This window comes from Megalops cyprinoides, chromosome 3 (assembly GCF_013368585.1).
Source record: "Megalops cyprinoides isolate fMegCyp1 chromosome 3, fMegCyp1.pri, whole genome shotgun sequence".
NCBI classification, from domain to species: Eukaryota; Metazoa; Chordata; class Actinopteri; order Elopiformes; family Megalopidae; genus Megalops; species Megalops cyprinoides.
This window is the reverse complement of record NC_050585.1, coordinates 24,862,144-25,438,859: the sequence shown is the minus strand read 5'-3', so window position 1 is coordinate 25,438,859 and position 576,716 is coordinate 24,862,144. Positions and strand designations below refer to the sequence as shown.

At 40.3% G+C, this 576,716-nt stretch overlaps 7 protein-coding genes across 9 annotated transcripts; 2 read left to right on the top strand and 5 right to left on the bottom strand.

Annotated features, from left to right (window-relative positions):
* The first annotated feature begins 131,551 nt into the window (after positions 1-131,551).
* Positions 131,552-345,589, top strand: tenm1 (teneurin transmembrane protein 1). Its single transcript, XM_036523629.1, has 32 exons — positions 131,552-131,808; positions 175,176-175,455; positions 189,502-189,762; positions 240,660-240,888; positions 251,360-251,598; positions 264,173-264,334; positions 273,114-273,322; positions 276,660-276,870; positions 278,452-278,553; positions 284,623-284,817; positions 285,816-286,016; positions 290,011-290,196; positions 290,801-290,827; positions 291,224-291,370; positions 299,410-299,626; positions 302,257-302,376; positions 303,446-303,707; positions 305,168-305,435; positions 307,216-307,359; positions 307,773-308,022; positions 309,958-309,978; positions 312,058-312,290; positions 323,638-323,792; positions 328,148-328,514; positions 330,007-330,517; positions 332,358-332,530; positions 335,215-335,450; positions 336,265-336,558; positions 337,630-338,017; positions 341,438-342,658; positions 344,563-344,705; positions 344,780-345,589. The coding sequence occupies exons 2-32, from the start codon at positions 175,239-175,241 to the stop codon at positions 345,533-345,535; spliced, it is 8,145 nt and encodes a 2,714-aa protein (XP_036379522.1). The 5' UTR covers positions 131,552-131,808; positions 175,176-175,238; the 3' UTR covers positions 345,536-345,589.
* Positions 345,590-350,717: 5,128 nt separating this feature from the next.
* Positions 350,718-354,963, bottom strand: LOC118775607 (SH2 domain-containing protein 1A-like). The gene is made up of 3 exons (XM_036525602.1): positions 354,827-354,963; positions 351,435-351,498; positions 350,718-350,956 (listed from the first exon to the last, which is right to left on the bottom strand). The coding sequence occupies exons 1-3, from the start codon at positions 354,961-354,963 to the stop codon at positions 350,825-350,827; spliced, it is 333 nt and encodes a 110-aa protein (XP_036381495.1). The 3' UTR covers positions 350,718-350,824.
* Positions 354,964-364,849: 9,886 nt separating this feature from the next.
* Positions 364,850-367,993, bottom strand: LOC118775251 (type-2 angiotensin II receptor-like). Its single transcript, XM_036525073.1, has 2 exons — positions 367,926-367,993; positions 364,850-366,304 (listed from the first exon to the last, which is right to left on the bottom strand). Exon 2 carries the CDS (start codon positions 366,275-366,277, stop codon positions 365,174-365,176), a length of 1,104 nt encoding a protein of 367 aa, XP_036380966.1. The 5' UTR covers positions 366,278-366,304; positions 367,926-367,993; the 3' UTR covers positions 364,850-365,173.
* Positions 367,994-382,247: 14,254 nt separating this feature from the next.
* LOC118774441 (basic proline-rich protein-like) lies at positions 382,248-393,902 on the bottom strand. Its single transcript, XM_036523787.1, has 10 exons — positions 393,882-393,902; positions 391,462-391,563; positions 390,640-390,759; positions 389,486-389,540; positions 389,300-389,398; positions 388,756-388,847; positions 388,370-388,477; positions 386,226-387,204; positions 385,093-385,746; positions 382,248-384,051 (listed from the first exon to the last, which is right to left on the bottom strand). The coding sequence occupies exons 1-10, from the start codon at positions 393,891-393,893 to the stop codon at positions 383,954-383,956; spliced, it is 2,319 nt and encodes a 772-aa protein (XP_036379680.1). The 5' UTR covers positions 393,894-393,902; the 3' UTR covers positions 382,248-383,953.
* Positions 393,903-399,320: 5,418 nt separating this feature from the next.
* On the bottom strand, positions 399,321-487,296 carry si:ch211-26b3.4 (connector enhancer of kinase suppressor of ras 2). 2 transcript variants are annotated; one of them, XM_036523726.1, is made up of 24 exons: positions 487,233-487,296; positions 462,802-462,965; positions 456,366-456,568; positions 455,970-456,057; positions 452,827-452,868; positions 449,725-449,844; positions 448,712-448,771; positions 445,675-445,743; positions 437,145-437,291; positions 429,999-430,129; positions 428,372-428,583; positions 427,499-427,585; positions 423,415-423,659; positions 421,055-421,089; positions 416,516-416,564; positions 414,402-414,450; positions 413,869-414,041; positions 412,758-412,831; positions 411,536-411,607; positions 405,589-405,659; positions 405,317-405,417; positions 401,433-401,970; positions 400,474-400,673; positions 399,321-400,026 (listed from the first exon to the last, which is right to left on the bottom strand). In XM_036523726.1, exons 1-24 carry the CDS (start codon positions 487,294-487,296, stop codon positions 399,805-399,807), a joined length of 3,216 nt encoding a protein of 1,071 aa, XP_036379619.1. In that variant the 3' UTR covers positions 399,321-399,804. The 2 variants fall into 2 exon arrangements, with proteins under 2 accessions (XP_036379619.1, XP_036379620.1); XM_036523727.1 differs by lacking the exon at positions 427,499-427,585.
* A 16,480-nt stretch (positions 487,297-503,776) lies between these two features.
* Positions 503,777-531,993, top strand: LOC118774257 (ribosomal protein S6 kinase alpha-6). Of its 2 annotated transcripts, XM_036523463.1 has the most exons (22): positions 503,777-504,051; positions 511,305-511,364; positions 513,161-513,277; positions 514,278-514,359; positions 515,786-515,866; positions 517,412-517,491; positions 518,266-518,372; positions 518,905-518,942; positions 519,675-519,817; positions 520,296-520,366; positions 522,067-522,155; positions 522,597-522,661; positions 523,225-523,327; positions 523,793-523,917; positions 524,211-524,336; positions 524,785-524,874; positions 525,770-525,928; positions 526,346-526,507; positions 527,840-527,916; positions 529,029-529,146; positions 529,749-529,889; positions 530,839-531,993. In XM_036523463.1, the coding sequence occupies exons 1-22, from the start codon at positions 503,989-503,991 to the stop codon at positions 530,962-530,964; spliced, it is 2,223 nt and encodes a 740-aa protein (XP_036379356.1). In that variant the 5' UTR covers positions 503,777-503,988; the 3' UTR covers positions 530,965-531,993. The 2 variants fall into 2 exon arrangements, with proteins under 2 accessions (XP_036379356.1, XP_036379357.1); XM_036523464.1 differs by lacking the exon at positions 530,839-531,993 and having other exon boundaries at positions 529,777-529,880.
* Positions 531,994-550,736: 18,743 nt separating this feature from the next.
* LOC118774804 (POU domain, class 3, transcription factor 4) lies at positions 550,737-552,651 on the bottom strand. Its single transcript, XM_036524319.1, has one exon. It carries the CDS (start codon positions 552,641-552,643, stop codon positions 551,555-551,557), a length of 1,089 nt encoding a protein of 362 aa, XP_036380212.1. The 5' UTR covers positions 552,644-552,651; the 3' UTR covers positions 550,737-551,554.
* Positions 552,652-576,716: the final 24,065 nt, after the last annotated feature.

Genomic DNA, 576,716 nt, shown 5'->3' with positions numbered 1-576,716 from the left:
TACTGCATGACAAAGTTCCAAAGGTTGGCCAGGCGAGGTACCATCTAGCCCAGTTGAAGGGGTCCAGACCTGATGATCTTCAATATAGCAAGGCTTCACAAGTGATGGTCAGCTCAGTAGAGTTTCAGATGTTACACTCACAAAGTCTTGCGTTTACAGTCTCACACCTCCTCAACCCTCTCGTGGTCCAGTTCCTACCCCGTCTCCGTCTCGAGGGCAACTCTACAGCACCCTAAATAGTTAGAACTGTTTATGTAAGTCTCGACCTTGCATGGCCTGGAGTCTGGTGCCTAATTGGAAAAACATTGCTTCAAAAGGTATCCTTGGATTGATAGTGAGCACACACTGACCCGACTCCTCTCTGTCACAAACAATGACAAGGGAGGTAGAGTGGGAGAGTAATCTGTGGGGTTCAACCGAGTGGTGTGCACCTGTATCGCCCAGGACAGGCCTTTGTATGAGAAGCTTCAAAGGTATGAGGTATTGCGGTTGTGAAATATGAAGTGATTAAACTGATCACCCCTAAGTGGTTAAATATGAAGTGATTAAACTGATAACTACATGAGTGTATGAAATCATGGGCCTCTCTGTTAGTCGGTCTGCACCACATACACACAATGACAGTGTGCATGTGTGCATGGTTAGTTCAACATAGCAGCATCACATTGGTAACCTGGATTGCGTCACATAACCTGATTATGTGATCACCCTAAAAGCTACGTAAACACAATCACCATAATATTACTAGCTATGCTAGATGTGCAGCCGCATTCTGTATCAGCTGCAGAGGTTTAATAGTGCATGCAGGTAGGTCAGCCAAAAGAGCATTGCAGTAGTCCAGTCCAGTCCAGTCCAGATAAATACCACCTCCATCACTTAGGGGCCAATTCAGACTTGAAATACATGTGTATAAACCCCATGCCTCCACATAGAGTTGCACGCCTCTGTTATTAATAAGTGCATTCAGACATGGGCCACTAAAGCAATCTTCCAGTGAGATAAATTAATCTAACTGACCTAATGTGCTCATTGATCTTACAAGCACCCGTGTACATTAAATACCTGCAAATAATGACCCTGTCATATGGTGGTGTAAAGACCAATTTGCCTGTAGGAACTATGCGTTCCTGAGTTTATATTTTCTTATATTTTTTCTAAAAACAAAAACTAGCTAGTGAGTGAACTTAAAATAAAATAATTTTGTTGCAACATATACTGCACTATAACACCGTCATTTGAGAGGGGAGATTGGCATGACAATGCAGCAGATGTCTGTTTGATAATGACATGCCCTATTATTTAAATGATAGCAACCTTCAGACACTCTGTAGTACTGTGAAATACTGTAGCTGACATAGCTGGAACAGCCAGTTACCTATCTAGCTAGCTAGAGGCAATCCCTTGTCTCTGGTAATGATGAAGGCGGCGAAGACAATCAAGTCACAGCTGTTACAGATCTTGAGAGTGAGATACGAAGGAATCCCCACATTTAGATCTTATGGCATTGACAGCAATGTTGACAGCAGTATTTCCAGTGCTTTTGGTTGGATAAAGCAATAATTTATGATGGCTCTTCTCTGAAGACCCTTAATCCACACCACATCCAGTCTCATTTATGGTGAAAAAACAGTGCTCTTGGTCCTGGCCACATAGTCCCAGACAGTGTTGTGGTCATGATGTACCACAACACTATCTTCAAACTCTACATTTCCCAGTGTTTAGCAACACTTTTCTACTTGTGTGACTTTATGATGGGCAAGGTGTGCTATGTCCTGCAAGCATTTTACTGTTGTTTCCCATTTTTTCTACATCTTCAAGATGTGGTTCATAGCTGGGAAGGGAGGATTTCCCTTTCCACGAATACAGACAGCTCATTTTGAGAATTATGTAACACACTAGCTAGCAGACAAATACATATTATACTGATTTTATAACACCGTTTTGCTTGAAAAGGGCAAGCAAAATATCAATTCAGTTACAGTAACATTCACTACAGTTGACATGGTAGTTAGCTAGCAAGGCTACATTGAATATAGGCCTATTCATACTGACCATCATAACAGGACAGCGGTATTAATACAGCTTCAAATGAAGAAAGTGCACAGCCATGAGATAGTTGACACAATTGCCCTAGCAAGTAGGCTAGCTGGTGGTCTGAACAACTGACTAAATGCCTCAGAATACAGACAATCTGTCCATCAGTGTCTGTGTGTTTCATCTAGTGCACAGATTCCCTCATAAAATCCCCTCGACACTTAATTTTAAATTGATTGTTTTATGGAACAATTTCAACATTATGTTCAAATATTGCAATCCTTATTGTATTGCTTTTGCTGGTTTGCTTTTGCTGTAGGCTTTCAATCTAACTTCACTCAATGAATAATGTAAGAAGAATAAATAAAACAAAAATACCATTTTTTTAAGATGAAGTGTTGAAAAGCCAGGTATATGCAATAGCAAATGCATTCTTTGCTCAAACCAGCAATGCTAAGCAGAACATTTAATTTACACTGAACTGCTTCATTTCCTTTTCTTCATTTTTTCCCAGAGTGACATAGGAGTATAGTTTTTAGTCTTTATCTCTGACATACTGTCATTATGTTAAATGTGAATCCATTGCTTGTCCTTGTATGTTTGCAGATTAAGTGGAAGGTCACATTCAGCATTTCCAATAACCCACATCAGCTCAGTTATGTGGTTCAATTTCAAAGCCGTGAGCACTGAACATGGATGTAATGTCTATGACATGGGAATACATATATTTGTCTTCAAGGGCAATGCAGTTTTGCATGGGTACACAGTTTGATGCAGTCTGTATTGTTGAATTTGTCCTTCATCTCGCAAATTTCCACAATAGGACTTCTGTTCAAATAACAGAGACACTTTTTCATGGAAATCCTGCAAACATACAATCCTACAGGCTTACAGCAGGTTTAAAATTGACTGGAGTGCCACCAAAGTAAGCCCATTCTGTGTGAAACAGCCTAGGGTATGTTTAAGTACAGTATTCAAAAAATTAACACAAACACTTTGTGAGTGAACTCAAATGTTGTGCTTTCATTGCCTTCATTATGTCCATGTTTAAGCAGACGGAGCGCAGCACTTTTAACTGCAGGGACAGATAACAAAACAATTATGCAAGTGCATCTAATTGAAATGTTTACTAATCATTAGGCTGAGTGGCCACACAGTGACAGGGAAACAAATAGATGGAAAGATGGTGGAGTACACCTGCCTGCAAGAAAAGTCTGATATCAAAGTAGAAAAATCATGTATCTGTAACAGAAGGAGGGAGGATAGGAACACTTGTCTGGTCTAATTTAATTACTGCGTTGGCTCTTTTTTAATACAGGACCATTTTCATTCTTGACATGTAATTGCAACTTATTAGAAATATTGTCACATTCATTTTGCAGCAATCAGGCTGTGTCCTGTTCTGTTTCAGCATCTTACCAGCTAAGATAAATGAATAAATCAGTACACTGCTCCACAAACAGGGTTTTGTGCTAATTAAGTGAGTACCTTCTTTTGCCATACTTACATAATTGGATGAGTGGCAGAGATAAAGCATCTATTACAACCCTTTCCAAACCACAAATATATTAGTGGCCTCCTCTGTGCCTTAGAAACATGCATAACATGTAGCTTGTTGAAAACAACATTGCTGTGTTCCCTGGGCACAGAATGTGTAAGAACAAATGTTGTTTGCTTTTAAAAACAGGCGTTTTGTAGAATGTATATATTGTTTTGTAAAGGTGATCTTGGTGTCTTAATTGACTGTGACTCCCATCAAACATATGAATTTGATTTAAAAAAATGATCCCATTCAGACAGCATATTCTAATTCTGTCTCATCTGTTCAAAGGAACACACCATCACTCCCATGCCAAAAATATATATTCTTCTAATTCTGTGAAATAAAAAGTTGTCTCTGTCAGTGTTTACAGTAGCTCTAGCTCCTTCAATAACACCTCCACCATCAGTGGTAAAATACCATTATTGTCCCCTTTTGTTCTGACAGACAAACAGACAGACATAACGCATAATAAGCCAAATGCAGTTATCTTCTGAAGAGGGTAAGAAGGGAATTGCTACCATTGTCTTTTGACTTCTGCTATGAGACTATGCACTGACTAAAGGAAACCAGTTCCTTTAGCTAGATAAGAATTTAGCTAGTCCTTTTTTGTGCCACACACAAATATTATATATAGTATATAAAAATATAGTAAATAGTATATATTTCCAATATATACAAAAATCAGGAGTAAGATATTCAGTTCGATCATTGTAAAGGACTTCCTGCATTCATGTTGAGTTTTGAGCAGACCAGCAAGAACGAGAAATGGAAAGGCAGTTTCACAGCTCTAACAAAGAAAAACTTGTCTGACATTTTGGCAACATGTGACTTTCTGCACTGTGTGCTTTGAAAGAATCATAATACAGTTTCACCCTGCAAACAGAAGCTCTCTCTGGTGGTGCTTTGTGGAAGATAAAACTATTGTCAAAAAGACTGATCTCTCTAGGCATTTTGCCATTGGAAACAGTGACAGGCATATCTGAGAACCCAATAAACTAAACACTGTTTGCAAGAGTGGGAGGAGGAGGGTACTATTGCTTAGTTCTTTCTTTCTAATTACATATGCTCACCAATTATCTTGCATAATTAAGACAATTAAATTTTCAATGTTATAATGCAGAGATCATTTAGAGATCACAGAGAAAAATGTGGAACATGGTCAAAGCAATGAAAATCTTTTTTGTTAATTTGTTTGTGTGTGAATATGCCTTGCAATAAATTTCCTGAAGTTTCCTGTACACTTGTCTATGGCATTCGGTTATTTTATAAGTATATGTGTTTCTGAAGGAAAGTAAAGTAAAGAAAAATGCTGCCACCAGTTTAAATTATTGCCAGTAAGGCAGTGATCAGCCTTGTAGTGAAATGGCTCTGCTCTGGAGACCAAACCTGGTCACATCACCTCAGAAGTCTCACTGGTGCTCTGTAGGTCTCCTTATTTATATAGTATAATGTAGGTATGCAGAATCAAATAATGGTCTATACAAAGGTTTGTGTGAATGTAGCAATCACCAGTCATGCACCTGGACTTGCATCTTCCTGATTAATCAGCATTCACATCCATGTGTCTGGGAGGTCTTTGTTTTCTTGGTGGCATTTATCTTCCACTATGATCCTTCTTGATTTCCTTTTAATGAGTCATCTTTTGGTGTGATTGATATTACCTTTGACATCATTCCACACCAGCAAGATGAAAACATTAGCTTATATTAGCTCGATGCCGGTAATTGAACAAATAGTGAGGTAACTGTGTCCTGTGATGTTCACTGATGATGAAGGAAACCAAAAAATGGGCTCCTTGTGCTGGGTTACTAAGCAGAGAGTGAATGGTAGAGAGTGAGTTTCCTAGCTAGCATTAGCTATAGAGGGTTGATTTTGAGGTGAATTTTGAAAGCCACTGTTGACAGTAGCTGGAGACCGATTGTCATCACTTGCCAGTGCATTAAATTAATGTATTTGTATTGTTAACATATTGACTGTGGTCCCCTGTGTCCTTGCATTGTAGTCATAATGCACCATGCAAAGCAATTTATTGAAAGCAGAATTCAGTTGATTCAGATATTTCAAACTGTGTGTTATAATAATAATAATAATTTGGCAACGCATGGACTGTGGAATACTGTCTTTTCAGAAATAAACAGTATGAAACATGCACATTTAATTCTGCATCATTCACATATTCTGCTATTGTTTTCCATGACAGTCCTATGTTGGAGTCCAAGTTCCCTCTCCATCTCATTAAAAAAGTGCATTCGTACTTCACAGTTATGAAAATGGATCAAATTTAATATGGTGCTTACCAAAACTTTATGTTCATTTAAATAATTTTAATCCAAAGTTTAACAAATAATATCATCACTGTAGCCATTGTACTTCATTTTGCATTGTTTTGTTTAACTCCTACTCCACCACGGATTTTGAGCAAAAATTAAAAAAAAAAACAAAAAAACAACACGTTTCTGTTAAAATTTAGAGTTAGGTGTTAGGTGTTAGTGTTAAGGTTAGATGTTTTAAGTTCAAGACATTAATATGTGAATTTCTAAAGCAACATGAGAGGTCTAACAGATAACAGAGAAAAATGCCAGATAGCTGGGGCCCAAACTGCAGGTGTACCAGTCACAGAAATGGCATAATTATTATTTAACGGAACAGTGTCAAAAATCACAATGGCATACCTAACCCCTGCAGCTTTCAGTTTTTGGTATTCAGACATAACTTACACTTCCCTGTGTATCACGTAAAATGGGCGGTACACCAAGACCTCCCTTCCCAGATTTTCTCATGGTGTCCCTGTTGAATGCAGCTGCAAGAGAAGCACAACTTTTTTATGAACACTTTGAAACAAAATGCAAAGGTAGGAGGTGCCCTTAATATGTACAAGTACAAATACATGTGTACATATATACATGAGTAAGGTCACGTACAAACACAAAAACATTAATATTGAGAAATTTCATGTGTACACATTTCAGAAAAAGTGGTCTCCTGTTTTCCGACCTGGACCATAAAAAATAGTTTGAGACCTACCTCTGTGCAATTTTGCAGTAGACCTTTCCAAAATAATTATGAACTGCAGATGGAGTGACCTGGTATGAATTAATGGGAGACTGGGTGGAAACCAAAATTTCTTTGCAGCAGAAAGACATGTCAGAAAAAAATGTATTATATATTATGACAGGTCCAAACGCAGCCTGGGTATGATGTATCTCTATACCGATAACCTTAGAAATTACAGTGGCAATACATTTCCAGAAACCAGAAATCACTGAACACTCCCAACACATAGTGACAATAATACCTTTATTACAAAACATGCAAAAGGGATTGGATGCAATCCTCATATAGAAACATTGATTTGTATAAGCTCTGTGCACCCATTTAAAATGAATAAATTGATGTGCTGGGATAATGGACAACAGAGAAACGCTCCCCCACACTCAACTCCAGGTGGGCGTTGTATCTTTTTGCTTACTTTCTTACCCCAGAAACTGGTAAAGTTGAGCTCCTATTTCTACTAAACCTATGGTATGAACAATATACTGTCCTTTTGCAATCAGAAACCCATTGCACCATATGATGTGTGGGCAAATCTAGATCTATCCACTGGTACCTAGCAGGCACTGATCAAGGAGCAGAGCTTACAGTGCAAACAGAAAGAGGCCAGCAGAGTAGAGAGCAGGTCCTGGAAGTTGTGCAAATCTTGATTAGCTAATATATCCCTTGCCTTTATAGGGTTGACCTCCACACAGTTAGAAAGACTTATTCTATAAAGGAGAGTATCCGATAATATAGGATGGTATTCACCTTATTTTATTCAACAATTCTTCAACAATTCAATACATTTTATGTTATAATAGGGCAGAACATATGAGAGGAGCCAATTTTGGGTGGAGGAGTGGCCATAAAGCTGCCACATTCTTTCTCATCGGGACCAGTGAATCTGTTTTGAACCGAACATGAAATGCTCATAAATGAAATGCCAAATACATCTTAATATAAGCCAGAGCCATACCTCTGCAATCTCTAGGATGTTGGAGGACAGACACTTGCTTAGATGCTTACCACTCTAAAAAAAAACTTGCTATTGCTGAATCTTTTTAAAACAATTATCAGGTGGAGGCAGTGGTATCACAGGAAAAAATAAAATTTACATGAGGAAGGACATTCATTTTAACGCTTGCAGTTCTATCTTGTAATGTTGCCTGGATTAACTATTAAATCAGATTCAAGTGTTTTGAATGCATGCATGATAATATCTGAATTTGTGGCAAAAGCCAGATTTGACCCGTACAACTTTTATTATGAAATCTGAGCAGATACCTCTGTTCGGTCTGGAACTGGAACAGACATTGCAACAGGCTTACTCTGCCAGAGTCTGCCTGGGCCATTTCCAAAGCAGAGCAGAGAAGTGTTAAGATGACACTACACTTACATGGCTGAGTATGATTGTTTACCTAACTTGACAGCTGTTTTATGTTGCTTATGACACCATTGTGTTGCCTGCAGTAACATCTTAATAAACAACTATGTGTTTTGTGAATGTGCTATTTTTTACAATGAGGTATTCAGTCATGGCAATTCTTGTTGCTTTAGAGCAGTGTCAGGGAAGGTCTGTACACACCCACAGTTACATACAAGCCCAGAATTTGGTCAAGGGTCAATAAGCAGGTGATTTGCTTCAAGCAATGTTTACATTGCAGAGTAATTCGAATGGTTAAGTTGGTGGGCAGTTGGCAATTGTCTAATTTAGTAAGGAGCATGATGTGTTTAGATAAGTGGGGTGTGACAGTTTGGTAGTGACATTCACCCCTGGTTACAATGCATTCCAAAATAGGCTTTCAGTGAAAAGAGACACTGTCTACTGTAGGTCAGCAGAAAATGAAAGGGAGATGAGTGGATAACTAACTAGCACATGGATAGTAGTATGCTGTATACTGTATGTAACTAACTATAACACTTGGATTATTGTACTGTATGTTTTATTAAAGGTAAAAGACATTTCAAAAACAAAATGTCATGTCATGTCATGTTCTATTAAAAACCTGATGAAGATCTAGCAAGGAGTAGAAGACTGCAGAAAATTACAATTAATGGCGTCAGTATATGACTGAGGAATACGCATGAGGAACAAGCATACCCGCCAGCTACGATTGGTCATAACCAATGAATTACATTTTCTGTTTATATTGACCCCGTCCCTGTCTCTCACGTTGACTTATCTAAGCCTAAAAAGAAGCTTGCAACTAGAAAAGGAAATGACTATAGTTTTTCAACACTGAGAAGCAATAGTTTCCCCAAATACGCTTTTCAAAGCCCTGATAGAAAAATAAAGTACTCTATGAACCTGTATGCCAGATTGAAGTATTATGGCGCATAGAGTGCTACTATTAATGAGTGGTTGTTAGCCTAACATTAGGAGCTATGCATTGGAGGTGGAGGAAAGCATTTTACACTTGTCATGTTTCACAAATTGCAGTTACATTAAATTACAGGATTTGTGCAGCTAAGCATTACCAAACCCCCAATAAGAGGTCACAAGTACAAACATTTTTAACTCAACACTTCATCCAACTCATACACAGCTTGCTAACTACTTACTAACTAACTACTGTAAATTACACCTAAGGCTTAGATTTATAGAACTCTTAATATCAAGTGCATCATAGTTTGCCTAACAACTTCAGTAAATCATTGTTAACGGAGCAAACAGTGAAGGGAAAGACATACCTGTAATGAAATGCATGCTGCATGTCTTTGAATGTGCCATCGGTGTCCAATCTTTTCGAGTGCAGCAGCCCATTCATCCCTTTGATGGCTCTCTTTTGGACATCTAAAGACCTTTATCATGGACATTTTAGATGTTCCAGGCATGAAGGAACACCCAACTACATAACAGCACAACCTTAAAATGGCACATTAATATAAACTTCAATGTGCTGACTAATGAAAGCCTTACTGATGAGCAGACTCAACTGTTTTGTAAACAACATTTCTTGGAAATAGTCCTTGGCAAAATGGCAGCATTCCATTGCTTCACTACTCTGAAAGGGTCAGTGTGACCACTTTTTCATGCTAGCAATCCTACCATCCTTGTTGTGGCAAAGTCACTGCAATTATCTAGTTCTTGCACTCTTTGAAAGGACCCTTGAAATGAGCTGTGGGGTTAATCCAGACATCCTGACATCCTTGACATCTCACAGCCATCAGTGCCCAGGTGTTTGAGTCAGTTCCTGTGTGGAGTAATATGGTTCACAGATCTATATTATCCACAAAATTCCTTAATTCTCAATTTTATATTGACCATTTTATATGAAAAATTGTATATTCAGCGAAGATATTTCAGTTCATATGACTGGTATGCCTATGCAAGTTTGCCATTAGTTTTCATCATGTTAATTGTATACCCCACACCAGAGTTACCAAAAATTTAAAACCAAATTAACAGTTGTCTTTTTTATTAAATAAACTTTGTGAAATTGATCCACTCATACTCAGTGAATTGGAAGACTTATGCTCATCTTGCATATGGACATTACAGACAGACATTACATTACAGACGGTTTGTACTGTGAGGGTTGAAGTCTGTATTCATAATATTTCAATCTAATAACATTTTTGGTAGCTTCATGGAGTTCTGTGTCTGCAGGTACATAATCAGATATTCACTTAGGGAAGTATTCTCCCATGTGCGTAAGTCAAAAAAGTGCGCTGCTACACACTTTTCAGGCCACGCATATTCTCCCCTTGACTTAAGTCTATGATTTGCGCGCCATGAAGGCAGTTATGTGCAGAGGGCGGAGCAACCCCAAAATTTAGGTGTTTCTTATGTAAAAACCATTTATTCGTATTCTGCCCTTGACCTTTGTGCTTTTCAGCTACACGCTTCTGAGGGCTGTAGTAAGTCAAGCGCCACTACATGGCAAAATACCATATTGCCTTTTAAGTCAGTAGTAGGCCTACTTTTAACATTATTACATGTACATACTTGTACAAATAAAGTTCAAAATTTACGATATTTGTGTGCAATTATTTTTACACTACAGTAACATACAGTAACCCTATATTACATTGTTAAACAGACAAAAAAACATTTTACATCAGATGGTATTGTAAACAAGCCTGGTAAATAATTAGTTCAATTAGAATAAAACAGAAATATCAGTTAAGATGAATATAAATAGGACTTATCTTCTAGTATGCCTTAACAATCCTAAACCAAAATGCCTGCTCTGCATTTGCTTGTGCTCCTGATAGAGTGGGAAAGACTGAGAAGAGCTCGCCAAGCGCAAAGAAGACAGCCACGAGTATTCTGACCTCATTTGGATATACTGGGGCTTACTGACACACAGTGCATCCAGCGATTTCATCTCGACCCTGAAGCCATCATCCACCTGTACAGACTCCTGGACGAACAGCGTTCCAGCCACAGTAATCAGCCACATTCCCTACCAGTCCTCACCTAAATCACCAGTGATCTGTCTGTTCTTGCATCTGGGTCGTTTCAGAGGGTTGCTGATTCTGTGAATGAATTTTTAATAATAGGCTACTCAGAATGAGTTCAAGCGTGCACATTGGAACATGCATTTCATTGCACCTTTTCGTCAATAGTGCATTTTTATTAATGAATCTCCACACGTCAAACATGTCTTTATACATAGGTCGACACGTGTCGTTTGGTACTTTACTTTATTTTTGGGTTTATGTCATACATAGAAACAAATGCTTTCCTTTGAGGCGATTCGTAATATAGCTTTGAATTTATTTTCAAAATCAGAGTCTGGTTTATGGTTTGAATGGATTTCAATGACAATCACATGGTAAATGTGTAAGTCCACGTTCCACGTTTTCCCGACAGCCAAAATAAATGAGGTTGTGACTTAGCCTACTTCTATTTTAAATAAATCATGCCTCTTTCATGAGCCCGTCTTCATTCTGAAGTTAAGTGCTGTGGGCATGATTGGACCACGTAGGGGAGAATACATGTAATTGAAATGCGTATAATTGGAGGCTTGCAAAAAAGGACTTACACGTGAATGGGAGAATATGGCCCTTAAAGGACACTGTAACATTTTTGGACAAATATCAAATCACATTACTTCCCAGTAAAGTTTTTATCAAGTTGCTATTTTTTAAACAGGGCTTACTCAAGTCCCACCCTCATATTAAAAATTCAAATCTTGCATGAAATGTCAAATTTTGGTGTATGTAAAAATGATAAGTGTTGTGTGCTTTAGAACAGAACAGTCTTCAAATAAATATGCAATCAAACGGGTTTACCAACTGGCTGTCACAGGAGATATTGAATCCAAGAGTGCTGGAAAAAATTGATTCTGCTCATACAGTATATATGACTGAAAAGTCAAATCTTAGTGAATGCTGTTTAAACATACACACTTCACATATGTCCCAGCTAACAAAATAATTTTGCCACATTTCAAATTGCAATTTTATTCACATAACATGTAAATAGAATGTTATAATAGGGTATATTTATATTTTATTAAGTATCACTTCCTCTCAAAACATCGCTGTTCTTTTCCCTTTTATAAAGTTGGAGTACATAATATCATTGAAACCATGTAAGCCTTTGACGAAACTTACATATAAAGTGACCAAACACCATACATTATGTACTCTAACGTTTATCTATCATTTTTTTTATTTTTCCAAAATTAGTCCATCTGTACAATGTGATAATATGTACTGTGTACTGCCCTCTTCAGTGAATGTGTTGCCAATCTCTTTAGTGGTACATTTTATGCAAAAGTCCCTGAAGATGTACAAGCTATTGGAATAACCAATTAAAAGTGTCCATGTTATCATTACAACTTTTAAAGTGAGTTTTTCACTTGTGGCAGAAGATCAAAAAAAAAAAAAAAAAACTGAAGACCACTATGTTCAAAGTGTAAAATGCAGAAAAAGAGGTTTGTCAATCAAGAGAAAGATTGCATGCTTCTAAAAGTTTCTTTAAGGAGACTTAAAACCTAAAACATTTGAGCATACTTATCATTCCTGATTGACAGTTCCTCCCTAATTAACTTGCACACCTGATGTGACTTTTTAGAGTAAGATGACAAGATTGCAGTAGACGACATTTACTGAGGAAGGCAATATGCCAAATCTTACATTTTTAGCCTTATTAAAAAAGTCAAGCATATTTTTTTTTTATCACTTCCTCCAAGAACCTTCAAATTCAATACAAAATAGTGTTATCTTTGTGGTGTATCAGGTTTGTTTAAAAACAAAATGACAATGTACTGGGCATTAAAAGAAGCTATTCAATTGGAGACCATATAAATATCGGCTCTAACTGATGTTCTTACATCTTTATCGACTAAGGACACTAATTCATCTGGGGAGGAGTGTCAACCCTTTGATAACGTTGAAAGTGGCTGGTAAGTGGGTAAAGTGATTTTGATTTTGTCTTCTTTAGGTACAAAAATAACAAAGATAACCACCAAGCCACCGAGCACATAGCCTGCTCGCCACATAGTTATTTATGAAATGCCAAGATATATTATTAGCCACAAACAAATTATTTTTAATGAACTTATTGTCAGTGTGGCTATCTTAACAGCAGGCCAGCTACTCATAGAATCAAAGTAATATATGTGTTTAATGAAGAACAGGGGGACCATATTTGGTGGCTGTTCCCCTCTGAGTATTCAGTGTCCAGCATGTTCTATAAATACAACAACAATCAACATGAATCCACTTACCATTATAATTCAATATGAAGTATAAAAACTATCAATAGTTCTCACTATGTCTTGCAATGCTTAGTAGCTAGCATTTTCAAGGTCAGTAGGAGGTTTTTGTATGGATATAAATAAAAATACTGATGAGATACGGACTGCTCTTTTAATGGTCTATTCTAGATGGAAACTCATAGTAGCTTATTACTATAGCTATTACTAAGCTGTTAAACTTTCATAATGTCATTGGTCACTCAGTTTAGATTTTGGAGATGGTACAGATTCTCTGCCCTCATTTTTTGTAACAGTTGTGTACATGTTAACATCACTTATACTATGAGGTGACTTCAGTGATCATGATATTGCTAGCTATGCAGTTTAACACCAACGGATCTGTCTCTTTGAACCAATGGTTCCAGTCTGTCACAGAAAACTGTATAGTCATGTTTAAAACGTGAAACAATGTTAATATTTCCAGTTTATTTAATATAACTGTTCAAAAAAGCAGCACTTTCATTCCATTGGACTAAGAGGGGACAGAGTCATTCAACAGTGTTTTCAATGCAGTTTAACTGGCCATGCAAAAACAATCAATATAGAGGGTAACGCCTTGATTTTGGAAGGCTGTTGTGGTATGCTCTCTCATATCATGGCCATTCAGTGAAGCACTGTTCCACTGTTTTGCCATGCCAGATTTGAAATGGCTAGCATTGAATCAACAGATGACATGCAAGAGCTTTCTGACTTAATGCCACCTCCAGCAAACTGAAGGCAAGAATTTGTTGTTCTCCTTGTCATGGTGACATTAACAGAAAGGGTAGTTGGCATGAAGTAGAGGTACAAATTTTTACCCCTTTCCCCAAAGGCCCACTAGACCCTCTTGAATAATATAGGGCATAAAGATTAAAATAACAAAATAAAACAGAAATTTGACTTTTATTCACATTTGCTTGAGCTTACAAACATAAAATGAGATTTAGCAGCACTTGGGTTCCCGTTAACTAGTGACAACTCTGCATGTCATTGTTTGTATCAGGTGTAACTTAGGGAAAAGGGAGACCACTTGCTCTCATATGTAAGTGCTTCTGAACATGGAGAATAATTCCAGTGCCTCTTTTCTGAGATTAGGAAATTGGTTGTGGTGAAGTGACTGATAAAAGTGCCCAAGAGGCACTTCTCAGCATTGACTTCACAAAACAGCAGAGCACTGCAGCTCAGTTATCTTCACCTGGATGTAACTGGAAATAATCTTGGAAGTTACAAAGAACTGACTGCCAGGTATACTGAATTTGACTTGATTGTACTGACCCTGTTTAAAGGAGGCATTGTTTTTCTTAATAAGAAAAAAAATCGCTCTTCAGTTATTTCTGCCCATTACTGTATGTGTGTGCCCTTGTGTGTTCTTCAGGTAGGAGTTTTTCACAGCCCTGAAGTGGGACAGATTTCTGTATTTACGCTTGCATGCTGCAACAGCTCTGGTTTCAAGACACTTATTAGAATGACAGGTATGAGCAGGCATTTTGTGCTGTCCAAAATGTCCAGATAATGTCAGGACAAATATGTTATGCTATGTACGGTCCTTCTCTGTTTGTCTGAGCACTCACTGACCTGCAGGGTGGCTGTCAGTTACAAACAAATATTGCATAGTCATATTCAACTGTGCCCTTTATTGAGTGATTAGCCCACGGATTTCATTTCCCTGTGCTGCATGCCCCTAATGGTGACAATGTGTTCTGTCTGCTTGTTACGCAGCCAGAAGAGAGACACGGTCATTGAATAAGACATTGTGTTCTGCTATCAGCACTGCTTTTTTCAATAGATGGACCTAAGCAACAGAGGGAGTCTTGGCACCTGTTTTCACACATTGGATTTACTCTTCAGAGCCTTTCCTACAAATGACTCAAGTGCCTTGTTGACGGAATGATCATTACAATGGAAAGCAGTGAAGGAAGATAGTGCGAGTTGCACCATTACCTCTGTATGCACACTAGTTTACTGTAGGCAGAGAGTGAAAGGTGTGAGATATTTTAATTCATTTCTACATTTCAGTGTTGAACCTTGCCCCCCCTGGAGCTTTCAACAATGAAAAGTATTCTCCTATTATGTATGGATCATTGCTCTACTTAACATTTTAGCAAGCACAGAAAGCTGACCAGCAGACCCAGGAAACATTTGCTTGAAACAGTTTAACAATGTCACTCAATCTAAACCTTCACTTTCAGGAATGTTTTGGCCTGAGCCTTTTTGTATTTGAAGAGAAAAATGTCCTGATTAGACCACTTTTTACTGGCTGCAATATATTAGGTAATAAAGAGGGATCTTTCCCTTTACCCCACTGTGAGGTAAGTTCTCCATCGTATTTCTGCTTTAGGTAACATAAGTATTTTTGAAAAGAACTCAGCTTTTCATGAATAGTCACCATGGCTATCTACACAGTTTCAGTTTCCTTGCACAATATAACAATATGAAGAATTACAGTGATTTGAGATTTTATTACAGGTACTTGTGCATATGTCACTGCACAATTATTTTTAATGTTTATTTTGCACATTTCTCAATGTCGTTTTCTTGTTGTGTAATCATTTGAAGATGATGGATTGAGATCCACATTCATATATTTGCATTTGTACAGTGCCTACCCTTAGAGCACTTCTCACAAATGGCCATGCGCCTTGTCTAAAGCCACAGTTTTTCCATAAGTGTGTAGTGGATATTATTCTTACATAGGACACCAATTAATGTAGTGGCTATCAACCCTGTGGGACACTGTTAATTTGTAAGTATTCCTCTTATTAATATTAACTATTAAATATAAATTATCAGGGCCAATTCATGACTCATCACTAAAACATTTACAGCATTTACTCAAATGAGGAGTTATTCATATCTGAAGGCAAAGAACATTGCATTTTGTAGTGTCAACTTACTGAGAAATCACAATTGAGAACACAATTCATATACACAAATAACAAATAATATGAGACAACTGACCAAACATAATGTAATTGAAGTTAAACATAATAGTGTAAATTCCAAGTACATTTTCGTATTATTAGGCTATTTGCTATTTGGCATTTTCAGCATTATTAAACGAACGTAGGAATTAAAGATGCCATTTGTCAGTATTCCTTACCATTAGCATTAGCAGTATTGTCATTTAGCAGACACTGGGTTTGGCACAGTAGGAAGTACTGTGTGGCGTGGCTGTCTCTCTGTGCTAGGTAGGACTGGATCTCTGGTCTGGCTCTTCTGTGTAGGCATACAACAGGACCCCTTATCTGCTCCTCTTTTAACAACAAGCCAGGTTCTTTCTCCTGCTGATGCTTGTAGTTGTAGTTGGTTGGTCTCTGAGGCCATGCTCTGGGTCTGGCATAGCAGAGAGTTCTCTCACTTAAGCTGAAGGTCCTTAAAAGTCTCTCTAACTTACTGTAGTTCCTCGCTGAAGTTAGAATGCTGAACATAGGTTAGGAATCTCCTCTGAAGTCATCTATTAGAAGATACAAATACTTTTATTCTGGCTAGTTCGTTCACCAGATTCCAGTGTATTGTTCAGTAGACAAAAGAAGTACCCACCATGCAGTGAGGGCTCGGTCCCTCTGTAGGCCTACCAGACAGAGAAGTGATCTACATCAATTCTGTAAAAATCTCTTACTCCTATCTTTCAGTAATGGAGAGTGTTCGTGTCTTTTTCAGACCTTCTCAAATTAAGGCCAGCGTGGATTGTGTATCACCCAATCAACAGTGGAAACACACTCCAGCAAGTCAGATGTGTAAAGGGAGGGGAGTCTTAGTCTTATGCCTCTTTGTTGAACTCACACAGAATATCCTGTCCTCTATGATGCAGAGAGGGAAGTAGTTAAGCTCAGAGCAGACATTCCAAATGTCACCTTCATCGCAGGTGCTTTCAGTAAAAGTCAGATTTTGGACAGCTGAAAAGCAGCCTGAAAATATTAGTGAGCTTTGTGTTTTGTTAGCAGTATATGAGGACATCACATGTAGTACAACACACCCACTTCCTACTTTTCCAGAATGAAAGTATTTGGCTAGAATTTTTTTTCTCTCATCCAAAGTAGCATTAGTTTGCTTCTACTGTACCTGGCACCAACATCTCATATTCCTCATTCCAGACCCCAAAATTCACAGGAAAGCTCATTGGCAAAGCAGACACTTTTTTATTGCCCAGTTGAAATAAAACATGCATCTGGAGATATTACAGACTTCTAGTAGATCAGTGACTTAATCATCCTTTGAAATAAACATATTGGTGGTGATTCTTCATCATCTAGAATTTGTACCATGTGTGAAAGCATTCTCCACCTTGCATTCTGAAGTGCTTACCTCAATCTATCAATCGTAACAGGCCCATACACACACACACACACACACACACACACACACATATATATATATATATATATATATATATATATATATGTTCAGAAAATTGTAAATTTGTTGTCTAAATCTTTTCTGCTACACTGTCTGCTACAGTTTGTAATGGTCTATCTTGAAAATTGGTTTCTTGTGTGTCAAACTCCATTCCTCAAAGGCTTTCTGTATTACTCCAGAATATATTAAGTATTATTTATTCTTAGTCTCCTCATTTTTCTGTAATTTTACCAAACTTAACAAACTATCTATCTTTTATAAACACTTGTATTCCAAACATTGTGACATCACTATTTAGATTGTAAAGATTATAGTTCTAATTTTGGGTAGGCCCTCAACATGATATTGAAATGCTATTTCCCCTTTTATTTATTATTTGTTATGCACATACTGGTCCACCATAATGTCTTCAATTCATCTGAATGAAACTGGGTCAGCCAAACTCAGCTCATTTACGCATTAACTTTTGTTTTTCTTTTCTTTTTTTTTTTTTTGAAAGGCTTAAGCCAATAGCCTTTTGCTTCCTATTTGTCTTGAGCACTCATCCATGCACACAGAAGGGAGATAGTCAGTGAAGATCTATAACGTACACTATACTAATAATTCCTTTATGTCTGATATATTTTTTCCAAGATAATGATGTTGCAGTGTACGTCTGCAATATTAACCTCAGGTCTTGCAGCATTGCCCTGCATTGCAATAATAATAATTGCTACAATAATGACAATCAACATTTCTGATTGTTCTTAATAACTCAGCGAAACACTTGAATGAGGTTTATGGCACTTATTATGGATTAATCCTAGAATACAAGTTGTGAGATTTCTTGTGGTTCGTGACAAAACTAAATATTTGGAGTTCAAAAAAAGTGCAGCTTATGATTTATCATCAAGCTCAGTGAGACAAATGCAGCTGGTTTATGTTTCATTCATTTTTATTTTCATTGGTTTTCACAGTAGAATTTACATGAAAAAAAACTATATCCTTCATTTCTCATTTGGCATAAACAATTCAAATTCATAAACCACTTTTATCCATTCAAGGTAGTTTTAAATACTGCAACACAATGCAATACAAAAAATCATACATTTCTGAGATATAAACATGCTGATTGTCATTATATTTATGCAAAATGAATGAGGCATGTACAGCCAATTTTTCATGACATTAAACATTAATAATTGGAATTGGGTGTACTTGCATCTCTGTGATAATATGGTGCACTTGGCAAAGGAACTCTAATATGATATATAATGTATAATATATACAAATGAAATTCTTTTTTGTTGTATTTTTTTTATTATTACATCTGTTAATAAATATTGACACCCAAACTACAATGCGAAGGCCAAGTTAGAAAATCAAAATGGTTCATATCAATTATTAATCAAAAGTACTAAGATGGTTATGTTATTTCCTGCAGATTGACTTAATCTCCCTTGTTCCAGATGCACATTTGGAGCAGACTGTACGCGGAATTAGGGTGTGTTACTTAAATGAGGGTATGTCTCATTATTTTCCAAAATACGCATACTCTGATTTAAGACTTACATCTGTTTTCCCTCCCTTCCGAACAGGAAAAGGTTGACTGCAGTGGCTATCATGTCTTACAGCACTGTTGGTAACAAGTCCAGTGAAAATAAACATAGAAAACTGAGTTTCTCTTTGACATACGTTGAATTCTATATGTGAATTAATTCATCCCATTTGATAACCCTGGATAATTAGTCTATCAATGAAATGTTGAACATTTACTTTCTTTAAACATTACATTTTGCTCTGAGGTCAGGGACTCCATTGATTAGTGAACATTAGATAATTGACCCTAATGTGCTCATTGGTCATACATGCACGTATACATGTACATACCAACCTGTGAATAATGTCCCATCTTGAGTTTCTCTCAGAACAAATCACAGTTTGTCCTCTACTACTCTTACATTCTTGAGGTAAGTGAATTGGTGGTAAGATCTCAGGGTTTTAAGCAATATCTAGCTAGCAAACGGAATTGCAAATATTATTCAGTCTAACACACTTTACTTTTATGTTGTCATTTGAAAAGGGAGATCAGCATGACCATTCAGTCATCTGTTTGACAACAACATTACCTATGATTTAACAGTAGCCAGCTCCAGACAGGTTACAATACTGTTAAATAGCTGTCACAGTTAGAACAGTCAGAAAGTGTCTCTGACCATTTTGCCAGTTAGCTACCAAGACTAGAGATCCAGAGTGCAAAATAGTACAACCTCCTCTCTGTGAAAATAACATAGGCAGTGGAGATGAGACTCAGCTCAGAGAGGGTGAGGTTGAAGTATCGATTAATCCCTTGGCCTCATTTATATGGCACTGGGCTTACGGAGTGTATCCAGCATTATTAGCTTGAAAAAGCAGCAATTTATGATTTATGATTTTTCTACTTCAAAGACCTGGAAGAAGAATAACTCTGCACTGCAATCCTGGTATTAAATAACCGGTACTCTTAGTCTTGGCCACGTAGTTGTTTCAAAGTTGTGTGATCTCACAACCAAAAGTCTGGCTCTCCAAAAATGGTGTGCCAGTCGTAATATTTTGTGCAGCTACTAAATTGTCCAGTTGTTTATAATCACTTTCCTACTTGTGTATCAGCTGTCTTGTGATGCTGTATGAGCTATTCAATGTTCTGTAAGAGTTTGCAATGCAAATTCACTTCAATCAATCAAGGTGAAATGCAAATTCAATCAATGCATTTCACCTTTTTAAAAAAAATCCCCATAATGTGGTCCTAAATCACATATATGGGAAGGGAGGGTAGGATTTACCCTTCCGATCGTACAGCCAGCTCATTTTAACTCAAATTTGCCAGCTAGCAAATACAAAAGGTATTCCATTTATTATAATACATAACCACTGTTGTGTATGAAAGGGGCATACAACACATCAATTCCATAACATTTGTTATATTTGAATTAGTTTTATTTGAAATAGTTACATATAGAGGCTATGTTATTATACATGTGCATGGAATCGTAACAGCACCATTGTGAAAATACTGTTGTAGATGAAAAAAAAAATCCTACTGGCCAGCAACAGAGTCATAATATGTTGACACAATTGTCAACAAATGTATGCATAAAAATTAAATATTATAAATTTAAATTTAGACAGACAGAATGGAGTTGTACACTGTAACCCTGACGCTCATTGTGCCGTTTTGAAGTTGTTGAAGTTTGCCGTTCGAAAGTATATCGTACTAGTTGCCCTTTAGGCTGTAATTGTAAAAATCTGATAGTACTGCGTCCTCAAACAGACCTTGCTCTCAGCTGAGAACTGTCTCATTGTGGAACTGTACACATCCTGTCCCCGTACTGTCGCTGTACCTACTGTATGCACTTTTGTAAGTCGCTTTGGATAAAAGCGTCTGCTAAATAAATAAATGTAAATGTAAAATGTATGAAGATAATTCTTTATCTCCAATATTTAAGCTGAACACCTCACACATATAGCAGATTGCACTGTTGCTTTTTTCTTCTTAAAAAGCTGAACCATATGCACCCTGCTCTGTTTTGGACTCCCCTCAGTCTTGGACAGATTAGGATCAGGATCTGTTGTAGTTATCCTCTTAAGCATATATATCATTTTGTTCAGAACTAATTTGTCTAATGGGAAATATCACCAGGAACCCTGAGTCCTGACCATAACATAAGGAATTTTATATGCCATTCTTATGGGGTAAAATAATTATTGCTTGTTCAAAAATTTGAGTGCTTCTCCAGGGCATTATAGATTGCAACAATAAACTATTTACATAAATAATAATATAAAATGAATTGAAAAAAAAACAATAAATATACATATTTCATGTGATTGCAATGAAATAGATGTAATAATAAATCAATTCATATTTCAGTTGCATTATTGATAAAACGAAAAACTGCTCTCAATAATCCATCCAATTTGTTCTCATCATGTGCATCACATCACATTTGAAAACAGTGGGTTTATCAGTAGGCAGAAACTGCATCTACATTATCTACAATCCTGTTTATTGACATCTGATTAAAAATGTGTATATTGTTGCTACATAGCTAAAAGAAATGTTTCTACATCCCCAATGACTGAAATATTGAATAGAGATTAACTGGAGCTCTTTTTGATGTAAATGAAGTGTGAGTAGCTGGTAATGCAAAAATATAGGCATACTTTGCACTGCTATTGTGGATCCCATTTTATGCTTGCTTCTGATACATTTGACACATTGAAAATGATATTCCTCCTGTACACAGCAAAACAAATGGGTTTTTACATGGAGAAATTAACCAAATTATTTAACAGACAGTGCAGTAAGCTCCTATGGCCACTATTTTCAGCTTTTGGGTACAAGGGGCTAGTTCATAGGGGCTAATATCCATTTGCAACTTTATCAGTAATTGAGCTAATTTTATCACCTTCACTCAAAATTTGTCATTTGTCATCCTGTAATTGTGTATTTAGTAGCCAGCCATTGAATAATGACACCCACCAGCAGCAGTTTTTTTTTTTCTGGTTCAGGCTGGTTTCTGTGTTTTGTAGAACATTGCATTTTAAAAGAAACTATTAAGAGAGCCACTGGTGATGCAAAAATACAGGCAGATTTAGCACCGCTATTGTGGAGCTAATTTTACATTCATTGATGATGTTTTCAACATATTGAAAGTGACAAACCTCTTTTACACCACAAATAAACGGAACATTTCTACATGAAAAAATGAGTTCTTCAGCTGAGAATGAGGTAAGCTCTTAGGGCCGTGGTCTGTGGCATTGGGGTTGTTAAACTAATAGTTCTTTGGAGATACACCATTCATCAGGTGACCTTTGAGTTTATTTTGAGGTCTATATTTTTTTCAGACAAATGCATATACATCCCTGTTTTATAAAAGAAAGCTTCAGAGAGAACTCTGGTAACTAGTCTACAGAAGCATGTTGCAGATTGGCAAGGTCTCAATTGTCTCAACTCTTTTTTTTGTGGTATGAGAAAAAGGTTGCAGCCATATTTCACGTGGCAGCATAGAGGGAGCTGTCCATTCAGCACGACTTCAGCTCAGCCCCGCCTCCCAGCAGCAACCCTGTCTGTCTGAGCTGGCTGCACTCCATGCCCTCCCCTGCTGAGAGAGGCTGGACCGCAAGCCGGACAGCGGGGGGTGGGGGGCACCTGCTGCTCCCATCACGTTTTGATCAATGGCTAGTCTGGGAGGCTAACCGAGCACAATCAATGAATATATCCTTGCATAGAAACTGACGGAGGTCGGGCAGCCCACCTTGTCACACAAGATAAATACTCATCATTTTCATGGGTGAAATCCAGAGGCCGCCTCTGTCTCCAGGTTCTCACCTTGGCAGTCCAGAGTCGTGACTGTATTGCTCATGGACGGACTGACAAATTCAATACGCCAATGTTTATGGGTTTTGAAAATGCAAGACAGAAGCAAGAAGTCATTGGACACAACCAAATGAACTAACCTTTGTGTCCGAATGTATCCTTGAATGATATTAGCTTCCCACGCCTTGAAAAAAAATACTTTTTCAAAAAAGTTTTTTTTTCACACCTATTTTTTTTTTTTAATTTCCTCATGTAAAGGTCATGAAAGTTGATCAGCTATATATTTTCATATATAAGAGTCAAAACTAACCCCTGACATGAATGAAGCCTGTGGTTTTGACTTCTGATTTACAGCATGGCATTTGACCCTCCTTCAGAATCTGTACCACTCCCCCACAGAGTGCAGTGCCTCCTTTATGTTAACTTACAGTATGCGGTATACGCATGCAGCATGTATTTCATTTTGGGCTAATGAGGCTAGCTTTCTGTTTTTGTAATTTAATTGCCGGTGAGCGGTACTGTACATGGTTAAAGCACTTTAGCAAATGACTTTCTGCACACCATCCTTCTAATTAGGACCATCTTTCCACATGATTTACATATCATTATCATGAATTATGCATATTCAGTACTTAAAAATAAAGCCATCCACTTCTCAAGTGACATTGATAACACTGCTCTTTACCTTTAATGGAGACTTTGAGAAGACCAATGAAAAAGCAAAACTTTTTTATACAACCAGAGTTTTGTGAGGGAGGAAATCTCCTTGAAATCAAATTCCTGCGTGCATACTTCTGAAACCCTGGCTGCACAAAAATGGATGAATGAATAAATAATTCACTTTAAAAAGTGAGCATTTAAATGTAGCAGTATTTGTATGTTTCATGCTCCACCACATAACACTTTTGGTGCTCCTGAAATCTTTCTAATTAATGCACATAATAGTAAAACCTTTTATTAGTGACAGCGCTACAATTATATTTTGCAGCTCATCAGCCAGGAGCAAATTCAGACTTGGCCCTGAGCATTTTTTCTGCACGTCATACGCAGATTTAATTTTATTATATTCAGACTTGATTAATCAATCAATCAATCAATCACATTTTTTAGCTCATTTTTACTATTGAGATTGTCACAAAGGGCTGTACGTGTAGCTTTACTGTGTTTTCTAGAGGGACTAAAAAACATAAAACCTGGGCCAGCTGGGGAAAAAATGGGAAATTCTCCCTGACCCTGGGAAAAGGCAGTCGAGAGACTCCTGGAAACTAATGGAAAAGATAACATTGGCATACCACATAAAAGGCATCGGTTCATCATAACAATTCCATTCCACAGCCAATGAGACAGAGGAGGCAACTGAAGCAGTTGCATATTACTTAAAATGGGAAGTACAAAGCTGAACATTCTGATTAAATTTTCTTCACTCTGGAAAACCACACCTCCCTTACAAGAGCCTGGTGGATGATACATATTTTCATGGACACCCATCTTCATCACTGAACCCAAGGACAAGACACTTACATCTTTAAGTATGAAAGCTGAGCAGATGTTCATTCAAAATCAAAGCAGTTCTGGATAAACAATATGAACAATACTTTCAATGTGTCTACATAGAATAGTAAGTTAAAAATTACAATGTCAAATGTTTATATCAAGTATCAAATATAATAAAATATTTCACAATGTCAAATATATTATAAATAATATAGTGAATGCAATAGAAAATATGGTAGCATTTATACAATGGTCATGTTGTGATATTTAGCATGCATATGGCTATAAAATGTATTTCATATTGTTTAGCTAGGTCATTAACTACCAATTCAGTTTTAGTGTGTTACTTGGAAATCAACAATTGAAACTGTTAATTAATACTGTTGTTTTTTTCCCCCATCTAGCTAGTAACTGTGGCTAACTGTAGCCATAGAAACATAAATTCAACCCTCACTTGGCAGCCATGTGTCATATAAATTAAAATGTAGAATATGTGCTGCAAGATGTACTGCATAGTAAAGAGGGTTGACACACCAATAGGAAAGTGTGACAGACCACCTAGATTGTGTTCTGGGCCATTGGACAGCTGGTCCCACATCATATTCCTCTGTGGTCCAGATACATATGTTAATACTGATTTAGCAGTGATGATTGTGAGATGCTGATGATATCCCCCAACACTTGTCCATGTGGTCAAGACCAAGAATGCACAGGTTATCTTCTGTACTTTAGGAATGCCATATGGCAGTGTGCATTACTTGATAATATTTATTATTTACTTATGTGGCAGCACATATGACCTCTGACTGCATGTTATGGTTCATTTCTGTACATGAATTAATGAATTGGGTGTATTTCACTGATGCAATTTATCTGCTGTCTGTGCCTACCTGTTTCATACCTTAGACAGAATATGATATCATGAAGAAAGTAAATAAAGAAAAGTTTAAAGAAAGTAACCATTCAACATTTTGTTGAATATTATTGTTCTTGACAACATAAAATGCGACAAAATATATTAATTTAAATTATTACATAACCCAGTTCAATTCAAAATGTAATGTTACAAGCATTAAAAAGTATTGCACCTTAAAGACAGACCAATAAATAAATGTGTTAGTGTGTAGATTGATCGAGTTAGAGTGAAATCCACTTACATCAAAAAGGGTGACTAACTGGACAGGTGTTTGTGTGCATTAAAGCAGGAAGTGGTACATTCCTTGCCTAGTGATGTTACATGCAAATGTCAATATTGGCTAAATTATTTTTATTTAGTGTTGAAAGTATGCAGCTACAGCATAGGACAGAACATAAGGCTTTCTATTTCTATGTGTCATTTAATATGTAGTAATATATGTGGAGAATAGCAAGTAAATCAAAGTAAGTATATTCATATATTATGAATGTTTTGGGTATGTCATATCTGATAAAGTTTTGGGAGTACACAGATCCTAGATTTGTCTCTGTGACAGCCACAATTTCCACCATCCGTTTACATAAGCCTGTAAATTATTCTGATAAAGCCACGTGCAAACAAACTCTGTTGATACACTTCTCTGAACTCCAGTGCAAACTAGTAATCCTTGTCTAGGGGAGCTGGGAATTGAACCAACTGCATTTCCTCAGGCATTTGACAAATGTCACTTCACAACTTGAATCAATGACCAAGCTGTTGTTCAGATGAAGGTGTTCCATGTGTGACATTGAAAATGCTATGTTAGAGTCTGTGATCCAGATTTCAAGCTTGGAAGGATACGTTGCTCTATAGGTTAATGCTAAGTTATTCCATTCTGGGTTGTGATCATACCTGCCCATTGTTTATGTGTTTTAATGCTTACAATTGTACTGAAATACCAGGTATTATACAAGTAAACCTTTACCCATGACTCTTTTAAAAGGCATCATTTCAAATCATATACTATAAAGTGCTCTATAGCGATATAGAGTGATCTTAATTAAATGCAGGGTAATTTCCTCTGTGGAAAATCATCCCACTAAATGAGAAGTGCTGCAGCCCAGTAAGTAAGTGCACATTGTCATCATCCAAACATGACTCCAAATGCACATGCCAATCCATAGCTTCCCAGAGCTCCTGTTAATAGGTGAATAGAGTGGCCAGTCAATCACAGACATGCCATCACGAGTAAACTCGGGAATTTTAGTGATGTGACATTTTATCTCCCAGTTCCATAAAAAAGTATTATGGTTGCAAAAGTCTACACACCCTTCTGCTTCTATAACTGCTGTTTGTCTGTTTGGATTTGTCTCTACCAACTTCTGACATCTAGATTTTGCAATTTTCTCACATTCTTCCTAGCAGCACAGTTTGTGTTCACTTAAATTGCAAGGAGACCGCTCATGAACAACTTTCTTTAGGTCAGTCCAAACATTTTCAATGGGGTTGAGGTCAGGGCACTGACTAAACCATTCTAGGACATTGATCTTCCTTTTTTCAGCCCTTCCACTGCAGATCTGGCTGTGTGCTTTGGACCATTGGTGAAATTTTTCCCCAATCTTCAGCTTTTTTTGCAGAGGGTAGCAGGTTTTACTCTAAAAACCTTTTGCGCTTTTCACTATTCATTTTCCCCTCTTTCCTCCCCTGAGCTCCTGTCCCTGCTGAAGAGAAACAGCCCCATAACATGGTGCTGCCACCACCATGCTTGACAGTAGGGGCTGTGTTCTTAGGCTGATGGGCTGTGTTGGTTTTGCACATAAAAACATGTCATTTGGAATTAAGGCCAAAATATTCTACCCTAAGGTTGTCAGATCACAAGACCTTTTTCCATATGGTAATAGGAGATCCAGAGTGTCTTTTTGCACCATTCAGACTACAATGGATGTTCTTCTTTGTGAGAAGTGTCTTCTGTCTTGCTACCCTACCTCACAATGTGCCATGAAGTCCTGCAGCTCTTTTAATGTTGCTGTTGGCATGTTGGTGGCCTTTCTGATGAGTTTCCTCCTTGCATAGTAAGCCATCTTGGAGGAACAGCCTGGTCTAGGCAAAGTGCATATTTAATTAATGTCCTGATTATTGTTTTTACTGTGTTACATGATATGTTTAAGGCCTTTGATATCTTTTTATAACCCTCTCCTGATCCGTACCTTTTAACAATTTGATCTTGTTGCCAGTAGTGGTTTCCTTACACTGGCATACACAAAAAAACAAGGAATCCTGCTAAGAAAACCTACAGAAGTAGCTGATTTTATCCTGAACTAATCAGAATCACTTTAATTGGTCACAGGTGAAGTCAGTTAGAGTTGGGCATGAATTAGATGGTGAATGGTTAGACCTGAGCACAATTACAACTCCCATTATAAAGGGTGTGTGAACTTATGCAAGGAAGAGGTTTAAGTGTTTCTATTTTTAATTAATATTCAGAAATGTATTGCCTTTTTATTCTACTTTCATGCTGTGGGTGGTAATGAGTGTTTAATCAAGCTTGATATAACCTGTAATATACAAACTTAAGGTATTTTCTTTAAAAAATGTATTAACTTCAACTTACAATGAGCCACACCCACATTAGTATATCATCACTGACCCGTCGCCAGACAGATTTTTTAAAGCCATGTAGATCAGCAGTATTAATGTGAGCTTCAGGCAGGTTTGAGTGAAAATGGAGGTGCCCACAATTTGTCAACAAATCAGTCAGTCTGTAGCCTGGCCAGTCGAATGAACCCAATAGCCAGGAAAAAATATATAAACAAGTTTCCTCATATTAACCACTTACTGTAGAATTCTAAATGGAAATATTTATCATATTAATAAATATCAATGTTTTTTTTTTCCAAATTAATGAAAGACAACAGCCAAATACTCATACTTGCTATTACTGAATAAGTGTAAAGGTGTTGGATAGACTGTTTAAAACCTGTTTCTGTCTGTCATTGTCAGTGACAACTGTTCCCTCACTAGCCCACACATTTCACTTTTTTACTTTAATATTCTGACATCTGTTGGGAAGGCAGGCACAGATCACTTTTTTGTGCCACGATAAGGGTTTAGTCTGTGATAAATGTCAAGGGGAAGGTATTGTTTATTTATGTCTTCAAAGATTACCCCACACATGACACTGCCTTCTACAGTTTTGTAGAAGGAAGTTAATTACTTTCCCCTTGCAGTGCTGTCATCCACACTGTGGCAGAAACCCTGCACACTCTGCGTTTGTGTGTCAATGTCAAAGTCTTCATCTGGTGGCACCAACCATATCCATCTTCAAAGCCCTTCATGAAAGAGGCAGGAAAAAAAAAAAACACACAAAGACTACAAAAACACAAATACAAAGTATAGAAAGGGATTATCAGATTTAAAATCACTGAATGAATGCTGTACCTGTTTTTCTTGGATTTGATGAAATAATAATAAAAGGCTCCATCATGTCAAAACATTGTGGCCTTATTAAGATGAATTTTAGCTTATTCTTTATTGTCCCAATTACGACGGCTACGTCTGAGAAGTGTCTCAAAGTTTTCATTTAAGTCTGTTCAAAGCAGGAGCGAGAGGACATGCTCAGTTGCTGATATAATCAAGAATAAGCTTTTGTTTGTCTGTGCCCTCCTGGATAGCCTAATGAACAATGGTGCATTGAGCTCTCCCACCCAGCAGATGAGCTTAATTAGTTTTTATATCGGTGCTAAACAGACTCTTATTTTTTTTACCCTTGAGTTACAAAATAATGAAGTGTGCCCTGTGTTTCCCTCTGCCATCATAACAACCAAATACACAGGGAGTCCCACGCTAGAGAACATTATTTAACTATCTAATCAATGATGCTCCTACCTCGTGATGTTTCCTCTGGACATAGCATGTGTGCTACACTACAGCACTACAGAGGTGCTCCCACTTGCTTTGATTCAGTTCCCTAGCCTAGCGCCGAACACCACAAAAATAACATGATCCATTTGGAAGGTCACTATGATGACAGCATAAATAGAAGAAAGTGAACCTCTCCTGTCAAGAACCTGAAGAGTGGAGTTTTGGTTCAGAAAAAGCTCTGACTTCAAATCTCATGGGATTAATCTACTGGGCCTCACTAGGCAGTAGGTCACTGATGTACTTAAAAGTGTTTAAAACCATAGTAACGGTCTGATAACTTTTTTCTCTCTCCAAGTTGCTTTTACAACAGAGGATGGGACAATTACCCAGACATTTTTGCTGTTTCACTTCAGCCGACAGTACTTCAGTCTTAGAACCAATATTAACCCATGATGCATGTAATTATACTCAAGTAAATACGGCTACACCAAGGCTGCTCACCCCTTGCATTTACACTTCACAGTTCTATTTATCTTTGTTCAGTAGTTGCCTGAAACAATCCTAAATGTGTTCGTTTCAGCTAATTTACTTGCTGGTGAGCTGATTTTAGCTAGTGTGGCTGGTATTCAAGAATATGGATTAGCTGCTTACTGGTGATGATACTGCTGGATGGGACAAAACTGTCTGCTTTCCACAATGGCAAATTAAAGACGTTGAGCCAAAACGTTTACAGCTTCATCCACATATTCCTTCAGGACCATTCAATGACTGCCACTAAGAGGAGGACTTCAGAGAAGTACGAAATTATAGCAGCATGGCATTAACACGGACTTGCTTTACAGAGCACTTCAGTGCTGCTCTAACCAGCTCTAACATCCCTACTCTTAACCTACTTTTTTGAACTTACTGTATATATCACTCACTTTGTTCTTTCTTTATTGCTATGCCTTTTTAAACTCCTGTGTGTATTTACTGTATTTAATCTGTGATGTCTTATAATGTCTGCTGTTTTTTTGTCAGTATTCATTACTAAGCTGTTGGCAGCCAAATACAAATTTCCATTTTTAACCAAATGGACAGAAAAGTTGAATCTTAATCTACATTTTCTATTTATAATACTATTTCCCATGACATCAATACAGTTACAGTATTACCGTTGTGTGAAAACTTCACTATCACCTCTGTTGTAACATTTGTCATCTCGGCCTTGCTGAAATTGAAGAACTACACCAGTCACTATCACTGGCAACCCTCCACTGAAGTGAGGCCTTAGTTTAGGTAAAAAATTAAAGTTGAATGAGTGGCAATATATCATTAATGTATAGATAGGGAAGCAGTTTTTATGCAGCCCTTTAATCATTGTTCGGTTTTCTCTGCCTTCCAGGTTGGTCCTCACAGTGTCAACTTCAGTGGTTATCTGGAATATATTTCAAATTATGAGTGTATAATGTGGGGTATAATCCAAAGCAAATAACATCAGACCACCAGTTAGACAGAGGTGAGACAGTGAGGTGGTAAACAGTTTCATCCACCCTGATGTATTCTTGAAGGAGAGAAGAGCTGCCTTATGTTGCTAGCGAACCTATGGTCAGCAAAATGGAAGCAATCCTATCCAAAGAAATAGAGTGCCATGGCCTTGCTGCACAAGGAGGCTTGCAGGGGCGTTTCTAGCTATTGAAAAGATCAGGGGCTAAGTCAAGTTTGCCTGGGGCTTGTCTATTTTTTGGAAGGGAGATCGGCATCGGTAGGTTGGGGAGGTTATATGTACCTTTATAATAAATATTATCACACCTTCGGACTCTGCAAGTCAAATTCCATTCCACTTTTTCAGGGCAAAAATATTTGGGGCTAGGCTTAAAATATTTGGGGCTATAGCCCCAAATGATCGGACCTAACGGACCTCCACCAAACAGCAGTGAGATGTAACTGTAAATGAGAAAGACATTCCCCAGCCAGCTAGCTGGTAATTTATCCAACTGCCTAGCTATTTGCTAAATAGCTTGATTGCCTATATTGCTAAATAGCTTGATAATATCTAACTAGCTCACAAAAATAACTACTGCAGATGCACCAGTTTAATCTGACACATCGCCAGCCGCTGCCATGGCGGAGGCAAGTAGATGAACTACTGCATACTCATTGATGTTGCAGTTCTCTCTTTATCCATAAGAGGAGGTAAATACCCATTTTCTACAAAGTGGATGAGCACGTATTGAGAAGGAGGGAGCCTCCCAATTCAAGTGAGCAAGTGAAGGAGTCCGTACTTCACTCAACATGATGCAAATACAGTACTGTATACAGTTGGTACCACATGTTGGACACGCAATGCTGTTATCATTTCAGTGACATGGCAGAGGTGGTGGCCTCTGGAAATGACATCAGAATCATAATGCTTATATTGTTGGTTGATAGTTTAAAAAAAATCTCAAAGTGGGTTTGCATACTTTCCTGACATGATCCCTCCCATTAGTGTCAACCACTGCTTGAAATGAAAAGACAGCAGAGATAACTTAAGCAGCACATGCCTGAATTTGCTTAGTAGTAACAGAGGTGTGCAACTCTCTTCAGATGTTCTTAAGTTGGGTTTATATGTGCATATCTCAAGTCTGATTTGCCCCCCCTGTTTTTAACTCTGCATCACCAAAAAAAGGGAGGGAGCATTGTAGTAGTCTTAATTTTGTATGAGAAATGTAAGCCACCATATCCTTTTTTCAGTTAGTACGTAATAATTGTTAATATTAGTAAGGACCAAATAATAAGCAGAAAATGTCTCAGCTAAATTCAATTTAAGATTGTCATATACTAATAATATATTGTATTAGTTTACTAAGTAGCCAAACACTGAATTCCTTCTGCTCTGAGCACATAGATTAAATCTCCAAGTGTGCTTAGTCATGTATATGCAGTGCTCAGGAGACTGAAGGGACCCAAAGTATCATATTACTCGGATGAACACAATATGTGTGCCTTTTAAAGATTCATAACCTTGAGGCTTGTTTTCTGTTCCTCACTTTGATTAAGAGCTGAACTGAGTCACAGGAGAAATAAGTGAGTTCTGTAGGGTTGATGTGGTTAGCAACAATTAGCATATACACAGCACATTATATTTTTTTACATTCAAATCTTGAAATGGTTGTCCTCCATAGATGTTCTTTTTTGCACCTTGCAATGACAAAGTTCAGAATGTGGCCAGAAGTGGTAGTTTGAGGTGCTAAAGAATATAGAGAAATTATTTAAATACAAACACAGCCCAAATGATGTACATTCAGCAAGTCAAAGAGCAATGAGGCATGTAGAACATGTTATGTAGCTTTGACAGGCAAATATAGGTCATATATGAAAATATGATTAGTAAACCATGTAATCATTTTGGGAGATTTCAGACACAAGGAAGACCGTCAAGTATAAATGCTGTTCAAGGCTCAAGAAAACCCAATGCATCATGGAACTCAGATGACAAATTCTGTGGCATTTAAATATTTATAACTGGTCCTAATTTTAAGTGCCAAAGTGCAATCGCCAGAGAAAAAAGTGATTTTGAAACACTATTTAGCATATACCCAGATAATTATTTTAGCTGTACTTGAAAGGTAAAATGTAATTAAGGCAATCTCTTTTTCTCACCACAATATACTTTTGGATTTTAAATGCTGTGACAGTATCCAAGTATTACATCCTATTTACAAGTCCCTACCAACTGTATGGCCATGAAAATCAGGACAAAGAATGTATCTGTGTCCTCACTGTGAAGTACAGCCCCTCCGTTGAAATCCACAGAATATTGTTAATGGTGTAGTCTTGCTGATACATGTAAACTGGCAGGATTATCTCTTTCATAATCTATCTGTCCAAGTGTTTGAGTTACACTGCCTTAATATGGCAACAGCATGCACTGTCAGTATGTTTGATCTTGATCAAAATGTAAACCCATGTGTATCACACCAATCATGTAAAAGAACAGGGAAGCCAAAATGTGCAGACTGTGGTGGTTGACTGTTCTGCAGAAAAAAAGGACTTTTCCCATCCTTGGCAATAATACAATATAAATATATACAATATAAATCCTAATCTTCCTTGTCATAATGTGGTACAATTGATAAACCAGTAGACAAATGTATGTTAGGTCTTAGTCAACCACCAGATTAGGGCAGATCTGTGTTCAGTGATTGCAGCTGCAGTCTTAAAAGGGGTAACTTGACAGAAATATCTAGAATATTTGGGTACATTGAAAAGGCTTTCATCTCCTTATGCAATTATCAGAAATAGCCCTTTAAATGTATTCCATATACTGCCATTTACAGAGTTGGTTGTTGAAGGGACTTTGCCTGAGATTAAAATAATTAATTTCACATGGAAACATGTCAAATTGTGTTATAAATAAAATATGGTAGACTGAAAAGTGTGATAATATTACAATAGGTGACAAAAACAGGGTGATAATTTAAGGGATAGAGCAGCGAGTACACTAAATTTATGGGACATTATGGGATATACTTGCTCAAAAAAATAAGGCTGTTTTTGTTTCCCAGGTCAAGTGAAAAATGGGCCAAGATCATTTCCATGACAACATATATTGGCGAGTTAAAACAACTGCATTGTATGTATCCCAGGATTTCATCCACAAATAGCCATTTTGAGAATAATCAGTTGTGATTTCTCTATTGATGTGCAAGACACCATCGTTAAATACATCAAGATAAATACTGTTTTCTAGTCTAAAGATAATCTAATAATGTTATCTAGGTAACAATAGGTTGCACACAACATTAGAATGCTCCTTAGAAATACTGACAAAAGTTCCATAACGTATATGATATATTAATTAAATGGTAGCATGATTGACACCTGATAATTAATTTAATGGACATATGTCATATATCATATATCAAATATATCATGAAAATACAATCCAGACTGATTTTAATTAACATTATCCATGGAAATAGAAAGTATTACCAAGTTAAGGTTGAAGAGTGTGCTATAAATAAGATGCAATTACAGTGAATACATGGCACTTTGATTAAGAAGATCATATTGCATTTGCAGAACCGCATTAGGTTGCAACTGTATTTGTCAAAAATGACCTCGCTGAAATAGTGTCTGCATTCACTTATCAACAATATCTGAGTCTTTTCGCTTTCATCAGATGTTGAGGGAAATTATGAAATCTATCATGAGAACAAAATGCTTGCTTTTCAGTGACAAATTAATGAGTTAGTCTAATGTAAGAGTAAAAATGCTCATGATTTGAAAGCAATGGTCATAGATTAAAATGGACTTCACACAACTTTGTGTATACAGAACTGTCAGCTGCTTTGCTGAAATAAGAGACAAATGAGGCAAGGTCTTTAGAATCATTGTTTACCCACCAGCATGCCTTTTGTGCAAGAGATTACTTCACACTTTCTGACAAAGACTTTGTTTTTTCATGGTCTTCCCTCTCCTTAAATCATTCATGCCCATTTGTGACCACATTCTGCCTCAACTAGACAAAAAGATTCAGTATTAAATATTAATTTTATTAAAAAATTAATCATATTAAATTTTAAATGAAATGAAATACTACATATTTTTTATTGACATCTCTCACTTGTTCTCAGTTCACTATCAATATCATATTATTACAACACAGCTAATCAGAGTGAAATCACTTCTTTTTTGGGCAGTTGAGAGAAAACTCTCAGAACTATTGTTTGTGTGTTTTCCATGCACAAGAGAAATATATCAATTTCATGTTTAACCATTAATAAAGCAATAAAAAACGTGCAAAACAGTGCAGGAGAAACACATCTGTCGTAACGTAATCTAATTTACTGTTCATCAGATTATGATTAGTGATGCTTCTGAATTGTATCTGACACAATGAATTCCTCAGCTTGTTGTCTGCATGGCAGCTGGGGAGCTTGTCATTCTGACTGTCTCTTGCTGCAGATACACATTATTCTATACATCATTCGACACAAAAGGACAGGATCATATTAATGGAAGACTCTCTTTTTTAGTTTTTAGTACATAGATTCTGACCAAAATAAACAAATACGATAATAATAACAGAAAACATTCCAAACAGTTTACAGAGGTCCATGTCATTGGGGTAGCTGGGAAAGTTGATGAAAATGTTAATGCAAATGTTCTGTTTATTACTATTAATTATGTATGCCAAAAAGTATGAATAGAGTAATGCATATCAAAATGTATGGATTACCTGAGGCAGCATAAAAACCCTTGATGAAATGTACATTTGTATGGCCAGGGATTTTGATCAATGAATCATCTTCAATTCCAGGTAAACCTTCTGTTTCCCACTGCACATTGTTGCATTGCTGATATGCCAGCATCTCAGACTGAATGTAAGAAGTTGCCACTTGCGGAAAAGCACAGCTCATTACAGTTTGTGTCAGTGCCATGTAGCGACAAGTTGCATTGGTAAAATGGCAAATTGCAAAGTTATATTATACCCTCATGAGGGAAGCAATATCACTTGCATGAAATGTAATGGATCTTGTCAATCTATAATTTTTTCTCAAAGCCTCTCCTACAATATCAGTCGGTTCCTACAGAAATGATGACACCCTGAATGAAAGGTGTGTCATGGGAATTGATTTGCCAGACATGCATATTTTCATAGTTCAGTTATGGTGTACTCAGTAGCAGGTTTGGGCTAAGCGATGTGTTGCTATGGTAACTCAGTCATCTGCAGTTTTATGGAACAGGTTAAGCTCGATTTTTGGGAACATCTTGCTAAAGTTAGCCAGCTAACTCAGTAATCCTGCTTTGTGAAAAGCAGCGCTCTAAATATGGACTATTGTTTTTTGTCTGTAGTAGGTAATCTGAATGAAGAGATGACAACCATGAAGGTACCCTTCTACATTGGGCCATGTTGGAGATGTCTTTTTAAGGCCCTTGCAGGTGAAGTGAAAATGGCATTTTAACATCATTTGAGATAAGAAAATGTGAATACCTCTATCTGCACACCGCAAGGATGAAATCCACAGTTGATAGTGATACACCAGTATTCAGCAGGGGGCAGCAAAACGGGGTCATACAACACCACAGGACACTTCCCATATAACTGCAAATACAATATATTCATTCCTCACATATAGAAACCAAAGCAACACTTGGAATTCCTGAAAGCTTAAATCAATCTTAAATCAACTGCAACACTCCACTACTGTATGCCTAAGTGTAGACATCAATCCTGTTAGGATTGTAGGTATACCATCCAGGTTATGAGTTGCCGGGGCATACCCTATTGTTACACAGCACAGACACTTGGCCTACTTTCGGAGTTTCCTACTCAAATAACCACAATAACCCTGAAGTCTTACTCAACAATTAATGCTTTTAGCAAAGTGACTAAGCAATTAATGCTTGGTCACTTTTGTATCTTCACAAGAGGCCTAAATAAATTGCCTATTCAGATCACTAACCTGAACTATATACGGATTACCATTTACTCTAAACTAGGATCAGCTGGTAAGGGTAGAAAGTATCCACACAATTAGCAACTGTATATAAACAGTTATAGGCAAATTCAAAGTTTCTTTAAAGTTAGACAGTTTGCTATGTTGACCAGATTCTGGTGTTACCAGCCAATTTGCCAGATTTACCTGATTCACTTGACCTTCCTGGCAAGAAAATACGCAAACATGATACACAAGTCAAATACTTTTGTAACCTTGAGATTTTCTAAAAACATCCACAGGATAAATAAGGGATACAATATATTTTTTTCTTTATAAAAAATGAACTAGGCATGAAGATTTGAATGGACTCTCTCATTTGAGATTATGAGTTTATATTACTTGTCAATTTGATAAAGGAATATGTATGTACTCATGCATTGGGGTGGGGACTTGTGTGTTTTCTATGAAATCTGTGCACTTTTATTTAGGTAATTCAAGAATTAACAATCATACATGACATTATCCTTACCCATTCAACTGTACATACTGTACAAAAAGCAACAAAATCTCAACAAAACTGTTTGCAACATACAAAAACACAAAGTTACTCCAGAGTACAAAAACTAGGCCTGCCATTAAAAGTGTTGATATCAAAATGAGGCCAAGTTACAAAGGCCAGTTTTGGTACAGGTAGCGTTACATGAACTAAATAAGGTCTGTTTCAAAAATGCTACCCAGTATTAGCTTAAATTCTTTCATGTAACTTAAACCTGTATTTTATCCCTGTGTTAGAGCAATGTTTCTCAATCCTACTCTTGGAAGCCCCCTGCCGGTAGAAGATATGCAGGACAGGGGGCCTCCAGGAGAAGGATTGAGAAACGCTGTGTTAGAGGAACTGACTAGCTAGCTAATGTTGGCTACGTTGAATAAATACAAACATATTGAAATATTTGGAGCATTGCATTGCCTTTTGAAAGCTCCCAAAAAACTCACAATTCTATTTTTAAAAGGCAAAAAAGTTATTTTTCATTGCATGGATACTTGAAATATATACAACACCAATCACATAAAAATTAAAAAAGAAAAAAGACATGTAATCATGTGTGGTATTTGTGTTTATGCCCTGCGTGGTGAAAAAAAGAAAAAGGAAAAAAAAAATATATATATATATATATATATGTATATATATATAATTTTTTATTATTATTCATTTACCCAACACATAACACACCAAATTAGGATCCAACCCCTTTGTCACCTTTAAAGGTGTATTGCGATCTTGGGTTCTCTTACAGCAAATTCTGTAGACCATTTTAGACCATTTGTTACTATAAAAGCTCTTTCCCTTGTTTCACAACAGCTGGAAATAATGAGCACCTTTCAAAGAGTCTCTGGATGAAAAAAAAAATGCAAATGAGAGCAATAATAATCTTTGAAAATACAATGCCAGTATGAGGTGCTCTACCGCTTTGTTTTTAGAATGTAATGCCAAAGGTATATTATTCTCCCTACTTTTTCAGGTGTTAAAGACACATCATGTCAGCACATGCCACAAAACTGAGAAATGGATATTCATGCATTTTCAACTGTTTTTGAAAATCACAATTTGAGTTGCAATACAAAACTCCTCTAAGATTTAACACATTTGAAAAGCATACTATTTTTTTTTCTTCTTATGTTACAAAGACAGATGTTAATTTGCATTTTACACTGTAGAGAAGAAAATATGTATGTGGCTGATTAAAATATTATCATGTGGAGGAATACGTTATCAGTATGCAGAGGGAAGATGAGAAAGGACTTTTACACTGTGACACATTCACTACACAATGCAGGTTTTAATTAAGATTCTGACCCTGAGCCAGATTACATTGCTGTGTATCTCACAGTAAGTAATAGAGAGGATTTCTATTGTCTATATACATTCAATGTAAGAGTAAATCTACCAATAGAAAATATTGAAGTATGGACCTCTTCAATTTCTGATTATGGTGGCGTTGGAACAACGCATATCCTAAAACTGTAATTTATTTTTAAATAAAAACACCCTAATTTCCACTACCATTTGTTTGCACTGACAGTAGGACCTAACAAGAAAGTGAAGTGAGTAAAAGTTACATTTAGTATTTTTGAAGAACTTAGTCATAGTTCAATCTACTTGATACATAAGGTTATTTGTTGTATATTTAATTGTAACATTATATTCTCATATTCTCATTATAAACCTCACTAAAATCCTTCATAAATTGCAGAAATGCAAGCTTCTTTGATATTGCTTTGTTCCTGCACATGAAACTAAATTAGAAGTAGATGTGGCTTTAAAGGAGTGAAACGGACACCAGGAAATAAACAAGGCAGGCAGGATGTATAGTGAAATGGGGAGGAGAGTACTTGCTGTTCAAACATCTGACTTTGATAAGTTACAGTAAAAGAAATTAGTGGACACTACACTGCTCTTCTGTGAAATATTTCCAGGTATCTTTTTTAGGGCATCAGTTAATTAAGCACAGCCCAATCTGTCGCAATACACCTCGGGGTGAAAGGTACCATATTGCTGTGGAGGCCTGAATAACAAATTACAGAACAATAATTCTGTGCAAGGAAATGCTCAGTTTAACTGGGGAAATCTTCATAATTTCAATGGGAACAGGCAGCCCTGACCTTCTGGTTAACTGTCATTAAGAGCTACTGCTCTTCTGAAAAAGATGCAGAATGTAGTGTTAAAGTTTAACAGAGACTTAGATCCACAGAAAGTGACATAAAAACACAACCCCAGATGGCCTGACATTATATTAGCCTTACCATTTTACCTACAGTTAACCCATGATAAGTAGTAACATACTGAAGTAGAGATTGTGCCCTCCCTGTGGTTCTGTAAACTGGTACACTTTTTGTTCTGTAATATGCCAGCAGCCATTCTATCACAGGTCAGGGTTGCCTGCTTTATCTCGAATCCTTTAGGCTTAAAATAAGACTGGCAAAATCCAACTGAGCAGATAATGTACTAGTCTAGACATGATGCAAGTTTCCTCCCACAACCTGTCTATTGCAACATTTTTTGTAGCATATTTTCCATAAGAAATGTATTATGTAATGTTATACATTACAAAAGATTGTGAGTACTTTGAGTATATTTCATGCCTGTTGTTGTTTTCCAGTCTTACAACAGAAAAACAGTTAAGGCAAATTTTCCAGTATGTCAATTGTCAGTGTGTAAATTGTAATCAATAAACTCATAGCTCTGAGTAAACACCTTAAAAAAAGAAGTCTGTTGCTTAAGACAAAAAGCAATATGATACCATTCACTTTGGACCTAAACCTAACCCAAACCCTAGACATTAATTGATAGAGTTAAACTATTATTTTCATGATGGTTTTTCCTTATGCAAACTCACACAATTCTATATTTAAAAAGTAGACACAACTGCACAGTCAAGGCGATACCCAGAATTCCCTATTTTGGTCTTGTGAGTCTGTACAGCACCTACACAATTCATAAAGAATAGGCGTCATTGGAATTTTATAGGCATATCCCAGTGGACCTTGGCTTTGGGCTTGCCTGCAGGAATTCCTTCCCTTGTTTAATTCCTCCCTAACAGATGGGAGAGAAGACACTTTTTCTGCACCGGCTGTTTCTGCTCATTGGCTGCTGTTTATACCCCCCCCCCCCCAAACACACACACACACACACACACACACACTTTTTTTCCCCCTTGCCACATCATTGGCCCTGTGCCAGTGTGCCCCAAAATGAGGGGGCCTCACAAAGATGCCTGTATATACAGAGTTCAGATTTCTGTTGTACTTCTGCTTTTTGCATAACAATTATCTGTTCAGAAGTGCCATACTGGCACAATAATGAGAGCTCCTGCCGGTTCAGCTGGCTTGGTAGCCCCCCTGCCTGACCACCACCAATTAGACAATCAAGGTGGCAAGCTGCCTGATACCTTGTGCAAGTCTGTGTCCAAAGTCAGTATACCACCCATTAGCAAAACGTAACAACACACAGTGAGCAAGTGAGTGAGTGAGCACATTAGAAACATTCAACCAAACATTCATCTTTTCAACTTCTTCAAATCCAGATGCAGACACAAGAGAGCATGTGCAGCATGAAACTCAAGTTTACAATAATCCTTATGGTGAAACAAAAAAGATTACTTGTGTTTTACATGTTAAAATTTGTTTGAATGGAATGAAACGGCTGTTCTAGAGGCTGAAAACTACATCATATTCAATAATAATAATAATCATCATCATCATCATCATCATCATCATCATCATAATTTCCTGTGAAAAAAATTTAAACATTTTCCTGGAAATTTCCTGGTGCAGAGAAAATTAGGTTACCTTTGCATCCTTGGTGAATTCCAAATTCATCTGTTTATTCCATTGTCTTCTGATTTACTCTTTACTCAGTTACAGTTGTGTGATTATCACCATTCTAAAAAGCAGCCACATTATGTATGTACTATGTAATTCTATTGATTTACAAATGTGTAAATCAGTAGAATTTACCCCCCCCCCCCCCAAATTACTTAGTCTGTTGTTGACCAGAAAAATAAGAGATCATTCTGAACATCTCTGCTATACTCAATGAATTCAATTATGGTGGCCCAAACAAAATTTCATTTATTGTTAGAGAGGGCTTAGCTCCATTGCTGCTTGAGCAATGAACTAAGAACTACGCCCCTTTATAGTCACTGGACCTGATAACCATATAGCCACCTCATTCTAGCTGACATGCAGATGCATGACAATGCATCTGGGTATTTCTGAAAGAATGGAAATTAAATATAAATTAAATATTAATAGTAACTCCTGACAATATTTCAGATGGTACCAGTTTTATGAATTTGTCAACCAGCTCAAAGGGTATGTGCAGCGGTAATAATAAAAAAAAATTAGGAGTGTAAAGTGTAATGTTATTTAAACATCCATTTCAAATTCCATTTTGCAGTTGATGTGGTTGACTTCACAAAAAAATTCTAGACCAATACTCTAGATGATTTCAAATAATTTTAAAATTAATTTTAAATGATTGTTTTAAGATCATAATAATTTTAAACTGGTGTGTTCAATTTCACCTAGTTGCCTGAGATGCCACTGAGCTGTCAGAAATAAATTGCTAACTCATGTCCATGGGGCTGATTATATAATTCATAACAATTAATCTTTACACACCATCTTCATGGAGATCTTAATTTTTCTGAAGTGAATCCATTATAATTTACATGGCTAGTGGAAAATAGCTCAGCCACTGAGAATTGATGACATATTCATTTCCACTTTTCAAAAAAGATCTAGAATGATATAAACCTAGAATGGAAATATTCAACTTCCCAGTCATTTTTTGGGCATGAAATAACACCAGTTTTGAGTTCTAGCATACCAGCCCATGATGTTCTATTGCTATGCACCAGTAATGTGACTTTGCACATAATATGTAATGTGTCAGTGTCTATGTTTATATTAAGATGTCAGATCAGTTCTTACATTGTGTTACTGTTGAATTCTGTTGCATGGGGTTAAAGGAACTGTACGCTGTAGTCTTTTCAAATTCCAGAAATATGCATTGAATGAATGTAGTGTTCAATGTCTCACATTTGATATGACTTGGTCAGAAGGCAAAATAATAAGAACATTATTGCTTCAAGTGTGAATTCAAATATGCTCACATAAATCCCCCAGCAACATACTTTATGCTGGCATGGTAACACCAAGGACTACATTTAGTTTCATTTAAATTTCTTTCACCATATGGCCTTGAAATACATTAGGATGTCGAGCTTAGCATAGATTGTTGATTATTCTCAAATATATGGCCATCTCGGAATTATAAGGGAGGTCATGGCAGCACTTGTAATAATAAGGGCAGATATTGTGGCAGCTTCATGAAATAGCCTGGGGTTTTTTCAGCCTGGTTCTCTCAAAGATGCATATAAACCATGAAAAAATATTACATTAAAAAGTTGTGTCTTTTAGAATGCCAGAAATATGCTCTGGCTTAAGGGAAATTCATTTGTTATGACCTAGGAAATCTGAGCTTACTAGATCCTAGAGGGGAGTAGAAGCAGAAGTAGCACACTTCAAACTAAATGGGTTACCCATTCACATAACAGATTCTTTTAATACAGAGATTTAAAAATACCGCTTTGTCTTATGACCACTGATTTTTTTAGCTACTACTTCTTTTAGCGGCTGTATGATATTTACTGGAAGGGAGAGATTTTTTTTTAATGTGGAAGAAAGTATATATAAGATTTATTATTAATAAATATATTTGAAGAAAACAATGTCTTCTACCTACATATGCTTCACACCTTCCATAAACACAGCCTTTCTGGCTAACAATGATATATATTTATGTACTGACATCACTGGCTGATAGACAACATTGATACCTCAGAATAGATATAGATTATAACAATCACAGATATAGATTAGTATACATTCTGAGTGTACATATACAAGTAAACATCTTACCAGGGGACAGATGTGGTTGTTTTTCTTGAGAAGCCACTGAGTTTAAATAGCAGTTTTTTTGTTGTGGATTTTTGTATATTATGTTGTATATGTCGTGTTTTATGTTGTATATGTTATATTTTTAATGTTGTGAGTTTGTACGGCTGCTATCTTGGCCAGGTCTCTCTTGTAAATGATTTTTTTTTTTTTTATCTCAATGGGACTTCCTGGTAAAATAAAGGTAAAATAAAAATAAATAAAATGTACACATATGCATGGGATAAAGTCTCCTTTCGTAAGGAGATCATTATATGCTATGTACACCCCACAATACACTGTGCATCCTCAGTGATGAACAGATGTTGATCGCCATGGATTCCTGTCCCAGCCCTAAAGTAGGCATAGAATTACACAGTAATTTCAGTTCAGTTTCAGTTCATACTCTCTCTCAGTGCAACCATCTATTTATATTTTTATGAATGAATTCATTTGAAGGTTAATGTAACTGTAGCTCAACACCGCTTATTGTATTTATTTAAGATACTGCATTGGAACCTTTAGTGCAAACATTTTGATTGCAATTAATCATTCCATTTAAAGGGAAGTAAAACACAACCAGGTAATATCACATTAACACTTCTGAACCTTTACATGACACAAAGATCATTATATTACATTGTTGTCATTTAGCAGATGTGCTACATTGTGACACATAGGTTCCAATTTTTACATAGATTCTGGGTTAAAGCTCTGCTCCTCACCACTATGTTTCAATACTGCCATCAATGAAACTCCTGGAAATTCTCTCCTGGAAAAGGATACAGTCCCAAAGCCGTTAGCAAAGTGTCTGTTTCTGCTTTATTATGTTTATTTTTCAACATGAGTATATGTATACAGTCTTCATTTTGTTGATTGTTTGTTACAATATTGTGAGTGATCACGTAATTGGAGTAATGCAATTATGTCAACTTATGTTTTTATATGAATTGTCCTGCTGTATATCTATTGGTATTGGTATGGTTTAAAAGTTCTCTAGAGTGGAATACTCAAGGTCCTGTCTATACATAAGCCATATTCACACATCAGGTGGGCTAAGATCGAGGGCAGAGGATGGTATGCCTTCCTTTTAATTTATGGGACATTTAATTAATAACTCATACAGCCACATCCTGTTAAGTGCCTTCAAAGACTTTTGTGCTGAGCAAAAGCTGGAATTAAATGGAAACACCCTTTTAAAAATTCAGAGGGGGGACATCCTCAGTAATTGCCCTTTGCTCTCCTTAGCCTAGTCAGCAAGCAATAAAGAACACTGAAATGTTTCGGTGGGAACTGCTGTAAGGGCCACTCAAGATTGTGGAAATAATGACTGTACTCATTTCATATTCCTAGTGACATTGCGGTCATTGTATTCATGCATTTAATGGCGAGGTATTTGAAAGGAAGTTATTGGAGCAAAACTGCAATTATTAAGGTGAAATAATCTCCCTATAATCAGGATTGATTAATGAGCCGTTGCAGTGCAGAGTAGAATTCGAGACGTTTGATGTGCAACTCAAAGGCAAACAAAAAGACTGTCAGATATTCATGTCAGGGTGTCCTGTTCTAGGTTTACTTCTGAGAAAAAGAGCTGAAAACAAATTTAATGCATTTTTAATTGTGATTGAGGCTGCAGGAATCTGTTTTTACAGTTATGGATTGCTATGCATATACAATTATTGACAATCATTCTCTAGGAATATACAATGTAAATAAGAGTCACTCTACAAAGATGAAGTTACACATTACTTTTCATTTTCAGTAATATCATATCAATGATTGTATGAATGAGAAAATGGCATTTAAGTGACTGTAAGCAAATAAAAGCTAAAAAAATATGAGAAACCCAAACCCACTGACTTAACCAGTGGAGAAGACATGTTTTCTGAAGTGAGCCCACATGCAGAACCACACAAGCAAAACTGGTAAAGAAAGACATTTGAAAGAAGGTCTTTAGCCTTTTATTCACTTGTCCTGTCTGATTTTTGATTTACAAGGTCTTTTTTAATGTAAAATCATGTAATATTTATGTAATGGCGATTGTACAGCCATTATGCAACCAAAATTGTGGATGTGAAAAGCCTATATAGATGGTATGTGATACTTGGTCAATTTTAACACAATAAACAGGATATACAGCAGAATAATTGTAATTATTAGAATTATGGTGGTAATGGAAATTCAGCTTTACTCTGTTGTGCCAGATGTCATACTTAAGCTATGTTATAAGAATAATAACCAGGGTACAGAATTACAGCTCATCTTTTTCTCTGACAAAATATTACCTATTATGTATAAAATCATAATGAAGGGCTTGACAGATTGACAACAAGTAGCAATTACATATGACATATGGGCATGCTAATATACAAGATCTTGTGCTTCTTTACACTGGATTGATGAAAATTACCACTGTAGAGCTGTGTTATATGCTGTAGTCTGTATTGTGAGGCTTCAAATGATGGAGAACATGTTGCAGATTCAGTTTTAATGAAAAATATTCAGATGAGAATAAAGAAGATGAATGGTAAATAAGAAATGAATCCCTTATTTTAATTTCACTTTTATTTTGGTTTTATTTGTTTGATGCTAGGTTTTATATAATGTGTAGGATTCCATATACTGTGTGGGATTCTGCTGAATTTTTAGTGCTGGATTAAGTATGCAGTTATATTGTCAAATTAGTAATAATATCCCTCATATGTAATAACCGAACTGCCTATTCTAAACAGGTTTTTTTCCTCCTTATTTTTACTTATAATGTGCCAACGTCATGGTTAAAGTTGTATAAATTTTTGTGTTTACATATGTAAACAGCAAATACGGAGTCAATATATCATGTGACAAACCAATATTGGCAGTATTTCAACAATGACAATAAACTTGAAAGACAAAGAGATATTAAAAATGTATAACCATACAGGTGCATTGAAAGGGGAAGTTGAGGTTGAATTAAATATTCAACGAGTCTGATGAATGTAATGGGTAGTGTATAGGTGTGTGGGTGTGTATGCGTGGTGGGGGGGGGGGGGGGGGGGGGTAAACATAAAAGAAATTAGCCTACCAACATTTTGATATACATACCGTATATAAAATTTAGTTAATTTAATGGCAATTTACCAAAGAACATGTGAGTGGATCAGCAGAGCATGGTAACAAATAAATAAAACCAATTTTTCATATGGAAGAGGGATTGGATATCTCTCAAAACTGAAAACAGTAATAGACATCAAACATTTCACTGGATTTTGTCGCTGACTTGTATAATTTTGGATGGTGTGCTTTACTGTTGCACTGGATACAAGTGGTTGCTAAACAACAACAAAAACAACAGCAACAGTAATAATTCAAACATTTGTTTGTTTTTTTTTTTTGATGTAGGCCTGTCTTTCTTTGCATCAGTTGGGGGTGGTATGGGGTTGCGAGCCACAGTAGGCCAGCAGCAGGGCAGACCATGCACACAGAGGCTTGTGGTAGGGGCACACAATAGCCTGCAAGGAAATGATCTGGTCACTATGGAAACAGTGTTGAGAGTGCCTACAGTACATTGCAAGTCGCAATAGCAAGCTCTTTAAAATAATGAAAAGTCTCTTCTGTCTAAGGCCAAGCAGTGTCACTGAAAATATCAGGGTTGAGGAGATAACAATGATGAGCAGTAAGAGAAAAAAAATGGAAAGAATGAATTCTTTTCCCCTTTTCAAAACAAGCATAAATATGGTGAGTCCTCATCGATCATTTGATATGTTAGTTATTCAGGACAACCAAGTTGCTATCCACATAGCTTGTTAATGCTACAGTAGTGATCAATGCTTTTTTCAGAAATTGCACAATACTGTTTATATGGTTTACTAGTTATAGATGAATGACTATGATGAAAAAAACATGTCAAATGACAGTCATGGTAATAGCAATGGTGATGGTAACTATTATGGTGAAGGTAATAAGCTTTCATTATTACAGACCCTTGACCTTTGAATATTTTTTGAAAATTAAATTTGAATGAACAAGATGAACACTTTTCTCACTGAAAAGCTACAGGGTGGGAAAGTAACAGTCTATTTTTCTCATATTTGAATCCATAACAGTGATGCTCATTTAAGACAAATGACTATGGCAAAAAAAATGAGGATCCTTGGAAAAACATTTGGGAGGCTAAAATCTAAAATCAAGGACATCAAAAGGTCTCCTCAGATTGCTTTTAAAAATGGAGAAAATGGTACTCACCCCAGAGAATGATCTGCGAGAAGATGGGTTGATAGCATCAAGGAGATACTGCAAGGGGGCAATCTAACCCTGGCCCAAGACTATAGACAGGAAAGAGATGGTAACCTATATCCCCAGGGGTAGAACCAGAAATTGGTAAAATTTCCAAAAGAAAGGAGAGGTAGAATCTCTTGGCTTTTGTGAGGAGTCAGTGACCATGAACATATCATCATCTGTGAATCATGTGGTCCGTTTCCTCCTCCCAAAAGGACATAAATTCTTCTGTGTTTTTTTTTTTTTTTTTGTTCCCCCTTCAAATTAACTGTGCCCAATTTCAGAGTCAAACGTTCTTACTGATACCGCTTGCTGTACAAACCATACGTTCCCTAAATGAAAGAATTCTGTGATGTGATTGAACAGGCTCTGATTGATTTTAGAAAACACAGCACTCATTTTAAATGTGCTGTCAGAAGCAATTCAGTTCTAAGACATGGAAGCAGTTTTAAGAAATCCCATACAGTATAATCACCAGTCTAAACCATTACTGCAGCGCTTTCCTGTTTTCTATCAAAGTTTATAACAAGCCCCCCATGACCTTGTGTACTGTCAGCCATATGCGCTGTTGGCCTTTAACAACACCCACAGCACAGTTGCACCCACAGTGTTCAATAGCTTTTTCACTGAGGGGTTTGCTCAAGCAAAGCAAATACACAGCTGGTCCTGGCCAATTTTGAACACAAGTGACAGTCTCTCTGCCACTCAGAAGTGTTTGGGGCTGTAATACGCTTAGGGGCTATAATGAATCTCCTCACACATCCATGTCAATAGCACATGCGCTGGAGTCAAGGTGTCAAGTTTCATTAAAGTGCTAAGGATGCATAGCATTTGGGAAAGCCTTGTCATCTTACTTTATGCTTACCTCCAGAAACGCACACCAAAGTGTGTCGTTGAGAGTCTTTTGAGTGACATGAAGCCCTCTGCCCCCTGCTGTGACAGTCATAATTCTCTGGTAAAATGGGCTCCTTTAGCGGTAATTCAGTTGTCTGTCAACAGAAGTGCAGAGACAGCATATCAAGGACGGTCCTGGTGCATATGAACAGGATGTAAGTAATAATGGTAATAAAAAAAATTATAACTGTTTTCTTACCTTGATGTTTAAGTCAGAAATGTCATCTGTCAGGAATGCCAGAAGATGACCAGAGGATAGTTGCTGTGAGTGGGAATCAATTGGCATGCATAGCTCCAAACATGCCACACAACAAAAAGGATGAAAGGGATCAGTGTTGCATGCAACATGGCCATTAGTTAAACCTCTGGATAACATACTTTATTAATGTTATGATGTTGAATTAGTTGCTCACTATCAAGGTAAGGCTGTGGGGTGGAGTTGTTGTCAAAACAACATACTTCAGTTATTGAGATTCATATTGCATTTGTTATACTGGACATGTACATGTCACCATTATGACATACTGAACTCTGGTGCTGAAAGCCCTTTTGAACTGGATCCTCTGGTATTGGAATGGAATATTGTGATTACTGTATGACTGTATAAAAGTGAAATGCTCTTCTAGTCATGTGCACATGGATCCTGTGACAATGGCTGCTATAAGGTGGAACAGAAAAATGGATTAATGCAATAACACATTCAGTCTTGCTCTAGCAATTCTTTCAAGAAACTAGTTACTCGTAATAAGTAATTAGAAATGTGGGAATCGCACCCCTTCTATTTCACTGGGAAGAAAATCCCGGGTATATGTTAGTGAGGACTTTTATCATTTAGTGTAGCAAACGTGAATCTATCTACATGTGTCTATTTGTCATCAGGCATTATACTGCCATGCATGCTCTGAAAAGTGCATCAGAAGATCAAGCATGTAGATTGCCAATTCGTGATCTGCATAGAATTATAACACAAAGCAGAGGGAACATTTTCTCTGCAGCACCACTTTGTTATGCAAATTATCAACCTCCCCCAATGAGTTTTTAATGTATCCTGCCATGATGGCCTTGTAAGAGCTTCTGTCAGATAAATAATAATGATGATAATGAGTAACTATGACGTAGATAGGATGTCTTTGTTTAGATATTGACCTGACAGGACAGTTGCACTTATTTTCATGTCTTAGCAATTCATGGAGAAAAGTCAGGATATTGGACCGTTTCTATTTTCACAGCACAAGGGACGGTACACAGTCTTGATGTGAAAGTAATGTGCTGATATGCATAAGTTGTATATTGACTATTGTTGATAAAAACAAATCAAGTATAAGACACAAGAAATAAAAAGTCTTCTGTGGAGAGTTACATGCGTCTATTACAGCTAAGCAAATTCAGACATGGGCTGCTTAAGGTGATGTGTGTTGGATCTGAGTTGCTCAAAATAAAGTGTGTGTCTCATCATTCCCCACAATACATGACTTGACACGTACATCTCTTTTCTGTTCACAATGCTTCTGCACAGGAAAAGGTCGAATAAGTCATACACCTGGAGTGGTGACTGTGTATAACAACAATACTGTTGGTGACTAGACAGGAAGTTGGAGGAAGACAGACACTGTTTTCACTTAAACAGACACTTTAAACAGACACTGAAAATCAGAAAACTGATTTTCCATTTCACATACATTGAATTTCTAGTGATTTTATTTATCACTAGAATGAATGTGTTAAAGTGTTTTACTTTTCCTATATCATAGCCACTTACCACAAATAAATACTACAACTGTAATTTTAAAACCACTAGCAAGTAAAAATGATCACTTTTTATGAGCACATAATAAAAGTCAGAAATATATATTTTTTGTCTGTTGTGAAGGATGCCTCATGGCTATATACCAGCACAGGAGGTGGGAGTAGAGTGCTGACAACTGGACTTTATTAGTAATTTATTTTCATGTCAAACATATGAACAAAATGGGAAAAATATAGCAATGTTTACTTGAGTATGCCTATATTTATTGAAAATATCAATGCCTTGCTTCATTTCATTAGCTGCAGCATTTTGTTATAAGAACAAAACAACTAGCTGATCCTAATTAACTGGTCCTTGCGATATTGTCCGTTAGACAAGTTAGTTCTGAACAAAATGTGTGGATATATGGATAGCTATGGATAGCTATCATGCATCCTGAGTGATCTACCTCAGACTGAGGGGAGTCCAAAACCTCAGAAAAAAGAGGGCAGTGCTTAAAGGATTTACGCTAAGATTTACACTCTTAAGACACATTACATAAAAAAAAAAAAAAAATGAAACATTATCTTAAAGTAGTTTTAGGGACATGTGAATGCCTTCACAGAGAAAAAAAGTTCATTTTTGACAAATTTATAAGTGCACTTTAAAAATACAATAAATAATAAAATAAACATAGAATTTCATTTACCTTTAACCCATGTGTTGCACAGTTGAATGTGGGGTTTTACTGGTCTAATAGGAGAAGTAGGCCAAGGAACACAGATCATCAACATCAGCCTGAGTCTTGCAGCAGGTGCAGAAATTGCAGGTGCAAGGGAGGTTGAAGATACTGAGGAAGTACGAGGGGCACATAAAGGCTGCTCAACTTAACTTACACATTTTAAGTGATGACTGGATCATGGATTTATTATTTATACATCTCCATTTAACAGATAAGGATATCCTGAACTGACTGTGTCATACGGATGGGGTCGCTCCTATCAGACACGATCCCTGTCTGCACTGATCTCTCAGTGGGGGTCAGAACAGCAGAATCACTGGCCATCTCCTGATGCAGACTGAAGACCTATCTCCCCAGATTGCATCTTGGTTCCACCTCAGTCTCCACTCCCTAACACTTGCTACTTGTATTACTTGCTGTTTATTTTATGTGTATGTTGCCATGTGTTGTGGATCCTGTGATCTAATGACTGATGTATGGTAGTATACTTGGATTCCCTTGTCTAGTCAGGTTGCACAATTTAAGTTATGGTAGGCCTTGAATAGTGTTATGCTCGCACTTACTGGTCTGGGGGTGTTGTTAGCATGGTCTGACACATGCTCTTTCAACTTGAATGGACACACTTCTGTTCTTTTGTGCTGGAAGTGGCTCTGGATAAAACCATCTGCTAAATGAATGTAATGTAATGTAATGAACTAATCCGCTCACTTCCACGAATCTGGAAGCATTAGGGCCCATGCTTTCAAAGAAAAGTTATGGGGGTTGTCACTTGGGATTAGGCTAAGGTTGTTTGCATAATGCATCATGTTAATCTTTAGACCCTGTTGCACAGGTTAGGCACTAGGGTTTGTTTCCCACAGTAGTGTTCAGAAATACTGTAGTATGAAGGATGGAATGGAGTTGTGTCTTGAGAAAAAAAAGTTTGCTCATGCAGATATGCTGTGTGACTCTGTTCTCAGTTAAAATTAGAAAGACAAATTCCTCTGGAACATATAATTGTATTCTAATATCTTTCCAATTTATTCCATTTTCCTCACACTTGCCTCATCTTTTGATGAGACAGGGGAAGATGTAAATTATGCTTCTAAAGGAGTAATTGTAAAAAGCTAATTTGTATAGAATTTGGTGAAATTGCACAGAACAGCTTTGACTATGTGTATTTAGTTCAATTTGAAGGAAACAAGTTTAAGATGAAATACCAAGACACTTCACTATATTCACAGACTATAATTTCCTGCGAGGCTGAATTATCTATCAATAGTGAAATCCATCATTCACAGCATTGCATAACTTGATGGGCTTTAAAACTTGATCCTCTTCATAAAGTAACTTCAAAAAAAGCACCAGCTGTGGCTATAATATCTTACAGTTTAAATTTAATTATCTGATTTTGCCAGTCCATTAACTCAAGCATACATGTGGTCTTTGTTTATTATAATTGTAAAATCTTATTAAAATTTTTGCATATGTTTGATTGCATTTGGATTAAAAATGTCTTTGGAGACATAATCAATGTGTTTGCAAAAAAAAAAAAAATATATCAATAAGACACCACCATATCATATGACAATTGGAAACACCTTGGACATCACTGGCTAATTGACATGAAATCTTGTCCATTCACATTTTAAGCCTCTTGAAGAACTCTGTGGTTGTTAGCGACATTTACGGTTCAGGTCCCACCTCCCTTCATAGTCTGTGGCACCTCCCAAGGGAGGCATGTAGGCTCAATTCATTATGCCCTTTACCACACCACCTTTCCACTTCCCGCCAGCTACAACACTGACAGCTTAACTCTTTGAACCCTCAGTTTTTGTTTTGTTTTGTTTTTTAACACTATTATTGATATTGATGTTTGAGCAATAATACACATAATTGTGTAACATATTAAGCACACTATAATAATACCATTCCACCATTATATCTTATATCTTATGTCTTTCACTGTAAAATGAGAAATAGATTATAGGAACAATAGCTATAATATGGGATTTCCATTAACTCATTTGATTAAAATCAATTAAGTAAATAAGGTTCAATTACAATTTACTGAAAGACATGTTTCTCTCCCTTGCCATCACATTCCACAGTCAAAAAGACCAGCTGCTATGGTGACAAAGCTTTTCATAATGTAACTTTTTTTTTATCATTTTTTGTCAGATATTCAACTTCATTATCACACTGATGGTCAGAAAAGTCCTTAGATGTGTGGTCAGAGAGACTAACTGCCATTTAATAAAATACATATTTCCAAAGGCCTCCTGCAGAATGGAGGGAGCCAGGAAAGACACCAAATTCAAGTTCTGAAATTGGCAACAATTTTAGAGCCATATGGTCCTGTCTGACACAACTGACTAGATGTCAATTAATATCTGCAGTGGACACTTATATTAACCACTATACTAGCACAGAGGTGTCCTGTGACATCACTGTATTCAATAACATGCTTCATTTTGGAGATTCACCATTATATCCTACATTGATGCCACTAGAGATATTTATTCAGTCTAGTTAATGATTGCAAGGAAAGTGGTACTTCTTTATTCCTAGAACATAGTTATGCATACTTTGCATGAATGGGATGCACTGTTTGATCAGTGACTGTCAATACCTTCTATGCCAAAAATTGATAGACAAGGCTATTATGTACATTCAATCTCCTGAGTAATGCCATACTCTGATGTCTAATAACATTCAGCATTAGTCAGTACTGAATAACATTGATCAGCCTCAAATAATCTGTAATATAAAAAGACACCAAAGCATATCAACCTTTGGATCTTGGATTAACATGATTAATGATGGGATTATACCTGTGAGAAACATTAAAACTCTCACAAATATAATGACTTTTTCTATATCTATCTATTTTTATTTTAACAACAGATATTTTACATCTCATCTGGCGTACCATAAAAGGTATTGATTGTTTCTCACAACACTGGTTCAAACAGAATGAATGTCTGCCCTTTTTTGGCTCTGGGCCCGTGTCGCCGAACTGTTTTGTGTTCACTCCATATATCAAGTGTTATATCAATGTATATCCATCAAAATGACGGACGGAGTTTAAATTCATCAAAAATTTGTCTTAGGTTATAAGTACATGACTAAACAACCCAGAAAATACCATGGAAAGAGTTGGAGAAAAAAAATGATATCTCATTGTACATTGTCTGACAGAGGGAGAACAAAACAAGAACAATGTTCCTCTAAACTACTGAGCCGGGAAAATGTCATCCTTTCAACCCTAATTTAGACATCGTGACAATGTGGTGGAGTTTTATTTCTGGTGCCATTGCACGGCTTTTGTCTGGGTATTACATTTTCACAGTGACATGAACTGCAGGGCCTTACTTGTGATGGTTATAGTAGGTAATCTGCTTGGAAAGCGAATCATTCAGGAGATTTTTAAGAACAGAATATACTCATTATTCTAAAAAAACTGATTATGCCAACAGCTGTCTGAATGGAGTTGTTTGGGATATAAGACACAGCATGTACCCAGTAAAAGCTTCACATTTTCCAAAAGGATTTCTAAATGCTGTTATCTGCAATTGTTAAGTGTTTGGGTTTTTGGACATCACACCTGTGTTTATAGTAGGTGCTGTTGAAAAGATATAAAAAATGCATTAGAGGAAGTAAATTATTACTGCATTGCATTGTAATGTTCTGGACCAAAAATGATTCTAATACTGTTTTCAAACACAGCTGTAAGGCAGTTACCTCCAGTGTAAGGAGACTGTGTTATTTTCTATCTTGTGTCCATGACGATATGTACCTATGGTGCAGAAATGAAAGGGAAAAGGGTTATGAAGGAACCCCCCATAGTACTGTGATGTAAAAATAATATATATGCATGTTTTCCAGCAGATATAATGCGCTTTTTGATGATTTAGACACATTGATCTGTGAAGCATTAGAAATGTAATCAAATGAATTCTGTGAGTATTGTGTAGGAAATAGTTACACTACCATGCTCTGTAGGGAATATGGTAACTGAAGGGATAGATATGAAGATGGTGTTTCACTGGTGCCACCCGAGGAACTGGAGGGCCCCTCAAAAATTACAGCTGGCCTGAGAGCAATGACCCCAGGAAGCCCTGACTGACTTACCTACCCTTACTAGGGGTGGAAATAAGCCAGTTTCTCTACCACGGTGGGGTCCTAGTCATTGTTTGAAAATGACACAGCTGATTTCTAACCTGGGCTGTAGGGGTGATCAAAGTGAATGCCTTGCTGACTGAGTCACTTGGGACCCCATATATGGGGTTTTAAGATATACTTATTTTAAGACATTTACATTACATTACATTTATTCATTTGGCAGACGCCAAACTTACAAGTGAGGTACAATACAACAGAAACGAAAATATCTCTCACTATCAAAACACAAACTAAATAGACTCTGATGGTTGAAAATCTGCAGTGCTTCACAAGCCAAACATTTCTTGTAATTGATTGTTTCATGTTTGCAAGGATCCATCTGATTGAGTGCATGAGTACAAGTGCATGCACCTGTACATAAGGCTGCCTCTAATTTGACATTTTATTTGCATAGTAACATTTTGTTCTGCTTCACGTTCATTGATTGGTGCTCTAGTACTTAATACTGAAGACAGTTTTTATTCTGAGAGATTGGTTTACCATACAGTTTTTACACATTCTATATATATATGCATTTAATTACAGCTCAATATTTCATTTGGAGTCTACGTAACACCCCAGTCTTAATACAATAGGGAGCATCAGCTGCATTTGTGGCTTGTGAGTTTCCATGCAGGATTAATTCTAACATTTTTATACCATACAAGAACATCCATTCCATATACCATATCCATATATGTTTTGTAGCAATTCGTTTCTACAGCTGTACTTTTAAAAGTAATTTCTACAATGATAGGCTGTTTATTATTGCGGGGTGAATGTAGTAATCATCATTGTCTTGCTTTATTGATTTTTCTTTTTTTTTTTTGGAAATCGTTTGATATTGTTTATTTTAATTCACTTCTAAATTGCACTTTGTTTACAGAAAGCTGCCTTGTGTGAAATTAATACAGCTGTACATCGTTTGATTGCCATGTCACCCTCAGTGATTCCATTAATTCTTCTTTCATTCAAGTGAAGGCCTCATGCTGCAGACTGCCATGTGGTCAAAGCCATGGCTTACATTTCACTGATATTAGTCAGGCAAGAGTGGTTTTGGGCCAGTACTGGTGAAGAGCAGGGTCTGTTGGCTGGGGAGGAGCAGCTGATGCTAAGAGCGATATGAAAGAGCAACCAGATGCAGTCATGAAGTGGATGTTGTTTGTTTCATGTGGTGCAAGGTTAATCCCATGTTTGATAAGGGGCTCACAGCCAGTCAAGAGGGACGAAGCATAATTAATGTTGGAAAAGAAGAACCGGGAACTGGGAAAATGGTAAATAGACGATGGCAGCAAACGCATAAGCGTAGCATTGCTCTGCGACACTAATGATTGTGTTTAATTTACAATGAATCCAGCTGCTATACAAAAGTGGACTTTAACTCACTAAAAAATATTTCCTGCCATGCTTGGCCACTTTTTTTTTTGGAATCAATTACACAAAGAAGCCCCGGCTTTTATAGTGTTTCTAATTTGCACAGCTTGGCAAAGGTGATGTGATCCCTGGCCTTACAGAATCCCTCTCAACACTCTGCCTATTGCTTGCCGATAAAAAAAAAATAATCCACAACGGAACGGAAAGCTGTAATGAAGTTTTTGAAGTCTCACAAAGGGATGATACTTGTGTGGCTCACACCTTTTAATTAGTTTTATGGTATAAGGCACCAGGAAATTGTTACACCAGCAGAAAATCTAGTTTTTCCACTTGACTGCTTAGCCTTGTAATAGTCAAAAACAAACTTGCATAGTCAGCAGTGTTTTAAGTTAGACAAGAGGAAATGGGGGGGGTTGAAGAGTCCAAGCTTGAAGGATATTCTCCTCTGAATTTATATTCAGGTTTATAATGTATCTTCAGCTTTTGCATTATTTGTGTTCTGCTCTGCTGAAAAATGAACTTAAAATGACTGAAGGAAATTGCCACCGAAATGTGCAAATATCTCTTGGTGCCATGGAGAAAGGATGCCAGGATAATGAGACAAGTTTACTTCGGATCCATACATTGCATTTGATGTAGGTGAAGTTTATGGATAATAAATTCAGAAAGTCTCAGATATATATAAAAAATAAACATCTGGTATAATATCAATATCTCTCTGTGAGGCATTAATTTGTAATAGTGTTGTTATTGACGCCTAAACTCTGAGAATCCATATTATTTTAAATGTGAGTCCAGAGAATGTTGTCATAAATCATGCAGCTTAAGACATTGTTATGTATATTTATCTATGCAGAAGAATATATAATTTCTTGACTGTGAAAGACTAACAATAAATTACACAAATGTAAAACTTGATCTGAGGATGATCATCCAGGAAATTCTACAGCCATGCATTTGCTCAACAAACAAAGAGTGAAAAGGGTTTATGCTTATTTAGCTGCTAATTGGATCATATCACCATGGTCATTGTGACAGACCAGAAACACCCAATATATGTAACACAGCTATATTAAACTAATGTGAAATAATATGAATGTTTATACTGTTTTGGTTCATATTAATATTGGTAAAGAATAGAGGATGTGTGTGTCTATAACACCTCTTGAACCTACACCAATGTTAAGACAGGTGATATCACTATGTTTTTACAATTTTTGTAAAAATGACATTTTGAGGAATGCATTTTCAAAATATGGAAATTAGCAGTAATATTTGTAGTACTGACAAATAAAAGGAATTGTAACATGAAAGTATAAAACCATCACAAACTGCATTAAGTTTAAGAATTGTTTAGGTAATTGCTTATCTGGTATTTGAAGTCCAGTCTATTAAGCAGACATAATTGTAACTGGATGCTGGATATACTTATTATAGAGTATACTTATTAGCTGGAGTAGGTCTCCAGGATGGGGGTGGCTGGTGTTGCTACTTCATTAAGTCAAATATATCACACAGTAGTGATTCTAGTTTACAGAACTTGCTAGTTAACTTGCCAGCAAGTTAAGACAATCCAGTGAAACCTTCCCAATGCTTTCCCCTGTGTGTCTTTTTTAAAATACTGTAAAACAATCTTATTTAATGGTCACAATCACACAATCATGTTTTACATGTAGCAATAACAAAAGGATTAGCTTAGATTAGATAAATCATATACCCATATGTTCTGTTGATGCTTTTTACACATGCTGTTACTTGTTTAAACTGTCCAGCATATTGTTTCCAGTGGACATAATGGTAAACGTACCACCTACAAGGGAAGGTGAGATCAGAGTAATGACACCAGAGGGTGAAAGATTTATGTTTGAAAAAAGTTTGGAAATACCAGAGTAAGAAAAATAGAAAATAGAAAAGAACCTCTTTCTAGCGTTATATATTCATACATATAGAGCACGCAAAGTTAAACATTCTTTGATGTGTCCTACAGAATAATCACAATGACGCTCTGGTGTGACCCCCCCACAGATATTTACTTCTGTACTGTATGACTTCAGATACAGTTTCATACATTCATTCAATAAAAAGATGATCATGGACAACTTTGCACGTCCTTCCTCATGTTGTTTTTCTTTTTCCACATATTAATTTTTCTGCTGCATTAAATCGTTGCAAGTACTCCACTACACCTAAAACTTTTTACCATTGGTTGGTAATGTGTGGATTTCAATATTCATGAATATTGGTATGACCTGAGCATTTCAAAGATAATAAATAAATATGTATTTCATAAATGAAATTTTAGTGATGTGTTAGTACTGAATGTTTTCCAGAAAAGGTTTCTCCAAACATAAAATTCAGTATTCCGATGTAAATGACATCAAGAATAATTCTGTAAATCCATTTAAAAAACAGCATTATTTGGTCACTTTTATTATTACAACACAACATATGCATGTGCAGACAATCAATGCTTATTGTCAAGGTAGCACAGCATTATGTTTGAGTCCCAAAGCCCATATTAAATAGCTTTTTTTTAGCATATAGAAGGTTCAAATTTGAAACACTGGCAAATATCAGCCGTAAATACTTGAAATGGTATATTGAAAGCAATTATGTAAGGCATGATTAACTGTTATTGTGTTAAAGACATTACAATTACTTTCCCTTTGTATGCATATTATACTGTAAATCAGTAGGAAAACGAGAAATGTACTTGTAAATGTAGAAAATGTGTTTGTAACTTTAAAATGACACTAAAATATTTGTTTCTGGCACCCATACACTGTCACCCAGTCCAATTAAATAGGCGGTATGTCTAAAAACCCATCCCTGTTGTAATTTTTATGGTCATTGGTATGGAGGTGCATCCCAAACCAATTGTGTTTTTTAGCATAAAAACCAAATGAAATGAAAAGCAGCATTGTAGCTGTAGACATCATGTTGGTGAAATGCAGCCCAAATGATTTTAAACATTTTGGAAAAAATGTTTAAAATCCTGAAATGCACCTGCAGTGGATGGCCACTTGGGAGTATCCAATGCTTTGAACAAATGACTGAAAATGTACATATAAGTGAGCTAATGTCTTGCTAAAAATAGTGTGTTTGAGCACACTGACTTCAGCTTCATTGCTACATTTCAGTAATGGCAGTAGATGGACCCATGGGGCCGGTTTAATATTATTACAGTGATGGGAAGGGCTGGAGCTCTCACTAGGCCAGGAGGTGAAGGACACGCAAGAGAGTGTTTTGCTGCTTTTGGAGCGATGGGATAGGTGCACGGGATGTGGGCTTTGACCCAATCTTCTCCCTCACAGCTTTCAAGATTACTGCACGTTCATCAATAATGAAAATACATGTAGACCGCTTTCCATGTTTTTACCAGGTTTCAAACCGAGGTTGGGTGTTTTCCTATCACCTCACCACAGGGTGTTTTTGCTTGTGGATGTGATTGTCACAGGAGGATGTGTTTGCAATCCACATGAAGATTATTCTCACCAGTCATTCAGTTTGATATAAACAGAAATGTGCAGCAACTGTTTGTACTCAACTCCCCCATACCTGCCCATGTGCTTAAATAATACATGTATAGGACTGTTTTAGTGTATGCCAGCCAGTTCAAATGATTCTGCTGTTGCATTTGCATGTGTTTTCTTTATATTACAGGTTCATGGCTAAATATTTTTGTTTACTCAATATATATTTCAAGAAAAGACAAAAATAATTGACCTTGATCATTAAATGTAGAATACCATTTAAAGCTACATATAAATTACAAATCTGCAAAAGTCAAATACAAATACAATATTATGATATTATAAAATTTATTAGCAATGAAATCCTATTGTACCTAATAGATAGAAAAGCTTTTGCAATGTTTGCCATTACAGAACACCAGATTCTAATAACATTGCCCTATATTGACTGAAGCCAACAACACAGTATGTTAGAATAGTAAAACCATCATATCCTATATTATTATTTTATAAATTGATTCTGAATTAATGTTCTTTCTCGAATGGTTCAATTAGTGGGCCTACTTTTTTCAGAATCTGTAGATTTAGGGACTGTGGTGTAATGGGAGTGACAATGTGTTACAGGTCGGGCACTGCATGTCCTTTTAGAGTCAAACTTCTGCATCATAATAAAACATCTCTGTCCTTCTTAACACTGGGGAAAAAAGTTCCTCATCCTCAGGTTACCTCCTCTAGGCTGTGTCCCTGATTGATATTCTGTATCGCGCATGCAGAATTTTTGTGATTGGTTTTTATTTGTTGTATTGGCTAGTGCCATGCATTTAAATGGGAAAATTCACATCCATTCACATTGTGTTAACTCGTGCAACAGTTTTATTATACTGTCTCTGAAAGTGATAGGAATGTCTGTGCTAGTTAACATGTTTACATCCTGTTCAGGATAGTATTAAATCAATGAACTTGTTTAGGGAATTTTTTGTCAGTGTTTTTTTTATTATTATTATTTTCCCATAACCAGTAATGGGGAAACAGTATTGACAATTAAATGACACCACCTGTTTACAAGGAAAAGACCTGACCCTGTGAGGGTAACACAGTAGTATGCTTGGGTATGTGCCAGTATTTTCCATTTTCTTGTGTGGAGTGCAAAAATTGAATGTTGCTCTGTGAATAGTTTGTGTGCACTACTCAGTCCACATCAAAAGAAATGTTTGCTTTTAATTTAAAGCAATGTTACTGTTTCAGTGCACCATGTTAATGGAGATGGCAATGTGCCGTGTTTATAAATTATCTTACAACTTAACTCATTTAGGGTGTAGATTGGTATACCCCAGTTGGTGGACCTGCAAATTGGACTGTGTTTAAGTCAGTCTTGTTCAGTCACTTGAGATCGAAAGCGGGATAAATTGTTATTGCTATGGGTCTATCCAGTTACATTAAGATGAGCATGACCTTGTTGGTTGTGTGAGCAAAGCCTTTGGTATTGTATATATTGGCACATCTTCACCTGGGCACTGCCGTAAATTACAACCTTCATTTTTCACCAGGAAACTTGTCTTCTGTGCATCTCTACTTCCTCTCTTTCCTGTGAGAGAATACATACTTCAAAATACAGTTTTCTTATGCCCAGATACCATTTTAATTTGTAACCATAGATTGTTGCCGGATATGCTTTTGGATTTGCCCAAAATATAAAATCATTTCTGTGGAGAACAATTCGGAGAGGAGTTGTACAAATTTCTGATTTCAAAGTATGGTGGAAAGAATTAAGCCAGATATAGGTATAACAATATGTTGTTATTACTAAATTTGAGCTACTATTACAGAAGTTACATAATAAAGTCCTGTGGTAATTATATTTATTTTTTCTAATGTGCTTTAGGTAGCTAGTGGGCTGTGTGTCTAAACTGTATTTTCCTTTCGATCCCAAATTGATGTATTACCCAATATGGCTGTACTACAGATATACTGTAGTAGATAGCTAGCAAGCAATTTAGTGTTTCACATCAGTTCCCTGTCATTGCTTGTAAAGTTCAAATCCTGCCTATTTTGCAATGTCATTGTATTTACTTTAGCAAGCCAGGCACTTAACAAATCATTACTCTGTGCTTATTATTAATTATTAGTGAGTCAATACGGTTTGTACAGATATTGTTAGCTACACATTTTGTGACTACTAGCAGCTAATTCTTAATATTGTAAATGAAAATTGCTGAGTGCTCATAATTGTCAGAAATTAAACTCAGCAAGCTGAAGAGAAAATAGAAAGTATTATACAGTATTCTTCTTGCAGGATGTCTATGGTTGTAAGGGTTACTTACCATATATAGATACAGTACTTGTAGCCTGACTGACAGATTGCATACTATTGATCATAAACCACCAACACTGAAGTGAATGGAAGTTACACCATCAACAAAGTCCTAATCTAAAAACCAACATTTTTTCATGTAGTCAATTTATACAAGCTCATCACAGATTATTTATTTTTATTTCAAGTTAAAAGCTTCATGTTCCAATGTCTCACCTCTCTGTGGTGGTCTGATAGGGCATTTGTAAAAAAGCATTAAGTTAGCTAGGCCAGTAAGTCTGTTTAGATAAGCATGCAAGTTTGGTAGCATTTGTTGCGCAAAGTTCCTCGTTTCACAGCAGTGAAAGGTTTTGTTGCCAGAGCAGCAGTCAAAAATTTGGATTATTTGCCTGATCAAAGTAAATATGAAAAGCAGAAATTCAAAGGCAGTTTAATATTACATGGATTGAAGACACTGTACAAATGTCTTCAGGGATTAATTATCATCCATAAATTGATAATATACTGGATGTTCCACAGTTTATTCCCTAATTAATTTAAATATTTAATAATTAGAATGCTTTATTGTCTTATAATAAAGCAAAATTTAATTAGTCAGAAAAAACTTCAGTTGAATAGAATTGTATTATTGCATTGCATCGGTCAGGTTATTTTAAAATATGCACTTCAGAATTCACTGTACTTTGATAAACCAATCAGTTACTGTAGGAGAAAATAAGGCAACTATGGCTAAAAAAGAGGAGCAAACATAATTTGAAGGCAAGCAGAGCTACTGTCATCCTTGTAATCCTCCACTAAAAGGCTTTGCAAGTGTCATCTCTTGTCTTGTTTTGGTTGTCTAGCTGTTCACAAAAATTCTAAACAATGAATTTTGGCATAAAGCAGAAGTCACACGAACAGTGAAGTACAACTTTTAGTGTCTTAAGTCGTCAGAGTGTGGTGCCAAGGCTCAATTGAGCAAGCATGTGACACATATTGAATTTAACTTCACCCTCAAAAATCACTCTCTGCAAAACATTCTTGAAAGAGAATGGACATAAATTCATTAGTTGAATTCATCCACTCGCCATAACAGAATTTTTGTGAAATATTAATGAAAGATGAAAATAATTATTAGTTATTTTCCTATATTAAAGCATATACCATATATTAAATATTAATCACATTTTTGGCTGTCTAAGATTTTTTTTTATTTTACTTTTATTTTTGTATTATTTTTTTTAAGTACATTCCATTACAATGTGCTCCTGCCTTCAACTTGGGAGTGTCTATTTCCAAGCCACACGATTTCCTTTTTCTGGATTTTGCGCTTTTATGGGTTTCCAGTGAATTCAGCTGAGTCTTTTTTCCCTTACATAATTTTCACTAGGCTTCACCTTGTCATCTGTCTCTGGTCAACTCTCTGATGAATCAGGCGATGAACTGCTTACAGCCAAAGTCTTGAATAATTGATTAAATATTTTATTTGTCAATCTGTTTAATCAATATGCAGGGTCTTCATTTTTTAACTAGACTCACAAGAACAGTGATAGATCCAGTATATTTATTGGAAATGTGTCATTTGTTTCCAGTTGCCAAATCACAGCTTTTTCTGTAGGCTTCTTATTTTATTACACAAATTGCACTAGACTATCCCTTGTACAGTTGGACAAAGAAATGTGGCTTCAACGTCTAAAGCCTTTACAGGTGCTTCCACTGATCATGGTTCAGAACAGTAATTATTGCCTCATTAATATCTGCTTAAGTATTCAACGGCTAATACAGTACTTTGTGAGAGGGTTAATTCCAGTCCAGTTATTTTTTGGTCTGTCTGAGTCAATGATGATTCAGTTATTAGGACTGAAATTGGACATACCTCTTTCTCCAGTTACAAGTCAGTTGCTCATTGGTAGATAAATGTAAAACCTGTAGGCCTTTGGCTGTTCTAAGACTGGAATTGCCCGTCACTGCTCAAGTTAAATATCATGATTGTCATTACGAAAGGAACAGATTCTGTAAAATAAAGAATGGATCCCATTCCTCAGGAATGAGAATGTTAACTGTCCTGACATGGCCATTGATGTCCACCCTGAAAAACATCGCTGCAAGGACCGTGTGATAAATCCATGTAATTTATTTTGTATTCACATCTGCTCAGCCAGTGACACAAGCATAGGGTACAAGCAGCAGGGGAAATGATACAACTAATGAAACTTGCACGTTTCTGTCTGTCGTTTCATTTGATCAATTGCTAGAGAATGACGGTGACATGATGGAGGATTTAGAGAGTGGCAATAAGCATTAATGAAAGGAGGAGGATCAAACACGATTTATATGAGGCTGCGTCCATCATTTTGCTGGGAAGAAAGTTTTCAGAATGAGAGGAGCTTATGAGCCAAGGAAAATTCCCTTTCTGAAGATGTGGCCTCACTATTCACATGGAACACATTTGGTGGTATCAACTGCCTTTGAATTTAAGATCTGTGAACGAATGCATTGTGAGACTGATGAACCTTTTGGCCATTTGTAATTTTACCCAGTGTCACCCTAATCAACAGCCATTCTTTTTAACAATAGGTTTAATTACAAATAGCACATGACCAATTATGTGTATTTACTTTTCCAGGTGAAATTTGAGGTGTGGCTGAGCACTACAGGCCATTGGTATTTTAGTGGACTAATTAACCTGCACCTACCGCTAAAAAGGATATAATTGCTGGGAAGGGTCAGGGACCGCGCTCTATGAAGCAAATTATTGTGAAAGGAGTTAGTTTGTGTTTCTATTCATTCTAAGACTTTTTTTTTCCATTTTGCATGATGATGCCTGTGAGCTACTGCTTGTTTATTCATAAAAAAATCCCTTCCTGACTGCATATACATACCATAGCAATGTCAACTTTTTCAATGACAGTATTTCAACATCAGGCTGCCATTGTTGGCATAATCAAATTCATTCTATTTGCACTTACCCTTTAACCTCGGATTCTGCAATAGATATGAGTCATGTACTAACAATTGACTGAACATCTTGCCTTTTCATATGGCAAGTTATATCATCTTATTTTGTGGTCTGCCTCCTTGAGGACTTCAGACAGCTGCTCAGCTTACTAGCCATCCAGATGAGAAGCAAGCTAGCATTGTTTAAGTGTCAAGATAACGGGACCTTCAGTTTTTTGTTTTTCTTTTTTTTTCTAAAAACCTGGGTTCAAATAATTTAGGATCCTACCACCTACAGATACCTTTCAGGACAAAAAAATATCATTGTTCTAAGCATATTTATGTGTCATCTCTTAATCTCACACACTACAAATGTAAATTGATGAATAGACAAAGAAAATATATATCTGAAGATAAAATCTATTTAATCTAAGAAATGCACTGGTGGGTCGAGGAAGAGTTTGTGGGTTATGTACAAAACAAATAGCAAATATCAGCAGCTTCAATGTGATTGGATCATTGGACAGAGGGGGACATTCTTACAAATACCCTGTAATTGTCCCATAATTATCAAGAAATGTCCACATGTTCACAATTTTGTTTGTTTGCCTGTGTAATTGCTTTGTTGCTACTAATATTTTTGCTTACCAGGTACAATGAGTCATCAGCATTTCAGATTACAGGTTCAGTATGCTGAAAAAGAAGGTTGCCTTTTTCACCTTTATCAAATATTGAGCATATTATGAGGTGATGCAAATTCAAAGTGCAGGCGAGCTCTTGATATTATGGAAGCAACTGCTATCTTGTTGCACAATACATGACTAATGAATGTTGCTCTGAGTTTCACCTCTAATCCCTCACTCTATTTTCTCATGCTTAGAAACAGACTGTCTGTTGGTGCAGCAGATATGTCACCTGCACCTTGTGAAGTACCCTGGCCGTATGCATTGTCTCCACCAAACTGCAAAACATCTATGCCTAGCTATTAGGTTGACATCAATCATCTTACCTCATGTTGCTTCGCCTATATGGACTTATTCAGTGCAGATGCATCTCACATAATGCATATTTTATCTGGTCTTTTCAATCTGAGATATTGCAAAATGGTTGTGATTCTTAAGTTATGCAAATTCAATAATGGGGATAGCACTGCAGCTATATATATTTCATCAACCCTAATGCATTTTCCATGTCGAGTGAAATTTCAAGATATTTTCTCCTGTGATTATCGAGAAGATTTTTCAAAAAAGCACTGAGGCGTAGTCCTATAATGTGTTTAGATTATTTTCATATACAGAGAGAGTTCACTTCAATCAATTCTTAGAGGAATAACCCGAAGAGGAAATTGTACTGTATCAGAACGAGGAAACTGTGTTTGTCTAATTGGCGTATGGTTTTGCAAAACAAACATGCTGAAATGTCAGTCATCCGAAGCATGTGCTGTGACACATACCACTAAAAATTGTTCTATTGCCTATCTAAGCAGGCAATCTACTGGTGAGAAAACAGAACATATGTATGATGCGGGCAGAGTGCAAAATTTACATATTAACAATGGCAGCTGCCTAAATCAACTACAATAGGTGCAGGTGTTGTACGTACACCCACATACAGTGGGATGTACTCATGTACATTTCCTCTAGCTCCTTTACAATATCATGTGGGTAAAATACATCATAAAGCACTCTAGCAGTTTCTGAATGTTATTGATTTTATTTTGTCAAATACTAAGGGTATCCATCCTCCCTGTTTTGATATTAGCCAATACAAGATCTTTAAAGGAAAATCTTCCACAATTATATGTTTCAACCTTGAATACTGAAAGATTAATTCAATCAGCTAGCAGTATTTTAATTTGCTAATTGGATCTTTAAACAGCCTCTCTGTGTGAAAAATCTGATATTATTTTAAAATCTCTATGGAGTTACTCTTTTACTGCCTTTCATTTTTGATGTAGCTGGTATAGATGGCAGGGTGTGCAGGCACAATTATCAGCTTTGTTTCCACAGAGTTACTTGTTACGTACAGTGGCTGTGTTGGCACCATCTGCAGACAGAAGATTTTCTCAGGCTGCTTGCATCTCCAGGCAATCCAAGACCTTTAGCTCCCACCAGATAACCCTTGCTTGTATTTCCTGTCTGCTGCAGCAGAGATGAGAGTGACAGCTTGACAAGAGAGTAAGATCACAAACTCAAGTGCACCAAATATGTATGTAGAGCCCAGGCAAAGTCATGTATACACCCCAAGGGATGTAGCTGTACAATATTCACATGGAAACCAACTAAAGAAACTGAAGTCCTGAAATTCCACTATACCTCCTTTTCAGTTTGTGTCTTTGGGCAAAAGTTTTAAATTATGCCACCTAATTTAAATAGATGATTAGCCATTCCTTGCTGTTGCATGAGAGCTGAAGCTATGAAAGGCTGTGCTCGGTTAATGCTCAGATGAGAGACCTCCTGGGAAAGCCAGTTTATTGTGGGAAGTGGTGTTGGTGAGCTAGCCATCTTCAGAGCAGTGCTCCAGTGCAAGGACATGGACACTATAGTGCTCTAGATATTGCATTTTGGATGAGAAGTTAATCTGAGGCTTTAACTCAAACATTCTCCATAGGGGCTCTATCATTCTGGTGATAATCCTGCTTGTAATCTTCCAGTGTAATTGGATAAAATAAATCCCTACCTCTCTATCTCATCTTATGTATTGTGAGAGTTCCAGTGCAAAATCACTGGAGTGCATCACACAGGTAATCACTGCTCCTATGCATGTGATGTCAATAATTTACCAAGATTCTTCTGGTGTATTTGACTGTGTTTATCTTGACTTTCGATTTATTTTGCTTGATGTTACATTTCATAAGCACCACAAAGTGTTTTTTTTTTATCAGATAAAGTGAGAAACATGCAGTTGGTTTGAATCTGTAATGGACAAAGGTTAAGAATATTTTACTTTCTTAAATTGACTGCTGTAATCAAAAAGTCCAGCAGCGTACAGATCCATTGTGTTTACCTTGTACATTTCTTCTTTATGGTGTTTCAGCTGTGGTATGTGCTTTGTGGAAACAGTAACTGTTTAGAATAACTTTTGAATGAGCTGAATAGAATTTTTCTCTCGTATGTTTGAAGAGAGGAGATAGCTGGTGCAATATACAAGAAAACTGCTAAGTAAATAGCTGTAGATTGCTGTCAAGCCATCAATGTGACGCCAGTACTTTCAAGTCTAAATGAATTAATGTAGTTTCTGCAACCTAAAGGAATTTGATAATTGGTCACTTGCTGGATTAGACATTCGCAACACCACATGAATGGGGGATGAAAATGTAGGTGAGAAGAATGGATGCATGTAAAATATTTTTTATATGGGGCAGTGACATGTTTTAAAAATGCTTACACATGAGAGGTTAGGAATGAGTTCATTCATGAATATAAGGTTTCCATGACATCATATTGAACAAGTCAATACTGCATGAGTCTATTTGGGATGATGACATGTGAAGTAAGGTCTTACAGGTTAAGTTATTATGCTCTTTGAGGTGAAGGAGTTATAGATGAAGGTTGCTGGTTCAATTCCCCACTGGGGCACTGCTGCTGTACCCTTGGGAAAAGTATTTAACCCACAATTGCCACAGTAAATATTCAGCTGAAAAAAAAAAAAAAAACACCTGAAATTGATGTAAGTCACTCTGGATAAGGGCATCTGCTAAATACCAATAATGTAATTTGCTGAAGAAAAAAAAAACATTGGAAGAAATGACATCTTTTCATTGAGATGACATTTTTTTGGCTAAGGTTGAATGAATGATGACTGAGACTGTGAGACCGTCCAAACATTACATACATGCTTGTAGATGCATAGCTCCTGTATATTTTGCTGTTAATATCCTACTATTAAAGTAAATCAGTTCAGAGAGAAGGTTGATCTTACGTTAAGTCCTTCAGTTGTGAGGATTAGAATGTGCTACAGCTTAACTACTATGCAACCTGAAAACATGTGAGCATTTCTTTACCATAATAAGAAATGTTGTGGCATGAGGTTTTTTGCAAATTAAAGTTCTTCTTTGCTGGTTGCCCTAATATGTCACCTGATAGTCTGACACAGTGCCACTGGCTACTATTGGTGTTTGGCTGAAAGTTGTGATCTACTTGAGCATAATGTATGTGCAAATTTAAGCATTCTTAATAGCATAATTGAAAATATGCATAATGTACACGAGAAAACAATTTCTCAGTGTACATAATACGTTTCTCAGCATACATACATGAAATGATTATACGGAGAACTGCTCTTGTTAGAACATACCATTATTTATCATATCTGCTTCTTGCCCCTGAAGAATCATTCTGAGGTGTATTATATGACCTGGATAATATGAGGCCAATTTGAATATGTTTTCAAGGATCTTTATGCATTAAACACATTTTAAGATGAAACTTTCATTTATTTACATATAATTAGAAACAAGTCCTGGACTCTACAAAACTTGAACAATGAACCTTGCACAGTCACTTGCATTTTTGCAATGCACCATATGTGGTAGAATGAGTAGCAGGTGTAAAAATGTAGGTATGATCCTGTAAGTGATGAATCTCATGTTGTTGTTTTTTTCTGCATATGTGACCATGGCAATGAAGGAGGAGAAAATGAGGGGAACTTGTTATACTTATGAAATTATTGCAAATATGAAAACTAATAAGTTCTCAAAAATGCCATGACTGCTATGACGTAGAAGAAAAGACACCAACGGGATTCTGAGGCTGGAATGGCAATTTCACCAGTCACTAGATGTTTTTAGTGTATAATATCTGCAGTAGCAACTCAATCAGATGGGTTCAACTGTCCAAAATCAACCAAGCTTAGTCATGCATCGCTGACCCGGTGGTACTTTGGCATAGTTATAGATCAGAGGTCTTTTTATTGTCTGCAATCTAAGGTTCCACAGGTTCCTCCACAGGTTCCACTGAAATGACATCAGTCTCTAGTAAATGAATACATTTTTAATCAAAGCAATATGTCATTAAAATTCAATAAATCATTGCACTACTTCATACTATTGAACATGTTTTATGCAAGGGAATGTCTAAAAATCTTTTACTCATTGTGACAACCAAGCTTGAGAGCCAGTTTCTTGTGATGTATGCCAGTATCACTGACCCTGTGACCAGGTGATAAAATATTATGGGCTTCTGTCGACAGTACACTTTGCAGTCACTAAGCTAACATGCGCTCAAATCGCCCTCTGTGAAAATGTCATTCCACTCTTTAATTACCAGCACTGGCTTTTGGTCGGCTCATAAAATTCACCTCGCCAATATCAAGCGGCCTTTGTGTGTGTATATATATAAAGACAACCCTCGCCGGTGCAATCTGGCTATTCAAGTGAAAAATTGTCACTTAAAGAGGCCTCAGAAGCTACACTGACATTTTTTTATGACTGTCTCTTTGCTATTAAAATTGGATTCCTTGCAAAAAAGGTAGACTTTGTAATTAGCTCTCTCAGATGGCTTGACTTTATTTCGAGCATGACCAGGCAGCACCTATGGCTTAGTAGAACAGGCAAGTTTAGCAAATGAACAACTGAAGGTCACGTCCTTACAAGAGACAACAATAAGCAGATTTAAGGCTGATTATACTTATAACACTTATCATATTGCACTTATCATGTTTATCCGTGTATCAGACACATTCCATAATTTATTTGCTTAGCAATTTCCCTTCTTTCATTGTATCACGCATTATTCATTTATACAGCTATACTGTTGGGTATTAACTGAAGCAATTAAGGGTGGCTTGTAACTTGTACAATGATGTATGATCTCAGAGTGCTTTACAGTAGGTGTATGTGTGAGGGATGTGGTGTGTGTGTGTTTGTGTGTGTGTGTGTGTGGGGTGGGGGTGGAATTCACCTCAACCATCTCAAATTTGTAGTATCTCTCTGGATTATGCATACTGTAGCAACCATTTTTGTGCCAGAATGTGGACCACATATCAGTTTTGGAGGCCAGCCAAGCACTAATTTGGCAAATCAAACTGAAGGATCATTGACTGGCCTGATTGAGAGAGCCAGATTTGCAATTTGGCCCCTGTGCTGGGAACCTTAATGCTATGGGATATTTACTATTTGTGTGGAATGATTTTGGGTAAATGTATCAGCCAAAAGCATTGATACAACTAATCTCTTTTGTTGTTGCAGCTCATTTGTAGAATATGGGCATGTCTCTCTTTGCAGCATTAATTTCACATTTGTCCTTGTTATGTGTGCATTGAGAATCTGGAGGGGTTATGTAGTTATGTAAAAGGGTCATTCACACAAATTCTCAGAGCAAAAACAATAAAAGTTTTGACAGATTTAATTACAGCCAGTCACATGAGCAGTGCAAAGAAATTATTCAATTCTCGAATTAAAAATGGTGACTGCAATACAAAACTGCAGACATGTAGTTATCTCACCAGAAGTTCATATTTATGTTTTTCTTAAATAGAAATATTTAGAGGGATTTGCCTGGAGATGCAAGAGACAGTAAATAAGAATTTGCATGATTAACTTTAAAGGGCATTCAGATGACACATTTTGATTCACTTATGCTAACAGACTAACAGTCTATTTACATAATTTAATTTTGTGAGAACACGCATGTGTTATCTGATGTGTTTATCTGCCAATAAACAGTGTTGATAATGTTGGTAGAGGTTTAAACAATTCTTGCATTTCTTGTCATGCTGTAATGCCTCACTGTTGATTGGGCACAGCCTTTCACTGAAGAAGAAAAGCTGCGAAATGTTGAAACAAAATGCCTATATTGATATTTAGAATGCAACATCAGCATGTTTGTTGTAACCATCGCATGGATTTCCTAACAAGCATGTAATGCAAGTTTTATTTTAGGTTTCAGAGTTCAGACTTTCCGCTGTAAGTTACTCACAGTGCTTTTATGAACACACTCCAAGGTGAAACTTTAAGGTGAGAATGAATGTCAACACAGCCTATTTTCAATGAGTTAGAACAAGAATTTTATGCCTGTGAGTAATGATGTATGTCTGAACCCAAGTTCAAAGATTGTTTTTAACTTGTCAAAATCCTCTTATCTTCTTAGCGATGCTGTTTATCCAAATCATCCTCCACAATTTATTTTTCTATTAGTTTGAGGGTATATAATACAATAATACAGTATAATAAATTGAATAAAATCATAAATTGAGTATTTTGTTCATATGAATCAATAAGATGATCAACCATTCTGACATTTTTTATTTTTTAAATGTAAATTCTATTAATGTGCATTTTAATGTGTAATGTTGTTAAGAACTCATTACTTTATACATATAACTGTATAAAAAAGGTAAATAAATCCCCTGCTGGTTGAGATATTACTTACAGGCAGCCATGATCCTGGGATCATGAGGGTATGATTAGATTGTTGGCATGAGTAGAAAAATCATTCATAATGAAATACATTAAGTTATGAGTATAAGGGCAGAAGTTATAGGCAGCATTGTCTTAAGGAGCAAAGCTGGGTGAGCCTTATTGTATTCTTGGGCAAGGCACTTTCTCCAAAATTGATGCAGTAAATATGTATGCATGTATGAATGGATATAAACATTGTAAGCAGTGTTTTTTGCTCTGGTCAAAAGGATCTGTTAAGCAAATGGAATGTAGTGTGTGTAGTACTAATAATTATGATATGCCAATGAGTATTTGAGGATAAACTATAGTTGGTGACAAAAGGAAAAGAAAATGTAGTCCCATTTTTGCTTTGAATGTTTTTCATCTTATGCTTTTGGATGGTACCCAATGATATGTATGAATTAGAATAGCCTTTACTTATTCTCCATGGTCATAATATTTCAGTTCTTTTGACACACTCATTGATCATTAACAGTAAGATGCAATATACATACTGTATAAAAAGTAACAATTTAAGGTGATGTTTCAAAAATTAAAAACATAGTTTTTTGTCTGAATATTCAATCATCATATTATTATAAATGACCAGATGTGTCATAAATGTAAATGGTAAAGATGTGTCCAGGATCACAAACCCTTCTTATCAGCAACCTGGGCTAAAGTGTCCATTAAAACAGTATGCTCTCATTAGTCTTATTTGTCAAGAGGGATACATAAGGCCTAATCCCACAGTAATAAATGAGAATTTGCTGTACTGCATAATTTTTCTATATTGGACCACTGAGAATTTTTAAGCCATTTGGAATCTGTGAAAATACACCAGTAAATGGATTGCTTTGAGCAAAGAAGGTTTAACCATTCTTGTTAGTAGGTTTTAATTTATTCAGGGATGACACTGATGTAAAAGTTATGTTTTGTGCAAACTGATTTCTTGCTATTAGAATTATGGACATTTTCTTTCAATTATTGATTTGTATTTATTTTATTTGTTTTTTTTTTTGATGAAATGATTTAACACAGATCTTCAAGGTCTGCATTATGTGAATTCTCTATCTTTTGTTAGTTTACTGGGGCATATTAACCCTTTCCACAAGGTGCATATGGCACATGTCTGCCTCTCAGCCACAGAGATATCTCCTCCCCTGTTGAACCCACAGTGCTGTGTGATCGGTGTCCCAGTGGAACTTCCGTGTGTTGTACTTACAAGGTCCATCACATGCTTTTAAAGACAGCTTTGAAATGCATACAGTCAAATGAACGCAAGGGCTGTGCATCCAAGAACCTATATGAACAACCAGTTTCCAGAGGGGAGGGAGAGAGAGAAAGAGAGACATTGTACTGCTAAATACTTGATGAGACCTCCTGAATACTTACGCGGGGATACATGAGCGACCCAAACCATGTCTCACTGCCTGTGCTAAGCTGAAACCGTTTTGAATGGGCTTGGGGAAGATACTCAGAGAAACACTCTCTGAACAATAAGTCCTCAGGGGAGGAGGAAGAGGAGAAGAGGAGTATAGAGCAGTACTGTGCTTTGCCCACGGTGTTATACTTTCTCAAAGGATGTTCTGTAGCCCTATGGGGAACTCCTGCTGCCCCCAGTGCTGAAGGAGGCACTCAAGAAACATCAAAATGCAAATTGAGATGAGAATGTCCTTATTTTTGTTTGCTCATTTCAAGAAGCTTTTTATTACCCGTTCTCTGTTACTGATCTGATGGCAGAACAAAGAGTCATTTAACACAGAACCCCCCCCTTTTTTTTTCCTGTTTCACCAATGCTTTTAGCATCTGCCTTTGTTTTGAGGTGCACAGCAGCATCTGTGTGTGTGTGTGTGTGTGTGTGTGTGTGTGTGTGTGTGTGTGTGTGTGTGTGTGTGAGAGAGAGCCATACAGAGAAACTCACTGATCGATACACGGACTCTTGCACATCACCTCAACAGAGCACTGTTACACATCTACAGTTTCAGGGAGGACAGAGAGGTAAACGATAATGGAAGAATTACATACATGCCGACAATGACACTGCTGTAGCTAAGTGAGGAAGTTGGGGTTATGAAACACAGCCACTGCCTTTGTGGGGGCTCCAGGGCTGCAGCCCCCACCAGAACAAGCTTAAATGAACTGACCTTCATTCTTTATTTTATTATGTCATGCAGTTCTTACGTCCAGCCCTCTGGAAGTAAATTGTGTCAGTATTCGTGTTACAGTGAGAGATGAATACCAACACATCATAACAACAGAGTTTTCCATGATATTTCACTGCACTGTGGAAGGAGTACATTGCCTTCTTGTAGGTATAATAGCATATTTACACAACATGTTTATTATTAAGAAAAAACAGCAACAAAAACAAGAACATGTGGGTGTTCTTTTCAAAGGATGTACAGTAAAAATCCATTTAAGCATCTACCCATCATATAAAAGTATTTAAGAAAATCAACAGCAAAAACAGAAAGAGCTACATATGCAAGCAATACACAAAATGGCTCATAGTTATAGTTTGTGTGAACGCTGCTCTTGAGGGTTTGCAGTTGGTTAGTCTACCTGTCTAATCATGTGAATTAAAGGAGTGAGGGTCTGCAATCTATGACTGCACTTGTTTTAATGGTACATTTAATAATATTTTGACCCCACTGCCAGCCCTATAATTTTCAGCTTTTAGGGAGTGACAGAAAAGGTTTAGTGGCTCAGCAGCTATCTGGCTCTCATTGAGAATCCTCTCTGCAAACAAGGCTAAGCTTCTCGTCATCCCCCCAAGCCCCTGATTCTTGGAATTTTACTGACAGAGTATAAGTTAAATGTTAAAGGAAAATTCACCTTGAGTGCTTTCACCTTGCCCCCTGTGCTCCCATACATATGACTTTTTTTTTTTTGAGATACAGAGAACCTTCTCAAACATTTTGTTATATTTTACACAGTGTACACATTCTGCCCCAAAATGTTACATATTTTTTCCTGATGTGTTCTAGGAATCATGAGACAGTCTTCATCTTTTCTCCTGAAAAGCTTGTCTTATATCTTGGCCATAATCCATCTTTCATTTTTATACCCTTGTACTCATTGGTATGTTTTGATGAACAGTAACCCTTAGAGCCTGAATGTCACAGATGACAGCCATATAAGCTTACTTTATTCACTGCTGAATAGCTGCTGTTTTTGCACATAGAAGCTTACAAGTGTTTCTCTTGTTTGGTCTCCACTGATCATGTTGGCTGGGGATAAAGCTTGTTGAACAGTCAAACCAGTTTTCTGTGCCCAGTAGGGCTTCCTCAAAAGGTCACTGCTAGTTTGAATAGATGAAAATGAACCAACATGCAGTTATAGGGGCTCATGAGTGACTCAGCTTGTCCTCAGCATAGGCTGAGCCCTACAACCTGGGTTCAATTCCGGCCATGTCATCTGCTGCCCTCTGTGGCAGAACAAATTGGCTTTGTTCCACTAAGGATAAGGGTGGGTGTAAGTTGGCCAGGGTTCACTTGGCACACCACTGGAACACCTTGCAACTCGTTACAGCGTCTGCAAGGGGCTCGGATCGCTTTGAGGGCATGTGCCTACCCTCCATTTGGTGTCTGCCTCCTGGTGCACTATATGATTTGTAGTGTGAAAAGTAGTCACATTGGCTTGCAAGTGTATAGGCGGATTGCATGTGCCTTTCCTTGGTCTCCTGGTGGGTGCAGAGTTTTTGCAGTGGAGTGAGCATGATGTTCTATGGGCATTCACAAGTATTTGGGTAGAAAAGAGGGGGGGGGGGGGTGCATGTAGATGAGAATGCAGCCGTAACTTTATTTGTGAGAGAGATTCTTTATATTTTTGCACTTATTGAAGAAACACAGACACTTTTATCCCCAATATTGAGTTATTATCCCGGTTACAATGTGTTATTGAGTGCAGGGTGGCTTTTGGCTTTAAGCATCCTGCTGTAGTATTATACATTTGCATAGCCTTTAATTTATTACTTTTGTTGGTAGTGAATGAGAAATGATGACACAATTAAATTACTTTATATGGCTGATAAAACACCAGCTCTACATTTTTTTTTACATTACAGAGAATATATTACAAAATATGAAACTAGAGAATATTGAAGAGAAACCCTTTTGATGCAGGAGGATCACTGAAAGGTCCAGCAGCTAGCCTAAGGTCAGACCTGCCAAAAGACCTGATTGATCAAGGACCAACCTGAGTGCTGGGAGGGGAGAACCTTCAGGAGAAACTGTTTACATGTTTGATTTAAATGCTGCTACAGTCAAAATCTATAATTTGATATATTGGATGCTATGAATGTAGCATTACTTTGATGACTGAGAATGACAGTTTGCATACAGAGCTTCCTCCTGACTGCTGATAGCGTAACTGTTTAACTGGTTAGCTAAATATGAGCAAAGAGTGTGTCAAGTACTTAGTTATGTTGTTCTAACAAGGTAATATTACTTTGACATTATAATGTTTTAACTAGCTACAGATGCTAGATAGTTGCATATAATTTATAACTGTGGGCAGAATGCTCAGTTCAAAATCGAGACAGCTAGCTAGATAGCTTCCACATTTGGTGCTTTTACATCTTCTTCTAAAATTTATGTTTGTGTGTGTGTGTGTGTGTGTGTGTGAGAGAGAGAGAGAGAGCGAGAGAGAGAGAAAAAGAGAGAGAGAGAGAGAGAGCTCAGCATATCATCAAGAGCAGCCAAAAATGGTGTGCCCATATTTCCAGGCAGATCCTAGCTAATTAATAATAATTCTCCTCTAAGTCTCCATGAAGGTCAATTTTCTCTTTCCTGGGGTCTGCTGTTTGTCACTCTACAGGATCAACAAAAAATTTCACATATGTACCAAGTAAAATCAATTCCCAGAAAGCTACTGTGAAAAATTGTTTAATGCAAAATCCAAATAATAATGATATCATTCATGGCCTCTCTTTCAAAATGAAGGAAATGAATGTGTATTGACTTGAGAAGAATGCAAGTGTCTAGACATCGTATTATGTAAATGCCAGGAGCTAAAATTTGATTTAGCGAAACCGAGTACAAGTCAAGGTTATAGGTTTTAGTGGCAATTAGACCACTTTCTCCTTTACAGACAACATGGTCAATTGTATTGGCCTAGTCTTTACATGACTTGCATTCTATTTTTTTTTTTAATTCAGCACACTTCGTGGACAAGGTCAATCACAGAGCAAGCAAAGCCACAAGTAGCATTCCTCATTTTGGTTAGTCTGTCCACTGGAATCATTACCAAATACGGTCATATTTTCTTCCTGTATAAGACAGACAGACACTACTCTAATCGGGTTTGAGGGGTACTCCCCATCTCTCGTTTCATTTATTCTTTGGCACTGGCTGGTGGTGTGAATTCTGGAATTGATATCTTCAGCTCCTCATAGCGTGCAATTCACAGGTCAGTTGCGACTGCATCCTCTTCCTCATGTTATCACATTTATATGCTAATTTGTGTTTTGAGACCGTCAGGCCCAAGTGTGACTCTGCCAGAGGAATCCAAAATGATCTCTGCAGAATTTTGTGAATAACTATATTAAATTAATATGGGTGCATGCACTCTCTGACTGGTGCCTTGCCATTGATAACCACAGACCCTGTGAGAACTGTCATTCCAGGAGGCTCATTAATACAGGGAGGTGAAAGCTGGAATGATACAGGCTGCTGTGGTCATGTCTTTTTCCACACGGTACATGAGAGGCATAACGTGAAAACACAATTGCATAAACTCATGTGTGCATGTGCGTTCACACACACACACACACACACACACACACACACCCACACACACAAACAAACACACACACTCACAGTGAAGTAACATACAATATGTAGCCATCAAACATTTCTCACTTTTCTGGGCACTTCTGTGGCTGTTATATGTGGCTGAAAATGTTCTCTTTCTATTCTATGTCCACTGTTTTCTGCCATAGCTGTAGTACTGTGGTGAACTATCACATTAATGAGCGTTCTCCAATTCAATGTAATTTAGTTAGACCTAATATCAACTGGGTGGGAGCACACAGAAGAACTGTAAATGCAGCTCGGTACAAGCAGCATGTAGGTTACAATGCCAGGCTTGTAGCATAATGGTTAGCACATCAAGGCAACACAATTAATTTGTTCCCTTCAGAACACTAAAAAGAAACAAATCAATCACAAAAAAACCCTTATGTGCTCTCAGACCCGGCCCAAACCAATTTGGCGCCCTAGGCGAAAATTTAGGTGGCGTCCCCCCTTGCATCGGAGTAAATTCGACTGCTGGTGTACATACTCACAAGAAACTGAATAGCTTTGTCTTCGACATTCTTTTATTTGCGATTGCAAAATCAAAACACTTGGAACAAATTAGAAAGAAATACAATAAAAATATGAAATGAATTTTTGAAATACAATATGAATAGCTTAAATAAAGTCACATCACTGCTGGGTTGTGCTGTTGAGGTGGAGGAAACAGGAGGAGCGCTTGATGCTGTAGATGACCCAAGATTTGCAGGGGTGGGACTGAGAAACCTCAACAGCGCATCTGAAGAGAGAAGAGGAATATATTACACCAATCTAATAATAAATATGATATGATACATAATATGATTTTAAGAATAAACTGAAATATGACAAATTAAAAATCTAAGGGATACGTGCATGATGACTATGCTGTACATGTTTAATACTCTTCTGATATGCAAATGATATGAGATTCAATTTTTGTCATTACAAGGAAATGCTGATTAGCAGAATGCAAAGAAGTAGTAAACTGCACTATAATATAGAATGTAGGAATGCTAAGGTATGCTATAACAGGAATGATGTGCACTGTGCAGGCTTAAAACTATAGGAAAAGGAATAACACGTTAGCTTTTTGATTAAGGCTAATATTGCAAGCTAAGAAAACGTAAGCTAACCAGTTTTCAATAAAAATGTAAAAAAGTTTTATTTTAATTTTAACTCTTGCTGCCCCTATAATATTTACATATTTGGAAGCTGGGTGGGAGTGCCATTTTTCATAACAGCTTTGGTCCTTCGTAACATGCCATTAGCCTAACTGAAGTTAAAACAGTTCACGCTAGCTATTTATTGATTAGCAAACCATGTTTGGTTAACAACGTGTCGTTGTTCTCCTACGTACAAATAATGTCATGACATCACCTTTATTGTATCATTACCTCTGTCTTTCTCTCTTTTTTCCTCCTCTTCTTTTCTTTTTTTCCTCCCCTGGGCACCAGACAGTTTGGGACGTTTTGACATGTTGTTGTTGTCCTGTCGTCGTTGTCTTGTTGTCGAGCTTGCTTTTGGGGTCACGTCAATGCGTGCCCCCCTCCCCCCTCCCCCCTCCGCCAGCAGGTAGAGTCTAATTAGTCCGGGGGGAAGGGGGAGCATCTCAGGAAAGTAAAGTGTGATCATCATTATTATTATTATTTTTATTCATATTTAATAGGTTTTGCTATGCAGTTAGATATTTTTGGCTCATTATCTTCCTATTAAGATATATAATACCAACTAATTTTAAGAAGAGTAATTTTTTTTTTCTCCCCCGTTTTTGGCGCCCCCTGGATGGTCGGCGCCCTTAGCATTTGCCTATACTGCCTATGCCGCGGGCCGGCCCTGTGTGCTCTGCAGTAGACAAAGATGCTGTGCTGAATCTTCAACAGTGGTGAAAGTATTGATATTTATTTATATTGATGTGGTGTCTTGTTGCACCTCTTCTCCCCACACAGCTCGCCGTGATTCAAATGTTGTGACCCAAATTGTCCTCCTCAAAGCGAGCCTGGCACGACGGTGCAGAGGCTACTACGAATTTCCCTCTTGATATGTGAGGTGTCGCAGTGAATCAAATGGTGCCTGTCATTTCACGCACCGCAGCGTGCGCACCAAAGTGTGCCGCAGCAAGCAGGTGGCTGTTACAGCAATACCGCGGTGACGCTTACGCTTTCTGGATTTTTCACCACTCCTACATACAAATCAGCAAGTTTGATCCACTCAGATGTCAGAGCGCACGGCAGAGTAGATCGTCAAGAGAATTACATTCCAACAATGATGCCGCTGTAGACACACAGGTATTTATGAAGCCCCCCACCTGAACAACCGTAGATAAACTGACCTTTATTGTTCGGCTGTTACATGATGCAGTTATTACACTTCGCCCTCTGGAATGTCCAGTACCCCTCTTACAGTGAGAAATACACCGTCAGATTTTCCTTATATGTCTCACCGCAGTGTAAATGCAGTGTTTGATTCCTGCATTAAATATACCTTTTCATTTAATATGTGTGTCATGGAATGTTTGTTGAGGCTCCAGTATGAGTTATCACTTGTAATGTAAAGTTTGGAGAGCTAGCCACCATGGGAAAACAGATTACTCTCCATTCTTGGTGATTTTATTAAAGTGCTTTATCTCATGCTCTGTTATTTGTATGGGCTTGCAGTGTCGATTTAATATTTGTCGCAACAGCAAAATCATATGTGCGTGCAGTTTTCCAAGTCATTTACAAATATTGTGATTATTTCTGTTTGGTAGAGCTGGCCTACAGGGTAGTGGCATCAGTGTTTGTTTATGAATGACCTGAGGGTACTTCCATGCCAGAGGTATTTAGATTATTTCTAGACACATAGAGCAGCATAAGGCAAGTATGGTCATTAGCATTCTATTTACCTAACAGCAGGCTACCATAAATCGTAGATCAATTAACAGGAGACTGATTAAGGAATTACTGATACATCACAGATTTTTAATCACCTTTGAGGAAAAGCTGAACTAGAGCAACTCCCACATCCTACTATCCTGCCCACCCCCCAACACACACACACACACACACACATCCTAACATACAGCTGTGCTCACTTAGAAATCCTGCAAGTGCAATCTTTAATATCTTGATTATTAAACTTTTCTTGTTTGTTTTTCATTCTTCTCAGGATAAAATTATTTTGCCCCTAACATCGCATTATTAGTTGGCCATAGGGGTAAAAAGCTTATTCTCATGTTTACTCTTCCTCTTCATGGCAAAAATCATAACTTTACTGGATAAAAAAATAAATTCAGTACCACAGTCCTGTTATCACATTAGGCACAGTTTAGCTAATTTAGCTAACTGAAAAATATGAATAATGTATTTGAACATGAATTAAATTTTTTCAGACATCTCCTCCATGATGTTCACAAGTGTGGCAAGAACAATTTTGTGAGTATGTAAGAAAAGCAAAGGGAATCTGACAACCTTAATTTAGGTGTCAGCCATATATCCAAGAGAACTTGGAGTCTAAGAATGGAAACTAATTACATATTTCCATGCCTTGAAGTTTCCTCTTGCAAACAGTTCTTTACAAAATGTTTAATTTCCCCATAACTAAATTACACTAGGTTATATTTTTGGCCAATGTCAAAGAAATTATTTTTGTAAAATGTACTGATAATGTGTATAGCTGTGTAGCCACATACCCCAAGAGACATTGTATAATTAAATGTTCTCCGCCTTGACTAACAGACTGAAGGAAGCTGTGAGCCAAGGAATGGTGCATGTTTTTTTTTCCCCCGTGTGAAATTCTTTAAGCACATTTAATTACTTATATGTGGCGGTCAAAAAGTCTAGTCACTCCATTATCCATCAGTCTGCAATTACCAATGCATATTGACACCAGTTTATTTTTATTTTGTGAGAAGCTGATCAATCTCAGCTGTACTGTATCTAATCAACGCAGTGCAAACTGCATTTACCAATATTGGCAATCTTGCTCAATCATAATGTTTGCATAATTTTCCCAGATAATGTCATCAGCCATCACAGGGACTGTTTTTTTTTTTTTGTTTGTTTGTTTGTTTTCAATAAACATATAGAATATATCATCCATGTTATAGGCTTTCAGTAGTGGTGAGAAAAAACTATATGAACTGTTCAGTGTGGTGGACTTGTTAGCCTAATATCATATAAACTGTATAGGTCATTTTGATAGGAGGTTTGATGTTGTGTCATGGTCACACCTCCAGAAATTCATTCTGTAAGTGTAACTGTAACAAAAGACAGCACTACTGTAGGTGCGACTGGCAAATTCAATGTTTTTAGATATTGCTGAAGTTTCAGAAAACTAAAACAACATTGCACAACTAATTTAGACTTCCCTGTGTGTACTCTGTCTACAAGGTTTCTACACCACATCACCGCACCACCGTTGTACTCTGCTTACTTCATTTACATATTACTGAGCATCCATTCTCTCGGTGTGCTGATAAAAGCATGCTTATTCACCCGTATGCAGCTGGTGGAGGGACAAAATGTCCCACTGAATCCACCAGAAGACTATTTCTATCATGACAGCCTTTCTGCATTAGTTAGCTTATTTTCCAGTCCTGTTATTTACTGGCTCCTGAATTTGAATTTGCTAATACGATGAGGTGCAACACCTCAAGATGTGCAAATCAAAACATTCCCCTCTGAGACAGAGCATCATAATTATGTGATACAGAGGATCATTGGTTAAATTGGATTGGATTTTTTCCCCACCAGACTGGTTATTGAAGAGTTCATTTCATGGATAAAACAGCCTTCACATTGTGCTCACAGCACGATGTGCAACTTTATCAAAAACCTGTGCATGCATAAGGGACAGGCAGAGAGGTTCATTGTACTGTTTTCCAATGAAGGCTTCATAATTCGTGCAGTTATCCAAGGTACAATCCTCTGAATAATTGTAGGTATGAGAAAGGTTTCCTGTGAGCTGAGTGAGGGCATATGATCAAAGGAATGAAAATTATGCAATCCATAACTGACAACTGTTGGAATAAGATGAAGTGAATGTCCCTGTTAAGGGTGAATCCTGATTTGGAGTGAATGGAGAAAAATAAAAATTTTGTGTTATTATATTTGGTTGCACATGTCTGTGGTGGATCCCAGCACTTTAGTTTGTTTTTTCTTGTGTATGACCTTTTATGCCATTTCTGTTTACCCTTACCTTTTTTTTTGTAAATACATGCTAAACACATTGTAGTTTTGTGGGAGCATGTTGTGAAATGGTGTTTTCTTTTTTATTATCAGGTTCTGGCAATGTCCTTATGACAGTTGTTGGTTGTGAAGTGACATCCATCTGGATCCTTACATGTTAAATATGTAACTAGCTAACTTACACACTAAATAATGTTTAAGCATTTGAATCAATGAAATGACTTCTGCTTCTGTCAGCTAACTGGGCATGAACTGTGAATTAATATTCAACAAGTAAATCAGCTAGCTAGTTTGCTCCCTCACTCCCTCAGTGAACTGTATGCACAATACTTACATTAAAAAATATAAACTTGCACACGCATCAAAATTTGAAACATTTTCTGCACTTTCAGATCACCACTTGTAATAGTGCTGTAATAATACTTGCAACACTTCAATGCAAATATATTCTATTGTACAAATTGTGGAAAAAATATACATGCTACAATATGTATAGCTTATATAATGTAGTACAAATAAGAAAAAAGGCTTCAATAAATATGCATCTATGCAAACTTTATAGAAAAATGAGAATAAGACCACTGGGTCATAAGCAGCCTATGGATTGTTAATTTTTGTTAAGGTCTTAGATCACCCAAACAGCTATCCTAAGTGTAAATTACAAAAAGAACTTCTAGGTTTCATGATTTTGATGCTTACCAATGAATATATTAACATAAAATATCATTTTACCACAATAATGAACATAGCCAAACCATGTGACGTATTAACATGAAATTTACAGATACGTCCCTTGGACCTCTACAACACTTATTTTGTTTGATTTTCAATGTTGAACTTTTGACTGTATTTACAATACCATTGGCTCTTGTGGCTAAGTTGTTTTACCTATCGTGCTTAAATAAACCTGATATAGGGCTGTCTACAGATCAGGCATGGCAAACTGCAGATTGATAAAGAGGCTCATGCATTAGATTTTTTTTTCTATTATGATTATTATTTCAATTTCAAAATCTATTGCTTATGGCAAAAGTAATGTTCAGTAGTTTTCATTCAGACTTTAAATCTATACACTCTATTTATATTGAGTAGACAATGGCGGTTTAGAAAATGTCATTTTTGCTGATATGTTCATTTTTAACAATTGCAGAAAATCCAGTATGAACTAACCAAAGTCAGCTGTGAACATGCATTGTAGTTTTGGAACTATTGATTTCAGGGGTCTACATTTTAGGGTTCATTTAATTGATTTTTGGCCAACATTGGATTTTGTAACCAAATCATGTTACTAATGAGCACACATTGGGGCCCATTGAATACAGGCCAATAAACCCTCTAGACCTCTTTTATGTTTTCTAGAAAACACCTAGATGTTTTAAGTATATTTTCCAAAGTAGTTGAAGAAAGTAAAATTTGCAGAGGTGGTAGTTCAAGCCAATGGGTTTCAAATCACCAAATTTTGTGATGGCAAACTAATAACATGCACGTCAATCATATTGCACAATGGGCTGCAGTTGGCCTAAGAACTTGGGATGTGGTTACAATGATGCCATAACACTTCTTTATCAAGAGAATGCAGGGCTGGCAGAAGGAGGAAAAGTATGGTCAAAAAGGGATCCCACTGGTCAGTATTGCCAGATGTACCATAATTATCATATTTGTACAATAACTTTGGCCCCTGTAAGATGTACAAACAATAATTCCAATTAGCCTAAATGTACACTAATTATAGGTGTACTGTTTTTACTTATTCATGATTTTGTTTTGCTACACTGTTTAAAAGAGTGGCTCAAATGATGCTTGAACAATTAGGCTATCATTACCTTCATGATCTGATCCAATGAAAATAAAATTCCTCTTCCCAAAGATGGCTGAGCCCCTGGCATACACAAGCCTGTGGATCTGTGTGTTTATGTGTGAATGTCACAGGACTAAGGTGTTTTAGCAACTTCTTTATGGGATTCACTGTTGCTACAGTAACATACTAAAGGAAGAGGCACATAACCTTGTTGCAATTTTCAAGTATTTCACTGGGAAATCACTCAAAAATGTATATATTTTTTGTAAATCATACCAAGTAATTAGATATTCATACAAGACTGTCAGGAAACGTCCTGAAACATCCTTGTCCCGAAAGCAGCAGGCAAAATATGCAATTTCTCTGCTGGTAGGAGTGTGTTTTCTTCATTTGGGTTGCAAAGATCACCACAAAGAGACACATGTTGCATATTCACCTCCTCTCCTCTGTGCTCAAATGCACATTTACACGAGTATATCCTCCCACCCCCTTCTAAGATGCTCTGTGGTTATAGGGAAAACTATACAGTATATGACAAAAATCATTCTCTTACTTTTTTGTCTTTAATTGATATCCAACTGAGTGATTGGCAAATGTCTTACTAAAATAAGCACTTACATACAGTCTATCATAGTCCTTATGTTATTTAGCCTATTCAGATTATAATCTTGCATTTAAAAAATGGGAGGAATTGCACAGTTTCAAGGGATTGGCTCTCTGCATTCCCTTTTGAGTAATGTCCCACTATTTTTAAAAGTGTGTTATCCACCATTGAAGGGATGTACAAGCACCACCTCTACCTTCACTGTGTTTTCATTCTATATGATTCCTGATGTCCTTAAGTGTTCAAATTACTGAGTATACGACAATGTTCTGTACCTGGAAGTTAAGATGTGGTTGGTAAATGCTATAAGACCAGTACATGGCATTGCTTGAAATAACAGGGTCAGCATCTAGGCTTATGGCTCAGATTGGAATGATCCAATGTACATTTGAGTTCTTGATGTATAACCTACCTATTTCCCCTTCAATATGGCAACTACATATGGCACATATAACATATGTATAATGTTTTATGATTTTGACTTTTATTTAGCGTCACTGCATTAAATAAAATGTACACCACGAAATGCCCCACAAAACATGCAATAAAATGAAAGTAAAATAACACTTATTGAATGTTTGATATTTATCATAAAAAAAAAAAAAAAAATGCATACAGGAAATTGCTGCTAATAAGATTTCCACTGTAAATGTTGCATTAATTTGGAAAAGCACAGATCTGAACAAACAAGAAGTTTAGTACCCATTGCCTGCCTGCTGCTCAGTTGCTGTCTGCTACTTTTGAAGAACTCGTAGTTAATATGTGGCATTGTACTCACTAGCTGTTTAATGACAGTGAATAAATTTGGTGATAAATGATCAGGCCTTTAAAAAATCATCTTAAAATAAAGTGTGGTCAGAAAGTATGTTTTGCATTTTCTCCTTAAAAATGCATTGTTTTTGCTCATTCAGAGATTCTTTTTTATAACAAATTGACATTTACAATGACAATTCCCTATCTGAAAATAAGTGGTTTTGAGAAAATGCTGAAGTTTGGAGAGCTGTTTTGCTGTTCTGCCTTTCAACACTGGGCTATGTCAGTGCGATTTGAGGATCTTTTTTGCTCAGTCACTACCTATGACACAAGAATTTGTCACTTTCCATAAATTTGGATGTGATATAATTCCATTTATATCTGCTTTGTTTCTTATTTCCCTGGACTATTTTGGACTATTCTAAGTGCTATTTTGGGTAGATTGAGTTCCCCCCAGGATTGCATTCTTTACATTGCAATTAGTTTTTAACAGAGCTCTAATTTTTCTGTTGTTCTGGTAATAGTATTGCAGTATGTGATGTTCCAAACACTGCATTTGTATTACTGGAGCAGATGCGGTTGATACATGGTCCTTGTCCATATTAATGTCTGTGATGCTGGTGTCGGTTGGCATTAAAAAGAGTTCATTTGCTGGAGGGATAAGTTGTATCTTTAACAAGGTACATTTCCACTAAAGCAAGAGAACATGCACATTTCAGATTATATTACAAGGTACGTTTCCACTAAAGCAAGAGAACATGCACATTTCAGATTATATTACAGACACAAATGACAGGTCAGGGATACGGGCAATTAAACTGGGTCAGAAAACTGGTAAACTGTAATAAAAACACAACAGTATTCCGTGGAAATGTCTACTGTCCTCCATCCCACAAGCTCTAATCACAGTATCTGATTGAAATACTGAGAGATTTTGATGCAGGGGCTACCAGCTGAAAGGCAAGCATAGTGGATTGTGGAAATTAATGGGCCTTTGCTAATAGGATTACGGCTGCATACACTGAACAAAGCTTGAACTTTTTAAACAGCGGTCATCGATAGGGAGAAACAAATAGACCATATCTTGAATGACACATTTACTTTGAAGAGGTTAAGCCATTGGCCATACTAGTTCTTCCCCCATTGCCTTGGTAACTAGGAGTAAGATTCTTATTCCTATACCCATTAAGTCTGTAATAACTCTGTCTGATCATTTGATATCTAATCACCCAAAAACACTTCCACAGGCAAAGCACACAAGCACAAAAATGTAAAGCACTTCATTTTAGGCAGCTTAGTCTTATATTTGTGTATCTTTGGACTTCAGCCTGTAGTGCTTTATTATTTCAACCATGTTAAAAGAAAAACCACACAACACATTAAACAGTATATGAATATTTATTAACAAATAAGGAATTGGGCAATCATTTGCCTTCATAACAGCTTCAGTCCTTATTGCTATGCTTTTACATATTATATACTGTTTCCAGTGGGATATTGGAGCATTCTTCAAGAAGGATGCTCTTGAAGAATGCTCAACTTTTTCAAGACATGAAGGAGGTGGAAATCTACTCCACACTCTATGTTCCAGAACTTCCCAAAAAGGCTTAATTGTGTTTAGCTCTTGGTTATTGTGGAGGCCATGGAAGGCGTTTGGCTTTGACAGCCCAGTGCTCATAAATCTGTTTAGCAGTTTGTATGGGGGCGTTATAGTCTTGGAATATGGGGATATCATGAGGAAATGACATTTGAGCCACAGCATGCATCCGGACACCTTGATTCTACCATGCAGGGTATTAATGAGACCCAATTATTCCCAAAACATGCTGTTTCTGTGACTGACACACCTGCAATTCGAGCGCCAGCTGTCTGACTTCTATTAAAGTCTGTTAAAGTCTGTGTGTTAGAACTCACACGTGAAAAAGTTGATTTTAAAACTTCTGTTGTTGCAAAAACATATATGATTTCCAAGATTCATACGTTCCCTTTCCCCCTCTCTCTGGACAGTTAAGTCAGAGCAATCATGCAGCATTGTCAGGGCTTCTGAGTTCCTCTGTTCTTCATCACTGTATGGTGGGGGGTGGAGGGTAGCCCTTTCAGAGAAGCAAAAGAAGGGGGTTATATCTGATGGCGATAACATGTCAAGATGGGATCAATGAATGTGTCTTCAAGATAATAAGACAGAATGAATTGAAAACAGGCGCAGCATCAAATAAAGCCTGGGTGGTGCACAGATACTTTGTGTGATAGGAGACAGCCTGGAACAGCAGCTCAGGGCATCCACTTTGGGCTCCACCCCATTTACATATGTGTGAGTTGGGGGGCTTGGGAGAAGAGGACAAACTGTCTTACATCAGGAGATGGATATTCATACAGTGCAGTACAGTTCATACAGTGTTGCTGTGTGAAAACTGCCGGGCTGCAGAGCAGTTATAACAATCGACTGCCATTTTCTGGATGGACTGAGAGGGCATTGGTTCCTGATATCCTTTAAATAAGAAATATTTGCAGGAGGGTAATGTGGGAATGCTGTCCAAACTCATTTGTGTTTAGCTCAGTTCGATGGCCAGCAGTTTGGCACATCAGCTAATGAACTGACCAGAAAGCTGCAGTACTGCTGTTGTAGCCCTAAGCAAGATATGTAGCCTTTTATGACTTAAATATTCAGCTAGATGTTTACAACTGTAAGATATGTAACATTCGTATAGACAGATAATATGCAAGACTATGAGCTATGTAATTATTCTTCATTTGCATATATTCGTGTCAGGAGGTGGAAGTGGTGGATGAAATGTCTTACATCAGAAGGTAGATATCAGCATGTAGATGTTGCTGTATGAAAAATGCCTTACCGTAGAGGGGGCATGACAACTGGCTACCGTTTTGCAGGCTGAGAGGGGGTGGCTAATGTGGTCCCAGAAATTCAGCCGGCAGTCTCTGGGACAAGCCCTAGCTGTTGATCAAAGAGGTGACAGCCCCTCCTTGTGTGTGTCGAGGTGGCTCGCTGCACTGTTGACTGCCAGCCTTTGGCTGTCCGCAGGCTCCTCTGGTGTCAACGGGGGGAGACCTTGTTCACGGTCCTGCGGCTCTGCCTGTTTGAAGGGCACCGCCTCGTCGCCACACTCCAGCCAGCGATTCATTTCGCTGCAGCTGTGCCACGATTATTCCCATCAAGATTATACAGCATCGCAGAGGAGAAATAAACTTGCATGTTTGTGTGTGTGTGTGTGTGTGTATGTGTGTTGTGTAAGTCCAAGAAATGGGCCGTGCGTGATCGCTTTGCAGATTCAGTCCACGTGCCTCCCTTAAGAGCACACAGCACCGGGATTCACCTGCCGGTCACAGGGTGTACCCTGGAGCCGTTTTCAAATTTAGACTCCGCACTTCTGTGCCTGCGTCAACATTTTCCATGCAGTGATGCGAAGAGGACAAATTAGCTCCTAATGCGATTACCTGATTGCCTTGAAGCTGTGATTAGAAACACAAAGCTGGAATGAAGGGGTGCACTGATGTGATTTTGGGTGAATTTGAGGCTAAGTGGCTTCAATCGCCTCGCTTTCTGCTGTAACTAAGGACGTGCTGACCCGTGAAAGACTTGGAGGTAAAATGCTTCAAATGCTGAGCAGAGTCGGTTTTTCTGCAATGCCTCAAGGAAACGTCTACAATGGGGATGTGGGAATGGTTTTATCCATGCATCCCTGATGTAATTACCGTACCATTGCTGGTAAGGACAGGTTGTTCACCTTTAACTTCAGCCATAAGCCTGAATTCCTCACTGAGTGCATAACTGACTACTGTATGTAAGATGAGAAATTGGAGTGTAAGTCTCTCTCAAGCTAATACAAGGCTTCATTTCCATGGAAATTTTTGTTTTCCGATTAAAAAAAAAATCAGTCATTTTTTTTGCAAAACGTGCCGTCAGCTGTGTGTATTTAGTGTGGACTTATATTGTATGCTTTTGTTCTAGCTTATTGCCCAGAAAAGTCATTTTTATATATTGTGTAACATCCCTGTTTGTAAATGTCAAGAACAAGCACATGTTAAGGCACTGCTCAAAACATAATCATTGATAAAATACACATATTACAACACCTATGAAATGTATACAAGCTGGTAAGGCAAGCCAAATCATTCAATGTCAGTTGTTTTGTGGTCAGCGGTATTTTACTAGCTGAGGTCATGAGTTGTGACCAAAAAGGCACAGGTCTACTGTTGTAGCCCAGAGTGAGATACATGGCATAAAACACAAGTTGAAATATTTTATACCTGTAATTTTGGACTTATCGATATCGATATACAAATAAAATATTGAACTGTATGGGTGGAAAATGTATCCGAGTGTAATATATGCAAGGCACACACGATATTTGCTAAGCAAATAAATAATGTTAGTATTTTTACATATTTCTGTGACATGCAACAGGAGACACTTCAGTAGATGGTATATGAGGAAAATTTCTCTTGCGATGTTCAAGAGGAAGAATACAGAAGTAGTTCTGGTTCATTTCACTGCTCCTTGGGCCTCCCCATACAGTGATTGATTTCAATTGAGGATTCAGGTTGTGTCATCTGAATGTATGTGACAGTCTCTCTGCGTATGTCATACTGTACGGCGGCACTGAAATGACTGCCCTCCTTCTCAATTGCAAAGGCTCTTAGTGCTACTCACACCGCAAGAAAAGCTTTAACAACGCTGAAGGATCCAATTCTTCACAAATCAAATACTGAATTTATTTCACCCCAAGTACATCCTAAATTCATTTTTTATTCCACTGATTCAGACTAATCAAAACGACAGAAAACAGTAAAGCAAACTCAAGACACAAATTTCAATCTGTTCCAGTAATGCAGTGTTTAGAGGTTTTACTACCAATAGATTTCACGATGATGTGTATGCAAGAAACTGATATGACTCTTACAGGAGGGATTACAGAAAAAATGTCATCTGTTCTAACAGCCAGGAGTTAGGAGTGCTGTGGCCAGTACTTTTAGTGCAAAATGATGAGTCAGGCCTCAAGTGCAAAAATTGATTTCATTTGGTTTTGTTACCGTGGTAGAAAAATGTTGTTTACCATTGGGTGGCGCAATAGATAACAACAAAACAAGAAACTGGATCCGTTGGAGTGGTTCAGTTATTAAAATGAACATTGGGATGAAATTAGGAAGCCCTACAGCCACTTCTACAATTTACCATCAAGCCCTCAGTAAGGGTGTTTACTTTGTGACGTTGCATTATGTCACCAAGCCACCATTCAAGCCCCTGAGAGAATGAGAGGTAAAGGTGTCATAAAAACAGAACCTTGGAACATATCTTCAAGTCATTATCAGAAGAGTGCTGCTATATTTTGCAAGTCCCGTGGGGATTGCTGTTTCAGAGGTCATAATATAGTTACATTACTATACACAAAAAGTCAACCTTTTGTCACATTGTCACAATTTGATAATTGAAAATGCAGTACTTGTGCAGTCTGCTAAAGTATCAGTTCTTTACTACAAATGCATTAAAAATGAACCTGTGTAATTGGGAGTGTAGTTGTGTTGCCTGGTGTTATCCCCAAAAGGACCATTCAATAATACCATGCTCAATAACATTACATTAAAAACAATCAATGAAATGCTAAATATTTTTTTTTAATTGACACTGATGAGCTTTGTATTTTCAATAAATAGTAATAAAATGCACTTCTGTGTTTTACTGAGGGAGGGAATATGTAGTAGGCCAACATGTTGTGTAAGACTGGACCATCTTGCCTTGATAATTACAGGTTGGAACAACCCCTTGCACTGTGCAGTATGTTTTTTTTTCCAATTCTCATGCTTAAGGCTTTCTGGGCTTAAGGAGTTACCTTGGACAGAAGCCTTACTGTCTTTCCCCCATCTCAACTCTTGGGGTACTGACGTGGCTCAGTCCAGGAGAAATCTTTATTCCCCTCTCTGGATTGCCTGGGGTCCCCAAAGGCTGGACACTATTCATAGTGCTGAAATACACCCGCCTGCTGTTATGGAAGGGGTGCTACCCATAGGTGGAGCTGAGGGGTGTGTGATACTTCATACACGGGGGTAAATTAGGAGTTCAGGCCTGAGTTTTAATTTGAACATGCGGCGTAGTAAAATGATTAAGTAAGGGATTTCATCTCAAATGCCTTTTTCCTAAAGGCAAAAGATTCTGATTACCAGGAAAAAGTGATTCTGCCCAGCAGATTAGCACTCCACAGGTTTTCCGTTTCAGTGCTATTTTTACCTTTTCATCTTTTGGGATTGATGCTTGCTGAAACGGTGACATTCATTTTAGACTGTCTCACTTCTGTGAGGTCATGCTGATTTTCATAGATTTATCATTTTGTTTCCCTTGGAGGTCCTTTTCTGTGCAAATCTGCTAATTGGTTTGAAAAAAAAACAGTAGAAACAGAATGTAAGCAAAATGAATGAAGGAAAAGAGACAGCAAATGCATATTTGAATTGCATTGCTCTGATATGGTGATATATTTTATTGCTTTTCTGATGTGAAAATTTGTGCAAAGCAAAGTTTGATATACACAAAAGCAAACAAAACAAAATAGTGTGTTGTGTCTTGCGGGAGAAGGTCCCAGACAGACACATCACATTAAAGGTGACCAACAAGCATTGTCAAGAGGCATGATTTTGTCCAGTGCTACAAGTTAACTAGGGAAAGGCAGACGGTTAAGATCTAGTTTTGCTAAGCAACAGCACTGACCAGTGATGTTGATGTGCCACGATCAACACGCAGTCATGTGGCCCGCTGATGGACTCATCAGTCTATAGTGCAGTCAGAGACAGCACCACCGCTGACCTTGTCTGCCTTTCTTCTTGCATTGCTTTGTTGGGCTGCAGTTAATTAAATTCTTTAGAAGAAGGTGGCAGAGTATCAAACTGTTTTCTTTTTACAGCAGGGTGGCTGAAGGACGTTAGTCAGCACAGAACTCTATGGTCGTGGTCTCGAATGAACAATAATAATAAAAAAATGAAATTCTGAAGAAATCATGTGTCTTGCAAGAATGACAAAAAATTGTATAGCAGAAATGTATAAGTACATATACACAGAGGTGTTGTGGATGACTGGGCAAAACTGAAAATAGCGTTTTCTAACTTATGTACTGGGTGTACAGTCTTTGTATTTAGAAGGAACATGCAGGCAGAGATTGTTGCAAAAGTTTCACAAAGCCCCGTTTATCCTGTTCAAAGGCACTTTGCAAGCTATAACCTTAAGGTTGAAACAATTTTAATGGATATTAAATTTTCTGTCGTGGGTAGATGATAATACCTATACTGAATGTACTGTAATTGAATTTGACATATCATTTTTGTTTTCATATCCTGACAAAAAGTGGCCATTAGTTTAAATGGTCAGAGGGCAATCATAAACATTCAAACATGAACAAAGTCCATTACTACAGTCATATGGCCCATGAAAATGACCTGATGAACCTAATGAAATCGGTCCAGGGGTTAATTGGTAACCTATGTGAGAAATTACAGAATCAGTCTGTCTGAGTCCAGAATGTGTCAGAGGAGTGCAAAGGGTCAAAGCCAACCTGCACTCTAATGTGACATGTTATTTTCCCACTCTGTGCTGCTCATATCAAATTCTATTTGCACTGTGTTACAACAGCAACATAGTTTTTTTTCCAGTTAAAGTGGAAAGAGATAAAACACATTTGAAAAGACAACCTTCTCCCCTCTTTCCTCCTTTTTATGTGTGTTTTTGGATTTCCTGCTTCTTGGCCGAACAAGCTCACAAATTTTCACAAAACCATTCCTCTGATCTCCTAAAAGGATTGTGGATTGTTGTATGAAAATAACACACCACAATTTCTGAAGAGCTTCGCACTTTTAACCACTCAGAACATCACCCTCCACCACCATGGTCACGATTTCCAAACCACCCCCCAGTGTTTCTGTCAGATCCAATCCTGCTTTTGTTAAAGATGACACATTCAAAATCATTCACAGTAATGTGTATGGATTGTTATTGGCTCATCCTGGCTTTGTTCTCAACTCCTCCATTGTCCTTGTGTATTCACAGGGTGCTGATCAAGTCAATGTTTCCAACCACAACTGACTCACCATTAACAATTCATTATTAACTATTAAACAACTGAGCAAACTCTGGATAGCAAAGATCACTGGCTCAGCAACGTGCAGCCAGCCCTTGAATAAAACCAAAGACTGTAATTATAGAATAGGGTTTGCTCTGGGGACCTCACTTGCTAATTATTTGTGTGGCTATATTTGAATTTCTGCCATTTTCACATTATTATCATAGCTGATATTACAGTAGTCTTACTGAATCAGGGATAACATCATTTCAACAAACAATTGCTGTTCCTTTTTTCGTAACGCCCTTTTAAACAAAGAGTGGTTTTTAGTGACCAATCATACATTAACCATAGCTTGGAGATTAACAGCAAAAGCCAACAAAACAAGGCTATTATACCACATAATTGGGAAAGTAGCCTGGCATCTGCTTAATCAATAGACATCAGTGATAGCAAATCATCGCTAATTCAATTCAGTTGTTCTCTCTTGCTCTTGTTCTTGCAGTTCAAGGAGCAGTCACAGTTCATTGTAATGGCCTATTTTAGTTGAAAGAAACAAGAAAAAATGTGCTGTTTCTTGCTAGTGAAGCAACTGATTAATTCATTGTTTACCATGGGAAATGTCACATGTGGTTTTGTATATAAGTCATGTGGACTTTGTATTCATACTGTATGTATTATGTTGGCAGGTAGTTTTAGTATATGAGTACACACTGAGTTTGCATACTAACTTTAGTGGCAGGTAATCACTCAAGTGGAGTGTTTACTGTTTATTACATTTTATAAGATCAACAACTGTTTAACATTATGAGATATGCAGTGCATATTTTATAATATTAACAACATGACGCACCAAAATTAAAAAAAAAAAAAAAAACTTTATGCCAATATGTTATGCAAAGGCAATGATACAAAAGGTACAGCCATGAAGCCAATGATACACATGCTCTGGTAGAGTATATCAGTCAAAAGGTTTTTTCAGTTTGGAAACTATCAATATGCCTCTGAGTGCTCACATGTTCTAAAAAAATAAAGTATAAATGTTTTACAGACAATAATTTCAAAAGAAATCTTACGTAAACAATCAGCTTTGTCATGCAGTCCAACAGGAGGCAAATTGTAATCATGTGCATTGCCTTTCCTCTTACAAAATCAATTGAGTATCAATTAAAGCTATCTGAGTTGCTTTAGATTTCAGCCATGTATACTTATTTCATCCCTATGTGCACTCAGAAGTCACTTCTGAATATTGTTCTATTGTTTACCTGCTGAATACTGTTTTCACATCACAGCTAACATAGTGGTTTCAAATAGACTGAAAATTTGACCCAGACAACATGAAAAATCCCGTAGAGTTTGCATTTGTAATCCAGTAACAAGGGATTTCCTGGTAACTGGGATCCGCTTGCTTTGTTTCTAATTCACAGATTTGACAACCCTCTTAATGCATAGCATTATGAGATTGGTGGTCTCAGAAATCTGTATAAATATAGATCGGCAACAAATACCTGAAGAGTAATACGGTGAGTTATGATTACCGTGTCTGCTCTGGCACATACAGCATCCAGTGTGTGGGGTGTCCTATAGATTACCAAGTGACAATCACATTATGTTCAGCAATTACAAGAAGGGACTTCAGTGATCAACAGTCAACGCATTGTGCTGATCTGCAAATGGAGTGGAATTTAATTCAGTTCACCAGATGTCTTACTTATCTGTAATTGTGGAACTACAATCTTGAGAGAGTCGGCAGATGTGCTTGACTGTGGCACTGTGGGCAGATGAAGGACTTATCATATGGAGCTTCTCAGCTCTAATTAGATTTCAACACTTTCAAGTGCTGTAATCCCAGTTTATTCTATCTCTTTTTTCCATCTGGGAGCAACTCCTTCGCCGTATCTCCTGTATGGCCAATGAGAAGGGAATCAGATTTCCCAAAATGCAATAATGCCTTCACAATCCACATATTCCAACAAATAGTAACGCTAATGTTTCCATCATCTCCACAAAAAATGGCTTGTAAAAATGCAATGTTACTGACACATAGTCCTTTCTCTTTTTAAACTGCAAGAATTGGTCCAGCATTTCAATCATAGATATCAAATATAGATATCAAACTGAAGTTACACTGTTTTCTACATGTTGTTGCATAGCATAGGTCTGTTTCTCTTTACCTTGCAATGTGAAGGTAACAATGGGAACAATGTCTTTCAATTTTAATTCATATACAGTCACACAAAATAATTTTCAATGGGCTGTGCTCCTCAGAGCTACTTAATCCTTTTAGAGTGCATATACAGTTTACAATTTATCAAGGCCCCAGGCAAGCTATCTTATCAATCAAAATAAACAGCCAGTCTGTGGTTGAAGTTTGGTTGGTAAAGTCATGGTTGGTAAAGTGTGAATTCCCATAACTCCTAGCTTGTATTACTTGTCTGGCTCACCAGCACACCTGGGCTACAATAGATATGAATATTTGCTAAATATGGGTAGAGAGACTTAATACTGAGAAGGGTTATTCACCTCTCTGGAGCATGACTGATGATTTAACAGAGCATGAGAAAAAGAAACAAGGGAAAGACAACAAAGATAAGGAAGTAAAAAGGTCCACATTTGGCCATTTATTGTGTGGCTATATGAAACTGTATTCAAATTCTGTGTCCTAAAATTAGGACAGATGGCACAGACCCTACTGTTTGTCATGAATTAGCCACAATAAGCCTGAAAGCAGTGTTATACACACTCTGTGAAGTGGGGACATGTTTGATGTCTATAGGAAAGATGTTTCAGTGCTGTATAGTTATGGGTTGTGCCCTGCCAACCCATAACTAGGCAAATGGCATTTCCCAATAGACATCAAACATGTCCCCACTTCACAGAGTGTGTATAACACTGCTTTCCCTCCGGCACTATACCGAAGTCAAAGAATATTGAAGTAAAAAAGTAAAATAATAAAGCAAATTTCTACCCTATGGTTGAGTAGGGCTTTTTGAACTTTTCAACTGAACCTTAAAGTCACTTCACTATGATCACTCCAGATCATCAAGATCATCAAGCATCACGCCCCTTTCGAAGATTTGGAACACATGAGGAATCTAATAAGTGCATCAAGGGATTAGATGAGAAGAAGTGAGTACCAACGGTTAGCCCAGTGGTGGACTACCTGTAAAGATGAGCCTTGATGAGATAAGTGCTTCCACTTGTGCTGTAATGACAGGTAGTGGCTTTGGAAGGTGGTCCTGAATTCTGATCATCTTTACACGTCCCTGTGTAAAGGAAATCCAAGCAGCATTTGACCGGCATGTAATCTCTCTTCCACTGTTGTTTCTAGTGGACCACTTGTGGGGTGGAATTGTTGTGATGGATCTCGCAAGTAATTTCACTTTAAACAATTCTCAGTATTTGCAAAGTAGAAAGAAAGTTTGGTTTCGTGAGTGATGTTTTGTTAATTAGGTGGCTCTAAATTCGTGTTGAGTGGAGGGTTGTACTGAACTCAGATGAGAACTCTGAAGAACAAACTTTCTTCCCTGCAATTATTTTATCACTTTGTTAGAAAATGCTTCAGCTGAATCCAATCCATGCATATCAATGTCTCTAATAATAGGCACTACAGTTAGAAAAAAGTAATCTCATTAATATTCAAAATATATGCATGGAAGAAACAGTAGATGATAGGAGTGTATCTCTTGAAAGGAATAGACGGGATAAATTCTTAATAGAACAGAATGGATTAACTCCCCCCACAGCTAAAAAAAAAAAAAAAAACTCCATATATTGTACTTAACAATGCCTGGGGCAAGTAGCTACACTGGTGGAGTTTCAAAAGTGTTTTCAATCATAATAAATAATGCATTTGAATAATTGTATTATTTATTATTTAATTATTTTCAATCAGTGTTTCATCATCAACAAGCTTGGGATCCTAAAGAAACTAGGTTAGAAAGCAATTTACAAAAACATGGAGGACTTCTTACATTCCCATGAGGTGCTGTTGCGGTGAGGACGTAGTGGTTTTTTGAGGAGGCCCAGTGCTGCTTTTCCACTTCAGTTCAGCCCATGTTTCTCATCTAAGGCTGTCCCACTGAACATCCCCTGGGAAGACAGCACAGCAGCCCGCGTTGGCTGCGGAGAGAGCAGCCAAACATTGAACTGCAATAACACACCTCAACCAGACAGTCACACTGTCAATAATAGATGCTGCAGACAAAGCGTGTGTCACAGATACATGACAAAACAAGAGTGTGGGGTCATTGCAGCGCTGAGGAATTTGAATGTTTACTTTTGGCCCCATTGCCACTGAGTACTGTGCATCACATTGTTTTGAGGCATCACAAGGCTGTGTTTACTTCCTTAGCTCTGAGCATCAGGTTACTAGATTTCAAAATTTCATCTTTCCGAACACAGATGTCTAAACAAGGGAGAACATCTATAGTAAGATCAAACTTATTAGCACAGATATGAGTGACATTAATACAGAAGAGCATTCTATTCTCATTATCAATTTGTTTTCATGTGGCTTAATATTCATGTAATTTCCTCTTCCATTCTCATTGTTCAGAGCATTTATTAAACTTAGTATTCTAAAAAAATATATACATGACAGCCGCAAGCCTTCCTGGAGGTGGGCTTTAATTGTTTTCGAATGAGGTGAAGTTTCGGTTGTGTGTATTCATTGGCCAGGTGTTACCTAAGCATAGATGAGCAGGGAAGCCTCCACACATTTTAAGAGGCACTGTGAAGCACCTGCTGGGGATGCAGCCATCTGAGAGGTTTAGCAAACACAAAATGTCAACGGTGACTGATGCTTCACAAATCTGCTCTTTTGTTTCGTCGCTGCTTTCCCTTTTTGCTTTGAGAACTGGTTCGACAAATCTGCCTCACAAGATCTCTCATCTGTACACTCACTGTCCATCCAATGGTGCTCTGGAGACCAGGCTAAACCCTCAGCTGTGCATAGTCGTGCGGCGAGGAGCAAACGAGGTCAGATTTGCAAATGTTGTGTAGCAACCTCTCTGGAGTACTGTACTGATCATATACTGTGTTTGATCTCCGGTGATCCCCAGCTGACGCTTAAGGGATAGGGGTGAAAAAAAAGACAGTTGCTGATTCCAGCAAACGGCAAAAAATTTGCGGATGTTCCATTGCTGACAAAACGTGGAAAGCTGGGGGTTCATGGGCAGTAATAAAGCATAATTTACAATCATATTAGCTGCTCTGAAGTCTTTTGTACTATGTCCCTTTGGTCTCAGACATGGCCTGGCACTAAATGCTCAAAGACATGGATTTCCAAACTAGGATCTGGGGACACTAAGAAATGTCTATAATACTGATGCCCTTTTAAAACTATTTAAAAACTATTTATCTATTTTAAAAATAGTATTGGATAACTATGTTTTATCATGCAGGGGGGAGAGTCTGGGAATGCTCCAAGGCATTTTCACCCGCAACCGATCAATCCATGTTTTGACATGTGGTAATAAGGAAAAAAATAGTCCTAATTATGTGCAATAAAATGTACAGTACACCGTGGGCCTCAGCCAGATACTCTTCTACCTAATGCAAAACGGCCAAGAGCACTCTGCTATCGTAAGATATCAAGATAGACTTTTTGTTGCTGTTTGTTTGTTTGTTTTAATGGAGATCTCTCCGATGCAGTCTGAATAGATAAGAATTGCCATTGCCGCCAGTGCAGGACTCACACAGCGTCTCCATGGAGGCATTTTCCTTTTAAAGCCCTTGCCTACTTTGCCTCGTCTGTGGTATTGTTTTCACTCTGCATTCCAGCATGGCGGAGCTGATGTTATCGATCACCTTAAAAGCTTCAGAGATCTGCTTTTCCTCAGCTTTCTAAGGTTGTGTTAGCAGCCTGCCGTGTCGTGGGAGCGCGGCAGAGTCCTCCTGGTGCGGGAAGACTCCTCTAATGCAAGAGCAGCGTAGCCGCGCAGACCCCAGCACAGGGTGTGCTCACCCCCCCCCCCCCCCCCCCAAAAAAAAAAGAGAGAACGTGGTCCTCAGGACAGCAATTAGGCAGTCACGTCAGATTCTTGTGCTGCAGGAACGGGGTACCTGGTGTGATTCAATTTCAGCAGCATGGACAGCCACTCTCATTTCCCGCCCGCAACAGTCCTGGAAACCTCAGACATGAAATACATGTTTGCCCTTGGTCATCAATGTGGTTTTCTTACCTGGTTTATTTTCTTCTCTGTTCCCTGTCTCCATTCCCTATGTTTCTTTCAGTCCTTTCTCACAGTGCATTCATATAAAGCTTACCTTTCACGCGCTGTTGTTTCGAAGTTCATTAGAAATCATATTGATTTCAAAAACTGACTGAATGTCACACAAAGATGCTTTGAAAAATACGGAATGTGGAGTTAGCTTAAGGTCCCTGAACATCTGAGACCATGTTAGTTCCTTTAATGCCCAGCCACCCAAATAATGGCTTTAGTATTTAATACAATTAATAGTCATTTCTGTTTTTCAGTCGTGTTTTCACTTGAGCAACAGTGGACAAATAAAACTGCTCAAGGATAACGAACTGCCTGGAGTGGATTTTGTTTTGTGCAGCTAGCACTGGGCTATGGTACCTTAGCAAGCAATTACACACAAAGGGCTATTATCCAAATTAATGGACTGTTTTATATTCTTGGTGCACAGTATAGAAAAAGACTTTACAGACATGGAGGAGACATCAGCTCAAAGAATCAAGAAGTGACCAGACGATAAAGGGGATGACCTAATTTTCTGGCTGTGATATGCATTGTGTAATTGCACATTTGGCAAAACTAGTTCAGCTTCTAAATATCCACTTCACTTAAGCAATAATAGAATTATGAATTGCAAACTGCAATGGCTGTCCCAGCCTTTTGGCGTAAGACATTACATGGTCAATTTAATAATCCAAATCTTAATTGCCCCTTATATTTAATTTTAGGGGAGGCATTCTATCAATTGTAAAGGGAACTGTGGCAAAAGATCACTCCAGAGTAAGGAACAATACTTAGCCTTTTCTAAGGTTTTCATGATCATTTTCACTGTTGGACATATTCTTCTTTTCCCAGTATGAAGTGTGATGTTTGTAATCATGAATTACAAATGCTAAATTTCCACATTATCAATGCAAGACTTGACAAAAGCATTGGCTTTTGAAATTTATTCTACTCAGTGGGCAACACTCTCTCTGAGCAATGATCAAGATCATAAAAAATTTGTAATGCATTTGTTGACGGGGTGCTTGTATAATCAGTTTTCATACTAACAAGGACTGCATTTTGCATTTACAAATAGTAAGACAGTAAAAATATGAAGAGCCAACACAAAATATTTATTTTTGTCCTTCCCTGTATATTCATAAACCTTTCAAAAAAAATTAAATACAATGAAATATGCTGCTTCTTTAATTACATAAATAACCCTTAAAAACTGATTCAACATCAATAACCAGCATTACCATTTATAAACTGAGAAGTATTGGAGGAAGATACCCTTCAAAGAATTCCTTTTTACCATATGAAAATTTGAGATTGAAAAATACCTTAAACAAGACAATAACACCACCACAATACCATGTGGAACAATGCCACGTAAGTGTTGCCTTAAGACAGAGTGAATCCAATAAAAGTCTGAACTCAGACAAGGCACTGTTTCCAGTCGAGAAAAAAAAATGCACATAATGTGTTCCCTGCCGCTCTGGGAGAAAATGGAAATTTCAAAGTAATATGTGTGCCACAGCATGTACTGAATGTCATCGTGACTTATGTTTACCATTGTGACACAGACCCATCCTCCTAGTAGTACTCAGTTGTGTGCAATCTTGACACTATGCCAAAATCTATTATATTTCACTTTCAGGAACACTCCCCCTCCAAGCAAAGCTGAACCCCAGCGTTGCATGTCATTAATGCGAGTTACAGAGGTAGAAGATTGGCTGTCGTAAGGTAAATCTCTTATTTTCCTATCCAATGGCAGATTTTCGAGCCTGTGTCCCTAGGGAGATATAATTGTGCTTTTCCATCAGCTGGGTGAGTTTGGAAAATGCAGGGAGTCACAGGCTTTTTTTGTTGTTGTGAGGGAAGTTAAGTGGATGTGACAATGACCATGCACTGAGGGACAGGCTGATAGCAGGTGGCTCCCGCGTGCCCCAGCTGCGGCCACCGCGTCCCCTCGCTTCTCGCTCTTTTGTCACCACATGCTGTCCTAGTCCAGCTTTAGCGGTGGTGATGGCGCATGGTGCTGGACCTGTGTCCAACTGCAAGAAACAATAATCAAAAAGAGACCTGAAGTCCTCTCCCTCTCTCTGACTGTGTGTGCGATAGAAGGCATTTTGTTCTTACCTCCCAGCATTACACTGTGTGGATAAAACCAACCACAAACAAAAGAAAGGTACCAGCTGAATGTGTACTTCAGAAAGACTGCTGTTAGATGATTTACAGAGAGATAGTGGCAGCAGAGTCAAGACGGTGTTTAAGAGAATTTCAAGAAAGGTATAGTCCAAAAGTGAATGCAGCAATGACAAAGAAAAGACAAAAACAAAGATTGACAAATAATAAAAAGAACACTAGGCAGTGTTAGCTATACTTGGTGGTTGTGAAGTGTTACACTGAGGCTTCTCTAAGCAGCAGTCAGACAGCTCTGACCAGTAACACATACAAACAAAAAGGGGCCCTCCCAGGCAAGTGGTTTGTGTTCATTTCCATGGGCGGGGGGGGCAGGGGGGGTCACAACCACGACATACATATATCACATAATTAAGTGATCCCAACACTGAACCAGATTTATGGTGATATGCTATGTCTGAAGAGTCTTTGATTTAAATGTTATTTTACGTTTTTAGTATGTGCTTATTAGGATGAAATGAAAGGAATTATTGTGATTGATTTTCCATTAATGTATCATTCTGTTTGGCGAGGTTGAAAAGATGTGTGTTTGTGTGCATATACAGTAAGTATGTGTGTGTGTGTGTGTGTGTGTGTGTGTGTGTGTGTGTGTGTGTGTGTGTGTTTGTGTTCGGTGAGGCACTACGTTAGAAAGAGGAGAGTAATACCTTCATGATCTATTTCAAAAGGCAATTATGAATAGTGTTTTGGAACACTTGTTAAGAGTCAGGATCTTTGACACACTGGTGATACTGGAAGGGGAAAAAGAACAGTGTACCTTTCAGAGGAGTCTGTGCCTGATGGTGCGAGAAGCTTAAATGAAGTGAAGAAGCCGCTTACTGGAACTTGGATTTGGGCAACTCAGCAGTTTTTTTCACAAAGTCCAGGGTGATCTTCTGACCTTCATGAATGTCTATTATTATTTTTTTTTATTGTAACATTAGGAGAGAATGAACAAAATGGAGAATCCATGGAGGATATGGATAGACAAGACAGACAGACTGCATTCTTTTGGGCTGGCAGGGGTGGCTGTCTGAGCTCCTGAGCATGCCAGCACAATGTGTGCCTCAATAACCTTGAGGAATCATGGCAGACTCTCCGCCTCGATTCTTGCCTCAATACATCTGTTGATAAACAAATCATTCTGTTGTGAGAGAATGTAATCATTTTGTGTTTGTCTGCACTCTGTCAATCTTAGAGTTAATATTGTTATGGATTTTCCTTGGTTGAGGAGTATGATCTGATAAAAATTCACTCATGCGTGGGTTTGCCTGCAAGACGTGCAGACTGTACTAAGCATATGTGCTGCTTGGTACATGTTCCGTGCATTAAAACTGGGGCTAAATCCATATGGCTGCAGAATAAGCCACAGTGACCCCATCCTAATGTCTTTATCTTTATGACTCAATTTGCATTTGATCTTTCAGGCAATTATGAGTATTTTATTGGAGCCTGAGAGAGATGGAGATGTTTCCCTCTAGAAAATATGAACAGATAGGGCTGAAATATCTTAATGTTCCTTTCCTGCATTTTGAACCATTCTGTAAATGGTCATGGCTATTATTGGCAGACAACTGCTGGTTTTAGCATGGACCAGTCCTGCCCTGTATCGTAGAACTCTTTCTGGGTCCCCATCTGATCTGATGATATGTCATGAATTCCCATTGTTATGGCATTGATCATAGCTACTTAGGCTGTATATTTTACCACACAAGGCAGTGGGTTGGTTACTGAGATTTAGGGCCCATGTTGACTGTTAATTACGAGGAGTTATTGAACCCGCGGCAGATTTACGGTACACAGTGGCCCCCTCCATGGCAGATGCTGAAGACAAACATCGGCGCGGTCAATACTTATAAACTACACTGTGTGTTCTTGTCTCCGATGACATGCCTTTATAAAAAGGAGATCGCTGGTAATGCACGTTATGGCTCCATTCTGACCTGGCCAAGGCATTGAGCGATCTGCTGATTTAACAGCTGTGAACATCAAGGAGACATCCTGGCACGAGGAGAAAGTGTAGCGCATGTGATTAAATGTGTTACCAACCACATCGGCCTGAAATGCTGTAGAATGTTCTGGGCCATCCAGTAGTACTACTCGGCAAGGAGATATACCTGACACATGCATGAGGTAATATTGTGTGCATGTCTACAGTTCAGAGATAAACTGAGCTAGACAGCTCATAAGACATTGGTAGCAAAGTAAATTGATAGCAATAAATAGATGGCAAAGGTTAGCTATTTCAGCTTGGGCTCCTAGCTACTGTATTTCAATACAAGTACAGGGATAAAGGAAGGTTGATTTATATATATGTAGTTACAGTAGCACATCTGGGATCAGGAGAGCAGAGAGCAATGAGTTTTATAAATGGATAACTAGGACAAATAGTAGCATATGTAGGCTGGCTCTAGATCAGAATAAGATTGTATCCTCATAAACATATTATCCATCGAATCTTAGCAAGTGACTTTGTGAATACTGTCCCTTTTTGAATTGAGAGCAGACCATACTACAGTGCAGCGGGTTTAATGTGCCTACTTGTGCGCTATCAGGAGAGCAGTCTATGTAAAATGAATAAATAGTTTAAATATTTAGCACTGATAAACAGCACTAATAAATCTCATGTTTGGAATTGTTGCATTTAATGAGTGAAGACATAATGCTTTCATTAAGTCTCCATGCTGTGTTCACATCTCCACCGCTGACAGATAGATGCACAATGTTCATTCATTTTGGAGTGACATACTTGGTGATGTATCATATGGTCCATGCTACACTTAACTGTAAACTGGGATAGCTGCCAAAATGAGGGAAACACTTGAGGGATCCAAAGTATATTGAAAGCAGGGGCTCCCACACAGATGTGGTTCCTGAGTTAATTAAGCAATTAAGATCTCATCATGCTTAGGGTCAGGTGTAAAAATTCCAGGCAGGCCCAGTTATTTTGACTACCATGGCTAGAAGATGACATCTCAGTGATTTTGAGAGAGGAGTGATTGTTGGGACATGTTTGCCAGGAGCCTCAGTGAGAAAGACACAAAGAAAAGTGGCTGAGGTGATGTTGGCATGGAGGCCTGAGGGAAAGACATCATCAGCTAGGGACACTGCAGTCGAAAGCACATACTCCTTGACTGTGACGTCTATGCATTGGTTCAAGATGCAAGGCAAAACAGATGAGCAATTGCAGATACCAATCTAGTGTATATGCAGGCGGTTTCAAGAACAATCTATCCTGAACTATACAGACAGGGTTACTATGGCTGGGTTTCAGTGCATAAACACCTTATAATACCCTAAAAATGCACATTTTAAGCAGTGAAAGTGGTGCAAAGAACACAAGCAGTGGTCTACTATGAAGTCATGTTAAAATGCGTTGAAGTGCAAAAGTTACTATTTACAGTAGATGATCATTGAACATGTGGTTTTCTTTCATTTGTAGCAGTGATGTTAGAAGGATTTTGAAAAGATGTAACTGTCCTTCCAGTGAATTGGTGGACCCAGTCAGAACATTTGGTCATTAATCTTCTCAGACTGATTAGGTTCAAATAAGGAACAAGCAGCATATTTGTGAATTTGCTTTGTAGTGAAATGATCTGTAATACTGAGATGGCTGGTATTTCATCCAGACAAGTTGTGGGTTGGCAGGATATACTCCAACCCTTCAGTATATTGCAGATATTTTCTACAGAAAAATCTAAATTAACTAGAGGATGCTACCCTTAAACACATTTAAATCCCTGCATATTAATCCCACATACTAACTGAATGCAGTTCAGTAAGGCCAGAAAAAAAAGAAAACTAGTATAAAAGCATAAATCTACCTTGCTAGCTGTATAATAATAACCAATAAGTAATAATAATATGGCTGATACAACAATATAATTTCAAGAGCTAGCACAAATCCATTCCAAAAAAATATTTTCATCATTTTTTAATTTAAAAAAGCATACGTGTGAACTAACAAATGCTTGCTGGGTTAACATGTAGACCTTAAAATCTCTAGCATGCACTCTTTACAGTAGCTGCTTACAGCTGTTTGATGCAGGTCTGCCAAGCTTTTGTTAAAAAGTATCACAAGCTAGCCAGCTCTCTAGGTACTGCGCTAACAAGCTTAACTTGTATCTAATATTTGGAGTTCTTAAATGAACAAAAGCAACTTGCTTATTAAACTCATTCATGGTTATGAACAACTATTATAATAGTTAAGTGCTCCTCCTGAGTCCTTATCTGAAATTGCTGACATGTTACAGATATGAAGCATAAAATAAATTCAATCTTCCATTCACATACTGCCACTCTTCACTTCTCTATGCAACTCTTGAACACCAGCATGTCTTTCACCTAAGGTGCTGTTATCTATTTATCCATTTATTGCTGTGGATACAAATATCAAATTTATCAATTGTATAAAATAAACTCATGGTTATTTAAGCTCATAATTATTTTAACCTAAAGAAAACAAAATCAAAAGTAGATACACTATCTACTCAGATTCCCTTAGTCCCTACACTCATTGCCTCTTTCAAGGACAAAAGCTGTAATGTCTGAAATATGCATTTCAGATTGTTGTATACAATTGATTATTTAATAAAGTGGATGAACCTGTGATTACAAGTAAGGAAGCACAGAAATCAAAAAGGTAGCTGGATCATTACAATGACCTCTTTTACTAAGTAAACCAGCCAATATGCTGGTTAACTGGTTAACTTAGTAAAAGAATAAAACAATTATATATTAGCAAAAATGGACTGCATTTTTTCCTTAATACTAATTGATTTGTCGAGGCTATGAAGACATCATATGACTAAACACTCACTGACAAACAGTACTACCGTTATTCCTCTATGTACCTGTATATATGGAAAGTATCATTCCAAACCGAAACTGTAAAAGTCGTGTACTCTCTTCAAGCTCATGTGTAATTGTTGTTACTAAAATTAAGCCCACTTAAAACAAACAATTTGAGGCACATTACCTCATATAAATGGAAAAAGCACTAATCCAAGTGACGTGTTCTGAAAAGAAAGTGGACTTCCAGCTGCCAGACCCCTTTTTGCATTTTTTAATGACATAAAGTGAATACATGCTTTACAAATGATGTTTTTTGTATGCTGAAAACATTTCTTGTGGAGATAAATCTAATATATTGGCAAGATGTATGCTGGATTTGTATACTTTATTATAATATCTGTCTTATTGGATGCCAGAACATTTTTGAAGGAAGGAAAATGCTTTTAAATGCAGCAATGAATTAATAATGTGAAATCACCATTCCTGTCAAATTTAATGTGGCACATTCAGCCAGTGTTCTCAAGGAAAATAAAAAGGCTTCCCCTTAAAATGTACTACTTAAACTGAGTGCAAAATGTTGTAGGTAAAGTAGAAAAGATGGCCTAGTCAAAGTAGTAAAAATCTTCTTATTGCTTTGTTTATGGATGGTGCCTTTTGTGGAACCCCCTTAGCCTATATTTCAACAGTACTTGGAGTAAATACTTTAAAAAAGAAGTTAACCTTAAAATGATATTGTAGCAGAGTTCATAAGAGCCAGAAATTGGTTGTGATAGATCAGGTGAATGGAAAAAAATGACAGAAACACAAGTCCTGAAAGCTCCCCAGAGTATGATGTTCCCAGCCAGGATTAGACAGTGTTACAGGGAAACAAGGAGCTAGAAGGAACACGTGGTGCACTTGAATTATAAATTTTGACTAATACTTCAGAATTCGGACAGTTACAACATACCTCTTCTCAGACATTTCTGAGAATCCCATGATTAATAGCATTACAGCGTAGTAGGTTGTCACCTACCAATCCAAAATAAACACTTCAGGGTTCTGTGAGTCACAGTGTATGTGTGAAATGAAAATGTTGAACAGTTATAAAACCTTGAAACCTCAACTTGGACAACAGCTTATCTATTTTTCCCAACTGCAGTTTGTAAACCTGTCCCATATGAGGTCATCTGATACACAACGGGGTCTGCTATATGCCAACTTCAATTCTGTCAACAAAATAAATTTCCTTCAGGGTTTTTGTATATTTTGTTAAGTCGGTTTCATACATACAGATCTCTCCACCAGGGCTACTCATATGTTAATTTTATAAGCACTGCTGTTGTTGCATTTTAATTCTCTTTTCACTTAGATGCTACTGCCATTACAGTCACTTAGTAGTGAATGGCTTTGCCTTCTTTTGGGTTTATCAATTGAGGAGATGCAAGGGATTGAGAAAGGCTCATTAAAGATCTGACAATCCAGCAAACACAGCTAGGACTGTGGTCGGATTATATCCCCAGCTGTCAAGGATAGAAATGTGTTGGATTGCATCAGCTTTATTGTGAAGAGCTTTATCCATTAGAAGTTGAGTTTAGGCCAGTGTGAATGAGATACATTTCTTTCAGTCATGCTGTGCAGTTCAGATAAAAATATATATATATATCCAAAAAGTATATCAAATCATGAGTGTCTGTTTCATCATTTTTATAGAAATAGATGTAAGTCGTTGTTGACACCATTTAGAAGCATAAAACACATTAAGTATTGAGATCTGACACTGATAATTAAGTGATTATGATGCAATTGCATGAATGGGATACTGCATTTGAAGTCAAATGTTGCTTGGTATTTTAAAATAACTACCACTGCCACTGAAGCCGCTTTACAATAAATACATCCTGAAACAACTTTGGCAATAATTGCAACAGTGATCCCCTTCTGAATCCCCCACAGTAAAGATTGAATTAAATTGCTGAACACCCTTTATCACAGCTGACATTCCCTGCTATCCAAGCTGATGTTTCTGTCCTTGATTTGTTTCTTTGTGTATACTGTTAAATCCTTCCACACTCCTCAGCAGAGGAACACGCAGGTGGTTAAATGGCAGGCAAGTAGGATGTAACAGACAAGTGTTAATATACTTGTTTAGCCATGCAACAATATCCATTTCTCTCATAATGGAAGCAGTCACACAAAGTAATTGTGTAAAAATGGGACTCACTAAATGGTAGATTCTGTCTCTCCATCGGAGTGCTAGTCACGGTGCTTAGTGTGTAGTGTGTATTTTCTCTAGCAGAACCATCAAAGCAAAAACTAGTTCAAAAATGAGGAAACAAAATTGGTCTCATAAGCAAAAGCTTGCAGGTGGAGGTGTTGTACTCATGAACATGGCAGTTAACCTAAATTGGTCCAGTAAATATCCAGATGTCCAAATGTACAATGCAAGCTAAATGGAAGCTATGTACTGTATGTATGAAAAGTCTGCAAATAAATACACTAAAAGGGCTCACAAGAAGAATGTCAGATACCTCCAAATTGCAGTAATTCACCAGCATTTGAGACTTCACACTATGACCATGACCTAAACTGAGACCTGAGAATTAGAGGGTTGTAGCTGAAAAAATTACCTAAACGAGTTATTGACACAGGAATGCTGTATGATTTACCTCACAGACTCTGTAAAATATGTAATACTTTAACTTGATAAATGTGGTGAAATCTAATATCTCCACTAATATCTTAGGAATTATATGGTGCAACTGTACGCCACAAGTGAGTGATATCTCTGTGAAAATCTGCATGTTTAAGTACCAAGTAGAGTACCAAGTAATCTTACAATGGACAACAACTGAAAGATACATCGTGAAAATGTTAATTCTCCAACTGTACTTTTGTATATTATTATTATGTAATTATACAGTGATAATTACCGTACAATGACAAGTTTATCAAAAGAATTCCTTGAAGAAAGCAAATGTCCTGTCGTTGTTCTGATTTACTTTGAAAATGAACAATATTTTCAAGTTTTGGAGTCAGACAGATTTTTCTTTCTAAACTGACATTGACATTTTAAATTTATAAAGTTCCATTTGAAAGTATAGACTCTTAAGGGAGGCCTCCCAGTTTAGCACTAGTCCTTGAGACAGTGCTTCTTCAGTTCCTTTCAGGAGATGAACACACTGAGTGTTAATAGAGATCTCCATTATAAGCAGTACATGAAAATATGTGATATGTGAACACTTGAGTGAAGGTTTAATGTTCCAGCGCTGTACCAAACACTCTAATTCCAAGGTGTCAGTGTGCCGTATGTTATTGCACAGCATATTTGGGTTTTAGAAAAGCACACCATACAAAAAAATGTAAAATGTATTATTACTAGTTGCCAGCAAGTTCAAGCTTTCTGAAAAACACCCTGATCTCCCCTTCTTGCTGGTCTGTCAGTGCTTCCTGGGCCACCCCCCCCCCCCCCTCAATGGTGAATCTTAAATATTGCTATCTTCCATGGTCTCCAAATGCAAATGCTGAAGGTCTCCTAAAGTGAGTTGTTTTATCTCTCTCTACCACCTTGTGTGCTTTCTAATAAACCTTGTCTCTGAATCTCTCTCTCGGTGGCAGTCTCCCTGCAGTATCAGACAGAACACACATGAGAGGGTGACAGAACTTGGCCTGCAGTAACATTCACTTTGCTGATGCATCTTTAGTGCCTTGTTAGTTATATTTGTTCCCTGCCCTGCTGAGGAGATATTTAGTGTTCATGCAGTGGGAATCTGAAAGTGTGCCTTTCTGACCACTGATAACTCTTATATGTTTTCTTTTTTATCACCTTTTTCCACCCTCCATTCTGTGTTATCAGGCATAAACTGTGATGCATTCAAAACACATCACTCATCTTTTGGGTGATACCTGAAATAATTATATCAGAAAGCAAATCTGATAATTGGATAAATACAGTATACTTTAGCTACATTTATAGGCAATTGTGGTATTATTTAAACTATGACTTGTTCCATTTTTAAAATCTGTGTTTCTGTTTTTATGGAATTTCTAAATACCTTATTGCAATCTGTACTGGCTCTGTAAAAAAAGAACTTCATCAACACTGTGCAAACAGAGCTGATGCTGACTACATAAGATAAGAATATGATTAGTAATTCTTGTCTAAGTCAATATGAACCACACCATCACTGTGGTGCTCTGGCACCAAGAGTTAAGAGGATATGAGTATTATTTTTTTTTCCATTCAGGAAGTGTTAATGTGTTGTTACCAAAGAACAGATGAATAAGTGGGGAAAGATAAACACAGAACACAATGCAGGATACAAATTAGAAGGACACATTCAGATTTGGTATGCACTGATAATGTTAAGGATGCTAACATGACACACCCTATGAAAGTCTTTGCCAGTTGCAGTAAGTGTTATTTAGTAGTACTATTTATGTAATAGTTATGACTAGTGTTATGCAGTGGTTATGAATGCTCTTACAAAGATCCCTGCAAAGAAAGCATTACCAGACAAGATCTGTGCTGATAGCAAAACAAAGTGAACTAAAATGTACAAAAAGTTACAACCAGATTATATATATCTATGTAAGCATATGAATGTAAATGATTCTCAGTTCACTCCAAATCAAGAGAAGATGGTTGAAAATTAATTCTGTCTGTTATTCTGACTTGCACCAAACCCCAGTTGGCAGATAGCCTACTCTCTGCCCAACATGGGCTCTCTGTGTGGGAGGATAGAGTGACATACGTGAAAGATTATTTTCTCAACAGGACAAGGTGGATGAGAGTTGCAGTAGAGTAAGGTTTTGAGCACCAGGTAAATGTTTGGCCATCTGGCAGCTAGACACGTGTAGGAGTCTTACAAAGTGTCTGTGTAGTTGCTGTCTTTTGAAATTCAATGAGATGGGCTCAATATAGGGGGAAAACAAGTCTGTCACCGAGAACAAAAGCGACGGAAGCACACCCCACGTAATAAAAGGGGCAGAGATGCAATGCCAGTCTGTCTGGGTGACATTTATGAGGCTTTTTGCATGGCCGCTACACCAAGGAGCGACAGCGGGAAACAGGAATATAGACCCTTTGATCTCAAGCTTGATCTTCCCCTGGATTTTCTTAAAAGCGGGGATGTCTGCAAGGTCTGTCTTGATATTGTTACAATGCATCAGACATACAGTAGGCTGTATTAGAAGCAGAGCAAAGAGGAAATAGACCTTGAGGGTGAGGGGGGGGATCTGTGCCTTTTTGTGTTGCTGGTCATGATATTCTCTCTGAGAGTATGAAGAAGGGTGGTGACATGCATCCATGTTAGATTTCATTTTTTTTTCCCTTTAATGTCATGATTTATGCAGTTCAATGCATTTTTTAATGATAAGCCAAGTTCAAGGATTTCTTATAGAATGAGTTGATTGAAGGGGAAAAAATAGTTCATTGAAATTGCTCCTTTTTATGTGTTGTTCATTCCGTTATTTACTAGCTTTCATCTCTATAAATTTTACTGTTAATGAGTGTCATTAGTGTCATGTGATTTCACATTGCTTTGGCAACCCCTAGGGAGGGGTTGAGGGAGGAAAAGCCCTTTGAATTTTATGGATGATCATCTCACGGTCTGAAGTCAGCTGTTCTTGGTTCAATGTGTTACTGTGCTGTAAATGTATGCAACTGCTCTAGTGTGCTAAAAGTGCTGTCTTAATTAGCAACAAAATATGCATCTTTACTGATAGTTCATCTGTTTTTATTTAAAAGATGTTCATCCTTCTTTTTAAGGCAATTTTTAAAAATATATATGCACATGAAAGGCATATAGTAATTGATTAATGTAAAAAATGGCACCTTAAGAACTGCCTCAGAGGTTTTTACGAAAGCAGTGCTCCTGCCTGTCTGCTCCCCTGTAAGTTTCTCAGACGCTGAAGCCTACCTCTTTCCATCTGCCTTTAGCTCTTGGGCTGTTCCACCTGATGAACTGTTCATCATTCTGCCTGAGCTGTATTGCGGTGCCTTTTCATATCTCCAGCCCTCCAAAAAACAAAAACACCTTATGCTGCTCTGCCTACATCTTCAGCGAAACAAGGTCTGTGCCAGTGAATGTCATTGAGCAGGTTAAAAAAAGTGTTGCTTTCTCTCGAAATTCCCTGCCATTTCCGAGGGAGCGTTTGATATTAAATGTATGAATGTCATGCCCTTTGAAAGATTCTGCTCATTATTAAGGTCATGCTTCAGGAGGATGGAGGTTTGAAAGTCTAATGGGAAAAGACAGAAATAAAATGGTTTCCATTGGTTACTGCTTCACATCGATATTCTTCCTGAAAAGAAGAATGAAAAATCTCTGACACATTGCTTTTGGGAGTTTGATATGTACGGCAAAACAAATATTATTAATGATATGATGCATCTCATGAAAAATGTTGATTCAATGATATCTCTTGGTGTGTACTTTTTATATGCACTAATTAGTTTTCAGCTGAAATCTACTTGCTGTTAATATAATTAAAACTAACAATTACTAAGTAAAAACTGGCATTCCAATAAGAATTGGAATTGTGTTTCTATTCTTTTAAAAATGCTAAGCATTATTTTTTCTCACATTATTTGGCATATATAGGAAGGGAAGTGCAATCAAGTTTTCTTTTCCATTAGTAACAGCATAGCTAAGCATTGCAGGTGTTTTACACCAGGTAGAGACAGTTGCAGAAATGTGCTGGAACAGGCGAGGCAGGAAGCTCATTTTCCTTACCATGAGGGAGTCAAGATATCAGAGAATGTTTTTTGCATGCTCAGAGTGTGAAAAAGCTTCTGAGAGGATATACTCTTTAAATGAATAGATAAATATTTTTAGTCACAAATAGCCCACGGAGTGCTCCCAGCAGAATTGTGTTTGTATTCGATTTTACGGGTGACTGAAGGACCAGCTACACAGAGGCAGAGAGAACTTACCTGGGTTCACAGTAAGCTGCCGCCTGCAGTAACTCCTCAATTCCCAATTTAGGAGTTGACATATCCAGAGCTCATTATATCCAGTAAGGAAGACTAGCTGAGACGGCACAGTGAACGCCATTGTTACATTTGACTGAGCAACACAAAACTATGCCTACAAACACACTACAAAATGAAAAGGAAACAAAATAATATCCCTTGTGACTTACGTAACCCTCCAACAATGAAAGTGGTAAACATTGCATTATATTACATTACGTGCATTTAGCAAAGCAACTTCCAGGACAATAGAACAGAGGTGTATGCATCCAAGTTATATGAGTAACACTGACAGACCAGATTAACAACACTCCCAGACTAGCAGGTGCATGCACATCATTCAAGCATCACCACAAGTTAACTTGTGCAAATCTGAAACTAGCCAGCTTAGAAAACTAGTAGTTGTTAAGTACGTACACTACCACTGGGGGACCAGTACAGACCAGCATCTTCACTGGGAAGAGCAACCCTGCTGGGAGGGGACAGTCAGTTGCCCCAAATTTGCAGAGAGCAGTGATCTGGTTGGTGCATAGGGTTTGAAGATTGATTGGAGGTATGATGAGGCTGTCTCATTCACTGTCCTGTATGCCAGCACTAAGGTTTTGAACTTGATGCGAGCAGTAACAGGATGTCAGTTAAGTGAGGTTAGGAAGGGTGTCACTTAGCTACATTTAGAGAGGTTATAGACAAGTCATGCAGACATGTTCTGGCTTAGCGGCAGGGGTCTGATGGCACAGGCAGGAGGAGAAGCTTTACATTAGTTACAGTCATCCAGATGTTAGAGGACCAGGGTCTGGACAAGAAGCTGTATGGAATACATAGTGAGGTGCTTCCGACTCACCACTGCAACCTGTGAGGACAGTTAGTTATCAAAGATTCTGACAGTACTGTCAGTAGACTTGCGTGTAGCAACTAAGCTGCGGGACAGGTCTTGAAATGGGGAGAACCTGGAGGAGATACAGGGCATCTCAGACTCAGCCAGATTGGAATTCAGGTTGTGGAGGTTGTGGTAAACGTCATGCACATCAATTACGGTAATACTGATAATTGAACATGGAATGGCAACCGTATTGTGTTACAGTAGTTTTCAATGTATTGCTTGGCAATTAATTTATTTGTGACTGTTGTCGTATTTTGTTCTACTACTCATTAAGACTATCATACTGTGACATCATCTTCCTCAGCATGTAATATATTGATGGCAAAATATTTGGCTGCATATTTTGCATATAAACAGTAAAAGTTTATGACTACATCAGTTATTCATGAATGATCAATTATTAAATGTCATAGACAGATAGATAGATGGATGGATACAATTACAAGTATATCTTGCCAATTTGAGCTTCTTATCTACATTTTTCTGTTTTTTTTTTTTTGTTTTTTTTTTTTTTTGTTGTTGTTGATGATGTTGAACATTATATTTAAGACCAAACAAGCAAGCAGTTTTGTTCTAACACATGCTTGCGGTACGAGAACAAAAGCAGCAAATGCAGGACTGAATGTTCCGTTGGGTTAATTATGGCTGAAAAGATTGCTGATGTGATTTTTAAAGTGTTTTGTCTCATCCAGCTACACTGGCTAGATGCTGGATCATGCACGTCATGTTCCCTTTGTGTAACCATCTCACATAAATCACTTCCCCTGTCTCCCGCTATAATTAAGTAAAACTATCAGAGTAAAGTGGGTCACACAAGTACATGCACACTGAGTAGGCTGCTGCAGCCTGACTGTGCTGTGAGATGTAATTTTACAGCACCCTGTTGTTTCCCCCAATTTTCATTTCATTGCACCTCAGTGCTTCGTCTTGGCTCTCCTCTTCATTTATTTCCATCATGGATGGACAATTTTAGGTCTCGAGGGCCAGTGCCCTGCAGACTTTAGAGTTATCTTTCAATTTGCTACTGATATACACCTGGAGCACCAGGTGAGTTGGCTTTCTGTCCCATTAATGAGCATCATTAACTAATTAAGAGCTTTAGAGCTTTAGCTGGAACAAAAAAATCAGAGCCTGTGGCGCTCTGGGCTAGGAACTGCTTACCCCTGCTCTAAATTTGTACATTTATTTAAATGCATTTAGATAGGGGATCACACGTATACAGGAGCATTAACAGGGAAAAGCTCTTAATGTGAAATAAATGGTATAACCTTGCATTTGACAATTGAATTCCTTTAAGAGAAAACTCAATCAGGATCTTCTCAATGAGGTCATATAAAAGGATTCTTGCAGGCTTATTGAATTTGGCCAGAGAGCCATGACTGCTGAGTCTCATAAGCAAGATTTGCTTGAGACCAAGGATTATGGCAAAGCTTATTGCGAATGGCTAAACAACATTAGGTACCCCTAAAAACCTGAACTTCATTTATCAGAAAGGTGTAATTCAATTGAGATGAACTGGCAGTGCCTTGTGGTGTGTGTGCGTGTTGTGTGTGTGTGTATATATATAAAACAAGTTTGGATTTTGTGTGGCAAAACTGAAGCAATTTACTTTGATAAACTGTTGTGTAATTTCTTTCAAGCCTCTTTCAGGATTTACCATAACTCTTCTTGTGACTTTGGCTGCTTTTTGTTCTTTTCCTTGTCCAAGTGATCCCACACAGCTTCAGTTATGTTGAAGTCAAGGCTCTGAGTTGGTCAGTCTAATACTGTGAGTGGTCCATGCAGACTTTCACTCAAGTAGGTCTTAATTGTATTTGCAGAGTTTGGGGTCATTATTGTGCTGAAGGTTTTTGCCAGTAAGTCATTTTCCTGAAGGTAAAGCATGATGAATCAAGACGTTCATATCTTTCAGCATTCTGAATTCCATAGTTCTTGACCAGATCCCCTACATCGTTGACTGAAATGCACCCTCAGACTCAGATGGCTGCTATTGTGCTTCATAGAAGGCTGCAGTCAGACATCAATGTATTTCTCCCCAACACTTCTTCTGACATACTGCTGGCTTTGTGAACCAATTTTAGGCAACCAAATATTGACTCATTGCTCCATAAGACTTTCTGCCACTGGTCTTTTGCGTACTGCAGTCTCTTTTGCTTTTGCACAAGATGGTTTCTTAGCTGCAGCAAGACAATTTCTCACAGTCTGAGTGTATCTACCTCTGCCAGATGCTGAGCAAGCACTTCACTGGATTTCCTTCTGTCCCTTAAGGAAATGACCTTTAAATACTGTTTATCAGGTGCTTTTTGGGTATTCTACTGCATTTTCTGTCTTCAACCTGCCCACTTTTTTCACATTTCTTTATGACAGGTTGAACATTTCATCTTGAAAATCTGGTTGGAAGGGCTATTGCTCGCTGAGAATTGCCTTGCTGACGGAAAACTATGATTTTATGTCTGTCATACAATGTTAGCTTAGCCATTTCCAGACCTCTCCTCGAGGCACCCCCAACCATTCCATATATTTGTAAAATTCCACCAGCAGCATATCAATACCTCATTAAGTTGAATCAGGTGTGCTGGTGGTGGAATTGATCATTTACATGGAATGAAACTGTACATGGAATGGCATGGGAAGCAAATCTGTGTTTGGCTAGCCATCTCAAAAGATATCATTAACACAAGAAATTCCAAACTTTACAGTGCATTCCGGTAGGTAGCGCTCTCCTGGCATCCACCAAACCCAGATTCGTCCATCAGACTGCCAGATAGTGAAGCATGATTCATCACTCCAGAAAACGCGTTTCCACTGCTCCAGAGTCCAGTGGTGGCGTGCTTTGCACCACACCAGCCGTTGCTTGGTATTGCGCATAGTGATGTTGGGCTTGTGTGCAGCTGCTCGGCCATGGAAACCCATTTCATGAAGCTCCTGATGCACAGTTCTTGTGCTGATGTTGCAGCCAGAGACCGTTTGGAACTCTGTAGTGAATGATTCAACAGAGGATAGGTGGTTTTTACGTGCTATGGGCTTCAGCACTCGGTGGCCCCGCTCTGTAAATTTGCATGGTCTACCGCTTCGTGGCTGAGCTGTTGTTTCTCCATGATGCTTCCACTTGACAATAATAGCACTTACAGTTGACCCGGGCAGATCTAGCAGGGCAGAAATTTCACAAACTGACTTGTGGCAAAGATGGCATCCTATGACAGTGCCACGTTTAAAGTCACTGGGCTCTCCAGTACGACCCATTCTACTTCCAAGGTTTTCTATGGAGATTGCATGGCTATGTGCTTGATTTTATGCACCTGTTAACAATTTGTGTGGCTGAAACACCTGAACTCAATAATTAGGAGGGGGGTCCACATACTTTTGGCCATATAGTGTATATATTCACTGTGAGTTTTGTGCAATTTTCCTATTGTAGGGCAAGGGTGTTTGGTTCACCTGTTTTTTTTTTTTCTCATTACTCTTTTCATTACTGTTACCTGAGCAAGTAGCGAGGTCGGGCTGCACCTTGGGTCGAACTTCTGAATGTTTGTCTCAGGTGCAGGAAAAATGTTGAAGTATTACATTTGTTATTAGGTATTACTATTATTGGTTTTTTCAGGTCATGGCAGTAATTTTGCATTTGAACCCAGCATGTGAGTTATTTTGTCCGTTTTGATATTACTTTCCCCTGACAAATGCAGGGAAAACTGATATAATAATAATCTGTTCGTCAATTTTCTTTAAGAGTATAAAAGAGTTTAAGATTTAAATGTTCAATATATGGGAAATGGTCATTTTTGTATGCTGGTCAGTTGAAGGATAGTGTGTATTGTTCAATAGACTACAGTATATACATTATATATATACACACATATATTTATATACACACTATATGGACAAAAGTATTCGGACGCCTGACCATTATACCAACAGGGACTGTAATGACATTGTATTCAAATACATATACTTTACCATGGAGTTGGTCCCCCTTTTGCAGCTATAACAGCTTCCACTCTTCTTGGAAGGCTTTCCACAAGATTTTAGAGTGTTTCTGTGGGAATTTGTGCCCATTCATTCTGTAGAGCATTTATGAGGTCAGGCACTTATTTTGGACTAGAAGGCCTGGCTCACAATCTCCGTTCCAGTTCATCCCAAAGGTGCTCGATGGGGTTGAGGTCAGGGCTGTGTGCGGGCCAGTCAAGTTCTTCCATACCGAACTCATCAAACCATGTCTTTATAGTCCTTGCTTTGTGTAATGGGGCACAGTCATGTTGGAATAGAAAAGGGCCTTCCCCAAACTGTTGCCACAAAGTTGGAAGCATAGCATTGTCTAAAATGTCTTGGTATGCTGAAGCATTAAGATTGCCCTTCACTGGAGATAAGGGGCCTAACCCAAACCCTGAAAAACAGGTGTGGCCAAATACTTTTGTCCATATGTCAGCTGGCACAACTTTCACTTCCACAGCAACTAAGCACATCCAATGGTTAAAAAATCAAGAACATACTAATTCTCATATTCATCAAACTACCTGTCCATATCCCTAAATCTGGATGGATTATTAAATACAGCAAATCTTGCAGTAGTACTAACCTTTGGAGTACCATTTCACATTTTCATTTTAATCTAACACCAGAATTCAGTAGTAGGCCTATTAGGTAATGCACTGCACTCATTACCCAAAAGGTCAAAAGAAACCCTGATTCTGAAGTCTGCCACCAATGCACACAGCAAACAGCTTGACAACTGCATGCACATGCTGTTGCTATTCTTTTGGTACAAAATTGCCATTACCCTCTCAGAGATCAGGGGCCACAGCATTCCAGTCAAACCAGCGGTTTGCCTGATTAGTGACTTCACCAACCTCAGCCTATAAAAATGCACAGCATGTGTATGTATTCTCCAGGCACAGACCATTGCAAAAAAAAAGCTATACTATAGAACTCAAAAAACTAATTAAATATCTCACCTACACAGTGGACTTAATGACTGAATATTTACAATTTGAAGACGCCATCGTGGCATGATGCCCAAGCACAATTATGATTGAGCGTTAACTGATGCCCGTCATCACACTTCTACTGACTGATTCTGTGATTCTGTGCTAGCCTGCAACAACTTTTAGTGTTTGCCTAACTCTTAAAAACATAATAATAGTAATAATAATAATAATAATATGAATTACATCTGTATTTCCTTGTGCAATAAATTAGCTGATTTTCACAGCACCTTCTCAAAATGTCAGTGAACAAGCACAATATGTCAAAACCAACACAGCATCACTAACCTAGCTACTCACAAAAGGACAACATAGGAAAAAGTCACAGACAGTAGCAATATTCTATCAGGGATTCCTTCTGGGTCCATATTCCACAACAGGTATGCCTCAAAAAGGGTGTAGGGGAGAAGGGTTTGTGTAGTAGCTGGAGTGGCAAAATTTACTGTCGAGGGCTGTCTGGTTTGTCTTGCAAACACTTGATTTGATGTGTATGTTTTCATTTTGGTCCAGATAACTGGTCCCATTGGACTTTGAGGTTCAACTGCAATATGCTCTTTCATACAACTTTATGTGTTACAGGCTATCAGATAATACTGCTAATTAATTAATGTTTGTAAAATTATTCATTGGTTTATATATACATTATATACATTATATACATTATTCAAATGTGCAGTGTCTTTATTCAGGCTGCCAGTGTCTCATATGTATTCTGCACAGATAATAACAGGCGTTTTGATGTCTTTGCATCGTCTGTGTATCTGTGCGTCTGAACAGCATGCTATGCTGATCCACTTAGTCAGTATGACCAATAAGTGAGCCAAATTAAACCCAAGAGAGCAGTGCTGTGAGTGGATATGCAAAAATCATGTTTTTCAACAAATATGTCAATTAGAAGAGAATATGTAAATGTTTCACCAATTATGATAATGTTGGTATTATGTACAAACTAGCATGGATCATGGGGTTTGATTCAGAAGGCACAAATACAAGTTCTGGGGTACATCTAGAGATCTGTGACTTTTCAGCTGGAAAAAAAAGTTAATGGTGTATAAAGGATGGTGTAAAATTGACAGTTTTGTAGTCCATCAAATAAGCCTGGCTCTGAAGCAATTTAGTTTATTTTTGTTCACTCCCTCGGTATTTTTATGGATAATTAAAATTCAAAAAGCGTTACGTTTAAGTCTGCATTATGTTCCTTGACTTGATGAGATGGGATTTTTAATTTGCCCAATGTAAAATTTGATGCATGCTGCTGAGAAGCACATGACGGTTTGTTTCAGTTATTTTCCAGGAGAAACATGTTTTACATTGTGTACTTCAAAGCTACCTATTTGAAAAAATAGCCTCAGTTCATTTGTTGAAATGACATCATTCCAAGCAGGGAGTAATACCTCTCTTTGCTCTGTCCCTGTTGTGCTATAGCAGAGGCAGATGCAGCTCTCCTCTTCACAACAAGCTGAGGAGAGCCCTGTGCTCGTTAAGCAATCCAGGATCTCCTTGTCATCAAGTTTAATTTCAATCACAGGCTTCAATGGCTTAGAAAATTCCCCCCCCTCATTCCCTTAGCAATGAGGCAAGGTGTCATCTGAGTCTTAACAAGAGAAGGAATAATGATCTTCACTTTGGTGCAAAAAGCTCCCATTTTAACTCCATAGCTGTCTTTACCTCCAGCCTGAGGAGGCCAGGATGCTTACTGTGAGAATGCCTCATACCAGTGCGACCAAAAAATGATGACTTCACTTCGGAGTGAGAACGAACAAAAAAATGTGGTTCGTCCGACAAAATAATATCTTTTCAATTACAGTTCTTGTCTAACACCTAAAATGGTGTGTGTGTGTATGTTTTCACATGCAGTATCATTGGCATCATAAATATACATTGGAAAAAAGACTGAATTATTCTCAACAGTGACGCAGTAAGGCCACAGAGCTCTCACGGCTTCAAATGAATGGCTGGTGAGAGAGTTTCTCGTAAGATACAAACGTCAACATTTATATCTGCCTGTAATTTCATCGGTGCTGCTGTCAGTGGGAAAGAAGGTACACAGTGAGGGTTGCTTGCAACGGTGTGTTAGAGAGCAGACCATGGGAAGGAGAGCACAAAGCTGCAAACCCACACCGATTGCAGGGAGTACATGGATGGTTATTGAACGGAAGGACTCCAGTATAAGGTGGGGCCCATTGGCGAGATGACGATCTGCTGCTCCCACTTAGGTGCATTGTTCCATTAATGGGGCAGCAGTGTAGCATAGTGGTTAAGGAGCAGGACTTGTAACCGAAAGGGGCCGGTTCGATTCCTGCTGGAACACTGCAGTTGTACCCTTGGGCAAGGTATTTAACCCAAAAAATTGCCTCAGTGTATAAATGGATAGCATTGTAAAGAACTGTTACCTATGTAAGTCGCTCTGGGTAAGAGTGTTTGCCAAATAATGTAATGTAATGTAATAGCAATGTGACAGTTTGAGTGTCGAGGGGGGTGCAGGCAGACAAAGCCCTGGTCCCTGTGACCTGCGGGGGCAGAATTGCTCGCTGTGGCCCCCTAGCAGGACACCATGTGAGGAATAAAGCAGAGAGGGGAGAGTGAACAGCAGGCGGATGCAGACTTAGGTGAGTCCTCCAGTGGTTACAACTGATACAGCAGGAGGTCGTGTTGGAGGGGATGAGAGTGGGGCAGTGGGGCGAGGGGACGGGACAGGTCGGGTACAGGTTGTGCGAGTCACAGAGCCCGCGCTCCCGGAGCGCTCAGCCACGCTCTCCTGCCTAGATTTGCGGGTTGTTTTCTGAGGCGATTACAGCCTAATCCAGTAGAGCTGAAAAGAGGGAGGCTAATCGCTTGTTCATACATGGCTCACCAGGCAGGGGCATTACCGTACCGTAGTGAGCGCCATTCCAGCATGATTCGGGCTGGGCAGGGAGTGCATCGCACACGGTGGCTCACAGCGGCTGCGGGGAGGCCTGCCTGTACATGGCAGAGCAAAGCTAGAGGGGCCCTTGGGTTCTCTGCTAACTCAGCTTTTGTACAAAAGACAAAACAAGAAAATTGCTGAAAAATATTTTCTGTTTATTCTCTGTCTCCATGTAGGAACCCTTACTGTATAACGTGATTTACTAGAAATAAGATCAAAAAGGTTTCTTTCCCCACTCCTTGGATTCACCCTTGACCACTCATGGTAAAATAGCATTACTGAACCATAATGCATAATGCAATACCTTTGGATTAAGAAAGATCAAATCAGAAACTAAAACCAATCCTAGTATGAAATACTACCAACTTGCATCACCTTTACTCCACTTGTGTAGGTCCATTCATCCGCAATGTACCTACACACGTGGACCACCATTTGCTGGATGACAGATCAATGTCATCATTGTATATTTGATGTAAAGGTGAATTCTACTTACCTATTAGCAGACAAAAAGAGAAACAGCTTGAATATGAGCTTTATAGCACTGTTGGACATAGCCTTTTACACTTTCCAGGTGACATGTTAACTTATGGACCACTTGTGCGCCTTGTTATAATTAGAAAATTTTCTCTTCTGTACTCCTCTGAAGTACAGAAGAGAAATTTAGAGAGGACAGATCTTGAGAAAAATCCTGTAAGAGTAAATCATTCAAGAAATGTGCCATGAAGTATTTTTGGTTTGATGTGCGACACTCTTTACAATGGAAACATTAAACAGCCTCCAATAATAATGCAAGTTCTGTTATCAGTGTGACCCACCAAAGCACTTTCAGAGAAATAATCTGGGCTCTTCTGCCCTGAGATGCATGGAGAAACAGATTCCATGCAGCGGGATTAGCGGTTGTTCCACAGATTCTAAGATCAAAGTGTCCAAAAGCCCTGTCTCTGTGTTGAGACAGCAACGAAATTGTAGAAAACTGGCAGAGGGCGATACTTCATAAAAATTATATGTCTCTGTTGGTTTGGGTAAACATCTGCTGTTTCAGCAGCTGCTGAACTCAGTGCCGGCTGCCCTGCATTTCCAGTACAGTGGAGAAAGCATCTTTGTGCAGGAAACACAGTTTCCGTAGCTCTAAGTCTGTGTCTAATAAGCATGTTGATAAAGCCGTTAATTTCTCATTACCATTGATGGATGAAGCTTCTGACAAATACAAACAGACGCTGCATACATGCATATACTGTGTGGTTGGGTGGCAGGTCAGTGCTTTGATTTAATCAGACAGACAGAGGCTAATTAGATAATTGCAACTTGGATGATTTAACTTTATTTATGTTCATAGTTGATTTTCCAGATCTCACTAGGCTGTGTGTATTTACCTGAAATGACATCAGAAAGGCTTTGATTAATGCATAAGGTCTGTAGGAGCCAGATAACATGTCTTTATTATTATTTTTTGCATTATGTTTTAGTAAGTGCAGCTACTGTGTTTTTTTAGATTGAATGTAGGGTATACAGAATTAGATTTCTCATCAAACTATAGTTAATACATTCAGAAAGAGATTGCCTTTCCTGTTCCCTGGGGCCTGTGAATGTCTGTAATTTATTTTTCTCCTCTTCCTTTCTAGATGTTGCCAGTTATCAAAGAACCTCATAATAAGTGGAAAAATTTTAATGCTCCACACATTGTTTTATTCACAACTTTCTCTTTATCAAGGCATACAATAGGATTGTATCTGTTTAGAAGTGGATCATGGTGAATTTAAACAAGCAACCCTGTGCATTTTTTTTTTCTTCCTCGTTATTATGCAACTGGAAACCTAATTTAGGCAATTGCCCATTAGATATTGTTGTCTCACTCACCGTGATGACTACTGGTCTCATGCAGAAGTGCTGGGGCATACAATCCTCCAGTACACAGATACTCCATTCGTGAATATTTTTCACACTGCAAATCTCCCAGTACACCACAGTGAGCTTCGCTTATGTCATGTGCAAAACCTGATGAGTCACTGAGTGCTGAATAACAGTGAAACAAGCCAAGCACCCCCTGCTGACACACCCATTCCAATCACAGGTGGAACGAAGTCGGTTTATTCCACTGCTGTGGCCTCCTAGTCAGCTGTACCCATCAGCTAATGGTTCAGCTGGGATTGAAATGGGGCCATAGTGCTCTGCTTGCAAATAAAACAAGTGCTTTAAACCACAGAGAATGAAGGTTTGTTGCATTCCCATCTTTTTGCAGTGCCAGCAGGTAACATCATTGACATCAAATTTTCATTTTGTTTGATCCTGTAAAACTGCTAAATATTCACAGTTGTGATTTTTTATATGAAATCATTCTTTCATCCACTCTCAGTCCAGTCTTTGTGCACTTTCACCTAGTAAGAGCCACGTGCAGCACCCTAACACTTCCCACACTCCCTCCCTTTGTTATGACAGAACAGGAAGTAATTACAGGGTAAGTTGACCCCACCTCCCCCAACTGTTGGTCACATGTTGCCATCAACTGGAAAATATATGTACAATTCTTGGCTTCCTTACCTCTTGACTGCATCATTGGCTATCAACTCAACTCTACAGTGTGGTGTATGTGTCTTCCATATTCGCTCATGACCCCATTTTAAAAGGGAAAAAATATGCTATAGCATAAAAAATGAACATAAAACCTTCCTTAGAACTGCCAGAGGAAGCACTGGTTGCAATATTAGGATTAAAGTACTATTTTACATTTTATGCAGAAAAAGCATAAAATATGCACATTTTTAATTATTTTACAGAATTTTATTACTCCGTTTTTAGTCAGGGATATGAATAAATATGGAGGGCATTGTACATATGCTTCCAAATTCAACAGGCTGATAACTGTTACCCTACATCCTCTAAAATCTGAATGTATAATCTGTATCGGGTCATAAATCTCATATTTAGTGTTTATGGTTATTCAACATCAATAACTTGTAAGAAATGATAAATATGAGCTCAGAGAGTGACACTGGCCCAAAGGGTTACATGTAATGTGAAGAAGGTGAGAAAATGTTTAACTTTGCAGCAGAAAGTGGACAGATTCTCTAATCCCTCAGACTTGTGACTTGTATAACATGTAGATCCTTGGTATCTTTTTCTTTTTCATTTTTCAGTGTACCACAGTGTAAATGGAGGCTTTACATTAACATGATAATAAATTAATTAGACAATGTAGCCAGCTAATTGATTTATTATCACAAATCTGAGAAGGGGGGGGGGGGTGACAGGGGGTGACAAAAAAGACTCTGGTCGTGTATTAGATTTAGCAATGAAGACTGAAGACACACCAGTAACTTTGGCCCTGATTCAATTTAAATTTAGTACATGCTGTCCTTAACTGTAAGCAACCGGTTAAAGAGAGAGTTCTGTTTTCTGTTTTTTTTTTCTTTTTTTTTGTCCTTACATGGCATTTTCCATTAGTTTAAGTGAGGAAGTATAGAACTCTTGATGTTATGTAAGCATAAAAAATAAAATATTAACACATGTCAATTTGTTTTTGAAGGATGAAGAGAAAGGCCATTGTAATGCCTGAATAGTGTAAGAATTAGTAAGAGAGCGGTGTATTGGTTAATTATTTCCTAGGTGTCATTGCAGTGGATGCCTCACTACTTACTCATTTGTCTTATTGCAGAACTACCTTCACAGAACTACCTTGAATATTGTGAACTGTTAAAATGTGTGTAAGTAGAAAAAATGGAATTTCACATCATAATTCAAAGGCATATTTGAAATTATACATTTACACTAAACTTGGGGGTGCTCAAAATGCAATGTGCTTGCAATATCAAATCTGGAAATATGACTGGCCTGCTTTGTGTATAACAGCATAGCTTTACCTATATTTAGAAATAGAAGAAGTTCAATTTCCGTATGAATAAAGGAATGGGTGACTGTGGTGTAAGTGTTGGATTGGTAGGCCCGTGCATCACAATAAACCAGATATCTTCTTTTTTTCCAAATTACCTACTAAGTAATAACTGTGAAGACTTAAATTATTACAAAAAGTACATTTTTCAAATCCAAGGGTGGACAAATGAATATTTAAATGTCATGAATTATAACTTAATTGCTGTTCTGGGCCATGCATATTGCAACATGCCACTCCAAATGTACCTCTTAGCATCAGAGTTAACATTTAAAGTTGCGGTGGCTTTGAGAGTGACAAAAGAGTAGCAAAATTTGAATTTTAAAATAATAGTATTTTATTATCTTTGTTCATTCATTTTACTAAAAATTGTAGCCAATTAAGCAAATGTACATCAAAATGCAGATAAAGCAGGCTTCATATTATCAATTTACATACTGTGATTAATATATTCTGAAGACACTAAACAAATCTGCTCAGTGCTGACAGAATTTTGTCCTGATTCTGTATGTCACTTATAAAATATATTTGATATCTAAAATAACAGATTTGTAAAAAAATAAATTAATTAATTAATACTTATTTGATCTCACTTTTGTTTACGTGTCTTAAGGGAAATTAATGAAATCAGAAACCCATCTGTGTGCAATTTGATGACGTACTGTGCCACTATAACAATTAGAACAGGGAAGACTGTTTTTCTAATAAAATGTAGGCCCACTTTGCAAGTACCAGGACATTCAAATGACTGAGGCCCATTAACAGAAAATCTGTTAATTAAACCTTATTTCAGTCTCAGGGCTTGAAAGCCTCCACATTGTCTTTACCAATGCAGGCATATGTCACCCAGGCAAGCACTGCATTTGAACAACATTGCTAAACCATCTCCTACTGCTTTCTGTTGTAGATATGTTTTCATGTTTGCAACAGTGACTGCTCCTATCTTTCGGTCTGTCTCAAATCAAATAATATAATCCTGAACATGTTTGCAAAATGCACTGCAACTGTACATATTTAGATAGAGGTTGTATTGAAACACATAAACACACATACACCGACACACACGCACACAACCACAGATGCGCACCTGCACACACACACACACACACACACACACACACACTACATGTGTATATAAGTGATGGCAGCACTTTAATTACCCAACCCAATTTATGCTCTGCATATCTTACATATCTCCAAATCTTTTTGCTAAATCCATTCCAACCACAATATGCCTTTTCTTTAAATGTAAATAATGAATTTTAGCAAGGATATCTTAAATTTGTAAGTTGGTGTTATGTTCAAAGCACTATAGAATCAGAATGGATAGAATCAGGCCGTACATAACTATACCCAAATTCCCAAAAAGTTATATGCAGCACAAGTGTGTCTGTGAGTCATGACTTCAATACATTAAGGGAAGATAAAAAGAGTGGGCATTAATGCCTTGTGGTATTTGTGGGCATCTGCAGAGATCACAGCTATGAAGGCTCTTCCATTGGCAGATACCCAACAGCAGCATTAGTAAACGTGCTCTTACAAGTAATCCAAACAATGTGTGTTCACTATTCCCTTCAGAAGAAAAGACATTATCCTTGCCCTGTTACAATGGCAGTTCAGTGACCAATTTGATATGTTATTAGTTGAACAGCAGATTAGTGTATGTAAATAAAAGACATTAGTATATAAATAAAATTAAAATTGAATATTTTTTTTTCTTAATTGATATTGTTTTTATGAAAGTGAAAATATTTTATCTTGTAAACACTGTTTAAATGGTTGAAAAATATTTTTGTGCTGAAACGCAGCCAATCTTGGCAAATGTTTTGGAAGATATGCTCTCTTGTTTCAGACCTGCTGTATGCAACTGTGGTGCACTTTGCTGCAGTTTCCTGAAAATTAACTATATTTGGCAGTTGGAGTGTGCATCAAGACACTTTCACGTATTTCACACACCCTTTGTTCTACAGGCAGGCTGTCATCTTATGAGACCTGCCAAAAAGGAGCTGCTAACTGCACATATGGACTTGAATACATAGTTTACTTCCTTATATTGTGGAAATTATTTTACTTAACAAATACCCATATTAGCAGAAAATATGAACAATCAGAGCCAGGGCTGCTCCAGTTTTGTCTGCCTTGTTCTTACAGCATTCATAGGCATTATTTTATCTGTTGCATTCTTATATCAAATTGTGAAAAAAATGATGCATGCAATTAAAGCAAACAATGCAACTAGCAGTATGTTGGTATGCTGTTCAATCATTCATGTAATTGCTGATCACAGTTCACTATATAAGACTTGTTGATATTACAATTAACCACATATAGTGATCAGGAACACTGGGAATTAATCTTCCATGTAGTAACACTTTAAATATCAAACTGACACTATTTCAAGCAAGCAATCTGCTAGGATTCATTTTGGGCTTGCTCAGAGCATGTGATAGGATACTCATCTGAGTGCACTGGTGAATGATTACATTTTGAATACAGTAAACTTTGTGTTTCGCAATAATTACTGTAGAAACGCAATGAAACAAGGTGTCTGCTTCTCTTTGCATGGTCTTAACAAGACTGAGAAATTGCCCATTCAACAGCCTAAAACCTGAGAGACAGGGAGAGTATCATGGAGAATGATGGAGAAAGAAAACAGATGCACCCCAGAACAGCATCAATGCCTGAGGTCTTGCGTTTCACAGTGGACACATTTGCGGGAAAAAAAAGTGATTGCTATGCAACAAGTAACTTATAGTACATAGTATTAATAATCACTGAGACATACAGATGAACATAATTAAATTTATTCAAATTGGTATTTTATTTTTGAAATGTTTTACTTTAGGACACAAACTTTGCCATGGCATTGTGGCTACAGCAAAAGAAATCTGCACAGTGACATTTAAATGATTAATGTGAGTCATTTTATTTAATGAAGGATTGTATAAAGTTATTGGATATTCAAACAGGTTTTCTGAATTTTATAAAAAGGGTAAAGACATGTTTCTAAGATAAAAATGAGAGCAAAAAAGGAAACAAATTTCCATGTAGTCAATTAATTTGCAGTCATGCTTTTAAGAATTAGTTCTTATAACTACATGAAATCATCCTTATCATAAATGGAATAGCTTGTTCTCGATGTCCTTGCTAGCTTCAATTTCATACGGATTTATTTGTTTCTTTTTTCATTGGACAGTTGAATTATGAGGGAATTGAAGAGGAATTTACACATACAACCTTTTGTTGGCAGCTCTGTGGTTAAATCTGGTAATAAGCTGTCAACACAGTACATTTCATGAATAAAATATTGCTGATGCCAAAGCCACCTAGCATCACTGAAAAACCTGTATTCTAGCCAGGATTTCCTGTAAGGAGGGTGTGGCATGATAACGGGTGAGAGAAACTGATACCCACCTACATTAAAACAGCGCGTTGCTGTTTTCTATATTTGCCGATGTGAAATAAATGTACGCAAATAGACAAATATATGACAGGTAATACTTATACCGGAGTCATTCTGAGCAAAGCAGCCCCAACTGTTTGGCCTCCAAGATTTTGACTATGTTCATTGTATACGTAATAGAAGGCCAACACGTTAAGTGTATTTAACTTCACTGGTGCATACTAATACAGATGTAGGAACAGACTGATTGAAATGCATCAAATTTTACAGCGATAAAGACCCCAGACAGTCTTTCGATTTTTTCAAAATCCCCGACAAGGCAGTGTGCAGTATAAGAAACGTTTCATGTGTCTTCTTATAGTTCTGCTTCACCAAATGTGCGAGATACTAATAGAGAACCAATTTGTGCATTTGTTTTATTACAGTTGAATGCATATGTTCAGGCTTTATTTAACAGCCGGCGTCCAAATAATTAAGCATTGAAATAAATAAATGAACAATGAATCCGTACAATAAGAATTTCTCAACCATCGCTCGAATATGGTTATGGTAAATCATAGGCTGTCACTGTTAACGTGCGGGAAGCAAAAATGTTTAAATTGCCGTTTTATTAATCAAATATAATTTTCCCGTCACAATTTCCTCTCAGTAACCACTGCAGCCGCACTCGCATGGTGGGCTCTGCTCCGGTGTCTGCTCGTGTGAAGCTGTCTCCGGTGCCACACCCCCTTTGCCACAGCGGCATGGTATATTCCAGTGATGCTGAATATGAGAGCTTGGATCCGCTACAGAAGAATCCTGGAAGATTTGCTACTGATTCATTGCTCTCAGGAAGAGGCAATATCACGTTGACTGCATGCCTTCTCACTTCCCTCACTAGGCACACCTGCTATTTCCCACTATATCCCTGTGCTGTGTCTCAAAACACTGACGGTAGCTATCTGACGAAGCAAGCTTGACTCTTAACTGACTCGGGTCTCGCTATTTTTCAAGGATAAATGAAGATAGAGCAAAGAGGGATTTAAATCGTCTTTTTCTTACTCCACCCTCGCTGTGAAACTATGGAATGGAACTAAACCTCTGGTGTGATCTCGTCTCGCAAAGGTAATGTCTGCTGTTTCAGCGAAATGTGCTGATTGTTTGGGAAATTGTGTGCAATTCAGGATATCCATCTGTACAACAGCTGCAGACTCGCAACTGAATTCTGGTTGGTGCGTAGCTAGAAATACTGGTAGCGCTAAATGTTAGCGTATGAGAAACTGCAAGGTGTTCTGTGTTGTCAATTATCGACACAAATCCGATGATTTTACAGTTTGTTTAGGTTATGTAGCTATATCATCTGGGCCCATGATGCCAATATCCTGTGGAAGTCTACCATTAACAGTAGAATTCATTGATGGAGAAGACACGCATGTTAAGCTGCGGCTCATGGTGTAACATTTCGCTAATTACTGAACTCATTTTTTTGCTAAAATTTATTCGGAACTAAAGTTTACATTCTGTTGTAGGCAAGCTGGCATTTACGCCACCCTGACCTACTCAGCGGTGTAAAGGTTAAACAAAACCAACGAATACACGAGCGTTATTATTACAGATGTTGCCTTTTTAGAAATATTTATTTATTCGCCTTTGGATTATCATTCATTCGTGTTTGCATTCTATGCGTTTCGACACTTGCGGGTTCGGATTCCGGGTGGCACTACACATTTGGACAAATTATGACAACTTTCGTTGCTGTATAATTCAAGAAACCAACGAATACCATACGGTATGCACTGCGGTTGCATAAATGAGTGAGCCTTAGACAAATGCATATTTGTATTATCCAGTCCTTAGCCGAATGCATAACCATTTTTCATGGCAGTTTGTGAAAATCTGTAGAATACATTCCCATTACATTGCCAAGGTGTTATTAGAAATGAACCTGTAGTGCAATTGTTTCGGAAGTCGGGGAATATGGTAGAAAGGGTCATTAAACGATGGTATTAACGTATTGTATCGTCGATTTTTTTTTAGAATGACAGCCAGCTGTTGCTTACTTGCGCGACCTGAATACCTAAGTCCGCTCAAAATGAAGTTAATTCCATACGTCCAGTTTGAATAAATATGGAATTTTTAAAACCTTTAGGACATTAAAGCACATAATTGAAGAGAATAGACAGAGAACTACGAATGAGTGAGTACAATTTTGACTACCTTGACAGTCAGAATTTGTGTCAATTTCGTACTCTTTGTATGCAGTTTGATTTTAAGATTAATTAAGAGTAACGCGCTGAATTGTTAATAATGAAAATATACAGTTCTACAGATGGTAAAAAAGAAGTTACAACACATAGTGTAGAGGTATAAGGGGATGGCAATAGCTTAGTACAGACAGTGTAGCCATTAGACAAATGGCTTCAGCATTAGCCTGTTGAAGAGAAATTAGTGATCAATAACTTGGTGAGACAGCATACAGCACAGATTGTTACAAATGCATGGTAGTAATTATGTATTCCCTCGAACACGGGATTAGAAGAACCTGTTGAGAAGAACTTTATATTGAGTCATCTTCACATTGGTGGTCTGTCATTTAATTAAGGATGCTTGCATAATAATAATAATAATAATAATAATCCCAACCAGTTGTTACATTAACATTGGTAACAGATGAAAGGGAGAATCCATACACAAAAGAAGCACATTTTAAAGCGGCGCTTAAAAAGGACTCTTATTGTGTCCTTGTATGTAGTCACTTAAAGTTTATACATAGCACAAGCTCATTTTAAAAATAAAGCCATGGAATATGTCACTGTAATGTGACAAATCAGCTTTTATGTACACAGCACTATTTTCTTTGTGTAGTCTTTAGAATGATATTAACAAAAGCTAAACAACAACACACCCATTGTCAACCTACCAGAACAGTGCACAGTCAATGGAATATGTCATCTAAGTGTAGCGGTAGCGTATAACATTTTGTGACCATGATGTATCTTTTACACCACCATACCATCTACACAAAATGATCACCAAACCTTACTTTTGATGACTCAAAACCAAACTAAATAGTGCATGATGCGGTGCCACTCCTATTGTGGTGAAATTCTTTAGTAATTTTCCCTTTTACATGAAGCAGTAGATGTAACTGTTTGTGTCATTTTTGTATTCATGTCATATTTGTTTTCATGTCAAGATTCCACTTTACAGCAATACCATAGATTCCCATGTTAAATTGTTTAAAGTAACTGTGTACAATGACTTAACATCTCCGGCAACCCAGCAAGGATATTCTGAGATGTATCATTCTTACTGTATGAAAATAAATTGTAATTAGTCTCCAGCCAGCTCCTCGGAGTTGAAATGATATCTTCCTTGTACACAAAGGTGTTTACAATTGCATAGGCAGGAGTCACTACAAGATGTAAATTGTTTACCAGCACCTAATTATACCAGATTATGCAATGTTTAGGAGAGCACTGCATATGTAATTTCAACCAAAGTAAGTGTGACAGTATCCACTCTTTTATTGTATAGACTCTTGTACTGCAGCTTACAAGAACCCGGAGTGCTGAAATGTTTTTCATATTAATGGTCAAACTCTTCCTCATGGCTGTTGTTGGTGCCATTGTCATCCTGACCTGAGCAAAAAACAGTGCATTCTTCAGTGAGACCCGACACATAAAAGGGTGCTTGACAGGTAGAAAACAATTTTTCTGGGAGTGTTTAATTTTGACGTCGGGTTCGTTTTCATGATTTTTCGAGCTCATGTCTCTTTACAAGCGGCGTCCCAAAGCCAGGGGGAGCTCTCTCATCAGTGGTTTCCTGTGTTTACCAGGCCTGTGTTTGCGGTGGTAAAATTAGCTTGAAAATTCATTCATTCCGGTATGTTCGTTGTACTGCTGGGGGGTTAAAATGTCAGGAAACCTGCACGTTCCTTGAAACAATGGAGGCAGTTACGTTTTTTTTTTTCCCATTAAATTGAGTCAAATATCAGAAAAAGTTGGGTGTTCTGTGAAAATGTATGAACTTCTTGTTTCAGTTATTGTATCTGTTCTTTGGTTGTTAGGTTTTGAAGATTTGGCCTCAGTTGGTATTTGGTATTTAAGTTACTGTTCATACACACACTACGCCTTGTGACTCACATGTGGAATAAACAGATGGTAAACATATTTTTGCAAGAACTGAAGAAGAACATCATGGACATCCATAAGCAGACAATCTGACATTCTAAAATGAATCTGGACAAATCTGGAAAGAACAGCAATTATCTTGTATAGTAAATGATGGATCTTAAAGTACGCAAATACCACATTCGGGATTGAAAATCCATTTGGTTTGGGCATGGAGGGAGCTTCATTGCCTAGTTTTATGATTAATATTTTAAGGTCTGCCCCTTCTCAGTAGCAATGGGAATGAGATTCACAAACTGCATATACCTTTATCTCACACAGATAGCATTTTTAGACATAAACCTGAAAGTTGATGGATTTCAGGGAAGCCAGTTTCATTAAAATATTCTTTCACTTCAGTCTTTCAAACCCTTCTTCATGGTTCTTAACCGGACAATCCTGAGAGATTTTCAGTCGGCTCGTTCCATTGTATGACAGCCTGCAGCCTTTTTTTAACATACTTTGAGTGCTTTCATTGTTTATACCCTATATTCTTTTTAGTGCAACAGGATGCCATGATTTTGGTCTGTATTTTTACTTCTCTGATGGAGCAGCTTTATCCTTTGAATAAGGGGCAGCATTCCTTATTCAGAGCCATCATTTATGGTTATTTATTAGTGATTGCAGCAACAACTGTCTGGCTTACATTCATAGGATTGATAGTACTTTTGTTTATCAAACATTGGTGTTTGTCAACCTCAATGTTTGAAGTAGGGTTTGCCTTGAACACACCTGTGGCAGCAGTACAGTAGAGAATGGGCAAGCATTTCTTTGTAACTAGGTATCACACAAGCTAGAAATAGTAATAAAAATGTTTAACAATTACAGTTTGGTTCTGTTGATGATCCTGAAGGGCCATTGTTGTCTGACTGGTTATGCCATTAAGAAAGACCAAGACCAATTTGCTATTTCATTCTGCCTTTATGATTTTAACTTTCTGGGAAACTATCAAAAATGTATAAATGTGCATTTGTCAGGGCTGAGGTAGAAAGATTTTAGATTGAAACCATGATTACTGTGTTTGATCTGAATCCTGAGTCCTTTGACAAACAGACAGATATTTAGGCTCATCGGGCTTGAGAGAATTGTATATTGTCTTGGGGAAAAAAACCTCAAGCAGAGCTGCATAGATTAAATGATGAAATGCTTTTTCGACTGGCGCATACTCGGTGAATTATTTCCTACATAAAGAGGTTATTAGTATCATACTGTAACTCATATCTGTGTCCTTTACAGTAGAGTGACTCAATAAATCACATGGAAATATCCAAGTTGGGGCCTCCCTGCGCACCTCTGCAGCACTTTAATTCCGGAGGGTGCCAGGTGAACCATGTTTAATTTCACTCACCTTCCTGAATATTTATAGTCTTCTTTAAAACCAGGCAATCCAGTGCCAGATACTGTGATGAATCTAATGACGGTTACCTGAAAGTGCACACACTGTGACACTGCACTACCACATGTGCGGTGTGCGGTGCCACAGGACTGATGTTTAAATGGATGGAAAACATATGGCAACACTTTGGGAAGGAACGGATCAATTGTCAGTTCCTGAAAGTCACGTTTTTCTTTTCTCGTCAGTGAATCCATTATTACCTCACAGTGATTTTAGCAATGTGTCAGGATGGCTGTTTCTCCAGATAAATCTCACTCTTCCTATTTTCAAATTCATATTTGTTGTTCTTCATGAGGGTGCAGAGTGTATGCTCTGGCATATTTGAGGTCATTCATATTTTCAAATTGAATACAGGGACAGAATTGAAAATGTAATTGGAGTTTTATTGACTGAAGACTACAGGGTACCTCATGTAATTCATAATAAATATTCAAATACTCATTGTAAAGATGTGATTAATTGAAACATGTAGGAAATGAATAAAGGGATTCTTAGGTGGTGGGCTTTGACATGGGTTAACCAGTCCTATTTTTACTTATCGACACAATATCCATAACATAGCAACATATGTGCACTGTGATGCAGCACTGCTCTTGTGTTTCTCTATATCTGGACTGAGATGGTCAATTGACTGTTTTGGTCTTGATTTAAGACCAGCAGTGTCATATGCATTTCATTTCTTCTCCCCATTCGATTCTGCATGAGTGGTTCATATTTAACCCCGGATCTACTTGTCCTTGAGCGCAGTACCACTGCCGGGGTGACCTCATCAGTGAAGAGGTCTTAACCTTGTCTACAGTACCTCCACTGCTACATTTGCATTGCATGCGGTCTTAACTTGATTAAAGACCTTAAGTATTTATCACAGGATTAAACATATTTTACAGAGCCGGTAATAACCGTGTCTTCGGCTGTAATATTGACTTCAGAACAAAACAGTATGTTACATGGTAACTGCTAATATGGGTATATTCATCTATGTTCTGTGGCCTCAGATAGCTGCCCATGTATAGTAGAGAAAGTTCTTGGCTAATCTTTACCTGTAACAAGGACAACAGAACACCACCTTTTTGGGGCACTTGGGCAAGAGTCCACAGGTTGGCTCTCTGTGGAGTCAACTGTCAGATCACCTCAGTATGCTGTGTGTAGCATTCCCCAGGGCTCATGATCACTAGTGGAGCAATCTGTCCCATATGACTAACTTGAGGCTGGTTTTTGGATTCCATGCTGTTAGCTATCACCTATAACAAAGTTATGTAACTTACACAATGATAGAATTGTATTACGTTTTAGCAGGACTAAGTTTTTAATCTCTCAACGTCAATGTAATATGTGGGGTTTAATAAGAACTATTTGGACATTATTCAAAGCCTTTAAGAAAAAAGAAAAGATCAGAAAAGATAAGAACAACATACCAACATCATTCATATCACCAAAGTAATGACTGTTATGGGCTTTATCAACATGAGCTAATTTACCTTGTGAGAATAAGGAGTCTTAGACAGTGATTACCTAGCAAATATACTGCACAATTTAGCCAATATATAAGTATTGGCTAAACCATTTGCATGTATTTACAGTAATACTAATAATGGAAACAGGTATTGTTATAGTTTTTTTTAAACCATATTTTAGGCTTCTTAAGAGTGATTCTCATGTTGTGCAGCCATTATTATTTTTTCAGTTTGATCCAGATTCAGTGAACCTAAATCAAATCTAAATCAAATCAGTCTAATGAGGACAAGAGCTGTTGGTATTGACATAAGGGTCCATTAGGCAATTGTCTGTTGTGTTATCTGTATGAACCCAATGTCCCTAGTGATTGCAAACATATTGGTTAGTTTGCATTATAAAGCAATTATGATGTTTAGTAATTGCAGTAGTAGTGATCCTAGTTTTGTTCTGTTGTATCATTATTAGTAATGATGTCATTTAAAGGATCTGCTACGTAAGTTAAATCATTATTTGAATGTAACAATGAAGTGTAATGACTTTACCAGTGACTAGTAGAACACATCCTGGCACTCAAGATTCCCTGGTTTTAACAGAGGACACAACCTACATTCAGCCATTGTTTCTGCAATCCCACTTATATGTCGATAGTAGATGATTGACAATAAGATCAAATAACAGTGGGATATCAAAGCACTGTGAAAATACATTATGTCTGTGCACAGGTTTTAAATTAACATAAGCCCACAGTATATTTTTTACTTCACTCACAGTGTTTACTATACAACAAGGCTCTAGCTCATTTACACTGATATTAGTTTCCAGAATCATAAATGTCAGGGAAAAGAAAGTGGCTCACCTGCTCACAGACTAGTAGATGCTGTATATACACAATATGGAGCAAACATTTGAAGTCAAAGCTCCTGTCAGAATGGCTTGCTATCTACATATCAGTAAGGAGACTTTCTCACACTGTGGCTAAAGGTACCTGTGGTATGTTGCTTTTCCACAGATAGTAACATAATTGTGATATTGTCACCAATTCCTTGAAATCCATTGAAATCCACTGAAGTATGTATTAGCTATTTGCACATTTGTTGAGTGTTTTTTATTTGTACTTTTATGACTTCACAAAAGTGAATCTCAGCACAAAAAAAAACAAATTGTCAGATTTGTTATTGATTTCCTATGTGAAACTAAACAGAATCAAACCTGAAATATCTTGAGATTGTGGTTTGGTAAACAACAATTCTTCCTTAATCATATATGGTGTTGATGTAGCCAGAGCCCTGCTGTTCAGGTGTATTAAATTGGCTCCAGGGGGTGACTTGAGTGGATCGGCTGCATGTGGGTATAGTTTATTTTCCCTTGGAAATGCAAATAGAAAGCAATAGGATATTACTTTTTTTCCTTTAACTTTGAACTTGCTGCTATGCCTGTTGAATACACGAAATGTCCTTTCTCATTGCCCACTGCATGTATCTGTTGCTTAGAATAAAGAAACCTGACACTGTCCAGATCTCTGGTACTGGAAGGGCCTGGATGTGGGATGTAGCGACAGGTAGGTGGAACAATGCAATGTATTCTTTTTGTTTTGAACATAAATGTACATAGTGTTAAAAATGATTTCACAGGTGCAGCCGCATATGCACTTGTGTATCTTGTTTCCTGGCATTGTTTCCCAAGTTCTCACATCATAAAGCTGGCAGACACTGAAAACCAGCTCAAGGGTTATAAGATGCATGAGACACTCACATGTCACAATGTTAAAGATAAGTGAAGGGGTGTTTGTTTCAAAACGGTGATAGCTTGTTAGAAGATAAGCATTTTTACATTTGTGCATATGATTCAGAAAGGCCACTCTGCTCATCTGGGCTCCTCATTTTGATATTCTGATATAGTCTTGAGCTTAATAAGATGTTCACATATCTGCATGCTTGAAACATCTACAGTGGTAGGTTTATGACTTTCCCAAAGTGCTTCTGACTGTTTCAGTCAGATGTTGAAAAATTGCTAAAATGAAGATTTCCTTCCATATTTCATTGATGGGATGATGTAAATCTTAAAATATGCCTCTCCCACTCAAGAACAACAAATACATACAACTAATAAGAATGTCCATAAAGGTTATTATTAATCTGTCAACAAACTTGGTTTGCAGTGCCCCATTTTTCACCCCTGGTTTGTTTTAAGAATTTGATACTTTCAGACTTTGCAGAAGATCTAAAGCATAATAAACATGATTATTAAAACAAACAAAAAAACATGCAGTTATCAGTTGTTGCGTTGTGCAGTTTCTGTAGTCCATTATCAAAATTTTACATTTCAGCCAAAAATGCTGGTTATGCACCTATGCAACTCTTTCTGATCAATGTTTTATTATTTTTCAAAAGTACAAACAAAGGAGGCTACAGAAGTTCAAAAATTGTGCCTGTCTTTTTTCAACTTCAGCGTCTTTCTTTTTGGGGGAGGGGGGAGGTGTCACATTCTGTAATGTACAGTGCAACTCCGGTGGCAGAAGTGCCGGTTATGAGAAAGCCGGAGCGGGGTTGTGATCGGCAGAGCTTCTGACAGACGTGTCCGTGGGTGGTGAATAATGCGATGCATCTGAGGGGGTGGCCAAGCGAGAAGGATGGAGCCAAAAGTTGAATGTCAGATCGCCGCTCTGCTCCATTTCGGGGTGGGGGGGACAAAGCCGTGTGTGTCACACGCGTGCGTTTGACATTGAGGATCCTGAGTGACACCTCCTTAACTCGGCGGAAGATTTGCAGCTGCCGCTCGGTGCCGTGGGGGCCCTTGGAAATGGAAGCCGTGGCTCCCGCGATAAATTTACCTGCCGCCTGTCAGGCGTACACGTGCTTGAGAACAATAGCCCCCCCTGTGGATTCCTCTGTTGGATATGCACCTGGGGAATAAATCTGACGCACTTCTGCGAGTCATCCGTCCATCTCGACAATGAAATTAGGTTTAGCGGAGAGTGCCCTGGATGCCCTGGCAGCATCCCGTCGGTGACTGCACTTATTTTCTGCGCGCGCAGAATGGTGGAATTAAATTAGCAGCCATACAGGAACGAGGTTCCGTAATAGAAACGGATGGCCTGAAAGGCATACAAACGGCGCGTGCCCGTCTCTCACAGACGCTCTCTTAAATGGGACAGATATGTTGGGGTGTTGTTCCTCGCGTTGCACACAGGATCCATCCACGAAACCCAAACAGATGTATTAGATTGTGATAGCTTTCTCAGGGGATGCTGGTCATTATTTCCTGAAAACAGAAAAGCCTCCCCCAGGGCTTGTTATTTTGTGTCCCCGGTGCTAGGAACAAGAACTTGTCTTCTTCTCTAATATTGACCTCTTTCAAGTTACTGTCACCCTTCCCAAAGGCTCATCAGCAGCTACGTGCTGTGGTGTACATGCAGTCTCGGAACGCTTGCTCTTGTACGATTAAATGTCATGTTTTTGTCTCTTTTCCATGTCGAGAGCACCTCACCACCATCAGCTGTGACCAAAAGCTCAGACAAAATGAAGTCATGCGGGATCATTTTGTGTCACTCATCATTTTCCTATTTTCATTTGTTGGCAGTCAGAGCATAGCCTGGTTTGCTCTTTGACCAGCTGCCTCCATATGCCTATATTGATAAGACATTACAATGCCCTATTTGTCATAGAAAACTAAGTTTAATAGTCAAAACAGGCAAGCTGGCACCTTGCGTTTTTGGATTCATGCCCACGTTCAGATTCATGCATGCATCCTTTGGTGTCAGTGCACCTCTCTCTTGCTGGAACCCAGTGCCTCCCTGCAACACAGATACCTTAATGCCAAGTTCAAACTCTTCCCGACAGACAACTCCCCCCTCCCCCCAAATTGATATCAAATGAGCACAATAAAGGAGTTGGTAACCTTTTCAAAGTGCGATAAATCTTTGACTTTATGATACTGTAATAATGTGCAGCAGAGAGAGCTTGGGTGCGTGGATGTGCGTTTGAGAGAGAGCAAGGCGGAGCTCCAGAACATTTATGTCAAACCCCATGTGACATGTGATGAACGCTGTCCCTTTTGAAATTCTAATTACTGTCAGTGGGTGACGGAGTTCAGAGCCAGACAAAAAAGATGAAATGTCAATTTGAGGTTTGTAACAGAATTTTGAAATGTTGCCAAGACAACAACATGCAGGGTGGCTTTACACTGGCAAGGAATTAAAATTCGTATCCGTGCCATTTCCTCACGTCCTTTGTGGATTATAATTACAAAGACTTCTTTCAGGCCCAATTTAAATCAAAGATAAAAATGACCCCTCATTTGTAATTATTTGTATTTACTTTTTTTAGGCATGTGCTGAAATGAAAACCTACTAGGAAAAACGAGAGATATGTTAAGATTATCCTTTGCTCTGTGTCTTACAGCATCCATCACACTATGATTGAAAAAGCGAAAAGCATGGGAATGGGCGCGCTGTGCAGCTGTGTTTGAATGAAAACAAATGTCTGCTGGGAACTGTTTCTGTGAGAAAAATCTCATACTAATCAAGCCTGTAGACAACCTGAAAAAAAAAAAAAAAATATATATATATATATATATATATACATTTATATATATATATATATATATATATATTTTTTTTTTTATTATATATATAAAAAAACAACTTAGAAAGAATTGTGCATGAGTGAAAGGTCTGCCCTCAGTTTATCTACCACAATGTATTGTCTGTAGCCTAGCGTAAGTTAGGGCAACTTGTATAATGTTATCATTCTTATGGCTCATGCCCGAGATCAGAGGTCATTGATATTAACAAAAAACTACAAGAACAGAAAACAAGTCATTCTCGCTGTTTTATGAAAAGTCAGTTTGAGAGTGAATTTAGTGTTCAAAGTGAGCTAAAGCCAAAGATTAAATGCGCCACTGACTGTATGCATTTGTTGTATGCCAGTCAATCTAATCTGGGTATGAAGTATCACATGCAGACTGATGCTAGGCAGTAATGCTGGTTGTCCTCCAGCTTCCTGGGGGCTATTTTTCCAAATGCAGTATGTAGGTTTGGTGTCTTAGTTTAACTCAGAATTTCATAACAAACTGAAGAGGAAAAAGTAACTATTTTAATATTGTTTTTCTCTCCCTCCTTCAAAGCTGGAGCAGCAGTGCGCCACTTGAGACATGGAATTGCATCTATCAGTACATATCAGTTGTTTGGTACTGCAATTAAGTGGAACAGTATGTGGCACCCCTAGGAATTGGTACATCATTATTTTACTGCACTGTGAGCTTTTTTTGCTATTGTTTCAGCTATTTATATATTCAATTATTTATTTGTTTCCTTTTAGAATATGCTCAGCGTGAGGTCTGCAGTGAAGATGTCATCTGTTTGTGCGGCAGCTCAGTGTAGTTGTCAAAGAAATTTACTTGTAAGCCAGAAGGCTGCAATTCATAGAGGTGCATCGAATTCAGCACGGTGTAGTACTTCAGAAGATTTGCACCAAGTGTCCATGTGCATTATATATAAAATATTAGGTATGTAAAATATAACGTGTGATAAACAATGTGGTGTCAGCAAAAAAAATTATATATGTGTGTGTGTGTGTAAGGACTTTACAAGAACAAAAAAGTATCAGTCCAACACTTAATTCAATACACTCTAGAGTGCATCAATCCCCTGTGTCACACCCAAGTGTCCTTCAAGTGTTTGTAAAGTGGAGGAGTCAAAGCGAAGTCAAAGTGAAACCTAGCACTGCGTGGGGCGGAGCCTAAAGAGTGCTGCAGCGAGCCGTGAAAGCTGCACCTGCAGTTGTGGATTATTTTTCACGGGGATGCATTTTGTCGGAACGGCAGGCGCATTAGCACAAATCACCTTTAATCTGTGAGCACTCTGGAATGAGCGATTTACAGACACCCCCCCCAAACACACATACCACACACACATACAATTCTCCTTTTCTGCGCCTGCTTTGTTCATTCGGTGAGACTGATCTTTTCACAGTCCACAAGCTTTCCTCGCAGGGATAGGCTTGCTCAGTGACAAGGTGAAAAATAATGATGAAACGCAGGGCTTGGAGAAGGAGAAGCTGAAGCGAAGTGCACAGGCTTCTGAAACAGCAGCTCGTGATGTGCGGCCATACCTAGAGAGTGCTTAGATTCCCATCCTCAGAAAGAAAACGGAAGCATGACACCTGTTTCCATCTGACGCTTCTTTGGTTTGCCATGGTAACACGTGCATTGCTCACGCAGCTTTTGTGCTGTTGTTGTTTCTTTGATTCAACTTGAAATGTTGTGGTCATGTTGAAGTGCACAATAAGTCTACGACAAAAATGCAGGCCTCCATAAATTCTCCTGGAGGTGAGCAGAATTACGTTTGGATTGAGTGGAGCCCCAGTTTAATGATGTTTCAATTAACGTTGCATTGGGTGTTAATGGTAGGACTGAAAGGAGTGAAGTGTGTTACATAAACTTGAATCCAGGTAAAATGATTGTTGATATTTAAGCTGTAAACATGAAACATACAGACTATCATTTATCAATTATTAATTTGAATGTTGCCATATAATCCAGAGAGTTATATCTGATCAGAAACCAGCAGTGAAATGAACAAGATGATTTCTGTTATGTCAATGTATATCAGTTACTAATGGAAAACACTAATACTTTACCATGATAGTAATGGACTATTCAGTATTACTTACTTCACTGGCCTGCGGTTTACGCATGTTTTGTTGTACTGTGCCTCATCTATTGTGAAGGCACCATAATGACTTCAGTTTGATTGATTGATTGATTTGATGCATTTAAAGCACAATTAGCATGATGCGCATTAGCATGGCATATAATAATGGACTCGTTGCAGAATTCCCCTCAGCACAACAGCCCATATTTTAAAATTCATAAAGATGGGGATTATGGTAGGCAGAAATGCAGAGGAGTGTTTTACATTGCTAATTAATTGCATGAACAAATGTATTCTGAATGATCCCTTACTATGTAGGATCTTTCGCTGTCGGTTTAATTCAGTAAATTGTACTCAGACCTCTATTTATTTTGTGCTCTTGTCTCACAGTTTTACAAAATCATCCCTTTTTAAGATCTGTTAACAGTAGGGCTGTTCTGATTATTATCTCTGTATTCTAAGACAGCAGAAATAAAAATGATAAAAAAAACTCAGAAGGGACATACAAAGTTCTCCATTTTGAATTTTAAACAGGATACAATGGTGTGCATAAACAGCAGTGTTATCCAGCTACTAAAGGTAGCCAATAACTTTGCATCACATAAAAATGTCTCGACATCAACAGAAGGATGACTGAACAGCGCTGATCTCTGTAATCTGTCACATGAAATACAGTACCTACATGACGAGGAAAGATATAAAACCAGTCACATTGCTCAGTGAATAATTTGGAAGCGCTCAATATTCGGTGAAGAAGCAGTGCTCCATGCTGTTTGCTTTACTGCAGCAGCAAAGCTAGCCATTACCTTCAGAGTGCACAGCAATACCTGTGCCTCTTTGATTGCAAATGCTAAAGCAGATGGAAAATCTCAGAACTGATAGGAGAGCACCGCCTAAATTCTAGAACATTGTAAAAAAAAGAACACACACTCTTGTGATCAGGAACTGTGAGACAGGAGAGATGCATGGTAGGATGTTTTCCTTCAATATTAATTTCTGCTCTTCTACACCTCTTACATAATGATGCACTAAAACTCCATGCCAGTATTCATGATATACTTGGTCTGAGGTAATTTATCACTTCTATATAGGACTAACATTTTTCAGTGCAAGGCAAACTTACATTTAAAATTGCCCATTAATTCATAATTTATTTTGAGCTATGTGAGCATTAGCTGACTATCTACTTCAGCAAGAATGTTTTGTCTGCTCACTGTGATGCAGTTACGTGCTTTAGAGAGATACCAAGTGTTCTGTCAGTGCTCAATATACAGTAGGGCAGGGAATTGAAAAGGAGACAAGTTCAGTAATTAAACACCCTGGATCATGTGTGTCGAAAGTGGCATGCTGGTCTTTATCTATATTAGTTGTGATTAAAGTACTCACAAAAGAGCACTGTTAGATATGAGAACAATTAATACTTTCTTTTCCTGTGTGCCATTCAGCTTGTAATGGATGAAGCCTTGAACACAAGACAGAAGCACTCTGTAATAATAATTTACTTTTGAAAGCTTCTCAGAGCTCATCGCACTTTCTTTAGAAGACCCTAGGAGAGGGTACTGGAGGGTGACAGTAGATTACCTCTCATCTTCTGGAGCTGGGCATTATTATCTCTGCAAATAAAAAAGGAGGTCAATACATTTCATTTTTTGCTTGGTTTTGTTTGTTGTGGAGTATTTTTTTAAATAATACCTGTCCATTGAGAATTTACTCAACCAGATAATTATTTAGTTTTTTGCCATGAATGTGATCTTGAAAGTATGCATATTATGGCCTGTATTCATGCCTGTTAAAGTGAGGGAATGCCAGCAGACATTTTAACCTTTCCTGTTTAAAAATTAATCATTAAATTTAGGACATAGAATGGACTGAAGTACCTGTGCCATGAATGCTGTTCATTTCTGTTGGGTAAAAAGCACTACAGGTTGCTCTTAACCTTTAAAACAGGTGGTACACATTACTACAGGGCAGTATGTGTCCTGAAGTGAACCCAATCCTGACCTGAAGTCAAAAATGTTTTAGATGAGCCAGAGAGCGACTCTGTCCAGCACACCTTGATAGGTGATTATATACGAATTACAAATTTTAACAATTCACAGTCTAAGTGCTTTACAATTAAAACAAATATTAACACTACCAGCTCCCTTCTCAATATCCTTTAAAAGATGATTCTCAATTCTACTCTTAAAAGGACATGTGTGTAAAGGACAATGAAATTGTATGCATGTTTTCCCCATTTCAGTTGTTATCATCTGCTCAGCAGTTGTTTTATTTGCTGTTTCTATATGAACATGAACATTTCATTTTCTATATTGGTCTCATTGTTTGCCTTAAAATGCATAGTCTAACAAACATCAAGAAGATTGAGAGAGACAGAATGATTCACATGTGTAGGAATGAGTGCCTTTAAAATGGCCAAGTAGCACCTGGTTTTCCTTCTCAGCTGGGGCAGACATTTTTGTGTGTTGATCAAGAGTAACTGCATAATCTCAACCACTTGTTTTTCTTGAATTGGTTGGTTAGCCTACACTGCAATGTTTAGCCTATCCCAGTACAACATCTTTCCTTGTCTATAACAACAGCAATTTAATGTAACCCACTAAATGTTAGAAAAAAAGAGAAAGCAAACAAAACAGAGTGGATTGTATTGCTACCAATAAATGGTAACAAATTAATATAAGAAGAGGAGTGATATTGGAGGCAGTCTCAGTCAGTAGAGGCCCATAAAATTTCTGTAGTAAATTAGTATAACTGAACCCAGGGAAATGTACCAGGATGCCCTTCCACTGAGTATTACTCATAATAAATCTGGTTAGGACAGAGAACAGAGAACACAGTGGTTAAGTGTTTCAGTGTTTACTACTCTAAAATAAAGGAGGTTGCACGCTCTCTATAACTAATGGGGGTTATAAACACTGGCACTTCAAACTAAGAGTATGCTAACAGCCAATCGGAGGCTTATGTTGTCCATCTATGAATATTGTTTGTTTTTGGTTTTCTCATTTTCAGGTTTGTGAAAATGCAAACAAACTTGATCTGTTCATGTTTGTTATTTTAGGTGTTAACACCAATGTGTTACGTCTGCTTAACAGTCATGATTAGATTATTCAGTGACTGCTAAGGTTTTTTTTATTTTGTGATAAAAGGTCATTAGCACTTACATGGTGCGAAATGGTGGGATGTTTCCTATTCACTCTTTTGACTATAGCTGTGCTCTTGCAATGACATGGAATATTTCACAAAATTGTGATTTCTTCAGGCACAGAAAAGCTTAGGGGTTCTCACATTCACATCTTTATAATACCTCACCCTGGTATTTAGCGGCGCCTCATCTCCCATTCTCCTGTTGTACATCAGCTTGTGTGGAAGTTTCACATGGCATCGCAGAAGGCAACCAAGGAACAAGGCCACTTTGTTTGGAGTTGGACACACCCGGTGTATTGACAAGAATGTGGAAAGCCAAATTTTGGAAAGTATGTAGAAAATATACAAATGAGAAGGATAAAATACATAATTTTACAAATTTTATGTCATGATCAGTTTAATCACTTTACATTACTTTGTTCTGCAGTTTGACAAAATGAATGTTTAATAGAAAAATTATTTCTTTTTAGTGACTTATCAACAGTTTCCCTGTCATTTCTATTGCTAAAAACTATTGTTTAAGAATTAAAATAAATTGTGAAACCTAATTTACTCTGGTACTGTAAGTGAGGGGTAAAGTATCACAGCAGTTAGACTGAGTTAGTTCATTAACAAACTATAATAAAAATGACTAATGAAAAATATGTTTCTCAAAAGAAGTCATGGATTGTTTTACCTTGCAGAGAACAAAAACATTTTAATTGATATGTTTTAAGACAAAATAGTCAGATTTTGTAGATAATATATCTACCAAATTTTAGATTTGGACAATCCTCCCTATTTAAGTTAACTGTTATAGGTAACCTCTGATTCTCATGGAGAATGTATGGCTACTTTTAGGGCCAAACTTCAGGTATAAAACTAACGAAAGAAGAGCCAAGTTCAACTGTGTATTTTAATGAAATGAGTTATAAGTTAAAGGGTAACAATCATCATTACTAAATATTTAACAAATTTTAGAGCAATAAAGTTAACCTTGTTTAAATATGCTAGGAGCACATGAACTTGTTTACACTTGTATAAATTCCAAAATTTCAAATGTGACTTACAGTATATTCCTGCAATTGTTTTGGTCATCAGTTCTGGCTATTCAAGAGTTGATTGTTATATGTGAAGTCATATTGATTTCTTACTGTAGTGTTGATTGCAACATGGCAATAGAGGAGTCTGTTGTTACTTCATAGCTGGCAGGGTGTGAAAACAATCAGCTTTCAGTACTTTCAGCAACAAAGATACACAGACACAATTATGGGCTGATGAAGCAGATAATGCTCCAGGAGCACTATGATCGAAAGTCTTTGCCTGGAACAAGTTTGACATTCAAATTCTTATCCGCTTTGGAGTCAACCTTGAGAGCATTAGCCTATCCTTAAAGACTTCTGTCTACCCCTGCAGTTATCATAAGCACAAATAAATCAACCAAAATGGCCATTAAACAAGTAAATATCGTGGTCATGCTCATATTGTGATGGGAAAAACAATTCTTCCTCATTATGGAGATTGATGCATGTTTCGCTGCCAGCAGGAAATTCATTACCTCGTTTATTCACATTTATGTGTCCTTGAAAGCCAACAAAGATCCCCCGAAATTTAATAATTATAGATTTAGAAACCGTAGTGAGTAATTACTGTGAAACGCCCCTCTAACATTCACCTTCACAGAGCACTGACAGGAAAAAAACTTTGTTTTATAAACAGCCTCACCACCTCAGCAAGGAAAATACTGCTTAATTTGTAAATATTTAATTAAAAAAAAGTTGTGGTTGCATTGTGGCCAGTACTTATTGATTTTTGTCCAAACAAAGTGAGAACAAAAACAAAAAGTGATATGGTGATAGTGAGTTAGTGATAGTGATTTCTTAATGCAATGTAGAAAATTTGTAGATAAAATGTGTATAAATAAGTACTTATTGTAGTTTGTCTTGTTTTAACTGCAATGATGTTGTATGGTTTACTTTCTTGTCTGTCATGGACTGTTCCCAGACAGCCAGTAATAATCTCCGGCTGGTCTGTCTGGCCAGAAGCCCTGTTGGACATCTGAAGGCCAACACTCCTAAATACTTCTAAATTACGGGAGAGGACAAAGGCTTATGGGTCATAGTAGTAAATGCATGGGAGGTCATGTAGCAAACAGCGTGCACATGCTAAGTCCCTGAAACTCAGCAACAACACAGAGTATTCAGATCTGAAACACTGTTCTGTGTTGTGTTTGGTGGACAAGTGTATATTTGGCCTGAATCCTAGCTAGAACCTCCATTAATAGCAAAATGCCTTGCTGTAGCAGCAAATAGATTAATCAAGGAGATTAATTAACTGAAGCTGCGATAGGAATTTTGTATAATTAAACACGCTTAAAAAAAAAAATTAGCATGTTTAATTATACAGAACAATTATACTGTTCTTAAATTTTTTAAGCATGATTAATTATACAAAATGCCAATCTCAGCTTGAGTGAAAGAATCGATTAGTTGTTAGGTAGCTGGAAACAGGTTTTTTTTTTTTTCACCATCAATAACTTGTCTAAGGTCTAAATTGCGTAAAAATGAAATGTAACGATAATAAAGAAAAGGTGCTAACTGTGCATTTATTGCAGCAGTTTTTTTTTTTTCTTTTTACTTCCCAGTAATAATTAACATTAGGTTCAACTCATTAGTGGGGCTTCTTTTAGACTCCAGTCCTTGTCATTCTTCCTTATCAGCAGTAAATGGTCATGTCAAGAGCTGCTTGAGGGCTCCCATCCCGTTTAACGGGTAGGAAATGCGATTTCAGTCCTTCTAACAGAAACACGGCGGTGCATCAGTCAGAATGGATAGGCGGCCTCCTTTGTTTTGGTTAACAGTGTGAAGCGCTTTGTCTCATGCTTCGCCTTCAATGCTGTATTTTTTTCCCTCGCTTTTGGTTCAACAGGCACTGTTATTAAGGACATCAATGAAGCAAAGGAAACTAATGCAGCCTAAATGGGCGAGGAGCATGCAAAGACGTGGCCCGCGATCGATGCTCTCTCCCACTTGGACTTAGAGTCCCAGCTACTTAATAATGTGCTCTCAACAGCCCACTTCAGTCTTCATGCAGAACTTGCATGGCCTTGGAGTTGTATGCACTTCCTCATCCCAGCAGACACGCAAGCACATTGGCTAACAGCACATAAAATTCTCATTTTGCCCGAATGCATTAACCTTTAAAACTTTGCCATATGAGAAGTGCCAGGGCTGCATTCAGTTCTACCACCACTGCCTGAATATTAAATAGGATAAAATGTGTCAGATAAGAAATGCAGAAGGCAGGTAGGCAGCTGAGTGGAAATTCTTTATGCCTGTGACATGGTCATAAATGCAGGACATCTTGAATAACATGCAGTGTTTTTCAAATAAAGTTGTGGCCTTCAGCATTTCTGTATCCACACAGCCAGTGAAACAGCGGCAACCCTGCACTGCTTCACTACCTCACCTTTTTAATATGCAGTAGTTCTTTATATACAGTAATTTGTTTCAGATTTTTGTATAGTGAATTTTGTGTTCATTGTCTCCTTTTTGATAGCCAATGCATATTTTATCACTGTCACAATGCAAAGTGCACACTGATTTTGTAGTTTTTACATTGTCCACATTTCTCATAGAAGTTTGTGTGTTTCTTTGGGCATATTTTTTTTTCTTGAATGTGTGATCAAAAGGAAGACTATGTTATTATTAAGATTCACAAATTCACAAAGTGGCACATGACAATGATTTATTTGTAAGCCTGCTAGGCAAGTAATAGCAAAAAACATTAGAACATCATTACTGCATCATCATCATAAGACTAGCCTGGTAGTAACAGCAGGGTATTTTCATTTTCGCTATTCACACTGTTTTTGAAATGCATTTTCTTGCAAGTTCAGTAGATGATAGGGCTAGAGAAATTTAGCTATGAAAACATGAACAATAAGGAACTGACAAAAAAGAAGAAATAGTTTTAAATGAGGTTATTAAACTTGTGAAATGGAGATGTCTTTGGAGAAAACCATTTCAGATGACTTAATATCATATAATTTCACAAATGAATCTACTCACAGATATTTTGTGAAATACTTCTCACCTCATGTTTAATATTAACTGATTTTAAGCATTAAAAAATGATTTGTTGGTTATGGTGGCTTTCTTTGACAACATCCCCCCAAAAGTTATGTTTGTTAAGTGTGTGTGTGTGTGTGCGTGTGTGTATATGTATTTGTGTTTGTGCACTGTTGATTTGTGAGGGGGGAAATTGCGGGAGAATATTCTGCTCTGTATTGATCTTTAATCTGAATGTTGTCAATTTCATTGTTGTACTCGAAAATTATGGGCTCCACGGGCTGTGACAGTTAGGAACACGTGAATGAAATGGGTGTCAATCATGGCACTAACCATAGCAACATTCTCCATTAATTGGAGTCTTTTCATCCCTGGTGGAAAGGATTAGGGGGAGAGCTGATTAAATTCCAGTGGAATCCTTCTTGTTTCTCTCTTCGTTAACGATGCATTGCAGCCAGGCCACATTTGATTGACCCTGTCACTTGTCTGGCTTGTTGCGGTGGACTGACTGCTGCTGTAGCCAGCTTGTCATCTGTAACACCATTGAAATATTAATTTGATTTAGCTGTGGGGTTTTATTTATTTATTTATGTATTTATTGTTGCTGTTTGATGATTTTAGCCCTGAGAGGGTGTCACTTAATTAGGCATCTTTCTGTTTTATAAGATGAATACTGTACTCTCCTTACATTAGCAAAACCGCATGTAACAGCATGTAACCCCTAAACTATTAAAGTTTAACAAATTACAAAAACAGGGTACAAAACTGAGGCTGTGAGCAGAACAACACAGTGGTCATATTACAAACATATTCTGGCTTCACTTTCTCCTGTGTATAAATTATGTATGTAAATGTCACTTATGATAAGCACTGCATATTTCAACATTCTGTGGCAACGTGGCAACATTTTGACAGGCAGTCCATTAAAGATACTATTATAAAGATGGCATTCAGTGGTTAGGCTGCCCTCCGTTAACTAGCGACTTTTTGCTTTGTGATGTTTTATCTTGGGAGGGGTGAAGAAATGCACCACATCTGCGATAATTCTCTATAGGGCAGAAGATCCAGCTGTGCCAATCGGAAGGAGAGCTCTTTATGAATGCATGCCTGCATGTACATGCGCACGTGAGAGCTCTAACATTATGGTCCAGAGGCCACATTTACTTCTGTCTTTCAGTATAATGGAACAATGTTTAAAGGCTACCTTTACTCGGCATCACTAATTAGCATAGTTGTATGCAGAAGAAGTGGGAAGGCCTTATTTCAACCCAGGAAAACGTTGCAAGCAATTTCTCTGGTTGCTTTGAACTTCACTAGTTTTTATATTTTAATGCATTGTGTACATTATGCATTATACTTCTATTCAATTTATGCTGGCCAAAAGAAATTATAACAGTACAGTTGTACTGTAACATTATATAATTATCACAGTTTTCTTTTAGTCTATGTTCATGGATACAAAGATGAAAGCATACATCCTGCAGGGTAATTTTTTTACATTGGTAAAACAAAAGAATAAATTACCCTGACTCCTCTACTTGAACTTCTTATTCAGCTTCATGACAAAGGGCCTCATTTCAAAAACAAATAAAAACAAAAGATAATTTTTGTATTTACATTTTTTTGTGAAACCAAAAATACTGAATCATCCATATCAAATCATCAGCACATCAGTATTGCAGTCTTTTGACATTAAAAGAGATGTTAACTTCTGGAACTGAAAACCATCTCTTTCTCTGGAATTGTCAACATATTTGTAGAATAGAAACATAATGCAATTAATTAGCAGGTAAACACTCTGTAGGTGGGATGTTCATGGTGTAACTGCATAGGCAAGCGCACGTAGACAAGAGTCATAGTCAACACGTAGTTAACACATGTTGTGTACATGCTGAGGTGTGTGCACACTATGGATGCCGCTAACAGATAGTGCTGAGGTGTGTGCACACTATTGATGCTGCTAACAGATAGTCTTTCTCTTAAAATCATTGCTGAAGGCATTGTAGGTGGGAAAAAATAGCTGTCAGTACACTTACAGTTTTTATACAATCATTTTAACAGTTTTAGCTGGAAAGGAGGTGTCTCATAACAATACTCATGTGTTGATGTTTGTAGCTGAGTGATTGTATGTGCCTTGCACATTTGCTTTGACTGAAAGCGCTGCTTTCAGCTTTCCTACTACAAGATTAACTTCATACAGAGGCTCTGACTGTCCTTAAATTGCATCCTCTTGATCCCTGATTGTCTCAGTATTTAAAGGCTGGCTGCCAGTAACAAACTAAAATTCAGCATGCAGCATCCAGAGAAATAAAAATGGACTGTGTCTGCTGAAGGTCAACTAGTGTGTCAGAATGGAAAGATTTTAACAAGTGATGATTTGGTCAGCTCAGTTTGCTGTGGCCTTAAAGCTGACAATCTAGTTAACTCATGCCAGAATCAGTTTGCATGGAATATGTGCCTGCTAGACAATAATACCTAAGTGACCAAGATAAACGTATTGGTAAGTAGCAGCAGCAAGACATTTTTCTTTCTTGGAGAAGTCCTGCTTGCTTACGATGGAATAGACAAAGTGTTTTGAGGAATTACATGGTTTTATCAGTTTATGTAGCATATCTTGCAATTTGGAGAGGACCACATGAAAAACATTTAAGCAGCTTAGTATTTTGATTTATGACAGATGGTCAGTTTGTTTTTATATTTGAGCAATTATGCCTTGAGCAGTCAAGGCATGTTTGAACCAGTTTCTATGGCTGAATGGGTTAGATCCAATATAAAGGCATTCCTGCAATCATTTGTGTTCAGTACATTTTTAAGCCATTTTTGAATACAGTTTGTTAATCAATGCACACTCACTTTTTTTTTTAAGATGAACACCTCTGTACCCTACTTAAACAAGCTGCAAAAACCTGTCTGGCACAATGTTAATGAGACAACAACTTGGGAGACAATCCACCATCCCGATACAGATGCATATAAGATTAGGTACTAAAAACCTCCATCCAGCTCATGCGTGTTAGCTGACTTTTTTATGTTGAAAATAACAAAAACCTTTTGCACCTGCTTTTATGAAAGTTGGTCCCTGTGTGCTCACGTTTGTCTTTTTGTCTGTCTTGTTGTGGGTGAGCACATATTTCCGGCATGTACAGATTGGCACTTGGAAAGCTTTGTAATGAGAACAAGGCTGATGAAGTTGATTTTGCCAAGTCCTCTTGTCAACCTTGAAGTGGCATGACCGTCCCATTGGTATTTGTGCCCAGGATTGATTCTACTCAAAAATAAAGAGATTAACCTTGGGTGGATGGCTGTGGTTTGCTCCACAAGCTTGAATGTTTATCATGGTACAGTAAACCTTTTTTTCTGGACAACCGGTCTTTTTTCCATCAATTACAACACAGATTGTTGTATTTTTCTAAACTTTAAGCTGCTGGAAGTTGGGTTACCTAGATGTCTTTAATGTCATATGAAGGCTTATTCACCATACTTTGAATCAGACAAAGTACAGTGCAATGCAAAGTATAGTTCTTCTCAGATGCAGAGAAGCCTGAATGAGACAATGCCCCAATTCATTTGCATTGCAGACCTCTTCATTGTGCTATTTGTGTGTGTGTGTGTGTGTGTGTGTACACATACACACACACACACACACATGTCTGTGTATATCAGGTCAGACAAGCAAAGTTGGTAAGCTTTTTTCACTGAGACTGATGCCAAATATATGAAGCTGTAGCCTACCTAATTACTAAAAGTTGCAGTATGGACAAAGCATACAGCAGTTTGGTTGAATAGAATCCAGTCATGGGTTTAAGTCTCAGCAGAGCAGTTATTCCACAATTCCGTCCTCTTCCTTGGGTCACAAAGGACGTGTTGTCCTTTTCTTCCAAAAGAAAAAAGTCACCTGGAATTGGAAACTGTCAGTATGCGTGCGTCTACAGTTCCCCCCCCCCCCCCCCCCCCCCCCCCCCACACACACACACACACACACCGGTCATACAGTACATTTCCAGGTGTCCTTGAATCTGTCAAAAGTATTTTTTTAATATCCAAATATGTGCAGAAGAGTCCTAGAATGATGATATGCAGTGTTTTAGCAAATGTTTTCTCATTATATTTATATGTGCTATTTTCTCCTCAATGTAATTAATGATCTTTGTTTGAAGGGTAAATGTATTTGTTATATTATCAAAATGAATAAAATGTATGCTGACAGTTTGCATTCTTTTTTGAAAAGAAAAGTGCACAAGAGAGCACTTCTGCCAGAAAGTAGAAAAAAAAAAAATGAAATACATCACGGCATTTGTATTATAATGTTCAAAAGGTATCTTTCTGAATTAGATGAATTGAATGGCCATTGCATGCATAACCAACATCAAAATAAATCAGGTTTGCTGACCTTTGAGAAGTGCGTACACCAAAATGAATAACTAAGAAACCTTATTGTCTTAATATGTCAGTTATTGAATTGCATCTCTGTTTGTTGTGTATAAAAAAAGTTATTAACATATTAAACAGTCATACGTAATGCACCGTGACACCTAATTGCCTTGAAGAACATTTAAGGCCCACTGCTTTGGTGTATGCTACTTTTGACATGTAATATGTGCAAACTTGTGTTGTTTGGTTTTTCATGACCCTGTTGTGTCGGCCAGGAAAAACTTTCTGTGAATTGTCCTTTCATGCTGTCTTAATGCTTCATAAACATTGGGTGAAAATTTTGGAGGGTTATGGTAGGTGTGAAAAAGTTCAAACACTGAAGTTATATGTGTGCAGCCTTTTACAATGCGAATAAGAAGCATACAAATCCCAAAATCTTTCATAAATAATTGCTGCACATTGACAAATGAAATGTACTATTGTATTTGTACTAATTTCCATTCACCTGTAAACCAAGTTGTTACACAACAGTAGCGCCCATTAAATATATTCTATGCTATGACCATATATCCATTTCCTGAGTTCCTCCATCCTCCTTATTTCTGATGTAGGAGGTCCTGTTCGGTAATAGGAGGTTCCAGTACTGTCTGAAATGTTCTTTTTTAGACCACGCCCCTTCAAATATATTCATAATGCGCCAGCAAATCAGAACACTTGTAACTTTAACAAAGGCAGAGAGAAAACTTAGTGTGAAGCACAGGGAGCATGTATCGAACATCTATGCAGAGATCTTCATTTGTAATTTATTACATTACTGATGTGTACATTCCCTTGCAGCAGTAGATGTGTGCATGCTTCTGGTTTTAATAAACTGAAGACTGTTCCATTTTTAAAAGTGCATGCTCTGGTGAAAGAGAGACCATGGTGTGGGTGTGACAAAGTTCAGTTTGCGATCATTGGCGCATTATTTCCCGGGTCAGAAGTTCCAATTTGACAATCTGTCTCCCCGAGTGTTCTGTGTGGGCGTCGTCCGCGGGAGCCAAGCGTCTATTAATAGCACAGTCAAGGCTAATTAATGCAGCATTAGCTTCGGTGTGGCTATTTTCTCATAACTGTCAGGGCAACTTTGACTTTCCAGCAAAAGTCTCGGCGTAAAACTTAAAATACACTTTAGGGAAATGAACAAGAGTAGGAAATAAAATAAACATGATACGCGCCCTTTAACCGCTATATTGCGTCTAAATGATTGGCTCTGTGAAAGGGAGGTAGCAGTGCATGATGAGAGGAGGACTTGATTTTCGTTCCCTTTGGGAAACTGTGAAACCTGTTTGATTGTGTGTGTGTGCATCCAAGGTCACTCTGCAATGCTACTTTTGTACCAAAGTCTAAGTCAAGCAGTCTGTTGTGAGCAGCAGCTAGGAACTTTGAAAATATATACAAACATAACCTGAAAAAAATCCAAATAACCGTTGTGGCTGTTGTATTGTTGTTATTTTTTATTAGCAGGTAGGACCAGAGGGTTAATGAGGGAGTTATTCCAGATGGAAAAAAGGAAAAGAACAGTCTTGTCTACACATGGGGGGCTTATTGATGACTCTGGCTTTGTGTTTGATTAGACATTTAATGGTTTAAGGATGAAGATGTATACTATATTCCTATCATTTATGCTGTGAATTGTTCCTGCAGCTGATGCCCACCAACACTGGTGTCACTGTAACCCGTAGTTCACATGTTTTAATAGCATGTGGTGTGAATGTTGCTTGAGCCCCCTCATGGGTGATTGATTCAAAATTATGGAAAGAAACATTGTTCCCCTGAAAAGCACAAAAGTATCTGTCTATTCTTTTCATTTTTACTGTTCAGATTGAATACAGTATTCAAAGTATTACTAAAGATGAAATCTGTGGTTTAGAAAGGCCCAAAGGTGCTTGGAAATGAGCTGTTTGTTTTGATTCATTTCCACTCACTGTACCACACTTTATTTTGAACTTTTTTGTGTCAGTGTCAGTTGTGCCTTTGATATGACCAGACATGAGTGGAACTGTCCAGTTTCTATTAAGGGCCCTGCAGTTTCAACAAGCAGCAATTTATGTGAAGGAAAGTGGAAGCCGAGCTCAGTGAAAACCTTCCTAATTAGTAGGGTGTTTGTTTTACAGAAATCTTTAAAGCCAAGGTAGTCATAACCCAGCATGCAATTGTTGTAGCTTCTCTGTTAAACAATAACAGGAATAGGATGTTATCTATTATTTCACACACATATGCATACTCACATGCTCAGACATTCACGCACACACACACATTCATGCACACACACACATACACACACTCTTTATGTGTATAACAGTATGTAAACCTTCTTTTCTTAATCTCATTATGCCTAATTTTGGGCAAAATATCTCCTCTCTCCGTCTCCCTCTCAGTCTGTCGTTTCTTTAAAAATGTGTCCCGTGCTCTGACCTGTGGTGTGTACGGTAGAGAGGTTTATGCATGTCCCTAAAGTGGATGGCGGAGTGACAGATGTGTACTCATGTGGGGACTGCTCAGCTCTGACATTGATACATTACACCCCATTTCACGTCAAACAACATCAAACAGGTCGCCAATACGTAAGAGCTGAAGGAGCAGGCTTTACCTGGGAATAACCCTTCACCCCAGAGAATGACACTGCCAGAACGTTGACATATCATTGGCAAGGTACCATTCGCATTGCAGTAGATAAAGCCAACACTCTTTGACATGATGTCCATATTTGTGAGTGGACGATAAAGAGCATATTCAAATAATTAAAAACTTTTCTGTTTCTCTTTCATTTCCATGAGTGCTGTCTTTAGACTCTGCCAATCTTTACTTTCTTGTGTTTAACTAGTTTCTGAAGACTTTACAGATAGATTGTTAATGTGTATTTTTTCCAAAAGAAGTGGTATGGTTTGGAAAACTATAAATGGTTAGATGTATTAATTAACTTAATTAAGCACAGAGTATAAAAAATGCAAAAAATCAGAATATATTTTTTGTAATGCCCAATGACTTTCCCTGATTTTCTCCCCAAGTTTAGAATGCCCAGTTTTATCGTATATAAGTGAACTGTCAGCTGTGGGCATGAGAGTTTTTTTCTGAGTTGCGCTGTCTTACATTGCTACCTGGTCTGAGCAGCAGGGGTCACTATTTAGTTATGAGATAAGCCCCAGGCTGACCTACCCTTCCCTACATCCCTAGTGCAAGTGCTTTTACCAGTTGAGCCACTCGAGAGCCACCAAAATATAGTTTTGCCCCAAAAAGAGGTAAGACTAAGGTAAGAGTTAAGATTTTTTTCAGCCGTTGTTCAATAACATATGCATGAGAGGTCTAACATGATGTGATGATGAGAGTGTGGTGTAACATTGTACATAGAAAGGCAGGACAGCAATCACAGCAAACACTTTTTGCGTTTGTTTATGCAAGTGCTCTCCATATAAAGCATGCTACAATGGCAGCAGCCGATAGTGCGAGTGAAGGATATAACTGCGGCATAATGAAGGAGAAGCGTAAAGCTGTAGGATGTTGCATGAAGGGGAAGACAGCATCAGTGTCTTTATAAGGTGGTTGCTGTGGGTTTTATCCAAAACAAAGCAGGCAAAGTATGGATAGCTAAGGTAGAGTTTCTACATTTACATTTACATTTATTTATTTAGCAGACGCTTTTATCCAAAGTACGGGGACAGGATGTGTACAGTTCCACAATGAGTACGATACACTTTCGATACGATACGATACGATAGTACGATACACTTTCGAACGGCAAACTTCAACAACTTCAAACGGCACAATGAGCGTCAGGGTAAAGGCGGCAACAAGAGACAAATTTAAAAGCACAATTTAAAAAGCACAGCAATTTACGACAGCACTGATGGGCGGGGGGGGGGGGGGGGGGGTTGGGGGCAGCAATTGTGTGCTGGGTCAGTCCAGGTAGAGTCTGAAGAGGTGCGTCTTCAGGCCCCGTCTGAAGGACTGGGGTGAAGAAGCTGTCCGTAGCGAGACCGGGAGTTCGTTCCACCACTGGGGAGCGATGTAGGCGAAACTCCGATGTCTGGCAGAACGAGCACCTCCTGCCTTGACCATGCAGGGAGCAAGGCGTCCAGTTGCTGCTGAGCGCAGGGGTCGGGCTGGTGTGTAGGGCTGGATGAGTTCTTGGAGGTAGGCAGGGGCTGTCCTGTTGACTGTAGAGAAGGCGAGAGTCAGGGTCTTGAATCTGATCCTGGCAGCGACAGGAAGCCAGTGGAGGGATTTCAGCAGGGGAGTAACATGGGAGAATTTGGGGAGGTTGAAGATCAGTCGGGCAGCTGCATTCTGGATGAGCTGGAGAGGGTGGATGGTGCATGCTGGGAGGCCTGCAAGGAGAGCGTTGCAGTAGTCCAGTCGAGGGACAACTTTGGCCTGGATAAGGAGCTGCGTCGCGTATGTGGTTAGGAACGGGCGAATCCTCCTGATGTTGTGGAGGAGGAATCGGCAGGTCCGTGACGTGCGAGCAATGTACTCCTTGAAGTCCAGGTTACTGTCGAGGGTGATGCCCAAGCTCTTTGCTGTCTGAGAGGATGGTATTGTGGTGCCATTGAAGGTGATGGAAAGGTCATGCAGGGGGGAAGGGCCGGCTGGGATGAAGAGGAGATCCGTTTTACTGAGGTTCAGCTTCAGGTGGTGGGATGTCATCCATTTGGAGATGTCAGCCAGGCATGCAGAGATTCTTTCGTTGACCTGGGGGGTAGAGGGAGGGAAAGAGAAAAAGAGTTGGATGTCGTCAGCATAGCAGTGATAGGAGAAGCCATGCGATTTGATAACTGAGCCAAGAGAGTTAATATAAATTGAGAAGAGTAGGGGTCCCAGTACTGAACCCTGTGGAACTCCTGTAGTGAGGGGGGTGGGTGCAGAGGTGGAGCCTTTCCAGTAGATCTGGGAAGATCTACCAGTCAGGTAGGACGTGAACCAGGAGAGGGCAGTTCCAGAGATGCCCATCTCAGACAGCTTTGATAATAGTGTCTGGTGGTTGACTGTATCGAAAGCAGCAGAGAGGTCGAGGAGGATGAGGACAGATGACGAGCCGGAGGCTCTAGCCGTGTGGAGAGCCTCTGTCACGGCCAGGAGTGCAGTTTCTGTTGAGTGTCCAGCTCTGAATCCTGACTGATGGGGGTCTAAGAGGTTGTTCCTGAGAAGAAAAGGGGAGAGTTGGTTAAGTACTGCACGTTCCAAGGTTTTAGATAGAAATGAGAGAAGAGATACCGGTCGGTAGTTTGTAACATCGGATGGGTCGGTAGATGGTTTCTATTTTTAGCTATGCAATCAAAACTTACCAGTGTTTGTAATATACCATTTTCTGCACTAATACACACTTCATTTGACCCTCATTGATGCGCCACTGTGTGCACTGCCGACTCCAGTGGTTGGGTCATGTGAGCTCAAATGAAACACAGATTCATATAAAATCCAAAGCATATGCTGAAATGGTCCAACAGACCATGCACAGTTTGTCTGGGTCACCCTACTTTTCACATAAAATGGAGGTGTGGTGACATATAATGTATAACCAATGTTACAATAATAATTTTCATTCAGTGGCACGGTTGCAGTGGCATAGTGATGTAAGTCTATTCCCAAGCAACAGGGAGGGCACCTTGTCATTTGTGCTTCAATCCTAGAAATGTCACCTTGGATTACAGCCAGCTGTCTGTAATAAAGATGAATTGAATGAAACATTTGAAGCACTTTCATAATGTGTGCTGAAAATGTGGTTTACGCCGCCTCTCCATAAATAAATCCCTGAGTACTAGTAGCAACTGGCCTTGCGGTTTGCAAAAGCTGAATATTTGAAGCTCATAAAAGGTTATTGCCAAAGATTTATTGCTAAGATCAGGGAGATAAACAAGTATGTTTTATACTTTTTCGAGACATTAATATGAAATGTCTAAATTTATTCAACCAGAAGTGTATAATTTCCAGGCAATATCTAGCAACAAGGAACATTTGTAATTATGGGCATCTTGGCGCCTCCATGAAAATATAATGCATGTGATGAAGTGAAGACAGCTTTGATAGGGGGAAAAGCTGAAAATAGGCTAACATCTGAAGAGAAATATATCAATATATCAGTATACGTCAATTTCAGATAAAAATCTGCTTGAATCAGTTTGATTGCTATGTTAATAAGTATATTCACATATTAAGACATATTAGACATGTTTGCCTTATTGAGTGAATACATATTATTAGTAATGAGTTATCTTGTAATTTTAATTTAAGCTGTGTAAGTAATTAAATTTTACGTAATTTAATTTTAAGTTATTTTAATTAAGTAAAGACTGAGAACTCTGATTGGGTACACTTTGCAAAGCTGAAAATCCCTTACAATGTGTATTTAATGCCTTTTTCCCCTCACTAAAACATTTCATGGCTTCAGTGTACTGTTGGTGCAGAGATTTTTCACCCGTTCTGGTGGTGGTGCGGTGGGACCATGACTGCAGAAGTGATTTAATAGCTTTTTCCCTGAGTAGGTGGTGGAACAGATGACATTAGGGCAGCTATTAACTGACACCAAAGAAATACAGAAATGTCCACAGTTCTGTCAAACATCACCTGCCACAAAGAAGCTGTACTCTCTGTGCTTCTTGCTTGTTCGGCAAAGAAGTTTCATGAAGTTCCTTTAATTTCATGAACTTAGAGTTCCTGTTGAACTTTTGGTTCAATAATACATGGACAGAACTTTCAGTGTTCAGTATATATGTATATATATATATATTTTGAGCTCCAGTAAACATAGGTGTTACAAACAAAAATGGTTTCCATACTTTTTAAATAAGACAGAAACAAAGTACAAAAGGCAGAGAAATATGGTGGAAGGGATTTTCTGCTGCTGGTTTTGAATAATGACTTGTACAACAGGTTTTTCTTGGCCTAGGACAGTGAACATATCCTAGGCCAAGAACTTGTGTCTTCTACTGCATGGTTTAACCAACGGACTGATGTATAAATTTATGTGGGTTATTGAGGAAAATGTGTGTGGAAATGGAAAATGGAAAATGTGCTAGCAGCTAAAATCAAAGCAGACCAAAATATAATACAGTCTTTAATAGCCAAGGACTGATAGTGTTCTTAACACATGGATATTGTGTGCTTGGGTTAGAAATGAAAAACAATTCTGAATGGTCATATTAAACTATTTTTAAACAAAGTTTAAAATTTTCCATTTATTTATATGTTGATTCATTTATAAAAGGCGGTTGGGCTCTACAGGATACGTAACATAAACAAAACAAACATAAACATAAACCTGTCAGTATATTGACATGTACTGTGTATTTGCTGATTATACAGTGTATCAGCATGATTTTTGCTTCAACTATGAGTGAGGTTGTGCTTCAGTTATTGAAAGGATCCCACAGAGAGTAAAGTCATTACCCTCAGTATCATCATGGCCACCATTTGGAACAGCATTTCCTCTATATAAAATAAGTCTGAATCAGGCTTATTCTGCACTGGGATTCTTTTGATGTCAACAGCAGGTTAAGTAGCATTCCTATTGATGCGAACATTAATAGGGATAATCCCAGTTTACATATCCATAAAAAGGATTGATTCAAAATATTGCTGAGTGACAGTTCTCCCATTATTTTTGGCTAAGAAAATAGGGAAAGAATTAGCTACCCAACAGGCGCAATGTGAAAGAACCTGTCAAATTGCTTCTGACGATTGTGGCACTTCACTAAGGGCCACAACGGAAAAGCACTTTGATGTACATTGTTAAAGGAAGATTAAAGAACTGGCACTATGCTAATGATGTTGTGGCCGGTAGGTTCCTTAACGTGTGTCCAAAATCCTTCAAAAACACCTTTGATCTTTTTAAGTAACAAGGGGAAGGATCACTCTCTCAGCGGCACACTGTCAGAATGCAGTAATTGCTTTTTAAACTGGAGATCTCTGAAGCTGACTGTCTCTGCAAAGCTGGACTTCATCAGGTAATAACATTCTCTGAGAAGTGGTGATGCTTCTTGGCACGGTTATTAAAAGTGTGAGCCCATAAGTCATGGAGATGGACAGTATTGTTCATGCGTTTGACAGTTGAGCTTTCAGGGTCAGTTGATCGGACCTCCTTTGCCTTACAGCCCATATTAAATGTTGCAAATGATAAAACATATCTCCTCTGCACTCTCATTTCCTCTGCTACCATGACAATTGCTAAACCAACTGGTGTAAAATGTCAGTAAAATACTTACAAAGCGTTAATCAATCTTACAAAGCGTAATCAATCTTTACATCACATTCATGATATACGGTTTTCTTACAATGTAAGCCTCTTAAAACAGGTGGAATTATTTCCTTTTTTGAAGGTTTTATTTATGTACATTTAGGTCAGAGAGTATTTTGGACTGGAGTTGAATGTATGAAAATCACAGTAAATCAGACTCTTGGCACATGAAGGATGGCATTTTTGCCCCCTTTAAATGATTGTGTTTGCTCCTCTGTCTGGTTGGACATTCACCTTACAGATAATTCATCTCATATTTTAATGGGTTTCAGATTCCACAGGAGAGAAACATCTTTTTTTTTTTGCTTGGGAGGAGAAGCCTTGCATGCTTACTTTTTGAACAAGGGGTGAGAAACAAATGTGCAAAGCACCGTGGAGGTTAGGTGTCTTTGTGTCGATTTGTAATAGACTGTGAAACACTGTGGCCTAGGAGACCACTGAATAGAATACAGTGAACATGATTAGGTTTATGATCAAACCTCATACCACTGAGCTTCAAATGTGCTTAGAAAGCTTTGCCAAAGACCCTGCCTCAACAATATATACTGTAGCCTATGGTTGCTGTTGGTGCTGATATATCTGTTACCTTGGCATATCAATCTTACATCTTCACTTCAATCCCAAAGGTTGTCGGAATGTACCAGCTCTATTTATCCATCAATCCAACATCTGATCAGTCCTCTGGCACTGTCAGATATTGCCACAGATATTAAGAGAACTGACCCACTGGTGTTGGAAGAGGTGCAGAGTCAAAAAAAAAGGTACAAACAATCAATCTGCTGTATTTGTCTCACCGCAGACATTTAGGACAGAGGGTCAAAGCGTGTGTCAGTATCAAAGCTAGAGTCTTCCATGTTTGATCGTACAGAAGTGAAGGCAACCCTGGGGCTATACATACAGTAGATGCTCAGTTGATAAAAGATTTTATTTTCTTTTGTTTTAATTAAAATGAATATGGTTTGAAGACAAGGTTTTAGGTCTAAAATCAAAGGAAATATCTAATCACCTTTTAGGCCATGTGTGGCCTAAATTTAGGCCTAAATCAGCAGAATATCAAAACATTTTCTTATTAAAAAAAAAAAAAAAACTCAATAGGATAGCCAGGGAGAGCGGAGACAGATTGCAGAATTATTTTTAATGTTTTGGTATAGCATAGTAAAATGGCCTATGAGGTCCCTAGTGAAACAAGGGAAGAAGGCATTGTTGCATTTTTGCAGTGCTTCCCAAGCGTGGTCATGGGGGTGCGACATACATGCTACTTTTTGCTCCAGCTGCCTCTAATTATTTTGGTTTGATTGAGCTGCTGATTAAATAAGGGTCTGAGTTTGTCATCACCTGATCTGCCGTCTGATTTATGTCCTTGAAAAGGTAAATGCATTGTTGATACAGAGGTGTTTATTCAAAACATGTTGTTCATAAATGTCCTAGACCAGTTAAGCCATTATGTGTTTGGGATGTTGCTGTAGTGTAAGATATCAGCAAGATTTTCGAAAGTGATCTCTTCAGTGTTGCTCCTCTGTTTCCTATCTCCATCATGTGGAGCAAAGCTGTTCACTCAAGCTGCTCAATTAAGAAAGAAATGATGAACTGCATTGGAAGGATTGTGGGAGACTGCATTTGCTGTGGAATTGGTTGCAGAATTTCAAATAGCCTTGTTTGACTACTTATTTAAACAAAAATAAGAATATGAAGACGAATAAAAATTAACGGTCTTGTGTGAAATTCTGTTTTTGTAAGGTGAGGAACAACAAATACATTTATAAAAAAAGGTTCAGTTCAGTTCAACTATTAATTTAAATATAGTTGGGGTGACTGCCTCAGTTTTTCTTAAGTAGCTTTTCAATTAATTGTCCCAGGGTTAGAAACAGTTGATTCATTGAGATTAATTAATTGTTCATTTAAGTTGGATACACAACACGTGTCTTTCAGAAAGGACTAACTGCATGAGTGAACCCAGATTAGTATTCAGGTAACAACTCAATCAGCACTCTGTTGGAACAAAACTAGCATGCACAGTCTGTATACTATGTGAAGGTACACACACAAAGGCTGAACATCATCTCCTTTTCATAATTTGATAAATATTAAACCTCCTAAATTTTGGGTGATGTAGTGAAAGAAAAAAGATCATGTGGTATTTTAGTGTACCCTTGTAAATGCATTTTAATTAAGAGAGATTGGGCAACACAATGCAGAATAAATACCAGGTCTTAATTTCCTTGGGTCCAAAAGTTTAGGAGGTTGAACAAACTAGTCACGTGTCCTTGGGAAATGATGGTTGTTGAGTGGCAATATGTCATAAATGTTACAAATTGCCGCTAATAAATATATCTTAATCAAATTTGTTAAGACCTAAGAACTTCTTAACTTCAAACATGATCATATTCGTGTTATGTTAAAATGATTAATGCTTTCTAGTTCATGCTAGTGACCTGGCATTCCAGTCTCAAATTCCAGTGAGCATGCAGATGTTTACATATCCTTTAAACTAACGAGGCTTGCTATTAGTCACCTGTAGAGTAAGAAAAGAAGCCTGACATTTCAAGATTAGACGGTCTGAGTACCTTAGCTCTTTTTCCCTTCCATGCTTGAATGTTCTGCAGTGCCCTTCCCATATTAGCGCGAATGTATTGTTACGCGTCGCATTTGATTAAAAGTGACACTTGTGAGACACTGAGGCTCGGGGCCGCTTTTGCTCTTGAACAATAGAGAATGGCCAGTGGCAACGGAATATTCTTAGTCGACCTATGCTTGACTTTTGCGTTCACCGCTGTATTTGTTCGCATCTGCGCAAGTAGGCATGCGCTCGTTCGAGACTGACCTGAGGGAGCTAGTCTGACAGCGTGTGCTCGCTTCAGAGAATGGCCTCATGTGATAGACATTTGAAAAGGCCCTGGGCTCACCAAAAAAAAAAAAAATTCTCCTCAGGTAGCATTCCAAACACATCAATCAGGGAAGCGCATCCGGAGTTTACCACGGGGCATGCCCACGCACATGTTAAACCTTGCCCGTTCTCTGAAAAGATCATATTAAATGGGCACACTGGCTGTCCTCTCACCCACTGGAGACCAGCATGCACCGCAACCCTCTGGCGGCTGCATTCGGTCTGCCGAAGGGGGGGGACATGCTGGTGTTCCCCCCGCAGATACCAGCCTTCAGCCTGTCAGACCCAAGACCTTCTAAGAGACACACAAAGTTGATGAATGTTGGCCTCATCTGTCTTTCTGTTCATGCTATTATGAAAAGAAAATACCATCTTATTTTGGAGACTAGACCAAGCCTCAGAATGAGACCAATCCCAATGTCCTTTGAATGACAAAATTAAGGACAAATCACATTTCAGCCTGCGTATGGGCCCTTGTGTCCCTTGATGAGGTTAATTTCAAAGGTGGCAGAAACTATTCATGCATTCAGCATGCTGGATGGATATTGTAAACATGAACTGTCTGGTCACATAATTGCTAATCAGAGATGAGGACCATGTCATTGTTACAACCTACTTATTATTCCTAATATTACCTGCACAAGAATGAGATTATTTCATTTGTGTATCAAAGACACAAGCTATTTAGTTTGTATGTTATAAATATTTTGAGTTTGACTTCAACAGGAAACAAACTGTATTCTCTGAAGGACACAGTGCATATTGTTTTCTCCTATTTATGACAGGAGATGATACTGCATTAGTTAACCCAGTCCTCTCTTGGGAGGGACAGAGGTAATAGCAATCATACTGATTGAGGCTGCATATTCACGTTCATTTACAAATATTGTCCTGAAAGGCCTGGATCCATTATTACAGAGCTAATTAAGGAGGATTACATGGTACAGTTGAGTCAAACTCCCTGTAGCTGTACAAGGTCTGAATCACTCTTTGAAGGATTTAATCACTCTTTTGGGTCTCTGTTTCATTTTTTGAAAGACCGTTCTTACAAAGGCTTGATATCATGTGCCGTTGTGAAATGACTTCACAAATAGTAGGTTATGACAGTCCGTCAATATCAATGACTAATTTATTAGTTCACATTTTAGTTGGATGTTTTGCCAGTAATCCTGATATGCCTATTTTGTATTATTATTCTGTGATTATTCATAGTTAAAATGAAATTCACGGCATGTTATTTATGCCTGCTGTTTCTAGGTACCTAACATTGCTCCATATTCTCTTTTTCTTCTTTGGCTTGTGGCTGACTTTGGTTCACCAGCGCAATGAGTTTATGTAGACCTCATGAAAACAGAATGAAAGATTTGTACCCTGGAGTTAAATTTAGACCTACTTATCACTCGGTCTCCCTCAGTGACAGATCCGCAAAGCAGAAAATATGTTTGCTAGGACCCAAGCACTAAAGCTGTATTTTTTGGGGGGGATATATGGAGTACATTTTGTCATTGAACATAAAAAAAGCAATCATTCATCCTCTGTAAATGAATAGCAGACTATGGAATTTGACATAAATGAGCTGAAAATGATGGTAATTCATAGTATCCAGAACCTGTCCTCAGTGTCACAGTCTGTGCTCTCTCTTAGTGCACTGGTTAATTGGGGGGGGGGGGGGGGGGTTGGGGGGGGGGGGGGGGTGGTGCAGAGTTCATTTCCCTAAATGAGCAGCTCCCTTTTGCTGATGTTAACTTTATCAAGCATTCATAACGTGGTGGCTTGTGCTGTCTAATTCATGCTTGCTAGTTGACTTACATACAGTATATGCATGCAGTTTTTCTCTTGCTGCTACCTAAGCCCTGTTTGTTGTAATTAAGAAGAGTTTCTCCTTGTTTTTTGTAACATCTAATTTAATCAAAAGCTTGGTTTCTGAAGAGGTCTCGAATTGGGCCATGGGTGAGCTGTCTCATTAAGAACAGCCTTCATTACCAACGTGCATGTAGAATTGAACTCACTCAACTTATCCTTCATGGGTAAATTAAAGTTCTATAGCTGCACTGTGACTCCCGTAATGACCTGCCTGCTATTCTTATAAATGTGCAGCGAGGCTCTGTCCTTTCTGCTGAAAGACTGAAAGCATGGCAAACCATAGTGGTTTGATGCAGTGCTGCATTACCTTTTATGTTACAGCCTATTTCCAGTCCCAAAATTCATTATGGAAGAAACATCATCATATTCTTGCCAAGGGCCCTACAGATTCTGCCTTGAGCTCACCACGGTTGAAATAGCGGGATCCAGATATAGAAAAGGCAGTCTCGATTTATGAAAAAATAATGTCTCATTTATACTTTTTATTTACAATGAAAGTGCATATTCAAGTACTGTAAGAACTGATTTAGATATGTTGTAGTCCATTTCAGCTACCTTATCTTACCTCTCTGCCCCTCTGTGTGAGATGTGACATCACAGCCACAGAAATGAAGCGCTGTCGGTGAATGCCATCATGCTACTGTAGCTCCTCACCTTCCCTCATGACCATCATGCTCTTAAAGTGACCTTCCCCTGCAGCAGCAAAGAGGAAAAGAAAGGCTATCATGTAAACACATATATACATGTAAAAGCAAGTAATCAATAGCTCTTAGGCTGACATATGGGTTCAGCTGATTTATGGTTTTCAGAAATTTAACATTCATTAAACACAAGACACCATGAAAGTATGAGTGCACCATCCTAACACAATGCCAGCGCATACCCAGGGCCCCCCACAGTGGTCGCCCTTGCAGGAGTCCCATAGATTGGCTCGCTTGTCATTGCACACCTGAGTCTTCCTGCAGCAAGGCTTAGAAAAAACTCCAATGAATGCCCCGTTCAGTTAGCAAAAAAACAAGGTAAAGCTGTTAAAATGCAACACAGTTTCAGCAAAAACAAGTTAGAAAAGTGAAACTTTTGATTATACGCTTAGTTATGTATTTTATACACTTAGTACTTAATGTAATTTCATACTCCTTTCTGACTGGCAATAGAATAAAAATGAAATATAATGCATAATACAAAATAAATTACATCTTATCTTAACTGATGTAAATTACAACAAATTACATAAATCTTACACAAAACTGCTATGATTATTATTCATAATCAGTTTTTCGTATCTAGAATCAAACTCTGAAGAACTTAAGTGTTATCATTTCAGTGAGGTAACAGCCTAAACTAGCCACAAAGGTATGTTATACTATAAGTGGCCTTTTCATAGCATCTCAACAAAGGCACAATATAGGTTATATAAAAAAAAGGATGATGCCTGGCTGGTATCATGAGAAAGTCAAGATATGAAAATGTCAAAGCAAAGTTGAAGTGACTGAATTATCACAATGCAGGTGCTATTCTGCCGTTTTTATTTCTTTGAATACTCAGGATAATCCCAGTAAACACCCCAGTGTACCAGAGCGTGTCAGTTGAACCTCTGCTCATGTTACAGTGACCTCTGCATATCATGGAAGTGGTGGAGGACGGGAGAACTGGAATGGGTGGAGAGGACGGAATTGCACAATGATTACGTATTTGCTTAGCAGGCAGTTTTGGACAGACCAGCTTTCCTTGCTTACACATACATTTCTTATATATTCTGTACCCAATCCAGAACCATTGAAGTAAAGCTCCTCCCTCAAAGGTACAATGGCAATGTCACATCTAGCATTTGGACTGTGGACCCTCGGGTCTCAAGTCTGGTGCTGTGTTCCTCGCACCTCATTTTGAGCGACATTTTGAAAGCAAACCAGATACGCGCAGTGCAGCCAAGGAGAGCAGGATTGAAATCACACCAAAGAGAGCAGCGGCTACAGAGGAGAGCTCCATGTGATGGGGGAGAATGAGGCAGCCAGCGCCTGCAGCTCGCCCCCAGCACATTGATGAAGTTCTCTCGCTGTGTACCCATGCTGGGCAAACAGAGTAGGCTTTCCCAGACCTAACGGGGCATCGGCATTAATATTTAATTCCTCCCCTAATTACCACTGGCCACCCTCCCAAATCCAAAGGCATGTATAATGCTGGGATCTGCCGGTGGTTCTCCTTATTAACCCCTAAGCAACGATCGAAATGGCAGCCCCGTTGGACTTGTGGCTGCTGGGAGGTGTGGAGGAGACTGGAGAGCAGGAGCCACGGCAAGGATGTGAACGATTCAAAGGAGGAGCTTCTCAGGAGGAGATGTAGCACCAACGGAGAAGAGCACATTGTCAATACACTGACACCATCAGGCAGGTTTCTGAATGAGTAAATTCATTTATTTCTGAGATTTTTTTATTGTTACCATTGGTAGATCCAAAATTGCTAATTTGTATTATTTCATTTGGGGCAGTGCTTAAAACAAAAAAATAATACTGCTGCTGTTATGAAGATCAAGAGGTAAAAAGGGAGTTAATGTTTAAATTAGACCTCCATTGTGACTCTTACAAAGTTATTATGATTCTCTGTAGATTTCAGCAATATACTGTATTTTGAAATTGACAGGTTGTGCTTTGCAGTCTGGAAAAATGAATCTGTTTTGTGAAGAGGACTAATATTAAACCTTACCTCCTGCAATCTGTTCAATGAAAAATGAGGATTGTGTCCTCCCAAAATTAGAAAAGGGATTCATTGAAATAAATACAACTAAACCTAATTTGGACTTCAACTAAAGCCAATTTGATGCAAAAAGAGCAGAAATCTACCTCAATACTTAACAGCACTTAACAGTAATAACATTGTGTGTGTGTGTGTGTGTGTGTGTGTGTGTGTGTATGAATATATATTCTCTTTAATTATATTATGGAAATTACATATGATACATGTGGCATAGTCTTAACTATTTCTTTTCATCCTTGATTTGCATAAAGTAATGGATAACAGGTTGATTATAAGTAGCCTGTCGGGTGTATTTGTACAGTATTTCTTTGACCAGTCCGTGGTAAATTTGTTTTGCATTAACATATTCATAGAATATGGCCAGAGCCATATTCTGTAATAACATTAGTTTTGTTCAGGTTATTTGCATCCGTACAATTGTATAAATTTACAAAAAAATTTGCAAATTAGATGATTTTGCTGGACTCTAGTTAACTCAAGATGGTGTCCTCTGTGTCCACTTGGCAGTTTATTAACAAAAGCCCTGATCAGCTCATTAAGTCTTGCTTTGCGCTCATGGGAGAACCTTGTGTTTTGTCCAGAACTCTCCCATGTGTTGAAGACTGTGCATAGGCACATCCATGATGTGCCAAGATCTGGAAAATGTGAAGACTGTGCAATCATGCTCATGCGCATATTTCAGACCAGACAAAAATACCATAAGGTGTGAAATTAGGTTGTTCATTTGTCTTTAATACATCCCAAAAGAGGCTACTGCCAGCATATTCATGATGCAATGATCATTTGCTACAAGGGGATGATTATGGGGAAAAATGAGCAGAAACAGGGCATTAAACAAAGGTAAGAGTGACAGATTATCTAATTGGTGGCGAAGACTCGGTTAACGTTTGAGAAGCCATTTTAACGATATGCAAATTAATGGTAACAGCTGCTGATGAAAAGAAAAATAAACAAAAAGCTTTTTTTTTGCTGCATTACATTATTCATGTGCCCTTTCGAAAATGAGAACAAAAATGCATTCTCCATTTTTCTTCACTTTTATCATTTTAATGACATTTACAGAGTAATATTGCTTTTTGAGTGGGGCAGTTGAGTCATAAAGATCAATTCTAAGATTGATTAGATTTGTAGTACTACATGAACTTTAGGACTCCTGCATCAGCCTGCTCATATTAATACATTACAGTTTCAGCAAGTCTTTCAGTGTATTTATGTCCCAATCTATCAAATGAGCATAAGTGATACTGAGGCTCACTCAGTAAGAAAAAATATTGAGAGATATTCATGAAAATATGTTTTCAGTGAATACAGTGTGTGCATTCCTGCTTGTCTAGGGTGTGTATCTGTGTGTGTGTGTGTGTGGGTGTGTGTGTGTACAAGTAACTACGCATCACTCACTAAATAAGGCAGCAGAGAGGTTCAAATGACTGCACAGCAGCAAATGAAGTGAGAAAGTTTTATTCATGCAATCCCATAGTGTTTTTGTGGTTGATTCAAACAAAAGTGAGGTAGTCTGTAAGAAATATCGTAGTGCATCCTAGATAGCCACAATGAAAAGTTAAATATCAAGGTAATAGCTGTGGGATATTTCATGGGAGGGATCCTGCCCATTGAATTTAAATGACTACAATCAATGATCATGACATAGGCTAAACAAGATTGAGCTTAGCCCTCTTAATGGTTATCTTGCAGGATCAATCAGAAATTAATTAACACAGTATTCAGTGGTGTAGTGCAACATCTGTTACTGGACCTCTAATGGTGAAATCATCATCCATTTTTGTTAGTTCAAAGTGAAGAGCTGGATGTTTTGTGACACACTCATATTTTTTGCAGATACTGAGTGTCAAACAGACAAGTTTTGTAATGGATTGCAGCAGGCACTTAAAGGTTTGACAAAGCTTTGCTTGGTTTCTTATTATATGTACAACCGAGGAATGAGTTAAAAATGAATTAAAATCTGGGTTGTGATGACTCAGCATTATTTGCCAGTCTGTAACCTAACCTGTAACAGTCCATGGGAATCCTGGCTTGCCTTCAGGAGACCAGATCCATTCAAACACATGCCATGAAGTAAGAAGACAGGCCCTGGACTGTCAAACAAACTGCAGACACAAAAGCCTTTGCATCCCCAGTGGGGGAAGGGAAATGACATGCCCACTAGCATGCAAGTTCCATATTTCATCTACTTGCAATGGGCTTTGTCCTTTCAGTAACAGATTCATCTCAGTGGCCACTGAACAAAAAAAAAAAAAACAGAAAAGAACCACAACCTGTAAATTTATATTCAAATTAAAGGACGAATTGCACAGACTTCATAGACGTAGAAGATGCCTTCCTCAAAGCAGAATGCAAATGGCCCTTAAATAAGCCTCCGACTGCCAATTAGCCAAGGAGGACGTTGCCTGAGTGCGCAATGAATAACGTATTACCACAATGCGGTGGGAAAGGGGCATCCAAAAGAGCGCTTGGTTGTCATATTTGTCTTAAATGCCATTAAACATTGCTGGTGTCAAATGCAGCTGTCGGTTACCAGGGAGTCGACTCTGTTTCTTGCTGTGTCAGTAGAGTTGCCAGGAGGTAATTACCTGGGACTTTTCCCAGCGTGCTACCAGAAAACACAAGGACAATGTTTCACTCCTAGATGTACAGGGGCAAGGCTCGGGGTCAATGCCGTGTCTAAGGTTTAGTAGCTGTCAGGGGGGTTGACGGAAAGGTCAACACAGGTGAGACCGCATCCGGAATGAAGGCATTAACTCAGTCATTGAAAGGTCACTTGTAGGCCTATACCGTACCTGCGGTGTGTGCAGAAATTTACTGTACGGTGCAATCTCTCTGGCAGTGAGCTTGATCAGAGAGCCTGAGCGCACAAGTACCCTTGTTAAATGAAAAATAAAGAGTGAACTTCAAAATCCCTAAGCTAAATTAAATGCTAGATGTTTTCTTTTTTTGTTTTCCCACCAGGAAACAGGCATTCACTTGTTTATACCAGCAAGAACCTTTTGTAGCAATATGAAAAGTGATGAATATTAGATCACAAACTCTCAAGTTTTGATGGCTTGATGTGTTTGCAGTGATTGATCACAAGTTTGTGGCAGGACGCACACAAAGCGCCTCTTCGTTCCCCCAATATTCCTGCAGGATTCATGGATAAGAGTCATTATAACCCCGCAGGACTTCTTCTACTGTACTTCAGAAATTACACTAGATTAAAGTCGTCTCTCATCCTGTTTCTCCCAGGGCTTTTCCTTTCCTGCATCTTTCAAAGCAACCAAATCTGACTGCGGTACCACCCAGCAACATCTTAAAACTCAGATGGGGCTGATAGATGTTAATAACATACTGGAAGTGTGGTGCTGAATCTCAGATTATGGTTATGATTGCCCGATGAGCCACACCAAACGGAATAATAATAAAAAAAAAATGTGTGCAATGTGTGAAAAATGAATCTAAACCCTTTGTGTTTTGTCTCTCCGCCTCCAGGTTGCTCTGTGCCCTGTCTTGTGGATCACATGATTTAATGAGCGTGGCTGAGCTCGGCCAGCCATGGAGCAGATGGATTGTAAACCTTACCAGCCGTTGTCCAAGGCCCGGCATGAGATGGAGCTGGCCTACACCAGCTCTTCGGAAGACAGCGACGATGGGCGGAACCCACGCAAGTCCTACACCTCCCGAGAGACGCTGCCAGACTATGGCCAGGACCTGAGGCTCAACTACAACAGCCACAGCAAGACGCGGAAAGCTGCTGACGAGCCCACACAAGGTGCAGTGCACGTCCACCCCACTCACACTCCACACGACTCATGACCCTTGTCTGATATAACGCAAGTCGGTCAGGTCTGAGGACAAATTAAATTGGTGTCTTCCTTTAGCTGGTCCATGAAACAAAGTGTGAGTCATTGCCCAAAACTGATGGCCTCCAACATAATAGAAAGAAGCTTGTGGGCTGTGCTGGGAGATTAGGACTGATGCAGGTATAGCTGGTATTGAAGTCAAAATACCGCTTAAGCTTGGAGTTAATCAGGAGGTCATAGCAGATAAATACAGAGGCGATCAGGTGGTCACAGTTAGTACACGGTTGCAGGGGGTGCTCAGTACTTGTTCAGTGTTGTTCAGTACTGTGTGCTCAGTCCAAGATGATGAATAGTCCTGATGAAAGACTGTGGTGAAGGAGAGCATTAAGATACATTTTGAAACTGGTACATTGTCTTCATGGCTATTGACTGGGTTACTTTTAAACCAAAGAGAAAAAATACAATAGCACACTTGCGAAAACACAACATACAATGTGCAGTTTGGTTGAAGCTTTGAAGCTTTGAAGCATGTGTAACACTGCTCCTAGAAAAGTATCACCATTGAGGCCTTGCTGGACTTCATATTATATTCAACGCTCATAAGTCTTCAGAGCAGACTTACAAAAGCAGGGTACATTGGTGCACATAGAAATACCATAAGAACACCACAATGTTAGAACAAAAGTGACACAACAGAAGTATAACCTTGCAACAATAATGATTGAATTCTTTAACGTTTGCATATTACCTTATTTATTGATCAAATTTAAATGGAGCTTTCAAATATAAGTGTCAATAAGCTTTTGACAACAACATTGTACTTGAGAACTGAATCATTTGTGTGAAGGCAACCACTGCTGGTGAATACATTAATAATAATACATATTATTATTAGTACAGCAGAACAATGACTTTTAATAGTTCATACCAAAATTTTGTCTTCAAAGTTGACAGATTTCATAGTCATATGGGTTATCAGTCAGGAAGCCAATTTAACTGAACCATTTAACCTCCCATTGTGTAGACTTAATGTACACTTTTTTATACCCATTTTTATGTAACAGTTTATTATTACATCATCTATGAGGAATACATCTCAGGAAAAGAAGTCTCTTAAGACTGAATGCCACTGCATGTGACCACTCACATTCACATACCCAACTGTACATGAGCCTACCTTGTCCTCCGTCCCTCCATGTTTCCTTCCTTTTTGCTCACACTCCTTAGTGGAAGTCACGCTGCTTAGAAGAGGATAGGGATATCCCCATGCTCACAGCACAGTCTCCCATACCAAATATCTTCACTGCAAATTTGTGTTTTCCTTGAAAAATTAACACTAATTAAGCTTCTTTGACTTTTTTTTATCTGTCTGATAATTGTACCGGCTGCTTATGAAGTTTCTCAGTACGATTTAACATATTCTATATTAATTATAATAATAGAACAACATTTATGTTGGTCATTACATCTGCTTGTCTATTGATCATTGTACTGTGGTAACTTTAAACATGACTTGTTCGCACTTTTCAGCCATAGGTGTACAATATACAGTTCCACATTATACTGAAAATTAGGATTAATAGCAGCAATATCAGTAGTACTACTACAACTAATAATAATATTAAGTGTGGTAGTACTTGTAATAAATATAGTAATAGCCATTTAGTATAGTTGTTATGAAATGGACATGTAATAAGTTAAATATTCATAATTTAGATAGTGAAATACTTTATTTCTTTTGTTTCATTGGTGAGCCCTGAACAGACACAAATGTTTAAAACTGTGTGTGTGTGTGTGTGTGTGTGTGTATGTGTCTGTGTGCGTGTGTATGTGTCTGTGTGTGTGTATGCAAGTGCACACCCCAGACGAGCATGTTCTGATTTTAAACACATTTTCCCCATCCTGACTGCTGAGCTCATTTAACAGGGACTTCTAATGTTGTGCTGTTACTGTAGGCTGAATTTCAATTCACAATATAATGATTTCTGGGAGTTTGAACATAGCTGTTTCCCCCTTAAGCTTGATTATTTTGTGGATATGTTGAAAGGAAGGGAGTATGAAAGGCCAAAAAATGCATCTGAAGGCTTAATTATGAATATGCTTTAGATGCAGAATGAAGAATTTCCTAACTATATTATTCATGTAATTTTGTGCTTTGAAAAAGACATGTGAGATGTTGGACAGGAAGACTTTTGAGAACAATAGCAACACTTTTCTCAACCTGTTACAGAAACATGATTGAGAGAGAACGTTCATGCTTCCCTTCCCCTGTCAGCAATGTCTTATTAAGTCGACTTGAAACTTTTATGGAGGACGGCATGTTACTCATAAAACCACAGTTCATCTGCGTTCCCATTATGTTTCCAATTATTTTTACGCAGTCCTGCTTATTTGAATGATATTTATGATCAGTAGCTACTGAGACACGCTGCTTTGATTCCTCCTGACCCCTGAACTGTCTCCCTTGCTCAGATGAAATGGTCTAATCACCACTAGCAAGATTTAGTTCAGCATTTTTTCAAAATGACACTAAATTAAAAATGCATGAGAAATATTCATTGCAATGGGGAGATGAGAGATAAAATGCATTAATAAAACATTGAGGGAGAGGACAAATGGACAGAATATGTGTATGAGTATGTCAAACTTTTATTATTACTATTATTATTATTATTATTATTCAAAATACTACTTCCTGTTTCTCCACCTACTCTACCTCCACCAGTGATCTTTTTTTCCGAGGAGATCCCCCAGTAATACAATGACCAAGCCCAGTCATCTTAGCTTCAGCCATCAGGACAGAGAGCGATGCAGGGTTGCATGGATGTAAATATAGGAAGCAAGATTTATTAAGCATTCATATCACAACCTATAGGTACTGTAGCTAGTAATATCTGCATTGAGCAAAGATTTCTTCAATTTGCTTTGTATTATCTATTGTCTTAATAGGTAGCGTGTTCAGTACATGTATTTACTTGTGTTTGCACCAGCACACACACCTGTTATAGCAGTTGTTTTTACAAGAAAACAACTCTGATATCTTTTATTGCAATTGAAAGGATAGAGACTGCCCAGTGTAGTGCTTGCTGTACCTTCTGTCATAATTATTCACTTTATGGAGAGAAATGATACCATGCAGATATATTTCATTGTAAACAACTCGCTTTTGTTTAGTTGGATAGATTGTTAAATGAACAGATTGCTGTGTTGTAAGGCTTGCTTGGCAACAACAACAAAAAAAACAATGCCCCATAGCAAAGACTGCTGAAAAATGAGTAAATTGTTTGAAAACAGGATATTCAGTCTTACTGTTTTGAAATAGTGAAGAAAAAAATCTGAAGTAAACAACCTTAATTATAAGGAGTGAATAGCTATTAGAGGGGCATCTGGAACGATTACTTGAACGATGTCTGATATCCCAGAAGAAATTAAATTCAATGGTACTACTGGGTAATGAAATTATTAAGTTATTCAAATTAAAGTAGCTAAGCTTTATCATGACTGTTTACACACCTGTGTGTGTGTGTGTGTGTGTGTGTGTGTGTGTGTGTGTGTGTGTGCGTGTGTGTGTGTGTCTATGTGCGTTTGTGTGTGTGTGTGTGTGTGTGTGTGTGTGTGTGTGCGTGTGTGTGTGGCTCCAGAACCAGCGAGCTGTATTTCCCTCTGTAGAGACAATGTTAAATTCATGGCCTATTACTGCAGCCACTGGAATCCTCTGCCTCTCATGCCAATGTTTATATAAAGTAACTTGCAGCCAAGTCACAGCATCTGTTTGTCTAGAACTGAATCTAGCCATCTGAGGCCTTACCAAGTTAATTATTTTTTTTAAGTGTTGCCTTGTCCAGTGGACCCTGCAAGCGAGCATTTGATTTCTTCAAATTTTACATACATAATGCACATGGCTTACAAAACAGTAAATGCTTTGGGTAAGCAATGGGAAGCATAACCATTTTTAATGATAAGACCTGTCCATTGCCTTAGTGAGTTGTGAAGTCTAATTACGAGTAATAAAATTAAACCTCCCTTTAATATCTTGTCATCAAGGTCAAGGCTGTGTTCTAAATGCAAAACAGAGATGGGTTGTGCAATGACTACATTATTTTAGCATGCTTCTCTGGTATATTTTGTAAAACGGCATGCAATTAGGGTTTTAAAGACATTCCAGAGATATAAGATGCACTCAACTCAAATCCTGCTGATATTTGTTCCAACTATAAAATGAGTCATTCTCATTGCATGAATGCTGATGCACATTCAGCTGGTAAAATGATGTAGTTTTGAGGAATGCCCCAAAATTAGTCACAAGCGAAACAGTCCAGCATCAATATAATATTCTAAAATAAAGTAATTATAAAATAAACTGACACCGTCATTTAGTGTAACATGCAAAGCTGTGCTGCTGTGTGGTTAATTCTACTGCATACACTGCAGTTTATGGTTTAGAGTAGTATATCCAATATTAAATAGTAAAACACTAATATTGTCGTTTTAAGTTACTAATAAGGAATGTGTGATGGTTGTTTTGTTTGCACTATACACCCACACCTTTAGCAATGAAGTTTAATAACATTGAGGTACAAATGGAGAGAAAGGAGAAAAGTTCAGACTCAGTCTCTTTTGTTTGGGCGAGAGCAGCCACAAATGACTACAGTATGCTCAAAATTCACCAAGTTCTGAACAAGTGTCCTGAAATGGTTTCTGTTTTCCATGCTGTAAATTATAAATGGAGGCTCACATTAGATGGGCTGAAAGCGGCATCCAGTGCTGGATCTTAAAGTCTATTTTGGTGAATGTGTGGGCAATACCTGTTTTATTTAGTCGTGCGGAACACGTGTGTCCTGAAAGAGGGACTCTGCACCAAATAATGTGCAAGGTCTCAACAAGCGCAGTGATTTTTTTTTCACTTTTTTAACTGCATTGTGTGACACAGTTACAAATATAAATTATGAGTTCGCAGCATGTGATTATAAGTGACTTCAACACCCATAATTCCAACTGTGCTTCCATCGCTAAATTTAACTCCATCTCCATTAACATCCCTTACACTTTACATAATTACACACAGCAACAATATGCACTTACTGAAAAGTTACTGAAAAGGTACTCAGTTTTGTTAGGGAAGTATAACAATTTAGGTATATTTGCAGTTGATTTTACAAATTTTATCAGTGTTATGTATACACCACAAAATGTCCGCATATATGAAATTGATAGAATATATCAATTTTATGTGTCGAAAATATTTAGAATTACTTAGGTTAAAAAAGCTGGGGGTCTATACTGGTATTTTTTTCTTACCAGTAGAACCTAACACCAGGTTTCATAAATCTGATTTATGTTAACATATCAATCAATGCCATTCATTTCTATCTGTTGTGAGTCATTCTGCCAATTTAGTTATTATTTTTCCATTTAAAGTAGACCCTTTCTAGCACTGCACAATGCAAGTCATTCACAGTTGCTCGATTTATTATACTTTCATAATCAACTGACTCGCAAGGCTCCGATGCCCTTATTTACATATTTACGTTCCTTTTGCGTTCAACTCTTCTATTGTGAAGTCCTTTCAAATATCAAATAATGCATTTTGATTAAAAAAACATGGACACAATGTGTGTGGGTGGTGGAATGAAGGTGACTTTGTATTTTTTCCCTCCACCTATCACATATAAATCGAGAAATATACGTTTTGTCAGCGTTTTGTTTGTGAATGCTCAAAATATAGCTAAAGATGATTTGCTCGTCTGAGGAGAAGACAACAGTTTGTTGCCTCCATTTATGACTGTATTCAAATGACATTTCAAAAAAAAACATTTTTGTTCTGGTTACCTTGGAAACTGCATAAGCTGAATAAATACCGTTTGCTCACTGCAGATTTTTCAGCCTTTGCAGATTGACAGCAAAAAACGATACTTACAGCACTGCAACGCGGAGGAGAGATTTTCAGCCCTCCTTCTGTCTTTTGGTTGTGTCCATTTTCTACAAGTGCTTCTATTTTCTGGTTACGATTCAGGAGGTCAGGGATCGAAGAAAAATCTCCAGGGACCTGAGAGGGGTTAAGAAGAAAGGTTTCTGACTTGCGTAATTAGTGGTTTGAGAACCAGCGTTGGGCAAATGACTCGTGTTACACTTAATCAAGAAGAAATATGTGTAAATCTGAAGTGCAGTCTCAGCCATCAGACCACACTTAAGAGTGTGATATACAGTCCCCAGCCTAATGCAAGCACGGATCTGCTCATTTTAATATCCAACATTGATAGAAATCGGCTTATTTTGCAGTTAAGCTATATTTCTTAGATGTAGCAGTAACTGATGCTCTAATAGTGTGTTACAATCATTAATAGTGCTTTGTGAGAGTTATTGCAATGATTTAAGATACTGTTAGCAGTATTTAAGAAGTATTGTTGTTTCCAATAATCTAAACACCACTTTATTTTGCAAAGAAAAAATGCACCACATACTGAGATAAGTATTAAGATGTTAGAATATCAAGAATTTTATGTCGCAGCAAATTATGTTGGTCATCAGTGCTGTCTAGGCTACTTCCTTTCCAGCTGAAACTGGAATACATTAGCTCTTTATTTTTCGCTTCATCCCTTAGTTTGAAGAAACACTTGAATGTTCTGTGCCAACTGTGGAAAGTACACTTGACATACTTGTGTAGGTCAAGTGTACTTTTGTATGTGTGCAAGGGTTAAATACTGATTGTGAATGCATTTATGCTGAATCTCTTTTGATAGATGTCACTAAATGCCAATCCCGTTTTGCCTCAGATTAGTTATGAAACCTTTCTTGGTCAAAAATGTCTCTGAAGATCATTTATTTTGCTCTGCGGGGCAAATATTGATAAAGGTTGATCTTCACCCCTTCACAAATCTTAATTAAAGATTAAACCAAGATAATAAAATAGTAAGTAGGACTGAATCCACAATATGATGCCGTAGGCTTCAGAGAAACATATACTTTTGTGTGCTAATGATTGTGTGGTCAAAGTCTTAACAGCGGACTACAGATGAGTCTCCGCAGGAAGGGCTTTGAGCCCCAATTTATGGGATGTGTGAAGCGTGCACTTTTAAAGAAACCGGCAGTGCTGAAAGACTGCGGCATGCAGGACAGTCGAAGGCTCGTCGCCACCTTCAATGTTTCCTATTCCTAAATGTGAGTTGAAAGCAGAATGGATCTTGCATCCAAGTACAATGTCTGCGATCGATAATTAAGAATCGGAGAGGCCTCGCCCACAAGTTGCGAGACGCGAGAGGCCCCGTCTCTGCCCCGTCTCTGCCCCACCTCCCCAATGCAGATGATCACAGAGGACAGATGGCCACCGACTCTGTGTTCGGTGGGGGTACGCTGAGGGTGCGAGGCCGGCCCGCAGCCCAGCTGTCTCGCCTCTCCTCGCGTTGCTGCTCCTTCCAAGCCAGGGATGTGAAACAGAGAGAGCCTGAGAGACAGATGAGAAATGGCGTCCACGTTGACTGGGAATTCAGGGAACGACAATGCTTTGCTGCTCCTCTCTAGTGCTAGGTGATTTTTCTGGGCAGCCACAGTGGTGCGTCATATGTATGTATTGCCAGGACTGGTTTCCCCATAGCTAACATAAATACATCCGATATGTAAAGCTTAAAATATGAGGGTGCTGGGTTTTGAGATAATAGGTATGGTGCTAGGTGCTTTTATCACAGCATGAGAATGACAGTGATGACTATTTTCAGCCTAGCTGATGGAAATACGTAGTATTATTCAAGATTTCTGCTGGTTAGCTGGGGATAGGGGTCGAATTTGCAGCTATTATTTTTTGCTGAGAAATGGGAAGATTTCAGCCAGTGGATCAATAGTGATTTGTTTGGACTGATATTGACACAGATGTTTTGAATGTATCACAGCATGTTTGATGCTAGCTCTGGATATGTTTTGCTTTTTTGAAATGGCTTTATGTTACCTTTATGCTTACCATCCATGCTTTTTGAAGTTCTGACTCCAACATATGCAGTATACAGTGATTTATTCTATGTATGGAAATCCATAAAGACAAACTTGGTGACATGAAGTAACTAGGGATATTGCCCTACCCTACTATAATTATATTAGTGTTATTTATTTAAAGAAATACAGTTGTGTTGACAGCAAAATAAATTATTACAGCGCCAACAAACACAAGAAAAAAAGGTCTAAATAGCCAGTGGCATGACAATACAGCATCAAGGCATCAAATGTTGCCAAAACACAGGCATACAGCAGTGACGTTTAGCACACATAAGGTCGCCAGCAGTTATCCTAAAAGAAACATACATGCATCACACTAACATGGGCCTACAGCTAAACAATTATGTATACAAACAACATTGTCTTATATCATATTGTCGTACCTAGCAATGCATTAGAATGGTAGGAGCAACGCTGTAATAGTATGTCAAAGTTCAGTCAGCTTGGAGTGATAAAGACAGAACAGATTCTTATAACCAAGGTGAAAACTGAACAGGTGGGTCACGGAATGTGCGGCCGGGAAGGGGAGAACCTTCCAGATGATCAGAGGTTACTGAGCGGAGAGCTCATGCAGCGGTGCATCCGATGATGGATCGAAGGCGGGAGGGAGCAGTGCCCTTGACTTCCTGGTAGGCTTGTGCTGGGGTCTTGAATTTAATGTGCACCATGATCAGAAGCCAGAATAGGAGGACAGGGACAGGCACTGCATGGCCGTACCATGTGAGGTTGAAGACCGGCTGAGCAGTGATATTCTGGATGCCTTGAATTGGTCTTGTTGAACGGGAAGGCCAGGCGACAGGGAGCCGCAGTAGTCCAGGCAGGACAGTACAGGGGGCTGGACCAGGAGCTGGTATGAGTAGGTGGTGAGAAAACTACTTAATTTACTGTTACATACATTTTCTTGTGGCACCATGGGAGAGTTCAATAAAACCTTTCTGATAAAAGAATTGTTTTTTCTCCATATGTACTTTCTTTTGCACTTACATAGATGAAACTAATTGGGAGTATGCTATGTATTCGTATTTTTCATAACCCTACACCAAAGAAAAAGTATGTCAAATGGTAAGATATAATCTTTCTCACTACAGTAAAATTAAACAAAAGTCCCTTATTCAAACCAAATGTGTATGCATTTGTGATGATGAGATACTGTATACTGTCATGTCTCAGAATCACAAAGAGGAAGGTGCTCGTTATAATCACAAATGGAATGTGTTCTTTTGGGGGACAACTCATAGGCAGATCTTATGGGAGCTCTTGCAAGAGGTCAGTCTGGCAGAAGATGATTGTTTTTGTAGTTTACAACCCAGAGGGATTAATGTGAACAGCTCATCTGACCTACCTACCGTGACCCCCAAAACAAAAGCTAATATTGGTATATAACATAAAAGGTAAGTACAATGCATTCTAATATTAATATGAACTAAGTATTGTAAATGCTTAAAAAATTAACTGAAGAAAATCAAAATTCGAACAAGAATGAATACAGTAAATCACATTCTTGTTGTTAATGTTATTAAGATATCCGTTTGGATATACCATGGCTTCTTTGCTTTTAAACTCGAGTAAATATTGAGTGCTTGGACTGCTATGAGCACTATGACAGAATAATGTCCTGTTATTGTAACCAAACATAAGTTTAGGAGTGTGTTACATCACTTAGAGCACCTAGATTTGATTGCCTATCCAATCGCTACACACATGAGGACAGTAGCCTCAGCTAAGCCCTCGGATTTCAAGAAGTCACACAGATCTTTCAGGCATTCGCAAAGGAGATGTGTGTTTTTGTTTGATATTAAAGTGTTGCATGGAAACCCGTAAGGGGCATAGCAGGTGGTAATAAAAAGCGAAAAGCATCAGCAAAAGAAAAACATTTGTGGGGTGCAGGGATATCAAACAAATTCCTCTGTTTGCATGTTTCTGCTGCAGACCTACATTGAGTCTGTGTGTATGGAATATTATCGCTCATCGGCATAAACAACAGCAACGGAAAATGGATTCATGTGATCTTCAGCAGAGTGATACTCAGTTTATCACCTTGATGTTTGAAAACAATTAATTATATTTGTGAAATGGCTCGTTACAATTTTGGTTGCAGTGTAACATTTAAATATAATGTATTAGTTTCATTTGCACAGGCTGGTGACTCAGTGGACACACCATGAAGATGAGATTATTTGGCAGTGTTTTCAGCATTTTAAAAATCCTGTTCGGCACTCATTTCTTTGTGTTCAGATGTGGGGAAACAATACCGGGAACCCAAATTAAACAGCACATCAAAGGACCTGCACTAGCAACTATTTTATATCACAAGGGGAATGGAGTGAATGTAGGTTCGAGACACACTCAGTTTATTTTGAGTTCCTTGGCCTTGACATTGAGTAGCTTTGCAAGTCTTTCTTTGCAACTTAAGCAAGCGCCTTTTTTCCCAAGTCCAATATATTTTTGTGAATGTCAGTGATTAGTGAGCAATGTCATGTAAGATACGGATACAAGTACCCTATTGTTATATTGAACACTTTTTTAACTTCAAATCCCAGAGAAAAATAAAGACTTTGGCTGTATTTTTATGCACCTGAAATAGATATGTTGCAAAGATTACCTGAAAGGTCTATAAGATAAATCCCAGAAATTAGGATTCAAAATCCAAATATGGTTCACATCCCAGAAAACACTTCTGTCCTTCCTTTAAGAATGTAGGCAATTATGTCTGAAACAGAACATAAAATTATAATTTCATCATCTTTAATGTTTACCTAATAAAGTGTGAATAGCCAGAATTAATAGACAAATGTTTAATAATAAATACAGAATTACTCCAAGCAGTGCAATTGTCACTTAAGTAATTTAGCACAAATAGAAAAAAGCTCCAAGGGAAATGTTTAGTTAATTCAGTAACCTTGAAAAAATGTAAAATACCTACAGCTGTAAAATACAAATCACCACAAAACCATTTGAGCAGGTGTAGCAGAGTATCCAGCAGGTTTTTTTAAATATTAAAGCCTATTTACATATCAATCTGATCTTGATAGCTGTCGTACCGCATATATTTATCATAGGCCTTGAATCCTGTATTGAATTTATGTGAGATGTATTTGTGGAAATTGAAAGCATTAAAGTGGTTTCTGTGCTGCTAAAGGTATACTGTATGCACATATTGTCCTTCACAATCTGATCCCCCGGCCTTCAGAACATAACCCTGGAAAGGCTCTGAGGTTTACAGTATCCCACGATGCATCTCTTCTCAAGGGCCAGCAGCTGATGAGCTGTCACCCATCCCAGTCAGTGCAACAGAAGCATTCCTGTTCTCTCCTAATTAATCCCAACCTTCATTGGAACGGTGAGAGTACTGATCTCATTATTCACTGCACTTTTCCCACACCCTGCTGTGCTTAACCATGATTCCCCATTCAGATTCCAATAATGCCAACAAAGCTGGGATTCAGACTTCTAAGCTAGAATCAAGTCTCTGATGACTGGGGCCACTGAGCTGCTAATTTCTACAGGTGCTTATTGACTTGACCACCAAGGGGGACGCAAGATGTGTCCTTAACCCTGTCCTTTCCGCAGAAGCCTCCCAGACTGTAAGCCCTTCCCCAGATACAATCCAACCATTGTGCTCATTGTCCTGAACATTAAGGAGGGAATTAAGGGAACACTAACTTTTTTTTTGACCTAGCACATTTTTTGTCATTTTCAATTTATGGCGTCTTGCCATTGTCCAAAAAGAGGCACTGGCCTGAATTCCTTACTGAGAGTTAAGGACAAAGCACAACTGTGGACAGACTGAACCACAGCCTGTCTCTGCTCAGTTAAAGCCAGAGAATCTTAAGAGATTACTTCTCTGTTAATTACCATTCATTGGTCTTCACTGCTGGGTGGGAAGTCTCACATGGTTTAGCATGAATTAATCACAATGCTTAAGAATTTGAATGAATTTTTGGATCATACAAGGGTGAATTTGATTTCAGTGTGCTCCTCGTTCGAAGGTAATTAGCACCCGCAATCTTGACGGTTGGCAGTCGTGGCGATGTTGCACACATCTCTGCACAGCAGCAGGACCCACTGGAAAGCGCAGAGATGGCTCCCCGTTTTCACATTAATGCACTGGAGCAGGGACTGTGCATATCTGCATCGTCTGCCACCAGCTGTCTGTGAAGTGATGAAATATGACAGCAAAAGGGGAGCTGGAGCGATGATTCCTTGTGTGGCTCATTTTATGGGAAAAAAAATGGAGATCTGACTATTAGAAGCTGTTTTTTTTTTTTTGCCCACGTACATCAGAAGTTCTGAGCTGTGAGCTAAACATCCCCACAGGGGGAATGTAAGTGAGCAATGAAATATATATGACTTTGTAAACTTCACACAAACCCTAACATGCCGTCTTTGAAAGCTTTAAGGTGTAACCCTTGCTACTCTAGATCAATCCAGGAGTCAGAGAGAACAACGCCACTTCTCTTCTATTTATACCTGCGGTGTGGTTTGCAAAGGAAGGCTTGAAAGGTGATACATTGGTTTCATCAAAATGTTTAATATATTTTATGAATCAGTCAATAAAGAAGGAGGAAATTACAGCCTTCCTGCCGGCAGTCTCAGGTGACTTAAGATACCACACTGAGTCAGACATCAGTTCCTCTCCTGCTTGCAATGTGAGCTATAATGAATTAATTTCTATTATCAAGGAGATATTGATCATGCTGTGTCACTCACTGCACCATCAATTATACCTTTCTGTAATGCTACTTTCTAAGGCTTCCTCTGTATTATTAGCTTTGTGAATCTTGAAGCAGCATAATAAATCGAACAGCGCTACACCTGCGGTTGATAGGGAAAAGACAATGAATTTAAACCAAATTGGTCTCATTTTATCCAGTCTCTGCAGATCAGACATATGGGTTTTACTACTGTGAGCCTGCTGTTTATGAGGCCTTCGAGTTCTGAAATGCTATATTAAATCCAATTGTGAATTGATGAAATTGGTGAAAAACAACTGGCACACGTTTCCAAATTTCTGATCAACCACATCATTCATATGGGATTTCTCCCATCTCTGTAAGGAAGCAACTTAAGGATGTGGAAAAATATGTTTGTATGTCTGTAAAAAAATGGACTCACTCAGAACAGTATTTGCTTTATCTGATGTATGCATATGTTTTTTTATACACAAGTTGGAGTACACTGCTGGTTAAACGATTAAACAAACTACACTGGTTATGCTCCATGTGCAGTTTGTTTAATCATATGAGTTGTTCAGGACTTATATTTTGTGGTGTATATTGCTGATTGCTTACTGTTTTGTTGATGCCAGCATTCAATACATATTTCCAAGAAAATGTCTAAACAAATGTTTTGTTTGACAAACAGACAGAAAAGAGGGAGTAGAACACTTTCATTTTGTTGATATCATCATTGTTTAGACAGGATTGACACCTGTTTTCCAAAGTGAAATGCTAATTATATACAGTAACCAGTTTTCATATTCCGGTCCACCTGTTCTAATTTGCATGCAAATTTATGGAACAGTGGTGTACAGAGGAGGAAAAGAAAAAGCAAGTGCATGGAAATGTTTGATTTTACTCATGCCCTCAAGGTCGAATTGCATGCTTTGGAGGGATGCACCTGCACACTTGTTGTGAGAGGGGAGATACTGATATTTGGACCTATAAATTTGTGTCATGTGGCAACATTAACCTTCCCACCATCACATTAAGGTGAACTAAGAGTTTTGGAAATACATACATTCTTGCATACGGACATTAATCCAATCCAATATACAGATGAACCTGAGAAGACAAGTACAAGAACCTTGCACTTGAAAGACTTGTCTTTGATTGGACAAATGGACAAATTTGACTGTGTCTTCAGATGGATAAATGTTTGCTTGACCAATCCTCTCACAGCATTAAGAGGCAAGCAGCCAGAAGCACTAAGCACCCTCTCCCCGGGCGTTTGATTGCCGTTGTTCATGCCACATGCGGGCAGACACAAAAGCAACAAGACTTTTTTTCTTCTTTTCTCCTCTCTGCCCACAGAGCTGGAATTCTGTGAGACACCACAGATGGTGCGCCCCAGCTACCAGGTGGACCTGCGATCGGGGCCCCAGCACAGCTACCCGATGGGGATGGGCTCGGATGTAGACACAGAGACAGAGGGCGGCCCCTCACCCGACCACGCCCTTCGCCTGTGGATGCGCGAGATCAAGTCGGAGCACAGCTCCTGTCTGTCCAGCCGGGCCAACTCCATGCTGTCCCTCACCGATACTGAACAGGAGAGGAAGTCTGATGGGGAGAACGGTAAGAACTGCTGTCATAGCAGAAATGTGTGCATACGTGTGTGTGTGTGTTGGAGTGGGAGCTGAACGTTCTTGACGAGGGCCTTTGTTTTTTTCTTTACATGTCGTCTACACCTATACTGATCAGCACTTGAGCTCTCATCTTGTCTTATGATTCTTAGGATTAGAGGCGGAACATTTTGGAGAAACATTTGACAGTAATGCGATCTCACTGCCGTGAGGGGATACAGATAACAGGCAAGCCAGTAGCTACAGCTATTAGCAGATTTTTGTTTTGATGGTCAAGGTGAGAGGGACGTTTCCTCCGTTGAAGTGCCAAGTCTGTAGTTATGCAGTAGAAAGCCTTAGAGAGGTCCTGTGGCTTTGCCCGCAGTACATGCAGCACGTGTGCTCTGAAAGCCTCTGGCCTACCCTTTATTTACAACATCAAAAAGAGACTTTGATTCAAGAAAGAATGATATACAAGGCTGAGCTTGACCCCTTTCTAATGACTGCAAGAGAGATGCCGTTCAGGGTTTGTGGAGATTACCACAGAGACCGTCTGGGTGATGCGGCGCACCTGACAGCATATAGTGTGGGGGGGGGGCGGGGGGGGGGGGGGGGGGGGGGCGAGGTGCAGAGGGTATTCCACAGAGCACAGGAACGGTGCTCATCCCAGCAAGGTCCCGATGATAATGCAGATAATAAATAGAAAGGGAGAGGGAGCTCGTCCCATTGATCCTGCCGAGCAACTGTAATTTATATGCCGAGGATAGGCGCAGTGCTTGGATTCACAACATGCATATCTCTCGCATGGAAGGCCGCAGGAAAGGGCAAGAGAACCGGAACGAGATGAAGTTCGTTTGCGGCGGGTTACCTCGCCAGGGTCACGCCTAATGAGAGGCCTCATCGGACGCGCCGTCGCACCTCTGCCAGTGTCAAGCCGCATGCAGAGGAGGCAATAACGGTCAGAGCGGCCCAGCAGGACACTGCCACGGTAACGAGCATGCCGCCAGTCGGGAGAGGGCATGTAGCAAAGAGCAACATGCAGCCTGTCTGTTGGCCATCTACTGAATCAGTCTATAGGGCTGTCTGAAAGTCTGAAAACCCACAGTGTGATGAACTCAGTGTAGATCCCCTTCTTACTGAAGGTCAAAGTGAGTAATTCACACACATAATATGCACACATAAAACTGGAATCTTCTCTGGAGAGGGTTTGACTTTGTTTATCGGGGATTAGTGGTGTTCAACGGGAGGATCTTGAGAACCAGGGCATGCTTAATTTCTTTTTTCACAGTTTATTTATGAAGCTGTCCATGGTACATAAAGGTTGCGCCATGTATTTAGTGTCCTAGAGCCGTTGCCTCTCGCATGCAAATATGCACATATCTAAACCAGATGTGGCATGCATTATTAATGTCTGATGATCTTTTTTTTTAATCAGCACAACAAAGTCTCAGAGGCTGTTGTGCTTTCACCTACTGAACAGCAGGCATTGTCACTCTCACAGAAAATGTCAGGTTAAAAAAAGAAAAATCAAAAGGAAAGATCCCAGTGAAAGTGGAATTATGCATTTTAAGTCGCCATATTTTCTTTTTTTTCCTTTTGTCTTCAAAGAGCCCCTGCAAAAGCTGCCTCAAAAAGTGGCAGGATCGCTTTCGCTCATGTCTGAGTGCGGATAGACACATCAATTTACAATATCTGTTTGGTTAAAAAATATGTTCTGTGGAGACAAGGGAGGTCCTGGTCTTTTTTTTCTCTTCTCCCTGAAATCTGCTGATGGCGATGGACCGACAAACTAATGGAATCAACAACACACTGGTTGGCTGGTTTGAACCCACATGGCCGGGATGTGGACGTGAATTGCAATTTTAATGAACAGCTGCGCGCAGGGAGGTTCAGACATAGTTTACCTCTCCTCCCCACGCAATGTCTCAAATAACTCCAACAACAGGCATGCGCCACTCCTCCATCTCCTCTTTTTGGGTCAATAAAGACACTTAACATTGTTCCCATGGATACGGCATCAGTGAAAGAGCATGAGAGGAATGCGGGGTGCTGCTCTCAAAATATAAACGATGACATGATGCAATGAGCACCCAAAGATATTTGTCATTATAGAGAAAGCAGAATTGAAATATGCTTGTTTTGCATTTGGGCTCTTGTTTCTTGGATCGTGAGATTACATGACAGAAAGAAGTGAAGTTGTTGCGAATATACAAGATGAGCAATACTATCTCAAGGTATATACATACGAGATGTCAGGATTAGTCATAAATACATGATTAATGAATGCCATCCCTTTGCCTTTTGGGAGGATACCTTATATTACATGTAACATGTGCTCCTTCTCTTTAAGTTGGGAGTTTTTTTTGCTTATAGATTAGTAGGCAGGACAGAACTTTGGCAATTATGAGTGTTGCATCCACAGACACACTCATGTTGCCTTGATTTAATGGGCCCAAATTAAAACGAATGGCCTGGCAATCCAGGATGAGAAGCAGTTCAGACAGATGCAGTTGTTCTATTAATCTTTGAAATCTTATATCTTATATCTGAATCTTATATAAGCTGAAAATGTTCATGACTTAGTAAGAGTGCCTATGAGGGTAAGGCACACAAACAAATGCTTGTATGACATTTTCTCTCCTTGGTATTTTTTTATTTATTTTATGATGAAAGACTATTGTTAATATTATGGAAAATACTGCTGACATTTACAGTAAAAAAAGAAAATGCTCAATCGAACAACATTCACTTTCATTAAACGGCAAATATCACGTCTACAGAATGTCAAATCTTTTATGCCTCAATTGTTTTAATTTTCCTGAATTGGATTTGGCATTGGGGAAATTGTCGACAACAGCCCTTGAAAAAGCGCAAATATGTTTCTGTTGCAGAACCTGTGCATTGTTCTGAATATTTTGCTGTTTTCATTGTCAGTCAACAGCATTATGGCATCCTCTTTGTTTCCCCCTTGATATAGCTGTAGTTGTGAATTGCTATAAGAGATTAAATTCAGACTGTATTGCTGTAAGTGTCTATTCTGATCACTGTGTGGGTGGTATACTGCTCTGAGCTATGCTTGACTGATGGTTGATGGATCCAAAATGGAACCATCATGAATTTCTTTGTAGTATGCTGATAGGAATAAAGGGACATAAAAGGCAAATATGTTCATTGTCAGTCAGTGAGCTATTTGATGAATCAGGCTTACCTGTGCATCTGAGCATTTCTGTTTGGAGGGGAAAGAACCATCACAGGTGCATTAAGTCTCACAGTTGGGCACCATTCAAATTCCATGTGAGGCTTTTTGCTTTACTGTGGGAGATACTATGAGAGATACTGTCATTTGAATGACAGGTGAGATTACCTCTTGGGGTGCATGGGTGAGGGCCATCTCATGGTGCGTGATCACATCACTTCAATGATTTTTTAATTTGTTTTTCAGGAAGAAAATATTTACCACCATTTTCAATTTCATTGGCTCACAACTGACATGATATGGGCCAGATACAAACATTATTGTACTCAAGCTTAAAGTTAATCACAAGCTAGTTGTCAATAACCCCTCAAAGCGTTAAATCTTAGTGTAAAAGGCTGAAGACTGGTATAGTACAGACTGGGTTTGAATTTCATTAGGTGCCTCTTTGATGACTTTACCATCTGACTCCACCTCTGTCCAGTTCTAATGAGTTTACATGATATAATTAGGAATGTACTATTAGTCCTACTGGCATGCTGTGAAAAAGAAGGTATCTTCCATTGCAAATATTTTGAAATTTCAGTCACTCATTCAAAATACTGCATACTGATTTAAGACTAAATGTTTTTTTATTTTCCATTTATACCTACATGTACTCCATAAACTCAAAATCTGAATGTGAAATATAACTGTAGTGAATCACAGTGACTTTGAATTACCTTTATTCCAATTTAATATTATTCAGATATCGTAATAAATATACAGTCTTTATTTTGAATAACAATAGCATTACCGCAATACACAGCCTTACACAGTAACATCAGTGTTTTTTTTTTATTTATTTTGCAATTCCGCAGATACTCAGTTCATGTAAAGTAGCTAGCTACCTTGGGTGATGTGGATTAACCAAAGCAGCAAGAGATCGCCACTGCTGGCGTTTTTATTGTGAAATTGTAAACTAAACCATGTTTCTGTGACGTTATGCTAGGGCTATGTTAGAGCAGTAGCATAAACTTATGTAGTCAGTTTTTGAGTGTGTGTGTGTGTATGTTTGTTTGTTTGTTTGTTATACACATATGTGATGGGACCAGAGGAGAGGCACAGGTTTGTTCAATAAAATGGTCCAAACACAAGGCAATACGAAAAGTACCATAGGACTTTTATTTTGACAGATATGAACTGCCCACAGCAATGGCACTAAACAAAGTAAAAAAAGAAAACATATCCTAATATTTGGAGCCTACTGGCACCTCCCTGAGCCCTTCTGTATTGCTGGCCAGCTACGTCGGTTCCCAGTGCAGAAAACAAATCTGAGTTAGCAGGCAAAAAGGTAATGAAAACACAATCCAGGATCAAACACCAATGCAGTTTCTCATAGACAATTATTCAGCGCATGGATTCAATTATCAGCTCAGTCAAAACACTATTCACTCACTCACTCACTCACTCATTCAGTCACTCACTCACGCACTCCACACTTGTCCCTAAACTGTACTTCACATCCATTGAGAGATCCTTTAATAAGGGAACTCTCCCCTGGCTTATTAAAGAGGAACCTTCATAAGCCAAGGGAGAGTGCATTGACAACAGCTGTGTGGCTGCAGGCTGGCTGGAAGATTCCCTGCAGGTCAGGGAAGGCACATAGCACCCTTCCACCACCACTGCCTCTGTATCTCTCTCTCTCTCTCTCTATATATATATATATATATATCTATATATATATATATATATATATACATATATATATATATATATATATATAAGAATAAGAAATATCCCGAAATCCCGAAGGAAATTTGAGGGTCACAGCTGCACCGTCCGGCACACATCAAAACAACAAAGAATAAATTGAATAAAATAAATAAGAGGTATATAATACAACAAATAGAAAGAAGTTTGTGCAATTATGCCTTGAGTTATCGTGCAAGTTATCGTGCATGTGCTATGATTATATACATAGTATAAAATGAATTATGAAGCAAGAATAAACAAGGGTAAGGTTATTGCTATTCTACAGTATGAAGTGCAGTAGAAAACAGTTATTGTTGTACAATATGCAAAACAATGATAACTGTATAGTGCAAATCCTGAGCAGATGGCTAGAGAACAGTTATTGTCCCATGTGCAACGATTATGTGTGGGGGGGGCAGCACAGGGCATCAGGTGCCAGTCAATCCCATGTTGCAGCGGAAAGGGGATGAGTTGTAGAGTTTGATGGATGCAGGCAGAAAAGACCTTCTGTGCCCCTCAGTGGAGCATTTTGGGGAGATCAGCCTGCCACTGAAGGTGCTCTTCATCTTCACAAGCCCGTCATGGAGAGGATGGGAGGTGTTGTTTAGGATGCTCACCAGCTTGTTAAGCATCCTTCTCTCTGCCAGCGCCCCTAGTAAGTCCAGCTCAATTCCACCACCTATGACAGAGCTGGCTTTCCTGACGAGCTTGTTCAGTTTGTTAGCGTCCCCAGCTTTCGGACCACACCCCCAGTACACCACCGCGTAAAAGATGGCACTGGAAACCACAGACTGGTAGAACATCTGCAGCATCTTGTTGCAGACATTGAAGGATCGTAGTCTCCACAGGAAGTAAAGCCGACTCTGGCCCTTATATATTTATGTATATATATATATATATATATATATATATATATATATATAGAGAGAGAGAGAGAGAGAAGGACACAAAGATATGCCGTGAAGGTTAAAATTTATTGACTGATGTTAGTCAGACTGGACCTATGGATGCATGTTTGTGTTATGACACAATTACAATCAAAAATGATAATTTTAGGTGTGATTTGTATTTTTATGCATAAATACTACATAATCCAAAATGGCAGAAAACCGGACGTGGTTGACCTTGTGTTTAAATAAAAGAAAAAAAAAAAACTTTTTGAGGTCATATTAGAATTTCCGTTCATTGACTATTTATTGAAGATTTAACGACTCAGTGTCCTTCTGGTGAAAAATCACAAAACCCAGAATCACAACCGTGCTATTTGGCCCATACCCGCTTACTATTGCGTGAAGTTTAATGGCTATCTGACCTGGAATTTTTCTCCCAAAAAGTCATACAAAATACAAATTACTTCTAGTTTTGTTGCCCCTTTTTCAAATAGCACCAACAGCAACTGTATAATAACTGTAAGATTATGTTTTTATTATATTTTTTATAATATATAATATTATATTAATAATAATATATATTATATTTTCTTGTATGGAGTGGATGGCAGTAGAATAATGACTGTTTTATTTTTTATTGTTATGTTTATTGGGTGTTATTTCAGATGCACTAATCATTTTCAATACCAGTCAACTAAGGCTTATGTGCACCAGTGCTGTCAGGTATAGGGTCACATTAAATATTTATGCATCCGCCCTTAACATGTCAAAAATATATATTTGAATTTCTCTGTCGGATCTATTTTTCATCCCAACCATGTCCCTTTAAATAGAGCTGACATTATTGTGAGTAATTGGGAAAAAAATAAAGTTTTTCCCCTCTTGAATGTGAAATCTTCATCAGCTACTTCAGACTATGTATATACTGATCATGCATTAAAACCATGGACTCACAGTCTTTAACACAAAGTGCATTTCTTTAAAAATTCAACTCACTTTGTATGAGAGGACAGAATGTTGTGCAGTTTCAGATTATATCTTGCAGGCAGTGTAGTGAGGGTGTTTGTCACTTGTGGTTGCAAAGTGCTTTCTGCATTTGTTTTAGGTGATAATTGTCTTTCCTTGAACTAAAATAGCACACCAGATCTGTCTAATCAATCTCAAAACAAGGAGCAATAACAATACCTCATATGTCATATGTACAGTTTCTTATTGGAAATGTGCACTATACACTTGAACACAATTATTCTATCCACCTCTTTTGATTCTAATCAGATTGAGTCCACAGAGACCATATCAGGAACTAGTGAATGCTTGTGAACACCTTCGTATTTGTTGCATCTGGTAGCAAAACCACTGACGAAATTTAAACAACGCAGTAGTGAAATAGTGATTTTGTAACCATACCATATAGCAGACATTAAAAGTCACTTTCTGTGTCGAAGATTGCTATGTTTGCACTGTACCATAAAGCAATATTTAACAACGTTGGTCTCAGCCTACAATCAATTACATATCAGTGAGAGTTTGCAAGCTATCAGTTGCATAGAAAAAAAGACATTAATGGGTCAAGAGCTGCAAGAAAAAGAAAAAGTATTTTGACAGTTTTTGTATATTTTTTTTTTAGTGTCATTAGAAACACCGGCAGCTCCACAAAGCTCAGAGGGTTTGTTTAAATGACCATGCTCTGTTTTCATTTGTTCAATAGCTTGGCAGCTCCAAATTAAATACCTACAAAATGAAATAGAGAAAATAAAAGTTCCTCGCAAATCAATACCTTGTTGGTTGCAAAGTGTGAAATTGTGACAGATTATATATGGATGTGTGCCTGGACACTTTCCCGAACACGAGAGGACCTCGGGAGTAAATCACTTTCCAAGCATAGACACAAGTGGACTAATGCACTATTCATCAGCACTCTTTTTCCCTGCAACTTTTATCTTTCAGCGGATTTCTTCCTAACAGCGAATTTTTGAGTTTGTTGGTTTTGCCCCACTGCTTTCTAGATTCACACATTGCGGTTGCAAAGTCTGCACATGACTTTTAATGCATTTTTTTGATAAAGGTGCTGTTGTAAACCACTATATTCAACATTGCGCATAGTGACTGCCACATTGTAATAATCTTTCTGCAATGGTAGTTGAAAACAGTAAATTAAATTATTGCTTCCTGATTTTGCATTCTTTATCCTCTCTGTTCACGTTTTGGCATTAAGTAACCCAATTAGCTGAAAGTGCTTGTCTTAAGTGATCTTAAGGCCAGTTTAAGCTGTTGAGCACTATGCATTTTTCTCGAGTAGCATCTGCCTGGTTTCATCGGGCTCTGCTCTGTATAGTAAATCACCTTGAAATAATTGATTATGTTATACTTATAGCTTTCCAAACCCTTTACTTACAAGGTAGATGGTTATATAAATGCCATGCACCCATGTCACACCCACTAATGATGATTGGCAGTCTGAGCAAGTCTGTTTTCATTTGCTGAAAATGTGGTCACCTATTTTTTTCTAGTCTAATTGTGAACTTCTGTGATCATATTTGAAAATACTCATTAAGCTTAAGTGACAGTCTCTACATTAAATTATATTTGTTCTAATTCCAGCATCTGTTCCCTGAGATCTATTCTAAGTATGCTGTCACTGATTTTCAAACACAGTTTACACAATCCTTGAAAGTGCAGCATATCACACTGACAAAGCAGATCCTATTGTATACAGGACCGATATCAAAATGAACCAAACTTTTGAGTCATATTAATATATGATAAAAGCATTCGAAATTCCGTAATGCACTTGGGTCAGTCCAAAGTGTTATGCAGTGACAGATGATTGTGAATAGTCCCAAAGGTGAATTACATTGAACAGATGATCCTATAGGTGTTTGAAAGTGTTGTAATGTTTTTCACGGGACCTCCAGAAAACTGTATTTGTGCAGAATCCAGGCAGTTTTTCCAAGGCTGGTGAGTGCCAAGGTACCCCAGGCACTCGGGCCATGAAATTACCATTCTACTCATTAGCGGCGAGCCAACCCCCCTTAGCACTGACTGCAGAAGTGATCTGAACATAACCGACTTTGGGGTAAATTGAGATTTTAATGGAACTTGCCTCTCAAAAGCATATGCAAGGCCTTTAACTATTTCCTTTATTGTTGAATCGTAATGGATTCTATGCAAAACGGTACACAACAGATTCAATAATACTTCACTAATTCTTATCCATTTAGATATTTTGTAGAAGTAAGAAAACATTTCACAAACTAATCAGTGAATATAATCTAAATGTAATTTCTTTGTTGTTTATTTTTATCCTGCTGTAATGTTATAGTGGGTGTATTTAAACTTCCATTATATTGCATTACATGATGTGTACTACTATATGTCATCCAAAAAAAAAAGTCCCATAAAACAGGGGCTATTCTGAAGAAAGTCGTGTGAGATTAAACCTTGGACAGAGAGGTCCCAGACGGCTACAGAAATGCATCTGGCTTTTAGCTCCTAAAGCACAGCCCTCAGTGAGTTATCGATCATTCCATTTCTCATGTTGGAGAGTCTTTAGTCAGACTGGTAGCACTCTGCCTCCCTTGGCAATTCGATGGAAATAAAAGACGACGATCTGGTTGACACTCGTCTGCACTCTGGGCCTGGGGAAAAGGGCCAGGAGGATGTATGGATAAGTGGAGACTCTTGGGGTGATTGCGTTCCTCATACAAAAAAACTCAGTGCTGCTGCACACATTAGGTGTAATTCCTGCAGCGGTAAAGCGCACACACTTAATGGGCAGGTCCTCAGCTAAAAGCCATCTTCCTGTCTTCATATGGCAAAATAAAGAATCCATACACGTAAGGCACTCATCCCTCTGCCCTGTCATAAATATCTAATTTATATGAATTATGCTTGATGAAATCCGTACTCAAGCTGCAGGGGGGTAAAAAAATGAAAATACAAGTTATCTCCCAAAACTTTCCGTCGTGTAATTTGATATAAGTATTACAGGTGACAAGTCTTAATTTAAAATTTATAACAAGGCGGTATTATTTGTTCAATTTGTTTTCCCTCCCTGTTCTATTTTATGTTTGAAAATTGGCAAGAAGGAAAATGAGAAAAAGATAACCTGAGCTCGGCGGAGGCTCAATAAGATGGTTCTATTAATGATTAATATTTCAGGGGACCGCGCACGGCAAGGCTGATACTGTCTGATGAATTCATATGTTTGAATTCACTTCATCGGTTTAATCTAAAGTGTCGACATCTGAGGAGTGTTCTTCCCCTCTGCGCTCTCAAAGAGGGGGCGGCAGCGTGCCCTGAGAAGCACAAACCCTCAAAGGGAGAACGGATCGTGCAGGCTGGTAACTGGTTGAAATCAATCATTAAAAAAAAAAAGTATGAAACTTAAGTTGGAAAAGCTGCATTAGACTAATCAACTCAGGGGAGAAATTACCATATACTGTCCTGTAGCAGTACCTTACACTGATCTGTCTTTGAGTTTGCAAAGTAATCATGGGAAGAAGTAATTCGGCTTCAACATAGTGTCACCCGAAGGTAAATAGTTACTGTTGCTATGTTCCTTGATCTTTGCTTCCCCCGTATGTTTTAAATTGCAAATCGTTTTCCCTTAATTTGTATCAGCAACTTCAGAGAAGGTGACATTTGCTGGTTTCTGTACTTGCACGGTGCTAATCTGAAAAAGTTTGTATGTGGAATCAGACAAATGCATGATTTTACATATGAGTTCCACAAACTGTTGGCATAGCAGCCAATGTACGCCACCTAGCAGTGACAGTCTTATTTCCACCAGTTTGCCTGATGTTAATAGGCTGTGTGCATGAAACATTCCACTGTGCAATTACAATCTACTATAAAATCTAATCATATGTCCAAAGGTATACTCCCTTTAGCAATGAAAACATGATTAGATGTATTATAGTAGATTATAAACAACTATTTAACTGAATGAATTTGGGCAACCTAACAATGACACTTCTCACCTCTTTTTCACACTTACTTTATTGCCACAGTCCGTAGATAAGTAGCTGTGGCCGTGAAGCACCTCGTGGTATACACTGCTAAGCTCTGTTACTGCTATCCTGTCTTCCCCTGGTGAACCTTTTTTTGTCATAAAAGTTAAAATGACTAGATTTTTTGCGTTTGCTTAATACAAAACTCTGGTGCTTCTTTGTTATTGCATGATTTCCAGGGCTGTTTTTCCTTCACATTTAACTGAAATTTTGGCTGGACACAAAACACAGGCCGCGGAGAACGGGTCTCCTTGGGTGGGCCTTACCCATTCAGAAAAGTTTTTCAGCCTTCTTCAGCCTCTTTTCGGCCAGTCTGAGTTGTAGCCTACGTTGTGAATCGTTTTTTCTTTAACGCTGGTGGCTCGTCCAATTTTGTTTTGTCATCCTCCTTGTCCTTCTCTCCCCTCATTTCACAAAACCGACAAAATAAATAGAAAGTTAGAAAACCTCTACTACCTCTAGCTAGCAACTGACAGTGGGGTCGTGGATGTGGATGCGCGCGGCAGACCGACAGCCCGGCCAGTTGCTAGGCAATAAAGTAAGCTTTCATATGTCTGCGACCAATCAAATAAAAGTATAGACATGTCCAATCGATGCTGTGTTTTACCCATTTTTACCCGTTTACGGGCACAAGATTGGATGTATAAACGTAGCTAGGGAGAAAACAGAATATCAGTAGAAGGAAACCAAATGAGGTTTTATTTGAAACTATGAAATTCAAAATTATTACATTTTCGCAAAAAAACGGGACAATTTGTGTTATGCTTCCTTTGTAAAAAATCTATTTAATGTAGAAAGGGACAGCAGCAGACAAAGGAGTCCAGAGTGAGTGCAGCTGCGTCAGGACAAGTATTAAGAGAGGCAATAGGGAGTCCTACAACTGTTAACATAGTATATTTTCAAATATGTGTCCTGGTTTTTCACAAATCAAAGGTGGCAACCCTACACACAATATTTTGTGTTCTTAAAATGTTTTTAAAAACAATTTTAAAAATCATTTAAACCATGACTAAATGTCCCCATGTAAGGTGTTTTCTTCTTTTTCCTTTCTTTCATCTTAAAATGAAAAAAAGAAACAAACTGAATCAGCATCCCAAAGGAAGCATAACTGAGAGACATGGCCACCATCCATTTGAATGTAATCTAAGACCTTCTCAACTGTGTATGTTTGAATTTTTTGAGAATAATGTCTATTTGCCAATAAAATAATGTAGTGTTAATGTAAATAGTGCTTCATACAATGACTGCTTTGCAAGTAAAAAAAAAAAAAAAAAGTAAATAAAAAAACAAATATTTATGGTGGTAGATTTGACTGAGCAGTGAGATCTTACTGAAGGGTATGTCATGTTCTTGACTCAGAACACTCAGACAAGGTCATTAATTCTCACTTGTCTTCTTTTGTCATAATGCATCATTGTCTACTCCAACACCTCATCTTCATTAATTTCATCTTTCATTGTTTTCTTCAAAGTGACTCTTACATTTTTGAGATACATATCCAAAGGTAAATATTCAAATTCTGTTTCTAATATTCTGTCAAGACTATTCCCTTGTTTGAATTCAATGACTGTGGAGTCCATGGCCGTTACATTACAGATTCACAGAATCCACTTGTTTACCTCTTGGTCTCATGCTCTTTACTTCAAAGCATGATAGAACTTTTATTTGTCTTTTAACTGAAAGTTACCTTAGCTCCTACAACCCAAAGCAACAATTAGTGGCTCAATAACTTGGTCGTCTTTGAATAAGCTTCCCATTTATTTTGACACTTTCGATGTGTTGAATACATTATCAGTAAATGTAAAATTGGCTCCGGTTTAGTGGCATAAAGTCTGCCTATATTTTGCATCACCAAGAAGTAGTGTTGCTTACTTCAGGAAGAGCTCCACTTCATCGCCATTCAATATTGCAGTCATTCAGGATGTAGAAACCTGAAACCAGAAATGTGGGTCTTACATGGGTGTTCAGTCAGACATCAGTAAACAACATGACTGTATACAGCAAAGACATAATCACCACGTATTAATAGCTGCAGAGTATTCATCTGAGCTCAGCTGACCATGTAGATGACAAAACCAAATTCAATGATTATGGAAAGCTGTTTCTCTTTTTATGTCTAATATAACTGAAATATGAACTAATTTATCATTACCAGTATATATAAATGTATATGCCTCACTCATTGGATATCAGCTCTCCTGCTGTTCAGAGATTGTTAATGGAGACATCTACTGAGCATGAGAGACTGACTTCATGAGTAGTTCATTTAATTTACACAGGTGTTAGATACATGTCTTCCATTTTGAAAGAATAAATTCACATACTTATTTGAGGCTTACTCTTACTACTTACTTATTATTTATTATAGGTCATAGATCATCAACTGTTTGTGTTTACATTACTCAGATGTTCACCTGATTGTCTCTTGCAATTTCCCTAATGTAGGAAAACTTTCTAAAGACTTGGCGAGTTGCTATTCTTATTTCATTGGCTAGTCTTTTTTTTTCAAACAAATGTGTAATTTTCTTGAGATTTGTTTCAAAAACAATAGTCGTTTCACAACATGTTAGTCATATTTCATATTTTAGTTATCAAATATAATTTTAGTGTAAACAGCTGAAATGCAGTGCAGCTCATTTCAGACATGCATAGCATCTTTGAAGCTACATATAGAGAATGCTTTGGGGGAGTTAGAAACCAAATGGATATTCATTGTTCTTGCATTAGAGAAGGGGGATGGAATGTTGATGTCACAGCAAGACATTCATGTGGAAGGAAATGGAGACTCTCTCTCCGTGAAACAAGTTCCTTGATCTGTGGTATGAAATCCTACTGAACCATAAGGCAAAGACCGATCGATAAATTTTAGATTTTTGGTAAGGTTACCCTTTCAGTATAAAGGCTTTGTCTTAGTGCTTAAGGGACTTTGTATTTCACCCACAGAGCTCAAGCTCTCATCATAGGTTGAAGGGCACAGTAGTCTGGTCCTGGTTCAGTGCTCAGCATTAACCCTCATTATCTGTGAAACCTGGTTGAACCGGACCTCATTGTGAAGCCATCATTAATTGGCTACTATGGAAAGGTGCTGTTAACTCACTGGTTGAGTCAGATTGAAATGTCTGTCCATTACTCATGATTAGAGGGTGAGCCCTCCTTACATGTCAGGGATGGCGGTTGCACGCCCGGGGAGGTTGCCAGACACTCTGTGTCCTTAATAGGGCCATCAAATCTGATAGCATAAGTCAAATCAGGACAGATTACTGTTTGACAGATTACAGAATGACCATTAATGAAATTAAACAGAAACTGTGATTAAAATATAGCTCTTGTTGGTGCTAACTAACAAATAACTACATGTACTGATCCTGATATTGTAAAAATACTATGATCAATTTTACAACTTATCAGTTTAACAGTCTACTGCACCTAATTGGAGGCAGCTATTATGGATTTTAGGATTTTTTTTTTTTTTTTTTAGAAAAACTTAGAGCTGTTTAAATGTTCACTTTGCATTTAGTCATTCCATTATTTAAATACTAATGGGTCACCTTGCCACTCAAATGTCCGTCAGGGTTTCCTCTCCAGATGTGTCCACGCCTGCTCCTCTGCGCACTCAGCAACTGCCATCATCCCTGGCTCCATCCGCACACACACTGGCACCCCGAGCTTGAACGCCATCAGTCCACAGCCGAGAAATGAAACAAATTGTTTATTATTCTGCGGAATCACTGTGTCATTCTTGCGATCGGTTGGAGAGGGAATTTACATCAGACCGAAGCAAGTGTTGCATCAGACCCCGGCTTCGTTTGCTGTAGATTAGAGGCATCAGAGCTGAAAGGAGTGGGGGGGGGCGGCGGTTGGGGCTGGCAGCCTGGTGATGCCGAACGTGATTAATGCGAAAGGCGACTGCAGTGAAAAATGTCTCAAATATGCCAGCTTCTGCAGCTGTATGTCGTCAACGTTGACATCTTATGACTGACAGTGCTGTGAAAATAGCAGTTGATGAACATCTCTTGTGGAATAAGATGTATTGGGGGAAAAAAGAATTGTAAGGTCAACGCTGACTTGTTCTCTCTTCTGACTGTTTGAACAATTGTGTAGAAATATAATTACTTGCTATAACTAGGCAACGTTTCATTATCAATATCAAATTTCAATAAATCAAAAAGTCATTGACTAAATGTCAGTGACACCCAATATAATAACAGCAAAACTAAGTGCACATTTTGTACAGTGATAAAACTCTTAATTTTACGGAATATACCGATTACGGATTATATACATATATATATATAATCATGACCAGAAAACTTAAACAAGTTGTTCAAGGAGCAAGTTAACTTTTTCATTTCCTCTGGGGCACTAAGATTAGAAGCCTCCATCTTCTTATGGAGGATTAGACTAATTAAAATCATTGGGGATATGAGTAAATTTCAGATTACTAGTCTTTATTTGGGTGCGATAAACTTTTTTCTGTTTTCACGTCAAGATAGACTATTAAGTGTATCTGTAGTGGAAGTACTGTTCAGTCATCATTCCCTATTTTAATTTTTCCTGTATACAAGACAGAAACATCAATTCATTCAAACAAATTTAATTAGCAGAAAGCAGAGTGTTGTCTTTGCTCTCTTCACTATTGTTTATGACTGCTGTTGACTGTAATTGAAACACTACCTTGTTTTGCTTTTGTGCTAGTTTAACCTACACAACCTATTTTCTTCTCACTTCTTCTAAATTGAGACACTGATGGGATGAGCTTGAAAATTAGGAGAGCAAGAATGGTGAACGTAGTACCACTGCCAGATGGAAAGAGGCTTGGAATGGTGCAATGCAATCCAAAAAAACTCACTTGGACAGTGGACGTGAGACTTTGTACAGAGGAAAACAACAAAGGAAGTGGCGAATGATCAGTCCAAGAAAAGAAAAAGCAGGATCTCTAATAAAATAAATAAACACACCAAGCTGAGTTTCTTTAAACGAGATGCCAGCTGCAACTCAAAAATACAAAAAAGTCACAAATAAACTTTACAATAACCACCTGGCCCAATTATCTGAGCTGAGCAGTCAGAAAGAAATAAACCCTCTAAAGAGCAAAAAGAGAACGATCCCCTGAGGACATTCTCTTGGCAGATCATGGTGTAACCCTTTAACTCCGCCCATCAGAAGATTCCAAAAGCGCATTCCCCAGGTAAACAAATCAAAACATAATACTTCCTAATTGCACAACAAGTCACTGAAGAGTAGAACATAAATTAACAGATGGACATAATTCCCTATTATGATTCAGGGAAATTTAGTTTCTGTATGCAGTTCAGAAGTTATTATGTGATTGCTTGAGACAGTCCTCCTCTCAGACAGTGGTTTCACCCAAAGGCAGGAGAGGATGTACAGAGGGACCATTGTTCTAATTATATCTCTCCTCACCCCTGCCTTCACTCTAAGTTAGCACCAGGCTTCAATTAACCTTGTTAAGGGCATCCCCAGCACAGCAAACACACAAATAACTGAACATGTCTGCATGATAGCGAACAATTGGTGCACATTCGATAGGAACATGCACCATTTCATAACCAACAAAATGGTCAAATTCAATCACAGGATTTCTCAGATGGTAGGTGAAAAAGTAAAAAAAAAAAAAAAGATTGACACCTGGTGTAGTGAGCAAGGACCATTGGAGGGTGTCATTGTTAGCTTGAGTTGTCGCAAAGATTGCATTTATTGTGAATTGAAACAGAGTACTGAAGCTAAATACCTTTATGAGTAGCACATGATTGATCACAGGATGATAGAAACAGATTGAAGCTGGACCAGATTGTCCAGTTAAGTATCAGTACTGATCGCATGCCAGAAAAAGGTGAGGAAATGAAGCCATGCGTTTATCTTTTAAATGCATGGTTTGAGTATATTGCATATCAGATGCATGCATGTTGACTATCTTCTATTCTGTAGTTTTCAAACCAAAGCATATACATTTCAACCTTACAACTGCATTTTAGAATTTAGAAAAAGGGAAGGTGTCACATTTTGTATGCCATAGGTGCCTTTAGCAATGTGTGTCACATTTGGAACTGTCAGATTTCAGAAGAAATATCACGCTGTTTTCATTAGAAGTCAGTCTTTCATCTCACCTGGTGGAGCTTTTTTGTGCTTTGAACTATCTTCTTCTCAGCTCATCAAGTATTTGGGCTCTGTAACCACCGAGAGCTATTGGGGTGCAGTTAAGTGCTACCTCAGTGAGGGAGTGCTGGGGTGTTGGGGACAGGACTCTTAAGTCTGACAGGTATGTGTTGGCAGGGAGGCCAGCCCTGCTATCTGCTAATGATGTTGCCCCCTCTGTCTATGTAGAGCCTTACCTATAGAAGAGTCTGTCCATGGCTGCTTTGTTCCAGTACTGGCCCATCGGCCTGCTTATTAATGATCTAGGCTGGCCGCGGCAGTCCCCTGACAGCAACCTGTTTGTTCGTAGGCTGTTAATTGACATGTGTTCAGACTGCTCTGCCATCAGCTCCCCGCCGGAGAAGTGTGAGGGGGTGACACTGTCGCCAGCGAAGGCCAGCGGTAAATGGGGATTAAGTCTTACAAAAAGGTGTAGGCTTTGTCTGATCCTGGCCGCCAGCCAGGAAGGCCCAACAGCTTTTTGCTTTCTGGTAATGGAGAGGAACAAAACATCACGTCGGATGAAAAAAAAAAAAGAGAAGAAACATAATGTGTTCCTTCATTTATGAGGACAATGGAGAAGGCCTTGTTTTCAGACCATCATTTCATTTCATTTGCTTTAGGATGCATGAAGTTCAGGATGCGTTTGCTTTTATCAATGCAATTTTGTTTGTTTATTTTCATGGTAGTATTTCAGAGAGGGAGGAAAAAAAATTGAGAAATGTTAATCTTTAACCAAGATGGGTTTCACAGTCACTGAATCAGCAGACCCTTTGAGTATGCAGTGAAATATAAAGTATGAGTTATTTCAATCGATCATTGTGTAGATTTAAATAAAACACAAGCAAAAACTGAATCTTTTGAGACATCTTTTTGTACAGCATGAACCCCAGGGAAGTAGTCCTTGTTTCTACTTGTCTTGGACAATGGTTTTGACAGTATTCTTAAGGCCTGCTCTTCTTATCATTCTATCTTAAGCATATATATATATATATAATTTATAGCACCCATTTAAAAGTGCTCATTTTTAGGCAGTGCTGTCACACTGATCGAGTGCAAATGTCAGTATTGCAAAGAGAGATAGGATGTATGGAAATTCAGCAGTCATATTTTCTGGATTTGTTTTTTTCTCCTTATTGATTGAGCTATACGGCTTTGCAGTGCTGAGCTATTGTCAGTGTAAGCATGTTTTCAGAAATGCTCTGAATCTATAGCGCAGTTTTAGGTTTGATGACTTGACTGAAGGTGAAAAAAGCCCATTTAGTGTGAAAAAGATGACTTTGGAAAAGAGCCAATGTAAGGTGTCTTGTGGTAAAAGGTTGCAAACTGAGAGCTCCCTGCTTCTGTCTCTGTCACCTCTGTGGTCTGATCTCTCTTCATGTCTTCCTCCTGGACCCAACTCCCATTGTCAGCTTTATCCTCGAGCCCTGCTCTTCACCTACCCCTCCATTCACTACTGTCCCCTCCAATCACAGCGCCATTCAGTTATCATCCCCCTCTCCTCACTCAATCAGTTACCTCTTCTCTTGCTCACCTGAAACCCTCTTTCCCCCCTCTCAGCGCTTGCCCAAACTCGCATCTCCCTTCTGCCCGCCGGTGGCTCTCCTCCACGCTCGGCTCCACAAGGGCAGAGCTCCTGTCTCGCTGAATTGAAATGGAACGGGTCCAGATCCGCTCTGTCTGGCATGATTGTGTCTCCCTGCCCTCGGTCTTGGCTCCTGGTGCACTCTTCGTCTTAACGCCCATATTAGCAATCTGTCATCTGCTTCTTTCCCAGCCCACGGCCTCAAAATCTCCACACAGTGATGTTTGTACACTTGATACTCCTCTCCCCATTTGTCAGCCAAACACATTTAGTCCTTGTTTTACTGCCTTTCTCTGGCTATCCTTCCATCAACCAATATCTAGCAATGGAAGAATGAGCTTCCTGAGCCCCAAATAGAGTTGAGCTGTCATTTTTTTTTTGTTTGTTTTTATCAGTTACATCCCGATTTGAACCAATCACAGTGTTTCACTGTGGAAAGCAAATGCTTGATTGATTGGAAAAGGTCAGTGATTGACAGCAGCCCCACCCATTGTGGGCCTTGTGAAGCCTCACTCTACCATAGCAGTTCATGTTAAGTGAGACCAGCAGTGCCCCATACAGGACTTGCATAAATCCCGTCTTTCACTGCTCAGATCCTTCCTGTTTTTTTGTCCTTTGTCATGGCTCCATCCATTGCCAACCAAAAGCCTCTTTCTAGCACCGTCATATTTGCTCATTAGCTACATCTGTCTTCTGGTAAAAGCATTAAAGTGACTCAGCGACATATAAATCAGCAATGATGTTAAGGTGTTAACAGACTAAAACAGCATCCTGGTAGCTGCAGGCTCATACAGTGCATGTACTTCATTTATTGCATTTAAATTGAGATGTCACCTTAATGACCAGAGTAATCAATATCCTATTCTCCATTAGCATCATTGAGAGATATTAAAAGGGCTGCTCTGAATTCAACCTGCATTTATAACGGATGCTTGGCGTAGCTCAACTTTCTATGGTTGCCTCAGACTTGGGAGGGAATTTAATTACGAGATACATCAGCATTTTCATTTGAATCTGACAGCAACCAGACGTAATTGTATTAAATATACAGACTTGCCTCATGAATATTTAGTTATGATGGCTCACCAGATCATAAATGCATCCATTTGATTTTCATTGGATTCTGAATGAAGTGTCGAATTTCAGATACAGCTGGGACAAGAAAGATACATTTAAGAAAGCACAGCTCCTTAGCAGACTGGTAATGTAACTTCTGAGGAAAAAAAGAAGCTTTTTTTAAGCCCTCCCTAACTCGCCATTTGAAGGTCTAGATTAATATTCTTCCAAGTATCCGTACACAGGAAAAGGAATCGGCCTCATCTGTAGTAATAATCAATATCTTTGTCTGGAAGACTTTTTGGACGGCAGTTTGCATTAGGATCACTTTTACACACTGTTGTGTATTCTTAGCTTGGTGACAGCCCTGTACTGTCTGCACAGGAAGCACTGCGATCTAAGCAGTGGCAATGCAGTTCACAGGAACAAAGTGTATGCTCTGTCTTATCACAAATTGGAGGGACCCCCTGAGGAGGAGACACCCTTTCAAAAGCTGCTGTGTCTGCAATCTCTTGCTCCACAGGAGCGCTTAATTCGCGAGTTAATTTTGTTTAATTAGATCAGTATATCACCTCCTCAATCTTACCTGAAAGGTAGGTGTTACCTTTTCCAAAAGGAGGAAAGAGAGACGCTCCTGCCTTTCAAATTAATTTTGGATCAACTACGTATTTGAGCTACACTGCAAAGTATACTTTGGAAATTCTCTCTCGTCCGTGCAGTTCTTTCTGCATTTTTTTATGTACTGATTTTGATTTTACATCAAATGTTCAGAAAAAAAATCTAGTATTTGTGAAAAGCTGCAGTCATGTGCGACAGCCCCCCCGCCCCCGCCCAAAATACAAATAGGTCCCCTCCCCCAGCAGATGCTTAACCCCATGGACTGTCCCCAAAACACAAAGCAACACCTGTTTCATTTGTTTGGTCAACAATACCCGTCCAATGACAGAATAACATTTTCTTACGAAGCCTCTGCCTTAATCCGCCAAAGTCAAACATCTATTTGCAGTGCCCTCAAATTCCATTATGATTTCAGTAATAGAATGGCAGCGGCGGGCTCTTATCTGTGTGAAATGTCAAGAATGATAATGGATTGACCCCAGCCGGAATGCTTAATGTTACACGCCCGGGCATCCTGTCACACTCCACATTTTTCCAGGTGTCTGACTGGATCTTTGAGGTTGCTCACCTACCTGTTATTTTTTTCATCAGTATTTAGTGGATCTGATTCTAAAGTGACACGTTTTCAGTTTTCCAGCTGAATGCTGATATGTTCTTCCCACCGTATAATTTATGTTTTTCTTTATTGCAAGATATAGAAATAACAGTGGCATCGTAAATGAGCCATGAATATGCTATAATGTAGTTGTCATGAATAAGTAAAACATTTAAAGAATACTTTAAAAAAACTAATTTGTCATGCTTCTGAAAGACTTAAAATAGCAATATCTGCATGCAGAGCCCAGGAAGTGGAGGGTTTGGATGATGATGGTTCAAGGAAACTGGCCAGTAACGCTAAACCAATATCCTTGTGCAACAGTCCTCACAGTTTTGTGGGGGCCAAATGTTTAATGAAATGTTTTTTTGCTCCATGAATGAGTCAACATCAACATTTTACATCCATTCCCTTGTTTTGGATAATGTGTTTTCCTCTGATTCATCGCAGTTTAACATATGGAGGACTTTGCTTGCCTTTGAAGGTGATGTCATTGTGAATTTTGACCTTTGTGTTAATGACATGATTTTCAATCATGTAGAGCCCTCTAGCCAACGTTGCGCTGTCCTGCTGATGGCAGCAGGTATCAGGAAGTCCTCCTGAGACGGAAAAAAGCAATACATTCTTTTTATAATTGTTGTGCTGGTGAGCATCATGGCATTAAAATGATGAATGTGGAGTTTCAGAATTTCCCTCTGGCATTCCCAAAACACAGATATTAAGGAACAGAAACACAATTATAACATCTCAAACAGGGGTATGGCTCATTACTCCAAAGTCTTTACGGACCTAGAAGCACATCCCAAGTAAAAGAAAATGTCGCTGATGCATGAATCATGCCGCATTGTGATTTAACCTAAAACGTTGCCCTGGACTACTCCTTAAATATTGACTCAAGCCAAGACATTTCAAAGTCAGGCGTGCACAGGAGCTCCTAAAATGATATGTGCTCCTGCTACGAACAAATACTCAGTGGTGTCACAGGCAGACGACCTGAAGAGCTGAATAGGAAATCCACACAATAAGTGCCCTCGGTGCGCTTTAAGTCATGCTTATCACAAAGCGCACACTAACCGCCACGAGAATTAGCCTCCCTCCCTTGTTATTGTGCTGTCAGGAATACAAATGGTGACCCATCTCAATAAAGTGGATACGCTGACATGATGTATGGAAGTTCTAATAGCTAAATATACCGCACTTGAATTGGTTTGTGCAGGATAAGAGGCGAGAGCCGGGAAAATCCATAAGACCCAGCATCATCAGTCTGATTCTACGGTATACAGACCTCTATTCAATCCAGGTGAAACACACATTTTCCTTCGCTTTGTGTGACCAATTCAAGTTAGTGTTACTTTTTTCACTTGTACAACATAACACGCATTATGGTCACTGCAATATGACGAATAAAAATATGTGCTTAAATTCATTACAAGACAACAGGACAAAGCACGTTCAAAGCAGTTTGAATAGAAGCTGTGATGAATGTGGAATGCAAAGAGAACAGTGTTGTGGAGGTGTATTCATGGCATGATAATGCTTTCAGTACAACAGATTGCCATTCTTAGTTTTTCAGTCTTGCTTTGCTGAGAATTGGTCCTAAACGTATAACGGCAAAGTAAAACCTGTTGTGTCCGCTTGTGTTAGCCACAAACATTGTCAGCAAGATTGATTTTTTTAATTTTTCAGAATTACTCCGTCTCGATTTTGCCTGCTCTTAAAATGTCATCTTAAATATCAAAGAAAATAAAGAACCGCATATGATAGTGCCTTTTCTGTCAGACACATTTAAATGTCTGCCTGTAGCTGTTTCATTTCAAAGGCTTTGCTAAAGAATCTGTCTTTGTTTAATCTGATGCGAAGCACACACATCTGCAAGTACGGCAGTCTGACTTCATTAATCTGTATTCAGAAAATAATCTTTTTTTTTTCAATCATGGTTTATTCTTACTCTGATGATTCTCCATTACATGCGGCACTATAGGTAAGCGATTAAACACAGAGAGCTACGAAGGATTATAACAGCAGTGTTTACAATTGATTTGTGCCCATATTGCAGACTGACTGTATCTGGGTGTTGTGAAACAGATTTGTTGTTATACTTCAATGGTCAGGGCAGATGTAGTATAAGACATGATGTAACTACATAGGACAACAGTTACTACAGCCACTGTGTTGCCACTGAGCATAGGATGTAAACAGGTTGTTAAATTGCATATCTGTAATCCTGTTATCTAGCCTTTAATGATTAAACAGAAGATGAGGTGGTGCACTAGGTGTTCAAAGCAGGGATTTGAGCTGATCCACAAACCTCCTGTGGATTTATGGGCAATATTTTGTGACCTTTAATAATCCCTCCTCCTCGCACAAAGTCATATCATAGCCCAGTGTTTGTGGCAAGAATTGTGTTCTCTCTGTAATGAGGTAGCAATCCAAGCTGCGCTTCTCATTGGTGTTTTCTCAGGCAGCTCTGCCACCTCATGATACAGACAAACCGTGCCTAATGTGAATTAATTTTTTATCCAAGCACCAGATTGAGTAATAGGCTCTGTAGATTTGTACTCTCATTCCGTTAAATATAGCTCCTTAATTATAACTTGGATGTCTGTCATGTCTGTCATAAATCAGCCCTTTGTTAACATAGATTATTATGGATGTACATTTCAGTTTGGTAGCTGGGCTAGACACAATGTTCTTTGAGCCAATGTCTGATCTTCTTAAAGGGATCTTGATTGAATAATGCTTGCCATACAAGAAAATCTGTGGCTGCTTCTGTGTAGTGTTTGATACAGCTGAGTGGAACATCAAAATATTATTAGACAAAAGACATCAGAAGCTTAGGCTCTAATTCAAAAAGAGGATAGAAATCCAAGACAATTGAAATATTAGGGGACTAGGTAAAGTGTAAACTGCTATTCTGTGTCTTATGCTAACTCTAAGCTTTTGTGTCAGTGATGTTAATAACTGTACAGCTTGTCTGTTAATTATGTTAAGGCTTGTATGTGACAGAGGTGAGTTTGCAGTAAATTTTTATAAACTCTCACAAGACTGTGAAATGTCATAGAGGGATCCAGCGAATGAGAAGCCAGCACTACAGCTCTCTCATTTGGCTATAGGCAATTCCATTGTTTCATGTTTTCAAAAGGCACTGCAGTCTATAACTAAATGAAAGCTGGAATAAATACATTGATACATGACCAATATGCAGTGTATGTAGGTTGGAAGGTTTTTGATCAATTGATCGATTGATAGATAGATTGACTGATTTATTGACAGTCTGATAGTATACATTGAAATTGCCAGGTTTAACACAAAAATGTTGGCAGAATTTATAAACGTCGTTGTCCTCCTGAGGTAGACAAATACAAACATACACCTGTCAGAGTTTGGCGAGCGCTCAGGTCTGAGGCCATACATTAAACAAATTCCTTACCAACTGAAAAGCTGGTGCATACTGCAGTGCTGTGGTGGGGACAGGGAAATAGGGTGCTGTTAGTGGGGGCCATTTTGGTACACTAATGTCCTAACTCCCTGCGACCACGACAGAGTCCTCAGCGTCCTCAGCAAGGATGAGAACCTTTAACCCCCAATGCCATAAGCCCATACCCTGGCTTCATCAGTCAGGATACATCATCATCTCTTACAGCTGACTGGTTTCACAAACCCTTGCATCAGTTTCCCTGCTTGTGTCTCTCAGCCATTACTGTCAATATGAAATAGGTACTTCCTAGTCAAGTGAAGGTAAAACTGATCAAATACTGTTAAATACTATTAAATTAAATCATATTAACTGCCACTCTGTATGTTCCCCCAACAAATATTTGATATAGCACAGACAAGGTCAGATACATAATTATAAGACACCAAATTCCTTAACAGAAATCAAAATATTGATTTCATTCTGTCAACAAGGGCACATTCTGTCTTTTATCAGCATGATGCTAGAGTACAACACTATTTACCAAATGTCTCACACACACATACAGATGTAACATTATAGCTGTTTATGTATGCTAAGTGCTCAGGATCTTTTCCTGAATCAGAGTGCTCTGAATCAGTTATATATGTTTATGTATTCCTGTTATTCCTGTTAGTGTTTGTTTATGCATTTGATCATACTGAATCGCAATTGATCACCCTGTTGTACACCCTATTTGGAATTCATGGTGCTGTGTTTTACTGTCTGCCTTCATGATACTGACTTAATGTTTGCATAATTGCATTGTTCTACATGTATATCATATAAATGGAAGTGCTGTGTCTGTGTCACTGTAAAAGCTTGTCAGCTAGGCAAAAGAAAATAATAAGAATGAAAATACAGCCTTCTCCTGTGTCTGAATTTCCATACCTCTGTTTGAGCGGAAAGACTGTATGTTACCATCGACAGAGGAAGGCTGAATCAATAGGCAAATATTCCCTGGACTTCAACCTGAGCACGAACATCTCATGAAAGTCTGATTCACCGCTGTGCAGAGTGTGACTGCGAGCGGGTTGTGCGCTAATGCATTTTCGCCCCCATCCCAGAACCCTGGGAGCGCTGTAAAAAGCTTAGCGCAGTGGGGCCTGGGGGACCTCGGCTCCCGTGACTGACGGATGTGTGATTTGCTTATTGCCTCTCTCTACGAGGGACCCCTGTCTCCCAGTCCATTAATCCCGCCCCAGCGCGTGTTCTCCGGCCACCGGGGCGGCCTGGGCTCCCTCGCCGCGGAGAGTAATCGCTCTCAGCAATTAGGCCCAGCGGCTCCAGGGCTCCTCTCCTGGCAGGACAGATCTCCCCTTTTTTTGAATTGATCTGATTATTGTCCTCCTTACCCATAACCGGTGTTCGAACGGGGTGACGAGGGGGGTTTGAGATGTCTCATGGGCTTCCGAAGATCATATACACATCCTCCAACGATCACTGCCGCCTTTACAGAAGGCAGCGGGCGACGGGCACGAGGTTCTTTTTCACTCCCCAAAGGGAGAACTCTGCGTAGGATGCGTTTATGTAAAATACAGTCATCAGCTATAATGCGTGCTGGCCGGCGTCGTTACATGTCTGAGGTCGGTGACTCATTTTTATATTCAGGGAAAAAAAAATGCTAAGAGCAGTAACCCACGCACACAAGGAGAGTGCCGACTCGTTATTTTAGAATACGCATAAGGATGGACCCCACTGACGAGAGAGCAAGGCTTTTCCATCCCCGCGTCCCCGTGCTCATTCGGGCTGAACACACGAGCGCCTTCGGATCGCGCATCCGTCACACGAGCCGAGGGAAGAGACCGCGTGGGAAGCTTGACTCGGCAGTTCATCCATTTTAAATATTAAATCTCACGGAGGCTTAATGAGCACTCCAAAAATAGCTCTGTCGCCTCGCTGTCTTATGAAATTGAAGTCTTTCAGAGGGGAAGAGGGATCGTTCCCTGAGAGAGCAACTCCTGTGGCACATTGGGGGTTGCAATGCACGTTACCCAAGGGGTCCTTCCTGAGACACGCATTGCCTGAGCGTATTATTCCGTGCCGAGCTCCTTTGTTCAAAGGGATTGAGCAGCAAACACCTCCACAAATGTGTAGGTACTTTTACAGCTCCCTTATGTGGCATCAATATTTGATCACCTCCACTGAGCTCCTCCAGTCCAGCATGCACCATCTGTTTGACCAATAGCACACTTATGGCTTTTTTTTTTTCAAAGGCTTGTTTTTTTTTTTTTATCCCAGATGGAAGTGCTAAGCACCGAATGTGCCCACCGTTCCAAGAGTATGCAAAAAAAATGGTGTCCTGATTCATCAAGTAAAACTGAAAATTGCTCTGAATGAACTGCAGAACTTTAGTGGCATTTCACGTTTTGCCACAAAGGAGTTACTCATTAACATGGTGTTATGTCTGGAAAAATGGAGCATCCATAGCCATCGATCTTTGTTTTTTGAGACTGTTAATCTTTGAATGTGATGGGCTCCTCGATAGGCACAACTGACTTACTCTTTCACCCGGTGAAAAAGAAGCATGTGGATTTTGCCAGAGATGCTATGACCAAAACACGTCTCCAGATGGGAGTGTTCTGGCGATGTGCTTTTCTAACCATCGCACGAACCCCCCACCCCCCCACCCCCCCCCCCCCCCCCCAGGCTAACGAATGCCATCTTCTGAGTGCTGAGTTTTATATCATGTAGCAGCCAGGACTGCTCATCCTTACGTCCTGTGTGCATGATGTTCACTTCGCCTCTCTGCACGGGATGGTGGGAAGGAAAAGCGTTCATCCCTGGACTCCTTTGACACATCATTTTCCCCTCGCTCTGAGCGACAGTCACCAGCACATCACAGCAGGAGTGAGAACAGTGGGAAGGGAGGGCCATTATTCTAATGGATTCATCACTGGGATAACATCCCATCCATTTAACATCTCCTGTGGGTCATTTTAAGGCTTTGAATTGAAGGCTGGCCTCTGGTATAATGATGGACAGCAGCAAGGTGGTAATTAAAAATACAGATTTTCCAAATGAGCTGCAGATGAAGTTAGTGTAGCCTCTCATGGCAGGCGCAAAGTTTGGCTGGAAATGAGGAGAGCCACAGAGTCCATACAGATGAGTTTCTACATGAGTTTGTGAAACCACACCTTTGGCCTCATCTATATCCACTGATGGATGGCTCTGCATGTGACCCCTATGGCCTCATCAAAGATGTGAGTTTCATTTGTACAATGCACAATGAAAAATTTTCAAATGATCAAAGGAACAAAACAGCCAACTGAGTTTTTTTTTTTTTTTCCTGGCTACTGCCCTTAATTTTACTAAGTCTTCTTAGTTACACAACTAAGAAGTTAGTTACATTACACAACATTGCAAGTCTGGGGTGGTTGCTGAAATTAATAGAAAAAATCTGTTGTGGAAAAAAAAATGTTCCAAGGAGAGAGGGATTGAACATGGGCCAAGGTCACAAGTGCATAGCAATTACATTAATTCATTGTGCCTGTACCTGTACCTATTGTATGTGTACCATTTATGTGCTTTTGTGGTTAATGCTGTTTGGTCACAGGCACTGTTACTTGCTATTTTTTTTAACAGGAAAAATTTTGAGTAGATTTGCTGCCATGTTCTCCTTTTTCTTCTTCCACTTGGATTGCTATATCTGGACTACCAAGGGAAATCTTCCCTAATTGACAGCTTGAAAAACAAGCCAGGCTTTGCTCCCAGCTAAACAAGCAACGCACTAATCCGTACATCTGGAAGCACATTGCCACCTATGACAGGCTCTCGCAAAGACTGCCAGCAAACACTATTTACTGTCTGATTGCTGGAAAGGTGCGTGGATATGCCAAAAGGTATTTTGAAGTTATGAAATGAGTTAACATTGTTAAATCTGCCCCCTATGCATTATTAATGTTAAAATCCTCCAGCTCAGAAGTTCATATAAACTGGTTGCGGAAGAGCCAAAAAATGTAAGCTTGTGTCAGACATCAAAAGAACATGGAGGTCAGCTCTGAAGAAATGTGGCTTTGAAGCCAATTTGGGATCGATCTTGGCAGCCCCGAATGAAAGAATTTCTGTCCCAGGCACTGCATTTGAAACAACACCTTCTCGATGCTGGGAGGTCAGCTGATTGCAATGGGCCCAATCAAAATCTTTGATGTCGGCTGAGGCTTTTCTTGAGAGTGAGAGGTTTTTCTGCACTGCCAAGTCTGAAAATACCATGGGTTTGCAATCAAACTTTTTTTTCTCTGCTGAAGCTTTTGAAAGTTTTTTTCTTAATCAGTGTTAGTTTCATTGATGTATACTGCCAACCAAAGGTGAATTACTAACTGCAGTTGTTCAGCCAGTATGCGTCCAATCTGTCATATGCATAAATATAAATATATATACATATATATATATATATATAAAATCAATGTGTGTGTGTGTGTGTGTGTATTGCATTTGGAGCGGGCTGTGGATGGATGTGCTCACAGCGTGCCTGATCAGTTTACCATCCTCTGTGACACGTTCGATATTCCACTGAAAAAAAAAAAAAGTTATAACTTGATGCTGTCTTCTTTCGGATACCAGCAGCCAAGCTAATCCTGGCCCCATGGGGGACATCATTTCAGATAAGGAGGATTTGGGTAGACAGGAAATGCTGCTCAGCAACATTGCAAAGCTGGAGGTAAAGAAGGGAAATGTGGAGGCTGTAGATACTTTTGATTTAGTTCTGCTTGGATTCATTTTTCAAAACAGAGGGTATTACTCTTTGGTTCATTCCACCATGAACCACATTTCACTCAGTAAATGACCTTAATGAACTGACCTTCCTGCGAATTCTGATTGGTCGGTGGCGCGACAATATTTCACGCTTTTAGTTTCTGGTGTTCTGATGTAGGCTCCTGTTATAAATTTTGTACGTTGATGTAATGGTGTTGCTTTGGCAGTGATGTGTGGAAAGTGGTTGCATGCTATCTGAGCTTACAGTGTAGAGCTTCTTAAATTTGGTCTCTGAAAGGGTACCTTTCAACCCAAGGTTTTTACCTGAGAAGGTAAAATGTTATGCTGTTCCATTCCTTTCAAATTAATAGGTGTGCACACTGATACGCAGGCATCTGGTAACAGAATGGAGAAAATCTCCATTTCCCTCTGCAAGAGTGTCACATTTTAAGTTCAGCATGTCACACTCCATTTTTAATGCATGAGCATGGAGGACATTTGATTTCTTGCAACAAGTTTTTTTTTTTTTCTATTTCCCCCAGATCTTAATATGAGCCTTCAAAGCATGTACACATGGCTGCACTGGACCATTAAAGCCATTCTGTGTTGAAATATTGATTTTTATTAGAATTGTGCTTGAAACGAGCCATAATCCTTCTCACTTTATTCCTGTCTGCCTGCAGTCCTCAGAATGCCCAGTGAAGCTGCCTGCGCAAGGCAAGTATGCTGATAATATGGATATAAATTCAAAATTCACACAGTAAGACACAAATCAGCTTAGCATTAAGAGTAGACTATATCTACAATTTGGCTAAGCGTTTGGAGCTTGTGTTTGCATGTGTAAGGACTTTTTTTTAAGCAGCAATCGCAGTGAGTGATTTTGAGAGAAATGGAGAAGAGCAGGAACAGACTCCAGGCTTTGTATGTTAGTTATCCAGGTTGGCTGTCCCGAAGCGTTTTACATTTAGCTCATGTTTAAAACAAATGCAGAGGTTAAGGTCAGGAACGGTGCACTCAATGTTTTTTATTTTCAATGAAGTTAAACCTGAAGCTCTTTCCACCTTGGGTTTTAATGAGGATAGAGTGCCAGTGACACAAGGCCTCAGAGCCGTGTCTCTGGCTCGAAAGAGACTAAGTCAGCAGCACGGTCCTGCTGAATTGTCCCCGGCCTTTACATTCTGGCCGCACGCCGCTGCTTTTCATTCTCATTATTTTGTGTATTCTATCACATCCGGCTTGCTGTGCTCACAGGCTCTGCTTGTCTCTGCCATAACGCTTATCAGAGACTGTCACAGCGTTTTCCTCCACAAAGTCATCAAGTCACCAGGCAAAGTCAAAACTGCCTTTTGGGAAACCGATGACCCCACTCTCCTAGATCTCCTCTCCTTGAGTCTGTAGACAGAAAAGGAAAGCCTAGGAAGGAGACAATTTGTAGTTTCTCTCTGAAACCTCAGGTGCTTTGCCTTTGCCATTTTGAACAGAAATATGCCATTTAGTTGTGAGTCTCTAAGCCACTGGTCTATGTGTCACACCCGCTCCCAGTCAGCCTGCTCAGCCATGCCCAGTTCAGCCTGGCTCAACCACACCCACTCAAGCACACCTGGGATTCATTCCTTCAATCAAGCCTTACCTTTATAAGGACTCGGATTCAGTTACCTCATCGTGAGGTATTATTTCCTTGATTCATTACCAAGCCTGCTCTCAGCCATTCGACTGTGTTATTCCTGTGTTTTGACCTCTCACCTGTTTTTGGACCTTGCTTTTGTGTTTTTGGATTCTGGTTTGGAGTGCTTCTGATTCCTGTTGCCGACCTGTTTTGTCCCTGACCACGTTTTTGGATTCTGTCATTAAAACCGGTAACCGCATCTGGATCCCAGTCTGTTTTCATTACACTACGTTACTTTAATAGGCAAAGGGGTGATACCTTAGCGTACAAATGTCATTAAACCACTTTGAAAACATTTGTCATTTCCCTTTTTATTGCCAGGCTTTACTGTCGTGTTCCAAATAATGATGAATAAGGTGTGAAATGTAACAAATTAAAAAAAAACACACTTTTTTTCACTTGTGGAATGTAGAAATAGTTGACATGCCAAACACAAAGGGCAATACTTTTGAGCCTAAGGAAGTGACCTGTGGCACCAAAACCCCAGATGCCAGTCTCACTTACAGCACTTCCAAATATCTTGGATGCCATGGAAGCCTTCAACTCTAATTCAATTGCATCGAAAACCATTTAAATGAAACAAGATGTATTTAAATCCTGAACTTCATATTGTATTTTTCTTTGTGTGACAGTAACTCTTCCCTTGCAGTCCTGTCCTCTGCAGCTGCGCTCATAGGAACAAAAAAGCAGGAGAGTGTGACATTGCTGCAGTAATGTCCCTTTTCTGGGAATGCTGACATCCAAGGAGGTTCCCCTGTGCTTTCCGTTAACCTGGCAAGCAGTCACTCTCTGTAGATGGCAGGTGATAAGCGTGTCTTTTAGCCTGTTTGCTGGCATCCCTCCTTGTTTTAATCAGCAAATTGCCACAAGGGGAGAGGCTATTTTTAGATGTCCTTGCAACATTGCTGAAGGGCTCCTGCGGCCCTTTGTTACTTTCAGTTGTAATTTAGTCGTGACACATTTGGCGTGGAATCTAAATACCAGCGCTCCTCACTCCTGTGGCAACCTGTCAGGCTGTACCTGAACGCACTGGGACCATTTTTTGCGTCCTCTCAGAGACGCTTTGGTGAGGCGGCGTGACATGACGTGTCTCACTGTATGTGCCCGGCTCCTCTCAGGTCACCGGGGAGATGGAGAGCGGGGGCAGGTGTGACACCTTTGATCCGTCTGCTGGAGTCACCCATCTCCCAGGACCCCCGCGCTCCATTGCTGAGGAGGAGGCAGGACTCGTTAAATGGCCCATAACGACCGCGTCTTAAATGCCCGCTGAATAATGCATGCTGGCATAGGATTTGGTGACAATTCTATTAGGGGGAGAGCATGCGCTGCAGTGTGTTTTATTAAAGAGGAACACTTACAGTTACAAGCAGTGCTGAAGTCGGGGCAGGTTGCTCCTCCAAGTGTCACTTTACTGAGCGCTGTGTCCTTTAGCACTCTCATGGCGCGGTGGCTATTACTCTGCTGCCGCGGCAACACCGGATGTGTTTACCAAGGGATCCACACCAGTGAAAAGACGGATGGTGGGAAAGGGCTTAGAGGACATGGCTTCAGAGGCCGTTAGTGCTCTTCTGTGCTGAGGAGCGTGTGCAGGCATATATAGCCATTTCCATCACAAGCTCCTTTGACTGGAAACTCATTTCCGTTGGGAATGCGATGCCCGGTCTTTGCTATGTATCCGTAATTTTGCTTTAACCCCCTATAAAAAGCCCAGAGAGCCTTTATCCCTGGAAGAAGCACATCTCCGTCCAGGCCAATGACAGCTCTGCCCTTCAGCGCAAGGTTGTCATCTTTCCCGGCAGAGGGCTGTCACTTTAACAATGGCCTCGTGGAGAAAGCAGTAAAGCCCTCCTCCTAAATGGAGGGTGAGTAATAGTTAGATAAAGTAATAATGGGTGTCTGCCTCTGTCAGGCGCACGGTGAAACCTGCCAATCTGACCGGCGTGAGAAGGGGGCCAAATGAATGCATCATGGTGGGGGACATGCGAGGCACACATGCAGTCAAACTGGCTGTGCGTCAGTGGCACTAAACTCCATGGACCTCCTTGAACCGGCCATGATGGAAAGGGTTTGACATCTCTTAATTACCCGAATTACCCCCCCCCCCCAACCCCCCCGCTTCCCCTTTTTTGTGGTCTCTGAGCTCCAGCTAAACGCATAGCAGAGAAGAGTCCTCTGAGGTTCTGCTAAAAGCCATGTCTGATTAGTCTCACTTTGCGCTGTGTTCCCCCCCAGGAGCACACTGTGGTCAAACTGACTTATACTCTATCCTACATGCTCCACATATATAAAAAACCTAGCACGTGCTTTTTACATACAGCTGCTGTTCCCGTTTAACTGCAGGGGCCATATTACAGAGTTTGATTCAGAAAGAGGGTTAATAACTTGCCTGTTATACATAAAGTAACTTACGGAGAGTATGTCGTTTAAAACTTCAGAATCTGCCTCAATGCCAATACTGTCTAAATATGCACATTGTTTGGAGATGAGAAAAAAAAAAAAAATTTATAGAAAAATAAATTTGAACATATAAATAAATAATTCAGAAGATGACAGACCCTCTGGAAACAACAGATGTGTACTAGTTGGGAACAGCAAGAAGCTGTCAAAAGCTGTCACAGCGCTCTCATTTTAAAGCAATCCCATGCAATTTCCTCACTCTCCAACTAATTGCTCCTCTCTAGGCAAAGTGTTAAAAGGGCATGCCATATTTGCCCTCCTTAAAACCGAAGACAGCCGGGTCTTGCAAGTACAGTCTTGCAAATACAGTTCTCTTTCAACAGGTCTCCGCAACCACAATTTTGTGACATGCCCCAGGAAATGCTGCAATCAAATAAACCCCAAGACTGCACAAGAGAAATGATTTCTTGAACTGAAATGCTTGAAAAATGAAATTTTTAGTGGGAATTTTCCAAGGCTCACAGATAGCCGAAGGCTGGGGGTCTGCTCGCAGACTGACAACCTGCAGACTTAAGTCTAAGCATGTAGTATTTGGTTCCCAAGTGACAGTAATGCTCTGATTTTCCTCGTTTACGCTAATGCATTCAGTGGCAGTAGGGTAAGTGTCTGTGTCTTCGATAAACGTCAATAATCAATAAAGTAATTGATAATGTGGAGTCATTTCTTAACAGCCTCAGGAATCATGCAGTAGTCCATATTCTAGGGTTTCACATTAGAGTCAGAGGAGGTATCTGTTTGGACCCTGTAAAGGCCATGCACTGAGTTTCTGCTCAGGGTATTCAACAACACACTTTCCAGTTGAATTTTTGAATGCTAACAACCATTTTCTGAGGAATTTGATGTATCACTTTATCTAAATTTGTATATGTTGAGAGATTACAAGGTAATATATTAGTAACTGTTCAGAGTGCTTTGTATGCTCTTTAAGGCAGGAGCGTTTCATATCTGTCTACAAAAAAATGTAATGTTTCAGGCTTTCAGAAGTAACACATTGACAAATTCGCATTGAATCTTCTATATGAGGATGCGCATCATATAAGACATGCATTATTTATAACCAGAACTCATGTTTTTTTCAGTATTTCTATGTAGTTACCCTGCTGTTAGTGCTTTGAATGGACAGTGAACAGTTTTGGCAGCTCCACAGAGCATGCTGAATGAATGAATCTGTTGGTCCATCTGCATTTTCATAGGTGCAGTTCATATGGGGAAAGCTACTGCACTTGGTTAGGTTCAATGCTGGCTCCCATTACAGCTTGCCTTAGTCCATCCTAGACCATGGGTGTGACTTTGCTTGGCTGAAACAGTTGTGGTTGATCATTTCTGTGTGACGCCCCGTATGACCGCATATGGTTGAGTGTGCTTGTGCCAACCATTGGTCTCTGGTTTCTGTGACAGTTCTGCTAGGCTGCAGAACTGCGTAGGCTGCGTAGGAGATACTGGGAGAGCCACTATTGTAAGATGCAAGCCTTGTATGTAACCATGGTGACACATGGCACCATACCAAATTCGTTGGGCTTGTGTTTCATTTTCAGAGCATCCTGGTTGAACTGTTGGACTGAAAATCTGTTGCGAGAAGGTGAAGTTGTGTCTTGAAAACACATTATATATGTATCACATTATATATATATATATATATATATATATATATATATATATATATATATATATATATATATTTAATATACGGAATATATATATGCTACCTTACTCAAGTGGCTATAATTTCCATAGTTGTAATGACACATTGACATATGACACATTTTAGAATGTATTACATGTAATTTGCATTTATTTTTCAAATTCTTACATGGGACATTTTGTATGAATAATTCATTTCACATTAGGGAGGGCTGCTCAGTTCGCAGACTGCGGTTAAACCTCCCCTTGTGGTCATACTGCTGTTTCTCTCCTATTGTGTAAGGACCACGGAGAATGCTAGTGTCCGGAACAGATAAGCTGCCTCAGTAAATAATGCACATCAGATCAGATACTCAGAGAAAAAGGAGGCCCATAAAATCTCTTTGAGTCTCACTATGGTAAATTAAAGCTCTTTTACTGATAGCAAAAGAACGGTGTGCACAACCGGTCCAGACAGTTAAGACACAATAGTCGCTGTGTCTGCCAATCTATCTGTTCTTGACACGGGCAAGTAAAAGCACACTAAGGGTAAATGGATAGACTTCCTTGTGACCTTTGTGTATCGTTTTATAAAAGGGGATCAATAATGGAGCCGCCAGCAGTACCACTTTATCACAGACACACCATCTGGTACAAGAGTCATTTCTCACCTGAATTATTTCAAACAGCTGTACACAGGCACAGTAGACAATAACCTGGTTTATCGAGAACCCTTTTCCCATGCTAAGGTATTATCTTACTTCTGTTCGAAATCACTTCCAGTTCTCCCAAGCAAGCAACGTCACATGTATTTGAAGCCAGTGGGTTTTTCATTTCAAACATTTCAAACACGTGATTTATGTGTGCATGTGTAGCCCTGTTCAGCCTGGCGAGAAAAATGTCTCCTTGCATGCGAAAACTCTGCTGCTTTACCATGGTTTCCCTTTAAATCGCGTGTGTATGTCTTGAAAGCACTCACATCACATGCTATAGACCAGGGAATCCATTGAAAGTGTCTGTGAGATGGAATTGCATTTATTTCAATCCATTTCTCTCCAGGGCAAGACAATATAATTAGCCTCGGCACATGCCAGGGTGGCTTTGGTATTTTTCGAATAGGAATGGCAGCGTGCTTAAGTGAAGGAATTGTATGAGTTTCACGAATGCCTGTTTTTCACTGTCAGTCGTCTAAAAGGTGCTTTTTATCTTGTCATAGAGTTCTTGGCTGTTGAGTTGCATTTGTTTATTTATTTATTTGTTCCCCAAGACTAGAATCTCTGCTGTAATTGCAACTTTTCTCATACATATTCAAGCCTTAGGCTCATTGTCAGCTGAAAGCAGGGACTCTTCCAGCATACCTTGGAGAATTGGCTGGCTCTGTATTGTCTGGACAGTGGAGTTGATAATCTTTGGAGCAGGTGGCAGTGACATAAGTCCATGGAGTGAGTACGCAGTCCTGCCTAACTGATTTAATTATAGAAGCCAGCTCTCCAAAGTGTCCTCCTCTTCTCTTAGTTATTACTTTTTTATTATCGTTACTATTATATTATTATTGTCACCGTCACAGACATTATCATCCACACACACAAGAGACATTGTGAGCATTCCGTCTACAAAGAAATGGAGTCTTGAGTGCACCTGAGAATGCCTGAAAGGACTGCGGATAAAACTAGAATCAGGCTCTGTGTTCCTTCTGTTCTCTGCACTTCTGTGTTCAGGAAGGAGGCCATGGTTGGTTGTAGGAAGATTGTTTTTACAAGGTTTTAAAACTGATTTACACACACAACGTTACAAACGTAGACATCTTAGCCCCTTTTGTGGGGAAAATTTAAGCATGTGACAGTGTTAAGCATACCAAGCTGAATATCTGTTACGAAAACAGAATCTATGAATGCACAGAGGGAACCTATCACTGGATCCCCAATGCACCCCAATGGTGGCTAATTCAGTTTTGGAGGGCTACTCTCCATCAACCAGGTCTGAAAAAGAACATCATCTTATCTGTATCGTGTATGTTGAATATTGTGTATATTAAATTTCATGCCGGCTTTACCTTCATATTTTTTTTTTTTTTTTTGGCGTACACAGCACAGTTGTCATGTGGTCAGTGTTTTCTTTTTAAAACATGGATGCAGGGGCGTCGCTAGAAATTTTGGGCCCTATGAAAGAATATAATATAGGGCCCCCCACTCTTAGACCACCCACCAACCTAGAAAACCCATTCGATGACCCAAAGTTTAATAATTTGTAGACTGGTAGCTCTAGTGTAGTCTAGTGATAATTACCTAATACTTAGCCTAATGTCATCGATGTATGGATGGTCAAGAGGTACAGGAGTGGCATCTCTCATTAGTGTTATTTTCTAGCAAAAAGACACTAACATTCTGCTGATTGATTTGGAATGAGCTGAACTGCATCCTTAATTAGCAGCAGTGCTTGATTGAAAAAAAAAAAAAAATCATAAAAAGGGTGACAAAAGTGGCAATACCCCTTTTACACCAGATGAGCTAGCTTAAATGTTGTCTAGCTATCTAACCATTATATTTTAATGAGCCAGTTGTCAATGTTCATTACTGGAAGAACTAGATGAGCTATTAGCTAAACTTGTATTCCATGCATGTTAGCTAGCTAGCTGCTCACATGGTAATAAAGCATACATTAAAATATTCATAATCAGTTTGTATGAGCCTTAACCCCAAAGACCTTTAACTTCTGGATTTCTCTGTAAATATATTATTACTGAGCTATATTAATTATATTTGGACCAAAATTGCATTCATCTAATTTTCAGTGGTGATAAAGTTAACCTACCGAATATTTAAGCAAAATGACACTGACACTGCACTGTAAATTAACTAAACTTGTTAATTAACTAGATCATCCAGGCAGTGGTTAAGCCACAATGGTAATGTTGGCTAGGTAGCTACGTGTTAATGGGCACCAAAGGAAGGTCCATAAATAAATATACTTTTCTTTGGAAAAAATTGGGTGACTGTCAACTCTTTTTCTCCCTCTCAGCTTTCTATTGCCTTGCTTTTCGTTTTTGATATCCTGACTTCTTTGATGATGCCATGTCAAATCTTCTGACAGTTCACCATCTGTTCTGCTTGTAAGCACACCTATTGGCAAGCAAAGATTCTCGTGCGCTCTGTAATCGTTGCTGGAAAGTGTACCTACGCAAGACTGAACCATGCAATGAATAGAGAGAGGGGTGAAATATAAAGGCTATCCTGATAATTTTTGTCAAAAATGGATAAACAAACCACAAGTTTGTTTCATTTGTAACTTTTTAATAGATAAAATTACAATTTTAATGACATTAACTTACCTCTGGCATTAACTTACTTATAATAATAATAGTGTTCTATGAGGGCCCCCTGTCAGTGCTGGGCCCTTGGAATCGTCCTGAGCCCCCCCCCCCCCCCCCCCCCCCCCCTTACGGTATCCCTGCATGGTTGGCTAAATCTTTTAACATTAGTGAGCACCTATATAGTGCATGACACAGAGTCACAGAGCAGGTATTTTAGGATGTAGTGACAAATTCTCCTGGGCTATGCATATAAAAACACTATAACTATATCCCACTGGAAGTTAATAAACACATATGTTTTTTTTACTGTCATTTAGTGAATTACTACCCTTCTGACTACCTCTTTAAATAGGACAGTAAATTGTGTTTACAAACATGCACCTCATATATCCAGCTTTTGTCAACAGTTGAATTTGGGTCAAGTTTTATTTTAGTTTAATTCAAGTTTTGGACTTAACTGTATAAAAATGTAATGCTGCACTGAACACAGAATGCATTGTTCCATACTTATCTATTATGCATAATCTTATCCAGGGCCCTCAGTTCTTCTCGACCACCTGACCAACGTGGATTTAAACCTGTATTTCAATCATTATCCTCCAGGTGTCGCTGGAGGAATTCAGTTATCAGTACTTTTTAAACAATCAGCACAGTCACCTGACTAATTATAAAATTTGTGAAGTTCTTAAAAATCAAAGAGCATACTTTTGAGAAAAAGAGCGCAACACTATCTACTGTCATTAATGATTTAATAGCCTTGCTTTGTACATGTGGTCCCCATGGTTTCCGTTAACCGACAATTACTCCTCATTTAGCAAATTTTGTAAGATTTAACAGATATTGTTTAATCCCATTTGTCATTTTGACATGAAAAAACCCTTATCATGTGATTTATAGAGAAGGCTATTTGCGTTGCTCCGCCCCTTAAAATGTTACATGTTGGTCCTCTATTCAAATTCACTCTTCTGTTTATCATGTCACAGCAACCATTCATGTCCTATCATAGAGCAGCAATCACATCTAGGGATGCCTCAAAGCCTCTGTCTGAAATCAACAACTATTTATAGCTAAAAATGTCTATCGTTCTTAAGTACAGTCTGCAACATGAACAAATAGGTTACAAAAAACTGTGCAGGAGTATGGATGGTATGATTTTATTGGGTTACCACAGCCCTTTGAAATTCTATGTCAAAGCTGGTGATAATTTCAATACATTAAATATTCCATAGCAGGGAAGATTTGTTAACTTGAGTGCTATTAAATGCACAAGGGCACAAATTATGTCATTTTATAATTTTCATGACTTTCAGTAAGTCTTTTCAGTAAGTACGTGTTAATATTCAATTTTGATGTTCAGAATGAATTTTGTAAGATAAAGTGCTAAAATAATCTTTGTAGAGCATATCAGTTTAACAGAATTTCCAAGCATTTTGTGCTGTCTTTCTGCTACTTTACTTGATACTAAGGAAATGATGAATTACATGCTTTCCTATGAAAATGGTGATGCACAAAATTTTATGAGCATTTATCTTAGCAGAAAGTTGAATTTTAAGTAAATAATCCAAAATGGCATTTTTGAACAAGCATGTAAAAAAAAACTGCAGAGCAATTCCATCCGCTGATCATCTTCAACATAATTATCATCATGGACATCCTCCAACTTTCCAAAAAACAAATTAAAAGAACTAATTTGACAGTATAACAAAACATCTGAAAGTGTATTCTAATCACGGACCAGTCAGGGGAAGTTAAAAGACCATTAGGCCTATGTTTCACATAATTTATTTGTTATACAAAAGCTACTTACAATATTTTGAGGTTGAATGCATGTGTTTCTGGCAATGCAACCTAAATGTTATATGGAATATAATGGCATCATCTTGTTGCCAACATTCTCCTTCAAGCATATTACACGTGTCCACATTGTCCATGGTTCTAAATAGCCTGAATGAGTTCAACACTTGATAGTGGTGTATCTAAACAATACTTTCATTTGTGCTTAATTACTGGTAATTAGTTGTTTAGTTTAGTCGAAAGACAAACTGTATTTTGTCTGAGAACACAGAGTCTGCAGAAAAAGATACAAACACCAAAATTCATAACACATTACTTCTACTGTAGGCTCAGGGTTGGGGAGTAACGGAATACATGTGACGGCGTTACATATGTAGAATACAAAATATGAGTAACTGTATTCTGTTAGAGTTACCATTTAAATTGATGGTAATCAAATTACAGTTACAGTTACATAAAAACATTTATATTACTGAAGGGATTACATTGGATGTTTTTTTTTTTCATTTAATTTCATTTTTCTTTTTATTTAATGTTTATTCAGCTGGAAAATCTATCCAATGATAGGCAACTCCAGGGTGTATCTTCCATATGCCCCTCATGAAAAAAAAGAAGAAGAAAAAAAACACACAACCTGCCTAACTCACAAGACAGTAGAATGCAGAGTGAGACAGAAAGCAACCAGCGCAACGCGTTTATGTCATGGAAATACCAGGACCACTTTACTTTCAAATTTGGCAAAGGTCGCAATATAACAGTACAAGTTTGCCAGCAACCAAGCTGCTATCCACATCAAAAGAGTCAACCTTCAAGAAGCATCTTGAAGTAAGTTCTCTTTTTCATTATTTTAGCTAATATTGATTGCTAGCTAGCTATCTTATATAGTTTTGCTGCACTGGATTAGATATTCAGCTAGCTAGAAGACTAGTAGGTATAGTATTAAAGCTAACTAGCTAACGAGTAGACACAGTGACAAAACAAGTGACATTTCACATTCAAAACTGCAATTACTCCAACAATTTTACACTACGCACATTATACGTTAAATTGATAAGCTACTCCTTTCTCACTCACAATGTATTTGGGGAGGCTCGTCCCTTTTCTAACTCATGTTTACATGTAATGTACAGTTTTTGAATTGATCTGAAGAAACTGCAATGAAATGCCCATAGACTTAACACGGGGGTGCCAAAATCTTAGCCACAACAATGCTAAGTGAACATTCTATAAATAACCATTCAGAACCTTAGTCAGATGAACATTCTTTAAAAGCACTGTTAAAAATTAAAAACACAGTAATCCAAAGTATTTAAATTATGTTACTTACCTTGAGTAATCTAAGAGATTACGTTAAAAATTACATTTTAGGGCAAGTATTCTGTAATCTGTAGTGGAATACATATTAAAAGTAACCCTCCCAACCCTGTTCATACTCTAGAATTCCTCTGACTGTGTGAAAGCTGTCAAGAGGACATTAATTTCAAAATCACCTTCTGGTCAAGTCCATAATGCATTTGTCAGCCTCTTTTCTTCTTTTTCTCAATCCTAAAATACTGTTAACACAGTGTAAGAAAACAGTGTGTGTGAAGTCATTTGGCATACAATATAACTTTTACCAAAGCATTTTGTACTTGCATAGTCCTTAGTCCTTAGTTCTTTATTCTCCCTTTCAAAGTGGGTGGAGGTTGAAGTGTTAAAATTTAAACTTACTCTTTTCACAAAGTGAGTAAAAATCCATTATTATCTAATCTGCTGACTACTTAACAAGAGAAATTGTAATGATGGTTTTGACTGTAAGAGGTCATTTATGAGCTCTGTCATAAAATGTCTGTTATGATACCAGTATAATGACCGTAGACTGCAAGATTGATGATTTCTGGTGCATTCATAGTTGTAAAAAAAAAGAAAGAAAGAAAGAAAGTAAAGGAGCGTCAGTATTGAAACCATTGCAGGCAGTCATACATGTTTTGTTAATAGTCTGTTTTCATATTTCAGTGTCAGTGTATCATTTGTGTTGTTCTGTATCCAATAGCTACCCTTGAAAAAGAGACATTTTTGCAATCAGTGCAATGACTCTGTTTTTCTCTGGAGATCCATGGTTTTCTGGTCTTTGATCCAATTCAGGTCTTAATCACCTAAGTGGAACCATTGATTGGAAGAAGACTTGAATCACATAGTTACCAGATGCCAGTCAACATCTAGTTTAAAGGGACATGTAAAGCCCTCAGGACCATGTCTTCAATTAGAGGTGTGAAGTGTGGAGATTACTACTCTGCCAGAATGGGAGAGATAGGGGGGCAGAATTGAGTTTTCTAAACAGACAATAATGTTTAGACGTGCAAATGAACCTCAGCTCTTTTCATTGCAGCAAACACATTTTGGATGAATTTGGTTTTAATCTCATAGGTTCAGGTTGTGAGAAAGACCCTGTAAAATCAATAGTGTTCTCTGTGCTGTGTGTAATGACCCATCTAATGTCCAACCCCTGCTCCCACTACCAACATAAAAACACACACGCATATACAAACACACTGTCACCATGAACACTACAACAGTGTGTCATCTCCCTGCTCCGTGTTATGATCCGTGTTTCTTTGCTGTAGAATTCACATGATGGTTCCCTTTTTGTCGAGTACACCTTGGGAATATAGTGCTTTGTGGCAGCACAGTTTTACAAATGCACAATTACAAAAAAGGCTTGATTTGATCTGTAGTAAAGACTCCAAAGAGATCTGGAATGAAACATGTTCATTGCCTTTAACAATGTGATGCTAGATCTCTGAAAAAAAAATAGGTGCGAGGGAAGGGAAACTATGCTCCACACTGTCAATCAAAGGCAAAGTGAAGCAGAAGCATCCGTGACTTGAGCGCCATGGTGCTGTCAGAGAGATCTCATCTATTGCTTTAGTTTACTTCTATATGGCTCCAACAAGATTTGCGAAGGGCTTAGATGAGAATAACAGTGTGCTTAAAAGCGAAGATTTAATGTTCATCCTCTGCTGACAGTGTGCAATTCAGTTAAGTGGGAGTTTTTGATCTTGCGTCTCGGAATATTTGAATTTTTTGTTTGAAATCATCTTTTCAAAAAATGTAATAAACGTTTGATGCCACTGAAAGCTTAAAGTGTCCTTTGGTTGGCTTCTGTGCATTAATTTAAGATGATGAATAAAAGATATTTGTAGCTTGTATTGATTACGGAACACCTGACACAATGCTTTAAAGACAGCCTCTTAAGACAAAGAGTTACAGCGTAAGCACTGTGGTCCAAGTGGCTCTCAGTATTAAACTTTGGAAAGAGCTGTGTATCTGATCAATGTAGTTGTGAAAGTAGTGATTTGCTTTGATTTGCGTGCCCTTATAGTGGCTTCCTCATTTGCCAGCCCACTTATCAGACGTCCTTGTTGTCACCCCCCCCCCCCCCCCCCCCCCCCCTCATGTGTTGTACATTGAGCGAGCAAAGTCAAAATCTGGAACTGGGCAAGCTTGCTCCGAATGCCATCTTCAGATTTGGCCCACTATGTCTAATCACACCGTTAGTCTTCTGTATTTATTTAAGTCCTCCTAGTCTCAATACTGGATCCTTCTTATATCATTAATTTATCCTTTGCTCCACAAATCTCTCCAGGGTTGAATGGGCCATTAATCACCCAGCTAACACAGAGGAGCTAAGAAGTGTGTAAACAAAGATCAGGCACTGGAAGACAGCATTTGTGTGTGTGTGTGTGTGTGTGTGTGTGTGTGTGTGTGTGTGTGTGTGTGTGTGTGTGTGCGCGTGTGTGTGTGTGTGTAGGTGTGTATGTGTAGGTGTGTGTCTGTGCATGTGTGTGTATGGGTGGGAGAAGGGGTATGAGGAGTTTTTTTTGTTTGTTTGTTTTTTATCAGCTATTAATGAGGGCTTTTTTTCCTTTCAGTTCATTCCTGTTCAAATATGTAAGCAATAATAATCTTTGATCGGTATATCTGGACTACCACCTGCCTACTTCTCATTTGGAGGCATTTGCTAATTAATTTAACATAATGTGAAGCATAGGCAAAGATACACAGTACAACAAAAACAATATTTATAAGTTCATTGATGAATTGCATATGAATTGCCATGTGATAGCTTGCCATACAAATAAAACTTGACTTTTGCTCCAGATGTGTGACATCTATACATGAAAGATTTCAGTTTCCTGAGAGAAGCCATTCTAACACTTTTGCCTGTAACCAAACTGATGTTATCCAGGATTAGCTGACAGTGATTGGCGACAAGTTAATTAAACGTCAAAATATCTATGTTCAGAAATTTCAAATATCTGTGCCCAAAAACATCTTTTTAGAAATGGAATGTCAAACATGGGATATGATGTCTGAGGTTTGTCAATATCTTAGTATAGCATATGTATAGTGAATCTGTTATATGCAAAATGAAATTGTCAGTTGAGGGGAAAAATACTCAGAACACCATTTGTGTGTGTGTGTGTGTGTGTGTGTGTATGTTTGTGAGACAGAGAGAGCGAGAGTGTGTGTGTGTGTGTGTGTGTGTGTGTGTGTGTGTGTGTGTGTGTGTGTGTGTGAGTGTGTTTAAACAAATGTCAATATTGTTTTGTATCAAATGTCCCTCCTCTCTTTCCCTTAGCATATTAGAAGGAAGGTGAGTTTTGAAGGATAAATGTCAAGAGTATGGGAGCCCATGCATAATGCTCTCTGTCTGCTACATCAAAGAGCCAGGGTGAAAATGGGCTGCAGTGCCAGCTTTTTGTTCTGCTGTCTGCTGTAAAATACAGACAGAACAGGATGGGAAACATGAAAGGAGAGAGGCAGCTCCATTCCCCCTAAAGGATTATGCATGTTCTCTGGACTCGGGCTGGGGCTAATGTGTACCCCCATTACTGCTCTAAGTCACCCTTTTAGAGATATGGCACCACAGGAGCTTTAATAACATAATTGGTAAATTGTCACGCGAGCACTGTGGTTCCTGTCAATACTCGGTTCTGAATGTCCATCAAACGGACTGGGTCAGACTTTTTACAAGCCTCTGTAATTAGCTTTTCTCGTAGCTTCATTTTGGGTCGGGGACGCGACGGGGAGTGCGCACGTAATGCTCCCAGAATTCCCAGTCCTCTATATTGGGATCTTGGACATAAAGAAAATGTGTCTCTCTATTCATGGAGCAGTTGTCATTTTGGGCCCCAGCTCTTCAAAGGACTCAGTTAATGGCTAGTTGGCACACTGGAGAGACTTAAAATGAGGGTCAACACACTGACCTTGAAGCACACTGACCTTAGTTCTTGTCATTAGTCCTGTCCCATATGTATGATATTGAAATCTATAGTGATGATCAGCTCATGAGAGTTATCTCTCTCTTACTGGATGCGTCTTTGTAAATAACCTTTAAATAAATGGTTCTCATGCTTGGTGAAGGGTCTTAGAAATAGTAGTTGATAAAAAAAAAAAAATTAAATTAAATTAAAATGGCCTTTTCATATTAAATTCTATTGACTTATTGAGGAAAGCTATAACATAAATGTTAATAAGTAGAGGTGTAAGCTTCTGCCTATCTAATGTAATCTCTTTTTTGGTAGAAAACACTTCTTTTGCAACATTGTGTAGACCTTGGTAGATTTTTTTTTTATTCACAGGCGCACATCAGTCTGTGCTGAAGAATGCCACACTTCATTTATCTGAGTGATTCAAATGGAGCCAGAAGTTTGTATGCGTGTTTTCAGAGCAGAAACCCACACACCTGAAAGGGCACCTAAGATTAATGATCTCACTCTAGTCTCTCCTGCAAGGTATCCACTCGCGCCTCTCACCCATGTACCTCATCAACCTTTGTTGCCTAGTAACTGAACTCAGGGGAGCGCTAGTTAGGTCAGGACAGAAGGACCCAGTATCAGGCGTAGCTGGTCGCTGAGAAGGATGGTCCCGTGATGTAAGTGAACCCGGTCTTCTCTGCTCTCTGGCCCTTGGGGAAAACAGTGGTAATTAAATTTTCCACAGTGGATCTTTAGTTAAGGTCAGCAATGAGCCATGGTCAGGATGGAGAGCATTACTGATCTAATACCCACAATCATGGGCTGTTTCCTGAAATCCTGACACGGCACACACGCAAACGTCTTCATTTTCGACCGCCACCAAAATAACAAAGCTGGAGTGAAGGACTTCTCTTCACGAAGCAAAGGCAGCAACAAGACTATTGTGCTGTCAAGTAGGAGGACATCTCACTCTGTACCCTTTTTCACTAAAACAATCTTCAGGGAGCTGTGAGGAGGGTTATTTTAGGACACTTAGAAGATTGATTCTCTGAACGACCAATTATGCCAGAGTGGCTACTGGAGTGGTTTCTATTCTAAGGATGGAGGGCTCATGTTCTGCTCTTCACGTGCATGGTATTGTTTTAGAATGCTTATGGTCTGTCACAAGTCACACGCTTATCATTGGCTAAGGGAGAGGAGTTTGTGAGGGTCAGTGGACAGTATTTAAAGCACCCATTTTAAATATATGGCATCAGTGTGACGTAGTGGTAAGGAGCAGGGCTCGTAAAAAAAGGTTGCCAGTTTGATTCCCCGCTAGTGCAGTGCTGTTGTACCCCTGGGCAAGATACTTAACCCACAATTGTCTCAGTAAATATCAAGTAAATGGTTAAAATTGTAATCTACAGTATGTAAGTCACTCTGGATAAGAGTGTAATTTATGTGAACATGTGGCCCACTCTATTTACACAAATCAAGGTCAGAGTATGTGCGCAACCATGTTGGCCTCCCCCCAGGATTCCCTGAAATTCATGGGTTCAGAGCCTTGAAATGCACACTTTTTTCAGTGGGCAACAGAATTGGGATCATTTGTGGTGAATGGACACCCTGCTGCTAGCTGGGTCTGTGAGGCTGTACATGGTCAGAGTGTGATGTGACAATAAAAGCACTTTCTCAGTAAACCAAACTGAAGCACCGCAATCTAAAGTGACTTTGGAGTTCAGTCTTTCATCTTGGAGACTCAGTGTCCTGCAATCTAGTGTCGCCCCAGAACATCAATACGTAAAATGCCGGCAATTGCTTTCTGCCGGCGGTAATTCAGCAAAACATAATGCAATTTTTTACTTCTCAGTTTTACAATATTTACTTCTCAATTTTCTCTTCTTTGCACATCCAAGAAAAAGAAGAGGCTTTCGTTTTCACTGTACAGATACATGGGACACAGTGCATCCCAGTACCTCACATATTAAAAAGAATTAATCACTTCAAAAGAAAGATCCTGATTCATTATATGTCACCTGTGCTCATCATCATAGTATTTTACATCATTAAATGTTGACATAACAAGACTACTGTAATTAAACACATAATTGACCCTCTTTCACCTGGTAACTGTGGAATGTTTGTCTGTGTACACATTTCATTTGCAAGGAAGAATAAAGAATTAGCTTTTTTTTGTGGAAAGTTGTATCATGTTCAGTCTTGAAAATGTTATCAAAATGTTGACTTGCATTGAATTTTAAAAAGAAAAACAATACTTTTTTACTGTATGCTGTGCATTTTAATTACAAAGAGTATATGAATTAAGTACCAATGTAGTAGGACACCATGCCCTTGTGCTCTTTTCTACATGGGCTTCCAGGGTTGTCAGCCTGATCTTAAAAGCCAATGTGATGTCATACTGTACTAAAATGGTTTAAAAGTTGTGGAATGAAAACCACAAATGTGAATACAGCTCTATGTATGATAAACATAGCATGGTTTGTCCCATATGTTAGTGGCAAGTTGTAGTTGTTCTGATTTGCACTCAGGGGTCATTTCCTAATTCTTCTAAGCCCTAAATCAGTTAGGACCTCTATTGCACCATTGTGCTTCTCAGCTGCTTTTATCTGATTGGCTCCTGCTCTGTCACTCACTGAGATTTCTGAGCAGCGCCAGATAGGAGATGTTATCTTGCAGTGGATTGCAGTGTCAACGACACATACTTAAAAATGCACTTCCACATATCATTGAAATACATAGTGACAAAACTATTGAAGAAAAGGACCAACTCAGCTCATGTTTTAAAATCTGAATAGGCATTGGTCATAATTTCTTCCTTGAGTGATAGTTATGTCGAACTGTATATCTTATATTACATTTGTGGAATCTGTTGTACAATACCCCCGAAGGCAATTTAGTAAACAAAAGGTAACATTTTTGTGACTGTAGAGGGCAGTGGGTTGTTAGACTGAAAGATACCTCTGTTATCTGTAAGATTGGCTTCATGGGAAGCTCCATTTCCTGTTTATCAACAACGCTTTTGTTTAGATTGAATCTAAACTGGATTGATAGGAATTATCAAGTAAATCAACAAGAAAAATAAATTACATTTGATCCAGCTCTAGAACATTATCCCATCAGTTGTAGTTATGTTTGCCATTACTTGAAAGTGACTTTCAGGTTTGATTCATATCTGTGTTTTCTGCGTAACTTTATAATTGTCAGTATTAATTCACAGACTCACAATGAAATATAGTGTAATACATTCTCTCAGTCCCCTGGACCCTCGGATAATGTGTGGGCTGAATTACACTGCTAATAATACTGCACAGCTACATGGAAGAATCTGATTGGTTGATAAAAAGCAGCAGTTACTCAGGTCATATGTAGTGAGTAAAGGCTTATTGGCTGCAGGAAGCTATAGTTTGCTATGTCATTATATACCCAAATGAGAATTGCATGGTGGCATCTAACAAAATTGTGTTTTAATCTTGCAGCAACAGCCAAATACATTTGTCAAGTTATAGTTTATTGGTGAGGTAATGGTTTCTGCCATGGTGATATGTTTTATAACCAGGTTCGCAAAGCTCTACCATGTCATTAAGGCTGTCTTATATTTATGATTTTCCATTATCCAAATTAAATAAATCATCTCACATGCAAGTTTCTTGGTTCAAGTAACTCAAGGATATTCAGTTTTGGTTCCTCAGTATGACTGTGAACCGCCATTCAGTTCACGTCCTGTTTTGGAAATCTTATATGATTTCCAACAACTACAAAATGTTCAAGGCTCAGACTTTATTGTAGGTATTCCCCCTAAATGTTTTGTGTTTTAAATAACACATTTTGCATTACCAAAGCAGGAAGTAATATTTCAGTGAGAAGGATTGATAGACTGTTGACTTCATAATTTGATTACCAGAGGCCTATTTGGAGGGTGTATAACATGATTGAGGCAGAAATCAAAGAATTAGAAGGAAGCTAATAACGGTGCTCCCATACCTGCCTGCAGTAACTCCTTCTGTGATATTAAGCTAAAACAGGTGTGCCCAATAGTCAGGGATTTGCTCCATGCTGGGAATTATCCTTCTTGATATAGGCTGGAGGGAAAGAGGTTCTTGACATAAGTCCCTGACTTGACTGAAATCCTGCCACACTGCTGTAGCATAACACCTGCTGATTAGGCTGATCCTCAGAACTCAAACACTGGCTGTCTTGTAGACCAAATCTGGAATAGTTGCTCAAGATTTTTTTTCTCCCTTTTATCTAAGTAAAGCTTGGAAATCATGTGAAAATAACTGAATTTTGAGAGACAGCATTATCTCCATGGGGTCTGGTGGTAAGAGATCTCCCTACAGCAGTATGCAATAATAATCCGCTCCAGCTCCAGTTTGTTGCTTGCATGAAGTCCAGTGCATGCATGACACCATATGACTGCATTATAAGCAGCTGTACATTGCACATTTTGTTGTGGTGAGCTGCTGAAGGGAACAAATTGTAATGTGTATCCAGTGGCATGCCCCCTCTCCCTCTTCTATTCCCTAGATGGCATGATGTACTGTATATTTATGTATAAAGTATAATTATACAAATATGTATTTGTCCATTTTTGACAAAAACATAACATAAATAATAATCCATCCACCTCCATGAGAACAGCAAAGTGACAAGTCACTATCCACCATCATATGAAGACTCTAATCTTTGTCCATCCCTGCATTCTGCTTTCATGGATCTGTCCTGATCCTGCGCAAATCTGAGACTTAGATTATGCTCTTGAATTAGCACTTCTAACTGACTAGCAATTGGTCTTGCCTGTGTTACACAGATTCCTGTTATTTCAAGAAACACAACTCTGTTAGTATTTCTGTGTAATAATCTTCCAGTGTTTAGTGTGCATGTGCTTGAAAATGGTCATTTCTGTTTTATTAGTTTTATTACCATCATCATCATTAATAATAATAATACTAATAATAATAATACGTTATCTATTAATATTAGAAAATCTTGAACATCTTGAAATGTAAATGTAAATCAAAGACAGTGGCTATGCCGCAGTGCAGTACACAGAAGAGCAAGAAAAATGAAAGGTCTTGTCAGTCTTGTCCCGTGGTTAGAAATGTGCAGTGTTGCTGTGTTTAGAGGTCAGTAATGTAAAGTAATGATGGACTGACTTGCCCAGTGATTTGCTCCCAGTCTGATACTATGTGGTCAAATGTGCTCATTCCTCTACATGGGCTACTCATGGCTGCTTTCATTCCTTATCAGAAAATGAGCCTTTCTTATCACATTCATTAAGTGGATCAGACTCCACTATTGAGTTTGGTGAGATGCAGATGCAGCTGGTTGGAATGAGAAGTAGATTCCCTCTGCATTCTGTTTTTTTAAGCATCTGCTTTCTGCAGGGTAGTTTCCATGGTGATAAATTGGTCACAGAAGTCTGAAATAACTGCATAATTATACCAGCTTTGGGTTATGAATACTATACTCTGACAGCATGGGAGTGAAACATATCCTCATCCTTTTTAATGGATGTGCAAAGCTAGGGAATAAGGTTTGCAGGATTTTGAATTACCCCGAAAAACCTGAGGGGTAAATGCATCACCAGACACTCACGTTGTTCAGAGTTGGCGTATATAAACAGACATCATGGCATGTTAAAAATTCAATAATACAGACAAAGGTTTTTAAAATGTACTACATACTTCACCAATCTGTATACTGAATTTCCACATCATGTGTTACACAGAAGATGTAGAACATTAAAAGAGAGGGAGGTAAGAGTACGCTGTAGAGATCTGATTAACTCCTCCTAGTTGTTCCCTGCTCACCCAGCTTCTTGCTCTGCCTTCACAGAACTCCCCAGCAGTCCGCAGGGCCAGTTCACCTTCAGGCCCCTCCCCCCTCCGCCACCCCCTCCGCACGCCTGCACCTGCACCCGGCCCGCCCCGCACGCCCCCGAACCGCTTCAGAGGAACACTATGCCGGCACGCAGCCAGGCCACAGATGCGGGCGGCACCCCGACGGATGGTGGACAGCTCCACAACAGCTGGGCCCTCAACAGCAACATCCCTTTGGAGACCAGGTGAGCGCACAACTCATCCTCGCACCTCGGTTACCGCCAGCCATCTCGCCACCCCCTGCTCCCTGCCCCCACCCCCACTTCCCCAGTTACTTGCTGCAAACATCATCAAAGGTAAGTGCCCCCCTCCCCATCTGGATCTTTGGTGTCTTCTTGGAATTTCTGCCAATGCTGCAAAGCCTGTCAAATTGGAGGCTTTTATTTCAATTCCACCAAATGGTGTGCCCATGCACTTAGCACAGCAAACTCCCATGTTCAATCAAATACACACTCTTGCATCCTCCAGTATAAAAAAGACCTAGTCTTCTTCAACCCTGGTACTCTGCCTTTTCAGACCAGACTTTTATGAATTAGCCCTTGACGTGATATGGGGAGATAAATAACTGTTTGATGACGATCTTTAATGACGAGTTAGCAACAGCTGAATTCCTCCTTACAATGACTTTAGACGAGATTGGCAGAGAGCCAGCCGGGAGGAGAGGTTTTTAATAAGATATGAATCTGTTCATAATTAGATCTTCTTTCAGTTAAGAAAAGATGGGAGCTGATGCAGTGGAAATTAAAATAAATGATTGGTTAAATGTAAATATCTAAAAACAGAGTGGTGGTAGAAGTCAAGTCTAATTGTATCCTCTTTTGTGTGAGATCAATTTCTGTCTGTTATTTGCGCAAACAGTGTTTGACAAATAGAAGCAGTCCTTTTTCCAGCATCCCCTCTAATATCCCTGCACCTGGCTCCCCTTTGTCTGCGCAGCAATTCAATCTTCTATAGGAATTCAGAAAGACAAAAATATGATCTTTGTCCTTTTTTCCCCTTTTGAACTGGAATAGTTTTCTCTTTTTTCATGCAATGGAGCTGTTTTGCTATTTGAGATAATTAGTCTGTGCCCCTTTGCTGTGGTCAATGAGATTGGAAGGAGAGATGAAAGAGTGGATGTGCGACTGACGCTACTGGTTAGCTGGAATGCTAATTGATGAGCAGTCAGGAGGAATAATTCCCACCAACAGCTGCATGAGGTTACAGGTGAAATGGAATTGGCTCCCGCTCAATACTGTCTCACTCTCTCATTTTGCTCCTCTCCCCAGGTTTGGGTGAGACTCAAATAACAGAAAAGGAAAGAAAATGGGGTCCAAGTTCAGCCATCACCTGTGGGATTTCTATCCTGCATTCTGGAAAAAAAAGAAAACAACTGCTAAACAAAAGCTTTAAATGCATCACCTCTGTAAATTTATGGCATTCTGTGGTTAATGTTTGCATCGCTCTAATCCTCAGATCCCAGACTCTATTTTTTACCCTGATTGTTTGGATCAACATCGTTAGACTGAGCGAACTGCATTATTTGAGTGCTGGAACAGTCAGATTTTCAAATGGAATCTGTGCCTTTTTCCAGTCCTTACATTAAAAAAGAGCAATTCCAACAAACCCACTACCTGTGGAAATAACACTTGTATCTCCAGAGCTCTCTCAGGGGAAATAGGGCTTCTTTTATGAGATTTGATCCTGAACTGTAACATGAAGCCAGTGGATATTGTCTTGAAGGTAAGCGAAAGGTTATGAATAGAAAAGCAGCATAAGCCGTGTATGAAATTCCTGTGTTCCCAAAAGAAGTTTACAGCTCCCTTTGAAACAGTAGATTTGAGCAATGCCTTGTTTTTGTTTTCTAACTTTACAGCCGTTAGTTTAACTGCATCATTACATGATGTGTTACTTTATGAAAATATCACTTTAAATAAATTGTTTTTTGCCCTGATGATGAAACGTGCCAACCTTGTGGTCTATGGCTCAGATGCCCCGTTGAGTTGGAGACTGGCCTTGGCATGCTAATCTAGTCCTGTTTGGCAAGGCCTGACCTTGTGGCTACTGGACTTTTTTCTGAACACTTTCTTTTTTAGGCATGGTCACTGCATAGGGCTTTTAAAATCCTCTCAGGTCAGCTTTTTTTTTTTTTTTTTTTTTTATACTGGTGAAATCAACCGCAGCGGGAAGGAGAATAATTCTGCTGGACATTGGCAGGGATGCCACTGGATTCCTGTACAGCCATTAAAGCTCAGGGCAGTGGCAGCTCAGGATGTTAAATATTCAAATTATACAAAATTATACATTACAAGGGATTTTCAGGGATGCACATGTCAGCTAGTCTTTCTGTTGCCCTCAGAAAATTCACCCAGACTTTTAATATATCATACACCAAAACATTGTTTTCAAAACTTCTTTTTTTTTCAAATACCCAGACAAATTATTGTTTAAGCACAAATTTATAGTTAAATGTGAGTTTCACCTCCTTTTCTATAGCAGGAAACCACACTGAAAAGTCTGTTATTTTGTGCATTATTATAAGTATAATATTAATAATATTATGCTGCGATTTCCTGATCATGGCAATCAAGGTGCCATACAAACTACACAATGCTTTTCTCATTCAAAAAGAGAGAAGGGGCTCAGACTGCCTCTCTGTTTGTGCAGGGCACAGGAGGTAGAAAGCAATAATGTTGAAGGTATCACTTATGGAATCGTATGAAATAAAAGCATCTCATAAAGATATAAATACATTAATTGGTCCAAGACAACCTCCTAAATATGCTTTGAGGGCTCATACTGAGGCCGTATAAAACACTGACTTGTTCCTGGAGCATCAGATCTCAACTATCCATGCATTTCTCACTTCCTAGAGTAGGAAAATGTCATGTGCCTGTACCTCGTGATTGGAAACTGAATTCTCTCTTGCTAACACACATTGCACTTCATCTGCATGCCAAACAAAAGTGACGAACACCACCAAAATATTTTTTCTTGCCAGTCAGGTGTCCGGAAAGAATTTATTTTACCAGACAAATATGAAACTTACCGGTCACGTTTCAGTAACAGTCTATGTTACAAACGCAAATATACTGTACACCTAGGTTGACGAAAGAATGACAACGACCTCAAATCAGTTTGACTATTTAATGAACAGTAATGATTAAGAAAAATGAACAATAACAATTGAGCAAAACCTCAACATTAGCCGCTACAATGTAGGCTATTACAAAACATCTGTAACCTATAACATCTGTAGCCTGTTTAAAAAAAGGCTAGGCCTAAATAGCATCAAATGTAGCCTATAGGCAGTGGCGGTTCTAGCTTGTATGGCACCCTGGGTGAAACCCCCCCTTCAGCGCTGTAATCGTTTTGCTGCGGGCTACACACATTATCATGATGTGTGAAAATATATCGCAATGTTATGTAAGCGAGTGGAACAGAAAACGGAATATTTTTGCCCTATGTGTAATAGCATAACAAGCAACATAAGTTAACAAACATAATTATTATACTAGCCTATTACATGCATAATATTATACTCATAAAGAGATGACATAGCTGTATACTTTTATCTTTTGCGCGTTTCTCCTCTTCTTTCCTCTTTTTCCTAAACTGGGCACCTGATGGCTTAGACCTTTTCTTATCCATTTGTGTTGATTTGGCACTTCAGCATCAATACATTACCCATCCCCGAACACTGTCAACCAAGAGTCCAGACTAAACCAATTCACCTTGGTGGTGTGCAGACTGGTTTTACATTATTCTTAACGAGTTCACACAAACCAGAAAAAAATACAACAATGTGTCTGTGAAACTATATATTCACACTATTATGAATGAATTGAAATAGTTTATTTGGTAGCACTTTGTAGTCTGACTGATTTTACTAATTGCGTTAGTACTGTATAAAGTTAGAGGTGCACTATTTGATAGATTCCCTCGCTCCCTTTACCTTGGGCTTCCAGTGGGGAGACCTGAGGTCAACCTACCCCCGCCCCCCTCCCCATCTCGTACTTCTGAGTGGGAGACCTTCCCATGCAGTAGCCTGCCTAGCTCACAAACTAGAATCAGGGCGCCCGCTCCGAAAAGGTTAATTGACCCACACGGTGACATGATATCATTGACGTGACGTGTAAATGAGGGATAGAAAACCAATTGTGCAAATGTCACCATTCTGAATTTTTTTTATGCGGGCACCTCGTGCCACCCCTGGCAAGATGCCACCCTGGGCGGCTGCCCATGTCACCCATACCTAAATCCACCACTGCCTATAGGCTACCAGGTAACATTTTATTTTCTTCTTTTTTTCATTGCAGCAAAGTCCTCTGCTGCCGACTTGAAATCAAACATGTCCAATGTGTCTCTGCAGCTTGCGATGCGCATAAGCCACGTCAATCTCTCCCCCAAATGGCTTCACAACACCATCTCAATTCAGTTCTGCAGAGAGAAGCCCCTCTCTGCTGGCATGCTTGACACGGGCAGAACACAGGCAGTTTTAGCCAGAGTAGCCCAGTCAGGGTGTAATGAAATAGTCAGAAGACCCAAGTGCAGAGCTCCAGTACTTTTAATAGTGTCCACAAATCCAAAACAGAAATCTTCAAGAATGGTCCAAACACAAGCCAGGGTCAAAGAACTTGGAGGGCAAACCGTAATACCAAACAACCAATCCAAACCACCAGACAATAAGCAGGGTCAAAACACAGGCAAACAGGTCAAAACAGGAAAAGAGCAAAGCACAACCACCAAGACAGTGGTTCAGCATACAAGTGCAATACCTCACAAAGAGGTGCTTGAATTGCAGTGCTTAAATCCCCCAGTGGTGATTGACTGAATTTGCTGCAGGTGTGGTCAAAACTGAACAGGGAGTTGGCTGGAGGCGGGTCTGACACAGGGTACAACTCATTGAGCTCATAAGTAAGCAATCATTATAGCTAAATAAATAAATAGCCTTTGTTATAGCTAAATTTTGTATGAGCATTATTACCGGACATTTTGACCAGCAAGTTTTTAATTTATCGGATTTTTATAAATTTTACCAGACAAAAACCGGTAATTACCAGCTAACGGAAACCCCGGAGCAAATTTATTTAAATTTTTATTACAAAGTTTTTTAACGAATCATTTCATAATGACTCATTGCGTGGGTGCATGAGTTTATGCATGCATGCATGCATGTGTGAGTGTATGGTGGGGTTGGATACCCTAATATTACACAAATACACAAAATATACACAAAATACAGTACTTTACAGTACTTTACATTTTTCCTTTAATCTAGCCTTTAATGTCTTTATATCTTTACAGTGGCTACCGTTGCAAATACCATTTGTGTTGAAGCCTCTTCTTGCTTTTCATTTTATGTCTTACTGGTTCCAAAAAGACATTCACAGCAGCCATGAAATGTAATTAAATACCACTTGAGGAAGTTGCTTGTTGAAGCAGTCAGAATTGTAATGTAACAGTTGTCTGGTTTGTTTATTTATTTATTGCTTTTGGGCTGTGACTGAATGTTGCAGCCCTACACATGATTGTGTTCCCCAGCACTTACTTACCTACTTGCTGGCTGATGCACAGTGATTGATCCTCTGCAATAATAACAACACTAGAGGCACTAGAGAGCAACAGGGCCAGCAGGGAAGCATGACCTATGTATGAAGGCTGCCTTTTAAGGGCTTGTTACCTGTTGCAACAACTTCGTAATATCCATATACTATGTGAACTTGTGCAGTATTCAAACATGACTCAATGTCTTAATACCTTTGATCTTCTCCTACCTTAAATCTGTGGTCTAAATGCTATACTTTAGAGTGTATTAACCTATTACATGTGGGTGTGGGTGTGTGTGTGTGTGTGGGGGGGGGGGGGTCTAGTGGACATAAAACATAACAGCATCTTATACTTTTGTTTTTTGGGATGAAGTGGGTGAACAGGTAAAGAGAGATTGGAGGCAATCCCAAAGAGCCTAACTGGAAAAAGATGGAAAAGTAAATAAACCATGAAGAGATGAGCCTTTGGTCCAGATTGAAAATTATGCTGTCTGCTTGGGCAGATTGTGTTTCAGCCAGAGAATTGCTCCAGAAACGTAGAACCTGATGAGAAACTTTTCCTCTGAAAGTAATATCTTTTGGCACTGGTTTACTCGACTCACTACCGCTGGGGTAAAGAGGACACTTCCTTTGACCAGCTTAATGCAGTGTTCCGTGTGTCGTAAACCTCACGGCTTGAGAACGAAATGCCAACCCCTCTCTCAGAGTGAAGATATGAAGTGATTCACTGGCATTTCAGTTTTCAGAAGGTGGACAGGGAAATCCTCCACACAGTTCTGTGCAGTAAGAGCCCAACAGCACTTGAGTAACATGTAGTGAGCAGACAGGGGACAAATTTATTTTATTAATCTCTGAGGAGAAACTTTTTTTTCAGAAGCTTTTTGCAGCGATACAGAAAGACAACATTAAAACAGCTGCATTTCAACTAAAAAATACTCAGGTGAAGTAGGATCACTGCTTCAGGGCTTCAGCCAATACCAGTACATAACCTTTTGTACTGTTTGAAATCAGCATGCATTTAGACAACAGGATCAACTAACACACTTTAATCTTTTAAAATGTAACTTATAGAGTCATTAAAATGTCTCTAATACTGGTTTACTGTGGCCAGAAAATGAAAATTTAATCTTGGAGTTTTTGTTGCACTGAAGGCAGCAACATTTAATGGTTTGAATATTAGGTAAGATGTTGCTGCATCTATGGGCAAATTACCTCATCTTACATTATCAGTGTCTGATTTTTTGGCTCAATCAAATTAACTTGCTCTATGTCTTTTTGGTCCTTATATGATGCAACAGAGGATCAATATTCAGTTGGACTTGCAACACTGCTCTTGTTTAATCTAATATTGCTAATCTTCTAATTTTGCGAATGTGCGTAAAACTGTGGTGATTCCTGAATGCAGCAACATATTTCCACGAAGAGAAACCCTCAGGATGTGACCAGCTTAGCTAGGGAAATGTCTGCCCTGGCTCTCTCCCCTCTGCTCGCTCACCTGAAGTCACTCTGCAGGCAGCTGGATAGTCAAGCCGGTGAAGCCAAACAAGAAAAATTGTCCTGGCGCCCGGTAATAGCCAGTCATCAGCATGGAGGAGTCCGCGTCGCGGCAAGTTTCATCCATATAAATTCAGGTCTCAAGCTAACCCTGGCAGGAGCAGTGTGCTGGAAGCAATTGTCTGAATGGATGGAGGAGCACACTTGCCGATAATATCTCCTGCCATCAGGCCATTAGTCAGCCAAGCCGTGAGGTTGCGAGTCTTGGGGGTTCCTAATATGACAGCGGCCCCCGCTCCATGCGCAGTCACCGCATTTGGAATATGCATCCTTGCACAACTTGGCTTATCCCCGGCAGTCATTCACCTACCTCGCAGCAATAGACTGACCTGCTGAGTAGCGAGTCCCCCTGCGACGAGGTGCTCCAACGACAAGGTCACTTTGTACCTAAGGCAAGCGGGAGACGCAAAATCTTAGCCCCACATTTGCTGACATCTGAGCCCTAATGAACCTTGTCAATTAAATCCTGATCAATGTTGGAATATAATACATTGCCAAATCGCATTTGGATCAGCAGACTGTAATGTAATTCAAACCCTCACTGGCATTGTTTCTCCCACCATTTTCAATTCTAATTAGATTTTGACAGGGTGAGACAAGGCTCTGGTGGCCAGATACTGTATCGTGGCACTGCTGCATTTATTCTGCCTTCGGGATCTATTCAATCCAGCCACAGCAACCGCAGAGCTCATAATCTTTTGTAATCACAGGAAGTTATGGGAAAAGAGAAACACACACACACGCACACATTGTAGAGCGACTGATTGTAGACATAATTCTTCATGGACCATCATTTATTTATTTTTCCTTTAATGACATTATTTCTTATTTTTATACCCATGTGCAGTGGTTTCTGCTGCTTTTTATTTATTTTTTTTATTGTTATTTCTATGTTTCTGTCTTTATTAAGAGTTGAATTTGCCAAATTCAGATGCATGGAAACTATGAATAATTCATTTTAAGAATGTCAGATATGCTAGCGATGGATCTCTTAAGTTCTCACATCATTTGTCTGAAACCAGTTAAGGTTTGTTGCCTGAAATTTGTGACAGCTTGCAGCTGTTGAAACGAGGTTCTTAATAAACTTAAGTTTCCTTCCAATTAACACAAACTGAGATAAGGTGTTTATAAGACTGCTAAAGATCTGCCATTAGATGTTTATCCAGCTCCACAAATATAGCCACACAATGTAGGAGAAAACACCTTGAGAAAAGTTTACGCTTCCATGAATAATTGGATCGGATTTTGCATGACAGACACGTTTTCTGTACCTCACCATTCCCTTTATCATCTGGGGACTCGTTAGAAAGGCACGTGAGTGAAAGAGCTGGTTGCATTAGATACCCTGCTCAACAAATATGTACCATACGGCATACATATCAGTAATATCCTCACACTCAGTCCTGAGCTGGAAGCCAAGGCCCCTCCACAGAAACAAGTATACCCTGCCTCTGCACCTCAGTCCTGTCACAGAAGGCCAGTCCCACCTCATCGCCTTGCTTTCTTCTAGCTGAAAGTGATAAAAGTTAAACTAAGTTCTGAATTCTGATGCACATGCTTTCAGATCTTTGTATTATACTCCCACTGCAAAATAACACAATAGCTGTAAGACGTTTTCTTGAGTCCTTTTAGGTTCACATGCTGAGGAAAAAAAATCCAAACAAGACTTTTCTGTGTAAAGTGCAGAGAGCAGGAGCTGGGATGAATAATACCATGCTGAGCCCGGTTAGAGGGATCAGCAACTATAGTAGGGATAAAACTGAGACTCAAACCTGAGGATGTCTTCATTTGTACATTGTGCTAGCTTCTGTCTGAAAACTAACAAACAAACAAACAAAAAAAACTCTACCAAAAATGACTTTAACAGACTTAAAGGTGCTTCAGAGAAGGGCCTGATGAGAAGCTCATTCATATAGTGTGAATAATGTCAGCCAAGTAGACACAAACCTGACTCCTCAAAGAGGGCTCTGATTATATGGCAATGACCCAGCATCAATGTGGTTCCATAGTTTTGTCACATCAGCATATTGGCAGTATTAAAGAACACAAGCATATTCTTTCTAATTTCTTTAAATTACAGAGACACAGAATTGATTGAATACTATTGACTTTTTTGTCCTTAATAATAATATTCAGTAGTGTCAGCATAACAATAGAGCCTGTTTTGTTTTTCTTTTCTTTTTAATCAGATAACACTGTGAGATCAATTTTCTTCCATGAATTCTATTTGAATTGACCTAACACACATGAAGATACTATCACTATGAGGTTTTTTTTTTTGTTGTTGTTTTCCTGTAACTGAACAGAATTTCCTCAGTGTTCTTAACTGTAGGTATGTGTTTTTGTGAAATGTAACCAACACAACACACAATGGAGTTAATGATGCACCAGGTACAGTCAGAAATAGAGTTTGGTATTCTTACCCAAGCAATGCTACTTTGAGACATACATTTTTTTTTTTTATTGGCTGTGTTATTTTATGCTCCTGCACATTTTGCGCTTATTAATAAATTGTTAATTGTTAATCACTGTACACTTAATGATGAAGTAACGAGGAAAGTAGCCAACAAAGGCAGTACCTAGGTTTCTTACAAGGTGACTCCATTTGTTTTTGTTTTGCAGTGCATTTTCACTGAGGGAGAGAGAGCCTCTGTGTTTCTGCAGAATATCTGTTTCCAGAACCAGTGGTTAGGTAACGGTACAGTACAATCTGACTGGCACTAGAAAAACAACTGTGATCCATTTTAGTCTTTTCTGTACCACAATTAAGCCTAATTATGTTGTCCTTCAAATGGACCAGAACAATGCACTCATTCATCGTAGTATTTAACAGCCTTAACTGTCTGAGCCACTCGGGAGACCTATATTTAAATAAGAGACTTTTGTATGCGTAGGTCTTACTTTGTAAGTCCTGCTTTAATTAATATTCGTATAGGTGCTGGCTAGTGGTGTTAAAAGCATTTTGATTTGAGAGTTGTTCTGTGGCCTGTTCCCTCTACCCTTCCTCCTATGACTGTGGAATGCATATGCAGATTTCAAGGGCATGGTCACAGTAGAGACCTGTCTGTAGCCATAGAGATCAATACAAACAACATTCACTGGATTCTGCATTATAGATGCTCCTGTGTGTTCGTCGGGGTGTTGCGCATCTTTCAGTATGAAGCAGTTTGTACATAAGAATATTAATTAAACAGGAACAGCAGCATGCTGCTAGCGTTTTGGCTCAAGGACACGTTGTGAGTTTTAATGGAACACTTTTTATTTTCACCGCCAGTCTGAAGTCATTCAGGCAATGCATCTACTCTGAATCCGCTTATTGCCATTACTGTTACAAAATAAATAAATAAATTCATGTTCATTTCATCTAAGTGTAGCCACCATGGGAGGTAGGACAGTGTTGGCATGAAATAAATATTGCATATCAAATGAAAAACTACCATCACACACTCACACGCACGCATGCCCCGTATGTGTACACATGCGCACACACAAGAGCAATTGAACTGCATTACATATGAACGCCTGTATTATTTACATATTGTTTGTGCTGCCCCTTCTGTGTTGCCGTTCGCAGGCATTTCCTGTTCAAGCATGGGTCTGGCTCCTCAGCCCTCTTCAGTGCAGCCAGCCAGAACTACCCCCTGACCTCCAACACCGTTTACTCCCCTCCTCCACGACCCCTGCCCAGGAGCACGTTCTCCAGGCCGGCCTTCAGCTTCAACAAGCCCTACAAGTGCTGCAACTGGAAATGCACCGCCCTCAGCGCCACCGCCATCACCGTAGCTCTTGCCCTCCTGCTCACCTATGTTATCGGTAAGCCACGGGTTCACCTCCCCGTCCCGTCCCTTCGCTCTCCCTTCTGGTACGTTTGCATTCCCCTTGTGTTGTGGGTGCAGTCTTGTCTTTCCATTCTTTTTGCCTTTCCCAAGGTTATATTCGAATTCACCATGCATAAAGCTGAATTCTAAAGCCATACAAAACTAACAATAACAACTGTAACAACATAGCCCATTAGCATTCAGGACTAATTAATTTTCAAGACAAGAGTGAGGAATGCCACAAGAAGAATCAGAGCTTAATTGATTTCCAAGCACTGGAAGTTATTGGGCAGGTATTTGGTTTGTTGAGAGCTTTTCTGGTCATAGGCTACCGATGTGATAAGCTTATCTGGATTTTGTACTTGTCCCCTCACTTGCCCTGAATAGTGTGCACCAACCACAAGTTAATAAGAGGCTAGCTGAATGGGAAAGTTGTAGTATGATCATAACTGTTTTTTTTTTTTTTTTACATTATTGTCATTTAGAAGATCCTCTTATCCAGAATCACTTACATAGGTTCAAATTTTTACAGGTTATGCTTTTATACAGCTGAATGTTTACTGAGAATTTTTACTGGGTGAAGTACCTTGCGCAAGGGTACAGCAGCAGTGCCCCAGCAGGGAATCAAACCAGCAACCTTTTGGTTACAAGCCTTGTTCCTTACCACTATGCTACACTGCCGCCCTTTTTTGCAGTAACTTGAATCAGTGGGGAGATATGTGCAAGACACATCAACAGGGAACATTTCACAAAAGCGACAGACTGATGTCTCTACAGCATGTACTCTTCCTATTAATACCTATGGAAAAGCAAAGTTGCAACAAACAACTTCAAAGTGCCTGGCATAAGGTGTCACAATTGATGTGAAATGACTGCCAACCTGAATCCCTTTGTGAGCTATAGCAATGAAATCGAACACTACACGACTGGTTCCAGAGGGTTATATAAACCTGCAGCCATCTTTTTTTTCAAAGCTGCTGAGGGTATGATCCTACCCAGGCCAGACACTTTATCTTGCTGTTGCATCACTAAATGTATTTCAGTCTGTTGAACGTGTTTGAAGAGATTTTGCCGCAATAGCTCCAAGGTTTTCTATCGGTGCCTGTGAACAGTTTGGGCTGTGAGATTTTTTCTTCTTTTTCCCTAAGGATGACTTGATGACAGATAACAGAAGTATGCTTCCAGATTATCAGTCATTTCAGAACAAGGGGAAGCTGTAACTGGAAGTTAAATTTTGATTTTTTTCCAGTGGGGGAGTTCAATTATAAGAATTTAGAAACATTTCCCCACTAATGGTATATATATTTCTGTGACTTTCATAATACATATATTTTTCAAGGGTTTATTGGTAATTTGTTGGTAATGTGGGCCCACAAAAATTCCTTAAAATTGCTGTGGTAAAACTGTAGCACCAGATATAATTTTGTCTTAATAATGTTTAATAAGTCACTTTCTTCTTGGCATTTCCTTCTAGGAGTTGAAATTCACATCCTACTCAGCCATCATCATTAAAATGATGTGGTATAATCATATTATTTTCATTGGTACAAAAATTAGTATTATAAATTTCTTTAGTTTTAAATTTTCACTCAGTGGAGGTCTCAGACACAGAGACTGCTTTTAGCATGACATCCTGAAGCTTTCAATTAAAGATAAAAATGGAAGACATTAAATATCAAATAGCACAGGGTAACAGAGAAGAGATTTAGAGTATAATTAGGTTTATGACCATGTATTTGCTAGCATTTAATATGGCAGTTTGCTGCTAAAGGAACCTCCACTTGGTATTTAATGGTATGGAATTGTAGCTGAAACTGGGAAAGCTGTGGGGTATAGTGGAAAGGCACATAAGGCTTCTAAGGTTGCCAGATTTACCCCCAGTGTGCAACTGCCGGTGCACTCTTGGGTAATGTACTTAACATGAATTGTCTCAGCAAACATCCATCTGTATAAATGGATAACATGGTAAAAATGTCAGCTATGCAGGTTGCTCTGTATAAGACTGTCTGCTAAATAATTGTCATATAATATAGGCATGTTTCTTACAAACCAATTGTCTACTTTATAATATATGATTGCTATCACAAATGGTAAATGCTGCATATAAGAAAATAAGAATACAAACTGTGTCTGTGAACCATGAATGCAGTGTTACAGTAAAAAAAAAACATAATAAATATGTTGTATGGTGTATCAAATACAGTGCCAGCCACAACAGAATTACCGTTAAAATGTTTATATCTGTGTTTATTGGGCAGTCTTTCCAAATATATTGTAATGGATGCAGTGTCAACTAAAATTAAGGTACATATTATTCATGAAAATGCCACATAAATCATAGAGGTGGAAAATCTATTACCCACAACCCCCTTCTCCACGGCAAGAGCCATTGCAAGTGTCAGTCAACGCAAATCACAGCAAACAGGGAGCTCCGCTACCTGATGAAGCTTTATTCGACGCGGGGGCTCCCCTGTGACACTTGAAGGTGATCGGCACTTTGGTTTCGTTCTGTGAACGGCAGATTGGACAGGACACCTAGACAACTGCGAAAGACCCCGCGGTCAAAGACGCAGACATGGCAGCACATTTGTCACAATCACAGTCAGCGCTGGGTAGCTGTGGCAGGAGTAATCTGTGAGCTTTCACTGTGCACCTACGTGGGCACCGTTTGCTTACTGTCCGTCTGTGCCCTGAACTCACCTCTGCAAGATCGTTTCCAACCGTGGAGTTACATCCCCATGGATTTTTGTTTGGTTTACAAGAATACACGTTTCTATGTTTGTAAGCCAATGCGCTTATTTTGGAATTCACAATTACATTTTAAGTTTATATGTACAAGCTCTGTCAATCAAAAATCCTGATGAACATGTAACATATAGAAGAAATATCTAATCCAAAAATATATAATATTTAATCCAAAATATTATATGTATTTATGAGTAGGTATTTATACACATATAAAATACAGAGTCAAATTACATTTATTGTAATTTTAATTATGTAATATATGAAATAGATTACAAAATTTGAAAACATGTTGCATATATTTTGAAATGCTGCACATTTTGACATGCCTAAAATGACCCTTGTGCATTTTGGATTTCATATTTTCCCACACATTTTAATTCTTTTGATAGGAATGTGATGATTTTGCTTTAAGGTTTCCAGGGCAGAATAGGGTAAATAAAGATAGAGATTCACCATGCCAAAAGGACAGTAGTGCCTTTGGACTCAGTATCAGAGGTACTGAGTGTTCACTGTTATTATATTGAAGCATTTCAACTGTGCTCCTCCACCCAACAAAGCTCGAATCCTGTCCTCTCCCTCAGTTTGGCATGGAGTAGGATCTACACTCAAACATCACAATGCATACATACTCATATGTAACTACTTATTGATGTTTTATATACCATACATGCCCTACATGTGCAAATATTCCATTTGAAATGTCACTAAAATTATCTGTATGTCTTTTTTACAGTTGTGTACTGCAAGTCATTAAAAGCACAAAACATTTTCCCTTATCCCTTGTTTATTATCTATAAAAGTAATTTCATGTGCTTAATTTCTATCTCAGTCACCTGAATAAAATTTGGGAGGTTGGTTTGCAGATGTGGAAAATGGTACCGTCCACATTACATCGTATAAGTGGACTGATGCAGAGGAGGAGGTGTGATGCCATGGTCTATGTATTTGTCACAATAAACCTGTATTTTTTATACCCCCCGCCCCTTTTTTGACGTACTGTAAAAAATGCATCCATATGGATATATCATGTTAACCATGTAGAAATTATCTAGGAGTAATACAGAGTGATAAAAAACAGAATAGAAGGGAAAGGGACAGTTATAATTTATTAACGGCTAAATGACACAACATTATGGAGGCAATAGCCTAGTCCCAAACATTGTGTCCTACTTAAAAATGTCCTCATATTTGCACATGACAGTGCACAGCTGTCTCCTGCATGAAGTTGTTGCATTTCTGTGGCATTCAACAGCATATGTGGTGACTACCTACCTTGATCACCTAAAACAAACACAATAGCCCACTTCTGGGATGCTGGCATGCATAATACACTTCTCACTGAATGGGAAAGGATTTCCCAGAGATAAATAAATGCCTCTGTAACATTGATACAAAGTTGGATGCAAACATTGCTCAAGGCAGTCCGAGGAAATAAAAGACATACAAGCACTTGCTATGGTCGTTGGACAGAAAAACAGACTCCTTTGGTATTTCATTTTCTTTGATCTTATAATGGATTTGAAAATGCATGCCTCTCATGTACCACAGTATGCAGTATGCTCAGTCCATTTTGAGCCTGCTGTCCTTTCTTTCTGAAAATGTTATCCATAAACCTAATCGTTTTGTTGCAGTTTCAATTCTTCTTGGTGTGTTTGTCGATAGGTTAGCCTCACTAATTTAGTTTTAGCAAAAACCTTAAAAAAAAAAAAAAACTCACATGACAGAGTAAAATGCTTGCTATTTGAGGCCACAGCATCTGCACGGCATGAAAAAAGATGATGACACGCAACTGTGTCCCTCTCACATAGTGCACGCACCCCCCTTGGGTAGCGTGCATGAATTAATGCAGAGAAAATCACGTAACGTGATGAGCAGCTTATGGCTGTGCACTCCCTCGCTCAAACTGAGCTCATTCTTCACCACCGTCATGCCATTGTTATTCACAGTGTCCAACTCTCCTCTCTGAAGAATGAAACCACTTTCCTCATACAGCCTGCCATTCTTGGGGCTTTTTCTCCAAATGTTCACATATAACGTGATTCAGAGATTGTGGATGAGTATGCAAAAAGAAGGTAGCCTTTTCCTGCTGTCTGCTGACTTTACATTCATTCACTGAAGACCCTCAGAACAGGTACTTCATTGCAGCCCTACACAAGCAAGGCTGAGCTAATTACTTTCCCTATGATGTTTATTCCTGTAATAACTTGTGCGCAGTAAACTACATATCTCTGAGGTTTTTATTACACATATCGAGCAGCATAAAAGCTAATGAAGTCCAAATGTCTCTGTCCAAGGTATATCGATGAGGTGCGACCTGAAAGGAGAGCCATATTCCCGAGAGAAAATTAAATGTCTTGATTTTTTTTTTTTTTCAGTTCATTAGGGCACTCTAAAGGAGATCTGTCGACTGTGGTATTGGTTTAATAGACTGAAAAGTGTTACAATCAATAAGACTGAGTAATGTCAAAGGGCCAAGTCAGAATCTCTGTGCTGAGCTGGAGCCCGCCCGGCAGCTGAGGAATTTGTGATTCCAGGCAACTCGCCTCGAAGGTAGCAGACCTTTCATGCTTCATTGTAATCTTATTGATCGATCCATTTTCTCTTTGCTTTCAAATCTGTATTCTGGTCCTTGTCACTATAAACCTCACTCTGCCCTTTTCTAAAGAGTCCAGAGGCCTAAACTCAGAGGGCATGCAGTGAATTATTCCTCCCAGCACAGAGGAGTTTAGATACTACTCCTTTGCTCAATATTACTCTCTGCAGCGCTGTGGAGTTACAGCCTGCAAAGTCGATCTCACAGATAGCTAACCCTTTCATTAATGTTTACATGTCTCTCCTGCCTGGCACAACTTGTGACAATTATTTCTGTCACACTATCTATAATTATGCCAGGAAGATTAATCTTCTTTCTAATTATTCTCAGTTTGATAACTCACGTGCAGTTGGAGGAGCTGTTATTTCATTATTATTTCAGGTCAACTTCATTTCATAACTACAGTATCCTAAGGTGCAAAGATTTGTGGACAGCAAAAATAAAACCTCTATGTGCAAAATAAACAGTGGTGTATGAAAATGTTTTGATATCACTGTATTTCAAACACACATAAAGGTTTATTCTATCATAAAAATCAAGGAATGGCTTTGCAAAGAAAAACAGATTTAAATAAATGGTTGTGTGTATTGGGAAGTGTATTGCATTGCATGAATTCCTCACATGTACTATGGAATAAGGTCAGAATGTAGGTCAGAAATATATTTTTCAGTGCAGATTAGAAACTTCAATAATGGAGTTTCTGTAGGACATTTTAAAATGGCCAGTCATTTATACTTACAGCATACAGGGAATGACAATTCTTTTGTCTGAAACAGGATTCTGATAAGTAGAAATGTTTTCTCAGTTATAAATATACACACTTTTTACCTCAAGCACAAGAACATCCTATGGAAAATTGACAATTGACATCACCATCTATGGCAGTTTCAATTGGTAATTTGCTTTACTGATGGATTAGTGTATGGAGCTTCTAATCAATTATGATCAATGCCTTTATAGAAATTAAAATGTATTTTCAAACAGAATTTTCCAGTTGGTGCTCACAGGGCTAAAATGTTAAAATGTAAAATCTAATATGAGACAATTCTCATAGATGTAGATGTAACATTTGACAAATTCTGCTGTATATATTATAAAAAATAAATCAGTTCATTTGTGCATTCATTCATTCTGAGTGGATAAATAAAATGGCTAGCATCAAAATTGCAAAAGAAGAGTGTTCTGGGGCATATATACCATAAACAGCAAGAGAGACAGTACATAAGCACTGGGTTTGAACTCCACCATTTAAAGAATGACGAGTTAGCAAGTTATATTGCTAAACAAATAAGAAAATAAAATGCATTCAGCTTAGATCAGGAAAAGAATTAACATTTTGACTTCTGGTGTCTGTTAAAGATTAAAAAAAATATATATATGATATCACAATTCATTTAATTCATCTTACGTTGATTCATAACATTCAAACATTTGAAAGATTTGACTCAATGTCTGCAAAGATTTAAACTGAAATGGAGTGAAGGAGAGGGATGCTGGAATGAGATATAATTACGCTAAGCGCATACCACAAATTGTCTAACAGTCAGAAGGTACACTATCATATTGGTTTGACATCCGTTTTAAAGGGTGGCGGTGCCAAATAGCGAATCAGTTGTTTCCAGTTTCAGAAGTATAATGTTACGTATGTACTGTAGCATTGGTATTTGATTACTTATGTTACATATCATAAGGCTACCTAAGTAACCTTATTCTCTGAATGAAAGACAGCAAGTGTGCCGTGTAGCAAATGTGATTTTGCAGCCTCAGTGGTGTGGGATGAGATTTTTTTTTGCATATATGTATATGCCCAGCGCTACATGATGCACCCTATAAAGTGTTCTGCTCATACAAATCCTCCTCAGTTTCGACTTCCTTCACACAGAGAATACAGTTGAAAAACAAAGCCTATGTTCCCTGGTAGAAAGACAGCCACCGGGTAGTGCAGTGCTCTGTGTAACACGTCACAGTGAAGAGAATGACAGCACAGCCATCACCAACCGGCTTAACATGTCAGTATTAAAGGGAGCACAATAGAGGTACAAATGACTGTATGTAGGCTCTCAGGAACTGAGACCTTGAATAACTCCCTCACATGGCAGCAGATGATGCGGCTATGAAAAGACTATACGAAAAGAACTATACATAGACTTTGTGGTGAACGAGAGCCCCAGAGACAGAATACTCATGAGAGCACCATAGGCTGTGAGGAACCACAGCAGTGAGATGTGCAGTGGATTCAGAAACCAATTCAGTACTCTCTTTCTCTCACAACAAATACACAAACATACAGGAGGTAGACGAAATAATAGGAACGTCAAATGAAAAAGGACTTGTATTTTGAAGTAACCAGGTTGCAATTAAAAAAGTCTACACGTGTTTCATAATGATCTCTCACATCACTTTCAGAATAATCTCTTGCATGAGAAACTACAAAACACAGCTAAAATCTGATGCAGGCTTCCATTGATTGTCTTTCCAGGAGGTCATACACACTGCGTATCGCAGCAAGATTGTAAAAGGCTGTCCTATCCATTGGTTCTTGGGAATGGTGTATTTACGTTTCCAGCATTCAAACAATACCAAATTGTCCTGTGGTTTGAAAGTTTTTATTAATTATTAAGTACAGTGACAAGCCTTTGCATGCACATACTATCGTTAAGAATTTTAGAAGTATGCTTTGATGATAATTTCAACAATCATATATATATATATATATATATATATATATATATATATATATATATATATATATACAGACATTGTGTTATTTTGTTTAGCATTATCAATGCATGTATGTTTACATGTAAATAGGAAAGAAGTACAAAAAGCCAGACTGTTAAGCCGGGTTGTCACTGCTGTTTCTGACAGCTACCTAGTAATTACAGAGGCATACAGCATTATATGGATGATAGAGTGAGGCTAGTTTGAAGCTTTAATGTAGAATATACATTATGTGTATGTGTGAGAGGAATGGTGAATTCCACTTCGCCATCGATCCTGTTGCCTTCCTCAGCAGATGGCGAATCCTGCCTACAGTACAGAATCCTGGTGTTGTTACAAGGTGTCTAGAGGAGGCAAGCTAGCTAGCTACAGACCCGAGCAACAGAGCAAATGCAAGAGAAGGGAAAGCCAGTGCCTGACCCATCCACCTTCTTCCAAAGATGGTGAATACAGCCCGGGGCAGGAAAATAGCCCTGCTGTTGCTACGAGGTAGATAAGGAGGTAATCTCACTACCGTGACGGCTTGCAGGGCGGATGTGAAAGATGTGAGAGTCAGCGGCTAACCTGTCCACCTTTTGCCACTGTGAATATGGCCTCAGGTAGAAAAATGTAGCCCTGAGGACTGCACTCTGCCAGCTGATAAAAAATAGACACCAGCTTCTCCTAAGGTATACATTATTTAAATTGCAATCTTTTAAAAGAAAATAAGCAAAAAGATGTTATGAAGGGTGCAAAACCTGGGAAACGGATGGATTTGTTGTTTTGCAGTGCTGATATAAATATTACATACAAACTAACCCAGCCAGTATGTGTGAGAAACGCAAGAGGAAGATTTGTGTGTGTAGAGTCTTTCATAGCATGCACAACATACGATTGCACAAGAAATTCTCTGTGCTCTGTGTTATACAGCCAAGTAGCTTTCTGTCCGTGATAGAGAACACATGAACAATGGATGCATATAATCCCATGTAATATTTGACAGTAGAAATTGTTACATGATACAAATTTTTGTTTCATTTGATCTTGTTTTCATAGATTACCTTTTTCAATGGGTATTCTCTCAACGGTACAGGTGCTATTAAAAGTTCAGCTGGCCTTGACTCAATCTCCTTGGAGTATAATTCTTACATCTTAACTTATTGATTGCTTATTAATAAGTTAGCATGTTTTTTTCTGTCCGTACAGATAAAGCAGTTGAAGATAGGCCAGAGGAACAAACTGACTGTGCAGGATTATGCAAACCCATTTCAGGGATGGGAACATCTCCAATTCAACAGCATCGTCATCTCTGACGAGTAGCAGCTGTGGTGTCCTTAGTGGAAGTGCATGAGCTTCAGAAATTGTCTCCTATTGGCCAACAGAAAAAAAAGGGGGGAAAGGTCTATGGTTATACAACAAAGAATGCAATGCAAACAATCTTAAATGCCTTTTGCAACTGACTGCGTTAGGAACCAATACATAGTTGCAATTTAACTTGGAAAGTGGCTGCCTCTCTTTGATAGGTGAACAATTTCATGCGGCACTATCTCTTTATGACAACGAGACCCGACTTACAGTAGATTTGTCCTTCCCATTTAAAGAGTCAGAAATCAGGCTGCAGTGGGATTATACACATGTGGCCTCCTGCTGGGGAACCAATCCACCACTCACACATTATTACCTTCCCAAAGTTACAATTTACACAGATCTCCACAGGGCACCGGTAGAGAGTAATGCTCTCCAATCCCTCCTGTAATCTCACTGTTAGGCTGGGGTATAACGTCTTGATTTGTAGCTACATTAGGACAAAAGAGCGGTGAGAGCATGCAGGCATTGGATTGGGGGAGAGGTGCGGAGACTGGATTCGTGTGTTGAGATGTAACCTCCTTTCTCTTTCAGAGACTACCCAGGCAATATACTCATTGACTGGTTTACTGCATTACCCGGTAAAGGTCAACAGCCATTTAGAAAAATGATTTCGCATCGTAAAGCTTAAGGCATTTAGCTAGGAACTTGTCCTCCATCTGCAGCTAAACTGAGGTTAGCCACGCTGTAAATGTGCTCTAAAAAGCCATAAAGCTGTAAGTAGCTGTTTAGTCTTACAGTTCTACAAAGGGCACAGTGAATTCTAAATGGTATCCTGTCCTGTAATTAGATAAATTACCACATTTACTGGCCAATCGATTATCTGATTCCATATATACACAACTTGGTTGCAAATTTGGCACATTACCTTACACATTAAATGCTATCATGTGGGAGATTTTTTTGCCTACAGCAAAGTCACATGGAGTAGCAAAAAAGTCTATATTTAGATGTTGTAAATAAAAAATACATGCTAGAAAAGCAAACAATCATAATGAATATTCATACTTCGCCACAGTATTTCCAATCAAAGTTTTTGCAAGTGAGTTTTTTTTTTTCTTTTCAGTTTTTTTCACTTGCAATCAAAGATGCAAGTGAAGTGCGAAACAGGCTCAGTCCTTATGAGGTAAAACATTAATATATGAAAATAATAAAAAAGCGCCATGTTTCAGACTAGATTCTGTTCAAATGTTCATACTTTTATATTTTCAATTGTGTTTAATTAGTATAATAATTGTTTTCAAATAGAAATTGTGTGTGGTATACAAAAACTACAATGGTACAGTGGTAATAATGTTTGTATTTATGGTATTCTGTATAGTACTGTGTAGTGTGCTATGATTCTGTCTTTTTTTATCATTTATGCCATTACCCAGAGTGACGTATTCTTTTTTTCATCTACAATAATAGTCTAGGGGCTTATTCAAAGGTCGTTAATACATCAAATGTCTTTTACATTTTTCAGGCAGATTGTACTAATTATATCTCTGGTGAAGTATGTAAAGCAGATGCAAATCTTTTTGAACTACCTTGAATTTAATTAGGCATTCCTCATCGGCTGGGGATCGAACAGCTGCATTTTGAGCTGGCATTGTTGAAGACCTGTGTCCAGCCTGCGTTTAAAGCTGGGGATTGTCAGACAGAGGAGTAAAGGCACTTTGATGCTGTGAGAGGTCAATTACATTGATCTGTGTATCTAAATGCTACACAAGAGAGTGACTCTCTATTATGCAGATCACCTTTTGAAGAACAGCCATTGTTAATCACCAGAAAGCTTTCTTCATAGGCTTCCTGCAGGGCCTCTTGCTTGTTAATGATATGTCTGTAAGATGGTCAATTATTTGGATCTTTCCCTCCTGCTTGGTGAGTAGCTATGTCCATATGTAGAACACAACATCTTATGAGTCTATCTGTTAGCTTCTTCTTTCTCACCATTGTCTTCCTCTCTCCAAGTCAATGCCGTATTAACTGCAGGAAGCTAATGTCAGTCATTTGTTGTTCTGCAACTGCACATTTCAATCCCATACATTGTTAATGGTACACACACACTCTGTTAGATGTGTCAGCTTCTTTCTTTGGAAAATATATTCTTTTATTCCCTGAGAATAGTGATTATTATACAGGATAGCACAAAGGATATGCATGTTAAACAATGAATGCAGTAATCTGGGATGTATTTCATATGTGAGTCACTATCTTGAACCTAAAACAAATCTTGGCCATTACTTTGTCCTGTCATTTTGATGTTGGTAAAATGTGTAAGACAGGAGGTTATTATCTGCAAGAGCACATGTTACGGAGTGAATCTAAACCAACCAATCATCAAACCAACCAAACAAAGGTAAAACGGATTACAAAAACGCAAACGTTACGATCCTCCAAGCTTGTTTCAATGAAATTGAGGGTGTTGTGTTATATTTTTAAGTATGCCTCTTTCACTGTTTTCCTCTGTTGACACACCTAACATGAGATACACTGTTGTAATTGTACAATTAGCAGGTCAGTCAGGACTCTCTCTGACTTACATTCTGCAGTAAACCATCACCAATGTAAGAGGCTCTCACCCCAACCTTTTTACTGTTTGAAAAACTTCCACTGGGCTTGTGACGTTGTAGAATTTATGAGGGGGTCATTAGCCATGCATGAACAGATTCTGTTACCAACACATGCCCTGTGCAAAATCTTGGGAAGATCACCTTTAATTGCCCACTGCTGTTGTGCTGTGCTCTAATAAGCATGTAAGCAGCATGAGGTGTTTAAGAATATTAAAACAGACTCAACTGAGCTTTGCTCCTTGCCCAGAAGATTGATGCAAAAGGGATCGGTCATCTTAAACAGATACTGCCACATTAACTCACAGAGGCCTGTCACCACAGATAGATATTTATTGCCTTGGCAGATGCCTTTATTCGAGGCGACCTACATGGGTTACTTTGTCACGTCATCCATTCATACAGCTGAGATTTGTTTGTGCAAATCAGTTTAAGCAAATTGCTCAAGGATAGAAGTGGTGGCGCCCTGCCTGGGAATCAAACCTGCGATCCTCTGGTCGTATGCCGGGAGCCATCACTGCTATGACATGCTGCATGCAGCTGATGTGTTCTGTCCTTGTTTGTCACAGTCACCCCTCCCCTGATTGTAAGGGCGCGTGTTTCTCCCACAGCAGTGCACCTGTTCGGTCTACCGTGGCATCTACAACGTGTTGACGGGCAGCTCTATGAGAATGGCCTCAGCAAACTGGACAAGGACTCGGAAACCATGGACATCGCCTTCTCTCCCATCGATTTCTCCGGTCCTAACAAGACCAACAGAAGTGACAAAGGAGGTGAGGCCCAGCCCATTACAGAGAACAATGTTTTTTGTTTGGCTGTTGGCTTTTGTTTTTAATTTATATATATATATATATATATATATATATATATATATATATATATATATATTTTTTTTTTTTTTTATGTATATATCAGTGGCGGCTGGTGAGCTGGAAACAGGGGAGGGCATTACCTTCAAATTTATCATTACTTTCCACCTGTTCCCCTTTATTGTCATCCTAGGAGACATTCTTATAATCACTCTGCTGTTAATTACTATTGTCTATCAATCTTAAATGTCTTAAAGTACATTGTATAACTTGTCTTTAACTCTATCTGCCCAGTGCCAGCCAGAAGCAGATGGGCTCCCCCTCTGAGCTGGGTTCTGCTCAAGGTTTCTTCCTGAAAGGGAGTTTTTCCTTGCCACTGTTGCCTTAGGCTTGCTCTCAGGGGGTCTCAGGCCTGGGAACAATGTAAAGCTAATTTGTGACAACTTGTGTTGTAAAAAGCGCTATACAAATAAAAATGAATTGAATTGAATTGAATCTTGACTAACAATAAAACAAATATTTCACAGAATAATTGACACCAATCGCATAAACAGAGTAAATGATTATGCTCGCGAAACAGCACAGATTGTCTGTAGTTTGTGTGCTTGCGAAAGCTACAACGTGAGATTGTTTAATTAACAAGGATGGCATTTGTCAATTTAAATTACATTAAATGCTCATGACACATCACAGCTTTTGTGAGGTCTGTGTTCTATATGTCATTGTTCATTGCATTCAACCTAACCTAAAAGTTTCAGTAATTCTCAGTAATTTAAATCGATCTAACTAAATTTAGCTCCTTTTTGTAATTTGAATTTTCTAACACAAGAAAGCTATAATGTGAAACATTTAAGAGAAAGCTTTGGATTACTTGCCACTTAATTGTTCAAATTGCCATCCTTGTTAATTAAACAACCTCATGCTGTAGCTTTCACAATAGCGCACAAACTAAAGACAATCTGCGCTGTTTCGCGAGCCTAATTATTTACTCTGTTTATACATTGGTGTCAATTATTCTGTGAGTTATTTGTTTTATTGTTAATCAAGGAGAATAAAGGGGAACAGGTTGAAAGTAATGATAGATTTAAAGGTAATGTTTCCAGCTCACCAGCCACCACTGATATATAAATATTTATATATAAAATAAATATATATATATATATATATATATATATATATACATATATATATATATATATATATATAGAGAGAGAGAGAGAGAGAGATAGATAGATATACACACACACTCACACACACAACCATGCACACACTTTTGTCTCTATACGTTAGGAATGCGCTTACACCTGGCCAGTATATCAGCAAGGTGTTCATAGCTATTTCATCAGAAGCAGGTTGTAATAGATTTCTGAGGTGCAGCATTATCTTTGTGCCATGCAATTGCATTTTGGGCCAGATAACAGGTTGTGTGAAAAGGGGTAATGAACAGGTTGGTCTACAGTAACTACAGTCGGTGTTAGCAGGGTATTGCCCCTGATAGGGTGATAAAGATCTGATTATAGGATTTTCATGCTGCTGAAAAACGCACTTGTGTAATCGCTGTGACATTAAACAGAATCATTTCAATAACGCTAGAGGTGCCCGGGGTTCAAAATACCACAGACACACAATTTCACGTTGGGAATAGTTGATATAATTCAGTATCATTCCACGTAATTCAATTTCTAAAATGGTAAGAACCTGCAAATGTTCACTGCAACTAGGACAATGTTGAAGAGCAGATTAAAATCAAATCAGTTATGAAAAAAATATATATTGGATTGCCATGCGGCAGTGCATAATGAATCCTAGTAAAAGCTCAGTGTTCAGAAAAAAAAAAAAATCCATGTGATTCAGTCTGCTATGTCAAAGCAGTCTGACACATCCTTCCTTGTGGTTACCATGACAGGAAGAAAGAAACACACTGGGGTGGATCAGGGGATTAACACAATTTATATTTCTGCATGCACCACATCTGGGACTTCCAGTATTGCAGTGGGATCATTTTGTTTTGAATTGGCTAGGAACTCAAATTAATGATGATAAGCACCATGGGCAGTTAATTAAAGTAGGGGAACAGACTACATTTTAATCTCTTCCCAGGCGACAGTCCGTGGAGTGATTAACCCTTTTGGCAAGTGAACATATTACTCCGTACCCACCTCTGCCTCAGTATGTAGCGAAATACTGTGTTGAACATTTTGAAATGTTAATGTGCCTGATGAAAGACACACCTTTACAGTCAGGCAAGTTGCCGACCACCTAAATGGGCTGAAAGGACCTCAGTTAAAGTCTGTGACACAATGATGTCAGAAGGAAATGAACTGGAAACATAAGCTTTAAGAGGGAGAAATTTCCAATATGGCATCTATGACCCAAAATAGGTCTTGTTCCTTTAGATGTTACTGAGAATATGCAATGTATCGTCATGAGAATAAGAAAGTCATAACAGTTTTTGTTTGTTTGTTTGTTTAAAAGATTTATAAGTCCAAGTTTTGTTACACTTAATTCATTCCAGGACACCAGTCTCTGATTGAGAATGAATGAATAACAATGTGTAGAATATAGACTATGATGTTGGTCCTGGAATTAAAGAAGTTACTGATGATTGGCTGCTTTATCCCCTAGGGGTAATATGGTTGAATGGCATTTTCTACTTGTGTGCAAAAAAAAAAAAAATTAAAATAAAAAGCAGGGATTTGTCTAACTATCTTGTTTATGGGTGTAGCTAACTATTGCATACAACCAAAACGACAAAGCAAAAAAAGAAAAACAAAACAAAATGAGTAAATACTGGGTAAGAGAATTCCTTTTCAATAGAGTCGATTCCATGAATAAAAATCTTCATAGAAAATGATGGGCAATTTTCAATTCATTCCCTGCATTGCCTGAACTGAAAAGGAATTGACCCCAGCTCTGCAAGGTAATGTCAGCTAACTCCTTCTTCCGTTGTTCACGGTAGTGCTCTGTCTCTCATCGAGCAAGTTTCTTTTCTCTTCATTGTTTCAGTTGGTTATGGATGAGTGGCTTTTACATTCAGGGCAAGGTAAAACCACTCACCCAATCTATGAATCAAAAATGTGTTGAAGTAATTGCTGTATTTCTTATTATGAAGAGCATTGTGGTGTACCAATTTACACTATCTTTGTTGTTTCATTCATAAAAGTGATCCAAATCTCCCAATGTTAGCACATGAGTGCTAAGGTTTTCTGGGCCAGACAGTTGCCATGACAGTGGTTTCAGGTCAGCCAGGGTAAAGTTGACCCCCTTTCTCCAAATTCCATACATCTCAATCCTGTGACCATGGTGACGACAAGATGTTCATACAGAAAGCATACACAGTAGTGTATTCTTTCTATAACATGTTTCATGATGATCCAACTGCTTAAAAAAGATCTTGTTCCAAATTAATGATACCATTTATGAAAAGGTATACCTTTTTGTTTCTCTTTATGAAAGATATTTCACAGAATGATTTGAAAACATCACATGGTACTGTTACGTAACATGATTAAGAGTAATTTTACATTTTTTTTTTTTTTTATGTATGTGGCTATTAAACTCCCTTCAACTTCAGGAAGGTTGATGTTATAAGATGTGAGCAAGGTCGAGCAGCATAATGTCTGTATCTGAGACAGCATGCTGTTCTGTATGCAGACACAGACATCCTGTTATACTTTATTACTGTTTATTACTTTACTCTCAGTTAATGTGTGATTGCACATGTCAGCATGTATTTGCACTTGTATAATTACACTGAGGCAAAATCTCAGATAATTATGCAACCAAATTGGTCATAACACAGTGATCCAAAAGACATATCTGAGCTTACAGTTTACTCAAGAGCCATCCCAAAGCATTAAGTACCAACCTCAGCACAAACACAAAATCTTTCTGTTATCCTTCTGCATGCAGTGCAATATCACAATTTGATGTAAGGCTATCAATGTCATATCAAACGTTTTTGGTCCTCTAAAATATGGGAGCAGCTAGAGAATAGATTTATAAAGACAGCATCAATATTCTGCAGTGCCTCTCATGTCCCTTCAATTGACTGCTCTCTGGTTCATCACCACTATTGATCTCCCTGTGTTGTGATACAGTCTCAGGGTCTCACCATGGCTGTGAGGTGTATCCTTAGCCATATTTTACAGTGACAAGACCTATTCTTCACTCTATAACAACCAGTTAGTGGTGCTGAGTTGTCAACTTGCTAACACCTAACACGCTCATAACATAACTTACAATATTAGCGCATTTTAACTAAAGCACACTGCATCTTAAAAAAAATCCTTATCAGGTTTTATGGAAATATAGTCATTATGTGCAGTTCATGAAATGAACTACTGTTCAAATTCAATGAACATGCAATAGCTATGCACATCCTGTGCACAAGCTGATTGAAGCAGGAATCTTCAATTTCTTTATGAAGAAAATGGACAGCCTAAGTATAAATGGAACAGTTGACATTATATCCAACATTTGTGAAAGCAGTGATATTACAGATGTTGCAGCTATGTAGCAGCATAGTGTGGAAAGAAGCACAGGTGCCAGTCGATTCCCACAGGGGTCACTGCCATTGTACCCTTTGGCATGGTACCTAACCTAAATTACCTCTGCATATATCCCACTGTAGAAATGTATAATACATAAAAGTTGTAAGCAAAGTAAGTGACTTTGCATAAGTGTGGCTTCCAGTCTCTTTGGAAGAACATTACAGTGTAAAACATAAATTGTAATGTATCTAAATGAACAAACGTTCAATCGTAATATATTCATAAATATATATTATTAGCACCGTTATCAGCTACATTATTATTATTATTACACATTCAACCTTGTTTTTTAATATATCATGGGTTTTGGCATGGAATATAACAGTGGCTACCAGTTAGTTATTCATCTATTATTCATCTACTTTTATTTATAATAACTGTAACATAAATAGAATATAGTATCAGTTTGTATCTGTGACATTTTAGCAACACTTGATCAAGTTAGGAATCACTTTTCAAAATTGCCACACATTATAAATGTTCAGTTATTAAAGCAGTGGTGTTAAATTTATGTTAACTAGTTAGCTGACTGTACAAATTAAAGAAAATGTCTATTGTTGCCAGAGTAAATGATTACGGCTTTTTGCCCTTTAGATGCATAATTTTAAAGTAACTGATATATCCAATAATACAAAACTTCACGATAGCAATATTATGAACAGGCAGTGAATGTTGGTGGGTCATGTTTTGGATATCATCTGTAAATTAACACCAGTTTGTGATCCTATAGATAGATAGATAGATAGTTTTGGGTTTTTAGCTATTAGCTTTGTTCTTTGTGGCTTTTTAATTACGAACAGCATAGCTGTTTTCATTGGCTGTGATCTGTCTCTTATCAGCCACTTTAGCGAGGAATGTACAGCAAAGTTGTAGCCTATTTATCGAATGTTGATTTGATCCTTAAGCTTGCCAAAGTTAACATTAGTTAAATTTTACTGTGCAGTTGATATGCTTTTAAAATACAATTTTGTGTGGTGACCAATGGTGACATTATGGTCAAAAACACTATGTGGTTATTGACAGTCAATGACATTAGACATGCTACTATTATAGTACTACAGAATGATAATAATCATAAGAATGATAATAAAACAACAATTTTATCAGTTAACTTTATTTAAATTCAAAATGCATGCAGAGGCACAGTGCTGTTATTTGTTCTCCTGATGAGGCCATTGGACTTTTAATGTTTGAACCCTGTTAAAATCACATCCAGCTAATATTACATTATTCACTCTCCATGACAGAGGATATTAAGCAGGCTACCCTGTATACATATTTAGCGAGCGTTCTCATTTTATGTTAAAATATTACAAATGGAATATGCATATTAGTACAGCAGTTGGCCTTAATGTGTATAATGTAAGAGTTTTACTTTTATTTCATCTAGCTCATGAGCTAGCAGTATGTATTTACAGCTTTACCAAGCAACATTTGTCTTTTCTAGAAAGACAAGAAAAGACAATAGAAAATAGTTCTACCTCAGGATGTAATGTAATGTATATATTTTTTTGTCTTGATCTAATGGAGAAATCTACTTCCCCCATCCTTAGACTGTGTGCTGTAAGAGGCAACATTAAATAACTAGAACAGCTTGTCAGTTGCATCTACTCAAGTATAACAAAAGATGTTTATTAGGGTTAAAGGAAGTAACTTTAAAAGGACAGTGAAATGAACACAAGAAGCTAAAGTATTAATTGGACAAAATAAGTAGAAATATTTTTATGTAGTCATGGTAATCAACCACCATCTCTCTTGTCACCTTGAAGAGCTGTTTATAATTTGCTACTTGACATAGAAATGACCCTGTTATTAATCAAAGGTATAATTAAATGCCAAACAACAGTCTGTTTAAATCTGGTCAATACTGTTTGTGAAAATAAATGGTCATGAAGTATGGAATGCTGCCCATGTATGCGGTATGATCAAAGGTGACTATTTGTACAAAAATGGAAAAAATGTAGACCCAAATAACAAACAATGCGGAAATGTTACACTGCGTAATATATGTGTTAAGTACTCCCACATGGTGTAGTGCAATATTTTTAGCTTATGTGTATTTCCTTAACCATTCTCTAAAACATTGGTGTCTGCATTGGCCCTTTCATGTCTCCTTTTCTTTCGTGTTTTATTTTGTTCAAAGTGGAAGGTGGTGAGGGTGGTGACAAATAAAGTATAAATAGATAGACTCTTTAATGAAATGGAGTTACTTCTTCATTTAATTGACACAAAATGGGAATAATGCCAGAAATTGTATTAGGTAGTTGCACAGAATGTTTCATATTGAATTCTGATAATTATGGCAACCTGATCCTGTGTGACATTTTTTGAAGTCCTACGGCAAGTCCTTCGGAAAGTCATTAAACTTGTTAGCTGCATCCATACAGCAGAGGCTTCAAGAGGCACAAGATAACCTCATATCCCTGGTTTCTACCTGGAGCTGACTGCATATTAAACTGATGATTCTGCTGTTCATTAAGTTCTGACTCTAATTGAAAAGGCAGTTATGTTTTTTAGAAACTAGATTACAAGAATTATTGTTTTATATGGATAACCCCAGGGCAATGATAATTAACCAGCTTGTCAGAAGTCTTTTGTCTGGAGTTCTAATTTTGTTTTCCCCTCAATAACACACTTTCAGTGCACAGGAAGGAGGTTTTTTAGGGAAGGTGGAAAGAGGACAAGCTGTTCAGCTCTGTGAATTCAGCGCTCTGCTTTCGTCTTGTCACCACCGTAACAGCTTGTTCACCCGTCAAGCATAACTTGGAGTCTAGAGTCCACTTTTCCTTTAACAGGGAGCAGAGAATTATACTGAACATGGGTTCTTTGCATAACACCAGCAGGCGTCAGGGCAGGAAGAGAAGCAAACACCCATGATACAGACTTATTTTTCAGGTGTGTTCATTTTAGTGTCTTATTTTTATTTTCTTAGTGATTAGTGATCTATAGTCATTATTTTATTATCTTTTAAATTTTAATTATTTTATTTTGTCAAGTACTATGTGCTGTGTGGCGATAAAGGTGCTATACAATTATTATGATTATTATTATTATTATTAGTAGTAGTAGCAGTAGTAATAGTAGTTGTAGTAATAGTAGCAAAATGATTTGTAAGAATGTATTCCACACCATCTTTTGATTTGTATTGATTTGTAAAAAACAACTTCTGTCATACCATTCTTTTTTTAGCAGCATAATGGTTGATTTTTAATCCCTCTTTTTAAATTGTATACCCTGATTTTGAAATTGGGTTTTGATCCAGCTTTCTCTACATCGTCACTACAGGAAGGCTTATCCATTTTCCTAACAATATGCTAGATGCACAGCACAGGTCCTGAATCCAGACCATCCACTGGCATCACATTAGCCAATGGTGCCACCTTTTGCCACTTACCATTAGTACTAGCAATTCTGACACTTTGGGGAAAATTTCCCATCTTTTATTCATGCCAATATGATGATATATAAAAATACCCAGACAATAAAACATGTCTAAATCACTGACACCCACTTCATTCTCTAGTGCCTTAGCACAGAGCTGCCATAAAATGTTTTCAGCAGAGGATGATCACTCCACTCCTTGGTTTGAAAAATGCACAAGCAAAACCAGTTTGTTTGCTGGTGTTGATTATATACTACATTAGCTCAGGATGTTCTACATTACATCGCCAGGGTTATTGGAGGAGCTCACTGCGTCTATGGAAAAGGTTGATAATCGCTTTAATACAATGGGCTGAATGTAACATGCTTAGTGATTCATTCCTGTGGACACCTTCTCCATGCTTGAACCAGTCTCAATAATTAACGATGAGAAAGCTTTTGGCAGAATAGGTTGCAGCTAAAATGTAAGTATAATGTTACATATCACTGATTCCTTCTGGTATGTCTTTCTTATCATGAGGTTTAGCTTGCTGTTAGTATCAGGGAGAGTGTGCATCTCAAGTAACAGTAGGTCAAGGGGTCAGACCATTTTTAAAAAAGACAGGATAGTAGTGAGATGCTGTAGATAAAAGGGGATTTTTTTTTACAATTGAAGCCATGACCCAAAACAGAAATGTGATTAGTTGAATCAGCTGACATTCACATAGAGCAAAGACCTGCAGACAGGGCTTTGTGTCTGCATTTGTGAAGCTCTTCTCCCTTAATTCTGTTTGCGTCTGTGTATTTCTGTGTGTGTCTTCATTGTGCAGATAAAAGTGTGTTTCAAAGAGGGAGAGTGATAGACAGAGGAGAGGTGGACATCGGCACCCAGGTGACTCAGACTATTCCCCCCGGCCTCTTCTGGCGTTTTCACATCACTCTTCACCACCCTAAGTATGTCAAGTTCAACATTTCCCTGGCGCGGGACGCATTGCTGGGGATCTACGGGAGGAGAAACATCCCCCCAACTCACACCCAGGTATGCACAATCCCGCAAGGGTATGCTAACACTACCAAGTTGGCACCAAAGGTTATTTGGAAAGGAAGACATATTAAAAATAAGCCCCTGGAAAAAGTGTTTAGTTGGTTGTACCAAGCTTTTAAAATTAAGCCTTGAGATGATCATCTACTTGGAGTATGCTTGGCATGTTTGAACATTTTCAGAGATTTCCTCTGTATGATATTTATTAAATGGTTTAAGGGAGCTTCAGAAATTATTTCAAGCATCTGCTGTGACATACCTTTAAAATGTAAAAGTGTTGTGGATCTCTCTTCTTTTTTTCAGAGAAACACACTTTCGTAGTAAACACCTGTCTAAAGACTGTCTTCAATAAGAAAGCGTTTTTTCATATAAAGTTTATTTCACTCTTAACCCACCATTGAATGCTCTCAATAGGGTGCGCTGTCACATGTGGCTACACATATATGCATACTTACTTACTTACTTACTTACTGAAAACTGCAATATAAAAACACTATGGGAAATAATGAAATGCTAAAGAGGCCTATAAAAACATATGCAAACAAACTCCCTGGTTAAATCTAAAGCAACCTTACAGCACCTGTTGAACTGAGATAATTTTTTGTTATATAAACAACTTTAATCATAAGATAAATTTGGGGGTGTCATAATTAAATTTAACGTTCCTCTGTGAAGGCTCATATGCATAAATATTTGTATTTGGAGGTGCATAAAATCATACAAACACATGGCTGAATTAATTACCACTAATTAAAGGTTTTTGCTTGTAGGGTCTTGATGTGGGTCTTCATACAGTAATGTTAATAATTCATAATCAAAAACACAGTGAGCCTCCCGGATTCCATTTCACATCTCTTATCCATGGACTTTTGGAAGCCTGCGTATGAATGGTTGGCTGATCCGGCCCCGTTTGGGGCCTGCCTGCACATGCAGGCAGACATATGTTCCTCTTGACCAGACCTGGTTTGTACGTGATTACTGCTGATAGAGTTCCCAGCAGGTCAGCTGGCTGGGCTCAGAGGTCACCCAGAGCCGTCCCCCACTGATTCAGCTGTCACAAGTCCATTCAGATGTCCCCCTGCAAAACCTGCAAGCCTTTACATGATGAATTCTAATAGGATGTTTTAGTCATTAATCTGAGTTGGTCCCCTGGGCGGCGTGCTGAGTTTGTCCTGGTTCCAAGGAGATTTTCCCCCTCTTCTCCTTTTGCTGCCATGGGAATGGGGAAGGGGGGGGGGGGGTGGTGATAAAGTAGGAAATAGCAATTTCCATTTCAGTAAGAGACTCATTTGCCTCCGCGGTTGCTGTTGAGTCACTGAGGCACAGGGGCCACTGTCGGGTTCTGCTGAAAATGTTTATTTTATTTATTTATTTTTTTCCCTGATACAGGACCGACAGAGACTACCCGTGACTTGCTAAATTATAAGCAAAATGATCCATGTTCCACAGGCCCGAGGGAGCACTCTGCTGTGCGCTGCTCACATAAGTGTGTCTGAGTCACGGTGCTTATCAGAGGGATTCTGACACCCGAGGGCAAGTTGTCATTGCAGGTCTCGAAACACTAGTACACAGTTTGTTTTGGACAGGGCCATAAAAATATCCCCCCTGTGGCCCAGATGAGCACATTCCTAGCAGGCACGGGTGTAATCCCAGCCTGACCCCTCATCCCTGGGAAGAGAAGCAGACAAGAGGGACACTGGCGAAGATGAGGCACTCAACCCTGCCTGAGCTAACTGTCAGCTTCTTAATATCTCCTGATTCAAGAAACATGTCCCTGTGTACTGAGCCCAGCTTCATGTTGAAACCATCGCCATGGTAGCCCACCAGTTGAAGTTTAGGGTCAAGCATATAATATTTGATTTATATTAGATGTATTATATTATATTATATTATCTAATTAGTTATGTAGGTAGGTAGCAATTAAGGTGGCCTGCCTGTTAGCCAGCTAGGTAAATGGCTGGCTAACTTGTGACCATTTTTAACCATGTTGCCACTTATGCAATAAAACACAAGGCAATGTTGCTGTGAGATTGGTAGATTACAGGAAATGTTGGAAATGTTTTTTTTTTTTTTTCTGAACTGTTGAGATTATGTTGCTGGTTGTTGAAGTATAAATGTGGGTGTCAGCACAATTTTGAAGATTTAGAAGGAAATTTGAATAGAGGAGCAGAAAAACAAGACAATAAGGAAGACACCCACATTTGGGTGTTTATTGTGTGGCCATATATGATTATATCCAAATTTTGTATGTTGAAATGAGGGTACGTGACACCATGAAGTAAATGCCAGACATCAGGGTCATGCTGTTATTTCTGTGGGAAACCACAAAAAGGAACTAAGTACCTAAGTCTAGGGTATTGGTATGGGGTATGCCCCACCAGCCTATAATTCGAAGGAAGGTATACCTGCCACCTCAATCTGAAAAAAAAAAAATCTCTGGCTGTGGCAGCAGCACAGGAGCATGGGTAAGCTCATTTTATATGTGGCATTCAGTACACATTGATTGCAGCATATGGTGCACTACAAGTGTTGTGGACCCACCTGGGGTTCTCTCCTCCTTTGCCACAGTCTGTCCAATGATCATGCAGCTGTGTTTTTCAATTGTGCTGGGGCTGGAATGCATGTCAATCAATGCCATGCTGGTTCCTAAAACAGGTGCAGTGTAATTTAATGTATCTTAGCTTTGGAGGTTCTGATTCACATGAGGCTCCACACAGTCCATTAAATTAAGCTTGCTTGGTTGAGGGTGGTGTTCAGTTTATTTATGGGTGTGTGTGTGGGTGTGTGTGTGTGTTTGTGTGTGTGCCTGTGTGTTACGTTAATCCACTTTGAATTGTTCCAGGAATTTAATTGAAAGTCCCAGAGTTGATTTGCCAAACCAAGCAAAGGAGCTGGAGACAACGCCATCATAATTTAATTTTAATTTAATAATATTGTTTTTATGCACCTAGGGTCTACATTATTCTGTGTGGCATGGGGAAAGAAATATACTCTACTCCTTGGCTGAAGCAACCCACAGCTAATGTGCATTGTGCCATTCAAATGAATTGACCTCTAAATCAAATTGAGCGCTTAGCTGCTAGTACTTTGCTAATAAATAAGCTACATCTGCAGCTGATATATGTCGGCCTTGAAAACACTTGAAACAAACAGTCTTAGATATCCATGAGCAGGATTGCTATGATAAAGACATACACATCCTCTGACCCTTGCTTGCTGGTTTCACACTGGGAGGGACACCACGGGCGGCAGTTAGTGCTGTTCCCAGGCTGGAACTTGCGCTCCTGCCCATTCCTGTGCCTTTCACTGAAGTTCAATCCATTCTGTTCTGCAGTTCGATTTTGTCAAGCTGCTGGATGGGAAGCAGCTGATTAAGCAGGAGGCAAAGATTCCAGAAGACTCCAGTTCTGTGCCCCGGAACCTGATCCTCACCACCCTCCAGGAGACCGGCTTCATCGAATATATGGACCCAGGGACCTGGTACCTGGCCTTTTACAATGATGGAAAGAAAATGGAACAAGTGTTCGTTCTCAGCACTGCCATCGGTAAATTGCATCTTGTTACTGCAAAGCAAGCTGGGCACTGAGAGCAGGGGAGCTCGCTTTTAATGATCTTTTCTGGAGAGTATACACTTCTGTCTATCACTATTGAACTATTTAAGGAAGAGCAGCTATCATCTTTAAAAGTTGCACTAATGTGTTATATCTAACAAAAGGTGTGGTTCAGATTAATTTTCAACTCACAAGACCAGTGAGAGAACAGTGAATGGCTTTGCCTACACTCAAACATATGTCGATAATCAGTTTCCTCCATGTGGATCTCATGAGGTAGTACTGTCTGAGGCATCTGTGGCATCCTCTTTTTATGCTAATGCAAGGCTACAGAAAACAGAATAAAAGTGTGTGAGCACAAGTCCAACATTTAAATACAAAATCCCAAAAGGCCACAATATACAGGGTGATACAGGTTAGTAGACAGGGGAGCAACATTCTATGACAAGTATTTTTCATTGTGTACTTTCACAGCTGCATACATTCAGTATGCACAATCATAAGTATATCATCTTACAGAAAATTGCAAAATATCACCTAAAGCAAAAGTGGCTGATTCCTCACTCAGAATTGAACGTCAAGGTAGCCAATCTATTTTGCCTCTTGTGAAGTGAAAGTAAGTGTTTCCGTTAGAGACATTTTTTTGTTATAACCCAGAATTTTACTGATTCCAGAGGATTTTGTACGGCAATAAAGGATTCAACCACTGGATAAGCAGTAGCAAAGATACCGTACGCTGAGAATGAAGTGGGATTTACTAATGCACTTCTCATAAAGCACCTCTCATCCTCTTCTCATAATTTTGATTAATTTTTAACACATTGTGCTGCATATACCACAACGAGAGTCTTGAAATTGATTTATATGGTAAGATTTTCTTAGGGAGGGCAGGAGTCATACATGCAGAATTTCAGGTTGTTGCTCTCCTTTGACTGTAATTTTAACAAAATGCCACACTGCAAAATCCTGCAAAGTAAAGTTGTAAATCAGTCTTTTATGGTGAACTTCATGTTTCATCAGGGTCAACTAAGTATATATGGTATTTGCTGTTTTTTCACAACATATATTTGAGAGTTTTCTAAATAAAAGATGTTAAAGACAATATCTGCACTAAAGATGTTGTAATACGTATAACTGGAATGCTGTCTATGCATGTTTTTATCCAACTTCAGTACCTCTGCTCTTTTCCTTAATAAATGACCTCATCGAAACCTTGCTCTCCTTCCAAAAGAGTAAGGTGCCTCGGGCAAAATAAGTGCAGCAGATTTGTACTAAGGAAAGGTGTGCCTCTCTGAAACCATTTCTGAACTTTTCGAAAACAGGTGCCATTTCCCATGAGTTGCTCCTTAGTAGCACTAAGCCAATCTAATGCATATAACTGCCTGGAGGACAATCAACAGAGAAGTACAGGCCAGTATTCACACGAACTGATACTTATTTTCTCCAGGAGCACATCAGAGGAAAAAAATATTAATCATCGGCTGCCTTTAGCAACTACGGAACAACTTGATCAAAAAGTAATGAGCCTCTGCTGACAGTACTGGCCATTACGAACAATGTTCTTTCTGCTCACAGAAACCATGGATGGCTGCTCGACAAACTGCAACGGAAATGGGGAATGCGTGTCAGGCCACTGCCATTGTTTCAGCGGCTTCCTCGGGCCTGACTGTGCAAAAGGTATTCACCTCTTTCCTCCTTCCCCACCCTACAAGAACAGAGAGTTCTACAAATGTGTGGGTCTAGGTGAATTCACCTGGGCATTCCAGTCTGTCACTGTGGGAAAGTGTTTGTGTGGGTGGAAAAAAGGCGAAAGAAAGCTCGCCAGACAATATAGGATTAGGGTCTTGTATTTCTCTGCATGGATACCAGGTCATGGACAAATTGAATGGAATTTAAATGAGCTCCAGATTCCTCACAGTCACCGCCACAGTCTCAAGGTCCATAATTGACAATTATTGAGAAGCTGCATGAATTTAAGGCCTGCAGCAACTGGCTGCCATGTCACTCTTTTTTTGATTAAGGAACTGTGGAAGGGCAGATACATTTCTTATGATTAAGTGTACATATCTAAATAAGTGACATGGCAAAGGTCATTGAAGATATTAAACAGGGTCAGACTGTCCACTGTTATTCCATTCTGCTGTACTAGAGACAGTCACATAGAATATAGTGATCGTGCCACCACTGCACCACTTTGCACATAAACTGGCATTGTTAACAGAAATGGAACATAAGGTACACAGTTAAATGCCAGTGTGCAATCCATAGGTCCAACCCTTGGGTTCACCCCCCAGTGAAATATCTGGGATCATGAGGGTTAGGTAAGGAGTGTTGATCAGAATCACTCATGAAGGAGACATGCCTAACAGGCACATAGCTTGATGTGGGGAGGGTGTAATGTGGGAACAAGCAATTATCTCAAATGCTGGGTACATTGTGTTCAATTTTTTTCTTTTCTTTTCTTAGAATTTTTCCAGCCATATATACAAAATCATACAGTGGTTTCTAAGATAAATGTCCAGACAGGGAAACTGCAATTATGCATAACTGTATTTGTATATTGTTGCATATAATAAGAGAAAAAAAGTTTGCATCTTCTTTATATTTGATACAGAGCTGAACATGGGAAAGGTCAGAGATATTGTTACCAGCCCAGAGAATGGCACTACCCTGACAACTCTGAAAGTGGAAAAAAATACAGTTGAGTTTGATGTAGGAAAAATGTTTTAAGACCATCACAGACCACAGACTTTGATAAACTGTAAACATCATTTAATTTAAAAATAACGGTTATGTTGCAACTTTTAAAAAGTAGTGCAAATTTGACTGCTTGTCCAAACAGCACTAAGGCAGCTTTGTATGGGACATTAAGAGGCTACATCACATATAGAGAACATGGCAAGTGGTTTTCAAAACAGCATAAAATGAAAGGTGATGTGATATTGAGTAAGATGTTACTAAGTTGGTGATCTACATTTCTGAAGATAAATTAAAATTACACCATATTAATAAGACTTTAGAATTTTATATTTGCTGCCCTAAAAAGGAGGATTTTCTTATAGAGCAAATATTGGTTCATAAGGTAAATAAGACAGCTAGGTGGCCACATATTAACACAGCAGCGTTATATGGATGATAGTTTTTCAGCAGCAAAATCACACTGTCACCATTTCAATTTCTGCACATGGCCTGATAAGAGGAGGAGACAGAATGTAATGGAGAGACATGCTCAGCATGAAAAGTAGTTCCGTTTGAGCAGTTTGGTTTTGATTTTGTTTGCGCCTTTAATACTCTTAAGAACAACGTATGTTTAATGTTAAGTTATAGTACTGGTTTTCTTCTACTAATACGAGTATCATCAATATAATAATAAACACTAATGTGTTTAGCGAACATAATGACAGATAAATTTGAAAGAACAATTGCAAGATTGAAAGAGTATTGTGTGAATTTTACCATAAAATTTTGTGATAGCCAAAAACAATTCATCCAGAATGCAAAAATAATTCATTTTTATAGATTTTTTTGTAAAAAAAAAAAAAAAAAATTGTGGACTAGTCCATTTCAGAGGAAGTCCAGTATATCAGCATGGTGAGTGAAGTCTTATGCAAGTGGCAGTTCTACACCTCTGATGACAGCAGGTAGCCCATCCTACTGCCATGGTGTCAAAAGAGTGGCATTTATATAAATATATACACACATATATATATATATATTATGTCTCACCCCCTTGGGAGGCATCTCAGATCCTCTACCAGATGCCTGGGAGCTTGAGGGTTGTGTGCAGTATCTTTGCTGTTCCTAGTAAGGCACTCTTCTGGACTGAGAGCTCCGATGTTGTTCCTGGGATCTGTTGGAGCCACTCTCCCAACTTAGGTGTCACAGAATCCACCAATAATGGGATGACATTGGCTCTTACATTTCACATCCGCTCTAGTTACTCCGTCAATCTCTGGTATTTCTCCAGCTTCTCGTATTCCTTCCTTTCGATGTTGCTGTCATTCAGGACTGCTGTGTCTATCACCATTGCTGTCTTCTGGTCCCTATCCACCACCACGATTTCTGGTTGGTTTGCCAGGACTTGCTTGTCCGTCTGGATCTGGAAGCCCCACAGGATCTTGACCCGGTCATTCTCAGCCACCCTTTGAGGTGTTTCCCATTTAGACTCGGGAAGCTCCAGTCTGTACTCAGTGCCGATATTTCTGTACACTATCCCAGCAACTTCATTGTGCCGCTCAGTGTATGCTGTTCCTGCTTGGATTTTGCACCCAGCCACTATGTGTTGGATTATCTCAGGGGCCTCTTTGCACAGCCTGCACCTTGGGTCCTGCTGGGTGTGGTACACCCCTGCTTCTATTGACCTGGTGCTCAGTGCCTGCTCTTGTATAACAACAGAGGCAGTTAGACCAGAAAGCAGTGCCAGACATGTCAATCAGCATTTACACAGGCAAACATTTTTCTGTTTTCATAACACCTCTCAAAAACATATACAGTACAGACACATGTTTGAAAACTGCATCTTAGATTGAGATTCATTTTTTCATACATGAGGAAAACTAAAAACTGTAAATTGACATAAAGCTGACATAAAGTGACTAAAAGAACCAGCTTTTTCTGGAGGTGAAATTACTTTAAAGCGTTATTAGTGGTTTCTTGAGGTTCCAGCCTTTTCATCATCCTTTCGGAGTGCAGTGCTGCCATCTGTGTCACACGCCGGATGGCGCCTGGCTAGCTAAAAAGAGATTTCAAAGGGATCTGGCTTGAGCACCGGCAGGTCTTGCATTAGTCCTGTTAGGGGCAGTAAGTACTCGTGCTCCAACCAATCTTTTAAACTCAAATATATTTCACTATCAGGTAAATCTTTTGTAGTACCGTTTATAGTATTCTCTTTTTTGTGTTGTTCTTATTTACCCACTCTTTAATTCAGACTTAGACTTAGAATATTGGAGGATCAAATTGATGAGAGAAGTGATTATTATGACTGAGGATCTGTATATAAATTACACAAGGTACTTAAAATATACCTATAAATATGAACATAAAAAGTACAACAAATGGGGGCAAATGTAATATGAAAACAAATGAAAACATCTAGTTTAGATGCATTATTCATCAATTATCTTTGCTTTTGTCATGTAGGCTGGAGTACGTAACTGCAGGATATAACTCCAGCAGAAAATAAACCCACTAAAAAAAGGGATTCAGTAATGACATTTTGTTTCCACTTTGGTCACTCTTCAGAGTGAATTTGCTGAAGCTGAGTTACTGAGCACGTAAATAACAGAAACAAAACAGAATAAATATATATGTTTAAATTCTATTCTTGTAATGTCTATTTTAGTCTGGCGGGAGTGTTAAGGTTGCCATTTGCGCTGGGAGCCAATTCAACAAGTGCATTATAAAATACATGACAGTGTTGCTCATTTTTAAGACTGACAGAACAATCTTTGTGTGTTGGGGAGGGGGTTGTTTTGTAACCGGCCATGTGGCACTGTTTAAAGTACTTTATTGATTTTTGTGACAGAACCCAGCGTGTTTAAATCTTCTAAACTAATATTTAAATGAGACTATTGCCATAGCCTTGTAGTATTAATTTGAATTAGCACACTGAAATTTAAATTGGAAATGAATACAAATTAGTGTAAAATGGTAAAGTGCTCAAAAATGATTTTCAAAAAAAAAATCCTTTTTAAAAAATGTATCTGAAAAACTGACAAGCAAAGCATCATTGTATGCCATAGATCTATTTGGGAAGGTAAATGAACACAAATAAAACACTTGATTAGACTGTAAACTGAAGACTGTGTTCATGGATTGGGTAACATGTCGTAACAGGGAACATGGGTAACACAGGAACGTTTCCTTGAGGTTGCCATTGGAGATGGATGCAGTGTCGAGTTCAATCGAAACGGTCAACTAAACCTTTATGATTAGACACAGGCTATGGACAAGCCTGTAGATATTTCCTGTTCTCTGACTTGATTTGATTCACAGGTCATTCTCCTTCATAAATAGAAGCACTGTTGTATTTGGCTCCAGAGCAGTACACTAGAGCACTAAAGCATATTCCTCCTCCAGCTCCGCTGTACAGGTTAACAAATGCATGCCATTTCATCATGCCAGTGCGCCAAGAAAGCTCCTTATATCTCAGCCCTTGACTTTCTGCTGTATTACAATGTTGTGTGACATTAACATTACAACATTATAGCATATACAGTAATATATTAAAAGAGTTGTTTCAAAGACATTTTTACTCTTTATTTATTCAAGTGCTGTGTATGAAATATGTGCTTTTTTGTGTCATTAGCATTAGCATGGATTTTCATTGGAGGTAATGCTAAATGTTATGGAGAGCAGTGTTTATAAAAAGGCTCCTATGGCCATGCAACTGAGCAAATCAAACCCAGAAACGTGTTTTGCTGGACACACAGAACATTTATAGATCTGCCCTAGAACGACTGCTTTCCAGAAGTACCAAGCACACACCATGTAAAACATTTTCCCTGGGGCTCATTTTCAAATACTAATTGACTTTCTTTTCTGTAAACTAAAAATCATTTCAAGCTTCAGTTACATACACATGTTAAACAGTAATTGTATGGTAAACCGTTGAGAGTACCCTGAGGTGTCCTTTAATGGTATAGTAGTATCTGTAGTGGTTTTCGGTATTTATTGCACCATGCAACAGCACGTACACAATTGTGTGCAACACAGCAATTACAACAAAGAATTACAATAGGCGGAAGGACTGCATGTCCTACCACATACACTCACATGAAAGTGGCATGCAAAAGCCCTACATCTGCTCTGCATGCAGGAAGGGCTTCTCCAGGTAAGTGCGCACATGTACTGAAGTGAGGGTTGCACTCGGGGATCTGGGTTTTGGAGAGGGAGTGGTGGTGGCGGCTTGCAGCATATGCATTACAATAGGCACCTACATTTCGACGGTTTGACAAGAATTTTAGAAGGGCGTAGGGGTACGAAATTGTAAGCATTGTTCAATGAAGCAGCACAATGTCCTTCTGCTTCGGTTTGAAGTACTGCTGAGGTATCAAATTATTTGGGGACTGGCCAAGGTACTTCGGCGGTCTAATCACACGATGCAAACGGAGGCTAACCTGATGCACGGGAGTGAAAATCGCCTGCCTGAGTCTCCGGGTTCGTGTGTAGCCGCGCTGAGCTCTGCAGCAGCACTGCTCGCAGGCTTGAGCTCTGCCACTTTATTTTTTAGTTTCATAAACATCAATTTTCATGCTTTGCTCAGAGAGGGACCCGGGGGGCATCGGTGGGATCTTGAAGATGGGGGGGGGGGGCGCCACCGCTGCAGCTCGACTCAGGTGGCACTTGAACAAATTGAAGGGCCGTGCGGATTAGCGGGATTTCACAGGATAAGGCGCTGAGTGCCCGTGCCTGGTTGCTTGGCGGCCCGAGCCCAGCACTTACACGCTGTCATCAAAGTTAAGAGATTAGGTGCCATCATTTGCATGCATATTATTGATTTGTGATCGGCGAGGTGAAGGCAGACGCCAGCGGGCTTGCCGTGCTTGCAGTAAGGGTGCTGGCGAGGACAACTGGCTTCAACCAGAAACAGCCAGCAATGCATTCTGAGATACGCCAAGACATAAAGCAACACGAGCAGCTTTATATACCAGTGCGCATATGGTGTGATGATAAATATGAGTCTGGAAGGATATGGGCAAGAGTGACATATCAGTAACAAAGCATCTGCTGTTGCTTTTGTTGCAGACTCCTGCCCGGTCTTGTGCAGTGGGAATGGGGAGTATGAGAAGGGTCACTGCATATGTCACCCAGGCTGGAAGGGCCCAGAATGTGACATTCAGGAGGACCAGTGCATCGACCCCACCTGCTCCAACCATGGCACCTGCATCCAGGGCATCTGCGTGTGCATACCAGCTTACAAGGGCAACAACTGTGAACAAGGCAGGCACCTCCTATGCCACCGCGCATGCTGCCATACACCGTCCTCATTAATCTAGTCACGTTTAAACCACACCTTTCCACTGATTAAGTAGAAATCCATTTGGCAAAACGTTGGTCTCGTCATGATTTATATATTCTGCAGAACAAGATCCACCCAACAAATTATCCTCCAGCTCCCATTTCATTCCCGTGGCTCTAATTCATGAGGCATTAATGGGCTGCAACTCAAAAATCCATTGATTGTCCATTTATAGCATAGTTGTATCCAAAGGGATGATTGCTGGTTTGTCTGAAATGTTTCACTGGGAAGCAACCTTGAGCCATTAAGGCGAGAATCGAACCAAATCTGAAAGCTCTGTAGTAATTGCGAGGGCTAACACAAAGCAGACATTGCACAGCATGCATTAGTAAAGGGGTGTCTTGAAGTGTATCAGAATGTGCAGCATGTGATCATGTGATCAATTGGCCTGAGACATGGATTGCACTGTGGCTTGTTAATTTTTGATAAGAACCCAGCTTTAACAGCCAACATTTTCATGTACTGGTTAGCTTTTGACAGTTATATCATGGTGCAGTCGTCAGTTATTAATGCTTCCCAGCTGAGATGCAGTGTTCACATTATGTTGCAGCGATGTGGTGTGCAGAATAAATTGCTGCTGGGTTACATCACTGTTTGAGAGGAGAGAAAGCAGGATGTTGCAAATGTTAATTCACCTAAATAAGGGATTTTGTCTAAAGGAAGAATTTAAAGGATGCATTCATCTAACAAGGAAATCAATTCAAATATTCCTCTCTTGTAAGTTATACATTGTAAGATGTCATGTTGTACATAGGTTAGTTAGTACATAGGTTAGTTAGTCTTTAGGGGGCAACTGTCAGGTGATAGTGAACATGTGCTTTCAGCCCCCAACCTGTCAAACCACTGTACTCCTTAGAGTGGAGAAAACAGTGGCTACTAGCACGGTCTTCACAGTGCCCTCTTGCTGGTTCCTCCTTAGTGGACTGCCTGGACCCCCAGTGCGCGGGCCATGGTGTGTGTGTGAAGGGGGAGTGCCTGTGCTCACCCGGATGGGGTGGGTCAGGTTGCGAGAACCCGCTGCCAGCCTGCCAGGAGCAGTGCTCGGGCCATGGCGCCTACCTGCCCGACACGGGCACCTGCAACTGCGACGCCAGCTGGACAGGCTCTGACTGCTCAACAGGTGAGTCCCACAATGCATCGCTCTGAGTCTTACCTCACACTGTCAGGAGCTGTTCTGTCATAGGAGAGTGAGAAATGATTATCACAGGGAGGTTGTGCTCCACAAGAAAATAAGATGAGTAAAGCCAAGGCATTCTGGGATGCGATCTGTTGTGGTTGAGGTGCACAAATTTGCTTCCTGTTGGCACATCTGTGAAAGTGTAAAGTTTCACATGTTGATCACACTCCACAATCCTTTTGGGCAAAAATAGCCTGCTGTCCCACACCCGAGAAGGAATTAAACGGGTGAACAGATCAAGTCAGCAGGCAAATGAAAGCAATCTAACAATAGACAGGGAGGGCTAGCACACTGTCACCTTCGTTGGCTGAATTTGTTCAGCATTGCAGCTGTAATGCAGTATTTCACTGTCACTGAAACAGCTTGGTTTAAGCATTTCGGTTTGATTCAACACATTTTTCGGTTAAATTGGCTGTTGCCATTTCATTAGCTTTTGAGGACCGTGCTGTGTTGTTGTTGGCACAGCTGAATTAGGGATTTTTATATAATTCCACCATGGATCATTTCTGCCTTAAACTAAAAGCACCTTTGTGAGACTTGCTCACATGGCTCACGTTGCGCTTTAAGCTGAAACTTATTTCTTAAATTCGGAGGAACATGAGTGTGTCTGTTAATGGAAACACTAATTATAACAATCCGTCAGCAGCACTGGAGAAGAAAGCCTTACATACTGCTGACTATTAGCACGTCGAGCAGCCATCTTCCGCACATACCGAGTGCAAATTACTGTAGATCACGCCACAACTACACCTCTTCAGCCAGTCCACATGGGACTTTGGTCAGGAGTAATACGTTTTTTTCTTCTTATTATTTTTTAACTTCCTGTATTCAGGACTTTTTTAGCTTGAAACCTTCCCTCACTCTTCATGTGCCATGGCTATGTGACTTATTGGCAGTTTCCACTTTGGGAGAAACTGAGGCTCCTTGCAGGAAGTTTAGCATTTTGATTATCACTCAACATCATTCTGCGCAGGTTAAATTTGTATCTTCTTATCCAGTTATTTTATTGTTTTCAAATAATTTTATTGTGCTTTCTGATATGAGACATAATTTTACTGCAGTGCTGCTATATTAAATACATTGCACGTTATGATTTGATTGGGAATATAGAGTGCTTTTCACTCAAATGTATTTCACTAATATGTATAGATTTTCATAGGCTGCAGAATTTATTCATGAAAATATGTTTATATTAAGGCATCTAGCCTGAAAGATGAGAAATATCCTGCTGTCCCCAGACACTGAAATCAAGGATAAATGTAGAAATAGTACCTAACAAGTCTTCTTTGGTGTCAGTCGTGCTGAACACAGCCCGAAAAGCCCGTTTTTGTTTAAACATGTATTTGTGCGGTGTCATGGCATGTAGTGGGCAGTATTATGGGTGACAGTCAATGTGTGTTTGAATGTTTGCTGTGTAGGTGCCATCTTTTCTGTGTGCGTATTGTGGCGCCATTGCATGCCAGCGGCCAGAGCCTTAATCCTTTCCATTCGTTATTTTTAAAAACAGTCATGGAACAAGCGCCTCAGTCCTGATGACAAAGGAGAACAAGTGTTTTTTCTTCTTTTTCTACCAATCAGAATCATCTGTAGCCCAGAGCAAGGTTTAAAGATTAGCTGCCATTCCCATGAGATTTATAGATCCTGCTGGCATTGCCAGTGTTCGAAAGCACAGCAGTCAGGCGGAGTGAAAAAGCACCTCTTATCATTCAAACTACCAAGAGGCTCAGTATCTCAGTTCGTCCAATTCATTAATTGCAGATGCTGTACTCTAATTTAGCTTCAGGAAAGAAAAAGTACTAATCCTAAGCACTATTAAACAAAAATGTCAATGCCCTGAAATACGTTATATCATGTAAAATCTATATTTAAGCACACGGCAAGTGTGATGTGATTGCCATGAATCAATACATTATGCAAGCTACATACAGAAGCACTTCATTACGGTGGCCACCACTTATGTCCACATGATCGGAAACTGCATGTTATAGAGGGGAAAAAAATGCACTTGTTTAATTCAAGATCAGGGTGCCCTCAGGGATGTCATACAACAGCATAATACTACATCCAGGGACCACTTAATTCTTTGCAAACTGAGGTGTCAACAAAAGTAGCATAATGTCATCCTTGTTCTGTTTTCATCCCCTATAGAGTTTCTTTTTGTAAACCCAAAGGGATGGGCTGTGTTTTGGTTGCTAAGCTTTGGATTTACAAGCTGAAATAGTATCATGCAAATTCAAGCACAAAACAGTGAGCCTCCTGTGTCCTAATGACTGAGAAATTGAACGTACTGAGAGATCATTAATTTGACCGTTCTTTTTCTTGTGAGAACAAAACATTATGCTCATAATGTATTGAAAGAAATGTCAGGCAAATGAAAACAAATAGTGGAATTAAGTTTAAAAGAATGAATGCCTGAGATTCAAATGGAATCATTGATGTTTTCTCCTGAAGGGGGACTCTGCACTGGCTGTCTACAGAGAACAGAAATTGAATTATAAGTATTTTTTTTTTTTTTTTTGCTTGGATCATTCTGAAGAGAACAACTAATTTTTCATCCCTGTTCCTTGTGTTCCAGCATGGTACTAATGTTCCAAAAGAAGTTAATACATTTTAATGTTTTAATGTATTTATGTATCTGTTTTTCTATTATTATCATAGCACTTATTATGTATTAAGTATGGATAGGGGTACCCCTAGGTATTAGCTGTATAGATGGTGGCCTGGGGCAGAATCCACACAGGAAATGCATGTCATTGTTTTAACTTTTTTTTTTTTTTTTGTTAAGGCACCTACCTCCAGCCTGCAATATCTTGCCTTAGGGCACCAACAATTGCTTGGGCCATCCCGGAGAATTGCAATGGTTATTATATCACAATGTGACAGACTGACAAATGCTTAGTGGTCAGTCATGTTCTGTGTGTTGTTCATATGAAAATAGTTACTTTGCATTATGTGTCTCACTGTGGATAACAGTTAATGCCAAATGAATACAGTAAATGTGTGTGTGTGTGCTCGCGCACTTGTGTATGTGTGATGAAACCCTCCTTTTTGACACATTCAGGAATGGAGGTTATTCAATTTTAATACTCTTATTAAAAGTAATGTATATTTAAATTGAAGCAACTTTTACTCTGTGCGGATAAGTGGCCTTTGTGTGCCTGCAGCATATTCCTCTCCCTGCTGATTGACCGCTGGTGGATAGGATGAATTTTCTTTTTTAATGGAGATCATTCATAGCATAGCATTGGAAGTCAGAATATCATAAACCATTTTGAAAGGGATGCCAACACCCGCAGCACTCAAGTGAAGTTAAATATTTCTCACAAAATATTTAGTTTGTTAACTTTTTAAGTGGTTTCTAATGTGTGGGTTGCATTGGAAGAGAAAGGGAAGATTTCTGATCATGTTCCTTTTATGTTTTTTTTTTTTTTTTTTTGTAAAGCTTGGCCTTTTGAAGTTATATGAAAAAGGAACATTTTTCATCATTTGACAGAATCTAAAGCGTTAGTGGAATTATGTGTATGTATTCTTTTGAGTTAAGAAAAAGAGATGGAACTTATTTTACATATTATGAACAATCATTAAACGGCAGTCATATTATTTCATCAAGAAATAAAAATTGGAAACAATGACCTTGTTTATTTTGTAAATGGTTTGTTTTGCTGAGTCCTTGTATTCATTAAGATTAGATAAGAATTTCTCACACCAAAAAATGAGTGTAGTAAGTGGGTTTGCGTTACTGAATTCTTGGATTCATCAGTTTCAGATAAGTCATTGTTTACTTGAGTATTATTGCTTTGTCTTGTTATAGACGTGGTTGTCAGCAAATTCAGCCCTTATCACTAGGTGTTTATTGTGAATGGGACTCTGATCGATATCCCCACGTGGCCTGTAAAACAGTGCCTGTTGACACCTGCCCCTCTCTGCCCCCCTGCAGAGGTGTGCCCTGTGCCCTGTGGCAGCCATGGCATATGCTCGGAGGGACGGTGCCAGTGTGAGGACGGCTGGGACGGGCCAGCATGCGACCACCGAGCCTGCCACCCCCGCTGTGAGGAGCACGGCCAGTGCAAAGATGGGACATGCGAGTGTCACCCGGGCTGGGAGGGAGAGCACTGCACCATTGGTGAGTCTGGCTCCCACCCTGGTGTCACGTTGAGAACCAGGGGTGTAACTGGGGAGGGTGTCTGCCCTCGGCCTCTTCCCGTATTGGCTGTTAACTCTGGTTATTTACTCCATCACTGCGGAACCCCAGAAGCTGTGAGACAGCGAAGCTCTGAGCTGCTGCCTCTGGGCAAATGTCCCATGACCACATCAGCCTCCTCAATGCGCAGGCATTTTTTCCCACTCCCTCAGCTGGGTATTTCGCTGCTAAGCTTCCGGCTAATCACGCAATGGCAACACTCCTCTGAACAGAACACTGCTCAGTGTTATCTGGGGCCCACTGAAATGAGGAGTACCTGGTGACTGCGAGCGAATTTGAAAATAAGTAATAACTGTTAAATCTCGGGGATGTGCTGAAAACGACACTGTGAAATCACTGTGTTCCACTTTTCGTTTAAACTAGGGATTAAAGACAGGCTTTTTGCCTCTATGGACATGTGAAACAAATCAGAAAGCCTAGCCCTTGGCACAATAATAAGCCGCAATTATTTTGTCAAGTGTGTAGGCCAGTATCGTTATGGCTTAGTAATTTAATAGAGATCTCTATTTCCCTCTTCCTTTGGTAGCTCACTACTTGGATCTTGTTGTTAAAGGTAAGCTGTATGTCTACCAACCCATGTTCCATCCACAATGTAGGAGAGCAGCATTCATCTCAGTTGCATGAATGATAGTCTGTGTTTTTTTGGTTTGTTAGTTTTTTAAGTCTATTACAAATTGATCTCATTAACTCTGGTCCTTGAGGTCCACCAAAAACCTTCAACCTCCTCTGTGAGTAAGCATCTTGATCAAGTACATTTAAATTCTCTCTTTATTTCTGAGAGCTAAAAAAAACTCATCAGCACACTGCAGCCCTCCAAGACCAGCAGTGTGAAATCATGATCAGTCAGTTACCACACACCAGGTCTGTTACTGCCAAAAATCTTGATTTATGGAGTGTTAGTATGATGTATATATATGTATAATTTTGGATATCTGCTGCACCCCCTCAGATGGCTGCCCAGGCCTGTGCAATGGGAATGGGAGGTGCACCCTGGAGCAGAATGGGTGGCGCTGTGTGTGCCAGGTGGGCTGGAGTGGCATGGGCTGCAATGTCGTCATGGAGACCGAGTGTGACGACAACACCGACAACGACGGAGGTAAAGTCCCTGGGGCACCCACTCATGACATCTGCCTTAGACATAAAAGGGATTCATGGCGCTGAAAGTTAGCATTGTGTGGTTGAATACAGCTCAAACACTGAGTCTGGAAAGAGTACTGTACGAAGTAGTGTACGAAGCATCAATAAATCAACTTTGTAAGTGTTACACTGAGCAGGAAGAATCCAAATGCAGAGACCACGCAGCAACACAGATGGGTTATAGAAAAACAAAGTAACTTTTACTAAAGGCTCAAAAAAAAAAAATAGGCTTAGTGCACATACACAGGGCTTGGTAGCTCAAGACTGAGCATTGAACCAGTGAACAAGCAGGGCTTATATAGCACACAAAACACATGACCAAGCTAACTAAACACAAATGAAACAGATCAACAAATTAGACACTGCACAAACAGGAAGACAGGGCATCTGGTGGGAGTCTGGGGAAGTGGCAGCCAGAAAACCCCGACAGGCTGTTATGAGGACGCACGTTGGTCATTGTGAGAAGCGGACGCTGAAACCCTGACAGTAAGGTCAGTTTACATGGTGGCACATGTTAACTGACCACTTTAAGGTACACAGCTGATTTTCAGGGAAAAGCTTGGAGCCTTTTGGCTTCAGTGATGCAATATTAGAAAGGAATACACTATCTCAAATAGTAGTATTAGTAGTCTCAAATATAGTCCCCAAGTCTTGAGGGAACTTTTCAGTCACAAAAAGCAAGTATTGCTGATTTCTGCATGATACCATCCCCCAAATACAGAAAAAGCTTTGGAAATATTTATGTAACAATATTGCTCTGCTTCAAAATGGATGATGCAGGTTAAAGACTTTGATGTTTGTCTGCTCGGCTGAGATAAAGCATGACAAATGGTGAAGCAAAGTAAAGAAAATCAAAGCATGGTATGAAATGAGAACTGACAAAAGTTACATGCCGTGTCTCCATGAAGAACAATAGTCAACTTCTGATTTGCTTATTGTGACATCTGGACTGGTGTATACTTTTCTGATAGCTTTTCTTTAGGTTGTTGATATGTCTGAATTGCAAGGCAAAACATTGTGGAGCATCTAAAATAACAGCTTACACCAATCTACAAAAAGCATTCCACATATTTATATTTTACGTGTGATTTTTGGTTTTCACATACATCAGTTGTTAGCATTTCAGCCCATATTTAAAATAGTAGTAATTTGTTATTTTGCTGTGAACAGGTTAGCATTAACATCTCTAAACTATCATTTCTTGGAATTTGAAAATGAATAATAAATAAATTTAACAGCATTCAGCATAGAAAACACAAATGCTTTATAAAAGTGAACACATTGGTTGTAAAATCAACCCTAGGTTCAACAATTGGCAAACACACAAACGCTGTTGTGCAGACTACAACAAGTTATGAAGCCAGCTGCTATTGTAAAATCTCATTGGCTGGCAAGTATAAACATAGTTCAGCAATGGATGTGGATTAAAAGAGCATATTGTTATTGTTGAGGCATCTACATGATCCAATACTGTAGATCTTGATGTGTGATTTGTATGAGATCATTAGAAGCAATGTTACCAGTCAGTTAGAGAACATAAATTGTTCAGTTAAGCATCTAAAATGACAATTTTACCAAAAATATAATTAAATATCTACATTCAAAGCTTGTCGATACAATTTTTTATGATGGAAAATCCAGAAGATCTCCTTACATTTTACATAACCAGTAACGGTTGCTTGTTTTACTTTCCTTTTGCAGACATGCTTTACATCAAAAAAGGTTGCTCTTTAAAAATGTTATCTGAAATGGATTGCATTGTAATATAAACTATTTAATACTATTATTTGTGTCAAGCTTTGTAATATGCAAGAGAGGATCTTATCCCTGTATTTTGATGGCTAGAAAGGAAACTTTCTCTACTATATAGTACATCAGTTTTATATATTTTTTTCATATCTTTCTGTAATATTCCTTCTTAACCTTGTGAGTTGGCTCATTGGGATGTTTTTCTTTAGAGCGGCTGGCTCTTAGCTCTTGGCATGAAAAATATCTCATTGGCTGAGACTTTTCTGCTGACAAAAAATCCACTGTGCTCCATACATTGGTAATCTTTACAAGAGAAAGCAAACAGGGATTGAGTATCGTAAAAGCCACAGATCTCTTTCCAAGCCAGAGCTTGGCTTTCATGGGAACGGGACTGTACAGCTAAGCTCACAATGGATGGCTTCAGCAGCCACACTGTGTCCATCCATGCACATGCGAGAGGGAGCGTGTCAAGCCTCCATGGTCACTGGAGCGAGTGTCAGGGATGAAGGGTTTCACTGGGCAGCTCAGGCCTGGGTCAGTATTATCCTGTGATGTGAGCTGTGAAACTCAGTCCTTAGTCTACGTGAGTGGTTCAAATGTGCAGTAACTTTATTGTGCCTACTGTGACAAAGCTGTCAAAGTAAAAATAAATGTGCTGTTTGGGTAGGCTTAAAAATGATCTAAACAAAATTTGGTAAGGATTGAAGTTTGATCAAAGTGAAGCTTTTAACATAATTTTCTGTTTTACTGCTGTGAGAAGAAAAAAAGAGCCATGGATTGATGATGATGATTATTATCACCATTGTCACTCGCTAGACAGTTTAATTCAGAGTGATTTGAAATCTATGAAAATGCGAATGCACAAAACTAAGTTAAATGACTTTAACTCTTTATTCTTTTGATCACAATACAGACCAATTACTAGCACACAATGGTAAAGTAAAAAATGCAGTGATGTGTAAAGAGTGGCATTTAGTTAAGATTAAAAACATCAATCTGCAATAACAGCACAATGTATTTGTTGAAACATGGCTATTTAAGGAAGTTCAGCTCTGAGTTCTGGCTCCAGTTTTTTTAATCAAACTCTGACTTGTGTGTTCTCTGATACATCACCCTATTGCAAATGTAACCTTTAAGCTCAGACTCGGGTCACCTTTTAGATGCCTTGTCAGTGAATGTCAGTAGCAGAATAGATTAGAAAAGATGACGGATCAACTTGATGGCTGGCTGTGAAACAAGAGTTAGGTATAGAGTGCGACAGGGCCTCCAACCTTGCTTACTTGTGTTTTTCTGTCATGAAAGTGAGGACATACTTCACTCGTACAGAAATTTTATCCCTGGATAATTCACTGGCGGAAAGGTGATAATCACTCTGAGCAGTCCACATAATGGCTAACTGCATCTCGTCCTTAACTTTGGGTGACTTTCATCACAAGTTAGTTCATCATGTTATTTAAGTTAGAGTTGTTGGAAAAATAGTTGATTAAATTTAGAATTCAATGATAAGCACAAAGCAGAATTGCCTTTAATGTTAATATTGTCATTAATGTCTCTCACAGTCTTTATCAGAAAAAAAAGTAATTTTGTCTGAAAGCACTGTGGCCAACGCTGCAGTTCTTATTATGTATTTATGCAGCTCGCTATTTTTATTGGTTTAGTATTACATTATTTTAACTCTTTCCCTTGGGAAAACTGAATATTTTACTGTTACTAACTCTTAACATGATCGTTCATTTCTGGTTATGTTAGAAAGGCCTTCATGCTAAATATTGTCTGTGTACGCTCTAATTGGCTTCATGCACAATGTGCGGCTTACTTCAAAGACACACTGTAGTTGCGGATTGTTCTGAACGCTTAATAAGCTTCTTGGATGAGGTGTTTTCATTTGCCTTCCTTTCATGTGAGCAGAAAAAATGCCAGGTCTAAACTGGCCAGATGCTTTACACAAGATGGTGAGGCGATAATCAGCTGTTGTCAATTACTCACAAGAAAACTCTACATCTAAATCCATGGCATCCTCCCATCTTCATCTGATCAACATTTAATTATAAATGCCATTTATATTCTGAATGGAACCTCGTTAGAGCTGTAGTTAGGGAAACTAAATGGCAATTAATGACCTCACACAAATAAAGTGATTAAGAGATAAGATAATGAAGTTTCCCGCCAGCTGTAAGTCGATGACTTCATACAGCAATTAGTAGGCTGCTCATCATTATAAAGATTGGTGTTTGGACATCCTATTCATATGCACATTGTTTTAACATGTCTTACTTGTGCAGAGCTTTGATTCAAGCCATATTACTTAACTTTTTATGTTAAGAGTAACATTCCAATTCTACTTTTTGAAGTTATCACACACACCAACATTGAGTATGCTAACATTTTTTTTTTCAAATGTCTAATCATGATTTATATACTAGACTGAAAACAGCGAGCTGGTAGTACGTTATAATAAGCTGTAACATTATATGACATTCTGACATTGTGATGAGAGTGATGCACTTTAAAATGCTCATGTTAGCTGGTAGATATCTACTTACCATGTGTTTAATGTTTCAAATGTTAAGTAATGCTTCCTTGTTAAGTAATTTCATGAATATCAGAACTATTGGCCCAAGTCCTTTCAAACATGGAATCCCTGAGTATTGTGTGATGGCTGTGACCAAGGTGTGAGTGTATGTGGATGAAATAAAACAAAATGAGGCCATTTTGCTTGGCGACAGTTAACCCTGGTAATGAAAGGAACAGTAAACAGGACTCGCCGAGGTTTTCTTGCATCCATGGCACTGTATTTTCTGCCTGGACAAACTGCCACCATAGTGTAGCACAATACTTCTCTGTGGGGCAAGAAGTACTTTTTTCCACTTCCCTGCTCTTTTAATTTTGTATCAATGTTGTGCATCAATGAAAATGGAGATAAATCTTCCGCTAGTCATGATGTGCACATCTGTCCAAGACATAAAGAGCAGGACAATCTCGTGACTCTCTCTCCTTGAATACTGAATATTGTGTTAAGCTTAGTATTGAATATTTGAATTGAACATTGCCGTTAACCTACCATTGTGAGATATTTGGCACTGCGTTTCTGTTGTGTTGTGCCATCAGCGTGTGAAAATCATATAAAATATAGTGTGCTTTCATGAGTGACTACTAATAGTAATAATGAGTATTTGAGCAATTTTCTGAAAGTTTCGATAAGCGCTTAAAATACAGTGAGGTACAGTATAAAAAAGAAATAGCATGAAATACAGCACAAAACAGAGCAAGTCAAAGATGTGTATGTATGTACAAAATCAACTGAAACTGACAGTTGGACACAAGTTTTTAGGTTGGGTAGAGCAGTCTCTCCATGGGTATGGTACTGTGCATGACCCTTGCAGTTCCAGATTATTCCAAAAGCTTATCTCGCTGTGAATTGTACTGACTCAATGCCAGGCAAAGTCCCTTGTGTCATTTGGCAGTACAGTATTGGGAGGGGGCTTGCTACGGGCCAATTTGGCTGCATAGTATGCTCATTGACTGATACTCATAACCTTGAGCAACTGGAAGCAAAACATGTCAATTCTTTCCCTATTTCTAATCCCCAAAATAGCAGTTTTTTTTTACTGGTAATAGTAGCTTTTTCTGCACTTTTACAGTGAGATACATTGATATTTCCCACATACTGTATTCATATACACTTGTGTTCCTCTCATTAAATTTTAGAGGTAATGGTGGTTTCATGAGCAAACATCAGCAGTTATTGGATCATTGGTCATTACCCCTTCCCTACCACCACATTAAATGTGGTTCAGTTTGTCCCAGTCAGGGATCTGTTGTTATTTATGAGCTGTGCTTTCCTTGAGAGGGACTTGTTGTTTGAAACATTATGACTGTGGTACGGCATATTTAATTGAAAACGTGTATGGATTTTTTACGCTTTTTGTTTGTTTGTTTATTTAGCTTTTGAATTAGGTTATCATAGTTAATTCAGAAGTTAAGCAAACAAAGCGTAAAAAGCCATTTTAGTTTTTAATTAAATATGCCGCGTATGATAGTTAAGTTAAGCACCAGTTCTTCCGGTACTCAAGCTCTGAGAATGGATGCGGTAATAGACATGATACCAGGCAGCAGTACCTGAAACAAACCTGTGCTGAGGCAGAGGGGGACATGGGGTCAGAGTTACTGTTGCTCATCAGCAGCCACAGTCTCTTGAGCAGAGGGTAATAGGCATCTACTGCAGGTACTGCATTATTTATTTTTCTTTTGAAAAGTGCATAGAATTATGGGCCATTGCTTCTTTATGTATTGATGTGTATTCCATCTGCCCCATGTTGTTTTGAGGTCCTGACTACACCTGCAGTCAGCTGTGTTTGAATTGTTAGTATGGATACTGCTGCTGGTAGTGATCATATTGAATGGATTGCACTGTGCCTGGTGTAATTTGGGAAAGAATCAGATCAGTCTTCATTGGCCCCATTAGCTTACTGTGGGCTCAGCATCTAGTTATACAAATGGTGCTTCATATACTATAGATCCAGTGGTGAAGTTTGAAGTAAACAAATGAAGCCGAAGTAAATTATAATAGCTTTTTACCCCTTGCTTGCAGTGACCTGAAATGTAGCCATCCAGCAGCTGTCTCTACCCTCATTTTCATTTGTTTTAATCTTAACAAATACACCAAGCCCCAATGGGCAGAGTTATCATTATAGCTGTAAACTTGGTGCCTCTGTTGATTGAGGAGCACTTTGTTGTGAACAGAAAAAAAATAATTGGATGCTGGATTAGGAGCAGAAGGTTATCATTTGAAGCAGGCATCTAAACAACTTTAATAGTGTGAGGAAATTCTGTTGCTGCTGTGTAGACACCACCATACTGCTCATCAGACTTTTCCATAGGAAGCATTACCCATCATACTTAAAGCAAAATCACAATGTGAACATAGTCACAACTAAAGAATTTCAGGCACTCCGCTGCATGCACCAAACAGCAAGCTTTAGCTGTGAATGTATTCATGTTATAACACAGCCTCACATGCCTTATTGCTTTTATAAAATGGTCTGTTTGTATTCAAAATAATTTTAAGGACAAATTTTCATTTTGAAAAAAACTTACTTCAGTAAGTAAATGTATTTGATTCATTCTTTAGTCAAAGCATAGTCCCAAAACATCTACACAGTGGAGCTAGCTAGATAGGGTGATCTACAGAAATATTACAGCAACACTGTAATGCTAGCTATCTGATACTTTATTTATTGATTTATTTTTTATTTATTTTTACATTTCCATTAATTGTGCAAGAATGGAGCATTGATGGTGTCAGCGAAAATTGCCATTGCCTCTACAACATCTAATAATTTCCTGCTGCTTTGTGAGTTTTCAGTTAGCATAGTTGCGAGGAAGTTTTTCACTCTGTTCATATAGTTGTAGCTAACTAGCTATTTAGATGTCTAGCTGTATCCACGTAACAACTAGAGTAAGCACTTACAGATATGCTCAATTATCATTACCTAGCTAACAAGCAAAGTTGATGAGCAGATTTATTGGAACAAAGGAGGCATTGAATGTTAGTGTTTTACAACTGTGTTATACAACTGTTGTAAATGGCTATCTAGCTAGTTACTTACATAATAATTTATGTTCCTGCCTTTATTATTACCTAGCTAGCTAGTTAAAAAGTTGCATGTTTTTTTTTCTTTGTTTTGTCAGCATTTAACTCAATGCTCATATCTAGTTCAGTGTATTTTTTTTAGCAATCATTGCCCAGATATTTTGCATATGTGTGCAATGATATTTTATTAAGGCATGAAGGTTTTAGTCATGGCATATTGTGATTATATACATAGCTGGAAAACAGAATTGATAAGTCAGAAAGAAGGACTGAAACTATATGTGCAACCTGCTTCACTATTGGGAGACAACCAAAATCAACCAAAATGCCATGGAGACTGAGATGAAACACAATCCTTCTTGAGTACTTTATACCAGTAGTGTCTGTTGCTAGCCCTGGGTCTCTGCGGTGCTTTAGAGATGCTGCTTAGTCAGCAGAGGATTGACACCTGGCAACCAAATGTGTTTCAAGATTCCATCCAGTCGGTGACTCCTGTTAAATAATTAAAAAATTAAGACCTCAGTTGAAAAAAAGACTAGAAACCCATGGATCGTCAGTGAGTCTCCGCTGCTTTGAAGGGAGTTGCTCAGTTTGGTATTCCCTCTGAGATCCAACGTGCTTTTGCTTAGCTAAATGAACGCCAATGTGTGTTTCAGACGGGCTCACAGACTGCGTGGATCCAGACTGCTGCCAGCAGACCAGCTGCAGCAGCGGACCCCTGTGCCAGGGCTCGCCTGACCCGCTGGACCTTGTCCAACAGAACCAGACGCCCTTCTCCCCGCTACCTCCGCGCCTCTTCTTTGACCGCGTTCGCTTCCTGGTGGGCAAGGCCAGCACCCACATCTTTCCTGGGGATATTCCATTTGACAGCAGGTGTGTGGCTCTATCAGAACTCTCAGTCTGTCTTGTCTGCCTTTGTCTACCTGTCATGTCTGTCTGGCAGGCTGTATATGTGTCTGTCTGTCTATGTGTGTCCCTGACGGTCTTTCAGTCTCTCAATTTATCAGCCTGTCTGTCTATATATCTATCCACCAAGTGATATTCTCACCATGCATGAAAGTTGTGTGAAATGAACAGTGTTACATGAAGAAAGTCTGGATTTTGAAAGACTATAGATTTGATGAGCTGCTTGCGTCAGAAACACTCTAATATGGTTTCCTTATGGGAACTCACCATTAGAATAAACAAATAAGGTCAGTATATAGCTAGTGTTACATAGTGGTCATGAAAATCAGCTGTCATTGAGCTCTCTGGAGAAACAATGCAGTCTGTGCAGTGACCATGTACCAGCTAGAGAATGCAGTGCTTGTACATTTGAAATAATTGTTGAAATAACTGTAAGGTGATATAAAGAGATACTTGTATTCAAGCTTGATTTGCATGCAGGTCTTTCCTTAAGTTTGGAGTTGACACCTACATTTCGCTTGAAATTATGTATGATCTCTTGAACAAGGATGTCATGTTTTTAGTGCTTTACATATACCAGTGAATGTGGGAGTCAGTTTTACCTTATATAAATCCGTGGTATCACATACATTTCAAGGTTTCCTAACATAAATCGCATACATTTCAAGATGTTAAAATATTTTATATTTTATATAATATACATTATATGTTTCAAGATTTCCTTCAGTTCATCTAGCTGGTTTTCAGTTATCTCGTTGCTTAGGGCCAGGTCAAAAATGTATCAATAAATAAAAGCATCAGCCTGCAAGGAAACTTTCATTTCATCATTTTTTAATCGTTTTAAGTGATCGTTAATTAAAATGAGGTAGACCTGAAATAACAGCTTCGTTTGCTGTTGATGCTAATGTCACTGGCGTTCTGCGCCAACGACTTCACCTTTTCTGCCTGATGCAAAACAGTTTGCCATGTCAGCTGTGCTAACATGCGCTCCACTGCAATTTTTATCCCAGTTCTACCCTCCTGATCTTCTGCATTTTAGTACCTAGATAAGTTAATTTAATTTTCATCTGTTGCTCAAGAAGGCCTCTCACAGTTGTTTTTGATAGACAATTTTGGAATTGTAGTTACTTTAGTCACTGCCATTTTTGAGAACGGGGAGGTGTGGGGTATGCGAACACGGAGGTGTGGAGTGTGAAACATTAAGGACAGACTCATAAACCTCTTCCCTGCTTGGCTTTTCATAACAAGAAATTTGCTGTTTCTGATGTTCACTGGTTTATAGAGGAGCTGTTTTCACAGAGACTTTAACTGCTGTATACTTATACTTTAAAGTTCTATTTTAATCTGACAACAAAATTGAGTTCTGTTGTACCTGTTTCACCAGTTACTAGTCTTCAGTGTCTCTGTTTGAGGCAAAGAGGTGGTGTTTAAAGGTGGACTAGTTTAATTTTGCTGGCAATCACTGAATGTTAGGGGCTGGATTTTCATCAGAGAGCAGTTTTTTCCTGCAGAGCCGGAGAGACAGGAGACCAGTGGTTTAGTGTTGGGCAAAGCCACTGTAATGCCACAGAACATTGAAGAGGACCAACTAGCCTATGTCTGCTAATGTGCAAGGTTATGCTTTCTTGTACTGTAGCTCTTTACAGCTTTTCATTCACCGTTCCTCATAACATTAATCACCTATTCAGCTCACAACTAAAGCTGAGTACTGCACATCAAAGAATTATGGCTGTAGCAATCCATTGATTATTTAGATGGACCAAACAACTAAAGCAATTAATGTTCTCATTGAAAAGGTTTTTTTTTGATGTGCAGCATTAACATATGAGTTGTAACTGCCTCAAGTCCTCCCCAGAGAGTAAACTAGAAGCACTGCAGTGCTGTTGATTTTATATCTTTTTAGTATAGCAAGGTAAAACATAAACATTGATATTCATTATGGACAAGAAGCATTGTACAAAGCAGGTCCAGTATGAAAAACTTGCTTTGAAGGTGAACTGATTAATCAGCCGATTAATGCAAGACAATAAAATGTATTGTAAAATTAATTGAATGAGCTGACAGACCAAAACAAAATTTCCTAACAGAAAAACACTTTTGTCTCACAGAAGATGCTGTGTTTCAACCTTGCTGGAGACATAGATTTAGGTTTCCATTTAGTTGTTTTAATCCAACAGTAGTCACTTAAAGTAACTTCTGAAAAAAGAGTGGCTTTCACTTGTAATATCTAAAGAAAGTAATTAAATAAATGTTGTTACAGTAACAGTGAGGGGACAATATTGTACTGTAAATATACCAAATATAAAAACTGTGTCCATTATAATTTATTTTGCTGAGTAGACACAACTCAGAATGCTTACATTTTCTTCTTACAATCTAGTATGCGTGCCTTCCAGATGTATATTGCACAGATAGTTTGTGCTCCAATCAGATACTAGAGTATGGCACCATTCTCCCTTCTGGATCACTAGACAGGTTACTATTGTGTGGATCATGCAGCGTAACCTCAGCAGATCCGTCTGGCCGGTTCTGCAGCCACTCTGAGCCAAACAGACCCCTCACTGTCTCCCGCACTGTCTCCCCCCGCTGTGTCACAGCCGAGTGGCCGTGATCCGGGGCCAGGTCATGGCGGTGGACCGGACCCCGCTGGTGGGTGTTAACATCAGTTTCCTGCAGCACCCCGAGTACGGCTTCACCATCAGCCGCCAAGATGGCAGGTAAGTGGACAAAATTCTCTGCTCTCACACCCACCCCAATCTCCCACCCCTGCTGGCTGAGAAATTACTTGCACAAGAACATAAACCGAGTGCTGCCCAAATAAACCCCCATAGGACAATCATTTCCTCTGAGATTTACTTTGGGATTTGTTTTTTGTTTTTCAACTGGAAATTTCACACCCCACACACACAGAACACACACACACACACACACACACACACGTACACACTTGTACGTTTTCTAGTCAGTAGGCATATTTTAGAGTTTAATGGCAAGAGAGATGTCACCAGTACAGATTCAAGGTGGTAAATGTCTATTTATATGCACAGCTTCACCATTTATGGAGGACATGATATGTTGGATCCCCACAAATGAGCATATCTGAGCAATGAGCAAATCTGCATAAATTGCACTGTACCGGTAATAAACAATAGACTTATGCAGAAAAGTGTATGTGTGTGGGGGGTTGTTCCTGCCTGGAAAATGCATTTAATATGCATGCAACCTCTGTATTAACTGCATTGGAAAAAATGTTGTGCCCTGGGCTTCAGTACATGACAGCTTGGTAGGCTAGAACAAAAAAAAAAGAAGTCTCAGGAATCCAGACTACAGGTTCCTTTACCTGCTTTCAAGAAACACATGAAACATGTAAAAGGAATCTGAAAATATGATGTGAAGATTTAAAAAAAAAAAAAGTGAAGCTAGATGTTCCTGCAGCTCTCTGCAGTCCAGAGAGTGGGAAAAAGGATCGGTGAGGAGCGCAGATATGCAAAACCAAAAATGACAGGAGTTGCCTGTGCTTTGCTTTTATTTACATTTACATTTTTCTTGCAGACACTTTTATCCAAAGGGACATACTAGTGAGGCAAAGTACAACAAAAGCAAAAAGTCATTAAGGAGGCAACAATATTATAAGTGCTGCAAGACCACATTTCAATAGTTGCCCAGCCAAAGTACATGCTAGAGCATGTAAGCTTGTATAGTTGATAGCTTTATAGTTGATACCTATTGTTTCCATGTCTTCATTGTACACTCTGGGCCGACCACCTGTGTTGTGCTTTCCTACAGTTTTGACCTGGTAGCATCCGGGGGCATCTCTGTCACCCTGGTATTCCAGCGCGCCCCCTTCCTCACTGAGAGGCGGACCGTCTGGTTGCCATGGAACCAGTTTGTGGTGCTGGACAAGGTCACGATGGACAGGGTAGAGTCACCACCCCCTGTTTGTGACATCAAGACCTTTGTCATCCCGTACCCTATCGTCCTGCCCTCCCCCCTCACCAGGTTTGCTGGTGCCTGCATGGAGCGAGGACCAGCCATCCCAGAGCTGCAGGTATGATCAGCCACTTGAACATCCAGATGACCAGCCCCCTTGATACTGTTATGATTGGAAAAAGGATGTACCTCTTAACTGTGTAATTTGAGCTCATGTAGTCAATAGGACATAAACGAATCTTGTGCTCTATTCATTAATCAGTTGCAAGTGTCAAAGAAACTCCTAATACATGTAGGTCTCTATGGCTCATAGACTGGAATTGCCCATCTCTGTTAAGGTAGTATGCTAACTTGTGTTAAATCATTGTTAAATGCCTCCTGTAATCATCTATCCAAGTGATAAATAGTTACATGAAATATCTCAACCTGTGTTATGACAGACTTAGTTTTGGCTGTGCTTTTATTCATGTTACAGGATTGTTATTTGTACGGGATACAACTCTGTATGCTTACTATACACCTCAGTTTATACTGGAGTACAAGAGAACATGATTAAATGAGAAACAAGGTTTTAAGTTGTGATCTTTGAATGGTAGAAAATGGGGTTGGATATTGACTGGCATTGAAATTTCATAAAAATAAGCCAAAAAACATTGAGGATGATGCTGTTGTGCATTCCTTTGTCTCACGTAATTGAATATTGTTTTCTGCTTTCAAGAATAATTTGCAAGACATTGAGGTACTCTGTGCTGTCAGTCTGTGCTTAAATGAGGAATTTTGAAAGTGCTGGAATCAATTCTTGCTGTTTGTGACAAAAGATTTGAAAGACCAATACAATATGTGGGCAAACTCAGATGAATATTACATGAATATTCAAATGAATATTACATATGGCTATAGGAATGAAAGAAGCCTTCAATATGAAGAGTATTTGGAAAGCAATATTAGGCAAAATTAAGTATGCAGAAAAAGGCTTCACTCACCCAATGACTAATCAGATTCCTGGAAGCTCAACCTGATAACCTGTGTGGGAATACACCAGGAGCACTAGAAGTACAGATTCTATCATTAGCCATTCTGGTGTGCAGTCGGAGGATATCTATGAATGTAAATGTGCTTCTCTGCCACTTTTATAGATGGGAGGCAACTTTGTGTTTTTACAGGCCATGAAATATACAACGGAGAGGCAGGTTCACACACAATTGTGGTTTGTCGGTATTGTGTTCCTTTCTGTAATCATGAGCAACTGTAGCTTCACAGGTGATGATTAAAGCTTTAAAGCAGCAAGATAATGTATGGCAGATTAGGTTTGTATTGTAGACATACTGCTCAGAGATACAGCCAGGTGGGAGCAGGCTTGCTTCCAGTGGTACTATTACTGTAAAAAAATCAATTTTCTTGGCCTCTTCTGGGGACACTAGAAGTAGGTGGGTGGCCAACTCCCATGTATTTCCCTGTGCTGTTTTCCTGAGTGAGCTTAGACCAATGTGCAGTTGGGACTCGTGCTTCAGATTTTATGGTAAGTGTGTGCTAGCGATGGGCAACAGAACAACTGATTGGTTGGTTGGTGGCCCTTAGGCTATCCAGGAAGAGATTACAATTCCGGGCAGCTTTGTGAAGCTGAGCTACCTCAGCACTCGCGCCCCGGGTTACAAGTCCCTGCTACGGATCATCCTGACCCACTCCACCATCCCTGCCGGCCTGGCCAAGGTGCATGTGTCGGCTTCCGTCGAGGGACGGCTCTTCCAAAAGTGGTTTCCCGCCGCCCCTGGTCTGGTCTACGTCCTGGCCTGGAACAAGACGGACATCTACGGCCAGAAAGTGACAGGCCTCACTGAAGCCATCGGTATGTCAGACTTAGCTCACATACCGCCTCGCAGATGGTAGCTGATTGTTTTTTTTTCCCTCTCCTGGCACTGACAGGAAAGTAATTGTATTTACATACTTAATGCATGATTTTGACTTCCAGGCTGTGGATTGCTTGATGGGATTTCTAATTGTGAACTTGCCTTGGACCTCAGGAGTCGAATAATCTGCTCTGACAATTCCACCCCGTGACACGCCTTCTGTCTCCCTAGGCCCCGCTTTGCCACTGCGTTTCACGTTGCTTTATCAGCGGGCTTTTTAAATCTGAAGCTTTTATTCATCAAGCCTCGCTCCCACTCCTTGTTTTATTAATTATAGAAACTCCATTTGCAATTTTAATGGGCTTTAATTAGTGTTAAGGGCTTTGTTTAGACGTTTGATTGACACGCGTTCGGTATGTGGTCCGCTAAAGTGAATGTCATGTAGCTGTTTGTTCTGCTGGAGCGCTTTGTGACAGATCCTGCAGAAATTGCACTGGAGAGTGCTCATAATCTTTCATGTGCAGTTTCTTTCATGGTGAGAGTGGCTTGATTGCCTGCTAATTTGTGTACACGCTCCTCCGGTTCCATTTAATCCTGGTTCATTTGTGACCTTTAGCATTGATATGATAGATCTTAATAAGTCACCTGTAACGCTAAAGGTAGCGTTACAGGTGTAGCCTCAAAGGTATCATGAATATGCCATATGCATGTACTTCCTAATATATTTCATAAATAGCGATGACAAACACAGAAATTACACAAAGTGCCTGTATTTGCTGCGTGGTGGTGCTGCGTGTATAGTGTAAGGAGGAGATTAGGAAAGAGAGCGAATGCTTCAAATTTATTTATCTCACTGTCTATACCAGTGGAAAAAGAGCCAAACCCTAAAGCCATCTCCGCTTTCTGAGGCCGAGTGTAAAAGCCCGATCTATCATGGTGACAGCCATAGGAGCTTTCAGACTGCAGCTGTGCTGTTTAACTAAGTGTGTCCTGATTGTGCGTGCGTGAGCTTGCTTGGATGTGTGTGTGTGTATGCGTATTGCCACAGGAGAGCTGAACTAGCAGAGCCCATGATGATATCAGTGATGCATGAAAAGACACCTGGGACTCCAGAAGTGATAGTTCACAAACAGAGAGCTCCCCTTTAATAGTGTATTTCATTCCTGCCTCCTAGTCTGAGCAAAGCAGATACATTACATTAGGTGTGCCGCCCTGTTTTTACTGACTACTTTTTTCTCCATTTCTTATGTGAGTCTACTTGTATCAGGGATGCGACTAATAATAATTCTATATTGTTATGTAAGTCTTCAGAAATATTGTAATATTTGACTGTTTTTTGTTTAAGCCATGTGTAAAGATAATGTGATTACCTGTTTTCCATTATAGTAGATTTTATTGTACAGTGTGCAGTACAATTAGATATAATCTAGCTAATTTCCAACACCAGTTTGTAGATGGGCTTTTAAGATCTAAGAGGGAAGAAAGTACAAACATAAGAAAATTGTATTACAATGAAATAAAAAGGGATGAAAGCAGAATAATTGAAGTGAACTTATTTCGTACTGAAACTGAATGCCTGCTTGACCTGAATCTGAGCATCAGAAAAGCATATGAAACATCATGAGGCGTTTGTCAGGTCGCGAGGAGAATAGGTGCCTGTTCTCACAAGGTGAATAGGTGCCTGTTTTCACAAGGTGAATGGTAGCTTTGGTTTAACCCCTTGACTGCTTTTTGGGCAAGTGACAAGAGCCAGAACAGCATGTCCGTGTGTCTTTCCAGTGTCTGTGGGCTATGAGTACGAGTCATGCCCGGACTTCATTGTGTGGGAGAAGAGGACGGCCCTGCTGCAGGGATTTGAGATGGTCGCCTCCAACCTGGGCGGTTGGTCCTTGGACAAACACCACATCCTCAACCTGCAGAGCGGTAAGGAGCCTGGGGGTCCCTGTCCTGCCTTGTTTTGAGAGACTGAAGCCCCATCTCTGCCTCCCACTTCACCTCCTGCCATCCCATCCTCACTCCGCTGCTCTCATGAGATAATCCGCTCATAATGCATTTCAGATTGATTGTGGGCCGCAAAAAGCCTGTAGCGTAATTAATAAGCAACGGATCTGTTTCTCTTTTGCCTCTTTCTGGTGATGTGCCCATCCAGCCATTACAGATGTCGGTACACTGGATTACCACTTCTGCATGTCACTGCAAAACAATGGCAGGAGTCAGTGAGATAATGCTGGCAAACAGCAGAGAACAGGAGAGGGATAAAGCTGTGCCTCCACTGTTGCTGAATGGAGGCTTTGTCTTATGTTTTCTTTTAATCTCCCATGGCATTCTTTTGCCAGGTATTCTGCACAAAGGAAACGGGGAGAACATCTTCATATCCCAGCAGCCTCCGGTTATCACCACCATCATGGGGAATGGCTACATCCGCACCATCCCCTGCCCGAACTGCAACGGCCCCGCCCTTGGCAGCAAGCTCTTTGCACCTGTCGCTGTCGCCTGTGGCTCCGACGGCAGTGTCTACGTCGGCGACTTCAACTTCGTGAGGCGGATCCTTCCAAATGGCTACGTCATCAGCATCCTGGAGCTGAGGTCATATTTTAATACCAGTAGGGGGTACCTTGAGGTTGACCTGCCAACCGTGCATTAAATAGTCTTAACCTTTACAAAGTTAAGAACGTTAAGTAGTAAATAAACTTTGGGAATGGTCAACCAAGCCCTCTCCAAGGGTTTGTTTTTTTTCTACAAAGGCAGCTTTGTAGGAGTTGCTGGGCATGTGACTTATACAACTAAGAGACCACCCCACCAGCTTGGACATATTACTCACTGGTTCCTCTTTGACAGACGTAATTTCCCAGCACTATCAGAAGAGCTGAGCTTCTCCCTTAACCTTCTGACTCAACTGTGAAGACATGGGTCTTTGTTACATCTAGCCTCAGTGCTGCCTGCTTTATATTTTGTAGCCACATAGCCTTTTTTAAGCAATTATAAAAAAATACTTGCAGCCCTAATTTAAAATACATGTTCAAAACAGGCCATGTCATTTGCGGACAATGACTGGGATCCCACAGTGGCACCTTCGTTACACTGGGAATAGGGATAGGCAGGTCAACCAGGTCATCTGCAAGTGCACCTGCACTTGTCAGGTCCCTGCAAGTAGCTCAGATCTGATCAATAGAGCAGCACCCACTCCACTGTAGAGCAAAGACCCCAAGAGCAAAAAGTAGCCATTAACTTCATGCAACTGTATTCTGTCTTTGCAGTCATCTTACAACAGGTGATTCCAAAACTGTATTGTATAAAGGGAAAAAAATCAAACCAAACCATTTTATATTCTTTACCATAACACAGTCTGTGGATTAAATGGACTGCAATTCTTCATGTCTCTTCTATGCCTCCTGGAGAATACTCTTTTCCTTCAAGTTAGATCCCAATATGTTCTATAGTTATACATTGAAAATAAAGATTGAGGCATTATTGGCACACATTCATGTTCAAGTAACCCAAATTCAAATTGAAGGTTATCAATTAAACCTAACAGGGTGCTGTATTAATGGCTACTTCTTTAGCTACATACTGTGGAATTTAATCACATATTCGTTGTGCTCTTATTCACCATTAACTCCTATTCATAGGTCAAGTTTACCAAAGTGCTTGCTACTTGAATTTACCTACATTATCAGCTTTGCTAGCTTTTTATGGTCACTTGTTAAAAACATTTTAAAACATTTTTCATCAGACACTTATATTAATTTTGTGCTACTCTGTCAAGTTAGTACTGTACTTTGATTTTGCACAGTATTATTCTCCTAATTTTTGCATTGAAGCTTTGGATACAGTTACCTGTTAAGTGAACTACACCTACTATTTCATGTATACCTATTGGCACTAATAAATTGCTTTTTGCATGAAGGGCGGGTGAGATTGTCATCATATTTATCATTATTATTGTTAGTATTAGTAATATTATTATTAATATTTTTCTTTGTTAAAAGCATTGCAATTTTAAACCTGCCATAAAACTAACGAGTATAATGACAAAAGGCCTATCATACTGTCGCAGCACTGTGAGTGTTGACTTTGAGTTCCATTATCTGCTAGCACATATTTGTGACAGGCACAATCTGAGCCCATCTGGCTTTCTGACTGTTCTCTTACCACTCACCCTCGAGCTCCACGCTCCTGCCCATTCCTCTCCCCAGACAGACACTCTCCACATTCTGTAGGAGAACATATCAGACAGGTCTCCCTCAGGACAGCACCAGCAATCCAGCTCTTACTCTGTAACTCCCAGGAAAAACCGGTTCTGAGATTAAAGGAAAAAAAAGGGGTATAAATAATTCATCTCAAGATGGGCAAAAACAGTGCTTTTTTCTCTGCCAGTTAATCTGGGAATTGAATCCCCTATGTTTTTTATCGTAAAGCATGCGTGCCTTGTATTTCATGTGGGTTTTTAAAATGGTTCCCGTTTCGATGAATAATTTTGAATCTTGTCTTTCCTTGTATTCCTGAATGTGACGCCTTCAGGAACCGTGATATACGGCACAGGTATGTTTTCATCTCCATTTTCCTCTCGAGATGCAATTAACATTCGCTTGTGTTTCGCAGACCAGCCCCCATGTAGTTTTATTGGGCATTCTTATTCGAACGATGGCTCTGGGCGTTCGTTTCAAGCAGAACCCCCCCCCCCCCCCCCCATTTGCACTGAAGGCGAGTGAAGGAAGACTTTCTCATTTGCTTACAGGGCAGAGGATTAGAAAGGCAAGGGGAGTGGGTCAATATTGAGGTTTATTGACCTGGATTTGAAGGTTGTGGGGATTAAGAATGGTGCTGTCTTTCACATGAAGTACCTTGGGGGGTGGGGTCTCTAAAGTCCACCTCTTATCACAGACAAGTCCTGCCTTTAATGTGTGTTTAGAGAGGCAAGGCTCCTATGGTGAAGGGCACTCTAACATTGTAAGATTGGAGAGAGACCATGGATGGTCTTCACAGCAATTAATGGGAAGATTCACCAAAATGGCCTCTCTCCTATCCTCCTAAGGATTCTGGCGATTCTTTTTGGCGTTATTTATTATATTCCCTGATTTGAATTATCAAAGCCATCAAAACAACAGGAAGTATTTCATTTCAAGGGCTCATATTGTGTCCATTAAGCCTACAGTCTCTCCCTGGCAAAAGTCTAATAAACATATCAAGATAGGCAGACAATAGGGAGGAGTTTTTACTGCCACTAATAAATTGCAGGTAGGATTGGGGATCCATTGTGACTTTGCCCTTTTATGATCATTTTTTTACGATGTCTAGTGAGATCCTTGTCAGAACAGTAGTTTAAACTGCCAAGTTAATATAGTGGGAATATAAAATAAAGTGAATACAGTGAACAGAAATATAGGAGAGGTATTGGTAAAGATTAAATGCACCTGTGTAGTCATCCATTAAAAATATCAGTGTCAGCCATGGAGGACTAAACAGGTCTTCTTTAAAAGGAGAGATTTAGTCCAGATCTAGGTCATGCTCTTTGTGTGAAAACTTGATGTGATGTGAAGAATCTGTGTTACTTCCTTACATTCTTTCCACAATTTTGTTGTACCCCCACCGTGCAATGACACTAAAGTCTATTCTGATTTCTGAAATTCTTTCCCCATCTTGGTTTCAAATTTCACCTGCGCTGCTCTGACTGGTTGGTGTGGCTGAGTTCTTTTTTATTTCTTAAGTAATCTAGATCTTCACATATTTAAAATGGACATCTGTTAGTTCTTGAAACTAGTTATGTTAGACACATGTGTCTGCACTCTATGTTGTGGCCCAGAACACTCCTGCAACATCTCGTTAACATTGCTGTTACATTATGTTGTTGCAATGTCACAGCAAAGCTATTTGAATATTACAGTTGTTTGTAAGAGAAAATGTTTTGCTTAATAGTGACTGGAAAAGTGGTGATCAAATGCAGGTATATCCACACACCATAAAGGATAACAATTTCATCTGGGTTATATTTAAGTTGTGTATTCATTTGCTTTGCATCATTGTCAGTCAGGTTTTTCACCATCAAAAATGGACTAATGTGATGGAATGAAAAATTGTGTTGCTGTTTTTATGATGCTCTTTTTTTTCCTCTTTCAAATTAACTAATGCCCTGTACACACATATACTGTACATTGCCTAGGGAATGTTTCCTAATAAGCATTTTAACATGTCATGACAGGCAATCATTTAATGCAGTGTAAACAGCAGTCACCTTTTGATGTTACTTCACTTTGTTACTATAGATGTTTGTTAAGTTTTTTCCCCATCACTTACATTAACATAGCTGTCAAACTCATGGACTGAATCAATTTTTTTTTTCTTGCATCTTGATGACCTCAGAGGACAAAGATCTGTCCTTAAAAAAGGCAAATGCTTGTGTTTTCCTACAGAAACAAAAATAGAATAGTTAATTCATGTGCTTATAATGCCAAAGAGGTTCGTAATGAACAATTTTTAAAATTAAAGAGCATCAGAACTTGCATAACTAGGCCTTTGGGGATGTGCTTAAATTCATTTCCTCTCGCAGCAGTGGTAATGCGTAATTGCAGTGTTATGGCTACCCGAGCGCTCGCTGAAAAAACGCAATGCTTTCTTGAGCAGCACCAGCCCGGCCCACAAGTACTACCTGGCCATGGATCCGGTGAGGGAGACCCTGTTCCTGTCAGACACCAGCAGCAGGAGGGTCTACAGACTGAGGACACTCACCGAGCCCAAGGAGCTGGCCAAGAACATCGAGGTGGTGGCAGGGACCGGGGAGCAGTGCACGCCCTTCGACCAGAGCCACTGCGGGGATGGAGGAAAGGCCTCAGAGGCCTCGCTGAACAACCCCCGAGGTAACAGTCCAGCTTATAGACATGATGAAACATGTCAATTTCCGTGTTTTATTTTCACTGCAGAGCTGCCAGAAAATAAATTAGTACTCTAGACAATTTTCCTTCAATGGTCCTCGGACTGCTGCCAGTCTGAAACTGCTGCCAGTCACTTGGAACAAAGGGAAGTGGGTCCATTGATGTCATGACTTTGTGTGAACCTAGATGTTGTGAAGTTCAAAAGGAAACGTGATTCACTTCTTTTTCTGAAGGTTTCTTTGAAGGTGTCCAGTTGTTCTTCATAACTCAGAACTAATTGTCATAATCAATTCAAATCAGTTTTGAGTATGGTAAATTTAGTGTGTACTGCAGTAAGCTCTGCAGAAATCACTTTATTTGATGTTCTGAAGTGCTATCAACAAAGCCAGTTGGCTGGCCTGCTATGCCTATAGCTGTTGTTGACAATATCGGACTGCTCTGGCTGTATTTAGTTAAAATACCAGAATCCCATGTTAATGCAAATGTTTACCAATATTTAATTGTTCTTTCTTTTTGGTGATGAATTACACAATTAGCACTATAGAAAAAGGATTTGTGATAAACCACAAATTAACCCCATCCAGAAACCTTTCAGAACTTTTCAAATAAACAAGCAACCTCATCCTTATGTGTTGATAAAGGACCTGTTTTTCTATATATAGATGAAACATTGAGATCCATTGAGGAACAAAACAACTTTAAACATGTTACTCAACATTCTTTGTCCAAACGTATGTGATTAATGATGCTGTTCTTGAACACTGCTGACTGTTGGTTGCAAATCCCTTGCATGCAAACCTTTATCTCTGAAGGCTGCCCGCTGCCATGCATACATCGTCAGAGTTCCCCCAAAATTGATTTCATACAGACACGGGGAATCTGTCCATCCTGGAAACAGACTGGGTGTCCCTACGGTTGAGGTTACTGGTGCTGTGGCATTTTATGACTTCAGTAATATTGTAATGAGAAAACTTTCTGACTATGTGACTAAGTCTATCTCTAAGTAACCACCTCCTTTGAGGATATGCATGTCTTTTGACACTGATCCTTAAGGGAGCACCATAGCTCCCCAGTGCACATTGCTATGAGTTTGTACTGGGCCCAGCAAATGTGGAACATTGAATTCACCCACCGCACCTACTCCCGAAAATGAATCAAATCTGCCACCGCGGAATATGTTCCGGTTACTTCTAAAATTGATCCGTTTTTCTTCCTAGCTGTATAATGTTGCGCACTGTGGCCTGACTCCTCTCTTGCAAATTCAAAAGCACTGAAACATGACATCCTGAGCTGAAAATAGGAATTCACTTGAAATTCAGTTTGTGCTATGCAATTTTCAGAACTGTGCATCCCGAGTTTAATCTCTGCCTTTCACATTTGTGTTCTAATGAAATGCCACCGGTCATTCTCACTGGGTAGGAACGCGTAATTAAGGAAACGAGAGACAGCTACCTGCCGCACCGATGCATTGTCCACGTAGATGGATAGCACAGCGCTGATTATAAAGCAGAGCATGAAGGAAAAAAAAGTCCCAGCTCTTTCTGCAAATTAAGTAATACAAAAATCTTTTAATCCAATGTAGATCAGCTCATTTATTCTGAACACAGCTGTGTGCTCTGTGGTTGTATAGGAATCGCATTCAGATACTTAGGGCTCAGGCTTTGTCTGTTGATGATGATGCGTGAATTGACTATCCTCAAGGCGTTCGTGCTTTGAAGTTCAAGCGGAGTGTCCTCTCTTTTTGCCACAATCGAAATTCTTTTGCGGTGCTTCTCCACGGCTAATGCATAGAGGAGCCAAATGTGGCCCAGAACAATTCACATAGATAATTGAGCCTGGAATCAGTCAGGCCAAACTGATTTCAGTGCCAGAAGTTATTAGTGTTTGTTACATCGCCACCCCACCTCACAACACCCCCCCCCCCCCTTCCCCCTTATCTTCCCCACACTGGCCTGGGAGTGGCACACCGCATGGCTCTCAGCAGAAATTACTTTTGCCATTCCCACAATGCACTGTGCCAACATTCCGTTGCCCTAGAGGTGGCTGAATAATGCCTTTATCAGGTGGTGACACACAGTCGCCACATCTGCCCCCTCTCAGTGGGCCCCTTTTACCCGGTCCCCTACCACTAGCTACTGCCTTTACATTACAATGGCACTGTGAGGGGGGGCTTAACGAGGCATATTAAACAGCAGGTCACGAGTAAAGCAACGCAGGGACAACGGGAACGCCACAGTACCCAAAAGGCCCACATTAAAGAACAAAATAACCACAACTTCCGATGAACAGAAACTGCAATTAAAGACTTGTGTGCTGTAAGCATGGGTGAAGCAAATGATCGCAGGGATCTGCTGGCACTGCATTAGGGACAGGTCAAGTGCATGTCATTGACATCAAAAGGCATCACTGCTGCTAGGCTTGAGTGTTGGAAATTCCAGTGCAGTTGCTGAGCAGTGGTCACCACCTGTGCTGGCAGTACAGTACAAAAGCCTTTATTGATATTGATGCTGTATTGACACACTCCCTACTCCCACGGTATCATGGTCTCTGGGCTGTACATAAAACATTTAGAACTATTAATTACAATGGCTCCCCGGACCATGGAGCCTCAACAACAGTTAATCACTGTCACCTCTGTGGACGGTGAATTTATCCTCATTTTTCCTCTGTTTTGCACCATATTGTATTTTATGACCTTTCGCCACACTCAGTGGCGATAGATATAAGGAATTTGTGGGCTTCTCCCCTCTTTCTTTCTTTCTTTTTTTTTTTTTTTAACGGCTGCTGCTTCAGCATTGGCAAGTTGCCGCCACTCTTTTCATAAACCCTAGAGTATGCATATGTGTGTTTATTCTTGGTCTGTTGTTTGCCCCACTCTCCTAAAGTGGCCCCTTCGCTCTTAGCGTCCACTCGTGCAATTGAACTGGTCATAAACAAAGCCTATAAAAGTCTTCAAGTGAAGCATAAAACACTGGCCTAAACACACAGAAGCACTGCAGGTGCCCTGCCAGTTTCCAGCCTGAAAAATATGAGAATTACACACGCTGTCATCTCATTGAGCACTTTATCTGTGGATTATTTGCCTAAAAAACCTTATGGGAACTATTTACCCCTATACCTGTGCCAAAGGCTTTTACCCAAACTGAGTCTATGGTTTTGTGCCATTAGAAAACTTGTTTAAAATTGTGTAGTTAAATTACAGTAACACAGTATTTTACGCAGTCAAGCACAGCTGCAGTTACATGTTAGTAATGTAAGTAATAATGCAAGTAAATTTTGCATGGTATTAAAATGTATTGTGTCTTATTGGCATTCTCGCCCTTGAGATGAGATTAGATCCCCCTGGCTTTCATGCATTCCACATGACTACAGGAGCTCCAAACTGGACCAGACTCATTCTGTGGAAGAGTGGTTCAGGTAACCCTGATCTCTGACCTCAGAATGGGGAAAGTGAACTTTTTTTAGCTCCCATTAGACAGCCTAAGGCATAGGCCGGATTATGAAGGATGACTCCAGTGCGCTCTTCGCTAAATCAAGGAGCGAATCAATTAAGGATGCTGGCGGGTCTTCAGACGCCGCTCAGTCATTGTCACAGAAGTCGCCAGTCTTCCTTTATCAGCCTGTCAGCCTTGGTGATTGACAGAGGAAGGCTTGACTAATGCAGGCAGATGCCTTCTAATTTGTTCTCCCTTCATGCTTCATTATGTTCACTAAAACGGCCTGAATACAAGGGTTCGTTTCATTTATAGTTTTCTTTATTCTAAAATTTCTTTTGTGGCCGGCATTTGTAAATCCAATGACATGGAAGAAATTGCCAATTTCTGCAACGAAGGCCCCCAAACCATAGGAGCCTTACTAGAAAGACTTCATATTTGTTTATTCTTGCATTCACTCCAGATTTAACGCCTGTCCTTGGTTAACCTTCTCCTCCCTTGTTTTAATCCTTATTTTCGTCGAGCGAGATCACTCAACAACATAGCATAACAGCACGAGTACTACTAAAACATTCTCTCAACATTGTCCTAACACCGATATGTTGTGAGAGCATCAGGTGTCAGAAGGCAAAGGACAAGAATAAACCTTGCTGATCACCATAATTGGAGTTTTAATCAGGTTAGAGAGCAGACAGAGTGTGTGTGTCTGAGTGGCGTGCCTTTGCACTGTTGGTTTGGCTGAGACATTCTCTGAGTCCAGGGAAGGGCCTCTGTGGAAAATGAGGAGACAGCTTGCGTTCAGTGTGTGAACAGCAAACCAGGGACCTGTTATGATTGGAGCGGTTGTGATTTCTGCCATATTAAGTAGAGCCCTCTAATGAGTGCATCGGGGAACCTTTACATGAGTCTGTCACCAACTCACCTGAGAGTCTCCGTCAGGGGCAACCGTCAGACCTCCCTTCTCCTGTTAGCGGCGACAATTGATCTTGAGATTACAGGTGATAGTTACAGTGATTACAGCAATTGTACTGAATCGCTTTCATTAGTATTATTAACATTCCTGTTCGTTACAATCGTATTGGTTTTGAAGAATATGTGATACATTTCCACAAAGGCTGCAGACAGCGATAGTCAGGGTGCGGAAACGTGTAGTGCACCTTTAAGCTGGCGTTCCCCCAGCAGTGCTTGACGACCACCTGTCTTTGCTATGTCCACAACAGCCCATGAAGATATGTTAATCAGTCCAGTACGTTAATTAAAAATGCAAACCAAAAAAATTGATTTAGAATAAGGGTAAAGAAGTGAGGAAAATGAATGATTCTTTGGGTGTTGCAGCAGAAAATTTTCTGACTCCGAGCACAGTTCCCACACTGGCCGCATTAAGGAAACTTATTGAGTAAATGGCGTCCCTTTTAACCATTGCCATGACTGGGGAATTACACAGTGACTTCCAAGTTCACTGTTGAGTTCCACTAAGCAGTTCCTTTGCTCAACGAATGAGTGTGCATCATACATGGGGAGTGCTATTTTCTGCATTCTCTTAAAATGTCACCCTGTTCCACATCACCATGCGAGGCCTTGCATGGTTTTCGCTCTGCTTGGAAAGCCGGGCTCGGTTCCAAGACAATCACGGGCGCTCGCCGTCTGCTCACTGACAGCTCTCATCTCGAGCATATACGGCCAATTATCGACCTCCCGTGGGCTCTGGGAATCAAAGCGCATCCCACGGAAAAAAAGCCTCTCCCAAGAGAACAAGAGCTGTCCGGGTAATATCATCTTCCAGGCTCGCGTGTGCGCCTCGGCGTTATCAGCGAGCAGCGACGCAGGAGCCGTCGGTAGCCACCTTAATGAGGGGGCGTTCGCGGAAGTGGCAGGAGCAGTCATCTGTGAACGTGGGCGCGCTTAGGCGGAACAGGGGAGATCAGCCCCGCTAATGCGAAGCAGCCGCCCGCGGAAGAGGAACCAGAGAGGCACCCGTTGCTCCTTCTCCTGCTCCAGTTGCCATGTGTGCCCCAACCCCCCCCCCCCCACTCACCACGCACACATACACCCCAACCTGGTGGAAAGGGGCGGAGATGGCTCGGGGGTCAAGCCGCTGCGCTCAAAACTTCAAATGTTTTTAATACACGGTAGCGAGCCATCGGTAGCAGGTCAGACTCGGTGACAGGTAGATTTGTCATTTAATTTCCCACCTCTCCCAGGGGGTCCCTGCTGAAGCCAGGGCGGCAGAATTCCACTTGACGCCTCCGGTAATAGCATTAGCGTGCCGTCGCAGGTGTAACTTCTCGCGTCCGCTCCTTTAAGCAAACTCGACACCCCTCGCCCGCGCCCGACGGCGGCCTCGCAGCACCGGAGTTTTATTTTATCAGAGGACAAACACTCGGCGAGGCCATGGCTGCATTTCTCAAGGTGAGCGGGCAGGAAAAACACAGACGACTGCCCTATCACTGACATGCAGGTCTTGCCCGTTTTCAGTTCTTCATCATCAGTTCTTCTGGATGTACACTCCTTTTGAGGATAATTTCTTTATGACATTTGCCCATGGATTGAGCTGTTGTCATTGTGTGACCAAAGATAGGGTATCAGCTATAACCACAAAACCATTTTTCATGTTTAAAGTTCTGGCCCTGCACTCTTGAACCTAAAGTTTCCTTACAGTTCTTCTTAACAATTAAGTAACTAGGCCAGGAAGGAGGCGTAGAGTGTGTGTAGTCTCAATAGATATAAACAATCTGTTCTATAACTTTGGTTGTTTGACTTCATATTATTTGAAGTGGTATTCAGTATGTAGATAATAGACTGAGAATAAAATAGCAATGGAGCTAGTGAGCACGGCCAACGTATTGCATTTTAAATTGATATTTGCAAGATACTTGGAGATACTTCAAGGTATCAAGACAATGCTTTTTCATTGATACGTCCAGTCCATGGGGCCGCTGTTTTGATGCTTTGTTTGAAAGGAATCGAAAAAAAAAGGTCTGCTTTGCATTTATTTCGTGAGTTTGAAAGTGCTTTGGGACTTTGGCTCTCCACTTTATTGTTTTCTTTGTTGTTATCATTTTGTACCTTTTTGAAGTATAAAAGGGGAGTACTTCACAATCCAGATCATGCATAATTAACCAAACGATGAGGTTAATATATTATACAACAATGTTCCATAATTAGATAGCATTGTAAGCAAGCATTATTGATATTGATGTAGTGTGTATTTGTGAATATCGCAGCCTTTAAATAATGTATGGGGCTCAGAATTATTCATGTGGGATATTTGCGCAGAAGTGGGCTGTTTCTGTACAGTTTTGAGAGACATTTTCAGAGGCACTAATTGCTGTGCATCTCATCAAGAATAAGCCAGCACACTTGAATCACCATTGATCCACCAATTCCATTACAAAGGTGCTGTTAATAAATCAATTTCTTCACAAATAATGACTGAGCTTGCAGTAGATGTTGAATTCCTTATTGATTTGTTGGTTGTGCAATATGTTCCTTGAGGTGGGGCGACATCATTCTTTCATTCATCTCTGTGTCAATTATCAATCAATCAAATTTTATTTGTTATAGTGCATTTTAAAAATCAAAATTGTCACAAAGTGCTGTACATGTAGCAAAATAGATTTTCCAGGGGGAAAATCTACTTTTTTTTTTTTTTCAAATTTAAAAAAAAAAAATAGTAAAAAATGGGAAATTATTCTCTGACCCTGGAAGAAGACTGTTGTAAGACTTCTGAAAAATAATGGAGCGTATGGAAAACTGCTCTTCTTCCGAGTGTAGCTGTGACTGAGCCATGCTGTGTTGAGAAGGGGCAGAGACTAGCTCTGCATTTCCCTGCACAGTATTATATACTGAATTTGCAGGTGTGTTCCATGTGTGTTGCATTTCATTGCAATTAGTTCTACAAGGCATTGCGGATGTTCTGTTGGCTGCCGTTGCCACAGCAAGTGCAAAAAGTTACTCCAGTAACAACCAAAATGGCATGGCAAGTTGAAATGCATCAAAAATTTTCCCACTGTGAACCTTTAACTCTGGCTATGGTATCTTGTGGTGACTCGAATGTGTGGGAGGGCAAACTTGTCTCTTTTTCTTGCTTTGCTACCCACTCTTGTGTGCATGTGAGGTGGAAATTCCAGCATCTGACTAAAGTCAGTTGTCTTTAAGATTTTTCTCAACTGATATGGTATAAAAACAACTGCAAAAGACCTCACCCACTCAATAAAAATGTTAAAAAATGGAAAGTAGCAACAGCAAACTTGGTATTTTTTTCTGATTGAGTAGAGAAAATTGAAGTAAAATTTAATGTATGTCTTGGAGAGCATCTTAGCCTTAAAGCTGCAGTGTCCATTATTTTGCAATTGATAGCAGTCATTTTGATTTGAGAAATGAGGTGTGGTGGATAGACTTGGATAGACTTGAAAAGTATGGAAAACATGAATCCTGTGCTGCTGTTTTGAGTCAGTGAATTATTTGGTGTCAGCAATTCAACAGGAGACAAGCCTTTCAGCTCATCACCATTAGGGTAATAAAGGGGAATCTGTATATATATGTATCTACTATACACTGTACTGTGTATACACTACAGACTGTACCCTATATATATATATAGTGCATGTATATATATATATATATATATATATATATATATATATATATATATATATATGCATGTAGTGTATATATATATATATATATATATATATATGCACACACACACTCACATTGGTGTGTGGGTTTCATTCAGTTTGAGCTTTTCTCTTCCAGTCTCAGAAGCCGATGAGACAATGCAGCCCACATGCAATGGTATCGGATGTTGAGATGTGCTTTCCTGTGCATAAATCAGGCACTCATACTGTTCAGCACACAACAGCATTATACACTATCCTCCCCAAGACAAACGGCTGAGAGACCTAACACATTCTCTTCGAATAGCACACTGTTTGTGTACGGTATTACAACTGAACGTAGACCAGAAATGCACCACATCCTGATAAGATTCAGTCTGATGATGGCTTTCATTCTTTGTGTTGCCCCCTTTATGGCTTTGTGGTTAAAACCTCATAAATGACCAAAGTAGTGGTTTTCGAGATGCATATGATTTTCTTTCTTACAAACACATTTAGAGAAACGAACTAAGACACAAAACTAAAACCACACATTGTTATCTACAAAAAAAAAAATCCCACCAAAAGAAATGAGGTAAAAGTAGATGAAGTGCCAGAGTACAGAGAAGCGCAAATTAGCAAATGTTTTGGTTAAGCAATCTTCATCAGAGCTATTCTCTTTAATGCATTGTGTCATACTGAAACTTTGGCTGGTGATGTTGCTGGTCAATCCTCAGACACCAGTGAAGGTTGTGTGCTAAAAGGCAGATTTATTTGGACACAGCAGACAGAATGCTTTTATACGCAGCAGAGAAGGTGTGCAAGATCACATTGGCCTACTGTGTCTTCCACAATATGGATGTGAAAAATTCCATTTGTTCTCCTCCAGATGAGTGGCAACAAGAGGACTCTGTGCAGGACCCTTTTCACTCCAGAGAATCCATGTATTTCGTTAACTTTTTCATGTGAATTTTTCCCAAGAGCAAAATAAACATTTTATGAATATTTTGATGAATGAGGGCTAGGGATTTTTTTTTTTTGTTTTACAAGGCATTCTATGTGAAGTGCAGCTCTTACAAATGTCCTCATCATTTGGATGTTTTATATTCTCTTAAGGCAGCCAAGCTGGGATTGTCTCCTGCTTCACAACATCTTCCAGTTGCTCAAGGGGATATTTTCTGTGAGCACTTACAAATCTGTTTCGCATTTGTTGTTCTTGGGATTTAAAGTGGTGTTTACACTGTTCTACACATCATCATCCAATGCCAACAAGATTCATTTTCAAACACATCATGGTGGGCCAGATCTTTGCCTAGAACCTTCTCAAATGCTACTTGGAAATTAAATGTCAAAATCAGGTTTTGAAGATGTAAGCTCCTTAAAAATGGATAAAGCTGGTTCATTCAGTGGATTGCAGAGCAATGAAATTCAGGCCAGCAATATCTCCAGCGTTGGAGATTTTAACTTGCCGAGCAGAGCCCTATCAGATAATGACTCAACGCTTGATTAAATTAATTAAGAATATTATCATACGCCAGGCATCTCTGCAGAATTGGAGGCAGGCACCTAGAGGAATCAGGATCTGTTGTAGTCTTCAGCGTTGCTATCCAGTGCTAACAGCAGGGGTCGTTCTACCCTTTCACTCCGAAACACACTTCAACTATATGAGCCCTTATTACAAAAGCACTTTGGGATTTTTTTTCCACTATTCACTTTCAACCCCCTCCTAATAGGCCTGATGTACAGATTGTGTGGGTCGCTGCTAAATAGAAACTTCCCCTCTGTTAATTGTAAACCTCAAAGAGTGATCTTTCCCACCTCCACCATGGTAAACTCCTTGTAATCTTACCTGTTTTGAAAGATACCTAATCGCCGAAGTGGGTATGGGTGTGAAGCAATAATTGTTGAAATTACTCACTGCAGTTGGCCTCAATGCTCTAAGACAAATGAGCAACATTGAAATGTGGGTTTGTATTTTTCATAACAAAATCACCAAATACCCTTCAAATGGAAGGTGTCAGTCTTGCCTACACATATCAGTGGTTTTTCCATTGAACTCACCAAGCCTCGTCTGCCTTCTCTGCCATTTGTAGTTTTCTGTCTGGAATTTCCCAACTGTAAATAGATGTGCTTGGAGTCATGACCTCATATATTTATATATGAGAGAGAGAGAGCAAACTCATAGACATGGCATACTTGAGAGTATCACAGTACAGAGTATCACAGTACAGTAGGTTTACATTTCTTAGCAAATTCAGTAAAAGTATGGAAATCAGTCATAGAGGCCATGTGGTTCACCATAAAAAGTATTATGAAGGTGTTGAGTAGTTATTGAGACCTTCATAAGACCAATCATTTGTCAGCATTCTCTATTGTACCTGCATGCAATTACTGTCCTGCCAATCACTATCCAGCCAAATTTAAGAACTGTTTTGATTAAGCCAGAAAAAACGAACACCACTTGCCCTTGGGAACTAGACGGACTCTAATTCTTTGAGCTCTCTGATAAAATGACAACAGACAGAATGTCATATGGGGGCATTTTAAGAGAAGTATTGGCTTTCCAGTCAAGAAGATTCACTTGAGATTTAATGATATCAAATTGCAGAATTTGTACAGAGTGTTTGGAAGGTGTTGTTTAATCAAACATGGCACATGGCAGTTTTACATCAGAGTAAAGCAGATGTCACATGCTTTGGACTGACCGTCTGATTGCTGTGTGAACCGTTTGTGCTAGTCTTCTCATTAAAGGTCAAGGGTGCACATGGTTACGGTATCTGCTGCACACTTTGAAAGGTTGTGTGAGGGCTTATTCTGTGTAATAGTCTGTGTAATACCACCAGGTAAGGAAGTGAATGGTGCTGCTAGTTTGTAATGATTCGGTCTGCCCTAGTTTTTACTCACAGACCAATTGGCTTCCTGCGCCTCCTGCACCCACCTCATCTCAACCCAATTTCTCACCATCAGGAGTGTGGTGAATGTGTTTTCCCACTGTGCACTAAAAGAACAATCTGTCTTTAGAGATTTGTTTAGTAAATAATTTGTCAGAGACAGCATCAAAGTGACTGAAGGGATAGGATTTCATATTATTCATATTATTTTGCCAATCTGCCTGTTTTCTATGCCAATTCTTACTCAAACCATTTTTTCTCTCTTATACAGCATAACAATCCTATCATATTGCTATCTTGAAAGAATGAAATGGGTATGTCTCTTTGGTGCAACTGATGTTTCCAGAATGCCTAACAAATCCAGAGAAAACTCCTTAGCTCAAAGGCCTGTTTCTGTCATCTTCTGCAGGCATAGCCGTGGACAAGCGAGGCTTTGTCTATTTTGTGGACGGGACCATGATACGGAAAATCAATGAAAAAGGGGTGATAGCGACTGTGATCGGTTCCAATGGCCTGACGTCCACTCAGCCACTTAGCTGTGACGCGCGCATGGACATCGCTCAGGTAAGCTGCCATGTGTCATTCAGACTAAGTGCGGTGTACACGGGCCCTTGCTCCAGGGAGCCAGATTCATTATTCATGGGTGCAAACAATATTAGTGTGTTCATTATCAATCTGACAAACATTTTGGAGTTCATCAATTTGTTCTTATTTCATACTTACGTACAAATTTTACAACTGCTCTAGACCACTCCTACCACATGTGCAAGCTTGAAGACAAGGCAAAATTGAATTAGATACCCGAGTGCTTTCCGGGTAATGCTTATTTTGGCCACTGATTTACTAATGTCCTAGTCACTTCGCTGTGTACATGAAATATACAGATAATTTTCTTCCATCCATCTCTGTCAGAATTGTTCACATCACTTAATCAGAAAAAATATTTGTTTTTGTCCTTTTGGCAGCATCAGCTATATCTGCAACTTAGAAGTCAGAATATGCATATATAGGAATGTCAGAGAATTTACTTTTGTTAATTGCAGATAACATGCATGAGCATCTAACATAAGAATAGTCGGGATACATCATTGTAAGAGCGGGGGTAAGAATAGAATTAGGTCTTTTCTATGGTTTCTATGGTTTCATAAATCCAATGTGACTTTTTGTACAAACGTTTCCCAAGAACAAAATACGCTCATTTCTGTGAACAGCATGGAGCACCTGTACCCAGTGTCTCTCTGCAGAACAGGCAGAGGTTCATAAGCCGCATAGTGGCTGTCTCATCTCTTACCCTGCCCCTGTAGCACTCACAGAAATATCCAGCTCTGTCACCTGACTCACTTCTAACTGCGAGTACCCAGAAACTGGGAGTGTTGCAGTCAGTCCTGGGGACACTTGTTTGAATTTAGATGCCAACTATCAAGGTCAGGGGGAGGTTGCTGCCCTCCATGACTGGGATCAGAGAATGCATTTGCTGGATGTTGATGGAGAGTCATTTCCCCTTCGACTGCTGGTAGCTTCAGAACCAGCAGTTGCAGAGCAATTCATGCGGTGCAGAATCCTAACAGCACTCAGAAATCATTTTGTTTGGTCTGCCCGGAGACCTTTGCCTCTGCCATTAGTCTTAAACTGCACTTGAGCTGCAGGAGAACGGCCTAGTATTCCAAATAGACATTGAATGGAAAATTTAAAGGAGTCTACCTCGGTCTGAGGTAGTGAAGTGAAGTCTTTCATGATCTTTTGGCACTTGCTGACTGCCACTAAAATTCGATCTTCTGATACTAAATCACTTGTGTGTCCATACAGATAGAATCTTTCCGAGCTTTTGCTGCTTGTCCAGTACATGTTTATGAGCATCTTATTTCCAGGACAGCAGTTGTACTGCTGCAGGTATTACTAATGATGACCGTTATGCCATCTCTGTTATAGTCAGTGGTAGCCTGTCACCATGGTGTCATTAATTTGATGTAAGTATGTGCCCTACATCCCATCGGTTTTCTGAGCCCGTGCTTTACGACATTTCCAACACAGGTTACCGGTGTGGCCTGCTGAAACCTTCCATCTCGAGAAAAGCTCTCCCATTCCCAGAGCCCCAGAGGCACTGAATAGGGAGCACCCTGACCCGACAACCATTTTTCTCAGCCCAGACCTTGTCACAGGGAGACTGGCGAAAACAAAACTGCCTTTATTAAGCACCCTCAGAAAGTTGGAAACTGCTGAGCCCAGATAACCTTCAGAGGGACTGCCGGGATATGCCCCGCGGTCGATGTCGGCTCCAGCAAAGGAGCACATTGACCCATATTTGAGGCAGTTTCACAGCTTTATACGCGGGAGAGAAATTAACTGGCGTGCCCCCCCATAAGGGCTTATCATATAAGCGCTGTATGACTCACATTTATGCCCAGATTTTCTCCCAGCGAATGATTATCCAGGCGCATCGCCGCGACCACATGCTGAACAGATCAAAGGCATTTACTGCCGGATAATTAGGAACATGCACTCCTCCTATGTGTATTTTTTTAGCTTATGTGAAAGGGTCGTCAGTGTAATACAGATGTGTGGTGAGAGGGCGTTGTGCTTCATATTGTGTTTCCTTCAAAGCCGCCAGTAATTGTTCTCTTGGCTCTCACGGATACCACTTGTCCTAGATTGCTGCAAATGCAGTCGTAGTCGCTCTTCCCAAACACGCCATCAACCAACAGAACTGAAGAATTGAACTAGCCCAGCCCATATAATGGCAGGAGGAGATATGGTGACACTTGAGGTTCCAGGAAAATACAAAACATCTGAAGTATCTCCAGTGTTGTTCAGATATCGAAGATGTTATCCAGCTATGTTTTATTTTGCATGTGTTGTTCCACATAACTGTGGAAAATGAGTGGTACAGCTTTTGTGACACTGATACTCCATTGAGGTTTACCCAGCAATGGATTGATTTCAGGACTGTACCTTTGTGTTGACATAATGGACCCGTTTAGATGACCTTGTAGGATGTGTAGTGATAACAAGTGTCAGATTTCTTTGGGTGCACGAATCACCTACGCCGTGTTTCCTGCAGCACGCTGTGTTTTTTCTGCCCCGATTGGCTTCCCAGGTGCGGATGAGGGGCGAGAGGTCATTACTGTGATTGGTTCAAAAGTCCTCCACCAGGACCTTGAGCCCTCGCACTTTGGAGAAATAGAGTGCTCTTTTCACTCAGTTTTCAAGTTCAGGGCTTTCCCGATCACAAGCTGGAACAGTGTCCCCCTGCTGTTGTGTATAGCAGGTGAGGCTCAGTGGGTTTAGACATTGCTGCTCCCAAGAGAAATCATTCAGTGCATTTTTTTCCCCTATTCTGGCTCAGGGCCTCTCAGCATGCAAAGACAGCAGCCAATTTCTCAAAGCATTCAGCGGTCAATTGAAAGCACAGCCCCCAGAATGCACCACAGTTGATTTCTGTATAGGATTCTGATGAGGGTTATTTAGCCCCTGCATCAAGGTGGAATAGACTGGATCTCAGTCTAAATCCAGAGCAGTGCTTTGTCTTTCCAAAGTAATTCCAAAAACAATACGGGGCGGCAAAGTCATACGTTTAAGAAATAAAATGGGCCAAGTCCTTGATACACAGCTCGCAGACATCACTGTTCATTTGTGTGGATCGATCTGTCTGCTTCGTCCCTGATGGAATCCCCCATCCCCACCGATAAAGTGAAAGAAAGGCCCCTAATGTGTAAAACTTGAATAGCAGAGCTATTGAAAAACTCTAGTGAAAGAAATCAGTGCCATTGCAGCAAAGAATAATTAATGTAAAACGACACGTGTGATGTGTGTGTGTAAGTATTTGCATTTTACAGCTCATATGAGCCTTCGCTGGGAGAAAAAAACTCAATGTGCCTGCCACATATTTGACAGCAGTAAGTTTTGAGGCTCTGCATACATTACTGTCAGACCAAATGTAAAATCTGCTTCTAATGAGGTAGATGTAGCACACATTTAGATGTACGTGTGTGTGTGTGTGTGTGTGTGTGTGTGTGTGTGTGTGTGTGTGTGTGTGTGTGTGTGTGCGTGTGTGTGTGTGTGTGTGTGTGTGTGTGTGAGACACATAATTCTGTCTATCAGTTAGTTGACAGCTAAGAGGGCATTTATCAATTCATTATTATTAATAGAGGATGAAATACATGCAGCAACAAGTATTTTTTAGCCTTTTGATCAGGATTTCGCTGATAACAAATGCACCAATCACTTTAATGAACACAGATCCTGAAAAAACAACAAAAAGGAACAAGTATAGCCTGAGATTTTTTTTTTGTCAAAACCATCATTTTAGGATTTTTTGTATACTACACAGGATAATGCAAGCTGTGTCATCATGTTTCATCACAGGAAATCCCATCAGAAGAAGCCTAACTGGTGTCTAAAGACCGATGAATAAGAAACTGCATTTATTTAAGGTGTTTCCATAAAATAATGAACAGGCCTGTTTAAAAGCCTAGGCTTCTCCGTATGAGAGTCCTCATAATTACCATGCCTTGTGGGATTTTGATTATTGTTTAATAGTCATTGTAGTGCTTTAAATGTTGTGGAATCTTGAATGATTGCAATGAGCGAGGGGCAGTAAAAATCTCCTCCAAAAGGCGGTACATCCTCCAGCACAGTGTCCCCATCACTGGGGCAGAGGTTTCTGCTTAGTCAAACAGAAACAGACCCTTTTTAGTCCACTAAGACCTGCTTAGCTTTTGCAACAGAATGGTACAGACTGACATGCAAAAGAAATGATATGAGATATAGTGTAAGAATGCTGCAAACAAATAATGTAATAATTGCAACATACTTTGAAAAAGTAAGATCATGTTCGGTGCATTATGTTTCATACAAAATACTGAACATTGGAGGGGAGTGGAGGAACAGCTAGTATGGACAGGTGTGTTTCTTTTCTTCAGGTGCGCTTGGAATGGCCCACGGATTTAGCCATCAACCCCATGGACAACTCCCTCTACATCCTCGACAACAACATCGTTATCCAGGTGTCAGAGAGCCACCAAGTGAGGATCGTCGCAGGACGTCCCATCCACTGCCAGGTCCCAGGGATCGACCACTACCTGGTGAGCAAGTCCGCCATCCACTCCACCCTGGAGGCGGCCAAGGCCATCGCCGTGTCACACCAGGGTGTCCTCTACATCGCTGAGACGGACGAGCGGAAGATCAACCGCATCCAGCAGGTCACCACCAATGGGGAGATCTCTGTCATCGCCGGGGCCCCCTCTGAGTGCGACTGCAAGATCGACCCCAACTGCGACTGCTTCTCAGGTGGGCCATGCCTTGCTCTGTGCATCCGTGGTAGCCTCTGGCGCTAACCTGTATAGAAATGCAAATGACTGGCATTGCATAAAAAGCCTGTATCTTGCTAAAGTATGTATCTTGCTATGATGGCCTTGTAAGAAGTATGTCTAGTAACAAGAGTGTCTGTCACATTTACAAAATTACCCAAAACCGTGAAATCATATGAAAAAAAACCTGATAAAATACCAGATGGGAAGTTGGCAAACTGGAATTAGCAAGATGCGATTTTGACAAGTGTCTCACATGTAAGAGTGCGTCTCTCACATATCAGTTAAGAAGTTCGTATTGCTATTTTACCGAGACAGGACTGGAGTAGAAGAATTGATTGAAGTTTGAGAAGGTCAAATTAGAGCAGCATCAATGTTTAAATGAATTGCAGCAAATGAGTTACCTTAAAAAATTAACATCAAAGAGTGTGATAAAATTACAGTGAGATTTGTGAAATGTTCAATATGTTTAGATAATACGATGTTCAGTCATTGTCCTACAGAACCACACAAGATAAGCGTAATTAAAATATTATCCTGTTTAACTTACATTTCATTGATGAGAAAGATAAGTAGACAATGAAACTGTAAATTTAAAAAAGCTTATATGAAAGACATTAAGTTATTGTGTAATTGTATACACATTCATGTAATTACTGGTTCACATAACTAACTGAATATCATTGTGGCTGATGTGAAATGTTTGTAAAAGTTAAAAGTTATGAGCAATTTCACACAATAGTTTCACTGAAGTGACCATGTTTTGTAAAATACATAATAAAAGCAGTGCTAAGTATTCTTTAAACACAAAGAAAACTATTGATTTCTGTTTCCTCTCCATTTCCGTGTTTGAATATTAATAATTATGAAAGAAATTTGTCAAGTAAATTGTGATAATTTATTGTACACTTATGTGGCCAGTCTAGTTTGAGAATTTAATGACCAAAGTCATGACATGCTCCTCAATACATGACTTTATCCATGTGCCCTTACGACTTCCGAAATATCTTATTTATAGTTAAAGGAAAAAACTGGTTCACAAATATCATGCACCGTTGGCTCTAGATAGCTACCATTTTTACAGCAGCACTTTGCATATTTCCCATCATGTCACAGTGTTACCAGGTGATTACTCTCTTCAGAGGCTTTCATCTTCCAATTTCTTTTCTTTGCGAATGCACATCCTGTCCTCCGCTGCAAGTGCCAGAAAATAAATACCTCTCTGGCCTAGCTCACAAACCCCTCCTCAGGTCTGGTGGTTAGCTCCCCAGAGTTGGCATCATCTAAGCATTCATCTATCAGGCAGATCCTAGAGGTAAAGCGAAATGAAACTGGCATGTTGCAACCGATCCTCTGCAAATAGTTAGGGGTGGACTGGGAGAGGTGTTTTACGCACCTAAGCCAAGTAAATGCCATTACACAGTGAGTTTTGTTATCATATCATCTTCCATTTGTACCCCTCCTCCCCACAGGGGATGGTGGATATGCCAGGGATGCCAAGCTGAAAGCCCCCTCATCCTTGGCGGTTTCTCCCGACGGCACGCTCTACATCGCTGACCTGGGAAACATCCGAATCCGCGCCCTGAGCAAGAACCGGCCGCACCTGAACCCCAGCAACATGTACGAGATGGCCTCTGCTGTGGACCAGGAGCTATACCTCTTCAGCGTCAATGGCACCCACCTTCACACACGGAGCCTCATCACGGGCGACTACATATACAACTTCACTTACTCTGCGGAGAGGGACGTGAGCACAGCTGTCGGCAGCAACAGCAATGCCGTCCACATCCGCCGCGACGCCAACGGCGTGCCGCTGTGGCTGGTGGTGCCGGGCGGGCAGGTCTACTGGCTCACCATAAGCAACAGCGGCGCACTCAAGAGAGTCTCGGCCCTGGCCCACGACCTCGCACAGATCACCTACCACGGGAACTCTGGTCTCCTGGCAACCAAGAGCAATGAGAACGGCTGGACCACCGTTTATGAGTGAGGCTTCTTCCCTTCCCTTCTTCTCCTGTCCTTATTTCCTGTTGATTGCCCCTCTGCTCAGAGTGCTAACACCATCACTTGTTCATTCAGCATGTATTCTGCTCAGTGGACCCGTCAAGACTGAGTCCTTATTTTCAAGGCCAGCCTAAGAAAGAATGATGTAGCTAAAAAGCTTATAAAGCTAGAGTGTAAAGTCACTTTTCCACGGAGACATCTTCCTGCTTATCTTTTTGACATCACATCTCAGAAATGTATTGGACAATTCCAAACTATAAGAGGTGCAGACACATGTCATTTTAGGGGAAGCGTGAAACTTCCAGTTTAGATGTCAGGAAAATTAGATGTCAGGAAGTTGCCATTGACTGGTAACAACAGCTCCCTCCATGCAACGATTTCATTTGTTAACACTCTGGTTTGAGTTTCATTGGCAGATAAAATGAGAGACATGTCTTTTTAATATTGCGCATTAGACCTTTATACACCCAGACTTTTAGATTTTGAAGTAGTTCACCTTGTGCTGCTATCTGCTGTAATTCCTCTAGCATCATGAAATGTCTCCAATGACTCATTTCATAGAGCTGTGGTAAAACAATTTTGGAAGAGATTTAAATGACCTGAAAAGGTTAGATCATTGTTTGTCTTGTCTGAAACTCTGATGAATTCTGAAAAATAGTGCATCAATTTAAATTCCATCACTCGAATGTGTAAATATGAGCATAGCCTGTGGTTAAGTCACTAGAATAGTAAACTAGATGGATAATCTTGTGTTTATGTCGTCAGCCCTATTTCAGAGTGAAATTATGTAGGAGATGGGAAAGGTCTGACTTGGCTTCATTTAATGAAAACTTTATTTGTTAAGATCTGAATCATTACCCTGAAATCCAGTTGGCAACAGAGAAGGTATTTTCAACCAGCATTTGTTCAGCTGGGAAATTAGCTTTACCAACCACACAGAGTGTTGACTCAGAGGCCATTCTTAGGAGTGTTACCCTGCTGCAGAATAGAAATTTAATTGTGCAAGCCAGCTGTTCAAGAATGTCTCCTTTCAATGATGTTTTAAGCCTCAAAGTGTGGGAGCAGTATGATTATATAAAATGTTTGTACAGGCGTTTTAAGGGATTTGAAAGAGCTTTTGGGTTGAAATTGATTTGAAAATGTCAGCAGTACCATATCTTTCCTAGTGCCTGTTATTTTATGCTATGCGTTGCTTGATATTCCAGTTTTTATGACGGAATTGATGACCTTTCTCTCAGTTTGTCATTTACAAAGCAAGGTACAGTTTAATCCATTTTAAAGTATTCTTTTTCTTCTCAGTACTGACGGATTTGTTTTAATTTGCCACATCAATGTTGAATCAGTGCCATCTTGTGGTGCAGTTATGCAAGTACGTGTTACTGAAAAATCACTGAGGATGGAAACTTCATTTTTTTCTTACTTTCTTGTAACACTAAGACTTCAATTACTAACACCTTCAGAACTGTGAAGCACTACCTGGTTTGTCCAATTAACACAACATTCTGTTGAAAATGGAAAGTCAGTTTCAGGCCCAACATGGTATATTCGTTTCAGGGAAAGTTCTGACATTTAAAGTTCACATCATTGTATATATTACCATATTCTGTTAACATTTAAGTACGTTTGTTTTTCCAGCATCAATTTTAGCAGATTATGCGAGCCTATTCAAAAATCAAGCACATTTAAAGTTTATCACAAAAGTAAAAAAAAAAAAAAGGCTCCAATCCATGCCATTTTGTATCTGTGCATCTTTGGGGCAATATAACAGCAATCTGCTGAACAAAAGGTTGTGGTTCAGCCAGCCTTGGTTTTCTTTGTACAGATACAATACTGAGGGTCATGTCATCAACGTAACCTTCCCAACGGGAGAAGTGACCAGTTTCCACGGCAACATGGAGAAGTCTGTAAGGGTGGAGGTGGGCACTTCAGACCGGGAGAACTTTATCACAGCCACCAACTTCTCAGCCAGCAGTACAATCTACACACTGCGTCAAGGTATGCATTCATGCAAACACAGTTTGAAACAGCTGTCACTTCATTTTTATTCATTCTTTTACAGATTTTGTCTCCCTTGTGTGATATATTTCCCAGATCGAAAAAGCCTAGCATGGTAGTAGCCAGTAGTTACTAGGCTTGCCAACTTTGGTCTGCTGGCTGGAGTGAGATTTTTATTTTGAGACCATCTTGCATGGACATTCATGCACTTTTCATGGCTAGCTCCACAAATTAGTTAATTTTGAGCCAGTCAGCTTGTTAGCTAGCTAACTAGTAAACTAAGTAGTTAGCCAGCTTGCAGGCTACCTACATCATTACCTTATTAGCCAGCTAATTGTTATTTAGCTAGTTATCTCACTAGCTACGTCACTAGGTAGCAACTTAAAGCCAGTTTACACCTTAGCCAGGTAACGTGTTAGCTGGCTAGCTAGCCAGTAGATTAATTCTAGCTTGATGATGGATGAAGTCACTTATGGACAAAGAAGGAAACACACACTGAACAAAGGAACTGAAAAAAATGGAGGAAATGAACAAATCGGCGATATTCATATTCATATCGGTTTAATAAATGAATCAGTGACTCAGTGAACAGATCTTCTGATTGAGGCACAGAATGTCTTAGTTCAGTGAAAAGAGTCAAAATGTGCATCACTAGTGAGAGTTAGAAGCTTTGTTTCAGAAATACTCTGTATCTGCGGCCATGGTAGCATGCATATTGGGACATCTGATGCGTGTGATAGAATGGTCAGATTCTGAACGTTGTATCCATGTTAGTCAATGGGAATTTTTTCAAAGTAAATCCATAAATGTAAAAAAATAATATAAATAAATAAAAAAATATTTATAAAAATAAATATTTAAGGCATTCACATAAAGAACTAGAGCAACACAGTCCCACACTAGCTGAAGGTATCAACCAACTTTTGTAAGTATAGCATAAAAGCTGTAGGAGGAGTTATATACAGAAAATTGGATGGAATAACAAGAAGTTATTTTTCAAGCCAACTTAATAAGCTACATACAGCCACTCCATTGAACCCTCTGGAAAAAGTGAATCTATTTTAAATATGTTAAGAATCATTTATGTTGTATGTTAAAAATGGCTGTAGCAATGCTTAATGCTATAGCCATTCTTTATGTTTTAGTACCATTTTAGTTGTACTCATCAAATGTTAAAGTGTTCCTTCCTTCTCCACGGAAATATAGCAGTCAAGTTAGAGTAGAGACTTCGTCATCACCATTACAGATGAAATTGCTGGAGGGACACTTTCATTATTTTTTCCTGAAATATTTCTTTTTTAACCCATTACTGACAGTCATGGGAGAGTAGCATAAATAAATCTACTTGTGTGAATGTTATTGCTGGTATTTCATTAAAAACCATTTAGGATGAGAACATTTGGTGTGGAAAGGAAGTGAGTCGTTTATTAGGACATCGCCTTGCGCATGCTGAATATGAAGAGAGAGATTCAGAATTAGATTTGCCGAAACAGTTGCTTGGGGGGAAAAATTCTACCACGACTTGACAAAAGGACTCTCAGATGGCAGAGAAGACTATCATTCCTAATGCTCTCATCTAGTTTTGCATCCCATGTTACAGAAATGACTTGTATTACCCATATTGCCTTCTGCTGATTGCATATCCATAATCGTATGAGTCTGTGGCCACCAAGTGGGCTGTTAGTTGGTGAGTGCCTCCCACCATAATGCGTTTCAATTGAAACCATGAGCCAAAGGCTGAGAACATTTGCATATTTTCCTAATTAGTGTATATGTAATATGTATTGATTGTGTTGTTGTTGTTTTAACACATTTAGGTTAGGACCAAAATTTTCAGATTTTTTCCTTAGTGTCCATATGCTCAAGAGTACCCTTAGAGACAGCACATTGAACTGGTCAGAATTAATGTCTGGAAAATAGATTTTGTCATTTTAGAATGGCACATTTTGCCTCTTGAGATCCAACCAGATAGATTTGCATGAGGCAACTTTGGATAATATGGTATTCCAGTGGATAATACTGTTCACATGTGCCTGTGAATGTGCCTATATTTGACTAACAAAGGCAAGTTGTTGGTGAAACTTGTGCTCTCAGCCTTACCAATGGATAAAGATGCACATTGTGCAAACAGTGAAGAGGCCAAGATTTTGCTACGCAGTGTGATGGTTGTGCAAGACAGTGTGAACAAGAGGTCAGGGCATACAAATCAGGCTTCATCTTTTTCAAACCAAAGTATGTGCAATGTATGTGATGGGTTGAAACTGTTACCTCACCTCACAGTGTCAGTCACCATGATGCGTCCCCCTGAATATATGTTGAAATACATAAACAATATTTGCTATTTTAAAACATGTCATTTGCATTGCATATTTAAACTTGATCTATAATTACCATTCCCTGAAACGGAAATATATATATAATAGGAATCTTAAAATATTTTCCTTCTAAGTATTCATGTTGTATCATATCACACATTGAGATCTTTTTAGACTACTCACAGGCGTAAATATGTGTCCGTATTTGATACCATTTGTACAATGTCACAAGTATGGTATGTTCTGCCATTTCAAGGTCATGAAGCTGCATTGTGGCTGCAGTTTCCTGTTCTAATGTTCTGGAAAAAAAAAAGATAGCACATTCTCTTTCTGACTGGGGCTCTTTTCTCACCTCGTGTTTTCTCACAGACCATGCTCAGAATACATACCGGGTTAGCACTGACGGGTCCCTGCGCGTGACTTTTGCCAGTGGCATGGAGGTGACGTTAAACATGGAGTCGCACATCTCGGCAGGCGTGGTCAACCCCACGGTGGGCAGGTGCAATATCACGCTGCCCGGCGAGCACAGCCCCAGCCTGATCGAGTGGAGACAGAGGAGGGAGCAGGCCAAAGGCAACTACACAGCCTACGAGCGTCGGCTGAGGGTATAACACCGCTCCTCTTCTCCTCATCTGATAAACGCCGCAAGCCAAACATGCATCGTGGGTAGACTGGCCAATGTGGCAAACATGCAGGCCACACGCTATCAAGGCTATTAAAATTTGCTTGCGGGGTTTGTTTTTTATTGATGGATGTTTTTTTGTGTCATGTTTGTCTCTGGCTCTTTTATGTCACGGAAAAATAGAAAATCATAAGGATGAAGAACAATAGCTGGAATACGTAAAGACTGTGATATTGTGGCTAAAAGGGGTGATGTTATCAGAAAAGGGGAAATTTGCAAGGAAGAGTGGGTGTAGAGCAAAGTAAAGCACAGTTAACGTTTGCTTGATGTGGAAAAGACACATCAAAGTGCATGACTATTTCTGTGTAGCACATCTTTGATTGCTGATGAAGCAAAAAAAAATTCACATTGCCTTTCAGTCATCTCTAAAAGTTCTTCAATCCATACAGTACAAAGTGTTATATTAATATTTTTTTAACAATCTTGATAAAACTTTACTTGCTATCTACAGTGTACAGCTCCCTGTAATTGCATTTTTGAAACTTCGTACTCTTGTGGATGGTCCCATTTTAATTCCTATGTATTTTCTACTGTTAAGTGCACGCTCTCATTTTGTGCACAGCCTCAAAACAGTTCTGACCTTTTATCAAGCTTTATCAGGAGTCAAAACTATATTGCTGTTTGAATATCATTAAACCTTTTCAGTATATTTTGGAAGGAGATGTAGAATGGTGTGTGTGAACAGTATCTGAACTCTGAGCATGTCCCTGATTTTTCTTTACTGCATTTGTTATTAGGCCCATAACAGAAATCTGCTATCAATAGACTTTGACAAGGCCACAAGAGTGGGAAAGATCTACGATGACCATCGCAAATTTACGCTCAGGATCCTCTATGACCCAATGGGCCGTCCCATTGTATGGTCACCTAGCAGCAAATACAATGAGGTGAATGTCACTTACTCACCGACGGGCCTCGTGACCAGCATCCAGCGGGGGAACTGGTCTGAGAGACTGCAGTACGAGAACGGCAGAGTCATTTCAAGAACCTGGGCCAATGGGAAGATATGGAGCTACACCTTCCTGGAAAAGGTAACTGGCCCTGCTAATGGGGCCTCATATGACTGGACATTGCAAGAAGTCATGTTACCTCCTTTCAATATGTGATTTTTCTGCCTGTCATCCAATCACCCAACTCCCCTGTTTCATTTCCACCACATCAATGTAGCTATTGCAAATCATGATATTAAAGTTGGTGGCCAAGTAAAATAATTAAATGCACTGAAATGGCCCTCTACTCCTCTACTGTTGAAAGAATGTAAAGCACAGAGGGAAGTACATATATATCGGCGTTACTGCACAGACCAGGTATGAAAACTGTACCGGGCCTGAAACTGACCTGAGTCTGCTAAATGATAGTGTGACCCAAAACTGAGCTGAACGACTGTCCTTTGTTTTGTTATTGAACCCAGCCCGAATCCAAATTCATTTAAGATGTACATACAGAATGCTGGTTGATTATCAGTAAAAAAAGTTAAATGTTTATGTTTATACATAGAACAGTTAGGGGAAACTCTACCGGCCACTTCAAACCTGCCAAAATGCACTATTGTGAGGCTTGGGAGTCATCAAACCCCATACAATCACGATTACAAGTTGCCCACAGCAAACCAGTCCTTCTACCTATAATAGCCTACTAGTTGGGTAGCTTGCTAGTATGAACGAGATTTAAGTGCATAACTCACATTTAAAAACAAGTCACCCACTCCAAATACAGTAATCTACAGGCATAAAAGTCTGTTTTACCAGTGAATGGTGGGGAAATCTGTCCTTACTTTAATGTTAGTCCTGGGGCTGACTAAGTAAGCTGATAATGTGAACTTAAACAAACTGACAGTTTACCAGTTTGGTTCACAATTCTCTCCCAATAAACGGATTTGGTTTGATTGCATTGGCATCCATTATTCTTAATGGAATTGGTGTCTGCTGTAGGTTAAAAGTATTAAAGAAATTATACCCCACTTGACCTGAGCCTGAGTGTTGGATGTAAAATATCCACCTGACTCTACTAAAGCCCAACCTGTAACATCAGGTCACGTCGGGCTCGTGTCGCATCTAAATGCTTTAATCGGAATGTCTGTGTGTGTTTGTCTGCCGTTGCAGTCAGTCCATCTCCTCCTGCACAGCCAGCGCCGGTACATATTCGAGTATGACCAGACGGACCACCTCCTGTCCGTCACCATGCCCAGCATGGTGCGCCACGGCCTCCAGTCCATGCTGTCGGTGGGCTACTACAGGAACATCTACAGCCCCCCCGACAGCAGCGCAGCCGTCATCCAGGACTACACCCGCGACGGCCGCCTGCTTCAGACCCTCCACCTGGGCACCGGCCGCCGCGCTCTCTACAAGTACACCAAGCAGTCCCGCCTGTCCGAGATCCTGTACGACACCACCCTGGTCACCTTCACCTATGACGAGGCCTCTGGCGTGGTCAAGACCATCCACCTAATGCACGAGGGCTTCATCTGCACCATCAGATATAGGCAAACAGGTAGCGGAGCAGCCGTGCTGCACAGCGCTCAGATGGTGCCCCGGTGGTTGGCATCTAAAACTACAACCGGCATGGAAATTCTGAAAAGCTGAGATGGGTTCTCACCTACCAGCAATGTATTTCACTCTGGAGTCACTTGTTTAGGGAGAAAAATGGTTGAATACATTGAAGATCGTGACAGCAGTTAAGTGTCACTTCCCGACAGCCTTGTCAACAGGGGTCATTTATAATTAGGGACAAGTGGACGCTTGCCAGTTTTGAAAGTCAGCGTTTTACTGTCAAGTTTACTGTCAAGATGTGGAAGGATATGTCAAGAATATTTATGAGGCCCCTCAAAGTGAATAGGGCAGAAACTTCGACTTGGATTGCATTTTAAAAGCATGCCAAATTCATTGGTCATCCATGTTCACCTTTTTTTAGATCTGTAATGCTAGAATCAGGCAAAAAGGCCAATCTGGCCTAGGGCGCTGAATAATGAGGAGGCTGCATCAGTCCCACTGTAATGAGCAGGAGGCTCTGAATGCCGTTTTTCCTGGCTCTGATGAGCAATTTCCAGTACCAGAAAGCTCGGCCCTGTTCTTTAGGACACCTCCCTCGCTGCATGCCCTGCCCCCTGTCCCCCCTTCCCTCCACCCCAGTCGGGAGCCACTAATCTCTCCACCTCTGCCTCCAGCTCCCATGTGCATTTTTATCACTTTGTCCTAGGAATGCATTCAATTCATACTTCCTCTAACCGATCCCATTTCACTGTAACAAATGGCCCTTTGGTAGGCTGCGATAATGCTAATTGTGGCATGAAATAAGCAATCAGGAGAGATGAGAGGGGGTGATACACAGCAGGGGAAGAGGAGAAATTGTGTTGCTGCACCCCGCCCCATAGGAAGTGGTCTTCAGTTTCAACTGGGTGCTTAAAAAAAAAATCCGGAGACAATTGTGATTGTGATTGTGTTTCGTAAGAAATGGGAACCAGTGAACAGCAAGCTGTGTGAGAAGCAGTCATAGCTTTTTCCATTAATTCTTCTCAGGCTGTGTTTAACTCTGTCATGGCTCAACGAAGATTCTAACAGCGGAACTGCAGCCGCTGCAATTAAGAGATTAATAAACACGCCTTATGGCCTTCTAAAATGTGATGTCCCAACAGGTAGCGCCACATAGCTTTTCTAATCATAACTGTTGTCTTTGATTTCATTACACACTACAATTAAAGGCTCATTACTGTCCAGAAATGCAATAAACAAGCAAATTGCAAGGGCCTGCTAAATGATGAGCCATTTAAGCTTGTCATTTATGTTCATTGTTTGTAAATGATTCCTCTGCCAGTTACAGGAATTGAGTTCTACATAATAGTCATTGTAAATCCACAAGTATACATCATTCACTTGCATTTAAGGTCAGTAAATCAGCATTTGAGCACTGCTATTGATCTGAAGGTGATGAAACTGGCATATTGTTTAAGTCCATTTGTACAGGCGTTTAAGAAAGAGTTAAGAAAGGCCAGTGTTGGTGTCCCCTTGCAGAAAAAAGGGTCACAGTGAATTTCTGTGTTCATTTTTATGGCTCAGTTTTACAGTGAATGTTGGGTTACATGTGAAATGTGATTTTCCCCTGGGAGTCTCACACCAGACAAATTGTATCAGACAAAAAGGACGTGTACAAACTCTAGTACCTTGTTTATCATAAATTAGTTACATAATTTTGATTTCAGTCATTTAATTGCACATATATCTTTGCCAATGTTTCTACAGACATATAGAGGATAAGCATATCCTCTTAGCATATGAGCAAGTTGGTGGCTCTATACCCTAAAGGGGTTTTTTGGCAAAAGATCATTTATTTTGGTATTGTATGTTATCAAGGCAGAATGACAGGAGATTTTGTGGCAGTACAGTTTCAATTTTAAATCAGTATTTTTGTAAATATCTACTTACTGTTTGTAGAAGTCAACACTTTTGTCTAAGTTTAATCTCTAAGCATAGCATTTCCTTGCCCCCAGCTAATACTTCGTCACATTCAACTGCTGTTAATTTTGTTGGCTTTTTTAGATTTAGTTTTTTCATAGTGTTTTGACTATCCTGGGACAGGACAGACTCCCAGCTGTGTATTTGATGTGTTCTGCCACCACAAGCAAAACTATTTGGACTGTTAAAGGTCTTACTTATCACTTGACTGGTTGAATGAGGTGTGCCTAGTACAGATCTACTATATGTAATGATTGGCTCAGCAGTTAAATGCATTCATGAATGCAGAATTTACATATCAGTTAGTATTCCAATTTAGATACTTATCAAGTATATACAATTCAAATTCAATCAATTCAACTTAAATGTATCATGAATTAATCGCTAACTTATGTTATTTTGTCAAAATGACAAACTGTAAAGTAGAGTTTGTAGGAAGATTAGTATGTTGCTATAGTGTGTGTGTGTGTGTTTTATAAGGGCATAATCCAGACAATCTATACTTTCAACCGAGTTCACACATTTGCTTTCGAAGGAGCATTCAGGTGAATACTCCTCTTTCCATCAACCGAATATTACTGTCAGGACTCAGGCACGGACTCAGACGCGGACCACGAGTGCTCCAATTACAGGCGTTTATTAGCAGAATCGTCAAACAAGCAGGCAGTCCAAAAACAGGCAGGGTCAAAATACCAGGTAGGCAGTCCAAGGGGAAAACAAGGATCAAAAACAGAAACAGGCAGGGTCAAACCTTGAAGGCAGGCAGATCAGGCAATCGGGACAGAAGGGCAGGCAAAAAAACGAAGTCGAGGAACAGGCGAGGCAAAAACCAGCAAAAATCCAAACAGGGAAAAACAGGCGGGAAACGAGACAGGCAGAAACACTGAAACAATCTGGCAAACAACACAGAGACAAGCAGGGTAGATATAGGGCTGGGCTGATTAGGTGATGGGATGCAGGTGTGCAGGCAGGCAGGTGGAGACAATCAGGTGGGCGTAGACAAGGCGGAGAGCGGGGCAGGGCTAGAACACAAGGAAAACAAAAGCACATGGACAGGGAAAAACAAAAACACAACAGCTAGGGGGCGGGAGCCCTGACAATTACTTTAACACGTATAAAAGGGCATGTCCAATTCCACATATCATGGTCAGGGCTTCTGGTGGTACTGCAGAGAAATTAGCCATTAAAAAATATGGCATTTGTGGATAGCTATTATAGATCCTGATCATAATCTGCCCAAACCTGAGTGGAGTCCAAAATGCAAGTACACATCAAAAATAGGGCATGGTTGAAAGGGTTAAGTACACATTTCACATCCCTAGCTGCATGTGAAATAGCCCTTGCATGTATTGTGCAAGAAATAGTAAATCATTATTTTAGTGAATGGGATAAGAAAGTTTTCTTCCTTTTTTTAATAATAATGCAAAATTCGAAGAATGGTAAACATGATTTGTTTCTGCAGGTCCTCTTGTTGGCCGTCAAATCTTCAGATTCAGTGAGGAAGGGCTCGTAAATGCACGGTTTGACTACAGCTACAACAACTTCAGGGTGACCAGCATGCAAGCCATGATAAACGAAACCCCACTCCCCATTGACCTCTACCGCTACGTGGACGTCTCCGGGCGCGTAGAGCAGTTCGGAAAATTCAGCGTCATAAACTACGACCTCAACCAGGTCATCACAACCCACGTCATGAAGCACACCAAGATCTTCAACGCCAACGGACAAGTGATCGAGGTCCAGTACGAGATCCTGAAGTCGATCGCTTATTGGATGACGGTGCAGTATGATAGCATGGGCCGCATCACAATCTGTGACATCAGAATCGGCGTGGATAACAACATCACTCGGTACTCGTATGAGTACGACGCCGACAGCCAGCTGCAAAGCGTGTCGGTGAACGACCGGCCCCAGTGGCGCTACAGCTACGACCTGAACGGAAACATCAACCTACTGAGCCATGGCAACAGTGCCCGTCTGACCCCGCTCCGTTACGATTTGCGGGATCGCATCACCAGACTGGGGGAAATACAATACAAAATGGATGACGACGGCTTCCTTCGCCTTCGGGGCAATGTTGTTTTCGAGTACAATTCCAACGGCCTCCTGACAAAAGCTTACAACAAAGTGTCGGAACGGAGCGCGCACTACCGCTACGATGGTTTGGGTAGGCGGGTGGCCAGCCGGACAGATGCCGGTCAGCACCTCCAGTTCTTTTATGCAGACCTCAGCAAGCCGACCAGAGTAACACACATGTATAACCACTCCAGCTCTGAAATCACCTCCCTCTATTATGATCTGCAGGGCCACCTCATAGCCATGGAGCTCAGCAGCGGTGAGGAGTACTACGTCGCTTGTGATAATTCCGGCACCCCGCTTGCCATTTTCAGCAGCCGTGGGCAAATTGTGAAAGAAATGCTGTACACCCCTTATGGAGACATTTACCAGGACTCCAATCCCTCCTTCCAGCTGATCATTGGTTTCCACGGTGGTCTCTATGACCCTTTGACAAAGCTAGTTCATTTGGGGCGGCGGGACTATGACGTGGTGGCTGGCCGTTGGACCACCCCAAATTATGACTTGTGGGCAGAGCTCAGCACCAGCCCAAAGCCATTCAACCTGTATTCCTTTAAAAACAATTATCCACTTGGAGATCTACAGGATGTCTCTCAGTTCACTACAGGTGAAGCATGAATTCAAAAATGCATACTTTGTTATTAATAGGGCATGTCACATTCTGAAGTTTATATCAGGTCTTATATTTAAGCATATTTAAAATACAGCAGTGTTTCACCCTTGCCTAAGTCATGTATTCAGTAACCATAATTTATACTTTTTACTTTAATTACTTAGAAAGTAAAATTATTAAATATTATTAAATATTAAATAATTAAATAATACCATAATTAAATAATATAATGTTTAATTATAATACTTATAAGTATTATAATTGTAATAATTGTTATAATTCATACTTGTAATACTTATTTATAGTTTTGTTTTGTTCAATTTCATTTGAAATCATTGTATTCATTTTGGTATTTAAATATAGACTGCACTGGTTTATACCTGAGAGGTATGACAACAAACATTTATTTCTTCTGAACTGTTCTGCTGTATGCATCCTTTGCCAGTAACAGGTAGATAGAAGCCTTTCAGTAATTACACTGACTAATTCTGAGATGCCTTCAGTATGACCCTATGAGGTTTTTGTTTAACTCTCATGATCACAACAGGAAGCACAGCATAATGTTCTTGAGAAAACTGAAAGCGTTCACTGTGGCTAACTTCAGGCCGCAAGCTACCCTCAAGCTGCCTTCAAACACCTGTAGCTCATTTTTCAAAGGAAATAACTGATTAAAACTGATTTAAAAATAATCCTTAAAAAGACAGTATCTTTTATGGTACATACGTTCTTATGTATGGGTCATTCCATGCCAACTCACCTAGGACCTCCCAGCTCACCAAAAAATAGCTATTTTCAAAAAATTATTAAATGATGAAGGAGTAACATAACATCTTTAAATTTTTATATATCTGCAATGAATATTAACACTTTCCCATAAAAAAAGTTTCAAGGAAATTAAAATAATCCTTCCTGGGAAAATATACAGTCAAAATATCTTAAAAAGTGGGTTTTTCAGCTCCAAAGCTATATTTAGCAAGATCTGTGACACTCAATTTTTTATGCAGGAACAAATAACTTCTAGATGTGATAGAACTGTGTTAATACTACACAGAATCAAAATTTGGTTGTAAGAAAGTGAAAACTAGTGGAGATATTCATTTTTGAATATTGAACATTTTTCGTTCAGGTGAAAAATTACTTATTTTTATTAATTTGATTACTGTAAAACATTCAGCATAACTATTTACATGAATACATGTTGCAAATCATCCATAGGGTTTCTTGGATGTTCAGTACAAATTTCAAACCAGTGAAAAATAAGCAATTGGTGAGGCTTATAATACACATACAAAGAATCGCAAAAATGATGAAATTTAGCTCCAAGGGCTAAACTTTCAAACTTTTCAAAAATTCATAACTAAAAAGTATTTGGAGTAGAGCTATAGGATGTTGCAAGGTCTTATGAATTTAATAGAAGTTTTTACATTATTTTTTTTTTCGAGAAAATCCATGAGATGAACTCGGGAAAAGTTATGAATTCTGGGTGAGTTGGCATGGAATGACCCATATGTTAGAAATTTCCCTAGTACGTATATGTGATATTGTTATTTTAATGCATTCACTCTCGGTCTGTCTATTATTGTTGTTATTATGGTAATTGTTACAATTATTTGTAATTGTAAATTTTAGTATTTGCTAGGTAAATATTTTTCAGGTATGACAGCCTTTGGTTTCAGGTCATTGTGCTTTTTTCTAATCACATGTTTTGGTTATGCTTGTTTTACTTACTTTTGCTGTTGACTGATGATATGATAATGCAAAATGATACTTATTAATGAGAAGCTAAGTAATTGCCAGTACAAAACAGGTTTGTAACTCCTGAAGAAATGTACCCATCTATGCTGATGAAAGACAAGTACCGATAGATTTCAACCCCCCTCATGGTTCTCTGTTTCCAGACATTGGGAGCTGGTTGCAGCTGTTTGGCTTTCAGCTCCACAACGTCGTACCTGGTTTTCCCAAGCCAGACATACAGAGCATGGAGCAAACCTACGAACTGATGAAGACCCAAACCAAGACACAGGACTGGGATCCCAGCAAGGTGAGTGAGGTCACTGCCACTGTAACACCAAGTTTTCTGCCGCACAGGCACTCATAGGGTGTATCCCGTAACAGGTGGCCCTGGGGATTCAGTGCGAGCTGCAGAAACATTTGAGGAACTTCATCTCTCTGGACCGCCTGCCCATGACCCAGGTCAGCAGCACACTGGGAGGCTGCCAGGACCAGAGACCCCGCTTCTCTGCCATGTCGTCTGTCTTTGGCAAGGGGGTCAAGTTCGCCCTCATGGACGACGTCGTCACTGCCGAGATCATCGGCGTGGCCAGCGAGGACAGCCGGCGCATCGCCGCCGTCCTGAACCATGCCGTGCACCTGGCTGGCCTGCACTTCACCGTGGACGGCCGGGACACCCACTACTTCGTTAAGTCGGGCCCCCTGGAGGAGGACCTGACGGCGATGGGCAGCGTGGGCGGCGGGCGCGTCCTGGAGAACGGTGTCAACGTGACCGTGTCCCAGATGACCTCGGTGGTGGGCGGGAGGACTAGGCGCTTTGCCGACATCCAGCTGCAGCACGGGGCTCTGTGCTTCAATGTCCGCTACGGTGCCACGGCCGACGAGGAGCGGGAGCACGTGCTGGAGATGGCCCGGCAGAGGGCGGTGGAGCTGGCCTGGGCGCGGGAGCAGAAGAGGCTGCAGGAGGGTGAGGAGGGCGTCAGGGCATGGACAGAGGGCGAGAAACAGCAGCTGCTGGCCACGGGCCGGGTGCCGGGCTACGACGGCTACTTCGTCCTGTCCGTCGAACAGTACCTGGAACTCTCTGATAGTGCCAACAACATTCACTTCATGAGACAGAGCGAGATAGGAAGGAGGTAACAGTGGCGACATGCCTCACCGCCTCTCCTTCACCAAAGACTGCCTGTTTTTACACTTTCACCTATTTGTTGTACTGTTTTTTCTAGGATGATGACAAACATGACAAAAAAAAGACAAACTGGAGGAATCAATTCCAACTGCCTTTAAATGTGACAAATGATGGTATTTTTTTCTGATTGGAGTTTCTTTCTAACAGTGATAAAAGTTTCTTTTTTTTCCTTTTTTTGTCTTATGATAATTGGTTCTATTGAGAGTACTGCTAGCTTTTAATTTTGGAGTGGCTAGGTTTTTCTATAATGGGACAGATTTTTTTTTTCTCCAGAGCAACTTGGGAGTGTTACAATACCCCCTTTGCATGAGTTGTACATGTTGAAACAAGAATGATAATTTGGAGGCTAACATTATGTACTTCACCTTTTTAAACGTGTATATCAATATAGAAGGTGTCATATAAAATTACATTTGATTTATTCAGCAATAGATTAAACAATATATTTAATCTGTTGGTAAACATTTGGTGCAGGACCTTTGTCAGTCACTCTGTTTGATTCTACTGCTCTTACAAGGCCCTCTAGAATCATCTTAAATCTGATTTTTTTTCTGATTCCAATGTGTTTTCAAGTTATGATGGTAACAATAAATTAGAGTGTATACTTTTAGTCACAAAATATTGTAAATAGCAAGTGCTTTAAGAAGAATAAGTGCTAAAACTGATGTGTTGTCACCCATTATTAAGTGTCAATATTGTGAATAGATGCGGTTGTGTGAAACAGCGCTATTGAAAAAATATTAATGCTGAAAATCTGTATAGTTTACTTTTCTACAAATTAGAGCACAGATTAAAGTTACTATCTGTGCATTTTTGGACTATGATGGGCAATCTGGGTGAAGTGTGTGCCTTTTTGTTCTCAGACAAATATATCTGAAGTGTGAAATACAAGAAATTTACCAAGTCTTGCTCCATGCCACAAAACACCCTGATTATTATTATTCAAATATACAGCATCTGACCTTATTCAGGGAAATACTCAGACAGTGTAGATACAAGAGTAGAATACAGTATATCTCAAAATGTAATTTAAATTCATATTACAAACTGTGAGTGTAATGTGAATCATTTCATTTAAAAAATGAAGTAACTATATCCTAAACCCAATGATGGAATCCTAACAAGCTACCTGTCAGTTTACAGAAAAGCATAGGTTCACTAATAGTCTCAGTCCAGGTTCAGAGTAGATCCACTCTTAGTGACTCCAGGTGAAGTCATAAGAGTCATCAGAAGGCAACAGGTGTCAAAGGACTCATGCCATATCAGTTGTGAGAGGCTTGTGAAACTACAGAGGGGGCACAGATGGAAACAAAATGAGTATAAGATTAGAATGAACGGGCTCTGAAATTTGAATGAGCAGGCTCTGAGACTGGAGTCAGCAGACTGTGAGATTAGAATGAGCAGGCTCTGACATAAAAATGAGCAAGCTGTGGAGTAAAAGAGAATTGGTGAATAGAATAGGCAGGCACTGAGATTTGAATGAGCAGACTTTGAGACAAGTTTGAGCAGACTGAGATGAAAATGGGCAGACAGGAATTAGTAGACAGTGAGATTAGAGTGGGACGTTGTGAGTTGCAATGAGCAAACTCTGAAAACGCTGAAAATGAGCAGGCACTGAAATGAGGAGCTTGCTCTAGGGTGTGGAGTGTAGAGGGACAGACAACAGTCAAAGGTTGTTATGCATAGGGTTGTTCTGTCAGAAGATATAAGAGCATGTCAATTGAATGGGTTGTGTGAAGGAAGGCACTGTTAGCCTGAGTCATATAGGCTTGAACCTGCAGTCAGTGGAGGGAAATGAATAAGGGAGTGTGATGGAGTAAGAGGACTAGTGAAGGACTAGTGAAGCATATGGGTCAAACAGTGTTGCCTAAATGGCCTACTCGGAAAGAATTACAGTATCCTAGATGGTAGAACAGCACGACCTGGAACAATAGCTGAGTTACGGGCAGATTTTTCCGAGCATAAAAATTTGAGAGGTACATGTCTAACCACTACAGTGTTCTTGGAATTGGTGAATATATTTTGAAATGTTATTCTGAGAGCCCAACCATTCAACTTCAAATTCTTAATTCTACTATGATCCTATTAATAGGAACAGGAAACCCCTTTTATTGTTTAATTCTGTTATAAACATCCCATCTTGTAACCTCTTTCAAAATAACAAAAGCAGCAGTTCTATATAGTCTGCACATGGGGTTATTGGAATCACATGAGTATTGCAGATTGACACTTGATACAAACACATCTGCATTTTCATTGGTCCCAGCTCTGAGACCAGGCATATGGATTTGCAGAGACAGAATGAATACCATGTTGTTTTCAAAGCATTTTTCAGTTGCACCTCTATGCTTTTACATTGCTTTATAGACATCCAGGTTTCTTTGACTTTGTTTTATAGTTCAGAGCAAAAACATCCATGCATATATTCTGCCCTAATCTTCCTATTTTTAACAGCTCAGATATGCTGTCACGTGCAATTACAAGGAATGGAAGCCCCTGCATCATAAGACAGAGACAAATTAATCTCTGTGTGAGGAACTGTAAGTTAATGTGGTGAAGCACACAAACAGTAGTTTGTTTTCTGGGCAAGAGTTTCATATTTTAATGTCTAAGAACACAAAGAAAGCTTCAATGGGAAGAATAGAAAGTTATTTGGAGACCAGGGGCATATGTTCTTGGGTTTATGAAGGACTTGTTCTCAACTGCAGCTATGAGCTAAGTCCCATGTACTGGCATCGTACCTCTTCTTAACTTTGGGCTCACACCACTGTATATCTACTGTTGCTTTACTGTTAAATGTTTCAAGTTTCATGAGGAGCTTTGTGTGGCATTCTCAATCAGGAGGTCCCACAGCCCAGGAAGGTGGATGGATACGGTAAACTCTAACAGAGTAAAGCCTATGCTAAATGTATACAGTTGTTTGCACTCTGCGATGTTCCCTCCCCATTCCCATTCTAAGAGATCCAGAGCCTCCACTCTGAGCTAACATTGAAGGGTTGGACTTGTGTCACAGCTCTGACACATACTACTTACCCAGATGAACAGGTTCACCAAGGTTCTTGCTTGTCATCAGAGTTGATGGATATATTATTTATAATCGTGTTCTTTCAAAGTATAATCAGTTGTTTACCTTTTGAACACACTTAAGTGACACATGCAGCACTGTGCAAAACATGCTTTACCAAAAGTGTGTGTGTGTGTGTCTGTGAGTGTGTGTGTCTGTGAATGGGTGAGAGAGAGAGAATAGTAAGTGTTCTATAGCCCTTATTTGGTCAAAGTGAAATCAATCAACTCTGATACTGTTTGCACAATTAAATACAGTTCATTTCAGTATTAGTGTTTTTGGCAACTCTGTTGTTGCACAGGTTTTAGCTATCTGTTCTCATGTGTCACAGAGCTGAAATAAAATTGCATAATTTTTTCTAGGTTACAGAGTACAGTATTTTATTGGGGTTTGTTTTAATTGTGTATTATGTCAGTGGATATATACAGTAATATATATTAAATGGAAATATATTGAAAATGGAAAAAATCCCTCTCAGAACTAAATGCCCCTAGTACTCATTTTAATTCCCTTATAAATGTTTAGACTGATACTGTCTCCTAGTATCAACAAGACTTAGAGTATTGCAAGTGTGGTTGCTAGGAGACAAGGCTCTCTTCCTGTGGCGGGGATTGTGGGTGATGTGCATACTGATAGAATGAATGCATTGAAATCGCTTGACTGCATTTCCTACTCTGGGCTTCAGGCCAGAGGCATGTGTTTTCTACAAGTGCTTCACAGCAACTCGCTGTAAATAGTGACAAGAAAAGTTCATATATTGAGTGTGGAAAGTTCATATTTCAGAAAAAAAAGTACTTTGAAATTTTGATTTTTAATAAATAAATGTGCAAACTCAGCTTGCTTGTTTCGATTTGTGTTTTTCTTGTTGTCCTCTCGCTTTTCCAGAACTTCAGAATAGGAATACTGTCTGGTATGTTTTTAAATGTGATGAACCATAATTTATTATCAATAATTGAGTTGTAAAGTCCTCCAATGAAAAACGCTCTTGGGTTTATAATCAATCAGTGTTGGCTGAAATAGAGGATGATACAAATATATGACATGGATATAGCCAACAATGCTCTATATAGTTATATGAAATCAGTCTACATGAAATTATTGTCAGTTCACGTGATAAAATACCTGCAAGGTTGCATTTCCTTTTCACGGTACCATTCCCTCAACAGTATATCTGTCATTCCAAAAAAGTATTAACCATGTGAGTGGGGGTGAGCGAGTGTATACATAGGGTGTGCAGGCTTCTGTGTGAATACATTTATTATCCACAAAATCCTTCTGCTCAGTCCACCCTCTTTTGTCATCTTCAAATACTTACCTGTGGTAGTACCTGTGAAACTCTTCTCTACTACTCTTTTTCACCTGGTTTGCCATGAGAACATTGTTTCATCTGAAAAAATAGAATGTTCAGGTGGTACAGCTGTCTTCTAGAAGTAGTCACAATTTGATTAATGTATTTCCTTTTTATTCTTAGAAGAGGAAGCCACAGTTCTAAGACATTCTTCATGGAAAGTAACAATTGCATGTTATTGCTGTAGAGGGTAATGTCAGTCCACACGTCCATATGACTACATTTTAGATGCTTAACTCATTCGTAAGTATAAAATATAAGTACAAAATAAGTATAGGAAATAAGTATAAAAAAGAACCAAATAAGGTATTTTTTAATTTAATCTTAACACTATGTATGTGTATAAGTCAAGTAGAGAAATGACATTGGTTCAACATCATGCTGTACAAAAGTGAATAAGAACATCTCTTTTCTTTGAAGCTGAATGCTGCTGTCTCCTTTCAGTGTTGGATATAGCTGAAGGACTATGATACAAAGCCAAGTTCTGTATGTACCTACATGTATTTAGTCTGAAATAATTTGAAATATACATATTTCTCCTGCAAATTTAAAAAAAAAAAAAAAACATGAGATTGAAGAAATTTAAAAGAAATGAAATTATATAATACATTGTTGATAAACATCCATAGTCCACATTTCATGATTTCTGACAGAAATAGGTGTGGAAACATTTAAAGGTGTTGCTTTAATATAAATATTCCTATCTTTATATGAGGGTTACCCTTAAGTCTCACGGAACAATATTCAATCGCAGTTGTAACTGACATTATAACCCCCACAAAAATAAATATGCTAGGTAAAATACACTAGGAAATTTGTATATTCAAATCAGGATTGTGAGTTTTTATCTGCATAGACAGGGTAGAGAAGAGGAATAACAATGCCCTGGTCTGGTTTCTGAAATGCAGCGATCAAGTTCTTGACATGCCGAAAAAGGCGTTTCTGGACCCCGGGAGCTGTCTGAAGCACAAATACACACCTATTTAGAGACTTGAGCCTTTAGTCATTTCCACATCAAACAAACCATGCACAAACACAGGCTTTTATGTATGCATACAAGCAGGTGATTTAAGACCATGGTCCTCTTTCAGTTGCACTTCATTTTTTTCTTTTTTTAAATTTTTGAGTTTCTGATTATTTAATGACGTAAACCTGGACTTTCCAGCCTCAGTCCCCGTGGTTTGCATTTGCTGGAATTTATTCAAAAGAAGGTAGATCGGACTTACTACCATTCACCTTTGACCTGAATGTCCTCACTTTAGCATTTAGGTCTGCAGGTTCCACTTTAGTCAATTGATCAATCGATCTGCCATTGCATCGATCGATTACTATTCATGTGCAGTGAATAAACTGTTAAGTAAATCTCTTGCTTGAATCATGGACATTGCCCGTTTCTGCCATCACATGATGTAAAACGACTCCAGCTTTCTGCTCTCACCTCTGTGGCCCAGGACCCTCCGTCACACTGGTGTATTCTGTAAGTGTACACCACACCTTGGCACCTGTCAATGCAAAAAAGCTCAAACACATTAAAAAATGTTGGGTCATAGTAGGTCTGTTATGGGTGGTGTAAGAGGTAGTGTGAGCAGTGAGACAGACTTCACATATGTGTATGTAGTGAGAAAGAAAAAAAGAACCCATGCCAACTGTGAAATATGGTGAGTTTTTTTTTTTTGGCCAAACCTGTCTCCCTCTGCAAAGAAGCTGAAACTTGCAGTATGACAGTAATACAAAGTATTCATCCAAATTTACAATTAAATGGTTCACTGATGTAGGGGATATGGATACATATTTTCAACCAAAATCAAGTTTGGTACAATCCTTTACTCTCAGCGTCTTCAAAATGTATGATGTATGGCCTTGGCAAAATAGTGAGGAGGGGATAGTACTCTGCATGAATCCTCACCCTTTCAGGCCATAAAACTACACAACACAATTTTTAAAGGGGCTTCTTTGCACTGGTCTTGATTTAAGCTAAGCACAAACATCTTGGTGCAGCCATGCATGTGTGACATGTAACATCTCTGAGACATCTGCCACTTCAAAGGAGATGTCCAACAGTGGTCACCCAGAGGTTACTGGGGGGTTCTCAGGTCTTTGTCATGCAATGTCTAAATGGGCTCCCACTGTCAAATCAGATCACATGGCAATTGAAGGCACAGTTTTTTTTTTGTTTTGTTTTTTTTTTTTTTTTACCAGTGACCAAACCATGTACCCATGTGTAGTATAAACTTTAAAGTGGCCCTGTATAAGTATAGCAAGAACAATGTCCTTGTTTGTTCTCTCTTAGCCCCTCTCTCCCCCTGCTCTGTTAGGGGACCCGGGGGTGGGTGCTTCCCCCCAGAAAACCGATACACCAAAGTTTTTTAACTCAGCTAGCTTGGGAAGGGGAAGACTACTTGACACAACTGGCTCTGAAAGCAAGTCCCTCGACAATAAACAGTGCACCCTTAGAGATCTAAATGACCCAACATGAACTTGGAGGCTGTCAGCAAAGACAGCTGTCATTGAATGCAAAGATGACCGTGTTTCTTTATCATTCCCCCACATCAATGACATTTCTACCTGGCAAGGACACCAGAAGACCTAGCTGAGGGTAATACGTAGCGCTTTTCCTGATTTTGAGTGCAACTCGGTATGAAGTTCGTGGCTGACAGTGAAGTTCTTATAGATGCAAAGACAACTGGATCTCTTCAACATCCCCCACAGTGACAACATGTGACTAGCAAGAAAGCCAGACACAGAGGCCTCCAGTGATGTCCCTGGACGCTACATTTGTTTCTCCTGATTTGCGCACCATGTTGTCCAAGATAGAAACCTACTCTCTGACGACAGTCGGGCAACGGCTGTCCCCAGCACGTCTCTCTGTCTCCTGTGACAAGCCCAGAAGCCTCTGGTCAAAAACAGATTGCATGCCCACAACAAATAAGCTGGCATCCCCTAAGATCTAATAAATTGGCCCTCCTGAGTAATTTGATGAGTATTGTTGTTTATTACTGGCATTGTGAGCAGCTTAGCTGATTTTATTTTGTGCAAGAGGTGTCTATAGACATCTATGATTCATACAACACTTATTTTTTCCTGTTACAACTACATTATGAGACATTAATTGGAGTAACTTACAAATAGTTAAACTTGTCAAAAAAAGGTAACCTGTCTGGTTAGACCCACATCTAATTAATCTTTTGTTAAACTGTGGTTATCACTTAATGATCTTGTGTAGTTTTACTCACAGCTGTTGAATGTCCAGTCTGAATGTATTCATTCATTCTTGTTCATCATTGTCTGTTTAGCTATTGTCATTCATTTTGTTTCGTGTTTGCTGATCTCAATAATGCATTTTCATGCTATATTATTGTCACTGCTAATAACCACTATGATTCTGCTATAAAAGACCTTTTAAAAGCAAAAAAAAAAAAAAAAATCATGACAGCATATGCTGGACAATGAAAGTCTGCTTGAGGATAGAGTGTGAGTGATCATAAGCCAAAACTCACTGACAGGAATACACAAACAGTTGTCAAAAACCACAAAACAACAGCATCAAAAATCATAGCAGAACTAAATATATTAAATTCTGTAACCCAGTCTCAGCAAAAAAAAAGAAAGTATGCTGTGAGCTTCACAATGCTGATATTTATGGTAGGTCCACTATTCAGAAACCACTTGTAAGCAAGACCAACATGCAACAACGCCTGGTGCGATGAGCACAAAATCTAGACTAAAGTGGAAGAAAGTAACATGGTTGGGTTTATGTTTAGAGCCTTCAACTCCTTCTGAGATAGGCAAACAAAGCCTACAACACTGCCTGTTCCTAGCCGTTAAAGTCATAATAACTTCAGTCATAATAACTTCCCCATACACATTGCTAAACAAATTCAAGAGTGGTTTCAGCAATACCAGGAACGCCTCCACGGCCTCCCCAGTCATCAGATCTAAGAAAGATCCAATCATCAGATTTATGGGAAGTTCAGGAATGCAGACCGTGGAGCAGATTTCTGCTTCCATCTATCAAAGAATTGGATGCTTTCCTTCCTAAAGCCCGGTCCAATATCCCACTAGAAACAATTCAAACCTTGTATAAAAGCATTCCAAAATGGTTTGAAGCCATTTTGTAGGCCAAATGTTAATGAATGTTTATATATTGTTTGATATTAACATTATTTTGTCTACCCCCATATCTTATACTTATCTGGAACAGTAAAGCGTATTCGCATATGTTGTATATGTTGTCATGATGTTGAATTGTCAATGTTTCATCATCAACACTATGTTTCTGACACTTGCAGTATGACAGTGTTGTTTCTTTTTATTTTCTATTCACAGAAGATCAAATTTCCTCTAGTCATTGCCTCACAGCAGAATCAACCCTAAACAATCCAAGCATGGACATTGTGTGAATATATTTATATCTACAAGTTTTTAATTTTTTTTTCCTCTCTTTGTTATGCAAAGATGAGTGGCAGAAATAATAAGCAATTATTAAAACCTGGCATAGTTAATTACATACAGAGCACAGCATGCATTCCTGATTCAAAAATAGCAAGCCATTGCTTGCAACAGAGTCACTAAAGCTGATGCTGTTTCTTGTCACATGGAAAAATACCTTTGTCTATGGAAAATTGTTCCTGATTCATTTCTTATTTCTCTCTTAAAGCAAGTATATGCAAAAAATAATTGCCCATAAAATAGTGTGACTGCTGTTCTGCTTAAGATATGCATATGTCAATTAATTGTAGACATTCTTACTCTAAAATACAGAATGACATACAGCACTTTAAATTGTCACTTTAAATACAGCATTTAAAGTGACAATAGCCAGATACTCACAGGACACAAAGGCAGTAAACACCAGACACCGTCTCACTGTTCCGTATTAAAAAGCTGCCGTCCTTTCCATTAGCGCTGAGGAGCTGCTCCGCTGCCTCTTTGCTGATGGCCCCGTGATAGACAGGCAAAGAGTCCATTGTGTCTCTATGTGCTGCGACTGCAGCCTGACATGAGAGGAAAAACTGTTAAGTACCCGCCTTGGCACAGGAAGTTAGACTGCCGTTACAGGAAGTAACGTCACAAAAAATAAAAAAAACTGCAAAAAGACACAAAGCCCAACTCTGCTTTCATCTCACATTTTTAGTCAGCTAGTTCTACAAAAGCAAAAGAAATGAAGTGAGAGAGCCGTGTTCAGTTGTAGTGCACTGATAAGTAAGCTATGATTATGAAATGACAATCACTCACCCCCAGCTCAATAATAATAATAATAATAATAATAATAATAATAATATTAATAATAATAATAATACTTGCTTAGATATGCTATTGTGTCTTATGGGGATAGTGTAGCATAATGGTCAGGAGCAGGGCTCGTAACCAAAAGGTTGCTGGTTTGATTCCCTGCTGGGGCAGTGCTGCTATTCCCTTGGGCAAGGTACCTAACCCAGAATTGTTTCAGTAAATATCCAGCTTTATAAATGAATAACATGTAAAACTTGTAACCTAGTAAGTTGCTCTAGATAACAGCATCTGCTAAATGACAATAAGGTAATATAATGTACTGTAATGTTTGCATAGGCTATTTTACATCAAAGGAGAAGAAAAACAGATGGGAACTATATTTTTACTCTCTATTTATGTGCCCTGTTTTGAATACTTAGAAACAAGTTCTCTAAACGAAAATGATGAAACCACATTGCCCATACAGTAAACATCCTCTGCATGGTTTTCAGCTTCACTGACCCATCTGTTCAGTGATCTGTGGGGCTCAGTGGTTAACATGCGGAGCTCAGTGGCACTAGCTGAGTTTGCCTCACCTCACCACTTCTAAGCATGTGCAGAATCTGTTGTGGTGAGTTGTTAAAATACAAAACAATTCCAAAATAAGGTCACATAAAGGGCGAGGACATAAAAACTCTAAGTTTTAATCAGTGGGATGCCAAATTTTTGACATACAAGAACCGGAGCAGACAGAATAATCTGCGCCTTGTTGGCCTGAGAAAAATTACGCAGTGGGCTATATAAAGAGATAACTGTCGGTAGGGTTTCCTTCGCGTGGCGGTCGAGAGTTTGATATCGAGAGAGCTCATTGCGTATACACCTGGGAGCATGGATGGAAGAGTCAGAATGTGTGTGTTCATTTTCAGGCTCCCTAGTCACATGGACAGGAAGGCCATTCTGAACACTTTTAGAAAGACAGGCCCTGTCTGTTCCACTTCCAGGTCTGTCTTGAGATTTTTCCCTAGTTCTCTCCCACTACAGCCAAGAGGAGAAGTGAAGGCTCCCGAAGGAAGTCTGGTATCCCAAACTGTCTGTTGTGTCCTGCTGTCCTTAAACTTGCTTATGAAGTAAGTTTCCTCCTGTTTCAATCTCCAGAGGAGGCCCAAGATTTCCTTGGCCCCACAATGGAGGGAGGGAAACAGACAGTTTTTTTTTCCCCTTTGTTACTAGGGATTTAACTTTATGGGAGCTACTTATTCTGATTCATAAGTTTGTTGGAATTGCCACAGTGGGGAGGTTGTTGCTGGGTAAGATTGGTTTCAAATTTTATGTTTTTCATTCAGAAGATGGTCAGTCTTTTCCTACTCACTACTACAACTCTCTGCATTAGATTTATTACAGACTTTACTTTCGTTGGCCAGTTTTTAACAATGCGTACTAGGGATGCACCGATTTATTCCAATTCCGATTTCCACCGATTCAGCCAACTAACTAACGTTAGCTAACTAAAATTAAGTTGCTAGCTATCTAGCAAATGGTACTTAAGATCAGAAGTCAATACCTTGGCTTGCAGTACGAATGTTAAAATTAACTATTTGTTCATAAGAGACATGATGAAGCTGTATTGGTTTGATAGCTAGCAAAGCGCGTGAAAGCCACATTAGCTAGCTTGCTAGCTACTTGCACATTCAGCTGAAAAGTACAAATACCACCTTACAAAGACAAATCTAGCTAGCTAGCTAGCTACAATACAAACAAAACAAATGTAACTAGCTAGTTACTATCACATTCTGCTGACAAATACAAATATCACCTTGCAAACACATAGCTAGCTAGCTACAATAAAAACAATGTAGAAAGCTAGATAGCTTGCTAGCTAATTTGGCTTTCATGCACTTTGCTCGGCTGTCATATTACTAAGAACTAGCTAGCTATCAAACTAATAAAATCTCATATATTAAAGGTTGTTTCATAAATTTGTATGATTGAATTTGTGCTCATTCAAAGATAGTGTGATGAAGGGCTGAAAGACTTGGTATCTGATACTTGGTATCAGTATTGGCCCAGAATTTCACAATCGGTGCATCCCTAATGCATACAGTTCTTGACACTTATGGCTTACATTTCTATATTGAGCTGAATGGAAATGGCCTTCACAGCTCTTGTAAGTGTACTACCTCTGTAGACATGCTACAAAGGAAGAAGACTGAAAAAGCTCTTATTCAACAATCACATTTAAAAGTGAAAGATGTCCCAAGATTAAACAACAGGTTTCATTATGTGGCGGAATCTTCGTCTGGAGGAAACAAAATGAAGGGGTTTGTGATCTTGTGAGTGCGAATGAGCCTACAGTTATCCAGGTTTGTAAATGGGGGCAATGATACAGGGAGGATAGCATACTCGAAAACTGTTATTTGTAATAGGAAAATCATTTTTATCTCAACATATGCCCCAACAGTACCTGACTCACAATTTTTTTCTCCTCTATCACATCTTCTCCCGGAGCTAGAAAATTTTGAAATAGTGCTTGGTGCAGACATTAATGCAGTTTTGAACCACACTCTTGATAGATCTAGGTCTCAGGAATCACATTCCCAGGCCTTAGCAACAGTGGCTCTAAAGCAGTGCATTTCCTTCATTTCTTTGGTTGACACTTAACCCCTCTGCTGAAGAGTATACATTTCAGCCAGGCATGAGTTGTACTCTAAAATTGATTTTCTTTTTGTATCCCAAACCTTTATTTCCAAAACCTATGCAGCAGAGATAGTGTCAGTGTCGTTGTCTGACTATCATGCTAATATCTCTAAATTTGCCTTAACCGATAAACCCAAATGTGCTCTTCACTGACGTTCCAGTTCTAGTTTATTGAACAGCACAGACTTTTGCTCTTATTTCAAACCACATTTAAAGTAATTAACTCCTTACTAAGACATCATGCTGAGTTTCTCATACGCAGGGCAAGACAGAACTATTATTCACCTTTTAGTGCTCAGACTTCATAGAAATGAACATTTTGCTGGCATCCCAGCAGTTGGACCTTCACGTGGGATACTTCTGACAGAGCCAATACAAACAAATACATCATTTTGCTCATTCTATACTATCTTTTCTTCAGATCCTTGAACTACTTGTCACTCATCCTCTGTTGCTGCTAAATTAGCTGAACATATCACCTCTGCTCAAGTACATGATAAAGCTCTTTCGGATATGATCTCCTGGTATGGATCCAGTTGAATTTTATTTAACTTTCTGGTGTATGATCGGCCCACATTTGCTTGCAATGATTAACTATGCTGTTTATAAAGGGTCTTTTGATAGAAACAATAATACAGCTATTATATCCTGGCTGTTGATGAAAGATAAAGATTCTACATTATTCACTAACTACCGGCCTTTGTCGCTTATAAGAACATAAGAACATATTATGACGAGAACAGGCCATTCGGCCCAACTAAGCTCGCCATTACAATTAAAGAGTATCCAAAACTGCGTCAAGACTGCTTCAACTATGTTGACCTGGCAAACTATTCCATGTATTGATAACTCTTGCATTGATAACTCTTGTGTAAAATAATACTTCCTTATATCAGTGTGGAACTTACTCTTAACTAGTTTCCATTTATGTCCCCTTTTTCTACAGACTGAACTCACCCTAAAAAATGTATTGTAGTTAATCTTATTGAGTCCTTTTATTAATTTAAAAACCTCTATTAAACATCCCTAAGTCTCCTCTCACTAAGTCTAAATAGGTTAAATAACTTGGGTCTTTCCTCGTAGCTTGTATATTTCATGCTAGGAACTAATTTAGTTGCCCTTCTTTTACCTTTTTCAAGAACCTCAATATCTTTCTTATAATGCAGTGCCCAGAACTGCACACAGCATTCCAAGTGAGGTCTGAGCATTGTATAATTTCAATATAACCTCCTTAGATTTATAATCAATACTTTTGGCTATATATCACAGCATCCTGTTGGCCTTTTTACTGCTACAGCACACTGCCCATCTTGTTAAGCTTGGGTCAACTATGACTCCCAAGTCTTTTTTAAAATTGAGCACATTCTAGTTTTTTTTTTTCCCCCCATGATGTAGTCTTGTCTAATGCCGAGTTCAGATTACATGATTTTTTTGTCTTTCGCGATGGTCACCAGGTCACACTAGGCATTCATAATGCCATACAATCTTGCCTCATCTTGGTCGGGAGACTGGCAACACTACAAGTTTGACCCCGACCAACCATCGTTCACGTCCTTGCGTGTTGTCAGGGAGGCGGGTCAAGAAAGCGTCAATCACGGCTACAGAAGCGCTATGTGTGTTGTTGCTGCCGAGTTCACGCATTAATGTTACACCACAGAATTTGCTATCAGCTCCTAAATCACAGATACAGAATGTGCCTTGTCTCTTGTACACGATTTCTACAACTAGTGTAAATGTAGCTGTAAGTTTAACAAATATGACAATAATAATACTGATTACTGTTATTACTGAAAACCCATGCAACTAACAGTTACTGTAACACTTTATGTGTAACCACAATTAAAATAATATTACCAACTCTGGAAATTTGTTGGCTATGACAAAATTGTGTCAAAATCGGGCTGAAATCATGTTGTCTGATCCCGGCATAAGGTTCTTATTTCCCACATGCAAGACTTTACATTTACCTAAAATGAATGTCATCTGCCAGGTATCTGCCCACTTTTGGATGCTGTTTAGGTCTTCCTGAATTACCTTAGTTGATTCTATACTGTTGGCTAGACCCCCTAGTTTTGTTTTCATCTGCAAATTTTACTATTTTACTACTAACCAAAACATCAAGATCATTTATGTGTATAAGGAATAGCAAAGGCCCCAACACCGATCCCCCAACACCAGGACTCCACTTCGTACAGGACCCTGCTCTGATACAATTCCTCTCACAGTTACAGTCTGCTTTCTACTAGACAACCAACTTTGAACCCACTCAGTGATAGCTACTGTAATTCCTGCAGATTTCATTTTCACTATGAGCCTCTCGTGCGGTACTTTGTCAAATGCCTTTTGAAAGTCCGAATAGATAATATAATAAGCTTGGTTACTGGGTCAGACGTTACATTATGTGCAAAAATCAGATAATGTAATCATCAAATTCCATTCTGCATCAGACAACATTCGCTGCCTGTTGCACGTTATCCATGACACCGCTGAAAACCCTACTGCATGCGCGGTTTTGGTTTTAGATGTTGGGAAGGCTTTTGACTGCCTGGAGTGAGAGTAACTGGTCAGTACTTGACCACATGGGTTTGTGTACAAGGTTTTCTGAAATTGTCAAGGCTCTGTATTGTAATCCCTCTACAGTGGTCCTAACTAGCCACATCTGTTCCCCCAGTTTTCTGTTGCTAGAGGTACTTGTCAGATTTTCCCGCTTTCCTCTTTGTTTTTCGCTTTATCGACTGAACCACTGGCCCACGTGGAATGTTAGTCCACGCTCTCCACTTAAATCTCTATCAAGGGTACCTCACATTATATTTTATAATACTTTAAACTTTAAACTCACAGTCTCTTCTACATCTGTTAAATCTTTTGGCAATTTCAGTGCCAGTTCTGGCAAAAAGATTAATTGGAATACATAAGCTTAGGCACCCTTGAACAATGAAGTCACACTGCCATCCATGATACCTGTTGTGAAACACTTCAGATCTTCAGAATCTTTGTATAGATATATGACCTTTTCTACAAAACTTTACTCCAAATAATTGTAACAGTATTTTTAAGCAAATAGACAGAGCATTAAAAAATTGGATGCATTTTCCTAATTCTCTCCAAACCCACATTTCAGTAGCAAAGATGAATATCCTTCTTCATCTTTATTTGTTTTTATTGCTATGATCGCTGCTCGATACTGGGAGAGATTAGAGTCCAAATTATCAAAATATATTTGGAATTTTAGATTCTGTTCCATTTATTTCACTTCTAACCCTTCCAATACAATTTGGCTCAATTATATCCCACCTAAATGCAACTTGGCATTTAGTGGAAAGACTTATCAAATCGCAAATGAAATGGTTTTCTCACTTCCTTATCTTTTATAATCATAATCTTCTCTACGGACTTGTCCCTTTTTCTTTCCCACAATGTAGGAACAATGGCTTACATCAGCTGTTAGATGTTTTTTTAATGAAACTGGCGTATGTATTTTTCAGGACCTACAGTTACAATATGATCGTCCAGGACCTTTCTTCACATATTTATGTCTTTGATCAACACTACACTCATATGGGGAATATTTTGTTAGTATAGTCATTAAAATGTGAAAAAATGTATGCAATGAAGATATCAAATAAAGCATTGGATAACAAAAATAATTAGGTAACAGGTAATGACACAGCGGTGTCAGATCTGACACCATACAAGCTGCTGAACTCAGATCTTGACAGTTAAGGAAACTGTTTTGTCATGCATCCAGAAAAACTATGCATGACTATTTGTCTCCCCCTAGTGAACTTTTGTTTTGAGAGAAACAAAAAAGCCACACAATACAACAGAGCTTTGTAATGAGCACTCAGATGAGAGCCTGATCATAATAGTATATTCAATAACTTTTTAAGATGCAATATAACAGGAGACAAAATTGCTTATTTAATTCACCAATTTCCTTCCTGACCAAAACCAACTAAAACATTCAATTCCCAAGCATCAACCCAGTCTGAAATGTGTTTTGGGAGGGCTATTAGTAATATAAACCATAGGCTTGAATGCAAGTAACTAAAGATACCAAGAATGGTGGAATAGTGAATACAAAATACTGGAAATATATCCATTGGGTTCTTCTCAAAGAAGCTTCTAGAAAGAGTTCAAACACTTCTCCACAAGAGAGCAGTGTTATTCAGTGCATAACCTTTAAGGACACAAACTCTTTAAACACTTTCCAAAAAATGCTGAGGTAATGCTGAGTTAAACACACTTCATTTTGAATAGTATCAATACACAGTATTTTAATATGATAAACAAAGCTTCTAGGAAGAGTTCTAGAAAGAGAAGCTATCAACTGTAACCAAGCAGCTGAGTCACTGACAGGAAGAGATGGTTCCTTTTTTCAGTTTCAGTTTTATGGGTATGTTATTGTTGAGAGGAGGTTTGTTTGAAGTGGGGTTCACTGCAAACAGCCCATCTGTTTCATTATCTTTTTCTTATCAGACTGCTCTGTCCAGTGTAGCTAGTGCAAATAGCATATTTACCTGTCATCCACACAGATTCATATTTAGTGTGAATCCAAGTGCAGAGATGATTCAGGACACCAGAAGGTTGAGCAACAAGAGCAGAGTTTAAATAAAAGATAACACAGGTGAAACCAATAGCTAATCAACACAGGTGGAAGGCATTAACTTCATGAAACATGAAACATAGGACATTATAAGGCCATCTGGTGGTCATTCTGGGAAGCAGCAGCCTGAAACCATGACATACTGTATGTATTGCTAAATTCATCACCACAGTTTAAAGAGGGAGATGGAGTGGCCCTACCTACATTATGACTAATATCTTGGTATCTTTGATGGATGCAGATGAGGCAGAAACCTTAATGTTGCCCTAGAGCACAACAAGGAGATTGACAAAATCCTCCTCATGGAGAGTTAGCATGGAAACTCAGTCTCAGTCAGTTCCGGAAGATCCGACATAAGAGGGAACTCATCGCAGAACTCTTTACTTTCTGCCCATGTGGATGTGCGTAGGTGTTTGCAGAGGGGTTGGCCCCTTGGCAACACAATCATATTAGTACACATGCACTCATGTGGTCAGGATTTTGGGGTCATCATGTCCCATATGGCTATAATAAACATTACTCTTTGATGGAGTCATGTCTGTACCAAAGAGTCAACAGAGTGCTGTCACTACGTTTGAGTATGCGCTCTGACTGCCATACCAACGAGTCTAGCTCTTTGGCGTTGCGGTCAAGCTGGAGGGCTGTGTGAATACACATTTGATGGTATTGTTCTTAATGGCTGGCTTCTTCACAGGTAATCTTAGCCAAGTATTATTGATTTTGGTGGGTTCTGACTGGCTGCCACAAATTGTATGCAAATTTTATTGTCAGAATCCCTGAAGCAGTGCTTATTTATTTTGAGACACTATGACATGATCATAAACCTCCTGTTCTCCCCACTCACCCACCCCACTTTGTGAATAGAAAGAGAAGTCTCAGGGCCTTTTTATACACCAAAGAAAAGATTAAAGCCTTATAAAACCTTTGTCTATTTTTACCTGATAATCAAGAAGTCCAAGATCACATACACTGTCATAACTTCTGGGAAATGACTCAACTGAATTTATGATCTGTCCATAAAAATATGACTGAATAAGGCATTGGGAAAGTAAATCATAGTCAATATGCTTCCCACCTTTTTCAAGGAATGTCATTATTAATTTTGCCAGACTTTGATTTGATGGTCTAAGAGGTAAAAAAAAATGATTGTATTCTCAAGCTATTTTTTTACTGACTGGTTTGTAAATATTTAAAATGTTTTGTTTGTTTTCTTTGCTTCCTTAAATCTAGGCTTGAAGTGATTGTCCATGTAATTTGGGAGAATTTTTTGTGCAAATAAACGGGATAAGCAGAGTCTTACATAATGAATCTGTGAAACATCTGGAGGACAGTTTATGCTTCGGGAAATACTTTGCCCGAAATAGGAGCAGCAGTATTTGTGTCAAAACACAAAGGAGATGCACTGTGAAAACACAATATGAATGTAATATATTAATGTTCTTTAGACAGAACGAATTACCACATCGCACAAATCATCTGAGAACTTTGTGTGACAAGGAGAATCATTTGGCAGGAACCCAGGTTGTAATCACATCTCTGAAGTGGAAGTTTATCAAAGGTTGTGCAGCTTTGAAATGGCATCTTTATCAAGCTCTCGTAATTCTCGAGAGGATGATAAATTAAACTTACTAATATGTTGATCTTTAAGCCCTGACTACTATAGAGCATTGATTTATATGTAACACCTTTTTTCCTCAGACAATTTTCCATATATATTTCCAACAAACACAAAAGTGTTCTCATGCCTGTGCCAAATTAGGGATCGTCAGAGACTCCATTTGATTGGTTTATCAAAGCTACATTTTAGTTCAGTGAGAAATCAAAGTTTATAACTTTGATTATTTTTCAAAGCAATTCTTATACATTCTGAGTTCTTATACATGATTTATCCCAGTTGCAAAATAATTTATCCAATCAAATGTACGCTGTGATATTAACATTTACGGTGCTTGTGGAATTGCTATCAATAGAGGGTGAAGCAAACAGGATCTTTTGGCAATAATCATTGAACCAGCACTGAATCTCCCACCTGTGGTGTTAGCACATAGAATATAGGGCTCTAAAGAGGCTGATAACAGTTTCATAATGAGAAAACAGCTTTTTGTAAAAAGTTATCACTTCCTGACTCATGTGCAGCTTTAATCCTATAGAATGACATACTAATCTATTCAGTGTTGACCACACCTTAAAAAGCACATTGCTAATCATGCTGTCGCTGTTTGTTCAGAAATGACAACCCACATCTTAACTTTGTCAAAACACCTCCACGGATAGCATACACATTAGGTCTTTGTTCATTTATTTCTTTTATTTATAGTTGAATAAAACAGTTTAGAGTGTGGTTTATTTAACATCAACGAACAGTGATAAAACAAATATCATATACAAAAAATCTTTCAAGCAAGCAAGCAAACTTTGGCAGACGTCAGTGATGATCGATCCTGTCAGAGGTGGAAACGCTCTTGTGTAGTGATCCCTGAAGAAGGCTGGTTTCCTTTGTTCATTTGTATACTTGACTGTCAATGCATGAAAAAACTAAAAACATGTTCTTCCTGCTTTCAGTTCTCTTTTAGTCTCACCAGATAGCCTGAAAGGTGTCAACATTGAATGGTGGTGAGCCAGCCTGCCACTTTGAGGCTTTCATACCCCCCCCCCCAAAACCCCACCTAGGGTTCCTTGTGTTGGCCCACGGTCTCCTGTTGCCCAAGGTCCTTCAGGTCGCTTAGCTTCCTGGAAAAGGAGCTGAGCCGGGAGCTGATGGATCCCGTCTTGTGGGAGAGGCCTGGGGCGTGGGCCTCCAGGAGCCTGGTCAGCTGCTCCCGGAAGTGGTTGCCCACGAAGCAGTAGACAAAGGGGTTGACGGCGCTGTTGGAGAAGCCCAGGCAGAGGGTGAAGGGGAGGGCTGTGCTCACCACCTGCTTCACCCAGCAGACCCTCACCACCCCGAGGGTGCCCAGCGCATCTAGGAAAGTAAGCACGTGGAAGGGGAACCAGCAGACGAAGAAGGCCAGCACCACCGCCGCCACCATCCTCAGGACCCTGTCCAGGTTACCGGCGCCTTCGTCCAGGGTGGGGGCGGCCATCAGGTGCCAGCCGATGTTGCAGTAGCAGCAGGTGATGACGGCGAAGGGCACCAGGAAGCCCAGGAGGTTCTTCAGCAGGGCCATCCCGGCGAACCACCCCGCACTGGGGTAGTGCATGACGCAGGCCGTCACCCCCATCTGCTCCAGGGGGTGGGTGTCTCTGAACACCACAGTGGGGATGGTGGGGAGGGTGGCCGCCGCCCACACCAGGCAGCTGACCAGCCGCGCCCGGCAGAGGTTCCGGCAGCTCTGTGACTGGAAGGGGTAGACGATGGCCAGGCAGCGGTCCACGCTCATGCAGGTGATGAAGAAGATGCTGGCGTACACGTTCAGTGACAACAGCCACCCGCACACCTTGCACATGAGTGTGCCAAACACCCAGTCATAGTCCAGGGAGTAGTAGACAGCCCAGAAGGGGAGGCTGCAGAGGAAGAGCAGGTCAGACAGGGCCAGATTGAGCAGGTAGGTGTTAGCGACTGTCCTGTGGCTAGACTTCTGGCTCAGCACGAACACCACAAGCCCGTTGCCTATGAAGCCCAGTATGAAGATGACGCTGTAGATGGCAGGAATGAGTGTGCTCTGGTGCTGAGGAGGGGACATGCTACTGCAGGACGGATCTGTCCAAAAGTCCTGCAGTGATGTGTTTTCCGTAGAGAGGTTGGATGAGGGAACTGTAGCCATGGCCATCTCACAGCGAGACTGGCTCCTTGGAATCTGGAGAAAGAAAAATGAGTCAGACAAATACAAACTGTTTGTTTTATCAATAGTTCCTTTGACAACATTTCCTTTATCATACCAATTCAAGTTAAGCGTGGTGTTTTTTTTTTTTATACAGTATACTGTATACCTTAATGACTGTACCACCTTAATGAGACACATGTCATTAAGATAATGGGAACATACATTCAAAGACATTTTAATCTAAAGGCGTATGCTTAAATGCTTGAAATTTGTTTCTCAGAAAAATATAATTCATGAAGTTGATCTCTATGTATGACTCTCTTTCCAAAAAAAAGAAAAAAAAATTAACACATTTTTGTCTACTTTGAAGAATCTAAAATAAAACTTTAACACTTTTTGGTCACTACATAATTCATACATTTGTATTATTTCATTGTTTTGATGTCTTTACTATTACTCTTAAATGTGGAAAATAGTCAAAATAAAGAATAAAAGTTGTGTCCAAACATATATGTTGTGTATATATATATATATATATATATATATATATATATATATATATATATATATGTATATACACACAACATATGCACAACTTCATTACTCATCTCATTGTTGAGCCATTCATGATTCCAAGTACTTGTTTGAACACTTACTTAGTAGAATATACAGACTCAGTTCACGGAAACTGTGTGAGCATGAGAAATGTTCTCTTCATATAAATGAATTAAAATTCTCTCTCTGAATGTAAGCCAGCCTCCATCTGGTTACTATTAGTAGGGAAGGGGACATAGAGCTCCAGTGGGGTGTGAGCGGCGTGCAGGGTACAGAGTCCCTAATTTGGTCCATTGCAGCATTGAAGTACAAAGAACAAAGCAGTCCAGGGGGTAGATGAAAAACACATGCAATATTGCAAAGTAATTAATGTTGTGTAATACAGGAAATGATTATTTTGCTGTGGTCCCTCAATAATGTAGCAGCAGTAGAAACTAGTACCGTAAAGATGACAAATTGATTATCTGAAAATGATGCTGAAGCATGTAATTTGTTTTCACATGATAATCATACATAATGCCAGCTAAGATGATTTTGTTTGGTGGAATTAATATTTTTGATTTGATCTAGTAAAAATAATTTTGATCAAATTACAACTCCCTGTGCAAAGTTGGATAATGCATTACAAAAAAAAAAAAAAAAGCTTTCTTTAAGCTTACAGTTACCATTATGGGTATATTGTTGTCAAAAACCACAGTCTAAACAAAAAGATAGATCACTAAGTATTCATTTCTTCAGAACTCTTAAGACATTTCTCCTATGTGAGTGATATTGGAGACAGTGCAATCATACACAATAACCAAGTTTTCTTTGCGTGGATGCTTAATAGTAATATTCAGTAATAATAATAATAATAATAATAATACTCAGTAATAACCAAAACAAGATAACAGCTACATTTTGGATGGCACTGACCACTACTTCTATACTTATAGAGTGATATATGGTCTGGTCCACTTTCTACAGAGAATGAATACAGAATATATAAAATTAATATAAAGTCACAAGTCAATGAAGTATACAGACATTTTGACATGCACAATATCCTCCCTTTACTTAACACACTTTACATTATCACATAAGAAATAAACCAAATTACCTTTGATTGGAGTCCCTTACTTCTCCGATGAGGGTTAGCGTCTTGTGCAAATCTCTCTTTTTTTTGGCAGCAGACTGACAATAGCAGAACTTCATGCTCTGTCTTATATTCCAACAGCGGCCCCCAAGGGACCAATCCATGGAGATGGAGAAACAAACCAGAGGGACTTGAACACGGGCCAGTGCTGGGGGTAGGGAACTCGTGAGTTTTCATGAGTCACAGACCTCTGCCTAATGCCCGGAAATGCGGGGCCAGAGGTGGAATCGGATCAAGATGTGCCCGACAGGTTTCCCTGTTCTCATGCGGTGCTCTTCGGCTATCCCCAGATCTGAGAGGCAAAGCCTCTGCATAGCCACGTGACTGAGTGGGCTGGGTACCATAGCCTATGGAAGGGAGAACAATTCCACCTTTCACTTCCTTCATTTAAGCAATCCATTAATTACTTCAATAATTTTTTTCTTTGTTTGTTGTTTTTGCATTTTCCCACCTTTTATACCCAGTATTTTAGTCGTTGCCATTAAGCAGTACATCACAGTGACAACCACTGAACCCATGTAGGAGAACAGGGCGAGGCGTGCGCGATCCTCTGACACATGCACCATGACAGCTTTACTACACATCCCACAGTGCACCTGGAAGCAAACGCTGTTGGAGAGTAAGCGCATCCTCATGAAACCCACGTTAGATCATTAGTGGGACGAGGGCACCCTGGCCAACCTTCTCACCCCTCTCGCCAGTGGAAGGACGCCAGTCTGTTCCACTGAAGTGACTCTCAGTCATGGTCAGACTTATTCTGTTTATACAAACTAGGCCTTTTCTATGATAATGATACTCTGGCATTCAGTATAAGGTAAGGCACCCGCTGCTCCAATGTCCCAGCTGACACGACCATTATGAGTCAGTGCCCCAGAGCTGGCTTGTCATTAAGAGATGAATGAGGCATGTGGAGTATTTACCATGGCAGCAGAACAAGAACGTCTCTGCATCTGGGGAGAAGAGGAATCCTCCTGCAGATCTCATTAGAGCTGTCTGTGGAATTTGATGAAGATGATAGCACTGTCTGGCCAGGGATCAGAATGCAAAAAAAATTTAAACAGATGCTTTGATTACCCAGAAGTAAATGTTTTGATGGCAGGGGACTCCTCAGGGGTAGTACAGGGAACCCTACATACAGGGAGGGGCAGGTGCCCCTCCGACAGTTTTGTCTTTGTACCTTGTGGTGAACTACTGTCTCCAACCTCACAGAATATGCCCCTTTTTTGGTTTTTTGCAGAGACAAAACCAGGGTTAGGTACCATGGAGCAACATGGTCTCCACATTTTATGGATTATATAGTTTTCAAACTTGTTGCATACTATGGGCAGACCATCTGTGGTGCCTACCCCTAGTTTTAAAATTGATGCTGTGGTTCTTTATGTGGGGAGTAGTGTGCTGTGAGAATCTGCTGCATTTTTTGACTTCAGAATTTTAAAAGGTAGAGCATGAAGCAGTTTGATTGAAGGCAAATTAGACAATGAACAACAAAGAGATACATGCTGACACTACTGAAGCATGTAAGTAACGGGATATGCACACATACACACACGCACACACACACACACACACACACACACGCACACACACACACACACACACACACACGCATGCACACACATTGGTATTGCACTTTCTACATTTCCTGTACATGGTTCTTTACACTAAACATACTCATCCTTGCTGCCTATCAGATAAATAAAACTTTTCACACTGATTCAACAGCCCTTTGGATAAACATTTTTTTCTTCAAAATGGACTTGGATAGATTCAGTTACCACAGCTAAGGACTATATTGTTATAACAAATCCAACACACATTGTGGCCTTTCTAAAATATGTTGTATTGAACTTTGTAAGCTCTGCTAATCAGTGCTTCTAATCATGTCATAATAAGCAAACAGTGATCCCATTGCATCAGCTGTCAGCTGGTCCATTTACATTTAGGGACTCAAAGCCCTGTTTCTCCAAGATAGCAATCACAATGTCACACAGCCATTACATTTGCTGAAATGTGCAGTATCTATCAACAGAAAGCTGGTAGGAAGAAACACTATTACAGGAAAAAAATGTGTGTTTTTTTTTTAATTTTCTCCAGAGATACACCAATAATGGAAGGACCTGCAGGGGGTCCAGTTAATCCAACTTCCAAGTGTATCTGTGGAAAAAACAGCACTTGATTCAAAACAAGTAAATATCTCAATTTAAATCTGTTATCATTCATGCTTATCATAAAAGGAAATGGCGTATAGCTACCAGACCTCTCCACAAGTGGCTCCCGCATATGTTCCTCACAGATGAGACCCACGAGAATTTGAAGAATGTGGTGTGTTAGCACTGAAAATGACACAAACTTCAGATTTAATAAGGAATATGTAATATTTAGAAAACTGATGATGGAAATGTTCACATGTATAGTGCAATCAACTTCCCGTAACTGCATATCGGATAATTGCACATGTGTTTTATGGCACAGCATACAGCTGATTCTGTTCATTCCACCTAACCTGTTACATCCATACTTTGAATAGTGTCCCAAAAACTCCTGAGCATATGCAGTTATCAGGAATTGACTATATGCATGAAACTAGCCAGTATCAAGCCTTCTGAATCATATTTTGTATATACAGTAAATGATTACGTGATAGGATGCTGGCAGCAATACCCAGGTAAGATCACCTGAATTGTGGTATGAAGAAAGGTAGTGGTCTGTGAATAAGCAGTGGACTGTGTTCCACTATAGCAGCGATGCTGGCCAATGTGAATACACAACAATATGATAAGGGTATGATCAATTTAGTGTTATTTTCATTCTTTTAAGTCTTTTAAGTGATCAGTATTCTCAAAATTCTATCATCAAGAATAAAAGTGTTATATTTAGATGCACCAACTATTCAACTGCATTCTTATTGCACAACACTATCTACCCTTGCTGGATTTCAGTAGAAATACCTTGGCAATGTCTGTTAATGTACTGTTCTTACAGCATGCAAATAAGCCACACTGGCTTTTTTGGGAAAGCTCCTTGCCAGGGAATGAATGGCATTTATGGTTAGAGCCATATACTCTCTCAGGTCAAAATATGAACACATTGCAGTCAAATATGAAAAATTGTGCTCTCTTGGATAGAATACACTGGTAAGAATACAGACTGCCCAGGCCCTCATAGACAGAATCTGCATGTTCTATAATTTTAATAAAAATATTATAAGTATTTAATTATAATATTACATTCTAATATAACAGATAAAACAAGTTCAGATTTGATCTTTAATAAATGTACTATAGCTATACAGCTATGAGCATTTAGACAGTCCTGAAGTTTGAGATTTATGGCATTCTCCTCTCTGATGGCTGTAGCTAAGCAGTGCTAATGGAGTGAGTGGCCCATACAGCAGCTACTCTCTTGGTATGCCAGCATTGCAGTAACATAAACAGACAACACTTCATGTAACACTGCCATGCCTTTGTTGCCTCTAAAATAACCTACCTGAAGGGAATTGACTGTAATGCGAAGGAGTGTTCATTCTGAAAATTACAGCAGTGAAGAATCATGGGAACGCTGGAGCACCTGGGTCAACATAGTGAGAATGCTATCTTGCAGAGCAGTCCAGGCAATGGCACTGGGCATATTTTAGAGGTAATGACCTGTAACTGACATTAATGACCTGGAATAACAGAGCACTAAGAGACTAAGTCCAACCCAAAACTGAAACTCAAGTTAAGTTTTATTTTTACGTTTCTCTTTGAAATTTTCTTATATTCTCTGCTGCTTCTTGTCTAGCAGTTGTTACTATATGCTTTTCAATTTTCTGTTGACCTGGACATGTGGGATGATAAAAAGTGACCGAAACAAATGGCCATTGCCTCTTTCATTATTCCTGCCAATTAAATAAGGTGTGTTCATGTAAAAGAGTATTACATAACTGAGGCAGGAATGGGTAGCAGTTTTGGTACAACTGTAGACATAATTATTAAAATTCATTGTTTTTTTTTTTTGTTTTTTTAAATTAGGATCATGTTAGCAGTTTATTTTTCCAAATATGAGCACAGTTGAGAATGATTGAATGTTCACATAGTGATAATGCTTCCTTCTCGAGATGGTGTCAGATCAGTCTCATTAAGAACTTGAGCGCCCTTCTCCTTTTTCTGTGTGATCTGAATTCCCTACCACATTGTGAGAGAGTCAGACCAGCGTGTATGCCCTTTCACCTCGTGTTTGTCGTTATGTTGCATAATACAATACTTAAAAGTTTAAAAACTGCTTAAAAACAGTTAAATAAAATGTAAACATGATTTCTCTGCCCAGAAGTTCCCAATCAACGTCACTTTCTTCCAGACTACAACAAAGATTGTTGTGACAGGAGAAAATAAAACACCTTATATTTCACCCCAGCATGTAATATTGTAATTATTTCACATTTCTTCATAAAAGCGTGTGAATACAAAATGAACTGAGATCACACTAATGCTGAAGAGAACCAGCAAACAGGATGGATTCTTCTTTCAAGTGGAACTGAATTCTCCAGTGGTTTGAATCTAATAAGAGTTCTTCTTTTTTCACTCTCCAAAACTCAATTCAAAGTGAACAAAGAGAACTATGGACATAATTCCCCTAGTGCCCAGAGGCATCAGGCAGAACAAAAGGTCCAGACTCAACAACAGCTTCCCACTCAAATGCTAGTTTGTCTAAGTAATATAGGGGATATAGAACAGTAATAAGTAATAAGAATAAGTAATAGCATTATTTATACAGAAAGTGCATAATATTTTGGAGGCCTGAAGAGTGAGTCCTGAGAGAAGGCACATACCAGGAGTCAGTAGTGTTAGTGACATGGCTAAAACAGCACTGATTACATATTGCACAATCAACACGGTGTGCAGTTATCTGCTTTACAATTATTTGGAGTTAATTGTAATCCAGGTCTGCTTTTTCTCATCTCAGAGCTGCAGATGGGACCTCCCTCTCTGGCTGACCTTCGGAAAGAGTCAAGGATCAGCTTTGATCCATCGATAGGATCAGTGTATTTACTCCCTAAACTCCCTGAATTTCCAACAGAACCAGTCCATCTGGACTCCTCGAATCTCCTCCAAATATTGATGGGAAAGTAAACACTCTTGAAGGCCATCTGAAAAGCCTAACTTTTACAGAGACCATAGTCAGTGATGTGATGTCGTTTCCAATTCTGAACTTCCGTTTAAACTTCTGGCTGTAGACGCAGTACGTGAGGAGGAATCACTTTATTTCAGCCATCCTCATAATGCATCTGTCAGTATTTTACACACTAATATGTGCTGTTTGAGACTGAACAGGTCTTGTACCCTTTGTCAGTGTTCCTACACTCAGTTTATTAAGACAGTCCAAAAGTCTGCCTTTTTTGAACAAAGTGTCAAGGTTTTCTTGTTACCGTCTGAAAAATGTTATAAAAATATTAAGCATTATGTAATGAGTTAATTACCAGAGAATATTCAGGAAAGTGCCCTGAATCCGAAGACCCAGGAGATGAAAGATTCAGATAGAGTTGGCAGCCAGACAGATAAAGCTAGAAAGAACTGCGTCACATACATTATGGGGCTCCCGCACGTCAAAACATTCATTCTTCTTGAGGGCTCCTAATGGAAACAATTGGTCTGCATACGTCCAAACAACATCAGTCCAAGAGTTCCCCAGCACTCTCAAATGAATGGATGTGATGGCTAATGTCAGTGGGAACACCAACCGAAAGTGACTATTTAAGGTAAAGGATCACCTGTGATCAACAGCCTACTTGTGATGAGTGACGGGCTTGTGGAGCGATTGAAGAAATAAAGATAAGATAAAGTTCAGTCACTTGTGGGTTAACTAGTCTTCCCCAATGAGAAAAAAAGACAAGATTGCCCAAGCAAAGTAATTAAAATTCAGGAAAGAGTTTGGCTGCACAAAACAAACATTTCTGAATCACCCTTGTAAATGCCATGTGCTTGAAACATACATCCTATAAAACTCCCTGGTTTTCATTTTGAAAACACAAAAAGTTGAAGTCAGAAAGTGCTGAAGCCAAGGAGGACAGGATCTTCCTCCTTCTTTAATTCTTTTTGCTTCTTGTTCTTCTCCCCCTTTACTTTAGCCAGATTTGTGTCACTGGCTGAGATATAAAAAAAATATACTATATATAATAAATAATCTTTAACTTTTCTATATGTCCTTGTCGACCATTATACCTGGCTAGATCCAGGATTCCACTGTCCATATCCTGTGGCCAAGTCTATCCCCCTTCCACTCCAGAGACTCCAAGTAACCCCACAATCCTAACAATTCTGCTTTCCATGCAGTTTAATTGTGTACAACTAATCAACCTTTCTGCATTTTTAAGTAGCTCCAGGGAACATCAGTGTGCAGAATATGGTAAAAATAAAATGCCCTATTGATATATGAAACCGTCACATACTAGAGATAAATAATCTATAGTAGACGTAACAGGTTGAAAATGCACTGCAATGAGTAACGCGCTGAAAGTTTAAGTGATGACTTTCACTGAAATTATTTATTGATCTGCCTTAATGAGTTCTTGTGTGACCTCTACTGAATGAGTTTAATTACTGCAGTTCTGTGTCAGAAGCAATTTGGGACATGCTGGAGGTGGGAAGTGTGAAACCCAACTCTGATAAGAAATTGCCCTTTTTAAAAAATGAAGCATAGTTTACGCTATAAACCAAACACTGTTGTAATCATTAAGTATTCCCAAGTGTAAAATTTGTGTTATGAAGTAATGTTTTTTGCTGTTCCTACATAGCATGTAGTATACTATAGGCTATAGGCTACAAACCACATGTACAATGCTATTCTGGTGCTAGCATCATATAATATGATTGAAAAAAGTAGCATACATGTTATTGTATTTTAATGCAGACTTCCCTCTACATACTGCCATTTATTTAATTTTGTTTTTAGACATTTTGTCAGGCATGTTACCATCATCCTAAGCATGTGTTTAGCAATTGCTTTTATTTTAATGCAACAATGTCTACCCTGTCAAGATGTATATGTGTTTCTGTGTTATTGGAGCCATTAAGTAAGTTAGTTAGCCATTAGTTAGCTCAGTAGTATTACTGTACCTACTCCTATTTATTTTTCTCTGTTTTGTATTGAGCTGTACACCATCCACTGTATTACAAGTAGGAAAAATAATCTCACAGTGTTTGTTGCTTTTTATATTTGAGTTGGACTGTATACTGCTGTAAGTTGTCCATTACAACACAGCAATGCAATAGAGTCCTGAATTTTAAGGATTTTCATAATAGTGTCTTTCATTCAGTAAGGTCTATTCATGACTTGTGTGTAAGTTGTAATTGCAAAGTGGCATTTTGGAGAGAGAAATGTGTCGTAATACAAGGATGTGGGCACTGTGATGGTAATAACTATTTCCTTTTACATTGTCTTGACGGTGAAGTTTGGTGATGATGTGTTTCTCACGGTTATTACCATACCCACAATAAAACATTTTAATTTTTCAATTCAGCACAATAGAACAGTATTCGGAGCTCTGAGACATTAGGACACATGTTCTAAGCTGGGATGAAAAAATCTGCCTTGAACATGTCCCAGTTTGTCTTGCGGTGTGACGGGAAAAGAAAGGGGAAAGGGGCTGCACAGGACCGAAAAAAGAGACAGTTTACTTACAGGGGAGTAGGACCCGGGGGAAGGACGGAAAACTGTGACAGGGTCAGGGAGGGAAAAAAAAAACTGCCTTAATGTGCAGCAATAAAATGTCCTTTTTCAAAGGACACTGACTCAATATATGCCACCATTCAAATACAGATGGAAAAAAAAGCTGCTGCTGTTCTCACACAGCAATGTCCCTTGGTAGGGTACAACAATCACGTCATTAATTTTCAGGAGGGTTCTTGGTTTGTAGCTTGTATGACGAAGCATGGACAGATGTTCCATGTGTTCCAAAGCTTATGGCTGGAACAAAATGATCCAAATACTGTCTGATAATAATGCAATGCCCACTAAAGCATTCTGCAGATTTTTTTTCATATTGGGGTAATTTGTTTACTTTCCACAGTGACCTACACAAAGCTAAATGTAGGCCCCACAGGGCATTCAAAATGCGAAGGAAATGGGAAAGGAAATCGCCATGTATGGCAAGAAGAATCCTGGACAGAATGTACAGAAACCTCAGAGAATCAGAGCAGAGAACATCAGCCAATTCTTCAAAAGCACATCTAACTTAATTCCAGCTTGTGAAGTGCTCTGTGACTGTTTTTTTTTTTTTTTGAACTACAGTGAATTCAATTTGATTGACCACTCGACTGCCAACCCTTTTTATTATGAGTTGTAATTCTGTATGAAAACTAGCACCATGAATATTGCTAAAACCCCATATGAAAATAGACCAGTCTCTTGTCTGCTGTGTAGAAAATAATTTCAGTGGAGAATGCACATCTCTTGTAAAAGCTCATATCGCTTATGTCCATCAATTGGATTTTTAATATTCAAAGGTTTGTGCTTACAGCCAGGAAATTTATAGTAACCTGTCATCTCAAATTTATTTACTACTGTGCACTGAAATCAAAGGTATTTCACTAATCAAAACAAAAAAGCAAAAAAAAAAACAACAAAAAAACAATGGTTTTGGTCTGTCATAGCAGGTGTACATTTTTTGAGATGGTTCTCTTGTCTGATGGTGTGCCATTCCTGTTTCATGAAAGGAAAAACAGCAAACTAATGAAAGCATGTCAGCATTAAAAATAAATGCTCATCAGACTTGGCTCACGTTGATAGAGAACATTTTTGCTTGCTGCTTTTAGATTCGAACACATCCAACTAACTAAAGAACACCCCCCCTCCATCCCAACCTTTTTAACTTACCCTAGGTGTGAGTCATTTAAGAAATATGAAATTATAACAGATAAAACATGTGGAAGGGAAAATGGAGAATGACACAGTGGTAAATGGAACAACTGCAGATAGCCAGAAATGATAAATGTACTGCATTTATATAACGCTTTTCTACTCATTTTGAGTACTCAAAGTGCTTTACAAGTTTATGCCTCACATAAAGCAAATGAATGACAGAGCTAGAGCAGCCATACAAGATTAAAAGCACAGCCATGAGGGTCACAAGGTTACACATCAAAAAACAAGAAAACTAAACAGGCTCCATAAAATAACACATGGAGATATGGGCTTATATGTCTACCTCTCCCCCTAAGCTACTCCTACTATAACTTCCTCCTCTAGTTTTAGCTTAGTTCTAAATTAGGATCCTAAAATATATCTTAAAATCACATCACAGTCAAACTGAAGTCTGCACCCAAGGCGATATATATGTGCAGACCCTGATCTGCAAGAATTTTGATTTAACAAATTCTTTTATTCAATTGTTTATTCAACATAGTTTTGTTCCCAACAAAACTGTGTTTTTCATAACTTCTTCACAAAGTTTAATAACTTCTAGAAAGTTGCAAATTAGTTTTTACACAATAATAGTGACTAACGGCCTAGTTAATGTATTACATAAAAAATGATTAAGATCAAATGTTTTTACGTCATTTAAAAAGTCCTACGATTGTTGTTTAGAGAACACGTCGTGAATTTGCACAGTAAACATTATGTTACTAAAATGCTGCATACATTTTACTATTGCCATGCTACTAAAATAACGCCAAGATGTCCTACTGGAAAACAGTCTGAGAATAGTTTTGGTGTGGTATCTGGGCTTGGGCCATTAAACTAGGGTCACATTCCAGGGGCCAGCCTTTCGCCATGTTTATGGTTGGACAGAGACATGGCCGTCATCCTGAAGGCCATAAAGATGCCACAAGATGTAAATCTAATGGGGCATTTATAAACAATCGGAGCCCATCTCCAATCGCCATGCCTCCCTGCCATCTCTTGGAAGGGGCAGACGCAAGACGTCCCACAGCTGAAACGTGGACAGGAATGTGAATGCTCCGAAAGCTCTGATTAATTCTGCAGAACAAGCAGAGCTCAAAACAACATTCACGGGCTGACGATATTATTGGCATCATCACTATCGGTGTCATCAAAGCAGGGCAATGGTCTTGTGGCCTCGGTATCTGCTGTTTACATGTCTGCATCCGTGTTTATGTCAGATAACGAGGTAGCCAACGGGCTGTTTCCTTTTGTTATCCTTCATCCTCCAGAGAGGGTCACCGAGCGTACATACTAGAGCTCAGTCCATCTCCCTCCCAATCTCCTGGGAGACAAGCTTCCCACGAAGTCTGAATCTGGGTTTGATAACCATCACAGATGCAGTGACCAAGAACAAATCCTGGCACACCAGCCACTCTTTTGGTACTACTTTTATGCTTTGCATGCAGTTGCTTAGGGCACAGGAAACCTCCTCAGACAGCGGTCAAAGTACCTGAATTTGAAATAATTGAAATAATCATTGCACATTGCATCCAAAATTTTGTGATAAGACTGTGGAATTTAAATTATAAGGGCCAACCACAATGTTGAAAAATCACAAATAAAAATGTCAAATATTTGAGCAACAGTTATTTTATAAATGTTTTTGAAGACGACGGGATTACTTTATTAACAAAGTGTGAAAGGTTTCCTGTTTCCTAAACAGTCCAAACACATAAGGGCCGTGAGATTTCTAAGCAGTACACAACTCTGACAAACACAAAACAACATTACTAACTCTAAAAGCAACAGTTCCAATGCCCATGTTTATTTAAGTAACTGGAATTCTACCAAGACTAAAAAAAACCTGCTCAATAGGATAATGGAATTAACTATTCCAAAGTAGCGGTTTCCCAAAGCATAAAGATGTAGGGCTGTATAAAGCCTGTCCACAGTTTATTTTCGTGTTTTTTTTTTTTTGTGGAGAAATTTAACATGCACATGTAAGTACATTGAAATTACGTCACTAAAGCTGATACCACTAACCCATCGTGCCATGTCGAGTAAAGCCATCACCACTCCACTGTGGCTGTCCATCTGAAACACAGAACAGTTTGAACATAGGAGATGGGAACAGATGTGCTGTCGAGCGTATGAGGGATGACTGCCATTTTGTCGTTTGGAGTGATATCCAGGTGAGTAACATAAGAGTCATTTCGGAGTTTTGCAGATACCCTGAAAAGCATGCATCCTTCTGTGTCCATGCTGGCTGTCGTGACCCCTGCACAAAGTTGTGTGTGAAAGGCCTTCAGCTGATCCGTGAGGCAGTTTTAATTAACTGTTCAGGTATATCTCAGATTGTCCATTGCAGCACACATTTGGAAAAGTAATTAAAATTCTAAAAACAGCAGGTTCAGAGACACATCAATAAGCTTCTGTCAAAACTACAAGGAAATGTTTGTTATTCCATCAGTTATGATGCCAAGAAAATGACCACAGTTCTGTTTGATACGTCATGCTTGTGTTTAATGGCCATTCTTGGCATCAGTAGATATTAGTAATTCATTGTATCAAACAACTCAAAACATATCAATGACAATATCATAACTAGGTGTTCTGAAATTGGTTTGATTTGACCTGTAATACTCCACAAGACATTTGATGCTACATTACAAGAAGCTCACTGAACACAATAAAAAACTAATTAAATAGCGAAGGCGATTTATCCCTAATTACTTATCAAGGCATTTACAAACTCCTTTTTCCTTTATTATCATTTCCATCTGCGACCAGTTAGCTCATACATGGCTTCATGGATTGCTGTGTATGCTATGATTGCTGTTGGACTGGTGCTACAAAATAGCAGAGAGGAAACTGTACTTGTTCCTGCTAGGCTGGAAGTTTGTATTGCTGTAAGAATATTGCTTTTGCATTCTTGCACTAGCTACCTTTGCTGGGGTACTATGCAGCTATATTAAAAGCGTATGTAGTGTAAAAGGTAAGCAGTGCCAGTTGGCCTGGTTGAGGGTGTCTGTAAATAAATCCATTTACATTTACATTTACATTTACATTTACTCATTTAGCAGACGCTTTCATCCAAAGCGACTTGCAATACGAGGAATACATTCAAGTTACAGTATGAAAGGAGGCCTTGTAGTAGGCAAAGAGTGCTAAGGGAGCTGTAAGGGATAAAGCAAGACAATGCAGACAGAAAGGTGAACCGATAAGTGCTATAAGATAAAATGCATTTACTTAGTATACATTAGACTGCAGGGAAGTTAATAAAACATTCCACGTGAACCAGCATGTGAATATTGTGGCCTTCTTAATTGTAGGGGACTTCTTCTTGAATGGGTTTACTGTTTTTCAGTATACCACCTGCAGCAAGTGCTCTTTTTGGTGCTGATTCTGTCTGCAGAAAGTGGTTTGCATTCAGGCAGAAAACAGGTAATAGCATCACCCTTCACTTTGCTAAACTGAACACTTCTCCCTTCAGAAACTCAGCTATTGCTAGGATATTATACCCTATAGTATGTTTATTAGTTGTACATCACTGCCCTCTAGAGCTTTGCACTAAAACGCACCTCACAGCTATACAGCAGGACTTCATTCCAGTCAGGCTCTTGGCCATCAAATTCAGTTAAAACTTGTCTTTATTGTACCAGTTTAGCTTCCTTACCCTATAGTGAGTGACAGTGTTTTCAAAAAAGCTGGGAAACAAGCTGGACTGTGGCCTTCCAGGACTGAGCTTCAGTAGCACTGTTTACTTCTGATTTATATAAGGCACATTAATTACTACTGTAGAATGAAATTTAAAAATCAGGTCAATAATTGTGAACATGCACCATTAGCCACACAGGAGAAAGAACAACTTCACAAATAGGAGGCCAATTTGCAGTCAGAAAGAAGCTGATTCTCTGCCAACTACAGCGTGCGTGTGGCAGGTGACAGATGACAATGAGAACATAATGAGTGCGTGCCCCTGCATTTTGCTGTGAATAGTAACAGCTGGTGGGGGTGAGATTGCCATATAGCGTGGTTCAGGCTTTTCCTCCTGCCTCCCCCTGTTGCAGGCTCATTCGCAGCTCCATTTACCTCACCATGTTCCAGGGGCCACAGACTCTTCCACCTGTACCTCAGGCCCTCTTCAGAACCATGGACAGCCCCCCCCCCCACAAGCAGGCTAAGGCAACACTGCCCCTCTCCTCTGTTCTCACACAAAGGAAATCTCTAGGATGGCCTGGAGGAAATAACAGTACTCTTCAAGGGTGATGACGGCCCCATGACAACAACCTTGAGGAAAAGCCCACTTACACATATAATGGTGTCTAGCACTGATTTTCAAAACTGTGATTTTTTTTTCCCTTTTTGACTAACATCTTGACAGTGATTGACAGCCTTAATGAACTACAAAAGAGCACAGTAATAAATCAAACTAGGTCTAGATTGTTAATGCAAATGTACACTTGTGCATATTAAATAGCAATGTGCCCACAGATTCAATAACCTTTTTTATTTCATTGTAGGCCATAAGAAAATGATAATATATATCAAATTTGTCTTAAAACATCTATTGCTGCATCAAAGTGTTAATAATTGTTTTTGCTCAATTCTTGTGTCATGTGTAGAAGATGCCCATTGAATTTGTGGTACCTCTTGAACATGATGCCCTCTACTGGACATCAGTGGCACTTGTCACCAGTAATTTTACTGACTATCAGTTATGTTGGAGTTGCAGTTGTAAGTTACTTTTGTAATAATGTGGATCATATATACAATGATTCAACAAAAAAGCAGTATCACTGCATCTTACGGTGTAATATATACAGCGAAATTAGTGTGAAAATTAATGTGTTGCGCACAGCTGGTATTCTCCTACTATTAAAAGAATACGCAAGTTTCACTTATTCTGCTGTGATAACGGCAGTGTTCAAACCTGCCTCCAATATATCTCCATTAGTTAGATATTTTAGGTGCATGTTTTCCTTGTGCTCTTCGCTATGATTTACACTGGGTGTCAGATCTTTGATTAGACCTCCCCTACCTTTCCACTCCAAAGTCATACAGCCACCTGAAAACACCTGTTAGTCAATTATTCACCTGCTGCTCCTTTCACTGTTTTAGCCACAGCCATTTCACAAGCATGGTATTCAACAGGCCTGTACTAATGTGTCAACTCTTAGCTCAGTAGGCATGTTGAGACAGCATTTACCAGTACTACTATGTGCATTTTATTAAAAATCTGTGGCAGGGAACATTTTTAATACTGTCAGTACTGTCAGTTCCTTGTCCCTTAATATCACATCCCATATGCTGTGGTATACAACATTTCAGAATTTGTGGTGTAAAACAAGTGTTATTCATGGATTTCTTTGTACAGTGAGGAAAGAAAAAAACTTCAGAGAGTATACTTTCTATTTTTATTCCCTAATTACTTTTCCATTTCACAGAGGTACCCACAAGCCTTTTGAAGCCATCATACAGACACTTCAAACATGTCATTTGTGACACATCTGAACACTAAGTTCATAATTTTTACATGTAACGCCGTGTCTATTTAAGATGTGAAATGTACTAACAGTGACATTAATCATCCGCATACAGAAAAAAATGTAGTGAAAGATAAGAAATGTATAAAGAGTTTTGCCTTAAGGTACAGAGGTAATATGTTCTAAGTAACACGCTCGCTCAGCATGTAACAATACTGATATCCTAACATTCTATTAGCATTGCAATGATTCCCTATGACACCCATTCATACCATTTGTACACTGCTGATCCACTAGAGTACCGCTGTGGACCGTGACATGTACACGTACAGCAGATGAAACTGAATGAGGCCCTTTGTTTCACCCTCAGAGTCCATTTGTTGTATGATTCACAAAACAGATTCAAAAAAAGTGCCTCCACTGACACAAACCTAATTAGGATTTTCCTTCAGCTTGCTGACACTGGGGAGAGAATAAGATTGTCTGGTGTCAGTTGTATGGAAACAACTGTATAGATTCTCCTTCAGCAATATCTTAAAGAAGCAGTGGGGCTTCTCCTCGTGCTAGGTGTTCCCTTGGTAATTAGTGGTGCCCTTAGTTTCCAATGAGACTGGAATGATACCTTGAGTTAGAGTAAAAAAGATGTGTAACACTGAGGTTCTTGAACACTTTTCAAAGCTCAGAGATCTGAAAAATAGCATTCACAGTAAAAAGAGGGGTTATCAGCCAGTTTTAACAGTAAAAAGGTGATGAAATTGTCTCTGGCCAGTGTTCACAGTAATAAAGTGTGCATCTGGACAGTTTTCCGAAAAAAAGCTGTCAGAGTGACATACTCATAACAAAGTGTTGTATCTGAGCAGTCTTCACAGTAAAAATCAGTAAAAAAAAGTAAAAAAGGTAAGCAGCTGTAGCTGAAAGGGAATATATGTTGCTGGCTGATGTTCCCAATAAACAGATGATATTAGCTAGAGGTCCCAGTAAAAACAGTATAAGAATATGGCCAGTATTCACAGTAAACAGACACAGGCCAGTGTTCTGAGAAAAAAGGATGAGTGTCTAGCCAATATGCCCCATCACTGGCTAGTTCCCTCAGTAGAAAAATGAAAAATACATGTCTAGGCCAGTATTCCCAGAAAAGTGTAACTGGCCAGTTTTACCAGTAAACATGAGTAAACGGATGTGTACCTGGCCAGTATTCCCAGTAAACAGTTACTGGCCAGTTTCATCAGTAAAGACTGTAAAAATGTGAGTCTAGACAGCATTCCCCGTAGACAGTTGCTGGCCAGTTTCCCCAAATAGAGTGTAAAAATATGCATCTATTCCCAGAATGTGGGTGCTTTACCGGCCAGTTCTTCTAGTGAAGAGGGACTGACTCTGGGGTGGAGATGCGAAGATGGCTCTCCTTGTCTGGAATGAAGAAACACTGAAGTCTGATCCCTTTGGATGTGGCTCTGAGCTGCTGGCTCCTCCAAGGACTAACGCAGACTCAAAATTTAACTAGTGCCTGCAAGTGTTCTCTGTAACTTAAAGAAGAAAACAAAATAAAGAGGTGTGACACGCACGTTACTGCTATGTGACTTTGTCATCCCTTGTTTGGTGCACCGACCACGCCCCAACCCCCCCATCTCTTCTTATTCCTCTCTTTGGTCAGCCACGTGTGCTGTAGAGGTCAGCGTCCTCAGGGCTGGCCTGGCCATAGTCCGTCAGGCTGGGGTCAGGGGTGAATCTCATTTTGTCGTGGATGTCTGAGCAGAGAAAGGAAGAGACAAACAGAGAAAGACAGATAAGAATGACATAAGGTCAGGCAGAAACGTCCTCTCTCAAATTCTTCAACACACTTCAGCACTGGAGGCCACTTTTCGAAATTGTCTTAACCCACTTCCACCCTGTGTGCACCTGTTGGATTATCATCCTCAATGATTAGCCTTTTAAACCTGGAGCAAGCACAGCAATGCCCTGTGACGTGTGTAAATGCATTCACTTGAACTCTGAAACGATACTTTAACCCTTTCACGCATACGGTTACACCGGTGTGATTTGCCGTTTGGCGTGTATGCTAAAACCAGTGCGATTAGAACACTATATTGGAAAAATTCTAGCTAATTTTAGCTTTGAGGAAACAGTGATTTAAAGTTGAAAAATATAGCAAATGCTAACTGAAAACTATGAGAAGCTTAATAATGCTAATGAAAACATAATGAACCATGTAATGTAACATGCACGCTACATAGTATAAAAATAAGTTACGTGCAAAAGTGTTAAACTGTTAACAGTTAAAATATTGTTCAATTTCAAGTTCAAATTTGCCTTAGCAATAAAAAAGCCATTCTTTAATGTCTTCCGACAGTCATTTTGTGTTTTTTTTTTTAAGTATCGGTTAAGGCACCGTTTAGGCACCAGTACCGTTTTAAAAGTATCGCTTTAGCACCAGTATTGGAAAAAAACCCAAACGATACCCAATCCTAATCATTACACATGACTGTGAAAGTATATAATTTCATGCATAAATTTCTGCATTTCACTGTTGTCACAGCTGTATTATAACAATAATGGCATAATGAAATTCCCAGGATTTTTTTGTGCTTTCCCTTGTACCTGTTATTCTGGCAGAGCAAAGCAGAATAGTGCAATGCACTATACTGAATCATACACCAGTGTGTATGATTCAGTATATTCAATACTTTGAATGTTTTTATTAGACTGTATATAAAATAGGTACACACTATTTTATGTGCTCACACAGTTGAGTCATTTGAAATACAGCCTGCTCATTTCTTGTGGCTCACCAGCAAGAGGCTCCAGGGGGATGGGCTCAGGCAGGGGAGAGGAGTTTTCAACAGGACTAGAGGCAGGATCATCAGCAGGGGGCTGCAGAGGGGTTTCTTCTACAGGGGAAGGAGGTGGGGTGTCCTCTATAGGGGTAGGGGATGGGGGTGCCATCTCCTCTGCAGGAGGAGGAGGTGGAGGTGGGGTCTCCTCTATAGGGGTAGGGGATGGGGGTGCCATCTCCTCTGCAGGAGGAGGAGGTAGAGGTGGGGTCTCCTCTACAGGGGAAGGGGATATGTCATCTACAGGGGGAAGAGCTGGTTCCTCTACTGGAGTTGGAGGTGAGATTTCCTCTGCGGGGGGAGGGGGTGGAGATGTGGTCTCCTCTGCAGGGGGAGGGGGTGGAGGTGCGGTCTCTTCGGCAGGGGGAGGGGGTGGAGGTGCGGTCTCTTCGGCAGGGGGAGGGGGTGTATCTTCTACTGGGGGAGCAGATGGAGTGGCAGCTTCCTCAGCAGTTGGGGGAGGTGACAGAGGTACAGTCTCCTCTGTAGGGGGAGGGGAAGGAGGTGCAGCCTCCTCTACAGGGGGAGGAGAAGGAGGTGCAGACTCCTCTACAGGAGGAGAGGGCGGAGGTACAGTCTCCTCTGCAAGGGGAGGGGGTGGAGGTGCAGTTTCTGCAGTAGGAGAGGATGGAGGCAAAGTCAAGTAACTAAAAATTTTTTAACTAATTCTTAAAAACTACATATATAAAATACATACAGTATATAAAATTGCTATCACAAAAAAGTGAAGATATCACAAAAACCGCTTAATTCCAATCATGGACAATGACATGACAATGTTAAGGCAGGATGGCTGGTCCCAAATCACCTATACCTAGCCTCAGACATTAACCATCTGACCAAATTAATTCCACATCAAAAATCAATTAAACACATCTTGTGTTAAAAAAGGAAGTTCAATGAATACAAGGGATACCAAGCTGTTAAACTGATGTGTGGCTCATAATGCTTCAGAGAAAGAAAAAAAAGCAAACCCTTTTCATCTCTATGGCTGACAACGCTAAGGACCAAATATTACAATAAGTAATGCAATGCATGTTGTTTATATTCAGTTTTCTTTTCACAAGGATGTGGGACGCAGGAGGAAATACCTGTGAGGATGTCTTCAGAAGCTGGTGCAGGGACATCTTGTGGTGGTGACTCCAGCTCAGCTGTTGGGGGAACGGGGACAGGCTCCTCTACTGGGGCTGGAGTCGGCTCAGGGGCAGCTTCAGGGGCAGCTTCAGGGGCAGCTTCAGGGGCAGCCTCAGGTGCAGCCTCAGGGGCAGCCTCAGGGGCAGCCTCAGGTGCAGCCTCAGGTGCAGCCTCAGGTGCAGCTTCAGGGGCAGGTTCAGGGGTGGGAGCAGCTTCAGGGGCAGCCTCAGGTGCAGCCTCAGGGGCAGCCTCAGGGGCAGCCTCAGGGGCAGCCTCAGGGGCAGCCTCAGGGGCAGCTTCAGGGGCAGCTTCAGGGGTGGGAGCAGCTTCAGGGGCAGCCTCAGGGGCAGCCTCAGGGGCAGCCTCAGGTGCAGCCTCAGGGGCAGCCTCAGGGGCAGCCTCAGGTGCAGCCTCAGGGGCAGCCTCAGGGGCAGCCTCAGGGGTAGCCTCAGGGGTGGGGGCAGCTTCAGGGGCAGCCTCAGCTACAGCTTCAGGGGCAGCCTCAGTGGTGGGGGCAGCTTCAGGGGCAGCCTCAGCTGCAGCTTCAGGGGCAGGGGCAGGGGCAGGGGCAGAAACATGCTCAGGGGAAGGTTCAGGGGAAGGCGGTGGGACCGGCTTCTCTTCAGGTTCGGCTTTAGGCACAGGAGGGGGTGGAGAGGCAGACTCTCCCACAGGCGCTAATTCAGCTTCAGGGGCGGGAGGAGGGATGCTCTCTTCTACAGGAATAGGCTCAGGTTCAGCAGTACATGGAGGCGCACTATCCTCTACAGGGGCTGAGGCAGCCTCGGTATCAGGGGAAGGCACAGGAGGAGTCGCCTCTGAGGAGGGCAGAGAGGCGGGCTCACCCACAGGGGGCAAAGCCACTTCAGCTGGCTCCGCCTCAGGGAGTGGCTTCCCAAGGGTCGCCTCGGGTTCGGTGACTGCAGCTGGCTCTGCCTGCAAGCCGTGACAGAAACAGCTGTGGCATCACATTACAGTACTGTCAGCCCACTCTTCACATACAGTACCTGTCAAAGGTTTGGACATTACTTTGCTTTTTTTATTTTTACTATTTTCCACATTTTGGAATAATAGTAAAGACATCAAAGCTATAAAATAACACAAATGGAATTATGCAGTGACCAAAAAACAAATAAAAACTGTTATATATTCTTCAAGATAGCAAAAAATATTTTTATTTAAATTAAAATTTTTTTTGGAAAGAAATTCATACATAGGCATCAACTTCACTATTTATGTTTGTCTATGGAACAAATTTCAAGCGTTTAAGCACAAGTCTTTAGATCTAAATGTCTTTGAATGCACGTTTCCTGTTATCTTAATCAGGTGTGTCCACACGTTTGACTACAGATCCACCTGTGGAGCACTGTCTGCCCATCTGTCCCTCATGTATATTGATGAGCAATTTATTACACATAAAAGGCTTTACTCAATAATTTCATAGTTTTAGCACCTCTTTAAGCAGCCCAAACATATAAGAAATCTAATTTAAAAAACAATTTGATGATGCATTATGTTGAGAGGTACATTTAAGAATTTACAGTCTATGTAAACCCCATTCAAGAGTCAATAAATTATGAAAACTGGGATGAAACTCAACTGGCATCTGGAGATATCAAAAAGAAGATTACACACAAATACTGCAGAGTAATCAGACTTACAGGAGATCTGACCAACCCATTTTCACCAGCTGGTACAGCTATGGAAATTGGGAACTCTGTCACTATGTTTGAAGTGCTATTTACTGACATCTCTGCAGTGTTCTCAATGTTTTATGGAAATTAACACTTCATTTTACTACTGTCTCACACATCAGAAATACTGAATTTAAAGAAGTAATTACATCACAACTCAGTGGGTGTCTTTGCAGCCATAAGTTATTATTTTTAAGCATGTTGCTACTGCCTTGTGTTATAGCAGAACTGTTGTACTTTGAAAACAAACAAAAAAAAATACAGAACAAAACTGCCACACAGAACATTTGTTCAGGTTAAATCTGGGATACACAAATGGTTGGAAGAGACAAATTGCCCCAGATTAATGCACAATCAATACCGCGATGCAAAATGGCTGAGAGGCTATGAACCAGCACAGTGTGTACCTCAGGACTGGCTGAGGGGGCCACAATCTCTTTGGCAGGGCGTTTAAACAGCGAGGCCACAGCTGAGGTGGTCCACTGTGTGGCTGCATACGTCTTCTTCCCCGTCACCTGCAGTGGGAGACAGGCACAGCAGAGTCAGTGTCCACATGCGGGAGTAAGGGGCAGAAACAGACACACTACATTCTGACATGCACACAGCACAGAATGACATTCTTTTTCCTCACAACTACTTAAGGAAGGTTACAAACCATCAAATATACATAATATGGCAAAGCACATGTTATCGCTCAATTTATATGCATTATATAAGCTGGGCACCGGCAAACAAACTGATACAGTACGCATGAATTTTGTCATGAATGGGAGGGAGTATGAGAAAGAGATACCTTCAGCACTCCCACCGTCTGCGAAGGGTAACACACGGCCGTTCCCACTGTGGCCAGACCCAGAGGCACGCCAATCCTTTTAAGACGCGTCCCTGTGCAAAACAGAGTCCGGCCATATGGCGCAGTGAGTGCAGTGGTGAGCACAACGAGAACCCAACTCCTTTCCAAAAAAACTGTGGTTATAAATGCTGGGCATAGAAAGTGGCCACTTTCTTTTCTCCATTGTCCTTGGCTGCTTAGTGTAATTCTCATGCTCTGTCACTATTCACTTGTGACACCTGATAATTTGGCTGCGACTTGGGACAGGAGCCCAGGAAACAGTACTGCTTTACCAATTCAGTGACTGAGCAAGTGGACGCCTCTTTGACCCCCCACTAGGGGGGAAAAAGTCTTGCAAACCTGTTGAGAGGCACTGAACAAGGCCTGGTTAGTCCTTGTTATCATTCCTTACACACACTGACATCGTCCCTGGTCCACCCTGAACACGGCAAATTTTGTCACGTTTGCGCTTAATTCATAACTGATGACCAAAGCACGCAATTACCTTTTCTTGCCAGAATCAGCCCGGCCAATCCAGAGACGGTGATAAAGCTGACCCTTGGGAGAAAGCCAGGTGGTGGGTCTCTCAGGAAGTTATAGGTATCTGGGAACAGCAAATGTGCGGTCATACTATAACCATACATTGAGGTACTGTCACATGGGCGAACACAACCTCAATCTCCTGCCTCACCTTGTCCAGTGTGATAAACATTCACAAGTCCAACCTTCACAGAGGTACAGGCACCCTGGAACACAACAAAATTAAAACTGAAGTGGGAATGCAACAACTTAAAACAGGCATCCATTAAAATATGAAAAGATTCAAGATGCTCCTTCGATTTAAAACTCCAGAACAGTTTTCTCAACAACAGGGCGGTAATAAATTCAATTGGCTGGCTCCCTACAGCTGCAACGCATGGGTAGCATGCTGTGCTTCTTGCAAATTGTGTATACAATTATACAATAACATTACAATGCTTTTTGCTCTTAATTATTCCAACAGTGGCTCTGCGGACTGGGTTAACCTGCCGGCCGTTTTTGAGAAACAAGTCAACCGTTTATGTACAGATCTTGTTACTCTTCCCTTATTTAACAGCAAGCTATTAATGACAGGAAGCCAAGTCATCACTACACAATAAAACAGGCTGTTGTTCCAGTCATTAAGAGTTTACTGATCCTTTCATAGTATACAAATATAATTATGGTAAATATCCAAATGCTGTTAATTAAGTCGAAGAGATGTTTATCCACATTAATTAGGCAGAAATCTTAACTAAAGAATGGTTTTTGTGAAAGCAATGATCTTGAGTACATAATCATACATAAAGTACACAGTCCTGGCCTGCAACTGTGACTATTAGATGAATATTGGTGTTCAAAACATTTACATGCAGTGCACCCCTATTTAGAACCGTTTATGCCCTGATTCCTCTTACTAGTACATTGTATTCTAAAACTGCAGCTGCTAATAGATTATTCTAATTATTCTGATTGGAATACATAACGATCACAATTCTGTTTCATTTGTAGCATGTTATTTTTTTCAATTCACTAATGGCAGTGTAAGTACCCCTAAAACACTGGAAGAATGACTTAAATAAAGGCATAAATTACATATTGGGGTGACACTGGTACCCCAGTTTGCGCACCAATGCTTCAACCAATCACAAATGACTTTCATTCAGAGTGGAGGTCAGCTGCTGGATTATTTCCCTGGTCCAAGCACCTGTACCTGAGCCTTTTAACAACGCAGGTTTCAGCACAGCAACCCTTTTAATAGGAATCAAAGCCACCATCCTTGTGGCCCTGAGGTGCTGGGTGCTCCCTTTTTAAACATGGCAGTACCTTGATGGCCCGAACATAGGGCTGCAGCCCAACCCTCACCACGCCCAGTCCCCTCTGCAGGAGCCCTGGCTGCTCCTCTGCGAAGCGGAGCTGCTGCCTGGGGGCCTCGTAGATGGACAGCTGAAAAGAAACGGAGAGCGAGAAAGCCAATTAATCTGCCAAAAGGCACACCCGAGACAAGCAAAATATGTCAAACCAATCATCGCGCTTCAGTAAGCTATGAACAAAGCTAGTGACCTGGGCCACCCTGATTGTGCAACAGGGTATTGAGATAATTGGGATCAGTCTGTGTGAAATGAGACAGACATATACGACCCTCTCATAATGACTTATGCTGACAGTGCAATTTGAAATTTGTATCATAAGCAATTTATTGTATTGTTAATTATTATAGTTATCTGTAGGCATGTTTATGCCTATCCATGTGCCTTCACCACAGTTACTTTTTATTTACAAACTGCAGAGACAATCTTTTGCTCTATTAAACCTCTTCATATAATGTGTCTCAGTATGTTGTTGTGCATGTTCAATATTTGAATACTGAATTGACCTTTGGCCTACTGCTTTCCAGACCATTTTGTATGTGCACAATATGTCAAACTAATTTAAGAGATTAACACAAAGCAAAAGCACTGCAAAGTCTTCCAGAAATTCAGACTGCATCCACTGCACCTCATCCAACCACCACATGCTGAGTCAAACGTCTGGGCAATGCATAATTCTTCCCAGCAACGAATTTTAATCTGACAGTTAAAATGCCTCAGGAAGGTGTGTCCTATCTGTGAGTGTGAGCATGTGCGTTCGTCCTCCTCCATCGCGCACCTCTTCTGGAGAGAGCAGCTCCTCTGTCTTGGCTTCACTCATGGCGTACACTCGGATGGAGGCTAATCCCAGGGCTGCTGGGACAGCCGCCAGTTTTGCCGCCTGTGTATACACACACACACACACACACACAGAAACATCTTGGCTTTTCACAGCAGAACATATTTCCACCTCTTTCTTTAAAACATTACAATTGTGCAAATGACATCTCAAACAGATGTACTACCGTGCATGATATCAGGCAACTGCGTTCACAGTTTGTACCAGGGCTGGGGACAATTCCAGAATTTGTATTTCATGCTCAGTTTTTTTTGTTGAATGTGTACTAAATTACATGATGTCAAAAAACTGCAGAGCACTTCAAGTATATAGATATATCAACACTCAATGCTACACATTAAGAAGATAAGTAATATAGGCAGAAATATAAATCTTTCAGAATTTTCTAAATGCACCAAATATTAGGGGACTTGCACGTAAAGTCATTTTCCTTGTACCCATGAACAACATGGAATCCAGGCTTATTTTGTGGTCCACAGTGTTGTTATTTTATGGCATAACTGACTGGTTCTCAACAAGGGAATCACAAATTTCAAGATATTGTAACCACAAAAATGTAGTTATGCTTTTCTGAATGAAGTCATTTGATGCATACCTATTTGTATATTACACAAATATAAAAATCTGTCACACACCAAAGACCCATCTCTTAAGACTTTATCTTAGCTCCCCTAACCAACCACAACACATCTTTCTGTGTGCAGTTCTGTGTGCAGTTCAGTATGTCTGTGTATACAGTAACACTAGTTATAACAGGACTGCATGGTCTGTCGCATTCTGTATGTTTTCATTCCTGTAATTTAGATGTACACTGTACCTTTACTTTTTATGTCAGTCTGGACAAGACTGTCTCCTAAATTCCTAAATGTGAATGCAAACATAACAACCAGAAACATATTCTCTTCAAAATCATATCTTGGTGTAAAAACATGATCCTTACACATACGTTCACACCATGTGCTATATCCATCACATAATCTGGCTGATATTGGCAACAGTGTCAAGATCTGTATAAAATGCTGTAAATTGCATAAATGTAAATGTTTAAACAGCAGTTTTTATCTGTACAGAATACATAATGAGGCAGAAAGTGTGGGGCCCATCTTTAATTACAGCTTGTTGTTTAATAACTTGTAAACTCTTATTTAAGTTTAACTTCCAAGTGTGTAGAAAATAACTAAGCCTAAAACTAAAGAAATCACTAAATCAAGCATTGCAAGTACAAGCCGAGAGACTTTTCATGAAAATGTATTGAGGGAACAAGCAGACCATAAGGATATGTGCTTTATTTTGCCACCATAATGTATGTCAGTCATTGCTGACACAAATCACCCCTGTAAATCGTGACAATGGAAGGTGGTTAATGTTTTTTTATAGAGTTGCTCCCAAGCTGCAATTCTATTTCATATGTAGCACGTTCTATATGTTCTCTTTGCAGTCCACTTGTGAGAAGGTATTGGTTAAGACATTTCTCCTCGTGGAAAAATTAAAATAATAATCTGTTACATCTACATTCTGCAAACATTTTCGGAAACTAATTCACCTCATAACGAGTAGTACTGTCGCCTTGCGTGTGTCAAAAGGTTTTGCTCTGTACTTTCATGAGTAATTAGTTTTTAAAGAAAGCCAGTCGCACTGTTCCATAACCGTTCTTGCAATCTCATAGAAATGACAATTGCCATTCATATTATAAAAAGAAGTGAGCTAGCAATATCAGTGTCATTAAAAGAACGCGGATTTCGTTCTGCTGTGAGAGCATTGTTGTTACTGTGACCTCTGAAACACGGTAAACCACTTAGCTCACTTCTTCCACGGGCAGTAATTAAACCTCTGGAGTCAGAACCCTTTGACCTTGGTAAAGTGTCTCCTCTCAGTAGGCTTTCAATGGGAGCAGACGAATCAGATCCGATATATGTAGATTACAGTGAGCTCCCTTGGTACAGCGGTTTAACCACGTTTAACTAGTAACAGTCGTAAGAAAGCTTGCTACTTTTTGACGCTGCTAGAACAAAGCGATCTGGCAATTAGTCAGCAACGTGATCGTTTATATCCTTTCATCGTATGTTAGCTAGTTCAATTTTGCAACTTGGCTAGTTGCGTCCCATTAACTTGAAGGTGTCATTTGCCCCCAGCGTCTTGCTGCCCAACAAGTTCGCCAGCTAGCTAGCCAGCGACATCACGTCACGCCCAAACAATTCCGTGAAAATGACTCTGAAATGTGGAATTTCTGAAGTACGTCTCTACTTATTCAGTGAATGCATGGCGTCTAGATGTTCTGCGTTTAAATGGCCGAAACAATTTCAGCCATAAGCATACCAGATACACGTTTATAAATTATTTCTCATAAATGCAACACTCACCTTGGCAGCCATGGCAGTCCCTCCCACTTCGTTGACTCTACGGATGGAAAGAAAGGACTCAAATCTCCTTGCCAGCCATGTGGCAAAACGCGTTGAGGAATTGTGGAACGGGAGGAGATCACCCAAACCAAAAATAAACTTCTTCTAATCTTCGTAATTCAGAGTCTGCATTTTCAGGGGAACTTTTAAGTGTCTATGGGTGAATGGCTCACCGTTTAAAGTTGAAATCTGAATGAAACTCGCAAAGTACCCGAAGTCCCTGTAGCGTGATATTTGAAACGTACTTTCTGATGGCACGTGAGAGCCACACAGTACTGAACTTTCTTATGTGAGTAGTCAGTAAAGGTAGACTATTTGGTAGTTGAAGAATTCTCTGGTTGTCATTCTGTATAGCCCTAATCCCAGTCTTTTTCAAGTCGTGCAGTCAAATATTATTCAGAATGTTTTGCTTAAATATTTAATGAGGCAAATACACTGTTTTAAATATGCATGCAAGTCTGACAAAATATACCGTGTGTACATTTAGATTTATTAAGAATTAGTACATGTGAAAAATCACCATCAATTCAAGTCCCACAATCATAGATCAAAACATGTGTTTGAGCATGTGAACAAAAGCACTCCACAGTCAAACAGTTAATAGTGCAGAGAATTCAGTTTATTAGTTTTACAACTAAAGTTTACAATCTGTTATTTATATATATATAGATATATATATATTTATTTCTGAAACCAAAAAAGGCTACTTTTTATTTTTAGGAAGAATAAATGTCATTTTCTTTCTCGCGTATATCACTTTTTTAAATCAGTTAATTACAGAATAACAGTTAATATCTTTGAAAAAAGAGCAATATGTTCCTTTTTTAATGTCGCAGTGCAACTTACATCTTACACACCTGTGCAATGTACCGTGAGGTTTACACCCCCGAAATAACACAGTGGAACCCCATTCAGACAGAGTTAAGACTGACACTCAGAAAAAGAAAGAAGAAGACCGACTAAGCCCTAAATAAAAGTCTTCATATAGCACTCTAATACTCCTTTCCTCCAGTAAAAAAAAAGAGAAAAAAATAAAACAGAAATAATAGGAACAGAAATGGAGGGGGGAAAGCCACAGGGACCCTTGGAGTCCATGAAAGTGCTAGTCAAGACTGCTATTGTGAGAAGGAAGGCAATCGCCTGTGTCACTTTTGGGTTTGTGAGCTGAGAGTGCCAAGGAAGGTGTCAGAGGAGATGCGGGAAGGTGCTAGCTTGTGATGTTGCGGAGAAGTCGAGCGCAAGGGGGTGGCATACTGAGCGATCATTAGACCTCACAGCTCAGGTCCTGTCATTAACTACATGCCCTGTCTGTGTGCACTCCACGCACTGGCACAAGAGCACTACTGCAGTACCTTGAAAAAGTCCTGGGAAGGATAAACAGGTACTTCATTTTTCAACATGTAGGTCTTCCAATTGATTCAGCTGGCCCTTTCAGATTTCATGACACTAGTATTCAAACTTTTTAAAAAAGTTATATGATGGTATCAAAATGGCTTTAAATGCCTTTAAAGCACATGGTGATCCATTGGAGTGAACCAGTCACCTAACCACCTTTTGGTGTGCTACACACTGCCGGAGGCACGTTTGACAAGGAGGTGGCAATGCGACCCCAAGGTGGCAGAAGGTTCCGCAGCAGCAATGTGCACGCGCTGCCTCTTCAACCTGCAGGAGCGCTCTCTCCATCACAGTGGAAAACAGTTTAACGTGCACATGGCACACACACATACAGGGCACACGTGTCAGTGTAGCCTGTACGCTGCAGCGTAAGTCAGGTCAGGGCCAGTCAGCTGCTGTCGAAACTGACAGAGTCCAAATTGCTGTAGCACCAAAGCTGTCAATTTCAGAACACAGAGGTAATTGATTTAAACAAACAGAATGTGCACGCTTCACAGCACCTGAAAGTTTGTATTTCACCATCTTGTTTGCAACAAGACATTCATCAGCATCCAAAAAGGTTTTTAAACCAGTGGCACCCACTGAAAAAAAAAAAAAAAACATGGGGTTCTGATTTGCTTTTCAGCTAGAATTATCAGTACTTGATTGGAACCATTTTTGTGTTAGAACTTAAGTCACCTGTTATTCCAGGTGTCAATTAAATGCTGGTTGGCAGATACCTCTAAAACCCTTGTATGGATCTCCAGGACCAGGAATGGACATGAATGACTTCATTTGTCATATCTGTGGATAATTAAACATGTTTATGTCAGTCTGCAGCAGCTATGACAGACACTGTATAAACATGAACTTTTAGACCCTGCACTTCCCAAGATGTTGAATGTCAATGTACTAATGTAATTATAATTTTTAGAGTACCTGCAACTGAAATGAGCTCTATACCATTGAAAGACACCAGCCTCTACAGCATATCACAGACATAGGAAGAAGTTAATCAACACAAGGTAGGGTTCTAAGTCTCTTGCACCATTTGCTCTGAGTCCAGTGATAAAAATAGCAAATAATGATTGTTATCATGTTAATAGCATATCTTTACCATTCGTACATACTCAAAGCAATACCCTTTGTTCACCACGGGATTAAAGATTCAATTCAGCTGAATTTGTGCAACAGTGAAAAGAGAAAATATCAAACAAACTAACAAGGGAACAACAGTTCATAAAAAAGAAATTAGTGATGTCACTGCCACTGAAATAGTCCCACAAGTTTTCTCCCATTTCGGGATACTGTGAAACATTTTCTGGTAGTGGAAATTCATATGAACTCTTCCTTCAGGGGACATTCATACTAGACTATATGTAATAATATTCTTAATAACATTTATAGCCAATTCATGAGGTGTGGTTGTATTTACAGTAGTAATGCACATTGTCCAACTAACGATAAAAAATTAAAGTCAATCACTGTAAAAGGTTAAAATAATATGAAATAATACTTTTTTGGTTATTTGAAATAAAGTTCAACACAGTCTAAGTGTTGTGTGTTCAATACATGCATATACTTTAGAGGGAATACGAGAACCTGATGCGTAATTGTATCAAATATTTTAAAGTGCTTTTTTTTTCCTTCTGTAAAATGCTATATTCATTTTGGCCTGTCTTAACTGGGCAATCCTCTGATCACCCACTACTACATGTAAGACACAATGTTAGAACAAAAACTAACCCCTCCCTTGCACTTTATATGGTGAGACATGGGGGTTCACAGATTTAGAAAAATACAGTCTCTAGAATCAAGTACTCTGTCACTGAGTGACCCATCCCAGAGCATACATCCGTTGCATTCTTTAGCAAAAAACACTGTTGTGTGAGGTTGGCTTTTGCCACTGAAGGTTGGATGTAGACTGAAGACGGTTTGTATGGTTCAGTATTCTGACCCTCAATTCACTGATCCAAGAAGTTGTATGCCACAAGGTTCCCCTTAGCCAAGAAAACTTGAAAACCTAAGCAAGGACACAAGAGCTATATTCAGACTAACCAAAGAGTCCTCAACTTGTGCAAGCAAATTTGAGCAAGCATTGCTTTTTTATCCCTTTCTATAGTAAACACTTTTCATTCACTTTAACTCTCCCCCAACTCATAATGTTGCAGACGTACCAACAAACATACTATAAGTAACACTTGCTAATGTTTGCCACTCAGTGTCAAGGACAAAGCACTTTGATTAGACTGAATCTGAGGCATCAAAGCAAATTTGTCAGACAGCATGCTATCTCAAAACTGTGTATCAACTACTAACCTTGAAATTTCAAAGAACAGTAAAATTGCTTGAATCTTAATTTTCCATTTCTTGGTTTTCTTGGCCTGTCATGACCTTATGGCATAAGAAAGCAATAGGAGTAGCTTCATTCATTCAACAGTCAAAATACATACATCTGCTACTCTTCAACACAACATGCATACAAGTAAGTCTTATTTCCTCCTCAACAGTAACAGTTCTGTAATCATGGTTTCACAGCAGCAGCTATATAGTCATACTGTCTTTCATGGCTTATAAAGCTACAATATTGTTCACCATCAACCTGCCATAGTATTGGACATTCCATGGAAAAGCCTGTGGCATTAAAAGTGGGAAACTAGGTTGACAATAAACATCCTTAATTCAGATTCATCTGCGGGACCTTGCAGAATCACACACACTTAAGAATAAATTTATGCCAAACTGACTGGAACAGACAATGCAGACTTGTAAAAGAATGATATTGTGAGCATGAACAGATATCACTGAATATGGATGTATGAATATCAATTACACATGCTGTGGAAATATATGTTGGACAGCCGGAGTCCCATGCCATGGGGTGGGAGGAACTCAGTGTTATCACTGTGAGTAAGACTGTGGGTGCATTGGTGCATTTTGTGCGAAGCTGTGTCTTGCTTGGCATAGACTCTCGAGTCACTGTGATCACGCATGGGTATGATGAGTGTGCCCATACCCACATACACTAAAACTGTTCAGAAGCTTATTCTTTCTTTATGCCTCTCTGTCTCTGTCTTGCTCTCTGCCTGCGTAAAACACACAACACATAAAGAAAAGCCCCAGGACTGTGAAAAGGTGTTCAATTCAAACACAGACTCCTGCCAAAAGACACATATGTTAATAAATCAAATCTATAAGTCAATCAAATATATGCTAAAATGTCATATACTATTAGTATATTCATTATCACCACATTCATATAGATAATTGTGTGCATATATTGCAAAACTTCTTCATTTGCAAAATATTTTACAATACACGCATACAATTACATGAATGAGTCAAGTAATGTTGTAAATGCAAAATATGACATGTTTCAACATATATTCAAATGAATTCCTTACTGTTTAATTTCATATTATAATATATGTGCCTTGAACATAAGGGAAACGTATATGACAGGTGATGATGTTGAGAGCCGATTCACAACACAGAGAAACAACAAAAGAAAAGAAAAGGAAAACATGAACTGAACCAAGGACCTGAGTTCAATCCAAAGCCAGGACAGGCACCTCCCGGCTAACTGCACAGATAAAGCAACAAGATATCATTCAAGCAATGCATTTTTTGTCTGTTTTTTTGTCTGTCTTTTATGTATATATTTATAAAAATTTGATCCTGCAGAGACAGAATCATAAGATTGCATTCACAAGGATAATTCACAGTTTTAAAGAGCGGGCTGCTTCTAGCCAAACACTTTTCCTGTATGTTACTCACCCTCACATGTTAACACTCATGCAACATTTTTTTTCCCAGACAATTGTCTGGTATAAATTATGGTCAATTTAATCCTTAGAGTCTGCAGTTGGTAGACACCCTTCAATAATCCTAATTTTGCATTCCTGGGTTCCACCAGAAGATGATCTTTCCTCCATGTTCATACACACTTACATTTTTAAAAACAAATAATAACAGTATTAGTAGTATAGTATAAATATAAATGTTTATAAAAAATCTGTGAGCTGTGACTGTGAAATTCAGTACAGAATTATACAGTGTTGTGGTGGGAATGGTGCTCCTCCATATTGCTGCTACATATCTCCCTCTGGTGTCAGCACGACTAAATTAAAAAAAGGAAAAAAACAAAAGAAATAACAGAAATAAATAATCAACAAGAGATAACACTTTGCAACAGCAAAAGCCAGAAAGATTTTCTATTGTTCTTTTTTTTTGTTGTTAAGTTTTTTTTTTCTGTTCTGAGCTCAGAAGATGAATGAAGGATAATACTTTCTCTTCAGACATGCAGTGGGCACCCTGCGGGGCTTTTCTCGATTTCATCCTCTGTGTATTTACACCACAACTCTGGTCTGTCTGTCCTCGGTACAGTATTTACACATATTACAGTGGTTGGTTGGTCAGTCAGTTCCGGCACAAGGAAGGGAGGGATGGTAGGTGGGTCGGAGGAGTGAGGAAGGAGTGGAGTCCTGTAACGGTCCCTCCCCCCGGCACCTCACACGTGCGTCTCGATGAAGGAGTGGGTGTGCGTCATAAGGGGCGCGGCCAATGGAGAGAGCTCGCTGGCCCCATTGTGGGGGTCCCTGGGGCTGGAGCTGAACTCGCAGATGTCCATGAACAGCTCGTGGTGCTGCTGTTTCCACTCACGAAACTTCTTAGAGGTCAGGGCAGGCTCTTCTAGCACTTGGTTGATGATGGCCAGGTCTCCCTCTTTGGCCTTGAGGGGATGCACAACAAACAGAAGTGGGGTCAGAACGTGATGGGGATGCACAGGGGAAGAAAACACCCCTCTTGGATATTCCTTAGTTGTGAAAATAATTCATGGTAGCTGTACATACATACATTGCACACAGCATGCCCCATGCAATCAGTCAGTCATTAAATTAATCAAAGCGCAATACACAGAAGCTATTTTCAGATGTCAGACACTGCTGTAGTATTGCATTACAGGGGCAATGCAGAGTCAAGTACGTGTTCAGTGTTCCAAAATGGAGCCCGTCATTCACATGGATTTCACTTGCATGACTCAGACATGCATTGAGACTAGAGAATTTCCGCCTATGCTCTTGTGCTCAGCAGCTGGGTCTCATTCTCTACCTCGGCAGACATGCTGCCTGTCTGCCCACCCGCCCGCTCACCCACTAGCCTGCCTGCTCACCCATACCTTAAGTGTGCTGCGCAGGGCACGAATGCGGTGCAGCTTGTCGTTGACAACGGGGTCGTTGCAGCGCTTGACAAAGGAGCGGCGGAACTCCTGCTTGGTGGAGGGCCGCTGCTCTCCGAACGCCGACAGGCTGGCCTGCTCCAGTGAGCGGTACAGCTCCTGCAGGCCGTCTATCCCCTCCCGCTCCTCGTGCTGGCTCTCTGAAAGGGAAACACCATGGACACGGGGTCAGGCGCACTGATTCGCTGCATCAGATAATCCAGTCCTTAATGTGATTTATTTTCAATCCATTTTCGGTTTACATTGGGACCATCTGATACTAAGAACAAACTCAGCCAATTAATCCTTTAACCCTGAGGTCAGTCTAAAATCACAGTGTAAGGGAGTGAATTCTAAAAAAGGTTTAGGCACTGAAGAGACAGCACAACTAAAATGCAATGACAATAGACATTACTGGAAATTTCCTCTTTTATTAGTATTACCATTGCCCAGGTACAATTTAAAGATTTAATTATACGTTTTCAAAACCTACCCATGGGTTTTGTTCTATGCCAGCTGGAATAATGACTATCACTCCCCTCAGTCCCATTAAAGGCCAGATTCACTGAGCCTGCTCTTCTGCAGACTTCAATTTGTGGCACTTGTGACCCACCACAGTATGTATGATAAGATATGCCACAACTATGTGGAGTCTTGTCAAACTGTCCCTACTTACAGAATAAAGGCAGGAGCTTATGAGCATATATTTGCAGTGAGAATATTACTTGCCTGGTTCCTCTTTAAATCAGTATCACTATGTTAAAATCTTTTTAACTGCCAATCTGTCAGAACTGCAACCGACTGAAGGCCTGACTGTTGATGAATATGTATGAGTGCAGAGACAGACTGTGGTTCTCTTTGGACTGCTTCAGCAGAAGGATCCAAGGAGACTTCATTCACAGGAAGGTGTTCGGCCTCACCGTCTTTGCCGGTGCTGTTGTGCTTGCGGAAAGGCACCTCGTCGTCTTCACTCTTCTCCTCCGAGGGCCCGGTCAGGTGAAGGCTGGCCTTGTTGCCCCGTCCCTCGCGGTTTCGTGGGAGGCTCTGGCTCCTCTGCTTCTGGGCGCGGCGGTGGGTGTGCAGCCCGTGCTCCTCGCTCTCCACCAGGGGGAAGGGCCCGTCGCGGTCGGGCCGGTGCCGCCGCTGGACCGGCAGCGTGGCCTGCCGCCGGTGCTCGGGCGACATGGCTGGGCGGCCGCCCCCCATGGTGCCCGCGTATCCCCCACCCTCGCCCTCAGCGGGCACCGTCTGCAGGAAGTGCAGACCGGAGCTGGTGAGGGGCGTCTCGATCAGGTCCTGCCAGGAGCGGCGCTCGCGGTATGTGGAACGGCAGCCCGACGAGTGGGTGCTGCCAGGAGCGTCCGGCCGCGAGTCCTCTGCCGAGGAGTGAGAGTACGTGGACTCACTGGAGAAGTGACGTCCATGTTTGGGCTCGGGGAAGGGGCTGGAGGAGTTGACCTATAAGAGAAAGACAAAACAGAAACTTAGAAATCAGAGAGAACCTGAAAAAAACACTTTAACAACAATCAGAGACAATCAAAGTCCACTGGACAAACCTATTGCTTTAAAGGGTTAACAGAGAAACTACAAAAATTTAAACCAAGAACAATGGCCCTGACAGAAAAGCAAGTTCTTGAAGACAGGAACTCTGTGGCCTTACTTAAATTGTTCAAACCGGTCCTACGAACACGCTGCCTCCCTGACATCAAGAGTTTCCAATTAACAAGAGTGGAGACAGATTTGACCTCAATAATTACAGAGGCATCTTTGTCAGTAGTAACCTGGGGAAGGTTTTCTGCAGTATTCTGCATGGAATGCAGCCCCTTCCTTAACAAGAACAGTGTCCACAATAAGAGTCAGATTGGCTTTCTTCCATAAAAGCTTCACTGTTGATCATATCCAAAAAAAAAATGCTTTTGCATGCTTTATTGACCTCAAGCAAACATCCAATTCAATCTTGGCATGAAGGCACCTATTACAAAATTCTCGCATTACAAGTGGTGCAGGAAGTAAAGTTTATGACATAATGAAATCAATATATGTTCAAAACAAGCCTGGAATAAACCTGGTGAAAAAAGAACATTATTACTCACACAGAGGCATGGAGTGAGGCACTCCTACATCATTCAATATATAGCATACTACACGTATTGCTATTGTCTATGTCAATAACTTTGTCATGTTACTGGAACAAGCAAGTTGAGTTCTTACTCTTTGTAGATGACCTATTCTTGTTGTCACCAATTGCACAAGTTCCATCTACTGAACATTGTAACAGCTGCTGAATCACTACTGCCAGAACTGCATTCTGGCAATAAATAAAAAAGGACAAAGATCATAGTCTTACAAAAATAACTCCAATCTCAGGAATACAGACACTGCTTTACTCTCAGAGGCAATACCCTAGAACATACAGATAATTACCTTGGACTTAAAATCAATGCTTCAGGAAGCTTTGCTCTGGCAGTCAATGCTTTAATTTAAAATAAAAACGCATGCAGAGCAATTTATACAATCAAAAGATGATTTTATAAAATGAATACTTCCACTACAATTTTCTATCAAATTTCTGACAGTGTCATCCTGCCAGTTGTGCAATATAGAAGTGAAATATGGGGCCCACTCAGTCAGCAAGACTACCTGAAATTGGAAAACACCCAGCTACAATCCTGTATGCAGAATTCTACAAAAATATTCTGCAAGTATAGAGAAATATACCCAGTGACATATGCAGGGCCGAATTAAGTAAATATTCAGTTCTTATCAGAATTCATATAATGGTATAGAGAACATCCAAAAATATGCAAGACGAGGCTCTTAGAATTCAAGAGCTCAGCCCAGAAATGTCTCCTCTCAGTCAGCTGGTCCTGAACCTTACTACATTGACACAAAGCAGCTTCAGGTGATCACTGCTTTTCAACTGCTAATGAAGAGTTAACAAAATTATAAATACAAATTATACAAAGCAGAATATCTAACTGTCAGAGATATGAAGCAGGGACAGATCCCAAAGTACAGGCTCAGTGTCCACACCCTAGCAGTTGAAAAAGGCTGACACAAAACGTCATTGTAATAAAAGAAATGGTATGTGTGTTCAAAGTGGGAGAAGAGAGGAAGTGACAAAATTCAATGCATTTTCTCAAGTTAGATTTTTCTTCATATTCATGACAATGAAAACTTAAATCCTGCAGGGGGAGTACCAACAACAGCCGCACTACTCGAATAGTATGATTCTGTATGCCATATTCTGGGGGACACTGTTACAGCAACAGCATGTAAATAACCAATATACATGCATATAACCAATGTAACAGTAACAACATGTTAATGAATAGAAATTTATTCTCAAAGCTAAGGTAATTCATGAGAGTATAACTATATATTTACATTTACATTTATATTTATTTATTTAGCAGACGCTTTTATCCAAAGCGACTTACAAAAGTGCATACAGCAAGTATAGCGACAGTACGGGGACAGGATGTGTACAGTTCCACAATGAGACAGTTCTCAGCTGAGAGCAAGGTCTGTTTGAGGACACAGTACTATTAGATTTGTACAATTACAGCCTATAGGGCAACTAATACTATACACTTTCAAACAGCGGACTTCAACAACTTCAAACGGCGCAATCAGCGTCAGGGTAAAGGCGGCAACCATAGTTTTTAATCTTCATACATGCTCATTGGTTTAGATGTGTAGTTGTTACTTGTTTGTTATTCATTGCTGTTGTTCTCATTTCTTTTTGTACTATTTAGCATGATTTGATGATATTTACAAATGTAAATATGCAAATTTAAATGAAAATAACTGAACAGAACTGAACCGAGAGGGGAGAAGAATAAATATTATGTACTAAGCCTCCAGAAACCTTGAGACCTCAGGCAGTTTCATGTAATTTCATCCAATTTTTTACCTCTCTATTTTAAAGTAAAAAGCAAACTACTGTAGCTCAGGAATGGCAAATGATGCAAGGTCAGACTGAAACTGAGAGATGCAACTTGCATCCGCAATAAATCTTGTGAAACTCATAAGGGGGAGATCACAGGGAGATAGGCACACAGGTGAGAAGGCATGTGAAAATAAAAAATAGATGAAAGCAATATAATGTATTTTATTTCAAGAGACAGTATTCAGAAGGCCAAAACCAAAAAATCTAAGACTGGTTTGCAACCAGGTGCAAAGCTCTTGTTTTTATGCTTTAATACTGTTACAAAAAACAGAAGAGGTGCAGAATACAACTTGATCTATGTAGGAAACATTTTGTAAGACAGAGAGAGATCCCACAATACACCAAACAGTTTATTTTCTGTCTAGCGGTATCAAGAGTTTTTTTCCCCAGAAATGAATGCGCCGGACTGAAAAATCAACCTATTTAGCACCCTCTTGTGGCGAAATTTAAAGTCGCCTCAGGGCTGCTAAGCGGATCCATGTGATACTGGTGCTCGTGCTGACTGTTGGGAGATACAGCAGTCAAGAGAAGCAGATTTGCACTCTTGTGCTGGCAGCCTGGCTCTGATGTTTTATTAAAGCTAAGAGCCTTGCTCATGGATGACTGGAGTAACCTTTTTTTGAAATTGTTCTTTTATTGTGAGCAGAGCACTGTACAGCAGTAATAATGTGCTGGGTATACAGTATACAGTAATGGACTGGTAACCGTAATTCAGTAGCAGTGTTTGTGTGAGTGCTCGCAATATTCCCTGTCTGTCTGAGCACATGTTACTGTTGCACTAATGTTGGGCACGCTTTTGAGCATGCATGCATGCGTGTGTGTGAGCATGTGTGTGATTAAACTCAAACTCACAGAAGGGGTGCGGTGGTAGCTGTCACACATTGGTGACGGGCCGTCCTGCTTGAGGGTCATGGAGCCGTCAACTTCATCCTGATCGCTCTCACTCCAGTAGTCTGCAATGTAATTGCGGGCCAGAAAAGAGGTTAGGAAAGCCTCATTGCAATCAGTATCATTGGTCCCATCCTCAGCTTTAGCTGCTGTATGAGCAGCTACATGACTGACAGCGTACGGTTAACGAGGGATAAGAGTCATTCTCTCGCTCTCTCTCTCTCTCTCTCTCTCACCTTCGTCGGGGCGTGGCACCTTGTCATCTGGCGTGTACCCGATGGCTGCCAGCCCCAGCCGGTTCATCCACCTGGGAGAGGGAGGAGAGGGTGAACGCAGAGATAAGTGCACAGTCAACCCTGAAGAAAGCAGGTGGCCTTGGAGGCATTCACCCATATTCCTATGGCATATGTGCATTTAGAGTGTCACTGTCATGGTTAAGTGCATTAACCTTTGGGGTTTCTCTCTCTCTGTCTCTCTCACACTGTTTCATTATACTGTATGCTCTGTTGGAATGAAATAATGACGAGCCAAGCATTTTCAGAATGGTTGGCATTAAATCCCGTACTGTAAAAAATACAGCAGCGGCACAGGTAATAAAGGGTAGCGATAATCACCTTTTTCACACATTTTGGATGTAGCCTTTACCCCTCTCTCTCTCCCTTTTTTCTCTCTCTGTCTCTTTCTCGCTCTCCATAACGGCTAGACACACTGCAGCATATCACGCCCTGTGCCCCGGGAGAGGGAGTGCCTGCTAAGAAAGCGCAGCTTCACTCAATGTGGACAAAGGCAGGGGAGGTGCACGCAAAAAGCTCCTTGGCATAAAAGCCTAGCCGTGTGCATTTTCTCTCTCCTCTCTCATTCTCTCTCCCCTTCCATCCATTCTCTTATATCCCCTTTGCCATCCACTTCCTCTCTCTCTTTCTGTCTCCCCCTCCATCTGCACTCTCTCATTCTCTCTCCTCCAGTATCCTCTCTGCCTCTCATTCTCTCTCCCCTTCCATCCTCAACTCAAATTCAAATTCAAATTCAAATTCAAATGCTTTATTGGCATGGTGGTTTCAATAATAAAAGTATCGCCATCAATCATAACACAATCAGTCACTCTCTTTTGTTCTCTCTTCCTTTTCCATTTGCTCTCTCTCTCATTTTCATTCCCCTTCCATTTTCAGCCTATCCCATTTTCTCTCTTCTTTTCATCTGCGCTCTCTCTTGTTCTCTCTCCCATTCCATTCACACTCTCTCATTCACTCCCCCCTGTCCATCCACACTTTCTCTCTCAGTCTCCGTCCCCTTTCCATCTACATAAATGCCAGTAACATGCTGTCTCTGCTCTGCCCCCCCTTCCCTAGTGCTGTTCTGCCTGAAAAAAGTGGAATTTTTGATCAATGCTGGACTGTGTACAGCAACACAATAATGAAGCAAAAAAGGCATGAATTATGGAGCTAGGGAATCAATTGTAGCCACAAGAAGAAAGGAAATCTGCAAATCTACAAAGCCGTAACTGCTGACCTGAAAGATTCCCTGAAAGACAGGTTTTTACTGCTCTTTGTAATCAGATCTTGGCAGAACAGCACCAAAGATATATGCCTTTGATTTTCTATTTCGTTTGAAGATGAACACAGGAAGAAAAGGAAGCCGCTAGCTTTCAGCAGCGGGCTGGGAGAGTCTGAGAGTCTTGGCAGTGGCAGTGAGCCAGATTAAAAGAAAATATTATCACTGTGCCAAATCTCAGGGCCTTTAAGACGACCTACACACAAACAAGCACAGAGCGACTTACAGAGCCCCACAGAGACAGTACTCTAACACACTGCATTGGGTACAAATTTTTTTCTTAAAATTAAAAAGGGTTCATTGTGTTCCTCCAATCTACTACTTCATCGGCACACACTCTCGTAGAGTTATTGCTTAAGTAATCTCAACCTCGATTTTGAAAGCCACATGGAACAGTTTGGTTTAATAGGCAATTAACAAATAGAGTCACATTTCCCTTCACAGAGCATGAATTAATCATCACCCACCAGTTCTGAAGTTTTACTCTGCATGCCCACTGCACAATTCTATTTCCAGAGTCACTTCAGAGCAGAGGATGAAAAAAGGAGAATAAGAAGGTCAACGCAGTTTCTTTCTGGGACGAGTGTGGAGCTAAATAATTTACGTCTCCCAGACGTAACTGCCATCGCTCTAAATTTAGAAGTGCTGATTCCTAAAGGAACCGGGCTTGAGCAAATCCTGCAGAGTGTTATTGGGCGGCACTCCACAGCGGCCCCTGTTTCCAGCACCACGGACAGTTCCATTTCCACAGTCCAAACCGTGGAATGATTAAAAACATCCAACTCAATGGGAAAGAGTTGGTTGTTCTTCCCAACCACCCCCCCCCCCCCCCCCCCCAACACACGCACACACACAGACACAGACACACACACACACACCTTCTATCAGTAAGTGTCAGCGCATCCTAGAAAAAAATAAACAACTATCTTGCTAGTTTTACGTAAATCCATAGCTCCATAGATCACTGGTTTCCAAACTAGGGTACTTATTCCCCTAGGGCACTCCTGCCCTTAGAGGATGTGTCTAGATAATGCCAGGGATAAAATGAGTTTTTGAGTTTTATTTAGATCTTCATGCATTTATCTTTTTGTCACATTTTTTTTCAAAGTAAGGTGTTTGATGTTTAAGAGCCAGTTGTACTTCCTTGAATAAATGAGATAATGTACCAATGAGAGCAGTCAAAGATGTCATAAACCCTTCACATTCCACCACAGTGCTCTTTAAATGAAGGGAGTTGTGTCACTTCTATGATAACTTGTGCAAAAGAAAAACAAAGCTTGAGAACCAGTGAGCTGGAACTGGAGGTGTGTCTGTGTCTCTGTATGAGATTTAAGTTGCATGACCTAAAATTTGATCTTTTCCTCTGACCTCAAGTGAAAGGCATAACTTCTCAAACTTGTATATGTGATAATGGACAATATGCAATGCTGGCATGACAAATCAGTATTCATGGCTGCAGTAATTTATACAAATTAACATTAAAATTAACCCCATTCTCTCTTATGAAAAAAAACCACAACACACCTTAAAACAAAATATTTAAAATATGTTTCAAACAATATCTTTGTTCATCAGTCCACTCAATAAAGTTAATAACATAATCACATGAGTTTTTTTTCTAAATGAGTTTAGGAGGTTTAAGCCAATCAGAGTGTTTGTCTTTTCAACACACATCAACCTCTCATATTAGTGCTGGCTGTGCCATAATAATATCAAATTGCCAGTGGTTATTTTCATCTTCTTTTATCCCAAATGGGAAACCGTATCATGTATATCACCAAGCATCCTCTTGACAGTTATGCGTTTCTTATGTGGCAGCAGCCATTTATGAATTGCTACTCTAAATATCACTTTACTATGTTTTTCTTTTTTGTATAAAATTCTCTTTTCCAAAGAATGGAGTGGTTCTATGTTATCTAAACAGCTGAAAGATACTGCTCTGCTGATGTGTTAATGAGCAGCAGATGGTGTAGTTATGGATGCAAGACAAACATGCGCCAGGGTTTAACCAGACTTTGGTTCTGTGGTAATAATTTCTTACAGTGACGGATTTTAAATTGGCATGTGGTGGGGGGAGGGGGGGGGGGGCATGTTTTGGTCGCACATCTGCTTATCAGCCTCAGAGAAGGATGCAAAGTCAACCGTCGGTTCACTTCTTCAGAAGATTTAACTTTTTAAACCTCTGATTCGGAAGAAGGAGAAACGTCGCTTTCCCTTCACATTACTAATTCATGGAGTGGGTTTCTGTGGTGTGGAAGGATGGGGGATGGGCTGAAAGATGTGTAAACTATGTTTGTTGGTTTTATTGCATTGCAATATTAATGAACATTCCCATGATTTGTCACAATTTAAACAGAGGATGATAGGGTGCTGTATTCACCATGCCTTTTTCTGCTTGTGTAGAAATGCAGCAAAAAAGTTGCGAACTTGAACCTGGGAAATCTTAAAATTCTGTTGTCTTTCTCCCTTGCAACATTTGAGGGGGGAATAATACTTGTTCATAGTTTAGATGCAAATGCACAAGATATTTTTGGATGATAGTAGTTCTCTTGAGCTTCAAAGATCAAGGCAGATATGGCTGTCCATATATTATTATACCATTTTACACAAACTGAATTCAGACCGTGGCATTTTGATATGATGGGATAGTGCACACTAAAGGTCTGTATGGCTCTGATACTGAAACCAGAGTCTGACCCAACCTGTGCACTTTAATATCCAAAACCAGCCCAAAGATGGCAATTTTATTTCTTATCCTACCTGATCTGAACTGGACCTGACGGGGTCATGGAAGCTTGCACGAAAATGCTAGTAGGCTAACTACCATACCTGCTATTGGTAGCAATTGGATAAAATCAAAATCATGTTCAGCAGCTTACCATAATCAAAATTATCTTACCAAAGCCTCTCCTTTTTGGTAAACTGCACACTAAGTAAATAAAGGCCTGTACAAAAGTAACAATAATACGTTGGAAATGTTTAGTAGGCTGTCCTTGTAAATAAAGGCTGTATAAGTAAACAAACAAAAATCAGAAAAAAAAATCAACTCAACAGTTCATCAAAATGAACTATCCTAACGGGAAAATGGAGGTGACTTGGGAAAAAATAAGTTCGTCCTGTGTAAATAAGTAAATAAATTATTCTTCCATTCGACCTTGGTATTTTCAGTACCCTTAAAGACATTCATTCTGTTTGTGTATTTGTCATTCATTGAAAATGGAATTTTAGCCCAGATTTTAGACAGCATTGTGTACAAAACCTGACATCCATAAATGCTGAGCCTGACCTTAATGCTTGAATGCAATTATAGGCCCAGCCCAAGCCCAGGTTGTTTTGTTGGGTCACGTCAGGTTCGGTACAGATTGCAGGGCTTTGGTCTGCAACAGTGTATAACAATGGTTAAATGTGTAGAACTCTTTTCCTTCATGGGCTGGATGAGAAACTGTTTTCCCAAAAACAAAATGTGCTAAAAATCTATACATTTACTAAAATGAAGTTCTGAAAACAATACAATATAACAGCAATCAACAACCACAAAACAATAACCCAAAATCTATGCAAGAACATTCATGATTACTATTAGGTTACCAATAATTAATCAACTATCACAGCAATGCACTGGGCAGCTATGTTAGGCTGTAATTAGGCTCCTCTGGTCCGTTGTTGATTCATACAATATGTAGTTCACCTCCTGGGCATTAAACCTGATCTCACAGCAGTCAGCAGATCAGGTTTGAGAACCACAGTGACATAAATGCCATTAATTTTAGCTCGTTTGATCAGCAGAGCCCTAATTAACTGCATTGCAATATTAATGAGAATTCACTTGATTTGTCCTCCTTAAAATCAGTGTCATTTTCATGGTTCTCAAACAGAAATATTCTCCTTCTGTTTTGATCCTACACTCTTCAGACTACAGTACAACTTTTCTTTTAAATGTATGCAGTTTTGTGCAATTTGTCTGGTGCAAAGCACTTATTGATTTTACAGCTAAAACATAGTTCAAACATGGCACAAACCTGAATTAAATAAATACTGTGCAGGCATATCCTCCCTCAAGCAGAAACTTAAAGGTTCTTTCCAATGCCTGCAGAGCACTACAGCTGCTGGAATGTGAGCTTACGTCACCTCAGTACTGATTGGACAGAGTGGAGAAGTTCATGTTACGCTGCGCCTCATTGGTTAATTAGTGCTCAAAGGCTGCTTACTACTGCTGATTGACTGGGAAGACTCTGCTCCTAGGTGACCTCTGTCTCCACATGCTTCAATGACTGATCCTCATGGAGCAGGGCTCCCTTTAGGCTACTGCATGTCAACAGCCTCCCTTCCCCTGGAGACCTTTAATGCTTCAAAAGTACTCTGCTAGTGAGATGTGGGCATAAATTAAACTTAAAGAATATTATAGAGTTCTACACCAGCTGTGCTGGCTCTTCTATAATATAAGTGTGACGGTCACAAATAGCTTTTGTGGTTCATGATTGTTTTTAAAATATTGCCAATGTTCCGTCTCATAGGAGAAGAGAACAGACCCACAGACAACCACAGATTGAACTATAAATCTGTGTATTACAGTGAATGACTTATAACTGACCAGACTTGCTTAGCCATGGCCCCCATCAGAAAAAGACTTACCTGTTCATCTCTTCTAAACAGTCTGTGGCAAAGAAGAAACTCTTGATTTTGGGATGACAGGCTTTGAAGGCACTATGAGAGACAAGGAAATTATCACATAAATTAAACATTTTAATATGAATTAAAGATGAATTAATGAATGCTTACATGAAGGAACTGCCCTGCAGATGTCTTACAGTGCTTACACAGGCTTTGATATTCCGAAACCTATTCTTGTGATTGAACTTTGTTGGAGTAGTCAAGTAATCACTTTAACACAGTAACAGCCAGTAGTCTGTGTTTACTTCCTGGATTTAAAGTCAGCATCTGATGTTGATGCCATATGTTACCATGTTATCCCATAGCGGATGCAATATGGCTGACTATTCTAGTATCATTCGATAACTATGGATCACTTATCATGATTCATATGATTTTTGTGATTATTATGAAGAACAGGATGTAATAACATATTAAATTTGATTAATGAAATTCAATTATTTCATGAACTGACTGAATTAAAATGGACCTGAACCCAACTCTGGGTAATCCAAAAAACTGTGACACAGATTTTGCTGGCTATGATGTGCATGCGCTGCGTACACATTGGTTAAGAAGCATGATCCTTTTGTCCTTTACATCAGTGCAAAACAGTAGTCTGCTGGACCACTGGTTGGACCACTGAAAGGTTGCAGGAGTACACTGAAAGGATGCTGTGCTAAAGGCCCACCAACCTTCCCCTCCTGAACTTTGCCATTTGGAGCTGAGTTGTCTGAGTTGTCAAACAGTCACTGAGAACATATCCGCTGTAAGGCCAGCTGGCCTTTCCCCCATCTGCCCACTCACCGACCCCATACTTAATCTGTCTCTGAAGTGGAAGCATAGCTAGCCCCTGCTTTTTTCCTCTCTAAATGATTTTTTTGTTTGCCAGTCTGTCATAGTGGCTGTATTTATCTCTTTTAAAAGAGTAACCTAGCTGTGGGAGCTGGGAAGGGCAGTTGCCCTGGGAAAGGTGTCATTCTTAGCCTTTTGTGTTTCTCCTGAAATGATTCTTTCACCTGGAAATGGAAGCTGACAGTTGCTTTCAGTCAGCCTGCCAATGCACTGGACTTTATGAAGTTTCAAATGACACAAATGAAACCTTCACACATTATGCTGTGGGGGTGTGTGTGTCGGGGGGGAGGCTGGGAGGTGGGTGAGTGAGGAAATGCGCCTTTTTTGCCCGTGAACTTGAGTCACTTACAATTTCCGTCGGCATTCAATTGCTCTGTCTATCCTGAACTCAGGGAGACTGATGAAGCCCTCTGCCTTCTCATCCTGGGGAAGAAGTGAGAAAGAGAGAAAGAAAGAGAAAGAGCATGAGAAAGCATTTTATCTCAGATGTCCTTCAGAGAGACGATACTGGCAGACACATCAGATCCACTTCTGAGGACGGATGTGTGACATTACAGTGCATTTTGGCATCTGAACATGGGAACGTGGGTCCTCTGGGAGAAGAGAGGTGATGCAATGTGCTGTTATGTACAGACTCTGAGGGGCCTTTTCAAGGAGATAAGAATAAGCACAAGTGTGTAGCTGCAAGAGCCACTAGAATCTATTAGGCAGACTGAGCCTGTGTCCTGAGAGATAAGAGGAACGTGAAAGGACGACCGGGCTTGTACAGGCAGCCTGGAAGGTAACAGGGGGACACCTTGTCCCCAGAGGTGACGGACTACAGTCTCAGCTCGCTCAGTGTGTGATTGTTGATGTCTCCCCTTGAATTTGTGGTGATTAAGCATTCATTCATGTCTCCTGTCAAATGGCTTTGACTCTCTAAGCTAGCACAAGCTCAATAGCTCAATATTTAATGTTTATTACATCAGTGGACAGCCAGTGCATTTGTGCGTGCTGAGTAAAATAATTGTTATATGCTACATTCCTGGTGGTCTGTGGCATCACTTACAAGCATAAAAAGGGAAAGCCTGAGTCATCCTTATTTTTTGTTGCTTTGCATTTTGAAATAATTCATATTACACTATTGTTTATTTCTGTATATTCATGTTTTTGCCGTAGAACACCAAAGCATAATTTTTTTTTTTTGGTCTCAAGCAGATAGACCTGTTAGATCATAACCCACCATAATCCCAAGTTCAGTTATGGAGGGCCACAATCCAAAGTTAGTTTTTCAGATGTCCTTAAAACAGTCTGAATACTGGGGAGGTAAGGAAGGTAAATTGGTCCAATCAAGACAATGTCAGGTTGAATCAAGTAGTCGAGTGTCTGGCTGACATTAAAAACCTACAGATACTGCAGCCCTGTGGGACCAAGGTTGAGTAACCTGATGTTAGGTAAAGCTTCTGGGGACAGGTGCTTACATTCTGGTTGGTGTACCAGTAGAGTGAAGAGTCCTTCAGGATAAACCAGTACTTCTTCCACTTCTGGGTGAAGTAGCCCTTAGCATCCTTCTTCTTCCACAGCCAGCCCTCACAGTCTCCATGGCCCAGGTCCTTGCAAGAGATCCGCCTGCGGCTGGCGCTGGTCAGAGACCCTGGTGGGCATGACGCGGGAGCAGTAGGGTCAGCAGAACTGTCCCAAACTTAGCACAACATGCAACATCCATGCAACGTTGCCTCATTGTCATGGCAGCATAACACTTTCACTTGAAGCCTACACAAGCCTACAACTCCAACCCCATTTCCTTACAGTTACAGTCACCAGATGACCCTATACACGTCATATTGTCCTGTAAGACTAATGGAAATCCTATGATTCATTAGCTGTTTCACCCAACAGGACATTTTTGGTAAGTGAGGTCATGCTCTTTCTTCCTGACTGTGGGCTTGTCAGGTGCTACAGGTATAACCAACAGTCCCAGCTCCACTGGTCACCATGTTCATCAGCCCCTTACCTTTGGTTCTCTTTTTGGTTTTCGTCCTTAAAGAGGCGTAGTGAAATGACTGGAGAGAGGGAGAGGAAAAAAACAGATCGATCAGGTGGAGGAGGACACCAGCCCCTGGTGACCATCCTACTGCATTCCTCTGACATCTGTGACTGACCATTACGAGGGGAAAGGGAGGCTGCAGCAGCAGCTAATGGTCCCAGAGGAACCAAACTGTGATGGAACACCAGACTTTACAATGAGACACAGCCTTGCCAGAGTGAAATAAACAACCCCAGAAGACCATTGCTCTAATTCACACTACCCGTCTGACATCTGGCAAAGCCTCCTGTACAGGCACTTCTTTAGATTACACACATATCATTGTGAATCTCAAGCAGTACAGAATAGAGCACAAGCAGTACATTCCTGTATAGCTTGTAGAGAATGTATATTTATATTATAAAATGGATCGTTCCAACTTCACTTTCTGATTAGTTTGGCTGTGCTTTTATTCATGACAACAGCAAGACTGGAACATCCCAGCTGCGTGTATGTGTTACTGACAATTGTCTAATAACTTTACATATTAACCCACAATCCATAACATTCATTCACTATAACTGTCAATAATTCATAACTGTCCTTCACTGAGATATGAAGTAAGGGTGCTTAGTGTAGTGACCTAGCAGCACCCACAACAGAGCACCTGTTTTGCATATTTAAAAATACCATTGAAGTTAATTCACTAACTGCGGTTAGCATTCACTATAAATACTGAATATATAAATACACACTACGGCTAGCTAGCTATACACTTTCCTTCACTGACCATAGCTAGTTAGCTAAATTTCTGAATTTCAAGAATAACAATTTGTAAATTAATTTTAAAAACTTTGAACAGGACCTGTATTCTGTCTCTGACCACAGGGTGACTCCATCCATTGTCATACTGTGCAATTTAATGCATAGCCCACAAAATTGCTCTATTACAGAAAAATCTTATACTTGAAGTTGCAGCATGCAATAAAATAGAATTAACAGCCTGCATTATTTTTTATTGGTATCCTGTAATTATGCTATAACTAGCATAATCTAGAAATATTACTAAGGAAGATATAGTTTGTCAGTCATTTCCTGGCATTATATAAGCCTGTTTAAAATGGGAACAATCTAAAATGAGATTACAGCACTACTTTGCAGCATTGGAGCTATTTATTTTATTTTGGGTTTGGGGATTGTTGCTGTTAGCTCTCTTGCTACATAAATTATTGTTTTAGTGCCAGTTTTCAATTAAGAGTAATGTTACAACATTACATTACATTGCTGTCATTTAAGAAGCATGTGTGAAGAAGTAGGAACATTCATAATTTACACTTCCTAACAAGTGCTCTCTGATGGTGGATTACAAATAAGGGAAATCATGTCAGCAAGTGGCACAAGGCAGAGCTCCCTTAGGAGTTAGGCCTGCTTCAAGTTGTCCCTCGAGAAACAGAAAATGCTGGAGCAATATGGCCAGGAGATCAACTTGTATTTCTTGTGTATGTCAAATTAGCTGCACCACTAGCTAGCTGCAATGAGTATAGTAGGAGATATGTCTGTATACCCAGCAACAGGGCCTGAGGGAGTCAACAGGCAGTCTTTAAGAATGGTTCACGAGAGACAGATATGGCAGAAAATGACATTTAAACTTAGTACTGTAATTTTTTGGTCTCATTTTAATTAACCAGGTAGCAAATTAATGTAATTGAATTAGTGAATAACACACTAATTTTTTTGCCATAATGAAGACGTTTTATTTATTCAATAAAGCTTATTCTGAATTATGGCTCTCTTCTTATATGATATTTGAATATTTAATGACCATTTCAAATTAGCTTGTGAATCTGTTTTATGAACACAATAATAGACTTGAGGGTCTACATTATTGCAATTTTTAGCAGTCAGTGGTGCTGATGGTACTCAGCTTTGCCTCGCACCTAGCGACCATATCACTTTGGTGCCAGTAATCACAATAATGCACAATATCTCATATTTTATTGCAATAGTATGTTTAGTTCAGAATTATTGAAGTGCATTTAGATACAGAAATGCTTAATTTTATGTTGATTATGTGTACCACATATCTCTTTTGATGACCTTACCTTCCTCATGGATGAGCCTCCTTGTCTTTCGATGCCAGAACTAGCATACCTGTGGAAAAAAGAGAGAAGATGTCACATGACTCTATATGCGGCCCAATGGGGTGCCAGCTCATCTTAAGGAAGAATCCAACTATTATCTTGGCAAATAATTTATCCAAATTGCTCACAACCAATGATATACACATATGTTGGCACCCATATTTGTGATGAATGAATGGCGTTAGATCAACAGTTGTTCGCACTTTCAGATATAACTGGGCCCTGCTTCAGACCTGACAGTCCGGCTGGGTGACCATCTGGACCTCACATTCCTGAAGACAGATGGTTGCACTGGGCCACTGCCTATTGACACACCTGTGCCAAATGAGGATTGTGGAAAAATGACCAGATCTGTGTATTTTACAACAGCTATATATACATGTAACAGCTCATTCCTGACTTGGAAACATTAAGCTAGGCTGTCTCCATCTATACTAAACTCATGCTAAACAATATACTATAAACTATACTAAACAAAGCAACATGCATATATGAACACTCATACAGAAATATGAATATTGTACATGCACGCACGCGTGCACACACACACACACACACACACACACACACACACCCACAACACACTTTCATTTTCATGTCTATGCGTTCCACCAACAAGTCATGTTCATGTGCCTTAGCGGGGGTCTGTCTTCCAACTGACACCACGCTTGCATTTCCGACTCACCACCTCACTCTGTAGAAGTACGAGGAAGAGAATATTCTTGCGCAACCAAACTCTTCTTATCTGTGCCATCTCATGCTGGCCATGTTTTAAACCACCTGCACTAGCTTCCTGTAAAGTTTCTTACTCACTCTATGATTCTCTCTTTGCCTTTTTGAGCCCAAAATGGTTAAGTTCCACAGAACTTAGCTAATCCGTGCTCTGAAACTGCCTCTACTTTACAGAGCCTGTGTCTCTCCCCTGTGAGAAAGCACATTAGGGTTGACAGAGTAGTGTGGTTTACTAGCACATACTTGGGCAGAATGTAAGGACTGACACATGCTTTTATGCTGTTCAGTCAAATACATTTCATATAGCAGTTATTCAAAAGCCTGGACTGCACTGAATTTTGTCCTCCGCTTTGAAAAACATACATAAATGAGCTGTACTCTGGCTGTTGCTGATAGATAGAGCTTCGAATGTAAAATATGTTTGTTACTCGATTCAATATTATGCAAAAAAATTCTACAATACTGTTTTAGTTTTCCATGGTAGTGCAGAAAGCAAAATGCTATCCACACATTGTGAAAAAAGTGAAAGCTCTGAGGTCTGAGTTTTTTTTTTCATCAACCTATATGTTATAGGAGCAAAAAGTGCTCAGGTGAAAAGTGTCATGAGAAAAATTTCAGCAGAAACTTCAGGGCACTGAAAAATATTTTTCATTTTTGTTACTGTGTGAAGATAGCATCTTGTTTTCTGCTCCTCTAATTAATCAACCCTAGACACTTCTAGAAGAAGAAACCTCATATGTTTTTTTTTTTGTCTGAGTGCAACTAGTTTCCTTTCAGTTTTCCATGGTAATAATGCTAAACAGATGTCATAAGCGAGATGCACAGTGAACCCACAGACCAGAGAGCAGAAACTCAGTCATTTTCTCACACAATGCTGCCCTGTGATGGGAAACATTGCACCAACACTGTGCTGCTTGATAACAGCACTCAGGTGTCAGCTCTAAAACTCTTAAACGCTTTAATGGCAGTCAGTCTCCAACACTGTATAAACACTCACTCTCCAGCATTTTAATAACACTCACCCCACAATACTTTAATGATCATCATCATCAACATTTTCATAACACTCAGTTCACAACCCTCGAATGATTCTCACTCATCAGCACTTTAATGATCTTTAATGATTAATGATCTCTCATTCATAATGCCCAAAAGCTAAATGGCATGTGGCAGGTGGATAGCAGTGGCCTTCATTGCACCTCCACATGAAAACAGTTTTGAACAGGTAAAATTTGAAATTCACATAAGCTAGCTACTTTTTTCTTTGTTTTATTGAGAATCATTTTACACACATGTTTAGTGTTCCAATGTTCATAATCATAGCTTATAGTCATGCCAGTCACTTCAATGAAAGAAGTGCTTTCTGAGTGACAGTGTAATTGATCAGCAAGGCAATGTCTAAAATACTCATCAGATAGCAAACTCCTTAGCTCAGCTACTCAGCCTTTACCAGTACAACATTGTTTGAATGTAATGAGAGGTGCCACAAAGGAGACCACTAATCACGTAGCATACCTGGTAAGAACAATTATAGATAACTGGCGTGCACTTGCTAATTTAGGTATTTTCCATCGATATATAATTTCATGTTTATACCTATATATAAAGGCAGAGCCTGTCTGTGTGAAAACCAGGTAAGATTTAGCAATGGCAGCTCACATACAAGGTGCATATAAATCAAACTAAAAAGAAATGTACAGTCAAAATGAAAACTTTATACCACTTGGTACCACAAGCCAATAAACCTTTTATTACATTTTTTAAATGACAAATAAGTCATTGTTTAAGTGTTTTACTCCCAATTTAAAGCATACATGACATACGGCTTATCAGGCAAGCTGTAAGAGGTTTGCTAACCTGACATAGCTATGTTGGTCTCTAAGGAAGATGGGCACATTCCTACATCGAGGTAGACAAAACAATATAAATTTGTGTTTAAGAAGGTACCTTAAACTTCTCTGCCTCTTTCATACTTTAAGGTGAAGTGCAACTTTCAGCCAAGCCACTCCTTTTTCCATACCTTTTTCTCTCTCCCTCTCTTCTCTGTCTTCTCTGTCTCTCTCAACCTTTCCCTTTTCTTTTACATTATTGTCATTTAGCAGGCACTTTTACTCAGAGGAACCTACATACATATAGCTTACAATTTTATTCATTTATAGAGCTGGTTATTTACTGAGGCAATTGTGGGTTAAGTAAGTGAGCTAAGTATTAGTAAAAAAAAAAGTGTTTTCACCAGGTCATAATTCGTTGTTTCTGTTATAGAATACTGCATATGCTTTAAATGAGGATATCACTGTTGTAAGGATTACTTAATTTACATTCATTCATTGCTGTTTACTGTTACTTTTTCTAATGTATTGGTTTAAATCACCACTATATTTGTAGAAATTATGTATTAAAAGAGACTTAGATTTTTCAGTATAGATTTATTTGACACACTCCCTATTATTTTATATTTGGCAAAACTGAACAGAATATTGAGAGCAAGATAAAAATCAAACAAGTGCGGGTGGAGTGTTATCACTTAGCCACCCACCCCTAGCCACTACTGATAAACATACACACACACACACACACACACTCTCACACACACACAGGTTTGTGTGACCCCATAACAGTCAGATCAGTGTAGTAAAAGAGGTCAGAGGCTATTATATAGGTGGTCAGAGCAGGCCTCAGCACCACAAGAGGCGAGGCGTCAGCCTACCAGAGTTTCCTATGCTCTGCAACCTACCCAGACACAATTTGCAGCAAACTTAACCCTCACATTCCCAAATCACAACTGTATCCAATGTCTCCTTGTTATAGTTAGTTATGTTGTAACACCTGAAAAAATGCCTTAATTCCAAAATAGGTAAAATTGATTCTCAGAGTATTTGTAACCCTATTTCATACAAAATATTTCTTTGTGTAACAGTGACCCATGTTGTCATCAAACAATATCTTTTCATGATGTGCCTTTTCAACTTTCTTATAGTCTCACAAGTCTCTAGCGAGGAACCCCTGATTTGAGAGACTAGGCTATATCTGTGAAACATATAATTAGTTATTACAAGAAGAAAATAACTTAAGTTAAAATGCTCACACTGTGCCCTCAGCAGAACACTGCTGGCAGTAATCAGCATCTCCTGTCTTTATTTTTATCTGCACACATTTTTTTTCTAGCACAGTATAAACAGAAACAGACATATTTTCACATGATCCCAAGCTGTGTGTGATACCGTCTGTGTGTTTCCTGGGAACTCTAAAACATACTCCGTTGAAACACATACAAACACATACAGAATTCCTTTACGATGGCAAAGTACATGTTATTTATTAATTCTTTAATCACTACATTCATTCGTGTTTATTGTAATTAGAAGAGACTCTGTTTTATGCTGTTTCAACATGAAAGCCACAAAACTCAGTGCCAGAAGGAAGAACATCTTTTACTGATGCAATACGTTTATGAAGACAAACCACATCACTAATAGTAATATTCAGAGAGGACATGAAAAATACAGAATTAAGAACAATAAATATGGCCAGCCTGCCCTACTTATATATTTTTTCAGTCATGCTCTTAGTGCTTTGGCTTAGTGAATGTACTAACTACCACTCAATCAGTGTGCCAAAATGTCATTGTAAAAATATACACATCAGATGGATCTGCTCAAGGCAAGTTGATAGTTGATAGCTTACCTCTCAAACATTGTGAAATGGATGATGGGAAACAAAGTGGCTGACCCTTCCCCCTGACCCCGAGGAGAGCAGGTTTCCACTCACCTGTCCGTCTCTGCCCTCAGCGTGTCCCCGGTTCTCTGCAACAGGACAGAAGACAGACGAGAGTGTCAGAGACACGGCGGAGCACTCACGCAGACCCACACTTCCTGTTACTGTTAGTCTGAAAGATAAGCACTCGCTGGTTTTCCGGGGCTCTGACTCACTTGCTATTTATATAATATTTTAAGTGTGAAAATGTGCCTGAGGACACAGACTTCCCACCAGAGTTACCTGACACCGTGCAATATCTGTCTGCATGATCTAAATTCCATCATGCTAGTCTCTCACAAATGGAGGTAAGCTTTGGTGCTTTCCTGCCGTGACATGACATTATTGTCATTTACCTTGCCCAAGGTAGTGCCCCCCCGGGGAATCAAACCGGCAACCTTTTGGTTACAGGTCCTATTCCTGAACCCCTATGCTACACTGCCACTCCATAACAGTCAAACCAAAAATTGGTAGAGGAATAACTCCACATTCTTTGTGGTTGCAGATCAGCGAAGGTCAGGGCTCTGAATCGACCTCTGCCAACAAGGGTAGACTCGTGTGACTGGTTCCCTGAGTGAGGAGGTCCTTGTCAAAAGTTTCTATGCTCTAAGCCAACTCAATGTGCCTCTTATGGGTGTGCTTGTGGTTTGTTGCTCTTTGGGAGCACACACAGAGTTTCATTAAACCAGGTGAGCCTAACAGAGAGGTTATCCATAAATCTTTAATGTCATATTACACGTGTAGCCTGTTTTGTGAATGAGCAGGAAAACTCCTATTTGTTGTACAATGAGACAGTAAATCTAAAAGATGATAATGTAAGAGGAATCATAACAAGAGCAGATGTTTATTTTATATTTTTTGCTGATTTATCCCTTTTACACACTACAAACAGTTGTCAAGTTCCAGCTTGGCCAGGTAGACTTCAGAACACTGAGATTTTATTGAGAGTGACATAATAAGGTACAGTGTTTTTAGTGAGGACCACACCTTTGTGGTGCCCCTGCATGGATTTGAAGGAAGGCATCACAGGTCTGCCTGGCCACAGCAGGGCAGGGCTTCTTAATGAAAAAACCCTGGAGGCAGAACCAGACTTAACGGTGGTGGGGGAAATGAGTAAGTCTCAAAAACAGTGGAGACAACATGGGTATGTGAACTTTGTGTTTATTGGCTGCTGAGCAAACATGGAGTTTCAAATGAGTCAGAAGTCCCCCTAGCGGAACATCCATTAAAAACAAAATTTCTAGCCAAAAGAGTAATGCCAATGTTTAGTGTATTGAATGTAAAACAGACAAAGCATTTTCCCTCTTTTCTTTTTCCCCCCTTCTCACCCAGGTTTTTTGTAATCACCAGCTGTACCTTAGACATCCCATCTGCAATGCAAACCTCCAATATATGATACCTACCAACTGCAACTTTTTTCGCAAGTCTCATACTGCATCAGGAAACCAAAGGAGTAAAGACTCGTCAGCATGATGTTATTTACTGCAAGTAACTTTGGCAATAAGGCATGGAGTGCCAAGAGTGGAGTGACAAGGGGACCCTGACTCACACACCCATCCCTATCCCAGTGGAACAAAGCCAATTTGTGAGCTCCTGGTCATGGTTAGCAGATGATGCAGCTCAAGCCTAGGCTGTGGGGCTTGGGCAGTGCTTGGAAAAAGTGCTTTAGCCAACTGAGCCACTCGGGAGCCCTCTAGTCCTTTATTTCTGTACTTTCCGACGAGCTAGAAAATTTGCACTGCAGTCTGCCAGATCAGGGCTCCATACCCCACTCCTCATTTGCCCTTTGCTCTGTGAAAAAGGTAGAAGGCCAGGGGGCTGGCAGACACCCACTCTCGTATAGCTGCCCAGGAGCTCTGCCCTTTAGCTAACCCGAATAAGCAATGTAGGACGCCTTTTTCCACTAGAGAGTGGGGCAGCTGCGATGAGCAAATCAGGCAGCTCTTTGAGCCTGAAGCCAGTCACCGGGGTCAGTGCTCAGCCCCATGGAGCCCAGAAGGGACAGAATCGTACATGACGGCTTATATAGTGTGCTTCCGAGATGAGCTAGCAGCTGACAGAGACGGGGACCTTAGTAAATAAAACAAACATGAGCTGTCCCACACTGACTGCACAGAAACAATGCCCTAGTGTTTGCAGACAGATGCCGTGCCATCTATCTGCTGTCAACAACACAAATTCAGTCCACAACTTTATGGTTTACTTTCAAGCATGATAAACCCTTTCAAAAAGAATCACCTGGAAAAGAATGGATGCACATTCATGACATTCATGATCTGCAAACCCTTTTTCAGGCCAGCATGGCATTTTGACATAAGCCACAATAGAACTAACATTGTCGAGGGAGAGAAGAAGGGAGACGGAATGAGACTCACATGGTAAAGTGGCACAGTGTTGCTCTCAGGCAGTGGGAAGGGAAGCCCTTCGGGGGGTCCTGAGTCCAGCCTGACAGGGGGAGCCAGCAGGGAGGGGCTGATGGGATAGCTGGGGCTGCTGGGGTTCTTGCCCTTCTTCCGTGAGCGCCGGCTCGTGTCCCGCTTGCACTCGCGCACCTCCGGCTCCTCCTGGATCACCAGGATCTTGTCGTCACTCAGGTAACGTAGGAGGGAGTTATCAGAGTCTGCATGGCGGGAGAAGAAGAGGGAAGCAGACGGTTACTGCTTTCTATATGAGAGACTGAGAGGTTCCCATTATACCCACATGCTACCCAAGCCTTTTGGGAGCAAGAATTGCCAGCCTGATTTGTCAAAGTGTCTGTTTGGTCAAGGAGTCCCTCCAAGTCACTGTCTTTTGAGCTGCTTTACATGTAACAGCACAATGATACAGCTGGAGCATCTACATACATAACTTCTATAGCAGAGAAATACAATATACTACTGATGTGACAGCGCTACTGACTGTCACCACACATTAGGTATATTAGTACTAAAAGGTTATTTTGGTTCTCTTATAAAATCATTTTTAGTGCAGAATGTCTGCTGATGATCAAACATTTACATTGAAATAATCTGATGGGAGATTGAAAAAAAAAATCAGATTTGACACAATCTGGAATAAATTTCAATACCACACAAATTTATCGGCAGTCGAGTCACTGCGTCCACTGATATTCCAAGTTGTTACCAAACACTCCAGGGATGGACTGACAGATCTCCTGACATGAAACTGCTGCTGCAGCAAGACTGATAGGACAGCGGGGATCTTTTCAATTGGGCCATCAATCACCTCCTATGGGGCGCCGCATTCATCTCCGGCGCGTATCAGATCAGCTCATGTGCCTGGAGCTCTCACAGCGTGCAGTGCTCTTCTCCCCCGTGCGGACCCCACCCACTTCACACACACGCCTGGGATTTCCCTCAGAGGCTCCGGCTGCAGTTGTGGTGGTCAGGTGAGCTCCCATGGAGCTCTGGGGGGGGGGGGGGGGGGTCGCTCACCGGGCTGTGAGGCATTGCCTCAGCTGCGCATGCGTTCTCAGCGCAGAGGAACCCCTGAACCTTCAGGTGGGAGGCTGCTAAATATAGCCCCAGGATGTGGGAGGAAGACACAACTAGCCCCCGTGTTCGATCGACCCTGGTGCTATTCATGGGTTTTACGAGATGCGCCACGTTCGATTCTCGCCGTGGAACCCTGAATGCAAATTGCAATTGCTGGAAAGAAGGAGCTGCAGTGGAAAGGAGTGGGGAGTGAGGAGAGACCTTTGTACTCTTTGTCAGTACCATGAGAGATGAAACTTCAAAATCACGTGTAGAGTTTATTAATATAGGAAATTATTAAAATAGATCATAGTCATTTGATGCTTGTTCCTAAAATAAAGTATTCCACACACATTCTGAGTGCCTGTTTCAACTGAAGGAATTTATGGAATTCTTTTGGATTTCTGTTGATTTCGTTCCAGGACCATTCATAGTCAAATGGAAATCATTCTCTCTCCAACTGTTGAAACATAACAGGACAGTCCGTAGTTTCAAAAAAACACAGCATATTGACAAAGGATGCAGGGATGATTAACCTAAAAAGTTTCACCTATAGTTCGACTGGAAATTCTGAAGAGATGAAAAACAAGACAGGACAAGAAACCTGACACAGAAACGGGTATCTGAAAGATGAGAGAGGAAGAGGGGTAGAAATGTGAGCCATCTGCAAGAAATAAAAGAGAGGAAGAGGAGGAATCAAAAATATGACAACAGACACAAGGGGGGGGGGGGTGGCCGGGGGGGGGCGCAGAGGTGAGGGGACGAGGACGAAAACTGGCTATCCTCCCCAGGTTTTGGAAGTGACAGTTCTGTACAGAAAGTCGGGAGGCCTTTCGACAAATCTGATTGCAAAAAGCTTCCAGAGATGCTGACTTTAGTTTGAGCTGCCTCGTGCTTGGAGAGGAGAACGCAGCGGTGTGCACGGGGCCCTGGCAAAGCAAACACAGCCCTTGCTGCGTCCTGTTTACTGCGAGCAGCGCCTCTCTTTGGGGGAATTCCTCTCCTGCCGCCCCCATCAGATCTTCCGCCCACGAAAGCGGCTGAGCGGGCCCTGTTTGAAGGAGGGTGACATGCTGATTGGCGGAGTGCGAATTGAAGTTGGGGGGGGCGAAGGAAAGAACCCCCGAAATATCCTGTGTTTTCTTCGTGGGTGTGTTTGTGCCCTCTCGAGATCATGGAACGTGCAGTGCCGGGGTAAAAACACAAACGCACGCCTCCCCAACCCCCCATCTTGGTTCAGACAGATGCAAAAGCACAAAAAGCAAGGGAGCATTAAATATAGATTCACCAGGGCTATTTTTAGGTCTCCTCTTCTGGTGCAGGCAGTTCAAAAAGACGCTCAATCAAAACACATAAGGCTCCAGACTTGTCTCTGAGGTGTTGGTCCTTGGAGCGCTGCGTGCCGAAAAAGGAAGCCAGCAGGAAAAAAAAAAATTGCTAGCCAATTAGTCTTGGATACAGCATGTGTAGCCATGGATCTAAAAAGAACCACCAAGAGCTCACAGTGGAGCTCTGATCAGAGGAAGTGCCTCAATAAATGATAAAAATAGGAAGGATTGTCTTGTACCATCTATCCATCTCTGTGTTCAGGGACATGTCCCCTTTCGGTGACACTCTGGCATGCGTCTTGTGCTCCTGCGTGACGCAGATAGGTTGGGTAATAAATGGGCCAGCAAAGATAGATGGAGAGACCAGGAACTATGATTCTCTGCCTCTGTCAGTGCTGCTCTGAGCTGCAAAAGGGCTGCAGCAGATGCCTGGTCTCTCCAAACGTCCGCTGGTTCATCTACATTTATTCATTTGGCATTACATCTATTCATCTGTCTGTCTGTCTGGACCTCAGGGAAAGAAACTCCAGAGAGGAAATCAAAAAAGTGCCCAGGGTGACCTTCTAAAGGACACAGGAAGGGGGGTCTGCGTCAGCCGGTCTATGAGCTTGACTCTCGTCCATCTGTTGGACTTTATCCACCTGTCTCTTTGTCTGTTTGTCCCTCTGCTAAACCTCTCACTTACTTTCCAATTGTCAGTCCTCATTTGTCATTCAGATGAGTAAATCCTGAAGACCAGATTTCCTTTTGTCTTTGGGGGGGATTGCGTCTGTCTAATATGCACTATGAATGTCCAGTGCATCTGCCTAACTCTAATCAGCACAGAGAAACCATTCCTGTTCGTACATATTTCTCCCAATGAAAAAGGTTTTCAAAATAGCAACCCACCCCCCTGGGTCTGGTAAAACCAAATTATGGATAAAGAATTGTGTATAGTCCCCATTGTACTCTGTACACACTAATCCATATGTGTGTGTGTGCGTGCGTGTGTGCATGTGTGCGTGGGCGTGCACACTACACATTGTGCTACTGCCAACAACAGATTATTCCAAAAAATAATCTGACCACAATCTGCAGAGTCCAGCAGCCAGTTGGACTCCTCTGTGTTAATGGATTTTTATGGGTTAAGTGCACCAGGGGTCAGTGCAACATAACTTCTCTTTCAGCCTCAGGACAACCTACAGAGAAATGTAATTCATACCCACACTGTCAAATGTTTTGACCTTTTAGCCCTCCAGTGGAAAACACATGGAATGGCTGTAGGCACTGTTTTAGGAGCCGTGTGTGTGGATGTGGCTATTGATTCAGCATGTGATATCCTCATGGTAAGGAATGTACTGCATGCTGCCAGTGATGAGAACACAGTCAGTGGTCCATTGGCTGCAGGTAAATATGGTGAAGAAACAGATATAACGCAGAGGGAAATGCTCACAGTATATTATTCTGAGCTGCGTATGGAACCAAAGCCTTGTTGCAAACAAAGAGGAAAAACCCATAGCATAGGTACGAGTGGTTTGATTTGCAGGGGAGTGGACAGTCTTTGATTGCATGCTGGAGTTTGCAGGTGTGTGTGTGTGGGGGGGGGGGGGGGGGGGGGCAGTGTGTTTCTGCAGACTGGGGCGGCTCTGGGTGGTGCAGATCCCCACTCCTGGACCCACCTCTGCTGCCCCTTTTGTACATATTGGGCTCCTTTGTCTCCGCCATCCAGTTGTACTCCGTCGGCATGGAAACTGGCCTGAGGTCACCTGGAAAGAAGTCCAATGAGCATGTCAACTAGAGCGTGCGTGGAGAAAGCAGCAAGGGGGGAGGGAGAGAGAGAGAGCGAGAGAGAGGGAGGGAGCAGGGAGGGGCAGAGAGAGTGAGCAGGGAGGGAGAGAAGGAGAGAGAGCGAGGAGGGAGAGAGAGGTGGCAAGAGTAGGGAAAGAGATAGGAAGGGAGAGGGAAAGGGAGTAGGGAGGAAGGGAGGGAGGGAGCAGTAAAGCAGGCTTAGAGAGGGTGGGAAGGTGGAGAGTGATGAAGGGAGAGAGAACGGGGGCAAAGAGACGAAAGAGAAAGAGCAGGAGCAGAGGTGATGAAGGGAAGAGTGCAAGGAGGGAGCGTGCGGGAGTGGGGGAGAGTGCAGAGAGGGAGAGAGGGAGCGTGAGCGTGCGAGAGAGGGTGTGGGGAGGGCCCGCATCACGGTGCACGTGCTCACCGTCAATCAGATAAGCAGAACATGCCTTGCCGAACCAATTACCGGCTTGGAAGCTGTCCACCACCACTTCCCTGGCAGGCTGTTAGTATGAAAAAGTACTGCAGCTCACAGAGCCCAAGGGCTTTATCTCTGCACCACCAGAGCCCCAGAATGACCCTTTATGAAGATGGCCTCTCCCAGCCAGAAGGGAAGGGGGGGGCACAGACAATGCACTCTTTTTTTCGGGAGGGGGCATTTAAACTGGCAATAGTCATTGGCTGGCAGAAAAATGGTTATTGTGATTGGCTGGCTGAAGATCCATTGGCTAGAGTGCTGAAAGCTGGGGTCGGGGTCTCACCGTGAGTTGGGGTCCTGTCCCTCCTCCGGACCCCTGTGGAGCGGCCCCTGTCGTACTCCTGCCCCGGGGGCATGCCCTCGCCCTCCACCAGGGTGAAGTACTTGCCGCTTTCATGGTCGAGGTAGTAGCTGGGTGACTCAGAGCCCTTCATGCTCGCCTTGCCCATGCTGTACTTGCTGATGTCGTCGCAGGACATGACACCCATGTCGTCCCTGTAATGGGATGGCCTACTGTTACCGACGGCCAAACTTATCGGTTCCACAGGAACCCAAATAACAGGTCAGCATATCATATGGCAAAAAAGCCAGCCCCCGAGCAGCTTACCCCGCAATTATCCCTTACAGTGCATATCTAAATCCAGCTTGAAATTCATCTGAACATAATAAGTCCAAGGCTTAGATTTAATCAACATCTGCCCTTAGTTTTGACTCACAATTATGGGAAGAAGATTTGTGCTTGCATTGAAAAAAGGAACACTTGCATTTAAGTCAAAATTGTTGACAAATGTTGTTGATTTGAATACAGGCCAATGTATTTGAGAGTCCAAACACTCCAAAGGCAAATTGACATACCAAGCATCACCTCAGCTGCCCATTCAAGGTGAACAGACAAAGATAGCACATGGTCATCTTTAGCTCTTATAAATGCTAAAGATGACTTATAAAGCTACAAATAAATGGGATCAATCTAGTTTTTAACTTGCTAAACAATTATTAACTTCAGCTCAAAGAGTTAACATCTCAAGGAGTTCTGTCCCTCTTTTTAAATGTAAACTCCACTTGAACTTGTAGAGACCAAATATTAACATTGAGTACTTTGTAACAGCACATCCAATATTGTATTGCCTCTTTTCAACAGCGGGTACATAAACAAATCCAGGTATAACCATCCACAAACTTGGTGTCTCACAAATATCTACAATACCCGCTTGTAGAAGATTCAGTTATTTAAAAAGGAACATAAACAACAAGTCAAGATGAAAGCAAGATGACACACAGGTGACAAGTGACACACATGCAATAAATCTCAACTTGGATTTCTGATCTCCCAGGGTTGTATCCTCCAAAGTTTTCATTACAATCTCAAATATGCATTATTCCTCCAGTGTAAAATCCTTCCTTATGTTGTCAATGGATTCCCTATGTATCGAATTGTATTTGTTTACACTGATAGCTGTCTGATCACTGCACCATGAGGGCTGTGATGTTTTGTGAATGTGTTGACTTCTACACTCTTGAATATTGTATTCTAATTTGAGTATTCTGTATTCTAAGTTGAATTTACTGCACATTGTTAGATTTTAATACATACCATTTGTTAGCACCCTTGGATGCATTAACTGTGAGCTGGCTTTAATGAATCTACTCATATTATACTCATGTTATATTACATTACATTATTGGCATTAGCAGACCGACTTACACAGGTTGCAATTTTGCCGTGTTAACCATTTAGACAGCTGAATATTTACTGAGGCAATTCTGGGTTAAGCACCTTGTCCAAGGGTACATCAGCAGTGCCCCAGCGGGGAATCGAACCAGAACATAAAAGCCCTGCTCCTTACCACTATGCTACACTGCCGCTGTTGGTGAAGGTGTCAGCTTTTTATGCTGGCGGACTCCCTCACCTGGGTCCGTAGAGGCCAGAAACGGGAGACAGGATGAAGACGTCGTGCATGCTGGAGCCCTCCATCTTGGAGGGCACACCCATGGTGCCCGTCGGGGTGGTGGAGTTACTGGTGGGGCTGGTGGAGATGGGCTGCGGAGACAGCGAGCAGAAGTAGTGAGGACTGGAGCCAGGGATTAGGATGCAGCACCACCAGGCAGACAGATACCGCTAACCGTAGTGAGGTAGTGAGGTAGTGGGCGACGCCCTCCACAAACCACGTCCACACGTGAGTCCTCACCGCCAATCTGATTACTTTCACTGAGGCAGAGGGTCCAGTGCCTTCACAGCCAGCCAGTCTTTGCAGTGGGACCCCCATCTCTACAGAACCCAGCTAATACACAATGTCCTCGCAATATATCTGCAGCAGCAGGGGAAGCATGTCTGTGGCACCGCACTGCCATGGTGTTTGATGGGAAAATGCTACATGCTAGCATGGGTGGAGATGACTGGATGCTGCCCATGTGTGATAATCAGACAGCTCACATGAGCGGGCGGCACACGCTGCGGGTATATCCCGCTGGTTTTCTGAGTGGCGCATCACACCCCTCCCATGGAGGTGAGATATGAAGGGTATGATTAGCGCTGATAGCGCAGAAAAAACAGAAAAGCGCATTACAATGTGTCACTTTTGTGGATGACCTTATCACAGGAGCATCATGAGGAGACCCACTGCTAGAACATGGAGGAAAAAATTCCTTACATGAAACCATTTCTCATTAAGATTATCAAAAAAAGGTTGCAAGATTTATTTTTTCCATGCTTTTTTCCAGGAGATTTTTTTTGTAGCACAGGATATGATTTGCATAAAAATCAACTATATATGTTTTTCTCCTTCCTAAGACGATGACAATGAATAAAATCTTTCTTAAATAATCTTTACGTTTTTATCATCTTACATTGGAAAACTAAGAACATTACCAGCACAGTGGACTGTCCCAAAGTCACATGTTTGAAAGATAGCAGTGACTTGTTATATTTAAAGGCAACATCACTGGCATATGCGCTCAAACACCAAATTGCAGAAGAAAGCGTCCATGCAAAAATAAAACACAGCAGAATGGCAATCAACAGTTCTGCTTCAACAGCCATCTCTGTTGCCTTCTGGGGTATCGTCCAGATTAGTTTGGTGTTTTCAGATCGAAGGCCTGTTTGTCACTGATCTCACAGAGTCATCAGCTGTGAGTCATCTCTGTATGTTAAGGACTCCTCTGCTTTTTTCATCCTTCTTTTGTCAAACACAGACTGGCCCAACAGCAGCCAGGATATTGTACTCTCGCATGTATTCAGCCAGTCTGGGAATTCTGATGACACTATCTTAATTACACCTCATCCGTCCTTCTTAAGTGAAAAAAGTAAGTCATTACAATACAATTAAACTACAGTGTTTATAACAAATGCTTTCATGTTGTTGGCATTTCCCTCAAGCCCATGAATACATGCATTTCCATATTAATGAAGATGGCAAATTACAGAAACAAATAAAGCAATGCGAGCTGGAGAGATAATAAACCTGACCTTGAACTCCCAGCCCCACTTTTTAAAAAAGAAAACACAGACACGGGAGATATGCGAAGTGGCATCTCTATTTGCAACCATGATTGGGTCCTTAGCAACCAGGAAATAGAGGTCTCTTGGCAACTATGGTGGGTATAGCAACTATGCTCCCTGGCAACCAAAGGCACACTCAAAATGTCAACACTGACAAGAGGTTTCTTTTATCATGTCTCGGGGCAAAGACCAACAATCTGTATTGTCAAAAGTCCATTAAAATCATAGAACATTACTCCACTCCAAAGTGCATTCAATTGAAACTGCAATCATAGAAGGTGATATAAATTGTAGAATGAGTGTGTGAAAAGGAGCTAGATTAAGCAAAAGATTTAGTGAAATGATGACAAGGACCATATGGTGAGACGTTTAGTCAGGGCTCTCTGATTTGGGGTTCCCCCCAGACATAGCATTAGCTAAAGCTTTACTCTACTATTCTGCAAATGGAATGACAATCAACATGCCTCTTTGCCACTCTTTTTGCTTGTATCAGGAAGAATCTTGGATTTCTTGTTTTAGAGCAACATTAACAAGTCATTCTCAATATGGGCTGTCTGTTGCCATGACAACAATGCTTACTCCCAGTTTTTGATACATGAAATGTAACTGCTTTCTTCATGCAATAAGCTTTTAAAATCGCATAATATGAATTGGTAAAAAAAAAAAAAAAAAAAAAAAGAAAAAAAGATTTTTTAGTAAAGACATAGCATTAGTTTTGTTTTTAGGCAATATAGACTATTGAACAAAGTCAGGTATTACATTTCCATTATGCTGGCAATGATAATTTCACGGGGGGGGGGGGGGGGGGGGTTGGGGGCAGTGCTTATACCAAGTGATTATACCATTTGATCATTTGTTTACTTAGTCAACACGATCATTCAAGATTACCTGCATAGTTTTTATACTATGCAGCTATACAGCTGAATACTTTCCAAACATACACAATGTGTAACTTGCATATTGAGAGTACAGCACCCTGGATTTAATCCCGCAACATTCTGGTTCCTGCAGACGACTCCACACAGCCACCCATATCATGATCCCAAGTCTCATTTCACTGCAGTCAACATTTTACAAAAATAGATAAATAAATAAATAAATAAAAACAGCTGAGATTTTAGAGCACCATGAGCTCCATAGCGTTAGTACTGAAAAAAGACCAAAAGCTATTTTCAGGCAAACTCTATTCCGAAAAAGTAATCTTTTACCTTCTGCAAAAAGAAATTGAGAATTTGCTCAGACTCTTGTCAGCAGTATCCTGTTATTGTAAGTTTGGAAGACATGGGTCAGCTGACCGGTGCTGTACTTTTTGCCGAGCAAACATAACGTTACTCACACCGTCATTGCGTCTTCTGTTTGATACTCAACACCATGATGATTGTTTCACAGTCTCCATCAGCCCACCTCTCTCTGGGGCTGTGGAGACCGGAACAGAATAAAAGGGAGAATGGCAGTTCCAGCCAGAATCACGTTACAACTGGAATAGGATGAAACAGCTTGTGTGCGGTTGGGTCAGTAAGATTACATGCTATGGACACTGGGGAGCAAGGCAGAACAGAGATAAATCTCACCCATTGTAACAACCATCAATGCACTCCATCAGCACCGCCTCAAGGGCAAGCCTCCCAGCTTAGTGTCTGTGGAGGGAGCCCTTCATTTCTGTCAAAACATGACCACAATAGGGCAGCACCAGGACCTTGCTGGTGAGATCTAATCAGGAGCCAGAGAAACGTCCGGTCTCCTCTGGTCTTGAAATGGTCATGGTGCAGAATTTGCCCAAGTGCTCCAGAGGCCTACCCCCGGTAGAACAGGTATTAGTCTTACTATTAGTAATATATGCCTTGCATTAACACGTGGGGAAAAAGGGAAAATATTATGGTGGAAGGACAATGGTAATAGTGTGTTGATTTATGCAGTCAAGAAACAATATGACAACCTTGCCATCCAGGAGAAGATTTAGGAACATGTTGTCCCCGCTTCTTGACTTGATTAATAATAAATATTGTTACGTTCATGCAAACTGAAATAGTAACTGCTTTAAGCACGCAATAGTTCATCATTAATGCACACCATCAAACTGAAAAAAAACAACATAATGAGTACATGTGAAGAATAACACTCTTGCCCACATGTCATTGCTTACAGAACCAGTTATGAAATATGACCACAGATTCTAGTTACAGTGGTATTACAACATGGAGAAACAGTCAAAAACAAAGGCTTGTAGAGGCAATGGTTCTTTCCTTGAATACTGTGACCCACTTTCACTAGAAAGTTCTGGAGAGAAACCAGCTCATTAGCTGCAGATAGGATTCCTCAAAAAGAAGCTTATTTGTCTGTCCTTCGAGCCCGCGATGTCCTTGCTGATAAGACTGCAATGTTTTTCAGCTTAGTTTTACAGCTCAGATATGCGGGGCCAGGAAGAATGCTTCCGCCCTTCATCCCCACTGTGAGTTGATGCTGCCTTTGAACCCAAGTATGATTTATGTGGTTAAATCACTCCATTTATACTTCTAAAAAGGTCCAACGACAGGATGGAATCCACATTTTAAAATAAACCCCCTGAAAGCTGCGATTGAGCGACCCAAATAGGGATTTAACACTGCGTGGCCTAGTTCTCGTGGCAGGCGCATTGGAGCACTCAGCTGGGAAGCTCCTTGTCCAGTGTTGCCCCCCTGCCAGGGCATTCTGTGGCGAAGTAACACATCCTGGACCGTTCGGAGTATGTGCATGGTGCCACCCCTCCAATCCCTTGATACATCACTCGATGTGACAGGGGTCTCAAGCTTGTGGTGTCATGGGATGTTGTGGCCTATGAACGCCTATTCATAAACACATCAAATGTCTTTGGACTGATTGAGAGACTGGAATCTCAGCAGTGCTGTACACCAGAATCTTCTCTTCTTATGTGTAGCTCAGCTGCGAATTGGCTGGATGCAGAAAGCGAACGCACACTCCTTACACCTCCAAACGTTGTTGTCACAAAGGTACAGGCCTCCCAGTGCCACCATGGAATCTTGACCATTGGGGCTGACGTATTTTCTTCCTAACCAACACCCTTGCTTACTTGCACACCCATTCACTCACTCTCTCACTCTTCCCGGCTAACACATGCAAGCGCACAGTCCGTTTCAGCAGCATGTCTGCTGCCTCTTTACCTCAGTCGGTCTGTTTGCATTACACTGCCCTTCACCATTGGTTAAGAGAGATGGTGCAAAACTGTGATGCTCAGCTTTATGATTAATATTCAGAACACACCTGTGCAGGCAGGCTGCAGATGTATTAGGAAACAGTGAGCAACACAGTACCGAATGCATATATCTGACAGCCATTCAGGATTACCGCTGCTTGCGGAAAAAGAGCGATCACTAATCTTTCCCCTTTGTTTACTCCTTCATTGTGCGCTTCTTTTTTGGCACCTGTGCGTCGTTCTTTAGTCGAAAAACAAAACCGAACAGATGGCAAAATCCTGAGCGCTTTGTGCTTGCATTGATACAGAGCTGGGTCCAGATAGCGCTTTCACAATTATCCACTGCATTAAACAGCATTGTGTGTAATAGCTGAGCACACAAAAGCTGGTTCTGTGCACGGAATACCACTGGGGCACAGAAATCCTCATGAGACAAATAAGCATAGCTGGCTGCACTGTGGAGCACAGAGGGTGCAGAAGACCAAACCAACGGAACAGGCGAAATGTGCACTCCCTTTTTTTGCCGATGCCTCAGAAATGATGAGAGAGAGGGGAAGGAGCAGAAAAGAGAGGGAGAGCGAGAAAGAGCTCCTCAATATCGAGGCAGACATGCCGTGTGAAAGTAAATTTGTTCTGTGGGTTTCTAAAAATAGCAGCGGTGAAATCCAGGGCTCCCTGTGTAATCAGCAGGCAGCTCAATTTTTCTGAAACGAGGCTCTGACGTCAGACCTCGCTCAACAGCTTCCCCCCCTCCCCCCCAAACCCCTTCAATGCCTTCCCCCTTTGATCGTTCCTCCAGTGGTCTCCCCAGCTCCAACCTCCCCCCTCATTAGACCAACTGGGATATCCCTGCCCCTGCTGTCCCCAACTCTCTCGAATGAGAAATACAGTGGGAATCAACCTCGGGAACACACTGGCTGAGCCTCCATAAGACTGGGAGCATATAGCCTTGCCCCTCTGTAAATCTAGAGTTGCTAGATGTGTCACAAAGGGTTTCATCTTAAATTTATGTATACAGAAGACATAAATGCCTGACAGTCTCTGTAACCAATCGTTTCCATCACTGACAGTATGATGTAAATGTGAATAGAGGCACTTGGTTCAGTGCCTGTTCAATAGGCCACCCAGCTCATTGAAATAATTGACCACTAATTTTCATAAGTAGAGTCATTCTAAAATCACTGTTTCTATGTGCACCCTTCATGCTTTCTAACACTGGGAACAGGAACTGCCCAGTTAATCTCAGGAGGACGGCCATGGCTCCAAGGGTGGACAATACACCAGTTAAACTTAAATTCTTGCTGATGGTGAAATGGCAAATGCTGGCACATTCATGTAGTTTGAGTGAATTTTATGTTCAGTAAAATGCAAAATTTGGGCATTTAAATCAACAACTACCTTTACTGAAAAAAATAGTAATAATACAGTATGAAAGCAGCGAAGTTGCACTTGTGCACAAATGCTTGAAATGTAATCTACAAGCACTACTCTAAATGTGATCATTTCAACAACAGCAGGGGGCTGGGGGAATGGTGAATAGCTCTCCCTGAGGCATCTCAGTCCTACTGTACTGAGCGGCACAGAACTAACCTATCCAGTATACCACACAGGGTGCATGCTGTTGTGTGTTGCTATGGGTATGTGCCATTTAAGATGACATTGAGATTAATTTGAATGGCTGTCTGATTTGGCCATTTTCATTTCAAATAAATAAAAAGATAAAAGATTTTAAAAAATCTAATGCATGCGCTCAGAAAGCCTGTCTCTGCTTTCATTCACACTGATAGTGTAAAGGGAAACAAATCAGTAATGGCAATAAAAAACCATCCAAAAAGTGCTAAAAACACCTGTAACACTAATACTTATTTGAAATAAACTTCAACACATGAAGAAGCAACTCAAATACATTGCTGCGAGAACAGCTGTGATTCTTCAACATCGACACCTTTACTCAACAGCTTTATTCAACTGCCACCAATCTCCCTAGAAATAATGACAATTCTTGGAAACCCACTTTAGTAACATTTCAATCTGCCTTACTCAACTTCTTCCTCTACTATCTAAAACTATCCCCTACTAATTCAATGCCAATGCCAGATCCCAGACAAACCTCTAAAGTACTGCCATTTTTCAAGCGGCTGCTCCTGGACTTTCAATCATGTGGATAAGCATGCTGGATATCTGCATAGTGAAGCAGTGGGCTCATGGATGCAGCAAAGCATTTATGTCTGCTCAGCTTAGTCGTGCAAGGTGGGTACTGTGCACCAGTGGAGCATTCCGGGGAAAGAAATGGAGTGGTGGGTGCAGGGCTTGCTGGAGGGTGGGTGGGGTGGAGTGGGGTGTTACGGGGTGGCAGGACAGGGTTACCTGAAGGGCGAGGGGTTTCCAGCGTACATTCTTGAGCAAGGCGGGAGCAGAAGTCAGGGTGTTCTGCGGTCTCTTCTTCAGGGTGAGGATGACTCCATTTGGGTCCTCCCGCAGAGCGTTGACCAGGTTCTTCAGTTGCCAGCCCACCTGGGGAAGCACAGACACAGTGCCACAAAACCACAACTGCCTCTAAAAATGCATCGCAGTGCCCCCTGCAGCACGGGAGATCTGATGTCATCTTGCCCGTTTCCAGCAGAAACCCTGGCAACACGCACACGTGAAGAAGCCTTTAACTCCAGCATGCAACCACTGAGTGACAAAACCAACAGAGGCAGACTGAAAACTGGAGCTGAGCGCAAGCCAAGAGTCATCCAGACCTCGCACATGCTCAGCGGTGCCACCTACCATCATAAACACTGTCAAATATGTCTCTGGAAAATAGTCAGAGACAGTCCACCCACTAAATATGACACAGTCCCAAAACAAGCAACGAGTGTCTGTAAAACCACTGATAGAGCATTCTAAAAAGAGCCCCAGACAGGCGCCATCTACGTGACCCTGTAAACCACATTACGGCTGAGCACACAACCACATATCGAAGCGCTAAACCATAAGATGAACATCAGATTCTTGAAAATCTAAAATGTGTGATCACTGGATGGAAGTCATAAACAGGAGATTCAAGCAACCTTTGAGCATAAAATCTTGGAGCATAAAAATCTTGGAGCATCAAAATTTGTGCAGTTATGCCCTGCCTGTTCATAATTCACAAACTACTGCCTGCATTAAGGTGCCTTTGTGGTTCCTTCAAAAGGGGTCTGAAGACATGCTCGCCAAACCTGGCAAGAAGGATGTACACGGGCATCACACCTGCTGTTTCAGAGACTACTGCTGCCTACAATCTAATAAGGAGTCCTTAAATGACCATGACAGCAGCAGCGATCCCGCTCCTCTTGACCTTGGCATTCAGAGGCTGATAAGCTGTCACACAGCTCCCTCTTAGGGGGGAGGGGGGATTGGAGAGGGGGGCAAACCCAGAGGACACTGAACTCAGCAAGCTGTCTGGGTCAGAGGAGGGGGAGATTGTTTTTCGGGGAGGATGGTCATACAGAGATCCGCGACCCCAAGAAAGCGACAGCTGGTAGAAGGGGAGACGGCGGCAGGGTCGTGCCAGTGTACAGCAATCACATGCATCCACAGACCACTTCCCTCCAGGACTACTTCACCCTGGCAGCCAGCACGGCCCATCTCGCTGAAGGGTGTGGTCAGTGGGGAAAGGGACAATGACCTCCCGTACTCCTCCAACAAGGCAACAAGTCCCTCAAAATAGAAAACAAAACAGAAATCCCCCAAAAGACTTAGAAAATATATCAAGGGCTAGCGATACATACTCAGGTATCCATATCAGAGTGACATCACACTTTTTACACAACTGAAAAAGAGGATAACACAAGCCATTGAAACATTTATTTCTACTCATCAGTAAGAGGTTCTTACAATGGTGCAATATAAACTGCATCAGAATTTGACAGAATGTGACACATTCTGGTACATAACTGGAAGTGGTATTCAATCTATATTGTATATTTGTTGATCAATTTGCAGATCATGTTTGATCACACATAAACTCAATAATGTTTTAAGGTGTGTCCCCTCATATCATAAAGACATAAAAGAGTTTATTTTTTTAACATTAAAGTAAAGGCAAGGAGTACACACTAGTAAAATGGTGCTCTTAAATTTAAGGACTTTTCTTCCCCAACTGAATTAAAGTACCCCATTTTAAAACTGCTCTTACATTAAAGCAAATGTTCAGCCATCATTAAATTGCTCAAAATTAGACAATCTTGGACACTGTGACCATATAAAATAGAATGATAATAGTGTGTGTATTTTAGTTGTAGACACTAAATGATAAAATATGACCCTGAAATATAACTCAAATGCATTGATATGTTTAATTTTGTTCCACAACTACAACATATAAATACTTATATATTGAAAAAAGTATATATTTATATTTGTTTGCTAAACTGTACATTCAAAAATCTGACACTGGCTTGAACATTGTGTATTCTCAGCTAGGCAATATACAATCATATTTCTTTTATAGTACATTGAAATTTATGCCAGCAATGGATTTTTAACCAATTTGTTCACAAAATCACTTCTACTTTCTAAAACTCTTACTTCCCTCTTGGGAGGAGTATAGAGATGTAGCCATCTTGCATTACACTTAGGTGGTGACCTGGACAATCCTAGGTTTCAATGACCCAAGTATATAACCAAAGTGACATTTTAGCACATTGAAGCCAATTATTATCAATCCTGATTGCTGAAGTGTTTTGGTAGATTTTTATTTTTGAAACTTTGCCATGACAAAAAAAAAAAAAAAAAAACAGACTGAGCCAGTCTCCTTGTTCAGTCATGCCATGTTGTTGTGAAATGTCATATTGGAGTATGCTGGCCCTACACTCGCTGGGTGGTGCATGAGTATTACTTTCAAACAAGACAAGGGTCAAGAGCAAGGTGGATCCACAGTCGGCTGCTGCAGTCAGAGCACTTGAGCTGGAGAGAGCTCTGTAGCATGCGGTGAGGTGACCAGAATGACAAAGGGGCAGCAGAGAAGCACACAAAATGACCATTCCCTCCCTCTGTAGCACTGAACTTTTCTTTCCCAAATTCAGTCCCCACAGGTCCCCATTATTTCCTCATACATAATTAATTATGCATGATCACACTGCTCTCTCTCTCTCTCTCTCTCTCTCTCTCTTTCTCTCTTTTCTCTGATTGTTTAATGTATGCATGAATTCTGTTTCTTATTTGCAGAATGATTAAAAATTGGCCTAATTATTTTTCATCATTTCCCTTTCTGAGGTTCAGCAGAGTGCTGAAGGAGTCCTGAGAGAAGTGGGAGAGGCCAGTGTCTGGGTGCATGCATCTCTGCATTGCCGTTTTGGGGCAGGGAGTGATAGGGTCAAGCCTGTGCCAAGCCGTTCTGGTTAAGTATCGTGGCCATGTGAGCTCGGAAACACAGACAATGATCCATGCTCTCTCTCTACCCAGGGGAGGGACTCACCCCAAGCTCTCCACCTCATGGGAGGGGCTCATACCCAAAACCTGACTTGGCATCCAATCACAGCGCAGAGCGTTCAGCATGTAAATTTGGATGCTGATATGAAGACTGCCTGGCAAGGTGGAGCGTGAAAATGGGTGTGCTATTATTGCATGAGTGTGTGTGCATGCGTGCGTGTGTTTGTTTGTGGTTTTCTCATTGGAGTGTACTGAATCTGTTGGTCATCATCTCCCTTTCCCCTGCCTTCAAGCCAGCTGGATAATGAACCACACTTCACTGCTGTACTGAAGCCTCGGTCTCCACACTCCGCAATGCCCATCAGACTACTCCCTCTCTCTCTCACACACATACTATATCCTGCAGCCTAATGGCATCTTTCAGCAGATGTGAATTACCAGAAGTAGTCCTATCAGTGGTAATAACAGTAATGACAGCATCTGTGATGGCAGCATTACCACTTCAAGAGGAAGTGTGTCACAGAAGTTGGACCATTCTGAGTGGGATTTTCCATGGAATTCCACTGTTCAGGGCCCTCTGCTCAGACACAGGGGCTGTGGCACATGGAGGGGGAGGTGTTTGCTCTTTTGCAACGATGCACCTGCACAGTCAGACATATAAACGCACATAAACATTCACTCCTATGCACACTAGCACGCATACACATGCACACATGCCCACACCCAAACACACACACACACACACATACACATACTGTTATAACACCGTCCTCCTTCTCAAGCTCTTTCACTCTCTGCTCATAATCCTCTAGCTCACACAATGAAAGCTGTGACACAGTTTCCCCAAGACGAGGCCTGAAGGATGCAGTGTGAGAAAAACTGTCAGTGTGAGTGTGCATGTGCGTGTGTGTGTGTGTGTGTGTGTGCGTTTTATCTTCTCGTGTGTGTGGATGTGTTTTATCTGTGCATGTGTTTATGCATGCATGCAAGTGCTTCTGTGTGTACCAGCCTAATGCAATCTATGAGACACGCCATTTCATAATGCTCCATATCCTGATACATGAATCATTTGGAAGGCAGAGAGACAGTCTGCTTTTGTTACAGCCGAAATGATAAGAGAAACGGGAGCCGGGCTGCAGTTGCAGCAAAGGACAGCAGGGCTGTGCCTCACTTGTGAGTCTGCGGCCATCCCTCTCCCAGAGGATCCTGGGAAAGCAGGTCAGAGCCAGTGCATACCCCCTTCCCCCACACCCTTTATCATGCCAGTATTAAAAATGCAACAGGAGTCCTTATTCCATTAGGATGAAACACTCAGTCAATCACACCTCCCTCCCCTTCTCACCCACATCACCATCTTGCCTGGCTGAGACACCCCGAGCTGTAATGACATCACCCATTTCCTGGCAATTACTGGAATGACACAATTCCACGAGCGAGCTGTGTTGCTCAGGTAACATCATTTATTAAGCTATGTCTCATAGACACACCCCCCAGATACCAAGTAATTATACCACTGACTTTAGGGTACCATTCTCACATACCTCTGTGAGACTACAACAGTAGTAATAAAAATAGTGCAGTAACAGAGGGGTGGTAGCAGTAGTTGGTGCATTAATCGCTAAAGCGGTATCATTATTAACAGGTTTGACATATTAGGTGCGTCCCTTTGTCCCTCCCTCAGCAATTGAAGAGACAACACGGTGACAGCTGAACTCCTTACAGCAGCAGCCGCGGTGCAGGACTGCGCTGGACTAATGGAGGGCTGGGAGTGGTGACAGTGGCTGAGGAATTATGGGTTCTGTTACCTCCCAGGTGGAGGCCCAGCAGGCTGGGAGGCATCAATCATCCCTGCTCCACAGCATCAGGAGACGGGCCAGAGCCAAGATGGCCACCACAACTCTCCGACCTTTTTATCTGTCATGTCCCCGCTCGGCAGCCACTCCACGTTAAACCGTGTCACCTTGGGAAAGCAGAGGAAGTTCAGCTGTGCTCTTTGGGCTCGTGGCTCAGATTCACAGACACACGTCTCACACTGAAGGTCCGGTTTGTTTTTGGAAATTTGCAAAATACGTATATACAGTAGCATCTACAAGCCACCAACAACAGATGAAGAACTCAGGTATCAGCATAGAATTTTAGTCATTGCTTAACTCTTCTGTCCATTTTGCCTCTTTTGGTCTTTCATTTTCTTTCAACCAGACAACCAACTCCGTAATGTGTTCATTCATCCACATGATCGAGCCAAACCATGATCAGTCTCACAGGCACTACTGTCAATTGATTCTTCATAATACCCCCCCAACCCTATCTGAACACTGCAGTATTCCACATACCTTCTTCACAGCACACGCCCATTGATTTTACTCTTAATGGCACAGAGGGTATTCAAAGAGAGGCTCTGACCATGCTGTCCTGCAAAATGCAAAGCCACAGCCAAATAGGCACCTCCCACATCAATGGTCTTCCAATCAGGGCGAGCTGGGGGAGGGGATAGTCTCTAAAGAGCACTTTGAGGTCGTGAATTGCAGCCTTTCCACAAGCACAGTTCAGTGTCACGGCCATACCAAGGAGCCAATCAATACGCACATCCACTGAAACTATAGGGTGACAGGGAAAAATCAATTAAAGGCAGGAAGTGAGGAGCAAAAATGCAGTTCAGCATCTGACAGGGTAATCAGACACACCCTGGTGGACCCAATGTACTCATCTGTGGTGCATGGATTAGCTGTATGTGAAAAGTGGGTGGGCCTGGTGTTCTGAAGTACCAAACACTGCACTCTCACTAGTGCAGACAGTCAAGAGAACTACGGTCAAAGCAAGTCACGTTCCACCTAGAGCACAGAGGACCTGTGGACCAATGTCACCTTACCACAGCAAAGGGCTGCAAACATCAGGCAGCTGCAATTTTTCATTACATCTTTCTTTTTTATGTTTTTCCCCCTTTTTTATGCAATCTATTTTGGAATCGAGAATTATTTACTAGGCTTGTTTCAGTGTGACAACCCCTGCCCACATGCAAGTTACACAGTACACTACAAAGGACTGGGTACACATTGGAGGACAGGCACTGCTCTGATTATGTTATCCGAGCAACTCAAAGGTGTCTGATGAATCACAGGAGCGCCTGAGAGTGGCGAGACAAGATACCCACCAACATACCTACCCCTGTTCTCAGAGAAACAAAGTCACTTTGCTCCTCCACCTGGTTGTCATTGGCTGATGACACAGCTGGCATCAGCCTGCATTTAAGGAAAGTACCCTCACCACTGAGCTAGGTGTTTCACAAAGCCCTAAATTGATAAAACTACAATTGATCAAATATTATTGTATATAGCACTCTTTGCAAAACAATTGTCACAAGGCGTCTCATACATCACATTCAATATACATTATTCAAGAGAAGTCCTATGTGAACACTCTCTGGATATTTAGGTATTATATAAACATCATTACATTGTATAAATAAAATAAATCATATATGTATAAAAATGATGTACATGATTTGCTCTTGAAGAGACCAAAAATGGGGAAAAGCATTAAATGCTTTTGCAAATCTACTCAATCTGTTTGGGTGGGCATTATAACCATGCTGAAACTGGCCACTGATCAAGCTCAGATGTGTGATTCAATACTAGCTTAAGTAAAATAGTGAACTATGACTACATACCAATTCAGAGCAGAATACAGACAAAAGTAAATGCCCTGGATACAAAAATACACACACCAGTCGTTGTAGATGCAGTGTTGTGCTGTGTAGAAGCACTACAAAGAGACTGTTACTGTCACAAAAAATGTTGACTAAGTACAACCTAGTTATACTGCATGTCCTCTCTCGAGGACATTCGTAGAAAATTTCCCATTGGTTAACAAGCAGACAGATGATAGAATTACCCATCTGAAGGAACAAGCCCGTCACCAGATAGCGCATGCTGCTGCCCTGCCAAGTGCTGTCCTCCTCATCTTACACGTGGCAGAAGCAATTTTCTCCGCTGCCCTGAAACAGATGCCTGGAGGTCCGTCTCATAAAGAGGAAGTGACACATTTGCCAAGCTTAATGGGAGCTCGCTGCAGCCTCCACAGGAAGCCAGATGACAGCCTGAGCTCATCTGCTATCGCTGCCTCCTCTCCGCACCCTGTGAGACCCTTCCTACCCTTCACTCGAAAGCAGCCTCCAAGAATCTCGTCTGCCTTGATCATGCGCATCTGAAGCTTGAGAACAGGCTGCCTTGGTGTCGGCGCTCCTTCGAAAGGGCTGCCGATGCAGGTGCATGCATACATCATTGAGCGGGCTCAGCAGTTTGGTTATGTTCGCTAGACCACAGGATAAGCATAACTTGCTGCCCTTAAACTGTGGCTATTCTGCATACTGCAGCATCCCTGCACCCCCCCCCTCCCCTCCCTTAATGATGTCGGTGGGCTGGTTCACTACAGCAATGCACCTCTTCTATACAGACGCCCACAGAAGAGTGAGAAGCACAAAGCTTCATGTCTCCACCCCAGGCCACTCCAAAACTCAGGAAAGGGTTGCAAAACCATTTAAGGCAAGGTGCCACAACATGACTGCAGTGTACTCCCAGTCTTCTCTCAGTCCATCTTCTCTTGTGGCAACAGCACAAGGAGGTACGTACCAGCCCAGGCTAATGTGTGCCGAAAGTTTTTTTCCCTATGTCAGTTATCAGCAGCTTCTGCAGGCTGCAGCTTGGATGATGCATGTAATCATAGAAGGTTGCAAACCTCAGTTTTGTGCACACTGTTTACTTACACCTGAGCTTGTGGAACTTCAGAAAAAAAGGTATATGTCTCTGTCAGATGATTGGGAGCATACCCTCAGATGCCAGCAACGTTCCTCCTCTCGCATGCCTTTACTTACAGTGTGCCATTAACGTTTGAGCAGTGACAGACTCTGAGATCTTATCCTCATCAGGTGTTTGCCAAAGGTGGACCTGTGGTTGGAACCTTAACCATCCCGAAGAACAGAGTGCCGCTGACTTCGCAGAAATCAGATAGCATTCCAAAGGCATTGCGTGGACATTATGTATTAGCTAAGTACGTTCTCAAGAAAACAAAACAAGAGGAGGTCTTTTAAAAAATTTTTAAAGGTCTTTTTAGAAAGTCTTTTATGAAAAAAAAACTTTCTTCGGTGTCAGTTCATTGCAGTGTCCCACCCTGACAAAGGGCATACTTATGTCATTAGTTTGCTGAGAGATGAATCCACAGATAAGAAAATCATTTTGAGTAAGAGAACATACAGCCTCCTCTTTTTTTATTTGAACAGCCTCCACCTGTCAGCATGTCAGGCATGTGTTTCCTTTTTGCCAATTCAGCTATGAACTTTCTGACTGTGTCATTGTGCTGCAGTTTGAAGTGCTGTCACGGGCAGGGAAACAAGTGCAATAGTTCATATGGGCTATCTCATCCTCAAGAGTGCCTGTGTGAGAGCAGGGTGCCAGGAGGGTGGGGTTGGGGTTGGGGGGGCGGGATCGTGTGTTGAACTCACCACAGTTTGGTGGTTGACCTGGATGACCTCATCCCCAGCATGGATCTTCTTGCACTGGTCAGCAGGAGACTGCATCAAGAGAAAGGAGTGATGTTAGTTCAGCCTAGACACTGGGACACAAGCATAGCTAAGGTGCTGGAATCCCAGGATACAGGCACTTGATCCCGGTGTTGTGCCTGTCATAACATTCCCAGCATCCTCTACTACCCAGTCCTGAACTTCTGCCCCATTAAATCTTCATCAGCCAAGTGTATAAACAGCAGATGGTAGGGTGAGTAGGCAGACACATCAGACACCAAAAGTAGACAGCAGGAGACTCCTCTGATCAGTGACTCCAACCTTCAACAGTCTGAGGCACACCTGAAAATTCTGTAGGAAACCATAGTAAATATATTACCCTGTTGGTAAAAGAATTTTTAAAATAAAGTATTGCAGTCAAACAAAGCTTTGCAGGTCACCTACCACAATGTTGCATAGCTAAGACCTGCCTTGTGCTGGTGGCCTCCTGGGCCTGACTGATGTGGCCTGACCTCCAACCTTTTGCTCACCAATCCTAACCAATCAATGAGCTCCCCTGTGAGCAAGGATGACACATGGTCAAGCCTGGACACCCAAAGCCTAGGATGACTTCCCTCCTTGACTAAAGTTTGTTATACTGCACAATTAAATTTTGGGAAGAAAAAAGACATGGAATCAGAACCTGCCCAAATCACACACACACACACACACACACACACACACACACACACACACACACACCTCAATTCTCCTTCCAAAGTCACAAGCCATTTCTCAGTTTGCTTTGAAAGCTTGCTAATTAAAAGAAACGCAGCCATCATTGCCATCTGCAAACACACAGCCCTCCTCGCCTGCCTCTGCAATTTCCCTGCCGTTCGCACCACCTATTAACCACCCAGTCGCTAATTAAGGGTTCCCACTTTGCTACGCTAATTGGCCGCTTATCCCAAAGACAAAATGAGAGGGGAGCATTTTTCGGCAGGCTGTCAAAGGCTTATCGGGGCAGAGCAGAGCACAGGGTAAGCTCCAGATGAGACATGACACCTGAGACAGCTACCACAGGACAGGACAGAGAGAGGAGATATGGAATGACAACAATGACAACTTGTTTTCTTGACCTCTCGATTCAAGGCAGTCTTGTCGCCCCATGCAGCAAGCCACATGCAAACACTTCCCTACATTCTTGCGAATATATTCACCGCATAATACATAAACATGAGATCATCAGGATTGGATACACTATGTAAGTTGGGTAATGTTCAACTTGTTTTAGGAAATGTCAATTATAATTGCTTTGCACATTGTAATTTAAATTTAAATCATATTTTGTACTGCTCTGCAACTGTATCCTAGAGTGCTGTAAGTCCCTTTGGATCATGATTCTGGCCAAATAAGCACAAGCAATAAGAGAAAGACCACTTTAGTGATTCAGGCTGTTAATAGTCCTTCTCTCCAATGGAATATCATAGAGTGTTGCATTCTGATACTAAGAAGAATTCAGGATTTTCGAAAAGGTGGAGCCATTGCTTAGCTCATCACACAGGTTTAGGGAGCCCATTCTTCACATATCAATGTCAGACAGCCTGAGTGGCAGCTGTCGCAAGTTACAAATCATCTCACTTTCCACCGTCCAGCTAGAACGCACTTACAGAGACAGCACTCCACCTCTACTACCACTACCACTGTCTCTCCACTCACCACACCCTTTCCCATTTCTCTTCAGCTACTGAAAGGGGCTCGTCTCCCAGGTAACAGCTGAGTTGCATAGCAACAGGAGTGGCCACATTGGCAACCAATCGGGATCAGAGCCAGCAAGAGGTCAAGTGGTGGACCGTTTGCCCCAGTCAAAGTAAGAGGAGGTTGAGACGGGGGGTTGTGACCTAAGTAGGCAAAACTTCTTCAGAGGTCACCAGAGAGCCTGCAGTTATATCTACTTGTAAAATTTCTTTCCCCACAATATCCTCTGCATAGACTACACAGGAGAATCATTCTAGTATCAACAGACTGGTATTGTGGCTTGGATACTGATTTTATAACCAGATGATTGCAAGTTCAGATCCCACCTTGAGCAAAGTAAAATATCCAGCTTTATTAGTGATTCATATACAAAAAAATGCCAGCTATGTGAGTCATCCTGAGTATGGGTGCCCACAATAAAGGATGAGGCAGCAGTCTGATTCATACTAATGTATCACAAAGCAATCTGTTCATCTGCCCAGCATGTCCAAAAATTAGGTCATCTCCATTAAACCCCTAAAATATGGTTCATGTAGATACAGGATTCTGTTAATCTTATTCTTTCTCACAAGCCTGTGTTTGCACACTCCAATAGAAATTGATCCTGATCCTGTATGCTGCGTTGGTTGAGAGGGCGAGCGGGGGCGGATGAGTAGATGAACTTATGGAAGCAAAGAGGCAGCCTTGATGGTGCCAGAGACAATGGCGGCATCTCTTTCGCAGCCAGCGTGGTGAAGACCGACAGGAGGGGACGGCATCATGTGCCTTTCACCTGCCAGGACTATTAAAAACACAGGGTGATCCTTGGCATGGTGCTAAAAACTAGGGCTGGAGGGTTTCCCACCATGGATATTGTGCCTACCGGTCTGACATATGTGGCGCATGACCCATCTGGCGGAGGGGTGGGTTGAAGGGACACGCTCACCAACATGTCACAGAATGCACGTCACCGCAGCACCCATACACATCCATGAATACCAAGCCAAAGAAGGCAAACAAAATTCAAAACAGAGCAAAAAAATCCCTTTTTTCCAGCCCATGAAAATGGAGGCACCTTCCTCTAATTTTCACAAGAGAAAGGCATGGGGGGTGTGTGAGGGGTTTAGAGATATTTCTCAGAACCTCATGTGTGGTGTGGTGATGAATGATTCATGAGCATGTCCCGAAGTGCCCGGGATCTTATCTCCATGTCTGACAGCCTCCCCCCCCCCCCCCCAATCCCCAGCCACCACCTGCACTGAAGGACAGCAGAGGACAGAGCCGCGGAGAATGGGACACTTACATTCTCAGTGGTCCCGGTGATGACATGAAGGCCATCATAGGTCGACTTAATGTACATCCCCTGGTGACACGGGCAGAGGGAGTGAGAGAAAAAAGAGACAGAGAGTACACAGTGTGTAAAACCGATCGAGAGACATGGCATCTGGAAAGAAAGCAAAAAAACTAATAACAGAAGCACTGAACACTTACTATATGATGTTCTTTACAACAGACTAGGTGTGTCACTCTACATATATATAGTGCGTGCAGGTGTGACTAGGTGTGTCAGTCCATATATGTAAGTGTTTCAATATAGTTACTGCTCAACAGTCACAATGATATTACTGCTAAATAGGGAAACAGAAATGTTGCCCTCAAAAGTTTCTGAAAGTCTTAGAAGTGTGTATCTGAGGCCGTCCTTTGTCAAAGGCAACAACAGGGAGCTGTCCAGCAATACCACCATGATGGAGTGCTTTAATACGCAGGGCACTTTCAGGGCCACTGCCTCCATGCTGCCTTCTTCTGTCACACTTCAGGGACACACTATCCAGGTGTGTATGCATGCATTTGTGTGTGTGTGTGTACGTGTCTGTGTGTGTGCTCCCATTCCTTCCTTGCTATGCTCATGTGTACCTGGGCCACATACCTCATGTAGCAGGGCACCTCATGGGATTCTTTGTTACTGCTTGATAGCACTTTCTTCTGTCAATTACAGCTTTGTGTGTCACCACTAGGTTGAGCAGTTTATGTATCTGCTCTGGTGTGTTAGTCTGTCTGTTTTGTTAGTCTGTCTGGACAGATTGTGGGTGAACCTTGGGCGAAATTTGATCTTAAGGTGGTGGAGTGTGCATTGCACCCGGAGCAGCTCCTGTCATGCACCTGCAAACATCCATACAAAAATCTCCCATAGACCAATCATCAACAGGATTTTCAGATGTTCCAGAGAGTGTTTTGAAAGGGCAGATTAATGATTGTTTGCTGTGGCATGCAGGGGCAGGGTGTTGTGTAAGAAGGTGCCAGACAAAGACTACCTACCAGGCCTTCGCTGGGCATGATGTTGGTCAGGTGAACCACCTCCAGGTGGGCGGACTGGGAGACCAGAGAGTCCGAGGACAGTGAGATGATGTGGTCGCAGATTCCGGACAGCGTTTTACACTGAAGGGGGCAGGGAGAGTCAAACTGTGAGTTTAGGATGCGGTTGACCCTCGTCAGGTCTGGCATCAGCAGGACAACATCAGTGCAACTGAAAACAACTGATTCTTTGTCCAGACCTGCTCACGTCAGATACTTCTAACTTGTAGGCCCTGGAAAATGTCCATCTTGCGCATATCTATGCCGCCATGCTCAGACCTGCCTTCGTAAAAAAAAGTGTTGATGTGACAGGAATTGGCTTTTTCTCTTGAACACTATCCATTATGCATTATCGCACTCTCTCCTGCATACACCATGCTCAGACTTGCCTAGAGAAACTAAAGGGAACTATCAAGGATGAAAGCAATCTGCCACGTATTTGTAACCTTAGCCACCTATTCCCTTGGTTAGAGTGAATTCATAAACCTGAGACTGCAGGACAAAGAGTGTGGCCCAGAGGTGGGGAAATAGGTTGGTTTACAGGTCACTGGTGAGATATTACTTTTTACTCTTGAGCAAAGCAGTTTACTGTATCCACATTTATAAAATTATATCATGCAAAATGTGAGCTCTATAAGATAAGGGCACTGGCTCCATTTAAGAACACATCAAAAAACTTTGTAGGAGCAATTCCAAATTGGCTCTTCCCAAAGTCTTTTAGTCAGGACATGCTCACAATGCGCTCCATAGGTTTTCAAGTACACAGCAACAAAACATCACGCACAAAACAGCACGACTAAAATGGCTCTGATGAAGCCATTCTGCTTTGTGCTGGCTCTTTTGTTGTGCTTTTGCGAGCGGTCCGTAATGCGCTGGCGAAATCAAATCATTAGGAGCGGCAATCATCCAGGGCTTGCCTTTTGAAATGCCACTGGAGCTTCGCTGCCTCCCCCGTGCATTTTTGGAATCAACAGGAAGAACCCGAGTGCGGCTCACAAAAAGCAATCTGCAAATCTGACCTGAGTTTTAATGAACAATTACAGGATTATGCCCATTCATCACGCGAGACGAGCGGGACCTCTTCACGGCTGCAACTCATCTCCATTGATTAATGGGGCCATGGTGGACGGATAATGCTATTGCAATATGTAAAATGATGAGCTGAAAGCAGCGGTCAGCAGGTTCTTCAGATGTAGCAATGGTGTGTGTGAGTTGGGACCCAACAAAGCATCTCAATTATTCCGTTATATGAGAAGGATGCATACAGGAGTGCCGTATTCAATACTATTGTGGTAAAACAACGTGTTAAACATGTTATGTTATACAAATATATATGAGTATACAGTATTACTGCATATATACTGTACAATTCTTTCGACACTAATTTCTTTTTCATATGTGAAATTGCCAGTCATTACATTGATAAACTGCTATAGTTTTATGCATGTCAGAAATGCAAATTTTTCAATTTCAAATAATTTGACATTTCACTTATATTGAATATGGCCATATGGAGACTTTGTTGTCATTATTATTATTATTATTGTTGTTGTTGAGAGGCATACACACAAACAGTCCATGCACACTCTCCCTCTCTTTCTTTCTCTCTCCCTCTCTTTCTCCTCATCTGATTGCTGTAGGCAGGAATTCCCCAGGGGACCAGAAAGCAGCAGTGAGGATTTGCATTATTGAACACCGACTGTCAGCTGGAGAGCTTGAAAATGCCGTTTTAGAGAAATATGCAGGAGCGCTCTTATAAATAACCCATGTGCCCAGTGCGTGTGCTGTGAAGAACAATGTGTACAACTCAGTGTTAATGTGTACAAGTGTGTGTGTGTGTGTGTGTGTGTGTGTGTGCGCGCGTGCACGTGTGTGTGTGTGTGTGTGTGTGTGTGTGAGCCCCCCGGAATGAACAGACGCCATCCCAACCTCGGGGCAACTGGATGGCATTGGCTCCCACACAGGCACACACTGACACACATAGCACTTTGTGTAGGTGCAGGCAGAAACATGCATACAAACTCTGCCTCAAAGAAATGAAAAAAGACATCAAGATGCCATTTTAGAATGGGTCGAGGGGTGTGCTAGGGCTGGGTGTGTTAGGTGTCAGGGATAGTGGCATGGACGAGTAAGGTGGTGTGTCTGTATGTGTGTGTGCATGTATGTGTGTGTGTGAGAGGGATTGTGCCGCAATACAAGAAAAAACTGCAAATGGGTCAGGTCTCAGCTGGCCTCTCCCTGACTGTGAGACAAGAGTGCTGAACCAGGCAGAGAGGGGACAGTAATGAGCACACACACACACACACACACACACACACACACACACACACACACACACACACGCATGCATGTAAATGTGAACAAAAAGGACACATTCACACTCAAAGCAGAAAACAGTCGCTCATGGCCAGTGGCCGTTGAGAGGAGTGGTCCTGCATACAGAGGAGAGGTCCTGCATGCTCGTACGCTCTGTGACCCAAGAGCTGGAGCAGCACGTGTGCAGACCGGCGAGCACTCCTGCGGAACCCGTAAACTGGGATGGGCTCAGCCCTCTCCTCTCTCTCTCGCTACTACTGAGCGCATAACCACAAGCGCAGCTTCTAGCACCTTCGCCATCGCCAATAATTAATGACCTTTGAAAACACAATTGGAAAGCTTGCAGAGTAGGGGCAGAAAGCTGGGCACTCTCAGCAAATGGACAGAATATTCAGCACACGTGGTGCTCAAAGCACGTTCAGCTAATGTTAAATGCAGCAAATCAAAGCCATACCTCTCCGACCAGCATTTTTTTATAGCACTCTGTGACCCCCCTGCCCCTTCCAGAGCAACCTCTCCTCCTTTCAATGATCCTTGCCAGAGGAACAATTTTACATGTCCATATGAATATTTCAGACAACTCTGCTGAGTGGAGCACTGGTGTTTGGGTGCAGCAGCACTGAGAATAATCATCTTCCACATGCATACAGGAAACTGCTGTGGTGGGGGGGAGTGTCTAAGGATGGAAGTCATAGATTCTGGTCTAAAGCAAAAGAGGAAAACCAAAACAGGCAGGGGGCTGGGACTTACCACATGCAGGATCTTGTTTTCCGTCTCGTACACGGTGCAATCCTGCAATAGAAAACAGGCTGTTTAGAGAAACAGGATGATATGACAGTGATAGAGATGAGCTTAGTCCTTGATTGCTGGTGTCCTCCACTTTTTGGAAAGGGCATACCCCACCCCCATAAGTCCATGCTATTTTACGTTGTGCTACATTGCCTGGTACTGTTTCATCATTTATGCATGGTAACACCAACTGAATATTGTTACGGGTTTATTGCAGTCAGAAAACTTGGGAATGTACTTATAGACATGCCATGACAAAGCCTGCTGGGAACAAAGTCAACAAGACCTTTAGGCCTCAAGGTTATGTGGATGGTAATGGTGCAATTCAACAGTGTGACTGCGTTACAGAGTGTGTCAGACACAAATTTCTATATTGAAATCCTGGTTAACATCCTGGATAAGAAATACAAAGTCGTAATAACATAATATGATCTTCAGGCCTGTTTAACGCTTCAGGGTGTACTCCTAAGACACCTAAGGTATTTCTATGAGCGCATATAAAACTAGGACCATTGGTGCTTCTTAAACATTGTCCTCAAGGTTCAATTTTAACATTTGCTGTTGCTTTCCAGAAAACTAATTTCTAACTCCAATTCAGCATACATCTTAAATAATTGTGAGGTAACCAAACTCAGAGAATAGCCTTTGGTTTGTTGACAGACAGGAAACGACCTCTACAGAAGAAAGATTTGTCAGGTCTGTGGTAGATAAATAAGGCATTGAGGTGTCCCAAGCTGCAATGCTACAGGTCCTTTCTGCCTTCCCCCCAATGCATGCTGGGAACATGCCCATGCTGATGCCTACTGAGAGGACCCCACGCTATCTCTGCTGGAGCTGCCTCAGAGAGGGCAGATCCTCCTGCTGTGTCCCGTGATGCACCACGACAGTGGTGCCAATACGTGCTCCCTGGAGCATACTCCGACACATCCAAGAGAAGAACCTTCTCACTGCCTGCTGCCATTTGGAGCCTTAGTCACCATGCCTCACCCCAATGTCTGCACAGCATGCTGTTTTCTGCTGCTATCTATAAGGAGCGTGCTTTTCCTCAAACGGAAAACTCAACCCATGGCTGTTGAGGAAAGTTACCCCGGCACAGATCAGCTGGCTTCCGAGTGTATATGAAGACAGCATGGATAAAACCTGCATCTGCCGTCTAGGCTGACAAAGCAAAGCACCCTTCAATTGTGTATGTCCACAACGGACCCATGTTTCACAGATAGCTGCTGTTCATAAAGAAACACTGGGGGCAAGTGAGGATGGTGGTGGAGCAAAAGACTGCTGCAGTAACTTACACTGCCAGTGAATCCCCTGCTGTTAGAAAGCTTGTGCATGTCAGTTACAGTTATCCTTAGAAGCAATGTGATGCAAGGTAAAGCAAGATAACATAGTGCTCACCCTCAGCCTTCTGCTGTTTGTATACAGCAGAATACACTGTATACGGTTTGTATACAGCCAAACACAGACATTCAAACGTACAACGAACAAGACTACCAACAACACAGACTGAAGGCAAGTAAATACATACCGTACTAAAATGTATACTTTCCCACTGTACCTACAATGCTGAGGACTGAAATCCAGCACTCTTGTTTATAAGGATATTTTCAAATTCAATTCTTGACATTTGAAACAGCATTACAGGTAGTAGTGGTTCCTGCATCCTCCTGTGGGGATGTATTTATGGCATAATGTTCCACAGTGAATGGAGGGGGGCTGGGGGGAGAAGAGGGGTGGGGGGGCATCTGTCACAAGCCTGTTGTAGAGCATCAAGCTTGAAACGCAGGGGACATGTCTGTGACCTTTTCAGACTCCGCAGGAGCTCGCAGTGTTGCAAGGGTTGGGGGGGGGGGGGGGGGGGGGGGACAGTGAGGCCCAGGTGGCCTGATGGTTGCGGAGCAAAATAGAGGACACAGGAGAGGTCATCAGAAGGGGGCGGCGGGCAGCAGCTCAAATGTGAAGGCGTGTGTGGGCACACATGACAACCCCCAACCCCCTCTGCCATGGTGGAAACAAACATTAGAGATTCATAGGAAAAAAAGTACAGAGACCAGGGAAAACAGTCATCTTACCGAGCCAACTGTAGGAAGAGGACTGTGCATTCTGCATAGTTTGCTTCAGCGGATGAGGAGCACTGTTCATATTTGCAGGATGCATGCATTGCCGTGCTTGTAAGGGTACTGAACGAGCCTGTCCATATTATTGGGGAGCAAGGGATTTGTTCCAGAGCTTGTTTTCATGTGTTGGTGGAAGAGGTGAAAAGTGACCTTCAGGATGGTATGTCACCAGCCAGAGGAGCGACCACACACCAGGTCTGTCGAAAATGGAGCTCCTCTCCCAGGGTTGACATATCCTCTGGTGGCCAATTGTGGCACCACCGAAAGGGGGCTGCTGTCCTGCCAGCCCCATCACTTTCTGCCTCAAACAGCTGGATTGGGATCAGCTTACCCAGCTCAAACCTCAGTCTCACCATTATGTAAAGAGTGCTAAAACTGCTCCAGGGTCAGTGCTTGGCAGCAGAACCTACCAAAACAGCCTTGGTTGGGCTGTGCTAGAAACAACAGAGGCAGTGACAGCCTTCCCTTTCATCTCTGCCTCCTTTGCCGCCATGCTGGAAACCGTGGCATCCTGCCAGCTGGCCGTCTCCAAGTACACTGACCCACAGTGGTCCAGCTATCTCCCCAGTACCAGACGTCCCTGTTTAGGAACACCTGGTGCTGTTGGAGAATGGGGGCAGGGTATCAGGTGACTGATCAGATGCCATGAGTAATCTTGAGTTCCCCCTGCTGAAACACACACCCCTATACTTAAATGCTCCTTAGAGGGCTCTGGGGAATGGGGGAAAAATGGACAGCCTGTCGCAGGGCTGAAGTGCCCTTCCTCAGCTGGTCAAAACAGGGCCTTAGAGGAGAGGCAAGGTGGGGGTAGACCTTGCCTCCCAGTACCTCCTCTTAGGCATGCCACAGGGAACATCAGGCCAGTGTGTCTTTGCTGGTGGATGAGTGAAGGACCATGAGTTGCCAGGTTTATAGAAACAGTCATTGATCCTCGTCTGCATACCCTGCCCAAAACATGAGATTAGCAGTCGCTACAGAGGGGCCACTTACCTGTTGCACTATGGTGGTTAACTCCAGGCACAGTTGAACAATGTTGTTTTTTAGCAGTGAGTACTCTGTCACGCTGACAAATGGGGACCTGGTGAGGTAAAACAAAGGGTCATTAGAGGCCCTGTGAGAGAAGAGAACAATCCGTTATCTCAGCCCGCTGCATGCACAGACTTATAAATAAGCAGGCAGCCACACACACCCCAACAGACAGACTGAAAGACAAACAGGCTGACAGACACACAGGTAAGCAGACAGAGAGACAGATAGATACGTGGATAGACAGACATGGTGACACACAGGCAGGTAGGCAGATAGACAGACAGGTAGACAGGCAAGCAGGCAGACAGCCTAGACAGACTGGCAGGTAGACAGGCAGACAGATTTCTCCGGTCAGACCTGTCCAGCCAGGCCAGCAGGTTCTTGGCCGCCCCGATGAGATCCACCACTGAGGTTAGGAAGTCATTGGGCAGGCGGCGTGAGGCCCGGCCGTCATAGTGCCCGCCCCGGCGCCGGCCCGTGATGAAGTTCTGCAAGTTCTTGGCAGAGGCGTTGAGCTTGTGGGAGAGTGTGCGCAGGTTCTCTGTCTCCAAGCCATAGTTCTGAAACAGAGATCACAGGAAGCCACTCTGTGATCTATTACAAAATAGAACCATTAGTCATCTTTCAGGCATATATTACAAACATATTTTATATAATAATGCAATATATGCATGTAACTGCATGAATAAAAGAGGCAAAATTATATAAACAATGCATATATTATGAGGGGTATGTTCATCTCTGTTATTATATGTATTCCTTGTATGACTTCTGGATTGCTGTTTCATAAGCAGGCCTTGGCAGCCACAGTGAGTTTGTTCAGTCCCCCTCTTTCTTATGTGACTCAGTCTACTTACTATAACACCTTAATAGACAAAGATACCAATATTAAGCATAGAGACACAGGTAAAATCAGTACCATTGTGGTGCATCATCTGTGCTGCTAGGCAACCTGATAGATTAGCTCACTTACTTGTATACACATATCTAAAGCACATTCTCATTGCTACCTGTGTGGACTTGCACTCTGTGTACTGCTTGTGCTGGGTCTGATTAGGACTGTTTGTTCTTTGGCTGGTTGATGCTCAGTCAGGACTGTTTGTCCTGTTGATGGAGAGGGCCAGCGCGGACACCCATGAGAAGACGAACAAAATGATGAGGAACACGGAAAAAACTGCAGGGCGGCAAGGCACCTCCTAGAGTCAATGTGCAACATAGAAAAGAGCACAGTCTGCATCTACCAGTCTGCTAGAACGCACAGCAAGGGTTGTGGTCGTGTGATGGTGCTCAAATTGGGGTCCACAGCCTGTAAGAGGCGCACAGACCAGGGGGCGAGTGTTGGCGCCTAATTCAAAGCACTGAATGCCACTCTCTGAGGAACAGTCAAGCAAACGACACCTGAAGAAGAAGAAACCTGGTTTCTTGGGGTCGGGGAGTCTTTGATGACTCCCCCCAGTTGAGGTACAACTGCCCCCATTGGAACAGTTATAGGACCTGAGGTCAGGGTGCAAAGGTGAGTGTATCCAACTGCCCTTCTACAGAGATACAGGTAAGCAGACCTTGGTGCAGAAAGGCACAACCAGGCAGCGGCAGTCACCCACTGACGCCACTGCCCTGACCAAAACGCGCCAGGCTCCGCATGTACTGCAGCAACCAGGGGCCCAGGCTGTCCCTCATAGCGAGGCCCAAATCTGATAACATATCAGGATGCTGAATGTAATAATATTTAAGTTGGAGTCAGGGGAGTGGAGGCGGGAAATGGGGGGAAGGACTAAGTCTAAGGACTAAGTTCTTCCCATACACACACTCCCTCTTCTCCCCTCACTCACAGTCAGTGTGTGTGTGTGTGTGTGTGTGTGTGTGTGTGCGCGTGCGTGTGTGAGTGTCTGTGTGCGCGGGAGCAGGCGAGCTGTTTACATGTGCCCAAGTGTGTATCTGTGTGACTAATTAATATTAATTCTTCGCCCTGTGAAGCAGATTGATGCCCTCGAGCCTCCGTCGACTCCGTCCCTCGCCTGTTTAACCGGTTTCCATAGTAACCGTGGGCTGTGCCTCACTTAATTGCACCCAGTCTGATGTTTCCATCGTTCCCTCATCATTTATTGATTTTTTTTTTCTTTCCACTTCATTCAAAATATGAAAGCAAAGCTGTGCCTGCAGGCTGTGCTCTGGCCCTCATCTGTCAATGTCTGCTGATTGCATCACCGCACAGGGAGACTCAGGTCTACCCGCTGAAATTCCTTTATCCTTTATTACAGTAGTTCCGCTGTTCTCAAGGTACATTAGATAGCAGTGTCATCGATGAACAAACATACTGTACACCAAGCAGCACTGTAACAGGGCCTCACATTACATTATTGTCATTTAGCGGACGCTGTTATCCAGAGCGAATCATATATGTTACATTCTTTTACATGCTACCCATTTATACAGCTAGATATTTACTGAGGCAATTGTGGGTTAAGGACCTAGGCCAAGAGTACAGTAGCAGCACCCCAATGGGAAATCGAAACGGCAACCATTTTGGGCAACCCATTCTCCTTACCACTATGATACACTGCCGCTCACAACTATGCAAAGTGCATTACTCACACATAATGTGTGTTCATGCCAAATTCAGACAAACTGAAAATAAATGAGTTGTCCTTCTCGTTTCAATTTGGCATGCATGAATGAGTGTGTCCATCAACCATGATTACAGGGTCAGTGAGGTAGGGAGAGTTCGATGACTGTCTGTGGTCGCAAGCTGTCCACTAGAGGGAGTCTGTGCAAAAATGACGTTTTTCAAGGGTCTCTAATGTCATATTCTTCCCTTTTGACAGAGTCAATCTGAATATGTGAGTAAACAGTGGAATCTACGCATTAATCCTTATGCACATACTATGGAGATGAGGCCCCCTTTGTCAGTGTGGGGCAGCAGTGTAGCATAAAGGGTTGCTGGTTTGATACCTCGCTACGGCACTTCTGCTGTACCCTTGGGCGAGGTACTCAACCCAGAATTGGCAGAATGTAGAAATGGATTACATGTAAAATCTGCAACCTGTGGAAGTCAGATAAGAGCGTCTGCTAAATGACAATAATGCAAATGTAACTTGGAAGAGCAATGCTACCAGGCAGGGAGACTCATTGGCTGACTCTTCTCTCTAACACAACTATGGTGTAGTCAAATAACGGCAGATCATAGCCACATTACCCGTGCCCAATGTGTAGCATGTTGGGTGATTCGCAATGGCACCTCAGGTGGTTAGGCAGCAACAACAGTCCTATGCCCACCTTCAGTAAGCCTAGCTGCAACTAGTCAATAAACGCATACCAGGGGAATGGGCCTGTGGGCACCAAACATTGGGAGAGAAATTGTGTCTGCATCCCGTAGTCCAAAAATAAATTAAATTAATTTCCATAACAGGTGCACAACATGAATTTTGAAGAGGTCCGCATTTCCCTTGTGATAATCTCATTTATCACAGCAACACACATTTTGTTCCTAAAAACACATCTGCACCCTTTCAACGCAAGCATAAAGCGGCTGTTGTATCGCCGTGTGATCTGTGGCCTCTGCCTTCTCAATGGTGGAGTGATGTCCTTCCGTAGAGAGAGGGGGCAGCTGCCTGAGCTGCCACGTGTGAGGCTCCTCCCCCCCGCTTCCCCCCCCAACACCCCCTGCCCCACTTCCTCTCCCCCTACAGCTGGCCCCAGCGCAGTCATCAGTCATGTCAGCCTCCCCTCTGGAGTGACGCAATGCCTGCGCTCTTGAGCGCTCGCCGCCGATCGATGGTTAAGAGGGAGAGACCAGCTAGTGGGATGGAAGGGCCTCCCTCTCCCGACCGCTGACCTCTCTCCCGATCCGAAATGTCTGAGAGGAGCTCTCCTTCTGGCCTGCCCTGCAGAGACACACTGGGGCGTGGCTGTCCCGTCTGATCTTTTCACCCCGGCTCGCTAAACCTCATCTGATCGACTCACGCTTCCACAGCTCACAGTAATGCTGGAAGATGACCCTTACTCAATAGAACACTGAGAACACCTGGACCCAGATCAAGAATTAGTACAAATTACATATTCTCTTTTTCGCAAATGGTTGGATAGAGAAAGGACTGTAATCTTCTATGACCAGAGTTAAGCACTCTTGAACTAAACAGGCTCACTGGAGTGAGCCATGGAAGTCAGAACGAACTGAGCAAGTCTCCTCCAGGGAGCCTGTTAATATGTGGTTAGTGTAGTCCCGCCTCCGCCTTAGGCAGACCCCTCCTGTTCCCACGGCATTACCTCACCTAGTGACTCAAGCACCTCCCGTGCATTAGCTCCACCCCTCACACAAACAGGCCATTCCCCTTGCATTTTTCCTGCCTCTAATTTACGCTGGCTTTTTCCTGTACATTAGTCTGCCAACTTGAACTCCACATTAAAAATTCTGATATCCACCTGACACTGTCAATATCAAGATAACTCTTTAAACCACTGGGCTAGACAGCAGCCAATTTATATTGGTTTGCATGTGGAAGGTGAAGTACAGTGAACACTACGATAAAGAAAATATAGTTTTACCACTGTGGGAGCCAAAAAGGGAAAATACATGGTGTTTGTCGACCGTAGGAATTGTGTGTCAATCTTCATAAATAAATAATCTAACAAACCTTAATCTGTTCTTGCTGGTGACACAAAAGGTTTATTGTCACATCTTAAAAGTATATTGAGATTCAATAATATTTAATTCATTCCAGCAGTTCTTTGTATGTGACTTGAATTATTAATCAGTTTAAAAATAGACTGCTCTGTCGACTCCTTTACTTATTTCTTTTGAAAAGTTGAAAGCTGCACACTTATTCAACCCTGGGGGGATGTGTGTGTGTGCATTTGTGTGCGTGTGTGTGTGTGTGTGTGTGTGTGTGTTTGTGTGTGTGTGTGTGAAGCATCACAGAGCTGAGCCTGTAACCTAAAGGCTGCTGGTTTGATGCCCAGGTGTAGAGCTACAGTAAATGTCCAGTAAAAGCTCTATAAATGAATAATAGATACATATATATAGAAGTCCAAAGATGAGAGGGTCTTCTAAGCAATGAATAATGTGTTGTGTGTGTGTGTGTGTGTGTAATGACAGCGTAAAAGTATAAATATAAGTTACACAAGTACTATGAGCCCGTATAAAGATTATTACACTGGACCAATTTCACCGTGTGAATAGAATATATGTCAGTGATATGTACACTGAATCATTGAGCCACATACTAAGAGGAAGAACCTAGCCACTGTCTAAAGCACAACGTGAGAGAGAAACAACAGCCAGTGAATCAGTTCAGGTACTCTTTGCCAGTTTCCATGTCTGCATGCTGGTGTGTGTTTTGCTGTGTGTACGTGACCGTTAGCTTGTTTACTCTACCCCTCACTGATCCGTGGCAGTGCCGAGACGAACAGGCGCAAACCCCTGGGAGAGCCAGCACCTGCCGAAATGTCACACCGCATTTTATCAGTGCTTCTCCTGGAACCGATCCCCTGTGTGGCTGCAGCCCCTCTCCTGCTGACAAGGAGAGGGCGGGACCCACCTTCCCTTTGTGATCGCCTAGCAGCGCTCTTCCCTGTCCCGGACGTGTCCTGCTGTGTCATGAGCACAGGGAAGTGCCCCTCTGTTTATCGGTGGGTTTAATTCATTGTTTCCCCTCAACAATGAATGAGAGCCGTCATGCTAACAATTACGGCTTGCCAGTGCAGCCCCTCTAATAATGGACACATTATATAGGGAGTACAATAGGATGGACACAGCAAATGGGTCCATGTAACTAAGCACAGAAATATCAAAGCTGGGCCAAAGTGGAGAAGAGAATAAGAGAAACAATCCTGCAAAAGGTGAAGAGGTGGAAAGAGAGACGCACTGATGAAGGAGAGATGTTCACTGAAGAATGCAGAGAGGCGAGATGGGAAAACCAAAAAAGGAGGGAACGCAGAGGAACCGATCAACGGAGAGACGTAGAGCAAGGGAGGGAGGTTTGGAGGAAGAGAGAGCGCGTGTGTGAGAGAGATAGCAGGGTCGGCCGAGAAGCACTCTCTGTCGAGTGGTGTGCGATACCAGGTCGGCTTCTCCTTGGAGCGAAAACTAAAAATACGAGCACGCATTTAAATGTCACACATTATGCCAGATGCCTTGTAAATGTGTAAATGGGGAGAGTCAATTCCATCTGGCAATTTCTTCCCCGGAACTGGGGTTTGTTTGTTAATACCTTCTGCTGTGAAATTTACGTATAGCAGTCAGCATGTGTGGCATGCAGCCAATCTGAATCAGGGTGAGGAGACTGACGTCGTACAAAAAATGCACATGCACACGTGGTGTGTGCAAACATACGCGCGTATGGTCTGTCTTAACAACTTGACTGGTCTAGAAACATCAGAAAGCTGCTGCTACAAGGTGATAGACTAGGATGGTTCCTGTCTGAAGAGCTGTGAGATACAGTTTTTCATCTGGTCTTTGCTTTCCAGTTTTCAGCTAATTTATGTGATTACATAGTCCCATTCAAATCTATACTGATAAGGCTTCAGGAAAATTCTTCCACATGTTAATCTATACTAATTTGAGGCGTAAGCCTATAGTATGTCTATTTTTATCTTATACATTTCTTACTGCAAGAATTCAGCTGTTTTATCAAATCTTATTCATGTATTTAGCAGACAATTTCATCCATAGTGATTTAACATGGCATGGCAGATTAAACAGATGTCACAGGAGCAGTGACGACAACTACAATAGCGGATACCAAATAGCCATTATTTAGGTAGGAAATGATAGTTAGTTACACCTCTGCCTACTAACCAGCGCACATAGCAGGTCCACTGCCTCCAGGATGAGCTCCTGATGGCCGATGCGGGTGACGCCCAGCTCCTCCAGCTCCTGGTGGGTGATGTGCAGGAGCTGCTCCCCATTGATCTTCTCCCTCTCAAAGTTCTTGATGTACTGCTGGAGGCAGTCATCCAGGCCTGCGGGGACGAGCGAGCACAGGGAACAGCTCAGTCAACCGTCAGATTCAGGCACTACAAGTACGGGGAAAGTAGTAATGAATGAGTCAGACTTTACCAGACTTTCTCAGCATTTACTGGCCAAGCATGCTTTTACACATGCAAGGAATTTGACTCTGGTTCCAGTGTCTTTTGCAGTGCTTTCATACAATGTCAAAGTGACAACAACAAGTACCAAACGACAGTAGTGATACAACAAATGTGGTAGTGATACAACAAACACTGTAGCAATACAACAAAGTTTTGGATAAACCAGCAGAGCAGCTTAGAACGTCTGCGCTGCCTCTGCACCCCTACTACCCAGCCTCCCCATATCTGTGCTGACGACTGGGGGGAAGCTCGGCACCCGTTTCCCAGGCTTCTCATCAGCCCCATGGGCCTGGAGCCCTCACGCTCCTCCAGTACCCCCCACCCCCCCACCCCCTCCCTCAGGGTAATGTTGAGCCGCGGCGCTCAGTCACCAGATGGTCGGCTCTGCTCTCTGTTTCAGTCTTATCCTTTCCTCTGCAAACAGTGACAGATTCCTATGCCAGATGCAGTTATTGGCTCAAGTCTTATGAGTCCCGTAGCTCCTTAATGCATTCATTACGACCCGCCTCATCAGACTGCCATGAGAATCTTAGCAAGAGATCTCACTGAACTCCCGGTCTCCCACAAAGCACTCCAGAGAGCCGGGGAGGTCGGAGGAGTTTGGTACAGCTGAGTGACTTTTCAGGCTGATGAAGAATGGGGAGCTAATCTCGGACTCAACCACAAACTGGGTGTCAAATGAACACACAGCACACATTCAGGTTCCGCTCCAAGTTCCCCCCACTGCCCCAATCTCCAAAAACTCATGAAGTCTTTGCCTCGCCCCTAACTGAGAATTATATTCTTCTATAGATTAGTTCCTCAGTAAATGAGTATGTCATGTCAACATTCACATTACTACAGTTGAGAGCAGTAAGCTACACACTCTAAGTGAACAGCAAGGTTACTGTCATGGACTATGATATTACGTTTCTTCTCTCATTTAAGACTTATTTATTGAGTTGACCGTGCTCATTCTAGATGCAAGGGGAATTCAAATGCATTTCAATATATCTCCCTTGAACTCATCTGGCATCTCTGTTCGGTTCTTCTCTGCAGAGAGTCCACCTGCCTGACCAGACCAGCAGGAACAGGAAATGCTTAAATGTCAGTCTGACACAGGTTGACATATTGTCCCTGTGGCTATTCAATATCTCTCAGATATCTGTGAAGAGACTATGAAGACTACAAAGTCGAACACAGATGACATGAATACATTTATGACATGAATAAACACTGAGGACACCAAATATACATATATTCAAGAACGTATATTACACACATAAAATTGTCGATTTTTAATATTATGTTACTACTTTCTTACCACATTGGGACAAACTAGTACGACAGGTGAAATAGCCCATCTCAGGCCCACTCAGGACTCACCTCTCCATAACAGGCAACACAACACTGCAGCAACCCCAACCCCCCGCTCTCCTGTAATAACTGTTAAACCAGCAAGTGCCTGCCAAAACCCCCTGTGTAGCAATAACCATGTGTCTTTGCAGGAGGAGGGGACGGGCCAGCGAGGAAATCGATATTGCCACCGTGTTAAGTTCCGCAGACCGCCAGTTTGCTGTGTCTGTGCCTGCGGAGCGGAGCCTTAAGCCACTGGACATAACTGTGCAGCATGTCAAATGAGAACACACGCTCTGGTGTGGTTCCCGGTCCTTTTCCAGGAATCCGTTCTCAGGCATAGACAATGCGGAGGCATCAGGGAGGACACGTACGTCACCGCTGCTGTCAACCATGTACAGAGTTGGAATAAAAAGAAAAAGCTAGAAAGCCACTGTACCTGAAGCTGGTTGACTTGGAGGAGTGTGGGATATTGAGTGGGATATTCTCTTATACATCTCTATGTGTCAAGCTAAAGTGTGATTTATTACTAGCACAGTTCAATATGGTTACCTTCTCTTTTCTCACACTCTATTCTTTCAAGACATTAAACACACACTCAAGCACACAAAAAAATGAAGCAAACATATAAATACACAGAGGCGTGCACATGCATTGACATACATGCATGCATGCACATGCACACATAGCTGCAGTAAAACTCCACAAGCTCACTTGCTGTCCACAGGACTATATTGGGTTTGAGATCTATTGGGTTGGTTTTGTACGTACACAGAGTATGAAACACTCTGCTGAAAAGAAGTCCTGAATTATTCAGGCACTAAGTGCTGTGGAGTTGCACAGAGAAATGGCTTATATAAAGCAATAAGAGAAACAGTAAAGCTTTGAAAACACATAATACAGGGTATTCTACCAAACCCTGGTACACGTCACAAACTCAAATGGAGTAAAATTACAGCAAGACTGAAGAAAGATATGATTTGTCTCAGTGCCTCTTTCGGCAGACAAATCACCAATCAAGCTCTATGTGTTGGATGTAGAGATGCCATAGAAAAGTATACCCTTTTTTTAAACAGACACAAGCATATCTTTTCGATAAACACATGGAGAAACCTACCCTTCCTTTAAACAGAAAAAGGATTCTATTCTTTCTTTACACAGCCTGAGGAACCTACCTTTTCAATAAACAGACTGAGAAACCTACCTTCTCAATACATAGAGAAACATACCTTTTCATTCAACAAAGAGTTTGAACTTCAGTGGTGTCAGAGGCAAATAGACTGAAGGAATGGACAGTTTGGTCAATTGAGACTGATGAAAGATGTCACATATGTCAATGATACATCAGGGAGGTTGATTACATTATGCAATTACAATTATATTATAAAGTGCACTGTATTCAGCCAAGCTTTTGTGCATGCATATATAGTTCGAGACACTCATCCTGCTCCCTGAATTCTCAAAACATGGAGTGAATGTTCTACCACTTCACCCAGATGATCAATAGGATTTTGGTTTTGAACGGCCAGGCATGACCACAAATAAAAATAAGTAGGTGAGCACTCAACATCCCATTCTTTCTCAGGTTAAAGCAAGGCTACAAAAACATCCCCCTAATTTTCCAGCTACCCACTTGGAGTTGCATTTAGAGAAATCTGTGTCTGTAGCACTCGACCCAGCTGGTGAGCAGCTTCAACAAGTAATGAGTCACATTCAGAGAAGATTACAGGATCAGTAACCTGGCTGATATATTTCTGCTTTTTGAGGAAGTAACTGTAACCTACATCAACCTTCGGGAGACACTACTGTTTTTCATGTTGTTATTCTTTTTTGCAGACCATTCATTTGTGTAAAAGACAGGCATAAAACCCAGAGAGAGAAGAAACTCTTCAGCAGACAAATCCAGTGTCAACAATACATACGAGACAGGTTTCTCACCACTGGTGACTCTAATACTGACCACTCAGCCAAGTCCTCCCCCTTCCCACAAGGCCCTGGCACAATAATACCAGTCAGTGGCGGCATCATTCTGGATTGTTTTCCTGTTTCAGAGCCTAACACACTAACACTTGTGACTGAGGGTATGATACGAGTGACATCATGTACCCTGAATCACAGAACCACAGAAATATCAACAAAAAATCACCAAATTCCATGAATGCACATAAATGATGTGCAGACCTAAGCCATTCTGGTCAGAGCACACCTTAGGCGGGTCCATTCAAAATAAATCCCATGGGAGTGCCTTATTGGGCACATGTTGCATTTGAATATTTGGCCATGTTACAGCAATCTACTTGATAATGGTGTTGTGTTGGCGAGTCCAACAATACCCTTTCCAGTTTTCATTAAAAAAATGAATTGGCTTATATTACTGCACTACGCCTGTTAAAGAAAGATATGCCAAATTGCAGCAGTGACGGACATGCCAGTAATGCGGTGTCTGCTCTACATCGGCAGATTACCTCAGCAGGGAGAGCTTGACAGTGTGTCTGACTGTCTGTGAAGTGTGAGCAGCCGAAGGTCTGAATGATGGTGTTATTACAGCCCACTCACCTGCTGTGCTCTTAAATAAGTCATCCAGCATCAGCCCAGGGGGCTACAGAATACCCCCAGTGGGATGGATTACGGGGACTGTAAGTATCTAAAGCCCAAACTGGAGGATATCTCCCTACCTGGACCACTGCTCACAGTCTTCACATCCTCCCAAGAGTCCCACACTACCCTACCTACAACATGATGACTTGATCCACCTTTTCCTATGCTATCACACTCAAGAGTATCACGAGTTAGACTGATCTGAAACTACAGCAGTAGCTGTGTGACCATGTTAGATCAATCACCCTATCTGCCACTTGAGTGTAAAACTGCTGTGATTTCAGAATAATAAGTGCAGTTTCACTGTACTGTGTTGTGATTCTATATCTGTGGGACCACCAATAAACTTTCACTGTTGGGTACTGAGGCTCAGAGGTTTGAAGGTGACTATTGCAGAAGGCAATCCCTGGAGATAGGCCACTGCTTGGTTTGGGTACAGACTGGTTGTGTCTGTCTTCCCAGCCTGCACTTTTGTTGCCCTGGTAGGCATCAATGGCATCCTGTTTGCTCCCACACCCGTCTTCCTACTCCTCACTGCCTCATGAATCCAGGTGCTGAGTCAATCCTGGCAACAAAGGGGTCTGGTGACACAAGACGGAGCTGGACAAGCAAAGCAAGAGAAGGAGTTATATTATGATGTGCCCTTCCAGGCACTCTAAGGGTGCTGCTGCAGCCAGCAATGGGGGCCCTGTCCTGGGGGACATGCCCCAGGACAGAGAGTGCTCCCTATGCTGCAGCGTGACAGTTTTGCTTAAGAAGAAGGCAAGGGAACCTTAGCAGTCTAGGCAATTTTTCAAAGGAGGATTCAGGCTGGTTTTGATGAGTTGTGAAACATGCATCAGAATGTGAGATCATAAATCAAATGTGAGAGAGAAGCCGTGAACCTCCACAGCTTGATCTGTGCCGTATCCGTCACCTTCACATGCGTTTGCGCGCTCAAAAGAAATCTCTCAACAACCTGATTTGTGCCTTCAAGTGATCAGAGACCTTTCTGCTGAAAAATAATAACAGTAGCTCCTGCAATGTTCTATCAATCTACAATGAATAAAGAATCAAAGTGATCAATGACTTGATGGTGGACCCAGCAGAGCCTACAGGGAGATCTCACACAGCTCCAGGCTTCTACAAGCTTTGTGTTGACGTAGTTACCGTACATATTCCTTTTAATTAAAGCTGCGCCCATGTCCCATGGTTGGTAGTGAATTATGGGCCTGGCAAACACTGTCAAGTCAGGCCGCAGCACTGGCTCTGGGGAAAAGGTCCCAGCGAGCCATGGACACCAAGATAACAAATATAATTCTCTTAGAGCAAGGGAGCCTTGGTGCCTTTGCTGTTAAAGGAGGCAACGTGATATCATTACGGCAACATTACACAAAAAAGGGTGATTTCTCAGGCTGTTAGCTCTGAGGGCATGGAAACAAATCTCCAGTTGCATTACACTTGGAGCTGTTCCTCGGCCAACCATATTTCAGCAAAGGCGGATTAACCACCACTTGGTCCTGGTTTGTTTTTATTATTGCCACTGTGTTCTTACTGTTTGTTTGTACTGCTGTATTAGCTGTTTGGGAGCCATTGCTCATGAGAGCCAGTTCAAGATGGATGAAACTTTGAAAGTTGTTTGCATCCCTCGCAAGCTTTATTTATACTAGTGCTTGCCTGTACAAAAAATGCAACATATCCTTACACCAACACATCCAAGATTATAAAAAACAATTATAAAAAACACCATGTGAAATATGGTGAAGTAATAGTCAACAGGTTCATTTCATATTTAAAAACACATCAAATGCTGTCAGTTTCATACATGCAGTTACATGCTTATACTATGTTTTGAATGACACAAAATAGGTCATTTTGCAATACGCTCCTCAATACATTGATAACAATATAACAAGAAAACAATGATAATATTAGATATGTTTTGTAAAAAATTGGTACATTTTGGAACATTCCAATCATTTGCATTTCTATTTCTTATTTCAGAATGATATTATTTTTCAGAAGGCCATCTGTGTCATTCACGGACATATGGAGCATTGTCTCACTGAGACTACATGACACACCTACGTAGTGTCTCAGAATGAAAATAGCCAGAAAGTATAAGGTTCATTTTGTACTGTTTCTGTGGTTCAAAGGTCAAAGGCAGTGGACAGTCCAGCCAATGCTACTGTATCCATTACTCTTCCTTTGCTATGCCCTCATGTATGGTCTGGTATGTTTATTTATTTACTTATTTTTTGCGCTTCTCATCTGTGAAAAGTGATAGCCATAGTGTGATGTGGAATCAGTTCTGTTTTATTTAAACCTGGAATCTACTGACCAATCATAAGCAGAGGTAACAATCACATGTTCCTAACTAACATGGGTCAGCATGTAAGGTTGGCTGAGTAAGGCAGGCTTGACAAACAGCCAAGTAGGGAGGCTACAGCAACCACACACACGGCTCAGTGCATGGCAACCAATACCAGCAGTGAAGGAGGTCCATTCAAACACTCTTCCACAGCAGAATATCAAAGTTCCTCCTTTGTGTGCAACAAACAGAATTAGAAGAGCTATAACTTCCATTCATTCTAAACTACAGTACATAACATGCCCATGTGACTACAGAGAGCCCCTTGCCTTGAGAAAGCAAGGGCAAACCAACTAGTCCAATCACATTTCAGCAGAAGCACCATAACACGTAACCCCCATCAAAAAGGTCAACATCCTCTGTGAAATTATGACTACAACATAACAGGAGTGTTGAAAGCAGGGACTGATCCGCACCACATGCTCTCAGAGGTGTTATATTGATAACAGCAAAATGGATGAATGACACTCACACGCTGATCAAAATGCATTCAGCTGAGGGCTTTGGCTAAGTGGAAATCATTTGGCCACAGAGACCCCAATGTCCGTGGCTTCAAGTTGTGTTTACTCAGGTTTGCTGATTTCACAATGTTGGAGCACGGAGGAGCTTCCCCTTCCCGTTCCTCCGCAAGAGCATGGCGAATCGATTCACCAGACACGGAGCGCTTATTTATACGAAGTGCGAGAGGCGAGAGGATGTCAGACAGAGAATAAGCTCTCCCTCATGACAAATGTGTTACAGAGAAAAGGACTGCAATGAATGAATGGACTATAATGAGGCATAATTTACATCCATTTGTCAAATCACGCCTTCTGGTGAGTCGATGTGTTCGGTAAACACTTGATATTGGTTTTGCTGACCTATTTTTGCAAGTGTGTGTGTGTGTGTGTGTCTTGCCTGCTCATTCACTTCTATATTAATTCATTCATTTGGCCCTGGGCACCACAGAGGATGAGCAATGATCGTTCCTCACAGAGGAAGGAATCCTAAGGCTGCCGAGACACCACGTCAGATATGCAAACCAGTGAGCTAATTGCACAACCAAAAAGTGCCGCATAACCTCTCTCCATATTCCCCCCTAGCACACAGCAGGGAGACAATGGGAAGGGCAGTCAGAGGTCACATGACATGAGGATCAGTCGTGAGTGAAATCTGACTAGACTCCAATTCAACTGTAATACCAATGGTGGTGCAGATTAAAAATGGCTACAATGTACTGTAGGTATGTCAGAGATCAATAAGGAAAACAAAAGACACCCATATCTCAGCAAGGATGGGGTGTTTTAATTTCCGAGGCACCAGTATCCTGAATAGTTTTCGTTACAGAGGGAGAAAACTGCTTCAGAAAAAATCGCATCAATACCAAATTTAAGTGTACCACCGCATTAGCAACTCGTCTGCATAAAAGCAAGGCGTTTAGCTTTCTGTCCTGCCCTTGTGAATGTGAGAGTGGAGGCACTGTTAAGCACATTGTTTTGCGCTTTGTGGCTGAGACCCCACAGTCCCATTAATGTGTGTGGCAAATTCCATTGCCTCGGCGAGTACATTTCTCCCTCGGTGCCGTTGTTCAAATAAAGCAATTAACTTTAAAAGCACCCGAGCCATATGCACAGCATCTGTTATACTGAAGCGAACATTTTCCCTCCCGGGCTTATGGTGTTGTCCGGTGTTGTTGTCCGGCATTACCATCTGCAGTAAGCTGTCCCATTGCCTTTCGAGTGTAGAGTTGAGAGACCTCATCAGTGGTCAATCTAACATGGCAGTGTTACCACCAGCTGGCTAGAAACTGATCAGCAACCTACACTGCCGTTGGTCCACAATGCTAATCACCTTGGACCTATGATGAAGTTGATCAAGTTAAGTATAGTGAAGGAAGGAGCCCTGAATATGTGATGGCTTGTGTACAGCACGATTGAAGGGCAGTCCTCACAACCTCACGTGTCTGTCTTCTCCATCTGAGCAGTAAGGACCAGCGGTGATTCACATGGCCCACATCAGGGTCACCAGCCAGACCATGCCTACAGCCAGCTCTTCATTGTGAGCAGAGAAAAGACAGAGCCGCCTTTAGGAGATGTGCTTGTGAAATATTACGGGGTCACCTGATGTTACCGCTATGCGGATGAAGCCTGCCAAAGCCCTGCGCTTCAAGAGATGTGAAAAAGCTTGCTTGTTTCACTGTTTCACTGTGATGCCTCCTGTCAGCGGTTGAGTACTTGACCATCTCTGCCTGCCAGTGGCTATGATAAAAACATGCTATGAGAGATGAATGTGTGTATATGTGTGTGTGTGTGTGTGTGTGTGTGTGTGTGTGTGTGTGTGTGTGTGTGAGTGTGTGTGTGTGTGTGTGTGAATACGTACATATGCATCTGGAAGTGTGCAAGCCCGTTGGCCCTACTGTACGCACGTATGTTTGTCCGGTCATTTGGGAATGAGATGATCTGCCCTGTCCACTCGTCTGGGCGCTCGTCTGGGTCTGACAGTGCTCATGGCGTCCCCTCCCGTCCTCCCCCCCCTTCCCCCCCTGCCCGTGCTCCAGATCTGTCATGAGCCGCTATCTGCCGAGGCCTGTGGGCCACGGCACGTGACGTCGGTGTCTGAGCAGCCGCTGTCAGGTCACTGGCTGGCGGTTGCGTCCCCCCCCCACACCCTCCCACCCACAGTACCACTGTTACGCCAGGCTCAGCTGCTCACCAATGCATTCCCTGCAGCGCCAGCTCTTTCTCATTCCAAGCAGGTATGGGGACATGCACTCTGCCCCATGCTGGAGAGCAAGGGGACAGAGAGGTCACAGCGAACTCTGCAGAGTGGACTTAGTCAAATATCTCCCACTCTCCGGGTGAGACTCAAAAATGACTTACACATACTGCACCCCACTTATTCTTAACACAAATCCCCATTTGTTTTGATATGATGAGGTTATGCCTCAGTTTCCCATAATTTAATTTTTGATTTTCTTAATTTTCTTAAACGGCTGACATGTACTGTTAATTCAAATGTACCACACACTCGTGTAACAGCAACAAAAAATTTAGATTTAGGTTCATTTTAGAACCGTGAAAGCATGTTCTAATAATACAGCTTCCCTATGCAAATAGGTATTCTCTTCACTACAAAACTGATGTTGTGAGGGGAAAGATTACAACTGTCAGTAGTTAAATACTGGCTGTAAAATAAAGTCAAATGAAATTTAGGACACTACTGCCATGATTCCTAATGTTTCAGGACTGGCAGCACAGAATGACAGGATGCATTTCTAGACTAAACAGGTTTCTTCTAGCTGAGCAGCCCTGACTGTGGGAAAAGAGCAGCGATGCAATGAATTGGTTCATAATTCTGCTCATTCTCCTGCTTGTAAATGGCAATTACATGAGCATAATGTGATTCTGATTCTGGTGAAATAAGGAGCCCCCCGGCTCTTTCTGTGGGAGCAGCTGGAATTTGAGCCACCCTCAATTTTCCCCCATATACCAACGGAAACTCCAGACTGTGTGAGGCATTGAAACTGATCTGAAATTATTGATTTTCGTATTGATCATCTGCATATGGCATTCTTGGTGGAGCTCTTGTGTGAGCTGCAAAACTTGCAGCTAATAAGCCGTGTAGCTCTTGCCTTGCTTGTGGTCCAATAGGATGTGACTGCGCCATAGAGATGGTTTTGATAACTAATAGATGTTAAAATAAGAAATTCAAAATGTATGTAATATATTTTGATATATGTTGAAATTGTCTGAAGATATTCAAAAATCTAACAATCATTCAGATTTCATTCCAGTATTTTTATTCACACACTCTCATCACTCTATCATTGCTGATAACACTGTATTATAGGACACAGTGCATTTTGCAGCATGTGCATAATATTGAGTAGATGAAAGTATGTCAGCCTCCTCCTGAACTTCATCACATTTATTTGGAGCTGGCTCTGGGCAGCACTCTGCTTTCAGTTTGTGTATTTGTCATTAATGTGGTAGAGCTCACTTTGAAGAGCCACTTGTTCCTTTCTAGTTAGATTCCTAATTAGTGGAGGCTGCATTTGAATTTGTCTGTGATTTTGTGTATGTGTATGTGTATGTGTGTGTGTGTGTGTGTGTGTGTGTGTGTGTGTGTGTGTGTGTACACTGGTTTGATTGAGTTAGCTCTTTTAAGCAATCTCAGAACTTTGTTCTGCAATATAAAGACAAAATTAAATATATTTAAATATAACCAGCGTTACATAATAAAATTTAGCAGCCAAATGAGATAGGCATAATACATTTGAATCGTGAAGAGAAGCTTGTTTTGTTTGGACAATGCTGAGAACATTGTTGCAAAAACAGTGCATAATTACCAGAATTTGCCAATGGCATTATTTTTGCAGTTGTTAACTGAACTAAGACAGCCTCCAGGGGTGATATCGCTTCTCACATTCAAGGAGTCATACAAACATGACAAAGATTATAATACCACCAAGGATATTTTTTGATCAACTTACAAACTAATTTGGCCCAGTCTGAGAGGCTGTGCTAACTGGTGACGCTCAAACTGGCGGTGAGCTAGGTGGCAACATGCAGTGCTGTAACTACGCCTTCGTAGTACACAGGCAAACTGAGCTCACGACTTCTCCGTTTGATCATCAATAGACAGCCCCCTCTTCCTCATCGCGCTGAATGTGGGCGGCACTGCTGCAGGAGTGGAAGAAACTCTCCACGTTGAAGAAGAGGCGCAGGCCATTTGACGGGCGCTGACAGTCACTCGGACCTCTGATCCCTCGCATCAGGCTGACTGACACGGCTTCCCTCACCCTCTCCCCGCCCCTTTACTGTTGAAAGGACGCCCTCTCTGACCTGCCCTTGGCTGGAGGGAATGAGATGCTCTTAACCTCAGCAGAGGGAACATTTGTAATCTGGGACCAGAGGCAGCACAGACGAACAGTGGGCCTGGCAAGACTCGTGACTGTGGTCTTGTGGGTACAAAGCCAGGCACTGTGACCCTAGGCATGGCTCCTCATAATGGTCACCTTCATAAAAGCTCCATGAAATGAACAAGGCCTTTGATTTCAGAAAGACCTTCAGTAAATTGTAAGCACTGTTCATTAACCAAGGGAGCTGTCTCTAAACAATTTCATTTGACTATTAGGTCTGACCTCTTCACAGTACATGTAATTCCTTAAGTTTGACTTTGTTATCTAAAAGGAGGGTTAATACCTCAAATATAAGGAAAATGTTCAAGTAACTCATTCATCTGGCATCCAGATGGTGAAATTTCACATTCTTCAATAGGTTTCTTTATTCACAAAATGGAAAAAGACCCAATACAAGTCTACATATAACCTCTACAGCTACCTTTAGTGAAGCTCCATGTTGTTGTCGAATTGTACAACTTCCTGGATGGTATGAAGCATTTCCAGCCGTAAGCTAACATTTACTAAGCTAACACTCACTAACTCATATTCTCCCAATCAGAGATCAATTAATCACAGAGACAGCCCTCTCCTACCCTATAGTCTGGCAACACTTACATTGTCATAGAGATAAGGAGTTCCAAAGGTATTTGCTTCCACAGTGGCAGATATTTTTTAATGGCAGGTATACAGAGTCTGAATGCTAATGTAACCACCGAGTGTTGATGCGCTGGTCACGTGACAGGGGTCATGCGCAGTGATCAGACAGCACTGTTTCCTCGACCTTCGCTCCACCCCAGTGCCAGAGGGTGTTAAGTGTTCACTGGTGTGCTCTGTGTAGCATATTCCGGCCTCAGCAGTGCTACCCCACTCATTTACTTCTGTCTGCTTGCCATGCTCACTCCAGCTTCAGGCAAGGGTGGCACTTTTGATGTATTCGGCTGCTGTTTTTTTCACCTGTCACCTTTAGTCAATGTTTTAGGACGATTTCTGTCTGCTGCCCTTGTTTCTCTCTTTTTTTTTGTTATGTTGAAGAGATCTGGTGGATCCATTTTGATTTTTTAAAATGGCCATCCCCTTCCGCACAAATGTTGTATGTACAGTATGTTTGTTAAAATATTACATAAAAAATGGAATACGTTCCCTCATGTTATTTTAGGCATTTGTTTTGTAGAATGTAAAGAATATAGTGGCATTTATGGGGGTTTTAGTAATATGTCATAAAGTGGTATATATTGGATGACACTAGAAGTAGTATTGAACACATACAGTATTTTGTAATATAATAAAGCAATGATTCTTTTTTTTGGGGGGGGGGGGGGGGGGTGGTCAAGCTTAGGGGTGCATTGCGTATATCCTGATGTCTACATAGTATATATATATACAAATCACAGAGAAGAAGGACTGAATAGCCCTCAGATGTTTCTGTTTTTATTGAAAATGAACCTCAATGTCAACAGCAGATAGTCACAAAGTCACCACCATGTAAACATCCTGAAACCTCAGTTTATATTTTATCTTGTAAACTGCATCAGTTCATCCCTGGTAGCATGTTTGATTTAATAAGCCTGTCTGAAAATTGTGTATGTGAGAAAGATAAATCCCTCCAGTGTTTAAACATTTTCAGTGTTACCTTTCCCCTAACACACATTTGCCACTCCCAGTGTGTGGCTTTGTACTCTCCTTCATTCTGTGGAGCTTCAATAACATATTTAATAATGTGCTTCACTGTGCCAGTGGCCTTGAGACAATGACTATGTATGGGAGGGGGACAGAATGAGGGACAACCTATCTGAATCATACACAATTTACTAGCAGATGTGTGTGTGTGTGTGTGTGTGTGTGTGTGTGTATGTATAGATGTACGTGCGTGTGTGAGTGAATGTGTGTCCTTGTGTCTGTGTATGTTTATGTGTGTGAATGTTTGTGCACGCTTGGTAAAACATTGTTCATATCTGTTGTCTGTCAAAATCTGTTGATTTTGTGTGTGTGTTTGTGTGTGTGTGTGTGTGTGTGTGCGTGTGTGCACGCACACGTACACATCAAATCATTGTGCTTGTGTAGTGATAATACATGCATAAATAATGTGTCCTTGTCAGACTCAAGCTTGGTGGCCTCCAGTCATATTCACCTTCCTCCCCTCCCTCTTCTAGCTCAAGCTGCCCAGGCTCCTTGGAAACAGTTGCTCGGTGACTGCAAGGCAAACCCCCCCTGGAAGAAGTGAATTACCAGGGATCCCTTCCCTCAGCAGCCAATGCGCTGATACTTGGTCATAACAAGCATTCAGGGGTCAGTTTTTTATGTGCACGTTGAGGACTGAGGACAAACTGAGCAGCACTGATAGATCCAGGACCAAATCTTCATACACATCCTGCTGAGCTTCCTTTTCCTCAGATCCAATCAGAATGAGACGGAATAATGGTACAGGGAACCTCCCCTCATTGAAATGCTCCACAGGGAAAGGGGAAAGCCCCCTCCTCTCCACAGCCAATCTGATTACCTCAGTCTCCTGGCCCCAAGGGCGAGGGATTCCAAGAATTCGATCCCGTTTCCTCATAAGAATTCCAGCATCAGGAGCGCTCAAGTCTGCATTGTTCCAGAGCAGCCAGTCTGAATGGAGCTAAAGCACAGGGAACATGTTTACGTACCCTCAACCATGAACCTTTCTGTCTTTCCTTTTCAAAGTCCTTTCGTCATTTTCATACATGATTATTTAGAGGTCAGCAAACAGACTAGCCTATTAATTGTGAGTCTGCTCACAAAATGCATGCATCTCTTTTCTTCCTGACCAAAGCTTTGTGCTTCTGCATCTGTATGAGGCTGTAAATACTGTATCTGTCTGATGGTATTAGCAGTGTTACAGAAACTAGTGATCCCAGGAAAAATGAATGGTTAGAGCAGCCATTTTGACAAAACACCATTGAATCCTTTTTTTTTAACGCAAGCTCTACAATTACAAAACTCCACCCCATTCATGACACTATAGCTCCATGAATGTCATCACCACAAAGGGCTGCGATCAACACTATTGCTCTGTCTTGAGTCCATTATCTCCTCCATTTAAGTAGATCATCAACGTACGTTTTGCGTGCCACCAAAGCAGAGTGCCAGGAACATTCCCTCCCTGCCCCATCGCTCTGACATCATCGTACAGCTCTTTGTGCATATTTGCAACCCACATTGTTTGCCATTATACCCCCTGGCAACAGGGCGTAATTGTCATCGCTGATACTCGTGCATGGAAATTCTTCCTGCCTTGTGGAAAATGATGCAGGCTCCCAACAAACCACTAATTCATTGAGAAAGGAGGGTTCCCTTTTTACACCGCTATAATCACTGTGTTCAATTATGGAAAATCCAAATGAGAAAGGAAAATTGTGGATTCAAACGGAAAGGAATGACTGAATGATTCAGGGAAAGCAGTGTTTTCTCTGAGAGACGCAAGAGGAGTGGTAAAGCTGTCACAGTCCGTACTTTCATGATGGGAGAGAGAGGGAAGAGGGAAAGAGAGACAGAGAGACAGGGAGAGAGGAACACAATGGTGGAAAAGAGAGATCAGAGAAACATGGCAATGAAAGGGGAGGGTAAGAGAGGGGGAAAGGCAGGGGAGAGGAACGAAAAGCAGAGGGGAGAAGAGGGGATTGCAGGCGAGTGTTATGTGTGGAGAATATTAAAGAGGCTGTCAGAGTAGGTGGGGGGGGGGGGGGGGGGGGGGGGGGCACAAAGGGAATCTTCCATGGATGTGGAAAGTCTACTGCTATGAACGGCCCTCAGCTAAACGTGTAATTAGCTGAACAAGATCAATGTTGCTGAAGTGATCACTTGAGCGGCCGCATTAAGCTTCCATTTCGATGCTTTCTCCCTCTCAGGGAGTGTTTGGGAAATGTGCTGACCAGGCACATTTCCGCACTTCTACATTCTACCAAAGGGCACAATGCACTGGGGGATATTTTTTCTATACATTGCAGAGGTACACGGCCCATGGAAAAGCAGCGTTTGAAGCACGTAGGAACTGTCTCTTCCCCCTTGCATTATGCTCTTAAACTAAAAACTGTGTGATCCTACATTTTTCTCTTTATCCTACATTTCTTTTTCTGTTCTTCAAACCAGAGCTACCTCCTTAGCCTGAGTGAACTTTCTCACTGCAGTCATGCAATCAGGGGATGCTCATTCAAAAGGACTATTGAACCAGTCACTGGCTTGGTAGCCCACCAGTGAGGCAAACCCTCTGATGTTGGCTGTGTACACCACACACACGAGGCAGGTTAATTGCGCAGTTGAGGTGCCAGGGACTCCACTGCTTTCAGATCTGTTCACTCTGAGGAGAAATGCTGAGACACACAAAGTGCCAGGGAAAATGTGAATGGTCATTTGCTGACCACATGCAGCAGTATTTAACTTTCTCTTTCATTGATCAATGTCTTATTTGTTATGAGATCCTGCTGAAAGAGATTTGGGTGCCCTTAATGTGAGAATGTCCAGGTGATGCTGTTAGTGGAGTATAATGTAAGGCAACAACATCATGAGGTGCGTCACTTCTGAATGATCTGGATCTGGTATTTTGTTTGTTTGGTCTTTTTTTCTCCCCCTTTTCTACTAGACAACACAAAATGAGCACCAAGCTCACTCCACAGCAATAAAATATGCATCCAATGGGAGCGGAAAGCAAGGCACAAGCACAGTAAAAGTCCCACAATGCAACAGGAGTAAGACACTAAATGGAGGTTTGGACCATCTCCCCGATGGTATCCGAGTAACTTACAGGTGGCAAGCGAGTCGCAAGGTGTTCCAGTGGCGTGACGAATGAATCCTGGCTGACATACCCACCCCTCCCCGTGGCAGAATAAAGCAAATTTGTTCCGCCACTGTGGACTCCCACTCACGGTCGGCAAAAGGACATTGCTGGATTGAACCCCAGTCACCCTAAAGTCAGTCTGTGCTAAGAACAAGCGCTTTGACTGAATGGTTCTGGTTTTTAGATCAACATTGTTCCAGATCTATGACACATTTAGGAGATGGTTCTGTCTTAATGGGCACTTAGTGGTAACCTAACATTAATAGGACAGTGTCATACAAAGTTCAAGTATGGTGTAAAATATATATGTAATTATAGCTAAAATCAAAATGAAATATTCTAGGAAAGATACACAAATAATTGAACATAAACCCCTCGGAAAGTATTCAGTTGGATGTACAGAAACAAGCACAAACTAAGTACCTTGCAATGACAGGGTTAAAAATACCTGGTCTGTCTAAACAAACACTTAAAGCACTTATAATAGGTTTCATTTTCTCATACAACAATGTACGCTGCCCAGCTGCACTCCCATGAAAAAGGAAATACAATAAATATCTATTCATTTCCAATCCAAATATCTACCCTTCCACTTTTGTATGGCAATGTTATTATAAATTCAGCAATACACCGGCTGCCAGGGATTCTGGCGCCTTAGGGCAACTATGGAGTAAGGATGACCATCCTGTCTGATTAGGGAACAGTCTGTAACCACACTGCATTGTGATTTCCCTCTCTCATGCCCAGAGAAAAAATAGGATGGGGAGCATAGAAAGAGAGAGATATAGAGACAGAAAGAGAGAGAGAGAGAGAGAGAGAGAGAGAGAGAGATCTACTGCACCTTGGCTGATTGAAAAAATGTTGACTTCAACCATTGAAGCATGTGACAAAAATCTCTGTTTTGCTGACTCCAGAATACATACGTATCTGCACAGGCTACCCGGTGGTACCCGAGTGTAACAAGTTTACCTGGAGGAACTGCCACATCCAATATTCAAATTAAAGGTCCCTGAGGCACTGTGCACAGCAACTGGATCAAACTTCAGATAATCATTTGCTGGTTGCTTTACCACCAGCACTGCTTTCAACATTTGCAATCTTCAGACAGCCACAGTTTTCCATCTGTCAGAACAATTTCATACAGTACTGTTAAATTAGTGGAAAAGATAACAATACTGACATTTTCGTGAGGGTGATTTTGACTTAGGAGCTCTGAATGGGTTAATTGGCATTGTGAGCGACAGTTAGAAAATTGCCTCATGGAGTGCGAAAGCAGTATAGGGAGGATACCCAGGAACAATTCAAAGGCACTCTTCTAGAATGAAGCGTATTAAAAAATCATACCTATTTTAATCGTGTTTGCATTTCCACACTGGGAAAAAGTAACACCAGTAAAACCACAAAATACAAGAACATGAGGCCCTTGTGTTTACTGGGTTACTACTCATGTATACACACACGCTCACACGCATGCACAGACTCCCACACACCACACACATACAAAATCCCAGTTTGTACAATAGCCTGCAAAATATCCACAACATTAGTCAGTTACAATGTACAAGTACCTAAAATTTATTTTATATGAGAAGTGGCTTTTGTGAAAAAAAAAAAAAAAAAAAACCTTACAAAAGCGATGAACATGCAATCTTGTTTTAACCCTTACACACAGCAATGCCTGCGGCCTGTGATTATAATCAATACAACTCCTGCTTTCATCACACTGCGAATGGCATTGCATGCTGCACTTCCCATTTAGCTGTGAGTTTGGCAAAGACTGGGTGAGATCTACATTACCCAGACCCCTGAGAGGATAAAAAAGCTCTGCAGCAACAACTCACTGCTACACTTTGCATAATCTGAAGCTTGTGAATTCCCATAAATATTATAGGTCGCAAAGCTAAAACACAGGACTGCAGCAATCACACATATATAAAAGAGAATGTTCTTTCAACCAGAAACTCCAATATGACAATAATGTGAATATATTGTACATCATATAAATTAATAATAATTATTCTTCCTATTTTTAGTATTAAGTATAGGCTCATTAAAATAAGTATTTTACTTGCCGTGGTTATTACCACACCCCCAATAATCTTTGTTGCACATGTGGTAGCTCAAACAAAACGTAACAGATCTTTTAATCATTCAGATATTGAATAATAACTGAAAACATTCTGAAAACATGACATCACGAAAATAGTCCATGGTTTCCTGAAGAATGCAATCACATGATCAAGATAGTTTACCTATTTAGATTGCAGAGGTCAAGGTGAAGTCATTTTAGAAGCACTTGTCTCTAAAAATACAGTAGAGCAGATGAACCCGCCTTCTTTAAGTTTATGTTGCACAAGAAACAATAATAAATTCATGCACTATGTTTCTTTCATGTGTTGCATTCAGCTTCACAGAAGCTGCCATTATTCAATCAAAATCAACTCCTGTCCCCAAACACTAAATCTACCTCTCAAGTGCTAGCTCTCAAGTGCTATTTACCAATAGTGAAGCAGTGTGAAGAAGAATTAAGCTACGTTGCACATACAATGTAAGTTATCTCACCAAAAGCCTTTACTAACATACTTGCTATAACATGGGCTACTCCCCTCACACAAATGGACCTCATTTTTATTCAAATGTGCTTACATAAGCATTTGGACCTAATTTCCCCAGTTGAAGTTACAGTTGCATGTTGATATTCCATCCATTGCATTTATTTTAAAACCATGCTAGTACCAAAGGGAGTAAGACACACAGTATGTTTTTTTTTTTTTTAATTAATATTGGGAATGTAAAATACACTTTTGACTGCACAGTGACTTTAACAAATCTTCTGAAATAATCATTTGTCTCATACAGTTCTGTTGCACACATCGTTTTTCACTCAGTGAACAAACACCACGTTCTTCTGAAACAGTTCTCGAGCACACCAGAACACAAGTGCTTTGGCCAGAGAACATACTGAGCACACACCAGGCAAAGTCTGTCACAGTTGCATATGGGGAGAAGGGGGAAGCTTAGTGATTACCTTCCTCTTCTTCAGCAGGGAACAAGCTAGGCTGGTGCTTGTAGCATCTCTCCAAGGGCTACAAGCCTCAGCATAAGACGTCAGATCAATGAACAATCCTTTAATCACGCACAGCTTGCACGGGATGAATATTGTTGGCTTTGAGGAACCGTACACTGATGTTCTCCTTTGCTATATTCCTTATGGGAAACTAAGTCTGCCACTGTGAACTCTGGCAGTAGACATGGCCCTGATGGGAATGTGGAGAGCTTGGCATTACACCTGGGTCTATGATGCACGCATTGGGATCTCTGCAATGTAGTCTTTAGTTGCTTCTGGGTGACAGCCTCGTCATCTTTTTTCTCAGGGCGGATTCTGCAGGGAGTGTGATTTAATTTGCGGAGAGCGGAGGGCTCTCCATGCTGGTCTCGGCTATGCCGCGCTGGCGGCTCTTGATTGAAATGCCACGCGGGGACAATCTCACCTGCTTCCTCCCAGTGGAGACGCATCAGCGTCACCTCATCATTGACGACTCACAACGACGGCCCGTTGCGGCTGGTTATCCCCCTGACACTGGCTCCTGTGCTGTGAGACGCGGCTGTGGCAGAGACGAGCAGCAGCGCTCCCTAGACCCATGATGCCAGATCTGCATTGGCTGGTGTCAGCCAGCTAACATTCATGCATCATCAGCATCCCTCAGTGGTGTGTTCAACCCAGCAGCCTTTCACGACAAGTAGCAGGACTGCCTAAACTAGCAGGACTGAGTGGAGAGGACTCCTTTGCAGTCTGGGTACAGATACTCTACATATACTCTGGGTACATATACTCTTATCCAGAGCAACTTACAAGGCTAAGAGATTGTGGCCCTCACAGCAAGAGAAGGAAAAGGGCCACAGAACTTTACCTGAAACACTAGCACACCAGATGATGTTCACTTCCCACACATCAGCTTGTTTTGGGGACACCTACGCGGTCAGCTCCAATGTTAGACAAATTTGTCAGCCCAACACATTTGTAGACAGCAGCTTGCACCTGAACCCCACAGTTCACGCGGCTTCTTGCCAGTCCACACTTACACCCCACACACATTCTGGTCTGTTGCTCTGTAGTTCACCTTACGCTTTGGTTTCAAGCAGCCCCAGGGATGTTTGAACTCCCGCAGATTTTTTTTTTTTTTTCAGTTCACCAATTCAGTTGCAAACACATGAACTGTGATACACATCAGCATTTTCCACAGTGGATAAACTGCTTACTTCAAAGTACACCCAATTGGTGGGCAAAATGCCCAGTATGACAAATTGGGTCCCACCGCAAATTATTCTCGAGTTAGTTAACAGTACTTAAGGCAACAGGCATTTTGTTCTGAAGTGCCCAGAGTATTTTTGACACAAGTAATTTCACGCCTCAATTCCTCACTGCACAGGTCAGACTAGATCACGTTCAGTAAATTTCCAAAGCATAATATATTTGCGTACTGTTCCTTGTTTGGCTTCCTGGTGTGGCCTATGTTTAAATTTGGATGTTATTCTGTGCCTTTTATGCAATCATAAACATCCATATGGATTATACATAATTTAACATAATCATTAGACCATTTGGGACAATCTGTGTATTTAGGTCACATGTTGCTGTAGAGGACACCAAACTGTAAGTGAGGCATAAGGCATAATGATGAAGCTAGTCTCAGACCAGAGGATTATGGGTTCAAATCCCAGCAGTTGTACCCTTTGAGCAAGGTGCAGACCCTAAATTGTTTCAGTAATGTGCAGCATTATGAAATTGATAATGTACTCAAAACTGCAAATAGAATAGTATAGGGGTGTCTGCTAAGTGAATTAATATTTATTGCCATTGCATAATTTACTGGATAGTTGTTTCTGCTGCTTTTGCTCAGTGTTACTTAGGACGGTTCTGCTTAGGTTCTGTGGAATACTAGATCTAGATCTGCAGTGATTTTTTGAATGGTTGAGTTAAAGAAAATATTCCACTATAAGAAAACAATCATATATTTGGGATTTTTGGTCAATTCACTCAGTAATTGTAAACAAAAATATTCAACATCTCTATGATGACTTTTTAAATTCAATTACAAACATGAAGTACACAAACATCAAGAATTCTAAATGATCTACAGTCTTATCGTTTGACAGTTACATTAATATTTAGAAATATAAAACATACTGAAAGCTCCTTGCTACAGATGCACAAATCGACCCTCTGTTGGATGAGTAAAAATAGAAACCCCCTTCATAGACATACATATCTGAAACACACATGTCTGAAACCAGCAATAGACTGGCCAAAAAAACAGACATTTTCAGCATGGCTCTCTACAATGATCTGGTGATTCCTCTTAAACAGATTTAACACTTAGCTCCCATTCAGACTTCTATTGACACAGAACAGCATCTCATTCACTTCCATTATTGAAGAAATGTCTGCTCACCTAAATTTTCTCAATGTATAAATCCATATTCGTATTGCTTTACACTTCTAGAGTTACGGCTTCAGCAGCCTAAAATTCTGCTGATCGGCAGCAGCAGCTCTGCTGGAAAATGCTTATCAACTCCATGTTCCTGTACATTCAAGACTATGTGTTAGTTCTGAACAGACGTACCTCTGGATGATCCAAAATTGAAGGAAATGATAGTGCAGCCCACACTTACAAGCAGAAACAATTTTCCAACCGTGTGCATGATTGCACACTCAAAATCATGCAACCATAGGTAAGTCCCCAAACGTGGGTGTATTCAGCAAACAAACATAAATATGACTCATTGCTCATTTTTTATGTAAACAGTCTAGTGCTTCAGTTTAAATATTGAGACAGTACCCAAACAGACTAAGTGACCACACTATATGAAAGTGACTGCAAGGGGAATATGCATTTGCCTTTGCGTTTTGTCTGTATTCATAATGGTGGGTGGGTCAGGTGGATTTCAGCATTCACACACAAGTAAGGAGCGGGGAACAAAACTGCACTGACAGCAATATCAGCAGTAACATGGATTTTGTTGTTTTCTTTTAAAAATCCAAAATCTGCTCATTGTCGTTGTTAACAACTAATTGACACAGATTTGTCAAGAGGCTAGTTTATTTGCATTTGTTTTCATTACTTTTTTTGCACTGCTAAATACAGATTTATTGGGTGTACTCCTATTCAAATGACCACTTTAATTGACACCACATCCTTCTATCACATCTTGTGATGTACACTTCATTCATTCCTTCAATTAGCCTTGCAAAATATCTTCATTCGAAATAGCTTTGGCTCAGGACTTGGCAGCACTGCCTTATTTAATTTCAACTACTTATGCATCTATTTCTCCTTTATTTCTACAGAAATGTTTACTAAAGGAGTACCATCTGCATGAATACACAAATTCACTGTGCTCTCGCCTCTCCTGATTCCTTGACCCACGGGGCCATTTACAAGGTTGCCCATTAATCACAAATCGGCAGCTCAAAAGAATAGTGAATATTTTTTTTTACCTCTGCATGAACTTGCTGATGTCAAGTTAAATAAAATTTGAAAAGGTCATATTGTAAGGTTTCTATTTAGCTGAGGACTTCCTAACAGTTGCTTTTGAGGTGTATGTATGGTTGCTTACTCTATGAGATAAACGTTGAATTCTGAGTGGCCTGTGTATCTTCCGTGTTCAAATAATGAAAGCAAATAGTGGATATTATCTAATTAATTACCGCCTAACCGTTGGCGTAATAATGGATTTCTAAATAGAAATTACCACCAGCAACAATCACGTGTGTATGTAATTTAACTGAACAAGATGGTTGTCACTGTCTCTGTCTCAACTTGTACTTGAGCCAATGCAGGGACATTTTACTTTGAACACACTAAATACAGAATTATTCACCAGCTACTTAAATTAAATGATGCTGTTCAGAATTGTTTCATTTTCTTGCCCGTTATTCGACAAAAGTGTTATCATGCATTTGATTTGCAGACACACTTACAGACGACTAATTTCTCGAACGTGTATAATGAACGTTAGTACAATCTGTAATACAGAAATGACATTTCGAAATGAAGAAATTAGAATTAAGCGCCTTGCTTAAATATACAAAGTCAGAATCCACGCTGGTTTAGAGCGCGCAATCTCCAGGTCACTGAATGGGCTAACCAATACTTCTGTCCACGAAATAAGGAGAGGAACGATCTTATCAAATTACAGTCAAAACTTAAAGCAAAATGTTGGTTTAGAATTGGAGACGAGGAAGGGGAAGAGAGCGGGGTGTGTAGGCTTGCTGCATAAAGAAGCCGGGCTTTTCTGAGTTAAACAATCTGACTTGCACACGCTGTTACAACGAACAGATTCAGCCAGTTACCTAATCAATTACAGTTTGTCAACCCTGCCTCAACACGCTACCTCATCATTCGTGTGCCCTCTTCTCCACTTTTGCTTTCCTGCATGCTATAGTATTCTGTTCCACAATGGGCCACCGGCTCCCGCCAACAAACCCTGTTTAAGAAATTAGAATAGTCCGTAATAGTTTCCATATATGGCAACTATGCGCTGTCCATGGTGCTGGGTTTAGCTGCGTGTCTTGCAATGTGAGCGAGCGCAAGCAGTGGAGAGGCTAGAGGAAAAAGGGGAGAGATCCGCTCAGCAATATAACGGAATGAACAACAGCACCAGAAACAGTGTTTTAAAAGAGACACTCGTTCACAGCCATCAACGATGCACATTTGCAATTTAGCACAGTTAATCCACATATGCAAGGCGTTATCGGATGGCATGGCTAACAGTGAACACCACACTAAAAAAGTCACTGCATTAGCCGCACTGATCAACCCCTCTCAGCGGGAACTGCTCACTGATCAGACCCCCCCCCCAAAAAAAAAAGAAAAATCACGGATTACACTTTCCCACTGATTCACACATCTTTAACGCCAAGATATGCGTATGGCAGGGTGGCACAGCAAAGGGCAGCAGGCTTCCAATTCAGGGCAGAAATATGCACAACGGCACACACGCGATCAATATTTCAATGCAAAAAAGAGCACCGCTGTTTTATTTTGGAATTACACAACGAGTTTAACCAACATGGAAAATACATAAACCATGTGCATGGACGTTCTCCACGCTGACAGAATGAAATAAACGAAGCCACACAAAAACAAATAAAAAAAATGGAAAATGAAAAACGATTACCTTTCATCCAATCCAGCACTTGCTTAGGTGTCCATTTACTTATAGGTTCCATTACCAATGCCATTCTTGATGTCACTATATGTCCTGAAAAAATCACCAAATGAAACGTACTGATTTTACTATGCAATGCAAAATCTACCTATATAGGTATACATTAAGAAACATAATACAAACAAAAACAGCGGTTTTTAAAGCATGGCTGGTTGAAGTGTTCTGGAAAAGGGATGCGATGGTGCAATCCACGCGCGCACACACACGCGCTTTCTCTCCTCTTGCTCTCTCTCTTCTCTCTCTCTACCTCCCTCCCTCCCTTCCTCTCTATCCAACTGGCTGCCGACCCTCGCAGTAATACTGTAGAGAAGTGAGGTTGCTATAAGCGAGCAAGTCTAGCACCCCCTCCCTCTCCTGCATGCTGCAGCATCACACGAGCCACTGTACGACAGACATTGAGAATGGTGCAATACAAAGCATTGTACTTAATCCACGCACATTGTAAACGCGAGGCACGGCCCAAAGTAAGCAATGAAGTAGGTTAGGACTAAGTACACGGCATTCCATATCGCACACATTAGCACATGTTAACTAAGGTTCCCTTTGTGTTAATAGGTAACCAATATCACTATTACGATGATGCTATCTTATTATTATCAACGCCATTTTTCATTTGCATGAAAATTAGAGTACAAGATTGATTATAAATGGTGATATTATTGATTTTATTTTCACTCATGAGACTAATAATAATAATAATAATGGTGATGGTAATGATGGTGATAATGGTGATGATGGTGATTATAATCAATTAAATATGGAATAGGCACCTCAGTAATTAAGATGTACAAATATGTATCAATATTCTAGCAGTACTAGAAAGGGGAAAAACAGCAACTAGGCAACGTCACATGACAACTGTTTAAATTACAAAAAAAAAAATCAATAGGTTAGATAATTGTCATTGAGATTAAAACTTAAAACTGTTATTTGGTTGGTGTAAAGCAAACGAATGAAGCGAGCTATGTGAACTCATTAGCAACCAAACAAAAGCTAGTGAGGTTACTAGACAACATGGCACCGAAAAAAGGTGCGACATGGGCAATTTCTCCATTAAATAAAGTGTGAAATAACCAATGTTCTCACAGAAACTGACAGCGACCCCTGCTGTTTAAACAACGCTTCACCACGGTAACGTTTATAAGATAACGCCGAGCAAATTTACTGAGATCGCTGACGTGGAAAAAGTATAGTGTATCTCTGCATAAAATGGCTTGTGTCATTGTTGGTATGTTTTAGAAATTCACCTGAAAACGTCGTTGATTGGTGGACTCATTTCTCTATTAATTATCAATTTGCCTTGTTCTTTCAAGAAGTAATTGTCGTTCTGTAAAGTAAGACTGACTGACAAGAATCTTTTGCCCACGTTTACATGTAAAGGAAAGACCATGTCAGCCCAGTCAACACCGACCTGTAGAAAGTACTGCTTGTCCAGCATTGCTCCACTAAACACTTATTTTGCCATGTGAAATTTACACAGGATTATTTTTATTTGATTTAGAATTTAAAACAAAGCATTGCAGTACAATATACAGTACCATTCAAAAGTTTGGACACAACGTTTATTCTTATTCTATATTTTTACTATTTTCCACATTTTAGAACAATAGTAAAGACATCAAAACTATGAAATAACAAAATTGCTTGAAATTTCCATACAAATTTATTTCTTCTTCTGACTTCTGAATTATGCTCATCACTTGTATCATTTTAACATTCTTTACTCTCCTGGTGACTTTGAGACAGAGTGTGGACAGCCAGCCTCTACAGGTATGTGTAACAGATGTTTTAAGCTGAACCTTGAACTAGTGCTGACATACTTTTATCTCTGGAAAAAATAGCAATAGAAAATCAAAGCTGTCCACATCCTGCTGAATTTTGTGTGGGTGTGTCAAGAAAGCCAAAAAAGCAAATACTGCATATATATAGTTTGCTTTTTTGTGATATCATCTAAAATACTTGTAAGTATACCTTCTCTGAAGAACACCATGTAGCACCTGTTTCCTTTACAAGCCAACATGTTCTGTCTCTGAGATGTAAATTCATGGCCATACACTAAAATTATGCGTTCAGCATTAACTGAAGTGACAGTAGTGTGACATTTGATTTCATTAGAGCATTAACTGAAATATTCAATGTTAAATCATACTTATTGTGTCTATTATTATTATTATGTAGCATATATTTGCTATCTGTACATATCGGTATTATTTTGCAGAAAGCACTGATTTTCACAAAATTTGCAAACTTGCATCATCAGTCAAGTCTTATTCATGACCTCATGTTAAAAAATGTTGGCCTTAGTGTACCATATATCTGTATAAAATTCAGCTGGCAACCGTTTACAATCTTTCCTAGGTTTGTCAGTCAAATGTTCACATATGATGTGGGGTTGCTGTCACTGGTGGTTGAACTGGGACACACCTACTCCATAATATGTTCATTCCTCAGTTTCCCTGTTGACAACTGATTTTGTGAAGCATTTTATAATTATTTCTTAAAGCACAAGTGTAGTAATAGGTGTTATAATTGAATTGAAAATGCTGCATCCCATAACTTCCAAATATTTTGAGTATAACCATTTTGATGTTCTATCTCTGTGGAGCAGTACAGATATCTATCCTTAAAGCATATCAGTCAGCATGAACTGCTAATTGAAACCTATCGCACACAAATCGAAAAAAAAAAAAAACCATACTACTGAAAAATGAAGAAACAGCTAAATGGATCTACCTTGCATGAAAGCCTTTGCACATCAAACATTTTACATACCAGCACATGTTGATGGGACATTCATAAAATGGTTGTCCTCTAGGCAGTTTTTTCCTGAACATAACCCTGTACTCTGACCGCCGTACGTTACAATGTAGTTACTACAGTATGGTCTCACTATGAAGGTTTAAATTGGACTGGAGAGGTGGTGTCCAGTTTCAATGACTACTAAGCCTGTTTTTTTTTTTTTTTTATTTATAACAAGTTGATGTGGAATAAACCTTAAATGAGAATCTTATTTGTGAGTTGCATGAAAACAAAGAGTCACATACCCTCAAATCAGAAACATACAGACACAATTACCAGAAACATAGCTCTGGCCATATGTTCACATATATACAAAAATCTATCAGTTAGAAAAGCCTATACTTGGGAATGTTTTATCTGAAAGCAGCTTACAATGATGAAAGTATTTACTCCTATTTACTCCAGAAATATGGCTGAGGAATGTGATAAAATATTAAAATACTGAGAAACAGCTTTGCTGCCAGGGCAAATGTTTATATTCTACTTAGGCCTTCCAAGTTATCTGTGTATATTATGTGAGTGTACTATGATAGGGATTTTTTTTGTAATACATTTGAGACTGCAAAATAGGTCCAACAGTTTGTAATGCAAATCACAGTGATCTGCTGAGGATTCAGCATGAGATTCGAGAGAATGGGGAGTAAGTGGTACACAACATATTGTTCTGAATTGTTCTGAGTCCCCTGAGATGGCAGCCGTGCACAGAATTGCATTCACAGAGAAAAGCGGAAAAAAAGTATTCATAATGCATTAGTAAAGGGGGTAGCACTAATATTTTGCACTGTGTATACCAGTTTCCATGGTACTGGAAGCTGAAAAGTATTGTAGTTCTACAGCAGATCAATAACCATACTACACATAGTGCTGGCAAATATCACATTCTGTTATAACGTATAAAATAAATTATGTGCAATGTGAAACACAAACAAAAGTGTAATAGGTGCCAGAGTAGAAGGCAAAGTGGAATACTGCAAAATTGAAAGTGGCAGAAAATAAACAGAACTGTTGTATGGCCAGGGAACAAACAACTGACATTGTAGAGTATGTCATAAATATATTACATGAATAATGTATTTGCACAAACAGGCCTGCTTTGTGGATTTCTCTCAGTGTTTAAAAGTCCAAATCGTTCCTCCAGTCTACTGAACAGATCAATAGTGAGGTGCTCTAATGTCAGCCCTGGAATTATTTTACTTGTTGCCATAAAGAAGAAGCAAAGTTTTCACAAACACTCGCAATTCCAGTGAAGACGTAATTCGTATGTGTGCTTTCAGAGCATGGCTTTTCATTTTGCGAATGGTATGTCATACTGTCGCATGTTCAGTGAATATGTCAGTAAACAGATGACACTTGTTAGTCGCCTGAGCACATATATTATCAGTCACTGTTCCGGAGCGACGTCATCAGTACTTCTCAAAATGTGCACACAACCACAGAAACAAATATTTGGCTTTCCACCATTTCCCCCCACCCACCAGAGCATCCCTGATTTTTGACATTGTTTGACGCAGGGATTCGTGAAGAAAGCTACTGAATTTAGCGATCGTTAGATTTGTCAACAAAAGGTAACTACATTTTGAAATTCCTCTTTTTAATCTGGCTAATAAGTCACACAACCTCGTGTACAAACAAACATGCATCTAAATTATGTAGAGAAAATATTTTTGAAAAAAAAAAAAAAAGTTTAGCTTACAAGCTAGTTAAATTCGGCGCGTGACATCTTTGCCCTTCAAATTATTTATTTATTTACTTACTAATTTATTAAATTTATTATTTTTTAACTGTTCCAGTCCTTGAATTTGCCTGCCCTTGGCCACATGACGGAAAGGTGCGGCACGTTCTTCTCAGTGGGCTGTAAGGCTCTGTGTTTTCGTCATGACCGTGGGAAATTCATGCCGTTTCACAACGGCCATGTATACTGCACCGTAACAAACAGTAGGGGGGCGGCGTAACCCTTATTCACCCTTCTGTATAGAAATAGTCACGCTGTTCTTGTAGGAAGAGGGTGGTTATATTATGTCTAATATTTATTTTATGATGATTATGACATTTTTAAAGTATGACTATTTGTGTGAAAATAATTTGTGTCCCTTTCATTACTTTTTTATTGAATGTCACCTATTTATCAATAAACTATTTTCCATCAAGTAACAGGAAACGGGTTAGTGCCCTGAAAAGACAGCAATGGAGAAACGAGGGCTTGAATGTATGGGCTTTATTTCGGCTGTTAAGGTTTAATGTTAATTTATGTACACCAGTGATAAACCTTATAATTATCTTTACAATAATATCTTATAATAATGGCAATTTTTATAATGATCCATATAATAATATTACAATGGGGGCATAAAGCACAGATAATCCTGTGAATCTCCTTCTGTTTAAATGCACTTCAGGGCTCCTGCTGTTTAAGATGTGATAACAAGAATGAAAGTTATTTTACTCAGCAAATGAGTCATCCAACCTGCAAGAGGTACACCCCTTGCAATCATGTTTGTATAATGAATATGCTTCCAAATAAACTGTATCTGTACATCTATTGAATGGATAATTTGGATTGCAAAAATAGTATAGATGACCACTGATTATCAGCATAGTGATTGCCTGAAGTATTATAGATTTAGCCTCTTAATACTTTCAAATAGTTTATAGCTATCACTGGCCTGTTTGAGTAGAATTGTGGAGGAATCCCACACTCCTCATCACCGTATTCAAAATGGCTCCTGTAATTTAATGATAGAGGATGCTTCTCACAGCATGAGGGACTGGTGAGCATGGTCAGATGTGGTTGGTTGTGTTCTGTGTGTTATGTTGTTCTTACCACTCAATTAGCCAAACTTTGAATATGACCATCTGCTAGATGACTATATGTAGATGCAAATGCTTTCTCAATTTACAGTCATGGTTTATTCAAAGCCTCAACACTCAGAGGGAGGCACAAACCATCACCTGCCCTGATTGGTCAGTAAAACTGGTGTCTTCCCTCCCTTTTTTCAGTCATACAGGAGGCCAAAAACAAAAATGTTGTTAATAAAATGTTTCAATTGGATGTAACACTTCATTCTATTTTTTTTATTTGGAGCTGGGTAGCAATTATAATCAATCTTAAGTAAAACATGCACAGAATAGCTCTGTTGCTGCTTAAACATTTTAATATTCACAGCCACACTTCATACCTTTGAGAGTCTATTCAGAGAGCAAAGTTGTTGTAAATTCAGTGTTGTAAATTCAGTGCATACCCTGTGGTTAAATTTAGTACTGAGGGTTTGAATATAAGGGTGACCAAAGGATGGTCAGACTGCAACAGATAGGAAGATGGTGGACCTCATGATATCACAGTGTGGCAGAAGTATCAAGACAAATGGTGGAGGTCTTCACTTACTACCGGTATACTGGCATGAAATTGACTCCCTCTTCCTCTCTCTCAGATAAACCTGTGCTGTCTTCACAGCTGAACAGCAGCAAACCCTGCAGTGTTACTACGACAATGAGATGACCAATCAGAGCAGGAGATGCATCCAGCTTCTCCTGCAGCATACCCAGGAGACCAAGCTGGACTTCAGTGTGGGCAGGGTAGGATTTACATCTCCATGTCTTGGATGTCCTGTGTCTCCATTAGCTGAAAATTGGCACATCAGCCGTGCAGCTCTCAGGAGATATAAACCTCTCTTTTAGGTCTTTGTAAACTCACTCCCCCTGCTGGTATGGGGTTTATGATATGTGGAAATTCAGGGTTCATTTTCTGACTTCTGTTCCCTCCCCTTATATTATTGCAGGCACCAGGCAATCTTTCCATGATGTGGGTAGCATCAATTCCCACAAAAGCGCAGTAAGTATGGCCATGTCTGCCATTAAATTCCTAGTCCTACTGTAGGCCTCTTGTGAGACATGTCATCCTGCTACCACATTGCAAGTATCCTGTGGTTTGAAGATTTAAGGCTCTGTGAGGTTCAACCAGCACTCAGCTCACTCTGATCAACCAAGATGCATCTTGCAATGCTCCAAGTCAGCAACCTCAGTGTTGAATAACTGAATAACATAAGCTTGATGAGCTAAATGAAAAAGCCAGTTATAAGACCCTGATCTAATTGTGTGGCTTAGTTAAGAACCTCCTGCACCACTGTGGCCCACTAGTTTATGACCTTTCACACCGGCAAAGAGTACTAACATATTTTGGCAGACCCACGTGAAAGTAAAATGTTTTAAAAAGTAAAAAAGAAAATATCTAAAAAACAAAATCGGTCCACTCCCAGAGTCTCTCTGTTTCTCACAAAAGAAAAAAAAACATTCAGACAAGCATTTCCATTTGAGGAATATCTCAAAGTGTTTTATGTTATGCTCTGGGCTGTTTCTCAGCCTGCAGCTGTAACTCAGATGGCTTGGAAAACAATTTTAGCTTTCAACATTTTTTCAAGAAATATTACAGATGCTCTGTAAAAATCATTTTAGTGGGGCCTGTGTCTAGTGATCTATTGTCAGCTCACACATTTCAGTTTTAAGGCAATATTTGTATCTAATATATGTTACATGCTTTTTGAGTCTCTTACTTTAGAAGAGGGAAAACATTGTGACCTTGGCCTCAAGATGATTCCAATTAAACTGTTCTAAGGTGCTTTCAAAAACAGGAACAGTTCTTGTCTCACGTAATGGAGTCATACACAGTGACAGCTTCTACTGGATGGCATTTTAGTAGTACAGTGTGTTACACCTAGCAAACAGTGGAGGGAAAGAGCCCATGAACTCCACCTGCTGATCTCAGTTTATTCCTGCCTTCCATAGCAAGGATAACAGTCCTGTTCTCTGCCCTGCGACAGCTCCTTATATCACGTGATCCAAGGCCATTGCGGCTCTTTTGTTTCCCTTTGATCTCCAAGGTTTCCCTGGGATACAATGGGCTGTAAGCTGGACCTCCAAGTGCGTTAATCAGGTGTTTTGCACACAGCAAGGACTGGTTAATTTGTATTGTGGCTGCCAATAATCAGAATGCTAATAACCCCAGCACTGCAGTGGCTTCTCCCAGGAGGGGGTGTAAAAGCTGAAGTAAGTGTTTGAAGTGCATTGTGCCGCATGTTAGGCAACTTTTAATGATGCACAGACAGAGCAGACTTAATGAACACATTTAAAATAAGCTTTGATTACTTTCTCCAGAGCCAGACAGAAGTAAATCCACAAGAGACAGAGATGGGATCCCTTGGATTTTATTTGGGGGGGCTTAACTGAATTTGCATCTTAACAAAATATCACACTGGACAGCATCTGTTATCCACATTCCTGTTTTGTTCACTTGCAGGAATTGTAGAAGACGGCATCACATTAAGACCACAAGAGCTCATTATAACATTTAGGGACTTACTAAAATATCAGCAGAACAAACTTTGATGTCCACATTGTTCAATGAGTTTGGTGTTGCACGTTCTACACCTAGCAACTAATCCTGGATGACAATAAAAAAATAACTCTTAATGGTTGGGTTTTGGATTGTGGATGGATGGGCAATTGGATCTTAGATCTGTTGTTGAGCAGAAAGTACCCAAAGTAAGTTCATTTCCGAAAAGAGGAAATTTAACATGTCCCGTAACTGTGGGAGGCAGTGGGAGAGGACTTTTAAAAATAAAAATTTTAAATGTAATTAAATTTAAAATTAATAAAATTTTAAAAAATTAAAAATAAAATTTTAATTTTAAAAAATATTTTTTGCCTTCTTCAAAGAATCTAAAACAAACAGATTTGTGTTGATTTGTTGAACACTTTTTTGGTCACTGCATAATTCCATTTGTGTTATTTCATAGTTTTATGTCTTTACATTACTCTAAAATGTGTAAAGAAAAAACCCTTCCATGAGTAGGTGTGTCCAGACTTTTGACTTGCACTGTATCTCTGAGTACAGTTACAGCGCACTGTCAGTCAAGTCACTAGATACCTGTTATTTCTCTCCTTTATGCTGACTCAGATTGGTAATCAGCACAGGAAGTATCACCTAATAGAGACTGTCATCTCACCTCATAAGCATGGTCCTGCTGTCTACTTCATCTTGTCGGATGCAGAGCTCCATCAATCCACAACAGATGAAGGGGACACTGCTAAAGCAGAGCCAGATAATGACAACAAGAGGGTCAATGAGATGTCTGTTTGTCTGTCCATGGGTGAGAGGGGATACATATCTCTTATCCTTACCCCTTCTAGCATAAATTATCATTTGAAGGGACAGGATAGTTTGTAGTCTAATCCTTCATAATGGAAAGTTTTGAAAAAAGGATTATTTGCTCTTGGTGCTTGGTTAGATAAAAGATCATTTGTGTCACTACAGGGCATAGCAGCGACTTTCATCTAATATGAGATGCTGGTAATTTGATTTAAGTCCTTGAATGGTCAGGTGGACAAATCATCTGGGGGTTGTAGACTGTCAAATTATAGTAAAAGCCAACAATAAAAGAACTATTCCTTTGCTTTAGGACTAGTGCTGCCTACTCTTGATTTATTGAGCTAATTATATAGCTTCTTTGGGTCTTTCGAACTGTTGTGAATATTATAATTTTTTGTAAAAAAGTATGAGGATTTGATGCTTTTGAAAATTAAAAAAAAAGTAATTGTAGGTTTAGTAAGTTTATTCATTGGAGACAGAGTGGGACTGCATAACTGTGTGGAGGGTGCTGGTTAATTAGGCCTCCGGTGGTGCAGAGGAAGAATGCTGTACGTTTACCACAGACCTCCATGGCAGGGAGTGATGGGCTTTTGATAGCATGTTCCTTTTATCTCACTAATTAATAATCCCCCAGAAGAACGGGAAACAGACGCTCTACGTGTGAGTACATGGCTGTGTGTGTGTGTGTGTGTGTGTGTGCGTGTGTGTGTGTGTGTGTGTGTGTGTGCTCTTGTGTGCCTGTTTGAATGAGGCAATAAGAGACAGATTTAAGGGAAGGGGGAGGTGGTGGGGTAGAAACGGTAGCTGGTATACCCTTGAGCAAGGTACTTTAGCCAATTGCTGCTGTAAAAACCCCAGCTGGATTCCAGACTTTGTGCTGTGATGTGATGCAATGCAGCACTGAGAGCTGTGCATGTTTGTCACAACTAAGGGCCCTGGGCTGTAAATGCATTTGTTGAGACGAGGCGTGTAAACGCAAGCCTGTGGCTATGCAGTTAAGGCCCAGACAGGATCCTCCCTTGTCTTTTTGGAATGGGTGCCTATAGTGTTTATTTTGCTCTGTTTTGTGCCAGGTGTCATGTCTGCATGTGCACGCTCTTCTGAAAGTATTGCTGCACAAATTCAGCAGTGCAAATTCAGAGTGCAGCTCCTTCTAGAGACATTGTAAGCTGCCAAACTGGACCCATGTTTGCTGTAAATAACATTGCTAGCAGTGAAGCACACTCGTTGCTGTTCACTTGTAGCAAATTTGTACCTGCCACTAACTGCCTTGTTCAGTTAGTGCAGCATACCATTCCGATCATACCTCAGAGTTTGGCAGGGATGTGGATATCCATGCACTGTGTGCCAGGGGTTTAGGGATGGCATGATTTTAGGTGGGATAAACAATGGAAAATACCCGTGCCCATGGAATAATCCCCCCGCTAACGCCTGATGGGGCTCAAACAAGTGGATTATGTCAGGAGCAGGGAATTTTGTGTTGTTGATTTTGCTCTGACAGAAGTTCAGCTACGACTGGAGGCAGGGAGGAACCACGGGGTTGGCTGTCACACCACTTACAGAGAATGGAAACTCTGACATGCCTCTCCCCTTACTGCCAATTTGACGAGCCTCTCCCTACATGGGTGACGCCTTGGACTGTCCACTTATCCCTCCTCACTGCCCACTCCTTGCGCGGACCTAGGAATCAGAGTGGACTGGCTTCAGCATGTTTATGCTGGCCTTACCTCTGCTTTTTCTCTTTAAAGTGAGGATAGAGAAAAAGTATCAGTGATGAAGTACGAACAGAATAATGCGAGTCTAATCTAATGCGAGACAGTGTTGAGAAACGGCCTTGTAAGTTTGTTGGGAATACATTAGGCCTGCTTAGGGCCTGCATTTCTTCCTTTCACTAAGTTTCTTTTCAAGGCATGGATAAAATGGCCAGTCCCAGCCAGACACTTTCTAAGACTGTAAGGTCAGATGTGAATGAGCCTAGACAAGAATTTAACAGTACTTGTTTTGTGCGACCGAATGATTTATTAGGACAATTCTCTCTCTTCCCAGGTAGCACTAGTGATGTCCAACAGAGTGAAGAGGGGAGCGACAGGGATGGAGAGACAGAGAGTGTTGCCCTGGTGGATGATGAAGTATTGCTTCCGAACTTGTCTGACCAAACATTTATACTGTGATGAAATTCGGTTTTCAGTTTAGTCAGACAGATCAACCAGTGAGTGGGTTCTGAGTGCTCATGAGTACTCAATCATCATTTTAATGACAAAATTAAGCCTCACATCATAATGTTTAACAGAAGTAGTGGTAACCCAACTGAACAATTTTGGAGTTACTGAAAAGTTTGTGTCCTTTATATACTTTCTTAGATCGTAATTGGTCTTCTTTGTATAGCCCTCTAGTTTCATTTTACACCATAGCATGAACTACACAGACACCCCTGAAGTGCCCGAAACTCATTCTTTTGTAGAGGCAGAGCTTTTGCCTTCTGTGGTATTCTCTTCAGCAGCCCGTGTCTTCTGCTTTTTGAATTTTGGTTTTTCCCAACAGAAGACACAAGTCATTGATGAGGAAGAGGACTGCCATGGTGACATAACCATCTTGAATGTGGAGCCACTGCAGACAAACCTAGAGTTATGGTACATAGGAACAGGATTCAATGATAAGGTTAAGGACTTAGTGCAATGGTTGCCTAGGTCATACATGAAATTCCTCCTGGGAGATACTTTGGATGAATTATGTAAAGGCAGACTATATTTCATTTTTGTTCAAACATTTATAGATCTGCTCATGCACTTCTTTGATGCTTTCACAATGTTCTGATCTACTTGTACTGTGCTTTGATTTGAAAAACAAATGAAAAACAATAATTTGACTATGTTTAGCTTGTTTCATTTCATTTTGTGAATCTACCAAGAAGAGGACAAATAATTGCCATAATTTAATCTTTTCATATCCATTCAGCATGAAACCTAAGTGCTGCTTAGCAATCATTAGTTGTACATCATTTGACGTAAGCACAGACAAAGAGGTAGGATTTTATATCAGAGAGGCAAACATTTAAACCCCTGACAAACCTTCTGAAGCTGTGGGTACATCTAAAGGCTGAATGAATGAACAGCTCTCTTACACTGCTTGCTGCATGGTGCATGTGCTGATAACACTTATCTGATAATAGTAATTCATTGTAACAGATGTGAGACTCTGCATTGTGTTTCAAAGAGTGCCCAGGGCCCAAGTCCCCAGCTGCTTCGTTTATTTCTGATAATGTACAACACAATGCACGTGAAGCTCGCAACGCAGGTCTCCTGGAGATAGATGTAAACAGTGTCAGCTGCTTGAAGTAGTGCTGGCATAGCAAGTGCAGACTGGACTGTATTGTGAAAAATGAAATGTTCTCAAATGTTGCTCCTTTGTTTACCACCATCAGTCTGTCATTTACTTCATCCAGCTGTTGTCCCTGCTACTGCCACAAATAGAGGCATGCTCTGTCCATCATTGGACCCCTTGGCATGTCACACACATCTTTATTTGGTTTGGGCAAACTGTTATTGAGTCTCAGAAAGCTCTCTTTAATGGAATGTGAATTTTCCCCTAGCCTGCTACCCTCAGGTTACAAACCCTTGTGTTAAAGAGAGAGAAGAGCCCAAAGTGTGGCTTTTAGTGCATGTGCTTGGAAACGTAAACTGAAAGATTCAAAGGGCTTTATTTATCGGGCAGCATGGGTCATGGTGTAGTCAGTCAAGAAACTGGGCAGAATCATGGCATTCAGTTTACACACCTCACGGTTGCGCTGTGCTCTTTTTCGATTGGCCAAAGTTGACAGTTTGTTTTCTTTGCTTATGCCCCTGGTGTGACCCGCTGCCGTCTTGTCTCTTGCGTCCAGCCAGCACAATGTCCTGCTGTAGCCTCGGACAGTCTGAGCCGTCGGTAATGAGATAATGGCTAATAGTCTCATGCGTCAAATAGCGTGTTGATTTGACCTCCCTCTCTGGCGCAGTCACTTCGCCCTCAGCCATGCCTGCTGCAGTGAGGCGCAGTCCTGTGAGTGACTCTCCCCTCGGTACCCTGCATCCCCCAGTCACTTTCCTTGCCCTTGCCTGTGGTGTCTGTATGTTGTGTTTGTAGACAGTTTGCAAATAAGGCTTTAAATTTTGAAAAATTAAAATGGGAAAAATTCAGTCATTAACAGAAATCATTGTCACAATGTCCTATGTTTCACGATTGTGTAGGTGGAAAAAATGTAATTTTTTTTAGGGTTACAAGGTTTTTGCAATCTGACTTGCATATCATACAGTTTACAACTACAGCAAAAACAAAACATATAGAAAAGAAACACTGAAACATAAATTATTTGCATTCATAACCCCTCTTTGAAAAAATGATGCATTTTTATGGGGGATGGGTGTTCTGGCAAAACTTTGTACTTCTGTCTGTGCTCTTGTTGAGCTAGCCTTTTGTAACTTCCTTAGGGATGCCAGTGTGACTGCCAGTTTTAGTTCACTGTCTGCTTTGCTTGCTCTCTGCAGAGAAAACATTTTAAAGAGAACCTCTCATATTGTATCAATGTGATAAATTTAGCAGATGAAACAGTGCCTTGAGGAAGATATTAACTCAAATCTTCTCTGAGCATGCACTCAGAAAAAGAAAAGAATGAGAGAAAAGGGGAGGAATGAAGAGGGTGCATCTGTTCACACAGTGGTCAAATTAACATTTATGAAGTGAAGTGACTGTGTGAGATCCTAAAACTGAAGAAATTCATGCGATTTATTGGAAAAAAGGGAATGGACATTTCAGAAATATGATCTGTTCTTTTGCTTTGTTTCACATCTACATTGGTTTTCTATAACCTGATGGCTGATACAGCTGTCATGTTATCACTGGTTTATTTACTAGTTTATTCATTTACTTATTTAATCAAGCATAAATTAACATATGGAAGTGTTTTACAAATCCTAACTGTAAAAAGCATTAACACCAAACTGCATAAAATATCAGGGAAATGCATGGTCAGCTCGAAGCGGGGCACTGCTAGTCATTTCTAATCCTCTCCTTGAATCTGACTGTTTCCGCTTCGTCGGCGGGCACCGCGCTCCGCTCCCTCAGGAATGGGGCTTCTAGGCTTTGCATACAAATAAAGATGAGTACAAATAATTCCCAGGTTCCAATTTGCAGGACTGAGTAGATTGTGGAGAAGGAAAAGTAGGCCTGCTTCAGCATTTCAATGAGGCTAGGCTGGTTTTAATTTCCCCAGTTAAGCCGCGGAGGACTTTGTGTGATACCGTCTCCCTAGCTGAGGCTAGACTGGTTGCAAATGTAGCCATGGACTCAGTCTTTCTGTAATGAACACCTGGGCCCTCCTGACCTCACTAGTTTATTTTGAACGGGTTTATTTATGTAGACTAAATGGACAGAGGACTAAATGTAAAATTTGACAAAATTAGTGGAGAGAGAGAGATAAATGTATGGTTGTTTAACTGTAAATTATACCTGATGTCAGATGACCAAATTATGAATGTAATAATGTATCTAAAATACAGGTGCACTATTGCTACAGTCGTTGTAGAAATTCTGCATTTTTCACACATCACTGTTTTTTGCCAACCTGAAGAGATACAGTTCTTTGAGGGTGAACTGGAGAACCAAAAGCAGAAATGTAACAAGCTGCAGACCTTCAACAGAAACCTCCTAAGTGCTGTGAATATCCGCGACAGGGAGAGACAGTAGTGAAGAGGCAGAGGGAGAAAAGGTGGCATTGGAAGTAGTGACAGGCCACTAATAAGCATGCGCATTCAGACCTGTTCTGTCATGTACAATGTAAAGCCATATCGACACAATGACATTACGCATAGATGAGGCTTCAACAGAAAACTTTACGAGTACAGGGAGGTTGATTAGGGATTCATTACAGAAAGAGGGAGGAGGTGCTGTAATTCCTAACTGAATGGAGAATAATTTCTCCCCCAGGAACTGTTGTCCAGTCTGCCTGTGCAGGACTGGGAGATGAGTGCAAAGAGGATACTGGAGACCAGTGGCATCCATAGCTTTTCCTCTGTGCCAGAGGTGATGGAAGAGATGGCAGCCAGCCCAGCAGGGGACATGACCTAGGCAGTGACTTTGTGACAGCAGCTTCCAGGAAATCCCCCTCAATGCGACTCCCACTGCGTCCACACACAGGCACCCCACTGTGCTGCGCCAGATTTTCTTGCTGTATAATAGATGACCGACCTTGTTCAGCAGGTCCAGGCCTTGAAAAATAACCCAAGGAACCTAATTACCTGTTTTCCTCACTGATTGGGTGGTTTGAGAGAATCAAGGTTTTGTGAAGGTCATGGTTACACCCTCATGGATCTTTCACATATACTACATCCAGCGCTTGAATCAATATATTTCTATCGATCTGATTACAGTATAATGTTATGTAGCCAGCATACCCCAGATAACTACACTTCAGAGAAATACCTATTTATTTTTATGTTTATAGAACAGTGAATGGCTAAGAGTTAAGTATCAGGTTCAACTCAAAACTCTGATGCTAACATACAAAGGGCTCCATGGCCTGCGCAATCTACCTTGCTGATTTCATCCATGGTTATACCCCCTCTCTCTCATTAAGCTCTTCATACATGATTACATTACATTCATACTTTTTATTTGCATTGTTTACTTTGTTTGATTTTACTGAATGTAAAGTGACCTTGGGTGTCCTGAAAGAATACATACATAGGTAGGAAGGCAGTGTAGGTTCCAAACAACAAAGTACTGGACCAAACTTGTAGGGCAAGTGTGTTTTTTCTCCCCAATATATGCTCTTTTATATTTCTTAATTAACACAATGTTCAACTCGCCATTTCTTCACAAAAACAAACAAACAAAAAACATACAGCTTAACCCTGCACAAATATATTTACTACTACGTGTTTTCGGAAAAGCGTCAGTGTAATGTGCAAGTCTAATCAACTATGTTCATCAGTCATCGTAACTGGATGGAGCAAAGCACAAGCCCTAGCAAGTGAAATTAACTAGCCCTCGCAAGTGAAATTAACGCTATTATCATGTTCAAAAAAGTAGAAAATGATGTATTATTATTATTATTATCATTATTATTATTATTATTATTATTATTATCCCGAATTTACGTGATTAATTTTAAATTGTACTCACTGAAATTCAAGTAATTCTGGAAATTGCAGGCTTTACTAAAAATAATTTGCAAAATGCAGCACTTGTCTACTCGGTTATAATAAATACAACCTTCACTGTATTGCGGCAAGCCGAAAATGTGTGGGTGGGAATCAGATCGGATTAAAATCCATGCGCATTACTTCAAATATCTCTGAAAGGAAATTGTCACGGTCTTTTTCCGTCATACAACATAGAAACTACAAGTTTGTATTAATAGTCGAGCCCCAGTTTGCCAGTGCTATTTTTGCACCAGATGTCATACCGTTTCCTATTTTTCCCGTTTGTTGCCTGGGATGGGGGAAATCCTTAACTCAATGGCGTCAGTGCTACGTCAGTTTGTACTCGGTTTCCATGCTGTTCAGGTAGCCTGCAAATACAGTGGCGGCCATATTCACATCTATAGGGAAAGCATAGGGGGTTTCGATTCGAGCGGGACACTCAGTCCTACAGACCCTTTGACACCCGATCCTTCGTCTTCTTCGGGAAAGAACGCCAAGGCAGACGACGTATATTTTCAGAGGAGGGGGATACTCAGCTGGCCTACATAAAGAAGAAATGCTGTCTGAAATAAGGCACTAGTCTGACTGTATGATGCCTTTTGCCCAGCCGCAAGATTCCTGGCACAAAATGGAGGTGCATAGCGTTAGTGAGGTATGTGGCTGTCTAGCTAGCATATTGCTTGGGACACTGTTAAAGTGTATTTGCCTTTTCTGTATTTGTTTTAAAAGTTACGTAGCTAAAAACAAGCTAGGTACGAGTCATCGCCTCGGCTCTGTGACTAGTTAGCTAATGTTGGCTGCGTATTTATCAGCAAGCTCTTCAGCTAGCTGCACTAGGCCTTAATTGAGTTTAAATAGCAAGCCATTTGGCTACCGGCTTCTGTAGTAGCTTGCCAGTTATACTTGTATCGTAACGACAACTAGCTAATGTCAAATACGATATATGGCTGATCGGCGTAACTGGGTAGCTAGTGACACTGTTCTAGCAATGTAGCTAGACATCTACCCAGCCATTTTGTCATGTTTGCTGTGATGCGGGACACTATTGCCAACTTGGTTATTTTGTATTGGCTGATTAACTAGCTAGCCTGACTAGCTGCGTGGCGTTCCTACCTCGAGTTGCAGATCATTTTGCAGTTTTGCCGATTGTGTCACACATGTCTTGCTTGGTTGAATTTACATGAACTTATTTACATAAGTTGTTAGGCACCGTAGTTTTGATAAGAGAAACTACTACAGGGTCACTGTGTTGCGTGTTTTGTGTGACATAAATCTAGTTTTAGATGGGCTAGCTAACGCTAGACTACCAAGCTAACGTGACGTTTAGACTGAACGGGCAAATGTTGTCATTGTAAGTAGTTCACTTGCTGGCGAAGTTACACAAAGTGTATAAAATCATACATTAACTAGAGAGATGCTTTGTGTCAGCGAATTAACCATTAGTTCTCAAACTTTTGATTTCCTGTCATAGAAATTGATGTTACAGATAGCTATCAGATAGCTTTATGACTGTACAGCAGTCTGTGCGGTGACAGTGAAGCTACGCAGAATGGTCCGCAGGCATGTCGCAGGAACGTGTTTGCAGTGTTTTTCTTTTTACTGTACTGTCAACTTAGGGATGTTGCGTATGTGTGAGAAACTAAAGGTAACGTTTCCCTCAGTAACTGTAACCCCGTGTCAGCTTTTACTGCAGTGCAATTTACGCAGTTGTTTGCGTAATGTTTGTTAGACACATTTCTGTGGCTGATGGGGTCTGTGTTTTGTGTCGTTCAGCCGTGTAGATTTAATGTATTTTCTTGTCACAAAATGCAGCGTAGTTGAAAACAAATGGAAAGACGGTTGGTATGCTTTGCTGCCTGTCCTCTTAAACACCTCAGTTTTACCTTGCTGATGAAGAACGTGTCTGGTTGGTTATGGCAGTAAACGGTGCCATATTCTGAGGGTGATGAGGCAACTGGGGAGCTCCCAGCAGCAACTGCGCCTGTATTATGTACGGACCCAAGCCTTCCCATCTGAAGAGTGCTTAGTGAAAGCATTGCAGAGAATGTGCTTTGTACTGCTTTGTGGCCTTCTTACAGGCTAGTTAAAAAAAAAAAAAAAACAGGAGGAAGTGGTTGTGTCAGTTGATATTTTTTCCTCTGACTGTGTCTGGCCTAAAGTGGCACCACAGTGGCAGATGGTGAAGACACCTCGCACAGATTGAGGGTCCTCACTGATGTGCAAGCTGGAGGGTGGATCACTCAGCGGTCAGTGTTGGGAAAGCAACTCTGTCCCTCTGCGTCAGTGTTGAAAATTCCTGGTCCAATGACCAGAGGCCAGGTTTGTGCATTTGTGAGGAAGATCAGGGCCTCTTAAATACACATGTACTTCACAGTATCTGACCAAAACAGGACCAGGCTGAATGATGTGATTCAGTGATACGACAAATAATGTGACAGAACCATCAACCCACACCTCTTGGGGTGTCTTGGACATAGCACAAAAGTTACACCCTCATTTGCTTCCAGTCCTAAAGACTTGAGATTGCCTGATGTGTACAGTATTTGCAATTTGGTCAAAGTCTGGACCATTTTGGACTTTTAACTCTTTTCTCTGTTGTTTCATGAATCTAAGGTCCAGGTTGTGGCCTGTCTGTTCAGCAGAAAGAAGCTTTAAATGTAATACAGTCTAATACAATCACAGAAAGTTAACATTAAGGATAATTGCAATAATTAAAAAGTGAAGTTTTTATCTAAGTGTGGCTTAATTCACCCTTCATGATGGAGGGAATCTCAGTACCCAGACAGCCTACACTATGAGTGTTAAAGAGCCTAAATATGTTCACTTCTGTGCAAAAAATGTTGTGAAATATTGCAAGACATAAGTAAAAATATGTAATGCCCTCAGCACCTGTCAAAGTGAAGAGTTAATACGTGGATCTGAGCTTTGACTGTAAAAAGTAAAAGGGAGACGTGTTAGGCTGTGTTTTGAATAAATGTAATGGCTGCCGTCCAGCGTTTTTGCTGCAGAAAACCATTCTGTTTTTTTTTTTTTATCTCTCCCCTCAGTGCTCCTGATAAATGGTATGAGTCATCCCGTCTCAAGGTTGGCCGTAATCACTCCAAATTGATCCACGCTCTAATATCGTAAATGGCATAGAATGGGATTGCAGCAGAGGCCCTCAGAAAATGAGCTCCCTCTCGTTCTGTCCTGGCCACACGAGATGTGGGAACAAAATATCGGAAGGGCAGCTGGCATTTTCCTGCTTGCAGGTCCGCAACATCACAAAAGGGGAGAAGCTTGAGCTCTTTTAAACTCAGTTGCACTGAAGCATTGTGCAATCTTGAGACCACTGCCATTCTTTCGGTTGGCCAAAGTGGAACAGATCATCAGGGTTCTATGCATGCAGTGCTCGAGGCAGGCGCTGTTTATATGCTGGCCTCGTGTTCTAGCAGAGGTTGGGGCAAAAGGGAGCTTTTCCCATTTTGGTCAAAGAATGTTGCCTGCCATTGTTAACCGCAGCAAACAGCAATGGTTTCTTTAGACAGCTATTAAGCCCAGTCTTGATAACATGTGTAAAAGCTCAAATGCCCCCTTCCCCTAAACAACATAGTCTTGAATGAGCCACTCTTTTTTAATGAACTGCTGCTGCACTTCCACATCACCTCCGTGTTACCTCCACGTTGACAGTACATGGTTGTCATCGGCCACAGACCCTGCCCAGTTGCATTACTTAAAAGCAAAGCACATACACTTTTGTGCCGCTGTCCGGGTTTGTTTTTCGTCTCTCAACCGCCAAGAGGACGTGCCTGTCACCCGAGGCCAGAGAGGCTCATTTCCTGTCTTCCGGGGGTCCTCGAGGTTGCGGCTGCTCCGAGCGGTGGAAATGGGTGTCGGGTTGCAGCACAGGGCTGCGGCTGGGACCAGACACAAGGCCACTGCATGAAGGAGTCTGTTCCCCTTCGTCCTGGATCCCCTGTGGGACATCTTGTGGTCTGGAACAAAACGCCCACAGTGGCTGTGGTGTCATCGACAGACACAGTGAAGGCTGGGCTTTTGGATTACCACCCACTCGTGCTCACCCCGTAATAAGAGCTCAGCAGTCTCATGTCTGACACGTACTGCCACCGTCCCCAGCCCCCCTGCCCACGGAGGAACAGTAACGGCACCATGCTCTCTGTGCACCATCCCCCTCAAAAGGTGTGACTCAGCTCCTACGCCTCTGTGTTCTGGGGGCACTCCTTCGTCCCTGCCGGAATGCTGGCTTCATCAGACACTGTGGCGCAGCCCTGGGCTATAATGCGAAGCGGGGGAGTCTCAGGGAAAATGTTGAGTACTGCCCTGGGATTTAATGCGAACCTCAGGAGTCTTTCGGACTCAGTGAGAAGGCCTCGGGCACTCCATATCTTGAAATCATTGGCGAGAGAGTCCAGAGGACCTAAAGTAGGTTGCCGTTGTAATTTGATTGGGACCGAGGTGATGATTTAGAGCTGCTCACCTATTCAGGCCTTCCGTGACACAAGGTCAGGGTGACCACTCCTGTTGACACTCCCATAATGCAACATTTAGTTATTAGTAACAATACCATTTGTGTTTGCACATTTTGTCACATTAGCAGTACACTGTATATAGTTGGTTTTATTAATTCATTCATATTTGTTAGTCAACATTAGGGGTGCAACGAATAATCAACGTAGTTGACTAAAATCGATGACCAAATTAGTTGCTGAAGAATTTAATTGTCCATTAGTTGGTGACGTCATTGCATGTCTGTTTTGTTCTGACTCGGAATGCTCAGACATGTAGCCTAAGCTACGTTGCTTTACTGGAGTGAGCAACTGCCCTCACTGAATTAGTCCTAGTAACCATTCATTAAGTTCTCATCTTTATTGTCTTTATTGTTAGTTAGCATATGCCTAAAACAACCTCAAGATAAATTTAAAAGTCGATAGGTAAATAAGAGCCATTGAGTAATTGTGCAATTCATAATCCGAATAGTCGATTATTCATTTCAATAATCAATAGATTATTCGACTATCAAAATAGTCGTTAGTTGGAGCCCTAGTCACCATCCTGGCTGTGTTGAGCAGGAGGTTGGTCATCTCCTGGGAAACCAAAAAAAAAAAAAAAAAAAATCATATGTTAGTTTGGCAGCTCACAAAAGTGCCATAATCTGGTTTCTCACATTCAGATTACAAATAATCCCAGACGTGTAATCCCTGACCTGTAACAAAATTGTGTGTGATATGCGTTGATGCAAAGACAAAGAAACTGTGTAGTGATGCCCGTTCAAGTGGCTTAATGTCGAAGTGTGCGCGCTCAGATTCGACGGAGCAGACAGAATCTGAAAAACAACCCGGTGCACGTGCCAGCAGTTTAATGTCGTCCTTGTGTAACGCCACATCCGTTCGTCGCGCTCAGCGTCCTGTCCCGCGACCTTAATCTCTCTCATCTGCGCGTGCTTGCGCAACCAAGTGGGGTCTTAGCGTGAGGCGGAGATGGTGCGGAGATAAAGGCCGCATCGCGCAGAGATTCAGACTGAGACTGCAGCAGATCGGCTGGGGTTTTTGCTCTCGTGCCAGGCGTTGCCCACGCATCGAGCGGGGGCATTGGCAGGCCGGCATGCGGAGGCGGGTGAGATGTGGGGGGTGGCAGGCCAGGGAGGCTGCCCGCTGGGAGGAGGGAAAGGCGTGGGTTTGACACCTGAGGGCTGCGCGGCGCACTCGCATATGAACGCAGGCACGCACACACACACACAGCTGCTGTGTCTTTAAAGAGCTCTGATGGCGTAACTGTGGTCCAGCTCACTGCATCACAAGAACATCAGAGAAGAAGAGTGCTGACCCTGTCTCTGTGTAAGAACTACTTTATTCCCGCACAGATTCCTTCACACACACACACAGACACACATACATACACACAGGCTCGACCGTAAACAAACATAGGCCTACATACACATTTGCATATGTGTGTGACACATACACATATGTGCACGTGCGCTGACATGCACACACATAGTTGTCATATGGATACTTTGAATAACAGCGCCTCGCAGTGCAGATCGAGCCAGCCGCTGCTCGCTGCAGTGTGCATGTGCCTGTTAACCGATCTGAACGGCGAGGGCTGCCCAGCCACAGCGCAGACCCTGTGAGTGGCCCAATCTCCTGGTCATTGGCACACCCATCACAGTAGTGGAAAAATCCATCCAAGACAAGCTGCAAGTGCTTCTCCACCCCAGCTCCCAGCGGCAACTGCCTCCCGACCCCCAGGAAGTCTCCCGCCACGGTCCGTACTTATACTGTGGGGAACGGTGGAGGACTGCGAGGAGCCAGCCCTGTCCCTGCTCTGCAGTGAAGCGTGTGCTGTCAAGGTCCTCCGTGCGGTTTGGGGAACAGATGAGAGGGACCGTAATGGACTGAGCTCTCAGAAATGTTTTTCATTCATATAAACGGTGACCTGCTATACTCCTGACGGTTTTGGGGTGCGGGTCCCAACGTATTCCTTCTGTGCTGTTGCTTGAAAAGGCGCCTTAAGGTGGCTTCACGAGAAAATACAACCTAGAGAAAGTGTCCATTTAAACATGCCACACGTATCCATATTTCCTTCTGTTCAAATATGCATGTCAAGATGCATTACAGGCATGGGTACTACAGTGGAGATCCAGGTGCTTCTCCTCAGCCAGGCCTGACCGGCCTCTCACAGGGCTCAGTTCAGCATACTTCATTTCAGTTCAGGCTTTCATTAGATAAACGTGGCAGATGATACCTGTTAGCAAAATGCTGACAAAATCTCAAAATAACTTCACTGGGCAGTGTAAACGGCCCAGTGTGATTTGCGCTGTAAACCTTAGCGGTAATATGACGTGTTCACATGCAGTTTACACGTAGCCACACATTTGCCTCCGACCCCCTACCCCTACGTTATGCAAATGGGCTCTGCAGAGGAGGCCCCGTCTTGCAAGCACTTTGGAGAACGTGACTGGCCTTGTCTTGTAGTGCCGCTGATCGCTGTATCCCTACCAGCAGAGGCCCTGGAAGAGCTCAGGAATGTGGTTAGGAAGGCTTGGCTGTGTTAGGTTTCAGTGTAGCAGGTGGGGTGAAAAGGGTAAAGTTAGCACTTGAGAAGGCTCTGGGTGTTGAATAAAATCTTTAAATGAATATCAAAAATGAAACTTGTTCATTACGAATGTTAGCATATTTCCCCCCAACATTGACGTGTCAGAGATACAACTATTACGAGCATGCATTTATGTCTGGTAAAAAAAAAGCATTTTGTAAATTTTACAGTGCGATTGCATGAGCTGCTTCACATGGCACACTCAGCACGTCGGTTATCGAATGGCCTTGACTGCGTTCGTGACATGCATACCTTGCTCGGCAGTGGAAGTGCTGGGGGAGGGGAAGGTTTTGTGCTGTGGTGAGTTGGTTGCGAGCGGTTAGCATGGTAATGATACTAAAACTTGAGGGTTACCCCTTATTGTAGGTTAACTCTCCGGGAAGTATTGAAGACTAGGGGCGTAAGCGCTGGGCACACAAACGCAGCGTTTCGGGGTTCAGTCTCGGGCCGAAGTCCGCTGTCGGATCATTGAATAAAGAGCCTGTAGCACTTCAGTAAAATATCCCGCTGCATGCATTCATGCTTACAAATGAGAACGTAAGATGTGTTGGTGTCCTGAGCAGATGATCAGGCTAACATGACGCACTGTCATTGGAGTGGTTGTCCCTTGTGTCTCCAGTGTATAGTGATGTCATCACTGGGTAGCACTGTCCTGCAGGGCCTCAGTGTTTTAGAGTCTCGTTTCCCCGGCCTCCTCTGTGGGCTGCAGCTCTTCTTTCACAGCCTCTTTGAACACAGCGATGGTATCGCTGTGTTACTGTCTATGTCTGTGTGCTGATATGATTTTTTTCTTTTCCCTGCCTCTTCCAGGTCAATGGGCATCAGATCACTGACGAGCCAATGGAGGAAGGAGAGTCTCTCTCACACTGTGTGAGTACAAGGTCACACGGACTGGAGCGCTGTACAAAGCAGCAAGCTGCATTTTCAGGGTCTCTGTCTGAGTGACAGGCAGCTCCTGTATATCACTGATGAATATTCCAGCACTTACACTTAAATTTAGTATTGATTTAGCTAATAACATTCAAATGCGGTGGACCTGTTGTCTTACATTGAGAAAGAAAATTCAGAAGCAAATAAAGCAAATTCAAAGAAAATTCAAAGCAAATAAAGTTTCTTTCAAGTAGATGTTTAATGCGATGTAGGCAGTGTAGTTCACTTAGGCTTTAAAGTTATAGTTTGAATTTGGCTCTCCGCTAATCTGAAGTGATGTCTGAAGATGCAGAGGCTCTCCAAACAGGGTAGTGAAAAGTCCATCCATTAGCCTTGTCGAGCAGGAAGGATTACACCTCGCATATCTCACATGGTGCACAGTCAGCGCAGAGAGAACGCTGCACTGAAGGCCAGCGCCGGTATCTGTCGACACCATTGCGCTGTCATTGTTATCATTAAACTCATGCTCATTCTCCTCATACGCGTCCCCTTGTAAGAACAGCAGGGCGACGTCTAGCAAAATGAGTTTTTAAAGGAGATCGTGAGTACACGCAGACGCCCGAGCCGCTGCCCCCTGCCCGGCCACGCTCCGCGGCCCCCCGAGCTCCCCGCTGGAGGCGCTTAATAACTGGGCCGCTGACGTGCGAGCCTGCATGTAGGAAGATCTCGACACTGCTAAGCTGATTAGCGCTCCTTTGAAGCTCGGGGTTTTCTTGTTGTTGGTTTTCAGCCTCCCGGGTGTGGCGAGCGTTTGAGCCTCGTCCCAGCGCCATTAATAATGTAGTGCGATTTCTCCCCCCCCCAACTCACCCACCCACCCACTCCCAGTCTGGGCGAGCTCTTCTCACACAGTGACAGGCTGTATGCAGGCGTCCATCAATACAACCCCTATGGAGTGGACCAAAGATACAGTGATAATACCATATTAATCTCCCTTGCTTTTTATACCGAGAAAGGCCTTCATGGGGTGTATGCCAGATATGGCTTTGCAGTGTCTTGGGGTGTTACAAATAACACAGGACACTGTACACAATCGAGTCTGTGCTCGTTCCAGAGGGAAGAATACTGTGTGCACAGGGATAAGGGCACATGTGGAAGTGTTGCTCTTGGGATGACATGATCAAAAATATTTTAATGAAACAAAAGAGAATTATTTTGTATTTTTAGCATACATGAAGACAAGGGACAGCATGTCCCTTGAATTCATGTCATGGATTCTTCTTTTAAGTTATGGAAGAATCCGGACATGAACATGGAAGAAGGCATTTCTGAAGGCTTCCATGAAATTATCACGCATCATGAAAAACTAAGGCTCCCCAGTGTAGAAGAGAGCCAGAAACATGGTGTGACGTACCATCACCTTGCAGACTCTCATTTCTTGGTCTCTGTACAAGATACGCCGTTGCCACCACTCATATGAATCGTTTTGGTTAGTCATCATCAGGAAGTTTCCCCCCTTAATTACCCCCACGCTCTCTACACGAACCACTGGCAGCAGCAGTGACTGGGGTGGACTGGACTTTAGAGGGATAAAAAAAAAAATGTTGAAATGAAATGTCCGAATCACAGTGCACTTTCCAGATAACCATCCATGGGGTTGTAGCGAGCTACGGTTACAGAATAGGGCAAGGACCTCTTTCCCACTAGGGGCTACTGTTCCAGTGTGTGTGTCAGTGTGCTGAGAGGGGCCGTGTGTGAAGGCACCGGAGGAGCACTCATTGCCCTTGTGTCCGCAGGACGAGGGCGCTTACAAGGAGATCCCCATTACCCACCACGTGAAGGAGGGCTGTGAGAAGGCCGACCCCTCGCAGTTCGAGCTGCTGAAGGTGCTGGGCCAAGGCTCCTTCGGAAAGGTGGGGCTCTTCATCCATGCATCAGTGTGTGCTTTAGCATCACCAGGAGACCTTGAAAGTAGACATGACCATTGTTTTAGACCTCGGAGATGTAGCTGTTGTGCGAGACCTCTAGTTGTGTGCTCAGGAGAAGATATTCAGATTCATTGAAGCTTTTAACTGGCACAACATTGTAAAACTCTGAGTGAGCTGTTATAACTTTGCAACTTTTTGCAGCTGCCTGTGGAGGTAGTCTGGTAGACGTGTCAAAATGCTGAGGTGTTTCCATTGGTTTGCTCGCCACCTTTGAGGAGGCTGCTGCTGGCAAGGATAATGTTTATGTATATCAAAAATGACTGTCCAGTGAAATGAAATGCGCAGACAGAATTAAAATTGAAATGAATATTTTTTTTTTTCCAGTAAGTAAAAGCCCACTAACATTCTGTGTGTCTGCACATAGTTCATTTAATAGCTCTTACTTGAATAAGCCCCAGGTGTCAAAACAAGCATGATAATTACTTCATTGGATGTGACTTTAATCAAATTAAACTATTTAGTTGTACAAGTTGTTAAACATTTCCATTATGATTTTTTGTTTGTCAACCTATTGTTACCTTACTAAGTGCCCTGAGCCTTCATACCTTGAAACTTTAAACAATATTGTGTGAAAGCTGATGCTTTTCCATAACTTCAGTAATGATATTTTCTACTTGCTATGTATTTGCATAGTTCATTTTAGATAAGTCTTATATAAATATGTGTGCATGTATTAATTTCGTAGGGTGGAAGACCTGCCATTATTGTCAGCTGAAGACAAGCTGGAATGTAGAAACCGTGATGTTAAGCAATATAATTAGACTTGGGGCTGATACTTGAAATTGAATTGAATTTGGCTCACCAAAGCATACCTGTTTAAGCAGTCAAGGTCTTTGGTGTCAGAATGGAGAAGCTTCAGCTCGGCTTCGCTTTTAACACCGAGCAGCAGCTGATGCCACCGGCCGCGTGTCCTTCTCTTCATCAGGTTTTTCTTGTGCGGAAGATCATGGGCCCGGATGCAGGACAGCTGTATGCCATGAAAGTGCTGAAAAAGGCCTCTCTGAAAGGTGAGACAGACTGCGTCTGTATGCAGGAGGGGTGTTGTGTGTTTGATATGAGGATTAATCACAGAGATGGCAAGCTAACAGTTTACTGCCTCATTTCAGGCTGTGCCAAATTAGGTAATGATAATTTCATAATTACTTTTCATTTAAAGTAATACCAGTCACAATTTGTGCAAATGTGAATATTTTAACATTTTATTTCTTTGCAAATAGATTTGCCATTCGGAAAACTTCCCGTGTAACTCAGACATGTTACTTTACTGTAGCATATAACACTGGTTGTAATATATAAATGTCCGGTCCTCAAGTTGTTTAAACAGGATAGCATAATTTAGTTTCATTGGCAAAGCAGGAAGTTGTATCTCTCTTTCATGGTGTTACCTCTGAAACATTTATTTTTCAAGCTTGACTTACAAAGTTGATACTTTCTTTGAGTTGTGTGGCAGACTGTAGACCATGCAGGACATGAGCTATGAGCAGCAGGCATAAGGCATTTCTACAGGCGTGGACCCTCTCAGTCACATCAACACTTGGCTCCTTTGAAATGTTGTGGTAGCTGATACAGTATTTCTCATCTGCTAGAGCTAGCATTGGGAAGAAGGTATAATTTTCCCCCCTGCTTCTTAGGAATCACTACGAGACATGACAATGTAAGGGCTTCATGTTGCCCTGTACGGAGGTAATTTGTTGTTATAGAAAGGCTAATAATAAATAAAATAAAAGAACAGTTTACCAAACACAGTAGCAGCCACAAAGCATTCTGTCTCGACCCTGTCTGTGCCTCTGTGTGACTCAACAGTACAGTTGGCACTGCTCGGTTTTGTCTGGAAAATATTGTGTGACCAGTGACAGAATACTCTGACCAGAAGATGTCAGTAAAGGAGGCAGTTGTTGGCAGCCTTTGATATGACTTCTACTGTCAATGAAAACATACTGTAAAAAGTCCTGGGGCAAGAGCTCATTGGATCATTCTCACAAAATACAATCTCCAAGTGACCAGAAAAGGCAGGAAAAATGCCACATCGATCTGATTTGTCAAAAAAGTCACATGCACACATACATTTATTTATGGTAGAACACAGTATCACTCTTGCCTCACATGATTGTATATGCTTGACGGTAGAGATCTGTGTGTGTGAATAGGTGGCTAGAATATTGGGTTTAAAAAATGGATCTGTCTCTTTAGAAGGATGTTAATATAAGCAAAGCCTAATAATCAAAACAGTGACTCATAACTCATGTTTCCAGCTTTACACTCACAATGTGTGAGGTGGCTATTGCTTAAATTGGCCAGAGGCTCACAGATTATCGATGCTAACGGTGGTCATTGCCCTGCTGACGCAAGTGTAACTTGCGTAAATTTGCTGAGTGGTTTGAGCCAGGATGAACAGGCTGATGGTGGGCGTTTGTCCCTGTTTGTGCTTGACAGTTCGGGACCGGGTCCGCACCAAGATGGAGCGGGACATCCTGGTGGAAGTGAATCACCCCTTCATAGTGAAGCTGCACTATGGTGAGTCCCGGCTCAGCTCTCCCCTCACCCAATCACCGGAGGTCCGCTCCACTCCCACGCGCTCGGCCATCAAACCCGAGCGTGCACTCCACCGCTTCAGAGGCTGCAGGGTCTGCCAGACGCTCCTGTTTATACCTCCAGCAGCCGCTGCTATCAGTGCACAATGCTTCATGTAGTGTTTCTTTTTTTTTTGCTGCTTTTTTGGCAGCCGATACTCATTCCGCATCCAAGTAACACCTTGCGCAAAGCTGTGCAGTTAATGTTCACTCTTCAACATATTGAGCTTGCAGGGTGCTAACACCATAGATATAGAAGTGCCAGATCAGCTGCAGAGCTGTTAGTGATGTGCGTTTCATGTTCAGGTCCCTTGCGGCCTGTGGAGTGGAGGCATACGTCTGGCACCTGGCATTCTAGAGCCGTCTAATTAAATCAATAGCTTTTGCAATAAATTCAGAAGACCATTCATTTCTTTTTTTTCCCCATTTTCTCCCCAATTTGGAATGGCCAATTCCCCGAATTCTGGAATGTCCAATTTGTCATCATCGATGTTCAGTCCCATTGCACAACCCCCACTGTCAATCCGGGAGAGTGTGGACAAGCACGTGCCCTTCTCCGAGACACGTGATGTCATCCCCAGCGAATGAAGCCAACGTGTGTGTGTTCGAACCCGGGCCGTAGCGAGACCATTAATTTCTAATGTGAGATAGATTGGTTGCTGCAGCCAGTGTGCTTGGGCAGTCTAGTTGTTCCATATCTATGGTGGGCACAGTTGACTTTGCTTTTAGTAGTGGAGGGCTGAGCAGCATTGGTTTGTCATTTTACTGGAGTCCTTCCAGTTGAATCAAATTGAGGGTCAGAGCTACAGGGCAATAGAGCTGCCCTGCTGTGCACCCTGAGTAGAGTGTGATTGAAACTGGAACAGAGCTATTGAAGTCTGTACCTTGCCTTAGGATTGAACCCCATGAATACGTTCTTGTTGAGCACAGCCACTTCAAATGCTGTTGGTCTATAAACATTTGTGAGCCTTTTGGTGACTTTTGCAAGCTGAATTTTCATTCATGATGAGAATATGAAATAATCCTTGATGTCCACTTTGATGTGTAAGCTGATGAGAGCTGAGTATCCACTGATCTCTGCATTGTTTTTCATTTCCTTTCAAGTACTGCAGCTATGAAAAGTTGCTGCACATTTGGGCACAACATGTATTTTCACACACAGAATTGCACTGTGTCAAGTATGCGCTAGTCACAATGGCTGATCAGTTAAATAATTTTCATGGAAGTAAATATCGCATAAACAGTTATACGTTTTTTAAAGAAGTTTTTTTTCGTACAACTTTTGTCTGTTTGCCCCTGGGTGGCATGTTTAATATCCCAAAAGCCCTCTTTCCAAGTGGATCCGCTGGTGTTCACGGAAGAACTGGACAGAAGACAGAAGGACAGAGGGCACTGCAAAAAGGAGCGGCTTTCTGGAGTTTGCTAGTGTTCTGTGACTGTGACCTAACTGTACCCCCCCGCTGACTCCCGCTCTCTCTGTTCACTGCAGCCTTTCAGACAGAAGGGAAACTCTATTTGATATTAGACTTTCTCAGGGGCGGAGACGTCTTTACTCGCTTATCCAAAGAGGTAAGCTCACCTTTTCTTCTCTCATTCCAACTGTTTGTTCTTACTTCCAGGCGCATCATCAGTTTTTGCTCACAAATGTGTGCAGTGCAGTGAAGGCAGGCAATATTTCAAATGCTTTCGAAAGTCATTGTGAACTCATTTAGTAGCGTGTGAAAATGGGTCTATCAGTCTCAGGGAACAAGGAAAGATAATTTTTTGTGCATGAGTCCCGGCCTTGTCAAGGCAATAGACACCTCCAACCTTAGAGACTGTTCATTCCACAGACCCAGATTTCCAAGATGAGACCCCAGGGTTTGTTGAATTGTTACCAAGAACAACCCTGAGTTGGGGAAAAAACAAGCATGAATTATATAGTTTTAGCATGAATAAGAGGAAAAGACAAATGCAAATAACTACAATATTGTCCTCATTGGACACATATATAAGGCAGTGGGCACTTTGCCGTGACAAAAATGTGATGTAATGTGTCAAAGGTTTGTAAAATGTGGACATATATAAGTTGTTGGTCTGCTTTGTTTCTTCACACTATTATTCTACTGATAAAGAAATTCTGTCCAGCTTGTATATGCATGCATGTAGTTTATTTTGTATCAATATAATGTTACTGAAAATGTATAAACTAACCCCTGCTTTCATTTTTTTAAAAAAACAATTGACCACTTTGTTTTGGTTCTTTTGTCGTTTGATGATGATGATGATGATGATGATGATGTTGATGTTGTTGATGACCTGTTTGTGTGCGAACAGAGGGTAAATCTGTCCAGTTCTTACTAGGTTATGTTTACAGAGGAGGATGTGAAATTCTACCTTGCAGAGCTGGCCCTTGCATTGGATCATCTTCACAACCTAGGCATTGTTTACAGAGACCTGAAGCCTGAAAAGTAAAGTATCCCAATCCCAAACCCTTTCCTCCAAGACCCCTTCCCTCACCCCCCCCCCCCCCCCCCAGTCCCCCTCTGTTAGCCTGCGCAGCGCCACCATGTGGAAACACACAGCAGTGCCACACAGAGAATTGTGTCATGAGAGTTAATGCCTAATCAGAGCTGTAAGACCTCACATAGACAGAGCCATCAAGGCCTTTATAATACACCTCTGTGATATCCCTGAGTCCAGTTCAGAAGCAGCAGACTACCTGGATTTCTGTGCAGCACCATGCTATTTTGCCACTGTAATGAGAGCAGTCTTGCTGGCGCTCCATAACTGCGGTCAACCATTAAGCTAGAGGAGCATTTGACCAAGACTTACCTCATTTTTACGGCCCTACAACCATTATCCAATTGGACACGGGCTGGCAGCTCCTGTCAAGAGCGTCGGCAACACTGCTCCTAAGTGTGCTTCCGGTCTCAATGTTGATGTACTGTTGTGGGAATGTATTTGTGTACCTGTATCGGAGAATGTGATTTTAATTTTCAGCATTTTACTTGATGAAGCTGGACATATCAAGTTAACAGGTGTGTACCACTGTTTTATTCATTCTCTCACTGTTCTGTTAGCACTTCCTGTCCTTGTTAATTCTTTTACTGTGAGCTGCTGCACAGAGATTCTACTGACGTTGTGAAAATTCATTTATTCTGAGGTGTATATGAATGTCTGCCCTGCATTACGATCGCAGTGCCATGTGGAGCGTAATCGTACTGTGCAATGTGAAAAAGCTTTCATTTGCTGAGAGATTATGATAATGCTGGTGCCCAGTAATAACTTAAGTCTCTCAGACTTATGGGATATCAGTGGTATTATCAGCACTTTAACATGCCCTCCATGTGTAAAGTTTTTATAAATCAGTTTTGTAATGCATTGTCAGGAAAGTTTTATACTGACTTTGGGCAAATTGTATGGAAAGCACAGGATTGTAGAAGTTGTACTTAGCACAGTAACAGTTGTCAAATCTGTAGGTGCCATGTGTGTCAACCATGCCAACACACATTCATTTCATGGTAGCATGTTTGTGTTTTAATAAACCAGTTGCATTAACAAAGAAGTAATTGATTGACTCAGTCAATTGAAACTCCATATATCTCCCATGTAAGTGCTTGTTGTTGGTTGATGCATCTGGCTCCGGACTGGTGAAATGGCAGGCAGTGTTCTTCCGTGGATTGATGACTACGTTCTGCTGGTGGCATGTGCGCATGTGTGCGTGATTTGCGAGAGTGCTGCGAGACTGACCGCACTGTGCCCCTGTGCAGACTTCGGGCTCAGTAAAGAATCAGTGGACCAGGATAAGAAGGCCTACTCTTTCTGTGGCACTGTGGAATACATGGCACCAGAGGTGGTCAACAGGAGAGGACACACCCAGAGTGCTGATTGGTGGTCACTCGGGGTTCTGATGGTATGTCCTGTTGTCGGCTCATCCCCCACATACATTTATATAAGACGACATTAACATGTTTCCTTCAGATTAGAGTCACAGGAAGATTTCTCATTGTTTAGTCTTCAGCTTTCTGTGTTGCATGTTGAGATATGCCCTTGAGATAATTGACATGAAATGTTTCATTAAAATGTCCAGCTTTCTGAGGTGATAATACTGCAGAAGGTAAATTACACAAGTGCACTTGATTACGGGATCTGAACAATAATTGATGAAGCAGTCATTTCGTATTTGTACTGTTGACATGGTAGTGTACCAGTCTCCCACTGATGTAAATGAACTGAGTCACAACTAGAAGTTGCAGTTACCTCTCTTTTGGAGTTCAGGGACCTTCATGGAGATGTGCTGTGCTGGATGTTATCTTCAGACCTAGGGCATGGTGTTTCTGCTTTAGCACAGGGCTTATGTTAACAGATTTCTCTCTCATTTGTTTCTACAGTTTGAAATGCTAACGGGTACATTACCCTTTCAAGGCAAAGACCGGAATGAGACGATGAACATGATTCTCAAGTAAGTGCTGTCATGGCTTTCCAGACCTGGGCCACACAGATATGCCGGTCCGTTTTGTGTTTTGTAGTGAGCTCTTCTTTGAAGTAACCCCAACAACTCACATTGCACCAGTTCACCAGTTCTCTGACTGGGTGCATAGGACATGACGCAATGGCGTTTTAAAATGAAAGGGCAAATTAGCTGCAGCCTGTAGCCTGCAGCCTGTAGCCTGCAGCCTGCAGCCAACATGAAAAGCACCTCTGCACTTTTTTGCTTTTAAGTGTTTTGAAGACTTGCCTTTTTCCCAAGTGTTATCCTCAAAACAGGCCTTTTGGCACAGTGTTTACATCCTTCAGACCCTTCCAATATTTACAGTGCCAATGTTGATGTTACAAGGAACACTCAGTATAGAGTGTAGTAGATGCAGCTATTCATTGAATGCAATGAACTGCATGAATGCAGCATACTGTTTAATGAAATTAACTACAGTATCCCAACATCTACTGTTTCTGGTCTTATCCAGGATATCTCAAGTATTAACAAGGCTAGGATGAATAAAGGTCAAGGGTGAAATGCACCCAAAATGGACTTTTTGCAAGTAGTCATAGATTTAGACTATATTCACTGAATATATCAACAAAAATAGCTACATTTTCATGAACACATACCTAGACTATGAAACAAACATTCATAATTATGATTTATTAACTATTGACAAATAAATAATTTATTGACTAATAAGAAGGAAGTATGCACAAAATTGGATTTTATCACTTGACAAAAAATACCATTAAAAGTCAAAATAGGTCATGTTTGCTGACCCACTGTAAGTGGAAACATTGTAAGTAGGTTTTGTTAAAGGTAATATGAAATACCAACTGCCTTTTGGTATTTACCAGGAGTTAAAGATACTGCGATACCCAGTCTTTCTCAGTGTTCCTCTTGGCATTAGAATTATTGTCATTTAGCAGACACTGGGTTGGGCACAGTAGGAAAGACCTTGTGGCTTGGCTGTCTCTCGGTGCTGGGTAGGGCTGGATCTCTGGTCTGGCTCATCTGTGTAGGCTGGAGTAGGACACAGCTGCACCCTTTGCTGTTTGTCCCCCTTTGAGGAGGAGACCTTTCTCCTGTTGTTGCTTGTAGTTCTACTTATTTGGATTCAGAGGCAGTGCTGACTCAGGCTTAGCTCAGATTTCGTTTTCACTCAAGCTTAGGTTATTGAAAAATCTTTCCAACTTTTCTTCATTCCTTCATTCTTGATTGAAGCAAGAACGCTGAACAGAGGTTGGCGCTGTCTCACTTGGAGTCTTCCGTCACAATTTACAAATACTTTCATTCTAGCTACTTCATTTACCAGATGCCAGTTTCTTGATCAAGAGACGAAGGAAGTGCTCACCATATGGTGGGACCTGGGTCCCTTAATGGGCTCAGCACAAGGAGAGGAGATCCAAAATTGAATCTCTCCCCTTCTGTCTCTCTAGTAGATGTCTGATATAGGTTATCTGATAAGGCCAGGGTGGAAGAACAAGGCCAGGAGGCCTAGTTCCTGACACTTGGTTAAGCACATACGGGAAATGAATCTCTCTTATGCAGTGCAGAGAGGGACATGGTTCAGTCCAGGGCAAAGACCATTCATCATCAGTTTCACTACACAAAGTACAGGTACAAGAGGTACACTTCTGACACCAAATTCCATCTCTCTGTTTTTCTCTCCTACTCAGAGCAAAGTTGGGAATGCCACAGTTTCTAAGCCTGGAAGCTCAGAGTCTCCTAAGAATGCTGTTTAAACGGAATCCAGCGAATCGTTTGGGTATGTTTGTCTGTGTGAGCGGGAGATGCCTCTTCTTTTTATCCAGCCGCTTTACTCAGTGCAGTGCTCGCCTTCCTAATGAGCAAGTCTGAATGATGCAGGCCTGTGAAATCAGCTCTTGTGCAATTACACTATGAGTGAAGAAAATGCTAACTGCTCCCACATTGATTGATTCATAATTAGTGATGTTATGTTTTTAGTTCACAGCAATTGGCAGTAGTGGAATATTAATCTGTTCTTCATTCATTGTCCCTGAATTAGTGTTCACCTTTTTTGCCTCATAATGAGGGTCTTATAAATGACTCCTAGAGAGGAGCCACTGAGTCAGGGAGAGCTGAATGCATGAATACGTGCGTGCATGCATGCATGTGTGTGTGTCTGTCTGTCCGTCTGTCTGTCACCATATATCAGGGATGTCATCACTGTTCCTTTGTCTTTCAGGGGCTGGCCCAGATGGTGTGGAGGAGATCAAAAGACATGCCTTCTTCTCCACAATAGATTGGAATGTAAGTGCCAAATCAGAATGTGATTTTACCAGAGTCCCATTCTAGCAGTTTCCTGCAAAACTCTTATGCCTTGATGGCACGTTGGCCAGGTCACGGGGCGTAGAGCGAACGGAGGCGTAACACTAGCTGCGTAGCAGTAAAAGCCCAGCCCTCCTTGCCCCCCTCTTCCCCTTGCCCGTGCCGACGGAGAGGGAGCACCAGCTGGTCGGGCGGTAGGCCAGGTCCAACAGCGCCATGCTAATGGGCCCCAGCAAGGAGCGTTTAGGAGCCGGCGGCACCCAGCGGAGTGTGAAGCTGAGAGAACCGCTCCAGCGTGGTGGACGAAGCTCCTCCATCTTCCCTGTGACCTCCCCCAGCAGGACACTCCCGCTGCGGTATGGGGAGGTCCGGAGTTGCTTGAACCCTGACGCCACCATCGCTGACATCCTTTGTGGGCAGAGAGGCTTTGGAATGGGTTTTAAGCAGATGTCCCATGGTGGCTGTGTATCTATCCCCAAGTTCCCCCATGGGAAGGCTCACCCAGGTCTCAGTCACCAGTGACACAGGTTTCTCCTGTCCTTCAGAAACTGTACAGGAGAGAGCTCCAGCCTCCATTTCAGCCGGCGGCAGGGAAACCTGATGACACTTTCTGCTTCGACCCTGAGTTTACTGCAAAAACCCCGAAAGGTGAGAGGCGGAGCCGCTCTCAAACAACTGTAAACAGCCACAACAGCGAACCAGTGTTCCATGAAGTAATTAACCCCAAGCAGCCATACAGAGCATTTATCGGTCACCCTTGTGTAAGGGCTATCTACACCTTCTTTGGGTTTAATTCTCATGATTCTATTAGTTGTGTTCTTAGAGTTAAAAATTCCAGTTCAATTTTACATATAGCAAATGAAAAAGTAAATGAAAGGACATACCTTCAGGGAGCGAATCATAGTGTGCTTTTTTCATTTTCAAATGAATGTGGTCAGGACTAGCAGCCTTTTGCATCTTATGTGTAGCAGCCATTTTCATGTCATATTCAGCCTTTTCCATGTCAGGCATGGCTTTGAGACCACCTAGTCCTTTCCACTCCTACCTTTGTGTCTCGCTGTTCCTCATTTGTCAGTGGACGCCTGGTAACGATGTGTCTTTCTGTGGTGACAGATTCCCCGGGCGTTCCACCCAGCGCTAACGCACACCAGCTTTTCAAAGGCTTCAGCTTCGTGGCCCCAGCCTCATTGGAGGAAGGCAAGAGCTCCCCCCTGGTCAACATCCTACCCATCGTACAGGTAGGCTGCCATGGAAGCCACGGCTAAACCCCGGAGCATGTCAGTGCCGTTGCCCCCCCTGCTGTTCCACTGATCTCTGCATTCAGAAGACTGGTCTGTGGGCTCAGGGTAAATGGTGTGCCACCCTCCCATAAGCACTGATCTAGGATCAGCTGACCTAGCCCTAAAGCCCATAAAGCCTAAAGCGCACCCAAGGACTGTTCTCTAAAATACAACCAGTATTTTGTGTCCTCACATGCCCTGGGACTGTCCCTGTTGTCACGGCCCCCTCAACACTTGTCCTCTCCCCCCAGCAACTGCACGCCGGCTCCACACAGTTCGCTGAGGTGTACGAGCTGAAGGAGGACATCGGCGTCGGCTCCTACTCCATCTGCAAGCGCTGCATCCACAGAGTCACCGGCATGGAGTTTGCTGTCAAGGTGAGGGAATGTTCCACACTCCGCATCCAGCCTAGCTGCCAGGATGCATGTGTCAAGGTGGTTAGTGTTTGCAATGGGTTGCCAGACCACACTATCTGGGATACTTCCTGAAACTGCTGAGGGAGGTTTCGAGCCACTTATGACCATCCTCATGTAAGGTTAAACTTCAGTTCAGCAGACCTCCAGCAGAGGGCAGCAGAGTACAACTGTGCCCCTTTTTATTGTTAGCTGTGATTAGAGTAACCAAGAACTTCATGGAGACCCTCTCTTTTCCAGTTTGCTTTAGAGTCTCTCCTTCTACGAAATACGTATTGTGTTTTATGTTTTGGGTAGAGCTGTCATCACAGTTTTAATGTATACAAAGGAGCAGATACGTTTCACTGTGCTTGATCTCTTACTGGGCAGGGGGTGTGTGGTGAAGTGTTCTTTTATCTCATGCCTCCTTCAGATCATTGACAAGAGCAAGCGAGACCCCTCAGAGGAGATTGAGATCCTAATGCGCTATGGTCAGCACCCCAACATTATCACATTGAAAGATGTAAGTAGACCTCCATTTCATGATCCTCTTTGTAGACCTGACTGAATCCCTTAAGGCCCCTCTCTCATTCATGTGCCATTTAATAAAAGGAATCTGCATGCTTGTCTTACTGTCAGAGACCAGAAAGGAGGTTGTAGGCCGAGCACTGACAAAATATGTACCCAAAGGTCACTGGAAGGACGATACAGAATTGAGTGGCTTTGTTCCAGTCCACAAGTGAGCAAGCAAGGCCGTACTTCATATGACATCACAGAAGTACATACTTAGGGAGAAGGGGAAGAATGCTATTTTGATACTTGGGATGCATATTTGGTGGACACACCATTGTCATAAATCCAGCACTGTGGTTTTTGGTGAAACAAGAGCAGCTCAATAAATACACATAAAACCATGGAAATGGTGGAAGGGGTCACTTCTGGAAATCACATGAGAATCTGAAAACAATATTGAAAAATGTTAGATGCAAGAAAAGATCCTGGGGGTACAATGCACAAAACATGACTTCAGTCCCAGGGTACCACTCCCATTAATCTTCCAGTGTCTCTCAAGCAGCAATATGAACATGGGTGAAGCCCCTAAACTTGATTCCTAAATGTCTGGGGAAGTTACATAAATGCCCATCTCTGTGTCCATTCCTCATGGAGTTGTTTGTGAATTTTTGGATGCAAATTCTCTAGTGTTTTTTGTCCTGAGTAAACTCAAGGAAGTTTTTTTTTTTTTTTAATGGTACACTCATTAATGGAAGTGCATTCTAAATGGCGGCATTTTTCTTCCGTGCCCGATGCACAGTTTGGAACGCATTGCATAGACCTGTAGTGTGTATGTGTGAGACTCGGGCGCTGGTCTGAGGTCAGCCTCTGAGTTCACTGACGATCTGTCTCTGCCCGTACGGTAGGCGTACGATGAGGGGCGGTTCGTGTACCTGGTGACGGAGCTGATGAAGGGAGGGGAGCTGCTGGACAGGATCCTCCGACAGAAGTACTTCTCAGAGCGGGAGGCCAGCAGCGTGCTCTACACCATCGCCAAGACCGTGGACTACCTGCACTGCCAGGGGGTGAGATTCAGCACAGAGGGAGGGAGCAGTGGAGGCTCATGGGAACAGTTGTGAGAGGGGAGGTAGAAGCTGGATTCAAGACACCGTGGAGGTGTGGAGGCAGTGTAGCATAGTGCTAAGGAGCAGGGCTTGTAACCAAAAGGTTGACAGTTTGATTCCCCGCTGGGGCACTGCTGCTGTAACCTTGGGCAAGGTGCTTAACTCACAATTGCCTTAGTAAATATCCAGCTGTATGAATAGATAAAATGTAAAAATTGTAACATATGTAAGTCGCTCTAGATAAGAGTATCTGCTAAATGACAATAATGTAATGTAATATAATAGAGGAAGCGGAAGCTCAAGGGAGCAAGGTGCTCCCGCGCATGCTGTCACCACTAAGCAGCCTGCAGGGGGCGCTAACTGTCCTCCTCCCCCTAGGTGGTGCACAGGGACCTGAAGCCCAGCAACATCCTGTACATGGACGACTCGGGGAACCCCGACTCCATCCGCATCTGCGACTTCGGCTTCGCCAAGCAGCTGCGCGGCGAAAGCGGGCTGCTGCTGACGCCCTGCTACACCGCCAACTTCGTCGCGCCGGAGGTCTGTGGCACCCAAATGTTCTCTTCCGAAGACAAATAAGCGTTTATTTAATTCAGACTATTGAGATTCACTTTGCTGAAGCCTCATAAAAAGCGATAAGGCGGGAGAGGCAATTCGATCATCCCACGCTCATGTTTGCCAAAATGATTTGCAGCGTAATCCATGCTGGAAATTGTGTTACTTGTAACCTCACATTGATTGTACATCTCTTCCTCCATTCATTTTTACAGTTCATCACATACAGCAGCTTTCGAAGTGTAGATTAATCTGGCTGATACCTTCTTGCTTAATATCCCAGCCCTCTTAATGATACATTTTTTTTTCCAAAACCACTTCACAGTTTTTTAGGTGTACATTAAAAAATTACAGTAACAATCTAGCGATTTCATCATTTAAACTAACAGTAACAAACTATCGTAAGGAAGTGAACAATACACATCTTTAGAATGTCAGCTCTCTCCAGTTAACTTCATCTTAAATAAATTGCAGTGTAATACTGTAATATTACTGCCTAGCAGCTATACCACCCTGCCACTCTCTCCTATATAATTGCTTTAGATGGGCTTAGTCAATGCTTGGATTGGAGACCTCCTGGGAAAGCCACATTTGCGCTGGAACGAGTGTTGGGGGCCAATCCCCTCAGTCTTCCCTCTGAACCTTACAGGAATCCAGTGCACCGGTGCAGTAACAGGGATACTGTAGGAGACACCATCTTTTGGATTAGACGTTAACCCAAGGTCCTGACTCCCTGTGTTCATTAAAAAGTTATTGTGGAGAGTATGGGGTTCCCTCCTGTCCTGTCTCAATTCCCAGTCAGATTTTTTAGTCTGACCATCTAATAACCCCCAAGGTTAATTAACTTCGCCCAGGTTGTCATTGTAAAAGAGAACTGGCTTTCAGTTGACCCTACCTCGTAAGATAAAGTAAAAAAAAAAACAACATAATAGTACAGTACAGCAACCAAACATGTACAGAATGCTTTTGAATTCTTTTTTTGTTTAACTGCAAAATGCATGAATAAGCATGGATTAAAATGCTGTTCTTTGTGCTAACCCCATTAGCAGCACCATTGTATAATTTTGAAACGCTGATCAAATCACACCCCACTTTTTTTTTTTTTTTGCACATCAGAGGGCATATTAAGCAAGTTACACATAGCACGTTTTGAAAACTGATGTTTAAAAGGTGCTCTGTATGCATGTGTGAGTGTGATTGAGTGTTTATGTATATAAGGGTGCTTTCTGTGGAGTATTGCAAATGTTTCTTTCTTGAAAATGTTTTTCTTTGTGCAAGTGTTTAAATGAACAGTGCTGTGTGCTGCGCACGTTTCAGGTCCTCATGCGGCAGGGTTATGACGCAGCCTGTGACATCTGGAGCCTAGGAGTGCTGTTGTACACCATGTTGGCAGGGTGAGCGCACATGCACATACACACACACGCACACACACACACACACACGGAGGGTAAGGAGACTTGGCTAATCCCAGTGCCCATCTGAGATATCCAGTGTGGCTTTATGTGCATTCAGTGCATAACCTCACTGAAGCATGCTCTGGAAGCTAGGATCTATGCGCCACTCAGCTCTACCTCTGTGAATTAAAAGGCAGAGGATAGTTCTGCTCGTCTGGCTCAGCTGTGCACCCTGTTCTGTATTGTTATCTGCATTTGAACTCTCACCTAGCGCAACTTCTAATAGTTAGGGTTCCAATATACTTACATGCCATAATTAATCGCACATTGTCGCCATGTCATTTTATGCAAATTGCACTTTAAACTCATAATTGGACACATTTTGCCATAATTGGAAGGATCATTTTCACTTGGGTGGAATCGCACTGCTGTGCCTGACCTTATTTCCGAAGCCACGTGCATATGACCTGCAGGAGTGCTTTCTCCTGCCCCCTCTGCCCCCTGCTGGGCTTGTCTGGATCAGAAGCTGGAAGTTAATTGATTTCTCTATATATGTTTTCAGAAAGCGCACATGATTAAATGAGGTAATGACGTTAAGCCGCTGAGTTATTTAAAACAGAAATGAAGCGTGACACCTTTGGAGGTAATCGGCTGAATGCGGCGGAGCGAGGTGGCATGATGCCCTCCCTCGCGGGTGTTTAGGGGATGATCGGGGAGAGTCTTTTAAACCAAAAGTACAAGTACAAGAGTATGTTGCACTGGGCCGGTTACCCATTCCTTCACCTCACGATAGAGGATAGTGCTGGTAGCTGGTGCTGAGCCATGCCTGACTGTGTCATCTGTCCGAGTGACTTGTGTGTGAGTGACTGCTGTCTGAGTGACTCCTATCTGATTGACTCCTCTGTGAGTGACTCCTGTATGTGACTCCTCTGTGAGTGACTCCTGTCTGATTGACTCCTCTTTTTGACTCCTCTGTGAATGACTCCTGTCTGATTGACTCCTCTGTGAGTGACTCCTGTATGTGACTCCCCTGTGAGTGACTCCTGTCTGATTGACTCCTCTGTGAGTGACCCCTGTCTGAACGACTCCTGTACTCTTTCTCTCCTGTGCAGCTACACGCCGTTTGCCAACGGGCCCAACGACACACCCGAGGAGATTCTGCTGCGCATCGGCAGCGGGAAGTTCTCCCTGAGCGGAGGCAACTGGGACAGCGTGTCTGACAGTTCCAAGGTGCGCAGTCCTCACTGTCCTCATCAGCATGAACAGTCACATATGTACACACACGTGTGCACACAAGCACAAACAGACACAAGTACACATAAATGCACACACACACACCTACAGACACAAATAAATACAGGCATGTATACACACGTGCACATAATGACACAAACACACACAAATATCTACAGACAGAAATACAAACATGCCTACACATGGGCACACACACAAATAGACACTACTGCATATTAACAGACACACACACAGGTAGACACCTCTATACAAATACACATACCTATAGACAAACACACACAAATCAAGACATACCTTTTCTTTCTCTCTCACACACGCACACATGCACACATGCACACATGCACATACACAGTCATCAACTTGACATAGCATTTACAACTAATTATTACTTGTTTGTTACAGAAATAAATGGTTATATGCTGTCTTTAAAAAAAAAAACATTGATTAAAAGTACACAAAGTACTTTAGAGTGAGAAGCTTGTGTGTTTTTTTTTTTTTGTGGCTTTACTTGTGACGCTCCACAGATTCCGCACTGTTAACCCTGGTCCTACCTTGTGACAATTTTGTCCCAAATTTAGGACTTGTTGTCCCATATGCTCCATGTAGATCCACACCAGCGCTACTCAGCGGAGCAGGTACTAAAGCACTCATGGATCGCCTGCCGGGATCAGCTCCCACACTTCCAGCTCACGCGCCACGATGCGCCACACCTCGTCAAGGTGGGTGCTGCTGGGGCCAGCCAAACGCACTGGGAATCTGTGCCCTTTTTCTGTCACATCGAAGACCTTGCTCTTGACGTAATGAGCGTGGTGTTTTGGACTGTTGAAGTAAAGTTTATAGCTTTATAGCACATTCATGGCAGTAATCCTAATTTATATGTTAGTTTTTAGGGGAAAAGGTCATTTCTGTTTGAACATGAGCCTAGGGAAAGTGTGCAGTTGGATGTACCAAGCATACGGCTATGCAGTAGCCTTCACAAAATGCATATGTAAAGGCTTTATGGACTTCATTTTTTCTAGAACTGGCAAGTATGTCTTTACAGAACTTACCAGTTGAATTAGTTGGAATAGTAAATGCACATGCGTATATTTACAAATACATAATGCACCATCATATTTGCATAATGCATATTAACATGTACAGTGCTATTACCTCTTTTATTGCTCATGCCTTGTCTCATGGTAGACAAATTACTGTGTAAAATTACAATCGTACACATTACAAAACAGGAGAGATCGTTTTCATGTGGGTAACATCACACTAGAATATGTGACTATGTTATCAAGATCTTCAAAACTCATTTGACCTTGTCCCGAAGTAGTCCTGATTTATTTTTTTTTTTTTTTAATTTTCATGGAGGAAAAAAAGTCATTGCCATTTGAAAATGAGCCCTGGGGAAAGAGTTTAGTTGGATTTGGCAAGCATTACCAGTAGCTCTCACAAAGATTAAACATAAGCCCTTGGTTTGTTAAACAAAACACTTTCCTGGGACTTTATTTATCCAACACTTTTCATATTTCATATCAGCTGAAGTACTTGTATTAGTGAATGCACGTGTGTATACTCACAGACATATAATGTATTACCATGCAGGGAGAGCTGTTAGCTTCTGTCTGTTACGCTAAAGTAGGCAGAGCCTGATCATGTGTATTTGACTGTGTTGAACAGGGAGCAATGGCTGCCACATACTCTGCACTGAACCACAAGACGGGTCAGCCGGTGCTGGAGCCTGTGGCCGCCTCCAGCCTCGCTCAGCGGAGGAACATGAAGAAGCTCACCTCCACCGACTTATAGTGGAGCGCCGGCTTTGCAGCGGGCGTAGGGGTTGGGGGGTGGCCCTCCGTTTGTTCCTTCTATTTATTTATAATGTTTCCCTCCCCGGTCTCTTGACTCCGGCACGTCCCCCTCCCTACCGACAGCACCCAACCGCCATTCCAGCCACCCCCCCACCCGCTGTTTAGACTACCCCCCGCTCTGCGCACAGCCTAGGTCAGGGAGGCTATCTGCTGCAGACTCAGGGGGTATTCTGTGAAAACCCCACATCTGGTACTATTGGGAAACATTTCTAGTTCAGGCTGTTGTCGATGGGTATCTCTCCTGTATGTGCTTGGCCCCTCCCCCGCTGCCCCACTCCTCCCCTCACTCAAGCACCAGCTCTTACTCCTTTCTCACTGTGACTGGCCAGACTGGAGCTGCATACCCTCACTGTGCACCTTGTTTCACACAGCAAGCAGCGGCCCTCCTCCCTACCCCAGGAGGAGACTCTGTTCCCCCCCAGCCCATTCGGAGGGAATCGGCAGACCTGCCAAAGCAAGCCTAGCATATTGGGGGGGAAATGCAGAGGCGGCTGCGCTGGAGAAGTTGGGCTGGAGGATAGCGTGGCCTGGGAGAAAGGCGGGGGTGGCTCGGGAAGAGTTGACTGTAATTCGATATTAGCAAAGTCTGCGAAAATGCCCAGAAGCCCTTGTTTTTGCTCCCTTTGAACAAATTCATCGAGACAGTGAGAGCTTTAGTTTGTTTCTGTTTATTTTGTTTTCTCCCCCAAAAGCGGATGAGGATTTTTGTTTCTCATGTTCGCACACAAGGCTTGGCAGAGTGTTCTCTTTCAAAGTTTTGTGAAATATCTGCTGTCCTCATTTTTTTCGTTTGCTTTTAAAACATGTATTTTTGTATTGTGTTCTTGGGGCTGAAAAAAATGCTACAGGTCAAAACAAAGAAAAAAAGGTCAACAAGTGTGGATTTTTTGCACATTGAGGTGTGTTGTAGGTACAGTATTATTTCTGAGGGGTGAAAGGTCAGGGAGCAGGATGGATTATGGGATGGGGGGGGGGGGGGTGACCTCTCAGTGTAAAAAGGCATCGTGAATATCTTCAAAGACATTGTGGAAATTGTATCATATTGTATTTATTTCATTTAATTTTTGAAAATATATTTTTCTTTCAAGGTCTGTATATATTGACATTAAAGATCATTATTGATGTATGGCGTTTGCCTCATTCTGTATATTTGTGTCTGTTTGCATCTGTGTAGCCGTTGTTGGTGTCGGATGCAGCTGATCTTCAGAATCATCCCACTTGAACATTGACTACCAAAAACCTTTTCGTCTTGGGTTTTGTGGGCAACGCTGATCTCTTGATCTTTTGATTTTGCTTTGTGTGGGATAACCTGAGGCAGGGAGTCAACAGAGCTTTATTTTCCAAGAACTGTGAAAACAACTGCCAACTTATCCCTTACACAAGAGCAAATGGTTTTGCTAAAATCAATACAACAATCATTATGACAATGTCCCTTTTCAAGTGATCAAAACTGAATTATTCAACCATTACCAGTACTTATTTGAGAGCACAGCAGTATGTATGTATGTATATGTGTGCTTCAACATGCTTCCATGTTGTCTAGTTGTCAGACAAAGGCTCAAGAGTCAACCTGCCAAAACAGTTTTTTTCTTTCTTGCAACCATTGACACCTTTGAAGATTTTTTTTCCAGCAGACACTGCTTCTGACACATTGAGAATGAGAAAGTAATTATCATGTTAAAACTAGACTAATCATACTGTAGTGAGAAAAATGAAGCTACACCCTGATTGGAAAGGTACAGACAAAGCTTTTCAAAAGGAGTATCAGTTAAGGTTTACATTAAACTGTATTGATATTGAAGCTCCTGCAACATGTTTTGCACTGATCCCAAATTCATATTAAGAGATTTGCACCAATACCTTGTGTCTTTCCTAAAAATCTGTGAATATCAAGAAGAGGTTTTAAACACAACCCATATTAACATGTCAAATCATATTTGTGCTTTCTGGGACTGTCCTCTGAATAACCTGGCGCGCATTCATATTTCATCACAACTTTTTATAGTGAATTCAAAACTAGGCCACATGCTTTGATTTCTTGAACACCATATCAATGACTCCTTAAGGGAGTTATTAAAAATAATATGCAATGTGTAGTAACAAGCAATTAGAACAAACACAGCAAGCACCCACACTCGCTCTCTCCTCTCTGTCTCTCTCTCTCTCTCATTTTATATATATATATATATATATTATATATATATAGTGTGTGTGTGTGTGTGTCTGAAGAAAAATGATGGTAATGATACTTCACCTTATCAGAAAATGTTAACCTTAAAAAAACAGGTTGCTCCTAAATAAAGAGTGCTTGATTGTCTAATATGCATTTCTAAATATTTTATACAGCTGTAAACAATAGTTGATACTGCATTTGGTTTTCTCCTGTAGACTTAGGCAAAAAATAAAGCCATACCCCAGTTGCTTTGTAATTTCTCTAAGTTCAGTAATAGAAATTCCACTGAAAGAGAGGTGTATAGTATTAATACAAATCATCATTTGATTTTAATCCCTAACAGCTGAGTTCTTTTCTTGAATGTGTGGCAGTTCATACTTGTTTTCCTAGCACCAGGTTACTTTCCTTACAACTAGTTTAATATTCATTTCAGCCACAGCAATTTTGTAAGGAATGATAAATATTACCTAAAATTAATTTTAACATACATTTTCTAAAACATTGTATATAAATATCATACATGAAATGTTAAGGGTAACAATACCTCCAAAATAAACTTTTAAAATGCTTTTTTTAATTTTGTGGCAACATGTGTTGTTGTAGACCTACATAAAATGTGTTGCATGTGAGGAAAGAATGCTCTTTTTGGTTAAATGGAGATGCATGCAAAGATTAAAGTGTTTTATGTTCATTTCGCACACCATAGTTTGAATCCCAAATTTTCTTAGCAAGGGACACCAAAAGGTGGCCAATGTAGTTGCATGTTTAGATAATTTACCTGAAATTGATTTAAGACAAATATATATTCAAATACAACTATGTAAAAGGCACAGTACAGGAAAGAATGTGCATGCTTCATGAATGAATGAATGAATGATCTAACCGAGACGCTGAAATGTGAGGTAAATTACACTGAGTTATGGCTCATAATTGTGTGTGGTGCGTGGGGAAGGTGTTATTCGTTGTTCTGTGGATAATACTGCTTATATATATATATATACACGCACAAAGTAATTTTAAGTTTATACATGAACAACTGCATATGGCACAATGGAGGGATGAAATCACAAAAATTACATTGTATGAAAACAGGATAAACATCATGTGTAAGCAACTTGAAAAGCTAAACAGCAAGAAGGACGTACTGTAGGAATAAGCTGCTCCCACATTTTTCTTTTCTTTATTGTATTTCAGTACACAACAGTGTATTATTTTCTAATGACAGAAACTACCTACAGAACACAAAAAGATATTCCCACAATTCCACAGTCTCTTCTTCTCTTTGAGTTCCCTGAGGTCATATTTATACACTTGGCAGTCACTCTTATAGGAAGCAAGTGACACATATCTGATCTTGAACGTTCTTTCTCTCTAACACCTGGATCTGTACTGATGCAATTGAGATGAAGAGTCTCGGTCAAGGGCTATGCTCCATCCAGTGTTTAAACCTGCAACCCTCTGCAATCAGTTCACTGACCACTAAACCTCACTGCTGTCTGATTGCCTGTTAACCTTCATTTTGAAAATGATGTCACTGTTGGTGTAATGCTCAGTTAGGTTTGTAAAACATAAATTGCCATCAAGCCAGGCTCAGTGTCCTTTATCCATTGGAGGGGCTGAACCAGCATGACGGCGGGCTAATTACTCGTGTAGCGTGGAGTGATTCAGACACCCTGCGATATATCTTACCCTCTATCTCATGCACTTCATCGGGGTATAGCACAGCCAAGAGATATTTAGCCTGGAGCTCAGCTGCACTTGTGCACTCTGAGAACAATGATTAATTAAAAGACCCTGCTGTCCCTGTCACACAAATTTCTCCTTCCCCTCGCTTAATATTTGTATATGTGTTCCCCAGAGTATGTGGGCCAGCCACCTCTAGGGGGCAGTGTTTACCCCCAAAAGGCAATGGTGCATTTCTAACTCCCCTCCATGTGCTTGCTGCAGCTTCTCTTCATTTCCAAATGTCACTGAGCTTTGTGGAGAGATAGTAGGATTCTGGGGAGGGGCATCTAAGCCTTTGGTATGTGTCATCCAATAAGGACCAGAACCTGGCACTTTCCAATGAGCAGCTATGAGCAAGAATCCTACTGTAACATTAAGAAAAAAAAAAAACCCTTATCAAGATGGAGGCTTAAATTATGTGGTAAAATGGCTATCTCTGATATAAGACTCACTTATCAGCATCCATGCACAATATACAACAGGTATGAGATAGTCTTAGCAGGAATGCTTCACTTGTGGGTGCAGTCTGCAGGTGTTCTTTTTTTCTTTCAGTGCTCTGCTATTTGCAGAACACAGGATGCAGATTGTGGTCTTGGATAGCTGAAATGCCTGTGGTCATTATTGGTCCTGACAAGAATTAACATGTTTTATATTATGTACAAATAATAATATGTTCAAAGATTTTCCAGTCTAGATAAGGCTTTAAATCTAGTCACTGAGATCACTCAATTGCCATCAATGAGAGCAGGGTCTGTTTTCCTACAGTGGAGGACCTGAAATACGCAGGAGCTGTAAACCTGACAAAGTCTCAGAAATGCTTTCGATTTTGGCACGCCTGCACTGTTGGGGTGTCTGGTTCCTGCACCGGCCTGCCAGAGCTGGACGGAGAGGGATTTGTGCTGGTGTCTCTGCCCTGTGGAGGACAGCAGGGGTGGGGCAGGGAAGCGGTGCATCACACACAGCTGGCATGAGGTGGGGGAAATGGGGGGGCAGTTTATCCACCGCTCCACACAGCTGACGCACATAGATCAGCACGCCTGTGGGCTGCCACACTCCCCCCGCCCCACCCCACCCCTGCCCTCAATCCCACCATCTCCCCAGCCACTTGGCTGCATTCACAGCAACAAACCTTCTGCCTGACATTGCAGTACCGTTCTAGACAATGTTGTGGCGAGTGGCACGGTGCGTGGATGTGGCTGGTGCTGGGGGTGTGAAGGGAGGCCAGATCAGGCCAGCGACCGCCAGGCTGCACAGGAAATCGATCCCTGAGAATCCTCACTCTCTGCAAACCAGCAGGGGTCTGCCATTCACACCAGTCCAAGTAGTGCGTGTGCGTTCGCTCTCTGTCTCTCTCTCTTTCTTTCGTTTGCAGGGGCAAACGACGCCGCTAATTACGCCGACACGCCGTTCTTTGTTTTAGCGCTCAGAGCATTAATTGGGCCCCTCCGATTTCTTTTGCAACAGCCATGGTCTGCATTTTTATTTGTTTTTTTTTTCTTCCCCCTGATTGTTTCTGTTCTCACGTTATTTATTTAATCCCCCTCGTGGAAGTAATACGTTTGTGGAAGACCTCTGCGCCTCTTTGAAAAATGTATTAGCGCCGTGCGCCGTGGCTGGGGTGAAGTTACACTCAGGTGTGTGTTTGTTTATTCCAATCGATGCCAGGCCTCTGAAGTAAGCCAATTAGTGCGTTGCACTAAATTAAGTCATTAGCTGTCAGATTAGCTTTTGGAAATGCTTGTCACTGGTAGAGGCGAAGGCACAACAGTGGGCTAATAAAACCAGGAGAATTAATGGACTGAGTAGCATAGATAATGACTTAATGTGGAACATATAGGACAGAGAGTGATCAGCACACTGTCTCAAATGAAGACATCATTGAGGAAGTCATTTACTTAAAGATTTCCTCCTCTGCTGTAAATATGCTCCGTTCTCAGATAAATTAGGTGCTTGTCAGACGCTAAGTGGGGAGTAAAAGCCTTTGCTAAGTGTGGGCTATTAGCAATGCCGTTTGAACCTGTCTTTTAATATGACTTTTTAATTTCCATCGCAGTCCTGCAACGCTGTATTTGCATGCCCTACGGGGAATTCTTTTTTCTTCTACCCCACTAGAATGAAGAAAAATTCCCTGTATCAGTTTGAAATGAAACATGTTCTGATCAGCCATCGAACTGCAGACCTGGACATTTTCAAGGAAAAGGTTCAGTGTTGCTCTTGACATTTCTTCCTTTTGGATTCCCATTTATTTCTAATCAATTGTCATTTCTTCTTTGCCCACATTTAAGTAACAGTATAATTAACTGGGCGCATAAGAGATGAGAACTGGGAATACAACCCAGACCATTCTCGAGGACTCCGGTTGTCAGACATGACCGTTATCACTTAATGAACTGAACACAACATGTCCGTTTGACCTGCCATTGGCCAATCAAAAGCCAGGCTTGAGCTAGTTGTTCAGTTTTAGTGGCTGTGTTTTATGGTGCATCATGTAAGCTTTAGTCCTTTCTTTCTCTCTCTTGCTGTGCGCAGCCAATGACTTTGCCTTCTTTTACCCTTGAATTTGAAGTAGTTCGATTTCCTCTAAAACCCCCAAAACACATTACTTTATTTGAATAATATTCATGTAACTTTTGTTGCACTGAATTGTTCATATGTTATGATATGTTCAGATATCTGTACCAAATAATTTTTTTTGCAGAGAGAACATTCAATACCTTTTGACCTCAATCTGAGTGTAAGTGAAAGTCCCCAGATCTGAGATGGATCGCAGCTCCATCTGTGGCTTCTGTGAAATCTCTTAAATGTAAAACGGAGGGCAGCATTGTATTGATTAGAGAGGGCCCTGTTGGTTTGCGACATGTATTCCCAGTGCCAAAGCCAGGATACAGCCAGTGCCAAAGAGGTCACAGCTGAGGACTGGACAGCCCAAATGCACCAGCCCTTGGGCAGTTGTACATTAGATAGACAGAAGCTGATCCAGCAATCATTAGAGAGGCCTAAGATAGCTGGCATGCCTATTTAAGCATATGATCCCTTGCTATCCAACCAGCTATGTGTTGCTGTTGCTAGCATTCAAATGCTAGATTTTTTTTATCTTGGTCAGTTGACCCTCTAACTACAGTATTACTCTCATGTGCATGGAATTTATTATTATTATTATTATTATTGCTATTATTATTATTACCTGAAGCATCAGCCCCTGTCTGCTGAATTGTACAGTATAACAGACATTTCCCTGTTTGTTTGCTTGGAAATTAAGCAATGGTAATGGGAAACCATGAACCCTAATATTCATCTCTCCATTAGTTGCATTTGAGTGCTCAGCCACAGCTCATGCAAGTATCATTTCCAAATCATTTTAATGAATGTTTCACAGTATTTTGCCCTTGCTTTCCAGCTCGTATATCACTTTCTACACCTGCATTGACATCAGCGACAGTTTAGGGTCCTCACAGAAGCTCAGTTGGCATGTGTGTGAGTAACAAATTTTAAGAATTTGTCTTCTAATGTTCATGCTGTGGTTATTTGTGGTATTTGTCTGGCAAAGTCCCTGAGACTGTGTCAGTGGACCTTAATTACAGTAGCTGAACCAATCAGCTTTCTTTTCTTCTACTCCAGTTAAATGAGATATTCTGGCACCATAAGCTGAAAAGTCCTTTTCCACGTGGCTGTGAGCAACCACTGTTCCACTGTTTTAATTACTCTATTCTAACTGACCAATAGAATGGCTGAAAACAGTCAGGTGACAGGCAGGTGTGAAAGGGGCACTGCTGTTACTCATGCAGCGATTTCTGTCAAAGATAATATTAAATTGATGCTGCAGTTACTGCACCGGAAGGAAATAATTACTTTCTCTTTACTTGAAAAGGGGTTTCTTTTTTGTAATTAACAGGAAACCTTTGAACTAACAATTATGTTCATATTTGTCACTTTCCAGTAATTTCAAGAGGTTACAGCAATCCATGTGCCTTGTATTATATTTGCAACTGATCATGTTATAATAATAATACAATAATTCTTGACTTCTTCTCAACAGTGCTTGCCCATTCAAGGAATTCTGGATTTTACAAACACAGACTTTAGCTTTGCATGCTGGAACCACAGCAGCTCATATCCAAAGAAGAGGCATGGTTAATATCACACGCTTTGCGTATCCTCACCATCCTCACTGCACTTCATCCTACGAGACCTCAGACTCCAGCTGGCTGGTGCGCAAAGAGATTTTGCACCCAAAGAGATCCTTTCGGCCCTCACCTTCCCCGCCGCAGCACTGCGCAAACCGCGGCTCAGGCGCCAAGTTATCTGGCTCTTTTAAAAGCCCTCCCTGTAAATGGAGGGTTTTATTCCTGCCGAGTGAAGGAGCTCAGCTAAGCCAGCGAGCGGAACACGGGCAAAATCGCGATCGTGAAATTGCATTAGGTACCACAATTAATCTTATTAGGGATTCCTCTGCCTACCTTCCCAGCCCCCCTCCCCCTCTCCACAGCCCCTGTAGAAGATTTTTTTCTTTGAAAGCAGCAGCAGCGGTAGTCTTTTCAGCTCCCACTCTCCAGTTTCAGCCCCACTGTCTCCTGATTGGATTTATCATTAATATTCCGATTCCAGATTTCGTCAAAGGCTCCTTAATGCAGGTGGCTCGAAAATGCTGCCATTTCAAAGGGGCTTCCGCATGCTTAATATTAGAGGTTAAGCACATATCAGATGGTGAGATAAAATGGACAAAGTAAGCCAAAACAGACCACTGGAGTTTGTGAACCCTAACAAACAAGACGTAGAAATTATGGCCATGACTCAGACAAAAAGGCATGTTTTTTTTCTGGGCCCTGGGGAAAGTTGGGGACCATTCCGGGAAAATGTTTGTTGTGAAAGTTGTTGTGATAGCACCCCCCCCCCCCAGCTCCTTCATCCCTGGTATTAATGGAAGAAATGTGATCATTGCTGAAACTGGAAGATGAAAACATTGGGTGTGAGAGATGTGAATTATATATGCACCAAAACCTATGTACAGACTGCTCTGATGCTTTCTGTATGGCATAGTTTTGCTCTATGCTGTTCATTTTTTGGTGAGATCTTTGTTTAAAGGAGTACTCCCTTTACAGCATGCCCTGATAAAACACTGTGATCAGAATGCTGTTCCCTTTGCAGGTTACAATTTGCAATGGGGCCCGTCTTGCTTGGTGTGATCTTACACCCTGAAGAACAAGCTACTCAACATGCTGACTTTTTTATTCATTAAGGAAAATGCGATTGACAAGTTTACATCATCCCAAATCTGATTATTCCTTAATACTGAGGCTGTTGACCTCTTCCAGCTTGTATGTAGTTTCTCCATTTATTACAATGTTATTGTTCTTTAATTCCATGACCTTTTCCAGTATAACATACTTTTACGCAGTGTATATTCTGCAACCCGCAGCTCCTTTTTTTCACTGGAGGCAGTGAGGTAAAATGGGTGTGCAAAAGCATTGTCCAACCTGTGTTTTAAATCCAGAACATTTACATCTGGATTCCAAGAGCCTGTTTACATATTAAAATTAAACTTCAAATTTTGGCAGCTCCACATCGGCTCCTGAGGAACTGACAACTGCTCAAAAGGTACAAAGTATATCTATGTCTGTACTTTATAACCTTCAGTTTTGATTGAATATAACCGTGGAAAGGAATACCACTAAAATGTTATTAATAATCTGAACAAGGCTCCCTCTTCGCTGTGATATTTCTATGGTTGGTTTCTCTGCTAAAGAGAATACTTTATCTTTATAGCATGTGAGCAGCACTTGCATAGTCCCATAACGTTGTCACCTACAGTCACAACAGATAGAACTACATCAAACACTGTTTTAAACTTAACCAGGTAGTAAGTAATCACGTGTACCCCAGGGGCCAGCTGCATCAGCTGAGCATGTGCCTGGACTAATGTGTTATAGGAGACAGAACAGAGTTTAAGTTATTACCTATATGAACATTTATTCCTGTTGCACCACTTGGATTCATGCTATTCCTTTCAGTATGCCTGGGTCTGTCTCTCACACCAGATAAAAAGCAAAAAGCAAAAATCTGATCGAGAGGCTTAGATTCAGTGTCAGGTATATATGTATCAACTAATTTGTGTAGTTTAACCCCGGTCAGAGCACAGGCATGACCTAAGCAGTGTACTGTGACCCATCTTTCAGATGATGATTGCTCTTTTGTGAATATGCCATGCTTCAGAATATTGTGTATTACTGGGTATTACTAATTTGCACAATCTGGTGAGCAACAATTGCTATGTTTGGCAGTCATTATGGTCTTGGATTTTCTGTATATGATTCCATGTTTCTTTATCTGTAAGGTTACCTTTCTTCTATATTCAGCAGATAACCACTGTTTTCATATGGGAGGGTATAAGATAGGTGCAGCCTAGCAACAAGCACTGCATAGCAACAAGGTACTGTTGCATGTTTATTTACATGATCCTGCATTATATATGCCCAATGTAGCTTTGACCAAGGTTGTGTTAGGTTTCCGCAACTGACTTAAAATCATACAATTGTATGACAATGTTCATTTCTGGCTTCGCCCTCAAGACCAGCTTTTTGACTCCCAGCTCACATAGCCACCTCTGGCCCAAACATTACCCTTTCACATGGGCTTGACTACATTTACATTTACATTTATTTAGCAGACGCTTTTATCCAAAGCGACGTACAAAAGTGCATACAGTAAGTATAGCGACAGTACAGGGACAGGATGTGTACAGTTCCACAATGAGACAGTTCTCAGCTGAGAGCAAGGTCTGTTTGAGGACACAGTACTACAGTGTATAGGGCAACTAATACGATACACCTTCAAACAGCAAACTTCAACAACTTCAAACAGCACAATGAGTGTCAGAGTAAAGGCGGCAACAAGAAACAATTCAAAAAGCACAGCAATTTACAACAGCACTGATTTGGGGGGGGGGGGGGGCAGCAATTTTGTGCTGGGTCAGTCCAGGTAGAGTCTGAAGAGGTGTGTCTTCAGGCCCCGTCTGAAGGAATGGGGGACTAAACTAAACTAAACTAAACTGGACTAGTACCACCAAGCTCATTTTGATACGTAAGAGGTAGACCTGAAGATGGACCCATGGAATATGCAATTGAGAAGATTTAGTTTTTAACTGCATAGCTTTACTCCCAATATCTTTCATCATCACTGCTTCTAAATTGGACTAAATGATTTGTTACATTAGATTTTTTTCTTTCAGCAAACAAGAGACTTCATGGTCTGAGGTCGAAGGGAGATACATATGATATGGCCAATTTGAAAAGCGGTCAATAGTGGTTCAGCCGGCTAAGGCACTCATTATGACTGGAGGCTTAGTCCTACTTCCCAAGACTGCGCTAGTTTGAAACTGGGCTGTGTTGATAGTCAATATTGTGATGGCCTTGCTGGGCCTGCCCTGCTGTCTCTGTTTTGCTTGCTTGGTCTGTGTGCTCTTTCTCTTGTCTTTTCTGCAATGGCCTGCAGGTGGGGATGTGGAGTTGGTGCTCAGGTGTGGGCTGTTGGTGTGGAATGAAGGCTAATGAGAAGGAGCTAAAAGGAGCCTTGGATTACAGCTTGCGCGGCTCCCCCTTCCTCCCTCCTTTCCATGTTGGATTTCCTTTACCTTTTTGCATATATATTCAGGGTCTGACTCACACTACATGTTTTGTTTTGCCTCATACTTACTGACTTTTTGTAATTACTTCATTTACTTAATAAATTTCTTTAGTTAAACATACTTTGGTGTGGTCTCCCCTTCATGTTGCTCCACCAAGAGCCAGGTGGTCATAACAATATTAACCAGGAACTGAAGACAGTAACAGGGTAAGATGAGTTTCATCAGCGAGGGTCCGCTTGTTCTGTTGCTAAATAGCACCCTTCTTTGGTTTGTGAGTCACTTGGATGATGTTAAGGGAGCTGCATCTATCCTCCTGTCACTGTTTGCTCTGGTGTGGTGCACTGTGGGAGTTGTAGTAGAAATAACTGATGACATTTCATTTCTATTGTAAAAATATAGAAAGTGTTGTGGAGAGACAAGCTTTGTATAGTTTGATGGGTGAGTCCAAAAAGGTAAAAAGGGGGAAAAGCATAAAGACTACTTACAAAATGTTTATAGTTTAAAGTTTTTAAAAAGTGTCTGCACTGCTGTATCAGCAGGTATGTGTCATCATGTTCAGACGTGACTACAGCTACTACTGCTCCTGCAAGCTTAGTATTTTCTGGCTAAGTTTCTCTGGTTTGAAAGGACAGAACATAATTTCAGTTCACACAAATTTCCCTACCTATATACAAAACCTCTTGGCCGATGTATTTCTTTCCACTTATTGAGCTCTGTCAATCAATGTGGTTGCTGCTTCTCTGCACAGATCAGACAAACAGTGGTGCTCTCCCCTGAGTTCAATGGCATTCTTACTACAACTCAATGGTGCTCTCCTTAGAGTCCAGTGGTGTTCCTCCTACAACTTAATGGTGTTCTCCCTAAAGCTCAATTAGCACCTTGTCTAATATGGTTTTTCCTTGGTGCTCAGGGGCCTGATTTATAAAATGGTCTCATGAACAGATCTGATCTTAAATTTTTGCGCATGTTAAAATCCATGCCAAAGTAATTATTTATAAACCATGAAACTGATGTAAAAAGCTCTTTGCACTATGCAAGCTCTCAACCTGACATACAAACATTTCCTAGTGGCAAAGTTGCTGTATTTGGCCTTGGATTAATGGTGAGGTACACAAGCTGATAACTGCATGTATGAATATGATCATGTAGCTCTCCAGAATCAAAAGGGAATGGGTATGAAAAATGCAATTTTCAATATTGTTTCCAATGTTAGTGGAGATGTAGGTCTCTATAAGCAGGTTCACTACATGTGCTAATTGACATTTGACCATGGCTGCGTTAGCTTCTTGAACCACGTTTGATGATTTGATGAACCACATGTTTCACAGGGAGAGGATGTTTAAGGACCAAGCTGCTTTCTTTGCCTATGCTTTTTGCCTTTGCTTATGAGCCACTGTCATTTTCCCAGACATATCTCTATAAATCTGTGTGATCAGTTTGGCGTCACTTTGTGATTTATAGTGAGAAGATTTCTGCTCCAGAGCTACACAGTTTTATTCATGCGTATGATCACTTCTATAAATATTACATATGAACTTAAAAAAATACATGATTAAATACAGGGTGGAATCCAAGGGCTTTTTACAAGGCCCCAGGTCTCGTTACCATGACACCTCCACAGTTCTTTTCATTGATTGTTGGCAATAATTTTTTTTTGTAGCTTGACACTGGATGCTGAATTCTGAGGCAATATCCTGACTTTCCAGAACCATAGGTTGACAATGATTGTAAGAGCTGTTATTGTGTATCATAAGCATGTGACATGATTCAAGATGTAGACTGTGAGGATGATCTATGATTGCAGCAAACACTGGCCATATTTCAGTGAGAAAGCTAAATCAAAACGTGTGTCTAGGTTTAGAGCCAATTGCTACATCATGTGACCTAATGGTGAAAGCCAAATACTTTCAGTTTCTTCTCAGATCACATTCCCCACAAACAGTGAAAACACTGACACAAACACATAAGAACAAGGTGTACTTGTTCTTTTTTATCTTATTTATTTATTTATTTATTTTACAAACATCCAATCAGTATCCAGCAAAAGATTCCAATCATGTAGACCCTTCTCAAAGATTCACCAATGCTTTCCTGTAATTGATGCATGTTTCACATCCACTGGTTTCTTTGGTAACATTTGCCTCAGATTAAGCATGCATATACCATAGATGAGAATGAATATTTAATTAGTGATCTTATAGCTGAACATTTGAATAATCAATTACTTTGATCAGTGTTTGCTTGCTTGGTAATTAAGAAAAAATGAGGAGAAATCCAGTTTTATTCCATCTCATCAATATGCATGAGGGAAACCCAAGAATTAAAATATAATTTGTTGATGTTATTAATTTTCCTGCCTGAACGTATGAGTGAGTGCAGATCTCTTTCCTTTCTCTTTGTAAATAATTATTTACACAGATAGACCTGGGAGTTCATACTGTGCATGGGGGAGGGGGACATTTGAGGTTTGGAGCTGTGAAATATTTGAATATTTACATTTTTACATACTTACACATAGGCTCAAAGTAGGGAAATGCAAATGTATCTTTCAAAACATTTTTTTTGTTTATTGTGGTACTTCACTTTCATATAAGGGTGCTTTGAGAAAACAGTGTGTTATTCAAACTTCAACTTCATCACTAGTCACTTTAGCTGGTCTCCTTATTTATCCCCTTAATCTCTCCCTTTCATTGAGGTCCATCTTAGTTGCAACTCTGTTGACCCATGCAGGCATACCATACTGCTATTACAGGAAACAGGAGGTGACAATGTGACCAGTGGGACCAAGGGTATTAACCAAAGTAGAGCAGTGTGGCACATACATCAAAAAAATAAAACTTAAAAAATATGACACATAGAGGAGTTAGTAGTGAATAAATTATCAGCTCAGTATAGTTTGAAATGGTACTCATGCTAGTGTAGATTTCCCCTAATGTCAAAGTTATCCTGGTGTGAAGATCGTGCTGAATATACCACACCGATCCAGTATCCACCTCGGTACATGATGTCTGAGTTGGGCCTGAGACGTAGGTTTGTGTTGGTTTTCAATCAGTTGATTGTTTAATCAAGTATTTAATCAATCAAATTATATTTACCTTTCCAATGAGATGCACTGTTATTACTGTGAAAAGCACAACAGTTATTTTTACACAGCCTTGCATTTAGGATAACTGCAGCCATGCCAATATTGGATCTGTTGTAAAATTTTCAACAAGGCAAAACTTACCAGCAATACACCCCTGTGTCTATATAACAATAATGAAGAGACAGGTTAAACTTTTATCTATGTGGTGCATTCAGCATTGAATACGATGCCAACATTTAGACTTTTAACCTAATGTTGAGAAAACACTGGTGTTATGCATTCTTGCACTCCATGCACTTTATACTTCTACTCAATGAGATTCGAGACGGCTTAAATTTCCCTGTGTGTCTGTAGCTGTTTTCAGTCCACCACACCATACATAGCTACTTACATGTTAATTGAATGCTTATGTACATGTAGCTGTTCAGTCAGGCAATAGCTGGCTGAATATTGATAGGTAGGTGAAGCAAGCACCCTACCCCGGCCATGGGGATACTTTGCAGTCTGTCTATGGGCTGTGGCAGTTAATAAAAAGGAAATACATGCAGCACAGCTACAGTGATCGGTCATAAGCCACAATAATAATAATTATTGTTTTTTTGGACTTCTACCCAATCATTATGGCTGTGCTCCCCCAGCTTTTCACCTTAGTTAGAAACACACATTGAGAGACATATTCAGGGAATCTCTTGTCTTTACCAGTAATGTAATGCCTGCTCATTAAGCATTGATTCTAATAATGAGTAAATTAAGTGATGTCATGAACTAGTGTTTGTGGCCATTTATGCATGACTATAGCCCTGTATATTAGCTTCATCAACCAACGCATTTGAAATGAGACAACATTTTAGAGAAATGATTCAGCGAGTGTTGTGTAACAGTCCCAACTTGTCAGATGGCTGTGCAATTTTGCCAGCTAATATGACAGGTATATTGAAATGGGTGATAAACTCTGAAATTATCAGGTGGTCAGAGTAAGGCATTGTAAGGCAGACCCAGAGCTCTAACCACCACTTTTCTCACATCTTACCTGATGTGTAAGTCATTATCATGTATTTGTACAACATAAATATTCAGATTTTAAGACAAATTATCTCCAGCATCATTATGTTGCAACTTTATTTTCATACCATGAATGTATCATGAACCATGAACTCTTTGGATATTGTTAAAAATACAGTAGATTATTAGGACTCTTCAATGTGTTTTTATTGCATTTCCATCACAAATGATAAAATCTAAATCTAACCATGGGATTTGTTACATAATTTGAATGTTAGTTTCTTTTAAACAATATGTCTAACCCAAGCTGACATTGTAGAAGCAGGAAATGTATTCTGAAAGAGAGATAGATGTCTTAGGTCTACTCCAGGAAGGCCACAGTCTGTGTTGTTTCTTTTCTACCAATATGCACAAGTTGTTCAATCAACTAATTGCTGCCTTATATGAACAAATGTGGTGGCCCATCAGAACCAGCACTGGACTTTTCTGATACAACTTTACAGCTACAAAAAAGTATGACTACATTATATCTGACTTTCATTTATAATTTTATTGTATGTTATTAAACATTAGCCTTTGATTGATTATGGGAATACTACTCAGTTGTCACATTTGCTATGTAATTTGTTTTGTGACTCCTATAGGCAATTAGCAAGCAATGTGTAATTATTATGTATGTACATATTGTTGTATGGCTCTTAATATTTGTGATTTATGCAAATTAACACATTTACTGATCAGTTTCAACTCTTTCAACCACACAGGGAAACTGGTATAATCCTGATGTACCTGCAGCTTATAAATGTTAGTGAAATTTGAGTGAAATATTTGATAGCAAGTTATCTATCATAAGTGGCAGAATCAACAACAGATATGAGCATCTCTCCCCAAAGAGGATCGTTGAGAATCGATCCCAGGAAATCCAAAGGACAGTTAGGAAACTTGGAAGCCTGTGGTTCCTGACATTGGCAAGGGTGTGTCATTGGGCGACACCCTGTGGCGGATGAAGAGGCTGGGAAATGACTGCCGGATTACGTCCGTTCTGTTTAAACGGCCTCTCTTTACCCTTGCCCACGGCCGTTACGTGTCTTTCAGCTTAAAATGTCATTTGCGCTGGAAGACGTGTCAAGGTGTGCTGTAAAAATGTTAACCGCCTCGCGTCTCAAAGCGAGCAGTTGATCATTAATTCTATTACTAGGAACGGAAAAAACTCAGCCCACCCCGACTAGGAAAGGTGCTAAGTACCATTCCTTCAGTGTCTTTGTCGTTTTTCCGACTTACATGTCTGGTAGGCCTGTGTATAAGAAAGTGTTACCTCTGTACTGTAGGTCTTTTCCGCAGCTCTGGCATTTGTCACTATTACAGAACATTCTTTTTCTTTCAGCGTCCCCTTTACCAAGTCGGGCATGTGAATGAATGAAGTTCTTAAAACACGGAATTATTATTATTAGTAGTAGTAGTAGTAGTAGCAGTAGTGATGATATTATTATTATTATTATTATTATTATTATTATTATTATTATTAAGCACTTCTGTTTAAACAGTTTGAACAGAGTGTATTGTGCACGGTTTCTTTAAAATTTACACGTAACCACGGTAATGTCTCCGGAATATGTGAGGATTCCACAGAGGATGATCTCCAGATTTGATTACCAGTGATCAATTCTCTTACCGTTCTCTTGTGCTTGGCTTCCTACGATATTTCAGCTTCAATCCTCAGCTGTCTTCTTGTAAAGTTGCAGACCGAGGAAATGCATACATTAACCAGGATTAGTATTCAAGTCAGGGTCTGCATCTCGAAGCGAGGCCAAGTCTCTCTCTCTCTCTCTCTCTCTCTCTCTCTCTCTCTCTCTCTCTCGCTCTCTCTCTCTCTCTCTCTCTCTCTCGCTCTCTCTCCCGCAAATCTAATTACTTCAGTCTCTCCAAAATAATTTCTACATCTGACCATTGGATATCCTGATTTTTTGTTATTACTACTACTTTTTTATATTGGTAGCCTTTAACGACATACGTACCATGTGTGTATATTATCTGTATTGTCCTAAAATTCTTGCGAGTTAACAAATACCCAATGCCCAGTAAGATCATGTAGTTCTATACTACAGTCCTCTACGATGGCAGGTGCAGATTATCCACAGTGCAATACACGAACAGCAATTGATCTCTCTACGCCAAAAGTCAATTAATGTCCGCACTAGAACAATTTACAGTATTTTAACATTTATCATTACAAACTACATTTTTGATTCTCCATGTTCTACAGACACGACATAGAGAACTACTACTACTATAATAATAATAATAATTATAATAATAACAATCTCCTCTAGTTCATTTATACTTAAACGGTGTCTTACCATATCTTGTTTTATTCATTATTGTATGTTTGTTTCGGATGTTCTGAACAGGGCTTTGTTGTTGCCTGAAATACAATATTATACTCTAAGCATATGCAAGAGACCGCGCGGCACGAGCGGCGTGGGAAAGTCAGCTATTTGAAAATAATTTGGAAATTAGGCCTACATACCCCTTTTAAGTTCAGACCTGTCGAAACGACATCCCGACTGCACTTATTTTCAATTTAATATCTTACCCATCACTGGTACAAAGCTAAAAAAATGTCATTGTATTGTAAGGAAACCAATGAATGCGCAGCCTCGTTCCTACAGTATTGACCAAAACTATGACCAAAACTCATCCCTTGAAACACTACGAAAGAACTTCGTTTTTATGACTCACGTCAGCTACTGTTGAAGGCTGTCTGTTGCTACTAAATAATAATTATAACAATAATAATAATAATAATAATAATTGTTGTTGTTGTTGCTGTTATTGTTTCAGTCCACATTAAATGATTGCACTACATGTCACAGCAAAAGATTGCTTCAGAATTATTATTATTATTATTATTATTATTATTATTAAAATAATAGCAGTAGTAGTAGAATAAGGACAATTAATGTTAGTATTAGTATTAGTATTAGTATTAGTACATTAGTACTTACATAGTCTACTTGTAGAAGTGATAAAACGGAGTTATTCTAAGCGAATGTTTGTATTTGAAGCATTCACAGGCCTGTTTTTAAATCAAATTTTATGAATGTTAAGTGGTTAAATTCGGTAAGGATGTGTGAAGTTGTATTTCTTTGTTCCACGTCTCATATTAATTTCGCTATGCATCAAGGAGGTTCAAAACAAATCTCACAGGAATCCTTCCGCTGTATTGCCATGCGAAGACCTGTAAATGTAATGTAGGTTAGACATCATAAAAATGCTTCTGCCTTCTCCTCGAAGAGATGTTCAAAAAGGATGCTTTAATACTAGTTTTAGTCTATTTGATGATTGTTAGCAAAAGCAAAAGAATCTGTTTATATAGTTTTTTTTTAATGTTTTACATATAAACTCTAATACGGCCTCCAGAAATGGCTGTGTTTTTTACAAAGCAATAAAACGGGTTGACTTTCTCCACTCAGCAACGTAAATCGCCAATGCATCCTCAAAATTGACACCCCAAATTGTAACAAGTTGTTTTTATTCCAACATACATATTGATAACCGCTTTACATTTTGTTTCAAAAACATAATACAAGGTTTGTACTGAAAATAAATAACTGCTGGAACTGCCGTCGTATTTGGAATAAAACCGCTGAAAACTTCAACTCTGTAATGAAAATAGCATTTATTTTACATCACTAAGTGCATGAATAAACTAAACAGTATTTGTTTAAATTAACTTCAAAAGTTGTAATATACAAAACTGTACAATAGCAAATTGGAAGAATATTAAAGAAATACATCAATAACTGGAGCATTGAAGATTATAAAAATTTAGCGTGTACAATAAAATAATGGTATAATGCACCGCAACGCTTTTATATTGGCAGATATCACGGTTCTATTTAGTGCCAGATATTTAACACAGTAATATGGTCGAAGATATGACTAAATACCAATTTTAGCATTAACATAAGAAACCATAAAATGCATGGATACATTTGCGTTGCTTGCTGTAATACAATATTGTTGCTGAAGTATTGTTTTGATGGAAATAACTTTCCGCGCTGTGTTTCTCTTGCTATTCGTTTAGGCCTAGAATGTATGAAAACAACGTATTGATAATTTCAGGGTATAACAGGTCTATGTCTTCTCTGATGGAAAACAGGTAGTAATGCAACGCAGAAAAAAAACAGACAGTACCAATACATTGGAAAAATGCCTTCGGCGCCACGAGAAAGGTGTCCAATTGCAATGTGATTGGCGTCCCTAAAATATCTTAAAATGGCCACCTAATGCTTGACAGAGCATTGCAGCAATGTTGCAACCACTGACATGTACAATTCATCCGACTGAAAACAATAAATAAATAAACTAGACCTACGTTATTTGCCCTTATTTCATATACGTTTAGGTTGTTTGAAATCCGTGTTGTATGTGTAAATACAGTGAAACACTTTATTGAATCGAACAGCCAGAAGTACTCTTAAAAAAAAAAAAAAAACTCAGAACACGCAAACAATTACAAAGTGTTTTTTCTCCTTTTTTCAGAAATAATAGCTGCTTCACCTGAAATAAATTTATGTTTGAGAACCAAGGCGCTGGGAGGTTATTAGTAGGCACAATTTTGTATTTAAATCCTTTCTGAAGACAACAAAAATCAAAACTAAAATTTGGTAATAAACAGGTTCCTTTTGTGAAATAAAGAAAACATGGTTTGTCAAGATATATTGCCAAAAATGCTGGAGATAAATATGAAAAACAGAAACCTTTTGTATTGTTGTTTTCTTTCTCAGTGCCTCTAGTTATTGTCATCATCGTACCACCACAGAAGGGAGTGCGATAAAAAAAGAATATTCATAATTTAAAAAGCCACTAGATTCCAATTTGTCTCAAAGAGTCTCGTGGGGTGGATCCTGGTTCCTTGGTCAGAGATCGTGGCACGAAGAGTTGTCCGTGTTAACGTTGTGAGAATATACCTCGTGCGGCTGCTGCTCTCCCGGCGGAGTCATTCTTTTTTCCTTTTGTCGTCTGTTACAAAACCAGACACGAACAACCTCTTTCTCTAACTGTAGGCTGTCTGCCAAAGAGGATATCTCCTGGGCTGCAGGTTTGGGACATTTAAGAAAGTGGGTCTCCAACACCCCTTTGACGCTCACCTCAATGGAGGTCCTTTTCTTTCTTTTCCTCCCCTGCGCGGCGATTTTGTCAATGCTGCTGGGGCTGCCCGTGGACGAGTCTGCCTCCTCTAACCACTTGTTTAACAAGGGCTTCAGTTTACACATGTTCTTAAAACTCAGCTGCAAGGCTTCGAACCTGCAGATGGTCGTTTGCGAGAAAACATTGCCATACAAAGTGCCCAGCGCGAGCCCGACGTCTGCTTGCGTAAAGCCCAGCTTGATCCGCCTTTGCTTAAACTGTTTGGCGAACTGCTCCAGCTCGTCCGAGGTCGGCGTCTCCTCGTCGGAGTGGTCGTGGCAGTGGTGTGCCCCAAGGTCGGTGTGGTCCGGAGTGTCCCTCAGCCCTGGATGCAAGCCCTGGGTCTGAGCGGAGTTCGGGGGAGGCGTCAGACCTCCGTGCTCCAGCATGCCATTGACCGTGAAGCCTGCCTGCGAATAGATGTTGATAGGCTGTCCGCCGCTGTTTATAGATGAGTTATGAGACACCGGCGTTCCCCATGCACCTGGATGATTTGTATGGGGCGAGTGATGGGCGACATGAGGAGACCTGTGATGAATGATCGTTCCGAGTTGGAGGTCTTCCCGTCCCGGTTTCACGTCCTGCTGCTCCAGGGGACTGCCCGCCAAAGAGGATGACCATGGGCTTCCCTCCGATAAACTGGTCACCCACTGGTGGCCAAGAGGGTGTCCATTGCTTGGGACTCCCTGTAGGTACTCACTTTGGAGAAGTTTCTGGTGGTTCCTGAAAGGGCTCCCTTGTTGCATGACCGAGGAGTCTGCGTGAACCATAGAGTTGGAACTGATAATGCTGTAGGGATTCGAGGCAGCTGTGGCCATGCTTACTGTAGATCCCCTACTAGTTATAATGTGGCAAAGGGAACCGCTTCAGCCTTTGACATCTACCAGGCTAGGGAGCCAAATCAGCAACCAGTTAATAATTGGCAGCCTTTGCTTCCAATCACAGCGACGTGCTGGGGCACCAGCTCTGGTTGCAACCAATGGCGAGGCAGCAGGCTGTCTCTCCCACCAAATTGGGTTTGCGCGAGCTCGAAGTGTTAAACTGACATAAAACAGGAAGTGACTCAGTCCGCAGGCTCTATTGGGTACCGTTGTGTAATAGACTGTCCGTTCTTCGCAGCTCTTGTTAACTGTTTCCCAACTTAAGTTCGGCTATTACTATCGTTTTTTTTTTCTCTCCCTCTCTCTGAAAATGAAGGCAATTTTGCCAGATTGCCATTGGGTCTTTTACAGGTACCGATGACATTCAAGATCTCGTCAGAAATCTCCCAATGTCTTTGTGACTGCATCATCCATTCACTGAGTTTTCGAACGTATTGTAGATATATCCAATCAACTTTAACCGCAACAAACCATGAACGACTGCCGTTTGTTTCACGTTGTGTTAACGTAACCACTTTGTTCGAATCATTTGAAAAAAAAAAAAAACAGTTATGATCCTTTTTCCCGAAGAAAGCGACCTGTTTCAACCACAAGTAAAGATCTTATTTAAATGGCACATAATGTGCTAAACAAAACATATTTTAATGATATTTGACTGAGTTTTCAAAATAGCTGAAGTCAACCTGGCAGTTTCCTTAAACATGCATTCGTTCTCAAACTGAAATTAAAATGGATTAAGATAAATAAATTGCAATTTAAATTTTTAAAATTGTATACAGTAGATTTATTGTAAGAATAGATGACGGATACTTTCACGTTTCTTTTGCTGTTCTGTAATTGCTTCACTAAACAACTATTACATGCCTGAGCTGAACGTAAACAAAACATCTTTTGTGCGTGTGGTCTTATTTATTCCATGCAAACTTGAGTGCAGGTCTTTAAGAATCTCGGCAGGTCTTTAGAAAGTTGGAAAAAAGACCCCTCTGCATATTTTAGAGGTTACCTAGCTGCGTAATTATATTTGCCATTAGAAGACTACATCAGAGTCCCCTTATTGGTTTGAAATTCCATCAAATATATTGCAAGAGCTCCCAGGTTAAGCTTGATTTAAATTTGCATACATTTTCATACATTTAGCAGAAATAAAAGAAGGCCACCAGCCACCCGAAAGTCATTAAAGAGCGCAGTTTCTCTAAAGGAGGGTGATCAGAAGGAAATTGCGAGAGGCTCACACAAGAACAGGTGAGCTTTCTGACTGCAATGAAGAAAGTGTTGTTTGATGACCGTGTGTTACGTTAATAGCGACAGATTTAGGTAGCTGTGGTCTGGGTGACGTATGGGGACGACTACATAATAGAATAGTCAGTGTATTAAGTAAACACGGACTGGGGCTGCTAGATTTGGGACGTTTTCCTTGAAAAATCGAGTATGTAGAGAAATCGACGTGTCTGATGGTGGCCAGCAGCGTTACAGTTCAGAGAGTTATGCATCTTGTGTTGCTTAAAAAAAAACCTTGAAGCTTGTGACTTGTATGGTGCAGTGTTTCTTTGTTTAAGTAAAGGCAAAAAATCGGAGAACTTGCTAGTTGGGAGACGAGACGTGTGTTATTAGGCTACAAAATCAGGACAGAGGTTTTAGCCGAAATTGCAAACTATTTATTCCATCAAGATTAGTATTGACAGTACACCAAGACTACTGTCAATAGTCCCTATCGAGAAAAGTATTACTGTTAATGGTTGTTAATACTTTAGCTTTTTAACACAAAATCGTATGAATACCGCATTGGTGGGATATCGCACGAAGTCATGGCTGTGGTATTTATCTATTCTGACTTATTTGACGTGAATATTTTGCGACGTTATGCGGTCTGATTACTAACTGTTTGAGGAACTCAACTAAGTCTTTATTATTATACAAATGTTAGGGGGTTTCGTTTAAAGAGTAATTTTAGCTGGCTGATCTGTGAAATGTGTCGCAGACAGCGTGAGGAAGGGAGGAGACAGGGGAGAGGGGGTCTGCTGCTGTCCGTCTCTCCCGTTAGTCTAAGTTTCCAAGTGTAACAGATGCTGCTCTCGAGCCTTTCCTAGTGCCGATTCTCATTATTCACATTCACATTTTTCTCCCCACGATTCGGGTTTCCATAGAGAGCTGAATAATAGGCGGCCACGGCCACAAATCCCCGGCCCCGGCACAATAAAGAGCCTCATTCAATAGAGGGCCCCGGCTGGACACGGAAGAAAACAAAGCCATCTGAAGCTACTGTTACAACAAACTGCGATTTTGTAGCTTCTCCGGACGATGCAGGAAACATACATCCAAAAATGTCTTCTTCTAAAGGTTTTTATTTAGTGTTTACTCTGAAATACACGTGTGCCTGCGAAGTCGCCGGGGATTAAATGGCCATATTTCAAGTTGCTTATTTGTGCGCGCAGGCTGTTCTCATCACTGCCTTCCGCACTCAAGGAAAGCACATCAGTCAATAACTGTGCCATAATTACAAATACACGGCGTAGACCTACCGTCAATGTGAAATGCTACAGTGGTAAAGCGTTTTTTCACCAGCCTGAATAAATGACATAATTACAAAAGTCATTTGAATGCTTATTTTGTACATTGCTAGCAGACCTCGCAGTGAGTATTTGTATAATTTGGTCAGTACGTTCAGTGTAGAATGATATGATCGTATATGTCCATGTGCACAAATTCAGGCAAAATTTTATTAGTTTAGTTTTAATTTAAATGACAAACTCTGTTAATCTAAGTCATTTCTTTGGGAAATTATTAGTGGAAAAAAATCTTTTGACAGATTCCTTGGTTTGTCAGAAGTGCATTTGAAATGTCTTCTAGATTAAGTTCGTAGGAATGAACGACAAGCATCGATGATAAATGTTATATTTTAAACAAGTTATATGAAGCTTTCGAGACTAATTCCATTATAATTCAATCTAACCACAAAGTAGGGTGTCCTTGAACGTCTCAGAGCAAGCGTCATCTCATAGACAATTACACAAGATTTTTCTTCATTAATTTAAATAAAATGCATAGTACTGCGTATATTGAAACATGCAACGCTGGATTAAAGTTGCTCTTCAAAAGTTAAGGACAAGATGCTTGCAGTTAGACTTAACCAGGCCCTCAGCCATACTTGCTTTTTTATCTTAGGGTATCATCTTGTTCGGTTATCGCAAGTGTTCAGTTCTGAAGTATGTTTTCATGACAGTGCAGATGATGCAGTTGCCCGTATCTCGACAACTGAATGTGGGCCCAGCTTGTTGTGTGTTTAATCCAGCATGAAGCCCCTGGCAAGAGCTGTCACTCGCGTGTCATGACCTCTTTAAAATCGCCGTCACCTTCTCACACTACTATCGCAGCCTGATTCCAACGACTGTCCTGCCCAAAAGAGGCAGAGGGGGAAAAAAAGAAGAAACGGCAACCATTAAAAAGTTGGAAAGAGTGAGAGCTAACCTTTTCTTTGAACTCAGATAAGTCAATACTCAAAGGGAAATTATGTAATGAACCTATCGTTTTTCTAAATTCGACATTAAACAAAAATGCGTAAAATATATATTGAAGCAGAATGTAAAAGTAAATGTATGACGTTTTGATGGGCAATATATATTTTTTTTCTCATTCAGGTAGAGTATATGTTGGGGGAGTTATTTTCCTTTCGTGAGGTGTCACTTCAAATTGTACAACTTTACGATAATTTGAATAGTTCTTTCTCTACAATTAGATTAGATTCTCTGCGTGCCTGCAGAAAATACTTCTGTAAGTCTTAATCGGGACAAAGCTCATATTTTACTCAGTTATAAAAAGTTAACAGAAAACGGGGATACTGAATGGAAACACTCTATAAATCTCTGACTAAATCAACCATAAATAATCAAAAAGTATTTGAGACAGTTGACTCATTGATTAAATTATGTGACTTAGGGTTACCATGCTGTTTTATTACTGTGTCTCAGAAGTCTATATTATTATTATTATTGTTATTATTATTATTATTATTATTATTATTATTATTATTATTCGTCCGTTTTATTTTATATTTCTCTTGTGAGTATCGTATGCAACTGCAAGTTCGCTAAATACGCCCAATATATACAGCCATACAGCGAGCATGCAAACAGAACAGTGCCGGTCCTTTGAGGGGCTCAGTAGCTCAATGAAATGAGACCTCAAGGCAATTTTGGCATGGAGACCATAGTGGAAGAAATGCATTAGTAACGCCAAAGCAAAGAGGATGCGTTGGACACAAACTGGAGCGAGCACACGCGCTCCTGTGGTCACTCCGTGAAGGGACTGCTTTATCAGACCCCGAACTGTATATTACTCCAAAACTCCAGTTGTTTGTAATAATTGTGACTGTTATAAGGTTCATTCTCGACCGATGATGATGATAATATTATTATTATATTATTATTATTACTATTATTATTATTATTGTTGTCATTGTCATTGTTATTACTATTGTTATTGTTATTATTATTATTAGGGCTATTATTATTATTGTATTCTTTAAAGTTTCATGTAATGGTGATCAATTAATTTGATTAACGCATCCGTTAGAGATCCAACTAGAAGCAGAACGGTAATGCGAGCGATGAGTAATGTGGCATGCACACTCAAGGCAAACCGTGATTTCGGGTAAGCGTGAGCTGTCAATTTGTAGAAGTCTGCTCAATTGCATATAGCTCCATAGCTGTGTAATTTGAAGTATACATAGAAAATAAAGGTTCTTGAAAAACTGTCATCATTCGTTAATTTGTCAGCCGTACAGCTCCCACCCACATTTGGCTATGTCTTCAAATGAGCAATTCTATATTGTCTCATTTGAATGTGTTGCTTAGTCTTCCAACCCCAACCCATCCCCCCCCCCCCCCCCCCCCCCCCGTCCGTCCATATATACGTCGGCACGTACACACACGCCACAAAAACACACACACACACACTTTCTCACTATGTGTTGTTTATTTATTAGTAATTTATAAGATAATGTAATATATTGAGAAAAATATGCACGTTCAGTATTCAATCATTGTATTCGCTGACCGCCCAATATATTTAGACGAAGCAAGTTACCTCATGTTAAATATTTAACAAAATGGGCATATAAAAGAAGTATGACTTTTCATTCGAGCATTCTATAAAAATATATAGATATTTGTTATTTTCTGTACAATTAGCGGCATTATATTGTAGATGTTAGAGGTTTATATTTGAGAATAATTAATAAGTAAATTAATAACTAAACTAAATGTTTATACAAAATTGATATGAGATCATTCATGAACACGTACGTGTAATTTTTTTTCTTATTCTATTCTATTCTTTCTTTTTTATTTTCTCTAAACAAAATTAAAGCAAGTATCGAAGATTATCATATCGATATAAATAGGCCTATATATGCAGTTAGGGTAACATTTTGCGCCTGTCCTGTAGCATTTCACCGGATGTGTAGCTGTCTATGGTTTTGACCTTTCACTGCAACTTATACCGTATTAGAGCACCTCACCCCCCCCCCCCCCCCCCCCTCCTACTCCCCCCATCCCCTCCACCACCAATTCCATACATGAGCATGCATTGTTTTTGATTGAGGGCAAGACCAGAACAAGTCACACGCTGTGTGCATATCTCAACCGCGGCTTTACATGGAGGGTAACAAACGTGAGTATACGCGCAACAATTTAGTTGAAGTCTGTCTTTCAGAAAGTGACCTGAGATAGGCAACATCTATTTCACTTTGTTTTTCAGAGCGAACAAATATCAGACCTTGCATCATCTCTATACACAGCCCCCAGCTGACAGAGAAGCACGTTGTAAGTATTATAAACAAAGCAAGCACAGACTTAAAATGAGTTTTTCCACTGAAAACAGATTCAGGCCCATGGTTTCTTCGACAAATAATAATAATAATAATAATAACAATAATAATAACAATAATAACAATAATAATAAAATAGTAATAAAAATTACCATTCTACAGTAATTTAAGCATAGTATTTTTAAACTTAAATAAGACAATCCGTAGATCAAATCGCACGTTAGTTTGGTTTCTAAGAAATCTCCGAGCGAAGCTATTGTTTTATCGGCAGTGTTTTGTTTTAGTTGGGTGATTTATTATGATTTATTATCAATTTGCATGCTTAACGCCACAAACAAGAAATCTGTGAGCCGTAAACAAGGGAGTCTGTGTATTTTACATAGCCGTTTGATTTGTGTCAAAAAAAAATCCAATGTTATTTAGAATGTCTAAGGAAGGCAAAACTGAGGGATGGCATCTGAAGCGATGCAGTATGACAGTGTCAACACCTGGAACTAAAACGAAAATACTACCAGTACGTAATATATCTCAGAGCGGCGGCCCACAGTGGCTGATGAAGTGACATTTACAGCATCACTTCGCAAGCGTTGCTGATGAGAGACAAGGCAGTTTCGTGGAGGAAAAAACTCAGGCGTGATCACATCGCTGACACTTGAGCAATATTAATCAGAAGACGTATGAAAGAGCGAAAAGTAAATAAATAGGTATTAGTTTTACTTGACAAACTAGTTTTGATTTGGATAAAAATCAAAACATTACCAATGGCCATTGCTCGACACTTTTACCTAATTTATCAGTTAAAGCTATCTATCTAACAACTGAAAATCTGGAGCCATAATTACGATTTAAATTACTCAGTAATACTTGATTTAAAACACTGAAAGTGTAACGTGTCTCTAGATATTTAAATATTGTTATACATTTCAACAACTACTACACTACTACTACAACAATAATAATTAGAATATTCATAAATATTTTTATTGGTAGCAGTAGCTTGTTATCGTGTTTAAGTGATTCGTTTCTTAATTTTTTGACAGACACAGTTTACAGAAGTTTATTACAATTTATTTCCATAGCAGTATTTTAAGTCATATGGCTGCATTAGATAATATTTCACGCTTTTAACTTAAAATAAATATATAATCTTTATGCGATGTATGTGTTGACATTGATAATAATTAGGCCTAATTGCCTGTTTTGTATGATTCAGCAAAAACAATCAAATTCATTTTCTGAGGGACTGCATAGAAAAGACGCAAGAAAGTAAATAATTCGAACACCCAGAGGAATGTTGCGAGTGTCCTGAACCATATTTCCGTTACAACAATAAAGTTCTGAAAACACAGACAACCTTCAATGTCGACGTTTTATTATTATTGTTTTTCTACATGTACTGAATTCCAATAGGTCAAAAATATACATATCGCTGGACCATTCTGATGTAACATTGAATTAGGCGAAGTTTGTATTCTAAACTGGTGGTTTCAAGAAATACTTAAATAGTTTCACAGAAATGTTCACTATTTTCAGTAAATTGCGTGGACATTCAGAAATGTCCACGCAAATCAACAGTTTAATTTGTTTGACTATATTGCAGGAAGAGTTTTGTGTCCACTTTAACGTTTGTCTGAAAATTTAAAAAGACATTAAATGAATTATCCAGAATTAACTGCTTTAATTCACGATTTGTTGGAAAACAGCAAAAAAACAAACAAATAAAACAGTACATTTGCAATGTAGAAACACTATTATGGCTATTTAGAAAAAAATGTATATGTGGCCTAGAATACAGATTACGTAATTTCATTTGGCAGCATCGGCCTGTATCAATGAAAACAGCATTTCGTATGTAATTGAATTCTCTCCTGAAAAAGAAATCAATCTGCTTCAAGGCGTTCAGAGTAGTGTTAAATTTATCCCAAGGAAGAGGACGGGGTTAAAGGAAAGAAAGTAGTCTGGGTCAAGCGACATTAGAATAAAAGGTGACTATTATTAAATTGAATCGTGATTTTATTGACCTACGTGTTGCGCTGTCTATATCGTGACTGCTACAGATGACTACTGTTCATATATTTCTCGGTTGTTGTTGCACTGAAAGGGATTAAGTATATGTCGTGGGATTCGTCTGGAAATGACGAGTCTCTGAGTACAACTGAGATGACGCCGTAATGCACAGAGGCCCAGATTCAATCTAACTGCAATCTGCGTTGCCCTTAACTAGTTTACGCAGGTTTCACTTTTTCGTTTCTCACACAAGATCATGAGGGCTGCTGATATTAAAAAAGGCGGCTTTAAAATTTGCAGGCTTGTTTAAATTCACGTCTCAAAGCAGGACAGAATACAGCACAGTTATTTTGAATTCAGGCTAAACCTTGCTTATGTTTATGAAAAAGAATTCCACTGTATTAAAAATGCTCATCAAAGGTAAACATCTGTAGTTCCAGACCTGTTATGTTTTAAACATAATATGTCCAAAAGATGACAATGATATGTATGCAGACTGGTGAAAGATCATAAGGGGATTATTGACTTTAACCCTGAAGATGAACTATGTTTCTTTTATAAATTTCCATTTTGTGTCACCTATTTTTTGCATAATAGAAGCCCGTTCTTTGTTTATTAATTCACACACCTAAGTCAATTGCAAGGCAAAGCATCCATGTTTAAGTGTGTGCAAGTCGTCTTCTAAGCTCAGTCGTTAGCGCAGCAGGCAAGGATGTACGTCCACCCGCGCAGCATGTCTGGCCCACCAGGCCTACGTGCGTGTGGTTTTTGTTTGCCCTTTGTTTTGTGTCGTGTATGTTATTAATAAACGGAACCTCCCTCGATGGCCCTCTGCGGAGCGCGCCGTACCCTGTGTGAGATCATCGAGGAGACCGGGGGCCTCTGATGTGCTTCACAATGCCACGGCACATTACCATCTCTTAAGCTTCAAACGAACTCCTTGGGTCTCTCTGCCCAATACACGTACAAAGGGCCACGGGACCAAGAGGAGCTACTCTTGTAATGGATCTCCTTCTCCAGAACCTCTCCAGCAAACTGTCTCGACAATGCCGGGAGCCCAGGGCCCAAACCTCAAGGCCAAGTGGGTACAAAAGATTCAGGGGGGGGCGGGGGGGGGGGTCACTTTGCACCGACATGGTAAGTGGGAAGTGGGAGGGAGGGGCTTCTTCAATGATGCCATCAAAGCCTTGCTGCTGGTCCTCAGCAGGACCCTTGGAACACCAAAGCATGCATTCTACCTCAGACCTGTTGATCTCTGCTGCTTCCATTATTACTACGCTACTGTATTACTACTTATGATGATGATGATGATGATAATGACTATTTAGTCAATATCTATGTGTAAATAAAATGGTCATGTTCATAATAGTTCATAGTTAGTTCAATAGTTCAATAGTTCATAGTTCATAAGGTAACTTCATTTGTTTTATTCTACTTATTCTACTTACTGCAGAACCCACAATGTTTCACAAGAAATGAGAACAAACCTAAAAATCCGAATGACAAAACTCATTGTCAGTGGACTGATTCCAGGTATTTTGTCATCAGTTGAAAAGAATAACAAGTAAAGTCAGTAGTGGACTGAGTAATGATACTAACAATAACTTCAATCAGCTCTACGCTCCTGGAATGATTGCACAGGCCATGCTGGGTTCCATGACTGCTCTGAGCCCACAATAAAGTTCATTACACTTTAGTGTGCCTGCAGCCACAGAGACTTTTACCCTTACTCACATGACTTTCAGTCAATTGACTTTCACCCTTATTCACATGAGGAGCTTTTATGGTCCTCCACTCAACAAGAAATTGTCTTCTTCTCACATATTGTAGTTATAGATACTCAACAAACCATGCTATAGTACAGGTAGTGATGTCTGAAAAAAAACCTGCGCTCATGTCACATATAATTTGCAGATTCAATATCAATATCAATGATTCAATCTATCAATAATTTAGTGAATATTTATAAAGTACCTAAAGATGACTAACAAAATATTACCAACAACTGTTTAAGGGTTACACTGATTCTCTCCAGAATGCATGATTTTGAGGCCTCCATATAATGAAATTGCAATGCGCTTTTTTCTTCAAGTGAAAAATTTAAGCATGTGTTACCTTTTTAGTTCTTACACAAAATTGTACTTAAGTTATGCATTCAAACAAATGCTGAAAGAAGTTGTGTTGTCTAAGATAAGTATAGATAAGATAAGATAAGTAAAAAAGTAAGTTTTTAATGTACTTAAACTTGTTACTAAATGTTCAGGACAATGCATGGTGAGATCAGACTGAACAGAAGCTGTGGATGTGGTTGTTTGTGGTGGAGGTGGTGTATGTGTGCGTGTGCGTGTGTGTGTTTGTGTGTGTGTGTATGTGTCTGCGTGTGCTTGTGTGTGTGTGTGTGTGTGTGTGTATGTGTCTGTGTATGTGTGTGTGTGTGTGTGTGTGTGCGTGTGTGTGTGCGTGTGTGTGTGTGTGCTTCAATGTTGCATAACACTTTGCAATCGTGATCTAAGAACCTGAGTCACTGCTGCTGGCTGAGCTGCTCTGTACCTTTCCTGCTCTGCACAGTGGCAGATCCAGACTCTTAAATGATTCTTCTTATTTATTTCAGATGAACTGGCTGTTCAGAGAACGCTGCCTCAGACACTGCAAGGCTAGGTATGAGAAGTCTTGGGTCTGCAAATAATCCCTCACGTTTTCATATTGCTTTTGGTGGGGTGGGCGTTGTTTTGGACCTATAAAAATTAAATCTTGCCCTTTATTTGTCACCTATACCCCAGACCTCTCTCTCTCTCTCTCTCTCTCTCTCTCTCTCTCTCTCTCTCTCTCTCTCTCTCTCTCTCTCTCTTTCTCTCCATTTGATCCTCTCCCTAAGTCCCCTGGCTGAACCAGCCCCTCTTTCCTCCAGTTCTGAAGAGGGAGGAACTTCAAAGTGGGTTCAGGTAATTAGCAGCTGAAGGGAATCTAATCTAAACCATCAGCCTTGCTTTGCACCCAGGTCCGCTGCCACTGCCTGCTAACCGGGGAGTGCCAATTCCCTGTAGCTTCCAAATCTGCTTCCTCTGAACCACCGTGCCAGGCCTGCAGTTATCACATCTGCATTTCAAACACACTGTCTCTGGCATTAATTATTAATTAGCCTACAGTCACCCTGGAGGATCGGGGATTCAGACTGCACATACTTATTCATTGACCTCTACCTTGGACCTTTTTTTCTGTATTCCCTCCTTTTCCTTCTTCATGGGAAATCCCCCCACCAAAAAACCATGTTGTCCTTTACAGCGGGGTTTCAGTCGATCCTCTCCTCGCCATGAGCCTAAAAAGCATCCGTGTCCTGAATCTGGTGGCTCGAGAGCAGAATGCTGGTGGTGAAATCAGCTGGGGTAGACTGCGAGATTATTTTCCTTAGTTACTGAGACTAAGAAGATGCTGCTCACCCCTCATCTCATCTCCCACAGGCCCCGCTGAAAAGGAGAAAGTTGGGGGACGAGGATGACTTGCACGTCAATGTTTCAAAACAGCTCCGTGGCACAGTAGCCAAACATATTGACACATATGCATAACTTGCTTATGCACGCATGCATACTCATAAACACATGCACACACATAGATACACAGACACTGACATACACACACACACTCACACACACACACACACACTCCAAAAAAGCAGAACAATAGAAGTGTGCAACTGGAAGAGATCACGTATGGCATATGCTTCCACTAACTAATTGGAGGGGGACATTTGACAACATTATTTTACTTTTTTTTCTGTATTTGAAGATGTTCTGTAGCTAAATTTGGCCATTCTGAATAACTAAAGAAGAATAATTAAAATGCGTGTCTGTGCTCTTGTACCTTTGATTGCCCTCTGAAAATAAATGTATGTTTACATCATCACCACCTGCCTGGTTTGTGTCACATTTTTATTATGGGAGATTCAGCACAGAGTGCAGTAGCTGCTTTGTGTTGTTAAAAGCTGATGCATCTCACACAGTAACCCCAGACACAAGAGCACAAACTCAGAAGGAAGGCATTCCCTCCAGAAGTCAGGGCTGGCTTTCCTTCGGCTGGAGTAAAGACCTGGCGAATTCAGCCACAGGAGTGAGGGTGCCACACCGGTGATGCCTTTCCTGAGGGAATCCAGGTGTGGAGCTCCGCCTCTTGCATTGCTGATTCCGATGAAGCCCCTGGTAGGCCTGTGTGAGCTCAGCGGTGACACATCATTAGCTGGTGTTCAGCCATAGCATCATGCATGTACCCTCTAAACAGAATATGTGGATTTGTAAATTGGTGAGATTGGGAGCAGGAGGGACATTTATATGTATCAAAACAGAAAACCAGAAAACCAAAAGGGGACGAAGCTCCTCCTGTTTTCTTCAAGAGGAAGAAATTGAAAGGCTCCTTATTAAATTCTATTGCAGACCCCAAAACATCGGTGTGCACTGCCCAGCAAAGCTGTTAGCACCACAGGCTTTACAGTGGTAGAGACAGTCAGCACCAGAGAAGCAGCTTGGCAACCTTGTTTGTGTATCTGACTGCATGTAGTATCGATTAAAACTGCATTTGTAATGAAACATAGGCTACACCTTATTCTCTTTCAATACGCAATTTACTATGGACCCTCCAGGTGTCATTTAAAAGGCATTATAAGAGCGTTTATGGATAGCATGCGGGTTGATTGTGTCTGTAGTTTCTTCTTTTCCGGGCAAAACGGGATGAGAATTCCTTGGGAAATGCAAGGAATTCTGGTAAATGTAGTCTATTTCTTTTTCCATTCTCTCCTTTTGACGTGGCCCCTTTTAAATAATTTGTAATGATTTCAATAAAATGTAGACTTAATTGACTTTAATATCATAACACTGTTGTAATGTTGCCATTGTAGTACTCTGTGAATTTAAATATAACACAGGGACCACCTGAAATGAAATCTGAGCTTGTGAAAAATACTCTTGGAAACTAAAACACAAAAGTGGATGTTCTGTGAGAATGAAGTCTACAGGAAATAACACAGTTTTTGTGACACAGTCCCCAGTTCCACTGGACCCCAAATATTTCCCTCTGGCAGAAACTGAGGTTATGGTGGTGCTGAAAGATTTACACTGTAAAAGCAGGAGAAATTTCCAAAAAGTCTTCTTTGGGGAGGGGGGCTGGTGTTAGGGAAAGGGTTATGGGAGTGATTTTGGGCTCTTGTTTTTTTCTGTGACCATCAGAAGCAGACAGTATAATTTGCTTCCTGCAGACGTCTATAGCTGTCACTGGAGGTCAAAGTGCAGCATCGGGATCAGGGCAAAGGTCAAAGCAGAGGCAGAAGTCGTCTGGGGAGGAATAACAGGAGGCCAACTGCACGGGGTTACTGTATTTAACAGGATTGGCTGAGTGTCTCCAGCCTTCTCCTGAGCAACATTTGAAAGTGCAATGGTGGCCAGACAGAATGCATATTGTTAGCTGCTTAAGTGTTCCTTTCAGTCAAAGGAAGAGGGGATGGGAAGCAGGCAGTTTTACGCGTCAGAGGCATTTATCAGAGGCTTTGTTTCCGCAGTTTCTCTTTCCCCTCACAGTAATGCAAACCATTTTTTGCGAAACCAGAAACTGCTTGTGTGCCTGAAGGCGTTAGCTAATAAAAACTCTCTCCATATTTGGAATGATTCAATACACTTATGCTGTCATGTTGAACTGAAGTGTGGAGGGAGGGAATAGTATTTTCTTTTGGGCGTCAATGGTAAATATATGGAAACATCTCAAGTTTAATCTGAGAGCAAATGTGACTGCTGAAACATTATTAGTCATGATGAATTAAAGGAGCTGGGAGTCATTTGCACCATCATCAGTAATTATTACCATTCCATTTGACCTTTGCACATGAAAGAACATGCTACTCGTGCCTTATGGGTCCACTCATGCCCCAAGAATGCAAATTCTCTCTGTAGAAATGTCACACCTTGTCTCTCTCCTCGCGTGGGGAAGGAGAGGGGGAAATCACACTGCTACCATCCTCTTTTCCCACACTTCACAGGTGCCGGAGGCCTACCTGGCCGCCAAATGGCCGTCACCGTTTCAAAATGAAGACGGTAGTGTCAATGCAAAAATAAAATGTAAATGGTAGCATGGACATTGTTACAGCTGCATTTGATGACCAGTTTTACTGTGGCCTTAAAAAATCACTCATTCCTACATATAATAACCCCTGAAAGCTTCTCTCAAAAGGTTTCACAACTGGTCCATTACGGGACACAGCTGGTAAGGGGCTGGACTGGAGGCACCTGTCTTGAGTGGCCGGCTCAGGGTCAGCGATATCTTGCATGGCAAAGAAATAATCCATGGAATGATTTTTTTTCTTCGATGTGCACCAAGCTCTCTATGGAATTATCCACATGTCTATGCAAGAAGAAAAAAAATGTTACAGGTGGCAGTTCTTTGTGTATTAATAAGCCCTTCAGCAGCGCAGCTCACTGCTTGAGATTATTAGGCGGTATCCATCCTCGAGTTTTAAATCTGTAGTACAGAGATTTTAGTAATACTTTCATTCAAGTCTCAGCTGTGACTAGGCCACTGGTCCCTCTCCCCTCTGAAAGAACCAGGATAGAAGTATGTGTTAAACTGTAAAGGCAGAGCTCTGGCTCACAGCTAACTGCTCTGTTCTGGCTGTCCATTAGTGTTCTCGCTGTCTAATTGCCGTAGGCCACAACACAGAGAAACACTTTAGCTGTTTAATAACCAGGGAAGAGCAATATTAATCATGTTAACGGACACATGTTCAGCTATGGCTTGCGTGTTTTAAGCCCCTTAGATGTCTCCCTAACAGCAAGCCTCGATGTGCATCTAGCAAGCTTCTGTCTCCTGTTGCAATGTCCTCTCATCATGCCTGGCTGCCAAAAGTCCACAATCGCACACTGTACCTCGCTCACTCTGGAAATAAGTCTAGTCATGTGCGGGGCTGTGCCATCTCCAAAAGCACCAGCTAACCGTTCCATGGACATAGACCTTCCTGTCAGTCCTGACCTGTGCTTTCCTGAGCACAGTGTGTTTTGATCACATTCTGCCAGAAGCCTCTGAAGGCTCTTAGGACTCATTTCTGTCACGCCGTGGATGTTTTGCAGAGTTCTCCCTCCCAAGAGGCCAGGATATGCTGGACCAAACCACTCCCTGTGCCCATACTCTCTCACCTGTTGGCCAAATGCTTATGTCCAGGTGGGGGGGGGCATCCCTTTCACCATCCCTCCGTGAAATAAGCTGCTTTCTCTCTGAGGATATCGATCTCTGACAAGCACCCTCAGTGTAATCTCTCCCCCAAGACTGCCGGGACTATGGAAATGTGCGGCATGGGGCGACAGAGGCTACCAGCTGGCCAAGCTCAATTAGCCGTTCATTGATCCATTCTGGCCACCCTTTCCGACCTCCTCTGCCCCCCCACCCCTTCGTCCCCCCCAATCCCCCTCAGTCTCTCTCCCGCCCTCTCTTTCTCTCTCAGGTAATGGCAGCCTGCTCCATAACCATATATGATAATGGTCCCCGCAGCCGCATCTCGGTTTCACAGTCCTAACACACACAGTGGGTGATTTTGTCATTGTCAGGGCCTGCATGCACGGCGCGTTCCCGCTCCATGTGACTCTCCAGCTGACTCTCCAAACAGAACCAGCCATAGAAGTTCTCATTCTGACCCCCTCTCTCTGAGTGATGTCCCTGTGTGAGAGCCTCGCGGCCCAGAGCCCCAGCGAGATGCAGTGGGCGTGATTTATGCATTGGCTTCTTTGCTGTGCAAGCGGACTAAATTAGTGTCAGTCAGTGGCCTAAGGCTGAGGTAAACATACTTCACGTTATTTTCACCTTTTGCCATTAATACATATTTTTTGCATGCTTTTGGGATTTTCTATCATTTTATTTCACTAACACAAGAAGCTGGTAAATCTATTTTGGTACTAAAACAGTTCCCTTCATTTAGGGGGAGAGAATGAGACACAGAGGGACACAGAGGGACTCCCCCATCACCCTTCCATTAAGATCAGGCCTGTCTGCCAAAGGACATGGAGTAGCACCACTCCATGTCCTTTCCAAAAAACATGAATGTAGCATTTATATTATGCACTGTGTAGGCACTGCAATTCCGCCATTTCCGCAGAAGCATACAAGAGTGCATTTATTGGTTGCAAACTTGCAACATGTTCCAGATAGCTAGTAAATATGTTTGTCGTAACTAAGAGTTCATTGGTGTAGGATTATATACAGTTTCCTCTCTTTTGCTGTTTATTTCACATCAGCCCATGATTTGACTTCTACGGACAGCAGGTACTAGCAGGTGGCAGAAGTCATTGACTCTGCGTCTGTGCTAGTACGCTCCAACCTGTCAGCACTGGACGACAGTGTACATGCGGGTCCATGAATATCCTTCCACTGCGCTTCCTATCTATTATTTATTACCCGGATGCAGCACTATGAAATCAATATCGGGCTGTTTAGCTGCGTTTCCATGGCAAATTCTGATTTCCTTCTGGCGAAAGGAGGCTATGTGCCTCTGCAAGGGGGCACATAGCAGCTCATTGTGCTTTCAGCCTGTTATCTGAGCACAGGAAGACAAGCTTCCTCTGGGCCTGAACACTTTTTTAGTTGATTTCCCCCTCCTCTCCTTTTCGTTTTTTGTTCTCCGAATATCAGCCATCCCCAATGCCTGACCCCCCCCCCCCCCCCCCCCAAACACAAGCACAGACACACACACACGCACACACATACGCACACATACACACACCCCGCCTTCACTGCCTCCACCACACCCCCCCCCTCTTCCCAACCACACTTCCCAACAGAGGAGCTATAGAGAGATCCTATTAATCCAACATTTCCGAGATGGTATCGAGGGGGCACGGTGGGGTTTCGGCAGAAATTAATTTGTCCTGACAACGCGGGCCTATAAGATTGGAGTCCGGGGATCTCTATTGCTTTTCTCGTTAAAGTAAAGGGAGAAAGGAGAGACCACACAAAGGTGGGGGCTGGCTACAGCAACAGTGGGCAGTATAAGACCAGGGTTTGGGACACCCATGGGGGACAGACCATACACCAACCACTGCACGGCTATGGTCAATAGTGTCTGTGGTTTGGGGATTGTGGACTTTCGGTTAGCTAACGCTAAACTATCAGCTCATAACATTATCAGCCTGATATGCACACAACATTGTGTTCTTGTAAATCAGTCAATATAGCTGAATAATTTCTATTAAGCCAATTAGCTGCTAAAGTACCTATACAATTGTTTAGTTTTATTGGCTCTTTATAAAATGTAGATTGGTACAGTGTAATTACCTACAAAAGCTGGGGACTAAACACAGACACAGTGGGTGATCACGTTTCCTCTGTTTTACCCTTGATTAGATAATTCAGTGGGTCTCCGTGCTCTAATATCTTTCAGCTCAATATTTATCATTGGACTATACACATAACCTCAGAATATGAAGAGAATGGAAAATACTCTGGAGTCAAATTATGTGAGATATGTGAGCACCAGACAAAACGGTTCAGTGTACAAGGAGATGGAGAAACAAACAGCTTCACACGCAACGGTCACTGCCTGAATCATTGTTTCGCAGTCATGAAAAAAATGAAACAACACAAAAGGAATCTGAATATAACCTCAAATTTTATATGGACACACATCCAACATTGTTTTACATTGTGTTTATTTCTGTTAGATATGAAGCATCAATTGAAAATGTTAGTGTCCTGTAGTATTTCTGGCCTTAATTTTTTAAGACTGAACACTCACATTGAACAGAAAGGCTGTCCAGTTCTGACACTATATATATATATGTACATATCATTGTATTGCTAATATGTCCATTGTCACCACTGTCAAATAAGTCATTTTATTAACATATTTTAGTACATCATAAAATGATGTGTGACACATTTTTATATATTTTTCTCGCAATTACAATGCCATAAAAACACGCTCAGTTACTGGCACGCCTCTGACAGACACACTGCTGTGTGGAGGCAGCACTCAGCCCAGCTTGCTGGGGCCATAAATACACACCAAGCTGCCTTAATTGTCAAACAATTAATCAAAGGCAGAAAGTGAGGGAGCTGTTTTTATCTCTCTCCTGATTGTGAGTGTGTGTGTGTGTGTGTGTGTGTGTGTGTGTGTGTGCGCACGCGCGCGTGTATGTCTGTGTATCTGTGCATGTATGCATGTCTGCGTGGCTTTTACACATGAGGAAGGAAATTAGATTCTCATTGCAGTGCAGTTTGATCGATTGCAGATTTGCACCAGGTGTCGGTTCACAAAGAAATTCTACCGAGGATTCAATAAAAACGACACCCTTGTGCGCATCGATCTGCGCTTGGTTTTGGGGAGCAAGTCAGCATAGACTGCTGTGACTTATTTCCATCTCTGTTTTGGATGCTAACCTGAGATCAAGGATTTCGGCAGCAGTGCTTTCTTTCTAACCAACACGGTCAGGTTCTCACTTTGTGAACGTGCATAACCTTGGGACGGATCGATTAGGTTGCAAGGTGCCTGATTTTCCATTCCTTCACTCTCTGGAATGTTTGCTTCAGAGCTCCCCGGCTGCACATGCACACAGCCCAAGGATCAAGAGCAAACAGACGCAGTGAAGGCAGGGCGGCTTTTGCAGTCACGGTCTGAAATCCCTCCCAACCGAGAATCATGTATGACTGGGGAGTCTCTTACAAATCAAGAACGAGCTGAAATACAGCCTTCAGCAGAACAATCCTGTCTCTTGTACATACGTTTGCAATGCACTTTACCTTTAATTTTAATGATTAATATAAATATGTTTTATGCTTTACTTTCATTCTTCAGACATTCGTCTTCTCTACTGCAAAACATGTGCACCATTGTAATGACTTTGAACTAATCAACAAGATCATGCTAACTACACTACAGTCTGGGATTTGTACTAGCTGCAAAAATAGCTCCTTTAATATAAAATCTACACTGAATGTGGTCCTAATGGGATTAATGCTTCTCCTGGATGTTTTTTTTTCCTGTTCCTAAGAAAAAAAAAGAATCTGCCCCATCTGGAGGCTATCATAATGTAAAAATAACAAATATGGGAAACATTTAATACAGCATAATAAGTTTGTACAAGGATCCTTGGAAATGGCTTGGAATGACTAATATTTCTGATGTGGGATCAGGCCTTTGTTTGTCTTTGAAGCTTGTGTTTGCGTTGGACCAATTGAAAAAGCTCCAGTCTCACCTACCCAGGGGTCCAGGAACTTTGGGAGCGGGAAGGAAGCCGGGGGCTGACAGTTTCAGGTTTCGGGTCCACCCGGAACAAGGGGGTGGGGGGGTTTCGGGAAGAAGGTCTCCCCCAGCAACCTCTTCTCAGCTTCTCTGGACTAGGTGTGGCCATCAACACCCTGTGCTGGAGGTGGCCTGTATGCCACCTAACCCGAGGAAGACACAGGTACAGACCCGCAGGACGGAGGCTGCATGTTTGTTTGCTTCACTGACGTTAGCTTCACAAAAGGGCTGCCAGAGTGAAAATTCCATCCCAAAGACACACTGTTGCCTTTACAACGGAATACACTTTACACAATAAAAGATAGTGTCATCCAGAATGCTTAATAGTTCTCTAGTATGCTTTGAGTTTTGGCATTGTGATATTTAGATGTTTGTTTTATTCACCCATTACTTCATGACTAAGCTAATGTGATTTCCCTAAACTACCACAGGGAGCTATGCCTTGCCCAAATATCACATTGAATTGTACAATTACTTTGTTGAATGTCTTCAACGAGGCTCATTGTCTTAAGTAGCACATTTTATACTGAGGAATAACAATAGGCCCAAACCAGCCGTAAGCAAGTCACGTTTTTTTCTTAGTGGCTTTAGAGGTTAGAGAAGCTTTATCACATGTTCAAGTCAAATCCATTCAGATTCATTGTGACATCCTATCCCACTGCCAAAAGCACCCCATCTCCCCTCTGTCCTTTTCCTCAGTGTTGGTCACCTTGTCCGGGGCTGCAATCGGGGCCGCTCTAGGGCAGGCCTGACTCTGTGGTCTGTTTGGCTCCTTCATGGGGAATCAGGTGTGGAAAGAATGCAACGGCAGCCGCATTAAAGGCCCTCAGATGTAATTGAACAATCAGAGGCCGGCTCGCCCCGGGGGCCAGGTCAGGTGGAGGTTAATCAAAGGAAACAGCCCCCAAATGGCACTGATTGCTTCTAGTGAATTTTTAATCCGTAATCCTTAACCTGCACCGTACACGTCCACTTGGAAACACCTTGCTTTCCTGTGAGTTTCCTGAGCTTTTGATTTGGGCCGATCAAGTGGAAAGTGTAGTAGTGTTGCCTGTCTTTAACTGCATGAGCAATTTCATTCTCTTTCACAAATGAATGTTTTTTTTTTCCCTGTGGTTCGAATTTTGTAGTTTTCCATGTCTGGGCACATTGCACAGAAAACATCCAGGCTTAATAGATAGACTGGCATTGATGTACCCAAGGTCCACATTAACAATTTCATAGCAGTGTCCCTATGCTGAAAACCACACTCTGAGTGTGGGTGGCCTTTACTGTTTTGCATTTATCTCTCACTTCAAGACGTCCGTTGTTCTACATGATGAATTGTGCACCTATTTAGAAAATCTAGAATCTTTTATTCTGGTGGCAGACCACTTATCCCTGCTTCACCCAAACACTGGGGAATATATAGCTGCCATATATATATATATATATGTATACATATATATATATATATATATATATATATATATATATATATATGGCAGCTCATATATAGCAGCCTTCTAATTTACTGACATGTAAATGATGACAGGGTTTTCATTTGCAAGCTAGTTCGTCATTTCAGACACATATTACTCACAATGTTATACTGATTGTTGTAAATATATCTGCTGCATGGTGCCATCATTAACAGTTGTAGCTATTTAGCACCTGTGCACTCCACAACTGTTAGGGCAATGATTGGTTGTTCTTCCCATGGTGGCCACAGATCCAGTCCTTCCCATTTATTTTAGGCAGCATGATTAGTTGATGTTCCAGACATCAGTGAATAGCATACTTTAAACAGAAGTCATCGACTCAAAAAGGCATACAGTTAGAGTTCTAGAATTCTAGAGTTTTCCAATTACCCATTGGCCATCTTTTACAGACCCCCAGTGGTCCAAGGACCCCAGTTATAGAACCACTGTTCATTTATAGATACAGTAGCTAGCTTATGTAAGTTAAGCTAATTTGATCTTTCATGTAGCTGCTCACCAGTTAAATCATTGGCTAGTTAGTTGTGTAACACGTATGGACATCATCAGGTGTCACCACCAAGTGCCTTAATCGAAAGTAAAGTGAGGTGGCAAACATTATACAGGTTGGCTAACTATGTAACTTACATAAGTAGATGACGTGTAATTGACCGGACCAATCACATGAAAATTGTTGACTTCATATTTGCATTTCCTAAGTCACACATTTCCTATTGATATCAAGTGGGTGGGGAAGAGACAGTAGTTATTGTATGTTACATTACATTACATTACTTCATTTAGCAGGAGTTATACACACATTTTTTTCCAAATTTCTAATGTCATTTTTCAAAGCAGCCTTTGTTGTAAGGAAACTTTATATGGGTAGTTGGTCAGATATTATTATTATTATTATTATTATTACTCCTAACATTGCAAAGCACATGACCCCCACCCCCCTTTTCTACGTTCTTGGGTCCGTGTTTAGGAGAAACACTGAACTGCAGCCTTGAATTTGCAGCCTGGTGGCGGTCTGAGGCGCTGTCTGTCTTCTCGTTAACCCTACTGGTATTCACAGAGGCCCTGTTGCGCTTAGTACTGTCTAGAGTTAGCCTTCACTATATTTTCAACGGACTGTGTTTCAAACAAATACTCGTGGTCCCCCTACCTTCTCTTGGTTTGTATTCCCTATCCAGAGTGCAACTCTCCTAGGAGGTGATTATGTCACAGGAATGTTGATATCATGTTAAATTTTACAAAGTCAAATTAGGTATGATGAAGATGGATTTACTCTGAAATTAAAGCTATTTTTTTCATTTTATTTTTTCACGTCTACCCAATCCGATGTACATTTTACATTTTTATAATGTACTCTTTTCGAGGGATACTTGGAGAATAGACACAAAATAATCTGTCACTTTTTTAGTCCTTTATTGAATGGGACACGTCTGCCATGGCAGGCTTGGTCATTCAAGTGAGAAACAGGGTGGCGCCTGTAAATTGAAGACTGGCGTCTGGTTTGAAGCTCAGATTACATCAGTCACTTTAATTTACTTGGACACCTACATGGATGATATAACAGACATTTCCCACATGAGGACAAAGGTTTAACTGCAGTTTTGATCTTTGAGTCTATGTATATACACACATGCATTCGTATATATATAGAAATCAGATGCTCTGCTATTATTCCAGTGGAAGGCTGTGTTTGTTGGTGGTGTTGGTGATGGGTGCTGGGGGTTGGGGGGAAGAGAGCTCGTATCAAGCGTGTCACCACATAGCCTGCTCAGCGCCGAAGAGGCTGACAAAGGCGAGCTGTCAGGCCCTGGCGGAGCGCAGAGGAAGTGGCTGAGGGTACAGGGAGTCCGGCGCAGTGCGCTGGCGGCGTGCCACGTCAGGCGGGCAGCAGATACGGACGGCCCTGGAGCCCCGCCAACCCCTGTCAGTCAGGCCCAGGACACTCTGCTGGGGACTGGCTCCCTCCTCTCTCTCTCTCTCTCTCTCTCTCTCTCTCTCTCCCTCTCTCTCTCCCTCACTCTCTCTGTTCCATTTCTCCTCCATCCTCCATCTCTCTCTCCTCTACTCCCACTATTCTGCTTCTTTCACCTGAGTGCTCCCTCAACCCATCTTTTTATTTTTCCTCTGCCTCCCATTTCATTCCACTATAAAGGTTGCATTTGGAATATATGCGGGCCTTTCTGTCTTTTTTTAGCGCATTTTTTTTTTCCAATAATTTTCTCCTGCTCTATTTAAAAAGGAAGGAGCCCCATGTACAAGGTAATTTTGAGAGGCCGAAGGGTGGCTCATTTATTTGGATAATATTATTTGCCCATTTCTTACAATACAGTGGAATGCTGTTGCTTTCTGTTTTATTGATCACTCATATCATTATACTGTCTTCTATCAAGACTGCAAAGTATTTATTTTTTCTGTGTAAAAAAATAAAGAAACTTGGAAAGATGCTGCAGAGCATTTTCAGAATCAGATTCTGGCATCACTGTTATTGCAGAAATAACATTCATTTCGGATATGACCTGGCTTCCCCTTTTTGAAAAAGAAAGGGATGTCAATGCTTTATGAATAAGACTCATTGAGATCTTCTGGTTCGTCCCCCTCATCAACCACAGAGCTTTATTGTAGTGAGTGCTTGTGATTCTTACTGATGGGCACGGTTGGAGAACAATAGGGATCAGTGAAGAGTTATGATTCCTTCTGGTTTGCTATTTCAAGCCCTCTGGCCTTCAAAGGCTCCCCAAGAGATCCATCAGCTTTATTTACTGGCCATTGTAAAAGAAAGGCATTAATGTGTCGGTTCGACTGGCTTTTGCCCGCCTGTTATATTTGAATAACTGGAAGGACAAAAGCTCTAACACATCATGGCCTGTACACTGCATGTGCCCCATATAAGGGTCAAACCCTCAAACTTACCAAGGTTCCCATTACCATAAGGAGCACCATATGAAAGAACAGACTGCAAACTGTGCTAATATAGAGCAGAGTGCTGAAAGAAGCAAGGTCGTAAAAAGGTAGTAAAAAGTCATCATCGCTAACCTCATGGCACCTAAAAGTCTCCCTTCTTAATTTTTTAGTGTTATGAAATGGTTGTATTCTTATTCACAGGTTCCTCATATAAGGATCACCCCACTGTATGGGAAAGCTCAGTGAAGCGGAGGATTTTGGTAATAAGATGCATGCCACCTTCCTTTTTTTCGTTTAACCACGCGCGGGCTCCCGAGCTTCAGGTGTCAGACTCGCGGCTGTGCCGCAAATGGAAATGAGAGCGGATGTCTGGCTAACGCGGTGGATACACACACACACACACACACACACAGCAGTCTGAACAGCTCGTCCCAGCAGCTGTGTTTTTAGCTGATCGCCCCCCCCCCCCCCCCCCCGCTCCCTCCCCATCCCTCCCTCCCTCCTTCCCTCCCCACGCTGGTCATAGTTCAGTAAATAACTGAT

Bases quoted from the DNA above. Each gene is read 5' to 3' on its own strand.
- tenm1 (XM_036523629.1), top strand. From the start codon at position 175,239: ATGGAGCAGATGGATTGTAAACCTTACCAGCCGTTGTCCAAGGCCCGG. The intron at 284,818-285,815 runs GCAGGCACCTCC...GTTCCTCCTTAG, and splicing joins GGGCAACAACTGTGAACAAG to TGGACTGCCTGGACCCCCAG. The intron at 309,979-312,057 runs GTATGTTTTCAT...TTTCTTGAGCAG, and splicing joins AACCGTGATATACGGCACAG to CACCAGCCCGGCCCACAAGT.
- LOC118774257 (XM_036523463.1), top strand. From the start codon at position 503,989: ATGATGCCTTTTGCCCAGCCGCAAGATTCCTGGCACAAAATGGAGGTG. The intron at 511,365-513,160 runs GTGAGTACAAGG...TTGTGTCCGCAG, and splicing joins GAGAGTCTCTCTCACACTGT to GACGAGGGCGCTTACAAGGA. The intron at 515,867-517,411 runs GTGAGTCCCGGC...TGTTCACTGCAG, and splicing joins CATAGTGAAGCTGCACTATG to CCTTTCAGACAGAAGGGAAA.
- LOC118774804 (XM_036524319.1), bottom strand. From the start codon at position 552,643: ATGGCCACAGCTGCCTCGAATCCCTACAGCATTATCAGTTCCAACTCT.
- LOC118775251 (XM_036525073.1), bottom strand. From the start codon at position 366,277: ATGGCCATGGCTACAGTTCCCTCATCCAACCTCTCTACGGAAAACACA.
- si:ch211-26b3.4 (XM_036523726.1), bottom strand. From the start codon at position 487,296: ATGGCATTGGTAATGGAACCTATAAGTAAATGGACACCTAAGCAAGTG. The intron at 414,042-414,401 runs GTAAGGGGCTGA...CATGCCCACCAG, and splicing joins AACCAAAAAGAGAACCAAAG to GGTCTCTGACCAGCGCCAGC. The intron at 405,418-405,588 runs GTGAGAGAGAGA...ATTACATTGCAG, and splicing joins GGTGCCACGCCCCGACGAAG to ACTACTGGAGTGAGAGCGAT.
- LOC118774441 (XM_036523787.1), bottom strand. The intron at 388,848-389,299 runs GTAATTGCGTGC...TGTTTTGCACAG, and splicing joins GCTGATTCTGGCAAGAAAAG to GGACGCGTCTTAAAAGGATT. The intron at 387,205-388,369 runs GTACACACTGTG...CACGGCTTGCAG, and splicing joins CCCCCTCAGCCAGTCCTGAG to GCAGAGCCAGCTGCAGTCAC.
- LOC118775607 (XM_036525602.1), bottom strand. From the start codon at position 354,963: ATGGACTCTTTGCCTGTCTATCACGGGGCCATCAGCAAAGAGGCAGCG. The intron at 351,499-354,826 runs GTGAGTATCTGG...TTGCATTGACAG, and splicing joins GTTTACTGCCTTTGTGTCCT to GTGCCAAGGTGTGGTGTACA. The intron at 350,957-351,434 runs GTGAGAGCAGAA...TTTGTGCTTCAG, and splicing joins GAGGGTCCTGGGCCACAGAG to ACAGCTCCCGGGGTCCAGAA.